Source organism: Sturnira hondurensis, unplaced genomic scaffold (assembly GCF_014824575.4).
Source record: "Sturnira hondurensis isolate 20B ecotype Veracruz unplaced genomic scaffold, ASM1482457v3 Scaffold0001532, whole genome shotgun sequence".
In the NCBI taxonomy this organism is placed as follows: domain Eukaryota; kingdom Metazoa; phylum Chordata; class Mammalia; order Chiroptera; family Phyllostomidae; genus Sturnira; species Sturnira hondurensis.
This window is the reverse complement of record NW_028074163.1, coordinates 11767-588482: the sequence shown is the minus strand read 5'-3', so window position 1 is coordinate 588482 and position 576716 is coordinate 11767. Positions and strand designations below refer to the sequence as shown.

At 39.0% G+C, this 576716-nt stretch overlaps 2 protein-coding genes and 1 pseudogene across 25 annotated transcripts in view; all 3 read left to right on the top strand.

The window, feature by feature from the left end:
- Positions 1 to 149805: 149805 nt before the first annotated feature.
- On the top strand, positions 149806 to 154366 carry LOC118975811 (gamma-crystallin F-like; annotated as a pseudogene).
- A 130629-nt stretch (positions 154367 to 284995) lies between these two features.
- MAP2 (microtubule associated protein 2) lies at positions 284996 to 543001 on the top strand. Of its 24 annotated transcripts, XM_037029602.1 has the most exons (18): positions 284996 to 285251; positions 351459 to 351508; positions 416535 to 416602; positions 452713 to 452790; positions 477858 to 478146; positions 499654 to 499767; positions 501733 to 501810; positions 513280 to 516972; positions 517181 to 517387; positions 517562 to 517696; positions 520584 to 520645; positions 523361 to 523531; positions 524493 to 524640; positions 529095 to 529435; positions 535219 to 535311; positions 537428 to 537509; positions 538806 to 538918; positions 539143 to 543001. In XM_037029602.1, exons 5-18 carry the CDS (start codon positions 477885 to 477887, stop codon positions 539356 to 539358), a joined length of 5715 nt encoding a protein of 1904 aa, XP_036885497.1. In that variant the 5' UTR covers positions 284996 to 285251; positions 351459 to 351508; positions 416535 to 416602; positions 452713 to 452790; positions 477858 to 477884; the 3' UTR covers positions 539359 to 543001. The 24 variants fall into 24 exon arrangements, with proteins under 24 accessions (XP_036885497.1, XP_036885520.1, XP_036885609.1 ...); XM_037029625.1 differs by lacking the exons at positions 284996 to 285251; positions 351459 to 351508 and adding an exon at positions 415842 to 416261 and having other exon boundaries at positions 501736 to 501810; XM_037029634.1 differs by lacking the exons at positions 284996 to 285251; positions 351459 to 351508 and adding an exon at positions 415843 to 416261 and having other exon boundaries at positions 513292 to 516972.
- Positions 543002 to 562008: 19007 nt separating this feature from the next.
- Positions 562009 to 576716, top strand: part of LOC118975803 (protein unc-80 homolog) — a gene marked incomplete at its 3' end in the record, with an annotated part of 22391 nt that continues 7683 nt past the window's right edge. Inside the window, exons 1-5 of the mRNA XM_037029938.1 lie at positions 562009 to 562127; positions 568966 to 569385; positions 570343 to 570391; positions 573023 to 573179; positions 574392 to 574693. Of these exons, the coding sequence (XP_036885833.1) occupies positions 562009 to 562127; positions 568966 to 569385; positions 570343 to 570391; positions 573023 to 573179; positions 574392 to 574693 (1047 nt within the window). The remainder of the gene's footprint in view (positions 562128 to 568965; positions 569386 to 570342; positions 570392 to 573022; positions 573180 to 574391; positions 574694 to 576716) is intronic.

The window sequence follows — 576716 nt, the reverse complement described above, 5'->3', positions numbered from 1 at the left end:
AGTGATTATATCTTTGTTCTTTGCTACCTTGTAACTCATTGTTGACCCACTGACAAATAAATGCTGAGTTCGTGATTGTTATTCATATGTTAACACTGTGCTTGAACGCGGAGAGAATGCTAAACAAAAAACATGGTTACTATCTACAAGACAATCAAAATCAGATTGGGGTTCAAGACTACTAGATTGTTTACATGGTAATTTGCTTCAAAATATGTCATTTGACATGGTAATTTGCTTCAAAATATGTCATTTGAATTGTGTGATATAAGTTTTTTAACTTGAATATATATTGTAGTATATATACTATAGCATGGTAGGAGCATTAGAAAGATTTAAATTAGAAATTCTCACTCCAATTGTGTTTTCATATATTTTTTCTTATTTAAAGATTTTTTAAAAAATTTATTTATTTATTTATCTTTAGAGGGGAAGGGAAGGAGGGAGGGAGAGAAATATCAATGTATGGTTGCCTCTTGTGCATCCCCTGCCAGGAACTGGCCTGCAACCCAGGCATGTGCCCTGACTGAGAATCGAACTGTGATCGTGTGGTTTGCAGGCCCGTGCTCAATCCACTGAGCTACACCAGCCAGGGCCATATTCTTTAAATATTAATCCACTGCAAAGGGTTCACTAATAAATGTAAGGAATGTTAGAAACAATTTTTCATTGCTGAAATGAGTGAAGTTCAAGATACATGACTGACTAAGACAGTGGTATAGGCACCATCACCTTCCATGGTCCAGGGACAAGAGTTCATGAAGCCTGGCTGCCTTGTGCTTACAGTGTAGTGTCAGAAGTTTTAGAGGTTCGTTTGGTAGTGTTCTGCATTTTGCCCAATGCCTATTCCCGAAAATGTTGGGTGACCTGTCAGGTTATTATTGGTGATGCCTTAGAATGAGGATCTCCTGTGGTGGGTTTGTGAGAGCATATGGATGGACATTTCTTCGTGTCTGTCAATTGCTTTTACTGTGACAGAGAGATGATTGGGGAAGGGGATGCTAGATTCCTCTTCCTTCTAATCACCAGTGGCCACTGATAGTTACCCTGAAGAACTGGGTATTATAAGTGCCAAATTGACTGACATAAGGGCATAGCAGGCATCCAAATGGAGCAATCTTTGAAAACATAGAATGCGTTTAGCACTTTTTCTAAAAGCTGAGTGTCCAGCTTCATGGATGATGACCTGATTTTTATGTCTTCTACTATGATCACTCACAATATGTGAGGTCAACAACTAAAAAAAAAACACCCCAAACTATATGATGTAATTCTTTTTAGCATATTTTACTAAAGAAAACCAAACTTTGGTCCTGACATAGAATAGCACCTTCTTTAGTACAGATGTACTGAGATTATTAAGAGAAATGAAGGAGATCAAGATGTTGATCTCCAAGTCCAATGTTGGACTTGGAAATTTTTGAGGTTTTTGCGGCCAGTAGAATTGGAATAGGAGAAGGCAGAAAGAAGCCATGATATGATAGGACAGAGACTGTCTTGAACAACATCATTTTTTTTTTCTGAGTCCTTACTTGGAAACCACCGACAGAACACTGGCCGGGAAGCAAAAGCTCTAAGCCAGAACTCTGTGGTGTGAAGAGGTGATAATAACAGAAATAGAAGCAGAAGACAGGAGGAAGTCTGAGATGAGAAAGTGTGAAGTGCCTCTTAGATGAAGACTAAATAGAGCATTTATTTCCCTTTCCTTTCCTTTGTTTAACCAAAGGAAGTTTCATCTCCCCCGTGGAAAAAAAGATGACATTAAGAAACTTATTTGGAATTGAGGTATTAAAAGTATAAGGATTCACTGAAATAAAGCTGTAAATGGGACAAGGATCTCTCCAAAGGAAAATCTCTTCTACCTCAAGCTCCTATTGTCTGTTTGGAGAACACTTTAGTTTTTCTGTTCTTTTATTTCTAACCAGGATTTCTTGAATGCAAAGTGTGCTCAGCACCCAAACATAATTTTAATATCACTGAGGGGAAGCCAGAGAAAAAATGGCTGTTACCCACTGCTTTATCTACTTCCAAGAAATCTTCCTTTTGGAAATAGCATGTAAGACATTTTTAAATTAAAAACTGGGGTAAAGAAATATTTTTTTTCAGTTTGGGTTGAAGAAGCTGTGACCTTTATAGTGTATTATCTAAAGGCGTGAGGTTGTAACTCACATGTTGATATTCTTAATAGCACATCCATCTAGCTATATTTCCTAGGTTTTTGATGAAGGCTAAAAATGCCTTTCTTTCTTGCTGAAGACCTGAAGTCTTTTAAGATCCCTTTCCCAGTTTAAGCCTCATCTAAGGCCATTAGGACTTTTTTTAAAGTATAAAATGAGATGATATTATTGCCTTAATCTTACCTCAGAGAGGGGTCTGTAACTTGACATGAAGATTAATCCAGACTATCTCGTGGGACAAATTTAAATCATCTTCTGGTATTTCTGGTACTTTCCATGTCTAAATCATCAATACAATAAATATGAGTTGAATACTATGTGCCCATTTTTTTGGTCTATGATTTCATGACAGGAAGTGAAGGATAAGAATTAATCTGTTCAGCCTTAGTCACTTCCTACCTGTTGGAATCTGTTCTCTTTTATTACTCATAAACCCAGTAGTTGCTTACGTAGTCCAACAGTCCCCATGTCTTCCAATATCTGGGCTCCCTTTTGCCTTTACTGTCCAATTAAAATAGCTCAGATTTCATCCTGTAAAAATGGAAAGCGCAAATCCCTTGTCTATATTTTCCAGGACTCTTAGGAGGGTGCTTAGTGGTTTTCCTTCACCTTTTGCCTTGAATTTTTTTTGTCATCTCAGTTCTTTCTTTTTTTAAAATGAGGTTCCATTGGCTGGTAACATTATGTAAATTTCAGGTGTGCAGCATTTTAAAATATCTGTATACACTATAGCACGGGTGTCAAACTCATTTTCACCGGGGGCCATATCAGCCTTGTGGTTGTCTTCCAAGGACCGGCTGTACTTTTAGGGTAGTATAGATGTAACTACTCCCTAACAGTGAAGCAACAGCTCGGCACTGCCGCCGGGTAGAAACAAGGTGCCAGTCAGATAAAACAAGGTGGAGGGCCAGATTCGGTCCTCGGGCCTCGGGTTAGCCCCTGTGCACCACCGTGTTTTTGTCACCAAAGGAAAGGGGATCCACTGATCCTTGCTTGTCAAGACAAGTTCCCTCCCCCGGCTGCTGTCCCACTTTAATTTTTTAAGTGGCCTCTTCATCCTTATTCCTTACGATGCACTAACACAGGCTATCGTGTAACAAACTTTTGTTGTAGGTTTTGTACCTGTACAAGGATTCAAGCAAAGAAAAGAAGCAAATGAAAACAATACCCAATATCCTGAATTTTGCCATTCCGCTCCTTCCCAGAAAATTGGTTTCCTTCATCAAGCGTTGGCTGTTACCTCATGCCTGGGACTCTTCTACTCAGTCTCCGTCACGCTCTCAACTTTTCTCACATATTTTCTTCTTCACATTTCAAATCCACCCAAACTTTATTCTTGAGGTCTCATGAATAAAATTAGGTAGCAACCCCCCCCCGCCATGTTCCAATCAGTTACTGGTTTGGGGTTTTAGTGGAGCAGTTTCCTGAAGCTTCCTGACATCTGGATATTCTAATCTCTGGATTGCATCTTCTCTGAGCATTTCTTAAAAGTTTGGTGATTTTCCAGCATTCAGACAAGTTTGTAAGCATTTAATTTCTACATCCAGATTGTGCCAGGTAGCTATTTATTTTGTATGCTGTTTAATAAGCCACCCCATAATGCAGGGGCTTAAAGCATTTATGAGCTATTCTCCTGAATCCGCAGTTTGTCGAGGTTAGTTGATCTAAACTGAATTTGGCAGTGTGGTTCTCCTTCAAGTTGTCTGTCCAGCTGGTTTTGGCTTAGACGACTGTGTTCCCTGTGTGTTCCATCTTGGGTCTAGGCCGAAGAGGCAGCAATTACCTAGCTGGAGGAGAAGTCTTTTGATGGCAGTGGCAGAAGTACAAAGGTACAAAGCGGGACCTGCAAAGGCTCTTAAATCCTGGCTTCAGAACTGGTAGATTGCTACTATTGTCTATATACCACTGGCCAATGCAACTTATGTGGCCAAGCTCAAAGCCAAGAGCTAGTGGAGCATCCTTCACAGAGAGATTATGCCACTGGTATTAGTCACAGGTATTCAAATTGTTGGAAGGACTCAGGAAATTCTGCAGAATACATACATGCAAGGTTTTAATAATGGTGAAGGGTGAGGTGAAGCAGGAGAAAAAATATACAGCCACATTAGGGCCAACCTACCCAGGATAAGTTTGGTTTTAGGATGATAAACCACCAAGATATATGTGAAATATCTTGATTTCAAAGAAGACCTTGAAGATAAAGTTAACCTACTTAGTAAGCTATAGAGCTGAAATTTGGAACAAGGTCTTCTGATTGTAAAACCAGTGCATTTTTCATTCTATCAACTATTTGAATCAATATGTAATTAAATATATGGATGTGGTATGATCAAGAATCATTGCAAATTGCTAAATGGAACTGTGAAACGAGTGCTTTGGCATTGACATTCTGCTGAGTTTTCTTCTGGCGGTTTATAACCATCTCTCTCTCCCCCCCTCTCTCTCACACACAAACATGCATGACTTTAGAACCCTTCTAGTATGTTGTGGATGCTAAAACTATCTAGTCAGCTATCCCATAAGATCTGTGATTTTCGCACTTTTACATGCACATGAATAACCTGGGTTTCAGGTGAAAATGCAGATCTCATTTCAGGAGCTCTGGGCTGGGCCGAGCTTCTGCGTTCCTAGGATGCTTCCAGGCCCAGTGAAGCTTTTATCCTGGTGGACCACTATTTGAGGATAACGCACTGGGATAGCATTTCCCTACATCCCTAATCTTCTTTCCCCTACTATAAAACTTTATCTGTGACACATGCCTTTCAGGCTCTTTTTAAGGTGACCAAAAATGTGATGTTTATCTGATGAGAAATGAAAAAAAACATTTTTCTTATACATGGAGATGTGTTCATAGGCCTTCTTCTAAATGTCTTTCCGTTGTATTGGGTCAGCCCAGATACAGAGGCTTGTCTGGACTGGACCACGTGACCCTCTGCTATTCATCTAGAGCTGCCCCAATAGTCTTCTCCTTTGAACACCTGAGGCTAGTTCTTCTCTTAGATAATGTGGAAGATTTAAGAAAAAATGGCCACAGATTCTTCTTTCCGGCTTCTATGCCCTTGCCATGCAGTTTGCGGCAATTTTCATCAAGTGACTGGTGTCTGTTTCTTGAGTCTATGAGTTTGAAACTGGTTTTCTGACTTGCTTTAGACACTAGGAGATAGAAACAAATTGCGTGAGTTCTGAGCCTGAGTGTCAAGAGACTCTTAATGCTTCTTCTTGCTCTCTTGGAATCCTGGGCTGCTGTGAGGAGAAGCCTGGGCTAGTCTTTGGGATAATGAGAGACCTTTGCTCCAACCAGAAGCCAGCCACACCCCAGAAGCAGAGCCACCTAAGTGTCTGGCAACTGACAGACGCAGGTGAGAACCCTGTGAGAGCAGCCGGGAGATGCACTCAGCCGACCCACAGAATTGAATACATGGCTATTGTTTTAGGGTTCTAATTTTTGGGATTTTTTCCCCTGACAGAGGATCATTGATATACTTAGGTGGATTAATACAACCTTGATTTAGTAGTCAGCTTTGCTAGGAATGCTGTCCCGACCATATGTGCCAGTTCTGCTGAATGACTGCTATTTGTTCCCTGTGAACAATCACCCCTACCCACCTTGGACTTCATTTAGATCTGGTTACAGGAGTGATTTTTTTTTCTTTTGAACCTGCCCAGTTCTGACAAATTGGGATCTTCCTTTGCTCTCTGCACGTTCTCAAGCATGAGTCTTGACTTTGAAGCTTAGTCCAAGGGTCGGATAGAGCCAAATGATCAGATCAGGGGTCTCACTGCCATGTGTTGGGTCTCTCTAAGTTCCTGGGCCCTGACTTCTGTAATCATTGTCTTTCTGCCAGGGTATCTTCTCTCCTTTCTTGAAGAAATTCACAAACATCAGTTGCTATCACTGTGCGCACCAGATTTTACTCTCATGTGAGTGTCCAGTTCAGAATTTGCCATTGGTCCCCTGTTATCCTGAGAACAAAGTCCAAACTCCTCATTATACTTACTAAAACCTTTATGACCTGTCTTCTACTTATCCCTCTAGCTTCATCCATCACTCTGACCCCCTCCTTCTACTATCCTGACAGTGAACCACCTATACTTCCATGGCTGCCTCAGCTGTGTCTTGCTTGCCTCATTTGTTCATTCCTGCAGGAATGCCTATTTGCCTTCCCTTTACCTGGCTAGCTGCTGCTAGCCAGGTAAAGTTCATGATCATTTCCTAGACTGTTTAGATGCCCCCAAACACCCTGTTCACAGTTCTTGCGTAGGAACTATCACACCTTGTCATAATGTTCATCTGGTCAGTATGTGTGCTTGGAGACAGAACTATTTCAGTCAATAAAATGCCTTAAAATTTTTTAGAAAGAGGAGAAGGGAGGGAGAAAGAGAGGGAGAGAAATATCAATGTGAGAGAGATACATCAATCAGTCGCCTCTTGCATGCCCCCAACTGGGCCCTGGCCTGCAACCCAGACACATGCCGCACTCAATCCACAGAGCCACACCAGCCAGGGTTGAAACGCTTTTTAATATCTTTACACACAGTGCCTAGCACAGCAGTAGATATTTTTTTCCAAAAAAATATTTATTGAGCAAATACAGTGTGCCTGTTATTGGGCTAGGTCCACGAAGTACGCAGTGAACAAGATGCTCAAGGAACTTCCAATAGGTAAGATAGGTCATAAATGTGCATTCAGGATACCACTTAAGAAGTCAATTAGGGACGCTATAGGATTATACAAGCAAAGATGTTTGTTGCCTCATCTAGCTCTAAGGGGTGTCAGGAGGAATCTGGCAGGCATATAGAAGGATCTCAACTTAATACTGCACTTGTGGATTCAGTGAAAATTTGAAAAAATTGTCTGAATGATTGAATGGAAGAAGATGCAGCTTTGACTTCTTGAATGATTCTTTTTTCTATAAACTAGGAAAATAAAAATGAGGCCTGGAAAATAGGAAGTTTGGTTCACAGGACTCTGAAAGCCATTATCTTCAGTGGCTTTCCAATAGAGATAACTCTGGCTCATAATGAGAATATTTGCGAGTCTGCCTCTTAATAATTTAAATTAGTATCACCTAATGAGGGTATCAGTGGAGGCTCCTGTAGAATAGGTAGGTATCAGAACCAAAGAAAAGAATTCAAAGGCTACAAAATATATTATAAAATACTTGTATGTACAGTGTTAGAAAATGTTAGCAACATGTTTCAAGCTCTTCTTTAAAGCTCTTCAAGATATTAAAATGTAATAGTTGTTAAGGTGCAAATCCTCCAGACCTGTTGGGTCTGAACTCTTATCTAATGAGCTACTTTTTCTGTCCTAACTTCAAGTTTTCTATTATTTTTTTAAAGATTTTATTTATTTATTTTTCTTTAGAGGGGAAGGAGAGAGGGAGAGAAACAGCAATGTATGGTTGCTTTTTGTGTGTCCCCTGCTGGGAGTTGGCCTGCAGGGAACCCACCTGAAACCCAGGCATGTGCCCTGACTGGGAATCGAACCGCGATCCTCTGGTTCGCAGGTCAAGTTTTCTATTATTATTTGACTTATATAACAGAAATATATATGTGTTTTCATCAATTTTTATTATTTTTTTAAGATTTTATTTATTTATTTTTAAAGAGAGTGGAAGGGAGGGAGAAAGAGGGGGAGAGAAACATCAGTGTGTGGTTACCTCTCGTGCACCCCCTACCAGAGACCCGGCTTGCAACCCAGGCATGTGCTCTGACTGGTAATTGAACCAGTGACCTTTGGATTCACAGGCTGGTGCTCAATCCACTATGCCACACCAGCCAGGGCATATATGTTTTATAACATATTTGGCTCTAAATTTCGATGTCTCTAAAAAAGTGGGTATATTAATTTTCTACTGTAACATAAAAATCGCTGCAAACTAGTATCCTAAAACACCTTAAAAAAACATTTAGTGCCCTGGCTGGTATAGCTCAGTGGATTGAGCACCGGCCTGTGAACAAGAGGATCGAGGTTCGATTCCCAGTCAGGGCACATGCCTGGGTTGCAGGCCAGTTCCCAGCAGGGCATGCACAAGAGGCAACCATACATTGATATTCTATCCCTCTCTCCTCTTCCCCTTTAAAGATAAATAAATTAAATCTTTAAAAAATAAAATAAAAAACATTTAACAACATATTAAAATTTCTCCAGTTCTGTGGGTCATCATCAAGGCGGGCGGGGAGTGACTCCTTAGGATCCTGTAAGTCTGAACTCAAAGGTCCACTAAGCTGCTTCCCTGTTAGAAGATCTGAGGAAAGTTCACTTCTGTGCTCCTTAGGTTGCTAGAAGAATTTTGTTCCTCGTGGCTTTAAGACTGAGGATCTTTTTTTTTTTTTTTTTAACTGACTTGGCTATGAGTTCTCAGCTCTCCTAGAGACTCTTCTTGGGCCATTTTGGTGTAGCCCCTACATCTTTAAAGTTAGCAGAGATGTGTCGCATAGTTCCTGTGATTCGAATCTTCTCAAATTCTTTTTCTGTAACCAGCTAGAGAAAACCTTCTGCTTTTAAGGAGCTCATGTGATTAGGTTAGGCCTACCAGGATCATCTCTCCTAGTTTAGGGGCAACTGTGCCACAGAATATAATCGGTTGTTCTACCTACACTCAAGGAGATAAAGTTATTCAAGGGCCAGGGTCATTTTCAGGTCATTTTCGAATTCTGCCTCCCGACGTGGGTATGGAGGAATGTCATTGGGAGACCTTGCTTTCACCTTGAGGAATCTCACAATGAATTTGTGTTCTCTGAATCTCCTTCTCCTCTGAAAGGGCCATCCAGTGGATTTACCAACAGGGAGATGCTAATTTCACAGAAAGGAATGTTTCTACAGGGGTGATTTTATTTCCGATGCAGTGCTTGACTTTCTGCAATAATGCCCAGAAGGAGAGTATTGTTAGGCACCAAGTCCGAGGACAGAAGTAAAAAAATCTGTACTCTGTTATCACAGCTGTTATAAACAAGCCACATATATGTTCTCTCCCCCACCTGCTATTTATTCAGAAAGTAGACTTTCATGGCATTATCAAAGAGTGGAAGGAGCACATTTAAGAATCAATTTCGTGAGAGAAAAATGAAAGAAAGTTATTTTCTTGAATAAGTTTTCACTGGATTATGAAGTGTGAAAACCTCAGACTCTTTTTGAGTTTAGAAATGTAATGAAAATACTCAGAAGCATTCTTCGATTTCGATCAAGGTACTGTTTTGTAACTTTGCATCATTGCACAGTTTTCTTTATTTGACTACAGAAAACATTTCCTCGTGTCCAGATTCTACATACCTCTGGGTAGTCATGTAACGCTCACACCCTTCAGTTTATAAGCACAGTCCCCATGGTAAGGACCTGCTGGAGTTTCACTCCAATCAAAAAATCTGTCTCTGGAGATGACTGAGTATGCTTTTACTTGTCAGAAAATAAAAGTTATACAATGGAACAAAACTCACTGCTCAAATGCATTAAAACCACCCAATAGATTTATTGTCTGCCAAAGGGACTCAAGTCTATTTTAGCCAGAACTTTTTTCTAATCTCACAACATTCCATTCTTTAAGTAATCTCGTCTACCTTTGGAAAGATGCTTGACATACATTTTTAGAACAATATATTAAAAATACGAGAAAATGTTTTTCACTTCTTATCAGTTAGAAAGGAAAATCATTCTTTATCTCCCCTAGACCCTAAACAAGTGCAGTGTTATCTCAGAATGAAGTCTGAGCTACCAATGTTGTAGAATAGTTAGAATACCTGATTGCCATCACCAACATAAAGAGGGATTGGAAGGGTAAGCAGGCCATGTGTTTCTGAATGTAAGAAGCCCAGAGGACTTCTGAGTTTTCAGTTGATTCTATATGTACAGTTCCTTGGAAGAACTCCCTCCTCGTTTCCCAGCCAGAGCACTCAAAATTTATTCTTTTCCTATAGCATAAGAATGATGTATTATAAAACTTCAAATTAGTTGCAGGGTTTTTTTAGGTATACTATCTCTTCACCTTTCAAAGAGTTCTTTCACACTATTCTTTCCACTTCTTTATCACGGTATCTGTAATAAAGTATTAAACTTCAGCTGACTCTTCCTCCTTACCACCCAGCTATATACTGATGCATGTTCATAGATAGGAATGTCTTAAAGACCAAAACGCTTTCAAAACGAAGGAGCCATCTTTGATGTCAGACTGGTCTTCTGATAGGCAGTGGGAAAATTAAATTATTGTTGTTTCAGTTGGTAAACATTTTCCCAAGGATGGGAGGTAGATTATCTTTATGTAACAACTCACAGGGTAAAAACTTCACACACAACTTCTTTATAATGTCATTTCATTTTTTGATTCAAAATGATGTTACTCGGCTTAACCAACTGATTCAAAAGTCTTGGTTGACAATGAATACATTTGGGTTATTGCCATAAGGAAAGTCCCAGTGAAATAGGAAATTTGTTGTCACGAACGGCAGTCAAAAAAAGAAAAGTGTCAAAAGCTATAAGGACATTTCCAAAAGAAATTCCAAAGCTTTTCTGGAGAATGGCAGCCTGGCTGGAACATTATCTCCCAGCAAGTCTGCTTTGAAAACCCAGGACGCACATTTTTAGTTATTTTGTGAAGACATTGAGGCATATTACTGTGTAAGTTAAAGAATTCAGAGATAGGGACTTTGGTCGTTTTCTAATGCAGTGCATAAACTATGCCTGCCAACATAGATGGACACACTGCAAATGTCTTAGCTTCTGAAGCTTGTGTCGTGGACCTGGGAAAACTCAGTGGGGAGCCCCCTGCCTGCTCTTCACTGATTGACTTCTCCACCCATGTGAGCTGTGTAAGGAAGAGACTCCAGGTTCTTCTTGACGTTGGCTTAAAACTTTAGAAGAGGGAATTTTGTCCATTTTTTGCATTATGTTAAGTAAAACCACTTGTATTTTCCTATGTAAAGATTTCTTTTGAAAATGTGACTATCTCTTACCTTTCAGGACTTGTAAAGACAATTTAAAACCTGGTTGCTACCATTGGGATGTTGGCAACACATATATAATGAAAACTCGGGTCAGGATCAACCAGTACTAGTTATTGTTTAGAGACACAATTGTATCATTTAGGAAGCTAACCATTATGAGGTGCAGAAAGCTCAACCTCAATTAAGAAAAAAAAAGGTATTGATTGGTTTATGTAACTCAACAGTTGAAAGTTAGATGTGACTTCAGCTAAGTTTTTATCCAGAATTTGACTAATATAGCTAGTTCCAGTTTCTTTCTTTCTCTTATTTTCTTGGCTCTGTTCAGACAGAGCCAAGATTTTCTTAGAAGCTCACGCTGAGATGTGATTGATTGAATGTACCAGGATACTATTAGGGGAAGTGACTATGTGAATGGAAATAAGGAGGAAGCTGGGAGTGTCTGGAGGGAGAGTCATCAGACCTCAGTGCAGTTAAGGTGAGGGAGGGAAGGGGAGAGAGAGGGAGACACTAGACATTGTGCAGTGTAAGGGCTTAATAAAGCTTTCTGGGAGTCCTTGGCCATGAGTTCTTTGTGTCCCAGAAGCTCAGCCGTTGATAGAGAAGTAGCCCCTGGTAGGTAAAACTTTGGCACAGACCCGACAATAAACTTCAAAGTGCAGCGCCTGAGGCCCTCTGTCAGTCACATCTCCTGCAGCGGGAGATCTGCAGCTGCATTCCCACGGCCCCCCTGGGCAAGTTCCCCATCAAGGTCCTGAGACAGCTCTCAGGAGAGCCGAGGGAAAACTGTATCCTCATTTGTATTCAGTGGCACACAGAAAGGAAGTCCACTTCTCCAAAGGTGAAGATTCAGGTTCAAGTCTCTTTAACCATGATAGGCCAGACCTGGTCACGTGCCCAGTCCTGACCTCCTGGATGCTGGGGTTTGGATACAATCTTTGGCTTAAGCTCCAGTGCCGGCCCTGGAATGAAGGAGATGTTAGTTTGTCCCTATATATGTTAGATTGCTTTTGACTGCATGTGAGAGACACTCCAACACAAATTAGCTTATTTGAACCATGATGTTTATTATATCATGTCATGGAAAGTCATGGAGGAGAAGTGTTCCCAGCATGGCTTGGATAAAACACTAGCTTCATCTGTTTACAATTCTCTGAGGTTTAGCTTTATTACGAGGCTGATTTCCCATGAGGTTTCAAAATGTCTTAGCAGCAGCACCTGGGGCAAAATGTCCCCTTTGCGTAGACTCAACGTGAGAAAGAGAACACTAAAATGAAACAGAATCCCCTCAGTCTAGTTGGGCCACTTGCTCATTATGTAACTTCTCCTGAACAAATAAGGGCCAGGAGGGCAATTCCATGCCTTCTTTGGCCTATACCTGGCTTCTGAGGCAGCCCCTGGAAAAGAGGATGGGACAACGATGATTGGGTTGGAATAATCAGGATGCAACTTGAGCTGGTGATGGGATCAGCTCCCTTGAGTCAGATGGGCAGTGTGATGGGCAATTTAATGAGTCACTTTGACTGGACTATGGTGTCCAGTGGTTTGGTCAGACATCCGTCCAGATGCTATGAAAGTTTATGAGTGATGGAACATTTACAATCATTAGACTTTGGATAAAACAGATTATTCTCTGTAATGTGGATGGGCTGCACTCAATCAGTTAAAGGCCTTAAAAACAAAGACTGAGATTTGCCAAAGAAGGAATTCTGCCGCAAGACTGCAACATAGAAATCCCATGCAAGATTCCAGCCTGCTTTTCACATTTTGTAATCAAGACTGAATCAATTCTTATCTGAATTTCCAACCTACCTGCTTGGCCTATGGATTTCAAACTTGCCAGCCCCTATGGCAATATATAAATATAAACTATGTATTTTATAACATTATATACTATATAATAGTATATACCATATACACTATATGGTATATAATATATATTGGTTCTGTTTCTCTGGAGAACCCTGACTAATGCAGGCCACAGGGGACGGACTGAGCACGAGAACAGAACTCGGGTTACTTATTACACTACCAGTAACCGCCCAGTCAGGTTGCAACTCAGAGAGGATGGTCTAGTGGCTAATGAACGGGAAGGCTGACAACAAACGGCCCTGCAACAGCAGTTTTTGGCCTTGTTCATCTCATGGCACACATAGACTACTGACTAAAGTTCAGCAGCACACCCAAACATATAATTTTTTATGATCTGACAAGAAAAATAGGTATAATTTTGATTCATTCACACCAGATGGCTGTTGTCATTTGTTTTAAATTTGAAAAATAAAAGGAAAGAGATCAGTGCCCCTGACTATTTAGTCAGGAATTGCATGTTTTAAAAATTTTTGCAGTGTGCCCACGTGTCTGCTGTGGCACATGGGACGAAAATCGCTGCACCGCAACAATGTAGGTTTTTCACATCCGGTTTTGGTGGATAATGTACGTAAAACTTTACCTTAGTTGATTTGGATAGCTCAGGACTAGCCTCTCCTAAGAAAATCCCTTTTCAAGTGAAAATCCCTTTCAATTGAGAATTGAAATTTTAATTTCAAGTAATTAATAAAGAAAACCACTGGCTCACCTAGTTTTGATTTGAGTCTTAGGACATGCGAAGACTGATATGACATAGCAGGAAGAAAAAATGTAAGTAGGACTTGAACAAATGAGATAAGCTACACACATAGTAAATCATGTGTGTCATATTATTAAACTATCGTGTTTATTGCCATTATCATCTGATTTTATGATGACTAAACCATTTTCTCACAACTGATCATTTTTTAGTCTTGGTTCTTCCAATGGAGGGAGCACAAACACGTCAGATAAGAAGCATGTTTCTTGCATTGAAGATAAAGCTTCCTACCAGTCTCCGACTTGCACTTCTTTCTGTTGACCTTGCTGACTCCCAAAAGGAGTCATTGAAACAGAATTTGACAGTCTCTGATGAAATAAAGTGATTTTAATTTTTAGAATAGGTCTTGAGTCATCCCCAGGTCCTCTGTGTGCAGTGGCATCTTTGTCCTGAAAAAGGTCATGTCTTTCTGCTGAATGCACAGTCGTTTCTTTCCAGTTATTGGTTCCCTGATCCCTAACAGGACGGTGTCCATTTCACTCCAGCACTTGTTTCTTATTGCATCATGCTGACTGGCAGTAGTGTCGATGGCTAAAAGGCAAAATCAACCAGAATTTTGTTTCTCAGATCAGACTGGATTTCAGTTCAAATGCTCACTGTCCTCTCCCTGAAAAACCCCTCGGGCTTATTTCCTCTCATGCCTATCCCACCCCCATTAACCCATCATGTTTCTAGTTTAAAAAAAAGAAAGAAAGAACAGGACTAGTGTAAGTGAAATTCTAAAAAAGGATGCTAAACCTTGGGATTATTGTCCTGTGAGATCATTTCCTGGACTGTGAAGTAATTTACTGATGGAATTGAAAGGCAAATACATTGGTTGAAATCCTATCAATATGTCATAAAGCATTATCAGTGCTCTGGGAACCAGGAATTTCTGCTGTAGGCTATTTTTTCTTATTGTGTCAGTCAGACCTAGCAGTGCAGGGAAAACCAACTATCATAGGTTAATTTTTAGCTTTCAAGTGTCCTATCAAACTCACATAGTCAGTTATAAATTTCTAGTGCATTAATTCTGAATAAAGGAAAGAAATTAACCTAACACATAGTGGACGCCTACTCTGTGCTAGACACTGTTCCAGGTGCCTTTACTCCTCTTAACATCCCCAATTCACTGATGAGAAAACAGAGGCTCAAAGACTGTAAGCAACCCACGCAAGTTCAAACCAGTGTCAGTCTTTCCAGTCTACTGAGCTGAGTTTTCCAATACCTGTACACGCATTTCACCACAAACCCGCAGGGTTAATGGGGCTGTCATTGTCAGGGGGGTTGGAGAAGTCATCCTCCGTTATCGAACACCCAGTTTTCCCTGGATACATTCTGGGTGGGTTCATATACGACATCTTACAATTCCCATTTTCCTAGATGAGGAAACTAAGAATTCGAGAATTTAGGGAGTAAGTGCAAGATCACATGGATGTGAGCAGAGAAGCATGGAATTAAAACCAGATACTCATGACCCCACTTCACTCCACCATGTGAAAGCTACATCAGCTTGAGTTAAAGTGTTTGAAAGTACAATGTACCTTGTAATTGGGACTAAGTTAATAGCAACCTTGAATATCATTTGGTAAAACAGCAGAGCATCTAGGAAATTACTGACAAGGACATGAAACATATATATAAATTCATGTAGACTGAGAAATGTATCATGTCCTCTTCCCACAAATGGCGCTAAAGTGTGGATCCTGAGAAAGTAGCTTAAAGGATGTTCTACACCTTTGTCTTATTAAAGCCTAGTAAGTAAAGCATTAACCTTGTTGGAAGAATCCATTTTCCTCCCTGCGTGCGCCTTCTCCCTCTCTTATGCGATATCAATATCAGGGCATTTTTCATGTGAAAGGCAATTACAAAATAAATGATTACAATCTTCCTTATCCTTGTTAAGCTGTGCTGCCTTCCTTAGCTTCACTGTAAACGATGCGTTCATAAGAATGTTTTTAAAACCCATAAGCATGTTTGAGTTGGGAGTCTTGTTTTTACAGAAAGTTCTGAAGGTTACATGACTATATTTCCTTATTAATAACCACCATTAAAGTGGACAATTTGAATTATGCTAACAATAACCTTTTAGTTTATTTCAGCTTAACAAATATATTGGACATCTATCATGTCCTGGGTACTGAACTAATGGCTGGGGAAGTTTAGGTGAACAAAGCAGCGCCTGTCCAACTGCTCTCAAGGTGACAGATGAATAAACAGGTAAGAGATGAGACAGAGAGGGCTCAGAAAGGTGGGAATGTGCAGGCACCGGACCTCCTTGGAGCAGATGACCGACTCACGGGTTTGCTCAAGCTCCATCCTCTCTGTGGCCATTTGTTCTTAGTGAAGGATGAAACGGAGATGATGAACTCTACTTCTTTGCACACGTTATATCCATGCCACGTCTTTTCTGGCTAACTTGCTAAGTTAACTGAGAAAGGGAGAAGAATTTGGTTTTTAATTAGGTTTACTCTGAGCACTAGAGTTAGATATATTTCTAACATTAGCTTAGGACAAACGTAACCATTAAGTGCACTCCATATGTGTATTAAATTTGAGCCCAAAATTTCTTGGTTTGGTCCTATAAAGCTGCTTTTCAAAGTACCACTTGTGGAGAATCCGCCATTTCAATTTATCTCACTCCTATTGTTCAACTAATAGGCTATTCAGGTCTTAATTAGAGGAAAGAGTTTTCATGAAACTGAAAATATTCATTTAGCTCTTGCAAGAGCCATTCATTAGGAGAGTGATGATATAAGGAATTTAATAAATAGGCCAAAAATCTGAGAGGCTTACTTTAAACCAGGATTTTAAGTTATCTCTACTTCTTTGTTGGACGTGCCCAGGTGCTTTAATAAACATACTAATGGTGGATACAAAAGCAAAGTTTTTCATGAAGTCACAGTCATTTGAAAAGACACTCAGATTCACAGTAAGAGAGATGCAAATAAAACAACGCTGATACACTTTTTTTTAACTTTTATGTGGGGAAAATTCAAAATTTTAATAACATATTCTATAGCAGAGAGGAAATAGATACTCTCATATGTTACTGTTGGGATGAGGAAATGGTAAAATGCCAACAGAAGGGAATTTGGCAATTCTGTAGCATATAAGTTAAGTTACTGTTTTGTAACGAACTACTCCAAAACTAAGTACCTAAAACAACCACTATTTATTCGGTTTACAATTCTGTGGGTTGGAAATTTAGGCTGCACTCAGCTGAGCAGTGCTTCCAATCTTAGCTGAGCTTTGGCGGTCACAACTGGGCCGTCTCACATGACTGGCTGGGCCACTGGCTGAGAAAAGCAACTTGACAAGTCTTCGCCCTATCACGGGTGTCCAACCCGCGGCCCAGCATGGCTATAATAAATGCAGCCCAACACAAAATCATACACTTACTTAAAGCCCTTTGGTTTTGCTCATTAGTTTTTGTTATTGTTTGTGTATTTAATGTGTGGCCCAAGACAACTCTTCCTCCTCCAGTGTGGCCCAGAGACACTGGAAGGTTGGATGCCCCTGCTAGATGGTTTTTCATCCTTCAGTAGGCTTGACTGAGCTTGTTCACTTGGCAAGAGCAGTGATCAGAGTCGTGAGCAGAGGTGTGTAAGGCCTTTGGAGGCCTGGGATTGGAATCACATGATCACTTTCACCACATTCTATTGTCCAAAACAAGTCATAGCCCTGATTCAACAAGTGGAGAAATACATTCTATATGTTGACGGGTGGAATTGCAAAGTCATAAGGCAGGGGTGTGTAAACAAAGATAGGAGAATACTTGAAGTCTCATTTTTAAAACCATCTACCATATTGCGTGAAATGACAGTTGCTTTTACCTGCTGACAAAGAAATCCCAGGTCTCAGCATCTGTCCCACAGAAAACTTATGAAAAAGTCATAGGTATAAAATTGGAGCGCTGTTTGTTAGCAAAAGACAAGAAATGACCCCAGTTCATCAGTAATCAATTGGTTCAATAAAAATGGTGCATCTGGACAATGAATGACACAGTGAGCAGGGGTATATGAAACAAAAGTGTCCAGGAGTTGAAAACTGTTGAAGGTGAGTCTTTGTTCATTATGTTTTTCTCTCTACTTTTGCACATGTATCAGTTTCTGATAATAAAAAAGAAAAAAATGGATTTAATTCCTTTATTCATGACTAAATATATACAAAATGAATGAGATCAAATTTAAAATGAACCCTACTACCTATTTTTGTCAAACGGTAATGCCATGTCTTCAAGAAATAATATTTACATCTTGAGTGCAGTAAACAGTTTAGCAGCATCCAAAAATATTTATTGAAATTCTTGGTTGAGGAAGAGTTCCTCCAATGAGCAAGCTCAACAGTCTCTCCCCAGGGCTACAAACATTGCAGGGTTAAAATAATTGCAGGTTCAGAGTAAACATTCTCCAACTTTCTATAGTCTGCATCTTGTTAAAAAAACTGCTTGAACTGAGTTGTAGACACCAGCAGCTGCAGTCAAAAATATTTTCTTTTCTTTTGACATGCCTTTTTTCTTTGTCATTGCTACATCAGCACTTTGTTTAAAACACAAACAGCTGCCATATATTAAGATCCCATATTTGCAAAAGTTAAGGTTTTTGTCATCATGAGCATGGTAATAAATTGCCCATAGATTTCTCAAAATAACCCTGATTCTCTTATCTCAAGTTTCATAAGGAACTGCTCATATTAATTATTTGACAAATCTCTGGAAAATATCTCGTGTCATATCTTTTAAAGGAAAACAATGTCTCTCTCTTTGAATCCATCTATGTGTGGGTTGAGCAAGGTTCTGTTGTCATTCCATATTTGGAATGGAAATTCATTCTAAGAACTGGACAAAAGCCCATAGCTTCGTTAGACCGATAATCAGTAGGGCAGGGAGCATTTTGTGTTTCCAGTTTGACAAGTTATCTTCCTGCTCTCCCAAGGCTGAAAATGATAGCAGTTCCAGGGACTCTAATAGACTCTGCCTTATCTGACTTGTTTCAGTAGTTGAATGAGTATGATGAGCACCGAGCAAGACAGCTGCATATTAAAGTGACACTGAACTTTCTTAACCATTTGTAATTGATTTCTTGCTTTACTATGCTAGTGAAACTTTTAATGATTAGTAGATTGTATAGCACCTTCTTCATGTTAATTTTAACTGATTTGCCATTTAATTATTATTTTTAATTAGTTTATTTTCATTAGATCACCAGGAGCCTCTCTTATCTCCCCTCCGCCTCCATCATTTATTCCACTTACTCCTTGGACTTCTTAGAGGTGTTTATGGGTTCGCCATCGAACTCAGGCTTGAGTTTCTTTATGGTAAAGATTATAAAATACAGAGTATAAGAAATCTTATTCTTTGCATCCATGCACTGAGGGAGGAAATGAAAATAAAAATAAAGTTTCTGCTTGCAACGCACTGCAAATCAGATGTCAGAACGAGGACATTGGACTACGTAGATTTCTAGTGTTTGAAACCACAAACTGCACCTGTGATAAAAATATATTCATTAGAAAGAAATTCTGGATTAAGACAGATGGGGGCAAACTGAGAGAATAAAAAAATAAAGGATGTAAGTATTTACTCTATTTTATAATTGCTGAGATATTTTACACGTAGGATCGTAACATAATAAATGTCAACTGTTTTATTTCATATAATTTTTTAAATCCTTACCTGAGGATATATTTATTGACTTTTTAGAGGGGGAGAGAGGGATGATGAAAGAAAGAGAAACATCGATGGGAGGGAGATCGGTTGCCTCCCATACACGCCCCTACTGGGGATTGGACCAGCAACCTAGGTATGTGCCATGACCAGGAATTGATCTCCGAACCTTTTGGTATATGGATGACACTCTAACCAACAGAAAAACCCAGCCAAGGCTTGTATCATTTTATGGGATCAAAAGAAAACTAAATCCCCAGGGAACAAATTGAGCAACTGCATATTTTTTCCCTACTAACATACTCATTTTAACAGACTTGGTTCTTAAAGAAGTTAATCAGGCCCAAGAGATGTAAAAATGTGAGCGAATCAGAGTTTCAGTAGAAGTGAAGTGTCACGTTCTTATCTGGCTCTCCACCTCCTTGAGTTATTGGCATTCATGCCATTTGAAGAGTCTTCCCCATGAAACAGACACAAGCAAGAATGTCAAAGCACTTTTGAAGCCTAGGGGAAATGTGTGCCAATCCATTAACCTGGTTTTATCTGTGATTCTCTCATCTGTTAAATTAAATAGGTAATGATGTAAAGTAAACTCCTCAAAAATAGAAGCTTGTAATTTGAAAAAGGTAAATAAAAATACCGTATTTGGGTTACAGTTAACTGAGCATCCAAATAAAATATGAGAAATTTTATCATGTAAAAGGACATCATCTTAATGGCTCTCAAAATAAATAACCTACTTATACTATCAAAGGCATGAAATAACTCTTGATTAATGTTTTACTATTTATGAATATTTCAATCTCAACGTCCACCATACTTTTGACCACCAAGGTCCAAAATTCTTCTCAAATACTCCCATTCTTTTTTTTTGGTTTCCAGCTGAAAACATGTGACTCATTTATCTGTATCAAAGTTAAATCACCATGATTATAAATGCCTTAACCATGCAAGTCAAAAGAGGAGTTAAAGCATTGTCCTTGATTACTAAAATTCAGGAAGAGACTGAATTCTCCATAAGAAATACGAAGTGATGGAAAACAAGAGTCTGTAGTAGCTAGTTTATACATTGACTGAGTCAGTCCGTTTGTCAACATATTTATCGTGTGTCTACCAGGGCAGGAGGCTGAGCTATGTCATTTACCTATTTTTACTGGGGACAAATGGGAGATTCTGGGCTTGAGGAGATCATTCCATTCTAGGAGAAAGAGACAGGCAATAAACAACTAACAGCATAAACGTGTATATTATCTAGTCTGCTCAAGGTGGTTAGTACGGCAGAAAGAAGACACAAATCTGGAGAGGGTGATCAGAAGCGCTGAGAGCAGCCGGGTGCAGGTGTCAGTTGCAGATTCAAATGCGCCGCCTCAGGGAAGGCCTCCTTGAGGGGACCTCCGAGCAAACACGTAGGCCAGCGGAAGGGTTAGTCCTGAGCACTTGGGTGGGGAGAGCAGTTCCTTGGCAGGCCTTCCTGTAAAGTGGGCCTGATCTGTGGAGCGACAGCAAAGTGCAGTGTTGCCGCTGGAGCAGAGCAGGCGAATTGGAAAGTGGCAAGAGAAGGGATCGGACAGACAATGGGGGTGGGAGGCTTTGAAGGCCATTGTGGAGACTGAGGCTTTTGTTCTTGGAGAAATGTGGAGACTTCGGAGAAATTTGAGCAGAGAGGTGATAAGGGTGGGCTTCTATTTTATTTTTTCTTTTTATTGAATTTATTGGGGCATCACTGGTTAACAAAGGTATCCAGGTTTTCGTGGAACAATTCCACAACACACCATCTGTGCACTGTATTGTGTTCACCGCCCCAAGTCAGGTGGCCGTTCATCATCACTTATTCCTCCAACCCTCCTCCACCACCCCCACTCGCCTGCTCCCTCCTCTCCCCACCTAGCAATCACCACACTGTTTTGTCCACAGGTGTTTTCTTTTCTTTTTTGCTCAGTCCCTCCACACTACCCACTCCGCCCCCCAACAGCTGTCAGTCTGCTTACATTAGATTCTTACAACAAATAATAGGACATTTTCAAGACGCTGTGTCTATTGTTAAAACTCTCTCTATATACATATACCTATATAAAATACATATATATACATACGCATATAAATTATGGCTGAAATTACACATTCACCCTCACTGCCATACTTCATATTTATATTTAGATAAGCATAATGAGATTAGAGATTCTGAATCAGATCCAGCCTAGAGGAAAATAACCTTTTCTCTTAATTTTATTAACATTTCATTTATATACTATGCAATGCATAAGACGTGTGTTCTGTTTGCTGGATTCAGCAAACAGAAATACTCCTCTAAAATAAAAAAGATTCAGTGAGACTTCATTGTTGTTTTCCCCCACTTTTCATGTTTTTTTTCACCTGGGATTCATAATTCTCCACATTGAGAGGAACCTGGCTGCCATGCATGACAGAGACAAGAGCTTTCCCCGTCATCACCGGCCTGAAGCCCACCCTCTTATGAACATGGAAATGCTGAAACCCTTGCCAGTGGAGGCTGATCGCCTTCTACTCCGTAAGACATGTGTTCTTCACTCCTGTCCATTTGATTTCATCTTGTTTGCTGTGTAACTTTTCATACCTCTATACCTTTCCCATGGGCAGTGCTTTTAAAATGAAAGAATCATAACTGATTATACTTTGTACTTTTCCTAATTCTTAATATAATGGATTCCAGGTGATCATCTCTATTTGATTTATTGTGTAAACTGTATCAATGTTCTCGTGCCCCACAACCTTCACATCCATTAAGTGGATTACTCCTATCTCCACTCTTCCTAAGAGAAGAGTACGTGCTGTTAGACCAAGATTTGGATTCATAACTATTTTGATCAATAGGTCAAAAACTACAGGAGAGTATTTCCCATCTCTTTCACATTATCATCTTTTAAATAGTGCATCTCAGGCACAGGGACCTACCGAGTCCAGGTAGGTGGCATGACTGTGTACAAACGATGAAGGTTTTAATGATTCCTGGGGCACTCAGTGCTATCATAAAGCAAGGGAAAATGCACATCTAGATGCTGCGCTATGCATGTGTGAACACTGGACAAAACATTTTTTCAAGATAAAAGAATAGCTTATTAGTGGTCTCAATTAGGTCAGCACCTTAATCTCACAGAATGTGAGTTCCGCAGCAGAAGCCAAATGAAAGAACCTTCAGAGACATTCACAGGAGTCCAGGAGACCAGAGGTCCTGTGTCATCTATCACCGGATGTTTTCTAGTCCATTAAATAATTACTGTGACTTCAGAGGTGCATCAAAGGGGAAAGTAATAGCAGGAAGGCAATAAACCTGGCCTAATTGGGTATTCATCATGACAGACGAAATCCTCCTCTAGGGGGAAAAAAACAAACCCAAAAACAAACCCACAAAGGCATGCTTGAATCTATCAGTGGCAAAAGGAGAGAGAGCAGAGGGTAAATGCTTTACACATAGGTAGGAAATGAGAGTAAAATTCCACGGGGAACACGGATTTGCACAGAAGAATTAGGGAAAAATTTTAAACATTTAGAACATCTTGTAAAACTTCAAGGCTCTCTAGGAATATATTCTCTCTCCTAAAAAGAATCGAGATACAAAATCAAAAGATGATTCTAGCCCATGTTGAACACAATATGAAAAGTAAAACACTGATATTTCATTCTTTATACTTTTTATACACACACAAAAACCAGTTCAGTGTTTTTCACTGTCTTTTGGGGACACTCTGCGTGTCTGCACCACACACATAAGGCCAACCACTTCCAGGAATGCCAGCAGAACAGAAAGGTAAAACTCAAGAGAGACTAACTTCAAATTCAGCTCTTCCAGTGACCAGCCTTGCAGTGATGGGCAAAAACCACTTTCCTTTTAGTGTTTCAGTTTCCTGATCTAAAGATGGGGCTAATTGTATCATTTAGGGCTGTTAAAAGTATTAGAGGTAATGTATATTGAGATGGCGTAAATCAAGCCTCTGGCATATTGGCAGGTGCTGCATAAATGGGAGCTATTACTATCAAAATGTGGCTGACTGCTCAAGGTGCTGTATCTTTTTCTCTAGATTCGGCTCTTTCCCAGCACCTTCCCTGAGCCTGTCTCTTTCTCCATGAAATGCAGCAAAAAGGGTTTCTTTATTTCCAAATGGTTAATTACTTCCTCTGATGGCTATGGAAGGTCACATGGCCTCGTGTTAACAATAATCACCCCTCAAAGATGGCAAGGACAGAATCTGTTCAGTCTGTTATATCGACCACAACATGTGTCCAGCAGAGTCATCCAAGGAAGTTTCTGACGATTCACTACTTGAGGCCTTGACAACAAAGAATTTGATTCAGCAAGTCTGGAATGGCATCTCATGCCTTTTAAAAAATGTGTAAAGCAAGACAGAGCAAATCAGCTCAGGCTTCCATGAGAAGGTCTCTCTACTCTGAATGAGATGAGCAGCCCAATGCTGCCTCTAAAATCCACCTCAGTAGCGCTGTTCTGAGAGTGTTTTCTCCTCCTCAGAGGATGTTTCAATAGGCAGCATTAAAATATTCTGTTTTAATCAGAAAAATATCCTAATGTTTTATTAACAAAGAAATATTTCAGGAGAGCAAGGGTAGCCTGTGCGCTAAACATACAACACGAAGCAAACCCTCAACAAGGATTAAAAAAAACATTGATTCTTTAAAAAGAATTGCATTGGTGAAGCCAGCCACACGTTCATTTGCTTTGATGAAGAGCAGTGACTCTCAAATATGAGGTGACTTCAGAATCTGGTGGAGGCTTTTTAAGACACAGATCACTGAACCTTACCCCCTGAGTTTCTGACTCGCTAGGTCTGGGGTGGGCCGAGGAATCTGCATTTCTAACAAGAGATGTGCGGCTGCTGGTCTGGGGACCACACTTTGAGGACCACTGCTGCAGACAAAGCCTGAGGGTAGGTTCCTGCTGGAAGTCTGTCTCACCCGTCAGACGTCTACCGAGGTCTGCTGACAGCCTTCAGAGAGCCTCTCCTTTTGATTCATCCATATTTTGTACAATGTAGTTTCTGCCTAGAGAAAGAACTGAAGCAACAGAAGAAAACAGATATTTTTCCAAAAAAGTCTAAAATGTAGGACTCTGAAAATGAATGTTTTTGTGCCCCTTTCAGCAGTCTGTATTGTGCAATGCAGATGTCCCACAGCCTCAAGCATCTCCCAAGCCGTGTTGGGCTCTCTGTGTACCGCTGAGCACACTGGGCAACATGACATAGCTGCTCTCTGTGCTGGGGACTGGGGCTCCTGCGAGGTCACAGTCCTTTTGTATGTCCCTGTCTAAGGAGAGAGACTGCCACTGTGCAGGTCTGTAAGCAGGCCCAGAGAGACGGGCATGCCCTTCAGTAATTACAGGCTAAGAGTTTTTTACTACAAGATCTTGTCACTGAGGGTTCTTTTCCTGATGTCTAAAGGTCTGCTGAAGGCTTAATTAATAGTCATTTCATAAGTAATCAATTAAATAATTTGAGTAACAAATTGTTTGGCTTGTAGAATGAGTGTTTCAGTAGAAATAAGCAACAACGCATCGTGGTTGAATTATGTTCCCTGAAAAGATGGTGACGTCTTAACCCTTAGCCCTGCGCGTGTGCTTATTTGGAAATAGGATCTTTCTGGACACTCAAGTTAAGATGAGGTCATTAGTGTGAACTCTAATGCAACATGGCTGGTGTCCTTTATTAACGGGGAAATGTGCACACAAAGGCACACACACACACAAGAAGAATGCCACGTGCCCGTGGGAGTCGGGGAAGGCCAAAGGGACCAGCACACGAGCCACTGCTAGGAGGAAGGCAGGGGGCAGTTTCCCCCTCACGGCCTGCAGGCGGGGCCGGCCCTGCCTACCCCTTGATCGCGGACCTCTAGTATCAGGAACTGTGAGATAGCAACTTTCAGTTGTTTAAGCTACTTAGTTTGTGGCTTCTTGTAATGGCAACCCCAGAAACTAATATATCATTTATTTGTAAAAACACAGTGTGATTTGTAAAAACAAAATATTGTCATATTTCCATGCTATGCCATATTTCTATTTTATTAGAAGTTTCCTAATTCTCCCACCTGTTGGTTTTAGTTGGTGCCAGCTGTCAGGGACACAAAATGCATTTTAATAAATAGCCGCCCAACATTTTTATCTGATGGAAGTCTTCCTTTTTTTTCCCTCTTGACTTTTCTTTTGAACATAAAATTTCAACACTCCCCCACACTTTATCTTTTTTCTTAATTAACCTAATGAAGATAAAATTTGTATCCTTTGCAAAGTGCCTCTTGTGAGAAAATATAAATGAGCCTTTCAATGGTTTGGAATAACTGATTCACCATTTGAAAAAATATATATTATATGCCTGCCTGACCGAAACAAAAGCCTTCTGATGTGAGGAGAAAGATCTGTACCGTTTGAATCTGCCTGAATACGGTGACAAGTAAGTTTCATCTCAAAACACCTGTGAGCAGTGCTACCTAAGGCGACAAGTGCGTGAAGAAGAAAAGCAAAGACAGAACTAAAAACACGCTCAATACCTTTTCTTCTACGCAAGGTGGGAGGAGAATCACCTTAACAACTGTTTATTGAAATACACTCCGTTTTCTCAGACAGTTAACACTAAATAAAACTAAGAGGGGAGTACATTAGAAACGTTTTAACAAAGTGCGTAGCATGGGTTACAATAATTTGTTTTCACGAACAGACGCTTTCATAAATAGATTGTGGGGCACATCTAAGCAGTGAGTCAGTGTTCGAAGTCTCGGGCACTGAGTTACATTAATGTATTGCCACCACCACACCTTTTTGTGCAATAAGTTGTAGAAAATTTTCACCACACCTGGCCATTCCTTTGGAACTCTTTGTGATCCACTGGTGTATTAGTTGCATTCTCCAAAGAGGAATTTTACTTATATTCCGTATTAATTTCTAGAGGTAAGGGCAATACCTTTTCTGATTTGCCAATGAGCTGAAAAGGATACAGTGGTTTGCTTTCTGTTTCAGACACCAGTGATGGGTAGCAGTTGGGAGAGAGCCTCCTGTCTTCTGAGATCTACACATCCTTCTCAAGTGCCAGTGTGGCTTTGGGGCTCTAAGCAAACTGCCACGTTTGAAATGAACTCAACGAGCTGGCGGGCACGTGGAAAATTTTCTCAACATCATGACCTGCCCCCGCAAATAATTGTCGATTCCTCATTGCTTACACATCATTTATAAAAGTTAGAAAGTAAAGTGACACAGAGAGGAAAACATTTGTCATTTCTCATTTGAAATGTTGTTACATGCCAGGGTAATTTTGGCCCAAAGGATAGATCCATAACTGACCTTTAACACCTCTGATCCACACCATGTTGCTTCCAGGCTTTTCTTTCATCTTTCTGTGCAGCCCTCTCTCTCCCCCTCTGACCTACACTGACCTCTTAGATTGATCTGAGCTGCCCTGACCTCTCATTCTGTGATTTTCAGAGCAAAGTTTTTCTAGATTCCTCCAAGTTTCATGTATCTATGTAATGCCATGGGCATTTGTTTAAACAAAAAATTTTATCATTTTTTCCTGATCACTGGGGATATCTGTCCTCATGGATTTAAAGAGAAGCTGGATGTGGTAGATGCCCTGGAAGATCTTTTATTGTTTTCAAAAGTGAGAGAATAAAACCAAGTAAAACAAGCAATTACTATGATCCTCCATTCTGCCTACAAAGGTGGTCATTGACTGCATGTCTAGGAGCCAAAACGAATTGCTTAGGTTTATCCTCATCTGAACTGCTGGCCCGAAAGGTCACAGTACTGTCTAAAAATTGGACCATCTTAATGCTTAAATGTCGGGCGCATGCTAAAGAATGTTGTGCCAAATTAATGATCTGTTTTCCAGCTCTTAGTCTACCATGAAATACAAGTGACACAAATTTTACTTCCTAACAGCAAATAAAACCACAAGCCTTTACAGAAGTTGCTCTGTCACTATTTTGTCTTGTACATTTGACGTGCTGTTGGTAGAAAGCTTTTCTGCTCACAGAAAAGCCGTCCGTTAGGACGCAAAGTTTTTCCCCCCCCACTGAATATATATATAGTATATATATAAAACACATAGTATATTTTTCCCCCCACTAGAATATATATATATATATATATATATATATATATATATATATATATACACACACATACATATACACTCACTTTAAAGTTCTGGCTGGCATTGGAAATGCTTTTCCTGAAGAACTTGCTTGTTATGCCTCCTGATTTTTTCAGTTTTAGAAAACAAACTACCTATGTTGTTACAATAAAGTCAATGTTTCTAAGTCCCTGGAGGTGAATCGCTGAGTTGGTTTGTTAAATTGGCAGTACTTGGAACGGGCAGGAGAAAAGGCTGACTTACCTTGCTACTCCTAGCTAAGATGGTATCTTACATGTTCATCAGCATTATTTCTTCACATTATTTATATGAAGGTGGAAAACACTGACCATTTCTTTCAGGATGGTTGTCTGTGAGAAGTTGAGCTAAATTGGAATGACAGACAGATAGAGCGAAAGCCTCCAGGAATACAGCTAGGTGTCAGGTCAGCAGGGTAGGTTTCTTCTGAGGACTGTGAGGGAGGAGTCTGTTTCTTTTTCTTGGTTTGTAAATGACCATTACCTTGTCTTTGGATTGTCACATTGTCATCCCTCTGTGTCTGTGTCTGAATTTCCTCTTCTTATAAAGACACCAGTTATGTTGGAGTAGGGCCCACCCAAATGACCACATTTTAACTTAGTTATCTCTTTGAAGACCCAATGTCCAGTTAGTCTCATTCTGAAATTTGGGGGGTTAGGGCTTCAACATATATATTTTTAGGGGGGCATAATTTAGCCTATAACTTGCGCAGTTATGTAAAAATCACCATCAGAGTAATTAATTTGTTTAAGTTGTGTTTTTCAATTACAGCCAACATTCAATACTATGTTATTGTACACTAAATAGCTAATTATATAATTTACAAAGTGGTTGCCCCCGTAATTTAAGTACCCACCTGGCACAATACATAATGTTGTAATATTGTTGACCACTCTGGTTATTTAAAACAATTAGTTTCAAGTGTACAGCATACTAGTTAGACAATTATACAACTTACAAAGTGATCACCCCAGTCATCGAAGTACCCACCTGGCACCATACAGAGTACAACAATATTATTGACCACCATGGTCATTTCAAACTCATTCAAATTCTTTTGAATTCTTTCAAACTCATTTCAAATTCTTTCTTCACCCTGGAAAGTTTTCTTGTGCTCTTGTGCACAAGATTCCTCACTGATTTTTGACCCAGGCAAATATTGGTCTGCTTTCTGCTACTATAGCTTTAGTTGTATAGAATTTCATGTAAACATATATTATGTAGTCTATTGTTTGACTTCCACAACATTCATGTTGTTGCGTGTTATTAATATTGCCTTCCTTCTTATTGCTAACTTGTACTCTATGTAACAGTTAAACCATAATTTAGGTGTCCACTTACCAACTGATGGGCGTTTGAATTGCTTCAAGGTTTTGGCTGTTGTGAATGAGACTGCTTTGAACTTTTGCGCACAAGTCTCTGCATAGGCTGTGATTTTCTTCTTCCAGACGGGCATCCAGGAGAGGTTTTGCCAGGCCACATAAGTGTATGTTTAACTTTATAAGATACTAATATACAGTTTTCAGAGGTCACTGTGCCATTTATATTTGGCAATGTATGTCAGCAACTCAGTTTCTCTAAGTTTTGGTCAGCATCTCTTGTTGCTGTTACTTTTTATTTCAGCCGTGTTGAGTCATGTAGCGAATTTAATTTTCACTTGCATAATGACTAGCCATGTTGAAATTCTGTTCACATTCTTATTTACCATCAGAATATCTTGTTATGGGCTGAACTGTATCCCCTCGAAATCCGTATGTTGAAGCCCTAACCCCCAGCACCATAGAATGTGACTGGATTGTAAAGGTCCTTTAAAAAGGTGATTCAGTTAAAATAAAGCCTTTAGGGTGGACCTTAATCCAACCTGACTCAGGTCCTTATAAAAAGAGGACATCTGAGTACACAGAGAGATATCACAGATGTGAGCACTTAGAAGATCACTAAGGACGCAGAGAGAGAGAGTGGCCACCTGCAAGCCAAAGAGACAGGCTTCAGAACAACCAAACTGGCTGACTTCTTGATCTTGGACTTCTAGTCTCCAGAATTGTGAGAAAATAAATTCTGTTGTGTAATCCACCCAGTCAGCAGTATTTTGTTATGGCAACCCTAGCAAACGAATACAGGTCTTTGGTGACATGTCTCTTCAAGCCTTACCCATTTTCTAATTAGATTTTTTAATACTGTATTTGTACAATAAACCTTCACATTGGGTAGAATTATTTCTTTCACTTTATTCTTCTTTTTCAAAATTGTTTAGCTGTTCTAGGTTCTGTGCTTTTTAATTTAAGTTTTAGAATATGTAACTTACTTTTAATAAAAATATTTTAGCATGACATTAATCATGTGTATTGAAGTATAGATAATGCATACATGTTACATATAAAGCATGGTTAAAAACACCCCAAACACAACAAATCACACAGCTTAAGAGTTAGAACTTTATCAGTACTCTTTTTTTTTTTAAAGATTTTATTCGTTTATCTTTAGAGGGGAAGGGAAGGAGAGAGGGAGAGAAATATCGATGTATGGTTGCCTCTCGTGTGTCCCCTGCTGGGAACCCAGGTATGCGCCCTGACTGGGAGTCGAACCGCGATCATGTGGTTTGCAGGCCCGCACTCAATCCACGGAGCTACACCAGCCAGGGCTTTATCAGTACTCTTGAAGCTATATATTTTCTCTTACCAATTACACTTCTCTCTCATGAATTTTAATTCAAATATTCCTTTGCTTTACCTTACATTTTTACTGTTTTTATAGTATACCAAAGCTATGTATTTTAAAATTTTGCCTGGTTTTATCTGCATATAAGTGGTGTTATTCTACATGTATTCTTCTAAATTACTTTGTTTTCTTTACATTTTGTTTTGGAGATTCACTGATGTTGATGCACAGAGTTCTTGTTTATTAATTTCTAAGGCCGCATAGGACTCTATTGTGTGAATGTACTGCAACTTACAGGTCAATATCTAATTATCTGATGATGATCATTTGACTTATTTATTTTTTGCATTATAAAAATGGGGGCTATTGATATCTTTTTACATGGTGTTCACGTGCAGGAATATTTCTAGAATTTATACTGAGGAGTGAACCAACTGAATCACAGGACAGGTGCGTCTTCGGTTTTCCTAGACACTGACTGACATCATGTCCCAAAGTGTATGAGAGTCCCTATTGAATGTGGCTTTATTTTCTCTTAAAATATGTGTCTTCTGATTATTTTCAAAGGATATATAATATTCTATGCACTGGAGAGCCCCAATATGTGGGAATAAACAAAGACCACCCAAATGAAAACAAACAGAATCTGGGTAGTCAGAATTTTCTAGAGTGAGCTACCATCACGTGCTTCTGGCAGAAACTCAAAAGTAGGCAAAGAGAGGAGTGGGAAAGCTTTTTAACGAAAAATAAAATGAAGGCCTCATATATACTCTGATTAGAACTTGTAGGCAGGGAGAAACTGGAGGATAGTTAACTAGAAGCACTATGTAATTAATTTGGAGAACATAATGTAGGTAATTGATTTGGGGAAATAATAAAGATTAGAGTGGAAATAAATGACATATAGATTAAGAAACAATACAAAAAATCAATAAAATAAAGAGCTGGTTCTTTGAAAAGATAAGGATTGACAAACCTTTAACCAGACTCATCAAGAAAAAGAGAGAAACAGAGAGAGAGAGAGAACCCAAATAAATAAAATCAGAAATGAAAGAGTAGTAACAACTGACACTAAAGAAATACAATGTCTTATAAGAAAACATTACAAACATCTATATGCCAACAAATTGGACAATCTGGGTGAAATGGATAATTTCCTAGAAACAATCTTTCAAAACTGAATCAGGAAGAATCAGAAAATCTGATTAGATCAAATACAACCATTGAAATGGAAGCAGTAATTAAAAAAAAAACAACCTCCCAGCAAATAACTAACTCTTTTACCAGCTGGCTTCAGGGGTAAATTTTATCAAACATTCAAAGAACTAACACCTCTCCTCATCAAACTATTCCAAAAAATTCAACAGGATGGAAGACTTCCAAGCTCTTTCACAAGGCCAGCATTATCCTAATTCCAAAACCAGAAAAAGACACTCCAAAGAAAGAGATTTGTAGGCTAATATCTCTGATCAACATATATGCTAAAATCTTCAATAAAATATTAGCAAACCAGATTTAGCAATACATTAAAAACATAATATACTGTGATCAAGTTTCTTCCGGGGATCCAAGGTTGGTACAATATTAGCAATTCAATAAATGTTATACATTGCATAAACAAAATGAAGGATTAAAATCACACAATCATATCAACAGATGTAGAAAAGCATTTGATGATACCCATTTATGATAGAAACTCCCAGCAAAGTGGGAATAGAAGGGACATACATACCTCCACATGGTAAAAGCCATATATGACAACCCCACAGCTAACATCATACCCCATGGGGAAAAAACTAAAAGCATTTTCCATAAGATCAGGAACAAGACAGGAACATCTGCAGTCATTGTTTTCATTACTCTCATTCAACACAGTACTGGAAGTTCTAGCCACAGCAATCAGACAAGAAGAAGAAATAAAAGCATCCAAACTAGAAAGGAAGTAAAACTGTCATTATTTGCAGATGACTTGATACCGTATATGGAAAACCCTAAAGACTCCACCAAAATCTTCTAGAACTGACAAATATATTCAGTAAAGCAGGATACAAAGTTAATATCCATAGAGCCCTGGCTGGTGTAGCTCAGTGGATTAAGCGCGGGCCTGCGAACCAGATGATTGCAGTTTGATTCTCAGTCAGGGCACATTCCTGGGTTGTAGCCAGTTCCCAGCAGGGGACACACGAGAGGCAACCACACATTGGTATTTCCCTCCCTCTCTCCTTCCCTTCCCCTCTAAAGATAAATGAATAAAATCTTTATAAAAAATAAAAATAAATAAAATGTTTCAAAAAAAAGTTAATATCCATAAATTGGTCTCATTTTTATATACCAGAAATGAGCTATCAGAAAGAGAAACTAAGAAAATAATCCCATTTATAATTGCAACAAAAATATCAATTGCCTAGGAATAAATTTAACCAAGGAGATAAAAGACCTGTACTCAGAAGGTTGTAGGATACCAAAGAAAGAAATGAAGAAGATATAAAGAAGTGGAATCTTATATTGTGTTTATGGATAAGAAGAATTAATATCATTGAAATCTCCATATACCCAAAGCAATCTATAGATTCAGTGCAATTCCTATTGAAAATAAACAATGGCATATCTCATGGGTTTATAACTAATATTCTAAAAATGTATGTGGAATACAATTTAAAAGGAAATAAGGGAATACCTTGGACAGAATTAAACTAGGACAATCATTATTGGTAAATTTACAATACTGGTATTAAAAAAACTTAAATATAAAAAGGAAAATCACAAATATAAAAATTTAAGAGTTTCTTCATAAGCTTAGTGCTAAATTATTTAATCCCCAAAGTACTGAAGATTTCATTAGGCTTGTCTGCAGGTGTGAAATAGAAGTGTTTAATGGAACTAAGAGAAATAGTGTTCAAACACAGTTCAGAAATGTTCACTGATAGTAGTGTAGGATGGTTAATAAGGAAGTTCTGTACTTGGAGGTTTCCTGCAGGAGAAAGACCATTTGCTGCCAAGTTCGGCTCACTTGGAAGCATCTCACTTCGTAGTTTAGCTGCATAGTGTCCTCAGGTTCTTTGCTGCAGCACAAGGGAGAGACCCTGCAAGAGTGGATGTGCCTTTCTTTGCTTTTATCTCCATGACCTCTGGAGAAGAATAAAGAAGAGAATGTTTTTCTCAAGACCGAGAGACGCAGAACCAAGCCTCCTAATGAAGCAAACACGATTAGAATATGGAATAATTCTCTCAAAGAGATGATGCTCTTTAAACTGACTTTGCTAAGGAAACAAGTGAGTGCTTCCTTTCTGTCTTCGAGATGCAAAATCTTCATATACACAAAAGAATTCAAACTTGAAAAGAAAATGCTAGAAGGGAACTGGATGTTAGTTTGAGCTCAGATGAGTTTAGGCAACCTGCACCCAACTCCCAGGTAAAGGAAATGCTGATCGGATGCCCCAATTATGATATTATTTCCTCTTTTCTTGAGACCTAGATTTTTATTTTCTTGTGAACATTGTTTCCTTCTAAATTAATGTTTTAAAAATTCTCTCAAGTACACTTTTAATTTTAATCGAATCCCTGTTGTATTTGTCTTTCACTAACTCCAAGAGGCCACGGAAGTGGGAGGAATACCAGTAATTCTTCCTCTCTCCGTGGGTCACCATCTCCAGAAATTTCCCTGAAGGGTCACCCTACACTGTTGGGAAGCAAAGTAAGCTTATCTCTAAGAGTATGTGATTTTTTTCTTCCTCTCACTTCTGTAAATTTCTCCAGCTGGCTAGAAAGCAGCCACAAAATATACTTTTACATTGATACATTTGATGCTCTACACTTCTTTTCTCTGGAAAATATTCTACAGATGCATCTATGCAACGGCTCACTTCATTTATTGTGCAAGATGGCAAAGACTCTGAAGAGAGAACAAATGCAAAGTCTTTGCTGCTCATTTGCTTCCTGAGTTGGAAATAGCTGTCACCTTGACTTTGGCATAGAATAAAGCAATATGCCTTACCCAGAGTTGCTCCCTGTGTTCTTACAGAGACAAGTACTTTTGTATCCATCATTCAGTCAGATCACATTTTTAATGTACATCATCATCACCAAGATAAAAGAAGTGAAATAGAAAAATTATTGTATTGTATATTTTTTCTTAATATAAAAATTCTTCATCTTGTTTTTTGACTTGCTTGAATAACTGTCTTAATTATATTCTTTATGTATGTATTTTCATCTTTGTTCTTTGAATCTAAAAAGGAAATACTTTTGAAACAATGAATGTGCATCAACAAATATCAATGGCTTCAAAAAATTATCCGTTTTATGCCTTAGTTAGCTGAAGCTTTCCTCAATTAGTCTATGATAATAATATTCGCCTTTGCCAAGAGGGAGAAGAAATCCATTACAGTGTGCCAATATACTTGGGAAGTTTAGAAATCAGTCAAACTGAATAAATCCTTTCAGTTTTTTTCAATTTAATTAAGATAAATTTTTATATTTAACTTTTATCAGATTACCTTTGGACCCAGAATCAAGTAGGAAATTTATTTGAATTACTCATTCTATGCCTTTTATAAAGCAAGCAAAGTATTCTTATCTACTAGGTGTTTTATTAGAAATTGCCTAATCTTCTGCTCTACTCCCCATACTTTTATAAGGAAAATCCTCCCGAAAAAAGAAGTATTTCTTCTGAGTAATACTATTGCAAGAGTAATTAATTCTGTATACATACATATTTCTCAATTACATATGTACATTTTACAAAGGTAAAATTATTTTGTATCTTAGAAACACAATATGTGTTTTATCAGAAAACTGGCAGTGTTAAGAACCTGTCTCTGAAAACAGAATCATGTTCATTTAGTTTTGGTTAGCTATTGAGTACATTTGGGGAATGGGAAACTTTGACTGATCAAATACTATTGTTTGTTGAGTTTTAATTTTATAAGATGAAAACAGTTTTGGAAATGCTTAATGGTGATGGCTACACACCATTACGAATGTGTTTGATACCGCTGAACTATACACTTAAAATAGTTAAGATTGTACATTTTATGTTATTTGTGTTTTACTACAATATAACGAGAAAAAAAATCTGTGAAAGAAGTGGCCCAAATCCCCAGCAAATGAATTAAACGAGGCTCCCTGGAGTAATAAATACTGTGAGCCACTCATTCTGTTTCTGTAATGAATGTCCCCTTTGCATGTCATTATTTCAGCTGATGTCTCACTCAGCCTGCAAAATAAATAGCATCATTAAACCCATTTTATGAATAAAAAACTGAGTGTATTAGTTAAGTTTTGAGGCACACCAGAGCACCACAGAATCTCAGTTACCGTTCTGCAGGTCCAGTGGAATTCGGCTGGTTCAGCTGGGCTTGGTTTCAGACTGCTTATTGGGCTTAGATGGACTCCATGTGTCTCCACATTCACCCTGAACCCAGGGTGTTTCCTCACGGATGATCACAGGAGTACAGGGGAGTAAGCAGAGAAGTACAAGACCTGTCTCTGAAGGTCTTGGTTTGGAGCGGCCCCACTGTTACTGCCACCCACAATACGTTGTTCAAATCAACACGCATTATCAAGCTCAAAGTTTATTCATTTTATTGGATTCTCCACTCCAAACCTACTTTTCCGTATTTGCTTTATGATGCTGGGCCCAAGACTCTAAAAACCATATTTCTGTTTTGTCAGATGTCTGCTAATTAGAATTATTCGGCTTTTGAAAACTGGAGAAAGGAAAAGGAAGACTCTTTTCCCTCTTTTGCTTTTTTCCCCCTATCACTACTAGGGAAAGTTTCTTCACCCTGACAAGTAAAGTTAGCTTCAGTTTCTAGTTTTTAAAAATTTCCCCCACCTAGTACCAGGAACAGTTTTATTAATGCTTCCTCAAGATACCATTACCAGTGGAACGTCCTCCCTCCTTAGAGGACTGATCCCCCAAGGGGTTCAGAACCAGCAGTAGCTGGGCAACACCTTCAAAGCCAGGTCTGGACAAGACCTTCAACACCTTTAAGTCCAGACTCTGCAGGAACTTTCCCCTTTGTGTCCCAATATTCCCAGTATCTTCTCATTCAACAGGGCTGGAATGGGGTGAGGTATGTGGGGCAAGTCAAGGTAGTCCAGGGGTGGACCTTGCCTTCACTGAAAATGTGGTATTTTGGGGGTGTGTGTGGAGAATGGGTAAAAATGGTGAAGGGGATTGAGAAGTACAAACTTCCAGTGATGAAATAAGTCACAGATGTAACATACAGCATAGGGAATATACTCAATAATATCATGATTATAATGTATGGTGACAGATGGTTACTTGACTTACCATAGCGATCACTTTACAAGGTGTACAAATGTCTCATCATTAGTTATGCCTCTGAAACTAATATAATATCATATGTCAACTACAGTTTAAAAGTAAATTTGAAAAAATTGGGTGTTTATTGTGGATTTTTGTATCAGTATTATTTATCTTGCTTACTGGGTTTTTGGAGGCCCCTTTATGTTTTTCACCCGAGGAGAGTGCTTCCCTCGCCTCACCCTAGTCCCAGCCACGTGTGGTGCAGTGCTCACTGTGAACGTCTCCAGCCCGGTATGGTTGAATTTCTGAGTGTTCCTCTGTTAGTGGCAGTTCCATATTTTTGATGATAGGACTTTCAGGTATTGAAAACAAACAAAACCAATTCCTTTCATGTTATTATATTTAGCTTTCTGGATGTGCAAACATGTGCTATTACGTGGAATTGAACTAAAAAATTGTATAAAATGAATAATATTTGTATTTCTGGAATTGATCCATCCTCATCATGGTATGGTATAGTGGTAAGATATTGATGAGGGCTATCTCCTAGTACTTTATTCAGATTTGCTGCCCCCGCATTTATAAATGTGATTTACCTGTAGATTTCTGTGTTTGTGCTAATTTTCAGATTTAGGTGCCTGTGTTACTGTAGCTTTATAAAACATTTGGATATTTCTTTGTCTTTCTATTACTTAAAAAGTTTTAATTGTGTGGTTGTAACTTGAAGGTTTAGAAAAATTTTATCTTACAAACAATTTGGGGCTTCAATTTTTTTTTTTGGTAGGGGAAGGTCAGTCAACTCATTTTCTTGAATTCTACCACTATTGATTCTTAGAAATAATTTGTATTACCCAAATGGCGAAATTAATTTACATTGTAATTGGCATGATACTTTTATCATTTGTTTTAATATTCCCTGTATATGTGGTTGTTTCCCATTACTTAATTTTGATTTTGTATACCTGTGCTTTGACTATTTTTACTTCATGAGGCTGGTGATCATTGTATTTTGCTACTTTTTTTTCCTTTTGTTTTCAGAAACACAGGTCTGTTCTATTCTTTTCTGATTTTAAGTTATTTATTTTAATGTATCCTTTATATTTTGTTTTTACTTTACATGGATTTATTTTGTTTTTCCTTAAAATTTTAAGATTAATAATTAATTTTATTTGTATATTTATCAAAGGTTTTTGACTAAAATTATAAGTAGTTTTTAATATGTATTATAGAAATTCTGCACTTTTTTCTTGCCCCTAGTGTTCAGAGATTATTTTGTAAATCTAATTTGTTTCTAATGATTATTAAAATATTTTAGTCACTTTATTGCATTTGGCATCTGAGAATACAGTTTGTCATATTTTTACCGTTTGAATTAATTTTTTTTCTTTTGAGACAACACACAATCATTTTTCCTCCTAAATGATCTGTGAATAACTCAAAAGAAAGTATATTCTTTGTGTTCAGGTTAGATTAGAGAGAATAATTGTGTTATTTAAATTTTCTAAATTCTTCATAAAACTTTTTGTACTTGATTTGTTACAGGCTGATAAGGGAGAGTTATAGTTGCCTACTGTTTTTGAGATTTATGTAGACATTTATTATGACATTCTTTTTCTTTCATCTGCTGATATCTCTAACTGGGTACAGTGTCATGGTGAATTGCTCTTTTAATAATTTCCAGTGACTTAAAAAACTTACTTAACATCTTTCTTTCCCCTTGTGTGCAAACTTGCCTGACATTGCCATGTTGACTTGGTCTTTCTTTTCCTCAGCGTTTGCCTGACATATTTTTGCCTTCCTTTAATTCCATCCTTCTGGCAGAATGGAGTTAATTTCAATCTTTTGATTCATACCTTATAAAAATACATACACTTGCTTTTTTCTTCTTTTCCTTCTGTCTACAATCCCACCCCTCATCTCATTGTGTTATTTAATTATATATGATCTTTTTTTCGTAGAATTCATGTCCTCTTTAATTTTCTTCAAGTGGTGTGTTCATGGCAAATTTCCTCATTACTACATAGGTGCACCTTCTTTACGAGTGGATTCTGAATGTCACATTTTTGCATTATATTCCTGTCACTTCTTCCTCCGAATTCGTCAGGGCTGTATGCAGTCATAATTTATAGGTTTGGTTCCTGCTATATTTACCCCCATAATTGTATTGAAGTTATTCATCAGGGTTTACTGTTTCTCTTCTGGGGTCTATCCTAACCCCCTGGGGTTGCTCACAGACTTTGAAGGAGCTCTCACATGTGGGTGAGACATTACTTCATGACTAAAACATTAAGCCCTTAGTGTTTGTCCTTCCTTCACCACACACTTCACCAGCCTGTCTCTGGAAGTCATATTGGCCTTTGCTCCCAGGTGCATGAAGGAAAACCTAGACCCAGCAGGTTCTTTGTCCCTTGCACTAGTAATCCACTTGAAAGGAGGGGAAGGTCAATGTCTCTCCTGTGTCTTTCTCCCCAGGTTAGGGGAGTTGTTCTTCTATTTGGCTATTTCTCTTTCCATCCTGATCAATCACAGCAGTTCTCCACTATTGGAGACTATTGTCCTTATTCTGTGTCATTTTTCTCTCTCTCTTACCTCTTAGAAGCAGGAACTATGAGACACCGAGGCTTGGATTTTCCTGTCCTTGGTGAAACTCTTCTATTTCATGGTGTCTTTTCCCCAGGGCTGCCCACCCATTCCTTTCAGTATACTTACTTCATCACGGGGTTCTCATGAGATTTATTTTTCCTTTATTGCTTCTTTTTCTCCTTATTGGTAGACTGGCATTTTTGCTATTTGTCTTTTTTTCTTCCTTTTTCCTAGAACTCAGGTGAAGGCTGGAGAGTAACAACCATCCTGAGATCAACCAAGAGAATTGCAGAGACCTTGGCCATAATATCCTTGAGATGCTGAAAAAATGCCTGCAATTGGTTTTCTCTACTATGGGATCCCACTAGGTGTGAAGAGAAGTCCCTGAGCTCCGTGTACTTCTGGGGATCATCCCTTTCCTCCACGTCCCTTCCATCAGCAGGGGTACAGTGGAGCCCAGATTTGGTGGAAAGAAACTAACAGCCTGCAGGCAGGTTCACTTTTCATTTATGATCAGTACCCTCAAGTGTTGCCATTTTCAGCCTGTGTGCCTGTCATAGCAGGCACACTGGTGTGCCACGAGAACTTTTAAAACATTCAATACCTAAGTATTTAGTCAGGGGCACTGGCCTCTTTTCCCTTAGACTGTCAAATTGAAAAATGACAGCAGCCAACACAACAATAGTCATTCAGGGTGAATGAATCAAAGAACCTAATTTTGTCAGACTGGCACCAGATATATTTGTTGGTGCGCTGCAGAGTTTTAGTAATTAGTTTATGTGTGCCTGAGATGAAAAAGGTGGAAAATCATTGCTCAAGTGGGTCTTTAGTGCTACCCAGGAGTCAGATTACATTTTTCTGATAGATTCTTTTTTCTTCTGCCGTGAGTGACTATTTCTCCCCTCCCCTCCCCTCCCCTCCCCTCCCCTCCCCTCCCCTCGAGTCGTCTCCCCTCCTCTCCCCTTCCTTTCCCATCAGCACTACAACCCCCCTCTCACATGAGAACCCAGTTTCCTACCTTCCTAAGGAAATGGAAGCAAGCAGACTTCTGCAGACTCCCAACGTCCTGCATCTGTACAGAGGTCCTGCCTTCTCTCCCATTATAATAGATTAATTTAAATGGTAATTAAGTTCATCCTGCTCAGAACTGACTTTCTTGAAGCTTGTCAACTCCACCCATCATTTCTGAGGGTCCTTGTGGGCACCCAGACTTTCTGAGTTCCTCTACAGTCATCAGACTCTCTCCCGGGTTCTCTCACATTCTGTCGGTAAGATAGGTGCAAGATGGCTACCAGCAATAGAATGCCTAAGAGAGTTTTCTTTCTCTTTCTAAATTGTTGTTCTGTTAGAGTCATCTTAATTTTCCCCCATTGCTCTCCCCTGCCCCAGCCCACCCCCACTCCCACAGTCAGTCCCCACCCTGTTATTCAGGTCCATGGGTCATTTTACCTGTTCCTTGATAAGACCTTTCCCCCCTTTTCTCCCCTACCCCCTGCCCCCCCACCCCGCCTCGTCCTCTCCTCTCTGGTCACTGTCAGTCTGTTCTCTGTTTCCATGCCTCTGGTTCTATTTTGCCCATTGTTTTATTCATTAGGTTCCTATTATAGGTGAGATTATATGGTGTTTGTCTTTCTCCACCTGGCTTATTTCACTCAGCATAATGTGCTAAGAGAGATTTTTAATGAAAGTGTGTGTCCACTTCACTCACAGCATCTTTGCTTTCCACTGGTTCCAGAGAAGTCCAATGGGGTCGTATGAGGCAATTTCCAGTATGATAACCAGGCATGGCTTTTATAACAGCTTCTCCCCTCTGGCTGATAAAATCAGTTTTTTTCCTGGGCCAGTTGCTTCCTCCTTTATGGGTGAGTTCTTTCCAAGGTTGCTTCTCAGCCCTCCCTACAAACACAGGATTTTCTAGACTCCTTTACCGACTGACTCAGCAAACTCAGATATACATGAATCAAACTCAAGCTGTTCAATTTTTTAACCTTCTACACATTGCAAAGAAAATTCTTCTGTGAGTAATTTTCATACTTTCAGACAGAACCATTGCTACAGTGTCTGGAAATGGATACACGGTCCATGCAATCACTCTTCTTTCTCCCCCAAAGACATGGAACCGTGTTAACCCGTGATTATTGTTTTCTTAATTATTGAGGAGTGCCAGCATCAAATAAAATGCAAAGCGATAACTTTACCTATGTGTTCAGAAAATGGGCAGGTAATCAGCAGCATTGTACCCACCCTCTCCAATGAGCTGAATTATTTCTCTTTTTTAACTCTAGGTATAGATAGGGTGGCTTTATACACTGAAAATAATGATTCATTGTGATTAAGCCTCACATAGAAAATGTAAACAGAATAGAAAATTGTAAAAAATATTTTTTTTATTTATTTTTAAGAAAGGGAAGGGAGGGGGAAAGAGAGAGAGAACCATCAATGTGCACCCCTTTCTGGGAGACACGACCCACAGCCTAGGCATGTGCCCTACACTGGGAATCAAACTCATGACCCTTTGGCTTGCAGGCCAGTGCCCAATCTACCGAGCCACACCAGCTAAGGCCAGAATAGAAATCTTATTACCACATTTCATTTATCCACAAAACATGTTCTTTTCTACCTGTTCCTCTCTCTTTCTCCTTATAACAAGCACATTTAGTCATGCCTTTTGAAATTGCTTTCTCCAGGTTGGTTTCCTGGGGGTTGCAGAAGGAATGGAGAAGTAGAAAGAGGGTTCTTGTTCACTTGACCTTGCTACCTGTTAACAAGGTGCCATGTTAATTGGGGGAAGGTGTCTGACAAGGGTCATGTGTCATGTGCAGGACCAGATGCTGATTTGCACGACTAGCTGAGAGCACTTTTAGAAAAAGTAAGTCGGCAGGGGCAGAAGCAGTGGGAAAGTAGGGAAGATAAGTTTAAGTATTCCAGACTTTCTCTCACAGCCTTGATAAGTCAATTTGTGTAGGTGTCATCTATTTTTAACATTATATTCTTGCCGTCCAAAAAAGTCATCTGCCTTCTTTTTCTACTCGTCATAAGGGAAATGCTTTCAACTTTAAAACATGTAATCCCCCATAGATATTTCCTGTGCAAAGCTGGCTCAGTGTTTGCTAGGTCATAATTATTTGGGGCTAAGTGTAGAAACACTGTATGACCCCTGACTTACTCTTAATCTCCGACCCAGGTTCTGCACGTGGTGTGCACATGATGCGGTTTTCACCGCAAAGCTGATGTCACTCATAGTAAAAGAAACTAGGTTTTGCTTTGTTTGTTTTTCCCCCTGTAACTCTTGGCATTCAGATTCTTTAGCTAAGGACTTCCATTTACAGAAAGCATTCTATCCATTTGTATTTTCATTTAACGGAATAGGTCATTATCAATGCCATAAAAATATATGGGAAACCATTTTAAAAGTTCATTTTAACTTCAGAAATTTTCCGTTTTGCTTTTAATTTTCATTCATATTTTTGGGGAAACTTGAAGTAGACATTGTACGAAAGGAAAGATTCTGGACATAATATTTAGGAGAGGTGAGGATTCTCTCCTAGACTGGACAGCTGGGTCATCTTGTACACATTATTATTCAAGGTGGGTAAAGTAGAAGGGCTGTTGCCATTGCTGTAGACTGAAGGTTTGTGTCCTCCCAACGTTTCCATCTTGATGGTTAATCCCCGATGTGATGAGGAAATACCCTGCCGTGACTACAAGATCCAGTAGCGCAGAACCATCCTGCTGCTGTTCCAGTGACAGTTATGGCTTCAGTCCCCAGCCTGCCTGCCTGCTGGGAGGTGAGGCTGAAGGGGGTTATGATCCACTGGTGACAGCCGCAGTGCCGTGCCCAGTGGCAGAAGCATCAAAGTCCTGTGATGGTTTTCCTGTCCAGACTAGTATAGTCCTGGTAGAAGGGATTTACTTTGTCAATTGATCCTCTGGACTGCCTGGAGTTTGACTTGCTTTTCAAGGCCAATGTGTTAAGTCCACTACACCTTTCTAAGTAAAATTACTTTATTTTACTCAGAGACCAAGAATCTTAACTGATGTAATATAACCAAAGTCTAGGTACATAGGAAGGAGTGCTTGCCCAAGATCACAGCACTCAGTGTTCCAGCTTACCTAATCATACCCTCGGCCAAAACAAATTTGCCTTTTTTCAAGAATCAGATCAGCCTTCAAGGAACACACCTTGCTTCTATTATTTATACAAATGCAAATGCCTTGAAAATATAAGCGTTCGTGTTTATATTCCTTTAAAAAAGAAGAGGATCAGAATGACTTCAGATGTGGGCTTGGGAAGCAGGCAGCTTGAGTACTAGTGTTCTGTCTTTCACAAGGGCAGACAGAAACTGCTCTGTGCCTTAATTTCTTACTCTGTGAAATGGAAATGTTTACCAGCCTCACATGGTTTTCATGAGGATAAAATCACACAGAATATATCAGTAGGTCTTCTGTGGTGTCTGGCAAACAGGAGGTACTCAATAAATGTCATCTCTCTCTCTTACATTTTTACACTTCCAAAAAGTGTCCTGCCCTGCCGGATATGTTTTCTGGATTTGTGGTGGGTCACAGATGTGTGAGGGAACATGCACGTCATAAAGAGTGCAGAGGCATGGGCACTGAGCTCTTTCTAGAGCTGCAGACTGAGTTCGAGTAGAGAAGATCAGGACACTGGAGAGAAGAGAGAAGGTGCTCGTATTCCTGTGCCCTTGTTCGCCCTTCCCTGGAATTCAGAAGATACAGTAAAGGACCTGAGGTTTTTTCTAAATTAGTTTGAGGGACATGGACTATTTTCATTGATCAGAGCAACATGTTTCTTTACAGGTAGGGAATGTACTTTCCATTTTCCATTAGTGTAGACACAGTCAAATTTGAGTCCTTGTTTATAACACAGTGAAAACAATTTCCTGAAGCTAGGAATTCAAAATGAGCTCTTTTTATCCCCATTACCTGATTTATAACTTAAAACACATGATTTATAATTATGTGATTTATATATTTGAGCAAGCAATCAACCTTAAGAATTATGTTATAGAGCTTTAAAAATATTCCTTAAGTCTCAAAATGAATGTAGGTTTATAGAATCTCCTTTACATGATTTCATGCTTCTTGTTCCCCAATGATATTTCCTCCATTAGTAGTGTGAAATTCCAGAGACAGGTTTTGCTCACAGCGCATGCATATGAAATAGAAAAGAGCATATTTTCAGCTTTCAGATTTACTATTTTGTTCTCTAAACATCTAAGTGCTCTTGATCATGAGTATAAGTGTGTCTACTTAGCATATGCATGAACCTAAAGATATTCATAAACCCAGAAATCAAGAAAATTGGAAAGTCGATAGGAATTTGTATATAGTTAAGTAGAGGAGGGTTGAATGACTAGTTTAGACCAGAATTATATAATTCCAAGGAACCACAATGTAAACATATTATTAAATGCAAAATTGTATTTCTTCAAATACCTAAACAGTACCAAGAGACATGTCATTTTCAAAGATGTTTCCTTGTAAAAAATCAACATGCAAGTTTTAAAACTTTCACATAAGAACACATTTAAGTGAAGCCTGCTTTCCAATCATGTCATGCAGACAGCCTGTAACAATGACAGTCACTAGCAGGTGTCTGCTATTGGTCATGTAAAGGAACAGAAAAATGAAAGAAAACAACAAACACATAGCAACATTTATTTTTACTCAGGTTAGGTTTTGTGTTTGGTGCTACTATATACATTATCGGTTTAATTCTCAAAATAACTCCTGAGTTGATCCTTAGTCCCATATTAAGTCAATTAGATTCAGTGAATTAACGAGCATGGCTCAAGGTCATATGTTCGCTGTGTTCAGTTTTTCCGGAACACCCCGTAAATTGAATCATACAGATGGACTCTTTCTTGTACTTTTCCCTCTCAGTATAATCTTACTTCCATAACCTTGAACAAAACAACAAGTGGTCCCATCTGATAAAAAAGTCAATACCCAGATTTAAAAACAAACATCAAATTTTAATGTATACTTTTGTTTTCTTTATAATAGGAACAGAAAGCAGCTAATGGATGGCATGTCTTTTATCTCTTTAGGAGATATGGATCATAAAATATACAAAAATAGGCCTCAATAGTACTGACAATCATGTAAATAGGATTAAAATCATATACTACTACTTACCTGCTTGACTGGCAGAAAGAAAAATCTCAAAAAACAAGATTTGTTAAGGATGTTGATAATGAAAACTTCTGGTGGGAATATAAAATGTTATAGTACATTTTGGAAGACAAACTGGCATCATCTAGTAAGTTGTAAGCCTTGTCTATTCTACAAACTACCTATTTCACATGTATGGTGCGTGTGTGTCCTAGGGGAGCTCTTCCACGTGTGTACCAATACATGCATAAGAATGCTATGAAAGTATTGTTTGCAAGAGTCCTTAACTAAAAATAGGTCAGAACTATCATAGGTCCAAACTGAAATTAGCCTACATATCTTTTCTGTTCCAATGATCTATGTGTTCATACTTTCACCAATACTACCACTGCCTCGATGACTGTAGGATTACAGTAAATATTACAGATAGTGTGATAATACACCCAACTTTGTTTGTTTTTTTTTTTACAATATTGTGTTAGCTATTCTCAACCCTTTGTATCGCAGACAAAATTTGACTAAATGTACCAAATCATGCTGACCTGTTGCTGGTACCGCATTAGGTCTACAGATCAATTTGGAGAGAATTGTTATCCTACCTGTGTTGCACCTTCTTGTCCATGGATGCTGTATGTGTCTCTATTTATTTAGGTCTCTTTCAATTTATTTTATCAGAATTTTGTAGGTTTAGCATACATGTCCTGGACATGTTTTGTTAGATTTGTGTATAGAGTATTACAGTGTTAAGCTATTGTGAAGGACATTTTATGTTAAAGTTTTGGTTTCTAATTGTATATTGCTAATATATAGAATGGGGATTTACTTTTGTGTTGACTTTCTTTTCTGTGACCCTACTAAACTCATTTATTAGCTCTTAATATAGATATATTAAGAATATACATCTTATATGTTAATAAACATATAAAATGTATTTCTTCAATAGTACTTAATTTCTTTACATAGCAGTTTAGTAAGTGACAGATCTATCTCAAATGTATGAATAAAGCATTATTATATGAAAAGACAGAAATTTAAATGGATCAGAGCATGAGCTCAAAGAAATGTATTTACCACTGAGGGAAATGTTCCAACGATTTCCATTGTGGCTGTGAAGGAATTCATTTATCATTTTGCAAGTACAAAACAATAATGATATTTTAATACAAAATTGTTATTTTAATTATGAGGAAACCTATATGATTTTAGTGATTACCATGCCCTGTGGGTTCATTATTTTATATAAAATTCACAAATTTCACAGATGCTTTTATTTTGAATAAGCAGATATAAAAGCTTCTGTGTGGCATAATTGACCTTTGTTTCTCAGTTTGTAATGCTGTGCATTTGGCGCCTCTGACGCAGTCAGACAGGTCACTCTGTGCCGCAGGAGACAGTGAGGAACACTGGGTGAGGGCTGTCTGTGGTCCTGTCACTTGGGCACCGCTTGAGAGCATTCTTGTTTACTGCTGTCACTCATATTTTGAATAAACAATTTTAAGAAAATTATTTCTCTGTATTCCTTCGATAACACTTTGCATTATCCTGGAAACGTTATCCTATCGTTACTACCGCAGAATCACCATAGTCCTCGTCTTCATTGGCAGTGTTAAGTAAACAAGAATGGGATGATAGTAAAAAAAAGTCTTAAGTGAATTATAATTTTGCAGTTAACTACTCAGGTAGCCAATACTACCTGTATCTAAATATTATAAAATAAGCAAGTTCTTGAGTTGAATAAAGAAGTATATTATAAAATATAGCAAAATGCAACTAATAAAGTTTCCCTAAACTATAGTTAAGCTCTCTAGTTCCATTTTAGAAAAAAGTCTTATAATTTATAATACCCCTTTGATGAACTGCATTTGTAATCCAACTAAATGGAATTGTGTAATAATATAGCCAAATGAATATTTGACAAAAAAGCTTTTTGTGGGAACTAAAAGGCAGCCTTTTTTTTCATGTTTCCTTTAAAATTATTTAGAGCAAATAGTAACAACAACTTAACCCCAAGTCAAAATTTCATATTTGCCATAAGCAAAAGAAACATAGTAATATGACCAGATACATATTTCCTAGGTTTTAATAAGTTCCACAAGCAGAAACATGCTTGGAGGGGACCTCAGGGAGTAATGCCCATATGGAGTGTCAGCTTTTAGAGCAGAAAGCTCTCCTGGGAGTTCAGAACTCTGAGACAAGCTCTTGGACTTGCTGTAATCTTTAATTGTTAGTCTCAAAAGTTGATGAAGAGCCATTGAATGCATGTCTATATACTCCGACTTGTTCAAAATTCGGCCCAGCTATTTATAATTGGTTACTTTTTTCTTATTGGCTGTAGGATTTGTTAAGTCCCTTCAAATTTTTCAGCACAGAGGGTCTGGGCCATATCTGGCCTCAGCATGCAGCCCCATTTAGGAAAGCCCATTTGACCCCTTTAATTTTGACACGGCTGTCTGTCCCACACAGTCCGACAGGCCTCATCACCTCCAGCAATGTCATAGCAAGTGCCCAAAGACAACAGTGGGGGGCTGCTAAAAGTCCGCTTTTCAGGAGTCTGTAGGACATGGGGCAGAAAGAAGGAGATGGCCTGTTGGTCTCTGGGCAGCTCCGGTATTTGCCTCCTGCTTTGGCCCCACCGCAGCAGGGCAGGGGCCCTGCGGTATTTTGTCCTGTGTTCCTGTCCAAGCCCTGTAGGCAGAAACCGCCTGGAGCCTATTCTAGCACTAATGGATTATCTATGCAGCAGGACTTCATAGTCATTGTTTGTCTTTGTGCACTTAAAGTTGAACGTAAGTATAGGGGGCTGGGTGAAATATCTGTGACCTCTGCAGCCACGGTGGACATGCTCAAAGCTTTCAAGGTTAATCAAGGGCTCCGTGCTGCTTTCGGTGGGATGTGTTACTTCCCCCCAGGAGCAGGGATTGGCTGCTTCTCTCCAGCACGGTGTGTGCAGTTCACTATAATATTTTAGCAACAGCTTTTGCGTTAGCTTGCCAATGAGTACCACTGAGTGAATACAGAGTTTCTCTAGAATGTATCAACCATGGATTATTTGCCTAGTATCAAGGGCTTTCCTCATTTTTTTTAAAACAGAGTCTTCAAAACAAAATGATCTATAATGGCTGTGTGTGTGTATGAATGCATGTGTGTATATATCTATCAATATCCTCCTGGATGATTCATGCGGACTTGGTTTTTATTTGTCTGTTTGTCTTGTCCTAACCAGGGCGCATTAAGCAAAAAAGGAAGCTAAAATTCTGTACAAGCTATTTCTGTTTTCAAGCTATTCATTTAGGCAGCACAGCTATTTTCAACCTCTTCTATCTCATCTCACACATAAACTAATTACTGAATTTCTGTGGTACACCAGAAAATATGTATTTTTTGCTGATCTGACAAAAAATAGGTATAATTTTGATTCATTCACACTGGACAGCTATTGTATTGGTGATTGTCATTTTTTTATTTCACAGTCTAAGAGAAAAGAGGTCAGTGCCCCTCACTAAATAGTCAGATATTGGATGTTTTAAAAATTCTTGTGGCACACTGGTTGAAAATAGTTGATGTGACAGTATGAGTAAGCTGCTAACTCAGAAGCCTTCATGTTACAGAAAGGCTTACAATTTTTAGTATTAATTGTATTAGTCACCATGTTCATTGATTTTTAAAAATTGCACATGGAGACTCACCAGTTATATGGTATATTCAAGAATAAAATGTTTACACACACACACACATACACACATATATATACATATATATATATATACACAAGCATATATGCTACATATACATTTGTATATACATGATACAGATGAATAAATACATATACACATATGTATACATACATTTATAAGTGTGCACATGTGTAAGAATTAAGAATTAGTTGGTTGTCAGGGAGAATATAAAAGATTTTCAAAATGATATTTTCATTCCTACTCTTCAGATTAGCCAGTTAAATGGCAGAATATAATTGAGACATTATATTTATGGACTATTCCATTCAGTAGGAAAACTGGATGCATCCATGCACAAAATGCCCTTCTCATCTGAAATCATGTTCCGAAGGGAGAAAGCCTTTCCTCACATTCTCTGTTGTTCTTGATCCTTTGCTTGCCTGCCCCTTGCTGGATTTCTTTGTTCTTTCTTAGCAGGATGGGTCCTATTTTTCTGATACCTTCGCATTCCCTTGCTTTACCAGCTCATTTATCTCTATATACAGATTTCAGTTTCATTATCCCACAGGATCCAAGTCTTTCCCCTCAATCTTGCACTAAATGAGCTCTTTCTTTCTTCTCTCTTCATTATCAAACTCTGTGAAGGTTATGCTCCTTTAACCCCTCCTTGCCCACCGCAGTCTCTGACCACATCCATTGCTTTTCCAAATGTCAGTTATAGCCTTTGACTTAATGCAACTATGAAATGTAATAATCTAAATGCATATTAACTCTTCTTCTTTTTTGTTGTAGTTCAAGCACACTTGTTTCCATTTTCCCCCAACCAATCAATCCTAATCTCCTTTGGCTTTGCCTATGTGTCCTTTATAGATGTTCCTTAACTCTTCTTATTGAAGTAATTTATTTTTCAAAGCAACTAAATTTAGAAAATAATATGAACTAAATAAGCAATTTAGGTGCTGGCACTAAAGGGATCAAATATATTGCTCATAGTCCCAAAGAGCTTACAGTTGAATAAGGGTAATGGACATGAAACAAACAATAAAATGTAAGGCAACAACTCATAAGGTTTTATTTTCTTGGTAGAAGTGTGATACTTGTTATATGGTGGTAAAGAATGTTTATCTAGGAACATGAAAAAAGTTAAATTTCAAGAATTTCATGTATTCTTTATTTAAAATTTAAAGAATTGGACTTCAAGAAGAGCTCTGTTACAATTGGAGAATGATGTTGTTTGAAAATATTTAATTTCTTAGATGTAAAGCATGAATTTCAGGTAATAATGTTTAACACAAACAAATACAGGACATCACACAAAAAAATTAAAGCGAGTGCTTTAATTCTTCCAAAATATGCCTTCTAGAAGTCTCTCATGTTTTATAAGATCCTGATTATTATTTTTTACCACTTAAATACATATGATATGATCTAGAGTTCTGTAAGATTTAATGTATATTTGTTTATGAACAAATATAGATAGATAATAGATAAACTGGCAATACACAGTCTCCTTGGTCAAGCAGTATGCCATTTTAGGAGAAGTAAGTTGATTACCCATAATATTATATTTAAATATTATGGGTAATACTATATTACCCATAATATTTAAATATTTTCTGTGATCAATGACAGATCAAACTTTGAATGTTTAAGGGTGGGAAATCTGATAAACCTATAGAGGAAGAATAACCCTGGAACCTAATGAAGACAGTTTAACTAAAATCCTACTGAAAACACAGTAAAAAATGGGTTGAGGCTGAAGCCTCCTTGAAGAACAGGGATTTTCTTTAGCTACTTTTATAATCTGTGTAATATATAATCTTTCAATACTGCATAGGAGACAAGCCCATGAAGAACTAAGGAATGCTATTACTGTGCTCCTATGTGGATAATGTGGCCACAAGCAGGTCCTTCCTATAATTCACCAAGAATTTTGTCATGTGTTTTGGTTTCCATAGACTTAGGTGATTGGCCCAACACTTCAGCTGAAGGCATTTTCTCTATACATAGCTAGGTAGCCAGAGCCCATAGCCCATGTGGCAACCTGGTTAAAGACCTATGCTCCATATAATGATATTTATTCACACTTCCCCCTTTATGCAATAATTTGATTTCAGGAAAGAGTAGGATCAGGAATGTGTCACACATACAGTAGAGGTAAAAACAGTAAAGAAGCTTGGTCGTAATCACGGAGAAATCAATAGAGTGGGGAGGAAGCCACATCTGGCTTCTAGAGGACAACAGGCAAGTGTCTAGTGTTTCTTTCGGATCACAAGAGTAGTTATAGTGATTGGAACAGCTTCAGCTGTTTCTTTAGTTCTCCAAGGCCCAGAAAGATGTCTGGGTTTTCTTCATTCCTCATTTCAGGTAGCAAATGCCCAACAGGTCACCTGGCCCTGTGCTGTTCCTTATAAACTAAAAAGGCCTGATGTAATGTCTGCGCATTATTTAGAATTGAACAAACACCCCCCTGCTCTATCACGTGTTCAAACAGCAGGCCAATCTTACACCATATTATTTACGTATAGCTTTATGCTTTTCCTAATATTTTTTCCATCAGCAATAATTGTACTTTTGCCAAATAAGAAAAACAGCATTATACAGTATTAGTTGAAATTCTGGACTTCTTTATGTATGCTGGTAATGTAAAAATGTATTACAAAGAAAATTGACCAATTATGCTTAGGAGAGTTTTATAATGCTTGTGCTCTTAGGACAGTTATAGTTTAAATGAAAACATCTGCTCGTATTTTAGTGCAGTTCTTACAACTTAAATAAAATTATGGAGGTAACTTTGTGATTTCACTAGATGGATCTAAGTAATTAAAAGATTAAATATTTTTGCAAAACTTGCTTTTAATGATTTAAAATTTTATGTTATCACATGAATTAAAGAGTGGAAGCAAATGTACAATCTGTACATTTTAGGGGAACTTATGAGGATTTAGTCATTATTTTTATGCTTGTTCCCCAACCTGCAAAGGCAATTAAGCAGTATGACTATGAAAGGGAAACCTTATCTGAATCATTTCTTTACATTATGTTCCGTTTGATGGCCGAGCACGCAATTTTGGTATCTCTTCTTACCTAACACAGGGCCTTGGTCGTACTGCTATCTAACAGATATGGACTCTAGTGTTTGAATTATTCTAGACTGTGTTCCGATTTTCCTGTGTAATGTACTCCTACCTACATGCACCACCAGTCTTTGCCAATATTCTTCAATGGGAAAGATGCATTTTTCAACTTTGTAAGGCACACACAATGGATTTTTGCTTTCAATAACCAATGGTATCCCAGGGAAATGAGACAATCATTATTTGTACAGTAAGATAGAAATTCAAATTAAAATAGGAAAAAATTCACTCAGTTACTGAGATATATTTGATTTTATACAGACAGTACCCTCTTGTGGGGTCAAATATTGACTAGAGCTCTAATGGAAACTATCTTATGTCATTATTTTAGATAAATTATCTTTGCTTATTAACCCAGCTCACGGTATTAGCACTACTTTGTGGATTTCAAAGCCCACAGCACACATGACTTCAATCCCCATAAGCAATGTTACTCATACGCTATATTGAGAAAAAGGACATATACATAACAGTTAGAAACATTTTGAGGTTTTTATTGTAAGTTCAAAAATTTTAAGAGAATATATGAAACATATAGGAAGTTGAAGAAAAGGTGATCAAATTGTTGTAGGATTCTTGAAGATCTTTTTGGTACTATTTCTAAGTCTAAGTCCTAGACATACAGTCTAATTTGTATGGTTATGTTACTACTAAGGTCCTTGACTGTCTAACTTGGTAGTTTCCTTCTTTAACCCATGGTTGACAGATTTTCATTTATTCAAAATCATATTTCCCATATTCAGATTTTTTAAGTGAAGATTACTTCTCTTTCCATATAATTTGACAATGGCTATTTCTTATCAAGAAGTAGTATTCACAGTACATTCCAGAGACCAATGTTCTCAGGTATTCTGTTTGGATTTCATCCAGTTGTTATGTGGAAGTTGTAGTTGGAAGTAAAAAACAAGCCAACAAACAAAAACATTTTTTTTTCATGAACCATTCATTGCCCCCTTGGTATTGAAATACCATTTATTGGTATTCATTGCCCCAATGGTATTGAAATACCATTTATTGAATAACTGGTGAAAAAAGTCCTGTTGGACAATTTATGTATCTATTCTGATATTTGGCAGGTCTTAAGCAGATTTTTGGTCTTGCAGTTTTCTCTCTAATGATAAAATCCTGGACTTTAAAACAAAATTGTCATTCTATTACAGTTGTCCCAATTTTCCCCCATTGCTGTTCCCTGCCCCACCTATTTTCCACTCCCACAGTCAACCCCTACCCTGTTGTCCATGTCCATGGGTCATTTATACTGGTTCATTGATTAGGCTCTTCCTCTTCTAGACTCGGTATCAATAACAATAGAAAATATATTTCTTTAAAAATAATTTATTTTATTTTTTTTTAGAGAGAGGGGAAGGGAGGGAGGGAGAGAGACACCTCAGTGTTCCAGGAAACAACGATCAGTTGCTTCTTGCATGTATCCAGCCGGGGACCTGGCCCACAACCCAGGAATGTGCCCTGATCCAGAATCAAACCAATGAGTCTTCAGTTTGTGGAATGACGCCCATCCCACTGAGCCACACCAGTCAGAGCAAAGAAAAAAAATTTTAATATTTATTTATTTGTATTTGTTCTTATTTTATTTATTTATTTATTTATTTATATTATTTATTTTTTCATCTAAGTACTAACCAGGCCCAACCCTGCTTAGCTTCTGAGATCAGACGAGATTGGGCACATTCAGTGTGGTATGGCCGTAGACAGAAAATATTTATTTTTAGTGAAACAGTTTGTTCAATGTGGCTTTATAAGAAAAAATATTCCCCATAAATGAGAAATTTCCAAAGATGTTTTGTAGAACTCTCAATTATAATCATGTATGTGTGTAATTGCTTTCTGAAAAAAGTTATCTTCAACTTATATATGACAGAATAGATATATTATCATTTTCTTCTAAGACTTTCCTTGGGAATGAGCATTTTTGTTTTGCCTTCATAGATTTTTAGCAAGATAGTTTTAACAAAGCAAACCTTTTATTTTATGAATTTAGCACAACAAGGAATGGATGGACACATTAAACAGCAAAATAATTCAATAGTATAAAGATATATGAGGTAGATTATTATCCAAAAGAATATGTCTTAAATAATGCAGTTTATTTGGTACTGAGGTGTTAAATTTTTTAATTTTGTTTTCTTTTTAAGGCTCTCAAAATTTTTGAAACTGAGTTCTCCTGAGGTAGGTAGTTCAAGGACAGTTTGGGGGTCTGTGACCTGGGAGTGCTGACCCCAGCTCCGACACTCACAGCTCTGCGATTTTACCAAAATCATGGCCCTTGTTGACTTGTTTACTCAGGGACCTGGAACATCTCCTTTAGGATCTTTATAGTCTGGCATGACTTGTTTTCTAAAGGACAAGATAATGTGTACACAGTAAATTCGTCGTTTGGGTTATCAGTTACTAGTGTCTCAAATTGTTCTTCAGGCAACATAATATTTTCTTTTGATCTCCCTGAATGAACTTATCTCTGCTTTTTTTCATGATTTACTGTCATTGTGTTGAGTGCTGACTCTTCCCAATTATGTCCTAGCCAATAAATATGAGATCAATATCCTTATGTTAGTAATGGGGTAGGGATTTTGTCTTTCTGCTCCTTCCCGGTCAGGGAACCTGAGATGAGATGTGACTTCACTGAAAGCAAACGCTCAAGACCCTCCAGTCAATGTAAAGGAGGGCCTCTAGGTGTCACTGTTCCATCAGCAAAATGTGCTAAAAATAGTCACTACAAATCTGTTTCTCATCCAAATATCTATGTGAACACTAATTACCTTATAAACTAAGATGTTCTGGAATGTGTGATAATTTACTGACAGTGGGCTTACTGTGGTTATTATATTATAAGAGAGATAAGCAGAAATATGAGTAAGATTTTACTTTGTCCCTACCACGTGAAAAGAAGACTCCAATGAAAGTTTCTTTGATAGACTTTGATTTTCTGTACTAGCTAATTATGAATGAAAGAAGCACATAAATAAAATTCTTATAGCGACATAACATAAGCAAGTTCTCATAAAGCAAACAAATAGGGCCGTGTGAAAAGGACACAAACAGAGCCTAAAAAGTTCTCCATTGCCAAAGCTGGAACAATTTGTGCAAAAAAAAAAAGGTAAATAGTATATAGTACTGATGATAAGTCACAATGTAAAATAAATATGTACAAGTCCCTGTTGATACAAATGTGTGAGTGCTTATGTAAATACAAAGGGGATAAAGGACAGATTTTCCTCACAAAAGAATTCCAAATAATTTATGTAGACCCTGGGCACTTTAGGAAGGCAGAGCCTTACCTTGTCAGCCCCATTGAGTATAGGCTTGACTTTGTGACATGCTTCCAAGAGTCTAAAGTGTGGAAAGAGGAAAAGAATTTACAGGGAAGAAACCTGGCGAACATTACCTGAGTCTGGAGATCAAGGTTAACATCACCAGGCATAAGTGATATTGATAGCATGTACCTCCATACAATGTGACAGGGAGGTTGCCTCACTTCCGTGGTATTTGTTTAAAAAAACAGAAACATAGCCCCATTCTAATCGTCAAAAGTTAGAGGAACTGAAATTGAGGGCCACTTTATAAAACACCAAACCAGCACTCCTCAAAACTCTCAAGATTATAAAACAAAGAAAGACTGATACCCCCACACGTGTTTTCAATGAGTGGTTTGAGGCTTTATTTACTCATGCTGGAGCTCCGGGCCACTCGGTCTGTGTCGCTCCCCCATAGTGTCTCCTGGTGTATCTGCTCATGGATGCCAGACCACTGGCTCCACTCACTGCTGCCTTGCACGCCCTGGCCCACAATCCACTGAGCCCCCTGGTCCACTAGCCGCCACCTTGTCTGAGTCTTCTCCACCCTGGCTGCCCAATTCCACCCACCTTCTGGTCTAGATGAATGTGTCTTCTTTAACTCCTTGGTTGTCAAACTTCCATGCAGTTCGATTTTCTGCCAGTTCTGGTTGTTTTTTGTTTGTTTGTTTTTAAATTGTTGTTGTCCTTCTTTTGGCTGTGCGAGGAGGCACAGTGTATCCATCTTGGCTGAAAGTCGAACACAACCAATGTTTATTGGGCATCACTATGCATCATGCACAGTTCTAGGTTCTTCAGTTATATTAGAGATGTAAAAATGGCAGGGATCCCTGTTACCATGTAGCTTAATTCCTGCAAGAGGCCAAGGCATAGGCTCTAACTGAACATCAAACTATGTGCCCCCAACATACCAGTGGCGAAGGTATATATGGGTTAAGCACATGGAATCCCATTTGGAAAGGGAGAAGATGGAAGACACACAGAAGTTACTTTTACAGAGCACACATTAATGCTTCCTAGACAATGCCAGCAAATGAAACCTTGAACATCAGTGGTGAGTACTTTTTCCACTGAAATTGTTATATCCTAACCAATTACTGCTTGTTGGCACATTCTGTCTTTAGATACTTTAATTCAAAATAGCTCTCCTATTAGTGAGTTTATATGTAAATTGTACACATGAACCAGAAGTAAAAATTGCAAGTGCTGTCCTAGTATTGCAAGTGCTGTCCTGCATATTAACATAATGAGGCACCAGTCCCTACGAGTGCCTTGAAGAGGTCTTTGCATCATAGGGTGACTCCTGAGCCACTCAGAGAGGCCTCCTATAGGGCATCCCTGGTTTGGACATGAACACTTAGGCAGCTGTGGTCTTTGTTCTGCAATACGTGCTCTTTTGTATCTGGAGTAAATGTTATATGAAAAATTATCCAAAAAGCAATAGATGAGGGGAAAAAGGTAGAAAAGCATGGGCCAGGTGGCCAAATAGCTCTTGATGAGCATATAGAATGCTACCATCTCAAAATGAGGATAATATGGTACTATGGGACATCTAGGCAGACATTAAGGTATTTTTAATGATTTCGTCACATTGCTGTAACCACTGATGAAAACCACTGTGCTCTTAACAGCTCAGCAATTTCAGCTCAGTGGCTATAGTTCAACAGTGGTTCAATAACGTGCCTCAAAACACCTCATCATAGTATTGATGTTTCTAAGTAGCTATTACTGGAGTGGTGTTCTGCTAACCTGTAACTACACAAATTAGCACCCTCTAGATAGTGAGGCTGAGTATATATATTGGGGCCTTCTGGGAAATTTGAAATTCATGAAATATTTTCCATCCTGATTCTTATTTTGGTCTTTCATTTAATCTAGTTTGCATTTAAAATACACAGAGGGGGAAGAACACATGGATTTTAATGAAAAAAAAAAACTAACAAAAGGGTCAGAAGTGAGAGAAATGACTGTGTAATCATGAAAAGATGCCTTGGCTCTACCTGTAGGTGGACAGAGTGCATGCAGGAAGCAAAGAGTGCTTGGCCAGCCCCTCTCGAGGTGTGGAGGCGGAGCTATAGAAGGGCCGGAACAGGAATGGCATCTTCAAGTTACTGTAGACTCCATATCCTTCTCAGAAAGAAAAGAATGCTTGGAATTTGACTCAGCTAATAATGGTGTGTGTGTAAGAGTGGATAATGAAATGAGGCATAAAAATAAGTGAATAATTAACTGGAAGGCTAACTGAGAAATTTAAACTCTACAGTGGTTGCCATTTTATTCATGGGTCCATAAAATTGGGTTGAACCCCCAAATCAGCACCAGGAAATAGTTAAAGGAAGAAGGCAGAAAGGTATAGAGATTGAGATAGCCAAATGGTTCTTGATTAGCATACAGACTGCTTTCATCTCTGAGTGATGAAAATGCCGTAAGTACTATGATTAGTCCAGGTGGGTGTTAGCGTCTTCTCAGTGATCCCTCCATGCTGCTGTAGCCCCAGCTGGAAATGGCCTTGTCCTTAACTGCTCAGCAGTTGAAGCTCAGTGATTACATTTCAATAGTAGTTCAGCAAAGTGCTCAGTGCTTCCAAATAAAGTTTTCTAATGACCTCAGTTTACAGACGAGAGAAACTCTGAAGTATCAAAGTAGAAGAACAAAGTAGCCCACCTGTTCTTTCAGGAAAGTCTGATTATCAAAGGGAGGAATGGAGTAATAAATAATTGGAACCAGAGCTAAAATAACATAGTAATGTATTAACAGGCTTTTTAAAAAAGAGATCATGTATGTGTGGTGTTGTTCATGTGTAGAACAGATATGATGCAACAAACCTTTACGCAACAGTGCATAAGACTGGAAGAAGCAGTTTGAAAATTTGATGTCACCCAAATTCTATAATGACTCACAAGCAGTGACAGCCTGAGGTAAGACAACTTCGAAACAAAATATTTATCCCATGCTAATTTAGTCAAGTGAATAGGTTGAGTAGGAAGTATTGGCTGACTTACTTGTCCAGGTGAACCTGCTCTGTCTTGCAACCCAACCATTGGGTCTACATTCACCCTCCCTGTTACTTTTCCTCCCTGGAATTCCTGTGACATTATCAGGCAGTACCGAGTTTCTTCCACTGTTCAACTTCCTCCACTTTCCTCTTCTAATCTTTTAGTGACTTCAGAATTTGTCAAGAGATCATCCAATGACAGGTTTTACTTCTCCCTTTCTGCTGGAAAGAATCTGCCCAAATCACTCCGTCACTCAGTTCACCCAAGTAAATGAGCTGGGTGACAGGTAAAACTAGGGATGACTAAGAGAAATGAATAACTCAGAGAGGAGGGGGAGGAAGGTAGGGAAAAGGAGGAGGAGGATGAAAAGGAGGAGAAAGAGGGGGAAAAGAAAACTTCTCTTAGAACCTGCTGTTCAACAAAATATTTTACCAAATTGCTATTCTAATATCCAGTGTATTATTACCCTTTGAGGAATAAAATCTTTTTGCATGGACTTCTACTTTTGGCCAGGTTGATATTAGAGGGAATAGATTTACTCTCCTGCCTGAAACAACCAAAGAACTAGAAAAAATATGTGGAAAAATGGTTTCAAGACACTGGACATCAGGCAATGAAAGACAGCATTCTCTGGGAGGTGGGACTCATTTCCCCAGGCTAGATTGGACTTTTCCCCAGGCTAGATTGCCCCATGAGAGAGATTCTTGACTTGAAATACAGAAAAGAAACATGTATGAAGCCTGCACATGAGTTATACAATGTCATATTGTATCAATTGTAGTGTTTTTCTGTTTGCTTGTTTGTTTTGCACTTAATCTTTTGTTCCATTTATAACAATGCAGAGGACAAGCTGGGAAATGTATGAATGAATAGCTATGACTATGATAGGTCTTTATTTAGAAATGCAAAATAACCCTTTTCTATGTTAAAATTGTATCTTAACAACTGAACAACTTTATAGGGGACTGTTCTACATGGCAGTGGGGAATGTAGCCCAGCCCCTGACTTGGAAAATCCAGTGGGGAGTGAATCAGCACACAGGGCCAGATAGGTTCTCCCACGGGGAATCAGGCCTGCATTGTACCTAGACTTAGCACAGCCTTCACTTAGAACAGTGGTATTTTTTCTGCAATACTATGAGACTTGCTTTTGCTAAAACTCCCTCACCCTGAATTGAGGCAACAAATATTTGCAGCATATCTTTAAAGCAACTTCCTAAAATCTATGCTAAACCTCACAAAGATGGGTGTAACCAGTTCAACCTCTTTTTTCCTCTGCATTTGCAAATATCCTTTTTTTGTAGTAATTAGCGACTTCCTCTCCTTTGTTATCTGTGAAAGGTAACCACCTAAAGTGAACCTGTGCATAGTAAATGAGGACCATCCTTGATGTACTGTACCCAGAAAAATAATAAAAGCCCATCCAGGCAGGGACTGGGGCTCTCTCTCACTCAGAGACTGGCCATGCCATCCCTTTCTTTCTATGGGACTTCTGTAGCCTGTGTGAATTTGTTCATCGCATCAGCAACTCATGGACCCTGCAGGCCAGAGTCCGCATCACAAGTTGTCCTTTCAATACTAGGAATGGACAGTCATGTTAGTGAGTTAATTGAAGAGAAAAGTGATATATGTAAACTCATTTTCTCACAATCAAGCATTGGTAGAGTTGGACCTATTTGTCAGATTATTAGAGACTTTGCATAATATTTGTTCTCCTTTAAAACCAAACTTCATGAGTTCTTTTTTTACAGAATAAGGTGTCTCTGCTAAAAATTAGTGTTCTTGGCTTTGACAATGCCTAATTTGTGTCAGGTCCAAAGATACTTATGTGAATTCTGAGCTTTTATTTTCCTGATTTTATTTGCTCTTGAATACTCTTGGGAAATACATTTCAACTTCCTTTAACAATAAATAAATAAAACTTCTCATTTTTCTTTAAGAGGACTGGATAGGAAGTAAAAAGGCCTGGATTTAATGATATTTAGCTCCTTACCATAATGCTTCTCTGTTGACTACTATTAGCTAAAATGGAACAACTCTGAGGGATTTCATATATTGTACTCTATAGTATGGTTAAAATGAAAACAGAGTAGGGTCAACTTGAGATGAGGCTGCAAATAATCATATTGTAATGTTTAGCCTCATTATTTTCATCAGAAACACAGGATAATATTTTTTCCCTCAATTAGGTTTACTAAATTTCTGCTTTTGTTAGAGAGTAAAGGTCTCATTTGTACCTTCTTTCATCTCACTAACAATTTTATCTTAATAATTAAGCTATGAGTTTAATACATTCTCTTCACTTGCGTTGTACCACGAACCACATCCAAGGCCCTTATCTGTGACTCTCATATTGAGAGCTGTAAGGACAGAGTGACCATGAGCCGTAAGAGTGAAGGAGCTGGACGCACTGACATGAGTTGCATTACTTGTACTCCCTGCTGCAGGCAGCCCTCTTCTTCAGTGCCATGGCGGGCTGCACCGGGGGTGCTCCTCCAAGATTGCTGGCTGTGGAACAGACCGGGTAACTGGCAGCTTTGGAGAAGAGCGAGCAGTGAAAGTTTAGCTAACAAACCATAAGGAGGTGTTGTAATACCAGTAAACTCAATTGCAATTGTATTACTTTTATTATTTGGTTGAAGATCAATAGGAGAAATGGAGACAGAAGAAATGTCCAGCAGAAGCTCTATTGCTTCAGTCATAATTAGATTACACATATGATTTAGTTGCCTAAATTCATAGGTAACCATTTCATACTCTACTCATTGGAAAGTGACACCAGGATACCCAAGAACAGAATCCAAATGCTGCCTAATCTTAATCTAAAGAGGCCCCACTCTGAAAACCTAGGTGGTATTCTATGCTGTAGCCAATTCCAAAGGGTTCTGGTGTATTGATTCTGGCCAGTTTCACATGTAAATTGGTAAGAGGTCTTTCCAGACTTTCTACGCAGATTAAAAACATCTCTTTCTCCACTTTCCTCCTTTCTGAAATCCTACCCCTATTCCATAATTGAGAGGGAGAGGAACACCACCTGCCACCCTTGGGTGGGGGACCGAAGTCCAGACCCTCAGCTCAGTCTCTGCTGATGCTACCGAACGGCAGAGAAAAATTCCTCCAATGCCATCTTCTGCCACTAGGTGAGGGTGGGAAACTCAGACTCCTGCCCAGTCTCTACTAGTGCCACTGGTGAGGAAGTGACATGTCTTCTCAGCACACGTCCTGGTGCCAAGTGGGGGTGGGAGTGCCCTCGGACTCTGCTGAGTCTTAGGGCTGCCTTGGCTGCTTCCCTGGGAATGTGTGCAGTCTAGACTTCTTTCTCTGTCTCTGCTAAAGTTGCAAGGGAAGAAGTGGGGGAAGAGATGCCATTGCTGGTGTTGGCTAGGGTAGGGTGGCTTTTGTCAAAGTTGTGGTTGCTTTTCAGCATCATGTTGCACTAGGTCTTCGCAAGTCCTTTAGCCAAAGAGAACAAGAATCAGGCTTTTCCTGGGGCCATTTTTATGTGTGTCTGAGCCTGTGGAAGTTCTGGGTTGCAGCCTTCTCCGGCACCTAGTCTGGAATATATGGGAGATACAATGAAAATGCAGGAAACTCACTGCTGTGATGTCCATGAGGTGCCGAGGGAGGTCCCTGCTAGTGTGCCATTCTACCTTCCGGAGTCACTTCATGGTTATTTATTGTATTATGTCCAAGCTTTTTAGTTGTACTTACCGGAGAGAAATGAGTCTGCACAATGTTACACGGAATTGGAATTGCCATTAGGTTTTTGTTTATTTTCTTAGAACTTGGCTAGTCAGGTCTACAATATGTATCATGATGCCAAAGAACTAGAGTAATTAAAACAATTTTTAAAAGGCAAAGGAAAGTTGGAGAACTTAAACTGCTTGATTTCAAAGGTACAGTGTATTGGCATAGGACATTAATAAATGGAAGGGGATTGCAAGTTTAGCAATAGATCACACATATGCAGCCAGTTTATTTTCCACAAACAAGCTAACAGTCTAACACATGGGAAAAGAAAATCTTCTCAACAAATTGTACTGGAAAAGCTGGATATGCACATGTTACCTCTTACCATCAACAAAAATTAACCCAAATAGGTCTTAGACTTAACATATAGTGCCTAAATTATAGCACTCTTAGAAAAAGCAAAAACTTTGAATGTAAAACTTAGCAGGTAAAGGCAAATTTTTGTGATTGGTGAAAAGAAAAGGGCTGGGAGAGAGAGAGGCCGAGGAATTCTTAGATATTGTACCATTACTGGAATGAACGTAAGTCAGTGCCAGAAAGGAAACAGCAGCTCCAGAGAGTGATTCCAACCAGGAAAAAGGCAAGGAGCATATCCTCCTGGCGTCTGCAGGTGGTCCAGTAGCACATCCGAGGCTCTACACCTTAGTGAGTTATTAACTAGTCTGGTAGGTGGAACTCATTATATAAATGAGTAAGCATCACTGCATCAACACAACTTTGGTGTTTAGGAAAAGAGTTTTGAAATAATTATAAACTAGGTTTTGAGCATTACTTTGTAAGACTTGTGTCATTCTTATCTTGGCCTTGTCCAAGGGTACCTCAAAGAACCACCCTCCATGCCATCAACTAGTAGCAGAGAGCTCTGAGTGCCCACAGTCTCCTCAGGTGCATTATTATTTATACCTCAATGGATCCTATTGCTGTGTTGAAAGAGAGTAAATTAGCTAACAAGTCTAGGTGTCTTCTGGGCCCTTTTAGTTTAAAGAACACACGGTTCGGGTTTGTGTTTATTCCAAAGTGCAATTATCCACTATGTGATTTCAGTTAGTAAATAACAGACTTAATGCTGATGATGTTTTTAACTTCTATTCTTCTCCAAATATTTATTAGCATTGAAATGTGTTTTAAAAGAAAGCATGGTAATATGTTGAACAGATAAAAGCAAATAAACATGATTCTGTATATTAAGGCATCATTGTTTGCCTGAAAATACATTACTGATAATAAACTTGAAACCTGAGAAAAGGTCCAGATCCAAAAACACAGCTCTCAATACATGTCTGTTTGTGCATTTAATAGGACTTAAATTCTACTTTCACTTTCATTGCCTCTTCTTTTTTGTTTTGGCACAGTTCCTTCTTGACTTAAATCCATACACTTAAACTAGAATAGATGAGAATAAAACTTCATGTGTAATAAGGTAGATGTGCAGTCAAAATACCTAAGGTTCAAGTTCTAGTTCAGCAAGTCACACATTGCAGGGCACTTGGACTCTCCAAGACTTAGATTACTAGTGTAGTAACAAGCTCAGTTTATGTTCACCCTAGATATTCACACTCACTCAATTTTCTGGATGTAGAAGTACAAGAAATCATTTGTGTTTTGCCTAAGGTCTGGAGCCAAGGTGCCACGGCTGCTCCCTATGTTGTGCCCATTGGTGAAGAGTTATCACTACCTTGGTACAATGGCTGAATTGGGTCTTCAGGGCTCTTGCTTCTTGAACAGCACCTTTGGAGAAGTCAAGTAATGTAACCAGAAAGGGTGGAAGATTTAAATTGAACTAATAGGAGACAGGGATAGGAGGAAGTTAGTGGACAAATTCTCCCCCCTTTTCCACAGAGTCCCTGTATTTACTCTTCACAATTATATCTGAAAAGTATGTCTTGGCACGGAGAGCATGAGTGTACTTGTTGCAAAGATGTAACCAGCTCAGTAATACAGCTTTCATATCTACTTTTCCTGATTCATTCCTCCTTTCCCCTTACTCTTCCATCCTGGAATTGCTCCTTCCATTCAGGCATTATCAATTAGGCTTTCTTTCCAGGATAGATTTTCTCAGTCATCTGAAATATGACATACCTGTGTAAAATTCATCTATGAAATCCACGTAACTATACTATGTAAATCACTGAATAGCTGTGAAGTTCAAAAGAGATGAAATAAAGGAATAAATGGGTGAAGAAATTCATTCATCTATTCAGCAAATGCTTACTAAACACCTACTTTCAGCTAAGTCCTGTTATAGGCAATGGGGACTCAGCAGTAAACAAGCTGGAAATACGTTCTCTTTCATGGAGCTCACACTGTAGTGACCGAGCCACCTGGCGTGTTGCCCGAGCTTGTCTGCCCAGGTGGAGTAATTCTGTCTTTGCCATCTCCCTTCCCCATATTCTAAATTGGGTTTGACCTTTTCCATATGGTCCTAGACATTACGCTAACAATTGCTTGCATCAAGAACATGAGGTAAGTGAGGTCAAACTAGGAAGGTGGAAGGAAAATGTGAGGAGAATTATGAGAATGAATTGGTGTGTTTAATGGCCTTTAAGGAAAGAAAGTGTGGAGGAAGAGCGGCAGAGCCACTGAGATACTGTAGAACTGTAAGAGAATTGAAATGGAGATGAAAGAAGGTTTTTGTAAGTATCATTATAATTTACTTACAGGATCCTCCTTAGTGAGCATCAATACACACAAGTTCAAAATCAGCATTTCCAGTCTCTTCTGAGAACTAGAATATACTTTGTTGAGTGTTAAGAGTGTCCAATTTGGGCCATATACTTTAAGAGTGGAGAAACAGAAAGTGCAATAGTTTTGAAAATGGGTTACTTGAATTAAATATATTGATTTTAATAATATTCTTTCCAATCTTCTTAATTTTATCAAAATCTTATGACTTCTTATTTGATTTTTCCTTTTCCCTTGCCTCTTGAGAAACCATACTTTATTGATGCATTTATTCATTTATTGAGGAAGAAAATTAGAAAAGAGAAAAGGGAAAAGGGAGATAGAAAGTGTTGGGGATTAAAAGAGAATAAGGGTGGAGTTAAGCTATTCAAAAGAAAATACACCCAGAATAGAGATTTTCCTTATTCTTCAGCAGGAGTTCTTGCATCTTAGTATGACTTCCTCACAACTAAAAAGTTTTTGCACAGTAAAGGTAACCGTCAGCAAGATTAAAAAAAATAATCCACTGAATAAGAGAACACATTTGCCAATACATCTGATAAGGGGTTAATATCCAAAATTTATAAAGAACTTACAGAACTAAACACCAAAAAGCAAACAATTCAACTAAAAAGTAGGCAAAGGACCTGAATAGTTCCAGCAAAGAGGACATGCAGATGGCCAATAGACACATGAAAGGATGCTCAATGTCACTAATCATCAGAGAAATTCAAATTAAAACCGCAATGAGATATCACCTCACACTGGTCAGAATAACTATCACCAATAAATTAACAAACAAGTGTTGGCAAGGATGTGGAAAGAGTGGAACCCTTTAACGCTCTTGGGAGGAATGCAGATTGGTGCAGCCACTGGGGAAAACAGTACGGAGATACTTCAAAAAATTACTAATGGAACCTCCTTATGACGCAGCAATTCCATTCCTCGGAATATATCTGAAGAGACCTGAAACACTAATTTGGAAGAATATATGCACTCCTATGTTCATTGCAGCACTACTTATAATCACCAAGATTTGGAAGCAGCACAAATGTCCATCAGTAGATGAGTGGATAAAACAACTATGGGACATTTACACGATGGAATACTACTTGGCTATAGAAAAAGAAAAAATCTTACACTTTTCAACAGCTTGGGTGGACCTGAAGAACATTATGCTAAGTGAAATATGGCAGCCAGAGAAAGACAAATGCCGTATGATTTCACTCATATGTGGAATGCAATGAATAAACTGAACTAACAAACAAAATACAGGTAGACTCATAGATAGAGAGCAGGATGGCAGCTCCGGGGTGGGGGCTGTAGGTTGGGGGGATGGAGGGATCAAGCAAAAAAAGAAAAAGGACTATGGACATAGACAACAGTGTGGTGGTTGTGTGGGGGAGGTGGAAGAGAGTATAAGGGGAATAATGATAATGGGAAAAATACAATAAAATTGACTTTAATAGAAGAAAAAAAGAAAAAATATTTTCAGGATTCCATTTTTAATTTTTTTGAATCACTTTCTATTCTTATTCTACAGGTTGCTCTTTTGAACAAGCACGCTCAGACTATGGGGAAGAAATATGCAATAAAACTAGATCTATAGACTAGGAGAATGATTTACACAAGACTAAGGCAAAGGAGAACAGAGCAGAAGGGAAATAGAGGACCACAAAGCTGTACCAGTGTTTCAAAATTGACGTCAAAAAGTGAAAGCCTTCTAGGTCCATCTATGCTGTTGCAAAAGGTAATATTTCATTTTTTTTATGGCTGAGCAGTATTCCATGGAACATACCACAGCTTTTTTTATCCACTCATATATTGACAGACACTTGGGTTGCTTCCAAATCTTGGCTTGATAAATAATGCTACAATAAACATAGGAGTGCATATTCCTTCAAATTAGTATTTGGGTTCCTTTAGATATATTCCCATAAGCAGAATTGGTGGAGTGTATTATAATAAATGAAATAAGTCAGACCATATTTTTACTTACATGTGGAATCTAAAAAACACAAATGAAATAGATACAAAGAACAGATTAACATTTTTTTTTGGTGGGGGAAGCTAGGAGAATGGCTAAAAACAGGTGAAGAATTTTAGAAGTACAAGTTGGTAGTTACAGAATAGTCACAGAGATGTAAATTACACCATAGGGAATATAGTCAGTAATATCCTAATAACTGTGCATGGGGCCAGGTGGGTACTTGAAACATCAGGGGGCCACTCTGTAAAGTACAAGCTTTTCTAATCACTATGCTGTACATCTGAAACTAATCCAGAATATGATTGAACGTAAAAGGTAATTGAAAAATGAAAAAATATATTTAAAAAAAAAAGAACCGAAAGCAGTTCATTGCCACTTCAGGCTTTTTTTCTCCTCACAGGTACCCATTTTGCATGAAGCGCGGGATATCAAGAAGGAACAAGAGAGCAGAAACACGGGAGGTGGTCACACCACATTCCTCAGCTAAGTGAGCTCATGGCTGGGACTACAAGGGTCTGATGCTTCACGGGTTGCTTCCGGCATTCATTTCAGGCACTTGGAGGGCTTGTCCCTCCATCCAGTCAGGAAAAGCATAGATAAGAACACACAAGTAGAGGAAAAGACTGTGGGCATGCCAAAGGATGTCAGTATTCAAATGCATCCACGCTCCATTCGTCCATATACAGATACCAGTCCATCCGATGCAAGGTGGGCTCTTGTGACTCATTCTCAACCTGGAGTATGAGTCCCAGAGATGTGCCATTCTGGAGTCAGGAAATTAAGGATGGGCTTGTCTCATCCCTGTTCTTTTTCTTGTCCCCCATGGATGGGTGAAGAAAAAGCCTGTAAAATGATTGAGTTGCCTAAAGAAATCTACCTGTGTCTCTGAACTCCTGCTTCTTCTAACCCTGAGTAGGGACAACAAAGTCAGATCCATTAAAGTCTTTGATTTGGGTCTTTGGAAAAAAAATCACTTCCTCTGATAGCAAACTAAGGTTAGAATTAGCCTTAAGGTTTTCAATTTTTAATCTTTAGAAATATATGACATACATACATAATATACCTTTCGTACTATTCCTTCTCTTTGAAGTCAACAGAGAGGGGTGTAAATCTATGGATTTACTAATCACTGGTATGGGGAGGTTGTCCTTCCTTCTCTCAAGCCATTTCTCTGGCAAAGAAGCATCGCACCGCCTATTACAGCCTTAGGTACTACGTTTGTAAGATCGCCAGCGTATATTATGTGAGTGTTTTGCAGGGCGACTGGAGAATACAGAGGCCCTTCTGAGAATTTAGGGGAGCCACAGCTCCGCAGCCAGCCTTTCGCCTGCGTGTTTTTACAGCGGCCGTTCTTCAGGCACAGCAGTGATGGCAGAGGAAGGGAGACACTGGCTCCAGTCCAGAAAAAAAGCAACGAGGCCACGATACTTTCTAAACCATCTGTAAAACGGAGCCCTTTTCAGATTTGATTCAACAAGGCCTGCCCGGCCAGCAGCACTGAGAGCCAATTATTGTATAAATGTCAGAGTTGTTGAGAATTAGAGATGAAGGACATCTAAAAATGGAATTGTTCATGGTGTTCCTGTGCCTGAATGGGAAATTACATTTGCCTTTTAATGGCTATAAAGATAAACTCATTTTTTGTTGTTTTTAATTAGAGTAAAAAACCTTTCACTGGTGGAAAAGAGATGGTTCTAGATTTATATAACAAGGTAGAAATCAATGAAAATAATTTCCTTTTTAATGATGCATAATTTACTCATGATTACAGTAGGTATTTGTAAAAATTCCTAAGGAAATATTTAGTGTAAATTCAAGAGGAAGATATTGTCCTAATGCCTGTATTACCTGGACCAAAATTCAGAGTGTATGGCTTTCATTATTAAGCAATGACATGCTAGATTACACACCAAGCACATAATAAGTGGATTTTAAAAGGAGTTAAAAGAATACTATAGTAACATAATAATGAAAGCTATAACTATATTGATATAATATATTTTTTTTTTACCATGGCTCAACATCCTTAGAGAAAACTTTATTTAAGAATTTTGCTTTATGGCAGGAAAAAATAGCTTTTTCCTTCCTGTGTGTTTTTGTGCTTGCTCTTTCAGTCTTGGGTTTTCTGTCCAGGTTCTGACCTGTTCTGACCTTAGGGAAGAATTGCTAAGGTGCATAGAGGGTGAGAACAGAATATTTGCTTTTTAAGATGGAAGTTTCACGATCTCCAGTTTTATTCCCACATTTTTGGATAATTAGAGGGTACATAAATATCCTCAGGTTTTTCCCAAGAACTAAACAACAGTGAAACAGGATACACTAAATTCCTTTTCAAGCCCCGGAGAGAAGCAGAGCAATGGTTGGACAGCTAAACCCAGAACCAAGATTTTTCTTTTAAAATGAAAACATTTGGCTTTAGCAATGAAAATGTTTGAATCTGGGAATGGAGAGGCTTGATGTGGAAGAAAGCTTAACCAGTAGAATGGATTTTTTCAACTTGAAATATGTAGCTAAAATAGGGAACAAAGGGACAAAGCTCTATCAAATTGTTACTCAATTTTTTTCTGTGAGCTATTTACAACACAGAAAAAGCAGCTAGGGAATAGGACCTGATTTCAGGATAGTGATGAACATGAGGCATAAAAAATGGAAGGAAGAAAGAGAAAAATGATACCAGGAGACCTCCCACTCAAAATGAGCTGTCAAATGAAAATTTCAAAGATGTCGGGGAAAACGGTCTTGGTAACAACAGCAAGAAAAAAAGAAGAAATTTACATATGGCATATGTATTTTGTCTGGCTGAAATGGAAATATGATTAATATCTGAAAAATTAATTATTTTTTAGATTTTGGAAGAGACAAATTGAGAAATGACAAATTGATGAAAAAGAGTGGTGATCTTGCCAAAACTTACATGGAGACCACCCCCTCTCAGACATTGTTGCAACAGCTGGACAGATAACAGCTCAGTCGTTTCTTACAACGATGTTCAGATGAAAAGCCCCATTTTGCAAATGAAGAAACTGAGACAAGAGAAGTTTAAGTGATTCACCCAATCGAACTTAAGTGCACAAATTTGAACCTCAGGCAACTGGCTTCAGAAACAGGGCTCTTAACCACTATGCGCCAGAAATGAAAAAAAATAATAGTGAGCGGGTAAGCTGAAATTGAATAAGTGCTAGTAGATTTAAAAATAATTGAAGAAAATGTGATAATGAAAAATTTAGTCATTAGAATAAAAAATAAAACATGATTAAGTTAAAATTTTGATTACCATGCAAAAAAACCTATGACTTCTCAGAATTTATTTATCTCCTGTGTATGTATGTGGCCTTGCATATCTTTTTTATTTTTTGCCTTATTGCACTGCAAAGAATATCGAACACTATGTTGAATAAGACTGGTGAAGGCAAATACCCTTGACTTGCCCATTATTCAGGAGAAAGCTTTCAGTCTTTTGCCATTACATATTTTGTGAGTTCTAAGTGTTTTTGTAGATGTTCTTTGTTATCTTGAGGAAGCTCCCTTCTTTTTTTATTTCCCTGAAAATTTTTTCTTTTTTATCATGAATGAATGTTGACTTTTGTCAAGTGGGTTTTTTTGTGTTCAGTGATAGGATCATGAAATTTTTCTTATCAATATGGTAGATACACTGGCTAATTTCTGAGTATTGAATCAGGTTTGTATCTTTTCAATGAACCCTACCTGGTCATCATGTATAATTTTTATGCATATTCCCAATTTAATTTGTTAACATATTTTAAGGATTTTGTACCTAGATGTTCATGAGGAATATCAGTCTGTAGTTTTCTTTATTGTACTGTCTTTGTCTGGTTTTGGTTGCAGGATAACACTAGCTTCATAAAATGGATTGAGTTCTATCTTGTTATATTTTCTGGGAGAGATTTTATAGAATTGGTCTTAATTTTTTACACGTGTGCTGGAATTTTCTACTGAAACTATCCAGACCTGAAGATTTATTTGGGGGGAGAGTTGTTCAAAATTACAAATTAAATTTCCTCCATAGTTATTGGATTATTCAAGTTATTTCCCATTAGTGAGTATGGTAATTTGTGTTTTAATGAATTGATCTACTTTATCTAAGCTATAAAACACCACATAAAATTATTTGTAGCATTCTCTTGTTCTTTTGATGTCTGTGATGTCTACAGTGATATTCCCTCTTTCATGTCTAATATTAAAATTTGTAGGCCTGGCTGGTGTAGCTCAGTGGATTGAGCGCGGGCCTGCAAACCACACACAATCGAGGTTAGATTCCCAGTCAGGGCACATGCCTGGGTTGCAGGCCAGTTCCCAGCAGGGGACTCACAAGAAGCAACCATACATTGATATTTCTCTCCTTCTCTCCTTCCCTTCCTCTCTAAAGACAAATAAATAAAATCTTTAAAAAAACCCTGTCATCCAATAGTTTTAAAAAATAATAAAATTTGTATCTTCTCTCTTTTCTTTGGGAGTCCTGCTAAAGCTTTGCTCTCCCATCTGATCTTTTACCTCCTGATCTTTGGTGAGGGAGCAGGCTTTTGTGGGGGTATTTTTGTCTGTCTTGCTGGTTGATTCCAGGTTAAGGTCTTTCTGCCCCTGGTATGGTATATATGAAGAGAAAAACAAAAAACCTAGTGAGATCACCACCATGTCATTCCTCTGGACTGCAAATCTCAGCTTTTCTGCCTTTTCTTCTTTATCTTTGAGAGGCATAATTATATTTGTTTTACTTCACAGGAGGAATAGGGAAGGGATGTCTATTTTATCTTCCTAGAAGTAGAAATCCCCTTACTGTTTTAAACAAGAAAAGTCTGGGATTTTTTCTTTTATGCAGCGCTAGGTAACTGAAACACTTGCTAACTCATTCTGTGAGTTTTTTAACCTTCCTAGATAAGGACAACATGAACATTGAAGAATCGGGCTGTCTATGCTTGCACAGTCTAATTCTTGGAAAAGTTAAAGTGCTCGCAGAGTTTGAGAAGTCTTCCTGGTACAGGAATTTTTACAAGTTAATTGATCACAGATGTGACTTCTCTTTCCTTGAAAACATCTTAGAGTTGGTGCAACGTTGTGAGAAATGCTGTTGTAGATAATTTGGAGTACAGTATAAGGCTTGCTTGAACTAGGTAAACTTCTCTATAAGAGCTTGAATTTTTTATGATGTTACTGCACACCCTCCTCCTGTCCCAGATGTTCAGTGCCATTCTGACATAACTCTGAGAAATTTGAAATTTGGGGATACTGATGCTTTAAAATTGCCTTGAAAACTGCCACTGGCAAAATTCACACAGCTTTATTTCGTGGTTAGGATATTTCCAAGACAAGAGACCATATGGGTATTGCAATTTTATTTATTTGCTTATGATGTCTTAAATGACTAAAAGTATGTGTTACATTTATGAACTAATTAGATTATTAAAGATTTATTATTTTTTATTTTACCCAGGGTTTTCTGGAGAAATCAATAACCTCTATTTCAAGTACTCAGGAAATGGAAGAAGATGTGTTTATAATTGTAAATATAATCAAAATTTAAAAATTGCCAAGGGGAAGAGATGCAGCTGGGAAAAAACAGAGCATTAAGGCATAAGAAGGTAAGGAGGGTGTCAGGCTGACTCTGGGGAGGTCTGTGTGCAGTCTGGGGCTTCTGACGCAAGGAGCGAAGGCTCCTGGGAACACCTAACTGACGTACGCTGCGTGTTTCCATATTTATGATATTTATGTCCATACATAATATAACAATACAATGGCAAAAAAACCAAACCTCACAATTATTTCTGAATTTTCAAATATCTGATTCTGTCTTTCAGTGGAACTCTTTATACCAATAGGAAATTAAATATCTATGCTGCTCCCATCTACTTTAACTAACAAAACAAACACAAATTTTAAAATCAAAATCTCTCAGTTCTTTTGTGTTATTGAAGGAAAGGCCCTGGAGAAGTTATCCAGTGATGCCTCTTTCTCTCAGTCTGAGCTAAACTCAGGGGCTTAATGGGTCCATTTTCAGTTTATTGTTGTAACTGGTTTCTCTGTCTGAAAGTGGAAGTTCAGCTGTAAAAGACGGATGTTCTGCTTGTGAAGTGTGACATTGCAACACAACAGAACTGATGTTTCCATAGTCCAGGAAATTTAGACCAGAAATGTATTTCTATGATGAGTGTATTAGGAGGTGGAGGGGCATTCAAGGAAAAAGATGCAGAAATGTTACAAGTATTTCCCAGGAATTCCAGCTGTCAGCAGACACCTTTAGACTGCTATGCAAGATCCTGCTTGCAGAAATTGGATCCCTCTGCCCCATCCCTGTTTGCTTACCCCAGGTTTAAAATCATGGTAACAGAGAATTATTTAGTGCACCAGCTATTGCTCTGAATCAGTTATGGGTTCAAAAAAATCAGACACTCTCACTGCTTCCTTCCTTTGGTCCCACGAATGCTATGCCCCCACGTGCAACACTAATGCAAAGGAAAGGCTCTGAATCGCTGAAATACTTCATTACTGCCGCACACCGGCTTTCTCCTTAGTAGCCCTCTCCCAGGTGGTGGAGTGCTAGCTGAAAGTGGTTCTAGTTTCCACTCTGTACACTATCTCGTAAAAGGCAAGTTTCACGCATCTTACTCTGCCGCCCTGACATCAGTTGGAAACGCTGCCTGTGTGGTGCTGGCATGAAAGGACCCAGTCAGTATCCAAATTTGCAACAATTGCAAGAAGATATACAATTGTGAAGAGGGAGCTTGTAGAGAAGAAAAAATAAAATAGAAAATGGAAGTGTTCAGCTGAAGTCATAAAGGATCTCTTTGTTTATCCGCCCCCCCCCACCCCCCAACTTGGTTTACAGTTTAGAAAGCTAGATGTGTAGCATCTGATGTGAGGGATGACTTACTAGAGAAATGCAACCTTCCATCGTCTGGGAAGAACCACACACAAGAACTCTGACACCACCAGCATTTCCATCACCAGGATGGTGTGCAGCGGAGGCACAAGCTAATCTTTCTCATTAATTGGTTACTGCTATAATTTTTTTTAAGGAGGATCAAACAAAGATATCTGTTCTATCATATGAGTGAAAATAAACTATAATAAATTTGATTTCAGCGAATGTTTGCTACTGGTCCCTTAGTGTACAAGCAAGAAATTTGTCACATAAAGGGCCAGGCCAAATATTAATACATGCATATTCTTCTGTGAGGAAATAATAAGCCATTTGGGATGATCTGTCTCTCCTCAGGCCCCAGTACTATTTAGAAGTTATCTTGTATGAGGTCAATCTGTGTTAATTTATTCTTCCCAGTGTCTGTGAACACATGTCTAACCACTATGTACAGATACATTCAGCATGTCTACTCCTCAAATGTTTCAACCAAGACCAGCTACTCAATTTACTCTCCTGAGATGCTAACTATTTGAAATGAATGTAGAAAATGTCAGCCTAGTTAGATTGGTCTGACCTCAGGGTTCAGAGGATTTTCTGGGTTAAGAAAGAGTATATTCTTATATATTTTTAATTAGGTAAGAACTTTGCTGTCTAGTAATGAAAGCACAGCATTATCCCAAAAGACTGATCTAAAGAGAGGAAAGCAGTACAGCGTAAAGTGAAAATTTGATTTGTAGTTTTTAGTGCTTCAGTCCTTTATGGAAACTCTCCAAGCGATCATTCTCCCCCATTTTACTGAGGATGCAATCATTTCCCACAACAAATTCTTAGGATTGCAGAGGGCCTAGAGAGTTCAGGAGCTTATCACCCGGAGAGAGGAGAGAGAGAGCTCTGTCAATGCACTTCATTGCACACAACGAGAGGTCTGTGGGAAAGCGGCACTAGTACATCCGAGTCGTAGCAGCACTGTGATACGCGGTGTCAGGGAGTGGTGGGCTGTGGAAGGCACGGCTTGTCTTGGCCTTGCTTATCCTGCCTAGTATGAGTGGGCAATGTGTTGCTTTAGGAGGGACAGTTCATGCCTTCCATTGAGGGACAGACCCAGGGCTTGTGGGTATAGAAGATTATACAATCTGGGGAAATTTCTTTAAGAAAAAGATTCTAAAGTCACAAGCACATAATCAAATATAAGATGAACTTTTATTTGTAATGAAGACATGAATCAATATAAACCAGATATTTTAAGAAGCTGATACCATAAATATCATAAAATCCAGACAAGTAGTGTGATAGTCTCATTAACGAACTGCCTAATGTATTCTTTTATATCTTTTTTTCTCTTCATCTTTTGATTGCATATTTTTATGCTTTCTTAACATAGCAGTGATTTCATATTATTACTTCCAATGGAGAAAGAGAGAGAGGATTCCAACTTTAATATGTCAGTTCTGACTCATTCATCCCCACCCTGGATTCCTCTCCATCACCCACAAACTTCCGGGGCCTGTGACACAGGCAGCACTCACCCTACAGCATGACCTCCGGCCCTGCACCTGCATGACCCGGGGCAGCAGTCACAGACGGTGCAGGCATTTTCAGGGAGCCTCGCCTGCTGTGGGACTCCCAGTGTTAACTTCACTGCTGTGTGGAAGGAACAAACATAAATATACGCCACCGAATTCAATGCCAGTGTAACCACAAGTCTCTTTTCCCTTTAGCTTCTCCGAATGCCAGAAAGCCTCTGACTACTTCACCCTCTCCGTATAGGTTTTAACCGACTGCACATGAAAATGACATTTTGAAAAAGTTTTACAGAGGCATGTGAGCACGTGAACATTTTATTAGATTTATTAACTTCATGTTGAATATGGATTGATGTCTTCACATTTTTGGTTTGGGCTTCTAGGAATATAATATTGTTACAAATATTTTTCCAAGACAGAACTGCAATACCATTACTTTTTATACTTTCCCTCTCTAATTTTTTATAACATTTTTATAACTTAGAAAAATTTTATACTTTCACTTGTGTCAAAAATCAGTTACTCAAAATGCTCCTATTATCAAATTTGGTTGATAATGAACTGGCTGGAGAGTCAACAGTGGCCCCAGCTTCTCTCATTTAACCTGTGATTAACTAGCAATAAAGTCTGAAGTAGTCGGTGTGGGTTAATTTAAATATTTAAAAACATTTCCAGTTGTATTTTTCCCTTAAATAAAAAACCTAATTAATTAAAAAAATTTTTTTAAAATAAAATTTTAAGGGGTTACAAAACACTAACTCAAAGCATATATGCACCTCTACGTTATCACAGTGTTATTTACAATAGCCAAGATGTGGACGCAACACAAATTGTCCATCAGTAGACAAATGGATAAAACCTGTGAGACACACACACACACACACACACACACACACACACACACAGAGTGGAATATTACTCAATCATAAAAAAGAATGGCATCTGACTATTTGCAACAGCATGAATGGACTAGAGGGTATTATGTTCAGAAAAACAAGTCAATAAGAGACAAATACCACACGATTTCACTTACATGTGGAATCTAAAGAACAAAATTAACCAGTAAACAAAAGTGAAACAGACTATTTACAGACACAGAGAGCAGACTGATGTTTGCCAGAGTGGACTGAACAAAAGAGGTGAAGGGATTAAGAGGTACAATTTGGCAGTTACAGAATAGTCACGGGGTGTAAAGGACAACATAGCGAATATAGTCAACAGCACTGCAATAACTCTGTATGGTGCCAGGTGGGCAATAAAAATATCCAGAGTGGTCACTTTGTGCAGTATACAGCTGTGTAACCTCTGTGCCCTACACCCGAAACACTAATACAAAATAATACTGAACGTAAACCGTAACTAAAGATGAAGAAAAAAATGTAAGGGGTTTTCACTGTTTGTCTTTTAACAACCTAAAATGATGACTGATATTTCACCCCTTATCATTTTCACCCCCTGTTGGTGATTTCTGGAGCAGGACCTTACACTTGCAGGTCTGGGGAGGGGCCCAAGAAGGTAGCGGGAGAGGCAGAGGGATGCCAAAGAAGATCGCTCTGCAGGACGGGGCGTGAAATCCTGCAACAAACTTCCTGTTCCCCCTTGTAGCATAAGGGGCCTTAGTGTCTCCGATCTTTTTCTCCCATTAGACCGGGTTGTAAGGTTAAGGGGGTGGGGCGCGGAGAAGAAAGCCAATAAATAAGTTGAAGATCATCATACTCACTACACACTTGCAATTAAACCACTTAGTTATGTCTTCAATGATGTAGATGGTTTGATGGATTATTTTTAAAGGGAATATCCACTAGGGTGATATTTAATAAACTCAACTTTGTGTTAAGGAAACTATGATATCACCTAAAAAGTTCTGGGCATTTTTAAAAAGCTTTGATTTTGCCACCAACCTCATAAAAAAACAGCTTAAATTTGATGAAAATAAATAATAATAAAATTAAAACTTTAATGATGCTTTTAAAACAAGTTAGTATTTTAGATGTCTCAAGTTTGTCAAGTCTTTTAAAATTTTTGTATTTATTGATTTTAAAAAGGAAAAGAGGGAGGTAGGGTGGGAGAGAGAGAGAGAGAGAGAGATCGATTTGTTGTACCACTAATTATTTATGCATTCATTGGCTGATTCTTTTATATTCCATGATCAGAGATTGAACACACAACCTTGGCATTTCAGGACGCCGCTCTAACCAACAGAGCTACCCAGCCAGGGCTCGGGTCCATAAATACTAAATGGGATTTATGTGAACTTTGTAGTACACTGGTATTTGTTGTCTATAAATAAACCTAGAAACAAAGTATTTGATAAGAAAAGATGAATTTTTAAATTGTTGTATTTTTTATAGCACGTCTGTGATTTATGTTATTGATTACATTCATTTTCTAAAAAAAAAACCTATGTGATTATTGTGAAAAATGTGGTCTCTTTAAAATGGATTTTCTCCTCTTGTTGAGGTTTCCATAAGGACATTAGTGCATCGTTATTTGCTAAAGGACAAGCGGAACAGCTTTAAGAATCAAAAACATTTTCTGAATTGTAGTTATAGATTTGTAGGGTTAAAGTAAAAATAAAAGTTTAGGAAGAATACAATGAAAATAAAGAAGTCATACCTTTGACTTCATCAAATAAAAAATTGTTTCTGTACGTGTAAAGTAATAAGACACAGTAGGTAGAACTGGTTCTCTTTCCAGATGAAGAAAAGAAAAGGGAAAAAATCCTCAGGTTAACTACTCAAAAGATAAAAAATAAACACTACCATTCATAATAGAGAAAGCAAAAGAGAGAAGGAAAAAAGAGACCATGATTTATTTTTTGTACAAAAAAGGGAGCTCCTATTACTTGCCATTTGTCACGGTCTTTTCGCTGGTTTTGTCCAAAATAACACAGCCCAAGCTGTGTTCTTCACAGTGATTCAAATATGACTGGGGACAATATATACTGAAGTTTTTCTAGGAAAAAGCATATTTTTTTAAAGAAGTGAGAGACTTAGGCCAGAGGCTGGTTGTTAGTCCTTCAGTTGTCCGAGATGTGAGGTGATTCTGAGTCTAGTGTGGAAGCCCTCTCTGGGTTATTCCCTGGGGTTCTGGGAGGTGCCACTGAGGAGAAGCAGGTGTCTGATGGCCCTGTGGCACACTGGCAGGTCAGGAGTACTTCTCTAGTGTCCCCCAACAATGGGGTTGTGCGTGTGCGTGGCTATTCTACCCATGACTCCTGTTTCAGGATATGCTAAAGAGAGTGTCACCACGTATCAGTTATTGACAAAGAGATTGGGTCTAATGGGGTTGAGATTGACTAAGATACAACATGAAATAACATATGAGCGTTGCAATAGATAGCATATAAGTTCAGTAAAAATTCAGACACGATATATTAGGCAGTTTAAAAAAAACAACCCCAAGTAGTCAGCACTAAGAAAGCTGTGCTATACTCCATGTTACATTAACATGACAAAATATCACGGTGCCATGTAAAGGTTCTACATGGAAGATCCAGAAATGTGTTTATAACATGATGTTAGCAGCACATAAGGAAATGTAATACAGTGTGTACCTATCAGTGTATTTATGAAAAATTAATTGTCCAGGTAGGAGGTAATAGGTAAAACCAATGGATATACTGGGTTGGGATTGTGAGGATATGAGTAATTCTAGTTTATTTTTATTATTCAACTCTATGTTTTCTCTGAAACGAAACAAAAAAGATAAATTTTAAGGTGTTGTTTGTAGAAGGGAGAGATGAATGAAGGTTGGTCAAAATTACAATGAAAGCTTCACAGAGAAGATGATCAGACAAGAATTTGTCTTGAAGATGAATAAAAATCAAGTGAGCAAAATAATTGGAAGAGTCAGAGAGGAAATAAAAAAGATGGTCTATAAGGGAAATAGCCTGAGCACGCTTAGCTCTGTCAGGGGTCACCAGGCTGAAACAAAGGAGTATTCCCAGTTTCTGCTATGAAATAAGGGCAGAACTCAGTCAGCCTACAAAGGGCATGAGTTATCCTCCAAGTGGGTGATGGGATTGACAATAAGATCATCATTGGAGGTGTGGGTGGGCAGTGTCCTAGGGTGGCAGCTTTTTTTTTTAAAGGGATACTGTAACAGAGTGCAGCCAAAAAAACGGGGATTTGGAATGGGGTCCAGAACTCAAGGTGTCCAGGAAATATTAGAAAGACATATAAGATGTCCTCACCTCTTACCCCCCATGCCCCCCACAGGTGTCAGTTGGGGGAAGGGACAAATGGAGCAGGGCCATTGAGAGCTGTTTTGCATAGCAACAGTTTCGCAGCTAACCTCTGGAATGGTCATTTAACATATCTATAACCTTTAACTGGTTTCACAGATATGTTAAATAGCTGTGGCCATGCTTTGAGCCTGGGAGAAGGGAGTGACTTCCATTCAGGATGTAATTGAGAAAAAAGACCCCCCTGGTTACTGCCACCTGCATGAGAGCTTGGCATTGATTGGCTCCACACCATGGAGCCACACCTGCCCAGACTCACTATGGCAGCCCAGTAAAGCTGGGAGGATGTGGGAGTCCTGGCAGGTGTAACTGATTGTAGGAGGAGTCAGAAATGGGGCTACACAGGAGGAGTGGCTCAGGGATTTAAACGCAGACATGGCAGCCATTGGGAGAGAGCACACAGTTTTGGGGGAGTGCAGGACCTCCTCTTGGCCATGTGAAAGGGAAACCACACGCTTTTGGCCAGAGTAGGGACCCCTGCAGCCATGTAAGAAGAAGGAGGGGTACTACTCGGCTTTGTCAGAGTGACCGTACCCTCTCCATAGACATGTGAAGAAAAGAATCATGCTGTTTTGGCCAGAGTGCAGACCCCTGCAGTTTTAGTAGAAGAGGCTTACTTGGCTTTGGGGTGCTCTCTTTGGCCACGTGGCCTGGGAAGCAGGAGAGACTTTGCCTGGAAAAATGGGTACAAAGAACTCTTTGTCAGTAGGCCATGAGAAGGTGCCACATGGCTTTGGAGTAATTAGAGATCCTGCCTGGATGGCAACACAGCTGATGGTGCTAGCAACCTGAAACACAGACGTGTGCTTCTTTTCCTGAGATACGGTACCCTGAATTAGGGCAGGGGGAAAAGGAAGCACTGTGGGTGTCTGTGGTTATCCTAAAGGACTTTGATATATTAGTGGGGACATTAGGTCACTACTTTAAGTCTGTGTATAGCTTTAAATAAACCTTTCCTTTCCTTTTCACAAATCTCTGTCATTCAGAGATGTCTTTCCTCTGGCGGCAGACAGATGAGCCCAGTAGGTATTAGTATACCGTCCTTGGGAGGAGCCCCTGTTTTCTGTAACAGTTTTTGGCATCCCAGGGTGGGCCAAATATTGCCCCCCCTTGGACCTCTGTTCTGTAACAATACCACAAGTTTGTTTAGTAAATTTTCTTATCACAGAATATATGTTTCTGAACAAAATAACAAAATGCATAATTTGTTGTTAAAATCAACACACTTCAAATGACAGATTATTTCCCATATATATTCTTGGAAAATTTATTTGAATGATTATTGCTAAATAATCATGAAAAATTTTTAAATCACAAAAATTTCATTTTAAGCAATGTTCTCTATAAACATGTCACTTGATATTTATTTATTAAAGAAAAAATTAAAGTAAAAAAACAAATTTTTGTTAGTGCTCTGAAGTGCTTTTAATTTTCACAATGTGATCATCTCCAAGCACGGTGTGAGTTATTGGTAATACATATACCAACAAAGAACTCTGAGGAATAATACACACAGAACTGTTACAATTCTAGTCATAAAAAGACAACACCATTAAAAATAGATAAAATACCTTATAGTCTTATACACACATTTCACAATAGATATCAAAATGGCCTATGAACTTATAAAATCATGTCCAACATTTTTCAGTCATCAGGGAAGTGCAAATTAAAACCACAATAAACTCCAACTGTATATCCATCTGAATGACTAAAACAAAAATACTTTTTAAACTTTTTCAAAATCGTTTTTGGTAAGGATGTATAGCAGCAACCTTAACTCTCATACCTTCTCTTAGGATTGAAAATTGATGTAATTTATAGTTTGGTAGTACTGACTAAAGATGAACTTATGCTTAACCTATAGTTTAGAAATTTTAACCTTCGGAATATCTAACAGATATGTATATATATATTTTCACAAAACACAATCACTAGAATATTTATAGCATTATTTTCATAAAATTCCTGAACTGGAAGCTATCACAATGTTCATAATTGTAGGCTGAATAAATAGTATATTCGCACAATGAAATGGTATGTAGCTATATAGAAACATTCACAGCTACACATCACTAAGAAAGAATGACCCACAACTAAGCCCAAAACTATGTAATCAATTTCAAAATTATTATGTTGAGTGAAAGAAGCCAAATATGAAATAATTTAATACAGTATGATCACACTCATGCAAATTGTAAGAACAGACATAACTAATCCATGGTTCTAAAATCAAGGGAATTTACCTCTAAGAGGTAAGAGAGTAGATAGAAGGGAGCATTGAGGGGACCTTCTGGGTTATTGATAATATTCTATTCGATGTTCTGAGTGATGGTTGCAGGGTTGTGAGAAATTTGTACAGATCTGTTCTAAGACATGAATGCTATTTTGTGTTTCTTATACACTTAAATCACTTCAAAGATGCCCACCATAATACACTGGAGATTCAAAAGCACTGCCTGACCTGGGTATCAATGCTTCCACCATGTTTATTAACTGTAAAATCTAATGAGTAGCTTTGAAATTTGAAGAACAGTGCACAATTTTCTATGCTGAGTGATTTGTGTGTTAATTTTTTAAAGTATAACATTAAAATGATAATAAAAAGATGTTATTTAAATGATTAACATAATTGAGATATAAAGAAAGAGGATTTTTTTTCTCGTTTTTCTTCTGTTCTCCAAGGAAGTGGGAAAGAGTGAATGACAAAGTCATGCCCTCATCTGGAGAGTTCTAAATGTAGGTGCTATTTGACAGTAACTGTGGGAGGAAGGAACAGGAGAATGCAGGGACCGAGGCAGTAACTACAGACTGAAGCCCAGGTATCAAATATTCTCCAAATAGATTTTTCTTTTCTAGTCTTTTCTTGGCTCTTTTTTCCTCCCCTTTCAAGTGATCTCCCTGTCCTCCCACTCTTTCTTCACTTCCCTGGAGATGGAGCTGAGATACTTGAGTGTCTTCTCTAAAAATTTCCCATCTAATTTTTCATCACTTCAAAGGTTTTAATAATCATTTTAAATGTATTTAAATATCAAGTTCAAAGCTGTGTAGCATTAATTTATATTCATTCAAGTCATATCCCTGTGCCAAAAATTCCTCTTGTGGGAACAGGTCAATGTTCAAGGTAGAGAAAAAGTATAAAGTAAAAATCTTCACAGAAAGCTTGAAGATTATCTGAAACTATTGAAAAGTCACAAACCTAATTAACCTACAATCAAAAACTAAAAATTTACTAGCTGTTAAATTTTAAGAAAAATTTTAGGAAAGACTCTGAACTATGAATTTTCATAATCTTAGTCTCACAAGAATCTCAATGTAGATTTATGTTTCACTTAAATAGCTGTCTCCTGAGAATCCTCGACTAACTGAACTCACACACACAAAACAACCCAAACCCCTAACACTCTCACCTCTGGAGACTGAGCATAATATTGAGACTGAAAGAAACATCTCTGCTACCTGGGCTGTATAAATTAATGAATATTCTTTGGAGAAGATAAGGATACTCACACCATGGGATCCTTACTGCCAGTGATGCTTATTATTCTCATCTCTTATTCATTCCACACAAGAAAAGCTCTCTGAGAAAAGCTTCAGAGAGCACAGAATCATATCTCATATCTGGCTGCATGCTCCTAGGGCATGGGATATATGTTTGCATCTCCAATACTAGTCATATCTCTGACTCTAAGAAGTGCTCAACCCAATTTTTATTGAGTGATATTAGTAATACTTATTACTTTACTAATTTAGATAGATTTAAATAAGGAGTAAGGCATCTGCAAATCATTTAGAGACACATATGGTACCAGCATCCAGCACAGCTGACCACCCTTCCCTGAGAGACTTCCTTCACTTGGTTTCCATGACACATGGCTTTGCTGCCCCCTTCGCCATGGCCTCTCCACTGTGAGTCTCCCTCACTGGTGCCCCCATCTCTGTCTTCTTCAAACTGTTATATTAGGTCCAAATCCTCCCGAGTTTGTGCCCTTAAATAATTAGCAAGTCTTCCTCTCTCAGTCTCTAGTTCCTTTGTACATATTTAATTGGTTTCCATTCTGGAAGAATTCCTTTGGGTTTTACAATTCCATGCTTTTTTATAGGGCTTGTGGGTGGGTGGGGGAAGACATGGATAATCGTTGCTTCTATGTCAAGGAATGTCAAAATTATTTTAAAAAATCTTTTTTTGGCATCTGATAAGGAGATCTTGTAACCCCCCCCCACCCCATGACAAATCATAATTAGGCAGGGAACACTGTGCTTCTACAAGTTACATCATTCATTGGACATTTGAACCAGCACCCAAAACGAAAGCGTTGCTAAGAGACTGAGTCCTGCATTGGAAATCAGAAAATCCAGCCTTACTCCCCTCTGACTACGAATGATCCGCATGCAAACTACTTGATGTTCCAAACCTCCATTCATCAGTGTTGAAGGTCTTTTTATCAGCCTCTTGATTAAATGAACAAATTTAAGAACCAGTTGGACAACAAAGAATAAGATAAAGTAACTAGATAGAAAAACATTGTATTTATTAACAACCATAAAAAAACCCAAGCCTTTTATATCTTAGCAGTGTGATTAAAATATACAGCCATGTTTCTTTTGTGGGTGTGTTTGAATCCAGTTTTTGTCTTAGGACTTTAAATCACTGCATAGAGTTTTATTAACTTGCTTGACATTTCCTCCATTTCCTCCTGTTCACCAGGCTGTTTATTCGTAGCTCAGTGTTCTCTTCCTTTGTAAACAACAGCCTTGTGCTCAGTGGAAAGCAGTCTTTAAATCATTTCCTTAAGCTAATGTATCAACTCATGTGGGAAATGCTAGCAACATACTTAGTACAACCACTTTGTAAGTGCACATGAGCACATGCCATGACACAAAGTCTGAATGAGATGAACATGTATGCAATTATTTCACGAAGAGGATAGACTTAAACCATTACAGTTTTTTTCTGGAATGGTTCCCTAACCAATCGATGCCTTTCCCAGGCTAGACGAACAGACCTCTATGGTCACTCCTATTGCACATGCCTCATAGTAGCTCCTTCTACTGTGCCATTTTGACTTCTACTGCCCATGTGCTTTACCTCCCCTGCTCCCCCGACAATAATCTGGTGCCAGACGGTGAGCTGCTTCCCACATGGGAAAAGGAGAGGGTGTTAACCTCCTTGGAGGGGCAGTGCTGCTGTATGTTGGACTTCGTGAGGCTGTAGCTTCCTGGTTAAACGGGTTATGCTTCCTAGTTGATTATGCTCAATAATGTTTGATTTCCTTTGCACCCTTCCTTATTAATATCTAGCTACTGAACACTAACATCATCTTGAAGAGCAAATGTTAGAGCTCTCACTGTCTTCTACTCTTCAGAACATTTCCACTTTTACCTGTTTTGTATGAGAGAAAACACATGATTATTTTTGAAAATGGTGAAAAAGATGGCATTTTGTTAAAAGAAAAAGTTAGAAACCATCAGGTTAATGCAGTGTGCAAAGACTAATCGCTTTCAATGTAAATATCTTACCTACCAACCAGAATATAGAGAGAAATGATGATCATTTAGAATACATCAGTGTAAACAAATTTATCTGGGTGGCATGGCATTTTCAAACAAAAGACGACTATTTAGCAAATTAAACATACAGACAGGAGCTTTTGATGCTCAGAAAGTGGAAAACGTTTGGTTCCTGGCAGGACTCTAAGAAGAGCAAGAATGACAGGGGGTGGGGTATCCTCTGCAAAGACCCTGGCACCCAGATTGCAGCCAAGGACACGGAGCTGCAGGGCCAGGGATTTTGAAGATCTGGGAGAAAAACGTGCTGCAAAGGGGCTTTAAGAAATTCACAATTGAATATAGATGATAATTTCAGCTTGGGGTCTATTTTCAAGGTTTTTAAATGATTCTCTTACTGATATTGGAGGATGTGTTTAGGACTTTCTCTTTCACTATAGATTATTTTAGTCATCCATGGTACTTTTCGTTTCTGAATATAATGTCAAGCTTATAGTAGATAAGCTTGTAGCTAAATGGATTCCTGTCTAAGTATAGGTGTCTGTGAAATTAAAAACAACCACTATCAATCCTTTCACGAAGTAGGAAAATCTTGAAGAAATCCAAGTTTTATTTCTATGCTGATTTGTAAAGATAGCACAAGAGTTATTGCACACGGTGTGTACAGGCATCAAATCCGTTTTGCCCCACCGAAGCCCTTTTTGATGATTGAATTCATATGACTGAGTGGGAGTATTTTAAAACTAAGTGATGCACAACGATATAAATGCAGGCCTGCAAAAAAGTTAAAAGGTGAATGCATTCCTGAGTGACCTGGCAGAGGAAATGAGTGGCTGTGCACCCAAGCTACTTTGCCTGGCCTTTTTAATGTGCTTTCTCAAAGAATGTGGCATGCTTAATTCTCTCATAAGTAGTCAGCAACTGTTTTACTACCTCAGTCTATTTGATTAACACTGAAACTATACCTAAGATTCAAACAATACGTCTCTTAGTAACTATATTTCTTTTTAAAAAATATTTTGTTCATGTATTTTTAGAGAGACGGGAAGGGAGGGAGAAAAAGGGGAGTGAAACATCATTGTGTGGGTGCCTCTAGTGCACCCAGGGCTGGGGACCTGATGGGCAACCCAGGCGTGCGCCCTGATTGGGAATTGGTTCGCAGGCCTGTGCTCAACCCACGGAGTTACACCAGCCAGGGCTGTTCTTATTGAAGTGTTCTTAAAGCATGTTGAGGATAAAAATATATGATGTCCTACACAAAATTATATTTTATTTAGTGATTGAGGTGCTTTCTGCTAAAGGCAGCTGTATTCCTTGACCCTGATCACAGGAAAGTTCTGAAGTTACCAAGTGAAATACGAAACAGAAGTGCAAAACGTTATTATTAGCATGCTATTAATAAGCTGCAGCAGAGAGAACGTGTCTTATTATCCACCCAGATTCCTCTCTTATAACGGCTACATAAATCCTTTGTAAATATAAATATAAATGGAACTGTACTTATTTTTGAAGTTTATAGAACCCATATCAGTAGCAATAAATCATATGAAAAGCAATTCACATTCCTGATTCACATTCTGGTTCCATTTGTGAAAACCATTTGGAAGTGCACACTATACAGAAGCCGTAAATACATAAAATGCCATTCGTGTCAATAAGCTAAAAAAAGATAACAATAAAATTCAATTGTGAAGCACTGAAAAAGCGATGTCATATAAAAGCACTACATCACAAATATCTCCTATTTTTCAAAGCATGAATTACATCTGTGAAGAATTATGGCAATGAATTATGATAAGAAAAGGATGGGGTGAAGAATAAGCCTGAAATTAAATTAACCTGAAGTTATTCATTCTATTTTACAGCTACTAAGTTATTTTTAAAGCTCTCAAACTTTAACAAATTGAAGCTATTAGATGTCATGTAATTGCAAAGAAAAAGAGGAAAGGAAAAACAAATCTCAGGGAGAAAAATTGGCAATCATAGCTTGTTAGAAACATTCTAAACATTAACAAACTCCACTGAGTCACTAATCGTTCAAGTAAGAATTAAAAAAACAAAAACAAAAAACGCTTGTCTCTAGCAAAAACTATCTAAGACCTAAGAGACAGAAAATCTAAGCTAAACAAAAGGAATCTACTTATATTCATACTGTCAATTTAAAAAGGAGGCCGGGAGGCTAAGCAGGATTTATTGCCAGTAGGCCTGTGCCAGCCAACTACAATCTGAGCCAGGAAATGCCTCAAGGTCGCAAAATCGAAACTTAAGGACACCAATCACAGTGAAGCAGACTTTAAACTACAGCCAATCAATAATTCCTTTGCTTTGCCTCTCTTTTTTTTTGCAAAAGTCTCTCCCAAAGTGCCTGTCTGGGCAACTCCCCTAACCACATTCAGTTTGGTGCTGCCTTCTTCCAATAGATCTTTTGCTCAAACAAACTCTGCAAAATTTTAAGATATTCTTTGTACTGCTCACATTGATAATCCTTAGAAGCAGCATCCTTATGCCGGAGATATGGAAGAGAAATTCTAAATATCTTGTGAATTAGAAAATAGTGTATATTGAGTAAACAGTCTTGTTCTACATGTGATTATTTTATATTTTAATATTAAATAGGCACATAAGTAAGCCTCTTTAAATATTATATTTGGGAAATGCTTTTCAAGGAAAAATAAAAATGCGGACAGTAAGCTAAAGTTGTATTAGAAATTGAAAAACAGGCACACAAATTAAAAGAACAAGAAGATTGTCATTAAGAAATCTGGAATAAATAACACTTGCTATAATTACTCCAAGAACACTGTGGAAGAGAACATTTCACCATAGATTTTGACATGTGTTGGTTGGGAATTATGGCACTAATTAGCAGCATGACCTTAGGTAGCTAAAATAAAATTTCTAACTTCTTTCTCTTAAAATGAGGAAGCTGAACCAAATGACTTGAAAGTCATTGTCAGATCTTAACTCTCTACTATTTTACCTTATAAACAAGATAAGGCAAAGGAAAATTCAAAAATAAACATTCCAAATGACTTTATGAGCCTCCTTTTTTGGTTGGGAAGACTTATTAAACTTGTTTGTATTTTCCTAGATTATACTTAATTTTAACAAAAAATTTACTTGTCCTTTGAGGTAGATTATATGACAAAATACTATTGTTCCTCAGAGAAAAACTACTTCACAGACCTTTTATCATCTTAATATATGCCATGACAAACTCTGCTTTTTCCCAATTAAAACAAATTTATTGGAGTGACATTGTTTAATAAAATTATATAGGTTTCAGGTGTGCAAGTCTCCAATACATCATCTGCATATTGTATTGTGTGCTTACCACCCCAAGTCAAGTCTTCTTCTGTGACCATTTATTTCTCCCTATACCCTCTCCTATCTCTACTGTCCTCCTTCCCCACTTGTCCATGAGTTTTTATTTTCCTTTGCTTAATCCTTCACCTTTTCCTCTCAGCTCCCAACCCCCTTATTCTCTGACAGCTGTCAGTCTGCTCTGTTACTTTATTTTGTTCATTAGATTCTACATATGAATGAAATCATATGGTACCTGTCTTCTCTGACTGGTTTATTTCGCTTAGTATAATGTTCTCCAGGTCCATCCATACTTGTTGCAAAAGATAAGATTTCCTCCTTTTTGGTGGCTGAGTAGTATTCCATTGTGTAAATTAGATATTCGCCTAATTTTCTTTTTTTGTAATGTCTTCATCTGGGTTTGGAATTAGGGTAAGGCAGGTCCTTTAAAATGAGCTTGGGAATCTTCTTTCCTCTTGAATTTTTTGGGAATTGTTTGAGAAGGAGAGGTGTTTGTTCTTCTTTGAATGTTCGATAAAATTCCCCTGTGAAACCACCCCATGCAGGGCTTTTGTTTATTGGGAGTTTTTCTATTACTGCTTCAATTCTGTGAATTGTAATCTGTCTATGGAGATTTTCTGATTCTTCGGGATTCAATTCTGGAAGATTGTATGTTTCTAGGAATTTATCCATTTCCCCGGGTTGCCCAATTCATTGGCATATAATTGTTCATAGTATTTTCTTACAATCTACATCCCTTTGCTATCAGTTGTTGCTTCTCCTTTTTCACTCTCCTCTGCAGGGTCTGGTGCCCTCCGGGATCTCCCTTCGGACGCGCTGCTTGTGAAGCTGAAAACCCTCTACTCTCCAGGGTCAAGAAAAACAATCAGCACTCATGATCAAAATTCTACTCTCGGCCAATATTTTCCTCCCAAGTTAGAGCACAGTGAATAATTAATTTCTAAAGTAAATTGCAAATAGCAGCATCTTGTTCTCGTTTAATTTTTTGTCTCCTGGGAAGGAATATCCATTATCCATCTGGGCTAGAGTTAAATAACCATTCTTAGTAATTCTTAAAATAGTAAGTCACAAAATTAGTTAAAATGTAAAGTGTGAAATATTAGACTTAATGAAGATACGGCCCTAGCTCTCAGAAGTATAGGGAAGATGGGAATAGAAAATATGTTATGAAAACTTTCTTATTCACTGGGACCAGGGCCCCTGACCAGCATGGCTTTCTCACACCCAGGTGCTGTGTTTGTCTATTTATCGTAATATCTGAACTAGGGAGTGCTGAGAGGTAACCAGGAGGATCACCTGGGTGCCAAACATATTTCTCCAAGTCCCTGTTTTGTAACACATTCCTGCTTCCTCCTGAAAGGGCAAAGGTCCTGCTTCTTGCCTGCTGGTCTATGAATGTAACAGGAATGCTCAGGTTAACAGCGTTATCTAATAGTCAACAAGATGCTTGTTTCAAACCCTGGTCTGAGGTCTTCCTTTGGGAGTCATAGCATCTAACCCTGGTGCCCAGCACTGTGAGGACAATAAACCCCAGTTCCTTAAGTGGTTCTTTGGGAGGGCGATGAGTCAGTCACGCCTGCCTTCACCCCTTTGCTCCTGGACCCATGCATTCTACCACGGGGGATGACACTATATAAAATTATTTGATCTCATGGATAAGTTACTTTCTGGTTGATGACCACCTGCCATCCTCACAGAGCAGCATTTCTGAGCTGGAGTTGCAACTGTGCCTCCAGCAAAGTGTCTCAGTGCTGCACTGGGTGGGCAGCTTCTGGGCGATGACTTATGGAACATGACTCATGGATCCACAGTCTCGGGACTTTTCTCACACCTTCTTTACTGCACGACTGTATCGTTGCAGATGTGATGTTATATGAGATCCTGTGACTACGGATCAAATGTTTCATAAACCCTCTATGGTGGTGGTTGCCTGGGCCCTACACACAGAGAAGAGAAGCTCATACCCAGTCGGCACGTCACTGCTGTCATAATGAATCACCAGCTCAATGCAGTCAACTTACCATCAACTGGCAAGCAGTATCCTCAAGGGAAATGTCCTATACTGAGGGCTCGGCTTTGGTCTTTGTTGTTGGCATGTCAGGCATTGGGTGGTGGCAGTAGTTACTTGGTCCTTGTAAGGGGTAGGGCACGTTGCTGAGCCCATACACAGTCTCCATCGCCACCTCTGTGACCACTTTATTCATGGGCTGAGCACGCCAGCACTGAGGTGGCTGAGGCTCCTTTACAGTAGCTGGACGAATCATTTTATCCACGTGCTTGTTTTTGTGCCTCTTTATTGTAAATGCTCTCAGGTGGGGATTAGCATGGGGCATAAAGATGTTTATACATTGTATCCATTCCATATGTTTACCCACATACCTCTGTGCCAAATTTGCTAATTTTTTCCTTTGTCATCATTAACTAGCCAGCCCACTCTGCTACTGACCATTTAGACCAACCTGTCCCTGTATGGTCTAAATTTGGGGCACTGATCTGTCCACAAAATATGCAAAAACTGACATGTTTTCTGAAGTTCTGCTCAGTTGTCACTGTCTTGCCAGGCCATTCATTAGTGAGGCTGTAATGACACTGCCACCATCTACCTTTCCCTGACACCCCCATACCAGGCAGACCTATCTGTGGCCCCAATGCTTGGCCCATTGGGACACTTCCTCCTTCATCACTGCTCATAAGTGGCTCCCCACACAGCTGAGGGGTGAACAGAGAGAGCGGGTGATGTAGCAGCAGTAGATGACATGGAGGTTTGGAAAGTCTGTCTGTGTTGGCGGCTTTCTATGTCACCTGACATATTGCCAGAGCACTATTCCCATTTTGGAATATCCTCTCTCGAGGAAGCGGAGATGCCTACCAGGGACTGTGTTCTCCTCTTTGTAGCCATGTGTAGGTTTTCTATGGCTACAGAAAAATTAACACAGAGTTAACGGCTTAAACCAGCATGTATCTTATCTCAGTTTCCCTGGGTCTGAAGTTGCCGTTTGGGCAGGATCTTCTGCTCAGAGTCTCACATGGCTAAAAGCAGTGTTGTCAGCTGGCTGTGTCTTCATCTTCAGGCTCTCTTAAAGAAATACGTGGTTCCAAGCCTCCCTGGGTTGTTGGCAGAACTCATTTGCCTGTGACTGTGTGATTGAAGTGCCTGTGTTGGTGCTAGCTGTCGGGTGGGGGGCACTCTCAACTCCTAGAGAACACTCTCAGGCATTTGCCCCGCTCCATAGGCAGTTCCCATTATAGATTTTTTTTTTTATTCTTCAAGGCCATCAGAACAATCTCTGTGCTTAAATCTCTTGACAGAGGTCTGATTATATGAGTCTCACCCAGGATAATCACCCTTTTGATTAACTCAAAGGCAGTTGATTTGGACCCTTAATCACACCTGCAAAATCACTTCAGCTTTGCCTCTCACTCACCCTAATCAAGCAAATAACTGTCTCATCAGTCTACACCCAAGGGCAGAGGATTATACAGAGCCTGCACCTCAGGGGATTGGAACATTTGGGGTCATTTTAGTATTCTTTCCAGTATGCTTACCAGTCACATTCATTTGTTTATCATCCTAATCACTAATCTATGACATACATCTTAATCAGTCCCATGAAATTAGTCACTGATTACTTTAATTTTCAGTTTCTCAAAGTGTCAGTTGGAGCAGTTGCAGGTAGTTCTGAGAAGCACAAGGGAATGTTGTCAATGATATCTTTACACTGACACTTGGACGTCACTAAAATTGTCCGTGTTGCCAACCCCATCAAAACAAACCCGTTATCAGTGAGGGGAGGGTATGACTAAGGCAGTTGTTTCAATGAGATCATTTAACAGATTCATACCAGTAGGATAGAACGCGTTGAAAAGTTAGAGCACAGAGTAAATACATGTCGATGAAGACGGAAAGATCTCTAAATGACTGGAACCCACAGACTCGGGGACGAAGAGTGTAGTGAATATGATGTTTTGTCCAGAAAAGGCATTATCAGTGTCAAAATTTAGTTATCATTGATTGCAAAATAATTCTGCATTACCTTAGGATAGTCCAGTGATAGGAGTTTTTCTTGAGGCAAGAGGGCTGGGACTTCCGCGGGCTTGAGGTCACAAAAGTCAACCCAAACTCCCATCTGTGTAAGTACCTGAAACCTATCTAATTCTGTCCTTACAACTAGAAAAATCTGGACAAACATGACATGAAGGACTTTCTTTGGACTTCTCAGAGAGCTGAGATTGAAGAGCAGACCATCACACCAGAGTCCGAAGACACAGGCGCATCCAGAGATACCCAGAGATTGGTGCCTGCCAGCAGCAGCTGTGACTGCGGGAGCCCCGTGCTGGCAGGAGCACTCGGAAGGCCGCGGCCTCATCCAATTCCCGGAACTGCCTTATCTGTAGAGAGTATTATTCTCACCATCGCACAGCGGGAAGAAGCTGAGTGTCAGAGTTGTTAAATAATTTATTCAAGGTTATAACTGTAACATACAAACCCAGATGCCTGGTTCTGGTGGTGTGCCGGTAACTGATTAACTGACGGTGTGGGGGGTGGAATGGGAAAAGAAGAGACATGGGGGGGGAAGGGGGGGACTGGTTTGTGGCATTTGCCTATTTTTGTGGTGTGAATACTCCCATTGTGGCTTATTTCAGGCAACATATGTGGTGTCACTGAATTGAAGTGCCACGGGTCCCAGGTAGATGGAGGCTTTGTGTACCCCGTGGACAAGGAAGGGCAAGGTCAACAAAAAGGGCATTTATTTCAGGACAATAATTAGCCCTGAGAAGAGAAAGTTAATTTTTCAAAAAATGTCATTGAGAAAGAAAGATCCAATGTATATTAGTAAGGCCTATCAGCTTTTACATTTTGGGGAGAATTTAGAGAAACAAGCACCAGGTGTGAAATCAGCTGACATGGGCTTTAATGAGCAGCTGGCAAATGGGCCCTGAGGAACTGCAGGGGTGTGACACAGGGTTCTGACTGCAGCGAGTCTCCAGACAGCCGAGCCGCCCCATGTTTGACCTCTGGCACGAAATGCCAGCTCTGTCACTGAGTCGCCGTGAGAACTTTACACTACTGTCACCTCTGCCTTGGACCTTAAGATTTAAGGGTATGTGGCTCAGGGTGACTCATGACTGTCTGGTACCTGCTAATTCTCTTAGTCCTGGCGCCCCTGCCTTCTGGGCACTGACATCTGTATCACTAGTTTCAATTTCAATACCAAGATCAAATGGAATAACGATACTGCACTATTTTGCACATGTGTAGGATTTAGTTTACAAAGGGAGTAGCTTGCGTATTTCCTATCTGACAACTTAATTTTCTGAAGTAAGCCAGTTGGGTATGGACCAGTGTGATAGGTGAGGAAAAAACATTTCAGTGGTAAGAAGTGTTCTAGCTAAAAGACCTAAAACTGTCTATTTCCATTCTAAGATCAGTGTATTTTCTAGTAGGAGACAGAAACTAAATTTAATGGAAAAAGCCAGAGAAGGCGAGGACAGAGCACCCTGGCTGAACTGCATTTATGATTCTGTCACATTCTGGCTAGAGAACAAAACTTCCGGTTGCCTTTCTTTTAGCTCTCCATAATCATTTCTCTAGATTATTACCTATGGGTATGATTTTTCCTTTGAAGGGCAGCTCTTTCCAACTGTGAGGGACTCAAGCCTCATTTACTATGCCATGGAAAAGTGAATTTCTGGAGGGAAAAAAACAATCGACCAATTCTTAAAGAATAGAAAAGGCCTTTTCATAATTTTTTGAGTAGTGAAGCACTAATGCAACATAACCAGTAACATATTCACCAATCTAGTTTAATTCGAGATGGGATTAAGGCAGCTGTTAGGAAATACGTCATGGGGCAGAGGAGAAAATGATTAATTGCCAACTGAGAGGCATCAACCGGAAGTTTTAAAAGAATTCCGATAAGAAAAAGAGGTCTTCAGTGTGTGCTGGTCGGGCCAGGCTTTATCCCAGGTACACGGGGCAGCTGGGTGCTGGCCAATGCCGGCAAGATGCGCCACTGAGAGAGAACCTCAGATAGCGTTTCCATAGAGATGGGTTGCATTTAATCTCCCTCCTGGAAGTATGATGAAGAACACCATTGGAAGATTTTTCCAATTTCAGTTTAAGTGGAAGAAAGTAAGGATGATATTGTAAGATTTTTTTAAGTAGTCCAAGAAACATTGGAATGTAATGCAGCTCGGATAAATGCACACTCTTACCTAGAGACCAAAAAAAAAAATGTAGAAACCCAACATTTAATGTTAAAATTAAGGTATCTTAATGTTAGACACACTACAGGCTTCCCAAGGGTACTTAGCTGGTTGAAAACAATGTTTTAGTAGTATTTGAGCATTCAGTAAGAGATAAGTTGGTAGGACAATGGTAAAACTTTACAACAGTTGTTCATTACATTTTTCCTTTAAGTATGTTTGAAAGACATAAGTCCTTTTTTCAAAAATATTATTCTAAGTATATACATATATAAATTTTATTCAGTTTTGAGGTTTGCTACTCCCCTGAATTTCACTGAAGTATTCAGGGTAAGAATTCCTACTTTAGGCCCTGGCTGGTGTAGCTCAGTGGGTTGAGCATCAGCCTGTAAATCAAAGGGTTGCCAGTTCGATTCCCAGTCAGGGCACATGCCTGGGTTGCAGGCTAGGTTCCCAGCAGCAGGAGCACAAGAGGCAACCACCACACATTGATGTTTCTCTCCCCCTCTCTTTCTCCTTTCCTCCCCCCTCTCTAAAAATAAATATTTTTTTTAAAAAGAATCTCTACATAAATACTTGTAACATTAAGTATTAGATTTGGTACCAATTATCTATCATTATAAATTACATCTTGACATCTTGACTCTGGGTGTCACTAATTTTAGGTCTTGCCTCACAAGAAAGGGGATATTCTGTGATGCTCAACACTATGACATTTTTTTATTTATAGGACTTTATTGTATAGTACTAATTTTTAGTGATTATTTTAGTAACTTAAGAAATGTACCCTGAGACAGTTAAGAAATTGCATTTTGTGTTTTCACTACTGATAGGACTACAATGTTTGGACACAGCTATGGCTTGAAGGATGTTGCCTTTAGTGCTGGTCAGTCCCAGATGGGTTCTGTGAACTGTGAAGGATAATTCTAATTGGCATGTGTTCTGGAGCCAGCTGATTCTCAGCTATCTTATTTGTCTCCGTCTTTCTGGTCCCCCTTCTGCCTGTGGCCATTTTGATTTTCAGAACAATTGTGTGATGTTCCCACTGTCCCAGATTGTGACAGAGCTTAGAATTGGGTTTCTATGGTTAATTTGCCCAGGGTCATATGGCCAGCAAGTACTAAGAACCAATGAAGTCGTAATGAAATGTAATGTAATGTAATGTAAACCAATTTTTTTCATCAAATTCTATTGTATTAGTGTTCCTGTTTATATTGTTTGTTTTGTTCTTGTTGGCTCTATTACTTCTTGATTTTGTTGTTTGGATGATAAAACAAAAACTTTTGTTTTTTATCTTCTAAACATTTCTCCTGCTTCAGAGTCTATTTCATTTTTAAATTCTCTAGTCTCATACTTTCATACACTCTAGTAAAAGAGAAGAACCCAGCACAGGTAGTAGGAATAAGTCTGGATAAATAGCCAGAAGATGTAAACTTTGATTGAGTTCTGGCACCTAATAATATCTTCTTAGACCAGTGATTTTCAACCAATGTGCCTCAAGAATTTTTTAAAACATGCACTACCTGGCTACTGAGTCAGGGCCACTGACCTCTTTTCCCTTAGATGGTCAAATAAGAAAAGGGCAACAGCCAATACAACAGTAGCTGCCTGGTGTGAATAATTCAAACTTATACCTATTTTTGTCAGATTGGCCAAAAATACATATTTTTGATGTGCTGCAGAATTTTAGTAACTAGTTTATGTGTTCCCTGAGATTAAAAAGGGTGAAAATCATTGCCTTCGACAGTTGCATTAACCAAGACCCGCAAAACACACAACATTGTTGAAAGTATAAAGGAGATCAAGTATGTGAAAGCACTTGGAAATCAACAAAATGAAAATCAGATTCAAGGGCTTATCATTGTATAATAACGATGATCACTGAGTAATGTTTTCCATGAAACACTTGGATGTGTGTCTTCCTTGTGGTAAGACACTTTGGTATGTCTTCAATATTTCATTTGGAGCCAATTTGAACATTTGCTTGGCTAACGCTGGGGATGAATATTCAGAATCCTTAATATTCTGAATATTAAGGATACTCTGCATTGAGAAGAAATTTGCAGTCTAGTGAGGAAGGTAGTTTCACAAGATATTGTAATAGAAGTGAAGTGCTCCCAGAATGGTAGCTTATCCACCTGCTACAGTAGCCCTGTCTCTGCTGGTCTGTAAAGCCGACTTCTCGCCCTTGGAATCATCCCCTGTGCTGTGCGCTCTGATTTTAGAAGAAGGAGGCTGAGCTGTCAGAGACCATCTGTTAATTCTGCCTGCTCAGAATTCTGTCTTCATTCTTCCAGTAGCACATTCTCTCTTGCTCCCATTCCTGATAATGATCTTCCCATAAAGTGTTAACATAACCAAAGTCACGCTAATCGGAATTTTGCCTGGCACTTTATGACAAAGCAAGTGGAGAAGGCCAACTTCCCTAGAAGCAATAACTGAGTCTGGGAAAGCCAGGACCTCCTGGGACCCCTTCTGTCACCCTGAGCAGAGAGAGCCTGCCTGAGCAAGGTGCCGTCTCACATGAAGCAGAGCTCATACAGGAGACAGCCAGGCACTTGCTGATCTTGGTGAAACCTCATTGCTCAGCTATACCTGAAGCTAGCGTCTTCCTCTGCATTTTCCCCTCACAAAACCCATCCAATGACGTTCTTATTTTAAACTGAGAGTCTCTGATTTTCAACTGAGTTTTACCACTGTGATATTATCAAATCTGCCTGTGACTGTCCCATTTCTACTCGGTCCAGACAGACTCTTCCAGAAAGAAAAGAAAGACAAAAATAGCTCTTTGGCTCTGTAATGCGTCTGTAATTAGATCAGAAAGAAATGGTCTAGTGGAGTACTAAATCTTGACACATATTATAGCATTTTAAAATCTATACCTAGTGATTTTCTTTCTGGTTCATATTAGTTGTCCAATATACCTAACCCTATAATTAATGGAGTGCATTACTGACTCTTTAGGCAAAGTACCGAGAATTCTGCACGTGTAGGCAGTGCCGGCAGGACTGTAGCCGCCTCCAGCAACCTTGCACTTGCTCCATTGTTCGCCCTGTTTTATGGCTTTGAGCTTCTCCTAGAGTGAGTTGGAGATGAGATCAGAAGACAACGTGGTTTTCACGGTACTCCTAATAAATATCCCACTGTCAGTGACTTGGTTTTTAGAGTCAAACGTCTCATATACCGGTTCTAACTCCTTCTCATTTTAATTTTATTTTTCATTATTTGATATTTAATTTAATCAGTTAATTTAGCCATTGATCCTGGTTAATATTAATAACCTGTCATCTCCTTAGGTGTTTTATATCTTTGAAGATAGTTATAAATTGGTTTAGTGTGAGTTTGGGAATCCAGTGGGACGTGATTACGCAGGAGGAGCTCACTCGAAGCTTTTGGAGGCGCAGTGGGGTTGCGCGTCATAGCGCGAGATCAGGCCTGGGCACGTGACTAGGTTAGGCCAATCGTGGCTAACATGTTCCCGGAGAGAAGATTCTTTTTACTCCCCTGTGGACGTGGAGAAGGATGAGGGTAGCCCAGGACCCTGCTGACAGCTACCAGGGTACCACGAGGAGGAGAATCTGCCTAGAAAAGAAAGCACGGACACAAGGCAAAGAACCAAGAAATGGGAAGCGAGAAACAGAATCTTTGTCCTAGTGTTTGAGTCCTTGGGGGGAAAAAAGGCCTGAGATCAAATCTGATGCTGGATGTTTCAGATCCATTAGCAATAATTCCTCTTGCTTTCAAACTGTCATTTGCTGATTGAATTTTCTGTTACACTGAAAGCAACCCAGCTGAATAGCTCTGTCCCCATAGCACCTTAGCTTTGCTGTATTTCTGGATGAGTTTTCATTGTGTGTATAATCAATGCCCTGAGGTTACTTAGGGTTTTTTAATATGAATTAAAGAATATGAAAGTGTTAGAAGCTTTCACGTTTACAAAAAAGAAAACAAAAGAACTAAAACAGAAATTCTCAAAGCAGAAAAGATGAGTGACTTTAAAAAAACTAATGGGAGAAAATTGCCAAAATGTTTTCTCACAGCCAGGACCAGAGTCTCACAATGTGTCCGAGAGTCCCTGCCTCAGACAATGCACACCTGTAGCGTCACAGCGGGTCCCCTAACAGTGTGTAGCAGCTGCCCCCTGAGTTTTCCAAGTGTCGTAGGACAAGCTTTAGAAGGCAAGCATTCATCTTGATTTCTGGTTTGGTGGATTTTTCACTATTTTTATGGCCAAATATGAATGCCCATGTTAAACGTTAGAACACACAACGCGTGTGAATATTAATAAAAGCTCTACGTAAATAGAGTGGTCCCTCAGTACTCATTGATTTGTTCTGGAACTTGTGGTGAGTGGTAAAACCCAGGAGTGCCTAACGATGAAGCGTTTTCTCTTGCAGGGTGGCATCATGACTCGCACAAGTTCTAGCAAGTGCCACGGGTCCTGAGCAAGCATCGAGAGCTGAAACATCTTTTTTTCTCTTCAAAAAGTGACGAGTACAGGGTCTGATGAGTTCTGGAGCCTGCCAGTACCCAAGTGTTGTTGGGTAGCTGCTGGGAATGAGCAGCCAGAGGGGAAACAAAGGCAGGACCCTCACCATGACGATCTAACCAAGAAAAGACAGGAGACTGGAAGCAAAAGGAAAACACGTCTCACCAATTGACTCGGCTCAGTTTGATAAAACTGTCAGGTGTCCCGAGCACTGCAAGCAAAATAGCGTAGAAGGGCAGAGGTTTTGAGCCTGTGCTGAGAAAAGAGGCTTCTGTAGCCATCTTACTAGGACTGAACATCCTAGTGTGGGCTGAACATCACAAGTGGGGTTACACAGGAGAAATGGGGCCCATGTTGGGAAAGGGGGCCTCTAGGACAATTTCACTACGACAAGGAACCTTCATGGAGAAAGCCTTGTAGCTGTGCATTACTCCCAAGGGAAAAAAGGAGGGCAAACTAGAAACCAGCTGAGGCATATAACCCCTGAACCCCAGTAGTCAGCACACTTAGATTAGCTAAGTGCCCACTTGTGGCCTCAGCTCAACTTATAGAACAAACTAATTTATGGAACAAACTTACTACAAACTTTCTTTCCTCTATTTTGTGGGGCATTTAGATTAGCGGGATGTCTGCTTGCAGCTCCGTGCTTGTACGTGTTTCATAAACAAGCTCGCCATGTCATTTCTACTATACAAGTCTGTCTCTCGCTTGAACCACTCTCTCGCTGGTGAGAGAATGCAGACCAGGAGAAAGGCCCCCTGACTGTGTCCCGCACCCCCCCCACCCCCTGCAACCCCAACAGTGTGACTATAATACCACCATCCAGTTTCTAACTGAAGTGGTTAAAAACCCCTGTGAATTTTGGCTCATTCAGAGAGGTCCAGTCAGGAAGTTGAAGCATGTTTCTAGGGATTCTTCCATGATTCAGAAATGCTTTTGTGAAGACTTTCTTTGGGAACTGCCTTCATAGACATACATATTCTCTTATTTATTGCCTATGGCATTTTTAAAAATTGAGAATGAATTCGTTTATGAAAACAGGCCGAATGTTACAGTGCCAGTCGGGTGAATATGGTGACATGACAGGTAATCATGTTCGGTAATGGCAGTTTTCATGATTTCAAACCAAAGGCTGCGAGGGGACACAGCTCACGTGAGCGCATTGTGTTCACTCCGGATCTGAATGAGAGAACGAACGTCGCCCACCCCAGCCACACGGAACAAACCCAAAGCGCATCCCCAACTGTTCTCGCTCCCTGTAACAAAATGCTGTACAATTACGAAAGCAGTCCTTGAGTATTCCAAGTTTTTGTTCTTTAAACCTACCCTATAAAAATGTCAGTCTATGTCTCTGTGTGGGTGGTTGTGGACAGAAATGTGCTACACTAACGCATTCTTAGGGATGTCGTTAGGCAAAGGTGGGTGGGGATGCGTAGGAAAAGAGAGGGTTGTTGAAACAGGAGGGCTGTTGTCTCTGAGAAATCCGAAATCTAATTTGAAGCGTTGTCGCTTCCCATTCTTTTCAGGCTGATAGACTGAACCGGCCTTCCCCTAACAAAGGCTTCTGGCTCTGCTGGGGAGAGGGGCGGTGCCGGAGTCCTCCTAAATCACAGGATCGATTGTATCTCACTTTCATGAACTCAAAAGCTCCCTCCAGACTTCTCTTTGTTCACTCGGAGAGATTCATTGCTTCCCATTACAAAACTTTTTTTGTTGGTGGTAACATGAGTACCTTCAAGAAATAAAGCACCATGACTATCTTTAGGACTCCATTTCTAGGGACTGCTGCATGCTTTCTATGGAACACAAAAGGAAAAAAAATCGAGTGACTTTATTCTTAACAAAGAAAAGTCTTTCCTATTCCGCCCCCAGGAGGTTTAGTCACGTTGCTTTCTAAAAAGATCATAAGTGGTTTGGAAATTAAAATATCGTGTGAAATGGTAATGGAAAAATACAATAAAGGTTAAATTAAAAAAATATTGTGTGAAAGAAGACACTCAGGGCTCAAATAGATGATGGCCTGTTTGAAGTAAACAAAATGCACCTCAAAGTATTTAGGCAATGAGTTCAGATCTGAGATTTTTGCCATCTAAGGTAAGTAAGGATAAACTGTGGACTACATACATCTTTTCACTCGTTGGCTAAAAACACATTCACATTCATTTTAGTGATAGGTGTTTTTTTTTTCCCTTAGGGTGGTATTTGGCAAAAATTTGCCATTAAGCTCCTTGTTTACAAAATTATGAATACTGTGCTGCATGAATAGCTAGAGAACAAGGAATATGGGAGCAGGAGATAGATTCTTTATTCAAGGAAAGAAAACTTGGCACCATGATTTAAACAAACGAGGTGGGTCTTGATGGGAACAGGAATGCTGCTGAGTACTCTGACCACATCCTTAGGAACACAGCTAGGTGTGCTCCCCGCCATCCCTCCCCAACCCACCCTGCCTTTTTAATATAACATGTGAAAAAAGCCAAACTGAATACCAAGTAAAACAAAGCAGAAAGATGAGTTTATTGCCAGGGTTTTGACTTGTAAGCTGGGAAGTTCAGGTCTATAGGTTAATGAGCTACGAGTTGCTTGGTCCAAGGGATTTTTATGGGATAAATACAAAAGTGATTTGGCTGTTTCCGTTGGTTGCCTAGTGGTCTTCTTTTGTATTTGGATGAGGGTAGCTGGATCAGGGAAACCAGAAACCCAGGGATGACGTGAACAGACTCGGCATCTGGGGACAGGTTGGCGTCCTCTGCTCGTGTCTGAGAAGAGCTGTAACCCCCTGTTAGGGGAGGTTAAGTGTTGGTGACCGTCTCTCCACTTTGTCCCTGACATCAGGACTCCATTTCAGTTTGGTTCCACAAATGTAACTAACCCATAGTTTAAATTTTATGCTCTTCAATTGATTTCTGAGTTTGATTATTTCAGGAAATTTGATAATAAGGCTTTTGTGAATACAGAGGTGTGCGTGGTAACTATGTACACATTGCCCTGGCTGATTAGTAATGGAAATGAGAACAGAAGCCAGATTTTCTTGGACTTTGCTCAGTTTCCAAGAAAAAACAACTTGCTGGTATTTTCAAGTCCTTTGTCTGAAATGTTATTGCCTCCTGAGCTTTGTGTACTTCTCAGGTAGCATTTTTCACTAAATTTCCTTTCTCTATGAGAAAGAAATTCAGAGAAAAACTTGCTTGAGGCCTTCCTCTAAGTAAAACAAGTACAACCAATTTCCTTGTGATTTTCTACCACATTCTTTCAGAGGTTTAAATTGTATACAATACCTATATACACATATAAATATATACATATATATATATACATACACCTGACAATAAAATAGTACCCAGCATACATTGTATAAAGAACACTTATAGTTCAATAGCAAAAAATAGTAATAATGAAAAATTGGAAAAGAACTTGAACATGCACTGAACAAGAAGAAATACATAAATGGCAAATATGTACATGGAAGCGTGTTCAACATCATCTTTCATCTGAGGAATGCAAAATAAAAATCCAATGAGGTAACACTTGATACTCACCATAGTGGCTAAATAAGAGAAAAAGAATGACAACAACAACTGGTAGAAATTGTGTGAAGCATCTGAAACTGTCCCCTATTGTTGGAGGGAGTGACACCTTGTATAACCATTTTGGAAATATTCTGCTAATTTCTTATAAAATCAAAGGTACCTGTGAGCCAGCAATTACACTTCTAGGTCATTGCCCAAATAAAATGACAAAGTTCACAAGAAAGCTTTTATGTAAGTGTTCATAATGGTTTTATTCACAGTAATGAAAAACTGGAACTGCCTTGAATACCCAGCCATGGATAGACCATAGCATACTCATACAGTAGGGTACATTTACGAGTAAAGAGAAACCACCGAGCGATTCACAGAAAGATATAAATTAATCTAAGATTATTACCGGAAACTTTATGAAAAGGATACAGATTGCATAATGCTACATATAGGACACTCTAGACAGCATAATTAGTTTATTGTTGGAAGCCAGCGAAACAGTTGCTTCTGCAAAGGACATGGGAGGGGATGGACCCTCCCATGGGAAGAAACTTTCTGGGGTGTTGGAAGTATTCTACATCTTGGCCCAGATCACATGATCCAAGACTATGCTAACGGGTGACAGTCCTTCCCTAAACTAATTTCCATGTGTGCAGTAATAGGTGATGTTTAAAGCTGAATTTGATTCACAGCTGTTCAGTAACTTTAGACAATTTTTAAGTTTCTTAAAGTAAGTCATCATTCTACATTTAAGACAGTCAGTTCGTCCCACACAGAGAATGTTAAACATGGGCCCTTTACTTGAATATCACACAGCTTTCAACTCCATGGTTAAATGCCTGCAAAAGAATTGTCAGTGCTTTGAAACAATGAAAGAACTGGGTGGAAATGACATTTCGTTAAGGGAAAGGAAAGAGGGTCAAAATATTGTGATTACCTCTCTGAGAAATGCGAAGGAAGAGGAGAGAAAGGGAAAGAGAAGCTTAACGAGAGGAAGAAGAAAAGCAGAGTCGTTTGGGGTACGTTTGAGGCTGCGGTGAGTATGCGGGCTGGGATGCTCCTCATTCTGCTCCTCCTTGCGTCGTCTTCCTTCTACCGTGTAATACTCCCCGCACAGGAGAAAACCTTTGGGGTCACCAGTTTTCTTTTTTTAAAATATATTTTATTGATTATACCATTACAGTTGTTCTATTCCCCCCCTTCATTCCCCTCCACCCGCACACTCCCTCCCCCACCATTCTCCCCCCCTTAGTTTATAACCACGTGTCTCAAGTTCTTTAGATTCTATATTTTCCCTACTATTCTTGCCCTCCCCGCTATCTATTTTCTACCTACCCTCTATGCTATTTTCTGTACCTTCTCCCCGCTTCTCCTCCTCCCACTCCCCTGTTGCTAACCCTCCATGTGTTCTTCATTTCTATGGTTCCACTCCTGATCTAGCTGTCCTCTTGGTTTGCTTTTGTTTTAGGTGTGGTTGTTAATAACTGTGAGTTTGCTGTCCTTTCACTGTTCATATTTTTTATCTTCTTTTTCTTATATAAGTCCCTTTAACATTTCATATAATAAGGGCTTGGTGATGATGAACTCCTTGAACTTGACCTTATCTGAGAAGCACTTTATCTGTCCTTCCATTCTAAATGAAAGCTTTGCTGGATAAAGCAATCTTGGCTGTAGATCTTTGGATTTCATGACTTGGAATACTTCTTTCCAGCCCCTTCTTGCCTGGAAGGTCTCTTTTGAGAAATCGGCTGACAGTCTGATGGGTACTCCTTTGTAGGTGACTGTCCCCTTATCTCTTGCTGCTTCTAGGATTCTCTCCTTCATTTTAGTCTTGGCTAATGTAATGATGATGTGCCTTGGTGTGTTCCTTCTTGGGTCCAACTTCTTTGGCACTCTCTGAGCTTCCTGGATTTCCTGGAAGTCTATTTCCTTTGCCAGACTGGGAAAGTTCTCCTTTATTATTTGTTCAAATAAGTTTTCCACTCATGGCTGTTTCTTTCCCCCTTCTGGTACCCCTATAATTTGGATGTTGGAACGTTTAAAGATGTCCTGGAGGTTCCTAAGCCTCTCCTCATTTTTTTGAATTCTCATTTCTTCATTCCTTTCTGGTTGGATGTTTCGTTCTTCCTTCTGGTCCATTCCATTGATTTGAGTCCCAGTTTCCTTTCCATCACTATTGGTTTCCTGTGCATCTCCCTTCATTTCAATTAGTTTAGCCTTCATATGTTCCTCTAATTTGTGATTATAATCAACCAGTTCTGTCAGCATCCTGATGGCCATTGTTTTGAACTGTGCATCTGAGAGGCTGGCAATCTCTTGGTCCCTTAGAGTTATGGTCTCTGGGACTTTGAGTTCTTCTTGCGCCATCTTTTGGACTGTTCGTGCCTGTTATGTAGCAGGATTGGAGCCCCAGGTGTTCACCAGAGCAGGGCAACTAAGTCTCTGGGTTGTGACGCTGTATGTGAGGGCGGGGTCAAAGAGGAGCAATGGCGGCCCGTCTGCCACCTCCCACCGCCGTCACCACAGGTGCCACAGCTGCCACCGCCACCAGGGCCTGAGTGCTTTGTCTCCCTGCACATGAATGTGCCACTGCCATCAGCCCTCCACCACTGGGTTTGCCCCCTGGGGCCTGCGTGGTCCGTCTTGTGCGCGAATGTGTGACCGTGGTCAGTCTGCCCCGCACCTTGACTGGGTCCGGGCCACTTGCACGCCTAGGTCGGAGGATCTGTCCTGCCCGACCCTGCTCTGCTGCTGGCTCCGCCTCTCTTACCGTCCCAGTTGAACGGTTCGTAGTTGTTGGACTTCCGTATAATTCCGTTTTCTGGTCTTTGGCTGTGTCTTTGTTCTCCAAACCTTTGTTGTATTCAAACTGGGTTATAGGAGAAGGCACAGTGTTTCCACCTATGCCTCCATCTTGGCGGAAGTCTCTCTGGGGTCATCTGTTTTCCATTTCCTTATAGAATGGTCCTGTAGGGTGAGGAAAAAGACAGTGAGAAGAAAGAAGAAAAATTTCCAGGATTCCCCAATTAAGCATTTTTCTTTTTTTATCCCCCTGACCACACATTCCTTGTAATTGTGCTCTAGTTTTGCGATTAACATACCGTATACAAAAAAAACAGAAGGAGAAAATTACTTCCCCATTGGTACTTTTGTTTTGCATGCATTTTCAAGAGAATTATTGAAATGCTCCTTTTTAAAAAAAGCATTGTGAGTAAACATCATGAGGAAAATATTTTAACATTTATTCCCCAAATGCCCCTAAAGACTTGAATATTTTATTTCATTTTTTCTTTTACTTAATAAAGCTGGCACAGGATGATTTTTTTTGACAGGAAACAATTTCTTAAAGCTAGACTATTATTATTATTATTATTATTATTATTATTATTATTTTGTTGTACTTTCCTTACTTAGCAGTGATTACTTAAAAGAATTACCAAAGAAACAAAAGTGATAAATATTTTGTTATTTGAAGTGCTCAAATTGTAAAAACTTGACAAGTTATGGGAGCTATTTGTTCTGGAAGGATATATGTTCCAAAGCAATGGATTTTAGTTTTAGTCCGGTGGTGGCGTGTGACCTTCCCCGGAGATGCTGCCTTCATCTCATCATTCCGGGGGGTCTCTGCTGTCAATCTCATTATCCACTGCGTCACAATCTTATTCGTCCAGATCGTAATGGATGCTGCTGGGTTAGCTCTGGACGGTCCTGTGCTTCAGGTCAGGAGAGCCAGGGCGGAGCTCACTCGGCAGGCTGATTCTGCACCCAGAACGCTACAATTCCATTGCTCTCCCCTGGTAATGTCTTTGCTTAGACTATTTCTCAATAGTCAGTTCTTGCCACCATGAAACTTTAGCTGTATTTTTGAGTTGATATTCCTTGTCTCTCCTCTTTCTAAACTAGAATTTAAAGTTGTTTAAATATTTTTATCAAATATTTTAACATTGAAAATATTAGTATATTAAAATCATGCATTTTCAACATCAGGCACCATCCAAGCTCAATACGTCTTGTGATTTTGCATATTTTCCCCCACATGGACACTTAGGTTTACAAAGTGAAAATCATACGATACACACCATTTTGAATTTTATTATATTTACCTAGCTTCACTACTAGATATTATATCATGCACATATTCCCAGTTCTTACAAGTGTGACCTTTAGTGACTACATGATGTTCCTTATGTTAATGTACCAGGAAGCATAACATCATTTCTCTAAGAGCAGGCACACCGAGTGTTTTCAACTTTCTCTTATATGGACTGGGTCTGAGATTGTATTGATACCAACCGAATGTGTAACATAGAGTTTATCCCATACTATGTCACACTATCTTGAGTCAGTGCTTCAACGGCCCCCAGAAAGCCAGACCTCCCTTTTAGAACCGATCTTTTGTGACCCATCTCTACTGTTCTCCAATGAAATTTACACACAATCGTTTAATCTGTTTCCACACTTTAAAAAATGCTTAAGCCTTAAAATGTCCTCACTGAAACAGAATGGTAAAATGAAAAAAAAAATAACTCAGAATAAAATTACATGTATTTATTTATTTAAATGATTGGACATGTTTATATTAAATGTAATTAAATAGTTGATTTTATAATCATTATATTAATACGTATGCAATTAATTCTTGGAACTTATGAAGTTGAGACTCCATGTCTTACAAGAAGTAAGGACAACAAAAGAAAAAAGTATGGATGAATGTTAGAATAAAAGTCAGTAATTAGAAAAATTAGTATGGGTGGAAATTAGAATAAAAGTCAATAGTTAGAAAAATTAGTAATATAACAGACAAATGTACATAAACATAAAAAGAAATTATTGTATGAAGTATAAATTATATGAAGTATAACTTGCTGAAATGAATGGCAGGTTTCCTGGCTAGAGACCGTGAAGAAGGAGGGCATGTTCAACAGACCTCCCAGCTCGGCCAGACTTGGATCTACTCTGTGGACTGGTAGATCTGGCTACTCTGTTTCCATGTCAGCACGACCACGTGTAGACCAACTGTTACACATTGCCAACGATGCGGATACAATATTACTGCAAGGAAAAATTATTGAGTCAGCAACAAAATCTCACCGGTTACTTTAGTGACAGTCACTGGTTAGTTCAATAACAATTATCTTCCTACAGTCATATCTTGGGTAGAGAGAATACAGGCCCAAGTATGTAATGAATGGCCTCAGCTACATTTCCTAACTTAGTTTTTATCTATTATAGTTTTTTTTTACGAAAACGACTTTTTACTTTTACTCTTACCCAAGTATAGTCATTTTATATTTGTTGTGAATTTTATCCAGTGGAGCATTTGAAGGTTGTAAGAAGCAAGTGCAATTCCTGGCATTGTGGGACAGTCACACACCGCAGCACAGCTACGATCCTGGGTAGCACAATTTATATGAGATATTACTGGTTCTCAGGGATGAAAAGTAAAAAATAAAAAAAAATATGTTTTATTGAACCAAGCTTATTCAGAACAAGTCCTTAGAAGGCAAAGATAATATTTGTACTCTGTATGATTTACTTTGTTATCAAGAAATTTCATACCTTCTAAAAATGTTTCCTGTGATTGCTTTGAAATCTGTCATTTTTTATTGCTCTATTTTTTTCTGTATGGCATAATATTGCTACTAAAAGAGACACTCAAATAAAAGATTGCATGTTTTTGTCATTCATTTTTTAAAAAGGGGCAGACCTCCATGCATTGAGTCTCTGACATGCTAAAGATATAAATACGCAAGTTTTGGACATGTTAAAGCACTGAAATCAATTCAATAGCATAAGAACTGGTGTGTTTTTCTGTTTTTCAGAAAAATATTTTCTTTTTAAATTAGAATAACATCTCAGTGGAAAGTTATATTTTTAGATAAATGGCAGTCATTAGGATAAATTCAAAACATTTGCCAATTCTCTTGCCAGAATATTAAATAAATGTTTATTATGACTAACTAGTTCTTTTATAAAAACAATGATTTCTATAAAAGCAAATTTAAAATATTGCTCAACTTCCTCTTTTCTCTTAAGGGGCAGAGTGACTAATTTTTAAGTTAATTTAGGGGTAGAACCAAGAATGCTGTGAATTTCTGTAATTAATTTTTTCACACTATAATCTTACTAATCATCAAATTGAACCATCATGGTCATTTATTCTATAAATCAATGAAAAAATGTCTTCTTCAACGCCAGCCAAGTTACCTAGGCGTGGAGTGATGGGTGTCACATCCTGCAAAGTTTGGCAACATCTATACTTACATACAAAAAGAAAGGTGTGTGCCATGAAAAGTTCATGCATGCCAGGCAGACATGGACACTTGACTTGGCAACTCTGAGGCAGGAGATAGTCAGGAAGGAGGAAACTCCGGAGGTGCCCCAGGGCTAAGATAAAGGACCTCGATACAGGACAGGGACCCTGTTCTAAGACTGGTTGTTTCCGCTCTCTTGAAAAGCGCTGCATTGTGGGGAATTATGAATGCACCTGTGCAGAAGATGCTACATGACCCTTGCTTTGTTATAGTAGCGTTATAATAAATTAACATTGCATTGTGAGACCCTTTTCCCTTGTGGTCATCAAGGAAAATCATGGGAGACCACATGAGCAATAGCTTGAAAGTAATATAACTGCTTGTACATGCCCAATAAAAGCCCACGAAAACTAGCCAGGAAGTACCCACCTGTAAGAACAGCATCCCTCCAGTCCCGGAGGTCAATCTCTGCTCAGAGCTGGCCTGCTCCCAAGTTCTGTGGAGTGTACTATTGCTTAGTAAACCTACTCTCTCTCTTTCTGGTGTTAAACTCTCTCTGTGTTTGGTTCAATCCTTTGTCTGAGATCACCAAGACCCTGATTACCTGTGTCACCTGCGACAACTCTTTTCCTTCTGCAGAATACGACCCGTCTTGTTCTCTCTAAACCTGTCCGATTAACTGCCTCAGTTTATACAGCTCCTTTTCTTCCTTATATATGGGCCTATATATGAATCTGAAAAACCTATCAACATCAGCTACAAAATCTTAACTGTAAATTAAGTGCAGCAGATAGAATGTGCTGGTTAGCAACCGCTGATGTGGCAACACCAAATACTCAATTACCCTTTGAGAGATCACTGAATGCTTTCTTTGCTAAACTTTGCTCACTTATTGTTGAAGACATTTCCTAGTAATAGTAAAAAAAAAAAAGCACTCACGTTTGGTCTGTCAAACAGATGTAGCAGCTTAAAAACTTGAAACTTTTAGGGAACCTATGTTGTTCCTGAAGTGTGTATGTGTACCATACAATTATCTTTCACAAGTAGATACAACACATCTTCACCAGAGAGATGACTTTCTTCATCAGAAGTGGGACCGATAAGAGCATCTGTAATTTCACTTTCTTTTTTTAACTTATGAGAATGTAGGCTATCCCCCTTTCCACCTGTTTACCCTTGGTATTTGAAAAATTAGTAAATATCTCTGTTCCTACTGACTCAGTTTGATAAAGTATTTTTGTGATTATGAAATGGGCTATTAATGTATTTGTGTTTAAGAATACATTTATATAATCATCCAGAGACACATGAAAAGATGCTCAATATTGCTAACTATCAGAGAGATGCAAATTAAAACCACAATGAGATACCACTTCACACCATTGAGAATGGCCATCATAAACGAAGCAACAAACAAGTGCTGGAGAGGTTGTGGGGAAAAGGGGACCCTAGTTCACTGTTGGTAGGATTGCAGACTGGTACAACCACTATGGAAAATAGTATGGAATTTTCTAAGAAAACTAAAAATGAACGTGCCTTTTGATCCAGCAATTCCACTGTTAGGAGTATATCCTAAGAACCCTGAAGCACCAATTCAAAAGAACCTATGCACCCCGATGTTCGTAGCAGCACAATTTATGATAGCCAAGAGGTGGAAGCAACCTAGATGCCCATCGGTAAATGAATGGATCAAAAAACTATGGTACATTTACACAATGGAATTCTATGCAGCAGAAAGAAAGAAGGAGCTTCTACCCTTTGCAACATCATGGATGGAACTGGAAAGCATTATGCTGAGCGAAATAAGCCAGGCAGTGAAAGACAAATACCATATGATATCACTGTTAACAGGAATCTAAACAACAAAACAAACAAGCAAGCAAAATATGACCAATGACACTCAAATATGGAACAGGCTGACAGGGACCATAGGGGAGAGTGGAGAGAATTACAGGAGAAAAGGGGAAGGATTCACATGAACAAGTATAAAGGACACATGGACAATAACTAAGGTGGGGGGGTGGAAATGGGAGGGAGGTGGGGGGCACTTGGGAGGGTGGGCAGGGCTGGGAATATAAGACAGAAAACTGTACTTGAACAAGAATTAAATTAAAAAAAGAATAAATTTATATAATCAAAAGGTTAAGTTCTTGTCCTTGAGGAGCTTCTGATATTTTTAAAATTGGAAAAGATAACTCAGTTAAAATAAAACAGGAGTAAGGAGAAGGAATTTGTAGCTGAATCATATCATCATAATTTTGGATTATTGATCAGTTAATTTATTATACATAACAGACAACCACATACTGTCAGCTGGAAACAGCAATAAAATTTTCTCAAATATGTTTTTGAGTTCTACTGATTTGTTCTGAGCTAAGAGACTGCATTAAACGTGAAATTTTTGGACTATGTTCAATGTAGTAATCTGCTGACCTCAGCTTGTGTTTTCCTCTGTGTTTGCAGTCAGTGAGAGTCTCTGCTCTATCCTCGGGTAGGCTGGGGACCTTGGCTGGGACAGTTCTGCGCCAAGCATCTCTTATCCTCCTCCTGAAATGAGCAGTGCAGACTGAGCTGTCTTTCTTCTGGCAACAATAAGCATCCGAACAAGCCAGCCCAAAGACACAAGCACTTTTTAAGACTGCTGATGGCACCCCCAATGACATCATACTGAGCAAAGCAAGGCACACCGCTAAGCTCCTAAGTAGAAAATTAGCCTGGGATGATATTATATTACAATTAAAGAATCAACAGGGATATTGTGAACATTGAAGAATTGGGAGTATTGATTCAACTAAAGACTGTGAGAAGTTAGAATAATGTAGACCAAGGACATTTTTGCAAGGGTGGGGAAGAAGGGGGAAAATAGAAAGTGGGGGTGTCCTATAAACATACTCAGAACTGCATCCAGTCTATAACAGCAAACAAAATAGGTAGGAGTGTGAGACTGTACCAAGGTGTGACTGTTTGCCTTTAGTTTCTTACTCTGGTTGATTGACTTTGGTAAGCCAGTTAATTTCTCTAAGCCTCAGCTTCCTGTAAAACAGATGGGATTATAATATCTGCTTTGAACAGCTATTTTAACAAATGAGATTTTGTATGTGAAAGCATTTTACACAATGCAAGAAAAGCTATGTGTACTTCTGGTTAATTACCATTCATCCCTCAAACTTAACTTCCCCTTCCCTAACTCAACACAGTTAAACACATAAATGTTGGCGATAAGTGGGTAAAAAATCTAGAGAAAAACATACTCCATTCTTTCTTCGTGATATAGATAAAAATTGTACTGTCCACAAATAAAAGAAGTTTTGTTTCCTACACAATTTGGGGATATTTTAAAAATTGCATCGTAACGTCTTACCAACTATTCCTTAACAAATATTCTGTGAATTATCTCAGTAACAGATCCATTCTATGAGTTCTAGACAAACCTCTGGTTATATTCTCATCTCATGATTTCCTACTTGCTCTTGAATTTCTAGCCATTGAGTCACAACACAATGAGAAAAGTGAACATGTTTTAATCTCTTGGAGTGTTTTAAGCTTCCTGATTATACTTGTCTTCAACAAACATTTATTATGTAGCAAAATGCTTTCCGTATGGATGTGTTTTCATATCCTGTCTGCTTTTTAAATTTAGAGTAATGTGAAGGCAGGTTTAATATCGTCATATTCTCTTTAAATAGTATTTAATGTGTACTTAGTATTTAATATGTATTGGATAATGAGATGATAAAAGTAGTAATAAATATTTGCTTGTAGTATATTTTAATAGTCTCTTGTTTACATTTAATGATTTCTATATATGTAACTATTTTATATATGTTTATGTGTATGAATATACTCTAGTGTTGAGAAGTAGTCATATTGTTTAGAATATGCAACAAGAGTATATTTGTTTTATACTAGTAAGATTTTTAGAAGCCACTAGTATAAAAGCAGGTTGAGATTACAAATAAAAAATAAAGTGTAAAAAAATTAAACCAATTACTAGAATAAGACAGGTGATTATTTTATCTTGTGTTCAATATTCCTTTTTAAAAAATGCTCTCTACTGCCTCTTATTTTATGGCGAGTCAAACAGAACAAAGAAAGAAAACTATTACATTCTAGCCTCACTTTGGGTGAAGGGGAATTGAATATTGCAGTTAATTAGTTATTGACTAGGTTTAATATTTCTATACAATAAACTGATAAAATATTCCAATTACTGTATGTAAAAATCTCTTTAATATCTTGCCTTCAGGTTGAAATGAAAGAAAAATGTGGCTTACGATGAAATCTGTGGGAACAGAAGAAGGAGCCAGTGTGTGCGTGTGCCCGTGTGAGTGTGTGTGTGTGTGTGTGTGCGTGTGTGTGACTGTGGGGCAGGTGGTGTTTGATGATCACACGCTTAGTGTCTTTTTAGATCTTTCAGCAAAGCACCAGGTGAAAAAATGGTTTTCAGAGATATTTTAGAATTGTGTTAGTGTTTCACTTTACTTCACATTTGAAATTTTAAAATGTAAGTGCTGTAGCCTACAGATATTTTTTTTTTAAAAATCACAGTTTAAGAAGAGAAAATAGCTATTATTGCAAAAATCACTTAACCTTTTGATCATTTAGTGAAGAAGAGTCTGTATGTTTTCTGACCTTTGTGTAGGTGCAATTAAAAATATTGTCATTTGTTTTCCTTAATTTAAGTATTTTAGTAAAAATAATAATTATAGAAGGCAATAAAATATTAAATGAATAGTAATCACATTTCAAAATCAAGTTGTAAACTAATTTGCACAATAAAGCACCAAGAATAGAAAATGAGGTTAAAATAGAATTCATTCAAAAGGGCTCAAAGTCGATGGATTTCTTGGATATAAAGCATAATCCAATTAGTTTTTAAAATATTCCTATAAGAGAAAAAAATAGATCACTCCAGGATTGTAAATCCTGTTATTTTTGGAGATTCCCTTTGGATCAATTTATACGAGGATTCTGGGCTGGTGAAATAAGTTGCCCCAGAAGGGCCGGCTGGCCAGCCCACATGAATTAGGGGTTGCTCCTCTGAGTCACAGACTATACATTTTTGATCTCATGTGTTTCAGGGGGGCAAGGCACCTACCAATCAGGAAAGAACATGGTAACAGAGAGAGAAGAATAAGGATTTGTAATTTACTTCCTCTTGCTTCCTTTTGATATTCAGTATACCTAGATTAATTGATCCATTCAAAGCAATGTATTTTTTTTTAAAAGTTGTGATTCTTTGGACCCGATAATTTAAAAGTTAGCTCCCGTGAAGCTCAGGGTCAAGTTTGCAGCCTTTCTTACTGTGTGCATTTGTGTGGGGGGGGCGGGGCATAAAGGTGGGCGGGTGGGAGAGTTTTCACTGCTCTGTCTCAGAAACATACTGCTCCATCCATTCCCACTCAGACTTCAACATAAGTTCTCTCCTTATTTACATACCGGAGTGTTGTTGCCAAATCTGACTATTTATGTAGTTTAAATAATTGTCAGAGATTTTTAATTAAGAAGCAGTATGTACAGGCATTAAAGATAAAGTTAGTCTTCATGATATATTTACATCAATTATCTCAAAGTTGGCTTTTTTAATTGTGTGGTAACTAATAGCCAGGAAGAAATGGCAACACCTAAATTTCCTCCTTTTTAGTTAAGAACCATCTGTTTTATTTACGATGCCATTAAGAAGTTCAAGTTCTCAGGGTTCTATTGCACACTGGGCACATCTCAAATCACCGTAATGCAAGGCCAAGGTTAGATTAGGTGGATTTCTTTTTTCTTTTCCTTTTTGGAGAGCACAGATATATTCCTAGGACAGACATAGTTAATTTTCTTCTGTATCCATTTTTTTTGTTTTGGTAATAGAATCTTCTTTTCACCTTTTATCTGGATATATGGTTCTCTAGCCAGAAATTAGATTTTCAGCCCCCTTTGAGCCTAATTTAGCCATGACTAAGCTCCAGCTTATGAGATATAATTGAAGTAATGGTTTTTATCTTTCAGCTCATATCCCTTAAAAGAACATTTCCTGTGTTCCATTCCTCTTTTCCCTCCCTCTTTTGGGGGCTAGAATAAAAATATCTTAGTAAGTTATTTCTGATCAGGCAGGCAAGGACATCACTGCAGGGGACTGAAGAACCACAAAATAGAATGAACCTGAGTAACTGGAGCAGAACCACTCAGAATTAGAATTCTGGACTATTTATTATGTGTGTGAGAAATAAACTTCTATCTTGTAACCACTGTATTTTGGAGATTGTGTTACAACAGCTTAATATACACTATAGTATAGCCCTTATGGCTTTTGATTCATCTTTATATAAATAACATATAGAGGCTATATATGTTTTTTTATTACCCAGCAAAGCCAACATGCCAGAGCAGGGGACCATACTGCATGTTTGATCGTGCCTGAATATACCTTTTTAGTTTGGGGATATGGAACTTAGGACCTTCTGGACCCAGAGCTAGCCAGCAGCTCAGGGTTCAGAATCCAAGATACTGCCCCCATTTGTAAGAATGTCTCTGTAGAAACATTTCAACAGAAGGAATTCATTCATGATTGATGAATAGCTACTGATTTTGTAGTCCCCAAAAATGCCAAGCCAGTGAGAGATGTGCTACAACCAGAAGCCTGAGCTACAAAAACATCAGGTTATTTTGTGTCAAGGAACAGAAGAGTGACAGAGAGAGAGATCACCATGGTTAGTGGTGATTCCCATAAGTTTCAGGTTGGCTCAGAACACGTCAAACGAGGTGGTGTTTGCATGTGTAGTGGGAGGTGGCTCGGCACAAAACAACGAAAGTGAGCTAAACTGAACATAACAACCCACAAGGGGAGACAGTGCCTTCTGCTGAGGGTAGTCCAGATATTGCTCTTACTTTCCTAGGCTCTGCGAGGAGATGGCAAGTGAGTCAAGGGTCACAGTAAGTGAGCTCCAATTGTGGTGCGTATATTTAACTTGATGTTGGAATTTGAATTTGCATTTTCTATTTTGAAACTGAATAAAGGTTTTCATTGCAGTATCAGCCAGACATTTTCAAATCTGCTGTCAGAGCCTCACCCTGGTATTAGATCCACCAGGCAAGCTGTGCCTACCTTCTGGAAGAGAGGAGAGGGTGGCATTAAATGAAAGTGATGGTAAATTGAATGAGTCAGTTACATTCAAAATATCACATCATGAAAAACACAGGGACACTGAGAGCCACCGCCGCCTCCGAGTTGTAATGCAAACAGTGTAACAGAGGTGGTCAGAGGAGGGTATGTCCCACCCACTTTTTTTGCAGTTCTTGATGTTGAAGAACATTAACGATAGCCCCAAGAGGAAGGTTTCTGGGGCAGGTCGTAATGTCTTCGACCAAAAATGGGGAGAGTCATGGAGCTTACTCTGGCCATTCAGTAATCACTGGGAGCTGGAAGAATGGACTCGGGGAAGAGCTGCGTGTACACAGGCTTCCTCTCTAAGGCTTTTCCTCACTGCACTGCCAGAGTTTGGTGTAGAATGGCGGGCACACCAAATGAACAATAACACCATTTTGCTGTGATTTACTCTTGTTTTGGTATTTGAAAGGTGGGCTACAGATGATCTCATTTAGGGGAAAACAGAAATGCTGCTGTAGAGTCATCTACTTTATTGAACTCTAATCCCCCAGGTAAAGAGGGGAAAATGATAAATGAAGGCAAAATTAGAGTTGGAGATGGAAATTTTAGTGGCTGCCTTCCTGATATGACTTGGAAGGTGTTCACACCCAAGACTCTTCCCACACAACTTCCTTCCTTGTGCAACTCGAGTAAAAATATAAGTTCTCCTCTGAAGGGCAATATGGAGAAATGACATGACGTATGGAAAGATACCCAAAATGAAAGAAAAACTCAAGCTTTTGTGAGAGTAACGGGTATTTTTGTTGAAAAACAAACAAACAAACCTTGCAGGTTATGACTAACCCCTCACCAGCCCAGGAGCGCGACTACCAGTGATCGACAAACTCATCCCTCCCTTGCCTGACATTGGGAAAGAATTCATTCCAATTAGGAAAGCCGTTTTCATGGTGCTGATGTCAAGGGCAGGGGAATGCTTGAATCTCCTGCAATCGAAAGTTTGTATCTTAGCTTTTCAGAGAACTGTCTTTTTGTGCATGTGGTGGAGAGGGTAGAGTATAACATGGCTAGCTCAATTATTATAAAAACTAACATTGATATACAATTAATATTGATAAGCATGTGTGAAAATTATCGCCGCTCTAATGAAGTTAGATTTATTCCTGTTCAATCATTGTAGATTAATCTTTTGTACATACTATGTCAGCAATTCCAGGATAGAAACCGCAGAAAAAGATAAAATCTATTAATTGGGAGAAATCCTTGGAAGGTAGTCTTTCCCCCCTTTATGGAACAAGTTCCTTCCCATAAAAAAGAATCCTCATTATTCATCCAATATAGAAACAGAAAATGAAGAGAGGTCCAAACAACTCGCTGCAAACTGCACGAGTCAGCGGCAGCATTCGCCGCGTGGCCGCACCTCACGGTCCCCCGACCGAGAGGCAGCCTCCTTTTCGCTAGTCAGACCACTCATAGCTCCACTGGCATCTCGGTCCCAAAGAAACTCTTGTGCCTCTTCAGTCTCTTCTTCCATCAAATCACCCTGTATTCTCGTTATTCCTGCGTTTGCAAACACGCCTGTCCACTAAAATGTATTCGTAACTGCGAATCCAGGGCTCCCAGCCCTTTCCCAGGTGTTCATGGCCACGCAGAGAGCAATGAAAAGTTGCCTTCACCTGACGCGCACGCGCCAGGTGAGGGCCAACACCAGGTGCTCGGCCTTCGTGTCTCGGCTCTCATAATGAAACGAGCGTCCTTCCTGTGGTCTACCTAGCGCCACATTTCCCGAGTTTCTCTGCTTCTGCTTGGGGATTCTGCTGTTCAGATGGCCCTCGAGTGTGGTCCTGGAAGGCCTTTAAGTGCCTTATGAAGGAAATGTGGGTGTGAGATAAACTTCACTCGAGTATCAGGTAGAGTGCTGTCGAGTGCCAGTTTAATGTTAATAAATCAATGGCATAGATTGCATAAGTTGTCATGAACAAGAAACGCTCATTAAACAAGATCATCTATTGATCATTGCCAAAACTGTGACTGAGAGGCTCCTGGAACGCAGCGCTGTGTGTCCCCTTTGTGGGACAGCTCCTTATCTGCTTGTTCGCTGTTAGTGTCCACTCAGTAGAATATGGCTACGTTTTGAGATAGAGGTGGATGATATTCAATAGTATTTATACCAAAGTTGGTCTGAAAACATGCAATAATTTGTTTAATCCCCGCAGCAATCTACTTACAACTCAAACAGATTTGTATAGTACACATCTTTCAAGCTGTGATAATTCAATACAACTGATTAATTTATGACAGTAAATATGGGCCCCACTTTTACCGTTTAGTGTGCCATGTGGTTTTTCTCTTCCTAGCTGGGCACGACTACTGGGGTGAGCGGTGGGGAGAAGGAAGGCATTTTCTAGTCCCCTGGTTAGGTCTGGGTCTCTTAAGCAGCCTGTGCCCCTGGGCTGTGAATTTGACCCCTGTTTCTCATCCACCTCCTCCAGTCCTTAGATGGGAGCATGGCCAGAGTGGGCGGGAGTTGAGGATTTCCCTGGCCCCAGGTCAGTGAGGCTATGATAATGGCCACTGTGTTAGTCTCCAATAAAATCATTTCTCCTCAGGGGCGACTGGTAAGAAAAGCAGAGTGCACCGTTGTCTTTCCAAATGGCAACTTTTCTCCCTACCCTGCTGCAGGGAGCACAAGGGGATTTTGCTCCAATGCTCACTATTAGAATCTGTTACAAATTGTGAAGGTGAAACTCACAACAGAGCAGGGGGGCCCTAGGATGGCTCTCCTGGGAGTTGTGTCTCAGATGTACCCACAACTTCCAGCGATTCGTCAGTCACAGTTCAGGGTTTCCTAACCTGGCCCTGGCCCAGAAACCTGGGTTTCTGCTCTGGTATCTAACCGCATTGTACTTCCCTGTGGCTGCCCATCTGTCTCCCAATTTAGAGATAGTGGTTTGCCTTGTGAAGGCAAACTTCACTTCTTTTAGGCATCTACAAAGAGTTACTGATTTTTTTGATTTGCTCAGCTTTTTAATTGTTGTTAGGACACAGTGACTTGCAACCTCCTTTTTTGCTGGACAGGAAACCAGAAGTCATAGTTTCCAATTTTAAGTACTATTATTCGCGTTTCCCTCTCGATATAAACATGCTGTCTGACTCAGAGACTTTCCAATTAGACTCATGTTTTCATCCTCTGTATTTGAAAATACATTTTTCCCATTCAATTCTTAACCTTTCATTTCACCAAATTCTTTTCGTTTCCTTTAATAGACACCGTAAAAAGCAACTGACTTGTTTATTTGCTTCTCACTGTTTTGCAAGGCTTTTGTTAAACTTGATCTCTTACTCAGAAATAATAGCCCAATTTTCTATGGATTTTTGAAGTGTATATATGTGTTTATGTCTTGGTGTTTACCAATGCTATTCTTTCTTATTTTAGTGGCATTACTAAGCAAGTTATGATTTCAAGATAATGCACACTTACATGATGATGACATTATTTTCTAACATAATGTTTGTATTATATTACATGAGACTTTTTGATAAATTGAATATTTTAAACATGTATAGAAATTTAGAAACTAATATTCTGACTAGATGTGGCATTTGTTCAATAAGTGCAATTAAATTAATCTCTGTGTTTATAAACTTTCCTTTGCCTAATTTTAAATAAAATGAAGGAGGAGGAGGAGAAGAAATAGAGCTCTTTATATCAAAAGGCTAAAGTGTCCAGAGAGCTACAGATGTTGCCAAATAAGTTCTCCATTGTGTTTAAGGAACAGTTCGACATGTTTGGAAGGCAGATGAAGACAGAGCCAGATTGAAGATCAAAAGAGATTGTGTCGTCTCTGATGTTTCCGCACTCGGCGCATGGGGTTCAGTGCCCTAGCCACAGGATGGACAGCCAGGGAGAAAGTCTCAGCAGTTCTGTATCAGAACAAATTTGAAATAATTGTACTTGGTTATAATTTTACTTCCTACCAGTATCCCAGCATTCCTTTGTTCCCAGTATACATTTAATTTGATGAGTAAAAAAGGACAGTATTGCAGCCATCCATGGGAAGTAATGGCTCGGAGCCACTTATCCGGCCCAGAGAAATAGGACAGGCCCTGCATCGTGGCGATAGTGACTGGGAGTGAGTGATATGAGTGGCTGGGACCTTCTGAGGAATATTAGGAAATCTAGATTCTCTTATGAATGCTATTGAGCATGAACTCTGACTGCCTGGGTTGGAATTCCTGTACCACCATTTCTCGGTTGTAGGGTCCTGGGCAAATTATTTTACCTCTTTCCCTCAGTTTCACAAAGGATAAAAATAATACTAACTACTAACCTCATAGAGTTACTGTGAGGATTAAATGATTTAAAGGTTTGGAGCTATGCCCAGTATATAGTAAACCAGGTGTAAGTTTTTTTCCATATCAGTATGATCACTGCTTCCTGGCTTCATGGTGCCAACTCAGAGGAAGAAGAGAGAAGCTTAGAGTACGGATGTGGGGTTCTGGGGTCACTTCTGGCCTTGGAGAGCCACAGCCTCTCAGGCTACAACAGAATGAGGCTTTTGAAAGGATGGTCCAAAGCCCCTCATAGCTTTGATTAACCAGAAGAAAACACAAGTGATTTTTCCTGGAAATTACTGCATGACATTTTCACATTGAGTCAGATGGAAGTCTAGTGGCCTGAGTGAAAAATAAAGGAAACAAATGAACTATTGTACTGTACTTTATGGTTCCGGTTATTTATTAGAAAGAAGAGGAAAAAGAACAATTGTTTTATCTCTAAGAATGCACAGTGTCTTTTATTTGCTCCTACAATAATGTTGGTTTTAGTACCATTATTACCTATAAAAGGAAGATTTTACTTTTCAGATTCTGAGCCAGCTACATCCCAGAAGAGATCTGGTATTCCACAAATTGCTGAGACAAGTTTGTCTACTGACTATTTGCGAGCAGCTTCCCTACAGCCATTAATTATAGCATTTTCTCTAGAGAAAGAAGTAGTGAATTGGCTTAAAAATGAAACTTTATAGAACTAATAGGAAAAAAAGCCTTTGTTACCCCAAACATGTTTTTACTGAATCAAATTAAATGGCATGCTACCTGTGATTTAACTAAGATAACTAAATTGTCTTGTCGCTAAAAAGTAATAAATGCAATCACTTTTAGAATTGCTTTTTAAAATTGTTTGCAAGAGACATAAGATTTTTAAAAATGAAAGCTATTTAGAGTGGGCTGTAGTTTTAAAGAATAAGTGAAATAAAATATTTTTAACAAGAGAATGATCAAACAGTAATAGCTAATACATACAACGTTTGCTCTGGGCAGGGTAGAGCCATTCTAAGTTATACAAAAATATTAACTCACTTACTTTATCCTCAATACATATCACGACTCCCATTTTCAAAATGGTGCAGCTCAGTGGATTGAGTGCCGGCCTGCAAACCAAAAGGTTGCTGATTCGATTCCCAGGTAGGGCACGTGTTTGGGTTGTGGGCCAGGCCCCCGGTTGCGGGGTATGCAAGAGGTAACCGATCCATGTATCTCTCACACATTGGTGTTTCTCTCCTTCTCTTTCTCCCTTTCCTCCCCTCTCTCTAAATAAATAAAACATTTTTAAACATGAAAAAACAAAACAAAATAAAACTTCAGGCCTGAGAGTTTAATTTGCACCAAGTCACTCTAGAAAACTGTAAGACCTGAGACAATACCTATTTTAAAAAAATTTTAAAAATTCTAATTGTAAAGTAAAATGCTTTAAATTTTTAAAAATATACACAGTACTGAAAAGTATTAATGATGGAAATAGTAAAATAATACCTAATTTTAGTGATAACAAATAACCACAGTATCATGTTGGGAGAAACTCTCTCCCCCCCCCAAAAAAACGGCTTACTCCGCTTTATAGATAAAGAAAGAGCCACGCAGTGCGGGTGTTTGGGGTGTACATTCCCCAACCAGAAGAGATGTTTGTCACACCCTGTCCTGTCAGCCTGAAGATGTTATGGTCTTCAGAGTCGGGACAGCTAGGAAACACTGGGGCAGCTTCCTCGCTCCGTCCAGCCAGTCTTACAGATAGACGGGATCTTCAAATTATTTTTGCCCAGTGTTTTACCTCTATTTTTTAAAAACTGTCCAACTTAGCCCTCATTCTTTTTCTTCTTTTGTAAAGGTTTTGTTTTAAGGATTTACCCATTTGTTGAACAGATTCAATGTTTACTACTCTTGCCTGCATCTCAGCACGTCTACCTTCCCAGTTCTCCGCCCTTGGTTCTGAAACACACATTAGAGAGTTCACTGAGTGGTGATCCATTCAAAGGAAACACCTACGTCTGTCGAACGTAAATTTTCTCCATGTCAATTTATCTAAAGTATAATAAAGAGTTTCATTCCAATGATTAAAGGTTAATTTTTCCGAGTATCAATTCTAGGTTGATATTGTCTTCTCTGTTAACTTAGCGAATGGTCCTTTGTTTCCTGTCTCCTGTTGTTGATATTTGGAAGTTTGCTGTAAGTCTTTCATTCCATAGGCCACTCCTTGCTGTCTGTTCTATGTATGTTCATAGGTTTTTCAAATTCTTGGAGTTGGACCCAAGAGCTGGCGGATTAAGGGAGGGTAGTTCTTTTCTGCATGAGGTGTCTTATAGTTGGCTCCTTTCATGAACACTGTTCTAAATTCCTAAATTTAATTTTTTTGTGTGTGTATGTAAGAGCTTCGCATATTTTAGGAAGTATAATGATTATTTCTCTAAGTTGTAGTACTTATTATTAGGTTGGTCAAAAAGTCTATTTAGTTGTTCCATAAAATAAAAGACACATTTTTTCATTTTCACCAGTACCTTTATTGATTTGGATATTTTGAGTACATCAGCTCTTTCCTGTGTGGTATAATGTTGATTGTTGACAATGTCTCGATTCAAAGCTATCAACTTCAACTGGTCTACTTGACCTCGGAGTATCATTCAGAGAAAATCTGCAGCATGAAACTTCGCAAATCATTTTTGACACATTTGATCAATCAGAGCACCTTCTCCATACACTGCACAAATTTTTTGTTTTGCGCTTTAGTTGTGGTTTTACCTTTCTTGAAATAATAAAGCATAATATGCCAAAAATATTGCATATTTTTCATCTTCGATATTAAAATAGCTACATAAAAATTCACAAATTTTGATTTTTTAAAATTCACCCTGATATGACAGCTGTCACAATACAATCTAATGAGATTGTTTTTGAATGAAATTAAAGACAACTAAGCACTATGAGCGCCATCATATAGAAAGAAAATGAATTTTTTGACCAAGCCAGGATAGAAGCTAACACTAATGGAATTTGTCTTGAGCACTAAATTACCGGCATTCATAACATAATAAAAGGATTTTGTGACTAGTTGAAATAAGCAGTAAATATTAAATAACATTTTAAGACTTCCTAAAATATCTATGTAGTTATTCCCAGGTTGTTGATTAAGGATGAAATAGAAAAAACTTGGCTTAAAGCATTCTACCTAATAAAAATTGTCCTGGGGCTTGGTTTTTATCCTTTTAGCCACCTCATGGGGACAAGTGTACTGTTTAAATTATTGATGAAATGATTTCTATATCGACAAGAGTTAAAACAAAGTTTTTAGAGCCACTGGGGAAATTACAGTCTTCTAAACCCAATGCGGTATAAAGCTATGCATTTCCACTGGAATGAGCAATACGATAAAACCCTTTTGGTAAGCAAAAGTCCTCCTACACTCAAGAAGTTTAAGTTTTTCTCACAAGTTTACATGAAATGTCATAAACTCAGTTGTGAATAAAATTAAAGTTGCACTGTCAGCCTGAAACTACTTCAACATGCTATGACCGAAATATATGGAAATGCCCTGCATTTGGTAAAAAAAGAAATATATATATATATATATTTCTTAACCCACATAGAGACACGCCTGGGAAGTTTACATGCAGCAGCAAGCAGGGCTGTCTGTGACACTCAACGCTCACTGTGGGCTGCCTGAATGATGAACCAGGCAGGAGCTGGACCCGACATCAGAGGGCAGGGTCTTGGGGGGGGGTGCTTATCATCTCCAGGAGCTGGCATCTAGATTCTGAGGCCACTCTTGATAAAAGTTGGCACCCCAAATCTAGACTGGCTAGCATCAGCCAGCTTGTGTATTCCCTCACTGACATGGCTACACGTGACCTCTGTAGATGGAGCCCCACAAGGTGGAGAGGGCCCCTTCAGCTGAAACGTAGGCACAGCAGTGCCCTGGACGGGATGTGTTTCTCTGGGGATGGCTGGGGAAGAGAAAAAGCTGTGGAGACGCCAGAGGAGGAGATCCAGTTCTCATTAGTTTGTTTTTTTCTTTTTTCCTGATCAAGTTTATTCTTGAATCCATGTTAATGTTGTACAATTAGTCCCAAACTGCAGGGGACACCTAGATGGCACTTACCTTTGCGTGCTGATATATTTTTTTAGAAAGCAGTCTTCAGTGGGACAAATCTTCAATGACTTCTCAATATTTATCATATTGCTATAGTTAAATAAAATCATATCACCATTTCATAGAAAGAATACAGATTCACAAAGAACACATAACATATTACCCGAAACAAGAACAGCATAATAAAAATTCCATTTCCAGAACTGGGCATTTCCCCTATAGCAAGATTATCTTTGTTATGTATCCTTGAGCACTTTCAGAATTTCATTTTCAACTTTTATAATTATAGACCTAATGGTAGATTTCAGATGCACTTAGACTTAATCCCAACTAATGGTTAATTTTGTTACATGACATCAACTCCCTTGAACGTTAATTTTGGAAAATAACTAGGGAAGTAAATCTGCTTCACAAACTTATACGTGGTACCCTAAATTCAATGTAAAAGGCATCCGGGACCTTCATTACCTCTCATCATCATTTTTATTACAGACATTGGAGGGTGAACTGAGTTGCAAGCTCATCTTCAGTTTGGTGGACCAGCGTTACAGTGGCACCTCTTGGCTGGGACCAAGCTGGGCTGGCAATCTATTTCCAGTGCAGAAGTCATTGTCTCCCAGAAGATTAGGTGAGTGGGATAATGCGATCATCACGTTGGACTGGTCACAGGACTGTACCAGATAGCCAGAGAACCCCTTTACTCTTGGAACTGTTCTCCTAGTCGGCCCTGGGTGTTTTGGGGTTTTTTCCCTTGTGGTTCTTCTGATATGTACCTGCAATTCTCTCATGCACTTCCATGTCTATATATGTTGAAGGAAATTTCTTCTTGTGTGTCACTGAGGCCAAACATATCGGTGAAGTCAGATTTGATGTCTTTTTCTCTCATTGAAAATCTGTCAGCAAATCTGTACCTTGATAATATGTTCAGAACCTGAATACTTCATATCATCTCATCAGCTCCACCTGTCACTGTGCCCAGGCCGTTACCTATCTTGCTTGGATTATAGCAATAACTTGTAAATAAATGTTCTTTATCTTTTTACCTTTTTCCTCAATAATTTATTCTCTTAAGCATAAATTAAGTCATATAATTTCTTTGTTCAGAAGAGGTGATGGGGGAGTCTTATAGGACTAAGCCTTTACCCTTAACCTTAACGTTAACCTTAACTTTAACCTTAATCTGAAGCTGGGGTAGAATTTGGATAAATTGTAGGATACTCAGCTTATATCGGGGAATTGCTTGGTGATTTATAGGGAAACAAAAGCCTACCCCACAGTAGAAGTTTTAAATACACTTTAAACTTTAAATCAGTAATACTTTTACATGTTTTAAAAATCAAAATTTTTTACAAGGGCATACTTTGAGAAGTCTCACTCTCTGTGTTTCTGTCACTCGTATGTATTTTACCACCAAATAAATTCATTTAATAGCTCCTTATAGATCCTCTGGTATTTCTTCATGGCATTATTAAACAGATAAAGATAGAGATTCCCAATCATCCCTTTCCTACACATGCAGTGTCTTTCTCATTTAACAGTATGTTCTGAGTTTCTGTTTATTAGTACTTAAGAAAACTAGCTGTATAATACACCATGGAGATTGTACCAAGTTACATTAAATAGTTCCCTGTGCCGAAGTGTGAGTCTTGTCAAGCCAAAATAAAACTCATGTTTTAAGTAACTGATTTTGACTGTCAAGTTCATGAACATAAGCCAAAATCATGGAGACTGGAAACTTGCTCATTATTGTACCTTGCCTAGAGTTATATATGGGTATCCAGTTTTTGCATTATTTCGAGACAAAGGAAATAAATGTCAGTGTGATGACAGCTATGAAGAACGTGCATTATACTTTTTTGGAAGAGCTTTCTATTCTGAGGAAGGTGGCTTATACTGTGTGATTATAACATGAACATTGATTTACTAGCTACCATATCTCCTGCTTTTGACATTTTTGTAATATCTTAGCTACATTCTTCTTTGGGGGAAATGTAGTTGATCTGTAAATTGCTCTGACATTTTGGCATACTGATAGTGTCTTTAAAATTACAAAATTCCATTATACAATCCTAACACTGTAAAACAACTGTTTTTAGAAGAGGGTCAAAGTTAGCTATACATTAAAACGTGAAAATGGATTGATTTGGTGTCACATGTCAAAGTTTCAAATTTGTCCTTTGGTGGAAAAAAGGAACGAAGGTTTTAGACATTTTAAGAAAACACTATTGATCTTAGTGTTAAAAAAATTATTTGGCGGCCTTAGCTGAAGCTATTTTGATTGACACTGCATTTAACAACACAATTCAGAAACTGCTCTGATTTATATTGTCACAAGAGGCAAGCTGACCCCTATAACACATAGAAATGTGAATGTCAGTAAAAATTTAGACCTGCATGGCAAACATATAGGATGGTAGCCTCACAGTGGAGCGAGGTTCCGACTGCAAAATGGGACAAGGAAGATACCCACCTTCCACCGTGGAATTGCAAGACTTCTTTGGGGGCACTTTGTGGGTGGAAGTCTGAGGGTGGACATCTCTGGGAGGTGAGGCAGGTGTTGTCCTGATGTCCACACAGACTTGCTCCAGGAAACTGAGAGGATGTCTTTTTAAAATGATTTTCTTTGAAGGTTGTAGGCCCACTGTTTCTGCTGAATGGGGAAAAAAAACTGCAAAAGTTACAAAGTGCACCCACCCCCGCACACACTGTTATCAGGGTCTCCTATTTAGAAGAAGGTAGGGAAACAATAATAAGCTCTCTTGTGTTTTTACTTTTGGAACAAGAAAAGAAAGACAAATAAAATTACTCCTGTTTGTGGTTTATTTATCTAACCTAAACTCATTTATGTTATCCTATCTTGACTAGATAACATTTTGGAAAGAATTTTAGAGACAGAAGTGACTTCATTTATATTTTCAATGGAGTTTAAATTATCTCCCCCAATTGATCTGGTCTACTTTTTTCTTAAAGTGTCAAGAGTCAAAGAAAATCTTAATTTTAACTGGAAATTTAGGTCAGAAGCTGTTGTGTTCCCCATGTAAGACATGCATACTGTGTTTAGACACGCTAAATGCTAGTTTCCTGTCAGATTTTTAAAGACAAAGGTACAGGTCAGACTGTATCCAAAAAAACTATCAATGGTTTTTAGATAACAGAAGGCTGAATTTTATAAGATCAAATTAGTAAAATTTGACAGTGTGTCATATAAGTAATATGTTTATACTTTAAAAGCAAAATCCAAAGGAAAATAAACCCAGGTCCTCACTATCTCCCCCCCCCCCCCCAATGATACAGGGCGCAGTAAGTTTTCTTCTGAATTGAGCTCAAAGAAATTGCAGTATTTAGAAGTGTGGCGTGACCTGATTTATGTAAGTATCTTTTCAAACACTCAACTGCTTCAGCAGGGTTAGTAAACACCTGCTGGCGATGGAACATACTGTGTGCCCAATAGATTGTTTACCTCAGAATGGAAAACTAATAAATCAAAATCCCATAAGAGCCCCCAAGCTATTTCCTAATCTTTATTCATCCATGGTCGCCTCCTAGTCTAATTATGTGAATAGAAATAAAGGAAAAGTGTAGAAAAATTAGCTATTTTAAAAGGCAACTTTTATTAAGGTGCTCTCTTAATTGTTGTAAAATTATTTATTTTATGAATAAAATTATCATGTCAAACTCTCGCTAAATAAGACAGCAGTTGTAAAATGAAAGGAACTGCCTGATCAGGGTGTGGCAGAACGAAAGGATAAATTTGCTATAAAGGAGAAAAGTCTGTAGCCTGTTCAGAAGAGAGATTAAATTGACATTAAACCAAAGGACACTGAATGTGCCTATAAAACAACAAATGAAACTTTGGCAGGCCTGTAATGAACACCACATGGTGTGGAAACACACACAGGCCTCTTAGCATTCTCTATATTATCTATTATTATTCAGGTTTACTTTCTTCCACACACTTTTGTTACCAGAAATTAATTGATAAATTTTCTCTCCACCAACTAGAATGTGTTTCCTGAGAGCCATATTGCATAACATGCTTAATAGTCTAGAACATATTTTGACATATACTAAACACTTGTAAATACTCAGTCATTGTTCACTTCCTGGAAGGCTCTCTAACAGTGGAAAACAGTAACAGTGGGAAATTGCGACCCACCCCACCATTTCTTTGACATTGTTTCTGTAAGTGCTGACACGGACTAACATAAATGCACACCGGACCACCACCTCCCTTATTAGAATGGACCATGCTCATCAGCACGTAGAGAACTTTGCAACTCCCTCCCTTGATTTCTGTTTGGTTCCCCTCTCCTTCCTTATAAAAACCTCTGCCTCCAGTGGAAGGTGGAGATGGGCTTTGAGACATGAGTCCCTCATCTTCCAGATGGCCGGCATCTGCAAATAAACAACTTTCCTTTATATCAGCACCTGCCTCTCGAGTATTGGCTTTTGTAGTGACAAGCAGCTGGACCTGCATTTTGGTTATAGCCCTATCACCCAATATAATCACCGTGGGGGGAGAGGGCTTCAAAATGTGAATTTGGGGTGATAGAGTTCAGTCCATAAAAGGCAGTGAGAGGGTCCACCTTCCATCATGACCATGGAGCTCGTGCTTCTGTGATGTGTGATTGCACAGACACTACAGTGTCACTTAAACTTGCACTCAATTTTAAAGAGATGGAAAGACAAGCCGCGAGAATCTGCTGCACAGCCAGTTCAGTGAATGTTAGAACAAGGATGGATGCAATTCCTACTCATAAGACTTGTGCCTGAGCATGACAGTTGCTCAACAGGGCCCATAAACAGCAGTGGTGTGAGCAATCAAAGCAGAATGCAAGTGAGGGGAGTCAGCAGGGGACAAGTGAGGGTTGCCTGATTTTGTCCATTTGCCATGGTGCTATGAAGAAACAGTGGCTTGTTTTTGTTTTTTTAGCAATATCGTCTTCTTTTATAGTTGCCTTCAGGATACAGTTGAAAGAGATGTTGGTCTCATATTGTGTGGGGCTGGGATATTATACTGGAGGAGACTGGATGAATCTCTCCTAAAGGAAGTAATGTGTTAGGAGCAGAAATGCCCATGAGAATCGGTACAGGGGACTGCAATTCTGAGATACTCAGAAGACTTGGATACTCAGCAGCTCTTTCATCAAGATTGAGAGGCTAGTAGGTAAGGGTAGCTATAGACATCTGTGGTCTCCTCTAGGACTTCACTGATACCAGGAGGTAGAAAGGGCTTCTTGGTACTGCTGCATGGGGTTGGCAGATCAAGACTTTCCATTAGGCTTTCATTGATATCGCCTTGGCTTGGGAAGGTGGCGGGGTGGGGGTAGACACCTCATTAATGCTCTTCATTACTCCCTCTATTAACATCATAGTAGGGTGGCCTTGTGGTCACTGAGTTTTAGAGAAATTCTGGACTGTTCACTGCAGGGCCTCTGACAGCACCCCAGGGAAAAGAGGGAGGAGTGGAAATCCACTGATGCCACAGGATTGGGGGCACTCACTCACAGCCTGGTGGGGAAGGATGTCCTGGCTTCCTCTTGACCTTCTCTGACTTCACTTTGCCAGGGGAGCGAGGCAGCTCACCGTAGCCTGGCAGGGATGGGAGTCTAATGCCCCCCACCCCTCAGCCTGCGCTGGTGGAAGTGGGAGTGAGGCTGCAGCTTTTTACTTTGTGTTTAGCAAACTAGAGTCATCGTTATTGATGAGTTTTGTCTTTCCAGGTTTCCCTTTTGCTAGTTCTTTACTAGCAAGAGCAAGTTTCTCCTGAGACTTTTTGTTTTTAATCTTAGCTCATTGCAGCCAGCTTCTCCAATTCTTAGTCTGGGATCCATGAGACCAAATGAAAGACCAAGAAATTGATGCCATTCCTCGGGTTTTGAGGTCCCTACATGGTCTGTCTTCTTGTCTTCACCTTCAGGGTGTTCTTATGTTTGTTTTACGTACAAGATCCAGGGAATTCTTTGTGCTTAATAAGAGGAATAGAGAAAAGTACGTTTACTGCACCATCCCCAAATTGAGCTCGGAAACTTAATTTTTGTTTCAATATACTGGTATTTTCTTATTTCACATAGTAGTGCTTTATTTTTTTATGAGAATGAGATCTGCAACTCCCAGAACAAATGTAATGTGAAAAATTAAGTACTATAGACAAATACTATAGAAAAAAAGTAAAAGTATTGCCATTAAGAACAAGTACTTCTTATATAATGTGCAAAAATGACTATGAGAGAATGAAATAAGTGCTTTTCACTGTAAAAGGTTGGTTCTATGAGGTGATGGATATGTTAACTATACATAATACATCGTACAGCAATTCTCTAAACCGTATTCAATTTGCATAACTGAAACTTTGTACCTACTGGACACCATCCCCCATTTCCTTCTTCCCTAGTCCCTGGTGACCACCATTCTACCCTCTGCTTCCATGAGTGTGACTATCTTGGGTACCTTGGGTGAGGGGAGTCAGTATTCGTATTTCCATTACTGGCCTGTTTCATTTAGCTTAATGCCCTCCAGGCTGATCCGTGTTGTCATGTATGCTAGAATTTTCTTCTTTTTTTCTAAGGCAGAATAATATTCTGTTGTGTAAAGAGTACAGAACTTTTCAGATGTGGGAAAATAAAGAGAACAATAATCCCTAGGTGGGGGACAAGATGATGGAGACGAGAAAGTGACGGGATTAAGAGGCGATAAAATGGGGAGGAAGGGTTGTGAAAGCAGATGAAATGGAAGATGGATGAAATGAGTAAGATATTAAGTAATTACAGCATCACTAAATCTACCCAGGTTGCAAAACAAAAAAAACCACATAGGATGTATACAAATTTAAATAGCAGTATAGAACATACACTTAAAAATATGTCTGGGTAAAAGACAAAGGAATGAAAACAGGAAAACTTTGGTTATGGAGAGCAAAGTAATGGAACAGTAATGACATAGAAATAACTAGCCTTTGAGAAAGATTAGAGAAAAATGTTACAAAAAGCAGAGAAAGTTTTCCTAAGTTATGAAGAAATTACTGGGAAGTTTCCCCTCTCCCTCAATAAGTATGATAAGTTTTTGAAAATCTTGATTTAAAGAAGTGGCTTAAGTTAATTTTTTAAAAATATTTTATCTTTAGAGGGGAAGGGAAGGAGAGAGGGAGAGAAATATCAATGTATGGTTGCCTCTTGTGGGTCCCCTGCTGGGAACTGGCCCGCAACCCGGGCATGTGCCCTGACTGGGAATCGAACTGTGATACTCTGGTTCGCAGGTTTGTGCTCAATCCACTGAGCTAGGTCAGCCAGGGCTGAAGTTCATTTTTTTAAGACAAGATAAATGCAGGGTTGGGCAAAAGGAGGTTTATAGTTATTTGTTCATGAAACACAGAGTTTTTTCTTGTATTATTATAATCATCACCTGTATGTCTTTTCTACATGAACAAGTATAAACCTACATTTTCCCACCCCTGGATACTCAATGACTTTAACTGAATACCAAAATCTGACAAAGAAAGCACAAAATGAAATAAGTGTGTAAACCAAGCAAATACATATATATATTCCAATGTAAAATATTAGCAGATTTAATACAGTAATAAACTACATATCATTGCTACAATGTTATGCCACAAGTTAATTAGCTTGTTCAAGACAAGTTTTTCTAACCAAGAATAATTGGAAACTCTAGGCGAAAACCTGAAAAGAAATGTTTGAAATCAAGGGGACCCTCAAGGGCCCAGAGTCTTGCAGTGAAAGAAACCCCAAGGCCTAAGTGTAGAATTTGGCACTGCTTTTTTTCCATTTCTTTTCTTTTCTTTCTTTCTTTCTTTTAGGAATTTGCCATCGTGTGTTAGCAACTGAGAGATGGACAATGAGGAGGACTTTTGCAGCCCTTTGGGGCAGGTGGGGGAAACGGGGTCCAAAGCAGCTAGATAGGAGGTGCCGTGATAAAGATGTCGGGCTTTCAGTAGGGGCTGCACACTGAGAATAAGGGAAAAACAAAAACAGACCTGCCCTGAAGACTGAAGCTGATGTTCAACTCTCTTCAATCACTGATCAGGTTACGTGGATTTGTCCTTACCCCAGGTTTTCAGAAACAAAATGAAAAATTTGTTTGAAAGAAAATAATACAGCTTCAATTTATCTCTAGTTTTTTTATAAATATGATGTGGCATTCGATGAAAAATAATCAACATACAAAAAGAAGTAATCATACCCTGGTCCTGTCTCCCTGGTGGCTAAAGTTGGGCCCCCAAGTCTTTGGGGAGCAGTCTCCAGGGCGGAGCTGACTGACAGCACCCACCAAACACCCTAACGTGCCACTGAGTTGTCACATCAAGGCCACACTGTCCCCAGGCTGTTCCCAGCAATAACTGAATGTGGCAGGTGTTTCATAGGTGGGGCATTTCTGTCTAATGCACAGGACAATTTTGCACTCACACTTTTTTCAAAGTCAAGAATTGATAGATGAACAAAATATTTCTAGGCAAAAGAGGACAATAATGTGTTATTTAAATGAGGCATCTTAGTGTAAGAGCTTCTTCACACACTATTTTGTGGCAAAAACCTGGACCTCTCAATTTGTTAAAAGAATGTGTGGTCATATTCTTCTATTTTTATAATGTGTGTCCTCCAAACTTTATATTGTTTGTAGGAGGCTGAACACAAAAGGCAGGTATGTATACAAAGATAATTGGAAAGAAGTTGAAGATATAAAAAAATGTTTAAAATTATTAGATTGATCATTCTACTTTTTGTAATTATGGAGCAGAAATCACTATCATCTCTCTTCAACAAAATTATGAGGTGTTAACAATTTGAAAAGTGTTGAATTTTTATGATGCACATCTGAGTAGAATGTGAAGTGAACATGACTAAGAACTTATAGAGGCATTTGGAATCTGAAATATTTATAAAATGGATGTGTTTCAATTCATAAGCATTCATTTCATAGACATCATCTTGTTAAAACCTGCATGTTGTAGAGTAAAACTCTGGATACTGTGATCGAATGTTATCACAATTTCCAGTGAAGTTGGTTTCACTATCCCTTTATTCTCACTTCTGTAAATGTTCATGAAATAACAAAATATGAAAACAAAAGGTCCTTCACACCTAAAAGGTAAAAGTTGATGGCTATATTGACTGGTATCATTGAAGGTTAATACAGCCACGTGCTTTAACTAATTCCCCCCACTCTCATTCACAGTATTTACTCCAAGGACCAACTCCATCAAAATACATGTTCCATTTCCAAACTGGCTGAAACTGTTCTCATCAGGTTGAGATAAAATGTACTGTGGAATAGTCACATTCTCAGAGGTCTCAGTGAACCTATTCTATTTCCAAGTTTCTTGGGAAAATGTTTAAATAGGTTGCAATTTCAATTACAGAAATCAGATGTCTTATAGGTATTTACTAGCACATTCCAGCCAGATTTAGAAATCTTGTCGATTCCCATGAAGAGACGACAGATGGTATAAACAAGGCGGACAGGAAGTTTCCCTGGTATTAATGCAGCACTCAGGCTAGCATTTATAAGACCTGAAATTTCACTTTACATGGGAGAGAAATGTCATAGAATCATCTTCATCTTTTGTGTGCATATCAAAAACTTGAATACTGAACGAATCTTTTAACTCATCTCTGAATGTCTCTTTTAGTACACATGCACAAACACACACCCAGTGGCGACTGAAATATATTTCAACATATTAAGATTTTCTGCTTTTGATATCTGAACAAGGCTGAACTCTCTTATTAGGACCAGTTTTCCTTCCAAGAGTAATTAAAATTTTAAGGAGTTGCAAAAAAATACTGTGTGAAATCGGGCTGAGACTTGGGGGACGAAGATCCTGGACCACAGGGGAGCCCACGGTGCGAGACCCACAGTGTGAGACCCAGTCTATGGAAATGGACGTGACATGTCTTGGATCTTGAGGGAAATTGAACAGGTAAATAGAAATCTTCCCACAAGGGAAACTTCAGACATAGATTACTTCGTTGATTAATTCTATAAAAAACTGAAGTATAAATAATACCCAAATTATAGCTCCTTCAGAATGAAGGCGAATTCTTTACTTTACTCACTTTATGAGGACAGCATAAACTTGTGATCAAGGCTATAAAGCACATTTCTAGGAAAGCAGAATGCGAACCAATATGCCACATGAATACTGACCCAAAAAACCCTCAACAAAATGTAAGTTAATCAAGTACAGTAATATAGAAATAATTGCTAATGTAACGTGATTAAACAGCGATTTTCTTGGAATTAAAGTTTTGTTTTACATTCAAACATCAATAATCAAATTCCAGTTTCCACCGAGAATGCAGGAAACAAAATTAGAAAAAACTGCGGTATATTTACATGATGGAATACTACGCAATAGAAAGAAAAAAGTCCTGCCTTTTGAAACAGTGTGGATGGGACTGGAGACTATTATGCTAAGTAAAATAAGCCAGTCAGCAAAAGACAAATGCCATATGACCGCACTTATAACTGGGATGCAATGAACAAAATTAACAAAAAAAAAAAAAATAGAACCAGAGACATGGAAACATGGAACAGACTAGTAGCTGTAGGAGAGGAGGAAGGAAGAGGGGAAGGTGGAAGGGGCAAGGACCAGAGAACGTGCCTGATTGACACACGGGCAACAGAGAGGGGATTAACTGCGGGTGGGCGGGCTGGGCTGGGGAGAGGGGGGAGAAAGGGCAAAAACGGGACAACTATAATAGAATAAACACTAAACAATTATTGTTCCCATTCTTATAAGAACAAAACCCACATTCTGAGGAACCTGAGAAGTTGTGATTTTTCTTGAGCCCATCTGAGAGCTGCAGGGCAACCAACAAGACCAAAATCTGAGGAAGGCCAAAAGCCTGCAGGCAGAAATGGGGGGCAAACCCCTGGTCACCCTGAGCAGGTGCAGCGAGTACGAGCAAGAACTCAGGTGAAATAGCTCACCTGGAGGCCTGGTGTGTGATGACTGAAGGTGATGGGGCGTCTGAGAACTGACGCTATGAAAGGAGGGTGCAGGCGATCCCCAGTGAGCAAGAATCATGCGGAAACATCCCTTCGTGGTGCAGGCCTGGGGGTGGGGAGCAATAATAGTTGCTGCAGTAGCGCCATGAAATTCCGCCAATAATTGCCTCTGTGGCATGCTATGCCTCTGTTGATGGACAATTTGTTTGCTCCTGTGGTCTCTGAAAGTGGAATTTGGTAATCTCCAAACTAGATCATCTAAAAAGCAATGTTGAACTTTAATGGGAAGAGAAAGTGTAAGATTTTAGAATTTGTATTATGCATGAAATGAAAGAACAAAACAGGAGAGACTTTATCTTTCTTCTAGTTTCTCTGGAATGTGCAGCTCTGTCCCTGTGCAAATGAACTGTCTGACACTAAGTTGTTAACCTCATTATCCTTCTTGCTGGAAACTTCCTGAAGAAAGTCTTACTTCTGCTGAGGCATTTTGTACCAGGAGGAAACACCAGCACTTGTTAATTCCGACTAATATAAGTCTAAGGAAATATGTCCTACTGTGATATTTGCCAATCACTAATTTATATTTCTTTTCAACAAGTATTTATCTAGCGCCACTTTTGTGTCAATCGATCCCTTATGTAATGGAAATTTATGGAATTTATATGTTTAGTGGAAGATGACAATTTATCAAATAATGACTAGAGGAAGTTTATCGTGCCTGAGATTAGTGTTGTTAGAAGACAGACTGTAATAAGCTCTTTGACAGCTTATTACAAAAGACTGGTTTTGCTTGGGTTGTCACAGAGGGCTTCCCTGAGAACCATATGGGCCAAGATCAAAAGAATAAAGAGAGGAAGGATGGGGAACAGGGTTAGCTGTGGCGTGTTCTAAGAAAGGATGCTAAAGGCCTGTATATGTACATTAACAGTAGCCCTGTGGCAAAATCGAGATCAAGTTGCTAAAAGAAGATACGTGACCTAGAGGCCAGAGACTGGAGAAGGCTTTGATAAGCCAAGAAGAGAGTGAGCCTGCCCTGTGGAAACGTAGCAGTTCTGAGAATGAACCAGCTCTTTGTCCTAAAGGAAATGAGAAGCTACCGGAGAGTTTTAAGTTAAGCAAGGCCGGGAGCAGTTCTGCATTTTGACTGGCTCCTTCTAGTAGTCTCGATGGGAGCAGCGGTGAGGGGAGCCAAAGGAAGAAACAACTGTTAAGAGACTCTGGCAACCAGGCTTGACATTATGCACGTAGCCTTGTAGCATGGCTACTGCTGTTGTCTGTTGTCTTGTTTGTTTGTCAGAATGTCTCAGACCCAGCTGACTCAAAAACAGTGTTCATTTTTTTTTCATAGCCAGGAAATGTAAGAGGACTGTGAGCTTGGCTATGAGTAGCTCGCTACCTAATGCTTCTAGTCATGAGAGTCCCCAGTGACAATAATTTTAATAAATGAAATCAGAACTTTTTCTTAAGGGAACTCGTAAGCATGCATTTTATTACCACGGCAGATATTTCACACTCTAAAACTGGAATACAATTACAAAGTTCTTTAGAACTGCCTTTTCCACACTGGAAATCATCCTACCCTGTGGGCTGTCATAGCCGAGGCAACGGCATTATAATGAAATTGTTGATGTTTGTTGCTATATTCAGGGGGGAGTCACCATTCTTATTCATATTTGCTTCTGTGAGCATAAGCTGTATCATTGTGACCCTCAGACACTTTTTTTAAATGGCTTATCAAATACATAAATCAAAGGGACAGCTGCATAACTATTAAGCATTTGTGATGTGCTTTAGTTTTTAGGGGTCTGAAATAATTTGAACGACTTAAAAGGAAATTCATGTCATGTATGTTGTGTTTGTTTCTTAGTGGATGGAAAATTAAGAAAACAGACCACAGACTTGGCAAAAACATGATTTTTTTATTAACATTTCACAGGCTGGCCATGGGCTATGCTGCTGGGAGTTGAGAATGTGTGGGACCGTGGAGAGTTCCTCCAACGTTCCCATTTGGGCGAATGTTGGCCCCGTTTTTCTTTTTTTTTTTTAAAGATTTTATTTATTTATCTTTAGAGAGGAAGGGAAGGAGAGAGGGAGAGAAATATCAATGTATGGTTGCCTCTTGTGCACCCCCTACTGGGAACTGGCCTGCAACCCAGGCATGTGCCCTGACTGGGAAACGAACCGCGATCCTCTGCTTCGCAGGCCCGTGCTCAATCCACTGAGCTACACCAGCCAGTGTTGGCCCTCTTTTTTTCTAAGCAGTTCAGAAGATACATTGACAATTGCTACATGCAGAGAAATGCTGTGGTCATTTGGGGTTACTGTGAGGGCAAAGATCTTTAATACTGTTGTCAATCCCTATTTTCTTGAAATAAACAAAACGTGTTTTAAATCATGTACTGTATCATGTCCTCCCTACCCTCAAGAAGGCTTCATTTTCCACTGATCAGGAAGATAGAAGTTACAATTGCAAAAATAAAAAGGAGTGATTTTTTAAAATGAGGGTTGAGTAGTGCACCATCAGAAAACAAATAAGAGGTGGAAAGGACAGAAGAGAATTCACTTCCTCAGAGTGACAGAACCATAGGCAGGGGCAGCTGTCATGGACCCCTGAGGTCAGTGAGCTAGAGAGAGGGCAGGAGGGGCAGCGTGCTGGGTGGGGGGAAACGCCTTGGGACAACACAGTTTCCAGGTCAGAAATCAAAGGTGATGGAATGACCCTGGAAGTAACCGCTGACCAATGCGTTCTCTCTGCTTCATGTTTCTGTCTGTCTGTTATACTTCATTTGGAAGCAAAGTAGAATCAATACAATATCTTTTCAGGCACTCCATGAATCTCAGAAAGCTTGTCATATCCATCCAGATTCAAAGTCTCTTTTAGGCATGGTGGCAAGACCGAGAATTCAAAATCACGCCAGTATTCGAGAAGACGATGCAGGCCTTTAATGACCTCACACCAGCTCTGCCCCTGCACCTGAGGCTCCGTGTTGTCCTGCCCTTTGCTCATCTTCTTTGTTACCCATCCCTGATGAGGTGACATTCATTTGATAAGAAAATAAAAGCATCCTCTGGTGAAGGCTTTTCTGTCAGTGAGATTTTAAGACCTTCTAAGGAATTGTGGTCCAGGGAGAGGAGGTTTCAGCTTTCTCTCTGCTCCCAATCTTCTGCTGTGGTCATACCTGCATAGGAGATGTTCTGGTTGAAGAGCATATACAGGAGCTGTGGAGTGTTGGGGCCCTCAGAAGTGTCCTGAAACTTGGTTTTTAATGAATTAGGTTTTCATTTGAGAAATTTTTATTTGAAATGGCTTTTAGAAGATTTGTCTGACTATGACTGCATCTTTAAGTCATTGTACCTGGAGAGTGTGAGAGAACAACAGAGAGACAGAGCACCTACAAAGTGTGTGTGTATGTGTGTGTGTATGTGTGTGTGTGTGAGAGAGAGAGAGAGATGGGGTGGGGAGGGAGGGACACAGAGGGAGAGAAGGAGGGAGAATTTGGTGGGCAGTGATGGAGAATTGCTTCGCATTTGCACACAATGAGCTATTTCCTCCTATCTATTTTTTTATAAGATGCTGTTCTGTTTATCGAACATGAGTGAAACAAAAACATTTTCTGAATTTCCCTTTGATCTTAAACTTTTGTTGAACTATTTTTTTTAAATTTCTGTAAGAGTTTATTTGAGCCAAAGAGATGACGTTGCTTGGAAGCAAGATCTTAAATGCCATTTAAAAATGTCATTGCATACATGGAGACACGTTGGAAGTGACTGGCGATAAACCAGGTCCACCAAGCACAGAACCATGGAGCAGCGGGTCTCCGTGGCCCCTGAGGCAGCAAATGGCCTCATAGGAAAACAAGCCAGATGTGAAAATCAAAATACTCTGAGAGCAGATCACTTTTCCTCTGTGGGGTGAGAGTGAATTATGTTCAGTATTTACAAAAACACATTTTGTATTCAACGGTGCTTAGTGCCAACTACGAATATCCAGTGCGGAAATGGTTTCAATAGGTTGAACAAAGTGCAAGTATGAGAAGTGGGTTCAAATTATATTTAATTTGCACAGAAAGTATTCTTTTGCTTCTTCATATTGAAGCACATCCTCTAAGAGCTAACTAATTTGCTAGCTGGCTTAAAGGACCACCATTTTCCCTCAGAGCCTTCTGCTGGTCCGTGAAAGCACCCTCGTGAGATGATTTCACGTGAGAAAACCTCCTCCACCTGTGTGATGAGGACTGTGAGCCCTGGAAATCCCAAGCTTCAGCCCAGCGAGCAGGCACACGAGGCAGCCGGTGGTGTTGACCTGAACACGGGGTTCCTCTGCACTGGGGGAAATGACTGGTCCTTTCAGCCATTTGTTTTTTAAGACTTATTTCTGGATTTGAATATCTAGAAAAAAATCCATCTTCAACTTGCTGGTTTTATTTTTCTCTAGGGGAAGATCCTTGAAATTGGAGGGAGAAAACTAAGCCCACAAACAAAAGAACTTCTGGCTAAGATATTAATAGACAGCCCCTGAAGATTGATTGCCAGGCTTCTGTTGGCGTCCCTGTGACAGCTGAAACTGGCTTCCCTGACCGTCCTCCAGGAAGGACGCCTCCTTCGAATTCTGTCTATCAGGCCCCTCAGGTTTTGTCTGCAGTTTAGCGATGTTAGGCCAGCCAGCACAATTTAAATGAAAACTGTTCCACCTGTTCCTTAATTTTTAGATTTTTGTGACAGAATTTTTATGGTTATATACTCTTTTTTCTTTCCTATTATGTCTCTTTTAAAAATATCTCTCAATATACTTGGTTTTTAAAAAAAATGCATATGTCTGAAATATGCATTTTGAAGACAATATCTTGCTTTTAAAGCAACAAACACCAGAGTAATTTTTACATTTTAGTTTCCACTCAGAGTTGACATTCAGTGTTATTTCATATTAGTTTCAGGTGTACAGCATAGTGGTTAGGCAGCAAAGCTTTGCTGGGAAAAAAATCGATTTTCTCTATTATAGCTCCTGCTAAGAATCAATTAAAACATGATAATAGCACTCTTGTTCACTTCAAGGAGCTTGGTGATTAGATCTTGTCTAAGTATCTTCCATTGTTTCTTAAAAAATTCTGGTCTACGTGCCATCTCTGATCTGCTAAACGAAAATCTTTGATGTTAAGGCCTTTATTCCAAAACACCTACAGGTGATTTTGCTGGATGCTGCTGGTTAAAAACTACTTTAAGACTTAAATTCTGTTTTCGCAGTTGTTTGAGGGGAATAGTTGTCTTATATGCCAATCAACCAGCTTAACTAACAACATTTTGTAAAGTCATTAACCAGCCTCACATATAAAAGTCACTCCTGCTTTTACTTATTTTCGGGTGTAACACATGGAGCTGTCCCTGGGACAAATAGCTTGATTATGAGTCAACACCATCATTCCAAGTTTCTCTCCTAGTGACTGTTGCTGGGTATAATAGAAAATTACACTATAAATTGTGTAATGACTTTTAATCTTAATAATAAAATTCATTAAAAATCTCAATATGTAGATCTTTGTCAGTGTTTCTCAACCCTGCCTGTATATTACTAATACTTAGGTCACTTAAGAAATATATGATACTTGGATCTTATCCAAAGATTCTGAGTTAGTTGCTTCCTTACTGATTTAGTTATATCTTGTGGAGATACAGATTTTTGGAAGATCAAGTCAGGGAAACATGCAGGGAACATGAAACTATAGAGAGATATGCCCAAAGCAGAGAAGAGAGCATTTGAGAATACGTACAGTGAGGACATTTTAAAAAATAGAAAAACTAAAATTAAAAAGAGAAGAAAAATCCGGGGGAGATCAGCTTACGATATAACCTCTGGATAAAGGGTCCAGAGTAACGAGGAAGCCCTGGTCAGACACTGCTGAGAGTTAACTCCAGGAGAAATGCCTTGGATTTGGTGAGCAGAAAGTTCCAGATAGTTTTTGATAGAGGAGGAAGTGGACATAATCTTTTGGGAAAGAGAGAGGGTTGGAGGGCAGGGCTGAAGAGGGCACCTTCAGTAATTTCACTTTGGAAGGGAAGAAGGTGGCAAATTCAACTGAACATTTTGGGGGACTGAAGAGAACCGAGAGTGTCTGAGAGCAGGTAGCAAACAACTTGAAAGAGAGCTTAAAATAATGTCAAGCAAAGGTATATTTTGAGAAGTGGTGATGCTGAGAAAGCATGGACCTCAAGGCCTTGGAGGAAAGAGGGCAAGATCGAGATCAGAGGGCTCGGTTCAACTGCACGTTGTTAAAGCCACATAGGGTGTGATTTTGTGTGATCAAGGAATTTGACTTCGATTACATTTCTTAACCTCCCTGTGTGTCAATTTTTACTTCTATAAAATGAACATAGTGACAGTGTCTTAAAGGGCTATTGTAAAAATATGTGAGTAAATACAAATAAAGTCTTTAAAGCAGCATCTAGCAGGTCCCTGTGTTTTTATTATTACTTACACTTTGACCCATATTAACTTTTATGTTCATAGAAAATCACCCATCAAAAGCACCTCTGCTATTCCTAAGACTTTTCTGAACTAAAAATTGGGGTAGCTGGAGCTCCTATACATGGAATCTAGTCGTGGAGTAAATGAGGGGCAAAGGCAGACCAGTAGAAAAACCAAGGGCCCACAAAAAGGTAAAAATATTCGCTATAAAGCTGAACAGATTTTGAAATTGACTACTGCAGGGAATCATTTCCTTCTTTCAATAACTACTATGTTTCCTTCAATTCAGATTCAATGATTATCCTATGGGTATAATGACCTTCAAAATATAAAGCATTTCACACAAAGGGACCTGATGCCATTCGTGTTCTCCATGCAAGGCAGAAAGTTGGGGTTGTAGAAGGCTTTCCCCCCCATGTTTTGATTATGAACATTATGCACAGGGCTTTTATTTTCTCCTTTTCCGAGTAATAGCTTAGGGTATTAGAGGCGAGTGCCATTACTTTCCCAGGGCAGTTGTTCTGATGCGGCACAGCCTACTCACTTCCTCTCACTCCTGCATTTTACTGGCCCCCAGCCGTGCAGTTTCCTGAGGTCTCCTCCGGGGGGCGTCTTTAGGGAGTCACCAAGCACTAACTGTAACACGTTTTTTTCCTACTTTTGGAGACTCGCTCCAATTCCAGTTATTTAGTAAATAGTAAAACTTTACATTCACATAACATTTTAATGTTTTCATGCTTTTTACACTATATGGTGCTTGTATAACTTGACTCCCAATATTTTTATTATGATTTCAAATTCAAAATGTCTGCGAAGATGGATCAGTTTACCCCCCCCCCCCCCATTACACGTAGCTGCTTTTTCTAAATTATGGCTGAAGATAGCGGCTACTTTGTAGCAGCCTAAAGGTATTTCCTTCTGCTTCCCATAAAAGCCTTCCGGGCCTGTCCTGAAAGCAGGCTGTCAGCCCCCCGAGGCTCTACGAAGAAAACAGGCTTTGGCACAGGGCTGAGATCTAACGTTTTGTGCACGGCAGATGCATGTTCAGTGTGGAGGCCACTGGGCTGCAGGCCAGGGGGATAGAAGTTGCTATGTGGTCAATAGAGGTAAAAAGTAGAAAGAAGAGAAAGAATGAAAATGCTGAACAACAGTTGAATGGCCTTTTTTTCTGGAAGGCCTGGAAAAAATTCTTAATACTCTTTGAGAGGATTGAATGTACAAAAATTTCACTAGAGGAGATTTTGGCGGGCCAGATGATGGAGAAGACCTGAAAACATACTTGGAGCATTTAGACTGTGAAGCAGGTGTGACCCTGAATGAAGAAGATAGAGAAGGCGGGAGTAGGCACCCCATACCAGCATGTAACCCCCTACTCTGCCGTGAAGTGTAAAAACGATTCAACAAGACCATTGGGACGTCCATGAGCCAAATTCACTCAGCAGAGACATCCTGCATCTGTCATCAGTGGGCTTGCCTGAGCTTCCCCACTGCGTTCAGTCACTGGCTGGAAAGCGTGGTTCCCACAGAAATTAGTGATAAACGTCAGAGAAGCAGCGGGGCTCTTGGTCAGGGACTCTCTCAATAGCTGGTGGTCTGCAAGGCACATTCTCATGACAACCACAGAATCCATATATGGTGTTCACACATTTGATATTAAAATATGCATTTTTGAGAATTATGCCTTACATACTTTTTTTTTGGCAACAACATGTTTCTGGTGTCTTTCAGGAGTAAGAGAAAAGAGGAATAAGCCCTTGGCTATACTTCCATTGAAAAATTAACGAAAGGTTGTGTAAGACATGCCCCTGTATGCACTTGTGTCTACAGAGTGGCTTCTATGGGTTTTCTTTTCTTAAACAGAGAACTTCAAAAGGGCAGGGTCAGTGACTGAGTCTTCAAGATGCATCTGTCACAAGCCACACAGAGAGGGAAAGGCTCAAAGCCAATCCACAGTCTTGGTTCTGCCACACACCAGTAGGGAAACACTGAACAATTATGTCACCTTGCTGGCCTTTGGGCTTCTCTTTAACAAAATGCTGAGACTGTATTAGATTATCTTCAAGATCTCTTTCAGCTCAAAAGTCTTTTGTTTTGAACCCTGGTCATTTGACTTTCAAACAGCAGCTCAACAAATTAATGTATATATTAAATATACTTATGATTGGCACCAAGCATTTTGTTAGAAATATGTGGAGGAGGGGAGGTTGGGAGGATAATAGGGGGAATGGGGAGAAGGGTTTTCAGGAACAACTGTAAAAGACACACGGACAAAACCAAGGGGGTGGAATCGGGGAGGGATTTAGGGATGGTTGGGGTGAGAGGGTTATGGTAGGGGGTGAATGCAGACAGCTACACTTAAACAACAATAAAATAATTTTAAAAAAGAAATACATGGAGGAAAAAAAGCACATTGCCTTACTTATCTACAAAGGCCATGGGACTATGTAGGTTCTGGAGAAAAAGGTGAAAATGAAGATTCCTTCAGAAGTTGTGATGGGTTTCCACCCAGTGAAGGCTGCCCCAGCCCTGGGCAAACCAGAGGTTCTTGAACCCCGCTGAGGTCTTTGCTCACAGCGTGCGGGCTACACTGTCTTTCAATCTTTGATTTGGTAGTTGAATTCCTAAAAATTATTTTTCTCAATATGGGGAATCTGACCACTGACCCCATCAGGAATAGAGAGGATCTTTTATTGTTTTTAATGGAACACATTTAAAAGATGCCCTACATTTGAGCATTTTTGCCTGACACATTTTGAATCGAATATGGGTGACTGGTTCAGAAGCTATTCAGGCTTCTTCCACGGACTAGTTTGTGACAGTGGACATCAGGTGTCAAGAAGTTTTCTTATTTAAAGAAGTGTTGTGAGCCCTGGCTGGTGTAGTTCAGTGGATTGAGCACGGGCCTGCGAACCAGAGGATCGCGGTTCAATTCCCAGTCAGGGCACATGCCTGGGTTGCAGGCGGGTTCCCTGCAGGCCAACTCCCAGCAGAGGACGCATGAAAGGCAACCATACATTGATGTTTCTCTCCCTCTCTCCTTCCCCTCTAGAGATAAATAAATAAATAAATAAATAAATAAATAAAATCTTAAAAAAATAAAATAAAAAAAATAAAGAAGTGTCGTAAAATCATCCTGAATCAATATGTGAAGCTCTGTAGCCTTTTAAATTCATCAAATATGATTAAAACGTAAACCCTTAATTAAAGCAAAACAGCTCTAGTTTTAAATATTCTAAATGTTCTTTAGAAATAAATATACTCTGTCAGAAAATTAAATGCTTCTGAGAGGAGAGCTCATGCATGAACAGCAGCAATTAGAAAGAACAGACTTAAGTAATGGAAAAAGCTTTTTCCTTAAAAAATAGCATCTAGAAGTTTTAGGCACAAATCTCATGATATAACTTATTGGTATGTGGCATAGGAAAATCTAATCAATATTCATTAACGACACTAAAACACACTTTCATTATGAATTGGAAGAAAAGGTAGCTCAATTAAGTGGGGACATATAGAGTAAATCAAAAAGCCCTTTTTTGGTATCTTGCAATTCTGCAACTCACAATGGAAGTTAATAAAACACATAAATCAGTTTCTGCGGCAAAACTCATTCATTATTCATTTATGCAACAACAATAATGGGGAACATATATGAAATAAATTTAATACCACTAAAAATTTGCCAAAAAATTAAACTGACTAGTATTTGATCAAGAAACGACAGAAATATTTGGAAGTTAGGATTCAAGTTTCCATCGGGGGTTGCCTGTAACTGGCTGAAGTGTCAATGATGTCCTATTTCTTTGATGAATCAAAGACGGTTAAGAAAAATTTAAAAGCAAAACAAAGACAAAAGCATCTTTCTGTTTTCCAGCATTCACCAAAATGGCCATCTGGTTTAAGGTCTTGGTCCCATTGCCAACAGTGGAATGAAGTTCTAAAGCCAAGGAGTTCCCAGTGAGGAAGCCGTCTGAGTGACCAAAGGGGAGGAGACTCAAACTGGTGAGTGAATGATTTCTATAGACATTCACTTGTCCAAAGTGAGTTTTATTCTGGTGGAAACAAAGGAAAGAGTAAATTGATATTCCAGTCTCTAATATCAAATATAAGCTATCCTGAGACACCTGACAACTGAGTCCTGGCCTGGCCCCGGTGTGAACTCACTGAGATGCCCGGCACATGCCACTTAGACTCATGGGGCTCTTTGGGTACCAGCGGCACCTGTAAAAGTGAGGGCCTCGCACGTGGAGCTTTCCTTTCTGCCTATCAGCACTGCCCTTCCGCTGCAACACTCCAAGACCATCACCGCCCAGTCTAGACAGAATAGAGCACATGACCATGAAGGAGTACAACAGTGAAATGGGGCACCCGATAACAGCCTCTTCATTCTCAGTCATTTTTGTGGAGGGCTGTACACCTTTGTGAGCCTTAGCCAATTTTTCTTCTGGTCAGTTTCTCGTTTTTTTTCTTGCAAGAACTAGATAGTAGAAATCTTCTTGTGGCAAACCAGGGATTCTTAAGTCAACCAGCCTTCAGAGGTCTTTTGTCTGGTCCTGTAGACCTGTAGCGGGTTTCAAAGGCATGGTCAGGAGGCAGGAGCTTTGTCGTGCAGGAAGCTCCGCCCCTGCCGGCTTGTAGCTGGCCCCCTTCATGCGCTGGTGCTCTGTGCTTAGCCGCTGTGGTTCCGAGTTTGCATGCCCTGCACTGTGGTCAATTTTGCTTCCACACAAGCCAGGAAAATAGACTAGTACAAACAAAATATATTTACAGTTCTTTTAAGTAATTAGTTCTTATCCTTTCTCCCACAGAAACCTGAGGGAACCTCAGAGAAACTGCTAAGAAGTGACACACTAACACACACACGATAACTCAACTGTATACAGGGTTCTGCAGTCCAAAAAAATCTAAAGAAGGAACGCTTAATTTTTAGCACACGTGTAATCTCATTTTGAGGAATAAAATTGTGTTTGAACTTTTCCGGTAAATTTGGGGAACACAAGACAGGGACTGTTAATGGAGGGAGACCAAAACCTTCCTGTAGCTCAGGGTCACCAAAGTCACCTTCTGGCCCTGGCACCATGACACTGTGCTCCTCACTGAGCAGAAGCATGGTCACAACTCCCATCCTCTCTCTGCAGTGTCCAACCTTCTCTTCCACTTCACAATTCTCGCAGTGTTCTGTGCACAGAGAACCTTATTCTGTGAAAAATCACTCCAAACCCCACGCACAGGAGAGCTGCCTTAGTTCCTATGCTTGGTTCTGATTGTCCGCCATTAGTGTGTACCTGTGCACACCTCTGGGTTCAGGTGTTTCCTCAGGAGAGAGATCAATATCCTCCATTCTGTGGAACTAGCGCAGAGCAATTTTCTTCAGTTACCGCTCCGAATCCTTGGTATCTCAGAGAGGAAGTTCTTGAAGATCATGTAGTCTAACCACTTACTGTGCTGAAATCCTATCTACCCTCGCGTGCTGATTGTTGAAACATTGCACGTTTGTCTATCACTTCTGAAAGAGAACTCGCTCTCCTATCAAGTACGTCACGCCAGCCCTGGGCAGCCTGACCGGCTGCAGGTTCTTCCTTGAACTGAAATCACTCTCCTTGTTTTCTGCTCATGTTGTCAGTTCTGCCCTTGGGCCCGTGCGTAACAGTGACAGCCCTTAAAACTTTCAACATAGCTATGATGACTCTGCATTGCTGTTTTTCCTTTGTGCTAGAAGTTTCTAATGCCTTCAACCACTGCTTCATTAGTCTGGTGGCTCTTTAGTAAACTGAGTCCAGTCGATTTTTGCTGAACTGAGTCCAGTCGATTTTTGCTGAACTGAGTCCAGTCGATTTTTGCTGAACTGAGTCCAGTCTACTTTTGCTGAAGGGCCACATGCAGCTCAGAACAGAAGGCTTTCCACTGCCTCTCTGGTTCCTGGGCAGACAGTCCAGCTCCGTCCGGGGTGTCCAATGCAGCCTCTGGACAATGACTGTTCTCAATTCTTCTGTGAAACAGGAAAGTTGGCTTCACCGGGGAGATTAATGAAGTGGGATCCAACAGACCGAAGTTTCTTTTCTGAGATGCTTGCCTAAGATGTATATCTGCGTTTCCCAACTTTTAAAAAATGAGTAAGACTGTTAATAAGCAAGATAATGAAAATAAAATCATAATAACCCAGGAACCTAGAAGCGTTAAGGAGAAGAGAGAAAGCATAGAGCTCTAACCCTATATGACCTCAAAACTACCACCTGATTAACCAGGTTAGGCCTGAAAAACAACCCCCCCTCCCCCAACCCTGTCCAACCGTTTCCGGAAGTGCCAGCACTTCGCTCCGCCCCCTACTCTCTGCCCGCTTGTTAAGGCCTGCCAGCCACGCTGGAGCTTCTCTCTGTCACTAACATTGCTTTAGAAATGGCAAAATTCACAACAACAAAAAAGCATGTGCCGTCAAAATATGAGAATTTGTCAAGATTCGGAGTCATGGGCCTTTGGAGCATTGGGATAAGGAGGTGAAACTCCTTCAAGGAAGGAGGGGTGATTAGCACGTGTCCACCCGCCACGAGGCTCCCTTCTCACACTCTTTATGGAGCATTTCCTTTCACGTTCACAGACAACCTTCAAAGCAGTATTCTTAGTCTCAGTTTACAGACCAGGTAAGGCAGGCTCAGGCAGTGAAAATTACCCAGGATATTATTGTCAAAGGGTGGGGGTTTTATACGTGGTTTGTATACTCTGCATTTCACATCTGCCATCACAAACCGACCAAGTATAAATTGCCTTCAAATTATTTTCTGCTGTTAGCACGAATGCTGCATATTTATTAAAAACACATATTGCTTCTCACATTAAATATGCAGATGGTTTATAAGGCCTTGATAGCAGACAGTTTTGATGGACAAGTTATTCCTGCCTCAGCTGGTTAATCTTCAGACTAATAACACTTTGTATTTATATACCAAATTCCTTTGAGAAATTCAGTGCACTTCGATGATCAGTGTTAGGCAGTTATAGCTGCCTCTGAAACTAACGCAATTTCATTGGATGGCGATATAATTTGGAGTCAAAATAGAATTTGTTGGCTTTCAATATTTTATCCTCAGGATACCTTACAAATACGTCAAGAAAGAATATGTTAGTAGGAAATGTATCATTTGATGCTTGTTTCAGGAAAGTAAACTTTGATCAAAAGGTTCAAATGATAAAGCAGTTGGAAGAAAATCTGCCACATTCTTTTGGGACAACAGGCTATGGGAAACCTTTAGAAGAAAGACACTAGCGATTTGAATTTTTCATATTTTTTGCCAACATTCATATGCTTACACGCTTATTTTACAGTGCTCCAATCTCCCATTTTATCCTGCAGTATTTTCTAAATGACTGTGTTGTTTTTCTCAAGAGCTCAGAGGAAAGTTTAAGTGCCCCTAGTAGTGAATTTGAAGGAGGGGGGATGTAAACAGATCATGTTCCTGCTAAAAGCTCTGTGGCCAATATCTCCACACTACTTTTCTTTTTTCTGTTCATACAGTAATAGAGTCTTTCCCCATGATTTCCTAACTAATGCAAATTGATGCTATTCATTTATAGTGTCCCGGAAAGGTTGACTTAAGAAGAAATTTACTCAGCTAACAGCTTTGCATATTAGGAGGTGAAGGGTAATGTTGAAATTATAAAACATCATAAATAGCTGAACTAGTTCTCAATGATTATAAATAAATAAATGTCAAAATTAATCTTCACATGACACCATTTCATCTTCAAAGAAACATTTAGAAACCTCCAAAAAAACAGAGCCCCAAAGTGAAATTAGCTTCTAGACCAGGTTGTGAATTTGTCACAGCCCAGCTACAGCACATTTATTCTGTCATTATCTCTCCAGAGTCCACGGTTCAGAACACACTGTGGTTGTGCAGAACTTTCCACGTGGTATCCAGTTCATTCTTGTTCTCTCTGGGATTGTGCCCTGATCCAATGTTTCCAGATCCGATCACATTTATCAGGCCTATGTTTGACTCTCTCGGGAACTTTTCCTGAGGAACTAGCCAGCTGTCCTGGGAAACTGAAAAGGCTGGCAATTTCATTCTGGCGGTTAGTAAGGAACATATTCGTATTTTAAAGGGCACTCTGGGAGTCACAATACCTAAAATCAATGGTTTAAAAATTTTTAGCTTTTAAAAATTAGCACTACTTGGTAATAAAACCCGTTTTTCCATGAGGTTTTATAGAACACAGATGCCAGTGAAAACGCTCTGGGCGTGGTGGGGGGAGTGGAGTAAGGCCGTGAGAGCAGAAGCTGCGGCGGCGTGCGGGGCTCAGCCCGTGGACAGCCCGTGCTGTGGCCAGACCAGCGCTTGTGGTTCTCATTGCGACGCAGATGCCCTCAGCGATAACCATCAGGGGACTTGGGCGGGGAGTGTGTTACTTAAAGTACTAGAAATTACTCTTTCACAGGTGTTAACTTTGCACACAGCAAGGTGCGGGGAGGAGCGGGGAAGAGAGGAAAGGGAAGGGGTTTTATTGGGGCCTAGGGCGGGGGGCCCAGGGTTTCCTGGGCTGCTTCTTTCTTGGTGAATTTAAAACAAAAGAGCAGGAACATAAAGCAGGGGGAAAGGAAAAACTTGAGGCCCAAATGATCAGGTATGGAAAACAACCAAGATTTCTCTAAAAAAAAAAAAGATTGGGGGTGGCGTGGTTGGGGAGGCAGAGAGGGTGGGCTGGCTCTTTATGTAGGTGAATGGCTGGCAAAGTGTTTACTCGAGAAATCCATCCTTGAAATGATTGTTGCTTTGTAGTGGATGCATCCACATTCAGAGTTTAAGGCAGTCACTTGCATTACAAAAAATAGAAAACCCAACTGTCTGGGCTTACAAAACTGCCTCTTGCTCTTTGAGAGTCCCCTGAGGAATCTCCGCAGTTCCAGAAATCCGGTGGACAACCCACCTCACTGATGTGAGCAGTGGGCTAATGGTGAGAATGTTAGGCCCAAATCTTCCACGTTCAGACCAGTGGTTTTCAACAACGGATGCGTTTGTCTACCATGGGCATGTTTAGCAATATCCGAGGGCATGTTCTGAGTTCATTTTAAGGGTGTTATTTATTTATTTTTTAGAGAGAGGGAGAGGGAGGGGGAAATGAGAGAGAAATGCCTATCAGTTGCCTCTCGTACGCCCCCAAATGAGGACCTGGCCTTCAACCCAGGCATGTGCCTTAACTGGGACTTGAACTGGTGGCCTTTCAGTTCACAGGCCAGAGCTCAATTCACTGAGCCACACCAGCCAGGGCACATTTTCTGTTATCATAACTGAGGAGGGGGTAAGTGGGTGCTCTTGGCATCTAGAGGGTAGGGAATAGAAATGTTGCTTAAAAACCTACAATGTGGAGGACAGCTTCCTACAATAGAGTTTTCAGCCTAAAATGTCATGATAGTGCTGACGTTGAGAAAAATCCTGCTTTAAAGAGAGAAGCTTCTTGAGTTCTGAGGGCTCTGGGTGGGGGTGGGGCAGGAAGAGAAAAGAAGTCTCCCTTCCCATCAGAACCTTCACTAGAGAACAACTAGGGCTGGGGAAGGGAGAGAAATCAGAAGCTTGGCAAAATTGTGGGATTTAAAATTTTGTTATATTTGCACGTTTACTTGCATATATCAGCAGCTAGAAACAAACATATAAGCTTAGCACTTAGCAAAAAAAATAGTTAAATAGTTACAGTGTGATAAATAACCACGCGTGAGTCTCCTCATGAATCCCGAGGTGGGGGCTGTCCTGGCCTGTGCGGCGGGGGCACAGGCTGAGGCTGCGCACAAGTGTCTGCAGATGTCCCTGGTCCCGCTCAGGCTCGGGGAGCAGAGCTGAGGCCAGGCGCCCGGCCCCCCCCTCCCCCCCGCAGGCCCCCCCCTCCCCCCCGCAGGGCTACCCCCTGCCATCCTTCCTCAGGTGTCAGCAATAGCTGCCACACCCACTTAGCAGCAGGTAGGAGCACAGAGACTTTCCCTCGGAGGAAACCCCATCCTACTTTAAACGTTCTGAGGGGAAGGCAGGTCACCCCCATGTTCCACGTTCGCTCACCAAGGACAGGCGCTCTGGTGTAAACGCCTCCCACTGGAGCTCATTCTGACCCCAGACCTGGTCACGCCCCTGCGTTGGCACTCAAAAAGAGGTCAGTTTGAAATCTAAAAAGACAAATATTTGATTACAATTATTAACTCGTTTACGTGCTTTTGCTCAGTTCCAATTTCCTGAACAGATTCCATTTAAAAGCCCGAGGGACATCAAATTACTTTTAACCTGGGTCGTCAGTTCGAAAGGTCTGGAGAGTCTAAGAGAAAACACATTAAGCAGCTATCCCTCCCCACACCCCCCACCCCCGCCCCTCTGGTATATAGGAAAGGGAGGCAAAGCCCTCACCCAGGGCCCCTTTTGTGTTGTTCCTGCCAACGCAGCAGGGCGCCTGCTACATAGACCTGCCCAGCCACTGACCCCGCACCGTGCTGTCCTCCAGCCTTGGGGAAGGTGAGCCTAGAGCCCAGGCTGGCAGGGGCCCTGGGTCCAGGCCTCTAAGCCTCTAGTTCTTTTCCTTGCAGATAACCTTCTATGAGGACAGTGGCTTCCAGGGCCGCCGCTACTGAGTGCAGCAGCGACTGCTCCAACCTGCAGCCCTACTTCAGCCGCTGCAACTCCGTGCGCATGGACAGTGGCTGCTGGATGCTGTATGAGCGCCCCAACTACCAGGGCCGCCAGTACTTCCTGCGGCGCGGCGACTACCCCGACTACCAGCAGTGGATGGGCCTGTATCCGCCCCCCCCCCACCCCCACGCATCCTCCACGTGAGTCCAGTCCCCCTGGTCCCTCTGCGCCCGCAGTCACGCGGGTGCTCGCTCCTACTGTAGGACGGTGGCCTTCTTTTTCTGGCTCTAACTGTTCTCTTTTCCTTTATTAGTCCCTTTAACGTTTCTTCCACCGAGAAAGTGTGTGCTGGAACGCTTTTAATTAGACATTTTATTTTACTTTGTTGGAAATTAAACTCACCTCTATTGGAAAAACTAGTGCATGATAGGGTTCAGAGTGTCAATGCCAGGGTGATGGCTAAGCAACTCCTACGGGGTTACGAGGACTCTTTCCCTCTCTACTCATCTGCAAAGTGAATGAGCATAATAAGAGTAACTACTTTCTAGAGTTGAGATGAGGATGAAAGGAACTTACCTGGCACAGGACAAGCCGTCTCCTCTCCCAAAAGTAAGCTATCGTCATTAACAGCAAGGGACTCTCAAGTCCTGCCTTTTGATTTGGCAAAACAAGTAACCAACCATGTGATTCCAAGAGCTCCTATGGAGCTCACTCCTACCCAAATAACGCCCCAGCAGCCCCGAATGCCACCGTTAGGGACTCTCCAGTTAGACTGTCTCAGGGTCCTGGGGAACATGTACCGCTTTGGGTGAAGTTTGAAGCCCTCTCAGAGAGTTTAATGTCTTCATAGGACCCAGACTGGTGTTAGGAGCCTGACAAATCTGGGCTTCCCCTTTTCCGGTTCCTGACATTTCTCATTACAGGCTGCAAGCTCTGTCCTTAGCTTCTCATAAAAAAGGAAAAGGCTAAAAATGGGGCTCCACGTGTTTCAGGCTGCAGTGAAGATCAGATTAGAAAATGGGCACCGGAGTCCTTTACCAGCCGGTGGAGATGTGTTATCTTTTCTATGTCTCATTATCTTTTATACGCCTTTTATACCTCAGAATGAATTCCTTATGAGAATCTCCCCGAAGGAGGATTTAATGGTAGAAGAAGGAAGGCATTGAGATGATGGGTAACTGTTGGGGAGGAAAATAAAAGAAGAAACAGGTTAGGACAAACAGCCTAACTTCCCATTTTTCTAAAGGTTTTATATTCTCTTGATTTTTTACAGGTCTCCTTCATGACCTTGAACTTCCATTTCTGTCTATCACCTTAAGCAGATTCACTGGAGCCGGTATTAGAGCACGAACCTAATCTTTGTGATGGCCCTCGCTTCTCAGGATTTTAGAGTGGCAAGACTTAAAAAGGAAGGGGTTAGGGACTGCGTGGTCTCAGGTGCCACCAATATGGGATGTCACTTGGAGGCAAAGCAATTCAGCTTCCTTTTCCCCCAGCTTCTTCTAGTGTTGTTGAGATTCAAAATAATACCCCCTTTCCCTTCCTTCTTAAATATTTAATTTATATTGTCATTCAAGGACTGTCTCAGTCCACCATAAGCCAATGAAGAACAAAATATATACATAAGTTGTTACTTCAGAATGATACTAAATAGAGCCAGCATGCATGATTTGCCTAGATTTTGGCCCTGGAAAACTCCAGGGAACACCATTCATACCTTGATCTATGTGAATGGTGCCTTTGCAGTTTTCCTGTGTACAGCCTTCACAAATGTACACAGTGGCCCTGGCATTGACTCCCTTTTTAAGTTGTCATCTTTGATACTGAAAAGACCAAGAAATGTCCAGGGCTGTGTGTGCTTATTTGCTAAAGCCTGGATTGTCTGACTTTTCTTCGTCTTCTGACTGCTGAATCCACAGTCCAGCTCCCACAGGATCTGACTCTGCGAGAGGGAAGATGAACAGAGGCCAGATGGTGGAGTTCACTGCGGACTGCTCCTCGCTTTACGACCACTTCCACTCCAGTGAGATCCACTCCTTCCACGTGCTGGAGGGCGCCTGCGTCCTCTGCGGGATGCCTGACCCCCAGGGCCGGCAGTACCTCTGAGGCCAGGGGACTGGGGCGCCATAAGTGCCAGAGCGGGCTCACTGAGGAGGGCCGTGGATTTCCACTGAAATGCCTTTACTCTGCTCCTTTCTCCACCTGGAAGCTAGGAAAATATTTCCTGTGTGTTTCACACAGTCATGTAGTCCCATTTTCCTTGCAGGCTCCTTGGAAGGGCTCAGCAAAAATCAAGCTGGGAATAGTGTGCACTTTCTTGCATGTATCGGTGGAAAGGGTAGTATGGGGGTCAGGGGGTGTTAAGAGCATCACCTCTGTAACCAGAATGTTGGGTGCACATCCACTTCAAAGCTGTAGGGGCTGGGGCAAGTGACTTAGCCTTTCTGTGCCTCAGTTTCCTAATTTGTAAAAACTGGGATAATAATATTCATGATATTGTGATGGATTTAATGAGTTATTATTTTTATATCACAGGTGTTAACTTTGCATGCAGTAGTTTCTAGCAAACTGTTCTGTAAGCTTTCGGGTGAAATATTTGGTCACCTTCTTAGTCCTCTTTTTCTTAGTCGAATTTTCTTTTGGAGATTGCATTAGGTGGGACAGGTAAGTGAAATTGCATCAGAGATACAGTTAGAGATAGATTCGTTCAGATAACTGTGTCTGACACATCTAAAAATATGTGACTGGCTGAATAGATTGATTAATATTTATGTATCCAGAGCACAGATATAAGAACCTGGTGCCACTGTAATAAATAGCCCAAAGGTCTCTTCCAAACATTTTTCTACTCAGCAGAGGCACAGAGCACTCAGGTAGTGCGTGCTGACAGAAATGAGCGCAGAGGGGCAGAAGTACAGACAGGACGTGATCAGGAAAATAAAATGCCACCATACACTGCAAAGAGTGGAATCTGAATTGGTTAGGATGATGGTGTCCCTAGGCTTGGGTTAATCTGTATTATATCCAGTTCTTGAATCCAGCATTTGATAATAATCATAGCACTGAGAGAAAAAAGAAATTTATGGGAACTAATTTAATAGAGTTCAAAATTTCTTTTCAGGAAGGATGAATTTCATCCAATGAAATATGAGTAAGTATCCCATTACGCTATGGGGTTTTCTTTAAGAGTAAATACTCAAATTCTCAGTTTCCTATATATACATGCAATTGAGAGGAAATGAACTGCTTCCCTTAATTATGAAAATGGCAACCTCTTGTTGAAATAAGTTCTCGGTGAGCTGAATGGCCATGATTACCAAAGAACCATTGCCAATGACGACCTACTTGAAAAAATAGATAACATATCAATAAGCTAAGAAATATACCGTTCCCTAAGCCGCGAACATTAAAGGAAAATGTCATCAGATTACTTATGCCTGACACTGTACTTCCCTAACACGCATGCTCCAGGATAGTCGAAGATGCCCCAGAGACAGGTAGATTCGGGCTGACCCACGCAGTAGTCACTCCCACACGCTGCCACTGCACACCGGACTGAGGCTTGTCCAGATGAAGATGCGTCCAAAGTGTCAAGTGCACACCAGATTTCAAATGTGGCAACTGCAACGAGAACGACCTCAGTATTTTTTATATTAACTTAATGTTGAAATAATACTTCTGATATATATTAAGTTATATAAAATGTATTATTAAAGTTAATTTTACCTGCTCCTTTTAACAGTTTTAGTGTGGCTACTAAAAATTTTAGGATTGCATTTATGTCTCTCATATTTCTATTGAGCAGACACTCAGGCTAAAAAGATGAGTTGTGATTTGGAGTCAGCTACGGCTCAGCCTGAAAACTGGAAATTAAGAGATGGTAGAGCACAGGTTTGGGTTTTACATAGTCATCAAACATCCATTCCCTTGTAAGGAAGTGCTCAGTTAGATGACAGTTTTCACCGATCACTGACTGAGGTAGTGGGTCCCAGCCTTGTCACCTTCTCCCATTAACTATGCTGAATTGAAGTTGCGGCCACAACTGTGAGTGACCCTCCATAATGCAGGCACAAGTCTTTTCTCTTCTCAGCCAATTTCCCCAAACTCCCTCCCCCTGCGCACTGATGGCACTTCAATGACAGCATTTTCATTCTGGAAGCTGACATGTTTGCCTCTTCTACTAGATCCCAAGCTTCTAAAGCTAGGACAGTGGCAAACATAATTGTATCTTCTGTAGAATCGAGCTGAGTGTGCCTAGTACAAAGCAGCCCCCGTGACGCTGAATTAATAGACTCACCAAAGGGAAATGCACATGTGACTCAATGGTTTCTGAAGACTCGAGATGAAAGACTTACACATTAAAAATTTCCTTTCTGGAGATAGTACGTTGACCTAATTAAGGCAGGAGGAGTAAATCTAAATGCCCTGGGTGGCCAAGAAGAGAATGGGAATGTGAGAAGTTGCTAGTATATGGCGGTGGGGGACAAAGTGTAACCATATTCTCCAAGTTGATGGTGAAACTTGCCCATTTATCAAGAGCTACAAGCAGGACGAAAGGAAGTGACTGCTCACCAGCCAGGAGCTGGGCTACTGTCTCTCCTTCACTGGCCGTGTTCAGCACGCGCTGTACATCCACACAAAAGGGTAGCAGGTGTCTTTTCTATGTGGGCCTTCTGTTTAATCTCTACCCTGACTTCCTCCTTGTCCTGAAGCTCCTACTTTGTGCAAGGATCTAGAATTGTCACTTCCAGTCGAATCCACGAATAACAGGCTGTAAGTCTGTGCTGGAGTTTCCACAGATCTGCCTCCTTGGGCCACATTCTCTACCCTCCTGCTCTGCATAGTCTCTACATGTTTTCATATTTTATCTTTCTCTTAGTATTGCTGAAAATAGAGTTTGTGTTTTATATCCACTCACTACTTTGCTTTTGTAAGACACAGATGAGGAGAAGAAAATGGTCTTGTGCCACACATCTACACCAAGCTTTTGTTTCCCAGTGAATATCAAATGGGAGCACCTCTTCAAGGTCAAGGTGAGTTGTTGATTTTCTGAGCAGAGTGGTCTTGAAAGGTCCTTGATAAATATAAGCAGTGCTGTAAAAGCCTCCTCGGAGTAACGGGGAACCCACAGAACTGTCTGATATATCTGAGGAGAGTGGTCACAGGCCAGGGGTCAAACTCCTAGTAAGCCGACGGAGGCCAAATTGTTTTAAACAGGGAATTACAAGAAGTTAGCTGGAAATCAATATGCCAGTTACTGTTTTGCTCAACAGTTTGGAAATTTGTTAAACCAAGGATTCTACTCCAAACTTTTATGCTTTTAAATAATTTTGACTGTTCTTCAAGATTTTCTAAAAATTTCAAATCCATCTTTATTAAATCTTGGCTGCTCTATACAAAGAGAAGCATTTTAAGTAATATGAAGGCCAACAATAAAATATTTTCTTAAATAATGACTATATATCTGTAAATTACAAACCATGGAGTCATTTAATATATTTGGCGAATCAAATCCTGTAGTCAAAGATAAATTATTTCTTCGTTAATTTTAAGAATTGTTTAGAGTGAGAGGTTTTTTTGTTTCACTTATTTTTTTTAAATATTTTATTTATTTATCTTTAGAGGGGAAGGGAAGGAGAGAGGAAGAGAAACATCAATGTATGGTTGCTTCTTGTGCATCCCCTGCTGGGAACTGGCCCCTGCCGGGAACTGGCCTGCAACCCAGGAATGTGCCCTGACTGGGAATCGAACCACGATTGTCTGGTTTACAGGCCCGCACTCAATCCACTGAGCTACACCAGCCAGGGCTGTTTCAGTTATTTATTCATTCATTTGCCCCTTCTTGTATGTGCCCTGACCCAGGGATTAAACCCGCATCAGGATAACACTAACCAACTGAGCTATTCAGCCAGGGCAAAGATAAATTCTTAAAATCAGATTTGATACACTAAAATAATATGTGTGTGCACAAATGTGTATAGAAATTGACCTGAAATGATATATGTACATGTGTGTCTAGAAAGAAATCTGATCAAAATATTCTTCCTGAGATCAATAGTGGTTGTCTTACAGATGCAACTATTTTTCCTGTTTTCTTGCTTGACTTTATTTGACTTGACTTTACTTGACTTTACCTATTTATTTGACTTTATTTTCTTATTCTTCTTTTAATTTATTTATTGCTTTTTTTGTAAAAAAAAAAGCAAAAGAATTACACTGAAGAAGAGACAATAAAACCCTTTGAAAGAAAAAAAGATTTTTAATTTCTCCCTCAACTTTTCAAGCACTGTTGGTATTAGTCTAGATTTTATAAAGAGTGTAAAAAATATGTCTTTAACTTCTCTGGCCTAATCAGTACATTAATCATTTTTTAGCGGGATGGCATGCCAGTACCTGGGAGAACAACCACATTTTATGAGAGTGGTAATGATGAGAAAAAGGACAGGAAACTGCTGAAAAGATAAAAATGGTAAGTATAGTAGGGAGTGAGAAAGCACAGTTGCATGTCTTGAGCACCCAATGATGAACACTGTGAGGGGAGTGAGGACTGAATATAGGCTGTGCAGCCCTTTTTTAAAAGATTGTGGAGGTATTGTGCATAGAGCTCAGATCGCAAATGTTTAATAAGAGGACACCAAGTCTCGTTAATACACAGGAGGTTTCTCCTCCTCTTTTTGTTCCCCGCTTTTTCAGCTACTGAACAAAAATCCAGGTAAGACACAGTCAACTTCAACAGTCCCTGAAATGTGGAGAATGTACCTATGGCCTCGGAGGGAGGCTAATTAAACTAGAGGGACCCCAGATGCCGCCTGCCCCACCAATGGTACTGACAGTTAGGTCCGAGGAGTAAACTCTCATTCTGAATATGGGATGGCAGTAAAGCCCTGCATTTTGGCTGCAGAGGAATTCAAAGGGAGAGACTTCCCCTTAAGATGCAAACCCTGATATGTTGCAGACAATTGAAAACGTAGAGTAGCTTTTCATGGAATCTGAAAAAATAAAACCTAGAGAATTTGGGGAATCCATGAACTATTTATTAACATGCCTAGCAGAAAACCTAAACATTGCACACTGTTCTTTGTAAACAAAACACTCATAGACCAAGGCAAAGAAAAAGATTCCATATTTTGCCAATTATAATGTATATCCATGCTTTTGGCCCAAACTTTCAGGAAAAAAATTTCTCATTTTAATTCAAATTTTTATGTATTTATATTTAGATACTTGTTTTTTGTATTATATAGGAATTTTAGCATTTTGCTTTGAACATATTATTGTACAAGAAATTTTATATAGCAAATAATTACAAAACACAAGAAGAAATACAAGGTATTTCAGGTACTACCCATGTATGATGTGCATCCTTATTTTTCCCTCAAAAATTTGGGCAAAAAAGTGTGTATTAAACTTTGTTTTTAGAAGAGATGTTGGTCTTCAAGACTAAGTTCAAGTACTTGTTTAAACAAGACGAGACCAGTGGGAAGTTCCAGGATGTCTGTCGACATGCAATTATTTTTACCCTGCCCCGTTTGTAGCTGTAGAGAAAGATGCTGTCAGGCCGACTGACTAAATCCGCCACTGACAAGGAGACTAGAATATTGGTGAAAGATTCTGAATACCGAGGCACAAATTGTTTACAGCACTTGAGAGGTAAAGAGTTACTTTAGTAAGAGTTACGTGTACCGATCAGTTCCCTGAAACTCTTTTGCCCTTGCCAGGAGAGGGGCTGAATGCTGTACTGATTAATTAAATGGAAGGGGAAAAGCAGTAACATTTGACTCATAGCCTAACTTTACAAGTAGCCTTCGTTTCATGCAAGAGGACTATTTGCGATACATTGTTACTGGTTATGTTCACTCACAGGTTTATGTCAGATGTAGCTAAATCAATCATAATATCAAACTGGAGGGGGAAATGCAGGCTCCAGAGTTTGTTTATAACTTAGTACTTGATACATCTGCTCTGTGAGACATGAAGGCAGTGAGACATTTTCTAAATTGCTTTCTCAGAAACTCTCCGGCTGCATGCGCACTGCCTCTGAACACTCATTAGCAGAGAAGGACACCACATGCTCCCTAGTTTATATTTTTAAAATGCCTTTTTTCCTGGCCTTGTCTTTAATTGTGCCCACGCGCTTTGTATTTTTAGTGGTATTCCCAATTGCCAATATCAACAACTGGGCTCCACTATATTAGCCGAGCGTTAAGCCGGTGTGCTGTCGCCCACGTTGTTGCACGGTATAGTGAAGTGAGAATGACCTTGGAAGCCAAAAACACCTGGGTTTGGCTCTGTGCTCGTCCATGAACAGACATGCAGCTTTGGGTGTACTAATAACCCCTTTAAAGGCTTTATTTCTTTGTAGAATGGGGGCAGCAAGACATTGCATGTATTTGCCTTGCGCGGGGCCAGGGGGAAACAGGGTGTTTAATAATTGTAGGTGTCATGTCCTTCCCTCACTGAAACTGGCTACTGTATTCACCTGGTGGGTTACCGTGGAGCACCTGCTATGTGTTGAAGGCATTAAGAAAATCACGGATTTCAGAGCCTCCCATTTCCTCGTTAGTAAAAGGAGGATATGGAGAAAAGTGAGACCATCTAGCGTAGTGTCTGACATGTAATAAATGCTAACTTGCCTTTTTGCCTTAATTTTAAAAGGACTGTATTTGAAATTAACAGTTGACTGTGTTAGGGTGAAAAAATATACCCATCTCGTTTTTCCGTTATTGGATTTGACTTATCAAACGTGTTCTCATCCCTAAATATCAAAATAATAGAAAAATAACCTAGAAAATCCTTGTTTCTGAATTTCACTACGTCTCCATTACATATTGATGAGAATACACTCAATGCCTCCCCATTTTAACTCCATTAATAAGTTCTTCCAGCCTATACAGGATTCTCATAATGCAATCAGGGTTTATGAAATCTCACCTATTCTGGTCCTGCTCTTTCCCTGTCAGGAGGGAAAGTAATCGATGGAGAATGGGAAGAGCCCAAGGAGAGAAGAGTGAACATCGGAATCGAAACCTGTTTCAATCTGAGAAATGAACTTGTGGGTTGTTTTGTCTCCTCTGCCTCAGATGCCAGTGATGCCAGTCAGCGCATTGGAATGCGAAGCGAGGGCTGGTGTGGAATGGAAGGTTCCCTCCGAGGGGCCAGGAAACAACTGGAGGGGGAGAAATGCTCCCCCAGGGAAGAAAATGGTCTTTCTCTGGACATCAGTGTTGGCAGACTGTAGAGAAAATGGGGTTTTACCCAGGGTGTTCTTGTACTCTAAAAACAATTCACTGAGCACCCTCAAGATTCTAGAGTTCCTTTCCAATGCCCCTTCTGAGGAATCAGCAGGATCGAGAAAAATAAGTGACAAGATGTGGGGGGATTGTCCTGATTTTACCAGCGTTCCCTTTCCACTTCTTTCTTCCTTCACGGAAGACGCAACATTCTCTTGCCCCTCCAAATCCACAAGTGAAACCTGGTAAGTACGAATATCTTTTGAAGTTGAGACCTGGTTATTTCCAGAGTGGTTCTCCTGAGTTACCATATTTTGTTCAGGCGAGTTTCTGTATGTGTTATTATTCAGGCAAGCTTTTGTGTGCACTGCCGTATCCTAGAAGAATACTAGTCTATTCTGAGAAAAGCATTCCTTTGGTTATGAAAGCTTTTTCCTACTTAAGACTAGTCTGAAAAGGGGAAAATTTTTCTGACTGGAAGAGTTGAAGAATGACCTGCTAAACTGATACTTTCCTCACCAAGTTATTGGTGAGGAAAGTGGGAAGTGAGAGAGTGTTAGATACGCGATCATTGAAGGGGGAGAGGATGTCCATCTAAAAAAATCTGTATCTAATCTGATGTCTTACCTAGGTCTCACCTGTGGTGGGGGGGGCAGAGAATGGAATTGTGGGGCACCTCCACATAACAAAAGGCTGTGGCAGGCAATGGGGAGAGATGCAGCCCCAGGTCATTCTAAGTAATAATAGAATGTACTGTATCTCACTTACACTCATTGAAAAGCTCCTTCTCTTTACCTTCTCACAGGCGGAAATACTTTATGCGTTTTGCTGTTGTTATTGTTGTTGGTAGTGGTGGTGGTGAAGACAACTTGACCTTTATGAGTTGATACACCACAGGTAGCTCTTGACTTTGTTCTCCATGCTTATTCTCTGTCACAAGGGGAACACAATTCTTTTTTCTTTAACGGATACAAATCTGTAAGAAGCTTTTTCATATTATCCAGCATCTTTCCCAAAGACTTGCAGTGTCTGTTTCTGAAATGAATTGAGATGGCTTTAAAATTAAAATGCATGGGAAGGAGGCATTTACATCGAAAACACACCAGATTCCATTTGAAGCAAACAAAACACACTTCAGATGGATGGGTCTAAAGCATGCTGGGGCAGTGAAGTCATGTCTCCAAGATCTCCAGCATCTACCACAAATAAAGGAAACATAAAGCAGCATGGCTTCTACTTTATGACAATATAAAGCAAATTCATTCGTCTGTAGAAGTAAGGTTTTTTAGACTTGAACACCAGCTTGAATTTACCATAGGGGCCCTGGTTTACAGGTGCAGGGCCTTTGTCCTAGAAATGCACAGCCAGGAGAAGGTCATTGCGGGGACAAGGGGGTGCTTTTCTCCATCAACTAAAGCCCACTGTGTCAGGAGTTACAGGACTTAGCAACTTGGAAAAAACACGGAGTAACTATTACAACTCAGTAATAAAGAGACAACGAGGACACAGATTTTTGGAAATGAGAAGGTCAAGAAACTGAGAGGCTAGAGTTTTGGACGGGTCTCACACACTGACACTGCTGAGTATATAACTAAAAGTGATACAAATCCATGCAAAACTGTAGGATAAAAAGAGGTTGGTAGATAAAAATAGTAAGGCAAAAGGTAAGTTGGATTGTCCAAGTTGCAAAGAAGTATCTCTTTTACGAGAGGGTAGGGGCGTGGTAGACTTCACCCCAGTCCTACTTCTCCAGAAAGATGATGACCACTCTACCACAATCAAAGCACAACTTCCAACACTATCCCAATGGCAGCTGTGTTTGTCTTAAAGCAAAGAGTGTGTGACCGCGAAAGTCTGCTCTGGGGCCAGAGGTGAAAAAGCCTTTACTCCTTAGTTTGCATCTCAAGTAGAAAACCTCTTTAATTAAAAACAAAATAAAAATAAAAGTGGGCAAAAAGGTCTGAGTGGATATTTCTCCAAAGATGTTCAAGTGGCCCGTAAGGGTATGAAGAGCTGTTCACTGTGATTAGCCATCAGGAAAATGCAGACCAAAAGCCCCAGGAGACGCCACTCACACTCCCTGGCATGGGCAGAAGTGGGCAAAGGAGGGAATTTGGGACAACTGTAAGAGAATAACAATACAAAGGATTTTTCAAAAGTTTGGGTATAATTTAAAAAGACAGGAAGTAGCAAGTGTTGAAGAGGACTTGGAGAAAGTGGAACCTCGCACACTGCTGGTGGAGATGGAAACGGCACAGCTGCCTTGGAAACAGCCTGGCAGTCCCTCAAGTCGTTAAACGTAGATTTACCTCTTCACCCAGACATCCCAGTGCTCGGTAGTTACCTAAGAGAAACGATCGTGCACATAAAACCCGCAAACAAATGTTTACTGCAGCGTTACTCAGAACAGCCTGAGATGGAAACAATGCAAATGTCCACCGAGTGATAGATAAGACAAAATGCAACGTTTTCATACAATGGAATATTATTTGACAATAAAAAGAAATGACGTACAGCCTGTCTTGGAGCACTGTTTTAGAAGCTTGTCACAGGGAGCATCCATTGTATGATGCCGTCAATATGAAGTGTCCAGAAAAAACAAATTTATAAAGACACAATGGTAAATTAGTTGTTGCCCAGGGACAGGCTGAATGATTGGGTGGTGTGCAAATTACATCTTACCAAAACTGTTCAACAAAAACACAGAGCACAGCTTTAGGGTACAGGGCTCACAATGCCACAGACAAAATAATCTTAGTAGTAACTTTCTTTAACTTCCTGCTCTACAATAGGATTTTATGGTTGATTCTTTATCAGTAAAGTTGATAAAAAGATCATTTTTCTGAACAAAGGATGTGCAGAATACATTATTGGTTTCCCCTAAGTCCTGCACAATTAGTAACAGATGTGCAAAGAGGAGCTTGGTTTTCTGATTTTCAGCTTGCGAGTTGGTCTCTTAGCAACACGACCCTTCAAGGTGCTGACTCCAAACCCTTAAGCCCAGAATCTGAAATTGTATTAAAAAGCCAGGAAATTTAGTCATAGGAATGTGTTACTAAAATAAAGATGTATGGATTTGGACCCCCAAACCTTTAGAAAAATGAAGTACAAACTAGTCAGAGCTAATTCAAGCCAACATTAAATAAAATCATTTCTCACCACAAATTATGATTTGAAAAAGGGCCTTTTTTTTTTGTTCTTCCTTGCAAAAGTGATTTCTTAGGGAGAAGACAGGATCTGTTAGCAGCAAGTTATTTTTCCCCCGACCTCTCACCTACTGGTTTTAAAATTATATTTGCTACTCAGTATGTAATTGGGGTGAAGAAGTACTCATGGTAAACAGGCAGACAGAAAGAACAGTGCTCTAAAACTGAAGTAGGAAGAGCTGAAGGTTGAAGAGGTCTTTTAGACATCTTTAAAAATCCATTTAAACTCTTATTTAAATGAGCTGTTATTTTTAATAGCTCAAATCAAATGAGTTTTTAAATATCATCTCTGTTCTGCAGAGGAAATGGAATGCTCTCGGGGTGGAGTGGACAAAGACAATGCTTCCCTCAAAGCTTTCTCTGATTGGTCTTCCAAACCTTTAACTTACTTTTCTTGGTCCTATTAACATTTTATCTTTCTGTAAAGGCTTTGAGCTCTGCTTTACACCTTTGGTCTCTCTGGTACCTAGTCAAGTCCCTTCCGTGGAATAGGGACTCAAAAATGGCCCTGGTCAAGGTGCTGGTCTTTGCTCTAGTGGGCAGCAAGTTTTTGTTCCCCCACTCTGAAAATCCCAGCTTCCCCAGACCCACATCTTTGCCTTCTTCATGTCTCCTCATAAAATGCATTACATTTCTAGGCATGAAGAACCACATCTAGTTTGGGACTAGGATTTGACTTTTTTTGAAAATCAACAAGAAAAGTGAAGAGGTTACTCAGCAGTGGTTGACCTCACATGCTGTGAGTGACAGGAGGGGACAGAGAAGTCAGACAGGTGGCTGATGGGAGGTTCAGCGACTGGCGTTTCCGAGGACAGTGCTAATCCGCCAATTATACTTGTTCATGTGTTGCTTCAGTTGGCTATATCTTCACTGTGCACACCCTTCACAATTTGGCTAACTATGTCCGGGTTAATGCTGCTGGCCTCTGGTGATAAGAATTAAAAGGAAATGGTATGCATCCTCTTCCCAAGCGTCAAGTCTCCACCATGTGTTAAGGGGGTAAAATTTGGCTAACCACAAATGTTTATTAGCAAGCAGACAAAAAGGAAGAGCCAATAATTGAGCTTCAGAAGGAACTAACAGCTTGTTACGTTATGAAGCAAAGTTTTTCACAGCAGTGATCTCTGAGCAAAATAAGTATTTTGTGGCAGAAAACTTGACCATATACCTCTATGCTGACTACCCCTTTTAAAAACCTCATTCTTGTTTTTCTTCTTCTCACAGGGGCTGTGCTTTTGGGGGGTATTTGCCGGTTTGCCGGTATCATGTGAGGATTCATATGGTGACAAATTATTCTTTTAAAATATTGCTATGTCCATTTAAGCCTCACTTAGATGATCTAATCCATGTTTTCAGCTATTTCACTAAAATATCCTATACCCTATAGGCAGCCAAATCATGTCACACCTTCCTTCAAACCCTGGTTTTAAATTCATATCCATTCTTCTTCCAGCTACTCAAAATTAACAAAACAAAACTCTCAGGTGGTGTTTGACTCTTCTTTTACTATACTTAAACTGCAATAATATATATATGCGTACATATTTAATTTTCTTTATACATATACATATGTACATGTATATGTATAAAGGAATATTTTTCAGCCATAAAACAATGCAATTTGTCCACCTATGACAACATTGATGGGCATCGAGGGCATTGTGCTCAGTGTAATAAGTTAAACAGAGAAAGACAAATACTGTATGATCTCACCTATATGTGGAATCTGAAAAAAATTACAAAATAGAGCAAAAACAAATAAGTCCATAGATGTTAAGAACAGATTGGTGGTTGCCAGTGGCAGGGATGTGTGGGAGGGAGAATTGAGTGAAAAAGGTCAAAATAAATAAGGGGAAGTGACACGTGACAGTGATGATAGTTGCCAACACTGTGCTGCATGTTTGAAAGTGGCTGAGAGAGTAGATCTTGACAGTTCTCATCACAAGGAGAATATTTTTTGTAATGATGTTGGTGACGTACGTTGACTAGACTTATTGCGGTGATCATTTCACCATGTATGCAAATATCAAACCATTGCTATACATCTAAACCTAATGTATCAAATCATACCTTAATAAAAAGTATGAATGAAAATGTACTTGAATGTATCAGAAGAAAAGAAAGTCAATATAAATAGATAAAATGGTTTTTATCCAAAAATACTTTAGTTCCCAAAGTATCTTGTAAATTTATTTAAAAAGTGACCTGGGATGTGTATCATATTTCATTTAGTAACATATTATTTAACTTTATGCATGAAGTGTTGTCCACCTACCATGAAACACTGAAGTAGTTATGGCCCTTAGAATTCCTTCCATAACTCACTTTTTGTAGTTTTGTTGTTTTTTATATTTTCAAAAAATTTAATACGTACATTATATTCTATTTTTTAACCAAATTCCCAGTTTCATAGCCTCATTTCTCTGTGCAGGTAGATTCAGTGATTACATCTGTCCTTTACTGTGGTTTCTCCCTAACTGACAGGGTAGCAGAATAGCGGTCCCCGAGGTCTGCTTTAAAATCCACAGAACTTGTGGCTCCATCGCAATAGAGATTTTATAAATGTGCTTCAGTTTAGGATTTTGAGTTGGAGAGATTAAATCACACTATAATATTTAATTACAAGAATCCTCGGGGTCATAGAGGGGGGCTGGAGGGTGAGTCAGAGAGTTTGAAAGTGCTATACTGCTGGATTTGAAGGTGGAGGAGACAGACGGGAGCCAAGGGATGCAGTCAACCTTTAGTCTCTGGAAAAGGCAGGGAAAGTGATTTTCCCCTAAAGTGTCTAGAAGTGCCACTGACACCTTGATTGTGGCCCAGTAAGACTAATTTTGGACTTTCAGTCTACAGAACTGTAAGATAGTATATCCGTGCTGTCTGTTACTTGTTTATAGCGGCAATAGGAAATGAACAAACCTGAGTTCTTTGTTTTGCTTTGTTTCTGGAATACTTGGATTTGGTCAAGTTGGCTTTGATTAGTGTTTGAGGAGCTGTATTCTCTGAATTCTTGAGTTTGAGAATGTACCTCTCCTGTCAAGAACATCTTGACAGCCTCTTTATGTCAAGAACATCTACTAAGGACACCTTATTACTGAGATCTTTTATAAACATTCTTCCACTCTCTTCTCCTAATTCCTGGAAAAATGTGTTTCTTCTTTGTGCATATTTTAGATCCTTGCTCTAAAGGTCTTTTCTTTATACTTCATTTTAATAAACGACACACGTCTATCCGTTGGTGTTGATGGTTTTGTGCGCACACACATTCACTGAGAAACGGAAAGGATTTGATCTGCAGAGTGGCATGTTTGTTTCTGAGAACAGTTTTCTCTAGTATGTCATTGTTTTATAATTCTAACATATCTAACTTAAGAAGTCAATTAGGTTAATGCTGGACTTTTTTATTGTTTAAATACATAATCTTTATCATTTCTACTTTGTACATGTTCTTTGCCTTATTAGGTTGTGAGATTTGTTCCATACTGACTACTGTCTCCGTGACTATAATTTCACTTTAATATACTTTTTCCTGTGGCTTGTGATATGGCTCGGCCTGTGGAATGTTCGTGTGTCATCTCTGCCCGCCCCAGTGAAGTCATCTATTTTGCCTTCTTCTTTTCCTCCTCTTCCTCCTCCTCCTTCTAGCTTCTGTCTTCAATCTTCTAATCTTTTCTTTAAACCTCACTGCACCTTTATTGAGACTTTTCTAGATGGTTGATTTGGTCAGTATCTCACTTGGGATGACAAAGGACTGTTTTTCCAATGCCTGCACTTATCTTTTGCTCAAGTTACCTCAGAGATATTTTCATAGGTGCCACATACTCCCTTCTAACCATTGCTGTTCTTTCCATTGAAAGGCCCCCTTGTAAGGTGTGAGCTTGCAGAGTTGGCAGCTTTCATTGGAGTTTTGCTTTTTAAAACACACTCTTTTTATCTAAGGATAAATGTTCAAGGTTTCATAGGAGTCACAGGAAAAACTCTGAGGCTACAGATCCCCAGAGGTTCTGTCAGTGAATCATTACCTTCCGATGGGCTTATTCTAGTAACTTCTTCCTCAGCCAGATAGCTACACTGGATGCATTGAAAAGTGCTTGTCAGCGTAATTTCCCCTTCAAACCCATGCGTTCTGAAGTGTAGGTCTTTCTCAAATAACGCCAACTTCTCTGGTCAGACATACCTCTAGGTCTTTTCACTACAGGATCTAACATTATTTTTAAAATTTCTAATACTGTTTATCTCAAAGGAATGTAAACATCTGCATTTTGTGTCTTGTTGACTGATGATTCTGCAGCAACTAAAACTGTGTCTGGCACATCACGAATGTTCCAAATGTGCTGGATAATTAGTTTACTTAATTGACAATTTTCTCTCCTTTCAATATTTAATTAACAAAGACAAGAATAGCTTTAGCTATTTAAAATACAAAGTATTCCGGGGTCAGCGGGTTTTATCTTGTATAGTAGGGCAAGTATAACATGCAAGTAGTTGTGCATGTGCACAGGACGGGCTCGTTGTCCCACCTCTGGGATGATGAGAGGTTTAAAATACCTACCCAGGGGCAAGGAGCCATTTCTCACTAACTCTGTCTCTGGATTGGGTGTAAAAATATGTCCATTCCTACATGGGCAAATTTTAATTTTCTACCAGATGACAAGTATTTATTAGATGCCTACTATGTGCCAGGCACTATTGTGGGCATTTTGGGGGTATGCCAGCCAACAAATGAATAAAAATCTATGCTTCCACATCAGCAGGGCCAGGGCCAGGTGAGCCTGTACTTGCATGACCCTGGAGTAAGTGTCCCCTTAAATTGTGTGACCTAGGTGCCTTGCTTACATCAGCCTAGGCCATCCCTATGACATGAAACTTAATATCTACTGGAAAAAACCGGCAACAAGCAAGATCAGTAAGTAAAACATATGGTACCTTATATTATGATGCAGGGTAAAATAAACTAAGAAAATGGGATAGTAAGGGGTGTTTGTTTGTGTAGGGCATGGGAAGATTTGTGATTTCAGTTAAGGGCCTCCAGGAATGGCTTCCCTGAGAGGTGGCAGTTGAGTAAGCCTGATGGTATGCGAGGTAGTGAGTCATGTGGAGACCTCAGGGAGGCATTCTAGACAAAGACACAGTAAGTACAAGGGGCTGTGGCAAAAACTTAGTATTCTAGAACAACAGAAAGGAGCATTAGCAAGGAAGAGCTGCAGGTGAGGGGGAAATTCTGAGAGGGTTGAAGAGTGAGAGAAAGAGGCAGAACAGTTAGCCTGTTAATAGCTGGGGATCAGCTCCCACAACAGACTGCTCACATTTCTGTGCACCCGTTGGACCTTTGAATTAATTTTCAGGTGGCTCTTTTCACAAGTTATTTTAGTCATCCATCATCAATTCCAGGAGCTTTTGCTTCTTGTTTACACATGGGATTTCTTTATTTGGACTCTGTGCCTATCCCATAGCTGGCCCTGCTTCACTATCTCCCACCACTTTGCCTATAGCTACTATAAATCCATTCACATGGGTTACACCTTTCTCCTCCCGGCACCTGCTTGATGTATAAAAACACTTGCAAATTCCAAGACAACAAACGTGTTGCCTTTGCTACGCAGTCATGGTTAACGTATTTTAACAGGAGTACCCTATTCTGTCTACAGAAAAGACAGTAAGGTTTAAGTGGTGAGGATCAGAGAAAAGTCTACCCTAATGATGTAAGATGATGAACATACTTTTAATGTGAACGTATTGGATTTATTGTAGGTTTGAGTGGAGAGAGGCACAGAAATAGAGACACCAAGGATGGCCCACGGTTTTGAGCCTTAACAACTAGAAGAATAATGTTGTCATTAATTGTCAGGCAGACTAATCAGTTTGGGAGATACTAGGTTTAAGATGTGTATTAGACATTTAAGTGAAGTTGTTAAGTAGTCAGTTCCCTCGGAACCTAGAGTTCAGGAGAGAAGCTCAAGTTGCAAATATAAACCTGATAGTCACCAATACATACATAATGTTTAAAGGCATGACAAGAGCAGAGTGAAGCTAAATACAAAAGAGAGTATTTCGTGGACCCCTGCCATGGCTTCTCCAATGACGGGAGGCAAGGAAGCGAGGGCAGCCAGTGAAGGAGAACAAGAAGGAGTGGACAGAGGATGGGAGGAGAAGAGGTGGGAAAAACAGAAGAGGATGTTATATTGAAAGCCAGGTAAAGGAAGCAGTTCATGAGTGTGTCAGATACTGTTATGATGGCGGTGTCAACTCATATGAAAATATCAAGGGCTTTATTAAAAATTCCTTTGAAAAAATGAAGAACATTGATTTATATTGCACTTGTATGCCTTTTGTAGTACTTCTTGGACTTTTAAAAGCATTTTATTTAGTTGTGTGTGTGTGTGTGTGCGTGTGTGTGAAAGTGGAGAAGATCAAATATAATGATGCATGGTCCCTGCTATTGAGATTTACAGTCTGATGATCATCTTATGGTCATTTGGTTTCCCTATCTTATTCTTCTGTCATTTAAGTGAGAACAGATTGAAGCAAAATAGAGAAAACAATATTTAAGGTAGGTCTACAAGGCTGGAAGTGCCAGAACCATACCTAGATAACATTTGGTGACTCTTATGAACCAGTTAAGTCAACAGAACTTCATTAGAACTGAATAACATAGTAAGTTTCCAGGGATGAAATTTCTGATATTTCCAGTATTCTAGTTTCAAAAAAAAGACAAACACTAATTATACTTGAAATTCAAATTTGCTACATGGGGATTAATGCAAGATTAAAACACTGAATTCCAATATTGCAAAAAGTTATTTTCTGAAACAATTTTCTGAGATTTAACATCAGGTGATTTTTTTAAGCTTTTAATTAAACCTCCATTTGGTCATGACATTTTGATAGATTTAGATACTTTTCAGACTTCCCACAGTGATTCGTCATTATCCCCTTTTGACAGTGAGTTCCTCCCACACGGAGAACTTCAGGCATGATGGTCTTGGTTGAATAAATATAATTAATACCACATAGACTTCAATTTCATGTTTAAGTACATTTAAAAGAATTATTAAAGCTTTGGAAATAATAAAAAAGGGAAAGGCATTTCATAAAGAAGCAGCTTTTCATTTCATTGAAGAAGATGAAAATATTTCAGTCAAATTTGGAACAAAAGGAAAATAAGGAGACAAATGTGGGGACAGGAGAGAAGAGAAGAGGATGAAAGAAGAAAACATTTTCAGAGAGTGTTCAATGCCTTCGGTGGGAATCTCTGTTAATGGGGTGTCCCTCTCCACCCTTTTCCAACCACAGTTGCCCACAAGCACAGTTAGAATTTGCTAGAGAGGGAAGACATGACTGTCACCCATCTATTTTCTAGTTTGTGTTAGAATACCTCTGGGTCAAGCCGGTAGGAAAAACAAATTTGTAACTGCAACATTTCTCAAAGAGCTGTGAGGTTTTAAGTTGCCTAAGTTACAGGTGTGGTGGTACATCTGTACAGTTGTGAAGTGATAAATGAGACACAGAACAGGGCAGATTTGGTAGAGACTAATTGATCACTTTTCACATTATAAAATTTTAAAACAAGTCAAAGCAACAACAAAGGCATGAATACATTTTTATTTTATTTCTCTTAACATATATAAATATCCAATGATATTGTTATACAGAGAAAGTTATTTACAATTAAGTGTGGGTTGATTTACTCAAACATATGATGAGAAGAGAAATGCAGGAGACAGCTAGTCATCTGAAATGTTTTTATGGTCAAAAACAAGCTTTAAAACGTTGAAATGGAGTTACAGGCTTTGGAAAGTCATATTCCTTGATGGTTAATTTTACTGCAGAAACTTGATGGTGTCAATTTCCAATATTTGCTTAGGGATTTGGGGAACTAGAAAGAACATCGCTCCTTCCCTTACAACAAAGATAACGTCGGACCAACTGCAAGTGCACGAGTCTATTCGAACCCAACAGAGAGCTGAGGAAACTGCACTCAACTAACCCTGACTCTGGGGAGAGACAGGAGCCTGCTGGGAGCGACTGAGCAGGATGGGAACATTTGTTCTCTGGGGGCCCAGCCCGGAAAACTCGGTAAAAATAATTCAGCTAAAACTGTTGATGAATCAGTGGTGGCTCAATGCAGGCTAGCAAGAAAACGTGAGGCTCCTAGGTATGGGGTTGTGCTCCATCTCTATCACAAGCCTTGTTTTCTAACTCTCCACCTAACAGCAAGTGCTACAGAAGGACAGGGAACACTGCTTGGAATCTTCACCTTAATCTCCTTTATGGAACAAAAGCCTTAATCTAAAAGGTAGGGAAAGTAAAAGAAAGAAAAAAACAAATATACAACAATAGCCTTTATGGAACTGGTTAAAACCCATTGCAGCCTGGGAAGGAAACAGAAATAAACAAACAAAACTCCTCCTGCCCAGCAGGGTAGCTTCTCAACTTTGATACTGTAGAAAATTAAGGCAGATTCATCTCTGTTGTGGGGCTACCCTCTCTGCTGACACCGGGAACAGCACCTCTGGCCTCTACTCACTGGATGCCAGTAGCACTGCCCAATTGTGATAGCTGAAACTGTCTCCAGATATTGCCAGATGTCCTCAGAGGGACAAAACCGTGCAGTTTAAGTAGAGCCACAGAGGAGAGGCAGGGACGTGGGTGTACAGGTAGAGAACCACAGCCCTGATGCCCTGCACACAGAGCCTGCCTGAGACCCAGGCAACATCAGAACATCAGCGAACCCCACACGCACTCTCCATCACCTGGCTAAGTCTGGAGGACAAGTAATAAATGAATATTGCTGGAAAGCTGCAAAAGACACACGTACTCTGAGGCGCAGAGCAAGCAAAGGACAAAAACTGAGGGTAAAGCATATTATGAGAGAACTCCTCCAGCAAGTGAGCCCCTTCCCAAACACCAGGGAGGTGCCAGTGGAGAAATAACGAAGCTCATACACCCAGGATAAGCTGGTGTTTAGCTCTCGCTAACTTCATCTCCAGTGTAATTCTTTAGATGGATATATGTTTCATTTAACTTTCAAACATCTCTGCTGGGTCCTGAACCTCTTTTTTTTTTAAAGAAGAAATAGTCATTAACACCATCACAACAAATTAACTACTTATGTATTCATAGGAAGGTTTTGGCTTTTGTTTAGTTTTCTTAGGGCCAAATTCTATTGTTTTCTTTCCTAGGTTCTCCAATTATCTTTGATGAGTGTTTATTTCCTAGGATATTTAATTCGTCAGTCTCCCATTCTCTAACCTGCAAGCATTGTGTTTCAAGTTGTTTATAGATGATATCTATATACTTTTTAACCAACACAAATTATTCATAATAAATTCCCAAAGCTGGTGACTTATACATCTTATACATTTTAACATACTCCTGTGTTTTGGAGAACCCTCCATTACCTTCCTCACCGCCTAAAGCCAAGAAGTGCTGGTTATTTTATTAGTTTTACTTTTTATCGAATACACTGCTATACTTGGATCCTTCTTTCTTATTCCATTTCTCAAATATGTCCCATTAAAGTCCTGATAACTTGGGTTTTTAATCTGGGACAATTTCAATATCCTTCTTTTCTCTAGCCTTTTCTCCAAATTAAAAAAAAATTCTTCCTTTATGAAACAAGAAATGTGAGTGAGTAGAAAGCACATTGGAGGGAGAATAGAGAAAAACAGACTCAGCTTCCCATGTTACATTATCTGGGTGGAAGTCTAGAGAAAATTGCTTGGATTGATTTACTTATGCCTTAAATATGAAGATTGCATGCAAAAAAGGATCACCTCTACCTGCAATAAGTTTCCAATGAAAAACATTGACTTTCCTGACCACGTCTCTATCTTGTGATCGTTTAGAAGCTCAAGAGAATCACAGACCCACGGTCAAGTGTCCAGTGTGGATGTTTGTCCTTGCTCGTTTGCTCCACCCCAGTCTCTGTCGCTCCTCTCCCCTGTCCTCACTGCCTTGACCAGCTGCTGCTCCTCTTGGTTCAAGGGCATCTTCTCTACCTCACGTTCTGAGATCCTCCACAGCCCTACTGCGGCCTTTTCTTTGAGCTGTCCCCTGCCCTGTTGCCTCATTCACTGGGTTACAGCATGCTCCATCCGAAAACTCAGTTTGGGGTTCTGTCAGAGGAAAAAATTGACCAAAGTGAAACAAGCAAGGAAAGCTTCACTCAAGATGACTGCAACATGAGGAGATGGAACTCAATTTGCACCCAGTTCTCTGAAACAAAAGAAAGAGCTCAGATGAGGGAGGGATCGTGGGCCGTATGTGTTTGCTACGTGGCTTTACCCAACTGAGGGGGCAAAAAACTTTCTCTTATCTTCATGGCAGCAGGTAGTTTCAGGAGTTAGAGCGAGACACTTCATCAAAGGCAGCCTCCCACTGTCTCGCAGAGACTGGGAGATGGGGCTGCTATCTTTGGTAATTATATTTCAAAGACATGACTTGCAGGTCTCTGAGAAAGGCAGTCCTAGCTTGTAAAACTGGCAAGAAGTTGTTGTTTTGTTTTATAGGGTTTATATCTCAAAGAGGCAAAGAGAGGATTGCAAGTATACGTTTTCTAACGTAAATGTTCTCAGGAAAGGGATCTCAGGGCTCAGTGGCAGGGGGAAGCCTGTCCAGAGTTTGGTCAAGCTGAGGGGGATTTTAAGGCCGTCTTGGTCCGTTCACTTTGTCCTGCCAGCACCCATGATGCTCTGCCAATCCAGTGGTCATGAGCTCATTCTCATCCTGAACCACAGCCACTTGGGTGCCTCCTGTATCACTTCCTAGGCTGGGCTGGGTACCAGGGAGATACTCACTGCGTTATAATTTACTGCATTACAATCCAGTCCACCCTGGTCAACGGAAAACAATACTCATTGCACTGAGAAAAAACGTTTAAGTCTTATTTATTGTTATCCTAACCAGAATATTCTCTGCTCTCCCCTTTTATGAATTTCCAAATACCCCTGGAGTTTTGTCTCCTAATAAAACTTGACTTTGGTGGTTCTTCCTATACAATACTAGTGTTGCACCTGAAAATAAGGCTCAAATGGAACATAGGGGTATGTGGTATGAAGGGCTCACAGATGCACAAGGATAGAGCCACTCTGTTTCAGCAGTGAAATAACAAAGAGAGTCACTTTTGTGCCAGGGTTTAAGTAAGGTATTGGTTATTGTCTGTCCATTCGGATGACAGACCCTCCTGCTGACCTCATCACCCAGTTCTCTGGAGCACCCATCTGGCTGCCATACGTCCGGGCACCCCAGCACCATCGGCACAACCATCCACATTCGGGCAGCGTGGCTCCCTGAAAAGCGCAGCCATGCATAAGTGACTAGAGTGCACTGACTGAACATGGCCTCTGGCTTCCACTGGCAAGTGGCCCTGTGTCCAAGGACAAAGCCGTGAAAGCACAGTTTTATCCCCAGGTCTCGTTTCGAAGACTGAAACCTCGATACTTCCTACTCCCTGGCCATACGAAGCAGTCTCGGACTTCATGGCCCTCTGTACCACTCCTGTTGGACTGGGAGTACTAGATTTCTGACTGTCCTGCTCTGCTGAGAATCCTCCCCACAGAAAATGCCAACAGTCAGTTTTGCTCAGGAAGCATCACTCCTTCAAAACCTCCTTTGACTTCTTGTGAGACTGAGTCAACTTCACTCCCACATTCCACAGCACTTAGTGCATGAAGGTCTCATGGCACTCATTTACCCTATCGTTCTGATTAGTGTCCTGTCTCTTCTGCTAGATTGTGGGGGCCTGCCTTACCCATCTCTCACTGTGCCCTCCTGAGCATCTGCAATAGTGTGTGTCACTGAAGGAGGGCTCTCACTGAATGAAGCTGCTGCCCCCGAGCACAAGTGCTGGCCATGGCACTTTACAGCTTTTCAGTTATTATCTCACTTCTCCCAGACACCATCTGTGCAGGGCTCCAACTTCAGATGGGGGACGAGGCTCAGGAATGGTAAGTATCGGCTCAGAGTCAAGTAGTAAGTGATGGATTCAGCCTTAACATGCATGATCATCATAATTATACTGTATAATAAATAAAGGATGAGTTTATACCAAAATGCATAAACAAAATAAATTATATTTTCTTCATTTAATGCCACTGGACATCTGAATAAATGAAAAAAATTAGCTCATTCACTGTTACTAGATTTTGAATTTTTCTTTTATATGTTCATCCACTCTTGCCAATTATAATTGCCTTGGCTCACTGAGACACTGAATTATGAGATTTAAGGGAAAAAATGTTAGTTATGATGTTCAGCCTGATTCATTAATTTTCTTCACATCAATGTTGTTTAAAAATAACTACCTGAATTGATTCATTCTGCCAGGCTCAATTTTACAACATTAACAGTGAGTTATTTGTTCTGAAGACATCCTTGTATGTAGGTGTGCATGTGTGTGTATGTGTCTGCATGTGAATATGTTCAAACACAGCTCAATCACACACCTTGTTCATTTTCAACTTCACTCAGGAACCTAACTCAGTCTGAGAGAATGTCACCAGTCTTGCAGAGTATGTTTATATCCGTGCAAATGATATAACTGCTATATATGTAAGCATGCTCATTATTTCATGTTAGCAAGTTTCCCTGGATATATGTTTTGATACATAAGTTATAATAGAAAATACAAATATAAACACTCAATTTATAGTCTAACAATTACGCACCTTAGACTTCTTCCTTCTAAGTTTCTGTTTGTGAAGTGAAATCAGGCTTTTCACACTGTGACTACAAAGCTTCCAAATGAATAACTGAATTTCTAAGCTGAAGCAAAAAAGAGAAACATAAATTATTCATATTACTCCCACTTGAATATGTGTAAGGTATCATCATGGAAAGAAAAAATATGGTAGCAAATAGAATGCGTTCATTGTCCATGCTGCTATAACAAATCGTCACAAATTTAAAACAATGCAAATTGATTATCACACAGTTTGGTAGGTCAGAAGCCTGGATGGGCTCATCTGGTTCTTCTCCTCCAGGTCTCACAAGGTCAGATAAAGTGGTGGTCAGCCTAACTCTTATCTGGAACTTCTAGGGAAGAATGCACTTCTAAGCTCACTCTGGTTGTTTGCCAAATTCAGTCCCTTGAGATGGCTGGATTGAGACCCATGTTTTCTTGCTGGCTGTCTTCATTCCTGGTAGCTCCTCATGTAGTGAATCTCTCTGACTTTCCCTTTGTCCACATGTCTTCTGCCTCCACCCAGAGAACTTCTCTTAAAGCTCGTACAGAGAGTTTGGAGCACATGGATTATCTACCTATTTAAAAGTCTGCAATTTCAAGAATATCTGCGAAGTCTTTTTTGCCATATAACATAACAAATTCAGTTTCCAGGAATTAGGGCATGGGCATCTCTCAGTAGGAAGGGAACATTATTCTGCCAACCACACAGAGCAAATGAATAAAAGGAAAAAAAAAACTGTACAATGATTTACTGACTATAGAAGCCCAACTGTACAATGGAATGATTAAATTTAAATACCAGCAAAATGAATGAGAAAGAATGGGACATATTATCTTTGGTGATTGTATTTTCTGATAAAAGAGTTGAAGAAAGAACTCTAAAGGAATAAAAGCATGGGGTAAAAAGAATAGCTACCAAGGAACCAAAACACCAGGTCTACTTTAGACTCTCAATATTAAATTCTTAAAGACAGCAGATTCACTTGTTCAAATTTGATGAGAAAGTGTTATGATTCAACAAGTCTATGCTGCTCAAGTTGTCCTTCTGTGCAAAGGCAAGAGCAAAACATTTATAGTGTCCACATGCATCTGATTCACATTTTTAAAAAATGCTTAATATATGCCATACAAACTCCAAGTAAGTGAAATTATTAAAACCTCAAAAACAGAAGGTGTGCCCTAAGGTGATCATCAGCATTCAATTTGGTGGAACATAAAATAGATTCCTTTAAAGAGACCGGAGGACTTCTGGTCAAGATGGAGGTACAGGTAGGCATACTTTGCTGCCTCACACAACTACAGCAAAAATTACAACTAGACTACAAAACAAAAATCACCCAGATACACCAAAAAGTTGAGCTATACAGAAGTCTGACAACCAAAAGTTTAAAGAAGATATATTAATCCAGATGGGTAGGAGGGGCAGAGAAGTATGGAGAGGCATGGGGAGGTGCGGAGAGGTGGAGAGGCATGGAGAAGTATGGGGATGCAGAATCGGCAGTCCCCCATCCATGTGTGGTGGATAAAAATTGGGAGGCATACCTCAGGAACAAGAGATTTCAGCCCCAGACCAGACCAGCACCAGGAGGATGAGTCTCTATAACTTCTCACTGTAAAAGTCAGTAGGAGTTGGGGGTGGGGTGGAAGAAATCAGCATTCTCAGGAGACTCCTTTTAAAGGGCCTATAACAGACTTAGGACTTATGCAGACCCACCCTTTCTGGGATTCAGCACCAGGGCAACAGCTGGAAGGGCACTGGTGGCATACGGGGAGAAATTGGAGAGACTGGCAACACAGCAAGTGCCGGGAGACAGCTTCCTCTCAGGCGAAACTCCTGAGACCAGGAGGCATTGTCCCCTTTGTGAGCCCTCCCACACACAGAGCCACAGAGCTGTGACACAGGTTGCTCTGCCCTGGTGATTACCTAGGGCTCTGCCCCATACAACTTGCAGGTGTCTTTTCTACAACAGACCACGCTACTAAGAGAGGAGGAAGTCAAAGCAGCTTTACCTGCCGTATTTGGCTGCATATATGTGTACTTTTTAGCCCAAATAAGAATGTGCATTATACACAGGCAGTACTAATTCCATATCTATATAAATGTTTTTAATTCTTTTGTTTGTGCTTATGCATTAAAAGTATAACTCTAGAAAGCAATAACAGTATCCACATGCAAAAAAATACCCTGAGATACAATAATCAGTTTTGTTTTTAAATATAAATAAATAAGTAATTGAATTAACAAATTAAAACAAAGAATTTTTTCCCTGAAAGTTTTAGCCAAAAACATGGACATGCATTAGACATGGAAAAATAGAGTAATACATAGAAACAAACACAGGGAGGCTGCCAAAATGAAGGGACAAAATACTATGGCCCAAATGAAAGAACAGAACAAAACTCCAGAAAAAGAACTGAACAAAATGGAGATAAGCAACCTATTAGATGCAGGGTTCAAAACATTGGTTATCAGGATGCTCAAAGAACTCACTGGGTACTGCAACATCATGAAAAAGACCCAGGCAGTAGTGAAGGTTACCTTAATTTAAATAAAGAGTAATTTACAGGGAACCAACAGTGGAGGGCATGAACCTGAGAATCAAATCAATGATTTGGAACATAAGGAAGAAAAAAGCATTTAATCACAAAAACAAGAAGAAAAGAAGGATTAAAAAAAAAACAAGGATAAACTAAGGAGCCTCTGGGACATCTCAAAACATACCAATCTGAATCATAGGGGTGCCAGAAGGAGAAGAGGAAAAGCAAGGAATTGAAAACTTACTTGAAAAAAATAATGATATAAAACTTTCCTAATTTGGTAAGAGAAATAGACAAGTCCAAGAACAACAGAGAGTCCCAAACAAATTGGACCCAAAGAGGACCACACCAAGACACAACATAATTAAAATACCAAACAAAGGTTAAAAATAAAGAGAGAATCTTAAAAGCAGCAAGAGAAAAGCAAATAGTTACTTACAGAGGAGTTCCCCTAAGGCTGTCAACTGATTTCTCAAAGGAAACTTTGAGAAATAGCTTTGCAGGCTAGAAGGGACTGGCAAGAAGTATCCAAAGTGATGAAAAGCAAGAACCTACAACTTAGATTGCTCTTTCCAGCAAAACTATCAGTTAAAATTAAAGGGCAGATAAAATGCTTCCCAGACAAGGTAAAACTAAAGGAGTTCACCAAGCCATTATTATAAGAAATGTTAAAGAGAATTTTATATGAAGAAAATCAAAACAATGAATATTAAAATGGCAATAAATTCACAACTATCAACAAATGAATCTAAAAACAAACCAAGAAACAAGCAGAACAGGAACAGAATCATAGGTATGGAGATGATTTGGAGGGTTATCAGCTGGGAGGGGGAAGAAGGAGCATGGGGGAAAAGGTATAGGAATTAAGAAGTACAAGTTAATGCGGCATTGCTGGTATAGTGGTGAGCATAGCTGCCTTCCAAGAAGTACAAGTTGGTAGGCACAAAATAGACAGGGGATGGATGATAAGAACAGTATAGGAAATGGAGTAGCCAAAGAACTTATATGCATGACCCATAGACATGAACTAAGTGGGGAGGGGTTGCTTGAGGGAGTGGGGGTACTGGGAAGAGGGGTGCAAAGGGGGACAATTGGGACAACTGTAATAGTGTAATCGACCAAATATGTATAAAATAAATGAATAAATAAGAAAAAAGAATATGACACTCCACCCTAAGAAATAAAATCAGAAAAACAAAAATGGAGATCAAATAAACTAATTTAAAATAATGATGCACAAGTACACTCAAAAATACTTTATTTAATAGTATGAAATCAGGCTGGTTCTCAAGGCATTTATAATCCATAAAGACTTATATAAATAAATGTTGGCAACTTTTCCTATTCATACAGTAGAGAATAATCGAGGGCAATCAAATGAAAATATTTTGGAAGTCAGGGAACAGAAAAAAATATGTTTTTTTTTTACTTTCCTGTGAATCGTAGATACAATATGTGACTTAAAAATACAAAAGATAAATATTAGGTCAAATGTACCAAATATCCATCAATAACCTTTTTTCTTATAACTATATGGATGTTAGAGAAACTCTGTAAAGTTATCTTTTAGAGACAAAGTTGGTTAACTCTTTAATGAAAATATACCAGATGGAAGTCCTGAGCAATGCTTGACATTGAGTCTCACAGTCAGTTTTCATTTTCATTTATTCTTCTACTCCACAGTATGTGTCCTTCCCACCTCTCCTCACAGGGTACCCAGCACTGAAGGAGGAAACAGAAATACAATATGAAAAAGAGGAGGAAAAAAAGAGCAAGAGAAAAAAGGGAAAATGACAAGGGAGGGGAAAGGAGAGTTTTAGAAACTCCAATTTTTATTCATATAAAATGCAGTAAAAGCTCTCAAACCATATTAACTGATAATTTTTAGACTTAGAACTGGTTCCCTTTGGCTGGAATATTAAAAATGAGAGAATCCCCCTTCCCCATGTGTGTGGGTCAAGTCCTAAGGAGTCTGACCACTGAACAGGGCTGTCATCTGACAGATCTCTTTGTATATGGGTGTCCTTCAAGTTCCTAGGGAATGAAATGTTGGACGTACCTGTTATATAGGTTTAGTAGACCCCTTCAATATCCTTTAGATATGAATTCCAGCTATGAAACGTACCCCAACAACTGGTAGGATTGGGGCTTGATGAATTCCCCTGGTATCTCCAAATTGATCACAGCATCTGCAACATGAACTTCAGTAAATAAATCTGCAGCACCAAGATGATGAGAATGTAAGTAATGCACTACATCTTTCAATATTCTGCGAAATTGGTTCTGGACTTCTGACTTTTAAAAAGGGAAGAAAACAACTTAAAACGACCAAAATAATGAAATGTTCACAAGGTCTGAGTTTCATGTTATTAGCTGACCCACGGCAACCAGGGAACTGTCGTAATTATTTCTGAAATAGAATTAGAATCCCAGAGCAAACAAGCAAATTATAAGACATTTTTTTACCTATGCACATTGCAAATAAAAAGTTACCTTTATTGTCATTAAAATGAAGCATAGCAACCAAATTTTATTAATAGAGAACCCCTCACATTCTCTGGAGATTAATTTTACGAGTTCATTGGAAATCATGGAAAATTGTCCATGAAATAAATCAGAAGTGGAATTAGTGACAAATAATTGTCACAGTTTCAGCCTAAAAACACTGTATTACTACTTGAGAATTTATAGAAATATCCTTTGCAGGACAGAATGGTCATCCCTGAAACTTTTGGGAGAGTTGATGGTCAGTTGATGCTCACAGCTGGGTCTCTTTAGGGGCTAAATGACCAATGAACGAACACTGAAGTGTTCATTTTTCATATTATTCTTGTTTTTAGTAACAATATATGGAAGAAGAATAAGAAGAAAGTAGAAAGTCAATTAGATGGGAATGCTCTGCTGGCATATAGTAACACTTGTCCAATGGAAAGGCAATTTAACTTGGCAACATAGTTATGCTAAATATCACCTTAAAGTAATAGAATAGAGTTAAATAACTACACATCCCACTACAACATGTATTTTTTTCTGTTAGCGTCTAGAGCCTTTATTCAATTTGAGGCTTGTTTTTGAGTTGCCAGTTTCCCCCCACAAAGGTTTCAGAACATGTCCAAATATTTTTATGTTTATTCACTCGAGAAATGGGTAGTGTACGTGTATCAAGTGCCATACACTCTGCTCAGTTTAGGAAATTTAGTGTTAACAATAACAAACACAGACTCTGTTGCAATAACAGAGCTTCCTGGCTAGCAGAGAAGACAGACATTAAAGTCACTATTTTTTTTTTCTATAAAAGAGAGAAGATACACTGTAGTGCTGAGCTTCGCATTCTAACTTTGCGACCTCCCAGTTGGGGAGCCATCCCAAATGACTTTACCTGTGTAAACACTCCTTGCCTAAATTAAAAGGGATAACATAATGTCTATTGCATATCAGGGTCCCGTGATGATTTAATGAACAACTTAAGTACAATGTTTAATTCAGCACTTGGCACAATGACCGTAACTAATAGTAATAAAGGAACACAGCACTCATAGCAGTTCAAACAGAGGACTGCTCGGCTAGGGAAAATCTGCAGCAAGGATGCTGAAGCCCTCCGGGAAAAGTCTATACAGGTTTCCCAAAGTGACTTTCAGGTAGGGACCTCAGCAATGAGTATAAGTCAAAGAACAGCAATGATAAAATGAACAACACTCCCATGGGAAGAACACAACAACAAAAAACCTGTCTAAGAGGGAATATATTGTACAAAGTCTGATGGAGAAATAGCAGACGGAACCAGGGCTGGGGTCAGAGGTGTGTGTGAGCCACCTTTAGCACGCTTGGTGGTACTCACCTCTCTGTGTTTAACCCCTGATGGACTCATAGCTCATTACACAGACTCCTCTCACTCACTTTGATGTTGTAAAGTTGACTATTTGACCATTAGTTGCCTTTGGCGGGGGGTGTTTTTTCTAGCTTAACTTCAAATATCCTTGATTGCGTGTTTGCTTCCTTACAATTACAAGATGTTCTAATCTTATTTAGTCTTTTTTTTCATCCTGACTCAAGACATGGAATTAATCCTGCTTTCTTTTAGAATACTAGAGACCAAAACCTAGGTAACCTGGTGCACAGGAAATTGGTTCGTGGAACTGGAGATAGGCTCCGTGTCTCCAGCAACTGTTCAGAGCATCGAGAGAGGAAGCAAGGGCTTCTTTATAATGAGCAGCGAGTCAAGTTTGTGCCAATACTTTCAATTTGTCTCTTCTTTCATTAGGTTACTTTTGTGATCTCTTAAATCCAAATGTTCACTTTTTTTAGCCAACCCTTCATTCTTTCTCTCACTTCTTCCTTCTACCTTCCACAATACTTGACAAAGCAGTCTCATGGGTACCATGGCTGATGGTGGGTAGACAAAGCCAAGGTTATGGTCTTTAGGTAATTTAGGAGAAATGATACATTCTCAGACCTTTGGAACCCCAATAACTTACATAACCTGTGTGATCTTAGAGACAACAGGCCTACACACAGGATGCCATTACTAATTTACCAATCTGCTGAATAATGGAATTGCTATCTGATGTACTTGCAATTGACTTAGTGGTGTATTTTTTAGCCGGTAGAAAAATTATCAGAGAATTCTGCAAGTGTTTTTTTCACCTGAGACTTCTTCAGGCTTTCAGATAGCTCTAGGCCATGTTAGTCAATATAACACATGGAATGACGTTTCACATACGTGACAACCACAGGCTATTTAAGGACTTCCAGGTCTTGAGGATTTTACTCATCCAGGAAATGAACTGCCAGAATATGTGATGAGACTAGAAGTTATATCGTGGGACTCATTATGTGTGTGAGTGTCTGAAACTGTAGAAGCCATATTCTCTTTGGTGTAGGCAGGAAATATGCAAACTGATACATATCTCCCGCCCCTCAATTTGTGGTCAGCAGTGAGACAGGAGCAGAGCAAGGGTGACAGGCCAGGGACAGAAGGTCAGTCAAGGTGATCCAGCAGTGGACAACTGTAGGGTGGGACCTTGGCCCCAGAGTGACCTTTTCTCCCCCAGCGTATTGCTAGTGGTGTGGTTTATACCCTTGATCTTTGACATCACTGGTCATGAGGTTTGGACTTTCCCCTGACCTTTTCTCCCCCAGTATGTTGTCGGTCATGTAGTCGACCCCCTGAGAGGAGGAACAAGGGGGACAGAGGACAGCCTCATATGACTCCTAGACAAATCCTTACATGACTACTCCCTTAAGCCTTAAGCTCTCAGGACAATGGGGTTTGAAGCATTGGTTCTGTTGACCACAGAGACAGAGTTTTGGTCAGATTACAGATAACATCTAGGCCTTACTTGTGTTTCAGCTCTAGGCCTGGGGAAGCAGCAAGCCAGGTGGGGGCAATGCCAGGCTAACCAGCTGACGGAGAACAGAACTAATGACCCTCCGCTCTGGTGTCGACCAATCAGTGGAAACCACAACCCTGAAAGCACACCCTTGGAAAGCCGAGGAATATTCTGTTGAGATCCTGTCCTGGGACCTCTCCTAAAATCCCTGCCCTTAAAATTGCTTACGCTGGACCCAGAGTGCCTCTCTCAAGCACTGGGGCACCTTTCCCCAGTGCACTCTTTCTCTCTGAAGAACACCCGGAGCTGGTTCTCCATCTTCTTCTTCCCAGGTGCGTATATTCTTGCTTTCTTTCTCCTAAGCTTCAAGGGCCCTTCCTTTGCCTCTAACTTACTTCCTGGGCCCATGCATTTCTCCCAAGGGCTCTCGCTTCTCCCAAGGTTCACTTCTTCTACCTCTGTGACTTTCCAGATCAACTTGTGCCTGTATTTGAGCCTTGGCTCCGAATTAATTCTTAGCCAGATCTCAAGTACTGAGGTGGCTGAGCCAAGGTCCAATCACCATTAACATTCTAGGGCTGTTTCACTGCCAACGAATTGGTCTAAACAGAGAGTAAACAGAAGAAATGCAGAAACTCTCTTTTATGGGAAACAGAACCAATCTAACCATACAAGTTACCAATTTGTATCTTAAGTGTATAAGAAATGTCTGACCTGTTGGCTAGGATTAGCCAAGTTGAAGTTTACATAATGGTTCTCATAGCTATAGTCATACAGATATCACCTAACACTTGATGAGCACCTACTAGGTGTTGGTCACAGTGAGCAAGTTACGAAGAATCAGTTCTTACCTTCAGCCCCAAACCTGGAGTAAAAGCCCAAAATAGCTTTTTCACTTACATCCCAAATAAATAGTACATTCTTCATAATTTTAAATTAATTTTCATGCATTTTAAATTCAAAATTATATCTCTTGCAATTCAAACTTCTCTTACATTTAGTCCATTCCCCAAGCTTATAAATGATAACTATACCTACCAAAAATTTATGCAAAATACATTTAATAATACAACTTTAGAAACCCTACCATTGACATAAGACTGGACACTTGTGGCGTCCACTACATGTTAACATTGTACTGAAGTCCCACCAGTGCAGGAAGATAAAGAAGAAAAGAAATAAGCAATTTACATCTTGGGGAGAGAGAGAGATTCTTTCTTTCTTTCTTTTTTTATAGACAGATGCTGAGTGCTGTATCAGTGTTCGTATAAGAACAGAGATAGTTCTTCTACACTGGTTATAAGTGATAAGTGTATAAAACAAATGGTAATGATGGTGATTAACAATGACTAATCCTTTCTTTACAAGTACTACATCTCAGGCACTGACTAGGTTGAGTGTCTTCATTTTTTTATGTACTCCTCATGGCATTCCAATGACATTTTCTCTTGCCATTGTCATTTAGCAGAAGCACTGAGTTTTTGAGGTGTGAGGTGACAAATTGATTCACCGTTGCTTAGTAGCAATGTCACCATCAAATTCAATTGTCTAACATTTTAGGCCACAACCGTGGCCATTGTGTTTGCTGTATTTCTTCCCCTAACAGCTTTGACTTTCTTTATTTTGGGCCTGTAAAACCTCACCTGTCAAAACTGCAATCGTTGAGCCCAACTCTTAGCTCTGAATGTCAGTTAGGAGACAAGAGCGGTATTTTTGAGTGTTCGGTAGAGATTCACCAGAAACACACAGCTATTGTTCTTACTTGTCTATTCAGCCACCTGTTTCCCTTGGAACACAATCACATGTTGAAAGTAAAAACTGAAGACCATTAGAGATAAATTTTAAACAAGAATAAGAGGATAATTTTTTCTAAGTGGGTAAAGTACAGACTTTCTCCTTCAAAAATGTATTGAGCAACTATCACCCCAAATGTAGTGTGTTAATTGCTTCGGGCAATTACAAAACTGTTTCTAATCTACTGTTAATCGTACAGAATTTTAGTCTGCGTGCTTCTCCAAAAGAACTAAATTAGTTAGCCAGCCTTTTCTTTTCCAGGTAGGCTCTTCTTGAATGATCTCGTTTACATATGTGGTTTCAGCTGTTCTCACTGAATGTAAATCTTGCGTACCTCAAACCCAGTCGTTTTTCTAGAATTCTTTACCAGTATATATGACTCCTCTTGGATTTCTTCAACTAGGCTACTCACATATCTTATCTGAAATTGAACACATCTTCTTCCTCTTCACCCATTCTCACCTCATTGTTTCCTAAAAAGTTACAGTCTATCTTGTGATAACATTCACTCTTTATTGTACATTAAATATTTGTTCTTCGAAAGCAGAAAGAATAGATGACTATATTCTGGAACTTAAAATAGTGTGTGTTCAGTGAACTTTGAGGCTATTTAATTAGCAGTATTAATTATGTATTATAAAAAATTATTTAAAAAATACTCATACCTGTGCTAATAAAATATAAACTAAATCTTGAATATAAGGAATATAGCTGTATTATTCAAATGGGATAATGTTTCCAGATAAGTAAATGAGATTCAGAATAACCAAAATTTAAAATTGTAGCCTGGTTATTATGGAGTTGAAGAAAGATTGGTTGAACAACAATGTTTTAAACTGAAGAAACCAAAGGTCAGAAAAAAAGTATATGTAAATAATCAATTTAACTTAGCATTTAAATTTTTTTGAAGCACCAAACACTTATGTCACATTTCATATATTATAAATTAACATTTTATGACTCACAAGCTACAACCATAAATACATATCAGTTTGAAGTTCTTTTAAGAAAAATAATAACTTCCTACTATAGTTTTGTTATTTAAAGTTAGTTTGTGATTACAAAAATACATATAATGTGATGATTTCTCTCTCTGCTCAACAAAATAGAGCAACTCTTCATTATCTTGGAAAAAGTAAGTTGGAACACTTATGATGGAGAATACATATGGTTATAGTTCATTTGTACTGCATATAAGCAATAAGTTTTTAAGCATTTTATCTATGTATCCATGGAAAGGATAGGAAAGCTTTAAGGGCCATCTGTTTTCTACCAGGCGTCACGTAAATGTAGTAACAAAGTCTTCATAGATGGACAGATAGATTCCTCTGCCTTCATACTCCTCCTACTAACTCTGTTGCAAAATTCAGGCTAAATTAATTATGAGGTTAATTTGCATTATGTTGCTTATATCGTTAGACAATACATGAAGCAGGTGACTTGACTTAAGAATCAGTTTATTTTAAACTTCTGACCATACTGAATAAAGCCAAAGAACTTAAATATTTTTTTCTTTAGTAGAATAACCTATGGAGACTGATAAGCAAATTAAAGGGGAATCATATTTTGAAATAATCGAACTTTGGTCAGCTGAAAGCAAAAGAAAGTATTATTAATTATTGTAGATCATACCAAGTATAGAAATCAGACTTTCTTTGGACGGTCTCAGCGCGCCCCCTACCGTACCGAGGTTAAAATTAAAAAGTAACTCAAATGAAGTAACACACCTACCTAACTTTGTTTAGCATCCCTAACCAGGCACACTCCTTTATACTCATGGAAAATGCAGAGTGCAAACCTTACATTTTATTTGGTTCGATGGACCTGCAGATGAACAGTAATTTTCACATTGGAGAGGTGCCATTGTGAAATAATACCACACACAGAGTTTATTTTGATTATTATGAAATTAACCATCTCCACGACCATCATTAACAATTCTCTCTCCCTCAGGTGCCACGGGGCCTGGGCTCTTACCTGAGCTCCGGGGAGGAGGCAGCGGGGAGCAGCAGCCACCCTGAGAGTTTGGGGCGACACCCTGGAGAGAAGCCCGGGAGAAGCTCAGCACTGGCAACTTGACCCGCGCTCAGCCAACTTGTGGTCAGGAGGGTGGCGCAGGGCAGGGGCGCGGACCGAGTCCACCGGGCCCAGGGGTCAGGAGGCAGGGAAGGGTCTGTCTCCAGATCCCGTTCATGCTGTGCAGTGGCTCGAGGCTTGGTGCAGTCTTCAGGGAGAGCTGATCACCTCCGGGCCTTCACTGTAGCTCCGCGCACCATGTGCCCCACGCACTGCCTGCCTACCCTGCAGGAGTGGCTGGGAGGCACTCACGCTCCGACTCACTGCCTCCCAAGCCCAGGGGACACATTGGCAACAGATCCTGGGCGCCACTCTCACCACCCTCAACTGGAACTATCTCTGGTTCCTTCCACTCTGTCTGGGTTCCAATACCCTGTGTCTAGGGGCTTTCTGGACTCGAGAAGTAGCCCGAAATTTCCAGACGTGAGATGACCATTAACCACCCAGACCACTGACCTGCACAGTGTGGTGTAAGGCTTCTCGGCCCGGGGCACTGTGGGTGCTGAGCAGTCTCTACAGCTCTCTAACCTTCTCTGATTGCCTCAGTCTCAAGCAGATCCCGACGTCAATATTTATAGAGAAATGCTGTCAATTTGTGGCCTAAAATATTAAAGTTGCGGTGTAGATATTTTTGAAACTATTACATGCATTAAATAAGAATTTTAGCTAGATATGAAAAGATGACTTTTTATCATGGTGAATGAGGCTCAGGTACTTGAAATTTAAGAACAAGATGGTGTTTCCCTTATTGCAACGTTTCATTGCGTGATCCATACACAAAACATTTATCCTGTTTTCTGAAGCAGCCTGCACAATATGTCTCAGAGGCACTTATTAAAATGGTACAGTATAGCCCTGACCTGTTGGTTGCTCATCTTTCCAAGGCAAAAGATTTCGGTCCTGGCACATGCCTGGGTTGTGGTTAGGTCCCTGGTCCCCCAGCCTAGAAGAGGCAATTCATTGAAAAGATGTTTCTCTCATATCAGTGTTTCTCTCCCTTTTACTACAAATAAAAACAATAAAATATTTTTAAAAATTAGTAAATACGAGGTGGAGCCGAAGTAGGGTTACAGTTGTCTGTATGGGAAATAATACAGTAGTTAATAAATAATAGTACAAGAATAAACTCACATACTCACAAATGTAAACCTACTTTGGCCCCTCCCTCTATACATAAATGGTTTGCATCACCCACTTATGAAGCTATTGAAAAAAATTAAAAGATTTATTTCATGAACTTGTATTTTTTGAATTTGTGCTGCTCGAAACAAAAGAAATGCTTGTCAAATGCTCGGCATTCGAAGGCCAGGAGACACAATGATGTAGACGATGTTCTCTCACTGCTACCACACTGCATAGAAACAAGCTCAAGTCCAAGCTTCAAAGAAAGGAAAAGCTAATTGTTGGCTTAGTACCCATGTGCAGGAATTTAAGTTGACATTAAAGCTTCCTATATACAAATCAGTAAAAACAATTTAAAACACTTTCTAACATTAATATGTAGGAGATTTTAACTTTAATCAACATTATTTAAATTTGCTTCAAAATCTACAAGAAAAATTTGAAGAATGTTTCGCTTCATGTAGAGAGAGTTGCTTTTCAGTTTATGTAACACTGCTTTAAATTCATTAATATTATGTTGACCCAAGGGTTAGGGAAAATAAATAGATGAAAATGTATTTATGATGCAAATGTGATATCTAAATTGAGAGTGTTGCAAGAGTAAATTATACATTGACTTTCAAAGATAAGAAAATAAAAAATATATAAATTTCATTAATGTATTTTATGCCATTAATGTTTTAATACATTGATTACATTAAATACATTCTTAAAATTAATTTTACCAGTTATTTTCACATTTTAAATGAGATATGAATCATATATTATATTTCTTTTGAGCAGAACTATCCTAGTAAAACCTAAGTTACCCCATGCCACTCCCAGAGTGTCCCCTCTTTTCAACATTGTACTGAAAGTCTCAGCTACTGCAATAACACAAGAAAATAAAATAAAAGGTATACAGATTGAGAAGAAAAAGTAAAGCTCTTTTTGTTTGCAGATGACATAGAAAATCCAAAAGAATAGGAAAAACTTCCTGGAACTAATAATTATGCAGGGTTGCAGACTTTAAGGTTAATACACAAAATTCAATTATTTTCCTATATACCAGCAATAAACGTGTGGAATTTGAAATTGAAAATATAATGTCATTTACTTTAGCATCCAAAAAATTGAAACAGGTATAAATGTAACAAAATAGCTACTCGATTGATATGAGGAAAACTACAAAATGCTAATGAAAGAAACCAAAGAACTAAAAAAATGAAGAGATAATCCATGTTCATAGATAGGGAGACTCAGTAAAGTCAAGATGTCAGTTGAATCTATAGATTAAAGGCAACCCTGATCAAGATCCCAGCAAGTTATTGTGTGGACACTGACAAAGTGACTCTAAGGAGAGGCAGGAGACCCAGGACAGTGCACACAATATCGAAAGAGAAAAACAAAGTCGAGAGACCAATACTACCCAGCTTCAACTCATGCTACAAAGCTCCAATAATCAGCAGAGTGTGCAGTGTGACACTGGAGAAATAATTGATTAGTGTAATGGAATAAAGACCCCCAACGCAGAGCCCACATGTATGGATAACTGATCTTTTTTTAAAAAATGATTTTATTTATTTATTTTAGAGAGATGGCGAAGGGAGGGAGAAAGAGAGGGAGTGAAACATCAATGTGTGGTTGCCTCTAGCACACCTCATACTGGGAATATGGCCTGCAATCCAGGCATGTGCCCCAAGTGGGAATCAAACCAGCAACCCTTTGGTTTGCAGGCCTGTGCTCAATCCACTGAGCTACACCAGCCAGGGCTGCGGATAACTGGTGTTTGACCAATGAGCAAAGGCAATGTGATGGAGCAAAGCTAGACTTCTCAACAAATGGTGCAAGAAACATGAGACATCCACATGCAAAAAAAATGAATCTAGACATAACACTTACATAGCTGACAAAAATTCACTCACAATGGATCACCAACTTAAATACAAAACACAAAACTATAAAATTCTTAGATAATGTAAGACAAAAACCAGATGATGGTGGCTTTGGCAATGACTTTTACGATGTGACATCAAAGGTGTTCTCCATGAAAGAAAGAATTAAAAACACAAGCCACTGACTTGGAGAAAACTTTTGCAAAAGACACATTTGATGAAGGACTGTAATTCAAAATCTACAAAGAAACTTAAAATTCAAGTAAACAATCCAAGTTGAAAAGGGGACCAAAGAGTTTAATGTACTCCCACCAAGATATATACTCTGATGGCAAATAAGCATATGAGAAGATGCTACACATCATATGCCATCAAGGACATGCAAATTAAAACAATGAGATACTCCTCTGTACCTGTGACAATGGCCAAAATCCAAAACACTGACCACGCCAAATGTGGTGAGGATGTAGACCAATGGAGACTGTCTTTCAATGCTGGTGCGGTTCAAAATGGTACAGCCCCTTTGGAAGAGAGTTTGGCTGTTCTTACAAAACTAACCATATTTTCACCATGTCATCCCATGTTCGTACTCCTTAATATTTACCCAAAGGAACTGAAAACACATCTATACAAAAACTTGCACACAAATGTTTACAGTAGCTTTATTCATAATGTCAAATCTTGGAAGCAGCAAAGATGTCCTACAATAGGCAAAAATAAACTGTATTACATTCAGATGATGAAATATTAGTCAGTGCTAAAAAAAAACCCTGTCGAGCCATAATTATAAGCATCATCTAGCCAGGGACAATGATCTTTTAAATTTATTGTTAAATTGTCTATAAAGATCTTTAATTTATCTAATTTCACATATGTCCAGAAAAAGTAAACAATTTGATTAATTCTAATATACAGACCAGTATTTTATTTCAGATTCAAGGGGAAATATAATTCGTAGCTTGGTAGTTGACCACATTTCAGAATAATATCTTGAATGTTTTAAAGGAATTTTTTCCAATTCTTTTATAGCTGGAATTTTGGGAGACAGAGCTGCAATGTGTTAGTGCAACGAGGCGATGCTTTCTGTTCGACATCAAGTTCCAACTTTTGGTAACTGCTGGACAGAACCCAAACAAGAGAAGCTGGGGACATGTATCTCAAGACTGTGCTACTGCGGGCTTCACAAATATTTGACAGGAAGTAGCAGCATTTTCTAATATTATTAGAGCAAATTTAAATTTCCCCTGGTAAATGTTTTTATGTGTGAGATATTATTTCTACTGAGTAAATATTTGAAAACGACTTGGGTCAATAAAAAGAAACCCAAAATAATGAAATAGTCAGGATTCCAGTTATGCATAGTATTTCCGTAATTTCAACCTAGCTAAATATTGCTAGTCCGTATGTTCAGGACTTAAAAGGAAGAAGAATGACCTTAAAAGATGCTAGCAGTAATGCATTATTAACTGTTTGCTCACTTTCTTGTATTTTTAAATTTCCTCAATGCATTTATGAAATTGTTGAACTTACAGTGAAAATGCCAGCCTATTTCCAGCTTCAATATGTTTGCAAAGTTTTACTGTTTGTTTTGTTTTTGCCCCAATATAACTTGTGTGTAAGAGGTCTGGGTTTGTTAATCAAAGTCATATCCACAAAATGCTTTCAAACTCACAGAGTGGCAGAAAGTAGGGAATGTATACGTATTTTCATATGACCTGCATTAACCAGTTCTGTCTAAAAACAATGGAATTCTGTATCCAAACTGACTTTATAAATAAACTACATCAAATGTAAACACCTAACTGTCATCTTTCTAAAATTAGATCTAGATTCCATTAGAGCTCAGGTCAGTCTCAGGTACCAAAGAAAGGCGTCCGTTTTGTGCAGGAGACGAAAATGCATCTGCATGACCGAGTAGGTTCTTTTTGTCTTGTGTTCTGAATTTTGCTTCTCTGTGCGCCAAGACGATGATGTTCTCAAGTTCCCGGTGTGCCGCCTTGGCGCTGAACGCAGTAGGCAAGTACATCCTGCCTTCAATACATGGAAGGGCTTTTCCAGGAGAGGGGGAGGGAGAGGAAGCACATGCTGGGAAGAAGATGCAAAAGGGACTCAAGTGCAGGCAAGCGAACCCGCATTTATTAAGTCTGAATACAGCTGAGGATCCTCCTAATTAAGGTGAGCTAGCGAAGTTGCACGCTGAATTACTGAGAAAGGCCACAATATACACAACTGATTCAGAATACAATTTTTAAATTACTCCTGTTACACAATTGCCTGTGTGGGTTGAAATATCATCCCCCAAACAATAACTAGAACTCATAAGTACTTCCAAACCCAGTTTGCATATTCTATACGTGTTTCAGCTCATCAATTCTTATGGTGATATAAAATTTTAACTGCAAATATGCTGAAAGTTTGTTTAGTGGCCAGTTAGTCAGAGCCCATGGAGAAAATGACGTGTTTGTCTAACTTGATTTCACTTAAATTTCCAAGGAATAATTTTTAAAGAAGACATTTTAATTCAAATAATAAATATTCTGATATAATATAGACAATAAAATCTCTTCCCAAAATTTCTTAGTTTTCCTTGTGGTGTATTTAAATATCTGTTGTTATAAAGAAGCCTGATATTTCAAACAATGGCACTGAACACCATTCATATAATTTCAACAAAACATGCAATTATTGCTGACTGTTCACCATTAGAAACAGCATAAAGCTAAATACTAATAGTATGGTGTGATACTGGCTTGTTGTTAGAATATGTGTATCACAGCAGTGCTATTTCTTTCATTGTATGAATATTGTGTTAAGGCTTTTCACCTTGCAAGGAATGGGGTGCACCAGGGTCATGTGATAGAGATTTAATACCTAAATGTCAGAAAACAAGAAAACCCAGGAACCTTTCTGCGCATGTGGAGAACTGGAAGACCAGTTATAAACATTCAAGACACAACTGCGACTTGAGTAAACCCCAAAAAGTGCTGAAGATATATGTATCTCATCCTCCCCTCTGAAGCCAGCTCGCCTTTGCTCCCCACTCACGTCATCACATACATGAGTTCCTTGTCAGTTTTTCCTCAATAAATCACGCTCATCTCACGGTTCTTACTTCTACAGCCTTCTCTAGAAATCAAGGTGTCCCAAGAAATAGAATCGGAATATGTTCTTTAATCACCATTCAAATTCAGGATATTCTTACAGGGTAGGAGTCCTCAAAACTTGTCACTTTCTAGGTTGCTGGGCTTTGGGACACCAAGCCCTGTAGCCAATAACCAGAGTGATTCTTGCCCTTTCAGGAATCTATTCAGGAGCACATTTCTTAGGCTGAGAGTCTGCCAGACGAAGATAGTGGCAACTCCAGGAGTGTGTTAACTCCAGAAGTATGGCTCAGGGTGGCTTGCTCCAAGGAACACGCTCTGTCCTGAAGGTATAGAATCTGAGTGTGTCCCTTCAAGTGGTGACCCACAAAAACTTGAACCCTTGTCACCTATTCCTGCATGCTGGATTAAGTAAAATGACTAGAGAGCCTATCTTAGTCATGCTATTCATTCTGATTTGTTATGATGAATGCAAATTCAGTTTTAAGGAGGAAGTCATGGTTGGAGTTTTCAAAATCATTTGAGGTAAGAAATGGATAGAAAACTACTTTTTATTTCATATAAAAAAACTTGTTTCAAAATGTAGTGTAAGTACCTGACCTGGTGTGGTATCTTTGGTTTTACTTTGTTTTCTTTATAAATAGAGCAACAAATTAATTGCCTGAAACTATTTTTGCTCCTCTGTGCTCTGCCTGTTCATCCTTTCCTCTGTCCCTCGCTCGTGTTTTTACTGACTCCATTCTTTTGCCCTTTCCAGAATCCCATATACTGTAGTTGTATAGCCCTTTCAGATTGACTTCTTTCACTTACGAGTATACATTTAGGTTTCTTCTCTTCGTGTTTATTGGATGATGTTGATGAGGACGATAATAATGGCAGTTCAGCAGCAGGATACTGTGCAATGTGACATAAGAAATATTGAGAAATAGGATTTCTTATGTTGTTCACATCAATTTTTAAACATAAGCCCTAAATAATCAATGTATAAGTGATATCCAAGCAGGACATAAAGTAGACCTGGGGGCACCTCATTGCCTTCTATTGACAAAGAAGCAAATACTTGTTCAACTTTCTCAGAAATACAGTCTAGAATGCAAGCAAATGCTATGACATAACATGCCTTTGATATCTGATTATGAGAAATAGAATATTTTAGTGCTATTCATGAAAACTGATCAACGAATAAAATTGGATATTTATGTGATTGGAAACACAATAAATTTGCTTTCTTTTATCAGAACATCATTACTGTTTTGTAACTCCAGAAGGAGAAATGAATACCCTTGCTCCGTAATGACAATCACTGGGACACCCACTCCTAGTGACGTGGGTTGCTTTAGGCTCCTGCTACAATCTGCTCACAGTCTCTTTTCTCCTACAGTACTAATTTATTGTCATAGAGGAACAAGACATATCACTTACATTCAGAAATCCTGTGGGAAGAAATTAAGTAATCCATGTGACATGTCTTAAAAAGAAATAAAGTCGCATCAGAAAGAGCAAGGTGCCCTTTAAGTAAAAGAGAACATTGAGTATGAGGTGAATGGATGGTAGGTGCTCTTACCCATGACGAGTTAGTTCTAGAAAGCTTGAACTCTCACAGTTTTTATTACTAAAAGTTGTAAGAACAGTGTCTGAATGTGTGTTCCTCAGCTACTATAAAAAAGATTTGACAAGATAAAACGCCAAAATCTTACATTCGCTTCCATTTGTCTAGCAAGACAATAATGTTGTATGAAGTTCCTCACCATGCTGTTCACCAGATGGCTCCTTGCAGAGGTATCCTGACAATGCCAAGAACTTAGGAAAAGGGGACGATTTAGCACCAACATCAATTATTATGGAGATGGGAATCTGACGCTGAAAAGTAAGTTTAACCTCAGAATCCCTGAGTTTTTCCTCAGGGTACGGAATCCCTGGACCTCTTCTTTCAAATGCCGGAGTAACTGCAGCAGGAAACAGAGTGACGTAGGTCAGTAACTTTGTGACAGATGTGAGGTGAAGCAGTAAGAATGCTTCACCATTTCTTTAAATCATCTGGGGTTAACATGATTTCCATAAGGGCCAAGTAACCTCCATCTCTCCACTTCATACTCTATGCAGTGATTGTCAACTCCTGCTGGGAAGGTTTTTTTTTTTTTTTAGATTTTATTTATTTATCCTTAGAGGGGAAGAAAGGGGAGAGGGAGAGAAATATCAATGTATGGTTGCCTCTCATGTGTCCCCTGCTGGGAACTGGCCTGCAACCCAGGCATGTGCCCTGACTGGGAATCAAACCTCGATCCTCTGGTTCGCAGGCCTGCACTCAATCCACTGAGCTACACCAGCCAGGGCTTGCTGGGAAGTTTTTACAAAATAATGATTTTTGCACCTCCATCCCTAAATTTTGAACTAAATTCAAAAATTGAGAAGCAGAAATATCTATGTATTTTTTTAAAATTCCCATGTCATTTTTTGATGGAGTTGGTACATTAATAAGAAGGATTAATGAACTTTAGAGAAAATGTGTTTTAGCCCCTAGGAATTATACCTACCTCTTCTTGAAGATTTGCATTCATTTGACGTAGCTACATGATGTTTGACTCTTTTAAGAGTCAAAAGAGACTCTTAATTATTGTGTGAACATTTCCCACCTGGGCATTATACTTTTGCATGGAGAAGATGGAAAATTAATCAGTTCCTTTATTCTTTGTTTTCTCTATTCAAATTGCCTGTGGAACAGCTCTCCTGTCCTAGACACTTGTATGCTGGGGTACGTGGCCATAAGCATGTGGATCATGTAAAACAGCCAAGTTCACAAATGCACAAGCTACAACTGTGCTCACTATTATACGGTAGAATGCAAAAGCCCCGCTCTAGTTCCCAGGGTCAGAGAATGCTTCCTCTGCCATTCACAGCGCGCTCCCTCCATGAAGGTATAAGATGGATACTCGCTGAGCTACCCAAATTCAACCCGCCTGAGTTATCCTAAGATTAGACTTTCTGAATAGGGCAAGTTTTAATTACCGTGTTATTCTGCAGTCAATTAAGCTAAACACTAATGATTTTAAGCCTTATGGTACATGGTTTTGTTATTTGAGCCTTCATTGTAAAAGGTAACATTGGAGTCATTTGGAATGTTATTAAATTTAATGATGTTAGTGGTGAAAAGTACAACAGGAAAACATGAATAAAAATTCATAAAATGAGTCTAAAGTTAATCAGTTCTAGAATTTATAATACTGAGTGTTAAACTCGTGGAGACTAGGACTTTCCCAATTTTTCTTAACACAATTCTGCAAACTTCTTGGCTCACCTATAGGGGAAAATTTTGCCAGATTACCTTATAAAGATCACCTTAATGGTTAATTTAAAAGATGTTAAAAGTACAAGCATCTGTTTTTACATGTTAGTAGTTTAAATTTATAATTTAAACTACTAACAATAGATACAATCTCTCCAACAAGTAGTAAAAAAAATTGTTTTTCCAGAATTTTAACGTGGCAAGAAATACCACTTAACATGTTATAATTTTACTTAATAAAATGTCACAGCCTGGCTGGTGTGGCTCAGTGGATTGAGTGCCAGCCAGCCTGCGAATCAAGGGGTGGCCAGTTCGATTCCCAGTCAGGGCACATGCCTGGGTTGTGTAACAGGTCCTCAGTGGTGGGCCCACGAGAGGGCCCAGACTGTACTGCAAAAACAAAAAGTACATTTTGAGTAAACCTTTTTGTAAAAAGGTGTGACATTTAATTAGATGGCTTGGAATATCCTACCTTCAAACTCCAGCTGTTTGACCTCAGAATAACTTTTAAAAGGAAAGCAAAACCAAGAATACTGATATTTCAGTTCTCATTACATTTCATTATAGTATGTAGACTATAACATAGAGACTGGAGCCCAACTGTCTGGGTTTAAATTCTGGTTGCACCACTTTTTAGCTGTGTGACTTTGAACGAGTTATTTAGCCTCTGTGCCTCAGTTTCCTCATCTGTAAAATGGATCCTTGGGAGTACCTACCCCGTATGCCTGATGTGAAAATTAAATGTGTGAATACCTGGAACAGGATTATTTAGCATACAATCCATACATAGTTAGCATCCAATAGACGTTACCTATAATTATTTTTTTTGTTATAATTGTTTTCTCTAGTTCACAAACGTTTGGGAGGATTGAAATTGCTAGTAAAACAAACGTTAGCTATCACTCACTGGGCTGAAGGGGATTTGCACTGAGTCTGGCCTCATAATAACTCAGATTCATTGCTGTCATCTCCTAAATTCCGAGAGGTGTCCTCACAATCCTCCAACACCACTCGAAGGTCTTTCTATTTCCTCTCCGTTCACTGTGCATCTCAAGTCTCAGCCACACTCCTAGAAACACTGGCTTCGCTACACTTGTTTCATGTGTTACTGAAAGGAATTAGGGAGGTAAAACCATTCATTGAATGAAGAGATAAAATTTTAAAAGTTCAAATGACTTAATAAGTGTCTAACAAAGACAAAGAAACAGAACCAGTGAACTCAGAAATTTGTTATAACTATCTAATTAATTAGGTTATATTAATATTTTTACTTAGCTGCATCACATTTATTCACTTTAGGCAAAAATATGAGTTTAAAGTTATCAATAGCCTTTTTAAAAAGCCTTTTGATAGTTGAAGATAAAATGTTTGTTTTCTTTGAATCTGTAAGCAGAAAGTATGTAGATGTAGTTTTTGGAGGAAATTCATTTAAATATGAATGACTTAATGTGTCTTTATAAGTGTATATGCCAATACTAAAGATTTTTTACTAATTAGAACTAATAGAAAGTAAAAAAATAAGAAAAGCAAGTACCTAAATTTTTTAAGTTATGTTTATCGTATGAAGAGCCCAAACACAATAGTAAATTTCTTGAATCATTTTTATACACTCAAAAATCTTAAAAATGGAACATTAAATATACTATTATCTAAAATTGCAACAAAAGATAAAACCTATTCATACTGTGTTTGGAAAATGTTTTATGTCTATGGATATTTGCATATAAATGTCTTCATTATGCAAATAATTAGCATTTCCTTGAGACATTCTAATTTGGAATAAATGATTTTTCCAACTGGGGTTAGTATAAAGTTTTTTCACTTCCCCTGTGGAATCTGGAGTAGGTTATGAGCAAACTTAGACACTGTGTTCTGTGTTAAAAGTAGGCATACATTTCCCATCACCTGGACTGGCAAGAGCACGTACCATGGAAACCAGAACGCTGATGGAAAACCTGTGCTACGCAGCTATTGTCGCCACAGAGAGGGTCATGAAGATCCACAAATAGGTGAGGGAAAGAAGGAAATAAAATGTCCCATCCAGTGTAAGGGCTATCAATTATGGCCAAGTGATAAGTGCTTTAGAAATAGAGTATGTCACTATCACACAAAGGCAAAGATATGATATAGATGTCAGGTAGGGGCAAGTTCAGCCACAGCCAGGAAAGCAAAGGGAAAGCTGTGCATTATAATAGGCTTATACATTCAATTTTCCAGGCCAATCAGAAGGGATGCAAGGAAGCTGACAGCCAACTGCATAATTTAAGCTAAACTATGTGTAAAAATATGAATGTAGTTCAAATCGCAACCTGGCTTATTCTTGAAGACCTGGAACATGCATCTCAAGATTTAGCATATGTCCATCTGGCCCACGAGTTTTAGTTCCAGGGAAGACAACAGCTAGTCCCTTGCTGTAATTTAGTCACTTTCTTGGGAGGGAAAATGAGAGCTGGCTGATGGTGATGGCTCTCACACTGCAACAGCCTTTCAACGGTCCCTGTGATGACAGCAGAGGAATAGGAAGGGGGTGTATGCAGATAGCTGAGCAAAAAAGTGACATCTGTGTCCAAAGTGACCGCCCTCCAGAAGCCAACTCCCATGCACTTCACAAATGCAGGAGAGTGACAGAAACATTTAAGAAGGTCATAATTAGGAGTGTAAATTTCCAACTTGTATCTGCAGTTTTGAAGAAAAATGTGTAAAAGGGGGACGTAATTGTGATGGGTAACAGGATATGTAATTCTCTTGGAGAAATGTCTCATTGCTGAGTGTCTCCCAAGTCAGTTTCATAAGAGGAATCATGACAGATGGCCAGTTCCTCCAATGAGTTCATGAAGATGGAACCAATTTTCAAACAAGAGTCAAGTATACCAATTTTTTTAAGGAGGCCATTTCAGTTCTAGCAGGCTAGCATTTTGTAAGCCTTAGCAGATACTTTAACCCACCCCGTCTCTCTTTTGACATTGTTTCTGTAAATGCTGACTCTGACTAATTGATAACTTATGGATGAACGGCATGTCTGTAGGAGAATTCTAGGAGCTAATTTCAAAACATGCAGATGCTGACCTTCAGGCATCCCAGCTCAGGGAGGTTTGGTGACCTTCAACGGTAAAAGCAGGATGGCACACAGCACAGTTGGACTGGTTTTCTCTGACTGGAATAGACTCTGCTGGTCTGCAGGAAAAGAACTTTTCAACTCCTTCCCTTGATCTCTTTGTTCTGCTTTCCCTCTCCCTCCTTGTAAAAGCCTGTGCCTGCACTGAGATGTTAAGATGGTCTTTTGAACAAGAGTCCCTCATCTTCACAGGCTGCCAGCTCGTGAATGAATCATTTTTTTACACCAGCACCTACTTCTTGGCTATAGGCTTTCAAAGTGACAGGCAGCCAAACCTGGGATCAACGTGAATACCAGTTCAACGTGATGTTGAAAAACTGAGCTCACATATTGTTTTGATTCCTTCAGTGAACTGAATACCCCAAATAGCATAATTTCTCATAGAGTATAAATAATGATGAAAATAATCAAGTGGTTATCTAAAGATAGAACCATTTTTTAAAGTTGTCAATAAATTTAGTACTTACTTGAAGTAAGACAAATGTTTTTGATACAATGCTACTCAGTCAGCTAAGATTAGATTTAAATTTTTCTTTTGGAGAGCAGTCAGATGAATTCACTTTGCACTTTTTTTCCCGATGTTAAAACCTCAATTTGTGTCCTTAGAATGTATCACATTTCACCCTGGCTGGTGTAGCTCAGTGGATTGAGCACAGGCCTGTGAAGCAAAGGGTTGCCAGTTTGATTCCCAGTCAGTGCACATGCCTGGGTTGCAGGCCAGGTCCCCAGTAGGGGACACATGAGAGGAAATCACACATTGATGGTTCTCTCCCACTCTTTCTCCTTCCCTTCCCCTCTCTCTAAAAATAAATAAATAAAATATTTAAAAAAATGAATCTAGTGCATTTCTTTTCATATGGTAAAATTACTTGAGTGAGCAAAAGAATAAATCCTTAAATTCAGACAAACTTCTCTTTGTAGTTTTGGCTGTTAAATGATTCCTGTCATTACCTAAATACAAAGATAAAGAAACAAGCAAGTACATATATATTTTTAAATGTCAGTAAAATTCTTTCCTTTCAACTAGGCTCTTTCACTTGAATAGGTTTCTGAGAGAACTATCAATTTCTTATTCTCTGAAAAGATGATTCACCTGGATTTTATGATGTTCTCACTCACCTAATGTGTGAGTACATCATAAAATCACTCAATCACTTAAAGCATTAAAATAGTTGAAAGGGTAAATATCATAGTGTGATTAGCGTAAGAAGGTAGCATGCTCTGTCCGCTTGTGATGTGAAGCGGTTCCGAAGCATGTAATAACTCATGTGGACTTAAAGCAAACATATGCAGGCATAGCAGAAACTAGGGCCATGTTCTTAGTCTGTCTTAGATTGATCTTCAGTTCTACAGATGTATTCTGGGTACCAACAAAGTTCCCAATATTATAGTAGCATGTGTTACGCTCTCCATTCTTAAAGAATTTACTATCTAACGCAGCGATTTTCAACATTTTTTATTTCATGGCACATATAAACTAACTGTCAAAATTCTGTGGCACACCAAAAGTATACTTTTTGCTGACCTGACAAGAAAATAGGTATAGTTTTGATTCATTCACACTGGACAGCTATTGTGTTGGCTGTTGTCATTTTTTAAATTTGATAGTCTGAAGGAAAAGAGGTCAGTGCCCCTGATTAAATAGTCAGGTATTGCATGTTTTAAACATTCTTGTGGCACACCAGTTAAAAATCTCTCATCTAATGGACAGGCCAAAGTAGAGGCAATAAAAAAAGTAGAGACAAAGAAGAGGGTAGCTGACAGGAAGGGGGGTGGAATAGCAACACATTTGTCTGTGTCAGGCTATTAGAGTTTTCACAAAAAATAATTATTATGCTTCTTGCCCTGGCTGGTGTAGCTCAGTGGATTGAGCGCAGGCCTGTGAACCAGAGTATCGCAGTTTGATTCCCGGTCAGGGCACATGCCCGGGTTGCGGGCCAGTTCCCAGCAGGGGACCCACGGGAGGCAACCATATATTGATATTTCTCTCCCTCTCTCCTTCCCTTCCCCTCTAAAGATAAATAAATAAAATCTAAAAAAGTAATTATTATGCTTCTTATAAGAAGAAAAGACTTACATAATCAAGGTATTGAGGTGGATGGGACTCAGAGTGTGCTCCTGCAGAAGGAACAGTTATGCTGATGTGTTAAATATAAAAGAACGAAGTGCTCATAAGTCATTTCAGTGATTTCAGTTTAGAACAACTCAATTTAGAGTGGCTTTTATCTCTTTCTCTCATGCAGTTGCATTAAGTATTAGTTACCCTATTTTTCCTATAAATAAAGATTGAGTTGCTTTAGAACAACCAAGGAATTACAAAATTCAGACTAGTTCATGAGACTGAAGGATGTTGAGGTATCCTAAAAATCTGAGATAATAAATGATAAGACTTTATTTTCATGGGAAGCCTATAATGAAAATATGTTTATGTCTTGAAAAAGAGTTAGGTCTCAAATTTTGTGAACCAAAACGTTACCTTGCAAACACGACTTCCACACTGTAGTCTTGTTCTTATCTAGAATTCAATTGTGTGCGTGTGGAAACCAACTCATAGTAGCAAGTTAGGTTTCTGCAAAAAATTCTTGAGGTGCTTAGGAGACTATTTCTCAGCACATATTGCACTGAAGTCTTCATGATCAGGATCAGAAATTCTTGGGGTGTAATAGTGTGTATCACGAGTTTCAGATTGCTGTATTATCATTAACATAAATTCCAAGAATATATCTGCACAGATAATTCTACTTTGTGTGTTACTATGAACCTGAAAGTAATTATTTTAAAAAGCAAAAGAACTTACTTTGAAAAATAAACAAAGGTAGAATAGAAATTGTCAAATGAGTCAATAAGATGTCCAATAAGAGATAATATCTTTCCCTTGAATTCTGCTAAGTGTATTATTTGTCATATCCAATAAAAGTACATTGATTGCTTGGCAGAAATTTTCTAAGAAAAAACATGTTATGGATAAGGCTAAATCAATAGAAGAGAAAGGAATGTCTGCAAAATAGAGACCAGTGAACCAATTCAAAACCAGTCAGAATTGATTTCAATTTACTTAGAATTCAAATTAGCTCTAAGCATTAGTCCAGGAGCTGTGAATAGTAATAAAGGATGAAGAAATAATAAAGACAGAATTATTTTGTTATCGGTTATTTTATTTTATTTTATTTTATTTTGTAATAAAGGATGAAGAAATAATAAAGACAGAATTATTTTGTTATCGGTTATTTTAAAACCAGTAAATACTGTGTATCAGTAAGCTGTTTCTATAATAATGTGCTATTAAATCCCAGAACTCGGTGGTGTATGACTGAGAGGATCTATTCTGTATTTCCCTGATCTAGGACCTGCTGGGACTCAGCTGGTTTCAGATAAGAACAAGAGGGCTTGTGTTCAGACTTTCATATCAGTTTGGATCTGCTCCAAGAGCCCCTCATTCTTTCTTCTCAGAGCCATAGGCCACCCTGAAAGTGTTCTTCCCTTGGCAATAAAAGAAATCCACATGACCACACCAAGTCACACAAGCGCCTTTAAATGCTCTGCTTGAGTCACACCCACTAACGTCTCATTGGTCAAAACACATCACGTGGCCAAGTTCCATAATAATGGGATGGGAAAGGCTATTACTATGTTTGGCGTGAGGCTATAGCAAGAATGAGAAATAGAGGCTATTGAGAAACAGAAATTGGAGACTGATAACTAAATCTGACACAACCTTAACATTCTCTTATCTCAGAGGAGAAAATTTGTATACATTTTGCTAAGAATTTAGACTCTGAAAACAGTAGAATTCCTGATCTGTGAGAATTAATGCATGTGGCTTGCAGTACAATGTCCTTGCGGTAAAACAAGGTGGAGGGCCAGATTCGGGCCTTGTGTTGGCCACCTGTGCCCTACGGTATCTACTTCAAGTTTACCAAAGAAGAAAATGAAAACTAAAAGCAAAAAGCAAAACATCCAAAAATAAAAATAAACTTGAAAATATACACACAGAGTACTTATCCAATACAGATACTGCCTTGCTTCCACAGCACAAATGAGTTCGGTATTGTCTTTAAATTGATGGCGCTGGTCAAAAACTCTGAATATGTATCTAGTGTAAATCTTTCATAACTTCTGTAAGATGCAAATAAACTATATTTCTCACCGATTCCATGAGGAGGAGCAGCTTAGAGATGGAAATCAGCGGATGAATGATGCCCAGAGAGTGTGCCCCAGAGCGGTGCTTGCTGTACATCAGGGATCGGGCAGTAATTTTCCTTCTAACCCCCGAAATAACGATGCTGCTCAAGTCCTGATAGAGATCAGCGATGGAGTTGGAAAGCGTAAAGGACCATAGTATGTGTGGACTATTTTCAAAGACTAAGGTAATGTTCTTTGACATTCTTCAAGAGAAAAGCATTTGTATTGTTTTTGCTGGATGGAAAGTTATAGTATAAACTTTAGAATATTCTCAAAGAATCATTCCAAAGATATGAGAACAATTTTAGTAATAGTTCATTATTTTATCTCCCTTAATTTAACATTGGCCTCTTCCCAATGGTGGCTTCTAAAATAGGAAACCTCTCAGCCAGGAAACATTTGCATCCTGTTGGCAGCTCTTCTTGGTCATCTTCACTGTGATCTGCTCAACAATACATTCGAATTTAGGCGGACAAGATCTATTTCCACTTCTTCATTCCTACAGCCACGTAGGAAATGTTCCTTTCAACAAGGGAGAGAGTGAGAGATAGAGAGAGATAGAGATAGAGATAGAGATAGAGATAGAGAGAGAGAGAGTGTGAGAGAGAGAGAGAAGGAGACAGAAAACAAAGGCAGAATGAGGAAATTGGTTTGTGAATGATTCGAGTGAAGTCAGGTAATTCGATTCTGTTTCTACTCTCTCTAGGCAGGGACAGAGGTGGGATTAGCCTGTAAATTCAGCTGCGGCTGTCTTTGGACCAAGACAAGCCTCATACGTACAATAATTCTCTTGCTAATTAAAATTTCCACCTACCGATTTGACGTGGTTTGCCTCTTTCTTCCGTTTCGCCTTGGCCTCGGTGGATGGTGGTTAGTTCGTGACCCAACACAAATGGGGCCCAGTGTGATGTGATGGACATCAGTGGTTCTTGAGCTTCAGCCCAAGAGCCAGCCACTCGTTTTAAAAAAAGTTTTATTGGCATATGGCCACATTCATTTGTTTGTGAACCAGGCAAGGCTGCTTCAACAACAGGGATGACAACGTGGCCCACATATCCTAATGTACTTCTCTGGACCTGCAAGAAAGTATGTTGCCAATCTCTGATTTAAATAATGGATTTTAGTGTAGGTTAGTTCCTTTGTTAGTATATTGATTAACTATATTTTCTCCAATACTTAAAAAAAATAGATACAACCTAATAGGCAAAACATAGGGATGATTAATGCCAAGCTTTGTGAAACTGGACATTTGAATATTTTCCTGTAGTAATATAGCACCACCTCATGGCAGATTACAGAAACTGTCAGAAAAGATTATCGAAGGGCTACTGAGTTTACTGAGCATCTGGAATGCTCTGGGGTAACTTCTAAATTCTACTGAAAATAATGTGTTAAAAAACGTATCCCTTTTGGAATTAAAAAAATTACAAAAGGTAGACAACATCTAATCCAAATCTATTATATTCTAAAGACAAAATTGGTCTTATGAAATGAAATGACTTACTAAACTTACCCAGGAAATTTAACAGTAGTGTTTTAGATTTGTTTTATTTTTTAAAAGATTCTATGTATCTATTTTTAGAAAGAGGGGAAAGGAAGAGAAACATCAATGTGTGGTTGCCTCTCATGCTCCCCCTACTGGGAACTGGCCGGCAATCCAGACATGTTCTCTGACTGGGAATCAAACTGGTGACCCTTTGGTTTGCGGGCCCGCACTCAATCCACTGAACTACACCAGCCAGAGCAGATTTCTTGTATAAAAAATAAAATGATTTCCGTCTATATGTATGTGCATGCTTAATAAGTTGAAGTAAATATTCCAGTAGTAATATGTTTATATAAAAATGAATTTAGCAATTTTAACAAAACTTTTTATTTAAAAGTTAGATTCACAAACAATTACTAAGATAGTAAGCAGAACTAGTTTTCAAACACAGAAATGCTAAACTACTCACATCAATTCCAAAATTATGGAAATGAAATTGTATCATGTTCAGTTGTGTACACAGAGGTCAAGAAAGGCATTAAAAAATGGGAACACGTTAAGGTAGCTAGATTCTGACCAGGTGCCTGGGACAGCATGGCTCAGAACGCCATTTGACCTAATGGGCTGTGGAGGGAAGGGAATGGGCTGTTTACTGAGGACAAGACACGGATGAGTGGGGCAGGGAATGCTGCTTTAAGTTCCTGATGAGAGCCATCGGAAAGATGGGTTACGCTTCATTTCCTGTGATCCCAGGGTATAGAATGAGTTCTGATGGGCCAAAGATAGAGGGGAATGGTTTTGTTGTAAGGCAAAAACACATTCTAAACAAAAATGCAATGGACAACCTGGTGAGTAATGAGTTTTCTGTCGTAAGAGATACCCAATCAGAAGCTTACACTCTCCTTCGGAGTGTGGTAGGGCAAACTGATAGGGAACGCTGTTCAGTAGTTGGATGAGAGATGACGGTTGGTCCTGATACCACTATTAAAATGAAAATTTTTATATCTGAGGTGTGGAGGTGCTGGTGGAGTGTTGTGGATTCCTACACCATGTATACCGTGGGGACTCTTTCGAAGATTAGGTTACATGCATTCTAGTCTAATGTAACCTGTCAGCAGTCAAATGCCAGCTGTGCCTCCCTTACTTGGAAGGGAAAACAGAGGAAAGTTTGTGGAATACTCTAGAATTTTTAGACATGCTCAGATACAAGGAGGGTAACCCAGAGTCTGCTGGTAGAAGATGCTGGCCTGAATTTCCCTAAGAAGTGAAGTACATCCCTTGCTTTTTCATTGATACATCCTGAGTTAAGGCACCTCTAGAATGGGGAACTTCACAAAACGCAATGACTGAACACAGTTATTAATGTCACAACGAGGACGACTTTGTGTCATAGTCATAGAGAGCAAGAGTTTTGTCTTAGGGTATAAATTTGATTTATTCTACATTCATTCCACAGTTTCAAATCCAAATGGGCAACAATGTGGTGATTGCTGGGTGGAACGGGGATATTAGGGGAATAAGTGGTAACGGAAAAAAATGCAACTCAAAATAAATTTAAAAAAATAAATCCAAATGTGCTAAGACCCATATTGATGTCCACGACCCTTCACAGGGCTATCTCAGAAGGTCAGAAATGTGCTTCCCAAGTGGCGACTCCAGGCACCAGGCCACCTCCTTCTGCCTCATGTGTGTTCTTACCCTGCTCGGGCCCCGATGCTCTAGACCATGCTACCCCACAGTGGGGATGTCAACACTCCAGCCAGACCTTCCTCATTGGGTGAACATGGACACCCTCCTAGCTCACTCAGACTTCCAGACCTGTGCCTCCTTCTCACTGATTCCCTCCTTACCCTGTGTGTGGTGGGCTCTGACTCTGTTGGGAACCGCCCTGCCTGGTTTCAGGAGTTGTAACTACCCACCATGGCTAAGGCTGAGTGAGCGACCTCCAGAATGTGAGCCACTAAGGAGACAAAGCTTGTCCCCTGCCCCCAATGCTTGGTTGGTTAGTCAGAGATGGGTAAGACCCCTCAGAGGAGGGGCAACGTAGGCCAGACACGATCACTTGGGAGGACTGGGGGGGGGCTGCAACAAAGAGGGAGTGATGGACCCTCACTCGCCCCCCACCCTCGGCTATTCTGCCATAGCCTGAGTTCCCATTTCCATCTGGGAGAAGCGCTTCCTGGCTTTAATCCACTTAAGCCTAAAAATTTATGATGGAGAGAGCAGTGCAGCCCTGTGCTGGAAAGGGCAGGTTCCCCAGGTGATCAGGCCTAAAAAAGAATATGTAAAAATCTGTGAGACCTGCTTTGTTTGGAATGCACTCATTTAAATGATAAGAGTCCAAGCAAGAAGTTTGTTCCTCAAAGTTTTATGGCTCTTTAGCTATCAGACCCCGACAGAGAATAAGCCCTCATAGTTCTCTGAATGCTATCTATTGTTTGATCCTTACCTGTATTCTTGTGCAAATGAACCCAATAAAAGCCCTTTGAGGAAGGGGCTCTTACTCCTTCCCCTCCGAGGGATCAGACACCTTTCCTCCCCAAGCAGATCGTGTCTTGGTAGCCTCACTTTCATCTGTAGTGGCTGGGGGTGGGGGGGTACTTTGCAGGCCAAGTTGCCCTCACGTGACTCCCCACATGGGATGTGCTCCCTGCAAAGATGCCCTCCTCACTTTCGTCTGACACCACCCACTGAGCATCCTCTCCCATGAGCTTCTTTTGCTCCTTGCTCAGCCCCTGCATCTGGTAGCCCTTCAAGGCAGAGGCCCTCCACTCCCCCTTCCTTGCTCTCTGACTCTCTGCTCTTCTCTCCCTCCCTCTCTCTCTCTCCCTCTCCTCCTTTCTCTTCCCCTTCCTTGTGTTTTTCTCTGACCTAATCTAATAAAGGTTTAGGACTAAATTGTTCAGGAAAGATATGTAGGAATGAAAGAAAAGAAAAAATGAAAGGAAAGGGAAAAGGAGAAAAAGAAAGAAAACCCACAAAACTAGAAAAGGTTTGGTTGTTTCTGAAAACAAACAAACATTCCCAGCTTTTTCATTGACAAATGTTAGTGTTAAAAATGTCAAAAATATCAGTTATTCTTAGAATATATTTTTAAATAGATAGCATAAGCTTATACCTCCAGTCTGTAATTTTACTCCATTTCTCTTATTTAAAAATCTAAAAGCTCAGGTGTGGAAGTTGGCAGCAACAAGCCTATAAGCAAAGAGTACACTCCACTAATTGTTAAAGCATGTAATAGTATGCCATTTTTTGGTATATTTCAGAAGTGTATTTCAGCCTTACTGGAAAGTGCATTTCTTCCTCTACTGTTTTATAATTTTCTTAATTTCGTATTGATTAACATTAAAGAAATTATAGCAACTAAAAGTGGGTTAGTGTAATAGGGCGCATCCGGGAGGGGGGCCCTAGAAAAGAATATGGAATGGGGTCCAGAGCTCAGGGTGTCCAGGAAATATTAAGATGTCTTCCCCGCCCCCCCCCCGGAGGGGGGGCAGGGACAAATGGAGTAGGGCCATTGAGAGCTGTTTTGCATAGCAAGAGTTTCACAGCTAACCTCTGGAATGGTCATTTAACATATCTATAACCTTTAACTGGTTTCATAGATATGTTAAATAGCTGTGGCCATGCTCTTGGGGCAGGTTCCCCCAAGTTACAGCACCTGCGTGAGAGCTTGAAGTTGATTGACTCCACGCCATGAGGGCTATACCTGCCCAGACTAATGATGGCAGCCCAGTAACCTTGTAATAATACAGAAATACTGGCAGGTGTAACTGATTGTGGGAGGAGTTGGAAATGGGGCTGCAAAGGAAGATGGGTGTGGGGATTTAAACCCAGACGCCGCAGCCCTTAGGGAGAAAAAGCCATGCGGTTTTGGGGCAGAGTGCAGATCCCCTCTTTCCCAGGTGAGGGGGAGAGCCACGCTGTTTTGGAAAGATGTAGAGCCCTGTAGCCATTAGGAGAGAAAGCCATGCGGTTTTGGGGCAGAGTGAGGAACTCCTTTTGCCCAGGTGAAAGGAGAGAGCCACACAGTTCCAACAGAGTTAAGACCCGCTCTTGGCTGGGTGAAAGGGAAGACCACGCAGCTTTGCCAGAATGGAGATCCCTGCAGCCAGGCGAAGAAGAAAGACATGCACTTTTGGTGGAGTGCGGACTCCTGCAGCTTTGGTAGAAGAAGCCCACGCGGCTTTGGGGTGCTCCCTTTGGCCGAGTGGCCTGGAAAGCAGGAGGGACTTTGACTGGAACTTGGTACAAAGAACTCTTGCCTGTGGAGGGTGCCGCATGACTTTGAATTAATTGAAGATCCTGCCTGGACAGTGACACAGCCCACAGTGCCAGCGACCTGAAAAACGGACGTGTGCTCTTTTCCTGATTTACGGTACCCGGAGTGGGGACAGTGGGAGAAGGGAGCACTGTGTGTGTGTGGGTGTAGGTGTATACCCTTAAAGACTTCAATATTTTAATGAAAGCATTAGGCCTAAATAGCATTAAATAAACATTTTGTTTCCTTTTCACAAATCTCTGGCATTGAGAGATGTCTTTCCAACTGGCTTGGACAGAAGAGCCCAATAGATATTAACATATTGTCCTTGGGAGGGGCCTCTTTTCTGTAGCAGTTTTTGGCATCCCTGGGTGGGCCAAGTATTGCCCCCACCCCCACCCCCTTGTTCGGTAACATCAGGAATTCCTCAGAATACAAAGCAAAAATGGAATGAAAGCTCAAAGCAGGAAATAAAGAATGCTGATAAACTGAGCAGCAAAGATAGGGAGCCTGAAATTAACATCAATTTAAGGTTGATATATTGGTATAGGCATATTCTTCAAAGCTAAGGGTAGGATGCTGTGTTGTTGTTCATTTGGTTTGATTTGGTTCAGTTTTATAACAATGAGTCTAAAGGGGAAAGGGTGAAGAAGGGCACAGTTGCTTTTACATACACAGTTAATGCCACAGACTGGAGTGTGTGTGCCTCCAAACTTCACCTACTGAAACCTAACCCCCAATACAATGGTATACGGAGGTGGGGCCTTTGGGAGGTCATCAGGACATGAGTGGAGCCCTTATGAGTGAGTTTTGTGCCCCATAGAAGAGACTGGGTGAGCCAGGAAGCAACCCTCAGCAGACACCAAGTCTGCAGGCACCTTAATGTGGGGCGTCTCAGCACCTAGAACTGTGAGAAATGTTTTTCTGCTGTCTCTAAGCCCAGAGGCTATGGCATTGGTTACCGCAGCCCCGACAGATTAAGATGGTTAGATTATTTAATTCTCTCAAACACGTGCACAGATCAGGTTTATTTGCTTCTTCAGTACTGTTATCTTAGATAGAAGTTTAACTGGATTCCAACTTCAGAAAAAATTTTAGTTGAGTGTCATCCTCCTGACCTAAAAAAAATCATGACATACCACCACCACCAGGGGGAGAATTTGTGGCATAAAGTTACAGAAAAACAACCAAAGAAAATCAAATCTCTTTAAGTGAAGAGAAAAGCATCATGTCCTGTTCAAGTCCTAATGATACAAAAGTTACAGTTCCTGGCACTCTTAAGAGTAATGTTTAATTGTGAATACCTTAAATGGGCCCACGCTGAGTGTGCGAAATGATGACCTGATTAATACTAATCCTGATAATGATGCCCTAATTTAATAGCACTTTATAAAATTTTTTCGTGGTTGAATATGCAGTAGAGTGTATATCTACTAAAACCAGATTGCCCAAGATAGATTTGGGTCCAACACATAAATTGTGTCATCTTGGCAATTTATTCAAATTCACTCTGCCTCGGTTTGCTCTTTTAAAAAACGGGAAAAATAACAGTCCACATGTAGAAGGATTGCCGTGGCACACAAATACACTAATATTTGTAAAGAACTTAGCACCATGGCCAGGATAGTAAGTCTCATGTGTTTCTAGATGAATGTGTTATTATCCTAAAAAACAAAACAAAAACCTCAGTGAAGGTAAGATAATATTATTCTGCATGCAACAGATGTGAAAACAAAACTGGAGTTTGTCTCCTTACGATAGTTATGAGTTCTGAACTAGGCTTTGTTATAAATCATCAAGGAAAAGGTTATAAATAAGCATAGCCAATAGTTAAAGTGTGACCCTGAATGAAGCCTGCAAGCCTAGGTTTCTAAGTTAGAAAAAATATGCATAACATATTTATATGTTATGACCTTATGTGACTTTTATTATAGTTGAAGCATGTGGTTCTATTTTGTGTTTTTTCTGTTTTATATGATATATATTTACTAAGATGTGTTTTAAATGAGGAGTATGTATAGCCTTATTCCACATTGCTTACTTCCTTCTACATCCTCAGACCCTTTAAAAAATCTTCACCTTAGCTCACCTTGCTGTCACATAAAATTTTAAAATTCAGTTGATCAAGCAAGAATAACTGCTTTCTGAGGGCTTATGCCATGTGCTTTGCATAGCTTATTTTATTTAATTCTCACATCCAATCAATAAGGAGGATATTAAGTCCATTAGACAGATAAGAACATAGAGATGCTCAATAATATGTTCAAAGTAATGAGCGAGTGGTTGGGAAGGCAGGACCCGACCACTGCACTCTCACTGCAGGACGTTTCCTCTATAGAATGACATACAGCCTCTTGAAGGCCTTTCCATTTTAAAGGAAAATCTGCTTCTGCTGTGGGTCTCCATTCCTCACCTAAAAAAAATCCTTACTATAATACAACCTTCGTGTTTCAAATTACAAAGTTGAAATATAAGGGTTATATTATAGTTATATGACATCTATTTACAGGAAAATGTTTAAAGCAATTGAAGGAATTCTGGGAAATATTCTTTAAAAGTTTCGGTTCTCCCTGTGACCATGGGCACAGCTCGAAGGGTGAGAAGCACGTCGTCACCATCACCCAGCCAGCGCCTCACCACCTGCCAGACGTGGGGACGATGTCACAGGAGGCATTTTAACTCGGTGTTTCCACTGCCAAGAGAACTTTTTGACAGAAGTGGAAGGTTCTAGAGCAGTGATTTCCAATTTTTTTTATTTCATGGCACACAAACTGATTACTAAAAATTTGCAACACATCATATATATATGTGTGTGTGTGTGTGTGTGTGTGTGTGTATATATATATATATATATATATATATATATATATAATTTGGCTGGTTTGACAAAAATAGGTGTAATTTTGATGTATTCACACAGGAAAGCTATTGTTGTGTTGACTGTTGCCATTTTTATTTTNCTAAACAACAAAACAAAACAAAAACCTCAGTGAAGGTAAGATAATATTATTCTGCATGCAACAGATGTGAAAACAAAACTGGAGTTTGTCTCCTTACGATAGTTATGAGTTCTGAACTAGGCTTTGTTATAAATCATCAAGGAAAAGGTTATAAATAAGCATAGCCAATAGTTAAAGTGTGACCCTGAATGAAGCCTGCAAGCCTAGGTTTCTAAGTTAGAAAAAATATGCATAACATATTTATATGTTATGACCTTATGTGACTTTTATTATAGTTGAAGCATGTGGTTCTATTTTGTGTTTTTTCTGTTTTATATGATATATATTTACTAAGATGTGTTTTAAATGAGGAGTATGTATAGCCTTATTCCACATTGCTTACTTCCTTCTACATCCTCAGACCCTTTAAAAAATCTTCACCTTAGCTCACCTTGCTGTCACATAAAATTTTAAAATTCAGTTGATCAAGCAAGAATAACTGCTTTCTGAGGGCTTATGCCATGTGCTTTGCATAGCTTATTTTATTTAATTCTCATATCAAATCAATAAGGAGGATATTAAGTCCATTAGACAGATAAGAACATAGAGATGTTCAATAATATGTTCAAAGTAATGAGCGAGTGGTTGGGAAGGCAGGACCCGACCACTGCGCTCTCACTGCAGGACGTTTCCTCTATAGAATGACATACAGCCTCTTGAAGGCCTTTCCATTTTAAAGGAAAATCTACTTCTGCTGTGGGTCTCCATTCCTCACCTAAAAAAAAATCCTTACTATAATACAACCTTCGTGTTTCAAATTACAAAGTTGAAATATAAGGGTTATATTATAGTTATATGACATCTATTTACAGGAAGATGTTTAAAGCAATTGAAGGAATTATGGAAAATATTCTTTAAAAGTTTCGGTTCTCCCTGTGACCACGGGCACTGCTCGAAGGGTGAGAAGCACATCGACACCATCACCCAGCCAGCGCCTCACCACCTACCAGACGTGGGGATGATGTCACAGTAAGCATTTTAACTCGGTGTTTCCACTGCCAAGAGAACTTTTTGACAGAAGTGGAAGGTTCTAGAGCAGTGATTTCCAATTTTTTTAATTTCATGGCACACAAGCTAATTACTAAAAATTTGCAACACATCATATATATATATATATATATATATATATATATATTTTGCTGGTTTGACAAAAATAGGTGTAATTTTGATGTATTCACACAGGAAAGCTATTGTTGTGTTGACTGTTGCCATTTTTATTTTAATTGACACTCTAAGAGAAAAGAGGTGAGTATCCCTGACTAAACAGTCAGGTGTTGTGGGTTTGAAAAATTCCTGAGGCATACATTGGAAAATCGCTGCTCCAGAGTATTCACCTGACCTGCAGAAGGCGCCAGTGGCTCAGGCAACAGAATTGAGTGCTTCTCATTAAGCTTGGCCTTGGGTTTGAAGCTCTCTTGCCCAGAGCACTGGCTCTGGATTGTGGAGGCCAATGTAAGCCAGCGTCACCGTTTCCTGCCCTGGAGACTTGAGTATGTCATCAAAGACGTTCATAGCTGAGTTTCAGATTGGGCCTCCAATTATGTATCTGTAAAAGGTAGTTATGTTGAAGTACTTGTAAATTTCTCAGGTCATCATTTTTTATCTTTAAAGAAAATAAACTTGTTTAGTAGATCAGAATACAATTCAAGTTGTAGAATAATTCAATTCCTGATAATATCAGGATGCAAAAATATTAATAGTGAAACTGCATTAAAACACCTTAGCTAAAAGACCTGTTCACCCAACCTAAAAAAACTCAAGTCATATACTACTTAAATACAGTCATATCATTTTCTGTAAATACATATCTTCCTTATCAAGCTAACTGCCCTTTATTCACTCAAGTTGTTTTCTAGAATGGTTATATTAAATATAGGGGCAAAGCTGATAAAGTGCGTAGCCTTTGGTATTAAACTGACCTGGGTCCAAATCTGACTTTTGCTATTTGGTAGCTGGGTGACCTTGAGAAGTGATTTTGCTTCTCTGAACCTCAGTTCTCTCAACTGTAAATAAAAGTGAAAATACTTGCTTCACGTATCATGGTGAGAATTAATTAGACAATGTATAGAAATGCTGAGCACAATATAGGTATGCAAGAGAGCGGCTCAGCAAATAATGGTGGTATTACTAAATGAATATTACTGATTTGTAATGAGCACATTCATGGTTTTGTGCACTGCTTGTCCCAGGGGGACAAAACCTCTGGCACGTGTCACTCCTCTAATATTTTAATTATTCTATGTGGCCACATTTTCTTCTGCCTTTAAGACTCATTCCCAAAGAAGAATATAACCTGAGGGCAAGAAAAAAGTGTAGCTGTTTAAACATTCATCTGCAAATATAAATCTCAAAATACCGAAAAGAAATATATCCTCTTAAAATTTTAGAATATTAATCCTCGTTTTTTGATAAATTATTTAAATAGTCTATGAATCAATAATGTACTAACTAAATATAAATTTAGCTTACTTTCTGACTGAATTGGGAAAGAGCGTGAATTACCAAACTTTCGTTCGTCAAGTTTGGAGAAATTTGATATTAAAGTAAGAATGTGGAGGAAGAGGCATAAAAGCCTGAGTTCAAAGTGATAATCATGAAATGAGAAAAATAAAAATATATTATAAATGAGAACAAATCATACTCCCTGCCAATAATATTTATACATCAAATTACAGACCATTTAAATAATAAAAGGAAACTGAAAGAAATACTTAAGTGGGAATAGGCAGAAACACAAAAGTGCCAACCGCACCTCTGCAAACTCATCACAGCGGTACATCCACATGGACCACTGGACATCTCTACCTGGCTCTCTCACAGCCTCTGCAGACACGATAATGTCAGACACACCCGGACCCCCTCCTACAAACATATCCTGTACTTTTCTTTCTACATCTCAGTGAACCATTCTGCCATTCATCCTGTTGCTCAAGCCAAACCCTTCGCATTCTGAGTCTTCTCTCTGCCCCATCGTTTTCTTAGTAAATTTTAACAAATTTCTGCTTTCAAACAAACCAGATACAACTGTCTCTTACCAATCCCTCACCAACTACCCTAGCCCAGTCCCTCTATCACACACCCAGAAGGTTGCACTGGGCTCCTACCTGGTCTTCCTGCTCTTACTCTTAAAGTCACCACGTCACTCCCTGCTCAAAATCTTTCAATAACTTCTTCTCAAATATAGGGGTAAAACACAATTTTTTTCTCAAGCCTTTAAGATCACATAATCTGGTTAGTAAGCTATCTTTTCAATTTTACTTGTTTCCACTTACCCCTTACTCACTCTAAGCCACACTGGCATTTTTCTGGTTCCAGGGCAAATGAAACCTATGTCTGACTAAGGATCGTTGCATTTGTTGTTCTTAAAATAGAATTAAGTCCTGACGAGCTCAAGTGGTTAGGCATCATCCCTCATGGTGAAAGGTCATGGGTTTGATTCCTGATCAAGGCACATGCCTGGGTTGTGGATTTGGTCCCTGGCTGAGTCCAGTGCAAGAGGCAACTGATCAGTGTTCCTCTCTCACATCAATGTTCGACTCTCTTTCTCCCTTCCTTCCCTTCTCTAAATATTAATTAATTAATTAATTAATTAAAAGATGGAAGGACTATTTGCATTTCATAAGCATTACTTCAAGCAATCGTCACAATGACCCAACACAAGAGGTCTCGTTGCGATTGTCATTTGTTATTGAACAGAACTGGGGTTCTGCTGCCTGACGCGCATAGACAAACTCTGGAGGCAAAGGTCTGGTGAACAAGAAAAGAGGTCATTTGTTCAAAAGCTACACGATTTTGGAAGAAGGGCAGGCTTCCCTCTCAGAGCCCATCCCTCCCACACATCCTGAGAAAACCCTCACACCCACCCTCTGCCAGGCCAATCTGAGGCTGTACCAGGAGTTCCTTCTCATATTTAAAAATACCATCCTTTGAGAAAGTGCAGATGGCTGTTGAGTCATCCTCCAAGCAACTCAGCTTCTTTCCCCATTGCTGTGAAGACTCGGGCTCTTTTCTGGAGGCTGCGTGCACTCCAGCCCCTGACTGGGCCAGCAAGGGGACGACGACTGGGTCTGTTTCTCCCCTCCCTCCATTTAAATGTCCTAGCCCCAGATTTTGTGCACTCTGGAAGAGTTCAGCACCCAGCCAACCCCATCCTGTCCCCCCAGGCCTGACTGGAAGGTCCCTTTGCTGCCATGTTCCGGAAGGGAGTAGGCAGGATTTCACTAGCATCGCACATGCGACCTGCAGGGTCTTCTGTCCCGTGTCTGTCCGGGATGGGGAAATCTGTCCTCCCCTGCCTCTCTGGCTTGTTTACCTCTTGCCTTGGGCAGCCTCCTCCTACGGCCCCTCTGCTCCCTGCACGATGCTGGTATCAATTTTATGGATAAAATGTAAACCTCAGACAAATCGAAGATAACAAACTGACCCAAAGTCAGAAAACTAGGTAAGATGTACGGATTGTGACATTTTCAAAATTTCAAATTTTATCTTCATGTGGGAAAAGCAGGAAGAGCATTTTACAGAGCATATCTGTATTCATGAAAATGAGCACATATATTAAAACAAAACCAAAGCTATTACATCTCTGTATGCACACATGTATATAAATGTAGAGGGCATTAAAAATCATAATATACTATAAATCATACTATACTAAATCGTGTGATTGTAGTATAAATCATACTATACTAAAAATCATATGATAGCTACTTATATTCACACAAAGAAATGCTAGAAGAATACATAAAATACTGATAATAGTAGTTGTCTGTGAGAATGGGAGTAGAGACGAGACCAATTGTAACAGAAATGTGAGATCTTTTTTTGAACCATATAACTATACCTGCTCAAAAATATTTTAATAGTAAACACTCTACTGAGAAAAACTAAATTAAATATAATGAAGCTTGCTGACAACTTCTTAGGTCAACAAAAAGGCTGATTGGGAAATCCTTTGGCCGCGTCTTTATTGTAATATGACAGTAATTTACAGATTTCACTGTTTTCCTAGGTGGAATCCAGGATCAGCATCTACTTTAAAACATTCCATTAATTATCTAAAATTTTTGATGCTGTAAGAGAAAATCTCTCCCACTGCAGAACTGCTGATCTCATATTCATTTCTCCTAATTAACTCGTTGCTCCTTGGCTATGTTTTCCCTGGGGTGAATTTAAAGAGGAAACTAGCCTGTCTTCAGAATTAAAACAAAATACAAATGTTTGCTATATTTCTTGAAATTCCTTAAAGTTTCTAACTATGCTTTCTTTTTATCATTGGAGGACTGGGTTCCTTAACTGAAAAACAAGTAGAATGCAGTATAACTGAGTTTATTGTCCTGTTTCAGCTACATGAGGGAAGCCTTAAAAGTCTTGTTCTAGTTCATCAATTATTTTGCTAGATTGGGTTTGTCAGAAGCTTAGCTTACGAGTTGGATCTGTGTGTGAGTAATTTTGCACGAAAGTGTTTCCAAGGAGCATAAGTCATGCCAGAGACAAAGCTGTGGTCTCTGGCAAAGTCCCAGGGAGGGTGGCTCCAACCTGATCCTGCAGGGACATGCTGGAGCGTGAGGTACGCCTCAGAGCTGGCCACAACAGAAATGAGGGAACTGAAATTTCATATTCCCACCTGGGGGTGGTGGACCACAAAAACCAGGTCCAGGAAAGTCCACTAAGAAGAGGCCTAGGTCTGGACGTTGAAAACTCACTGAGAGCCCAGGAGTGGATGTTGCTTAAGGAGGAGGCAAGGCAGGGAGGGAAGGTGCAGAAATATACAGTGATCAGAGGCTGGGGGCGAATCGCCGATGTTATCTGATGCAATTGCTCATCCGTTTGTAACTGCAAACTCAGAATGAATTTATGGGCTGCCTGCGTGGATCCAAGGCTGTAATGGGTTTATCTAACTGTTGCCATACCTAACAAATAACCAGAATTCACATGGGAAATTTGACAGGTCAAAAGTCAACCCTAAGTAGCATAAAAGAACCTGGCTTATCATCTCCATTTTAAATATATTTAAACAGCTTGGTAAATTCATTCAATTAATGGGTTCCGTGTATTATAAACATTCTTCTCTATAGTGATGTTTTCATTTAGTAGCCGCAAGTTAAGAATCCATAAGAAACTTAACCAGTTGAATAAATGTTTCCAAAACATCAGATTTGGATGAACTATTATAGAATTAAAATTTCTATACTTGGGGGTCATATTTCAATGTTTAAGTGGACTATTTCAGCAGTGGATTTATGTAACAAATACTGTGCCAGGCACATTCTGGGCATTGGAAATAAACTGAAGACTAAAACTAACAAAGTCCTTTTTCATGGAGATTACTTTCCAGAAAGGGGAGAGAGAAAAAATAAGAAAAAGAATATGTGACATTATTTCTGATGTTGACATTTCCTATAAATACAATATAAAATGTAACAACATAAAATAAAATAAAATGGTGTGATAGAAACTTAGAGGAGTTTAAAACCATACTTAAAAGTAAAACTAAAATACTAATAGAAGAAAATATTATCTCAGGAATTTTGAAGTGAAAAAAGGAGTTCTTATATCTAAAAAGCACAAAGTATAAAGCTAAAGTAATTGCATTTTAAAACATTAATATCAAGAATGTTTGATTAGTAAACTGAACCATAGACAAAGATAACTGAATAATGACAGATCAGGAAAAGATATTTGTAATACCTAAAACTGATGGAGGATTAGTATATAGAATAGATGAGAAATTGCTAATATCATCAATAAGTGAACCAATAGAAAAATTTTCAAAGAATATAAAAATAGACAAAATGGCAAATCTGACCATTTTCCAGACACATCAGTCATTAGAGAAATACATATTAAAACAAGGTAATACCCTAAACACATTAATTCAGTGAAGCTGAAAGTAAGCACATATCAGATGTTGGAAAGGATGAAGAGAAACGGGAATCAGCACACCCAGCAAGTAGAGGTGTAAGTGTTACTAAGGAACGTACGACCTGCTGGTGCTGCCAAACGCAGGTAGACTATGGCTCAGTGGTCAGGCTTTGCGCATCTACCCCAGAGAAAATGTCGTTCAAGCTGACATGGGTTTATTTAGGCTACAGGGAGTCAGGGGCAATCTTGGCATCCACTAGGAAATGTACAAATGAAATGTGATGATTAAGCGTCATGTAAGACTCTGCAATTAAAACCAATTTACACACACACACACACACACACAGCAATACACCTGGTGTCAAGTGAAAAAGCATTGAGGATAATAAACTGTAAAGCAACAACCATTTACATATTGAAAATATACACATGTAAAAATAACAGTGCATATTGTATTAGGATATGAATGTATCCAAACCAACAAATAGGACGGCAAGGTGAGGAAAAGGAACAAAGTTGAAAACAAAGTTAAATAAAGAATAGCCTACATTTCTACAAAAATTTTCTACACTGTGCTCTAATTTTACATTTAGAATCTCTTGAAAAACCTTGACTACATCTTCATTATGCTTTATATTTACCATAACACATTTACCATAACGCAAGTTTGCAAAATGAATTAATGTAATTCTCTGCTGCCAGGGCCTACTACACACCGGGCTTTGTGCTGAGCGTTAGGCTTAGAAAGATAAATGGCACAAGCACATGCCATCTTTGGAGAGGAAATATATTTCTCTACCCTTCCAGGTTCTTTTGGCCGATCCAACAATTAAACCAACATGAGACACATTGACAGGAAAAATTAACATTTAGTTTCATGTGCACAGGAATCCCACATACAGGAGAGTCAGAGACCCCACATGTGAGCGGCTCAGAGACAGAAAGGTGAAATACGACTCCCAGAGTTAGAGAACAGTACGGGGCCTGAGGCCTCAGCAAGGAAGAAGGCAGTTCTTCAGAGGACAGGAGCAGATATTCAGTAATTTGGCATTTGTCCTCCCACACGGATAGGCAAAAAATTTATTTCTTGTAATAACTCTTATTATGGGCAAAGCACCCAATTTACATTCTTTACCTGAGAAGTAAAAGTTTCTCTTAAGACCACAAGGTTTTTATTGCCTTTAGCTCAAAACAATCCACGTGCTCAAGCGGCACGTCTCGGGGAGGCCTGTTCTGAGCCCCTTTGCTGGTTTGCTGAAAGAAAGGATACATACTTGGTACAGTTCGGTGTCTTTGCGTGAACTTGAACACTGTTCAAATGAGGAGTGTGGCAGCTTTTTCATTCATGGCAAACACTTGGTGCTCTTGGATTCCGGGACTCAGATTTAAATTTTGAATTCAGTAAGAGGAGCTAAGTAATCCAAAAGTTCTTATTTAGCATTCACTCTTTTCCCATGGATCTTGGTCTAAATTTAAAATTGTTATTTCAAGCGTTTATTTTGGATGTGGATCAATACCATTAGTTACCCCACGTCCTTTTAAAAGGCAGTTGAACTGCAAAACACAAACTAGTTTCACAATTCGAAAGCTGTATTTAAATGCATGCATGTGAATGCTTTTTATACTGCATTTTCCATTGTTGTTCAATATCAGATACTGGATGTCAACACAGCAAAGTAACTCTGAACCATACATACAGGGATGGACAAAAATAGGTTTATAGTTTATTCTTATATTGTTATTTATTCATTATTATTTATTTGTATTATTTGTCTTTTTCCACATGGGAAATTGTAAACGTATTTTGCCCACCCCTGTACATTACAAAATATTTCTAGGAAACCTAAAATGTCACAACACAAAAGTAGCTTTAAGGAAATCTAAGTGTAAGAGTTTTGGTAGGAGCAATAGGATCCACCAATGATCGGACATGGTAAAGTAAAAATCAAACTAGAGTAAGCGGCAGCTGGAGATAATAAATGTTTCCGTTGTTTTTTAGGCAACACATCTCAGATATGTAGCAAATGACATTTTACTCATGCCCTTGGGCTCCTTCCGACTGAAAGCTCATTTCCCTGAGCCGAGGAAGATCTGCAGGCTTGCCCCAACTTGGCAGTCCTCGGCAGGCCGAGAAGCCTGACGCAGGACCAGCTGCAGCGTGCCGCGCCTCTTCCCGAACCCCTTGCTGACGGAGGGAGCCAGGCACTCTCCATATGAGAGCACTAATGAGCTTCACCACAGTGACTCTCAGAGGCATTTGACAAAGGAAAAAAGTCTTTGCCAAGAGAAAATAACATCTCGGCTGCCTTACTATGAAATACAAAACTATTACTGATAAAACCAATTCTGGATTTGGACTTGGCTTTTTCCATTTTATATTCATATTTAATTAACTGAGCACCTTCTAAGCATGTGAACATACTTAATTCTTGAAACAACCCTGAGTGACAGATATAATTTTCCTCATTTTATGTTAATAGATAATTGAAGCTCTGGGATGATAATGGTTTGTACAAGATTGCATAGCTCTAAAGTGAAGCTGTTTTTAAAGAATTGTATTGGACCTGCTGTTTAGGCCACCTAGGGTCTCAAGAAATAGACATTCCAGTCTATAGACATTCCAGGGTCTGATGACCCTGGCCAGTTGGTCATCATCCCACAAAGCAAAAGGGCACCAGTTTGATTCCTGGTCACGGCTCATGACTGGATTGAGGGTTCAGTCCCTGGTCGGGGCGCATAAAAGGCAACCAATTGATGTTTTTCTCCCACATCAATATTTCTCTCTCTCTCCCCCTCTCTCTAATAAATAATAAATACATATTTTAAAAATAAAAAAACTCCAAGTAATTGATAACAAGGTACATTTATTACAAGAATGATGGTACACGAAGTAGGAACAGAAATCAGTTTATCAGCAACATAGGAACTTAGGTTCCATGATCCAATTCTTTGATAAAAAAGTCTTCATAAATACACAATTTGCTTGGCAATTCTCAAGACAGAAATTCCGACCACATAACTGCCCGCTTCCCATATGGGTATGCTTTCATTCTATTGGGCAATTGTAGCAAACCCTCTCTGTGTGAACAGCTACCTATTGCACTTAAACCCAAGCAAGAAGGACTTCTAGACCGAGGCCCTGCAATGAGAGCGCTCCACAAAGGAGCTGCAGAGTAAGACATGTATTGAGGAGCACACGGACTCCTTTGTCCCTTGGCATGGGTGACCTACACCCCGCGTGTCTTCTGTTGATGAACACCCTTCAAGCTCCACAAAAAGCTTCTCAACCTCTTTTGCTCTATGGTATCAGGAGTAAAGCACAAGCAAACAAATGTCATCAAAACACAAGTTTTAGTGTGCTGTTCATGTAGGAAAAATGCCGTGTTTGAGTATGGGGGAAATCTGACACCTAAAGCTCCTCATTCACTGAAAAGACTAATTAAATGACTTGTTACAACATTCTTCTCAGGTACTCTATTTCAGATTCTTGCATAATTAAGTATTGTCTCCCAGGAACAATGACCATCCGTTTTGTTGCTCCCTTTTACGTCTCAGTGTGTAGGAACTCATGAACTAGTAGGGTATTCACAACAGTTGCAAATGGCAGCTGTGATATTAAATAATATGCATTAAATAGTTTAGAGAGAGAAAGAGAGAGACATAGACATGAAGGCCACCACTGTGTTTTTCATTGGTCACTAAAGATATTGAACACTAGGATTGTAGATAATTATATTCATAAAAGTAATATAGTTAGGTAATTGAATGTTAAAATTTAACTTTAAAATGTCAGACATTTAAATAGTGTTGACTTGAAGTTTCAATGTATTCCTTCAAATAATTTAGAAATATGGAAATGTGGGCCTCAGTTCATTTTCTTGACCTGAGAAACCAAATGTTAGGAAACAGCCCGCTATGGGGCTGGAAAAAGTCCAGATGAAGTTTTCAGTGGCCTGGGCAGTGGCTGAGGACCTGCCCCTAACGGTGCTAGCAATGCCTGCCGAGATGAGAGGAGGTCCTGCTGGGCCATTTTCTCCCCAAATGGCTGTGTATTTGGCAAGCACTAAGGATATTTGGACTCATCCTTCAGCTCATCTACAATATGGCAATATCTCTTGGTTGAATTGTTTCACACTGTAAATTGGAGGTCAGTCATCTTCCTGGGATAGGAAACTTCCTTCCTTATGAGCTCTGGAGGAAGTAGGACTAGGGTCTGCCCCAGAGTCAAGCATCTGAACACTGGAGGGAACCGTGGTCGTTCCCTAGGTTTCCAGTGCAGAAGGCAGGGGATGGTGCTTTTCCAGAGCCCGGTCACAGTCCAGAGATAACTGTGAAGAGAGGTGAATGGAAGGCCATTTTGATGAAAACTTTCCAATGACCAATAGCCTCATAGAATCTCCTTTTGGAAGGAAACCACAGGGCCCAGAAAGAGATGGAGAGATTGACCTGTAAGCCATTATTTGCTGGAGTTAGCTAACTTGAGTTAAGGAGAGAAATTCAAGGTTGTAAAAGTGATAGGAATAGTAGCGATAATTATGGCTACCGGTTGTTAAGCCTCAGCTATGTGTCAGACTCTTGACATATTTTAATTAACACAAAAAATGTGCAAGAAACACATTAATATTGAAGATAAGAGAACTGTGATTATGTAAATAAAATGAAGTCAGTTTTCCAGAGTCTCAAAATAACTAACTGTTAGAGCCAGGATTCCAACCCAAATTTGTCTAGCCAAATACAGGAAAACGTTGACTTTTTCCTTAAGCCGACTGCCTGTCTTGCTTGCAGAGAAGAGGTGGAGCAGGGGCTAAAAGAAAAGTACAATCTGGGTACACACCATCCCAGCCAGTGCTTTTCCAGTGTAAGGTGCACGGGAGTCAACCACAACTTCGCTTCAGTACTAATCCAGTTTCTGTAGGTTTAGGTATATCCCAATATTCTGCACTTTAAAATTTTCAATTAAAAGCATCTGGTCTAACCCCTTTGTTTGCAGATGAGTAAAGTGAGGTCCAGAGAAGTTACATGACTGGCTCAAAGCCAAGCAGTTTGTTCAATGTGAACAGATTGCTCTGGTACTTTTTCCGCTTTGCTGTACAAGTTGTTCAAAATAGGCGTATTCTCATTGCTCGAGCACTTCCTGGCTACATTTGGCTACAGGCTACAGGCTACTGGCTTCAGGCTACATTTGGCTTCTGCATATCTGCAACCTCATACTATCATAATACATGTAGGAGAGATTCCTGTGTTCTCCTGTGCTATCTGCTTCCATGTTAAAGATTGCTTGGCTTAATGCAATAGATAGACGCCTGGAAAATTATGTGGAAGTTTATTTTTTAGTAAAATCGTTATTGCTCTGAAAGATCTTGGTCTTTTTTGTTCTGTGGGGGAGGGGAAGAAGGTAATGAGGTCTATCAAATATGCAGAACTTCTTGAAAAAACTCTGAAGTTAGGATTTTGTTTGCCATAATCTCTTCAATGGGGAAAACACTAGACAATTAAATGGAGCTTATAAACAAAATGAACTTATCCCAGACTCCGAGTTGGTGACATGGCACTGATTCCTAATTAGTAATATGGAAGATTACATTGTCTCCACTCAGAGCTATTGTCTTACACAAGAATGGGAATTCAAATTCATTTTCTATTTCTCAGGGCTCATTATCTCATTTTGGAGAAACTTTTTTCCCCCCAACCAAACCATTTAAACTGGATTTCTCTAGAACCCACGGCAACGCAGCCTGTTCTTGGCAAAAGCAAAGGTAATTCATTTTCTGACTTGGGAATCCTTTAAAATAAACCGTCAAAAATAAATTAAAAACAGGAGTGATGTGTCATAACTGAAGCTGTCATCAGAAATGGGGCATTTCTTGGAGTAAACAAATGGATGGAATAAATTCCTCATGCAAACTGATTTTCATTTTTCTGAGTCACTAACTGGGATCAAAGCATTGCTTTGGAACATAACTTTACATGCTGTCACAAACGGAAATGATGTTTTTCTATACTATTCTTAGGCAAGTCACCTATACATTAAGTGATTTCTTTCTAAGAGTTTTTCGAGCCCACTGTGTTTTAAAATCAGGTCCATCTCTTCTTTCGCCTCTGTCTGGCTGCCAGTTCCTAAGTGGCTTTTCTATGCCAAGCTTGATCAAACAGGGTCACGCTGACCCCAAGAGCTGGGGGCATGTTCTTTTCAAGCACTTCGCAGTCATCTCGTTCTCTCATCCAATTTGTTTCCCTTCTCCTCTCCCTACTACTGTATGATTTTACTTTCTTGTGCTTTCACTGAAGGATTAACTCAAGAAGAAAATAAGAGTAGATTTTACTGAGTTTATTATCGTTACTATCAGGGGAAAATAGTGTTAACTGTTTTTCCCTTCTACCTGCCCCACAAAATATTATTTCCTTAAACGTTTTTAGATTGCAAACAAATCATTTAAAAAATTCTGACATCATTACACAGTCTAGTCAACCTGGATGACTAGCCATCTTCTAGCAAACAATTACACAGCTCTCTACCTAAGTCTACATCCTTACTGTCCCCTGCTGATGGGAATGCGTTCGATTCATTTAGACGCCTGTTAAAATGCCCCTCTTCCTTGTACTGCTCAGCCATATACCACCTCCTATTTCTTCTTTGTAACTGAAAAGCCTGCCTTCACTCCCCGAAAAGACTGTAAAGCTGCTTGAGGTCAATGCCAGTGTCTTGCTTATCTTGTCTCTCCAAAGGGGCCAGGTTAGCATCTGCTGATAGAAGAGTGGTGGAACTCAACTATCAGCAGTTTGATGGACCTCGCAAACCTGGATAGTAAGCAGCCAGTTTCCCAGTCATCCATTTTATTGTAGGTTTTGAAAAGAAAAATACTTGAATAGATTGATCTATGTTATTGATCACTTTGTAGCAATAATATATCTCAAAGGGTGGTTGGTATTCAGAATTCTAACCTTAGAACTAGCAAGAGCTCTGGTTTAAAATGGAGATTGTTGGACCCTATCTAAGATTTTTCTGAGTCAATATCTGAGAGATAATATCCATAAATAGGGCTTTTTTAAAAAAATAAGTAACCTATGAGGATCTTAAGCAAATAAGTCTTTGAGAATCTGTGATTTAAAGTAATGAGATTTCATCAAATTTGTATCCAAGGGCACTTAGGGGAGAAAAAGATGGCTCATAAAGATTTTGAAAAATTATACAAAATGTGACCTTAAAACATATCTGACTCAGCCTATTCTAAGGTGCTTCTCAAAGGTGCTTCTGAAAAGAAGCATAAAATGGAATGTAAATCCTTTTCAGCTAAATGTTCCCCTAATTTTTGTCACAGCAATTTAAGAGCCACAACATTTTTAAAGATTTTATTTATTCATTTTCAGAGAGAAGGGAAAAGAGGGAGAAAGAAGGAGAGAGACATTGATGTGCAAGAAATACATCAGTCGGTTGCCTCTCTTGTGCCCCCTCACTGGGAGACCCGACCTGAGACCCAGGCATCTTCCCTGACCAGAAATCAAACTGGGGACCTCTTGCTTTGCAGGTGGGCACTCAATCCACTGAGCCACACCGGTTCAGGCTGGAGCCACAAGGTTTAATCACAAGATATAAAACTGCTTAATTTTTAAAAACCGATTAACATGTCTACAGAAAAGATGGAGAAGTAGTTTAGGCAACATGGTTCAAAATTAATCTCTTGCTGCCCTGTTTTAAATAATGTTCTGCCATTCCTCACACACATTCCGCCTTCTTAACGTATTTTCCTTACTGTTTTTAAAGCCCAAGCCGCCTGTGATCTATGAAGAGTCTGTTGAAGTGATTTATAGGAGGTTTATCTTTTCCTCCAAGGGGAAGCTCTCTAAAGGGCAAAAGCTGTTTTGCTACACACTGTCCGGAGTCATAAACCCCCTGAAAGCTGGGTGATAAATGCTCATGTAATGAATGGTTTCCCCTTTCCAGTCAGTTTCACCTTAATTTCATCTTTTCTACTGAGTGGAGGAAGGCAGACATTTGACAAGAGATTTCTTCATAGTTTCTGAGTTTACAGTTGATATTTCTACTTGGAATTAGATTGAATATGACTTTTTTCCTTTTTCTTATAGAATCCTTCACACATTGATAAATTCAAATGTAAAAGGATGTGCTTTTTGGTGCCTGGCCTGTAGGCCTCACTGTTGTGCGTGCCTAGGCAAATACTTCTCCATTTCTGGAGAACTGTGCACCCTACCCTTCTCCTAGTTAGGTGTTGCCACCGACTTGCTTTGGCAAATCGAGTGTGTGTGATAGGGACGTGTCTTTTCTGCGTGGCGGAATTTAGTTGCCGGGGCGATTGCTTCTGGGGTGATCAGGGTGAGCACATGCCAGTGTAAAGGTGCCTTGCCTGAGAGGTACGATCCGAGAGCTCATTTACAGGTTCCACGTCTTTGTTTTCGGCCCCTTTCACTGGTTGCCAGTTTCTCCTCAAACCCTTGTTTTTAATGGTCAGGCTCGATTCCCTTAGAAAACCGAGGAAGACGTTGTAAAAATCTCCCTACGTCACAGAAATCTCCAGGATGAAATTTCACCTGATTGCTACCTCATGCCATTCATCCTATTCTTCTTGGAGATCACTCTCCAGGGTGCTACGCGGTCCCTTTCACTCAACGCTCTCATCTACCTGTCCTAATCTCTCGTGAATCTCTTCCTCGGGGTCAAGGCACCTTATTAGTCTGTTGTACTAGTCTACAGCTAACACATTTAGCCAGCAAAATAGCTTCTCTTTCTAAAATTACAGAAAAACAGATGATTTCATTGGAAGTGGCGATACGCTGGGTTCCTTGCCCCAGTACCTGGTACTTCTCTCGACATTGTTACCTGAGTTACCTCAGAGATCTAGTGAACCTCAGTCCTCAAATATATTCCAAACTTCGTGTTTCAAAAATTAAAATTGATCTCAGAATTAGACTAATGAAACCCGTGTTTTAGTTATTATGCTCTATTGAAATATATAAATGTATATAAAATACTTATAATATTATATAATGCATAAGTAAAATGATGCACAATTCTGCCTGATGACCATTCAGTTTAAGAAGAAAATTATTATAAATGTCTTTGAAGTCTCCTGACCATGCCTCCCAGTCCTACTTACTTACCTCCTTTTCAAGATAAGTAGTATCCTGATATAATAATAAATTACTGTTATTATATAGAAAATATATGTGATATATAATACCTGTATTACAAATATATGTACTACATAATATAATTTGTAATCTTGTTTGTCTTTGTTTTGTTTAACTGTGTGCTTCTGAACTTTATATCAGAGGAACTGGGGTGTGAGCATTCACATGTAGCTTCTTTTCCACCCAATATTGCGATCATGATATTTGTTCACTTTGCTGCCGACAGCTCTGAATCACTGATTTTTTGTTGCTATATAGCACCCCACTGCCGATTCCAATGAAATATATATTCATTGCACTATCGATTGACATTTAGAGCTAGCACAGGATCCTTTTCTTTTGCCATTGTAGATGATATTTATCTAAATAGTACTTTGTGTATATTTTCAAATTAGAAGTGACTGCAATGAGCCATACAAGCAGGTGCTATTGAACTTAGTTTGAAAAATCTGGTTTGGCTGTGGTTAAGTCATTGCAGAAGCAGTTTGGTGCAGGACAAGATTGAATCATCTCTTCTGGACTGGAAGCAACTGGGGACCTAGAGTGTGACTCAGCCCAGATGCATAAATAATGGGAAGCAAAGATCCTTTCTAAACCAGCTGGAGCCAGATGGTTCATGAGATGCTTGAAGAAAGGGAGACATACTCCTGGTGTTAGGGAGACAGCACTAGGCAAGAAATTCCTAAGTACAAGGAAGGCAATGAACCCTGACTCAAAAAATGTTTAGGAATTACAAATATTATTTTCCTTTCAAGGATGAAGGGATAATGTGATCTAATAATAACTGTTACCTATAACAACAACTGTTCTCTAAAATCATTACATTATTCTGCAGCACACCTTGAAATATTTTATATGAAAGTTGGCAGTAGGAGCTCTATAACTAAAGCAAATAAAACAATAAGAATCGAAAAGTTTGGAAGGGAGAGAGGTGTCTCAGGAGTCTTGGAGCTATGTGGAGGGGAAAGTCAGGTGGAGTGGGGAGCAGTGGAGAGCATCTCTGGAAAACAGATGGTACATAAACATTTTAGATTGTGCGGTATCGAGACCTCCCTTGCTTTCCACATAAAGTCTTCATAAAAGTCTGCATTGCCCTCATAGCTTTCACATAAACCCCTTAAAAGAAACCTAGGGGTTGTTAAGCTGTATGTCTCAGCCCACCTGCTATTATACAGTTAGCACGTAGCATAGGGGCAGAAGTACAAAGGACCATGGAAGAACAAATCCCTGGAACCTGAAGATGAGCAATTCCCATAGGTCATGGAATTGGAGTTTTATGGCAATCCTACCTAGATTTCATTGGGCAGGAAGGATCCAGCCGACATCTTGGCAATATTAATCTATACACTCACTGAACTGTTAATTGATATTCTAGCTACATAGATTCCAGGTGTACATTTTGTTTTTTAAAAAATCCAAATAGAGCCCTGGCTGGTGTAGCTCAGTGGATTGAGCACAGGCCTGCAAATCAAAGGATCATGGTTCAATTCCCAGTCAGGGCACATGCCTGGGTTCCAGGCCAGTTCCCAGCAGGGGACACACCAAAGGTAACCATACATTGGTATTTTTCTCTCTCTCTTCTTCCCTTCCCCTTTAAAGATAAATAAATAAAATCTTATAAAAATATTTTTAAAAAATTCAAACAAACTACATAAATAAATAATGAAAAACTCTTCAAATCTCTTTCATCTTTCCCTCAATTCAATATTATCTCCAGAAGATATCCACTACTGTTTATTTGACAAATTTCCTTCTGGAACCTTTTATCTATATTTGCATACATATGTTCTTCAGACTTTTTCACATCTATGAAAAGCTCTTTTTCTTTCTGGTGCTATCCTTTTCCACCAAGAGACTGCCAAGGTCAGATTCTGTGTTCAGTGTACTAGGAGGTTGTCTGAGTCAAACAGGGCGGCCCTCTAAGGAACAGTGATCATAAATTTGACTCCTGGCTGTCTATCCAAAGGATGAGAAACTCTTTTCATATTCTGGATTGCACACTTTGTCAATGCCGCTTAATGGAGCATTGTCACAATGTAAACCTTGTCCTAACAGAGTGACAGAAAAGTGGGTGAAAAGAGCAGGGACCTTTTTGCCACTTGGATGGCATCCTGTTTTCAAAATGTGACTCTGGATGGAGTGGTGTGTCCTTCCTAAGTTCCCCTGGGGCAGCCCTCTCCACCCTCACTCAGAAAGTCCCTTCGAGAATCTGCTTTGCCTCTATTTCTCTGTTTGAAATCGGGAATATCTTTTTTTTTTTTAAATATTTTATTTATTTACCTTCAGAGGGGAAGGGAAGGAGAGAAGGAGAGAAATATCAATGTATGGTTGCCTCTCGTGCATCCCCTGCCAGGAACTGGCCCCTGCTGGGAACTGGCCTGCAACCCAGGCATGTGCCCTGACTGGGAATCGAACCGCGATCCTGTGGTTCGCAGGCCCGCGCTCAATCCACTGAGCTACACCAGCCAGGGCAGAAATCGGGCAGAAATCGGGAATATCTTAATGAGGTTGATTTCCTCAATGAAGTTTTAGAATAGCGGCAGAACCAGATCATTTTGCCTATAATTTCCTTTTTATGTGTGTATCAGAACATGTAACAAAAATCTATCTAAATAAATTCAAAGTATGCTTTTCCATAATCATAAAGTAAGTATTATAAGTGAAAACATTTTGTCAGAGTTTAAAGGTCAGTGTTTTATTTTTAGTCATGGTACATGAAACAGTCATGTGTTTAACAATTTGATAGCATCTTAGATGTAATGAAATCTGGTATTTCTAGCCACCTGTAGCTATAAGTCAGGCCTATAGGTGAGCTTCCTGCAGGAACTGCACCTATGTGAAACTTAGTGTCAGGTGTAACATATGTGAGTCAGCAGGCTTCCCCTCTGGGTGGTGGGAATGCTGGTTGACTTAGTGACGGTCTGTGATTGGTTGTGGCTGCTGTGTGGGCTACCCATGCATGGTGGTTTAGGGAGCATCCTGGAAGCTGGGTTCCCATCTGTTTGCAGCAACGCGATGATTCTGTGAGCTATAGAACATCCTGAAACAAATTCTTTTTAGGCAGAGATTATCCCAGGTAAGTTTTGCTGTTTCCAGCTAAGAATCTTAACATCATATAAATTATACTTTAGTATACAGTTTGTAATACAATTCTTGGAGAAAGGATAAGCATGCATAAGTAATTTTGGGCCTTCATAACCATTCAGGGAAAAACAATGTTTGAGTCCCGCCTGACACTATACATGAAATAAATTTCAGGTGATTAAATATGTAAGTATACAAAATAGAATTAAAAGAAATTATAATGACTGGCATTTGTGAAAATTTGGAGGATCATGAATATATTTGGTGAGATATCAAAGAATACAGTCTTATTTTTGTCAACAATTTGTTATACTCTATCAAAATATTAAGCACACAACTCTTTGTAGCAATGACCTTACTTCTATTGTAAATATCTGCAAGTATTTCTCTATAGAAGTATTTATGGCAGCAGGTTTTATTACAAAAAATAAAAATGAATCAACCTTTGCAACCTACAACAGGGGAATTATTGAATAGATAATGAGATGTTCACATAATGAAATATTAAGCAGCAATGTTGAAGAGTGTAGATCTCTGTGTGATAAGCTCCGTGGTTATGCATGACACAGTCTATTCAACGTGTGGAAGAATGTGTATATGCTGGAAATGTTCGTATACATTAAAATCACGAAAGATACCCAACAATGATCATCCTTGGGGAGGGGGAGACTTGTAGGAAGGGGATGAAGTTTTGTAACATTTCATTCAGTATTGTTGGGATTTATTACAATGAACAATATTGCTTTCATAATTTAAAAAACAAGTTTGAAAAATAGGAATAGCCTCTTGCAAAGCCAATATGAATATTTTTTCTACTCCCGTTCAGGCAGAACAATTCTGTCTCTTGAGGCTCTTAGCTATAGATTCACTGGAAGTGATTTAGATTCTATGGGACTTTTTTTCGGGAGAATGAACACACCAGTCTAGTGCAGGTAGCTGTTCAGAGCACCATTGCCAAGTCTGCTCAAATAAGGTCTGTATCTGAACTCACACATCCATTTGGCTAGAACAACAAATTTACCTGTGTGTATAGGCTGAGCCACCTCATTCCTTAAAAATACATGTGTGTAATGGATTGTGTGTGAACAAACAATGAGAAGCAATAAGGGTTTCTTTTTCTTGTTTTCTTTTTCTGATGTCCATTAACCCACAATGGGCATGTTGGAAACAAAAAGCTCTTTGTATAAGTGAGAAAAATGAACCTAGATCTATGAGATACATGTTGACTATAAATAAATATTCATCACTGGAGAAATTACCATATTTAATTATGTTCTTATAAAGCAATAGTGATTTGCATTATTGAAACAACCCAAGAAGAATAAATCTGCAAGTAGACAAAGGTGAATCTGCAAGTTGACAATTGCTTTGACATTGAGAAATAGGAGGCAGTTAAAGCTGACAGTTATCTCAGAACAGATAAGAAAATTTTTTAAACAAGGAAGTTGATTTGACTGGTTCATTTCAAATTATTAAAATGTACATGTCAAAAGCTTCTGCCTGATTTTAAGAAAAGCAGTTCGACTTTCAGCAATGCTAAAGTCAATTAAAGTAACAATAAATCTATGTATTCAGCCAAATAAGAAATACAAACAATACTGTGATATTCTTTGCTGTGCTTTGAAATCATATTAATTATCTTAAAGTTGCTGAAGTGGTTGAAATGATATTACAAAAAGCAATGTATACTGGTGTACTAAATGTGAATATTTGCTAATGGCTAAATATTTAAAGAATTTCTGTACTTTATGAATAAAACAAATTTTGTGGTACTAAATAAGGAAATTGTAGATGGTAATATGAAAATCATAGTTATTATCTAGAGAATAAAATGTGCATTTGCCTGAGTGTTTTCTAGCTGTGTCTCCCCATGAAATGTGCCCACATTAGAATGATCACAATTTAGCGCAACAATGGCATTTTAGATGGAGGGTGAGCCCTCTTCTGAGCAGGTCATTCCCTAAGTTGCTCTTTGTGGCTGATTTCACTAGAAAGTAGCACAATTTTAATGTTGTCTCTCATTTGTATATTTTCAAAACTGTTAGATCGGTCTCTTCCAATTTTAACCCCATATTGTAATTCTGTGTGTGCACACACAGGGCCTCTTATTGATCTTTATAGTTTCTAAATATTTCACTCAGTACAGTGACTCGAATACTTCATTAATACATGATGTATGAGGAAAAGATTAATAACTAGCATGTAACTTCACTAAAGATATTTTATTATCTTGGCTAGAAGACAATAATGAAGTTTTTATTTTTCATTACCCAGCAGTTTAATGTTCCTGCTCCCATTGAAATCCGAGCTTTGGGATACTGTGACATGCTAGTAAAAATACAAATATTGTGTCTCCTTCTCTAGAAAGGCAGTAAATTTTACCTCAGTTTAGAGATGTAATATCCCATACGTGATTTGAACTTGCACTATTGGAGGGTGTACATAGTTGTATAACGCATATGAATCTGACTTAATAAGGTTTTCATGGAAATTTGGGGAAATCAATTTCTTACTATCGAATAATCTTATCTTTTTCTTGGCAGTACATTATGAAAATTTCCCAGATACCAGAAATTACATTACTCATTTCAGTTGTATAATAGCATTTTTAGACAAATTACATTCTTTCTTGAACGTTTAATCAAATAGTTAAAAACTGATGTATTTATTTTATTTCTGATGTTTATCTAGCCTAAAGTAGTTTCTCATTAAAGATTCAGAGTAAAGTCAGATAAAAATACCTCATATATCTCTGATGCCAAGTACCTGTGGGAATCAAAGGGAACACACCAAACAGATTCCTACCAGAAGAATAAAGCCGTCACCATGGCCGAGGATGACGTATCTCCCTGCTAAATTCATGACCTAGTGTATGCATTTTAATCCTTGAAAATCATCCTTATTTTGGGGTGATTGTGATCTTCTTGTTCTTACTTCCCCATATTCTACTCTTCCTTTTGCACCATCTTGTTCAACATTTTCTTTTAAGATAAAATAATAAAAAAGCTCTGGTTAGCTCGTATGACACATTATGTTATACTGTGCCTTGAAAGTTATTGGAAAAAATTATTAAACTAAAGAGAGAGATCAAGCGCATGGAATTTTAGACATTGTTCTACAAGTTTCTAGAAGAGAGAACATGCATATGCGAATAAGCACTTTTGACATAATTATGAATTTTGTCAAAACACAAACTTGTGACTAGGAAAAGATAACATTGAACCATTATCATTTATTAGTACATTAATATGCATTTACTATTTCATTTTGTTTGGTTTTACTACAATTTAGCTAAAGAAATACCTACTACTCAATAACATCCGTAAATACCTTTCAAGAACTTATCATGCAAAACTCTGTGTAAAGAAACAAAAGACTGAATTTTTATTCTCAAAAAAAGTTCACAACCCAAAAAGAGCAAAACAAAAATAAACTATGATGCAAAATTATATGTGTAATTATTGCAAGTCAACTTCTTGCTTTGATAATGACTAATGGGTGATATTATAATAGGAGCAAACACTTATCTGGTGCTTATTATGCTATAAGCACCTGCTCGCAATTACCAAAGTCCTCACTGCTGGCTCTGCATTTTACAAATGATAAAGCGGAGTCGAAGAGGTCAGGGAATTTTTCCAATGCCACAAGCTTAGCAGGTCGCAAAGCTGTGTAGGTGGTCATGAGGGGGGCACAAGGAAGCTGACTGAAGTAACCAGCTAATTATGTTTTGACTTGATACCCTAAGGATAAAGAAAAAAAATGTACAAACACAGCACTGGGATTAGTAAATCTGTTTCTCACCGGAGTGTGTGCTAGCAGCTCTAAAACTCTTTATGGCGTGTGTACAAGAATTAAATAAGTAAATATACAGGGTCTGGCACAAATAATGCCCCTTTTTAATGACAAAATCTTTTATTACACAATCATAAGCATGCAATCCTGTAACATAACAACACCACACAAGCACACTGTATGACATGGTGAAATGTTCAAATTAAAACTACAAATTATTGCACCCATACTATTACCCAACCAACCACAGTCAAGCAGGCGTTACATCTGCCAGAGCCTGTGTTTTCAATAATGAAAACCAAGCTGCTCACTGTGAGAGACCACTACTCAGCAATGCTAACTTACGACATGCGGAAGGGGTAAGTTCCAACGGCTCCTGTGGTACAGGATTGGGATCGGACATGCCTGTATAAATTAATTTTATTGTACATGAATATACAAGTGCACATATATGTTTCATATGTACAGATAGATAAGTCAATACATAAATAACATAGAACACAGAAAGGGAATCATAATGAGGGTATTGTTTAGAACTCTGGCAGGCATCACCTTAACCACGAGTGACATCAGCAATTAAGACTTTGGTATCATATAACTTGATGTGACTCACTAAAAAGGGCACGTCTCTGTGATTCTCCCCCCTCAAAATTCATAATCTCAGTCTAGTCATTAGAGAACAATGAATCTAACTGAAGGATATTCTATGATATACTTGGCCACTGCTCTTTAAAAGCATCAAGGTCACAAAAGACTGAAAAACTGTCATAGGTTCAAATTCCATGACAACTAAATGGAACACAGAGTCCTGGATTGAGTCCTAAACCACAAAGAAGACATGAGTGGGAAAGCTGGGAACTTTGAACGAAGTCTACAGTTCAGTTAGTAGTAGTGTACTGATATCAAATTCTTAGTTTTGAAAGTCTTACCAAAGAGGTTAACATTAAGGGAGAAGAGGAAAAGGAAACTTCCTCTCATTGCAATGCTTCTGTAAATCTGAAATTATTTTTAAGTTAAAATGAAATCCAAAACCAAAAATGAAATATGCTCATGCAAAGGTGTACAAATCTTAATACAAAATGTTAAACATTTGTAAAGAAATACCTATAGCAATATTGTCCCTAATAGTATAGTTTAAAAAAAGTAAAAACAATTTTCATGTCCATTAAGAGTTGAATGAATAAATATATTGTACCATGTACATAATGGAATACTACTAGCAATGAACACGACTACAAATGGATCATTGTCGTAAATTTTATGCTGAATCAATGAGACAGATGCTGAAAAGTAGCTCTTGAATAATTGCATTAAAATACAATTTTAGAACAAGTCAAAATAATCTATAATGTTGCAAAACACAAAAGTGGCCGTGTGGGGCTTGCAGTGGTGATGTAGGCAGGGATTGACTGAGAGAGTGATGAGTGACTCGCTGCAATGATGAAATATTCAGAAACTTGATTGGGGAAGGGCTTCGTCCATGATCAGATTCATTAAAACGTATCCAACTGACCAGTTACAATGGGTTCCTTTTATGCTATGTAAATTATATCAAGAAAGTTCATTTAAAATGAAGAAATAAGTGATCATCAAGAGAGTAATTTACCTGCTTTGCTAATTTCCTGTGGTAGCATACCTGGCCCTGAGTTCTGGTGTGTAAATGGCCCCCTGTATCATATTTGGCCCCGAAACTATCTTCTGAGCGAAAGTCCACTGCCACCTCTGTGTTGAGAGGGAGTGGCCATTTCTTCAGACAGCCGCAGTGATTGGCCTCTCCAGTTTCACGGACACTCTCCAGCCCTCACCTCGATGTCACACCTGATCAAACACACGCTGATTCACCCGTGAATCCGTCCTCAGGTTAGCAACACAGAACAGCTGCCCTTCCAGTCTTGCCAAAAATGAAAGCCTGAAGCCCCCTGTTGTTGCTAATTCTTACTAAAGTTTTGACTAAGATAAATAATTTTATTTGGAGCATTGCCAGTATGAGTAGTTATTCTGTTCAAAGAAGTTATACATTCTTTGGTGCTCCTAGATTTTCCTTGACTAAATTGTACTTTGGTGTTACACCATCTATTTGGGTTGAGGAAACTCCACTCGTTTATTCAACTCTTTTGTAACTTGATTTATGATACATTATCTTTGAAGTACTATGAGAAATCCAAGTGGTTGTGTAACGTAGGAAATCAGGTATTTCAGTCTCAGAGGGTGTATTGTCTTAATTCGGGGATGACAGTCAACATACTGAACAGCTGGAGCAGCAAGGACACTGATCCATTGAGGGCAACACATCCAGGGCTTGGGAGCTGGATCTTGAAGCTCCGCCCCCACCTCAATGCTGTGCAGATTTCATCCCTGGAGACTGGATGGTGAGGACCAGCAAAGAATTGGGAGGGCAGGTTCACGGAGGGAATGGTGGAGAAAGGATATTCAGGGCCATGCTATTTACAGTCAGTAAAGAAGTATTTCAATATTTTAATAGCCAGGATGGCCATACTAATACATACTTGCTGAATAACAACTCTGAATGCAGTTGAAAATATTTATTAGTCTGTTAGCTTATTTATGAAGATCCTTGGGAGAAATTTTTTTTCAGAATGATAGGAAGGTACATAGTTCTTGAGCATCTGGTTTTTAAAAAATGTATCTCATTGATATTCTGAATCTCAAAAACCTCTTTCCCTCTCTGGCTGTTGAGAAGTTTGGAATCATATTTGCGGCCACATTAGCTATTGTATTAAATAATTTAAAATAAAATATCTTACATTCTTGCATTTGTCTGTATTTTATTTTCATTCATATTGTAAAAATTTGTTAGAAAAACCTCTAAACTTAATGTATTTTCAGTTATACATACATATCACACACACATGTACACACACACACACACACACACACGGTGAATTTACTTTACCTCAGTTTGAGCCAAGGGGTGATATCTGAACTGGGACTTGAAAGACAAAAGTGTTTGCTTGGTAGACATGAGGATAGGGACATTCCAGACAGAAGTCACAGCAGGTTCACAGGCACAAATTTGTGAAAACAGCATCACATGGCATTGAACCATAAGTCGTTCATTTTTTAAAAAGATTTCATTTATGTTTAGAGGGGGAGAGAGGGAGAGAATATCAATGTATGGTTGTCTCTCATGGGTTCCCTCCTGGGAACTGGCCTGCGACCCAGGCATGTGCCCTGACTGGGCGTTCATTTTTATTAGAAGAAATGAGTGGGCAGGGGAAACGCCGGCCTTAAATAGAGGCTAATTTACGGAACCAAAACTATGAGCGTGGACTATTGCCTGTACCCGACAGAAATTCAATGAATAACCTTAAACTTGAGAGAAATGGGAATTGATTTGTTATTTTAAAAAACTACTTTAGGAACAATATAGAAAATCATTTTGAGGGTAAGAGAGGTTAGAATCTGGGATACAGATGAAATGGTTATTGAAATATTGCAAGGTAAATATAGTAAAGCAGAAAAGTGTGTGTTTGGCACAGCACTAAGCTTTTACATATATTATTTTGTTTAGCATTGTGTTCTAATCACACCACTCTCTTCATAGCCCCGTGAAAACGTTCCTACAGTTGTACTAGTACTGTCGCTTTTCCCAGAATGATTGACCTTTCTTCTTGGTTCATCCTCCAGTGCGCAACTCACGTCCCACCATCTACAGGAATCCTTCCCTGGGTGCTCCAGACATTCCGGTGGCTCTCTTCTCTAAATGTTGAGATTATACCAAATCTACAGAACACTATTCAGGACTTCATTGTTGTTTCATGTGTTTATCTCTCCAGTAAGAGAAATAAGCTCCTTGAGTAGCAAAAGCATGTATAATATTCCTTTTCAGTTCTTTTCCCATCCATATCACAGTGGTTAGCGCTAAAAGAGTACACTGAAAATAATCTGTTTCTATTGATCTAAAATTTTTTAAATCTAAAAAGTTCTTAATCATTTAATAATATCAGCAGCTGCTAAGACACTAGACATAATAGCTTTAACAAAGTAGAAATTAACTCATCTGCATTAAAAACATTTGTCAAGGTAAAGCCATTCTAGCGGTCCATTTGTTATCAAGGACTCAGTGTCCTCTCTTTCTGGTTCTCCAGCCTCAGCAGGTGGCTTACACCCTCAAGGCCTGTTTGAAGGGCAAGGTGGCAGCTGGCACACCAGCAATCGTCTCCAGGAAAGAAGCAGAAAGGAAGGAGTGATGGGCAGAGCTGGCACATGCCAACTGTCTGCTTCGCCGCCCAGGAGGTTTCCTGGTACTTCTTACTTAATAATTTCTGCCAACATTTCTTTATTCTCAGTGACTGGGAAATGTCTTTTAACTGGGCATTGTAAAGCTCCCAAATAAAATTAGAAGGCATGCTAAGAAAACAAGTTGAGTGACTATTAGGTAGGCATTTCATGGTCTCTGACACAAGTGATCATTGCACACCACTTTATGCCACTCTGGATCATACATACATACAAGAAAGGAGTATGTCAGTCTGTCATGTAAAACACCATTTGTCAAGATGAGACCAGCCATGTTTTGGAAACTGAACTACAAGCATTTAACACTAAAATCTCTGTTCTTCCTAATAATGACTAGAGTAAATTTCAAAGCTTCAAATATTAACTGTAATAAAGGAGTTTAAATTCTAGACAACAGCAACGTTCTCTGTTCCTTCTTAGGGTGACCTGGCATCAGTAGCTGGTGAGATAGCTCCTCAAGTGGTTGGAGATTTGTCAGGAATTCTCACCTGTTATACCTGCNCTCCCAAATAAAATTAGAAGGCATGCTAAGAAAACAAGTTGAGTGACTATTAGGTAGGCATTTCATGGTCTCTGACACAAGTGATCATTGCACACCACTTTATGCCACTCTGGATCGTACATACATACAAGAAAGGAGTATGTCAGTCTGTCATGTAGAACACCATTTGTCAAGATGAGACCAGCCATGTTTTGGAAACTGAACTACAAGCATTTAACACTAAAATCTCTGTTCTTCCTAATAATGGCTAGAGTAAATTTCAAAGCTTCAAATATTAACTGTAATAAAGGAGTTTAAATTCTAGACAACAGCAACGTTCTCTGTTCCTTCTTAGGGTGACCTGGCATCAGTAGCTGGTGAGATAGCTCCTCAAGTGGTTGGAGATTTGTCAGGAATTCTCACCTGTTATACCTGCTGGCTAAGGTAATGCCACCTCAGCTCACTGATTCATCACACAGGAATGAAACCAACACTTGGAACTGAAACTAGAGGTCTTGTTGGCAACGGTGGCACCATACACTTGTGATCCAGAGCTATGGTTTCATGTTGATCCCAAGGCATGGTTAGAACATTTTCCTTACATTTAAATTTCTGAGGTATTTCTTTCTTGAGTCAATGCAATGATCCATGTTTAAAGCACTTATTTCTGCAATTTCTCTCATCTCATCTATAACATACTAAAAACATCATGAGATAGGAACCCCTCCAAAAAAAACCCAGCATTATCTTCTGGAGGGTGGGACTCTTGTAATACAGGCTTCTCCCACTAGTTGAGTGTTCTAGGAACCCATCTGTGCTGGTGTGCTAGCTGGTGTTGTTGTGAGAGGCTGTGTTTAGCTTCAGTGAATTTTTTAAAGACTCTTTGAACACATATGCCTATTTTGTGATAAGTGATTTACAAGCATAACTGCCCACACAGGCTGAATGTTCAACAGTTTTTGGCCAAAAAAAAAAAAAAAAAGCATGACACCCCTGCCCCACCCTTCCTATTAACTTTTTTGTTTGTTTGTTTCCCTGGATGAAAAAAGTCCTCAGAAAGAAATGTTTTGCCTACGTGGAAGAGGTGAAACAAAAAATGGCAGAAGCACTGAAAGGCATCAATATTGACAAGTTGAAAAAAGTGTTGAACAGTGGGAAAAAGTCTCCAGCTTACGGAACCAAAGGTGTGTTGCATCAAATGGAGAGTATTTTGGAGATGACTGAACTTTAAACATGTAGGAACAAATACACAACTCTTTATAGATTAATTCTGGAGGTTTTTGTGGGTCTCTTCCCGTAGCTGGGCATTCTAAACAAGTGGTTGTAACCACTATAGAGCGTGCTTTGTTTATAGGGAAACACCAATAACATGAGTCTATTTTCAAGACAAAGCAAGTATAGAATAAAACAAAACTGATGGACCTGTCCAGGGTTCGCCCTTAAGAAGGGGAGCAGTCAAGCCGAAAATGAATACAAGCATTTGCAGGGGAGACTGCAGACCCTCCTTGTACATCAAGGCCCAGTCATGTCAGGAGCACAGCCATGAACAACCAAGCACCATCTAACCCCGAACACCTTTTCTGTTTATTTGTTTGAAAGTCTGGGTAAAGCATATTACTGTTTTGTATTCCTTTTTATTTACCATGCCATGAAGATGATAACAATGCATTAATGTTTGAAATTAATTATCTGTCTGGCAATAAAATGCTATGCAATAATAAATGCAAGAGGGATTATGGACAACAGCCGTCATCTGGCAGATGGCATTGTATGGGAGCATTTACAGTCTCTCAAGTATTTTAGAGGCGTGTTTGTCAGGGGTGAATGGGTGGAGATGCCCTTTATTGAGAAGATGTGAGAGCCCATGAGTCCAGGCCGATGGGACAGGGGTTGAAGTGCTTTCACAGGTGTTTGTGGATTCGAATCTCTCTCTGCCATGACTACACAGGCATCAGGTTACCGTCCATACACTGAGCAGCTACACCTTCAGTGCTACTTACCTGACATTGTTTTATTCACCCCATGGCATGCTCTGTCAGAATCACGGGTCCACAAACCACAGAGTGGAAGGGAGTCTTGGCATTCTCTTTGAGCTAAGCCCTGATAGCTGTGAGAAAAACACCAAGAGTACAAGTCACATGCAACACGAGTAGTGCATATTGTTATGGAAGCACAAGTAGGGCATGGTGTTGGACACTAGTAAGCATCTAAGAAAGATCAATTTGCTGAATGGATATAAAATTCTTGATAAGAACTCAGGGAATATGGGCTTAGGTATTTACGGCTCAGGGACCGTAACTGCATCCTGAAATTCATCACTACAAAATTAATGGAAATATACATGTAAAATGAGTCATTATATGTAAACTAAGTTGAATGCTTTGGAAAGACTCACTCCATAAATGTAAATCCATCAATTCTCTATCGATTTCGGTGTATCAAAAAAACTAAAACTTTGAGAGGAAATTTGATATATCATAAAATAGGCCACTGGCTTCAACAAATACCTTTAAATTCTTGCTTCTCTTTAAGAAAACTAAGTCTGGAAATTGTATGTGATACATTTCAGATATGGATTAGGTAAGAACACTAAATTCAAAGCAGGAAATCCAGAATAAAGAAAAAAATTTGGCATAATAACAAAAGATTGACAAATTAATACAAATTTCATGAACCACATAAGTGAAAACAAAGTTAAATACGTGTTACTTTTAAGTTTCCTCAAAGAAACCATCTTTTTTAAAAAAACTAATAAGCCATTCATTGAACCCGATAATGTCAGAACAGGGCTTTGTCTCGAACATGTGAGAGGATTTCACAGGTTTCCCAGCCTTATGGAAATTTGCTATGTGCATTCATGTCTGAACTAGTAATTCACAGCCAGTAAATAAAAAATTCACTGAGAGCCAGTCCAATGTGCAGTTGGTTCCAAAGCCATTAAAATACATATAGTGACTTGAAAGGAAAGGACACCCAATTTCAGTGCCCATAAATTAGAAGCATGACCCAAAGAAACTTCTTTAACCTCAGTGGTCTTGCTAGGAATACTAACTAACTAACTAACTAACTAACCTTTTTTTCTCTATCTCTGTCTCTGTTTGTGTGTATGTAAAACATTTAAATTTATGTGCATCATGATTTTGTACATCTCTACCATATATTTTTGTGCATACATGGCACATCTATATAACATAGATGTGCCTTATAAATATAGGTGCACATGTGTTTGCAAAACACTAAACACTTCACTTCCCTCTTATTTCTATTCTTATAAACTCAATTTCCAACCAACAATGTGAAGTTTCAAGACCCAAATTACTTAAAAGGAAACTTCACAGCTAGCTTACACCAATTTACAGATTTTCCATGGTGGCAGTTTCTCAGATTTTACTCCTGACTTTTAGAAAATCTTACTGTTGATCTTAAGTAAAAGAACTTAACACCTAAACACTCTGCCCTACATTTTCTGAACACTTTGAATCACTGATTAATCTAAATAATGCACTTCGGAGGTGAATAATTATATTTTTCACAGGTTTTTTTCAGATGATATAACTGAAAATTGCTTAAATGAAGTAACTAATAACATAGGAGATTAATGAAACTTATTCAACACTATTATTTACATAGAATGATACAGGACAGATGAAATGATAGTTCAATAAACAATTATTGGGTCCTTATTTTGTGCCTTTCAAGTAAAGAAGAAGAAATCATTTCCGCCCTTGGCATGATTACAGCACAATGCGATCGACATGTGCGGACAGAGAGTTATTTAAAGCCCAGGAGTAGGAACAACTAACTGTTGTTCGTGGGAGAGTGGTAGGAACTGTGCGCCTAAAATAACTCTGATGGAGCATCTTCAAGAGGGAGATTTTATTTAGCTGACACAGAGGAGAAGGACGTTCTTAGGAGAGCATCATGATATCCCAGAGTACTAAACACCTTTCTTTTTCCAGGTAAATAGAATCAGCAGTACTGTGGGTCTGAATGAACCCCAGGATTCTGGTAGGAACTTGCAGACCCTACAGAAACCATGGGGGTGAATAGTATGTGTTCCATCTATGGAATTTTACATTTGTTTTGGGACCCCAGAAGCTACGAAAGTTCAAATAGGGCAGTAAGTGGCGTGATCCATTGCATTCTAAAAGGCTTTCACTGTAAATAAGTACTGGTTCGACCCATTAAGTTAAACAAGAGAGAGAAGAAATTGGGCACCATGATTAAGCTGTGGCAATTAGAATGAAGAGATGGTGGCAGTTTCAGTTCTTGTTTCAGACGTGGAATGAACAACACTCAAGGCCTTTACATAGAATTGATGACTCTCCTTCACGAGTCGCTTCCCAAAGCGTGCCCTGCTTCCCTTTCCCAATTCACTCCTGGATTTATTTGGGGACAAGGTAGTGTAGAGTATAGTATATAACCCAGCTCACTGGGTTGCTGCGTGATGGGACCAATGGGACCAAGGAGAGGCTTAGAAATCGCATACATCAATATTTTATCTGGAAATGTTCTTGTATAAAGTGGTCGTAGTGCCTACCTCTTGGATCCTGCAGTTAAATCAATGCATGCAATCAACATCGACTTCCGCCCCAAGTTAAAGCCAGACCCAGGCAGAGCGGCCAATGGGTCCGCAGAGGCAACCAATCAGGTGCAGTGTGTGGGCTCCCACTTCCGGGAGAAGAGGAGGGTGTGAAGGGTCCTGATGGACACATAACTGCTCCTTTGTGGCTGCATAAAAGCAACTAGAAAGGCCAGTTCATTACCCCAAAAACCTCTAGATTTTTCTTTCACATGGAAAAATATCTTGTTTTGAGATATTTTTGGGAGAAGACTAACATATAATTTCATTTTTTCTTTTTTATATAAAATATCAGAATGTTAAAAAAGTCACAAATCAAGAAAAGGGAATGTTTTTAAAGATTGTGTCTCTGATAATTAAGCAAATATTCAAGCATGTGTACATACAAAATGGCAACCTTCCTAAGTCTTGTTAATTAAATGTTAACTTAAAAATTAAGCTTAGCCAAAGAAATTCTGATTGCTATTAATTTTATTGTGACCAAACTGCATGTGTCATGTGGGAAGCTATTGACTCATACATTAAAAGCCAAATAATATCAAAACATTTTATTCTTAATACTCTTTGTATTAAAATCCTTTACAGTTTGCGGTTTGACATAGAAATGTCTAACACTGACTTTTCTCTCCTTAGTCCTATATTAGATTCTAAGACAGAAATCTTGGGGAAGAGCGATGTTCACCTGGCCAGTGGGCATAAGGACAGTGACAGAAAGAGGGGTGGTCAACTAGTATCATATGTGCCTTCACTGCCTTTCACATGTCTTCATAGGGGGCTTCATATTCCCTTAGAAACTCCATGAAGAAAACCCACACTCATTTTCCAGTGTGACTTCTAAGAAAATGGCCCTCCTTATGAAATTCTATTCAAGGTCGCCACCATAACGATCATAGTAAATTTGGGGGGGGGGTTGGCCATACAGGAAACTCTAAAATACGATGCAGATTGCTCACAGGTGCCAGACACAGAGAAGCTACAGTGTACAGCAGGTCCTGACCCGTTCGTTCTTCACCTCCTTGTGCATGAGCTTAGGTTTGTGACTTAACCCCGCTGTGTCTGTTTCTCCTGTGCAAAAAGTGTGAGGAATAGAATTACTTACCTCTGAGGGATGTTACAACACTAATTAATGCCTCAGAACTCTATGAATAACAATCAGTCTGCACAGATGTTAATTACGATTATTCAAAGAACAGCCATGAGACCAAATGCCAGAAGGTGGTGGGCAGGTTTTTAATTTCCTTAATGAAGGTCAAACAGCAGTTAGGAGGAAGATTAGTGGAGAAAAATAAAAACAATTAACCAAGGACTTAAAATAAAGTCATTATATTAGCAGAGTTTAAGCAACCAGGCATCTCCTGAAAATGAGCATGGGCTGCGTATCCCATGACTGAGAGTCACTGAAAAATGTAATGGGCTATGACAGTATTTCATGAGAGAGAAATTATTTTAACAACATTTGAATCACAGTGGCATAAACAAGTTTTAGGGATATTGCTATACTGTTTATAATCAAAATAAGATGGATTCATTTAACAGACACCATGTAAGCCCACCCGAGACAATCCTTTTATTATGTTTAGTAGTTTGAGTTGTGAAAACGAATAAATCCATAAGGACTACAGAAGAGACAAAATGGTCAGATTAGAGAATTCCAGTATCTCCCTTACCAGTTATTTTATCATTGAGAAAGACAAGATATTGGGTGTTAATGATGTTTGAAAGGCTGATATTTTTAAATACATCGTGGTCATTTCCCATGACCTCTACAGCGGTATCTTCTGGCTTCTGCACGTGATTCGTTCTCTGGCTACGACTGAGAAGCATCCGGAAGGCAAGTCCTCAGGCCTCCCTGACAACTCTTGTATGCCATGACGTTGTAAATCTTGTGGGGGGACTTCTGTAAGTGTTCTGAACTCAGAAAGATAGTCCGAGTGGAAATTTAAGGGATTCTCATATCCTTTCCATCTTAAAATTGGGGAATTTCTGGCACCTGCATCGTACAGATTATGTACTTGTGGCCCTTTCTCTTAGGACTTCGGCAGGATGACTTCAGTGTTCCCGGTGTTATAAGCTGCTCCAATAACCTAAGGGCAGAGATCCTATGACGGTGCCCTGGGGCTGGGAGTGGGTGAGGCCCCGCTGGGAGGCTGAAGAACTTGTGCTCGGGGTCAGGTTTGGAGCACAGCGCTATTTTACACATCTGAACTGTGTCCGACAACTGCTCGTTTTTGTGGTGACCACAAGCAACAGGAATTGAATTTGTCCTACATGCCAGCCATTGCCACGTCTCTTTTCACATTTCAGGTTCACCACCACCCCCCCTCCGCCCCAAAGCACAGCAGGTATTTTCATCCCATTTTTCTCAAGGAGGAAACAGGTTCAGAGAAATTAAATAACAACCTAAGATAGTTTGGCAAAATAAGATGATATTGGCTTCCAGTCCAGTGATTCTCCATCTCTACCCTGTGGCTCTCTCTCATGTTATACGTATTTAAGAACCTAAAGAGGCTCTGTAAAGCCTGAGTGTGCTGTCTCCTGACAGACCTCACTCCAGATCACAAGAACACACCCAGGCTCATTCAAGCCCCAGGCACACAGAAGTAAGAGTAGTCAAGCAGTCGCTGACTTGAATGCACTAAGGAGCAGTGACAGAAAGATGAGAAAAGGGGCGAAAATAGTCACTTTCACCAAACCACCATGGTTAGAAAAGCCATGGGCTTGTGCGTTTTTACAACCACAATTTATCAAGAATCCGTTAGGTATGATTCTTACTACATAAAGGGATGACATCACAGTCAAGAGAGACTAGAAAAACCCTTTCCCTCAAGGAGATAAGCATCTACGGGGGGCAGGCAGTCATGAAGTAGAGAAGACCCAAACAAGCATTTAATTACAAGTGTGAGCCGTGCTAAAGTGAATGTAAACATTTGGCTATCATAATATCCGGTGTGTATAAAAAAACAGCTACTTTTTTCAGAGTAGTTGTATGATTTTTAATGGAAAGAAACCTAACGTCAATTAATCTTGTAGAGCCCCATATTCAAACAGGATTGCTTGCTGCCTTTTCCTTGGATTTTCACAGTTTCCAGGGCTTTCGGTGCATTTTAATAGTTTGCATTAAAGGAAAATAGAGTTGAAGGTATTATTACCATGGGGAAATATAAAAACTGATGTTAGGAAAACATCCCAAGAGGTTGAGTTAGGAATATGAGGACCCCGCCACGAGGCCCGCTTGATTCCTCAGAGAATGAAGAGGTATACCACCAGGTCACTGGCAACCCTGACTGAGAACGAAGGGACTTCTCTAGAGCCTATAGGTGAAGTGAATGCTGTACTGATCTCAATGACAATTGTTCTTCACAATGGTCACTGTGACTACAAGGTCTCCTTAGCACTCTCTCAACATTTGAACTTGAATACTGGAATCTTAGCATTTGGAGACAGCACATGTTTCCCAACTGAGATTTCATTTATTTGTTTATGTGTCTCGATTTCTAAAATGTTCTTCCTGTGCGCTGTTAAAGGTCCCTGAATTAAGCTGTCCCTTTCTACGCTGAGGAGGAGCATTACATCCGGTACACTGCCTTGGCTGCTTGGGTAATGAGTAGAACAGGGAACATAATGGGGTATTATAACAATTCCTAACCCATTCCACACCTGATTAACCCTAAAAATGAGTCAATAAGGCCTGCAGCTCTGTAATGGGAACTCATGCAGTGGAACATCGAGGCAGGATGTTGCAAAGAAAACTTAGGGGCTGTACTGAGGCAGTTACCTTGACTCTTAATATTTATAATGGACCATTTGATCTGTAATCTGCTCTCCATGTGGTACCCAGAGACTTCCTTGCATTCTTTTCTGAATCACTTCTCCTTTTCAACTTCTTTATACCAAAATAATTGAGGACTTCTTACATGAGACATATAAGATTTACAACTTTGAGTTCATTAAAAGAGGAAATAGAGTAAATGAAAATACGGCTCATCGTACAAAATTTCCTCTCCTCTGTTGTTGTCCTCTCATTCTAAATTTGGGTTTTTAGGATATGTGCCTGGTGGGGAGTTGTTAGTCAGGATTATTGCCTAACCCCTTAAGTTCTAGTGACACTTTTGATTATTTAAATTCTTCACTTGTTCCTGGTGGTATTAATTTCTTTGAACTGTAATAACCACATGAACCATATGAGAAACCTTAAAGTTGGATAATCTGGGTATCTGCCCCCCATGATCTCAAATTGATTAACTATGAAAACTTGAGCATGTTTCTCTTAATACCTAGACATATTGTAATTGGATGTTCAATAACATTGTTACAGACTAAATTATGTACTGCCCCAATTCATATGTTGAAGTGCTAACCCCCAGTGTGGCTGTATGTGAAGATAGGGCTTTTAGATTACGTGAGGTCATAAGAGTAGAGTCCTAAGCCAAAAGGATGATGACTTTATAAGAAGAGGAGAGAGAAAAAGATCTCTCTTTCCATGCACGAACACCAAGGAAAGGCCAAGTGAGCGCCCACCAAGAAGGTGGCCATCTGCACGCCAAGGAGGGGACCTCACTAGATCTTGACCATGTTGGCATTGTGCCCTAGGACTTCTAGACTCCAGAACCATGAGAAAACAAGTCTATGATTTTTAAGCCACCCAGGCTATGGTATTCTGTTATGGTGGTCCAATCTGACTAATACAAGTATATTTCATACAATGTACTAAGCGTTGTTTTCTACGATTCTTCTACATGGTATTCTAGCAGAGGGAGGGATGAATTGCATTACTTTTCCCAGGAGGCTGGGCATGGACAGGAGTCTCACACACCCTGGCAATGTCATTATCGGGAAAGGAAAAGCCGCTGGTCCTCTGTTGTGCTTCAAAAAATCTGTCCACACAGGAGCTTGCAAAATGCAGATGCACTTGATCATCTCGGACACTCAGTAAAGTGTCTAAATTTGTGACTTATTTTACTTCTGAAAACTGACTTGGAGTGGAGTTGAGATAGCAAAGAGAAAACTGAACCAGAGGGAGAGCCATAATGACGTAAACAGGAATTTTCAAAAAACTGGGGAGGACTTTGAATGGCCTTAGGCCATGAAAATGGGGTTAGGCCAAGTTCAACCAGCCCCTCAGAGGGCGAGAGCAATAGGAAAAACACAGACGATGAGTTTATGATAGAGATGGGCCATACCAGTAGAAATAGGCATCCTCCCTGACTGGCCTCTGTAAGAGAAAATGCCCTTCTGCACTTTGCTGAGAATGGAAGGAGGGGCAGGGAAAGATCCTTAAGGTGGAGAGTTAGGAGATAGAGGGCAGAAAATCTGACTTAATGAGATTTCCCCCCCACAAAATGGCAACGTACACATATATTCTTCAACATTATATGGATAACTAGTTTCAGTGAATTTGCTTCCTAACACTCTATCTGAAGGTTTAATTTGTTATTGTATATTTTTAAACAACAAAATTACAAATTTAATAATATGGAACAAAGGAACTAAGTAAGGCAAAGTATAGTTAAAAAGTAGATAAAGATGGAGGAGAAAGACAAGGAAATTAAATATGAAAAAAAATAAAGCAACCAAACAACCTGATTAAAAAATGGGCCTAGACTTTAACAGACACCTCACCAAGAAGATACACAAATGACAANGCATGCCAAGGAGGGGACCTCACTAGATCTTGACCATGTTGACATCGTGCCCTAGGACTTCTAGACTCCAGAACCATGAGAAAACAAGTCTATGATTTTTAAGCCACCCAGGCTATGGTATTCTGTTATGGTGGTCCAATCTGACTAATACAAGTATATTTCATACTATGTACTAAGCGTTGTTTTCTACGATTCTTCTACATGGTATTCTAGCAGAGGGAGGGATGAATTGCATTACTTTTCCCAGGAGGCTGGGCATGGACAGGAGTTTCACACACCCTGGCAATGTCATTATCAGGAAAGGAAAAGCCGCTGGTCCTCTATTGTGCTTCAAAAAATCTGTCCACACAGGAGCTTGCAAAATACAAATGCACTTGATCATCTCGGACACTCAGTAAAGTGTCTAAATTTGTGACTTATTTTACTTCTGAAAACTGACTCGGAGTGGAGTTGAGATAGCAAAGAGAAAACTGAACCAGAGGGAGAGCCATAATGACGTAAACAGAAATTTTCAAAAAACCGGGGAGGACTTTGAATGGCCTTAGGCCATGAAAATGGGGTTAGGCCAAGTTCAACCAGCCCCTCAGAGGGCGAGGGCAATAGGAAAAACACAGACGATGAGTTTATGATAGAGATGGGCCATACCAGTAGAAATAGGCATCCTCCCCGACTGGCCTCTGTAAGAGAAAATGCCCTTCTGCACTTTGCTGAGAATGGAAGGAGGGGCAGGGAAAGGTCCTTAAGGTGGAGAGTTAGGAGATAGAGGGCAGAAAATCTGACTTAATGAGATTTCCCCCCCACAAAATGGCAACGTACACATATATTCTTCAACATTATATGGATAACTAGTTTCCGTGAATTTGCTTCCTAACACTCTATCTGAAGGTTTAATTTGTTATTGTATATTTTTAAACAACAAAATTACAAATTTAATAATATGGAACAAAGGAACTAAGTAAGGCAAAGTATAGTTAAAAAGTAGATAAAGATGGAGGAGAAAGACAAGGAAATTAAGTACGAAAAAAAATAAAGCAACCAAACAACCTGATTAAAAAATGGGCCTAGACTTTAACAGACACCTCACCAAGAAGATACACAAATGACAAATAAGCATATGAAAAGGTGCTCCACATCTTATGTTCCCAGGAACGTGAAAATTAAGAAATACAACAATGTAGCCCTGGCTGGTGTAGCTCAGTGGATAGAGCGTGGGCCTGTGAACCAGACGATTGCAGTTCGATTCCCAGTCAGGGCACATGCCTGGGTTGCAGGCCAGTTCCCAGCAGGGGACACACCAGAGGCAACCATACATTGATATTTCTCTCCCTCTCTCCTTCCCTTTCCCTCTAAAGATAAATAAATAAAATCTTTTTTTAAAAAGAAATACAACAATGAGATATTACTACACTTCAATTAGAATAACCCAAATCCAGGACACTGACAATGCCAAATATTGGCAGCAATGTGGAGCAAAAGAAACTCACATCACATATTGCTGTTGGGAATGCAAAACTGAATGGCTACTTTGGAAGACAGGAAATTTCATACAAATTTACACACACTCTTACCATATGATCCAGCTATCATCCTCCTTGGAGGATTTACCCTAAGGAGCTGAAGACTTCTGTCCTCACAAAACCCTGCATACAAATGTTTATAGCAGCTTTATTCATAATTGCCAAAACTGGAAAGCAATTGAGATGTCTTTCAGTATCAGCAGGTGGATGAATAAACCGTGGTGCATGTAGGCATTGGAATATTATTCAGCATTAAAAAAGTAGCCATCAAGCCATGATAGGCTGTGGAGGAATCTTAAACACATACCAGTAAGTGAAAGAATCCGAAAAAGCTACGCATGCTTTTTGATTCCAGGCATAGAGTATAATGTTCTGGAGAAGGCAAATCTATGAAGGCACTAAAAGGCTTGGTGGTTTCCAGGGGTTGGGAGTTGGGGGAGAGGAATGGATAGGAAAAGCACAGAGGATTTAGGTAGTAAAACTACTTTGTTTGGTAATATAATGATAAATACTTGTCATTATGCCTCTGTCCAAACCCATATAATTCCCCTAAAGTGAACCATAATGTTAGCTATGGGCTTTGCATGATTATGATGTGTCAATATAGGTTCATCAGTTGTAACAAGTATACGTCTCTGGTGGGGAATGTTGATAATGGGAAGGCCATGAAAGTATGGGGGGTGGGGAATACATGAGAATCTCTGTACCTTCCCCTGAATTTTGCTGTGAATCTCAAAGAGCTCTAAAAAATAAAGTCTTAATATATATTGTTATAAAAGCAAATGAGATTGGAAAAGATAGGTGCAAAAGAGTGCTGAGCAGCTGCAAAGTAAAGAAACAGGACTGAGTGGTGGAGACCTCCAGGACTCACTAAATGTCTGTGTCCTATGATTAGTTCTGGGCAATGGAATATGAATAAATGCGATGCGTGTTACTTACAGGTAGGCTGTGTACTCTTACCACTTCTTCTTGTCCACATATTCCCAGAACAGTGCTGTGCAGTCAGTATGGTGCAACCCACACATGTAACATTAACTTTCCTAAGAGGCCCATTAAAATAAATAGATAAAATTAATTCAATAATACATGTTAATTAATCTAATACATCCCAGACATTATCCTTTCAACATGTAATCAATATACAAATAACTATTGAGATGCTTTATATTCTTTTTTAAAAAACTAAGTCTGGATCCAGTGTGTACTTTATACTCGTATAACATTTCAATTCAGACTAGCCACATTTCAAGTGTTCTATAGCCTATGCGGCCAGTGGCCGCACTATCCAATAGCAAAGTTCTAGAAGGCCTTCCTTCTAGATGAAGAAATGGTACCCCCTCCACATCAAACTACTTGAGCAATAAACAGTTTTTTGTTGTATTAAGCAAGCCAATGAAATTCTATTGTTCAATTGTTGTTACAGCATAGTATATGGTTACCATGACAATTACAAAAATTCTTAAAAATCCAGGGCCAACCAACAGACTTCCCCTCTTCCTCTTAAGTCTGGGGAAACTGGATACAGCTAAACAAACAAAAAAATCTTTGACCAGGAAATTAGGTGAGGGGTCGACAGAATAATGTTTTTCACTGGTGGAACAAACACACTAAAGGATAGAAAGCTGATATCTCACTGTCTGAAGAAACACACAAGACGGATGGACTTGAGGGTCCAGTCAGTCACCTGTCAGAGGTGTGCACAAAGCTGAATTCTAGCCACAGAGTGGACAAACCAGGAGCTTCCTTTCTTGCTTCATTGTTAAAAACTGAACAACAATGAAAAAATGTGGAAAAAAATTAATAAAATTAAAAACAATCAATTTAAATAAATAAATAAATAAAAGACATACATTAAACTTAACCATATGGGAGAACATCATTCAAGCACACATCAATGTTATTATTTAATGCATCTTTCCAAGATTTCTTCTTCCTCATTTTCTATATTTCTTCCTTCTGGCCTTACCATTAATTTTCGTGAGTCATGAATTTCTGATTCCCAGTGGAGGAATGGAAGAGTCCGATAGAGCGAGCTGGCAGAGACTGGGGTTGTGAGGATGGGGTCGGGCGCACCGCCAGGTTCTCTCAGCCCTGCCTGCTTCTCAGCTAGGTGTCCAGGATGACCAGTTGTTGACAGCTGTAAAGATCCATGGGAGTCTGAAGTTCTAGTTTGCAGACCATTCAATGATCTTTGGATGCCTAATTATGATCGGGCAACTTGTAGATTGTAAAAAGGGTGGTTTTATGTTGCTGAGCAACTTCTTGGGGGACTGGTGGTCTGGCTCATGACTCAAACTGATGTCTCTGGCCCATCCGCAGTCTGTGTGAGAAACAGAAATGACTGCTGCTCTAAAATGGGACATAGGGAGTGGCCTCTGGCCTTAGAAATGGTGTCCTGGTTGTCTTCCTTCTATACTTTGAAATTCTGCTGCTCTACAGACTCCAGTCCAAGAGTAGTCCCCAGGCCCCAACTAGAGACTCCCGCAAATTTCATGGGAAGGTCCCTTAGGGACATTCAAATGGGAATTGAGTCAAGTACCACCAATCCTCATTCTAAGGAGGGTTGACTGGAGAGATACAACATGCCTCTCCTACACCTTTTTCCTAATCTTTTCTCCTGAGTGCTTTTCTCTCACCCTTTTCCTCCATCTCAGAGGTGGAGACACAAACCAGTTCTAGTTCTTATAACTTCCTCCCTGAAGGCTTTATTCTGATACCTAGACACATCTTCATTGAAATGGCTATCTTCTGCTCTTCCTCTTCTTCTTTCCCTCTGTGTGTATATGTGTATAAACATGTGTATGTGTTTTGTGAGTTTTTGTATGTGCATAGTTAGGAAGTAGATGAATGAGAAGAAAAGAGAACTTGTTATTCCTTTTTCCAGTTCATTGCCATGGGAAAACACTTCCCAGCTCACCTTCTTCCCTGTAATTTCTGTGGCATCACTGCAGATGAAGGAGCTTACATAGGGACTTAAGACAGGTGCACAAATGAGTTCCTGAGGAAATTTTTTCTGCTTGGCTTTGTCTATAGATTGAATAACAGCTTCCAAGAAATTGCATCTGATGTTTCAAGGCTAGACCTGGCTGTCAGGCATGCTGAGTCACATCCATTGAGTGAGGGAGTGCTATGCTATAGGGAATTTTTCTAAAGTTAGCCAACTTGCTTATGTTAGGATGAGGAAAATAGCAGGGTTCCTTAGCAAAGGATCCCGAAGAAGTAGAAAAGCTCCTCTTTGAAGAGGTTGTATTACTTGTTGTTTGTTGTTTTTCTTCAAGGTCTTGCCACTTGTTAAAGGTCAAACCCAACTCTGAGCTCAGGTACCTGGGAACTACTAGTGTATAGTTCAGATGAATTTTTTCTATTAACATAATTGTGGAAAAAAGTAAGAGATATGATACAGATAGTTTGATTGAACTTCTGCAGACTCAAATAAATACATGGCTAAATGCCATGAGACTAATTTTGGAGATCTCGATATCCTAAAAGTAGAATATCAACGGTAGATCCATATTCTTCTTTGATTTTAATCCTTAGATGTTCCCAAATGGATGAATCTACTGACATGTTAAAAACAGAGGCCTAGCTATGACAAATTAAGACATAATTAGAACCCATAAGTTCCAAATCAAGTAGAACTCACAAAGCAAGGTGAGCTGACTTATATCTTTAGAAGAGGCCATCATCTAGAGTCGGGTAAGCTTCCATGTAGCTTAGGATTCACAATCAAAATAAAATATGTAGGCCCTGGCTGGTGTAGCTCAGTGGACTGAGCACAGGCCTGTGAACCAGAGGATCAGGGTTCGATTCCCAGTCAGGGCACATTCCTAGGTTGCAGGCCGGTTCCCTGCAGGCCACTCCCAGCAGGGGATGCACGAAAAAGCAACCATACATTGATGTTTCTCTCCCTCTCTCTCCTTCCCCTCTAAAGATAAATAAATAAAAAAAAATAAAAAAAAATATGTAGTAAATAGAAAAATAAGTTATTCTTTCTTAAGTGGCAAATATCCCAAGCTAAAATCATTTCACACTCATTCTAATGACACTTAAGAAATTCAGGGAACTCCTGTAATAAGTCTATAGTTTCCATAAACTGAGCTCAATGGGGAAAAGAACAAAGAACTTACTGCAATGTTTAAAACCATCATGTATACTACAAATCAAATAATTAAATAACTAGGCCCACATTCACATTATATTCACACATTTCTCAGTACGTGATGCCAAGATCAGATTTTAAACCAAACCATTATTCATTGCTTGTCATTTTTGCCCAATAATATAAAAAGTTCTGCTAGTAAAAGCATTCCTGAGTGAGGGTAAATAGAAGGTAAAATTATTCCCACCATCTTTACCTTCAAATGTTTTCACCAAAATTTCATAATTAAGCTCATCTCTAGTTATATAAACACTGTTCTATTCACATAGAAAATGTAAAACATTTAATGAATGCTATAAAATTTATATATATATATATATATATATATATATTTGCTGGCTCCTAAATAACCTAGAAAACATGTTCATTGTCCAAATATAATATAATATACTCGTTGCAGAGACTAAATATAGTTTACATTTTTAAATACCCATTTTCTCTCCCAGTTTCTTTTTATCCATTTGAGTATAAAGGATGTATAGAAGGGTAAAAATTCTGTACTATTAAGCAGTAAGTGAGTGATATTCATAATCAGTGGTAAAACAACAGTTGCCTTAAAGACAGAAGCAGGAGAATGTTGCTGGTTCAGCCCTACAACCCATAAAGCATATCCCTGGGGCCTGGTGAGGAAAGCAAGGAGTTTCAGACAAGGTTATTGGGTCCCCCTAACCTTCCCACCATTAACCTAATTTTATTAAAACCCATTATCCTGAATCTTGAGACAATTTGGTGACTTAAAATCATCCACTGAGCTGCACATAGCTGAACAAGAGGATATGTTTTGGTAGAACATAGTTTTTAGGAGAAGTAAATAAAGGCACAGGTGGATGCATGAACCAGGAGGGAATTGTAGAGTAATAAAGACAACTTCTAAACACTGTCAGGGGGGAGCAGGTGGTGTGGTTTGATAGAGCTTCAGACAATAAGGAAATAGGCGAAGATACGCAAAGACTTGGGAACCTGAGAGATCATGAGATTGTAAAGAAACTGTGAGCAATAGGAAGGAGAATAGAGTTTGAGATGGGGGACGTTGAGCAATGAGATGTGAAAGAGTAACAGCCAAATGATTCTAATCAAAGAATGTATCTTATAATAAGGACAGCAAGACTGGGTGTGACATTTTGGAATGACACAGCAGGAAGATTTCCAGGCTATTGCATCAGAAGACCAAAGTTTCGGTTTATTCATTTCTTAGCTCTGTTTCCTTGTGTATGTCACATCTGAACACCAATTATTTGGCTGTAATTAAGAAACTATCAAATCCACCTTAATGTGAATATTCTTTATAAATTGTAGAATTGTATACAAGTGCTCTTATTATGTTTGATAACAGTGTTCATCTATAATGTTCTTTGTCAAGAAAGATAAAAACAGTGACTAAAATTACAGTAGATTGCATGTGAATTTCTAGGTTCAATTTTTATTATGTTAACAGTAATTTGTGTATCTATAAAAATGTGCATAGTTTACTTTTACTTTTTAAAGAAGCAGAACACTACTGGTATCCACCTTATTCTCCCAACTAAAATGTTTCTCTCCTCTCCAAACACAAGCACAATGCTGGATTCTGTGTCAACAATTCTCTTATTCCTCTTTATAATTATATTGTTTGTATATGCCTCCTTAACTAATAGACCATTTAGTTTTTAATATTTTACTTTCTTATTACATTCATCCTTTTATGACTTGCTTTTTTATTCAACATTAGCTTGTAAGAATCGTGTGGGCTAGTGTGGGCAGATTCTGTAGTCCTCAGCAGTTTTGCTCTTGCGACAGGGTTGCCAGGAACATTCTCCATCATGTGTTCTGTTGCCTATGCGCAAGGGTGTTTTGAGACTCAGTTCCAAGGACTGCCACTGCAGGGTCATAGATTACGTGCATTTGCAAACCCACTAGGAATACTACATTTTTTCCCCAAAAATGTTACCACCAGCAGTGCCTAAGAATTCACACCGTTTCCTTTCTTTTTCCGCATTTGATATGGTGCATTTCAATTCTGCAAGTCATTCTGGACCCATCCCTTCTTTCTCTCTCTCTTCCTCCCTCCTGTAGTTTCTTCTCCACACTGCATCACTGACGTGAAAACAGATATAGCCATGGCTAACTTTTTCGGGGTAGAGAGTTGGGGGTGGGGAGAAGGAACTAGATGTGCTTTGCAGGCTTTTAAACACAGGCATTGCTTCTTCAAGCCCTATGGTGAGACTTGTAGGTTTGGCAATCCTCAGAGTACTTTTTTCCAGATTGCTTTAGCATCGTTGATTGCGGAATAACATAAAAAACGTGACCTCCTGAATCAGAGTCCGTAGTCAATGTCAAATGCTTTAGAGCAAAGTTGCTGTTTTGAGAATCTGTACCAACTGTGTTTTAAAGGGTACGAAATAGATGAAATCTTTTACTAACCCACTGCAACCGCCAAGTCCACTGTTTCCATGGCAACCTATCCCAGGCAAGGTATTCCAAAGACTCTTTATTTAAGAAATATCAGACAGCCCCAGGGAGTCAGCAGTCATGTCAGACTCTACCATCGCACAATAACGAAGATTACCCTTTGCCCGTCAGAAGGGTTTTATCCTTCCCCAGATTTCTCATGACTTTCTGACACCCCTTGAGAGGAATACAATTCCATCCGAAAGCTTTTCTCTTCATTTTACTTCCTTGGAGCTAATAAGAGTATTCGGAGTGCGAAGCAGGAGGAAGTGGGGGTGGGGAGATGGACCCAGTCTTCCCCAGTGGTCTTGTTTAAGCGAGCTCTCTGGAAGTGTTCAGCACAAGGATTCAGAAAGCCTGGGTTTTAATCACTGCAGCTCACTGTTTGACATTAGTACTTGAGTCTTAGGTTCTTCCCCTTTAAAACAACTGGATTAAATTGGATTACCTCCACAGGTTTTCAAGATATCAATTGAAAAATATGATGCTGTGTGCTATCTGCCATTTAAGACTTCCATGGAAACTGACTTCCTCCCTCAGAAAATGATCAATAATAAGAGCAAAGTTGAAGCCAGCACTGCACCTCACTTGTTTTTGCTTTTGTTTTTTGTTTTTGCCTTGCAAAATATTTTTATTTTGAAACAATCTAAAGAAAATGGTACTTTTTCCTGCACAGACGACTCTGGGGATTTGGGAGGACCAACTTTTGTAATTCATCATGTCATAAAGCATAACTCTTTTTAGAGCTAATCACTGCACAGTCATAATCCACTTTGACAAATGTAAGTTTGAGTGCCTTTTCTAAGTTTATCTAACAGGAATGACATTAAGTCAGGACTTGCCTGCTCACACCACTGACGATCTGAGTTATGGGCTCAGCTCGCTTCCGCTGCGCCACTCTGCCCACACCCTAGTTTTGAGAATGTGTTGCCCAGTGGATAAGCAACTAAACCCCTGGGACGGAACAATCTGGTTCCCTTTTCCACATCTGTCCCTTCTGGGATCTTTGACATTGGGCAACCTCCATATCCTCTCTGACTTCGGTTTCCACATGTATAAAATAGGAATCAAAATGGTTCTTCCATCACAGAGTTGTGAGAAACATGCTGTAAAGCATGTAAGGCCTAACATGCCATAGCACTCAATAGCTATTACCTGTTATGACTTTATTATGTCAGAAACATTCCTCAGGGCACCATTCATTGTACTAAAGTGCTCAGTTATTTGATAATAGTTTAGTTGCCCAAATGTTTATTTGTCTCCAAAGTAAGCACTTTATTGTTTACTTAATTGACTGATGCACTCTAGCATATTTGAATCTGCTTGAATAACAAGTCTACTATAAATCATTATTCTTATGATTGTAGTAATTATTAGAAGAAATTAATTGATTAGAAGGAAATAATTAATAAATTATTAGAAGGAATTAGAAGCACATAATGAATGTAGGAATCCTTTGAAAATATTGGCAAACTACTGTTAACGTTTATGTTGCTGAACATTTATAAAGCAATAAAGTAAAATAAGATTTTCTTCTCTTTACTTTAAATCAACCTTTTCTTGGTTTGCGTGCTCATTTTTGTTTTAGTTGTTTCTTTTTCTTTTATCTGTTCAGAGTCAGTCAGTTTCTCTGTATATTTCAGTATAAATTCAGTCACAAGATTTTTCCACTTTTCAGTTTGCAAGTGACTCTCAATTTTACAAGACCGTCCAGCCCCCTTCGTCGCTCCTTTCTTCCTCTCCCTTCCATTCTCGTGGGTCCACCTTTCTAAACTCTCCCATTACAAAAGCTAATTAAAAGTGTTTAGAATGTAGATCTTTGGTAACTACAGCAATGTAGATCCTTGGTAACTACAGGTATCAAGAACGCAAAGGAAAACAATCTTCCATACAACCGCTGACCACGACAATATTCATATTTCTATTTTATCAGTTATGGTATGGTTAATTTTGATACTTGATTATAAATAGGTCAAAATGTTATTTTATTTCGTAATATACTTTCTATACAAAAACTTTAAAGTTTTGGCAAAGTTAATGATCAGTGTCATCATTTTATTTGGCTATGTGTAATGGATTTCACTTCAGTGAGTCCCTTCTGTGTTTTTCCATCTCCACTGAGGGCACCATCAGGCCAAGTGCAGCCGGAATGCAGAGAGATGCTTGGAAGGATCTCTGCGTTGTTTGTTGTGGCTGGCAAACCCTGGGGTGCTTTACTAAGCCAGAAAACTCCTTCTCTGAAGTTTTTAGGAACAGGATGAGTAACTCGTCTGGGAATAATGCCATCCTGAAATCTGAAGGACAGGCCGGAATTTCCACATCATCAAATATATTTCCATCTTATCACATGATTATCAAAATTACAATGCATTCATTGATGGCTAACCTCCTACAAAGTAATGAAGCAATCAAAATGCACTTTGCTTGCCTTTCTCTGCTGTGTAGTGTTACAATATTACCTGAATCCTTACCAGGAAACTGGTGCTTTCATCTTCCAAAGCCTGTGTGCCCTCCACTGTGGACCAAATTAAGTAAATTAGCATCTCCACATCTATCATTCTTTAATACACAAATACCTACATAATTAATTGACTTCTCAGAGAACAATGCTTTAAATAAGATATTGTTATCCCCATTTGGCAATAGGAGAGAAAGAACGGTGAGTAGCTTATTCAAGGCAAACTAGCTGACTCCAAATCTGTTCTTCCCCACAAACTTCATTTTTCTACACTAATAACTTCTATAAATTAACCACTGAGGATTTTTTAAAAATATTGTTTTATTTTTAGAGGGAGAGGAAGGAATAGAGAAATAGAGGGAGAGAAACATCGATATGTGAGAGAAACATCTGTTGCTTGCTTCTCACACGCACCCAGCTGGGGACCTGGCCCACAATCCAGGCATGTGTCCTGACCGGGAATTGGACAGGTGAACTGTCAATCTGCGGGACGACGCCCAACCCACTGGGTCACAGCAGTTAGGGTGCTCACTGGGACTTTGCAGGGACTGTGACAGAGCAGGTGGGAAAATTGTTTTAGAAGTGAAGGTTAGAAGGGACTTCTCCCAGGAGAATGATACTATTGGAATTAGGCTTAATAATCAATTTGAAATTTTAGCCTCAGAATTTTTGTGGGCATTTGCAAATAAAAGTAAATATTTTACTGGCTTATTTCACTTAACATAATGTTCTCCAAGTTCATCCATGTGTCACAAAGGGTAAAACTTTCTTCTTTTTTATGGCCAAGTAGTATTCCATTGTGTAAACATCCCACAGTTCTTTTATCCACTCACCTACTGACAGACGCTTGGGCAGCTTCCATATCTTGGAGATTGTGAATACTGTAGTGAATGTAAGGATGTTTATGTGCTTTCAAATTGGTGTTTTGGACTCCTTTGGATATATTCCTAGAGACAGGATAGCTGGGTCAAAAGGCAGATGTATTTTAAATTCTGGGGGTATCTCCATACTGCTTTCCACAGTGGCCACCCAGTCTGCAATCCCAGGAACACTTCAAAAGGGTCTCCCTTTCCCCACATCCTCACCAGCTCTTGTATTTTGTTGATTTATTGGTGATAGTCATTCTGATAGGTGTGAGATGCTATCTTATTGTGGTTTTGATTTGCATTTCTCTGATGATTAGGGACATTGAGCATCTTTTCATATGTCTATTAGCCGTCTGTAAGTCCTCTGGAGAATTGTCTATTCAGGTCCTTTGCCCATTTGGGTTGTTTGTGGGGTTTTTTTTGTCAAGTTTTGTAAGCCCATTATAAATGCCATATGATTTCACTCATATGTGGAATCTAATGAACAAACTGAACTAACAAGCAAAATACAGACAGACTCATATAGGGAACAGGATGACAGATAAGGGGGGGAGGTCAAGAGATGGAGGGATTGAGCAAAAATGAAAAAGGACTCATGGACACAGACAACAGTGTGGTGATTGGGGGGAGGATATAAGGGGACTAAATTGTAATAGGAAAAATACAATAAATTTTTTAAAATAAATATTTTAAATTAATGTTATAAAAAATTGAGTGAACTAAAGTTTCAACTAGTCGTAATCATATGTTTGCCTGGTAATTCAAAAATTGTATCATTCTGGAATGAAACTCTTCATCATTATTTATCAACATACACTTGAACAAATTCACTGATAAAAAATTAGCATCTGGCCCTGGCTGGCGTAGCTCGGTGTATTGAGCGCAGGCCTGCGAACCAGAGGATCGCGGTTCAATTCCCAGTCAGGGCACATGCCTGGGTTGCAGGCCAGTTCCCTGCAGGCCAACTCCCAGCAGGGGATGCACGAAAGGCAACCATAGATTGGTGTTTCTCTCCCTCTCTCCTTCTCCTCTAAAAAAAGATAAATAAATAAATAAAAAATAGCATCTGTTAAAGTATACATTTATGCTTATATATTAGATTACATCCTTAAAATAATTTAAATTACTAGTTAATTATTATTATATGTCTTATTGATTTGTTAAATATCATTATTAAGTGATATAATGTATATTGAGTGCTTTGCCCAGGGTCTGAAACATAGTAATTGTGAAAGAAGTTATTATTTTTTGTGAATCTAAAGAGCATGATTCTATGGCTTCTTCCATTTTGTTAACGTCTATATTTCTCTCCCAATGATCTTTTGATCCATTACTATTTTTTTAAAAATCCTTTGCAATAGTAAAGGTCAAAATATACACTAAAGTTAAAATATACATCAAGCTATGCTGCAGTACCGCTAAAACATGCTCCATTTTACTCTCAGATCTTATGGGTATCAATTGCAACTCCCTTGTGGAGTCTTCATATTAGTCTTGATCTTCTTTAACATTTAAATAAAAATGTTTTTTATCTCTCCCCCAAATATGAGGATGAATGGATTGAATAAAAGCTTTTCCTTCTTTAGTCCAAGATGCACACAATGAAAATGATGTTAAAGTAATTCTGATTATAATTGTTTTTGTGTGTATCTTCATAATTAGATTATGTGTTACCTGAGGGCAAATATTTTAGTAATTTTTTATGATACATAACATTTCATTATTTTAATGACAGAAATAGAAGGTAAAGGAAATCTACATTTTAATCAGGAGTAAATATTTTCATAGTTCATAAATGAAGTGGTGTTAAAAAATCAGTAAGAGTTTATAAGTATATTTTATTGGTTATACTATTACAGTTGTCCCATTTCCCCCTCTTCACTCCCCTCCACCATGCACACCCTTTCCACCCACATTCCCCTCCTTTAGTTCATGTCCATGTGTCTTGCATATAAGTTCTTTGGCTTCTACTTCTCCCATACTATTCTTACCCTCCCCCCTGTCTATTTTCTTCCTACCATCTATGCTACTTATTCTCTGTACCGTTCCCTCCCTCTCCTCCTCCCACTCCCTTGTTGCTAAACCTCCATGTGATCTCCATTTCTGTGGTTCTCTTCCTGTTCTACTTGTTTGCTTAGTTTGCTTTTGTTTTTGTTTTAGATGTGGTTGTCAATAATTGTCAGTTTGCTGTAATTTTACTGTACAGGTTTTTCATCTTCTTTTTCTTAGATAAGTTCCTTTAACACTTAATATAATAAGGGCTTGGTGATGATGAACACCTTTCACTTGACCTTATCTGGGAAGCCCTTTATCTGCCCTTCCATTCTAAATGAAAGCTTTGCTGGATAGAGAAATCTTGGATGCAGGTTCTTGCCTTTCATGACTTGGAATACTTCTTTCCAGCCCCTTCTTGCCTGTAAGGTCTCTTTTGAGAAATCAGCTGACAGTCTGATGGGAACTCCTTCATAGGTAACTGTCTCCTTATCTCTTGCTGCTTTTAGGATTCTCTTCTTCATTTTTATCTCGGGTAATGTAATTATGATGTGCCTTGGTGTGTTCCTCCTTGGGTCCACCTACTTTGGGACTCTCTGAGCTTCCTGGACTCCTGGAAGTCTATTTCTTTTGCCAGATTGGGGAAGTTCTCCTTTATTATTTGTTCAAATAACTTTTCCACTTGTTGCTCTTCCTCTTCTCCTTCTGGCACCCCTATGATTTGGATGTTGGAATGTTTAAAGATGACCTGGAGGTTCCTAAGACTTTTCTCATTTATTTGAATTCTTGTTTCTTCATTTTTCTGTTTGGTTGTTGCTTTCTTCCTTCTGGTCCACTCCATTGATTTGAGTCCCAGTTTCCTTCCCATCACTATTGGTTTCCTGTATATTTTCTTTTATTTCATTTAGCGTAGCCTTCATTTTTCATCTAATTTTTGACCACATTTACCAATTCTGTGAGTATCCTAATTACCAATATTTTGAACTGTGTATCTGGTAGGTTGGCTATTTCTCATTGCTTAGTTGTATTTTTTCTGGAGCTTTGATATGTTCTTTCATTTGGGCCATTTTTTTCTCAGCGCACCTGTTATGTAGTAAGAGGAGGAGCTTTAGGTGTTTACCAGGGTGGGGCAACCCACGTTGCTGGGTTTTGATGCTGTATATTGGGGAGGGGTCTAAGAGGTAAGAATGACACTTGCTCAGCTCTCTGATGGTTTTGAGTCACTTCTCCCAATACCCATGATCAAACTGGGCCCTTCTGGTGCAGATTTCCAGTGGGTGGGCTTGTGTTCATTCTAACACACTGTAGGTCTCTCCAGTGAACTCTCCTATGAGTCTGGGAGTTTCTCCCGCTCCTGCCTCAACCCCCACAGGTGTCTTCAATCAGTGGTTTGAGGCTGTATTTCTCAGAGCTGGGGGCCTTGGGTTGCATGGTTTGTCTTGCTCCCCAGCTGTTCCTCCTGGTTGATCTGGGAGCCAACGTGGGAGTGCCAGCCGGCTCCACCAGTCGCCACCTCATTGGTATGCCAGCCACTGCCTTACTGCAAGTCCTCTCGGCCAAGCTGCCCATCTCTGCCCCTCCTCCCAGTCCAGATGAGTGTTTCTTCTTTAACTCCTTGGTTGTTGGACTTCCATGCAGTTCAATTTTCTGTCAGTTCTGGTGGTTTTTTGTTTTTAAATTGTTGTCCTTCTTTTGGTTGTGCGAGGAGGCACAGTGTGTCTAGCTATGCTCCCATCTTGGCCAGAAGTCCAAATATTTTAGTAATTTTTATGTTATTTACCTTATTTGCCCATTCAGGAATTACTTACTTATCATGTGCTATCCCCCGGCCACACTGGAATCCACGCATTTACCTCCATTTTTACCAGTACCATGAGGGCCTTACTCACTAACACCTTCTGGACCCTCACAGTAGCAGTTTGTTCTTCCTACCACAAGAGAACTTTGGGTTTATCTATGACTGTCTTTAGCAGGAGATACGCTAATCGATCGTTGATGGTTAATTTCCCTATTCTTCTTCCTTGTTAGAAATAAGTTAGTTAATTTCATTGGGACATAGGTTTTATATACTATATATCACACATATATAAAATATATAACATATACGTATATATGAGAGAGATAAGCTAATTGACACCAATTAAAAGGGGGGAAACTCACTAAAGTTATTTGAGTGAACAAAGCATTTAATTACAGTGAAGGAAGAAAGATAGAGTTCTGGGTTGTTTCTATTCACTTTTGTAAGAAGGATCTTGATTAAGCAGGTGCATATAGTAATGTTTAGTAACAATATTGCCAGCCCTTAAATACTGGTTAGAGTGAACCTATAAAATGTACCTGAAAGGGAGTTACAGTCGATTTTGAAAAGAGAGAGTGGTTATTGAGTCTAGTTACAGCTGAGAGAAAATAACACTGGAGGAGGCATTTTATTTTGTTGGCCAGAAAGTAGAAAGTGTACTTGATGTACATCCAAAGAGGTGTCTAATTTGTTGAAATAAAATGGGGGACATAATGAATAAGACTGATAAATATTTATAGTATTGAACAGCAATGCAATGGAAAACTACATTCATGGCACTGAGCCCTTTGACCATATTACAAAGAATATCTGTTTTGGAAAGAATTTTAAAGCACCATGACCATAAAGAAAAATCAAGTAAAATTTTAATATTTATACAAATTTGTGTTAATATCCTTTATATATTTGTTATACTTTTACTTCAGCATGTATTATTTTATATATTAATTTGTACAATAGGTGCTTAGAAAATATAATTAAAATAAAAACAAAATAAATAAAAGACCCATTTTACTACTTTTGATTGCATATAATAAATCTTATATACTATGAACATTTTTCTCCATTAAAAATTCCAGATTGGAGGTCAAGAACCTAGGCTGTGAAGTCAGAAATTCTGGAATGAAATTCTGCTACTTTCTATTTGTTTGTTTTAGTTTACTCAACTTCTTTAACATTTAATTGCTTTATAAGTATAATGGAGATAATAAAAGTACCTACCTTATAGTGCTGATTTACAAATTCAATGGTATTGTGCATACAGTACTTAGCACAGTGCCTAGTACATGCTAAGTGCTCACTGAGTTATTTTTTGATCACTTTAGTGGCTGCATAATATTTCATTATAATGTCACTAAAATTTATTTAAGGAATTCACATGTTAATCACTTAGGTTACTCCTGAATGTTGTCACTGTTATAATGAATATTTCTAACATGAAATACCATTTTTTATGTATTCCTAAGTGTAGATGGACTTTTTGGCCAATAGGTATGTCTATTTGTAGAGCTGTTTAGTCATTTATATTTGGTTCAGGAAAGAAAACATAAGATTAAAGGAATAAAAGTGGCTTAGTTGCAAAAAGATATATATGCCTGACAAAATTTTAACTTCATTCTGAGAATAAGAGTTAGAGAAAAAATTAAGATCACAACACTATACTCTCAACTGGTGCAACTTCAACAAAAATGAGCAACATATAGTGCATGTAGGTGATTGGAATAAGATGTACAAAGCATTTTGGAACATTTCAGCCTTCACATAGAAGCCGGAAATAACTCTGGCGCCAATTCCTCTGAGAGAAGACTAGCAAGCATTACCAACGAAGAGAGGAGGACATGGGAATGTAAGAGAGATGACGTCAGTACTGAAGGAGAGGGGTGTACTACATTCATATTGAATCTACACATATAGCACAAGGTCATACATTCATGGGTAGCTAGAAGAAAAAACATAACATAGATTAGGACATATCCCTTTCGAAGATTGATACTTCAAAATAATGAATCAATAAGTTTTAAGACTGTACATACATCCTATGTAACACTAAATCTACAGCGGTTAAGTTTGCCTCAGCAAGATAAGGGATGGGCTGGTGGCTTAGTGGGGGAGTGTGAGCAGTCAGCAACCAGACAGAAGTCAAGGCAGTAAGGACGTGTCCTCTCCGTTCACACACCTCCTCCGTGTTATGATGTGTCCACACCATAGCTGTAGAGTAATGTTGGCCTGGAAAGTTCCAAGGCCCAGAGAAGGAAAGAATTACTCATTACTACAGAGAACATAGCAATGCATGAAAATATCTATGCCAGGCTTGCAGCATGTTTGATTCTCTTTGTTGTGTGCCCGTGAAACACCACTAGCATGAAGGATATATGAGCACACCCTTACTCTCAGACTCCGCATATGGTATTGTTTTCCTCTCTCTCTGGGCCAAAGGTATTGAAATATGAAGTATTTAGTAAAGCTTGTTTCTTGTGCTACAAAAAGAGTAATGAAAACCATGTACATTTTAGGGTTTAATAAGCCAATAAGAGGGGCAAGAAAATGAGTCAAAGTACTCCCTTAGTTTTTCTATAAGGTGCTCTAGGATTAAGTTAGAAAGTCAACTGTGAATTGATGTGGACTAAATCTACTCAAAATAGAGGCATCAAATTACCCCATGTGGCTAGAAGGTCTTATTCATTGAAAGCTACTGTCTAGTAAGCTCTTAGCAATTTGCTGTACATTAAATTATTTCAGTCAATTGTTCCAATCATTCAAGGAGGAGAATACTATTTATCTACTTTAGTTAAGAGTGTTTGTGTATCTTATCCTATATCACACAGCTGGTAAGAGGAAGAACCAGTATTAAAATTAGAAATTAATTGTGATTTTAAACATTCTACTATCTCAATTTTGATTAGGACAGAGCTCAATTCTAGGACAGGGCAGGGTCGTGAAACATGATCGACTGCCTGAATTTCTGTCTTGTATCTGTAATAAAAATAGGTCACATCACCTTGATATAAGGTGATATATTCTTATATCAATACCTTGATATAAGAATATCAGGCATTACCCTCACTTACCATCTTCCGATTTAGTTGGAAATTGTAAAGTTTAATAACCCAACTCAAGGAATTGGGGGAGAGGTTTATCTATCTGTAGGTCAAATAGATCTGATCCCTATTCCACAGTAAAAAATTAATGCCATTAAAAGACAGAGATGTAGAATATATATGAGAATGGGGACAATTAACACTAGATAAAACATAAGGACTAGGTCTGAAGATATTCCAAGGGTTAACAATTAGACAGGAAAAGTAAAAAATGTGATGAGTGGGAGTAAAAAATAGGATGATGAAAAATGCTAAGACCATGCGGTTGCCAAGGAGACATCAAATCATGCTGTGGTTGACCTAGCAAGGAGAAATATTCGCAACAAGAGAAATGATTTTGAGAGAGATATAAGGACAATCACACTCTAAAACAGTATATGAAGAAATAAGACATACTAGAACACTGAGTTTTTTAACTGCCTGGTAACAAAGAAATGTGGAGGAGGATAGCAATAGGTTTAAGAATGCCAAGTTTGAAGAACTGTCTGTGTAAAGGAAGGAACAGTGGAGAATAACACATGCGTGTGCACTAAAGAGCACCGGAAGGTAATTATCTGGCAGAGAATAGAGACTGACTTTGCTGGTGTCACTGAGCATCATCATCAAGAAAAACAACTTTTATGCCAACTTGCTCATACTGAAAGCACAAAAAATTTACTTTTTTGATTTGCGAGATCAGATTTGCAGAGTCAATTTATTTCTAGCTGTCATTTAATACACTCCGCTTTGCCAGCCATCAGGTGGTTGCTGATGTGGCCTTTATAAAACAAGACACATTCACTAGACTACTGTGAGTATGAAGAGACGGTATGCATGAAGCATACAATACAAAGAAATGAAATTTTTTTCTCTAAAACCTAACTTCATTTGGTTTATCTTTGTATATTCCATGGCACCTAGCACAATGCCTTGTATTCAATATATACTAATTGCTTTTTGAATTCCATTGAACAAAGCATTAATACTAACTATTTACTGATCATTATAAATGGTAAAGTTGTGGTGCTTTTAGAGAAATATTTAAAGAAACAAAAACTGTGAGAAACAGTGGAATTTTTTAAATATACGACTTATTTGATATTGTTTACATTTTCTTAACTTTTTGTATGTGGTCAATAAATCTAAATTTTTAATGGAGTAAACTTTAACCATGGTTCTCTCTTATTTTTCAAACAAAGAAAAGCTTTAAGCCTCCATGTAGCTCAATAATTCCTTAAAAAATGATGACACTTTATTTGGTACAGTTTAACCAAGAATATTTTTGGATGCTATCACCTACACACAGCTAACATCTCACCAATTTGGGTCAACATAAGAAAAAATTGCTTTTTGTACAATTTGACTGTCACATATTGTAGTGATTAATGTTAGAACAACTTTCACATGTTAACGTACAAGGAAGTGGGCACTCTAATAAAAACTCCTGTTCTTTTTAGAAAGAATCATAAAAAGCAAACCAGCTTTTAAGGAAATAAATGGAAACTCATTTGATCAAAGAAGAGAATTCCATTAAGTAACGATATCATTATGTTAAAAGGGAAAGAAACATGAGAATGTTCTCAATGAGAACATGAGAATGATACACAATTCTCACTTTGATGATTGCAAACTTGACACTTCTTCCCCAGATGCCACTGTTACTCCTGCCTCCCACTGAAAACAGCATTATGGGAGCTCCCATGGTGTTCTTTGTTAGGCTTTGTGCTCAGAATGCCTCATGAAAAGTTCAAGATCTTCTGTTTTTGTGATTTTCACAAGCAAAAAAGCATTCTTCACAAAATAGCCACATTTATTCATTTTAATAATAATGATGAGGCTATTTTTCCGTCTACCTTTATCCTTAAATAGCAGATACAATGTTCACTTTGTGTCTTAATATGACAAACTTGGATTAAATTACATGTCAATCAAGATAAACTTTAGTAACTGACTTTTATCAGCTCGAACTATTAACAGAAGAAATTACTGTTGCATATAGTGCATTTCTCACTTTTTGTGGCCTTGTTTTGCAGATTAATTTTCAAATTCCTCCTCACTCATGGCATTGACCACCTTAGAAAAACATATTTAGATGAAATTGATCATTAAAAAGCATCATCCACTTATTTCATTAGCTCAATTTTTAAAAATATTTTATTTATTTATCTTTAGAGAGGAAAGGAAGGAGAGAAGGAGAGAAATATCAAGGTATGGTTGCCTCTCGTGAGTCCCCTGCTGGGAACTGGCCTGCAACCCAGGCATGTGCCCTGACTGGCAATCGAACTGTGATCATGTGGTTCCCAGGCCCGCGCTCAATCCACTGAGCTACACCAGCCAGGGCTCATTAGCTCAATTTTGAGCAATGTCAGGGATATTATTTTGACTTTCTGTGAACCCTTTCTTTAAGAATAAAGTTTGAAAAAGTAGGCAATAAATGATATATATTTTTAAATGGAGCTTGTTCAAAATTTTAGTGTTGACTTGGATTTTAGTTTGATATAAATAATAAAAATTACCCTTACGGGGTATGAGTATATTCTATTATATTTAAAATAAAAATTAATTTGAGTTTTTAAAGTGGCAGTTCTGAATTCTTCATGGGAAAAGAGATAAATGAAAACAAATGCTACAAATATTTTGATTCACTGTTCCAGAAACTAGTATGTTGTATCCTTATGGCTTTAATTTGAGAAATAATATGTCTTTAAATGTAAAATATATTTTAGATGATAGCCCAGTTATCAAATTGTTTTTTTTCTTTTCCCCTGGTGATTTCACAATAAAATGGCAATAGACTGGTGGGCACAGCATATGTGACTAGGAGGCTTCGGATGCCCTTCAACTTATGGCAAACTACACTTACCCCTGCATTTCTCAACCCCATTACTTAAAGCACAAAGACTTACTCAGAGCACTGCAGCCATCTGCAAAATTATTTGGCACCTACATGTTTGCAAACCTTGTCTTATGACCTTGTCAAGTATTATGCTTTTTGAAAAATGGCACTCAAACAGGAAATGCTTTTCTTAATTATATTGGCTACTTTGAGTATGAGGTCAGCCTACAAATATGCATTGATGCTTTGAGTAGGGAGTCTGTGTATATGGTTAGGTGGACTTGGAAGAATGAAATCTGAGAAGTTAGGAAGAGAGTATGAAAGATCGGTAATGTGCTGGAACACTTGTATATATTGGTGTTTTTTTATTTCTTTTACTTTCAAGTATTACCAATACAACTTGGCATGAGGAAAATCAATAGGCAGTGGCAACAGAGTTTGAATCGTTTTCTGCAGAATCGAAGATAGGGCGAAACTTCACTAACATTGCCCCAAATCTGAGCATGCTCAGTGATAATGACCATAATGTAGGGCTAGTTAAGCGCTGTACAAAAGTACTGTTGTTTGTTGATGGAAAAGTACAAAACCTCTGAATGAATCCTTTTTGGCCTTGGGGCAATCTGGCTTCTGTGTTAGGAGATGTTGACCCTGTGCCTTTTCCAGCACAACTGTGCTGGTATTTCTGGCTCCCTTCCCAGTGGTCAGAACAGCTCCATGGTGCTGCAGACAGGGTTCTTGCAGTGGGCTTCTTGGCACCAGACAAGATGTTCAGGGGCTCCTCTGCTTCTCTGGTGGCTACAGCTGATGGTATCTTGTGCTGTGGTATTTGTCCTACACATCTTCATAGCAATGGCACTTCATAAGAGGAACTTCTCATTGTATGTTGACCAGCACATTGCCTTGCAAAGTGGGAGGGGCAGCCAGAATATCCTTGATCAGTGAGAGAGTATCATTCAGATAGAACAACAACAACAAAAAAGGTGTTCTGTGCAAGTGAAGGTTTATTAATTCTCTATAATAATGTCTCATTATTAAATGACTTCTTTTGGAATGCTGAGTATAGAGAACATTGAGAAGAACTAAATCATAATGACTCACATTTGGAAAACAGGTTGCTTGCACATTACAGTTTAATCAATTTAGACATGATAAATTGGCACACAACACTTATTCCAACTTCATCCTGCCTTTGACACTGCAGTTTAGAGAACAAAAATAGACACATGACCCATCCTTTCGTAGACAGGGGTCCATAGATTATTTTTAATACTTTCTGTATTTTATTTTATTTTTTGTTGAATTTATTGGGGTATCATTGGTTCATAAAACCATATAGGTTTCAAGTATATAACTCAATAAAACATCATCTGTACACCCAACTGCTCCCAGCAAAGTCCCTTTATGTCCCAGTCTCCCCTGCTTTACTTCCCTCCCTCTTTTCCTCTGGTTGTCACCACACTGTTAAGTATATGTTATAAATAAATGTGTTAGGTATATAATTGTGTCTATGTATGATATCTATATCTATATCTATATCTATATATCTATATCTATATCTATATATCTATATATCTATATATCTATATATCTATATCTATATATATATTTTGCTTCATTCCTTCACCTTCTTTCATCCAGTCTCCCAAACCCTCTCTGACAGCTGTCAGTCTATTCCATGTATCCATCACTCTGTTTCTATTTTGTTCATCAGTTTATTTTGTTTATTTTTTAAATTTTATTTATTTACTTTTAGAGAGAGGGGAAGGAAAGGAGAAATAGGAGAGAAACATCACTGTGTGGTTGCTTCTCGAGCACCCCCTCATTGGGGACCTGCCCCCCAACCCTGGCATGTGCCCTGACTGGGAATCGAACCGCCCACTCTTTGGTTCACAGGCCTGTGCTCAATCCACTGAGCTACACCAGCCAGGGCAATTATTTTGTCTATTAAATTCCACATGTAAGTAAGACCATCAGGTATTTGTCTTTCTCTGACGGCTTTTTCACTTAGCATAATAATCAATACTTCCTGCCTTTTAGACAGAAGTTAAGCTGGTGATTGGACTCTTGCTGCTGACTAGTGTAGTGGAGGAAATGTGGGTTTTTTCTGCCTCTGTAACTAGCTGCATGATTGTCAAGACTCAGAGGTGGTGGGAACAGAAGCGGTTCCCTGATGATTGGACTTTATTTGGAGCAACACCCTTACAAAAATTAGTTAAAACTGCAGCTTCACGATGATCAAGTTTGGAGCAGTGAGAGAGGTAAGAGTTCTCCTAATGGAACAATCCAGAAGTGGTTTTCTCTTTTGAAAGCCGGGCCCCATGTTTTACCTACTTTAAAATGTGTTGGGGTTTTAGACTGTATGAAATCCTGTATGCATTTTATTTATTTATTTATTTTTGTATTGCAAGGTAAGCTAGACATAGTGATCTTGTTTTCCATAGAAAGAGTCAAGATTAAATTATGAAAAAGAATGTTAGAGATTTCACCTTCTAGTAATCGTAAACAATTCATTGTAGACTGACTCTACACCTCCAGGAAGAATGAAAAGAGCTGGGCAAAATAGAAACATCGATCTGTGTGAAGGTAGTGTCAAATGGATATTGGTAGTATAAAACAACATCAGTGAGGTCTTTTGGAGTTCAAAATAGCCAGAGAAGTAAAATATGTGAGAATTGCATGAGAGTGGGAGGAATATAATTGAAATTAAATATTCTAGGTTTCTCACATTTCCAGGAAGTGGTAGAAGGATGCATGCAGGTTGTAATCACTACCATAATCACCAAAAGGTCAACAAATGAGTGTACAGCTAACAGTCTAGTAGCGATAATATGAAATAAAAATAGTTAATTAATCAGTAAAGACAGTAAAATCAGTAAATCAGGAAAAGACAGTAAAGAAAGAAAGGAAAATAAAGCAGTTTGGAAAAATATATAAAAAACAATAACACGGTAGATTTAAACCTCAAAGTAAGTGAATTACAATAAATGGAAACAGACAAAACAGATCAGAATTGTCAGACTGGAAATTGTCAGACTGGAAATTGTCAGAACCAAAACCTAACTCAATGTTGCATACAAAATTTTCATGACTTGAAAGGACATAAAAATGCTTAAAAGAAATAGAATGAAAAAGGATTTGTCATGTGAGCACTAGCCAAAAAAAAGTTGATGAAGGTGTATTTAATATGAAACAAAATAGGCTTTAAGACCATACTACAAAAGAGGACTATTTCATAATTATAAAATAGCCCATCACCCAAGAATATATGATTATTGTTAATGTATTTAGTATAGCCTCAAATATGTAAACCAAAAATTGGTAGAATAAAAAGAAAAATTAAATAATCACATTGGGAGATTTTAATACCTAGCCCTCAGAAACTAATAGAACAAGCTAATAAAAAATCAGTAGGAGAGAGACTTAAAAAACAAATTAAAAAATAATCATATATGTATATATATATATGTATATATATATAATGACTTGAACAACTAGTTTACTCATCATTTTAAGTGCAAATGAGCTATTTGGAAAAATTAACCATGTGTTGGGTGATAAAAGAGTATGGTTTTTGACCACAGTAGAGAAATTCTTTTTTAAAGCTGTAAATCAATAACAAAATGATAATGTAAAAAAAGACCAAAATGTTTGGAAATGCTAAACAATCAATAGGTTAAGAGGGAAATCACAATAGAAAATAGAAAAATAGAAAATATGTTTAACTGAATGATAATTGAAATATGACACATGTTTATGAAATGCTGCGAAAGCCATGCTTAGATTATAGCCTTAAATACAAATATTAGAAAAGAATCTCACCTCTAAATCAAGAAGCTAGGAAAAGAACATCTTACAAAACTCAAAGGAAGTAGTACAAAGTGAATATGAAAGATGACAGAAAAAACATTATTATACAACACAATTATTTCCTCTTTCAACAAAGACAAAGTTCATACTCATATGGCAGTCCACAAGCATCTGACACGTGGGCCACCCCTCCCCATGTAGAAGTTGCTGCCTCTTTCCCAAGACGCGTTGCTCCTGTCTCTTGGCTGGCTTGCCCACTGTTGGTTGGAAAACTTGGGAACTCTCCTGGTGAAATCTGAAACAGGCCACCATGCACAGAGGGGAAGGAAAGACCAAAGAAAGAGGCAGAGTACTCTAGAGGGTGGCAAGTTTAATAAGCAAGAAAATGTATTTATAAAGCTTGTGTTGGGCAGCCACGATGTGAGTAGATCTCTACACCCGCCTGCCAGAATCATAAAAATTTGTATGTTGAGGCCTTAACTGGGTTCAGTCACATATGCCATCCAGATGGCCTCAACAACACATGGCTCTCTGAAGGCTGTGTCCTTGAAAAAGGGCCCCACTGTGGGAACAGTGGGCAGAATGTACATTTCAGGGACGAATGAGAGGTCAGCAGCCTCAAATCGCCAGTGTCTAGCTTGAGAGTCAATCTGCAGTCAGGCTCTTAATGAGCTCCTTCCACAATGATTATTTTCTCTGAGTCTTTGGCTTGTATTTTCTTCTTCATAAAATCCTTTAAGAGCAAAAGACCTTACTTTTAGTGATGTCAATTTATAATTTTTTAAATTTTGTATCATACTTTTGGTGACACACCTAAAAAATCTTTACTTAATCAGAAGTCATAAAGGTGTTCTCTCATGTGTTTCTCTAGTTTTATAATTCTTCTACGTTTAGGTCTTTCATACATTTTGAGTCAACTTTTGATGTGCACTTTTTAGGGCCACATAAAACATTAACAAAAGTAGACCACATACTGAGCCATAAAACAAAATACATTTTTTACCATAATGGAATTAAATGAGAAAGTTATCAGTTAATATACTTCAAGTTCATGTATATATGCAAATTATACAGCAACAAAGGACATAACAATGTATACTGAACTCTATGATAATGAAAACTCAACATACCAACATTTGTGAAGTGCAGGTAACATAGTACCTAGAGCAAAGTTTATAGTTTTAATATTTATTTCAGGAGACAAGACAGTTTAAACTCAATAATATAATCTTCTGTCTTAGAAATCTTAAAAATAGTGAATTAAAAACAATGAAAGAATAAGAAAAGAACATTTAAAATTAAATCCAGAAAAAAATGAAATGAAAAAAATTGACGGAGAAAAGTAATGTAATTTAAAGGCGGCTTTTTGAAAACCATTAAAATCTATAAGCCTCTCAATATAGACTTACAAAGAGATAAAAAACGTTATCAGTAAGGATGCAAGCAGAGGTATCATTAATGCTAGAAAATAATCCTGAAGATAAAAAAGAATGACAAAGAATTAAGTGAATTCAAATTTAAAAATAACTTATATAAAATGGGCAAATTCTTCAGGCACAAATTATCCCTCATTCAAGAAGAAATAAGAAGTTTAAATAGCCCTATAGTTATAAAGAAGATTGCATTTGTTACAAAAACTTTCCCATAAAGAAAACTTCCCACTCATATCACTTCAGTGATACATTTTGTTAGACATTTAAGGACATATCACTAATTTTATACATTTAAGAAATAGATGAGGCCCTGGCTGGTGTAGCTCAGTGGATTGAGCGCAGGCCTGTGAACCAGACGATCACGGTTCGATTCCTAGTCAGGGCACATGCCTGAGTTGCAGGCCAGTTCCTGGCAGGGGCCAGTTCCCAACAGGGGATGCACAAGAAGCAACCATACATTGATGTTTCTCTTCCTCTCTCCTTCCCTTTCCCTCTAAAGATAAATAAATCAATTTAAAAGAAAGAAATAGATAAGGAGGGAAAAATTATTTTACAAGTTGGAAACAACTGATTTAAAAAACCAAAGATTTTAGAAAAAGGAAAACTACCAACCATTAACCTTCATGACCATAGATGCAAAAATTTTTTAAATGTATTTGTAAAATTGTTAAATATGTTATATGTAAATTTATAAGTATATATTAAATGCATACATCAATAATAAAAACTGGTGCAGAAATCAATGCAATTAAAAACAGGAAAGAAATTGAGAAAATTGATACAAATTAAATTTTGTTTTTTTGAAAGATCAATAAAATTGATAAACCACTAGGCATATTAACTAAGACACTGAGAAAAGATAAAAATTATTAATATTAGAAATAAAGTGGAGCCTTCACTAAAGGAAATAAAAGAATATTAAAACAATTCTTTGCCTACATATTTAATAACATATATCTAAATGGACCAATTCTTTGAAAAACAGTATTTAACAAATTTCACACAGGAGAAACAAACAATCTGAATAGGCCTATATTTATTAAGTACATTTAACAAATAATTAACAAAAAGCAACAGATTCAGATGGTTTCACTGGTGAATTCTATCAAATAGGTAAAAATAACAAATTACACCAATTTTATATTGTACAATGTGTTCCAGTAAGTAGAAGCAGAGGGAAAAATTTTTAAGTCAACTCATTCTATGAAGTCAGCATTATTTTAATACCAAAATCAGAGACAAATGATAAGAAATAAAAAACTACAGCTAATATCTCTCATGAACACAAATGCAAACAAAATATTAGCAAATTGAATCCATCCACAATGTATATTTTTGTTTCAACATTGAAAGAGCAAACATATCACATTTTACCTGTCAAATCAAGAGGAGGAAGAAGAATAATCATATGATTATATCAAATAGATGTAGAAAAATTATTTGCTAAAATCAACCCCCTATTCACAACTTAAACTTTCAACAAATTTAGAGAGGAACTTTCTCAATCTGATAATGAACATCTACAAATAACATCATCTAATGGTGAGAAACTGGGTGCTTTCTCTCAAAAGTTGGGAATAAAGCAAGATGTCCTCTTTCACTTCTCCTGATCAATATCATACTGGAAGTCCATGATAATGCAATAAGACAAGAAAATAAAATAAAAGGTATACAGATTGGGAAGGTGTAAATAACACTCTATGTTTGCAGGGGACATGATTATGTATGTATAAAATGCCAAAAGATAGACAAAAATTCATGGAATTAGTAAGAAATTATTGCTAGGTTGTAGGATACAAAGTTAACATACAAAAGTCAATTTGTTTTCTATACACACCAATGAACAATTGGAATTTGAAATTAAAAACATACTATTTGCATTAGAACCAAAAAATAAAATACTTAGGCATAACTCTAACAAAATATGTGTAAGATCTAAATGACTAAAACTAAAAAAAAAACCTCTCACTAAGGGAAATCAAAGAAGATATAAATAAATGGATAGAAAAACTCAATATTGTGAAACTGTCATTTCTTTCTGACTTGATCTGTAGATTCAGGACAATCCTAGTCAAAAATCCCAGCAATTTACTTTGTAGCTATGGACAAACTTATCCTAAAATTTGTATGGAATGGAAAGAGACCCAGAACAGCCAACAGGGTATTGAAGGAGAACAAATTTGAAGGACTGACACTACCTAACATCAAGACTTATTCTAATGCTACAGTAATCAAGACAGTGTAGCTTTGGCAAGGGACCGGCAAAGAGACCCATGGAATAGAATAGGGAGACCAAAAATAGACTTACACTAATATAGTCAATTGAATTGTGTGGAAGAAGCAAAGGCAATGCAATAGAGAAAAATATAGTCTTTTTAGCAAATGGTGCTAGAACTACTAGACATGCACATGCAAAAAAATGAACCTAGTAGCTGACCATGGACCTTTCACAAAAATCAACTCAAAATGCATAAGAGACCTTACTATAGACTGAAGATTTGTCTCCCTTCAAACATTTGTATATTGAAACCCAATTCCCAATGTGATGGCGTTGAGAGCTGGGGATTGGAGAGGTGCTTATGTCATGAGGATGGAGACTTCATGAACGAGATTGGTGCTCTTGTGAAAGTGGCGAAGAAAGTTCCCTTCTTCTGTGTGAAGGCACAGTAAGAAGCTGCGATCCACGAGCAAGCAGGCTCTCACCAGACTGAATCTGCTGGTGCCATGCTCTTGGATGTCCCGGCTCCCAAACGGTGGACAATAAATTTTTGTTACTTATAGGCCATCCAGTTTTTGGTATTTTTATCTTAGCAGACTGACCAACATAAAACACAAGACGGTTAAACTTTAAAAGACAACATAGGGAAAAAAATCCTAGTAACCTTAGGTTTGACGATGAGTTTTTAAATAGGATACCAAAAGCATGATCTATGAAATAAAAATCGATGAGACAAACTTTATTAAATTTAAAAATATTCTGCTCCGTGAAAAACACTATCAAATGAATAAAAAGATAAGCCAAAGGCTGGGAGAAAATATTTACAAAACACATCTTTAATAAAGGGCTTATAACCAAAACATACAATGAACACATTAAACTTGAAATACGAAAACAACTCAATTTTTACAAATGGACCAAAGATCTGAATAGACACTGGACCAAGAAGACATACCAGTGGCAAATAAAGATGTGAAAAAAATGTTCAAAATTATGTATCTTTAGGGAACTGCAAATTAAAACAGCAATGAGGTACAAGTATCAGGAAGGCTAAGCCTCATAGCACTGACAATACCAAACGATGTCAAGAATATGAAGCAACACCCTGGCTGGAGTAGCTGAGTGGATTGAGCGCGGGCCTGTGAACCACAGGATCACGGTTTGATTCCCAGTCAGGGCACATGCCTGGGTTGCAGGGGGTTCCAGTTCCCAGAAGGGGACCCACGAGAGGCAACCATACATTGATATTTCTCTCCTTCTCTCTTTCCCTTCCTCTCTAAAAGATAAATAAATAAAATCTTTAAAAAAAAGAATATGAAGCAATAGAACGTTTCATTCTTTGCTAGTGGAAACGTACAACCACTTTGAAAGGCAGTTTGGCAGTATCTTACAAGGCTCAACATAGCCTATTATAAAAACCAGCAATGGTTCCTAAGTATTTACCTAAATGAATTGAAAACATTTGTCCATACAAATTTATTCACAATTGCCAAAAATTAGAAGCAAGCAAGATATCCTTCAATAGGTGATTAGATAAACTGGCATATTTATACAATCAATTTTTTTCAGTGATTAAAAGAAATGAGCTATTGAAAGAAGAAATCTCAAATGCTTACTGCTAAGTGAAAGAAACCAGTTTGAAAAGGCTATGTATTGTATGATTTGAACTATATGATACCCGGGCAGGGAGAAGACAAGGAGAAGGGGAGGAATAAGAGCACAGGGGACTTGGGGGGCAGTGAAACTATTTTGTATAGTACTGTAATGGTGGATACATGACTGCATGCATTTATCAAAACCCTCAAAGCCACACCAAGCGTAAGACCTAAACTAAACTATGACTTCATTAATAAAAGTACCTCAGGGTTGGTTCACCAATTGTAACAAATGTAACACATCCATGCCAATGTTAACAATAGGCGAAACTGTGGGCAGGGGGCAAAGAAATCCATCGGAAATTCTGTACTTTCTATTCAGTTTTTCTGTGAACATAAAACTGCCCTGAGAAATAAAGCCTGATAATAACAATTAACAAAACCTCAAGAAGACTAAATAAATAGAAATCTGTACCATGTTCACAGATTGGAAGACTCAATATTGTTCAGATGGTAATTCTGCCAAAAATTGATCTACCAATTCAACACAGTTTTAATTTAAAAACAGCCTTGTTATAGAAATGGATAAGTTGGCACCACAATTTATATGGAAATGCAAAGGACTGACGATTCAAAAGAATTTTGAAAAAGAAGAATAAGACTGTAGGACTCGCACAACCTGATTTTAAGACTAACTATAAAGCTAGAATAATTGAAACAGTATTGTGGTTTGCAGATTTCCAGGATGGTGTTCAGTGCCTGGATTTGTGTCTGTCCACCTTAAAGCTCAGAGTTGATGCAGTCCCAGGGAAATTTTGCCTGAAGTGAAGGAAGGAGCACTTTCCTTTTGGAATCTGGTTTTTGTGTCAAATACCACAAAACTAATAGAAACTGAGAATCACTCAATAATCGACTAGATAGGTTTGGAGAGATACTTTCAATGAGTATCTGCAATAGCATGTCAGGTCTTGAATGTCAGCTGTTAACACTGTAGCAGGACTTTCATTCTTTCCTTCCATCCTCTCATAGTCTCCTAACACCTCCTCCTGAGGAAGAGCCTGAAGTCCCCCAACCTCCCTGCTACTTGGGTGTGCCCTGATACTTCCAATCTCCCTGAAAGTGTCCCAGGGAAAGGGGATAAAGCTGGGTGGAGGGAAACAACATACACAGCATGGGGTGTGACTCTGATGCAAAGTTTCTGTTACAGTCTCTAAAACCATGATTGCATGTCTTTTTCCATTGAAAATTGAGGAAATTGAAGCAAATGCCCAGGAAATCAACTCTCATGTTTAATGGTTCTATGATTCCATGGCTGCTTTCGGGAACGAAACCAAATTGTTACTGCTATTTCATTAGTACCATTGAAGCTAGACAAGCCACATCTCACCATCTTGGCCAACCATAAAAACGGTACTCGATCTGAAGCAATTCTAAGTTACATTTCACCTCTCTTCCTTACAGTAAAGTGCTATTCTCTCATATGAACATTCCATGGTAAAGAATCATCTGTTTTCTCAGTTCACTTTCAAGTGTTTTTAAGAGATGATTTTCTTCAATGACGACATTTCAAAGTCAACATTTTCTATGCTCTCTACTGCATTTGTATCTCTTCATATTCTTCACACTCTTCCTTGCTATCTAATTATATCACCATAGTAAACACGCAGAGATGATGGACCGACACTTTATTAAATCTTCATTTGACTCAGGCAGACACAGAGTTAGATGAAACTGAGCTGTCTCTGTATCATACATCTGCCTGGCTCTTTGGACTGCAAGGTCCATGAATGCAGTAGTTTGTTTGTTTGTTTGTTTGTTTGGGGGAGGTGTTGTCTTTCATTTACAGATGTTTCCATAGTGTCTAGAACAAGGCCTGCTACATAATCGAGTACAATTAACATTTGTTGAGTGGATAAATAAATGAATGAGTCTGATGAGTGGACAGAACTAGGTCTAGAATTCTCTACACCCTCAGCTACTGGTCTTTTAGGTGTTCTCTTCTCTCCTGTGTCCCCAATTTTCTTCTGTCGTTTCTGGATGCAACTGTTGTTAGCATTGTGGAGGCAAGGCCAGTGAGCCTTGTCCACAGAGAGGTGGCAGGAGCCCCTGCCCCACAGTGACACAGAAAGGAAAGAAGAGGTGTCTGTGGGGGACTCTAAAGCTGACTTCCCTAAGGACATGGGTGAAGAAGGTCCTCTGGGGGCCTCTGACCCGAAGGGGCGGTGTCCCTTTGCCGGTGGTGGTGGAGGGGAAATTCTCTAGAAGGGCCCCCCTCCCTCGCAGGACCGCATGTGGCCGTGGCTTGGCAAGCGATGCGAAGCTGCCACTCTCCTGGCTCCCGCAGGGCGGCGGGCTGGCTGCGGCAGGGGGCGTGGCAGCCAGGCTCCCCCTCCCGGACACTGCGGCGGTGGCAGAGTCGGGCGGGACCGGAGTGGGGCAGACGGAGGGGCGGGGCGGGGCTGGCAGCCGCCTGGAGCAGCGGCAGCGGGGGCGGCGCTCAGACTGGGCTGGACGCTGGGGCTGCGCGGGCTCTCCGGCTGGGACGGCGTTGGCAGCGGCAGCAGCAGCATCTTCCTCCCCCTCCTTCTCCTTTTTCATTTCTTCCCTTCCGCTCCTTTCTTCATCTTTTCCTCCTCCTCCTCCTTCCCCTGCCCCGTCTCCCGCTGCTCTCCTCCGAGGGCATTAGGTCTTTGGGGCGTGAGCGGCGGCAGCGGCGACTGCGCGGGTGCATCCAGTGTCAGCGCCCAGGTAAGAGCCGTACCCACCTCTGGTTCTATATAAGGCGCCTCTACTGCCTCGTTCCCTGTGTGGAGGGAGCCTCAACCAGGAATAGGTGGGAGTGGGCAAGGGGGTGTCTCGTCCTCGGTGCCTTGGGAGCCGTCACAGGTTGGCCGAGCTGTCTCTCCCACCTGGCGGAGGGTGCAGGCCCAGCCGGTCTAGGTGTCACTACGGAGCAGGGAACCAGCCGCTGTTACCTGGGCCCTCAATTGGCAGAAGAGTGGGCGATCTTGGTAGGTACCACGGTGAAACGCCCGGAAATTTACATCATGTTAGGATACCTATCTTGAGAGCTAATATTACCTGAGTGTAGAAAGATGAGGCGTGACTTATAAAAAGATAAGGGGGAAAAAAAGGATTTTGAGGTAAAGAATTATTTTGTCCATCCAGCTACAGAGAATGTACACAGAGGACTGAGTTAGGAGTCTGGTCCATTTGAAATCATTTTCCCCGTTATTCTTCTAGAAACAGCTGGAAAGATTGATAAATATTTATAATTTTAGGCAAATGAAAAACCAATGTCTGGTCGGGTTGCAGGGTGGGACACACACCCTGGATGAGCTTGAGCATCCACATAGTCTTCCTTTTTAAACTGCTATGGAATAGGTGGAAAGCTGCATGTACAGGACATCTATTCTTTCATTTTTCTTTCTTCTTTTAAAGTCCTCTTTTGGGGCTTCAGTGTGGGGGGGGGGCTTCCTTCCCCAAGTTCCTCTTTTGTTTAAGGATGGACATTTAAAGAAATTGTGTTTTAGAAGAGTGGGGAGGTGTGTGTTTGGGTGGGTGGGTGGGTGGGTGAGGGTAGTAAAGCATACAGGTCAGAAATAAACATCCTGGCAAACTGGAAACTGATGTTGTACTGCCTGGTGTTGGGGCCCCAGGATTTTGTCAGGAAATAAAAAGCTTTCATTAGTAACAAGCCTGTTTGCAACCTGAGGACATAGACTCTTTAAAACTGACACAATGTGATAGGTTTTTGTTTAAATGCATATACATACACACTCATGCACATGCATGTGCTTGTGCACACCACACACATATACACATAAACATACGTAATACTCTGTATACATGATATTACAAAAGAGAGTGGATATGTCCAAGACAAATCTTTTAAAATTTATCTTTTGGGGTTTAGGAATTATGGTGTAAATGAAATCTGTAGTGCAAAACAAAAAAAGTATTATTGGTGGTATATAATTTTGAGTGTGAGGCACAGGGATTGATAAATGTTGGTAAGGAACTAACTTCAGCGCTAAAGGTATTATTCATTTAAAAATGATCACTCTGGGAGAGGCAGTGACTGCAAAGTGAAATTGAGGTTTGCAGCCGCAGTGAGGCGATGGAGAACAAAGCCTTTTATGTGAGCCGTATTATGCAAAATGTCCCATGCTTGAGCTGCAGGTATGGCCCAGTATAAAGCGTGGCTCTGTCACCCTTTCATTTTACTGTGTGCAATGATAATTTGTTTGGGCAGTGAGGTAGATTAAATAAATAAAAGCTCTTTAGAATGCCCAAGAGGAAGGTTACATTCTTTAGCCTGACTGTGGCACAAAGCACCCCTTTGACGGAGCAATAGGCATCTCTGTATTTTGGTAGAAATCTTTATGAATTTGTAAATCATGGGTCTCTCAATCGCCCATCCCACTTCATGGCTGAAAGCATCCTCCCACCAAGAAAAGATACAAGGCATTTCTTTTCTTTCAGTAAGGAATATTATATTTGTGTATGTATGTTGACATAGATTTCCACTAATTTTACCTGATCATCATAGGTTTATATCCATATTCATGATTTGCATGTTATCAGAGCTATTGTGCCTTTAGGATCAGTGGTACATGCTTTACTTAACTTTAATTTGTCATTTTTACAGTGTGCTATAACATTTAATTTCTGAAAGTTTTTTTAAGCCTTGTAAGTAGAAAATTGCTTGAATCTGGCTATCCAAGCAATTTAGAAATTGAGCCTCTTTTTAAAAAAAATAGGATTTTGATCATATTAATTTTTATTTTCTTTGTTTCCTTCCCCTCTTATCCCGCCACCCTATCTTCTTGTCAGATAACCTGTTTCTTTCTGGCCACTTGGGCTGCTTGAAGCTTCTGGCTATGTCTAGACTCCCACAAGCAGTGCCAATGTTCTCGGGAATTTCAAGTTTAGGATTTATTTGTTCTCTGCAGCCACTCTCTCGGGATGGCTTGTTTACAGCCCCTTCTCAGGGAGGAGGAAGAGAAAGAACGCGCAGAGAGAGTATGACCCAGTGAAACTGGCACAGCCATTACCTCATCCTCGTAGCTACTTCAGATTCATTGAGAGAGCAGGCCTCCTCTCAGCGGAAACCAAACACCAGAGCACACCCATCTCCAGGCAATGGCCCTACTCTTCCCATGGCAGCCTCTAGGAATGCTGCTCGCCTGAGGTTAAAGGGATATTTTCTCTTTTGTGTATTTCTTTTCAGGGGCTCTTGAGCTTGGTCAAAAATATGCAGCCAAAAATGAAACTTGGCGCAGAATCCTCTAAGCCTGAAGGAATAATTTCATTCCTTTACCATGTTTGACTTAAATCAATTGGCAAATTTTCTAAATATCAGGAGGGAGAAGGAAGAAAAATACTCATTTGGTGTATTTTTGTGTGCTGTCTTGAAATGCATATTTAGTGTTGAATTCTAATGGCAACTAGATACCAGACTGGACTGCTGTGATTTTTGAGAACTTTAGTTGTGCAGTTGGACTTTAAAAAAAATTAAATGATTATTACAAGTGCTTAGGAGTATACATAAAGTATGTAATTACTCATTGATATCCATGTGAAATGGACCAGGTGAAACCAACTTGGGGATTTTACTATTCAAGTTGATTACTCTGATTAATGAATTGTTTTAATGCTTACTTTCCTTTGGACAGATTAAGATAAAGGATCTTAAGTAACATTTATAGTAGATGATGACACTACCTCCACCTCAATACTATACTTTTTAATGCTAAAAGTAGCCATTTAGGTAAGTCATTCTGATAAATCTGATAACATTCTGAAATAGTCATATGCTCTTTTATCTCTGATTTGTGAGTTGAAGGTGCGGTTAAGCTCTTTGAGTCATAACTGATTCAGATATGTTAGTTCTTTTTCTTACTTTAATTCTCTTAAGCTATATAACCTTATAAGTAAAATTAACTTTTCTAAAAGGCTAATTAACATCACAGAAAAGCATAGTAAAAATAGAAATTTACAAAATGAGAGAATTTACCAATAAAGTTAGAAGGGTTTGTTTGTTTTATAAGGAGTAGCATTCACTGAGTAGCTATTGTTTTATAGATAGGACTCACAGTGCACAGGACTGCCCTCAGACGTGGAGATAATGTTTTAGGGCCTCAAAGGCAGGCTTTTATGCATTGCCTAAGTTATATAAATGTCCTAAATTGTGCCCTGGCTGGTGTGGCTCAGTGGATTGAGCTCCGGCCTGAGAAGCAAAAGGTCACCAGTTCAATTCTCGGATGTGGCACATGCCCGGGTTGTGGGCCAGGTCCCCTGTTGGGAGACAGGGGCATGTGAGAGACAGCTAGTCAATGTGTCTCTCACACTTCGATGTTTCCCTCCTTCTCTTTCTCCCTCATCTCCCTGTCTCTCCAAAAATAAATAAATAAATAATCAGAAAAATAAAAAATGTCCTAAGGTGTGCTTAGCTTCTTTATTTCACATATATACATTTAAATCAGGGAATGATAAACTCTTAACTTTCTTTGAGTGTATATGTTCATATACACATATGTAATGTAAGCACCAACCATCTCTCAAACGCTTCAGTCAGCTGTAGAACATGTCGTCAAATGCTGGCTAGCACACAAGAATTCCAATTCAGAGTATTTTGGAGAAATAGCTTTTGATATTCTCAAGGATGTATCAGTCTCAGGAATTGATTCCGGGCATCAAAGTGGCTAGAGAACTACAAAGTAAGGAGTGGTATAGAAAGGGCCAACATCAAGGGGAGGGTTTCTGGGAAAGTATCTCTGGGAGATGATGCGCAAAAGAAAAGTCTCAGCTGCTGCGGATTGTCCACTTTGGGTGGAGACGAGTCTCGTCCAAGTGGGTGGGAGGGAAGACATCTGTTTGGTTTTTCTGCCTCAGCGTAATATTCTGTGCATGGCCCTCCCTTGTCATTACTTTGAACCAATGGTCATAGGTGTTTCCTTGTAAACTTTGTTAAGAATGCTTCTTGGAAGCAATTCTGCAGTGAATTAGAATTTGAAAACAGTGTGGGTGCAACTAGTTGAATTTTAATGAAAACACCTTGAATCTAATCTTAGATTATCTAGACTGACTTATCCTGTCTCTTCTTTTCTTTTTTTCTTTCCTCCCTCTCACCTTTTTTCTCTTCCCCTTTTTGCTCCTTTTAAATTTGTATTGGCAAAGGAAGAAAAAGTTAGTAATCATTAGAAAATGCAACTAGAGCCTGCTATTTTTATATGGAATTTATTTTCTATTATATTTATCTCTTGCTCTACATGCAATTTGATGCTTCCTTCTCTTCCTCCTTAGGTCTCCATCCCTCTTGGTCCTTTCTTTGATCTTGACTTTTAAATCCTTTAGCCTTGAATAATTTTTTTTGGTATTTCCAGTCTTTGATCATGCTTCCTTTCTTTAGAAGGCTTTTCTAAATTCAGGAAGAAATGTTATCACCTTGTTTTTATTTTTAAGTTTAGACCCACATTTAGCTCTTGGGGAGGGGTGGCAGTGAAGAACAATTTGACTTTGATTCTGCTCCAATGCTGATTATGTTCCTGGTCCTGAGCTAAGGGTAGGGTGAGGTGACTCACCTGTGACTTTCACATGAATATAAAAGAGGGAGAGACTCAATTCTAAAACCATTCCAACCAGCTACGTGCCAGCCACACTACCCAGTGGTGAGACTAAACCTGCTCCTGGGAATGCTGACAAGGCTTTTGCCCCAGGGCCATTCCTGCGGTTTGGATCTCTTAGTATAGAGGTTTAAACTCTTTGGGGATGTGTGCCCAGATGCAAGGTACTTGGAAAGCAGAGGAGCTTTCTTTTCGTTTTGAACTTGAACTGTCCATACTGATGCCTCCAGATGGACTGCATCCGTGCCTAAACTTGGCTCTATGTACAAGGGGAATCCAACAAAAATAGCCAGGTTGAAACTTTTTTTTGATCTATAGAACCATGAAATGTTCTCAAAAATAGCATTCTTTTTGTGTATCTCTCAGCTTTAACATTTTTTCTCTAAAAGGAACTAAGCTAGAAAAGCTGCAGGCCTCTGTGGTGCCTGCTTCCTCTTACTTTCCTACTCTGATCAGTCTTCCTGTTTCTCTGCCTCCCCTGCTCCAGCTCTCTGTTGTTGTTGTTATTGTTGTGTTCTTTGCTTCTTCCAAGGAGACGGTCATTTAAATAATACGCACCCCCGTGGCTGCTGTGTTCAGGAGAGCTTTACCTGCACCCGGGCTGCTTAGGCCTTTGTAGAGTCTTAAGTTGACAAGTCTTTGAGAGGCACGAAAGAGCATTTTGGAGGAAAGACATTAAGCAGAAACCATGCTTAAATATTTAAAGCAAAACGTGTTCCTAGTCAGTGAAAACTGAAACTCTGCCACTATCTAGGAAATGAAGGAACTCTAATGTCACTTTTCTGTTAGAGGATGTTAGAGATGATGTTCTAAACATGTGAGGGACACGTTTTATCACCCGTCAGAACTGGAGTACCCTTTTGTCACTGAGTAGATGGACCAGTTTTGAAACTAGCTGTCAGAAACACTTGGGGAAGAATGGGCTGTACATGTTGTCTTCCCCTGAAGTGTCTTTACTTTGAGCCATAAATACAAGGGGGGAGGGAAAGCCATCTTAATCGCATCAAAAATCTACCCTTATAAAAGCAGATCTTTCAAAATCAGATAGTGTATGTTCTTTTTCTTAGATGTGATTTATTGAATTAGATAGTCTGAAAATCTAAGTGATCTATAAAGAATTAAAATAATGCCTTTTAGTAAATGATGTTCTTGTGAAGGATTTGCTCTCTATCTTCCACCTAAATATCAGGCTAGTGAGCCCTAAGTATTTCTAATATCATGGTCTACAAATCATTCAATTTTTCATTTAAAAATAGTTATTGGGTCCTTACTATACAGGAGAATTTTTTCTGAATGTGTATGATATTGGGATAAACCATATACATTCCTCCCCTTAGGGAGCTTACATTCTAGTAGCAGAAGATATAAATTAACAGGTAAACCAATAAATGAATGTACTTTTCAGATGGGGAAAATGCTATAAAGAATAGGAAACAAAACCATACAATAGAGCTTGTCTGGGATGAGATAGGCTACCATTGGAGACATGAGTAATGATAAGTTGTCAGGCATAGGAATATCCGGGGGAGGAATTTTCAAGCCACAGGGAAATGCAAAAGCAGGATGAAGCCCGAAGTATTTGAAAAACAAATACAAGGCCAATGGCACTGGGGTCTAACGAATGCGGTAGTGGGTATGGGACAGTAGATCAGAGCAGAAGGCAGGCAGCAGGCCACAGCGTTCCTCTTGACCATGGTAAGGGGCTTTAGTTTTATTTGACTTACGGTGTATTCTGATCTTTCTAGTAGGAGGAGAACTTTTATGAAAATCTCATAAAAGCTTTCAAAGATTAATTATATCTTCTAAATCCCTGTAGCTATATCTGTATCTTATTCACTAAAATGTTAAATCACAAGAGAGAAATGATTTAGAAAATCAGAAGTCAGTGGTACAAGATTAGACTTTTGTTAACTTGGTCTGAACGTAGACAACCTAAAGTGTGTCATTTTATTTAGATAATGGAGAATTACATGTATAAGTGATTTTAACCCCTTGTAGCCTTTTTGTATCTGAAATTTTTTTGAAAAACAAATCTAAACAGAAAAGTACAAATCTTTTTTAAAAGATTTTATTTATTTATCTTTAGAGGGGAAGGGAAGGAGAGAGGGAGAGAAACATCAATGTATGGTTGCCTCTCATACATCCCCTGCTGGGAACTGGCCTACAACCCAGGTTGTGCCCTGACTGGGAATTGAACTGTGATCCTTTGGTTCACAGGCCCACACTCAATCCACTGAGCTACACCAGCCAGGACAGAAAAGTACAAATCTTTGAGAAAAGTATTCACAGGCATGATTGCAGTTTCAATATGAATGTGTTCTTTGGCTCTTTCCCCACAACAGCTTCAGTTGTAAACAAGGCCAGGTGCCGAGCAACAACCAACAAGGTACTGACATGTACAAATACATGACGTAACAGAGTAACACGTATTTGTTTCTTAGGGCGGTGGCCTACATCTCTTGAGGAATTAACAAGTTTATCCAATCTCATGATGATCTTGAAAGAGTAGTATGTCCTATCAGTGCCGTGCAGGTTCAGTGGAGGGAGCTGTATTGCCATGTGCAGAAGCTGAAGACTTCAGGTGGGAATCAGGACATGGGGAGGCTGCGTGAGTGGCTGCGTTTGGAAAAGCGCCGGTTAGGACAGTAACAAGAGCACAAGCACTGAGGTGACCCTGAGCAGGGTGTACCAGATGGCTTGCAAATGACGGTTTCATTTGGAGAAGAGTGCGGTGGGTGGATGGCCTTGTATTTTAGAGGTCCTTAAATACTGGGATTAGTAGTTTAGGTTTTATAATAAGTCCATGGCAGTTGGTGAAGGATTTTGACCTGGGAAGTGACATAAGGAATGCAGTGACAAATTTGTAAGACCAATTTGAGCGGACCCAGTGGCAGGTCTAGAATTTCTGCATCTGGTGCAGCAGAGAGACATCGACCTGTTTAGAGGAAGAGAGCAAGGGTTTCCTTTGGGAGCTGTGGTTGCAGACGTTTTCACAAACAATTCAGAAAATATCAATACTGAAGAATGGAGGTGGGAGGCATTGACAGAGATGGTCGAGTGGGGAATCCCAACTCTGACATCTTCAGGAAGACAGACTTGAGAGAGCCAAGAGTTAGAATCTGGGAAGAACTGTAGTCAGCGAGTAGTATGCGTTCCTATTGGGGTTATGTTGTGTGCGTGCAAAATAAGTATTTTTAAAAGGATGCTGGCTTTGGAGGACAAAGCAATAAGGACGAGTTTCAGTTCAATGTCTCTGATTGCTAGGCCGTATTGGAAATATACTACATGACTTCACAAATTAATTGTGTAAACACTTATGAAAAATCAATGTGTGTGTATATATCTAAGTAAATGCAGATTTTCTTGAAAAAATTACAAACACATTTTTGTCAGATATGTATTTGATTTAAAATAGTTGTATTCTAAACATGTGTAATGTCTTTATAACTAATATCTTATGGCAAAGGTTGGCAAAGCCACACTGTAAGGGACCAGACAGAACATTTTTTTAAGCTTTGTGGGCTATCTACAGTCTCTCATAATTATTCTCTTCTGCTCTTGTACCAAGAATGCAGCCATAAACAATATGTAAACAATAGGTATTCCAGTGTTCCAATAAAACTTTACGTCCAAAAGCAGGTGACAGGCCCATTTGATCCGTGGGCTGTAGTTTGCCAACACCTGGTGCATATTGTCATGGTTGAACGTGAGTCTAGGAAATGTCTTTGAGATCATAGTAGCCATACCATACTTTCCAGAGGTTGCAAGTACACGAAGACTACGTAAGGACGAGTGTTGTGTATTTCCCTTTGAGACAACCTATGCAAGGAATCTTTAGATGCTTCTCACATCAGAGCAGGTTAGTAACTGGAGACCTTGTCTTAAACCACTGGCTTGGTTTTACCATGTAGGCACTGCCCGTGTTTTAATTTTTTCTTGGCCTCTAGTAAACTCAGAATAAAATTGTATCCCACTTTAAGTAACCGCGCAGAACGAGTGGTGCATATTTCACACACTGACTTGTTCACGCTTTATTTTCTTATGATTTCCCGTTGTCTTGTGGCTTTTTTTAGAGCAAGGTAGTCTATAAATAAATCGGAATTTTATATTTTCACTAGAGACACACTTTTAATTAAAGTCTGTGATCAGAGAATTCCTACTTTCCAGGAGTAAAAGGGGGTGGCAGTTCAGCTGGGTTCTGCTGTTAAATCAGGACAGATGGCATTGCTTTTGTTATTGTTTCCACAACTGAGATGCCTTTCTCGGGAATAAACTCTACCTTTTGTGTGAATGTGCTGTTAGAGAACATTTATTAGGTCTATTCCCCTGGCCCTTAGGAAAATGACACAGGCTTATTGCTTCTGAACCTTTCTCTGTGGTTGTTGTCACAAATGCCTTTCAAAGAATTTTTCATCCCCCAGGACCTCAGTGGTCTGGTAAGAAACCGCTAAAACCCAAGTGCTTTGTGTCTTTTGAATACATGACCCGGGAGTATTTGGGGGATTAGAATTCAGGTATTTAAACACTGTTCTCTTTCTCTTCAGAACACTACATGGGGTTTTCTCACTGCAGCATGAAATCTGCTATTCATGGTGTATGAATTATGAGTTTTGAGGTTTTTGTTTTGTGTTTTTAATATATACTCTTCAGGTACTTTTGCCTTCTGATTTTAATATTAGGTCTTGTTAATGCATTGGAATTAAATAGGTAGACTCATTCTGACTCTCATTAAATTAATTTGAGAGTATTGGTTTGACCTTATAGGAATGGTACAAAGGACAAGAAAGCTCTTCAGGTGACCATTATTAGCCTGAAAAATGTTGCCAATTCAGATGACTTGGTAATGATTCTTATCATAATCAAGGGGAGTAGCATGGAAAATGGCAATGTTCTTCTTTAAAAGTTAGGAGAAATAGACAGAAAAATACCATATAAGAAAAAGATAAGTTAGAAAGCCCCTGGTAGTTAGATAATTAGTGCTTTATTTCACTTTATCGGTACTTATGTTTTAGATTACTGGTTGTCGCAGTGTGACTGTTTTGTATGGTTTAGTGTCCCAGAACATTGCAAATGATGTGGCATTTCAGTCAGAACGTATACTAAATAAGGGGTGATAGGCCTTCCAAACGTGCACAGACAGGTTTCAATAGCTATCGTTGCTCAGGGACAGGGATCGTAATGGGCATGATTAAATACAAATTTTACTTTAGTGAAATATACTGCATGTCTCAAATATGAGCAGGAGAGTCAGGCTAAATAGTACTAAATCAGTCATGATGAAAAGGTGGCATCATATTTTCTTAAAGCAAATTCGATCTGAATTTTCCATGGCAAAAAAAAATCACGTTATTGTAGATATCAGCTGTTTGGGAAAGCAGATTTGAAAAGAAGGATGTAGATTGAGTGTGCATATTTAACTTTGAGAACATCCTCTTTTGTATCTTAAAATAACTATTTCAAGGTTATAGTGGCTTGACATTTCTGTATTGCGGGGAGTTATTTTTCATGCATATAAAACATGTCAAAAACACAAGAGCAACCTCCTGAGACTTTGCAACATATGAAATAATCGTGACTTTATATGTTGTGATAAAATACAGTTCATTGTGGGAATAACTTACCTGAATTTATTCAGCATCCTCTTTCTAGCAAGAAATTGAGGAAGCTGTATTATATATAGAACAAGTACCCAGCTGCAATTGCCTCTCCCCAGTTATCACACGCCTCAGAGGTCCTCAGGCCGGAGGAGAAAGTGTTTGTGGAGGACCTACTTCCATCGGTGAGCTGAGGGGCCCTGGTTGGGACCAAGACATGTTTGGAATTGCTCCTGCTCGGAAAAGTGCTTGTTGTCCTGGGCGCCGTGGCACAGGCCATTTCTGGACTCAAAATGGAGTGGAAATTAACCTTATGATCACACAGCTCTCTGCTCAGAGAGCTGTAAACCTCTGGTCAGATTTACTATTATACAGCATCTTTGTAAAGTCCAGGTGTGCGTCTTTCTACAAGACAGGATGCAGTTGACAGAGAAGCAGTGCGTCAGATTTGAGATAAATGTGCAATTAGTTATGAATGACAGGACAGAAATGGACCCCTGTTGGAAAAACCTATACCAATCTAATAAATTCATTGTGCATTTCCATGTAATTTACTGTCACTACTTAGGTTGATAAAATTTAGAAGCTAAACATTTGAAATTGTATGTGAACATTATGGAGACTCATCATCGAAGGTCTATCAAGGTTTCTTCTCCATTTCTGAGGTTAGAGAGGAAGACATGGAGAAGAGAGGGGAATCATGGTGTGGTCACGGTATAACTCCATCTTTGCTCTGCGCTGCTGTTTCTGCAAGCCCACATCATCGCTGCTCTGTTTTGTCATGTGTGAGACATTACACCTGATGATGACCTAGTTCCACAACCACCTGTGACTGCCGAGGTCCACATTCGTGCAAACTCTTATTCTTTCAAACAAGATTCCTGTGTGTGTGTGAGAGAGTGCATAGGATTTATAAAAGGAATCTTGTCTACACAGACTCATAAAGGACATACCAAAAATTAAAAATCTATGACCTCCTTGGCCTTTGCTTTATTATCTTTAAAATGAGGATAGTTGTGAAAAGATCTCACAAATATTTTGTTTTGTTTTAAATCTAAGAGTTAGATTGGAGCTGTCTTTTGGGATGATTTATTTTCTCTCAGGAAATGAAAGAGTAAATAAAACAGTCCACACGCCACAGTTGTAGTTCCGTAGAAAAAGGCAACTCGGCAGATGTAATTAACGTATGTTATCTACGGGTGGTGTCAGCGGTTCTTCAACAGCTTGAAATTGAGTAACTAGCCCTTCGGACACAGAGCTGAACGACTCACAGAATTTTAAGTCAATGCTAAATCACCCCAGTAGGCAAGGGAACTGCACTGAGTGTAATTGAAAGAGGAGGTAAATGAGAAAGATATCTTTCAGACTCATTTATGTTATTGTTTATTATAGCCCACGCAGTAACTTTATCATGATAAATTAAAAACTATTCCATTACATTGTGTTTAGCAATGTTTATCTGTCTATTTCATTGTATGTAAGCTGTATACATTTTCATAGAATAGTTTACATTTTAAATAAATATCTTTGAAAAATTCAGTAGTCTCATTTTTAAAGTAGAGAGTAAGATACTTTAATCACTATATAATTTTTATTTGTTTTTACAGTATCTATAAAATACACCTATTGCCAAAAATTATGTGGATGAAGGGAGTGCCGATAAATATTTTTTGAATGAATGGATGGTTTTTAGAGAAACTAGTTTAGAATCCACCGCAATTTAATAAGACTTGTTTGGGCTTACATAAAGTATGTACCAAAAAGTAAAAGATGATTTTGGGGGGGTTGGTGGTAAGATCTGAAGGAATCAGAAACATCCCTTTCTCTATTAAAAAAACAAACAAATCCCATTTGTTTAAAAAACTCACTCTTTGTTTATGACACAGGAAGCTTTATTACTCACATACTACCCTCTTTTTGAGGCTTTGGGAAAGTCATCTGACTAGCTGGGTCTCAGTTTTCTAATCTACAGCACGAGGGGATATATTCAGTTGCCTCCAGGACTGCTTCACTTTCTGTTGTTCATTGGAACAGCATTGCATTAATTCACATTTGCACAAATCAGTTTCTCAGTGTTCGCTGGCTGTTCACCCAGCAGCCATTTCAGTGATTGGAATGCTAAAGGGTTACGTTTTCTCGTATCTGGAATTAAGAGGCACCATTCAGAGAAACAATTCTATCTTTGTGAACACACCTATTTTATCTTGAGCAAATGTTCTTAAGAACCCGTTATGAGCCCCCTTCTGTGAAAAGCCATGTTAGCAGTAAGAAAGAAACACAGGATGTCACCCTTACTCTCTAGCCGCTTGTTATGGAATTGGGAAGACAGCTGTCTCACATCTTTTGAATAACTAAACATGCTATAGATTAACACTTTTGTTACTAATTTACTGTATAAAAGTACTTGGGGGATGAAACACATAGGTGAATGCCTTAATAAAACCCGGGTCAGAGCATGGTTCTATGTTAAAATGAGTGGCACAAATAATCAGAGCCGTTGAGAAGGTGAGAGTGAGGTGGGGCTTTGGGAAAAGATGGATGTGAATCTATGCACTTGGAAGATACTTGCCATTTGTGTAGCAGGTGCGGATTCTAAAAGGGAAAAAGAACTGTTTTTGAAAAAAATACTTTGCAATGGAAAGGCAATAAAATATTGTATTTACTAATATGTGGGATAGTGTTTTATTTCTTTGTAAGTCTTAATTTATCAGCTTTATGCATAAAATACTTCTTATAAATCATTTAAATTTTATTAATTGCAGGTCTACACATATTTATTTAAATGATCTGAGAACATCTTTTATGTAAGATCTTTGGAAGACAGGAGGCTTTGGAAAGGAAAGGAAGAAGAAAGAGGTGTGCTCAAAGTATTTATTGTGCCATTTCTCAAAGCAGAGGCCAGCTGTTTTGGAACTAGAATGAAAATGTAAATTATCAAAAGGGAACAATCAGAGTCTTCTCTTTTCAGACCATGACCAGTGCAATCACATTAGAAAAGTGTTTGGGAAGATTTTCTACTGTGCACAAGTCACGAATGATGAACTGAAAGGCTGTGAGGGAAGTGATTTATAAGAACTAAGTGGACACAGCCCATGGATTGTCTAGTACTCTGGTCAGTTGAATTAATCAAGGAACAGACCTTCAGTTCTGCTGGGCCTGAATCCAAATCACAAGATTACCATGCATGGAACTTAGGAAGTCACTGCCTCAGTAGCATAGCAAGCCTGTAAATTGAGCTACAATGCTGGCATGGGTTGCATTCCAATTCGTGTGGTTTTATGAATCAAGATAGAGGTCTCTGAATACAATGCAGACAGTCAGTGGGAGCAACATAGACACATGGGAACAAAGCAGAAAGATTATGCATGAGCTTGGCTAGGATTTGTTCTATTAACCCGAGGACAAAAGTCCACAATAGCTTTTAAATCCAAGGGTTTTCACACAAATAAATTAGATTTTATATTTTTGTTTACATTTAAGTGCTTCAGAGAAACTCCAAAAGGCTATAGGTAACTCACACAGGTTTGAATGTCATTTGAAATGAGCTTCTAATCTTAATATTCAAGGTCAATCAGACATCAAGTTTCTGTAATAAAAATATTAAATGCCAGCAGGGAAATATAACTGTATGTATTAATGTGTGTTTGTGTCTTCTTTCATCTCTACTCTCATTGAATTGGTTCTCTCTTTTTGTCTGAAACAAGTCTTTTTGCATTAAATGCAGTCTTTATAAGAACTTGAATGATATTTCTCAACTATGTATCCAGTTCACTCTTCTGTTCAAAATCCTTTCTTCTTTGACTTTTTAACATAGCCTAGAAAGCCATGAAAATCTGTAAATTTTCTCTCTTTAATCTTATTTTCTTCTCCTCCCTGTCTATATTTTTGGCCTTTCTCAGAACTACCAAACTTCTGTAATTCTCTGCCCGCTTGCTCTATTCTTCCCACTGTAGTTTTTTTCCCCATGACTAACTGCTTTTCATTTTTAAAAACCAGATCAGCTTCTGTATTTCTCTTTCTCTCTGATATTTATACGTCTTTAAGGAAGGAGGTAGCCTATTCATCTTTGCAAATCCTGTACCTAGCAGAGTGCCTGACATACACGACTTACTCAATAATTATTTGTGGAACTGAACAATGCTTTGTGATTCTCTTTATCTTTCACTATTGATTACTTTGATTAAATGGGCTCGTTTCTACTACATTGGGTTTCCATCCAGGGAGCTAACCTGAGTCAAATACTTTGAATAACCATGCATTTCTATCAGGCTCCCAATCTCACTCCCGAACAGCAGTTGCCTCATGTTCTACCCCACCCTGGGTAAACTGAAGCCCTGAGCCTCATTTTCTTCATCTAGGTGGTTCCTGTCTCAACAGGTTCTTGTGAGAGTTGCCTGTGATAGCTTGTGTGGAAGCGGTGCGTGGGGTCAGGCACAGTGTTGGAGTGTTGTACATTTTCAGAAACAATGAAGACTCATAACACTTTCTGATTTGTTTTATCACTGCTATTCGAAAATAAAAGAAATAAGTCTTTATTGGGAATTACAATATGAAATTTATATGTCTGTCACATTCAATACTTCTTGTCTTTCCTCAAGGCTTAATTATATTGCTCAGTCTCATTGAATAAGAAAATTGATAATGTATTCCTAAATAATATATAGTGAACTTTTAGCAATAACAATTAGTATCTAGTAATTAAAAGTCTTGGATTACATCTCGTGAAGCTGTCAGGTCAAATATAAACATACATCCCAATTAAATCCAGCCAGTTAGCCCTGGCTGGTGTGGCTCAGTGGATTGAGCACAAACCTGTGAACCAGAGGATTGAAGTTTGATTCCCAGTCAGGGCACATGCCTGGGTCTCGGGCCAGTTCCCAGCAGGGGACTCAAAAGAGGCAACCATACACTGATATTCTCTCCCTCTCTCCTTCCCTTCCCCTCTAAAAGATAAATAAATAAAATCTTTAAAAAAATCCAGCCAGTTAGAATTATGTATGGGGAAGCAGAGCTATTGGTCCAAAATTAGAACTTGAACTGGGTCGAAACTGTAATCACGATGTTAGGTTTTGGTTGCAGCTTAATAAAATTAAAATATTTTGTTAAGGGAAAATAAAAACCACATAATTCAAATTCTATTACAGTCACTTCTACAGAGATATGTAATTTATTTAACCTGGAATTTAATTATAATGATTTTTTTAAATTGAGTCATCACTGAGACTTAGTTTGCTATTCAACTATCCTTTGAAGAAATGTGAAAAACAGTTTCTGCGTTAAAAATTTTTGATTGGGAACAATTTTTAAAATAGTGCACATTTAATTTAAAATTGTTATAAGATGCCACGCTTTCAAAACTGTTTCATTACTACATTTTAAAAAGCACACACACAAATCAAGCTGTTGTGAAGATGGATGGATGATCAGCATTATTTTGAAGAAGATGTGCTTTAATCATTTTAGTTTGAATGCAGTATTGTTTTTGCCTGATCCTATCATCAGCAAATTTTCTAAGAAATATGTGGCTTTAAAGCCTTCGGAATTATATAATAATATTTAGAGATCATTCAGATGTGAGTTTTTAATCTTTGAGAATATGGAGATTGTGTTAGTTGATAGTATCTAGTTAGCTAGACTTAAAAATGGCCACCATATTCAAGAAATTTTAAAAATGACTAAGAAAATGCAATGTTATTCTAACACATCTAATGGTCAGTAGGGACACTAATATCATTATTGTCTATAGCTTTCAAGGGAGAGATTTGTGTTCACACTGTTCTTTTTTATTTTTGTGCATGTAGTTTTGTGTTGTTCATGTACAATTGTCTCCATTTTCCTGCCACCACTCGCCCCCTCTCTCTGCCTCACCTCCCAGCCCGGTGTTATCCCCTTTAGGTTTTGTCCGTGGGTCCTTTATACACATTCCTTGATGACTCTTTCCCTTCTTTCCCCGTTATCCCCATACATTGGGGATAATGTTACTGTCATTTTGTTCCTTACGTTAATGTCTCTGGTTATATTTTGCTTGCTTGTTTGTTTTGTTGATTTGGTGAAAGACAAGTACCATATGATCTCACCTATAAGTGGAACCTAACCACACTTTATTTTTGAAAACTGATTTTGAGATGCACACTATAAATTTCTGCTTAGGCAATAGTGATAGTGATATCGAATGAAGTTAAAAACTACATCATAATCATTGCTTAGCATAGATTGACAGGGTGTGCTTTCAGTGTTTGGGTTTTCTCAAAACCTTAAAGCTACGGGGCACAGATTTTCCAGCACAGAAACTGCAACGCATTTAAAACATGTAGCAAAATGTGGGTGGGGCCAAGAGGAAAGTGGTGCTCTTGTTTCTTAACGAAAAGCAAAAATTTCTCAGAACAAAAAATCCTGCTGGGCACATAGTCCATATTAAGACAGTAGGATGCCATTTTATGTAACATCTTAACAATGATGATTTGCCAAATCTGATGAAGAAAATCATGTCCTACCAACAGGACTAAACTCAGGAATAATAATTAGCTTTGGCAACCCATTCAGCCACGCGCATCTCCCACGAAAATTACTCATAACAGCAATTTTGCATTGAGGTATTAAGCAGCATGTTTTAATAATATGTGGGCTTAGATTCAACAAGGAAACACAGCAGTGCTTTTCTTCTTTGTCTGTAGACCAGAAAACGCACTGTGAACTAAGTGAACAAAGAGCCACATTTGACAATCGTAACCTAAGTACCTGTGCTTCCTGCCCATTACAAAATGTCATGAAAAGAAAATCAGTATTCCATCACACTGTGCATCTGCAAGATGCCAAACAACCAAACAATAGGGAATATTTGGATTTGTGGGGCATTGTTTAAAAGTGTTCAGTCTAATGCTGTAGTATAGCTATTAGCTTGGTGTGGTCTTAGAAAAAGTACTTAAGAAAAGTGTCACTTTTTATATAGTTACTCATTTTCTTTATGAACGGAGTTCTATTCATTGATTAACAAATCTCAGATATAAAAGGAATTCAGCAAGGTACAAACTTACAGCAAAGAAGTTAGAGAGAAATAAAAGCTCTGGGTGTCCAAGAGACCCTCCTCCCACAACAGAATTCCGCTTTCTTAACAAGAACCTAATATGTATCCAGCTCCTTCGGAGCTCTGATCTCAGGGAGGGACACGTGACCAGGCCAGGAATGGCCTGGCCAATCACAGCACTCCACCTATGGAGACAGTCTTTCCTTAAACAGTGTGTGTTGAATGGTAAAAGGAAAATGTATCTCTGAACTGGGGAACTCCTAAAGTTTTATAAAGGTGGAGCAGCTGACAATTGTTTGTTTCTCACCATGTGGAAAAACTTGCCTTATAATGAAGGCAACACAGACAAGAGCAGAAGCAAGATATAGAGGAGTCAGCTATCCCAGCACTTTCTGTAAGTCAATAGATTCCATTTTTTGTTCAAGATAGTATGAGTTGGGTTTATGTCACTTGCATGCACAAAGCCCTGTTAAATGCACAAAAGTACAGATGATGAAATTCTGTGTCACTATATTTGCAGTTTGAAAATTTACTTGCATTAAATTTCCAAGCATCAAAGTCAATTAAATTTCCATCAATTGATCATAATCATGTCATGCTTTTGTGTGGCCCGTATTTGAGCCATTATTTCTTATGTAGATTTTGATTCAGTTTCTCATTACACTGTTTCTTCCTATGTACAAAAAATCTTATGTATTCTTCACTGTTTCATCAAATCCCTCAGGCTCATTACCAAGTGTTGAATGCACCAGTATAATTTCTAAGTCCAGAGTAAGCACAGATGTCCACTCTGGATGACCTATACCTTCCTGGGCTAATCACCCAATTTCATTAAAGACTATTTCCTAGGTGCATTCACAGGAGTAGAGGAAGATAGAAGAGCCAATTATTATGTCCCTACTTCACACAATTCTTTAAGCTCTAATCTTATTTTCTCCTTTTCCCCATTCCAATTATCTATATTTACCAACACAGGGAGATGACAGAAAAACTGTCTCATTCATTTTAAATAATAGCTAATGTTAATTATTGCGCCATGCTATAATGCAATGATGCCTTCAAAATCTATAGAGTTATATAGGACTTAAGACTTTTGCAATAATAACCTCAAACCATGACACTTTTTCAGTTACCATGTCTACTTTTCCAATGTAACGAAACTAGAAAATTTTATTGAAGGACATAAAAGTACATTCACGTAAATGAAGGCCATTTCATGTACAGGAATGGGAATAGTCAATATTATAAAGAAGTAATTTATCCAAAATTATTTATGGAATGCAGTTACTGAAGGAGATCATGAACAGGACATGACCTCCAGCTGGTCTGCAAGCTGGACCCCAGCAATCAGAGGCTCCTTACCCCTTCCTTGTCCTTTGAATGTATGTTCTGTTGGTCTTTCCCATAGTGGGTGCCATTTTCAAGGCTGTAGCTTTGAACGAGTAAGTTGTATGAGGCTATCTGGAATAAATACATGACTGAATTCAGTAACAGCCTCTATATGCATGACTTCTAAGATTTGGTGGGCAGTTGTGGAGATCTATTCACCTTATGGCTGTGTAAAACGTACCTTGTAATTATGTTCTCCTGTTTATCATACCACCAACCTATTGATCTTGAATCCTCTTCCTCTTTCTTCATCCCTTACTTCTCTCTCTTCATCCCTTCTGGGTATAAGGGCCAGTTTGCAAACTGACAGTGGGTGAGCCAGCCAGGAGATTGAAGAAATGGGCCTTGGGCCATTGACTTCTTTGTGGGGAGAGGTGGCCAGTATGTCAGATGCTTGTGAACCACCACATGAGCCTGGGAATTCCTCAAAAGTGTCAGCTGCTTAAAGGCATTTGAAAAACTGAATGTAGCACATTGTGGCAAAGAAAGAAATGAATACCCAACTAGAGGCTATAGCTCAAGTTAGAAAGTGGGAAGAAGAGCTGAAGTTAGAGGAGGACATGCAGTTGTCTACTACTCTGCTAGCTCCAGGGCTGGAAAAAAAAAAAGAAAAGGATATGAGTAGATTGCTGAGTGTGGTCACGACACACCATGCCTCATTTCTTTAGATTTATGTAGACCTTTAGTTAATGGTTTTGCTGTAGTTATGTCCAAGGGTCTGTCTTGGATTTTTTTCTTCCTTTGACTTAGTTTTAATGTTTCATTGTATATTTTATCCTTTTTGTTGAAAAGCAAAGATCCCAAGAATAGCTTAGATGTATTTACCTGTCTCGCTGTCACTGACAACCTCTTTTCTTTTTAAAATAGAGTTACTACATTATATGTTTTTGAAAATGTTGGATGTTTAATGCATAAGAATGAAACATTCTTTAAATTTATAATGGGAAGTTTTTGATGTAGACTGCCAACCTGGAACTACCTAGACATGAATGAACCAAGGGAAACAGTTTTATAGTAACAACAAAAGCATCTACAATTACATCATTAAAACGGCAAGAGGAAGAGGAGGTTCCAGCTGTTTATCTCTCCACCCAAGTTTTTTTCTCTCGTGGGGAGTGTTTTGTTTGTTTGTTTCTTTGTGGAACCAATACCAAAGAGAGTCAAACAGCTTGCGCCTTCACACCGTCCTGCCGCCCTAGTTCAGTAACTTCTGCAGGATTTGAAGCCTTTGGCCCTCTATTGAGATTTAATTAGTTCATGCCAAGTTCAAATACAGAGAGTTGTATTCATTTTACAAGACTTCAAAGTGTCACTTGGATAGTAGACATTTTTTTCAGATCTTACCTATTTAGGTACTTCTAGGTATTTTAAGCATTTTAAAGCTACTCAGGACCTCTAAGACCAACCATTGTTTTTTTTCCCCCAGAGCTCCAGCTTGCGACTACTCACATTTTGCTTTCCCTTTCTGGAACTGATTTCTAGGTAAATAACTGTAGAAATGGGACACCAGGGGAACTGCCTGGCTTCTACATGGACCTGAGACAGTGGCCAGTCTTGGTAATATGTGGCATTTGACATACAGATCCAGTGAAGGCTCCCGTGTCTATTTACATATTAAATACTAGAAACATTTCATTTTTACTTTTTCACCTTAGGAAAAAATTATAAATACAATGTTAACATCGACTTCCGATACTGTAATAGAGATCACACATTTTTACTGTATGACTTAGTACTTAAATATTTAAAATTTATTGTTTGCCTCCGTTCAAGTATATTTATATGTTCTTCAGAACATCGGTGGTAAAGATGAAGTTCATGTGGTTTATCTCGGGATCCTACAGATCATCCAAGAGCATCTTGTAGTGAATGCTCAACCATTTGATTAAGGACTAGAGCTACTTAGAAAGTCGTATTGCTCTATGATCCTTTTGATTTATTACGATGACTAAAAATTAGAATGTAATAGGAATCACCTCAATGTAGCTTATTAAAGTAGGCAGTGTGAGTCACATGAAAAGTATTTGAATTGTATTGCAAACTGTAGGCTACTATGTAATAGTCAGCTATAATTATTAGAATTTCTAAGTTCTTTTTGAGTTTTCTTCTTTTCAAAGCTATTAGCAAACCGAGTTTTACCTTGCGTTTCCTCTGCTGAGTATGTAATACAATATTCACTGGACTGGTAACCTAAGGGGTATAATTTAAATCCACATAATTTGAATTTGAACAAATTTGAATTGAGTTACTTACTCGCTGATACAGCCACAGGCTAGCCTTTGGTGGTGAAGAATGAACTTGGACCCTGTTAAGGGGACAATGTTTATAAAAGACTCTTGATTTACTCATTTCCATTGACCTTCCTCATTCCTCCTGGCAGTGGAGGAGAGTGTGACCCATAGGGTCTTCTCCATCAGATTCTTGTTCCCTCTGCCTTCCTGTTGGACTCAGCCAATAGGAAGCAAGAATAGGAGATGAGCAGGTGGGAAAGCTCTAGCCTTTGTGGAGTCTGGGTACACTGTTGCTTTCTCTTGCTCCCACACTCCAGAGATAGTTACGGCTTCCTACCCTCCTAGTCCTTGCCTGCTCATCAGTTTCCTTGACTTTATCCGCACTTCTGGAAAGGATCCCCTCATCAAAAGCGCACTTTTCTAACTGGACCTTGACAAATACACATGCTAAACAAGTTTGGAATGTTTAATACAGATCTTCGGCAGACTTGCTCCCGGGAGTGTGTAGGCACAGCTGTAGCAGGCTAAGAAGAGCTCTGTCAACAGCATGTTTTCTCAGACTTTTTTTGCAATTCTAACTCTGTATTTCAGCCTCAGTAAAGAGTTTATCTTTAGGTGCTGGCTTTTCTCTTGCAATCGACTCCTCTCTGTACTCCCAGAAAGAACCTGATATTAGTAGTTTCCCTTGTTATTTGACCACACAGTATTTTAGAATTGCTGAATTTTAGAGACATATACTTCAGCCTAGCATTCACCTTTTCAACCTTCTCTCTCTAATTTTAAGTAGAAAGACCGATTCAATTGTTAGTGGAATTTTAGGCAGTACTAAGCTGATGTGGAAGTACTTCAGGACCCAAAAGGGCATCTTGAAATCAAAAAACGTCTATTTGCAAATCTAGAGTTTGAAGAAGCTTGATCATTTCTTTGAGGTTAGGATCAGGAGAGGTATGAAGTGACGGCTTAGGTATTTTCCTCCTTGAGGGATAGACCAGTGATCGCTAGCAGCAGTCAGAGTAGACGGGAGGGTTGACCTATATGCAAATGGCTGTAGACCTATTTCTAGGAGCTATTTAGTTTCCCCAGCTTCTTCAAGGAGATAAAACCCACTTTCATCTAGTCCTTTCTAAAAAGGCATTCTATTGAGAACTCTCCTTTTCTTTGTTTTAAAACATAAATCAAGTCTCTTTTCTTTATTTTGAGGACCTCCTTATGCATTTTGTGTTTTCTCACACACACAGAAAAAATCATGGTATTTTAGTACCCCTTTATGATACCTTGAGACATATCCCTGTTCATCCCATTATTTTCCTACCTCTGATAGTGACATGTCTGCAAAGTACATCTTCAGCACGAAACTTTGTCAGGTGGATTAGAATAAAACCATGTTAAAGGGGTGATCCAAATTCTAGTGTCCTCAATATGTCTGGTACTGGAAGCACACAGTCCCATCTGTCATGATATACCTCCCTCCCTTCCCTTCTGAGCCTGTATTTACACCTCGGTACCAGCCAGTAATTCTCTCTGTGCGTTCCAATGGGGAGGGAGGTGGAGGGGAATATGGTACCCAAACATCGCTGCCGCAACCTTATTCCATTCTTTTGTTTCAGGATCAAAGGGGACATACTTAACTGGTTACCTTTCTCTCTACAAGCACTGTTGATCTTTTGTGTATATCAATAATAATTTACATCTGGCCATTTTTCCTCTTCACTATAAACTACATTAGGAATATTTAACCGTAACCTCTATTTTTTCCTCATAATCCCTACATTCCACTACTACAGTTTTTTTTGTTCCTCTCTGTTTTCTTCTACTTGTCTATATTTTGAAGATAGGATAATGGAAAAATGAATTTTGTAGCTTATATAAAAACTGGTTTTAAACAGAGTAGAAGTGTGGCTTTTGGCTTTTTTGTTCTATAGTCTGTTATTAAATCTCAGAATGACAGCGTAATTGCAGTGATGTTGTTGTTCCTCTAGTGAACTGTCTGCACCCCCCAGATACTTATCTGTTCTAATGATGCGCAATTAGCTATTATTCATCTTGTATTTACACTTTTGTTTAAGAACAGCAAACTGGCTGTGGTGATAATAGCTTGGCACTTGCTTGGCACATTCAATCCTACATTAGTCACATTTCATGTGCTAAAAATCAAGATTTTTTTCTCTTAACAATTTATCAGATGGTCACTGAATATCATTGGATATACAGTTTTCATAAACAACACTGCCACATCACAATTTAAGATGGGCTGGACGACCCATCCTAAATTGATGGTTAGGTATACATATATACTGTATTGATTTTATTTGTTTCCCAAAAAGTAAATAAATAAAACCTAAATCATTCCAAGTATCTATGTGCTCATCTTACATTGAAGGTCTTCCAGATAAAAAATTCCATACATTCGCCCCCTGGGTGGGGTGGCCCAGCGGATTGAGCACTGGCCTGCGAACCAAAGGGTTGTTGGTCTGGGCACAGACCTGGGTTGTGGGCCAGCTCCCCAGTTGGGTGTGTGAGAGAGGCAACCAGTCAATGTTTCTCTCACACATCGATTTTTCTCTCCCTCTCTTCCCCTCTCTGCAAACATAAATGAATAAAATCTTTTTAAAAGTTCCATACATTCTCTTAGTGCCCTAGACTTTGATTTAAACAAATTTTAATATTAATACATTATTATTTTTCAACCCAAGACTCTCCTGGCCAGTGTTTGCCCCAATGGAGTGTCATGTTGGGAAATGCCGTGTTTCTCATATGAGTGATGGTGTGGATGTGGGCGTTGTTAGCGTGCACGGACGAGGCTGCACAGAGCCACCCTTCTACTGGAAGCAAAGAAATATAGAGGCCAAGTGTTAATGCTGTAGTTCAGCCCAACAGTGAGCGAAAAAGCTCAATCCTAAAGTCAGAAAAAAGGATTTCTGTATTTGTCATCATGGTGTGAGATAGGACTGTTCATCCAAAGTTAATACATTAGAATATCATCAATATGGTCCCTGAGTGATAAATATCTTCATAAATTCCGTGTGTGGCAAAATAAAACAACGTGCTTTAAAATGTGCAGTATATTGGCAACATGCAATATTTAAATATCTGATGATAGCTAATATTTACATACCACACTAAGGGCTTGCGTTCTTCCCTGTGTGTATGTGTGAGAGACCATCTTAACACAATTAATATTGATTTAGTGCTTTCTTGTGTTAGTGTTATTTTACATATATTATTTTAGTGAATCGCTACCAGCAGTTTTGGAGTGGCAGTTATTGCTTTCTTGGCTCTGCAGATGCGGACACTGGGTCTTCGGGAGAATCAGTCTTGAAGAGCATGGGCAGTTTGTCCGTGGCAGCTGCCCCGATGAGCTTTCCCATGATATTGGCTCAGCTTTCTACCCCTTCACTGGGTCTTGTAAAAGTCTTCCTAAGTTACTTCTCACTTAGTCCGGACAGTAGCTGTTGACCTAGGTATCTCAGCTAGGGGGCGGTGTGCCAGGCGTTAGGAAATGACTGCACTTAGGCACAAGAGAATCCTCTCTCATCATCCATTTTGGAAGCCAGAATGACATAATACAAACTGACAAGGTCTACAGAAGTTCTTTTTTTAAAATTAAATACTTTTGAATTTTATTGTTGTTCAAGTACAGTTTTCTGCCGTTTCCTCCCACCTACCCCCTCCAGCCCAGCCATCCCCACCTCCCTCCCCTGTTTTCATCCCCCCTTGTTTTTGTCCATGTGTCCTTTATACTTGTCCCTATAAACCCTTCACCCTTTCCCCCTCATTATCCCCTCCCCTCTCCCCTCTGGTTACTGTCAGTTTGTTCTTAATTTCAGTGTCTTTGGTTATATTTTGCTTACTTGTTTGTTTTGTTGATTAGGTTCTAGTTAAAGGTGAGATCATAAGGTATTTGTCTTTCACCACCTGGCTTAGCATAATGCTCTCCAGCTCCATCTATGCTGTCTTCTTTCTTTCTGCTGTGGAGTATTCCATTGTATAAATGTACCATCATTTTTTGTCCATTCATTTACTGATGGGCACTTAGGTTGCTTCCAGCACTTGGCTATTGTAAATTGTGCTGCTATGAACATCGGGGTGCATAGGTTCTTTTGAACTGGTGTTTCAGGGTTCTTAGGATACAATCCTAGCAGTGGAATTGCCAGGTCGAAAGGCAGTTCCATTTTTAATTTTTTGAGGAAATTTCATGCTGGTTTCCATAGTGGTTGTACCAGTCTGCATTCCCACCAACAGTGCACTAGGGTTCCCTTTTCTCCGCAACCTCTCCAACACTTGTTGTTTGTTGATTTGTTTATGATGGACATTCTCACCAGTGTGAAGTGGTATCTCATTGTGGTTTTAATTTGCATCTCTCTAATGGCTAGAGATACTGTGCATCTTTTCATGTGTCTTCCTTGGAGAAGTGTCTGTTTCGGTGCTTTGCGCATTTTTAAATTGGCTTGTTTTCTTAGAGTGGAGTCATGTGAGTTCTTATATGTTTTGGAGATCAGACCCTTGAAATTCTTTATTTAGACTTTATAAAAAATGAGTGGGGTACTCTAGTGGAAGGAGTACTGAATTCATGATCAATATGTAGAAGCTTCGCCTCCAGCTCTTCTGTTTCGGAGTTCTGTGACCCGCACATTTAACTTAGTCTATCCAAGCATCCATTTCTCATTCATGAAAGAGGATGGGACGATCCACTCTGTATACTTCATAGGATTGTTAAGAAGACCTAACCCAATGCAGCATTTGAAAATTCTTCAAAACTGCAACATGCCTGAGAAGTGTTCTGGGCTAAGGGCTGCAGCTAGGGTAGGGGTTTTGCCAAGCTGCATCTTATAGATGTAGGTCTTTGCCCTTTCTTCTTGACTTAGGATTATCCAAGATGAGTCTGAACCACGTGCTACAGCGTGCTGATGCGCATCGAACCATTTAAATGAATCACAGCTGTAAAAGAAGTCATTTCCGTGGCCTGTTTTTCCTTGATTGGGTTGGGACGGGCAAATTTGTCTTTTTGTCGAATTAAAAAAAAGGTCACACTCTGTAACCATTATTGGTTATTGGTGTATCTTACACATTCAGATAATAATACAAATGAACAAGTAAAACTTTTCTGTTTGACGAAAGTCCTTACTGTTAAAATGCCAGGAATCCCATTTAATAAAATAGAATCATAAAGGGCTTGGCATGACTCCCAGAACAGGAGGTTCCCCAGTGAGCAACCACCTGTTAGTAAAGTCTTTATCTCGCTGTGTGCAGTCATGGATGAATGTAAATTTATCCAGAGAAAGCAACACAGGATCTGAAAGCAAATTATCTCCCCTGATCGATTCAAACACTGTACAGCTATACCACTATTAGATGGTAGGCCGCATTCCACCTATACCCTCTGTTGAATGAAACTTTTAAAAAAATAGGTAGAAATCATATTGGAAGCAAAGGAAACAGGATAATAGAGACTTAGATTAATGCCAATAAAAATATGGTCCAAGTGAAAGNGATGAATGTAAATTTATCCAGAGAAAGCAACACAGGATCTGAAAGCAAATTATCTCCCCTGATCGATTCAAACACTGTACAGCTATACCACTATTAGATGGTAGGCCGCATTCCACCTATACCCTCTGTTGAATGAAACTTTTTTAAAAAATAGGTAGAAATCATTTTGGAAGCAAAGGAAACAGGATAATAGAGACTTAGATTAATGCCAATAAAAATATGGTCCAAGTGAAAGAGCAGACTGTTACCACCTGTGGACTTGGATGGGTAATAAACTCTTCAGGCAACATCAATGCGAACAGAGCCAAGATGGGATGTGCATTAACAGCATGTCTTGAGCATCTATCTCTGAAAGCCCAACTGCATAGAAATATCGGAAACCCGCTTAATTTGCAGAAAAGATGCTTTAACTTGCTTCTGCCATTGGCTTAGGACTATAGGAGGTGTTAGCTGCAGAAGCTTCTTTTATTGTACTTTGGTTCTGCCCCTCTTTTTTGAAACTTTTAATTTATAACTGCTGTATCAGAAGGCACATTTCCAGTGTCTTATTAGAAATGACCAGCCCTAACCATCATGTAATGAGTTTATTTCTTATCCCTTTCATCTAAAAGTTAATAATTTGAAAGTGTATGCTTATTTTCACTTCAGTCTTCGGTAAAATCGCGGATGACTGAAATCATTTCAAAGGGGCTCTGTTGACGTAGTTTAGAGAAGTACATTTGAACTAGTGTGATCTAAATCTGCACAATAACATGGAAGTTTCATAGACTTGGAAAAAAATACGGCCCATGCCAAATCCTTCAGTAACTACAACTCAATCACACTAGGGGATCAGAGTGCCCATTGAGAAATGGTTGGGATTAGCGAGGGGATGGATGACTGAATTTGAGTAATAAAGCAAATGAGAGTTTGGGAATTCTGGAAGTTACATAAAATCCCAAATTTCCCCCCAAGTCTGTTCTGTTTATTTCTTATCACAGTAATAACTTATGTGGGCATTGCTCTGTAATCCTAAATTTGGACACTTAGACCCTAAATCACACAAGCTGTGAGAAGTCCCACAAAGGTACAAGGTGCATACAGTCAGGCAGTGCTCCCTGTACCTGCCTGAGAAGGGGGAGAGGATGGCAGCTGATGAACTCCGGATCTGGAGTAGCTTTGGGTACAGTTTTGGTACAGTTTTGAACCTTTTTATATTTTGGTTTCTCACATGTCACTCAGGGTTACTACACCTATCACATAGGGCTATGGGGAAGATGACATGGTATAATACAGTGAAAGCCTTAGAATAATTAAGTGTAATGTTGTGTGACAAATACTTATTGAACAAGAGTGAATGGCAAGTATATTTAAATCAAGCTGTTGTAATTTGTGAAACTCATGCTACTTCTATAGGACATATTTATTTCTGTTCCAGTTTTCTGGGGCCTTTCATTCCCAGTGTGTATGAAGGGGTGTTCAAGAGCATGTTATGAGGTCAAACTGCTGGTGCTTAGGTCATGGTTCCACTATTTTTTGGCTGTAATCATGGGCAAGTTGCTTAGCCTATTATACCTCTGTTTCCTCATCTGTAAAATAGGAATGATACAAATCACAGAGACTGTTTTCATGTTAAGCAATGAGTAAATGAGGTAAGACATGGAAAGCCCTGGAACAGTGCCTGGCGATGCTAAGTCCTCATACAGTGCTAGCTCTTATTTTCATTATTTCCCTGTGCAGTTTCTTCCTTTCTGTGACGGGGACCACTGGGTACTCCGCTAGTACCTACTGTAATGTTCAAGACCAAAACTGATCTACACGGAGGCAGACGGGCGTGTCTTCTAAGTCATCGCATTACATCATCCTGTTCTCCAGGCAGGTGCTGATTTAGTTGTACAGCTCTCATATGTGGAGTTTTTTTTATTTGGTTCTGTGTCCTGGTTTCTATTCCCATGTTCTGCTGATACTCTTCAGACTCTTTTGCCTCTGAAGTGTTTTGTTCTGTCCTGCAGGGCAGTCACATAGCTGGGATTCTTTGGCAAACCTCTGATGCACTGTTTGGGACTTCTAGGCCCTAGTCCTGTGCCCACAGGATTGCACTGGGTGTCCCATAGGTCTTAGATCCATTATGTTTGACTGTTCAGCGGACTTCTATTCTTATACCCCAAATCTTTCCATCTCTATAAACAGTCTTTCCAGGTCTTAGCCCCTTTATCTTCCTTGGCCGGTGACCATAGCTTCAATGAGCAAACAGTACCTGTTGCTAGATTAATCAATATTCTACAATTTCAACTTCTCATAAAAACAAATAACTTGGAGATGCAAATAAGTAAACCAGAGTTTCTCAACTTGGCATCTTGTTTTCCTCTTTAGAAACTGTATCTCAGTGTTTGTAAAGCGACCTATTTTTAGTTCAAGTGTGACAGTTCATTGTGCGTGCGTGCATGCGAACGTATGCATAGTGTCCTCAATAAATTTTGGAGTCATACCTTTCATAAACTGAGAGACGGGTAAAATAGATGAGAGAAATTGGCCATCGTAATGTATGGAGATTCCTACCATGTGACTTGGTCTCAGCGTCAGTCTGCCCCAGGCTGTACCCGCCCAGGGGAACACAACATGGGCGGTGTGGAAAAGCAAACTGGTTCTTTTGGGTGTGGGTACTGGTTTCACAGTGGTGCCATTAGTGTGCCCTGGAAAACTGCTGCAGTGCAATACACCGAGTGACTCAGTTGCCTGAGATCCGAAGGAGAAAAACATTCTCTTAGTAGCTCTGATCTGGGTGAACTGGGAAGGAATGATTTCTTCTCTCCCTTTGCATTTAACTCTCTTTTTTCATCTTTGAAGTGACTGGTAAATTTTCTTTCACCTGGTTGTAGTAAGTAGGATGTGTAAGTGGGTAACTTAAGAAAATGGAAATATTAAAGATATAAATTAGTTCTACTGGAAAGTAGAAACAAACAGTAAAAAACCTCATTGTAATAGTCCAGAACACCTAATTACTAAGTAAATTTAATTATTGCTACTACTAGGAAACCTTTCAAAGTCATTCAAAAACCTATGCTATCCCAAGTTAACCTCAAGTGAATATTGAAATTTGAATTAGTTAAAATTCAATAACATTAAAACTTCTTCAGTTTCCTCATTTCAAGTGCTGTATAGCAATGGCCAGTGGCCACCATATGAGCTCAAAAAGCTCTATTTGGACAGTACCGATTCATGTAATTTCATCTGGGATCTCTGCAGAAAGTTGAACTGCCCATTATTGCTTTCATTCCCCTGCTTAAGTTGGATAGATTCTTAACTCAGTGTTTTTATTGTTGGTTCCTGGTCCGCTAGTCCTCGAGCCTCTTCTTTTGCCACTTTCTAGCTTCATTGAACCTCCTCATGCAATCATTGGCCCTTTCTATTCTTATACATCACAGTGCTTTTGCACATGAGATGTACAGTTTATTCCAAACTGTAGAATTTAGCCCAGGTGTTACCTGGAAGAAAAACCTTATCTGCCCTTCTCCCTTTGGGTTACATGCCTGTAGCATCTCAGCATCCCATTAGCGCGTTGGGCTTCTTTATGTTATGAATCATCACTCTTGTCAAAACTATATCGCCATTTCCTTCCTATCTCGAGTCGCCTTATGGGAAATGCTGGTAACATATATGCATTTTACTTTGGCTCAATTTTTGGCAACCGTGAAACTTTTAATTCTCATTTTCTTGATAAGGATAAATGAAAGAGGAAATCGGTGTCGGGTGATAGAAAGGAGAAGGGAAATGAATGGCAGACGGTTAGCTTTTTCAGCAACACCTTCTTGGGGAACGTCAAGAAACATGCAGCGAGCACGAACAGGCCTTGGGATTTCACTCTAATGCTGTTCTCAAGAAGAGGGTCCTGTGTACACAGAACAGGGCTCTGCAGTAGACCCAGCACGGGAGGAGATGATGCCAGGGAACCCAAATATTGGGGCAGATGTTTGAAAAAAATCTTAGTCAACTCAATTTCAATAGAAAGGTCCCAACAAACTTTAGGATTTTTAAAGCATGTGTACTCTTTTCTATCTCAGAGAGCTCAGTAGAACCTGGGAACTGGGACCCAGTAGACAGAAGAGGTGAACTGTTGGTCATGAAGTCAGAAAATCAATGACCAATTAGAAGACCACGCCATGCCTCTTACTCTGGATGTTCTTTTCCAGAAATGACTTGCCAATTATTGCTAATTGCTAATTATTACCAATTTATGAGGTATCATTGATTTAGTATTTTGCTGGAGTTACATCTGTAGCTGCTTGGGATTTAGTAAACAAATATATTTTAAAGAGATTAACTTTTCTCTCTGACACAGTTTCTCTTAACTTAGTTCTAAGATCTTTGGTTGTAAACCACTAAATCATAGTGGCTTTTGGGAGTCCAACCACTTTCAAAGAAGAACTTGTCTCTAGCTATCTGTTTATTCTCCTGCTCTTCCTCAAACCCCAGCACGCTTTCTTGTGCACACATGCACACAAGCAACTTTAAGGCAAGGAAGTACCTTTTATCTCTGTAATCACAGAATCTACCTGTAACGGTTGTTTGATACATGATAAAAGCAGGAAAGGTAGGGAGACATGGAAGAGAGGATGGAGAAAGCTGTTTTTACTCTGAGTCTTTAATACTAAGCTGGTTCCCATCACCTTGAACTTTTAAAATTTGTCTAATTTATTTCTTAGAAAATAATAAAGAAACAACTTCCTACCATTTCTTACCTTTTACTGTCTCACAGAATGTGTCTTTTGAGACACATTGTGGTCCCCTTCCAGGTCAGGTCTGACTTCCTGGGCCACTGGATACCTGATGATGTTTTTGTTCTTTTCCTCATTTCTCTTTGAGGAGAGAGTAGCTTTTAAACTATTCTTTCCTTCTGAATTCTTAAAAATTAAATGCAAGATATGGTAGTTAATTAGTAATCATCATTGCAATGTACACCAATGAGTTGCAATTGTAGCATATTTAAAGGGAAAAATCACAAAAGTATATACACCAAAAAAAAACAATCCCTGTTATTTCAAAGACACTGTTGGCAAAACTAGGAGTAGGTTTAGTTTTTGGTCACCTCATGGGTCACCTACTGCAACACCAGTTTTTTAAACTGCTACCAAAAGAAACCATTAAAATAATTTCTGGTAGTGGTCTAGTTCCTTTCCTTTTTTTACCTTGGTCGGGGCCTCTTTAGTGAAATATTCAATGTCTGTAAAATAGTATTATTTGGCTGAGTCCAGTTAGGCACTATAGATTCAGTGAAGTACATAGAACACGAGCAATGTAGGGATTGCTCGCATTTGAACAAGTTCTCGTTCCTTAGATTTAGGGTGGTTCTCAAGGCTTCAGGCAGACAAACGTCCCTCTCATTCTGGGATATTGGTTCTCAACACGAGTGTGGCAGGTGCTCAGTCACAGAGTTTGGGGATGTTCAGTGGATGACAAGGGCAAGTGGGCTCTATTATTTTTTTTATCACGAACAGATTTGTCTCCAGTCACAAGTCTGGAATTTGAGACTGTACTCCATGACATTTCAAAATTCATGAATGATTTAAATGGTCTGTTAAAATATATTAATGTTTGCATGTCAGGACCAATATAAGACTTGCTTGTCCTTGGTTGATATGGCTTTAATTTTAGTCTTCTTTCTGGGGAAGAAATAGCATGGGTACTTTGTTTGAAAATAATACTGGTTTCATTAGGTACTCATAACCACTGACTCCCTAACCTAGGGGAATTAGGGTGGCAAAAATTCCTACATAATTGGGGGAAAGGTGGATGGAGGGGGGCAAAGGGGGAAATTGGGACAACTGTAATAACATAAATAATACAATACTTACAGGAAAAATTAAAAACTAGAAAATAAAAGCAAAAATCCCTGCATGTAATTACTTAGACTAATTTAAACAAGATAATTTAGATTTATTCAAATTATGCTCCTTACAGAAGAAACATAATTGTGGGAAGACTTTTTTTGTAACATCAGACAGTATTTGTTGTTTGGGTGGGGAGAGTTTGAGGAACCTTAAAGAGGGACACCTTATGTCTGTTTTCCTGAAAGAATGAACTAGAAAACAGAGGTCTGTCTCTACAGATACTGAATTGTACACTATTGGTTAATTCCAGTAGTGATTGATTTACTCTAGTGCAGCGTTCAATGGACTGTTCTGCATTCAGTTACTTATCCTGTATTTATCACTAATATTTTAATAATGAAAATGCCCAGTTAAAACATAGCTTATATTAGAGTTTATGATGATATGGATTTTTAGGTATAACTTTATTTGTTAATATAACATAAGATTGTTACAGACATAAATTAATATTGCTTGTATTCTACTTACAGCTGAAGTAATTTGTAACATTTTCTTCAAAAGACTTTTTTAAAATTAGTGTGAGTAAATTGTATACTCACACATAGGTCATTATAATTGTGTGTGTGAATAATTGTATACTGTCTACACCCTACTCTTTTCATGACATGTTGTAAAGTTTCTTCAAGGCTGCATGCATTTTATCATAAGAATGAACTGTGGTTATTCTGCTGTTGGGTGCTTTAGTTTTTTCCAAAGGTTAAAATAATCATGGATCTGTAGAGAGCCTTAGAGGATATTTACTCCAGTCTTTTCCCCTCTATCATTAGATTTCATAGTTAAGGCTAAAGTCTACAAAGGTTAATTGATTTAGGATTTTTTTCCTTTGGAAAATAAATGTGAGTTACATATTCCATAAATTCTTTTTCTTTTAAAAAGAAGTGAAAGAAAAATAAACTAAATCATTCATGGCACACTCAAAATAGAATAAAAAATGTGGATGAGTAATCTATCATTGGAGTGACTAATATATCATTTGCTATAAATATTTTCTTCACATTTTAAAAGGCAAAATATATAACATAACATTTCTCATCTCTATCACTATAAGAAAGGGACACACAAAACATGAAATTGTGTGAAAATCAGGAAGTGAGTTTCCGGTCTACTTTCTCCAGAGTTTATTGCAGGAGTCTAAAGTGAGAATATGTTGAAAAGTAAAGTTGGTTTTTAAAATTTTTTTCATTCTGATAATCTGTGTTATTACAAGGAACGATAATACTTTTTCCACGCCAGCATATAACTACCAGGCATTTAACTTCACACAGGTTTCCCGCACTGTCTGAGCGTAGAGTGTTCCTGTGAAAATTTTCACCATTCTAAATGGTATAAAGTGAAGAAGCAGCTACCTTAGGACACAGCTTGCTCACAGTGCGCCAAATAAATCAAGACAAAGTGCAAATGCTCACTCAGCTCCAGGTTGGGGGGTCTCCATGCCCAGACACTGAGTGCTGTTCCCAGCGAAGGCGCTGGGCAGTGCCGTTCCCACGGCGCAGGGTGCAAGCTGCCTCTGGAGCCATCCCTGCAAAACAAGCACTGAATGTGATGTTCCTTTTTCCCTCTTCTCATAGAAGAAGAATCCTCTTCTGGTTGGTTCCAGTCAATAAAAACAGGTACTTAGGTAGATCTTTCATAAAAGTGAAGTGTTGTAAAGTGAACTTTAGAGAAGGGGGTACTCAAATCTCATTTTCTTGAATGGTATTTACAACCCTGTGGTTTATGGCTTCCACTTAAGTCTAAATAATAGTGTAGTTCATAAATGCCATTCAGTCTAAGATGTATGCCATTCTTCAGAGTTTTGTCTTTTCCTAGTCTAGTGGTGTCAGAGTGTGATGAAATAACAGGCATCTCAGTGGACTGTGCTTCATTTTGCAAAAGCAGTGTGAAGGTGAGGCTGAGCCTCTTCAAAGACTGAGGCCTAGGTCTTTCTCACATTCACACCCTGTTAGGACTACTGGACAAGTAGCCAACATGAGCAGAAAGCTGGCACTTAGTCTGGGCTATAAAGAGCATTTCCTCACCAAAACACCTAAAGCTGCCATTGAATGTGAGTTCAAATATCAGAATTTGAACACACTGGTTCCTACAAAAGTTTCATAATACTTCTGAAGAAATGGTATTTAGTCTAAAGAATATATTACAGATGTTGTCTCCGTGTTTTGTAAAGAAAATTTTGAAAATAAAGTCGGACTCTCTTTGTGCCTGTCTTTGCCACCCCATGAAGTGAACTCTTTAGTATTAACTCCTTATTTTTAAGAGCTCCCCTGCAAATAACTTTCTATACCCTTCACGTTCCTTTGGAAAAAGTACGGTAGTCCCACTGTATCCACAGGGGATACACTTTAAGAGCACTAGTGGGTGTCTGAAACCACAGGTAGTACTGAACTCTCTTTATATGTGGGTTTTTTTTTCTGTACATACACACCTTCTCGTTTAAAGCAAGAATTTATGGCTTCTCTCTGGAATTTCCAAATTGCCAACATCAGTGCACTTGTGCTTTGGGGCTATTAGTAAGTAGAAAGGGGTTCTTTGAAAACAAGCACCATGATACCTCGACAGTTGATCTGATAACCTAGTAGCCACTCAGTGACTGACAGGCAGGGGGCAAATACAGTGTGGACGTGCTGGACAAAGGGGTGATTCACATCTGTGGCAGGATGAAGCTAGAGAGGATAAGATTTCATCACACTACTCAGAATGGCATGGAATTTTAAAAGTTATGAATTGTTTATTTCTGGAATTTTCCATTGAATGTTTTCGGACTACAGTTGACCATGAGTAACTGAAATCTTAGAATGCAAAATCAAAGATAAAGGATGACTACTGTAGCTTTAGTCCCTCCCAAACTCTTAGTATAATTTTTTAAATAAAATAACATTTCAGGAAAGGTGATCCTTTGGAATTTTCTTAAGCTCTCTATGATTAGTTTCCTTATCTGTAAAGTAGGAGTAATAACAGTGCCTTCTCCGTAGAGTTGTAGTAAAGATCCCATAAGCAAATAGAGTGCCTTGCTCATCATACATGTTTAATCAATAACTACATTTATCAAGGGTCTCCTAGGTACTAGGCACTTTATAAACATCCTTAGAGTTTGTCAGAGTGGCTGTCATCAATCAATCAACAAAGAAGTGTTGGCGAGGATGTGGAGAAAAGGGAACCTTCATGCACTGCTGATGGGAGTGAAGATTTGTGTGGCCGCTATGGCAAACAGTGTGGACATTCCTCAAAGTAGGAAAAATTAAAATGCCTGCTGATCTAGCAATTCCATTTCTGAGTATATATCTGAAGAAATCCAAAACACTAATTCAAAAAGATATAGGCACCCCTATGTTCATTGAAACATTATTCACAATAGCCAAGCTATAGAAGCCACCCAAGTGCCCATCAATAGATGAGTGGGGAAAAAAGCAGTGGTACATATGTACAATGGAATATTATTTGGCCCTAAAAATGGAAATTTTGCCATGGCCGGTGTAGCTCAATGGATTGAGTGCTGGCTGCAAACCAAAGGGTCACTGGTTCGATTCCCAGTCAGGGCACATGCCTGGGTTGCGGCCAGGTTTCCAGTAGGGGGCATATGAAAGGCAACCACACACTGATATTTCTCTCCCTCTCTCCTTCCCTTCCTTTCTCTCTAAAAATAAATAAATAAAATCTTTCAAATTAAAAAATGAAAAAAAAGAAATTCTATCATTTGGCACAGCATGGGTAGCATGGTATCATTAGCATAATACCATGCTAAGTGAAATCAGAGGAAGACAAAGACTATATGACTTTACATATGTGGAATATAAAGAACAAAGTAATTGAACAAACAAAAGAGAAACATATTTATACATACAGAGAACAAACTAATGGTTGACAGAAGGAGGGGGTTTAGGTGACGGGGTGAAAAAAGGTGGAGGAACTAAGAAATACAAATTGGTGGTTGCAAAATAGTCATGGGATGTAGAGTACAGTGTAGAGAATATAGTCAATAATACTGTAATAACTAAGTATGGTGCCAGGTGAGTACTTAAAAATATTGGGGGGGGGTTGTTAAGTGTATCTTTGTTTAACCAATATGCTGTACACCTGAAACTAATATGACATAATGTTGAGTGCCAAATGTAATTGAAAAAAATAAAATTTTAAAGTTTATTTCTTTAGCTCTCAGCCTCAGATGTTTTATGGTTCTTGTGTTTTTGCAAACTATACCAACAGATAATTGATATGGTACCTTTGCCAAAGGATTTTACCGATCGTATCTAATCGAACCATGTGGGTATCTTTACCTGCATAGATATTACTCTTACCTAGTAGGTGAGGAACTAGGAAGCAGAGGCACAGGGCAGCCAAGCAACGTGGCCAGGACTCAGAGCCTTTCTGACTACGCCAGTGCCCAGGGCTCCCGCGTGTGGGAGCATTTCTCTGTTGTCCTGCTCTTCTGGGTACATTGCCTGTGAACGCTCCAGGATGACATCCAAGATGATAACCCACAGGGCCACACTGTGAGTCACAGACTGCACCAGGCCTTATTAATATGAACCAGTGTTTGAAGATGTCTTGGATTTCATCATGATTCAGTTCTATACTCAAGAATCTCTTTTAAACAAATTTATAACCTCATTTATAACCTCAGATTTATAGCTCATTCAGCCCTGATTTGAATTCCTCCAGTGTTAGGGAACTCATTATCTCTTAAGCCAGTTTACCACATTTTCTTCATTGCTGGAAAGAGCTTAGAATCAAGCCTCAGGCCGTCTTGTTACCTATTTCACTCATGTGGGCGGGTTCTTCCATTAAATGAACCATGGGATGTCTCACAGTCTTCCATAGGATGGTGGTTCCAGGATGAGTAGCTAAACCATGCCCCTTCTCTGAAGGTCCTTCTCTAAGCTAAACATCCCCACTTTTCTTAAGTGTTTCTAATGTGACATAAATTTTCGCATTAAAAAAAAAAAACCCTCCTGTTCTGACCACACTCAAGTGAGCGGATGCACGGCATACTATTTTTTAGTTGGTGACTCAGACCCTTCCTTCTCGTCTGCTCCATCTTAGGAAGAGAAAAAGTAGTGTCATCCTCATTTCACTCTTTATTTTTTCTGTTTTCCCAGTGCACCCACTACTTCCTCCCTTCACACACAGTCATCTTCTTTGTGTCTCTCTCTGTCTCCCTCTGCCCCCCTCTCTCTCTCATACCACCCCCCGCCCTGTCACACACATACTCTTCTCCAGTGCCTTGGTTCCTACTCAAGCTAAGAATTGCCTAAGCAAGAGTCGCTCATGCTTGCAGACTAGTTTTGTGGAAACAATTTGCCTTTCGGCAGCGCACATTAATATTTGAATTCCAGCATTGCCACTTCCTGGCGATGTCACTGTAACTCAGTGCAAAATGAAAAATTAAATTCTTTTCTCACTGGCGAGTAGTGCTGACCAAGTGACGCTGTGAATGGGAGACTCCCTGGCTTGCTGTTAAGTGCTCAGAGGCTGAGTTTCGCGTGTACTGTGGGTCTCCCTCCTCAAGAGCCCACCTACCAGGTTTATTATAGTTTGCTGCATCACACACATGTGTTTGCTTTCAGGGCTAAGTTATCCATATTTTTTTAATATAGCAGATCTTCAGCATTCAAAATTAGTGTGGCATGCTTGAATCTAAACACTTGTAACTGAAAAAAAGTGAAAACCCAAACAGTGCTTTGGGAGAGGCGCATGCTCTGCAGGAGGAGATGGTCATTGGAAACAGCTCGTTGTGTGGATGATCAATGCCCCTTGGCACTGTTTTAAAAGCAAAAAGAACGGTTTTACATATGGCAAAGTGCTCTTGTATATTTATCAACCTGGGCATATTATTAATGTGTCGTCTTTAGCAGTCTGAGCTTGTGCTAGACTGTAATTACACATACATTTCCCCCCCCCTTGCAGACTTGTCTTCTGCCCTGTTTAGAAAAGAAACTCAGTAAAACATTTTTGTCTTCAGCATTTTCCCTTCCTTTTTTTGTGTTTTCCCCTTTAAAACAGATAATGTCACTGAACCACAGTAGGTAGTGACAACACCTAATCAGGAAGAGGCCCTGTCTTTCTCACCAAGTTTCTCAGCCTCACCTCCAATTTCCCTCTTGGTGGTTCTGTCTCCACCATGGCTTCCAGACACAATGTGCTCTCAACTCCAAGGTTAGCTAGGAGCACCCGGTGTGGCCACACCAACTCTCTGGTCCATCTAATCTGCAGACTAAGACATCTGGATTCCAAAAGTGAATCCTGAATGAGAACACCTTCCTGAGGGACCACTGACACAACATCTTTCTCCACTTATGTTATTTAATGAACACAAAGTCTTGCTTTGGAACACTGCAATAACCTACTAACTGATTTTCCTATAGTAGCTCCATCCACTTTCCATACTGGAGTAGACCAGTGATTTTCAACCTTTTTGGTCTCATGGCACACATAAGCTAATTATTAAAAATCTGTAGCATACCAAAAATATATTTTTTGGCTAATCTGACAAAAATAGGTATAATTTCGATTTATTTCTTAACAAAATATTAATAGTAATTACCTACCCCTTTTGCTCCAAAGTTACATTTTTATTTTTATTTACTTACTTTTTGTGTTTGTAGTTATTTTATTTCCATATTTATTATTTTAGATTTTTTAAAATTTAATCTTCATTGTATTTTTTATTACCATTTAGTCCCCTATACTACCTCCCTCATCCAGCAAATGCCACACTGTTGTCCATGTCCCTGAGTCCTTTTTTCTTTTTGCTCAGTCCCTCCCCTTGCCCTAGGTGTCATCCTGCTCTCCATCTATGAGTTTGTCCCTGATATCCTTGTTTGTTCAGTTTGTTTGTTAGATTCTACATCTGAGTGAAATCATATGGTATATGTCTGACTGGCTTATATTTCTTTCTTTGACCAAATTGGATGCATGGATGGCCTCCATGTTATTCTCAAGCTCCAAAAACCTATAATTATGTATAAGGATTTCTGGTACCAAGAATTAACCAATCAGATGCAACCTTATTATAGCAACATGACCAATAAGATGCAGCTCTATTGTAGAACCTATTTATTTATGGCATTCGCACTGGATAGCTATGGCTGTGTTGGCTGTTGTTACTTTTTGATTTGCCCATCTAAGGGAAAAGAGGCCCGGTGTTGCATGCTTTAAAAATTCTTGCAGCACATGGGTTGAGAATAGCTGAAGTAGCCTGGCCTTGTTAAAACAAATCTACTAGTATTCACGTGCCCAGGTAAAGGTCTTTAGCGGCTTCTGATTGTCTTTGGAAACAAACACGAACCATTCCATGACTTACAAGGTTCCATCCACACGGTCTGACTCTTGTCCCCTTTTCTCATGTTATCACACCCAGCAGTCTCGGCTTTGCCACCCGTTAGCTAAAATACGCCTTGTTTCTCCTTTTTCAGGCGGTTTGTGGTTTCTTTCAGTCCACGCCGTTGCCCATGGCGGATCCCGTCCCTCTTTCTGGTGAACTCTGGCTCCTCCTGCACATTCAAAAAATCCTTGCTCGGACCCTTTCATGCTCCTTCCCTCAGAACACCTTTTGTAGTTTGTAATTATTTGAAAACCATCTTGAAATATTTATTATTTTACTAATACCTGCCTCCCCTACTCGATTGTGCATCTTTTCAGAATGGAAACTGGCTTTGTTTTGGGTGCCCATTATGTGCCCTATAACCGTTGGATTAATAAATAAAAGTAGGAGTTGCTATGGAAGGGGAGGGATATTAAAGGACTTTGGACTACTTTTTGTTCTAAAATTCTAGGTGAATTTGTAAAAGGAGGGCAGTATCTCAAAATTATTTACTAAAAGCTTTTAAGGGCAGTGGGAGCTTTGTACTGAACAAGTTGAATAACTGGCCTCGTGCCCCTGTTCCCTCTTCCCATTTAATAAAAGGATAGAGGGTAAAAAACAGTACTCCACAAAGTAGCTCGTGTTCTTTCATCTGACATGTGTTACTACCTTGAAAACGTTTTTCATCCTTTAAAGGGTTAACTTTTTGAAATACCAAATGAAGAGACATTTTCATAGTAAACTTGAAAACACAAAAATGTGGTGTCTTTATTAGCAAGTTTTGGCTTTAATGAGCCTTGGCGGGAGCTTGGAGGGATGAGAAGGCATTTTCACTGCCCTGTTGAAAGAGGAACGGGTCAAATTTCATGGCCAAAGACAACCTGCCTGTCTTCCCCCGCACCCACTTTATCTTAATGATTTGTTACTAGGTAAATATATGGAGTATGTTATGAAAAGGCAAATACATATTATGTAGCTATTGATTTTTTAAAAATATATTTTATTGATTATACCATTACAGTTGTTGTTCTATTCCCCCCCTTCATTCTCCTCCACCCTGAACCCCCCCTCCCTCACCATTCCCCCCCTTTAGTTTATGACCATGTGTCTCAAGTTCATTAGATTCTGTATTTCCCATACTATTCTTGCCCTACCCCATATCTATTTTCTACCTACTGTCTATGCTATTTTCTGTACCTTCTCCCCTCTTCTTCTCCTTCCACTCCCCTGTTGCTAACCCTCCATGTGTTCTTCATTTCTATGGTTCCACTCCTGATCTAGCTGTCCTCTTGGTTTGCTTTTGTTTTAGGTGTGGTTGTTGATAACTGTGAGTTTGCTGTCCTTTCACTGTTCATATTTTTCATCTTCTTTTTCTTAGATAAGTCCCTTTAGCATTTCATATAATAAGGGCTTGGTGATGATGAACTCCTTGAATTTGACCTTATCTGAGAAGCACTTTATCTGCCCTTCCATTGTAAATGAAAACTTTGCTGGATAAAGCAATCTTGGATGTAGGTCTTTGGATTTCATGACTTGGAATACTTCTTTCGAGCCCCTTCTTGCCTGGAAGGTCTCTTTTGAGAAATCCGCTGACAGTCTGATGGGTACTCCTTTGTAGGTGACTGCCCTCTTATCCCTTGATCCTTCTAGGATTCTCTCCTTCATTTTAGTCTTGGCTAATGTAATTATGATGTGCCTTGATGTGTTCCTTCTCGGGACTCTCTGAGCTTCCTAGATTTCTTGGAAGTCTATGTCCTTTGCCAGACTGGGGAAGTTCTCCTTTATTATTTGTTCAAATAAGTTTTCTACTCATGGCTGTTTCTTTTCCCCTTCTGGTACCCCTATAATTCGGATGTTGGAATGTTTAAAGGTGTCCTGGAGGTTCCTAAGCCTGTCCTTATTTTTTTGAATTCTTGTTTCTTCATTCTTTTCTGGTTGGATATTTCGTTCTTCCTTCTGGTCCACTCCATTGATTTGAGCCTCAGTTTCCTTTCCATCACTATTGGTTTCCTGTGCATTTCCCTTGCTCAGCTTTTGATTTTTAATTTTCACTTGTAGTCTTGGAATATCATTACCGATGCTCCTTGGAGCAAGGGTGTGCCTGAGCTATGAGCCAGGGATTTAAGCCTATGACTAAGTTTATTAAGGAAAAATGGGTCCCTTAGAATTGCTGCAGGTATATAACACCAGGCTAAAAACTACAGTGAAGAAGTTGTTGAATCCTGTGGTTCTTGGCTTTCTCCTTCATTTGCACTGGGGTTGTAATGGGCAGAGCCAGCCCTGGGTGAGTGACTTGCAAAGTGCCCGCCCCCTACCCTTCTGCTTAGGGCTAGGTGAAGGAAAGCTTCCAGTCCTCACCTTTTGTTTCCAAAAGATTGTAAACAACAATTTATCAGATTGCTTAGTGAGGCCTCAACATTGAAATCTTTCTTGGTGATGAAAGAAAGAGAAGTTAAACACTAATTACTAATGACTCTTTGCCTCCTAAAATCTTGAGGGAGGAGGGACAAGAAAAAGCTGTGGATTATGTAACACAGAAATGAATGGTAAGGACTATTCAAAAGAAAGTTCTGAAACTGCCTTTGCATTGTTTTACATTCAAGAACGGACACCTGTGATTTGTATAAACACTATTTAGTGGAACCTGGTGGTTGAGTTGGAAGGAAATTTAGAGATCTAGTCTAATCTTGTTTTAGAGGAAAACATTAATAGATCACCAATTGTCAAGCAACACAGAGGGGTTCTCGGTGATACTTATGTATAAAGTAGTCGGCCCTTATCTTCAGTTTCAATTTGCACTGTTTCAGTTATGCAAAGTCAACAGTGGTTTGAAAATATTAGATGGAAAATTGTAGAAATAAACAGTTCATAAATGTTAAATGCCCAGACCCTGTGAGTAGCATAATGAAATCTTGCTCAGTCCCTCTTCATCCTGACCAGGATGGGTCGCCCTCTGGTTAACTGCCTGTCAGTCACTTAGTGCCCATCTTGGGTCATTGGATCCTGGGTCATTGGATCCGCTCGCACAGTATCTCTGGGCTTGTGTTCAAGTGACTCTTATTTTCAAGTTAAAGGAGTTTGTCATCACCAAGCCTTTATTATATGAAATGTTAAAGGGATTTATCTAAGGAAAAGAAGAAGATAAAAAAATATAAACAGTAAAATGACAACAAACTCAAAACTATCAACAACTGAATCTAAGAAAACAAAAGCTAAAACAAACTAAGCAAACAACTAGAACAGGAACAGAGTCACAGAAATGAGATCACATGGAGAGTTATCAGCAGAGAGGTGGTGGGCATAGAATGGGGAAAAAGGTGCAGGGAATAAGAAGCATCAGTGGTAGGTACAAAAGAGACAGGGGGAGGTTAAGAATAGTGTGGGAAATGGAGATGCCAAAGAACTTACATGTACAGGCCCATGGCCATGAACTCAGTGGGAGGGGGATGTGAATGGGAGGGAGGTTGCAGGGCAGAGGGGGATAAAGCGGCGGCGGGGGGGGGGGGAGGGAGATAACTGTGACAGCATAATCAATAAAATATATATTTTTAAAAACTGACCCTTATTTTACTTAATAATGTCCCCAAAGTGCAAGAATTGTGATGCTGGCAGTTTGAATACGCCAAAGAGAAGCCTTAAAGTGCTTCCTTTAAATGAAAAGGTGATAGTTCTCCATAGTCCATGATAAGTGCTTAGTTAAGACAGAAAAGGCATGGGAGTTGTGGTGGATGATGTGAACAGAAAACCTATGTACAGATTTGGTACTTTCTTTGCTTTCATCCCCTGGGGGTCTGGGGACATATTCCCATGGATGGGGTGGGTACTGTGTAGTCATTGCTTTTTACATCCTGATTTCTTCCAACAACAGACTAAGACCTTTGATGGCTAGGGTTGCAGTCTTAGTTTCAAGATCAGGATGCTGCTCTCTGGCCCAGTTTAAGTCAGACCCCTGTCAAGATGTCACAAAACGTTGTCCCCACCTCAATGATTATTGCACTGCCCACTTAGTATAGGGGTGTGTTTGGTGTGGTCTCTCCACCAGCTAATGTCAATGGAACCGTGTTCATCTGTGAATCCCACATTTTATACTGTGATTGGCAAACTGTTGGTGTTCAATAATTATTCTTTGCTGAGGGGATAAGTGAGCAGAAAGTGGTCTACAGCTTTTAGGCCAACAACATTTAGATTTATTTAAAAGTAGAAATGCTTTTCTCCTACACTCTTCTGAGAACTTGAATGCAGATTCAGTAGTTAATGACAAGCCCTTTGTTACACAGTTAGGGACTTGAGGACGAAGCGGCTGCAGCCGGGCCTAGGTGGTAGGGAGAGCTATAGTAACATGTATTTGAGGATTTTGCATTATTTAGACATGTTTTCATAAAGTACAACTTTATAGTGTAATCCACTCTGAAAAGTCTAGATTTTAATTTTTAATTTTATAGTTGGGGATAGTGATAGAGATACACTAGAAATATACAGCTGTTTCTTCTTGCAAGATAGTTTTGGCCTGTAAATTGTAGGTTTACAAGAATTCTTAACAGAGCCCTGTGAAGTGTGTGTGAAACTAGTATATGCATTTAATAAAGAGCTTAGATATAGAGTAATGAAAAATTAATGAGAATGTATCATAGAATAAAGCTAACATTATAAATTACTCTCTAAAAAGCACCTTTTCAAACAATGACTGAACACATATTTATAGCTTGGTATTTTATAGCATATTTATATTATTTTATTTTGGGGGGGAGCCACATCTCTTTATTTTATTTAAATCATTTAAAATTTCTTCAGTTATTATTAACATGCAGTATTATATTAGTTTCAGGTGTGCAAAATGGTCATTAGACGTTTATATGCCTTAAAAAGTAATAAACCCAATAAGCCCAGTACCCACCTGGTACCATGTATAGTTATTACAATATATTGACTATATTCCCTATTCTGTATTTTACATTCCCGTGACTGTTTTTATAACTGGCAGTTTTTACATCTTAAGTGCTTACATATATTCAAAAAATAGTATTGCATATTGCCTCTTAAGAGTTCACTAGGAGAATTATTACTGTTTCCAGTTTGCTGCATTTATTCACCCCATGCAATCCTTGCATTACTTCTCTTTGGTCTCCCTAGTCAAGTGTGTACCTCCCAGCACTTTATTCTCATTTCACAAACCCGATTCATTGTGTTGTCTGACATTGAACCAATCTGGAGTCAAATTTAGAAATGAGTACTTATCACCTTATATCCACTCTAGTGGTTAACCCAAGGGGAGATTGAGGTAAGGGCATTCTGCCAGAGGTGCATGTAACCAAAGCAATTTTGGTTGCAGCTGATTTGTGGTTTGATCTTTGGAGATGTACTTAACCTTGATCTAATAAGTTTTAGGAAGTCATTGCAATTCAGTGGAGCCAAATGTGGTAGGTGCCTAAAGATGATGACTTTACCACATATGTTTCATCAGCTGGATATTTTTCTTAGCTAGAAAAGTGATGTGATTTATATGATATAGGATGGTAGAAGGGCAGTCAGATATCTCATAAAATAATTAATGACTGACTATTCCATTAACCCAGGAACAATGCATATTCTACTGGAAAAAGTTTACTACAGGAAAATGGTTTTCCATTATGTTTGGTATTCTCCATTTGGAGATTAGCATTCTATGAGAAAGAGATGGGTAAGGTATATATTTTGTGTGTATTAATATAAAAGTATTATAAAACTTACATGTTACATGTATTACAAATTATGTTACTACAAAAATTACATGTCCACATTAATAACAAATAGCCACTTAACTAAATCACAAAATATTAAGACAAAGGGATGATGCTTGTAGCTTGAAATGGGTGACTTTCAGACACATAATATTTTACTACTCAGTGGGTAAAATGCCTGGAAATTATAATTTCAAACCTTAGGTATATGCATATATTTAAAACTTACAAATGGGCATGAGAGAACACACATTTTCTCAGTTTAAACAGTAGCATTTATGAACACTATTGGCCATGATTTATCCCCTCTCTCATATTATGGGTGATGTAAATATAATGTAAAATAGAGACTTTTTGCGAGTGATAGCTTTTCAGTATGTTAGGCTTTATAGAGTAGGAAGTATGTTTTCCCTACCGAACAATTTTCTGTGTGTATGAAAAGGGGTGAGTTTTAGTTCTGTTCCTTATCTCGGTCCAGAAGACTGAGAAATACATTTATAGTTATATATCATTAAACACAGCCTATCACAATGAAGCAATTGCATGCGTCATGAAATTTGGGTAAAGGAGGTAGCACCCTACTATGCTTTTATACATGTACACGTATCAGGTCACACAGCAGTGGATGTAAACCCACCTTCTAATCAGTTCTTCAATAATACATATTTGTAAAATTTTATCCATTTGTTTTCTGTAAAAATATGAAGTGTGGGTGGAATTTTATTCTTCTCTATTGCAGCTACTCTGTGCAACTCAGTGGGAAAGCCAAGTGCTTCCTTTCATTCCTACTCCAATGCACTTGTCCTGAGAACAAAATATTTTGTAATATTGGGGCAGACATAATATTTATTTAGCAATAAGCATTCAGTAGATACATGTATATTTTGACCAAGGATGTGTATATGATAAAAAAAAGCCTTATAAAACTTATAATGAGAAGTTATGTTAAATAGCAAAGTACAAATTAAAGGTCAAATCAATATTGTTATGTTCAAATGGGTACAAGTCTCTTTCTGGTTTTATGGGTGTCCAGTGAAACATAAACTTTTGAACTACAGTTCTTAGCTTTTATTTATGTAGCAGTTATAATAAGTATCAGCCTCTGTTATTTATTCATTTTCTGTTCTTTTAATACATTTTTTTAACTTTAACACTGTGGAATTATCTCGACTTGTGTGGCATATAAATATGTAACACCGAACTACAAGAAACATGAACAGGGTGGGCTGACATGTAATACTCTTCTAGAGCCTTCTCCAAAGAATCTCTAGGGAAATTGTGAGAACGTTAGTGTGAAGTTAGCACATGCTGAGTTTTTATCAGACAGAGCTTTGTATTTTCTTCCTCAGAGTAAAAGACAAGTTCAATAGTGAAATATTTTTTTTCCTTTTAGGTTGAATGGATTTTATTATAGGGAGAGTTTACCATATTGAAAAGCAGTGTTGCCCATCTTCCAAGACAGAAGGAAGACCCTTCAGGAGAAACGAATATTTAGAAAATACTTTAAACACTGTTACGAGTTTTAGGCTGAGCTCTTGTACAAGAACACAACTGTAGATCCTAACATTGGAAATAAGAGTCCTGTCTATCTAAAAGTGATAGCAGTCAGTTAGAAATAAGACCCGTTGACCTCTGACTTAGGATGGTTCCCCTTACGTTGGCATTAGCCTTCTCAGGAAAGCACATGCTGCAGAAAGAGGTCCATTTACAGAAGGGGGTAAAATAGCCGATCCTGCAGTAGTCCTCCCCTACCGCCTTTTAATACTGCTCTGCTTATAATCCAGGGCGGTAACTTAGGAAGTGATCCATGGCTGCACACCGCGCGCTGTCCTGACTGTGAAACGCACTACCCTGGGCAGAGCCCCATTTCCCTAGTGGTGTCGAAAGCCAGGCAGAGAGCCCGAGGTCATAACAACAGTTGCAGAGCTTTTTCACGAACCTTAGTCTGGGAAAAGCAACATTGGGGGTTTTATTTCTTGAAAAATATACAATGTCCGTATGATGAAATGCTCTTCAGTTTCTTTTCAACCTCAGGCTGCACATTCGTGTCTTAATTGTGCCAGCTGCTCTCTTAACCCATCCCCTAAATATTGCCCTTGAATGTGTCCTGTCTTGAAGCAAAGGCTTTTAAGTTTCCTTTATTATAATCCATCTTTCTTGTACTAAGCCAAATGTCTTTTGTCACTGGAGAAAAGTAAGCTCTTGAAGGGAAATTAAAACAAAGATTTTTTTAAAAAATTCTGTATATATTAAGGTAAATCTTTTTCCTGTCCTAATTGAATTCAGTTAAGCATTCAAAACTTTACCGCAAAGATAGACTGAGCTATTTTTCTTTTTAAATGAGGCCAAGTCTTGTTGGCACCCGTGACAAAGACCATACTGTGTGAAGGCAGGTTGCCAGCAGGTTTAACAATCAAGGCCAGGGTTTGACTCCGTCTGCTCCAAGCTTCTTCAAGAGTCCTGCAGGGAAGACACCTTGCGGGCCAGTGGCGTGTGTTCTGCACACGTATCATTTTCTCTGCTTTTCAGGTGGTGGACTTGGAAACAAAGAAAGGGATCAATTCACTGTCTTGTGTACAAAAAAATGAATGATGGAATTGGGGGCTGCTGGGTGAAAGGTACTGAATAACCTGTACCATCTTTGCAACTTCTTATGAGGCTGTGACTATTTTTGAATAAAAAGTTATGTAAAAAAGAGGACAACCAGAGCAACTAAATATGAATAAATCACACTGTAATACAGAAGTATGGGTCTATCTTTAAAAAAATTCAGTTAAAAATAAAGACAATAAAAAGTAAAACAAGTGTTTTTCTTTCCATTGCTTCAGCGACATGCACACGAGGCTTACTGTCTGTCTAAAACTCTTTATAATTGTACTTAGTGGAGGGAAAGAGAGTATTAGGTTATTCTTGAATCATAGCAAAGTGGACTTTTAATGCCTATTTCAGTCTGTCTCTGCCTCCATCTAGGTTTCCTTCTCTTCCATCTCTTTTTTGTTTACCCTTCCTTCCACTCCAACAGCTGTGACTTTAAAGCTTTGGCTAGATTAGTCTCTCTACTGCCCTTGGGACCCCTCAGGGTGAAGTTTTTAGCAGAGCATGGTTTGGATCGGTAGGTGGGGGAGGAACAGGCAAAAAGATCACGGCAAACCTGTCATTACTACTACAGTCTCCCGTAAGGCAAGGACACAGCTTACTGTGGTCAGGAGCCTGCCTTCTGAACTCCAGCAGCGCAGGTCCAAGTCCTGGTGTGCCCCTTTCCTGTGACCTTTAACCTTTACCTCCTAGTATCCTTATCTTTAAGGGGGCTGAACATACATTGACTATGCCCTAGGATCATGTGAGGTAAAGTATCTAGAAGAGTGTCCAGTGCAGGATACTCAGTGCGCATTAGCTTACAGGTATTTATTGAACTCAAAGCAAATGTTTAGTGTTGCCCAGTCTTCAAAATGCTCCTGGATATGGACATACAACTTGCAGACCCTCACTGGAGAAGAACGTGAAACGTGAACAGTAAGAGCCGGTTGTGTTGTGGACACCCGGCGCCTCAGAACTACTTTGTCTCTCTCATTGCATGGCTCACTTTCCCAGCGTATGCCAGGCAGGCACATGTAAATAATTTAGTTTCTGCTGCTGTTTATCATACATTATTAAAATACCAACTTGCAGTGGCTGCTAGCTTCAACTCACTGTAAGGTTCTACATTTTTACTTTGTTGGTAAGTTTCCTGTTTCTTTTGTGGATTTATCAAAACATAACTTATTTTAGTGATTGTCCTGGGACCTTTGTGTTAAATTTAAGGGAATTGCCCATATTTTGACCGGGCGTCCTCACTGTAAATGGGATGAAATTAAATAAGCTTTGGAGACTCTTCAAGGGTTTGCGACAACTTTGTGAAGAAGTGTCTGGCACTCGCTCAGTCGTGCAATCTTACCGAGTTGCTTTCACTTAGGCAGTTTTATTTATTGAGAAGCAATGATAATTGACAAAAGAAGGACTTCTGTAGGTTTTCATTGAAATCGGCATAGGTATCTGCTGAAATAATATTACTATATTATATAATGCACAATCATACATAATTTATGTGAATCTTCATTATAGCAAGTGCAGTGACATTTACACTACTTCTTTAATGTAAATATACTTTAAGTCATATTACTATTTGCTTAATATATAGGGACTGTGTCAATAAAGATAATTTTTCAAACAACTGTCTAGGATTAGACACTCAATAAAGAAAGAGTATAAAATCTGAAGCTCAAATATGTGGTACTTAGATTTGCTTTGTTAGTGCCTGTCTTTCAAAGTAACAATGCTGATCTCGGAGAGTTCTCTGAGCCAAAAGCATAATACAGGATGAGTAATAAGAGCCTGGAACCAACAAATTATAGAAAAATTCAGAGATTGTGGTAATTAATTTCCAGCTTGAAGTGGAAAATAGCATAACTGCACTATATAAAACAGTATTTTAGTTTTCAGTGTTCTATCACTGCCCCCCTCCCAAAGCAGCCAAATACATTTTTAACTTTGTTAATGAAGTTTCTGAGAAAGGCTTGGTAAATTATTACCTCTCTCAGCCTCATCAGGTGCAGTCACTGAGCATCCCAACCTTGAGGTGCTAGGAGGAAATCCAAATGATTTCTGTACTGTTGAATCCATGAACCTGTTTCATTACAGCTGCTGTTTCCCGGGCTTTACTTGTGTAAGTCACATGAATTTAGTTAAGATGTGACAGACAAAGCGGTATTTGACATTTTTCACAATTTTTCTTACCCTTTCTTACCTAATAATGTACATACTGAAGTAGCTGCCAGGCTTTTAGTGACATCTGAATGCTAAGAGTAGTTAATAAAACTTAGAATCAGTAGATGATTGTTGTATCAAAGGGCAAGCATGAAAACGTTCTGGCAAAGATGAGAGCCTTCCTCAGGAAAAGAGAAAAATGAAACTTTAGGATATAATAATATCATCTTCTAGGTTAGTAGACTCCACTTACTACTGTCACCAATTGATTTTATTAACTGGAACCTTTTATTCCATTTGGAGGTTAATTACGAGATTCTATTACAGTTTACACAGGGACAATGAGACTGTGGTATACTTTTAGTTCTTTTTTTAAATATTAATCTTCACATGAGGATATGTCTATTGATTATGGAGAAAGAGAAAGAGAGAGAGAGACAAAGAGACATCAATGTGAGAGAAACATCAATAGGTCGCCTCCCTTATGTGCCCCCACCAGGGCTCGAACCCACAACCTAGATATGTTCCCTAATGGGGATCGAATTCACAACCTTTTTGGTGCATGGACAATGCTCTAAGCAACTGAGCTACTTGACCAGGGCTACTTTTTCTTCTTACACATTTAATCTTGGGTAGCGTTAAATTGCTGACTGAGTCTGTGGATGGATACCTGGTGAAATATATTCATACGTTCTTACAAGCCAGCATTGCTATATTTGTAGTTGAAATCCTGTATTATTTGCTGAGAAAAGTAACTTGCAGTTGAATGATCTAAAGCTTTTTTTTTCTTTATCATATACTTATGTTATATTCCATGGGCAGGCACTGACCAAACATGAGCCTGCTTTGTATATCAATCAAAACAAAATATTTGAAGTTAGTAAGATTTGCTATCAGTATTTACCCATAATAATCATGATCTTTCACCTGTAAATAGAAAAAAACTTAAATGAGTTTCAACTAAAATAAAAAGAAAAATAACCAGAGCACTACTGGTACAGGATCCAGGTTTTCCAGTGTTATTGTTTTATCAGTCATGTTACTCTTGCTCTCCCATCCTTGTGTTTCTTGCCTTTCTGTCTCCCTCTCTCTCTGTGCTTCTAACCTTTATCCCTGCAGACCGCTCTCCCTGCCTCATTCTCTCTCTGCCCCTGTGTTCTGCTTCCTCTTGAAGTACTGGCTTCATCCTGAGGCTTTTTCTTCATGGTGAAAGACAAGTAACAGTAGCTTCAGGCTGATGTGATTGTAAAATGTAATTAACCCTGCAGAAAAGAGGTAGTCTCCCATGCGGCACTCATATATTGGGGCAGACTCCTTTTGGCTTCTGTCACAAATTGGGTTTCTATGAGGACAGAGACAGAGTAAACTTACAGGAGATTTTTTGGGTTCAATGTCTGTGCAAGAGAGAAGAAGGAAAGTGGACTGAGCAGAAGGAAAAATTGACCTGCCCTGCCAACCTAGTGACAGCATCCCCCAATGAGAGAATTACTTTCAGAGTTGCCTCCCACTGGGTGAAAATGGCTGGGTCTTCACATCACTGGATGTGGGCCATGTAGGGAAAGGAGGCAGTCTCTTCAGGGGCCCAACACACAGCATCCTCTATTGACAGCACTTCCAGCAGCTGGAGCATACGTTTTTCAGCAAAAGATCCCAGCGTTCACTCCAGCCCAGGTCCCAGCTGTCAACCCATCAGTGTGTCCAGAGAACAGAGTCTGTGAATGGACCTCTCCTGTCCTATAGCTGAGGCTGGGGTGGGATTAGATTGTGTCAACCCCATCTAAAGCGTGTAAAATTGGCTTCTACCAAAAAGTTGAACTCAGCTCCAGAAGAAGAAAAGGGAGGTGTAATACATAAATAGGTAAATGCAATATGAAAATATAACTAAGAACCCAGAAACACCAATCCAAAAGAACCTATCCACCCCGATGTTCATAGCAGCACAATTCACGATAGCCAAGAGTTGGAAGCAACCTAGAGGCCCATCAGTAAATGACTGGATCAAAAAGCTATGGTACATTTACACAATGGAATTCTATGCTGCAGAAAGGAAGAAGAAGCTCCTACCTTTTGCAACATTATGGATGGAACTAGAGAAGATTATGTTGAGTGAAATAAGGCAGGCGGTGAAAGACAAATACCATATGATCTCACCTTTAACAGGAATCTAAACAACAAAACAAACAAGCAAGCAAAATATGACCAATGACACTCAAGTATGGAACAGGCTGACAGGGTCCAGAGAGGAGAGGGGAGAGAATCATAGGGGAAAAGGGGAGGGACTCACATGAATAAGTATGAAAGACACATGGACAATAATTGGGGTGGGAGGTGGAGGTGGGAGGGAGGTGGGGAGCACTGGGGGGGCAGGGCAGGGAATATAGAACAAAAAACTGTACTTGAATAAGAATTAAATAAAAATAAATAAAATTCCTGGAAACTAAAAAAAATATACATATATATATATAAATATGAAAATTCAATATGAAAATTCTTGACTTAGGTTCCTTAATTATGAAGCCAGGTTGTCTTTAGGTTTTTTTAAATAAAGGGAAGAATGATAGTAGATTTTTATTCAAAACATAGAATTTGGTTATTTTTTAGTTTTAAAATTATCCTCCCTTGTGTTATTAAATATTTATGAGCTCACAGTGTAACCTAAATAAAAGGAGAGCCAGCTTCATGAATGCTTGTTCATATAGCATGTATATTAAAGTGTTTCCTGAGTTAACATACAGGATCTGGCATAAATAATACCCCTTTTACATGACAAAATCTTTTATTAAAAATCATAAGCATGCCATTCTGTAACATAATATCACTCAAGCACACTCATAACACTCAAGCACACCATACGCCATTTTACATGAACTGTTCATATTAAAACTATAAATTGTGCCCTGGCTGGTGTAGCTCAGTGGATTGAGCGCGAGCCTGTGAAGCAAAGGGTCGCCGGTTCGATTCCCAGTTGGGGCACATGCCTGGGTTGCGGGCCAGGTCCCCAGTAAGGGACACATGAGAGGCAACCCCACATTGATGTTTCTCTCCCACTCTTTCTCCTTCCCTTTCCCTCTCTCTAAAAAATAAATAAATAAAATATTTTTTTAAAAAACTATAAATTGTTACACCCATATCATTACCCTACCAACCACAGTCAAGCAGTAACAACTTCAGCTGGACCCTATGTATATAAGAATCCTGTTTGTTTTCAAAATAATGTATTCTTTTTCATACATATTAACTTACATGACCATGAAACTTTTTAAAAAATAGAGCATGCTGCAAGGGAATGATATTTAAAAAGTTAGAGTTATTTGACCAAAATCTCAAAGACAGCAGTACAAGGAGTGTTGGCACCCCATCTGTTTATACTTAAAAACCAATACTCGTGGTTGCCCGGTGGAGCTTGATCGTGCGTCTGAGTTCTCCGAGCAGACTGTAGCTCCTGGAAAGCAGAGTGCTGGTGCTCTGCCTGCCTCGTGTGTCTTAGATCACGTAACATCCAACCCTGCCCAGGGTGGGCGCACAGAAATATATGCGTAAGTGAATGTGTCAGTAACTTATTTCTGCTGATTTAAAAATAATAATCATGGGGAGTCAGGGCTTATGTTAAGTAAAATGTCACCATCAGAAATTCAATGCCAGCTTCATTGACTTTAGTGTTAGTCTATCAGAGTGAATCTTAATGAAAACCTTTTCCATTTGACACATGGAGGTTTAGGTTAATACATTATTAGTAAGGACAAGCATCAGTCATAAGACACAAACAGAGTTGTACAAACATGTTATAGAAGAAGAAAATTCATTTATTGAGCCTCTATTATATGCTAGATTTTCTGTTAGGCTCTGTACGTACATGATCTTATATAATCCTCAAAGAACTCTTGGAAACAGGTGTTGGTATTCCCATTTTAAAGACGAGAAAACTGAGGCTCAGACATTTTTGGAACACTAACTGGTTGGAAAATTATAGGATTCAGACATACAGTTTCAGCTCTTTTTGTCATACCAGCTATCTTGAACTTTTGTTTTTTTATAAGATTAAAAATTGTTTGTAGTAGTAAAATTTGAATTCTAATATAGTATATGATAGTGGTCTGATTAAAATGAACTGTTTGCCAGCTGACAGTGACCAGAGGGGAGAGGGGAGGGAATTTCAGGGGAAGGGGGAAGGAACTAGTATAAAGGACACATAGACAGTAATAAGGCAGGACTGGAGACAGGAGGGAGGTGGGGAGGGCGGGGGTGGGCTTGGATGGGGGATATGGGGCAGAAAACTATACTTAAACAACAGTTTTAAAAAGAGGAAAAAAAAGAAAAAATGAACTGTTTACCTTTACCGAGTCATAGCTTGTTTTTATGGAAATATTACCACATTAAACAGGCGATAATTGTCCTATTATTTCTATCATTATTACCTTGTTATTGACACAAGATAAGTCAGAGAGTGGGTTTTAATTATTATTTTTTTAGAACTCGGTTTCAGAGACACAGAGTTAAAAGTTCACAAAGCAGTGTATTTAGAAGTGGAGTCACGCAGGTGTTCTTATGGTTTTGTTAAATACCCTAAACTGTGGATGCTACACTGATGACTATAAGTGTGACCTGAAATTCTGTTTTTAGAATATTATTTTTTTTAATTGGAGTATAATTGACATTCAGTATGTTCAGGTGTGCCACGTAGTGATTCAACATTTGTATAAATTTTGAAATGGCCAACACAATAAGCCTAGTTACCATCTGCCACTTTACAAAGTTGATACAATATTATTGACTATATTCCCCATACTGTACATTACATCCCCATATAGAATATTTTAATGCATGAATTTTATACCATGACCACAGAAAAATATTGTATAAAGAATGTTTTCCAAATATTTTGCTTATATTTCGAATCCCAGATATAATGTATATTTATTAAAGAAAACTCAATAACACAGAAAAGTGAGATAGATCTAAAAGAAGAGAAAAATTTCAGCACTGAAAAATGTAACTTGTTTCAATGTTGATTTTATTATTAGTGGTTATACCAAGATTCACTGGCACATTTACTTTTTGTGGAAAAACATAGTTTCTTGAAATCACTTACTATATTTTGTTGGTACAGTGTAACTATTATGCTTCCTGTTTATATATAAGAAAAATATGCATTTTGAAATTTGAGGCCAAAATACCAGAATTCACTGTTCAATGTCCCTTAAGGCAATGCCAGAGTGTGTAGTAATCTTTTGAAAAATTTCTAAATCATGTCACTGTGTTTTGCCTTCAGAAAGCGCACTCCATTTACTTTTAACAATCCTTTTGTCACAGGGAAGAGTAATAGAATGTGTGGAGCCTGGAAAGGTGGGTAGCAGCTGGGAGAGATTTTTTGTCAAGGCCTCCGAGCCCTTCCAGAAGGTTAACTATGCAGCATTTTGTGCCAGTGTCCTCTGCTTTGCCCAGGTTATCTGCCCATCAGGAAACTTGGAGCTGGACCTCACTGTGCTCCTGACCATTCAGACACCTTAGGACATTCCTTTAGTCTCCTGACGCTTGATTCTCTTTTCTTAGTCTAAGAGTAAGGGCCCTACACCGTCTCGTCTTCCTAAGTATGACATAAAGAAAAATTGGTTTGAGTGTGGAAACAAATGATTTTAACTCTTGTGGGTGCCTGCCGTTGGTGCTGGCTGTGCAAACGATGAGCTGCCGGCCCTGAGCTCGGCCCGAGTGCAGAAGCCTAGGCTGCCCCCTTTCAGCAGGAAGGGTTTGCTGGGATGTGGCCAGTCAGCCACGTTTCAGTTTCACCGCCAGGGAGTCAAGGTAGTCTCTTTGAGGCATCATTACACTGAATTGTAATTTCTCAGTACGTTTACTTGGAAATAAATTACTGCAAGTCTGAAAATACTTCTTCTGTGGTTCCACTCGGCCTTTGTGGTAACTTGGCCTCCTTGATTTGGGATGGCCAAAAAAGAATCCCCCTCAATTATTTAAGTGTCCCTTGCCAGCTAGTAGTTGAAAAACATTCTTGTGGAAGAACTGAAACGTCCTTGCTCAGCTCCCAAGGCACATTGTAAGGGGAAGAGGGAAACACAATGGCAATTGTGCGGCAGGACAGTGACCGTGACACACGCACAAGAGAAGTTGGTAATTGGCTTCCTCATTACCGGCCCGGAGAGGCCTTTGACGTTCTCCAACTGCTAAAGAGTGTATATAGTTACTCTGCCGAGGCTCTGTGTCCGTCAATCGCTGAGTGCTCTGAGGAGTGGCAAGGTGACCTGCTCCACGGGTTCGTGCCGGCTGTCTTCTTGTGGGTCACATGGGGCAGCTCCTCGGTGTTGCCTGGCTGCTGTCAAAGCGTGCTCCCTCCCTGCTCCCTGCTTGGAGACGTTATGGACCGACAGGTATTCTGTCAGTGGTGATTCGGAGTAATTTTGTGCCTGGGCTAAGCAAGGAGATTTAATCAATTTATTATTATAAAACCCACCTTCTGTAACTTCTTTTGAAAAAAAATGATTATGAAGTCAAAAGTTTGGAAATGAAATGTATGTTATAATTTGGAAACATTTCATTGCATGATGATATCAGACATTAGGTCATTTGTTTCCCTTTGTTTTTGGATTATTTTCTTCCTTACGTGATATTTGACACTTTGGCAAGCTAACAATTGAGGGTAGCCCATTACTAAAGATTACCTTTCATGGGGAAGCAGGTGTCATGCCTGAGAGCCAGCTGAATCTAGGTCAACAGAGGGATCTTAGTTCACAGGGTTAAGCAGGACTGTACATGGAAGAACTTCAAGACCTCCGCTTGTAGGATGTTAGTTTTTGTATTGGCCCCGACAGCACCACTGAAACCGGACACTAGTTCCAGGACTGCTTTTTCTGTACTTTCAGAATTCACACGAATGTGTTATGTTTATGCTTTTTAACTGAAGGACAGTTTGTTCCCCTTTGAAAGGGCATCAGGTGAGGGGCTAGCTTTCCGGCTTTGATAAAAGTCGTTTCAGCCTCTCCTTCTCTCTGGCTGCTGAAATTGGAGCTAGAGAAAGCGCCCGAGCATCGCTCACTCACTCTGCCCTCACCCTGCTGCACTATCCTTGCAGCCCTGACTCTCTTACGCATTTGTGTTTCAAGGGAGGAACTCGAGTTCCAAGAGGACAGGAACCTTGTTGATAACTTACTGGCCGCTTCTGTATCTCAGTCTCTAGAAAAGTGCGCTCCACGAAGCAGGTATTCCAAAGTCGTTGGTAGAAACAGCGAACAGCTAACTCCCGAGTGTGCCCCATGTGCTTGGGAAAACGTCCTCAGAGGAAAATAATGATGAAGCTGCATCTGGGATCACGATCAGGCCATCAACATTCCGTTTAGCTATGCAGCGGTAGTTCTGTCATACTGACAATTAAATCGACATGATTGGGAATTTAACCACCACCTGAAATGTGTTCCATATAGATTTAAATAAATGGCTGAAAAAATGTATAAGTCTAGGACTGCCTAAATTATAGGGAAAAGATGTACACTTAATTTAAGCTATTTTCATTCCACTATACCTGGGGCGGGGGGAAGGAAAGCTTTAACCCTTGATTACTGTAGTTGAGGGATGATGGAGTCTGAGAAAGTACTTAGCATTTAACCTGTGGTAACAGCAGATCTGTTTCCTACATTAGTGCTTTTTGACTTACAGGAAACCCTAACTTTTACTGCAGTTACATTTGTTCCAGACATACGATTTCTCATTTTATTATGTGTAAATTCTGACCTCTGTTTTGGGTCTCTTGTATATAACATGAAATGCAACACGAATATTAAAATGGATGAGAATGTTCTTTATAAGAAGTGGTTCTGAGGTCAATCATTTTGTACCTCTTTCTGGGATTTGCAATTTTTAAATTATGCTGGAAATGAGTTATAACAACATGTAGGAGCTAAGTGCACCGGATTCGCCCTGGAGAAAGTCCCCGATGCAGAGAACCAGGTCCAGAAATGTGTGGCATGTTTCAGTGGGCTTGTGAGTACCTCACCGGAGCTTTCAGGAAATTAGAGCTTTGGGGAACTGATTTACTTTACTGTTTAAGGATTACCCGTAGCTGTGTGTTTTCCTTTGAATTGAGGGTTTCGCTGAGATGGGAAAATAACCTCTTGGTAGGGCTAGGAGACTGTGTACTTTTCCGATCAGAGAAAAATCTAGGTTGTGGCCTTAATCTTAAAAAACATCCTGGTGTTAGACCCAAGAAACATGGTGCCTGTTTGATGGGCACCTTTTGTGTGTCCCACCCCCTTCCAAAACTCAGCTGTGAATCCAAGAATTAATGAGACGGCACTCCGATCAAGGTTTTGAATAAATAGTAATGTCTTCACTTTTCTATAAAGCCATTTCAAAGGAAACCTCAGATTTTAAAGACTGATGATTTGAGTGAGTAGATAGGTTTCATAGTGCAAGAAATAAGCTTATTGGCTCTTGCAGATTCCATCACCACTCGACTGGACTACATCAGAATAAACGCAGTGCTATTCCCGTACACTGCAGGTCTCAAGTAACTCACACTCCTTACACGTCTGTGTTTACATAGTATACATAGTATACATAGATACTATGTCTATGCCTAACCTGGATAAAATAACAATGACAAAGAAAAGAAGAAAATCAAAAGGACCTGGGATGAGACCATGAATGGCCTTTTTGCCATAGACCTTTCTGGTGGTTTCAGGAAAAATTTCTTAAAAAATAAATACTGCCATCTTCCAACATTTTTGTACCACTGTAAAATTCTTAGAGCAGGAACTGCAGGAGAATATTTCAAAACAAAAGTTGTCATTTCTTTTCTTACAGTTTTTCCAGAGCATGCTTACTCATATCATGTCTGCCTGAATTCAAACATACAGGAATATACATACCAGTGAGGAAAACCCATCGATGTCCCCACTTAAAAACAAAATATGAAAAAATATACGGTTGACACTTGACAACATGAGGGTTAGAGGCACTGACATCTGCAGCCGTCAAAACTCTGTGGTAACTTTTGAATCCCCCCAAACTTATCTCATAGCCTGCTGTTAATTGGGAGCAGGTCTTATCGATAACATACACAGTTTGCATATTTTGGATGTGTTTTACATATTATATCCTTACAATAAAGTAAGCTAGAGAAAAATGGTAAGAAAGTCATAAAAAGGATACATTTATAGTACTGTGTGTATTACTGAAAACCTCTGTGTATAAGGGGGCCCGTGCACTTCCAACTTGTGTTGTTCACACCAGATACTGTGATCTCTTCCCTCATCCCAGAGATGTGTGCATTGGGCGAATGCTGTCTAAGTTGTCTGCCGAGTGAGTGTGGGTGTGTGTGGCCCTCTGATGGAGGGTGTCCTGTCTAGGGTTGCTGCCTGCCTTGTACCCTGAGCTGCCAGGAGAGGTTCTGGCTACCTGAGACTCTGAACTGGAATAAGTGGGATGGAAAATCGTTCTCTCACTTGGTTTTATTCATCTTTCTTAAATGTATGTATAGCTCACATTTATTTCAATGTTTAATGTTAGAAGTGTTTGGGGTTTTTGTTTAGAAATTTGGTGATTTGTTTTTGACCAGAAATAAGAGCTAGGATCTTAACCCTTGTTTATATCAATTAGCCAATGGGTTGTGTCTTTTGCCTAGAGTTACAGTTTCCAAAAACCTATTGGGGATGTGAGGTGAGGACTTCCTGTGCTATAGTTTTCATAAAACACATTCCATAACTGAGGCATTTGAAAGTTCTTCACTTTGAATGTGCACTTATTATTATTTCTAGTTCCGGCACTGCTTGCTCTTTTTTCCTGTGTTGTGACATAGATGGGTAAATTAGAGATAATTTCCCAGCATGGAACTGGTCCTCTTGGCCTTACTCTCTATTTGTAGCCAGTGTTGGAGCAGCTAGAGTGAACCTGTCAGAGTACAGAACATTCTATTAAGAGGCAGACCCAGTGCCTAGCTTCCTATGATGTTGTTGTATATGAATAATACAAGGTGCAGAGGTGAAATGAGTTGGAGTGCCCATGACTCAGCCTCTTTTTCGGGGGGTGACTCATTGCACACTTATGTATCCCTGACTTTGTGCCACATACCACGTTAAGTGCTGGAGATGTAAGTGTGGATGTGCCGGGTCAAGGGCCCAGAGCAGCCCGCAGTCGGGGAAGGCAGAATATGGCATTCATGAAGGACAATGTGGGCTTCCACACAGCCAGTATTCCATTAATGTTATAGCTATTTGTTAAGGCAAAATGGGAATAAATATTTAACAATGGGGGCTGGCTACTCAACCTAATTCTGTGATTTGGAACATGTACATAATAACATGTCTGATTCTATCTGGATATATTTTAGCCCAATTATATCAGCACAATTTTCATTCCTTTTTATTTTAACTTTCACTAAGATTTCACTCTTTTGCACGTCACATGAAGTCAGATGCTCCGTGAATAGGCTCATTGCCTGATGAATGACTTCCCCTTAGTGTCCTGTAGGAAACGGAAATTTACTCTAACAAAAAACCAAAACCAAAAAAAAGCCTGTCATTATCTCCTGTTGCTCAGCAACCTAACCTGATCTTCCTTCAGCCTTTCCTGTTTTTAAGAATGACACCTTCTTCCTGGGAGGTGACCTCAAACCCTTGGTGCCTTTTTTCTGTCCTGTGCCGTTCGTAACCACCCAACCCAAGCCCACGGGTTGCCCATTGCTGTGGACTGAGTTGTGTTGAAGCCCTAAGCCAAGTGTGATTGTACTTAGTGATAGGCTTTTAGGAGGTAGTTAATATTAAATAAGGTCACCAATGCGGGGCCCCAGTTTGACAGTGACCATGTGAGAACATAGCAAGAATGTCTACGAGCCAGAAGCCAGGAGGAGAGGGCTTTTTTTTTTTTACTAGAACCAGGTCAAGCTGTTACCCTGATCTCAGACTTTCAGCCTCCAGAACTGTGACAAAATATGTGTCTATTGTCTAAGTTGCCCAGTCTCTGGCGTTTAGTTATGGCAGCCGGGATGGGCCAAGACGCTGGCCCGAGTGGTAGTCAGCATTCTTCCTTCTTTGTACTGACCCCAGCTCTACCAGTCACATGGACTTCTGAAGGAGTAGGTCTCCTCTGCTTTAATCTCTTCTCAGCTCTGATCCAGTCTACACAGCGTTGCCGATTAAATGTCCTAATTATGCAATTGTTGGATATAAAACCTTCAGTGGTTCACGGTAGTGCACAAAATTAAACATATTTAATGACATGACCTCCTTCACTTGTCATTCAAGTTCTTTACTCCTTATACAGACCCAGCCTACCCTTTCACCAAGTTACTCCTCCTGTCTGTTACTCCAGCCAGGTAGGGCTGCAGGAGTTATTCCAAACATCCCCTGGGCTTTGCTTCTTTCATTACTTTGTTTCTGCTGACTTCGCTGTCTGAGTTGGTCTCCTTCCCGTTCTATCCACGCCCACTAATCAAAATCCTTTGCCTTTTCAAGGTCCAGCTCAAATGCACCTTCTGTGAATCCTTATCTCTATAATAGGATTTCATTTTTTTCTTCTTTGATCTCTGGGAGCTTTTTACTGGTATTTCTTTGTGCAAGCAGGCGTTTACTGCTTTGTGCCATGTCTGTTCATAACCACCTCTGTCCCACTAGATTCTAAGTAAGCTCTTTGAGGACAAGGAACTTTGGATCCCTGACATATTAAATAATGCTATTAAAGAGACAACTTCTATGTATTTTAAAAATATAAAGATTATAGACAAAAACACAAATTTATTTTAAAACATAGAATTGATTTTTAATTTGGTTTGCAGCTACAATATTTCCTACATCTGTATCTGTAAATTGAAACTGATGCCGTAACTTTTTTGTTACTCATGTGGTAAGTTTCTGTAAATTGAGACTCGGGTGTCACTTTAAGAAGGGAGAAGAACAGGAAACGTGAAAGGTGGCTTTTCAATTGACAGTTGACCTTGATAATCTAATAGCTAAAATATGTCTGACATTTTCAATTTTTACTTCTTGTGAGGTGTAACCAGGCATATGTAAACTTGTTAGAGGGTTTATAATTTCATCTGACCTTCACAATATGATTTATAATACCTAGGTATGAGATCATGTCTCACTGGAAAAAGAAAAAAAAAAAAGCTTTATCGATTAACTCTCAAGATTGTTTTCTGACCATTCCTTGTGTGTGTGCACACACATAAAGAGACAGCGGATGGCCCAGTGGTGCTTTTAAAATGCTGATGAGTTAAGCTGCCCAGGAGCAGATGCTGAATCCCATTGATAAGAATTTCATTTGAGTTATGCTTAGGGCATTGTTTAGCAAGATACGACACAAAAAGTCTTGACCCCTGTGTTTGAAATGGCAGCTGTTCACAGTGAGGACTGAGCCTCAGGGCTACATCAGTCTTCACTCTTCTGTGCCTATTTGCTCCATAACTGGGTTGGGTGGGGGTGAGTCCCGAGTGTTGTTTATAAAGCAGCTGCTCTTGGTGCTAAAATTGGAAGTGCTCCCCTTTACGAAGTGAAAAGCACACAAACAAAAACCCCAGGAGAGCCTGAGTCCACCAGGTCAAAAACAAATACCTCTCTTCCCTCAGAACTTGGTTTCTGTGAAATATTTTTGATGCTGGTTAGGTGGGGCAAGGATGGGATTTTTTTTCTTAATTCTGCCCAAAGAGGAATTTGACCAAGCATCAGAAAAGTGCAACTCTAAGCACCTTCATTTATGTGACAGATACGTATCGAGACTCTTCTGTGGGCTTTCTGATGCTCTTCCCTTGCTGAGCCTACGGGTCCAAACACAAGGTTTGCAAATCAAAAACAGCATCGATATTTTCAATAAAGTTTGTATTTGACTTACACTGCATTCAAAGAAAAAACCCAGAAGTTTTGGAGATGGGGCTAGGTGGAGGGTAGTAGTGGGGACAAGCTGGACTGTTTCCCCAGGTACGCTATGGAACATAAAGCCCGACTTTTGAGTAATCATTTTGTTTGTACTGTGAAAGTCTATATTCAAAGTGCATGGAGAAAAGATAAAATCCAATCTATTTAAAAGAATATTAAAGACATCAGGACATTGGTCTAGGTGAGGCCCCAAAACTCTGAACAAGAAGTGGCTGCAGGTACACGGTTGACTGAGATGTATAACTGCCCCTGGACATGCGGTTTTCCCAGGGCTCCAGGCAATGAGGATGCCACCTCTTCTCAGGGACCGTGTGGTCTTCCCAGTGCTTCAGGCAAGGAGGGCACCACCTCTTCTTACAGACTGATCAATGATAATTAGCGTGGTGAACAGATACTGAGGGGAAGCAGAGTTTTGCCACCCCAAAACATTCTGTATACAGTATTGAGTATTTTAAGCTGGTTAGTTTTAAGAAACAAAGGACTCATAAATAACCTTTGACCCTTCCTTTTACCTGCCTGAAGGAAGGAAGCTATTGCCTTATAGTATAAACTAAGTGTGGCAGACAGGGACAAAGCAAGCAAAGTCTGTCTGTTAGATTCCCCTTGTTCTGGGTGATCCAGGAAGAATTTGTTTTTCACGTGCTTGCTTTTATCATCCGCCTGTGAATTGCCACCCTCCCTTTTGAAATCCCATACTCCTATTCTCCTTAGCCCAAAATGGCATAGAGGCCTCAAGTGCCCAGTGTGTCCTTGGGCCCCCTATTCTTAGGGAACCCCTGTATGTACATGCTTAACACATTTGGTCATTTTCTCCTGGTTATCTGTCTCATGGCAATTTAGTTATCAGACCAGCCAGAAAAATTTAGAAGAATAGATGGAAGTCATTTTTCAACCCCCATAATACATACATGCAGTGTGCCCACCACTTCTTTCTTGTCTTTTGTCCACTAGCATTCATGTGTGCTCTTTTAATGTCTGTGCACACACACAGAGGTGCACTTGTACACACAGGTATACATGCACACATCAGTGCACACACACAGTCTCTTGGTGTGATGAACCACTGTCCTTCCCACTCTCCTAATGTTTTCTTCTCTTATTTAGGAAAATATTTTCTCTCTCCTTTACCCTCCTTTTGTTAGTTCTTTAAAACTAATCTCTCCTGCTTTTTCTTTTCTTTAGATTTGTTAAATAAAAATGAAACAAAATAAAACAAAACAAATAACTATGCTTAATAGAGACTGTCCCCAACCATTTCAGTGGATGGGATTCTCATTACTTGGTAATTTTTTTCACAGCATCCCTCTGCCAGAAGGACTTCACAGTTTCATTTCCTTGACATCATAAGTATTTATGTCTTAACAACAAGTAACCTTTTGAAAAAATAATACCTGCAAATCTAAAGAAAAATCCTTTCATTTTATACTTAGAATCCTTAGTAATGGATTAATCCCATAATTCCTTAGTAATGGCTTATGTGGCCTGTTTAGTACTGCCCAGCCCACAGACCTGAGTCACATTGGATACTGTCATCCTCATTTCTTATTGCATGTTGGTTTTCATGCAGAGTTTGCTTTCATACCATAAACTCCACCAAACAGCCAATTTTGCAAAGTATGGCCTCATTGAAAGGGATGTGTCATGGTCTAATATTGAAACTGTGAGCTGCTTCAAGCTGGTAATTTGTGTGATGCCCAGTAGATGTTGTTGTCTTTTTCATATATTGAATGTATTTCAGCATTCTGTGAATTTACTGTGGCTTCCTGGTGTACTGTGGTACACAGTTTGGGAACTGTTGGTTTTATAGCTGCCCCCCCATCCCCAAATTGTATCAAAGTAAAATAAGTCAGATGGTTAAAGTGGAAGTAGATATATTAATGCCATTAACCTTGTAAATCTTTCAAAATGTCCCCAAATACTTTTTTTAAATCTCCATAATTTTACCCACCTATCATTTCATTCTTTTGTGATTAAGTTCACTTTCTTAAGTATCTGCCTTAAGATTAAAAATCAAGAATTTCATTTCTAATCATTTGTTGTTTACTAGTACTCCATTTATATTTCAATAAAAATTATATATATTGAAGGTATATGACATGAGGATTTGATATACATATAAATAGCGAAATGGTTAGTACAGTCATGCTGATAACTTATCACCTCATTGGAATATATGAATATTGTTTTAGACTGTTCATTAAATTATTACCTTTATAGGTAGTTATAAACTTACCTTAATTTAGCTTTTGGACTTAATCCAGGAGTCTAATAATGAACCATATCTAATAATGTCATGTGGAACATATTCTAACTTCCAACTGGTTAATTCACATTCAAATGTTAATTCACATTCACATTTCTAGAAGCTAACTGAAGTGTTTTTAAATTGGAGACTTAGCCAGAGATGCGCCCTGCAGAAAATCAGGAATCTCACTCCATGTCATGTTAAAGTTATTGTCGTTCCTAACTGCCCAAAAGACAGCGGACTTTCAGAACAGCGGTTTGGGGATTGCATTGTTCTGGGCTTACCGCCTTTGTTGCTTCCATTTGACACTCCGCCTCTCAGCTGATTGAGTGGTCGTGCTTAGGTATAAAGAAGCAGTGGGACGTTGGATTGGTTGCCTTTGAAATTGTCTTTGGTGATTTTTTTCTTTCCTTTGATCGGATTTTGAAAATCTACAAACCATTTATGGGTATCAACTCAGATTAAGGATCCAAATGCATCAGCTTTATTATTTTTCATTAAACCTCTTTCAGGAGAAATATTAGTACATTAAGTATGGAATGTATTTTTTAAAAAAGTTTGGTTGACATTTTAAAGTGTGAGCATGAGGATTGTTCTACTTTAAATAAACAAAAACTACTGAAGATAAAAATGGGGCCTAACTTAGTCTTCTAATATAGGTCTTCAAGTGAAATCTAGAAAATAATTTTAAGTGTGAAGTTCTATAACTACATAACACCCCCTTGCTGTAGATGAATGTTGTCAGCCAGTACATTTTATGGTACAGGGGACCGAGTAACTGTATCTTCCTCCTGAGGAAAAACTAAATCATTCAACTGATTTATTTTATGGGATGTTTTTCTGTTTATCTTTCAGACTTTATTGATCTGATCCAAGATATCCTGTGACTCCTGGCTGGAATTAAGGTTGGTGATGTGTTTATATTGCTTATGAATAGACTGTGAAATAAAATAGAGGTGCGGAGGCCCTTTGGACAGCTGAGTCAGAGTGGTTTTGCAGAGTGCGATTCAAAGCCGAACTTCAGACTTGGGTTAGTAATGTGTTTTCCTGAGCTGGGTTTTTTTTTTTTTTGGTAGTACTGCAGTCTCGTTGATTACTGATTGTTTCTTTTACCGGTCTTACTAGCTGAATTTTGATTAAATGAAAAGATATAATTCAAACTTACTTATTTAATAACCACACATATCAAAAGAATGATTTCTTCATAAGGCTCGTTCACATTTTAAAGAATGGCTGGCTTTTTGAATTGGCGGAAAAACACTTTGGAAGTCCACAATTTGGCAGTCACATTTCCCGAGGATGGTAGAGTTGAAAAATTGCTTATTAATTGCAAATTTCAGTTCATTAGCAGACTTTTAAGATGTCATTCCTTTTGTCCTATTCTCCTGTTAATTGGTTCTGTGGGAGACCCTAAACCAGCTTAACTGAGTTAGTGTAGCAACAGAGTCAGAGAGGGCACTCACACCAGTGGGCTTCGGATTCCACCCATCCTTTCCATTTTCTTCTCTGAAATGCACATTCAGACTTTAAAAGAAAATAAACCCTGACTGAAAGGAGGACTTTTGTTGCTCCTAAATGAGCAAAGTGCCAGGTATTGCCCATAGTTTTATATATGCTTTTGATGAATAATTTCACATAAAGGAAAGTATTGGCTGTTCTTGTGTGCTTATATGAATCAGTGTCCAGCACATATGAGACTCACGGTACATATGCACCTTCCATGGCCTCAGTTGTGCCCTTGCTCTTCTACCAAATACAACACAGACATGTGCATGCACGCACCACTATTTCTCTGTTTTGTATGCAAGCTGTGTTTTGCTGCCCTTGAAATCTGTATGGATTGTAGCACATATAACATGTTGGAATCATGCCTATTGATAATTAACAGCTTAATAAGGAAAAAAGTAAAATGTTTACACAAGTGATAGTTAAAAGTCTCCATTTGTAACCAGTTCTATTTTGTAACCAGTTCTATTCATATAGTTTGGTGTTGAATTTATTGAGAACACTTAGCATGGCTTCCTTTTACATTCCTTCCTCAATGTATTATGTATAAACATGCACACATTTAGATGTGGAACTTTTGTAAGGCTTTTTGAATTTTTTGCCATTTTTTCCCCCTGCCAGCCCCTAATCATCTGTTAAGCAGAAATTACAAGTAGAATGACATCTTTGGCAAAGTATAAATCTTTGAATCAGAAACATTTTCAATGTACGGAGTTAAGTTTGGATCATTAATATTGCCTTTTAATTGAAAGTAAATTGTATTTTATCTTTTTTTAATTTTTGTTTTATTGTTGGTACGGTCAACGTGGCACCTTGAACTCTCATTTTGCCCACTTTCAAGAAAGAAAAGAACCAAAAAGAAACATATAAAAAGAAAAAAGATTTTGTTAAGTAAAAAAATGGCTGTAAAAGTAATACCCAAAACATTTTTTGTGTCTGATCCTTTCCCCATCTTCCATATGGAGTGTTTCTTGTGGGAATGTGGCCATAATTTAAGTAATTTCTCTGTACTCTGCTGAGTGATATTGTATCTTTATTAAAGAAAGACACTGTTAACAAACAAAGCGGGACATTGCACAATTAAGCGGACTTCCATTTTTCAAAAAAGAAGAAAGTGCTAATGCTATTATATAATCAGGAGCAGGGGGAGAGAAGACACCCTTATGTCTCCTTACTAGTAAGCTTCCCTGTTCTAAGCTTTCCAGAATCAAAACAAACAAGGCTTTGACAAACTATATAGTGGACCTTCAGTACCACTTTGGGGAGGCGTTCCGTGTTCCTTCCAACTTGCTTCATGCTGCTTCACATGTCTCTCAAGCATTTGTTCACACTGTTTATGTTACAGTTATCACTGGATATGTCTTGTCTCCCCTCCCCTCCCCATAGCAGCTGGGATCTTCATCCTTGCTCCTCCTGGTGGGGCCTGGGAGTGGACACCCAGGAAATGCTTATTGTGTGGATAATAAAGATTAGCAACAACAATGAACAATTTTACTACGCATCTGTAAACTAAATACATAGCTCACTATATATGTATACAAGGTCTGTCCAGAAAGTGTCCATCCATGTGATATGAAAAACAGAGACATGTATTGAAGAAGATACAAGATATAGGACACATTGTACATAGGACAATGATGCCTCAGTCCCCTTCAGAGTAGGCACCTTGGGACCTCACGCAGTTCTCGCAGTCACCATCAGCTGCCCTATCGTGTTTTCCTGAATCTTATCGATGGTCTGAATTCTCTTCCCTTTCAAAGATGATTTTAGTTTTGGGAAAAGCCAGAAGTCACAGGGCGCCAAATCTGGGCTATAGGGGGCAAAGTCACCTGGATGATTTGATGTTTTACAAAAAAACTCTGCCTGAGATGTGATTCGTGAGCAGGTACACTGTCATGATGAAGCTGCCAATCACCAGCTACTTATAGCTTTGGCCTTCTGGATCATATGAATAGTTTCCGCAGAGGAATGGTCAAGTTTAACGTTAAGTTTGATGTATATTCATTGCTCCATTCGTTCAGTCATTTGGCCACACAGTACACATGCTCACTCAACAGTGTCTACTGCCCCCACTGACTAGTACAGTGAAGTTGTCATTGTTTACCCATGTGCGTTCCAGTCCATTCTCCTTGGCTGCCAGGTTACATTGATGTCACACAAACTGTTCTTGTTACATTAACAATGGTTGGACTTTTTTTCGGGCAGACCTTGTATATGTAAGTGTATGTATGTTGTAACAAGTATTTATTAACCACTGTATTCCCTCCCTGGCAATGGGCAAAGTTAAGCAAAAAAAGCATAAACAAATCACCCCAAAGGCATTTGAAGCAGTAATAATAATCATTAGGTGTAATTGGAGGATTTAAAATATAAAAGTATAAGAAAAGCAATTGTTTTGTTAATCTACTTTATTTCTACAATTAGCATAATGTAACAGTCATATAGTTATGGATGAAAACATATCTACAATTGTAATGATTGGATTTGTGTGTGACAAAGTGACTTTGAGATTCAGGAAAGATTTGTAGAATGCCAAATTCTTTGTCTACCAATTAAAGGAGAGATAAAAAGCTGCTAGAATCATATTTCAAACTGGAAAGACCAGTTAGTCCCAGGAAAATTTGCTGTTGCTTGTGCAGCTTTCTGAAATCTGAACCATCGTACATACTTATTTTCTCCTTTTTATAAAAATTAATCTTCTCCCATTACAGACATTACAGTAACAAAACACGGTCACGCCATAAGTTGGAATGAGAAATGTGGGGGGAGGCAGAAGGTGGAGGTGAGAGGCAAATGGCAAAGTCACGATTACTTCTCAGTGTTCTCATCCGGCCCCGTGGAATCGCTCAGGAATGTGTGTTTTCAGAATTGCTCTTTGCTTTGACAGAGTCTTGACCTACCGAGGAAATTGGCTCATTGATGCCATGCCACAGAGGACAGATAGTAAAACGCAGCCCAGCAGAAATATCGTAAATAACAAATAATGAATCTGTTTTCTCCATGTGAGAAAAAAATATTACAGCTGATTCTTTTTTCCTTAACTACACGTTTGTAATATCAAGTGGCTACAAAAGACAACTGCTTGGATGTGTTCTCCACACAGACACCGTGCTTATGAAATTAACCCTGCGGGTTCAGTTCACCGACCAGCTAACTTAATTCTTTTCCTGCATTCACTGGGAAGATGACCATTCCAAGGAAGAGCACAGGGGATCTTTTTGTAGACAGTTTACATCAGTGAGGAGAACCACGACTTTCTTTGGGGCCTAGATCTCGTTAGGGCAGTTGAGAGGATATAAAAACTTAAATGCATTTTATTCTGTGTAAGAGGTCCATTCATTTAGAAATTCTTTGTTTCTTTTATAGCCTACTTACTGCAAAGTGGGAACTTGGCGTTATTAAAAGTGGATATGCTTTCTAGTTTCTCAGCTTCTCTACGTGAAGTTTCACCAGTTATTCATCTAAAAATAGAAGACCCCCAATTGCTTAACCGAGAAAGGAATGTAACATATAATTACATGTATATTAGATACATAGATGTGCATGCTGATGTTGGATAGTTTCGCTGGTGAACCATACAAAGTTTTTTCTTTGGGGCGTACTTGGTAGGCCATTCCTGTTAAAGGAAGTAAAATCATTTCCTTTTGTGAACTAATTCCTTTCAGTTATTTAGCAATATTAAAAATGATCGTTGAAAAACCACTTGTTGTAACAAACTAAAGTGAATTTGGCTTCATTCCATATTATTCACTGTCTTATGACCATCAGCTTATGTTACTCTAGCGTCTTTACCTTACTTTCCACCATTTTAAATCTAATTAGTGAAGGGCTGAATAAGAAACACTTAATCCCTTATACATGCATCTGTATCTATGTTTATATATCTACCTTCCTCTCTCTCTCTAATGAAGTTTATATTCAAAAATAGAGCAAGTACACTGAGTAATTTTAAAATAGAAATAGATATTTGGAACCTAAAAACTATCATTCTCATTTTAGGACGAGAGAAACGTAGTTACTGAACCAGACACAATTGTTACAACAGACTATTCTTTTGTGAGATGTAATAGTTCTTAAAAATATAGAAAAGTCTTTTTTCAGATAAAAATAAGTAGAAAAACGCACATTCACCCAAATGTAATTACTTGTTTATACTATGCAAATATATACCATTCTGTGATAGCTTCATTTATAAGCATTAATCTTCAGAGTGATCAATAAGTATGAACTTGATATCTTTTGCTTAAAGATGTTTGACCTATAGAGTGGAAATTACTTTTTTGGTCTTGTCCTTAAATCTATTGCATGCATGTATCAGTGCCTGGCCAGAGTAGCTAGCTCTCTAGGTTCAAGACTAAGGTACAAGAATAAACTAGCCTACTTTTTAAAAAACAACTGCATTACCATTTAAAGGGTCTTAAGTCAGCCATAAGAAATGTCAGCCCTATAAAGGAGAATAAATTGAACAACAGGGATAGAAAATGTAGATGTCTCTATGGGGGAACCGAGGGCTTCATTTCTGAAACCATTCGGGAAAGTAAAATTACAAAGATTTCTTCCTCTAACTGTGGCTTTTTTCCAAGGTCCTTTTTTTATTTTAAATAAGTGTGTATATATGAAAAAATGGGTCAGTGAGCAGGATGTTTAATTTGATAGGCAACTTTATAGAAACAAACACTTTCAGTTGGACTCTTCATTATCTCTTAGGGACTCAGAGACCTAATACAGACCCTGAGCAATCACATCGCAGGGAGGGACCTCAGTACTTAGTTTCACCTTGGGGTTTCCTACCTGCTTACTACTTAGAAGAAAAGATGTACATTTTTTACTAGTAGTAGAAAGTGGGAAGCATATACAAGCAGCCATGAAAGGCTGGGTAGAATTAATGACCAAAAGGAAATTATATATTCAGGCTGGTCTATTATGTAGGTAACATGTAATCAATCCCCTTCTCTTCTGTTTGCACAAATATAAGTATGCACAATGTAAAAACTATATATTATATATTAATAATTACTTAAGTTACCTTAAAATATCGTATGGTACTTCAGTAATTGTGCATGAGCTATAAATATAAATTTCTGAGAGAATTTACCTAGTTTTTATTTTCCTATGTTAATCATCATTCTACCTCCCCCATTATACCTGGAATTGCTGTGTTCCTTTTACATTGTAGGAACTGAATAAATATTTGTTAATTTTCTAATTATCTTATATGTGGGCAGTTTTAGTAAGGAGGATGAGACCTAGTGGCAAAAGTTGTTTTAACTTCGTGTTTAGAAAACACAGAAGCTCTTATTCATTACATATATATATATATATATATATATATATATATGATACAAAAGCTGATTATTCATTGAGGAACAAGGTGCAAAAAACTTTTAGAAATATAATGTGTTTTGTCACCATAATGTATGAAAAAATGCCAATGGGAGACATAAAAATTGTTTGACTTGATTTGGTTTTGCTTCAGAAGTTTTCTCAGGTAAATGGTTTGCCGTTGGACTAAACAGTGTCTTCACCACTTCTACTTCATGGTTTGCTCAGAGATATTTTTACCAGTTCATTATTTATCTCAGAAAGGGCATACTTATACTTACTATCATCTTAATACTTACTTCATTATTTCATCATTTGACACCACCGTAAATGGTGTCCCCTTGCTTAGTCAACAATGTACCATTTTGTTGGACTCGGGAGTCCTTAGGGAAGGTCACCCCACATGGAAGTACACCACTTTGAAGGGTGGGAGGGGCTGAGAGATGGGGGTTAGGGAAAAGTATGCTTAAGGAGGAGAAAAATTGTGTAAAAACACAATTTTTCAAGTCAAGTCACAGCTCTGGCTGGTGTAGGTCAATGGATTGAGCAGAGGCCTGCAAACCAGAGGATCGCCGGTTCAATTCCAGGTCAGGGCACACGCCTGGGTTGCAGGCCAGTTCCCAGCAGGGGATGAAGTTCCTGGCAGGGGGCACACGAGAGGCAACCATACATTGATATTTCTCTCCCTCTCCCTTTCCCCTCTAAAGATAAATAAATAAAATCTTTAAAAAATCAAGTCACAGATAAATGCCTGATAGCCAAAGAAAAAATTTTGGAAAATTTTTCAAAAGGAAAGGAAAACTAAAAAGTAAAGCAGCCCAGATGATAACCCTTTTTTGCCTGGTCTAGACTTTTGGGAGCCAGGTTGTTTTATTCAGTATCATAGTTCAATAAGAATTTGTAAAGGATTGTATTCGTAAATCACAGGTGCTAAATCTGTACCCTCATATTGAAGTCTTTGTATATATGAAGGAAGCTGAAGAAGCTTCCAGAAGCTTCCGCAGCTCCAGAAGCTGCGGTTGCAAAGGAACAGAGTAGTTACTAATAAATCAAGCACTGAGCAGGCACTTACAGTTCATTTGAGTGCTAGGTTCTGTGGCTTCTTCAGAAGTATTAAGAATGATTTCGTTATTCTCTAAGCTTGAAGTTAAGTTGAGGGAAGGGGAAACTAATGCATATAAACAGTAACTAATACATGGTGATATAATCAAATACCAAATATAGACAGAGTTTCTAGAGAGATCCAGAGAAGTTATCATTCACTGTTGTTTTACAAGGACCTTACATCAAAAAGGGAATTTCAGCAGGGTTTCAAGGTGGATTTCTTGAAAGGGCCCTGCCTATGGAAGCCAAGGCACAGGGAGGAGACGGGGGACTGGGAAGGCAGGAAGCTGAAAGGAGGTGCAGGGCAGGTTTGAACCTGGATTCTGCCCCTTCCCTCTCTTCTCCTGTGTCAGTCTTCCATATTCTCCTTTCCACAAATATTTGTTGAAGTACCTTTATGTGTATCTGTTTTTTTAAACTGTGAGCAAAAATCCAATCCATCACGAGATTCAAGCTCTTCTTATGCACAAAGAATAGCTATGTAGAGAGAGATTCATGTGGGTGTCTGTTCTGAGAGCTTCTATCAAATTATGGGTTTTTTTGTGTTAGGTTTTGTGAAAAGAAAAAAACATCAATATCTTGACATGTGGAACTAAATGTTCCAACTGACGTTCATGTTATCTGAATTTACTTTATTTTCGTGTTAATAAGTACCCATATCTCTTTATTCAACTTTACATGGGACATTTGGAATTTTCATCATTTAAATTATTTGTTATATTATCTCAAAGGGATCCACTAAGAGGAAAAATGTTATCTGGGATTGAAATTGTTGGGGAAGCATAATTAGAAACAAAAACTCCAAATCCAGGAATACTCCCACAAAGATATTACAGAAAGAAAATGCTTATGTTACTGGATAAGCATTAACTAGAATGAGATGCTCTGTGCAAGCCATCCCCCTAAGAGGTTGCAAAGACCAAAAGGAATTTACCCTTTTACACAGCCAACCAGATACACCCTGGTGCATACATGTTGTCAAGATAAACCACTAGTCCTCACGAGGACTAAATTTGCCTGGCAGTTGGGATGACCTAAAACGCTGCACTTTGCCTTTCTCTAGAGGGAGAGGCAAACCTCTCTTTCATCTTACGACAGGAAGTTGTTTTCAGCGTGGAGTAAGGAACCCAGGAAGTTTGACTCTTCTCCGGCAGGGATGGGGAGATAGAGAGCTATTTCCCCTCTATGTTTGCATTTGAAAGAGAAGGCTCTAGGCACTTGAGGGAACATTCTGGAGTGTGAGAGTGGCCTGAGGCTTAAAATTAACCATTAGAAAGCTTTAATACATTTGGAAAGGGCAGTAAAAGAAATACTAAAAGAAAAAGGATTGAGCGAGGGCCTGCGAACCAGACGATCGCGGTTCGATTCCCAGTCAGGGCACATGCCTGGGTTGCAAACCGGTTCCTTGCAGGCTAACTACCAGCAGGGGATGCACAAAAGGCAACCATACATTGATGTTTCTCTCCCTCTCTCCTTCCCCTCTAAAAATAAATAAAAAATCTTAAAAAAAAAAAAGAAAAAGGAGAGGGGCAAAGTCTGTAACCTTATTTTCAAAGGGAAAAATTAAGCCTCTTATTTTCAATCTGTAGTTATTTGCCTTTACAATGAATAATATCATTGCTTTGTAAGAAAAGTAGTTGATATATGGTTTCAGGTCTCCAAATATACTGCTGCCTATTCTAAAACAAACAAACAAAAAAGGCTTTAAAAATTATCACTCTTCCCACACATTCATAGCCACCGGGTTGCTGGGTAAATTAGCAGGGTAGTACTGCTCGGATTTGGCTTTTGTAATGGAAGGTGAGCTTTTGCAGAGAGCAGAATGAGCTACATAAACACAACATAAACTACTTTTTTCAGTTGTGTAGGATTGGACATTCTCAGCTTTCCAGTGCATTTAAGTAAACTCCTCAACTAGAGGACCTAGGTGCTCATTCAAATGCTAATGTTTGGCCATCTGCTTTCTTTTCAAAGCAAGACAAGCTGGAGGTCACACGACCCTAATGACTCTAATTATGAGCTTTCTGGGAGTCATTGCTTAGGTCGTACCCAGAGTGAGCATCTGCTGATGATAAGTAGGAGATTACTAAAGCCTAGCTTCCCTATAATACAGCCAGTGATTCATTTCTTGATATGTATATGAAGGGGTTGAGAACAGGCCTCCCCAGAATGGTGATGGGGGCTCACGAGAAATTTTTACCTCTTCCCCGCAAGAATTTAAATTAGGGTCCTTGCCTGTAATAAAAGTTATCACCAGAAATAACTTGTGGTCTGTCTATAGGATAGGACAGGCTTCTAGTTACTGAACATCTGCTTTTCTTACTTATCCTGCAAATGACCTTCTTCTTTGAAGCCCCACAGGAACATCATTTTCCTTCTCCTCCTCCTCCTCCTTATTATCTCCCTTTCCCTTTTTCCTTTCCTTTTCCTTTTCCTTATCCTCATCCTTAGCACAGAACACCATCTATTTCTCATTTTCCCTTTCTGTCTCAAAACCTTTCCCGAATGTGGGATCTCTGACTCTCTCCCGTCTGTGGGGTTCCTGTACATACATTTGTAATTAAAGTTGGTTATTTTTGCCTGTTAACTCTGTCTCGTGGTGATTTGATTATTAGATCTGCCAGCAAAACCTGTAAGGGCAGAGAAAAGTTTCTGCTTCCTCACTGTGCATAAGCAGACCTAAAACCCATGTGCTCTATTAAAAGCATTCTCTTTCCCACACAGGTTTTCCCCTCTAAAATTGCTCTGTAGAATTTAGTAGGAACAGTTTAAAATTAACATTTGTGTGTGTGTGTGAATAAAGTTAGCATTCTAAAGAAAGATACGAAAATTCTAATAATGACTAATAATGAAGCAGCAGCCTTCACCTGCACTAATTTTAGTTCTCTGAGCAGAGAAAAGGATGTCACAAGGGCTCAATCTTTCCAGCAGAAGTGTTACTTCGTATTACTTTGTTTTGTTTTGTTTTGTTTTATTAATTAGGAGGTAAAGGCCTAACTTCTAATGACAAGGTTGGGTACTTAAGGGAAAACTCTTCTGACTACCTAAGGCCTTCAGAGACATCCTATAATGAGGCAAATTGTTTTCCCTTCCATAAGGCCATTCATTTCTCAAGAGCTTATAGTTTCATAGGATAGGTTTTATCTTGCTTCCCATTGCTTATACTTTGCAGACTATACAGGACTCACAGTTCCAAATTTCATGAATATTATTGGATTTATTGTTAACCCAGCCCATACCATGTAGTAACCGTTAAGCAAAACTCTGCTCATGCTAAATTGCATGTTGGGCTATATGATGGTATCTCATCAATACTGTCTGATGAAATTAATGTTGATTAATCATTAAAGATGAGTCCTGGCTGGTGTAGCTCAGTGGATTGAGCACGGGCCTTCGAACCACACAATTGCGGTTCGATTCCTGGTCAGGGCAAATGCCTGGGTTGCAGGCCAGTTCCCGGTTCCTGGCAGGGGATGCAGGAGAGGCAACCATACATTGATATTTCTCTCTCTCTCTCCTTCCCTTCCCCTCTAAGATAAATAAATAAAATATTTTAAAAAATTTAAAAACAGATGGTAGCATTGTATCTTCTTTTGAAAATCCCTAATTATGCCAGCCTGCTTCCAAAGTGAAGTTTAGAGCTTCTTATAATTTTCTATTTCAGTATTGAGGCAAGCTAAGCTTATTTCCATTCTGTGTAAAATGACACCTAGTAGATTATTTATTAATTAAACAAATGTTTTTGTGAACGCTACATTGTGCCTACAAGTGTGTTAGAAGGGAACATGACAGGCACGGTCTAGTCTAGCTTCCTCTTGTTTAGGTGGTAACTCAACCCTTGAAGTACACACGTGAACTTCACACCACATTTGTGGAAGCTACTCCTCCCGCTGCAGCAACCACACAGCTCATTTCCGCACCATTTCTACCAGTTTTGGTTGAAATGACGGGGCTCCATTTATTTCACCATTGGTTCAGATGAGAACCAACTGGATCTCATCTGTGAGATGAGAGAACATACCACGAATAAAGAGAATAACATAGACTCTGAGAGCTAATCCGAGCAGGAAGGCGCTGCACTTCTGAATCAGAGCAGATGGGAGGAGCATCGTAAACATGGCCAGAGCAAAAATGATGGCATTTGTTTCAAAAGAGCCTTTTGAACTGTGAGGGCAGAGGAACGAAAGTGGGCTGCCAGAAGTGAGCAGGATGAATGGTGCCAAGTCACGTCAGTGACGTAGGTGGATGAATCTTCAATCTCCGATTGAGAAAAATATTGCCCTGTCATATATGATGTTTCAAGAAATGTTTATGACAAATACCCAAATAACTTGAAAACGCTGTGAATAGCATCAATACTTAAGGATTTGGAGTCACTGATTAAGGGCTCAAATCAATATGTAAAATAAGTTTCCAAATTATTCATATGTGAAGAGGCTCGCAGTTATAGATCTCTTGCAATGAGAGGGGTGTGGCCTAACACCTCAATCTAGGAAATTTTTGTTGTTCTTGTTAATTAAGGTCTTTTCAAAAGGTTTTGTTTTTTTGTTTTGTTTTGTTTTTTGCCTATTTACCTTTGGTCAAATCTTAAATCTTCCTCATTTAGGGAAAGTTTAGTTGAAGCCCCTTCTTCAGAAATAAAAGTGTTTCATTCTAATATTTTACATTTTGTAGTTGGGAAACAGACCAACAAACTAGAAAGACACCAACTCAATGCAACCCACTGTGGTGGGTGATGAAATGGGTAGTCATGACTCTAATAAATTCACAGTTGTCTTTCCTTTTTGTCTCTGGTTGCCTGAATCTGGCTATAGATATGACACAGTGAATGCTTATATGAAGCCTGGCAAGGCATAAATTAAATATCGATATTTGTGTGCATCTTAAATTAGTTAATATCAGCAAATAGTTCTTTAGCCTCATATCTTGCCCCCTCCCCTCTCCCTCTCTGTTTTGTTTTTATTTTTTCCCCCTGTTGGAGGCCTGCTCAGACAGCAGTTTCTCAGGGAAACCTTCCCTGCATTGGGCCACATGTCTCAGCTCTGCGCTGCCGCTGCAGTAACTACCGAATTAACTCTGGTCTACCATGGCATTTCGCTTCATCTGCATTCCTAAATCAACATTTGTTTTCCTTATTAATTAAGTGCTAAGTTCCTTGAAGACAGAGACCATAGATGCCTTCTCATCATGCCTTCTCATTACTGTCTTCCTGGAGCCTTGCACCCTTCCTGATATAATTTTTGTGCTCCTTGAGAGTTCCTTACTCTCCCTGTCACTCCTGCTGCTGGGGTTGGGTTGCTGTTTTGATCATTCCCAGTGCCCTGTGTGCCCCTCTTTATTGCTGTCCTGAGTGCCCTGTCCTAACCACTCTTGCCTGGGCCACCATATTCCCGGGCCTTCTGCCTGTCAGAGGCTGAACCTACAAGTTGGTCTCCCCGCCTCTCTGGACCTGCAGCCGTCTCCTGTTCTTCCCCACCGGAACCCTATTCGTACAGAAGTCTGACATACTGCTACGTACATGCCCTGAAGGAACTTGGTCAATAAGAAGAAACCTCTTCAAACTGCATAAGAAGCAGCCGCAAACCTGTTTAGCTCTATTTGGCTTTTTGCTATTCCGTTTCCTTTTGCCAGATGGTCTGAACCAAGGATGGAAGTGCCCTAGATTCCCAGATTCGCCTTTTACAGATTCAGTGTGAAGCACTTCGTGGTGTTTATATTTTAAGTGTAACTTTTATAAACCTCTATTTTGAAGAGCCGTGACTAACTATGGATGCACATAAGAGGAAAGCTAATGGAAATGAAAAGTCCCCTTCAGATCTGGTTTTGAAGGAGCCTCGTAATTTGGAAAGCAGACACCGAGCTGCTGCCTTCCCCAGAGACTTGTCTTAGTGTCCTCCTCTCGTTTGCTGCACATTCAGAATTCAGTGGCGTTTGTTAAAAAAAAAAAAATGCGAGGAAACAGCTTAAGGTTATCAAAAGCCTCCATAATGCAGTGTGAGTAAATGTTGTTTCACAGCTTATTTTAGTATTCTGGAAAGGTTGGCATGGAAACCTTGAGGGCATTTTAGATGCTTGAGACATAAAGGTTTTCATTTTGAAAGTCCTATTCCTTATTTATTTCTACTTAGAATCAATGGTAAGGCTTATTTCTATCTGATTTTAGGAATATGATCTTTTTCATAAGCAGAAGCAGCTCTTTAGTTTAATTTTGTAGAATAAATATATAATGATGAGAAAATGATGAGGAGGTAGAAAATGATGAGGAGGTAGGCAGGGCCAGGGATAACTGTCAAATGTTAAGCAATTTGATTTCTTTGGATACAAGTGTGGACTCTGGCTCCAGCGCTTGCTAGCTATGACAGTCGCTATGTTGGTAGCCTCAAAAAGTGAGATAAAAAATGAAATAGTAGTAATCAAAAGGTAGTAAATGAGGTGACATATGTAATGTACTTAGCTGAGCCTCGTAGGGAGCACACATTCATCACCATTCATTCTTGTGTTTGGGAAACAAGGAGACTGGGGAAAAGAAACATTTCACAAAATACCTGGTTGCAGAAACATTTTGCCAGCTGTCCTCATCTGAATCCTTCTGTCTCATGCCTGAATACTGTGCAATGGTGGTTTTAGAAGTCTTAAGACCTTCACTTATTTAAATGTGGATAAGCTTTGTGGGTTACAACAAGGGTGTGAGCAAGGTCCATGTCACTTTTTCCCCAACTCATTACCTGTTGTGGTGCTCTGTTACTGACTGGAGCTCCTCTTTCTCCCTGATGGTTACTGACCAGCAATGTCCCTTGGGGCCCATAGACCCGGGTTCAATTCTTGTCTCTTCTACATAGCAGCTGTGTGATCTCAAATAAGGATCTTCAACTAAAGGTTTTCTTATATGTAAATTAAATAGTGATCAGTCATATGGTTTCTAATGAATGTGTATTTTAGTTTTTATTTACTTATTTTTTCCTTTGTTTTTTTTTAAATATTTTATTCATTTATCTTTAGAAGGGAAGGGAAGGAGAGAGGAAGAGAAACATCAATGTATGGTTGCTTCTCGTGCATCCCCTGTGGGGAACTGGCCCCTGCCGGGAACTGGCCTGCAACCCAGGAATGTGCCCTGACTGGGAATCGAACCGTGATTGTCTGGTTCACAGGCCCACGCTCAATCCACTGAGCTACACCAGCCAGGGCCCTGTATTTTAGTTTTTAAATGCTATGCTCATGTCAGTTTAGGGTGTCCGGGTGGGGTCTGAGTTTCTGGGTGCCATTTTTCTTTCCACTGCCCATTAAATTAAAATATCATATTGAGAATTATATACAGATTATTTTCCGTTCTTTACAGCCCTCAGTCTGCCCAGAAGTTGTCAAGCTTTTAATGACTTCTAAGTAAATTAGCTGCTAATTTTTTATAACTTAGAATCTCAGAATATTTGGCAAGTTTGATGACACTGGTTTTCCAAAACCCCCTAGCAAATAAAACATGGTTATTGCTAAATCTATTTCTAAAAATACAGGGATCAGTTTTCCATATTCTTACTTAAAGTGGCATTTCTTAAGCACAAGATAGCTGAAGAACAGTTGGTATATTTGACACTAAAATAACCAAATGGTATGAGTAAGTTATGATGAGAGAGCAACACAAAAGAGCAACTTTAATATTATAAAATCTGCCAGTGTGTGGATGGACAACTATTAATTCATGGAAAGCTAATCATAGGCAATGACTTGCTGAGCTGAAGGGGTTCTGTTAAAGCAAATTCTTTCCTGAAGGGACTCACCCTTGGAGTGACTTGGGTTAGAATAAAGAGATGTGTATGCCTCTGGTAAGGGTATTAATGGCATGATTATATAGGTCTTCCACTTCAAAACTTCAGCCCTTAGCCCTGGCTGGTGTGGCTCAATGGATTGAGTGCCAGCCTGTGAACCAAACAGTCGCTGGTTCGATTCCCAGTGTAGGGCACATGCCTGGGTTGTAGGCCAGCTCCCCAGTTGGGGGCACATAAGAGGCAACCACACATTGATGTTTTTCTCCCTCTCTTTCTCCCTCCCTTGCCCTCTCTCTAAAAATAAATAAATAAAATCTTTAGGGAAAAAAAACTTCAGTCCTTATAACTAAAGTCTCACTATGCTACCAGAAGAATCTTGATTAATTTTGGAAATTCCACTAACTACTCTATTGTATTTTCAAAAACCAAACATACACATGAAATTCTGTGTAATTCAAGACTGCATATGTCATTTCGTTCAAACTCTTAGTCTCTAGATTAATTTCATTTTCTTTCCTCCTGAAGAAAGTCTGGGAAAAAAATCTTCACTATAGTAACTGATTAGTTCCATTTCCTGCAGTTTTTCTTTTCTTGTGGTTGCTGGTTTCCAGCCAATTCTATTTTTGTATTTATATTCTCCATTACATTTTTTTTTCTGAGTAGAAGAATTTCTGTGTTTTTCATTTTGTCAGAATGGAACTTTTCTCATCTCAGGTCATGATTTTGAAATTTTCAAAGCTTAAAATGCAGCACAGAAAATATACGTCTACATAATTAAGCATATTGTGGACTTCGTAAGAAGATCTGATAATGTAAAAAGTCTTTGCAGCCATCAGTGGATCGGGAATGCCCAGCCGTTTTTTCTTGAGACCTGCACTTTCCAATGTAGCAGTCAGCTTGACGCAGCTGTGTTTTAAGAGAGAACACTGAGAGTCTAGGAAGTGACTTCATGAGAATGCAGAAAACTAAGAGATTAAATAATAATAACATACAAAGACAAACAGCATATTTCACTGTCTGAGTGCTGGACAATTCTGAAAGTGGAGGAAAATGCAATTCAAAAAATATGCAAATGAATGTCCACATAGGAATGCATGAGAGAGGTACAGGAGTGGGTGTTGGAGACATTTACAGTCTATTTTTTCCTGGTTGTTTTCGTGTGTGTGTGTTTAGAGCATTCTCTTATTATTTGGATGGGATGCATGAACATTTGCAGTTTGGACTGTAAGCATTTATACCTTAAAGAAGGCAAAGACTTTCCCTGGGAGCCAATTCTTCTCTTTTTCTGTCTCCATACTGTATGTTGAAGAATAATAACCAAGAAGATACTAGGATTTCTACAGTTTACCTTTCAATCGAACTATCTGTGGTAGGTGCTTTCAGAAGCGGCTGACCTGAGTCCTATTCTCTGCCATCCTGAAAGTGAACAAAGGAAGTGTAGCTACAGTGAGAACTCGAACCAAATCAAAGAGTGTTCCGGTTTTCGGACCGTGCCCATTGTGTGTTGGAAAGACTTCATCTCAGACCTGAAATGTGGAATATGCAAACCTGTTTCCCAAGCCTGATCCTCCACAGCACATCTCTGTGTGAGCTGTCCTTCAGAATCTGGAAAACTGAACAACCATAAAACCAACAAAACTTCCCCTTCTCATCCAGACCCACTTAAACTGGATCTGAACATTGGACCTCTAGGCAGGAGGGCTCTCACGAATTCTACACCCTCACTATCTGGAGTTCTTTATACTAATCCTGGCATCTGGGGGATAAATAATTACTACAGTTACAGGTTGGCATTGTCTCAATTTCTTGCGGCAGCTCTTATGTCTGATATCTGGTAGGCACCCTTCCCACATTACCTTGTGTGAAAAATGAACTCTTAACTCCAACCAACCCTGCTCGTTTTCTTTTTTCTACCTATCACTTACAGATATGTCTGATGTGTTTTATATTTATGTGTGTAATTATTTATTGTTTATTTCCCGTAACTAGTGTGTTCATGAGAGCAGGAACAGTTTGATCATCGTTGAGTCACTAACCTCCAGTCCAGTTTTTGGCACATAGCAGGTGCTAATTGACTATTTGTTGAGTGCTTAAATACAGTTGCTATCTTTATGCCTCCACTGATGTTTACCGGTCCTTGGTCTTCCCCATCACACACATACTCTGTCTCTCTTCTTTTTTTCTCCGCTTCCCACAATTCCCATCCTCACTAGTAACTTTCTTTACTACAGTGAAGTTACTTCCTCAAATAAGGAACCACCTCTGCTGGATCTTTCTCATGTGCTTAGTGTGACAGCATCTGTGGCCAGCCGTGCCCTCCTAGAGATGAAGGGTGAACTCGCTCTTTGATTTCCTTACGGACTTCCTCGATGTGGGACAGTGGTTCTCAAAGTGCATTACCAAGGCCAGCTGCATCGGTTTCACCCAGGAACTCATCAGAATTGTGAATGTCAGGGCCCTGCCTAGACCCACTGAATCAGAAATGTGGGCGCAGCCCAACAACCGCTTCTCGAACCCTGTAAATGATTTTGGTGCTACCATCTGAGACTCACTGATAGTACACAGATTTCATTCATGACTTCGTTTTTAACTTTTCATAAACCCTGTAATTTCTCTGGATTTATTTCTTCAGGGGCTCATTACACTAAATTTTCTATCTAGGTTAATACAAGGGTTTAAGATGTATTTACTAAACTGTGGGATGGTGGACGGGCTCTGTGAAATTATGTGCCCTTGCAGAATTTTGCAGCGTAGGAGCCATCTTTTTATTTATTTATTTTTTTCAGAAAATAGTCAAAGTCAAGATTCTGGAACACTCGACTGTATTTCCCAATCTCTTTTTATATGCCTGCCTCCGCCATCCTCCACCCTCCCACCCGTCTCTCCGCTTCCACGGCATGTGTAAATTCAACTCTGTCCTGCTAGAGGTGACCCATCGTTCTTCAGGGAAAATAGTCAAAATAACTAATTGGGTCTAAGCCTAAAAAATAAAACACTTTAGAACAAGAACTGTTACATATATAAAAATTCTCCCCCTGGAAATTCTGTTTAAGAAAAAGAGAGAAATAATTGCCAATTTAAAAATTTTTATGTACTAAATCTGTTTTAATTTATAAAATAATGATACATTATTGCATTTTTTATTAAGGCCAGTTTTATCCCTTATGGAAAGGTATTTCTGACACCACATTTCACTCTTCATTTGATTATAATTTGGTTAACGTACCGGCATTTCAGTTCTTTGCAGGCTTGGCTTCCAGCCCCTGGCCCTTTTTTCTATGGCAAAAAGAACACCAAGATCAGGACTCAGTCTCCAAAAAGGAACTGGCAAGGTGGCTGAACCTGTGTTATTGTAGGACCTAAAGATACATGCATATAATAGTTCTCTCGGTCATTTGAACAAATCACTTTTCAAAGCGGAATCACATCTCCAGCCTCTCTTTCTAGGGAAGGCTAATTAATTATGGTCCCTAAAGAATCTGTATATCTGAACTAAGAATAAGAAGGTGCTGTTTGTCCTTCACAAGGGAACAGCACAGCCAGGAAGGTGGTGATGTGGGCGAAGCAGCAGCAGGTGCCTAGGATGGAGAGAAAACCAAAGTCTCCTTGCCTGCAATGTTGGAGCAACAAGGACATTGCATTTTTTTAATATATATATTTTATTGATTATACCATTACAGTTGTTCTATTTCCCCCCATCAATCCCTTCCACCCTGCACACCCATCCCCCATCATTCTCCCCCCCTTAGTTTATAACCACGTGTCTCAAGTTCTTTAGATTCTATATTTCCCCTACTATTCTTGCCCTCCCCCTATCTATTTTCTACCTACTGTCTATGCTATTTTCTGTACCTTCTCCCCCCTTCTCCTCCCACTCCCCTGTTGCTAACCCTCCATGTGTTCTTCATTTCTATGGTTCCACTACTGATCTAGCTGTCCTCTTGGTTTGCTTTTGTTTTAGGTGTGGTTGTTAATAACTGTGAGTTTGCTGTCCTTTCACTGTTCATCTTCTTTTTCTTATATAAGTCCCTTTAGCATATAATAAGAGCTTGGTGATGATGAACTCCTTGAACTTGACCTTATCTGAGAAGCACTTTATCTGTCCTTCCATTCTAAATGAAAACTTTGCTGAATAAAGCAATCTTGGCTGTAGGTCTTTGGATTTCATAAGTTGGAATACTTCTTTCGAGCCCCTTCTTGCCTGGAAGGTCTCTTTTGAGAAATCCGCTGACAGTCTGATGGGTACTCCTTTGTAGGTGACTGTCCCCTTATCTCTTGCTGCTTCTAGGATTCTCTCCATTTCAATCTTGGCTAATGTAATTATGATGTGCCTTGGTGTGTTCCTTCTTGGGTCCAACTTCTTTGGCACTCTCTGAGCTTCCTGGATTTCCTGGAAGTCTATTTCTTTTGCCAGACTGGGGAAGTTCTCCTTTATTATTTGTTCAAGTAAGTTTTCCACTCGTGGCTGTTTATTTCCCCCTTCTGGTACCCCTATAATTCGGATGTTGGAACGTTTAAAGATGTCCTGGAGGTTCCTAAGCCTCTCCTCATTTTTTGAATTCTCATTTCTTCATTCCTTTCTGGTTGGATGTTTTGTTCTTCCTTCTGGTCCATTCCATTGATTGAGTCCCAGTTTCCTTTCCATCACTATTGGTTTCCTGTGCATTTCCCTTCATTTCAATTAGTTTAGCCTTCATATGTTCCTCTAATTTTTGACTATAATCAACCAGTTCTGTGAGCATCCTGATGACCAGTGTTTTGAAATGTGCATCTGAGAGGCTGGCTATTTCCTGGTCGCTTAGAGTTATCGGCTCTGGGGCTTTGAGTTCTTCTTGCGCCATCTTTTGGGCTGTTCGTGCCTGTTAGGTAGCAGGATCGGAGCCCTAGGTGTTCACCAGAGCAGGGCAACTCAGTCTCTGGGTTGTGACGTTGTATGTGGGGGAGGGGTCAAAGAGGAGCAATGGCCGCCTCCCGCCTCCCGCCCCTGCCGCCACAGGTGTGGCAGCTGCCACCGTCACGGGCCCTCGCATTTCGTCCCACTGCTCGGGAGTGTGCCACCGCCGTCAGCCCTCACCCCCTGGGGCCTTCAAGGTCCGTCTCACTGTGCATGAATGTGCGACCAAGGTCAGTCTGCCCCGCACCTTGACTGGGTCCGGGCTGTTTGCGTGCCTGTCGGGGGATCTTTCCTGCCTGACCCTGCTCCGCTGCAGGCTCCGCCCCTCTTACCGTCCTGGTTGAATGGTTCCTTGTTGTTGGACTTCCATATAATTTAATTTTCTGTTCTTTGGCTGTGTCTTTGTTCTACAAACCTTTGTTGTATTCAAACTTGGTTGTGGGAGAAGGCACAGTGTTTCCACCTATGCCTCCATCTTGGCGGAACGGACATTTCATTTTGAAGGACAATAAGCAAGTTTGGAAAGACTTGTTATCAAGACTGTTTAAATAACAGGGTATTCTATCCAAACCAACTCATAGTTAGTTGACTAAACCGAATAAGTAAACTTCCCAGCAACTGCATGAGTGCTCTGTAAAGGGATGGTAAATGAGCCCATGGAATGAGGGACATTGCCTGGTGTGAGGGAGAAACAGCATGCATCTCCTGTGAAAATCATGGACATTACTGTTAAGTCTATTAAAATAGCTCTTCAAGAGAGAAATATGAGTCTGATACGCAGGAATGTTATTTATTAGTGTATACAATTTTATAATGGTGAAGGGCCCCCGACAGTCCCTTCTTAATTGTTCTAAAAGTACATTTCCTTTTGAAATAAGTAGGAGGCTAGCAGATTCATCCGTTTCTAAAGGATATTAGCAACATGAAAAAAAAATGATCCGGGGAGAAGCAGTACATACTTTGAGCAAAAATATATGTCACTAAGTACCTGTAAGCCATTTATTTCTCCTTTTAACCGTAAACTTTAATTGTACTCCTATCTATACTGGACCAGTTACTCACTTCTTGACTGCTAAAGTAATTTGTTAGGATGACATATGGCCTGACTTTTTACTTTTCCGTTAGTGACCATAGGAGGGAAACAAACCTAATAATTTTGTGAGTGTTGAGAACATAGTTTTTCTTAGGTGTATTTAATTCTGACTATACCCAGGGGGGATGACAAAGAACCCCTGAAATAACAGGAACGTAAGCCAGCACAAGTTGGGCATACTGTTCCATCATCATTAAGGACCCAGAGGCCCTCTGATATTTTTGCCTTGTCATCCTTCACATGCAACTTCCCTTTTGTGTGCAAGACGGCCGCGTCAGCTTCCACCGTCTCCGCACACAGGCATGCTGGAGGGCAGGAAGGGAGAAGAGCAGGAGAAGGGCATGGGTTCACCGTGTGCACTTACTACCTCCTAGTCAAACACAGATCTCAGTGCCGCTGACCAGCGTGTATTTGGTCACACTTTGCTATCGAGATGAAATGTGGCCTTTATTCAGAATTAGCATGTGCCCATCTAACATTTGAACTCTTTTGCTGAACCGGAGGAAGAGAATGGATAACCGAATGGAAGAGAATGGAGGATAATTTGTAGCCTCTGCCACACTAAAATTAGAACTATTTATTTTTTTTAATCAGGGGAAGAAGTACAGGTTATTAGGGTTGTGATAAATGTTCATTGCTCAGTTGCATAATTATAGATAGGACAAATATAAACCGGAAATTAAATATCTCTTATAAATTGATAATTTGTGATTTTATAGTTGCCTATTATTTATGAAGCTGAGTATTTTTCTCAGCTTGAATTAAATCATAAATCCTAATAATTTGTATTGATAAGAGGAAAAACATTTATAAAATTTCAGGCAGCATACTAGGTTTCTGAGCTACATTATCATTTTTTCTTCATAACCATCTAGTATTACGTAGTTTAAAAATCTGCTTTCTAGAAGAATTGATTCACTTGCTCAAGATCACATAGGTACGAATAAATGGAGATGGATTTTAATGCGTGTCTGTATGATTACAAAGTGTTTGTTCCCCCCCATGTTTTTCTCACGGTCACTGACACAGTATTTGATTTGTTCCAGTTCTCTTTAGATCTGCCTTCCTAAGGGTTTTACATATAGCTGCTGATTAAATGGATCAAATAGTGCATTCACTATTTTTGCTGATTCTGTGAAAAATTTCTTTCATTTGTAGACTAAAGTCATCTAATCACTTAACTATGTTTGATTTCTGATCAAAGCCAAGTAATGGCTAAATTTTGAGAGCCAATTAGGTGGCATAATTAGTGGAAAATTCCAAATGGATTTGTTTACTTTGTAAGAAAACAAAAGAGAGAAAGAAACAAGTTAATAGGAAAGAAAAGACAATGTATGTCTCTTGGCTTCCCAGTTCTTAGCACACCTGAGTCTCCTCATGTTGTGGGCTTATTGTATGTGTCTTCTAGGTGCCAAAACATCTGCTCTTCCTCTTTCAATTTTATTTTTCATCATTCAATGGCACATTTAAAGCCACTTCATTTAAGAAAGCATGTTTAGTGCCATTTAGTGGTTAATACATTTGAATGGTAATAGTAAAGAAAATGCAAACACTCCATTTATGAGCCTGAAACAGACTTTCATGAAATAAGCTTTAAAATAATTAAATATACGCTTGCCACATGTATGCATATTAGCCTTCAGAATACTGAGACAGAAATTAAATAACGTTTTCCTTCGGTGCTCTTGAAATGTTTACTGTTTGACAAATGTGACTTACTTGTCCTTATGCTTTAAAACAGCTTTTAAAAATTTAAGTCATCTTAACTAAATTCTGAAATTTGAGTAGTTAAGTTTGCCATATATGAATTATTGGTTTCAACTACAGACAATTCCTTTTTATGGTTTTAATGCTAAATTTGAGTTTTATTATTAAGGTATGGAACGTTTTGGGCATTAACCAAATCAAGATACTCTCATCAACCAGTCTTAAGGAAGAATCTTAATGAGGAAAAGTGACTTTAAATAATGACATTCATTTCCAAAATACACATGTTGGTTGTTTCCTTCCTTTAGGTGGTTGGAAAATAGGAGTCCTCAGTAAGAGTTCAACCCTCTTCAGGTCTAGGGTTTACTTGTTACGTATGGGCCCTTCACTGTCGTCATCTTCATGGTGGTGGCTCATTTCTTTTTTACTGAGTGCTGAGCCCTTACCACATGTTATTATGCTGAACATTATAATAGTCTAGGAACTAGGTAATATTATTTCCCCATTTTAAAGATGATGTAATTGAGGTTTAGTAACGTTGAACAATTACCCTCTGGTCTCAAGGCCAATAGCTGAGCAGGCCTCGTTTAGGCTGAGAGCATCTGAAATCCACAGCCTGCCTTCTAAACCATGCTATGATTCTGATTCTGGCCACCTCTGGGAGGCTCTGTTGGAGTGCTTTATCACCAAATATTCTATCTGCAAGTTCAGCAGGCCCCCTGGAATTTTGAGTCAGAAAACGAATGACATTCTCTGTCTTCACGCTAAGGTGTACATAGACTAGGTCTAAAGGCTCTTTGCATTTGCTGTTTTCACTCGATTGGTAAATTGTTCTAGTTGACCAATAGATTGGATAACATTTTCACCAATGAAGTGAGTAGTATCTTCACATCTCTGGTGAACTCATGAAGAAGCTGTAGGCTTCCTGCCTCTCACCCTTCCCCACACACCACCTTCCTTTCCTGACTTAGTCTTGGCCCTTCCAGGGCTCCATGCTGCATTTTGTGCCTAAATGCCCCCTTTTACAACTTCAAAACGAAGTCTTAAAAATGAGTGCAACTCTACCTTCGCCCCCACCTCCCCGGTCAAAATATATTTTTAAATCTGTTTGTTCTGTTTCACTGTGGAAATTTTAGAAAGTACAGAACAGTATAAAGAAACAGAAATAAACGTAGAGCCCATAACTCTACCATCCAGATGCTACAGTAGACATTTTGGCAAATTTCCCTCAAGCTTCTTTTGTCTGAAAAATTTCTAAAGCATGAGGAATTATTTCATTAATAAGACACAGTCTTTTACAACAAAGGCCCGAGTGTCAGGGCTTCATTCTAGTTGAGATCAGACAAAAGTTTCTGGTGGTTCTGGGCTGTCAGTGAGGACATGGTTTATGTTTTGGAAATCGGTGCAATGCTACCCTCCAGGGCAGAACAAGAGAGGATGGGGGTGAGACCAGGTGAAGGTAGCTGGTCCAGGTCAGAGAGTTCCTCTTAGGAATTCTATTCATATAAGGGTAGGGGAAGTAGGTACCTGGTCCAGCTGTTGGAATGAGCTCTGGCAGAAGGAACCAGGTGATCCCAAGAGACTTGGGCTGCAAAGGGCTAGCTAGCTGCCTGGCTGCCCGGCTGCCCCAAGGGGCCATGCGAAATACCAAGACAACCTGCCAGAATGTGTTTGGCCTCCCCCTTGAAGCAAGGCCAGCTTGATTATTTCTGAGCTCTGCAAGTAACTCATGTGCGACCTTTTGTCGGTTTGCCATCAATAACTGTTAACATTTCTTGAGTATGTGTCCAGCACTGGCTAATCTGTTTCCTGGTATTATCTCATTCAGCCCCTACAACAAGTCAGCTACTGTTAGGATCTCCATTTTACTGATAAGAAGTCAGAGGCCTGGAGAAGTTGAGGGCTTTGCCTAAGGCTATTTGGATAGAGGAACAGGAATTCCAGCCCAGGGATTGTCTGACTCTAGGGCTCTCACTCTTTAATTACCAGCCGGTCTATGGTTTAGTGTTTTGTCTGGGGCTTGTGGTAGGATTCTAACCTTCAGGAATCAGCTGTTGTGTGTTTGTGTGTGTGTGGAAGGAGGTATTTTCTGGAGATCCTCAAATTAATGTACAAAGGTACCATTGTTTAGCCTTACAAAATTCCTTTATAGAAATCTGATCTATAAATTTGTCAAATATGAAAACGATCTCCTGACTTGGAAGTATTCTGGGCTCTTGAGTGTCAACTTTTTTTTTTTGAGCTGGATCTCAACTTTATTCAGTTAGAATATAGAATTATATAACAAGATTACCTTTCTTAATTGCCACAAGTTCTAAAAAATTACAACTCCATATTTAATGAATGACAACATTGAAATAGCAAGTGTTAAAGCTAATCTGTAGTGACATGAAGAAGTGTCCATGTGGTCATAAGGTCATACACCCTGCCTCGTATTTTGTTGAGTAAAATACTTTCATATTCTGTTAAACTGAATACTGGCATTTCATTTCTTAACAGCTTTTGGAGGGGTATAATCCACATACCATTCACTACTCATTTTAAGTATAAGATTCACTGGTTTTTAATTTATTCACAGGTATATGAAACCATCTCCACAGCCCACTTCAGAACATTTTTATCACATCATAAAGAACTCTTGAACTCTTTAGCTATCATTTCCCCAACCCACCCTCATCACCAGACCTAAGCAACCCTTAATTGACCTATTCTGGATTTTTGTGTGAATGGAATTGTATACTATGTGGATTTTTGCGGCTGACTTCTTTTGCTTAACATAATATTTTCTAAGTTCCTCCAGGTAGTAACATGTACCTATTGTTCTTTGTGTTATATTTTGTCTAAGGGATCTCACCCTTGATGCCAGTAAAATGTGACTCTCTGTTTGTCCTTGAAAAATTTAATGGATACGCATAACATTTCTAAGGAGCATTTATTGTCCTAAGTTTTGCAGTGTTGTAGATAGGTACTCTGGTTCTTGCTGAGCTTCAAGGACACTCTGGACACTTCCAGAGATGCCCATGTCCTCTTTGACTCCTTTTCATCATCATACCTGTATGTTTCAGGCACTCATGCTTTGGTCAGTGCAGTCTTCCCTGGACTTTTGTAGAGTATATTTTCTTGCAAAGGAAGCTGATCAATGGCTTGGAATTAGAGTAAAAAGAAAGTGTGAAGCAAATAATGAGAAAGCAGAGTGGTCAGTACACTTTGGGGAGGTTTATGGTTTTATGCTCTGTTAATAAAATTGCAAAGCAGAGTAGAACTGTTGGTAAATGATTTATTATCTTTTTATTACTTTTTGGGTTTTCTCAGTTATACCATTGCATGTATGTAGTACACATACACAGCACAGCTGTATGTGCGCCATATGTATTACTATGTTGTATGTATAACTTTGCAGGTATTCCCAGTTATACCAAATGAACAAAATTAATTGATTAAAATAATACAGAAGCCAATATACTATGATTTTTACTTATTCTTTGTTCTTCATTGTCTTGTCTCTGTAAACTGATGTATAATAGTAACTGAACTTAGATAAATGTTGAAAACCTTTGTGCTATTCATTCATTGTACATTTGTACAGCTAGAATAAATTTTATCAACCCCCCCCCAAATTAGCTTTTTGAAAACTTTTTAAATGAAAGAGCTCATAGATTAAAATAAAATAAATTCTAATAAGTTGGCATTTTAATTATGCTTCTTATTTGAGCACTGTCTCACATTGGCGCCGGTGAACTTTGAGACCTATCTCCTAAGCACTTGCAATCACCTAATCTGCGCCATAAACTGGATGAGGTGGTTTCAAGTATATCTCAATTATTTATGATGTATGCAAATATAAAATACCCTGGCAAAATGATTTTCACATGTTCATAGTTGTTGTTCCAACTGTTTATTGCCTGTCAAAACTTTTAATGGCTGTATCATTATGCTTCATTTTGAGTTTGAGCTGACATCAGGAAAACCAGGTAACTGAAAACATAGATTTTCCTGGCAAATTCAGAATTTGATATGCAGTTACAGAGCTGATCATGGACTCAGACACACACACAAAATACTGGTAATAGAAGCTCATATTGGGAAAGTATTAGACCTGTCTATTAACACCAACTAACTGAGTGCTTCTCCCCTAGCTATCCATAAGCGTTTGCAGACTGATTATTTAGAATAGGTTCGGAGTTTCTGGAATAGACAACATATAATTGAAAGTTTTGACTGAGCCATAGGGTGGTTTTGATTGCAGTATATTTGGGTTCACAGCAGGGAGTCTGGGGGTTATTTCATACTTTCTGTGCTTCAAAATTGTTGACCTTCTCTTTGGTAATAGCTCTGGCATCATATTTTCACGTCTGTTCAAAGAATGTTTGGCATTATTAAAACAGTCAATAGTATTTATTATATCAACTTAAAAATTTTGCTTTCTTCAAGCACATTTTTATAAGGAAAATGTTCACCTGTTCCAATATGAAGCTAATTTAGTGTCTCTCTATGGCATGAACTTAGTTTCTTTTTAATCTAAAGAATTTTTTAAATATGGTAATATTTTCCATTAACCGGTGAAAAGTCTGAACAGCTAACTGCCTGTCCAGGATGGAAGTTTTTGTCTTCATCCTTTGTTTCCATTTCATTCTATTAGGGTGCCCCAGCCTCGTGTTTACATTGAGTATGTTTGTTAATTGCATGTAAATACTCGGAGGGCAACTTGCACCAGTGGGAAGCCGTGTATTGTAGGACCTTCCCTTATAAATGTGATCAGACGATGCTGACCCAAGAGTAAATAGTGAATACTATAAATTAGTACATCCTTATTATTACCCTACCAACCACACTTGAGCAAGTGTTACTTCTGCCACCTGACTCTGTACAGCTGTGTGACCAGCAGGTCAATTAACACAAGATTTAACTAAAAATTTAAGTCCTTATTCCAGGATATCATCAATTACCAAAATTACATTGCTTTCTGCATCAAACAACAGGATCACACAGAAAAGATATTTTAATGTTTTGTCAAAAATCAGTTTGTCCAGGTATGGTCTTGAATGAAAAATTAATTAAGCTGCTAAAATATACTCAATTATTACAAAAGGAAATGACAGATTATTTTTTTCATGAGTAACTTAATAACAACAATGATATTCTTTGTAAGCTGTGCTAACACATCTATTTAAGAGTTAATTAACTTCCTTCTTATCAAACAAACATTAGGGACTCAACAGTAGATTTCATTAAATCCTTCTGATCTGTCCTGGGAAAGAAATACTTGTTTTGTCAGCATCTCATTTTCATGAGTTTTCATTAACTGAATAGGCGGAGGGAGGTACTGTGGAAATGTGATATATGTTTTAATCCAAAGTATATGAGGCATTCACATTCCTCTTTTCCAGTGTGAACCACGTTTCCCTGAAACAATTCAGTACCAGTTCCATTTGTACCCAGAGTCACAGGCAGAGAAAAAGACAGGTCCTGTTCTTCCCTTTGCTTTGACTCACCAATTAGTCTATTTTTGTATTGAATTGTGCTTTCTTTCAACCACTTCAAAAGCAAACCAAACATTACATACACTTTATTATTAAAATTTTGCTGAAAAGGATGTGAAGAACTTCTCGGCATGTGAACCAATGATATAAAATAACAAAAATGTCAAAGTCGTGGTAGGAAATTCACTAACACCTCTTTTAACAGTCATGTCTGTCACTACAAAGGTCATGCATGCAAAATATCAGCCTACCCCACTGCCTTCCTCTAAAAACCATAAATTGCCTTAAACACTTGAAAATTCAACAGAGCACTATTCACAGTCACCAATCCAAAAGGTCAAAGTATCCTCAGCCAAGATTGGCCAACAGGTTTGTGTTGATGACCTGTGTTCATGATGAAAATATTCTGTACTGATGCTTAAGTGGCGTGGACCAAATTGAATCCACCAACTGTGACCTTGAACGAGTCGCTTAATCTGGTGAGCCAGATGCTCCCATATGCTCTGTGTTTGGCATAGACGCCAGACATTAAGTATGGTCGACGTTATCAGTTCAATGCTTTTGATGCCTCTCTGAGCAGCAGAAGGGAAAGGAAATTAAGCTCATATTGGTTAGTAATGCATCTTACTGGGAAAATGTGTTGAAGGCTCCATCTGAGGCAGGTGAAGCCAACAAGTGATGTATTTAAGAATATCACCAACAGAGCCTTCTCTGTTTTAATATCACCCCAGGGTTATTTCAGATTTTACAAAGGACTTGGCTTAATTACACACAAATTAAGAAATAATAATGGAATGACTGCTGGTCACTCAATACCATGCTAGACAATGATGAGGGCTCTATGGTACAGGTGCATGAACAATGATGTCATTGCCCTCACAGCCCTTGAAATGTAAGGGAACAAAGCTAACATGCACCCAGAAACAGTGCCCAATGTGCACATGGGCCTGCCATTGGCTTCTACCAGGCATTATCCAGAAAAATCACACAATATGATTTTTATGAAGGCTACATGAGATTTTTTGTTTTATTTAGCCATTTTATCTAAATGTGATCTCAGTACAGAAACAACCAGAATTTTTATCTTAATTATGCTTCTAGTTACTTTGTTAATTTACTCCTGAGACTCTGTGATTAAAACTGAATTCAATTATAGTGAAAATTTCTTGACATTTCTTTTAGGGATTCACTACTTAAATAAACTTGGATATGCATTGCTTTTCAGATGTGCAATTAATTGGGCATGGAAGATCCCAATTTATATTAGACAAGTCAACCTTCACCTAATCCTCATTTTAATTCAAAATGGCTTAGAGATTGTTCAAATAAAGGTTGTTTTTGTAATTTAAGAAACTTAGAGTAGAGGATATAGTAAGCAGAAATGTGTGCTTCATAAAAGTTATGAAGTTTTACTTACTCATTATAACTCCCATTTACTGATTGACATCTCTGGGCAGAAACTGTGTACTTTTATATGCATACTGTCATTTCTTCTTCTCTGCAGTTCTGCAAGGCAGGTCTTATGGTTTTCCCATGAGGTAGTTGAGTCCCAGAGACATTAAAAAACCTGACCAAGAGCATATAATTTATACCTCCTTCAACCAGGATTCCTATCCACCTTTGTGTAATTTCAATTCTTTGAGGGTATTTTCACTTCACCCTTCTTTAATGCAGTTCACTTTATTTACTCTTTTACTTAAAGTAAACCTGGAATTCACAATGTGGGGTAGGATGGTTTGCGTGGATTATTTTGCAAGAGATTAATTTGATATCTTATACATATATTTTAAAATATCAATAATATCTTATACATATATTTTAAAATATTTGAGATAAAATATCAATATCTAGCAATCATAAGTATAACATGCATTCAGTAATAAATGAAGATGCAGTGTAATTCCTTTATTGTCATTTAATGAACTACAACTGTAAGTTCTACTTGGTGGTGGATATAAACGTGCTTGCACACACTAATTATGTAAGGGAGGACAGTATTCACAAAGACCCTTGGATCACAGCTCTTCCCATCCTTAATTACCGCTGCCTCAACCTACCGTGGTGGGCACAACTGTGCTTGGAACACATTTAAAGCTATTTTGCATCTATTTGTATAGTTTAGGATTGTTCCAGGTTGCTTTCTGTGGCACACAGAAGTATTTTGAGGGTTGTGTAGAATAGTACTTTTCCCCCTCAATCAGTTTCTCTGTAGAAAACAGAGCATTGATAGTTTTAAAACTGCATGAAAATGTGCCATCAGGTTTTATCTGGTGATTGTTTAAAAAATAGTAATTGTGTGATAAATATGAGACCTCTCTAAGAGCCTTCAGTCTGTATCCTTTTTTTTTTATTCTTTCTTTTTTTTATTTTTTGGCAGTCTTCTACCCAACGATATCGAGACAATGTTCAAAATGGAGAATAACAAAATGGCATTGTGGGGAGTGTTGATGGCAGTGGGGAAGAAAAGGGAGACGGTCTTGCACCTTGACTATGGAAGAAAGGGCTACATATGGGGTGATTTCAGTTACAGAAGCCTGAGGACTTTAAAGTGTTTGTTGTAATTTTATATCTTTTGGAGCTGGTTCCTTCTTTGTTCTTCTACTGACGTCCCGTGTCACTGTGTAGGCCAGCACGGGCGGGGGCGGGGGGGGGGCGGGGTATGACCTTGAGCAGCTCCCTGACCCCTGGAACCTCAGCTCTTCTATTAAATGGGGTTTCTTCTTACGAATTAAGAGAGATAATTCTTGTAAACACATATACGTTATCTTTTTTTTTTTGAGAAAACATTGCATGACTGGGGACAGGCAGAGGAGTGAAATCACAATCGTGCNCGTGTCACTGTGTAGGCCAGCACGGGCGGGGGCGGGGGGGGGGCGGGGTATGACCTTGAGCAGCTCCCTGACCCCTGGAACCTCAGCTCTTCTATTAAATGGGGTTTCTTCTTGCGAATTAAGAGAGATAATTCTTGTAAACACATATACGTTATCTTTTTTTTTTTTTGAGAAAACATTGCATGACTGGGGACAGGCAGAGGAGTGAAATCACAATCGTGCACTGCTTACCCTTAGATTACACATCCATTTTTAAAAAATATACTAACCCAGTAATGTGATTTGAGTCTGTATGTGGTCAGCATTACAAACCACCAGGGTTTTTGTGGAGATTGGAGCAGATGTTATGTGTACATTCAAATATAATAACAGCCTGTACTTCATTATTCAGAACTTGAATACTCATTTTCTAGATCACGTCAGTCTTGATGAAACTGGAATATTCTTCTTCTGGCCATTTCACTGCTCATGAAACTACCAGAACTTGAGCAGTGAAAAGAAAAACAGATAAAATAGAATCCAAACGATTTTTTGCCACTTTTTAGAGAGAACCCCTACTGTTAATTTTTTAGGGAATTTAAGCTATGGAGTAATGGTATGAGTTTTCCTTTCTGGGTGGGTGGGGGGAATCTGGCAGTGACTGGGTTATTTTACACATTTAAATCAGGTTATTTATACTCTACCAATTACTGAAGGTAGTTGTGAATTTCCTGCAATGTGCTAAACCTTAATTTACACTTTACCATCTGTCTATGTCTTAGGAGTTTAGTAGATTCTGCCTATAGTATCCTCTTGTAGATTAAATTCACATTTGGAAAGGCTTCCGCTTCTGTAAATTCACCTAACATGCACTACGGGGTCTCTAAATTAGACGCAAATCCTAGTAAAGTCCAAGTAAAATCATTTTTTTAATGCTGCTTTGGGTTTTTTCTTTTTTAGCATAGAGCTTGAAATAAATATTAATCAGTTGACCTGGCAACAACAATATTATGGTAACAATGCAGCTGGCAGTATTGTAACATTATTAGTCAAGTGACATGACCAGTATCCTATTAACCTGAGAGTTTGTTTTCTATTTAAATTGATCATGGCATTTCTCCTATAAGAGTAAGTGACTATTTTTTTTAGAGTTATTGTGCTTTTTTTAAAAAAGATTTTATTTACTTATCTTTAGAGGGGAAGGGAAGGAGAGAGGGAAAGAAATGTCAATATATGGCTGCCTCTCATGAGTCCCCTGCTGGGAACTGGCCTGCAACCGAGGCATGTGCCCTGACAGGGAATCGAACCGCGATCATGTGGTTCACAGGCCCGTGCTCAATCCACTGAGCTACACCAGCCAGGGCAGTAAGTGACTATTTTAAAAAATCAAATTAAAACTTATCTTCTGGCTTGTTTATAGCAAATAGATTCCAGCATTTGTATTCTTATATTTTTTATAATTTAAACTCCTAATATTTTCTTTTTAAAAAGAGGTGAAGTTCAAGAACTTCTTGTGACATTAAAACTAAATAGTTATGTTTTAGAAATTGTGGGTTGAGTGTGAGGAAGTGAACAGTACTTAATTAAATCCACTTAAAACACCAGATGCCATTTAACAAGTTTAATTTATGTTCAAAAGTGAAAGGGGGAGAGTTTTAGTTACTCAGTTCTTTTAGAATCGGCATTATTTGGAAAATTGTTACTTAACGAGTCATGTTCATTTACATGTTTATAAGGTATTTGTATATATACACATATACTTGTAAATATATCTTTATATGTATATTTATACTTGTAGGTACACATGTACAAAGTGGGGCAAAAGTAGTTTTACAGTTCATAGGGAAAATAATACAATAACTAATAAATAATACAAGAATACACCATGTGTTTCACAGACAACTGTAAACCTACCTTTGCCCCACCCTATATATATACAATATCTATGCACTGACATACATGTATTCCGTTACACAATGAAATAGATCTCTGTGTGTCTATCTTTATAGATGCATATACATCTATTTGGATGTGGCAAATAGATGAACTATCTTTATGCTACATCTAAAAGTCGAATGATTATGTAATTATGTATTATCAGTGTTGTCATAGCCAAAATATGCTTGATGTAGAGCCATACGAAGCCAATTTTCCGTTGGGTCTGACCCTCACTGCCTATATAGTTTTTCTATCTCCTTGAGCTCCAGTTGCCTCATCCATGTTAATGCCTATCAAAAAGACGAGCTGTGAAAAGGAAATGAGACAACATGCAATGCGTCGGGCACTGATCCTGGGACTCCTGGGCTTTCAGGTTTAGCTGACCCCTGAGCAGCGAAGAAGTACAGCATTTGTTTGAGTCTCAAAAGGCCATACTTTGTTAAAAATGAGGTAAAGAATATGATATTCTTGGCTTTCAAATCCATGTGATCAACCCAAATTAGAAGGCCTTTTGTATGACATTGTTAAGTAACAATTTTCCAAATAATGTCGATTTTAGAAGAACTGAGTAACTAAAACTCTCCCCCTTTTATTTTTCACCGGTCTGGTCTTTGAGTAAGAGAGAAAAATGGGCTAAAATGTGAATTTACGAAGTGCGGTAGTCCCGGGGTCATTGCTTCATGCACGAAGCACGCATTATGACTTCCCAGTGAGTCAACGTAGAGGGGAAACATTTTAAATTTGATACCTGTTTCAAAATAAACTATTTATAATGCTCATTTTATTTATCCAACTGAGACCATTTCTCCAATTATACTTACCCTAAATTGTCCTTTTGTTTTGATACTATAAGTTGGCATAACTGCATCCTTTCTTGTAAAATACTCATGTTGACTGGTATGGGGATCATGTCAAGAAGTATGCTTCCAGAAGCAGGATCTGTGAGTAGAGGCGGCTCTCGGGGAATAGCTTAGAGGGATGGCACTCTACTTTCGCTGCTCCCAATCTTCACACAGAGCTATCCCTCTCATTTGAATTAAAACAATATGTTTGTTTTATCCATGTAAAAGTGCCCAGACCACCTCCTTCACCCTGTTCTTAAATTCCTCACACATTATCATTTTGTCGTCATCACCACTTTCAAAGTAGGTGAGCTCCAAATAATCAGCCATTCAAATTGCCAGCAATGATTGAAAAACAACAGCAGATTTTAAAACTTAAACATTCTAAAAAAGAAGTAAGTGAGGTTGGTAACAAAAATAGCTGTATTTTACATTAACATTGGAGGTTCTGTAGTCACATCGCCTGGGTTCAAATTCCTGCTGTACCACTTATTTGCTCTGTGTCTTGGAACATGTTCCTTGACCTCTCTTTGCCCGAGTTCCTTTTGTCAAGTGGGAAAAATAAAACCACTAACTTCATAGTGGTTGTAAGAATGTGTAAAGATTAAATGAGAAATCCATGTAAAACACTTAGCGCAGTGAAGTTTGGATTAGTTGACGCTGCGATTTCCATTACTTTTATTAAATGTGGCGTTGCGTTGCATAGAACCAAACTCGCGAATGGGCTTGAAGGCTAGAATTCTTTCACGTTTTTAATACTACAATACAGTTGGCCTTTTTACCAGAAATAATACTCATTTTGCAATAGTCTTTAAATGGAGAAAGGAAAAAAAGAACTTTTCCAATTTTTTCCACTCAAACAGTTAAGCTTTACATAGTGCTTTTTTTCAATAAAGCACCAGAAATTCATTGACCGCTGTTTATTCTCTGAGCACATTGTCCCAATTTTTTCAATTCATCTTGATATGTAAATGATTCAACATTCCAAAAGACTCAGCATCCAAGCATCAGTAGAAAAATATTTCCTGAGTAGCTTATCCAAATAAATATTGATTACAGCAATATAAAATTCTAAGGCAGCCCTGTAAGGGATATATCACTTGGCTTTGGTAGGGAAAGTGAGGAGGTCCACGGACTTCATATTTTTATCTAGTTATGATTGATATGTACTCGGGGGACAAATAAGATGAGAGCTTGCTTTGCATTTTTAAATTTGTCTTCTTTCTGCTGCTACTCACCAGACCTTTTATCATACATATATTATCATGTATATATTGCTAAACAAATAGTAGAGCTTATTCTCTTGGCTGGATCCATACATAACTTTATAAATCATTTTGGCCTATTTGGAGAGAAGCTTTTCCAGATGTCCTAGGAATGACAGAAGTACAAAATGTTAGAAATATCAGTCAAAATACAATCAATTGTTCAGCGATACTATTAGCTGTTTAGTGTATATACATCATTTTACATCTTTCTATATTTTTAGAATGCTTAGTTTTTTTTTTCAATCATACTCTGCCTCGTGATTTCAAGATGGCTGCTGCACCTTCAAAGATAATATCTGAGTTCTAGGCCGTAAAGAACGAGTGGCAAAGGCTTCCTCCTCCCCAAAATTTGTGTTTTGACTTAGGAGGAAAGGTTCCCCCCCACCAAGAGGTTTCCCCTTGTATTTTGTTACCCAGAACTGGGCCACTTCTCCAACCCAGACCAACCCTGGTCAAGGAAAGAGGCTGGGGCGTGTCTGCTGCGCCTTTCATGGACCAGCAAGAAGACCAGAGTCTCTCCCCCGGAGCAGATTTGCACAGGCTTCACAGTGAGCTCCCGAGAAAAGAGACAGGCAGAAGAATGCGACTGCAAAACTGATTGGCTCCGGAGGCTTCCACCTTCTGTTAATCAGCCAAGTGTTCACTGGCACCCTCTCTGGCGCTGCATTATTATTTTTGAAAGTCAAACTTAATTGTCTTTATGGGATAATTAGAAATATATAGTATAGTGATAAATGACCATACTGAATGTCTGGAAAAAATACTTTTTAAAGAGATATTTCTATCTCTTAGACCTTTAGAGGAACTGATATAGATTTCAGTCTTTCTGAAAATGTCTCAAAGTATATTGTTTTCTTCTCTGCAGCTACCATACATTCTGCTGTCTGCTATTTTCATGGTAACAATCACAAGTTGGACGCTCTTTTTAGCTGTAATAGGACAATGCTGAATAGGCCAGCTGAGAGCTATTTTACAAGAAAATGTAGCAATCACTTTGTGGTGATGGATATTGGTGTGTGGCACATCCGTTCAGTTTCTGCCTTGTTGAACACTTTAAAAGCAGCCTCGATGTATTTAGCTTCTTCTCTCTCTGGCCTTCCGGGAACTACAGGTTTTATGCCACTTTACAATTGGTGGTGAGCAAAGCCAAGCTAATCTTAATGGCATATTTTGCCCAGTGACATTATGTAAAGAAGGCTACCTGGGCACTTTTTAATAACTTTTAATTTTAGGCTACTTCAAATGCCAGAAGAGGTGCTGATTTATTTTAACACAAAGCTCCAACATAATCCGTTTGTAGACTTCCCCAGAATTTTTTTTTAAAAGAAGCTTTTGATGGTTTAGAGAAAGGAAGCAAACAGTCAGTTAATTCAATTATTGTAAAATTTACTGGAAACTGTAGTGGTGAATTAGTCAACTTTGTACTTTACATTAGTGAGATTTAAAATGTGATTGCTGTTGGAATTAGATACTTAATAAAATGCCATCTTTAAAAACAGCATCTACTGTCTCCTTCTTCTCCTCTGAGGCTGTCAAACCATATTCAAAACATTAAAGCTGTTCCCAAAATCTATTTGATGGAGAAAAGGAATATGCAGAGAGTCCATATGTTTATGATTTAAGAAATAAAATATGTCCTGCTTTGTAAAGTAATATCTACTCTAAATGTCGGCAGGAGATGTCAATAAGGGCTGTATTAGGTCCTAGTAAGGACCTAAATTGTGTTACTAGGTCCAGTTAGAAAAGTTAATTTAAAGATCAAAGAAAGCAGAAGTTTGTTGCATATTTTTTCACAAAAATTATTTTTCTCTGATTCTAATTTCTACGCTTGACATTTTCTCCAAACCCTAAACAATACTTCTGAAATATGGGTGATGAATGTGAAACAGATTCCTGGATAGTATTTCTTAATTTCTAAGCCAGAGTTAATCAGATATAGCTAGAACCTTTAGAAAATTTTGCAAGAGGGAATTTTTAAATAATTAACAAGTAATCAAGATTAGTTATGCAGTTAAGTAAAGGCTATAACAGTTGTAATATTCAGAAGGTTTTCTCATGGGTAAAATAATTCTGGAAACACTTCTTGTTACAATTCTCATAATGTAATTCTGCTTGATTTAACATAGTTAAACAATAAAAGATCACAAAGTTTAGTTATCTCAGTTCCTCCAAAACGAATGCAAAATTGTATACATAACTTGCATGAGGGATCTTATGTAGGTAGGGTGTCTTGGACATACTGAGGAAGTCCCCCTGATATTTTCTTATATTCCTTCTCATAGTGCTCTCCTAACCAGATGGTATATATGGTGTCAATGCCATCAATTTTGAACACTAAGAGACATCCTATAAAGTATTCCGTGTTCCCATGCCACCAGCTCTGTATTCACATAGCAAGTAAAGATGTGATTGGGTACGAAGTTGAAGGGCTATGTAGAAAAAAAATGCAGTCTGTCCTTTTTTATTAATGGAAAATTGAGACTACAAGAAATAGGGGCTTACATATTACATAGAAATAGATTTTTTGTAGGTATTTGTTAGAAAGCATCATCCAAGTTTTAAAAAAGGTTTATTCTGATAGTACACTTCCTTGTCAGTCTCTGCTGTGGATTAGTTATTTTTACCAGTTTAATCTATCATTTGTCATTTAATTGCTTTTAAAGGTAGCATACATAAAATACTATCATTTATGATATTCTTTTATATTGCATGATTTATTCTGGAAAGCCCATTGTATTCACTTAATAAGGTAAATTTCATAATTATTCCAAGCGTTTTAGTCTTAAATGTGCTTATCCTATTATGCATAGAGCCCAAAGAGCTCTGAGTACCTGCTCAATTCTAGAAACCATTTTGATAGTTTATTATATGCAGAGTTAATGTAGGCAAAATGCATACTCTGTTTTCTTTCAAGATTTTGTTTTCCATGCTAAGTAAGAATTTCCATTTTGATGATTGGCAGCCTGGTAAAGAAAGCCTGAGCAAATTTGCATGCACTGAAAGACTCTCTCTGTGGAAGTCACAAATGATTTGCTTTCTAAGAAAACCAGAGCATGGTGAGGCCTATTAAGAAAGAAAGGGGACTAACTTTATTGGGAGGGTAGGATGTACTGTTACTTTATACACATCAAATTATTTATTTCACATAATGATCTTGTGAATTGGGGATTTGTTAAGTCTAGGCTACTTAATTTCCCCAGGGCTTTACAGCAAGCAAATTACAGAACTCAGTTTTAAACTTGACTCATTTCAAAGCCACACACCACTCTATACACCATACTGCCAATAAGATTAAATGGCTCAAAATGAACATATTTGCTTTTGTATAAAATGAATTACTCTTTATAGAATCATGGCACATGAAGCAAAAAGTTGCATAAGTGTTTATTAAGAGCATATATTCTAAAATGTTTTCTCTGCCATGAAACCAGCTAGGAACTTTTATAAATAAAATATCTGTAATGAAATCAGATTTCCTTACAGACAGACTGAGCTGTTTTTAGTCTTTCTAATTCACTGCGAAGTTGTCAAGCCCTAACCTATTATGAGCAGTGTCTCCCAGGCCTTTTGGAAAGTTTGCTTATAATGACTTCCCTCAGCCATTCCATCTACTTCTATTTTTAAACATTGGGGTTTAGGGGCAGACTTAGTACAGTGCCAGGAACATAATGCATTTAAATAATACTGAATTTATGCTCTTAATAACATCAGAGTGTAGAGAATTAAGTAAGCAGTCCAAGGCGCTTGAACCCTTTTTTTTTTTTTGCATCTCTATGTCACCACCACCATTTTATCCCTATATAATCTTCTTGTAAAAGTCCTAGAGGTATGGCTGAAACTTGCTTTTAAAATACTTACCTTCAAAATTAACTACAATTAAAATTAACTTGAAGGATTTCTGAGACTCTAACACTTTGAGAGAGTGGAGTTGTCACGAAACAAAGTTAAAACATACCCCCAAAACACCCCCAAAACAAAAAAACCCACTTGCACATTTGTTTTGAAGAGGTAGCAGGGTATAGGGAGGAGAGACCAGTACTGGGAATCATGTAACGTGGGTCCTGGTGTTGTCTTCTCCAGAAGCCGGGTGTTTGAGTTTATGAAAGTGTGTGTGGGAATAAAACAATCCCTGGACCTAACACCTTTACAAGATTCTCATGAAGGGTCTATGAGAAAGCATGCAGGGAAAAGCTTGGCAAACATTGCATGGATGTCCAGGTGTGAATGAGTGCTCTGGCGATGTCACCGATGCCTCCCTTCACCAACAGCCACTGGCACAGCCACTCAGTTGAAGTCCGACAAGGCATTCCTAGTCATTTTTCCTGTCTTTATGCCTCTACCACTCTTACTTTCGGACAGGTCCTACCACCTATAATTAATTTGTTCTCATTCTTAAGCGAGGTGTTTGTGAATGTTATCACTGCCTGAAGACATGTGAAAATCGTGTCAAAAGAGGAAGAATCTTAGATGTTCTAGAGTGAGTTGTGTGCTGGCTCTCAAGGGGAGGGAGGTAATGAAGACAGAAAACAGCCCTGATTGGTAGTTAGCCAGATTTCTGTGTGTAAATAAATATGTCCCCCGTGGACAGTTTTAAGCTGCCATCAAGATGTCACTGACCACGGCGTGGGCAAGAGATGCATGTGACTGGCTCTTGGGAGCAGGTAGGAGTCAGGTCCAACATACACACCACAGGCCTGGGATCAGATGGGTGTGTGCAAGGTGACAATCACAGCAAAGGCATGGGCAGAAGCGGACGGCTCTACCTCAGGCGATGGTCTTTTGGCTCTTTGGCTTACACCTCAATACATATTTCTAGTCTCAGGGGGCATTTACATTCGGTCCCCGGGTCTTTAAGTCTGAACTTTCCCCACAAGACCCTTACTTGGCAGCCAGGTTGTCTCCACAAGGAGTCTTCTGCTCTTAGTCCGTTGCCTCCAGATTAAGGCCACCACTCTGACCATAAGTGTCCTACATTCTAGCTATGTGTACCCCGCTTCCCTCCGCTGTCCCTCTCCCCGAGGGTGCAAGATCCAGACGTGGGTAACCATGGTACCGTTGTGAGTTAATATGAATGCTGCCACTTTGCCACTGGGTAGCAGTGTGGAGGAGAAGGAAAGTCTGAAAGCTTATTTTACAGTTAAATTTAGATTATTTTTAATAGGTAAACTAAGGCCATAGGATTTAAATATTTAAATGAGCAATAACTGATAATTATGTGTGTGTGTGTGTGTATGGATAGATAGATTTCCCAGAAACTTATTTAATGTTTGCCTGAAACATTGTATAGCAAAATTGGGACTGTGTGTTCTGGGTGCCTCTGATAAATCTCATGGACACACTGAATGACCAAGGGTGCTAATCTGGGCACACACACACACACACACACATGTTTATTTACTCACCTTTTTCCTTATTCTTTGCCTTGTTTCAGAAAGGATGTAAAGGTTCAGAAAGAATTTGAAGTTAGCCGCTGAATGCACAAGTCCAATTACACAGTCCCGCTTCACAGAGCTCCTGACCAAACACTTAGAAAACTACAGGTGATCAATATAGGAAGACAGAAAAAGAGTGCTCATCACAGTCACGATTACCCTTTATTTTATCATCTTACGTCTGTTTTTTTTCATTTGATTCTGTGTTACTTCATAGGATTCCAGCACGGAAGTTCATTTGATAGAAAACATCTGACAAATATGGATTTATTTCCCTTTAATAGATGTCTATATTCTAAAAAAGCTAAGATGCTAGCAAACATCCATTCAGTTCAGTTATTCATTTATTCATTTATTTTTAATTCTTCAGGTAGAATCTGTTGTGGGGGAGAGGTTTCATGGAGTCTCAGAGCGAGGCAGTTTTATATCATGGAAAATTCTGGGGGGATGGAAAGACCTGAATGGGCTGCATTACTGAGGTTAGGGCTGCAGCTGGGCTGCAGGTAAGGTAAATCAGAACTGAGAATATGTGGAGCTACATGCAATGTTCTCATTTACTGATAACAAAGACTCTTATTTATAAATTCTCACTACAAAGAACTTATATGACTCCACTCTAAGAAGACAAGCAACCTAGTTAAAAATTGGGCAAAGGACTTGAACAGACATTTCTCCAAGGGGGACATACAGAGGATCCAGAGACACATGAAAAGATGCTCCATATCACTAGCTATCAGAGAGATGCAAATTAAAACCACAATGAGATACCACTTTACACCAGTCAGAATGGCCATCATAAACAAAGCAACAAACAACAAATGTTGGAGAGGTTGTGGGAAGAAGGGGACGCTAGTTCACTGTTGGTGGGACTGCAGACTGGTACAACTATTATGGAAAACAATATGGAATTTTCTCAGAAAAGTAAAAATGAATATGTCTTTTGACCCAGCAATTCTACTGCTAGGAGTATATTCTAAGAACCCTGAAGCACCAATCCAAAAGAACCTATGCACCCCGATGTTCATAGCAGCACAATTTACAATAGCCAAGAGTCAGAAGCAACCTAGGTGCCCATCAGTAAGTAAAACTACAGTACATTTACACAATGAAATTCTATGCAGCCTAAAGAAAGAAGGAGCTCCTACCCTTTGCAACAGCATGGATGGAACTGGAAAGCATTGTGCTGAGTGAAATAAGCCAGGCGGTGAAAGACAAATACCATATGATCTCACCTATAAGTGGAACCTAATCAACAAACCAGACAAACAAGCAAAATATAACCAAGGACACTGAAATACAGAATAGGCTGACAGGGACCAGAGGGGAGAGTGGAGGGAATTTCAGGGGAAAAGGGGAAGGATCCACAGGAACAAGTATAAAGGACACATGGACAACAACTAAGGGGGTTGGAAATGGGAGGGAGGTGGGGAGCACTGGTGGGGGGTGGGCTGGGATGGGAGTAAAAGACAGAAAACTATACTCGAACAATAAATAAAGGGATAAACAAATAAATAAATTCTCACTACAAATGAGTAAAACAGAAACTCGGCTTTATTGCTACACTTGCCAACCCAGGTTTCTTTCTTTTATTCTTTCATTCAGCATTTGTGAAGCTGTTAGTTTTCCAGCCACAGTGCTCCCCAAAGGTACCTTCATCTAAGATTTGTACTATGATTCAACCACATTATGAGTTAAATTGATTTCTGTGGGTTAGTGGGGAAACCCAAGGAATACTTAGCACTTTTCATAAGCTGGGGAGTGCCAATCTTCCCCTCACATTCTCCGCTCAAGAGCAAAATTAACAACCGGGTCACAGTCTCCACCTCTGCAGTTTGTGACACGCATTGGTTGTAAGCAGGCAGGGTTTAGCAGTTGTCTTCTAACTGTTCTGTGAGGGGTGGTAGTTCTGGGAAAGCTAGATTTTCCGCTTGAGAAGAAATTGGAAAGAGAAAGTGGTTTTAAAGAGTTTTTTCTTTGGGGGGTTCGTGGTTCTATTACATATTGTTTTCTTGGGTGAGTTACTTAACTTTCTGTGCTTCAGTTTCAATATCTGTGAAATGGAGAAAATGATAGCAGCTGCCTTCCAACTTTGTAAGTATTATGGGAGCCTTGCACAGTGCCAGGCACACTGGGTGGCACATAGAAAGCACAGCAGTTCTACCCTCCACTGCTTAGAGAGAAACCGAGATCGAAAAGTGGTGCCAGATCTCAGCCCGATGCATAGTCCACACACACACACACATGAACAAATGCACATGCACATGCCCATGTAATCTGATTTAAAACAGGAAAACACACAGGGGAAGAAATCATCAAAATAGAAATAATTATTTTGGCTAGAGATAGCCCAGCATACAACTACCACAGCCTCTGTACAGGCCACATCAATGTATCCCACAAATGTTGTAACATGCTTCCTAAAAATTATTAAAGGTAAATGAGATATAAGCCAGATGTAAAAAAATTGCCTCTAATACCGAGATTTTGTAAAAAATTATTAAGCAACACAAAGAAGGATATAAGTGTAATGCTCATCCTTCTCCTGAGGGGATTCAGAGTTAGTCAATGTCCACGTAGTTTAGAATTATGGACTATTCAAATCGGTAGAGGCTATTGGGCACCGTGACTGAGGCCTTCCACAGGAGTATCTTTTGCATCTTCTAGTTTAACAGAAGATATTTTCCTATCTTTTAAACTATTAAACACAATTTAATATCCTCAACTTGATGAAGACTGTCTCCAGAAGCACACAGCTAACATCTCAGGTGAAGGCGAGGCACTTGAAGCTTTCCCACCAAGATCAGGCACAAGGCAGGGAAGTCCCATCTCATCACTTCTTTTCTAAGTTGTACTGGAAGTTCTAGCTAGGGCAGCAAGGAAAGAAAGGAAACACGCAGAAAAGGCATACAGATTGAGAAGAAAGAAATAAAACTGTCTTCGCTTGCAGATTTTATGTAGAAATTTTAGAGAAATTGACAGAAAACGGACTGTACTACTGGTGTGGCAGTGAGATTCAAAGTGATGTGCAAAAGTCAGTTGGCTCTCTATATACTAGCAATGAACAAGTAGAGTCTGGAATTAAAATGTAAACTATTGGCATTAACATTAAAAGGATGAAACAGGTATAAAACTAACAAAAGGTGTAGAAGACCTATACAAGGAAAACTTCAAACACAGGTGAATGAAATCACAGGACTCCATAAATGGAGAGTGCTTATTGGAAGACTTAGTACTGTCAAGGTGTCAGTTCTTCCCAGCTTGATCTATAGATTCGATCCATTGCAATCAAAATCTTAGCAAGTTATTTTGCAGATATTGATAAACCGATTCTAAAGCTCATATGGAGCAGCAGAAGGCCCAGAATAGACAACACAATATTAAGCTCTGAGAAATACAATGTCAAGGGAATGAGATGACAAGTCAGGGGCTGGAGAACGTATTTTCAAAAGACATGTTTGGTAAACGACTGTTATCCAAAACATAAAAAAACCCCAAACTCTTAAGTCAAAAATAAGAAAATAAACAACTTGATTTTAAAAAATACGCCTGAGATTTTAACAGACATTTCTCCAAATGTATATATACAGATGATCTCTGTCATATGTCACTGGGAGAACACATATTGTAACAGCAGTGAATTTCACTGCACACCTCTCAGAAGGGCCCGAATCTGGAACACTGACAACACGATCCTGGCGAGGATGTGCAGTGGCGGGAGCCCTCATCTCTGCCTGTGGGAGCACGGAATGGCGCAGACACTTTGGAAGGCCGATTGGAAGTTTTTTACAGAAATAAACACAACCTTACTCAACAATTCAGCAATCTCTCTCTTTGGCATTTACCCAAAGAAGTTGAAAATCTCCATTCAAAGCCATGCACGTGAATGGTCATAGCAGCTTTATTCATAATTATAAGAATTGGAAGGAACAAAGGTGTCCTTCAGGAGTTGAATGGATAAGTGAACTGTGGTTCATCCAGTCAATGGAATATTATTCAGTGCTAAAAAGAAATGTGGTGTTAAGCCATGAGAAGACATGAGGAGATTTTAACTTAAATGCATGTTACGAAATGAAAGACCTCAGACTATATGATTCCGAATAGATGACATTCTTGAAAAGGCAAAAATGGAGACAGTAAAAAGATCAGTGATTTCAAGGACTTGGGGGTGGGGAGCCAAGAAGGAGGAATGAATAGATGGAGCTCAGAGGAAATACTCTGTACGATGCTATAATGATGGATACATGTCATTACACATTTGTTTAAACCCATAGAATGTACAACAGAAAAAGGTGAATCCCAATGTAAACTGCAGACTTTAAATTGCGATGTGCCAACACAGTTTCATCAATCGCAACAAATGTACCAGTCAAGCGGGGGATGTGGATAATGAAGGCTATGCATGTAGGAGGCAGGGAGTACATAGAAACTTTCTGTACCTTCCCCTCAATTTTGCTGCAGATCTAAAACTGATGTAAAAAATAAACTCAGCACGTTTTTTAACAGAGTTAAGAAGTACGTGACTACCAGTAGGGTTTGAAAAACCTGTGATTTCGCATTCACTATTAATTCAAAATCCATTCAGTAAAATACTGTTGAGGTTCCTCTGAATTCATGAGTCCTAATTCTAATCATAAGGTCATACAACAGACCGAGGGCATCCTCTTGCTCCCTCATGCAATGTGACCGTGTTGCCTGCGTGAAGAAGACCAAAACTGCAGTCCAGCATGCCACTCCGATGGCCAAGAGATGCCTGTGCTAGCAACGAGAGAAGACTTTCACAGTTCTTCACAGATAGTATGCAGGTACATAGCAGGAAAAGAATTCTTTTCTTTCTGTTGGAACTGCTATGTTCCAGTGTGCTCATGGAGTATAATCCTCTGTGAGGGATGTTGTCCAGTACAGCGACTGGCCGGCTCCAGTCTCAGAAAGAACTGGAAGGCTCATCTCATCTTCTTCCAGATGGGTTTGCAAGAACCAGAAATGGTCTATAAAATGAGTTCCTGGGCCCAGCACCTTGAGACAGACTCAATCCAAAGTCACCTGGGGGCTGAGAATGAGTCAGGTGGTCTTCAGCTTGGATTAGGAACCGTTTCCTTGGGAAGCGAAAGAGAAGAGGTTGAAGTGATTCAGAGGTGGTGGTCCAGGAGCAGTGCGGGAGGGTGGAAGAGGCTCCGAATGCAATCTCAGGGGCCTGGAGTTAGAATCCAGCTGATCCCCCACCGCACTCTCATAGCTCCTTTCGGGAGACTCGATTGCAGAGCTGCCCACAACGATCACCAAACGACTTTTATGTTCCTTTCCTTTCCATTTTATTGTGAGCCCTTTCCCCCCAAACTTTTAATTTTGAGTAATTTTACAGCTACAAAGAATTTGAAAAATAGACATTGCATGTCTACGTATACTTCATTAGGTTCACTAGTTAACATAGCGCCATGTTAACGTTCGGATATTCTCTTACTGTGTATCATCTGTGTATTCATGTTTCTTTTCAACCATTCAAAAGTAAGTTACAGACATCATGATACGTCCTCTTTAATACTTAATCATGTTTCCTGTAAAGACTCAGACAGTCTCATAACCACATTATCTTTATCAGAGCCAAGAGATTTAACTTAATAATGCTGTCTAATGTACAACCCATATTCAGATTTCCTGAATTGTCCACAAACGTTCCTCATCGCTGTTCAGTTTTTTTAAATTCGAGAGTCAGTCAAGGGTGCCGTGTTTCCGGAGCACTCTTGAATCTTGTGGAGAGTCCTTCCATTTTTTCCCTTGCTCCCATGACATTAATGCTTGGAAGCTTCAGGCCAGATGTCTTGAAGAATATTCCACATGATATTTTTTGCTTTCCTCTTTGTGATGAGGTTGAGAGTGTATATTTTGGGGCGGAAATAAGTGACATTGGGACTTCCTAGCAATTAATTGTTAAAAAACACTTTTCTCGCTCTATAAGGAAGAAGGAACTTGTGATGCTTTGAGGGCACGAGAATATCCTGTTTCCTCATAACCTTCCACCCAACAGTTTTAGCATGCATTCATAATTCTTGCTTATGTGCTTGTTATACAGGGTCCGGAAGAAATAGCGCCTGCTTGAGTGTGGGTGGTAGCGTAATAATATGGGTGTAATAATTTCTAGTTTTAATGTGAACATCTTACTTAAAATGCCATATGGCGTGCTTGAGTGTGATGTTGTTATGTTGCAGAATTACGTGCTTATGATTTTGTAACTAAGAAGGGGTGTTATTTGTGCCCGACCCTGTATGTGACAGGGTGGAGAGGGAATGGATACTTGAAAAATTTGTCATTCTTTCTACTCTTATTAACTAGCATTCTTCTCTAAAGAAGACATCTCCACCACTCCCTTCCTTCTCTAGATTTCTCTCTCTCTTCTACCTTCCGTCCTTCCCTCACCATCCCACCCCATTAGAGTATCATTGTTGACACATGGTTTCGTTTTATTCAATGTCTTATAATCTAGTGCCCTCATTATTATATTTGATGCCTAAATTGTCTCAAATTTGGCCACTGGTACACCCCTCTGTGATGGTGGTGCTGTCCTTTTGGCAAATCCCGTTAATCCTTCGGCACTTCCCTGCTTTCGGATGCAGCAGAATTCCAGGGACTCTGCACCTGCCCTGTTTAAAAAGTGGAGACACCCACTTTTTCCCAAGAAGTTTTTAGTGATAAGTGGTATTTAGAAACCAAGACTGGGTTCTCAATGCTCCGAGGACAAAATAAACTATGCTGTCATTGTTACTAGTGCCGTCAAATAAGCATTCAGCTGACTGGGAGCCATGCTGGAGAGCAGCACCGTCATGAGTGAGTCTCTCTGTGCTTAGAGAGTAAGTGGGAGACACAGGACTCGTGTGAGGAGGAAGGAGAAAAATCAGCTATCTTTGTCACAGAAACGGGAATCCTTGTCTTACGGCACTAAGACGATAAGTAGTACACAAGAAAAGACTGTGGACTGTATTCTCACTTTTCCCCAAAGCTGCTTACTATTTAATATTTCAGATAGGAAAGAATAAGGTGTTTTATTTTGTTAATCAATTGTACTGTTTTTTTAAAGGAAACATTTGCCTGAAAAATGATGAAATATGTGTGTTTTTTTCCTGTTTTACATTTATTAAGTAGGTGCTGAATGAACAGTATAACTTTGAGAATTCTGGGATCTTAAAAAATGGTAAATATATACTTCTTTTATTTTCTGTAGTGGAGGAGTTAATTGAAGGAGCTAATGTGGTGGCATTTTTGAGTTTCTTTGTGGGCAAATGAACTGTGGGTTTTGCTTCCTGTGACTTTATTACAAATAAAGAGCATAGCTATTTGACTATAATTTAATCTTTGAGATTCACGCTAGAAATGCCATTTAATTTAATTTCAAAGCTCTCCTGCTTGTGCTGCATGTCTTTATACTCTCAAATTAAAACTTTTAAATAACAAACCCCTATGAGACCATAGATTGTGACAAATTGGACAGAGGATAGAGATCAGTAAACAGGTGATGCTTAGCATCTCATTAATTCCTGGGAAGGAAAGCTCAGATGTCCAGGACACAGCAATTTTTTAACCTGTTGTCTTTACCAGAACGAACTACGGAGGCGAAGAATGGAGTAAGGCAGGCATGCTCACAGAGACCCAGTGGTGTTCCAAGTCCTCTTTGCATGGGAGTGTAGGGCAACCTGGGGCGGAACAAAGGATGTGTGATTGTATGCTCTGTGTTGAAATGTCCTTTATTTCTCTGTTTGTGGTTTTGCATAAAAGTCAGACAAAGGGATGTTGAATGCCTGTGTGTTTGTTAGGCAGGCTGAGCTCAGGAAGGCGATCGATTTGGTTTGGTAGTGCTCTGTTTGAACTGTTTCAAAAATTCCTAATGTTCCAAAACAGAGAAGAATAAGCTACTCCTATCAAGACTTCAAAACATACGCAGAGACACTTCAGCTCCCGGAGAAACCCCTACCAGATTGCCTGGTTCATGAAGGGTCTTCGGTTTACTAAGTTTGTCCTTGGAGAAGTTACCTAACCCCTCTGTCTCAACTTGCCCACCTGCAAAATGGAAGTAATAAAAGTACCTTCTTTCTAAGATTCCACTTTATGTGTGAGGTGCTTACACAGAAAATAATATAGTGTAGGCAAACACTAAACACACGGCAGTCTTAGCTCTTATTATTATTTACATATCCCTAAATAGAAATATTAAGAAAATAATATCACTTTGTGTCAATATTTGAAAATTTTAAAATAATTCAATTGATAAATGGAATAAAAACACTCAGTCTTTAAACTAATTTTCTCACTTTTTATTGGTTTCCTTAACTTCCTTTCTTAGAGGTATAATGTTTTAAAAGGCTTTATGCTGAGCCCTGACTGGTGTAGCTCAGTGGATTGAGCACAGGCCTGTGAACCAGAGGATCACGGTTCAATTCCCAGTCAGGGCACATTCCTGGGTTGCAGGCCGGTTCCCTGCAGGCCAACTGCCCAGCAGGGGATGCACAAAAGGCAACCATACATTGATGTTTCTCTCCCTCTCTCCTTCCCCTCTAAAGATACATAAATAAATAAAATCTTTAAAAAATTTTTAAAAAAGGCTTTATGCTTCTCTTATTCCCCAGATCCACCAGCTCACTACAAGATGCACCGGTGAGGTACCTACTACGGCCCCCGCTCTTCTAGAAGCTGGGGTTCAAAATACAAAGCAGCACTTGTCCTCAGCAGCTCCCTCTGCTGGGGCAGACCTTTGTATAAACCATGAAATGTCATTTGCTTGGATAATTACCATTGCAAAATACAATGAAGGTGTAAACTTGGTAAAAATAAGGAATTCCTTATACTTCGGAGTTGTGAAGAATGAGCAGATGCTCCCCCAAAGTAACAAAGCTGCAACGAGCTTTCCAAAATGAAAACAAGAAACATCTTGGCTGAGTAACTAGAAATGTTTTTAAGAAAGTATGCTTGAATGTTAAAGCGATCACCAACAAATTAAGGGATTCTGAAGAATGCATTTTGAAATTTATCGTGATGTCCAAGGCTTGAAGTATCAGTGATTTATTGATCTCCCCTGGGCGTCTTGTAATTTGGAGGAATATAACATCACCTTCCTCTTCCAGCAAGTGCGCATGCGTGTCAAAGGTGCCTGTGCAGTGGAGGGTGTCCAAGGTAAAAAACGAGCTGATGCAAACAGCATCTGTATGAAGCACCAAGAACTGGTACCAGTTCCTCAAAAGGTCAATAGTGACTGAACATTGGCTGAGATGCCCAAACACAGAGCTCTTTATTCTTCGGCTCCTCTCTGCTAGCCTTAAAATAGAAGGCAGTTTTTAAAGGTTTAGGACAGATTTCATTTTTTAAAAAATAGAATTCTTAATGCTTGTTTGCCTGCATCTCAGAAAATTAAAAGACTAAGACATAAGTTACCAAAATTGTCTTTAGACATGCAATTGCCCCCCAGGTGCCAGATTATTCATACTGTGTGGGTTATTGATGTGGCCCCAGTCAGAATTTCCAGTGGGGACTGGGATGCTGAGCATTAACCTCTGAAAGGCCTTCAGCCACCTCCTTGCTGCAAGAACAGTTCAGATTATATACAGAATACATATTGTAAAAGTACAGAGTAGTAGAATGTGTAGCATCTTTTTAGAATGCAGTTTTAAAAATATACCTGCAGCCGTGTTAATGGAGGTCATATCCAGTGGTTTAACCCACCTGTGTTCTGGCTCCTTCTTTATAACATGATGATAACAATAGTGAATGCCTCACAGAGTGGCTCTGCAGGGTAAATGAGTTAATATAAATGAATGCTCAAAAAAAAGTATCTAGTCCCTAGTAAATTCCTGATAAAAGTTTCTTTTTATTATCTAGAGGCCCGTGGAAATAATCCTTCAGGGGCCGTCTGCATTGCATTTAGGATTAAAGACGCTCCCTACCCCACTGATCTCCTCATCCCATCGTAGAATAGTTCCTCTCTAGCTCTTGGTGGAATTCCTCAGCCTCCTCACTCAAACTAATTCGCCTTGTAAGTTACTGTGCAGTGAGAAGAGTAACCATGGCTTCCAATTCACGAGCATCGAGTGCAGAACTAGTACTAGGTTATAGAAATATGTCAGGAATGGTAGAGACAACTTTATAATTTTATGATCAGTATTTGTAGATTATATTTAAAGTGTATGTCATAACTACAGCCTTGGAGTCCTGTTTGCATCTTTACGTGGCTCTGAACTGTTAATGTGAAATGAAAGGTCAGTTAACCTGAACATGTCCTTGATTAGAGCAATTTTTTTTTCTGGATGGTACCTGTTGTTACTGATTGTAGCTAATGAGGAAGAGGGAAATAGGAAAGAAAGAAATGAGCAGCAGAAAAATAAAAGGAAACAAAACCAAGTCATGTTTTCTAAGAATAAATTTCTATTTTAATATAATCTTTCATCATAAAGACATTGTAGTAATTCACTATACTTGTTCTTGGCACAAATTCATGTTCACATGTGCTTTGATCCCCTTACCCCTCTTTTTTTGGAACCCCTGCTGGTTTTATTGGCATAAAAAATGAGTACCTTTGCATTGGATGGGGGAAGAATTTAATCCAGGATTTAAATCCTCCGCAGTAGTTTTTTCAAAGTGTACTCCATGAACCAGTGGCTCCAGAATTACCTGAGGTGCTGAATAAATGCACAGCAGCCTGGTGGGCCCTTTCTGGACTTCTGACTCGAATCACACAGAGGTGAAGTCTAGTGTTTTAGCACAGCTTGGTGGAGTCTATTGGGAATGGTAGGAGCCCCAGCCCTGCCTCCACCTGCACAGTCTTTCCCCCATAGGTGCTCCTGGGGCAGTGATGGCAGGGTGTTGATGCATAACTTTCCTGGGCCTCATCTCATAATCTTTTGTTGTTGTTGTTGTTGTTGTTGGTGGTGGTGGTGGTGGTGGTGGTGGTGGTGATGGTGTCCTAAACCACAGGTAAAGAATTGAGTTCTTCGTAATCTTCTTTTGAGAGGCGCATGGTCATCATAATATGAAAGTCCCTTTTTTGCATCACATTATGTTAATTTTTTTCTTTTAGCTCTGACCTCCATTCCCATTTTCCCAATCCCCACATATCCTCATTGTAATACTCTTGATGTATGCCTCTCCTTGGTAGAGATGCCATCCTGTTTATGCCTTTTGCATTTAATACCTTTGTACCTTGACTTAATTCAAAGCTCCTAGCAGCTGTGCAGGATTCGCAGTCTCCTTCTGCTGCCTTTGCCTTGTCCAGGCCCCTCGCTGTGAACACCTCAGTTGTTTTCAAATCCTGATATTATAAACAATAACTTCAATCACCCCATGGAGTTGCACCACTTAACCAGTTAGTTTACTTGTAATCAGGGCGTAAGAATACACTCACCATTTTCCTTCATGTTATTAAATCCAGACTTTAAAAATTATTTTTCATTGATGGTATCTTAATAAGAAGGTTGGATAGCACGTATTGGGAGCCACTTAAAAGTGTCTTTAAATTACATTGTAGAATGAGTTATATCTGGATTTCCTTTAATCAGCTATTTTCATCTGTGACTTACAATTCTTAAAAATATCAGCCATAGGGTACATACATCCTAACCTCCAATTTTTTTCTCCCAGTGGTCATACAATTTGGTGACCTTTCTCCCTGAGTCCTTTAGCTCTTTGTTTACTAACACTAAGTTACTTAGAATGTGTGACAAGAGGTCACGAATCCATCTTCACTGGTAAAAATATGTGTCCTATGCTAGTGGTTAAAAAGAAAATTATTCTGGGCGAAGATATTTTGTGTAAGTCATCAAGCATTTCACCCAAGGAAGACTGCAGCCAGTCAGTCAATAGGGTTGAAATGCTCTTTGTCTGTTTTTCACTCTCCCTCACTCAGAAGCTGCTGACTGTTCACCTCCAGGCCATAGGCATATTGAGGTTGACATTCTCTCTTTCCAAGATAATCCTACTGATAGGATGCACTTAATCTATGCTGTTGATGGGACTGAACTGAGCTGAGCTGATTTGCATATCATCAATAAATGTAAGTCCTGAGTAGAGGGTCAGCCATCTGAATTAAAATATTCCCTGTCAAGGACTTGCTGTGTCCAGTGAATTCTGCAGTAATGCTGATTGCAGGTGGTTGGTGAATATTGATGTCATTCAAGGTTTGTAAGGCCGCATTGGAGGGCATGTGAAACTTAAGATTTCTTTGGAACAATGTCTCTGTTTAAAACTCCTCTTGTTCAGACCCAGCTGGGTATTCAGTAATGCCAGCCACTGAATAAGATCTTTCAAGTGCCTCTCAGCTCGCCTCACCTGTCAGATTGGCTCACTGGTTTATAAATGAAAGCCTCTTTGCTCCCAAGGCTCTTGATCCTCCAACTTCCCTCTGTCCTCCCGTTTTCTTACTTTTCCTTCTGATTGGAGTGTCTTATACCTCCTAACACATGCCATCAGTTTTCATTCGCTGCTGTTCTTCAGGTGTCGTGTGAATAGCTCGGGGCCAATTTTAGTGTCTGTATCTGTATTTATATCTTCACTCCTTACCTCTCATTTTAAAAAAGTTCTACTCTGTTGTAAAATAAATTTTTCTTTCATTGCACTTGGCTTTTAACAGAATGTCCTGACTACCAGTTTCTCTGGGTTTTCCTTAGTGCATGCTTTGTGCATTTAACACAAACTTTACTTCCTCTTTTTATCATTAGCTAATCCATCATACATTTTTGAGCACTTCCAAATTAAAATAAGAAATTATAAGAAATTTATAGGCAGCTCTCACCATCTAGAAACACCTGTCATTGAGGTACCTGTTGCTAGTTTCTAATATGGCATCTGTGTGCTTTCAGCAGCAGGTATCTATAAGCTTAGATTTTTACTCCCTTTCTTTGTTTCTTTAACTCTGCTATGTTAGAAAAAAATAGATACCATGTATAAGGACCACAGCAAGCACATATTTTTCTCCCAATTTCCAATTACAACTTTTCTAAGTCAGTATCTGCAAACTGAACATTATTTATTGTGCACAAATACAAAAAGAGTCTACCAAATATTGTAGAAAGAGAAACTGGTATAAAACACATGCAGTTTCCAATCTACTAACATAAAACCAAAGACCTTTGTACAGGAAAGTCTGTCTAAATGATTTCTTAAATGTTTTCCTGCTTCCTTGACCGTGCTTTCCAGGATGTTGCCGTAAAAAGGAAAAGGAAGGGTTGGAAAGAGACAAGCAAAGCACAGACGGTGGTGTTACCAAACCAAAGGAGGGTTCAGCTGCCTGCCACCACCAATAGGCAAATTCCAGAGGCAGAGGTTGGCGAGATAGGAAATAAGTCTTTATGTAAATGCTGCACAAATTTGGGAGAATGGCAGACTCTTGTCTCAAAAGCCCACTTTCTCTGGAAACCCAGAGGAAAGCCCAGCCACCCTCAGCCAGACCAAAACCAAAGGCAGCATCCAGAGTTCCATCCACCATTCCAAGTACCGTCCCTTGAGAGCCGTAGGTCATCCAGGCAGACCTCAGGCTCTGTCCTCAGAACCTACATTAGGGCCGGCACCAATGTTGGCCACGTGGCTTCCGGGGCCAGAGGTCCCACAAACGTACTGGCCAGTATGTTCATTAGGTGGACAAGAGAGATTATCTTCTCCTTCCCCTGGATTTATATTAGTTTCCTATGGGAGCTGGAGCAGGTGCTTTCCTTAAACTTCCATATGCTCAGGAGGGTCCAGCCTCCAACCATTCCCCCTCTATCCTCAGGCTAGACTGACCGTTTTCTTCCATAGAGCACCTCCCCCTGCCGCCATCTTTACCTCTATGGAGCACGTGCCTGCCTTCCCCTAGTCCCACTCCCAACCAGACACCAGAAGTGGGTAGGGGCCCTTCTCCCCCACCCTATTGTTGCTCTAGCTTTGCGTGCTCAGTGTAGTGCTTCCTCCTGTTGTCATCTTGCCTGGGGGGCGGGGATCTGCCACCAGGCTATCAGTATTGATGGCACAGGAAGGTAATAAAGAACACACCAAGAATGTAGCAGTCTAAGAAGAAGAGTTAATGGTCTTAGGGATGTGGGGATTTCTCTCCCAGCCAGCTTCATTGGCCCAGATGCTTACAATGGCTACTCCTTGCAAAGAAGGTATTTTCACAGTCCATTTGAAGTATGAGTCACAGTAGTTAGACCATGTCTAGAAAAAATTTTGAGTTATTTTTTGAAATATTATATAAAACACTATTATTTCTTTGATTACACGTTGGTATTAGAAACAAAAAAAAGAAAAAGAGCCACAAAATTATGAAAAATTACATAAATGTAGTGCAACTTCAAGCATTGCCACACAGAGTCCTTCCCAGGTGAGCTCTTTCAGCTAATTTGATGGTATTGTGGAGAAACAATATTCATGTAGACATTAACCATGTGTACTATTTCCTGTTAATTTGAAAGCCAGTATGTCTTTTATCTCGAGTTTTATAGCTTAGAAATCCGATGATAGGGTGAAACACGAAAGTGCCCCCATTCGCAGTTCACCTTTCTTCTCACACAAGGGATTTCACATCCATCATCTGTCTTCGGTTCCTATCGGTACGAGGGTTTAGGACTTCGGTGCACATTTAGATGTGCCATCGAATGTGGGCTAAACATTCAAAGTGTGTTAGAGTTTGGACAAAGTGTTTTCTTGAAAATATCTATCAATGAATATCTGCCTAGCTAGTTAATTTCCTCCCCTCATATTTGGTTCACCCCGACACAAGGTTTAGAGGAACTGGCACAATAGAGGGTAAGAAACTTCATACATGATTGTTAGTGGCTATCACATAGGGTGTACCTTTCCCAAACAGCAGAGAAAAGAAGTGTGGATGTCACAGATTTTGAATATGTGCATTTCAGCTATTCAAAAAACAAATTACTTTAACATGTATATTTTTAGAAAGTTTTCCACACTTGATATTGCATTCATTAAACCATTGCAGTAGACATTTTACAATTTGAATTAGACACATTACATTGAAAGAAAATGCTGTGTGAGGCTGCAGAATTTAAACCTTTGCAGGATACACTGGTCATGTTAAGGTCAAGACAACCTCATTCAAAAGGAATGGCACCAAGTGCCCTCTTGAGCACTGCTGGCCCCTCCAGTTCTGTGGATTTGCAGAGTGCCAAAGCAGCGAACAAAGGTGGGGAATCCTGAGATAATCTTCTAAGCTTGGGAAGCAGTAGACAAAATAACAGCATTTTTTCAAAAAGAAATCAGAAATTTAAATCTAGCGTCATGCCATGTAGCATTTGATTTTGTGCCATTATCTAGTCTTTCACTAAGTTGTAGTGTTCCAATGTGGAGACGATCTATAAAATGAAGGTTTGTTTCCTGCGTCCAGGAAGATCAGCCAAGAAATTCGTGACTCCTGAAGGTGATTCCGCTTGACTGACTAGTAAATGAATATTTTATTGGGAGAGAATTCCTCAGCTCTAATTCTCTTAGTTTTCCAGTAGGATTTGCCCATTTCTCTCGTAAATATGCTTTCCTCATAGACTGGTTATATCTTCAGTAGTCAATGAAAGGTGTTTGGATTACTTTTAGTTATAACATACAAGTTATAACTAAGGATTCATAAACAAGTAAGAAAAATTGCTAGAAGCATTTTTGTAAAAAAGCAATACATAATTAAGCACATAGATAACTACTTTTGAGAGTCCTAAGTAAGGGGGAAATGTCTCAAATGGCTATAAATGTGCCCAAAGTAAAAAGCCTAAAAGCTGTATGTTTCAATAGTCAACCAAGATTCAAACTAAATGAAATGCTTGATACCAAGTGTTTTGTCCAGTGATTTCTGAAATTGAATTTACTCAACTGTTTGAGCTCAGAATTCTGAATTTTGTAAAGAGGGAATTCATGCTTTTTATATGAATTTCAGTGTTATAATTTCAATTATTCATTCACGCATGTGAGATTTTAGTGAATATTTATTGCATGCCAGGCCTAATTCTAGATACCTAGAATATATTGGCGAACAAAACAGAGTTTTTCTTTCCTGGAATGTAAAAGTGAATGGGGAAAGACACACAATAAATAATAACCATAATAAATCAGCAAATGATATGGTGTATTAGAAAACAATAATTGTGTTTTCTATTTTTACACAAAATACTTGTGTAAAATGGGAAAAAGGAGATTAAGTGTGGGAACTACAGATTGCAGTATTAAATAGGATGGTTAGGTTAAGCCTCATGGAGAAGATAAGATTTGAGGAAAGATTTGGTGGTGGGAATGGAGTTATTTGGAAGAAAAGCGCCCTTTGATCTAGAATCAAACTACAAATAAATTTAAATTAATTTAAAGAAAACTTACATTACACAATATGATATTGACATAATGTTTTCTGGTGTAACCTAAGATTCCCCATGAAGTTTGGTTATGTCCAACTTGATATAGTAAAATAAAGGTAGCGATTTACTGTGTAAGACAGGCAGTTACTATTATAATCTACACTTCTGAGACATAGATTCATTTCAACAGATGTTTAAAAAGCATACACAATAAGCACAGATTGTCAAACAACAAAGTTCTTTAAAAGCACGTGAGCATGAACCTCACCACTCTGACTGCATTCTCTGCCAAGAATAGACCACCTAGACAGGGAACGAAAGAACCCTGCTTTCCCCCCCTACAGAAACATGTCTGTTCACACATGTACATCATTTAAACATGAACTGGTGGACTCTGAAGTAACTCTGAAAGTAAAGCTCTGATTTCTAACACTATCTGTTTTATGCACACCTAGAATAATAAGTAGTCTGTTTAAAGAACCTGTCCAAGAAAAATGGAAAAATTCTTCATTCTATGTTTAACTTACCACCTCTTCTGATACCTGAAAAGCGTTAGGCTGAATTACACACTAATTACCTCAGGAGTCCAGGGATTGGATTTCTGCTCCACCACTTCTCAACTGTGCGTTCTCAGCCCTAACTAAACCTAATCGCGCCTATTTTCTCAACTATCTAACGGCGGTTCGTAACTCTCAGAGTCGTTGCATATTGTGTTCAAAGAGGTGGATACATTATAGGTATTTAATGATGTATATCAAATAATTTTTATGCTCTTTAAATTGGTCAAAGCTAAAAATAAGTAACTGAGTATAAATTCAGGACCAGTTAGAGGCCATACACAGTATTAGGCATTATGGTATCATGGTGATTCTAAGAAGGGAAAGAGCTTTGTGACCCTGTGCGCTGGGGGAGTTCTGGAAGTCATTATAAAAGAGGATAGAACTTTAAATGGACCAAAAGAAAGTGTAAGATTCGGACTGGAAGAAGAGAAGTAGACGACTGCTGAAATAAGCTGGTGATCATGGTGGGCGTCAAAGGTCAGGGGGCCTGTGTACAAAGAACACTATTGGAGGCACCTTGACACCCATTCTTCTGTGGCTGAGGAAGCGCAGCTACAGACAGGTGCTTGCGCTCTTTATTGCGTTCTTAAGAGACATACCTTACTTCACAGTCGCCTATTTACTAAAAACCCATGTAAAACGTTCTCTCCTCTCTAAGGAAAAGGTCTCCTTACAACTTGTTTATCTAGCAAATTCTTGACCATCATGGGGCCTTCATTTCTGCAGCCATGGATACGTGGCACATTTATGAAATGTATGTTCAAACCAGAAGTCTTTGGGATAATTTTCACTGCAGATCCAAAATTTTGTTTTGGATAAAGTTTGTAAACCAATCGCACCATAATAATAATAAATAATAAATAATATTTACTATTATTATTTATTATTATTGAGCTGTAACATACCTTAATAAAGTACACACATCTTAATTGTCTCCTCTACATAATTGCCACCCATGTCAAGACAACATTTCGCTTCTTCCTAGTCAGTGTGTCCTTCAGCTGAATCCCACAGAGGTCAGCATTCCTGGGACTTCTGTCTCTGAATATCAGTTTCATTTGTTCTTCAGCTTCACATGTATGGAATAATACAGTGTGCACTCTTTTGTCTCTCTCACTCCTTGGTATGCCTGTGACAGTCACCTATGTAGTTGTATGTAGCAGTAATTCTTTTTCACTCAGGCTTTGTTTTTCTGTGTAGTAATCTGTGACATGAGTATACCACAATCCATTCTACTGTTGATGAGCATTCGAATGGATTCCAATCTTGGGCAACTATGAATAAAGCTACTAGGAACAGTTTGTAAATGTGTTTGGGTGGACATGCACTCAGTTCTCTTGGGAGTATATCTAGAAGGGGAATTGCTGGTTCATAAGGTGCACATACATTTAGCTTTACTAGATATTGCCGAACAGTTTTCAAAGGCGTTCGTACCAATTTACACCTCCGGAAGCATTGCATGAGAGTTTCATTTGTTCTACAATTACAGTTTTCTTTTTTTTCAACATCTGGATAGCTTTTCTCAAGGTAAAATGAGTTTCAAGCCTAATGAGATTATGACTTGATGAATTAAAGTAGCAATTATTTTTCATAATTGCAGTTCAATGACACTGTTTTTAAAAAGAACTTTTTAAAAGGAAGTTTGGTTTGGTTTACTTTGGTGAAAGTCTGTGAGCAGAATAGAACTTTGGGTTACTGTCATCATATTCTAAGCCTGGATTGTTAATGGCACACAAAACTTACATCTGGCTGGCCTGTGTTCTAGCTATTTCACTAAACTGCAGTCAAACTTTATTTTGAGAACTGACAGAAAGAAAAATCTCTCTTCCTCTTTCTCTCCGTTTACATCATCTTTTTGGCTTTACCTTGATAAGTGAAATAAAAACACTGATGACATAAAGAAAAAACAAGAGTGTATCATTTTTAAAAATACCCCTGCAAAAATTCCAATGAAATATGAATCTTTCTGAGGGTTCAAAATGATACATAAGCCAAAAATAATTTGAAATATATTTTGTCCTTATATTTGGATAAGACAGTAATTGATATTTAGAGACAATCACCACACTAAGATTTAAAATGAAATTTTGAAGCCAAACTCTGGGAATGACTCAGAAGGATTAAAGCATGATTCAAGAGCCGTTGGAAAGTGGTCCAGTTATCTTGTCTTCCTTCTCATCCTACTTACTTAGAATACATCCATTCTTCCCACTCCAGGCCAAGTTAAATCAAAATCACAGTGAAGATGTGAAGATGAGGTCAAAGATGAGCACAGGCGGCTCTCCTGTCAGCATGCCCTTTGCTCTTCTATAAAGAGACTTATTTCTGAATCATTCCTCATTCAGGTTCCACAGAGATACTGAGTATTTTGGCTTAAATTTTTATCACTATGTTATAGTGGAAAAGCCAGTTAAAATAGACATAAAGTAAGGCAAATAATTATAGGATCTGGGGCCTGGGTAATACCAATCTATTACCAAACTTTAAATAAGTAAATAGTCTAGCTCGGTAGCACAGGACACCTAATAAAAGTAAATGAAATATAAAGTACACAATAAACTGTGAATGTAATCTAACTTCTTCAAGCACTTCAAGAGAAGTTTGGGTCAGGAGTCAAGTGATTCCACGGATTTGCAGAGGGATGAATTTTTGTCTTCTGCTAAAAAATGTATTCATTATCTGCTTTCAAAATTCTTTGCATGAGTTTTTCAGCATGATTTTATTTTTATAGTGAATAATTTAGCTTTGTTGATGGTGTGTGGTTAATTTTGTACTTTGCTATCAAAAACAAAACTGCATGAGTAATTTACATACATTTATTATCTGGGTGATTTTTCTTTTAACTCCTGGCCAGTTATTATTTGTCCCAGTAATCAGGAAACCTCTAGAACATGTTTCTTTCATTGAAGTTATTATGGTGAATTCATTTTCTCATACAAATTTAAAATAAATGAGATTTAGGGACTTATTACTGCATTTTTTTCAAGGAGTTTGAGAAATAATTCTAAGAGATTTTTGGATTTTTAAATGAATTATAAAGCCTCGTGGCCTTAAAAAAATCAATAGCTTTTGGAGCCCTGTAATATTCTGGAAGGAGCCACCAGTTGAACTTGAACCTTGTCGTACTTTAATTAGTGGCCATTAAAGACGTGTCCAGCCGGGAGACTGGGGCATTTATATATCCCTTTCTCTCAATTCTGTATCCTTTGTAGCTTCCCCAGGTATCAGGCTAAAACGTATGAAATTACTAAATTACCATTTTGTAGGTAAAAGGTAATAGAGTTTCAACATCATATAGTTTGGACCAATGCGGGGTGGGGCAAAAGTAGGTTTACAGTTGTTTGCATGGAAAATGATACAATAATTAATAAACAGCAAACAACACAAGAATAAACTTTGTGTTCTGCACCCTGTAAACCCACGTTTGCTGACCCTGTATATAAAACAGGGAAATCAAGATGGAATACAAAGACTTTTCTTGTGCTTAAACACTCCAATTCATTGACTAATATAATTTTCACATTCTTTCCTTTGAAAAATATTCTTGAGTGCCTGTATTTTCCAGACCCTGTTTTAGGTGCTTTGGATATACCTGTGTCCCCAACATAGAAAGGTGGCTTCTTTTATGGAACTAGCAGAGTGAGGCTTGGACACATAATAAATAAAATATGGTGTGAAACAAAGTGGTAAGAGCTCTGGGAAAGGGGAACACGTAGCAGGGGTGCCGGGCCGTGGAAGGGACGCAGCTGCAGTTTTCATGGTGGTAGCTGGGAAAGTGCTGGGTGGGAAGGTGGTAGGTGACCAGAGGCCTCCTGGGGGTAAGGAGAGGCACCTCCATCATTTGTTCCTGAAGAGCTTGAAGAGTGATCTGCAGACACATCGGCCGATACATTTAGGGAATAAATAGAAACTCTTTCAGCAGAGCCACCGGAGTAAGCTAACTGAATTTGGGGACACAGTTAAATCAGATTCTCATAGCTCATGACGTGAGATGAAGCAGATAGAGCTGAGGGGCAGAGACACAGCGCCTCAGCAAAGTGGGGAAAGAAGCGTGAAGTTGATTTCTGTTTGCTTCCGTGTCCCCTTTACTATAACTGAAGTTCTGGAGGAAGAAATTTGGTTTCCCTTTACCCCAATTTCTAGAACCTATCAAGTGTCTAAAATATATGTCGGCGTGTCATCAAAATTGGGAAAACAAGCAGATGAATGGTGCTCAGCCAATGTCTGGAACCTTGTCAAAGAGAGGAAGGGTAAGAAGAGGTGGCAGCTTAGGCTCAAGGATAAATATGAATAATTTTTTAAAAATCATGAAAGCTTCTCAATTATGTGACATCTTATATTCTTAGGATACAACATCCTTAAAGGCAGTATTTTACATATTGTGTATATTTTACAACAGATGTGTTAAAGTAAAAGTTCATCACTAACAAATGGGAAAAAGAAAAAGAATATACCAACACATTTTCATTGAATGGACCAGGTATCCCAAATGTTAAACGGCTCTCAAAGAGTATTAAATATTTATGGAAGCTGTGCTCCTTCTTGACACTGACCAGAACTAGGATTGTGTTTTGTGAGATCCTAATAAAATGTGATTCATGTTTCAAGCAATGACAGTCACATGCATCATTTATTTTGTGCTTGGAAGTGAGCAACAGATGACACTATATTAAAACAAACCATTTGTTTTGAAAAATGACCTTACTGTTTAAAAATCATTAAGAAAAATAGACATTTCACTGAATGATCTGTTTAAAGGTACACTTTTTGGAGAAGAGAAATATCCTAAATGGCCTGTAAGATTCACTGCAACCTGAAATCTTTTGTAATTGTTACCTAGGGTAATCGTATTTCTTAAAAATATGATTTATTCTTTTATAGCTCGGGGCAGAGATAGTTGTGGTGGCAGCAACCGTATGTTGGACATCTGGGAAGGCAATGTGGCCTGACCTGTAGAGGGGTCGTGAGAACTGAATATGAAAAGAGCACGTTAGAAAGGAAATAAAAACAGTAAAACATCAAGGTCAAAATCCCGGTCACACTTTTTTATTGAGTAACTCAGGAAGATTTTAACAAATATACCCTGCCCAGTGGTTGTTTTTGAGTGATTAAAAAAAATTTTACCTGGGCTTTCAATTTTCTGGCTTCATTATTTTGGGTAATCCTAAGAAGGTTAACATTATGCATAACTAGGAGGAACCTTGGAAGGCCAACCCAATTCGATTGACTGGTTTCTTTTTATAATTTTATGAAATTAATTGGGGTGACATAGATTATTAAAATTATATCATTTTCAAGTGTGCAATTTGTGATACACCATCTGTATATTGCACTGTGTGTGCACCACCCAAAGTCAAGTCTCCAGTTAATCACTGTACATTTGATCCCTGTTACCCTTTCAACCTCCTCTCCACCTGCTTTCCCCCTGAAAGAACCACCAAACAGTTGTCTGTGTCTATGAGTTTTTGTTTGTTTGTTGATTTCAGTTTTATATTCCACACATGAGCGAGATCATATGGTTCCTTGACTTTTTCCATCTGCCTTACTTCGCTTAGCATGCTATTCTCCAGATTCATCCATGTTGTTGCAAATAGCAGCCTTTCATCTTTTCTGATACAGTTGCCCAGTTTCATGCTTGCAGAAAGAATGATGCCCGGGATGACACAATACCTACTATATGATCACTGAGTTCAGGTTCCACAAGATAGGTTCCCAGAAGGGCAGTCATGCTTGATTTATCTGATTGCCAGGCTGGAAATTAAATAAAAGCCGTGACCTAATCACCCCACATTCTTCATCCCTCCAGTACATTACCTCACAGATATCAAGCAAAGCTAGCTCTCAGAATGATTACAAAGCACTTCAAGAGGAAGATCTGCTTTAGCAAAGAAAAGAAAGACGACAAAATCAAAGACAAAGGATGTTTCTAGAATCTGTTTTGATTGCAAGTGGAGTGGGAGAGAGCATGGAAAGAAATCACTCGGTGATAGAATAAGAGAAGGGGACCTGCGTCAGGAAACTGGGGTGGTGTCTCTCTGCTGGATGTCCGCTCAGCTTCAAGGCCTTGGTCCAATTCCCTGGGCCTCGGCTTTCTCACCTGTGAAACAAAGGGTGTGGAACAGGCTGAGTGGCGTTTGTGAATTCAGGATATGGACAGAGACAGAGTGGCAGGCTCCATTTTCTATGAAAGAAGAGTAATTTGAATATTTATGAAAGCAGAATTAGCTAATGATCAAAAATGGAGAAGAAAGGTGGCTAATGGGGAATGCAGATTTGTTCTAATACATTTAAAATGTAATATAAATCTGAGACAATTCTATCCAGGAGAAGAACGAAGCATATCAAAGCTCTCTAAATTGACTCCACTGTAATCTTTTTTTTCTATCATCACCTTATTTTTCTCCATACTTTCTGTTTCCGGTAACCATGGTGATGCAACCTCCCAGCAACCTTTTTCACAGCCGGCCCTTTTGGTACACATTGAATTTGCTTTTATTCACTGACGCAGGGAGCTAACAATGCTGCACGAATTAATTAATGTATGAACATTTTCCCCATTCCTTCTGATCAGGAAATAAATGCAGAGATTTATTCCACATTTAACCTCCCTACGTAAGGGGCACTGTAAAACAGGGATATTCAATGGTTAATTTCAGTTGCTGACATGAAGTGGGTACTGATCAGGCCAGAGATTCAATTCCCTGCCTCGGCCCTCAGGGACTGCAAAGTCCCAGGACTGAAGCTGGTTGCCGCCTTCTTTTGCTTGTGTGTATGAACAGAATAAAATTGCCCACAGGAATGACAGATCAACCTTGCAGACGGTTTTCTAATCCTCTGTTTTTTTGTTGCATTCTTCCTTGTAAGGAAGACATTTCTAAGTGCGTAATTATCACCATTAAAAGGGGACTGATTTTTTTCATAAGAAAATATATGTAAGTATATGCATTTGTCTGATGAGCATGGTTACTTATTTTGGAATATAAATAAGCAAATGCAATACTCAGTTTTCAAATATTTCCATTATCTGCCAATGGCAAAGCATGAAAGAATCTCTGTTGTCATTGATGCAGATAATAAAAATTCCCAGGACCCGTCGTATAGTCACATCCAGTTTGTGGAACCTAACTTATTTGTAATCCTATATGCCGGAAAACAGCCTCTCTGCTTAAGCAGTCTGTGTATGTGTGTGCCTGGCATTAGCACAAAGGAGACCAGATGATGCTTATAGTCTCGGCTCCTGGGGACACACTTGGATGGAGGCAATTAAAATGCCCGTCAGGCATTTGGTACCAGAAGCCCCTACGGCAAACCACTGAATCATAAGCCAGGGCTGCACCTTATTGTCAGTGAATGATGGCGGAGCTGGGTGGCTTGTCATCATTCTCGAAAATTCTGAGGCTAGTGAGCTCTCTCTCCCTCTCCCACTCGCCTTATTTTCCTTTTCGCCACTGCGGGGACTTTTTCTAATTTGCAGCTCCCCTTTCCCTGATACACACAGGCGGGAGCTGGGGGCTTGCAGACTGCAGTCTGTCAGAAGCTAGAGAGCCAGAGCTCGTGCCAGCCTGTGGAGATAATGCTCCCGGAGAAGGATTCCGCAGCGGTCCTTAAAGGCTAGACTCAGGTGGTGTCGCGGCATAAGCACCGGTAATGGTTCGGGGTTTTCTAATTTTGATTGTGTTTTATTTTTAATCTGTTTCCCAAGGGATCTGCTTGATGTGGTCTCAAAGTAAAATGCTGTAAAACTGTTTAATGAGCTTCCTAAAAATTCAAGTACTGCATTGTTTGCACTACAGATCTCAAGATGTAGATTTATTGTCTGGATGTAAAGGACGCATTTGTTTACTGGTGAGTTACAATTTTCAATATTTAGTTGACAGATCTATATATGTATTTTTTCTTTTTGTTTTGTTTCGGTAGATTCTTCAGTTTGTTGTCTCTAACAGAGGAAACATTGACTGGGAACCGCTCATTCAGAAAATTAAAAGGTACCATATGTTTTGTTTGGATGTTTAAATGAAGGAAAATCAAGGAGGGATTTGGATGTTTTTATTTGAAGTACTCTCTCTGTGGCTGGTCTTTTATCCTTCAGCCTGCATTGGTCATTGTCTATAGAATGTATGATTTCCTAGGCAGAGAATGCCATTATCCTAGGCTGTTTTGATTAGGTATCTAAAGAATTGTGTCTTTTGCCTGTGTTGCAAGTTAGTAATGAATATTACTATATCTGACTTATTGTTGGATTTTTTCATAACGTCTAAAGAATGTACAAAATTCTCTGTGTTAATAAAAATTCGATAATTTGAATGTAAGGGACATAAACCAAGTATTGATTTTATCTGAGGAAATCCTACTAGAAAGTGATGTTTTTCTCAGTGGCTAAACGAAATGGCTTGCCCTTCCCAGGTAGAATGGGCGCGAGAGAAGGAAGCCTCAGAATGACTCAGTATTGTTGGGGTTTGCGAATAAGAGCTTGTAACTTCTTCATGGATACTTTAGCAACAGATATATTTAAAGGCTGAAATGTTAGTTATTAAAGGAACTGATTTTACATAAGCTTTATTTTGCATTGACGGCATGAGAAAGTAATCCTTCATCTTGCCATGGAAGCAGTTTAAGCCATTGAACCCAGGCCTTATGCTTTATGGGAAAAATATTATTTTTCAAATTCAGAATCAGGATGTATATGGATTAGAGATGGCAAGTATGGGTGTTACCTTTTTCTTTAATTCTTTAAGGTTAGCTTTGACTTTAACATATACTCCTATCAATGAAACCTTCATTTGTAGTTTGGCTTTAAAAAATGGAAGACATTTTCTGAATAGCTGAGAAGAAGATCAATAACGTCATTTAAGCCTCTCCTTGGCATTCACAGAATATTTCCCCTCAAGACTATCTGTCCAAAATATTTTACACAGTAAGGTTAGTTGTTCTTTTTTTTTTTACTGTACTTAAAAAATGGCTAATGTTCAGCTACTGACCCTGCAATATCAGAAGTGAGTTTACATCTGTGAGCTTGAATATTTGCAGCAGTTGAGAGACTGAAGCATTGCCCTTGTTCAATTTTCTCTGCAATGTGTAATTATGAGAACCTTAATTTATTCATTCCACAAACACTTAGTAAAAGCCTTGCTTCTGTGGGTGGTTATTGTGGGAGAGGGGGGAGGGGCAGATGTCACTGCCACCACCCTTCCAAAGTGTGGGCAGCATCATATACTGCTTTTTGCACAAGAAAATGAATTTGTTAAAATAAAACACTGTGCTCTAAAAAAAGAAATTGGATTATTTCAGATATTGAACAAAATCTAATAGACTAGTCTATTAGATCCCTTTCATGTATGCAGAGATCCATGAAGTATATTGCACAGTTTCCTCAGAAATTATTCAGTGAAATCATGTATGAAATCCCCAAGCAGGACTTGCTGTTTCCCCTGAATATTGTAAAGCCCTTAGGGCCATATTTGTTTTAGTTTTCACTCACAGTAAGTGAAAATATTTTATGATTGGTTAACCTCCCCCTTTTCTCTTTTCCCATCTAACAAAATCCATACAGTATATATGTCTTATGAGAATCCAAATCTTCAGACTCACTAGCAAATCATTACATTAATTTTGAATTCTGGGGTATTTAGATGAATTGAGGAAAGGATGAAGTTATTATTTATCCATGAAAATAGAGTCTTCACTATACTCAGTAAGAACTGAAACTAGAGAAGTGACATATTACCACACCAAGCAAGCCACTTGGTCCCTAAGTTTGCTAGCACCACTTAAAAAGTCATTCAGGTGTGTGTTGACAGATTTTGTGTAATAAACCAGAGTTTATTCAAATAGACTGCTATTTTGTCAAATCAGAATAGAATTTGAATACTGGACTCTTAAGAGAGTCAGGGATCTGGATGACGGTTTTTCTAACCAACAACATCTATCTCTGCATCAGTTTTGGAACTAAATTCTTTTATTGATTATTCACTTGCGGCTTTCAGCACATAGCATAATGTTTTGAGCATGGTAGTTCAGTAAGTATTTGTTGAATTATTTGATGGATAAATAAATTTGATGGGAGAATCTGCATTCTCCCCATTACTTTTTTGTTCTTGTTTTTCGTGAGATTACGCACCATGAGACAGACAGCACATTTTTTTAGTGACTTAAAATGCTCATTATAAATCTCTAATTTATGGTAATAAATTAGATACTGCCAGGTAGAAAAAGCAGGCAAACCATGTGTAAAAATTTCTCCAGGCTCTATGGAAAGGAATTTTTCTGGTTTTAGGTTTAGATGGAAAGACTGTTCGAGATGTCTTTTCACTTTCATCAGCAGGGGAAACAGGCCAAACTGCATCATGAGTTTTGCTTTCTGGGCACTTACTGAGTATCCCAGGCTGGACATTGTTTACTGCTCCTCATGGCTTGGCCAAGACTTGGCTACAGCAGAAGGGAGGAAGCCATTTCTCTCCCTCTCTTTCTAAATGTAACACTAGAGATGATGTCATAGTCTTCTCAAACACTGCCCTGCTCACTATGGACTACTTCAGCATGACATCATTCTATGCGTACATACTTAAGGAATCTATAAAGAAACTTCTAGAATCATAATAGCTTTAGAGGAATCTATTCTTTCTTGTCATTTATCTTTATTAATAAAAGTATAATTTTTGTTGACAGTGTGCCAGATAATAATCTAGGCCCTTAGTGCATGGCATAGGGTCTCATTTTAACTCTTGCTATAATCCTGGGAAGTGAGTGTGGTGTCTGGTTTACAGATGAGTGAAGTGAGACTCCAGGTGAGCAGTCAAATACAAGATAGGCCCAGAGTCCTTCATATTAACCACAATGCACAGCATTTTTTTCGAGTAAGTTTTGAGCTCGTTGTCATTGTTTTAATGTTTCATATATGCACATGAGATATATGTGCTGCAATAAAGCTAACATGGTATGCTTGTAGATTCTTTTTTTATATGTATAGTGAAGAGGTAAATATATCTTCAAATACTTCACTGTAATATTCAAGCTCTGGTAGATTTTATATTGTTAATGTATATTTTCTTTTTGACCTGGGGAACTTTCTTCTTTAAGGAGTAATGTCAGAGATAAATGAGGAAGTTATAAAATGAATTAATAAAGCATCTCCTATGTCACTACAATGAATTTACATTACTGAACTGTGTAATCTATGTAAGAAAATTAGAGAATTCAGGTGCTAGATACCACAATGGATGCCTTATCTTGTAAAGGTTTTTTTTTTCTGTAATTTAAATAATGGCACAGGAAGTTGCCAATGGCTAAAATAATAAACAAGCAGGGACTATCACGTACAGTGGGAAAATACCATATTCAAACTTAAGTAAAACTTACCCAGAAAAATAACCAAGGGTACCAACAATTACACAAATATGTATTAAGATGCTCTACTTGCAAAGGAATATACACAACAAAACACTTTTGAAGCTCATTGCTCAGTGTAGAAGAATAAGACAGGGAGTAGCACCAATGCTCATTGGCGCTGTAAGAGACACATGAATAGTTTCTTAAGGCACTTCATTACATGGCAGGATTACTAACAATCGAGAAGGGACTCAACAGGAAATACATCCTGGAGGGTGAGTCCTTTGAGATGGAACTTAGGGCTGAATGGAAGTATTCAAGGGAGAGATAATGCATGGAAGAGCTCCAAGGAGAATAAACATTAGCAAAGGAACCAAAAGAAGTGAACATACTTGGAAAGTGTAGACTGATCTCATTTGTATTCCAGAGTGCAGGACAGACGGGGATTCTTAGATGATAAGGATGGAAAGGTACGTGAATACTATTAGGTGGCACTATATGAAATGGATAATATTCTGTTCTGTTTTATTCAGTTCAACTTAATACACTGGAAATGGACCTTAAATGCCAAGTCAAGGAGGTTATTTTTGGTGTTCGGTGGGAAGCTATTGAGTGTATATTGAATAAAAGACCATTATGACCCCAACTGCGTGTTCAGATGATTTTTTATAGCCATGTGAGAGAAATTAGAGTTGTGTGTGAGGGCATGTGGAAGAAAGCATCACTTTGAAATAATTCAGGAAAAAATGAAGGCTCAGAGCGACTGTTGATTGTGGGCGAGCAACAAGAGGTCATGACAGTGAGGGAGGTTTCTTGAGCTTGAACTGATGTACAGAGACTAGCCAGACCTTGACTGGTAGGGGGAACCAAAAGCAGAAGGACTCAAAGGTGGCTCTGGTATTTGAATTTGGGAAGTCGAAATGTGAAGGGAGAGAGGTAACCAAAAGCTGTTTGAGGAGAGAAGCCCTCTTCTATTTGTATTGTTTCCCTGGTCCCTAGCAGACTGCCTCGTAGGTAGGAGATCACCAGTAAATGCTGGCTGATTGAGTGGGGCCCAGCCCACGCCCTGTTCCTGCCCTCATGGGACTTTTCTTCTACAGGAGGAAAAATCAGTGGGTACGCAAACTAAATTAAAAGATTACTCAGGCAGCTGTGCAGAGAATGGAGGATAAAGGGGTAAGAATAGATGCTAGGAGATAAGCTTTTCAAACTTGACAGCAGAGAGGAATCAACTGAGATCTTACTCACAAGCAGATTCAGAGTCAGTAGGTCTGAGGACAGGCCTGAGATTCCCTAACAAGCTCCCAGGTGGTGTTGCCACGGCTGGTCTGTGGACCTCGCTTTGATGAGAGGGTGAAAGGTGAATGTTCAGAGAAGAAAAATTAGAAATGATTAGAGAAGTTGTTATAAGCAGGTCAAATGTGAGCCCTTCTCTTCCTGCAGCTGTTAAGCACTACATACTTCTCAACCTCTTTGATGGTGAGAGAATTGTTTCTCTTGTGACTTATTTTGATTCCAGCCAGTTGTTTTATGAAAGACCCATTAAACCAGCCCCGAGGAGCTACTGGCATTTCATTTGTCCTGCCAGTGCTCAGGACTTATTATGCCATATAATGAATCCTTGTGGCTCAGGTTTGGGGATGCAGTTGCACATAATTCTCTGCCGGTTTCTTCACTCCGGTTCTGTGCCCTGTTTCGTGATTTCTTTGGACGTCCTTGAACTCCTCTCTGCCTGGATGTTCAGCGTAATGCTGGCCTACTAAATTCTCTGCCCCTCTAGCTCTTGACATCTCTCGCGTTACTCTGTGTTCAGTAGCGAAACTCCTGGGTCTCCACGTGACATCTTCTGGTCTCTCACATCTAAATACAAGCTTTGGGAGACTCTGCTGAGAGCCACAGGGAAGTTCTGAAGATAGTCTCTGATTTAAGAAGTGCGTTTTTTCCAACAGAATCATTTCTTTTTGGAGGACTGTTCTGGTTGAGGACAGCACCTGCTTTCTTCTGAAGGAAGGACGCATGTGTTTATGGGCTGTTAGAGCATTCACAGAGGCAGAGCGCTCCCCCAAAGCCCTGACAGGTTCTGTCTGGAGGGGTGTAGTCTTTCTGCCTCCACTGCTAGGCTCTGCCTCTCCACGCTCCTTTGTAGCTACAGGAACTTGGGAACATTTACCTGTTTGCTTCCTCCCACACCACACTTGCAGCTGTAAAATAAGCAAATAACAAATTCAATAAATACGGCCTACTCATCCATCCAGGAGAACAGCTTAAGTGCATATGAAACATCTTTGATGTCCTCATACTTATTCGGATTTATCCTTTGTTTAAAAGGCTGGTACTATCTCGAGGTCTGGATTGCTGGATCTTGTCACTGGTGTTTGGTAATTTGGTGTTTATTTAAACAGCCAAGTAAGCATGAGCAGTGTCGTCAGGAGCTTTAAATTAAAAATTCCAGTGAAATATCAAATCAGTTTATATGAACAGGGGTCAATTTAAATTGATAACCACACGTCTTCAAGGAGAACATTTAGGACATATCCGTGAGGAGAGAAATCACGTCCTAGGCATCTGAGTTACTACTCCCTTTGTTGTCTACGCAGAACATAGCCTTGGTGCATCTGCCAAACGGAAGTGGAGAAAAGGAGTGTCATGTGAGAGTGTGTGAGCGTGTAACTCTAGTCTTTCTGTAATGGATAGCGCTAGTCTTCTTCGCATTGTCGAACTGTAATTGGTAAAATGTCCAGTGCCTATGCCCTTACGCCCTTTCACTACGTTCGATAGTTAAGAGTCTCAGAGTAGCACAGGATAATTTCTGGTCTTTCTGACACAAATCCTCCCTGTCTCTCAAAAAAAAAATTCTAAATCAATCCTTTGTGTGTGTGTGTGTTTGGATTTCATTTGAGTCTGCCTTGGATGGTCTGAATTAACCTTTCTTCAGATTCTCTCCTGGTGTTAATGACTCTGGATTATGACCATTTAAAGCAGCCGGAAGTACCTTGATCCACATCTGGCAATTGTTAAAACAAAGCTACTCTATTTAACACATTAAAACCAAAATGTATTTCTTCACATTGTGTAAGAACTGAGGAAATGATTTTTTTATAGAAAGATCTTATATTTTATTTTCAAGGTTAACAATGTTTGTGTTTAGTTTTCTTTAAAAATATTTTCTTGCTTCTTATGCGATTTTCTTGTGATAAGACTTCATAGTTATGTATACAGAATAAGATACAACACCGTGGTGGTAAAGATTCTGTTCACACATTGCCTAGGAGCAACTGGATAGCATGATTTTGAACACATTGCAGTGAATTTGTGATATTCTAGAATCTCAAGAAAAAAAACCACATCTAGGCTGTCTATACTTTAAACAGTGGGGACAGAAAGCCTTAAAATGACTGACTTTATAAGATTACATTGGTACTTGAGATCTAACAATGAAAAAAATTTAAAAATCTTCTTTAGAACTCATGAGCATATGTAACTCATATAACTCTGGTCAAAATGCTGTACTTTTTCTCTACAAGATGGTGGATAGCCCAATATATCAAAGGGAAATAATACATGTAATATATATATAGCTTAATGTGTGCATGCATTTTAAGTTCTGCATTGTATATTATACTCACAAAAAGAACCAGGATGTGGACTTTAGATTATAACATTATTGGAATAATGCAACCAATGATGTTGCATTTAGACTTTAAGAAAGAAACATTCTGTACCACTTTTTAAGGTTTAGAAAGCATCTTCTAATTCATGACATCCCAAACCTCATGACAATCTATGGTGTGGGGACGGCAGATCTTGTTATATTTATCACAGATGAGAAAACTAAAGTCAGAAGACTGCAAATGGCCTACCCAACTCTCCCCACTAGAAAACGGCAAACCTGGGGCTCATGTCCTTCTTCTGACTCCAAAGCCTCCTTTCACTTTCAACTTGAAAGCAGATAAATGAGTGCATTGTCTTAAATCTGCATAATTATAATGCACTTGATTGCTATATTAAAGAACCCATTCCAAGGTAGCCATGACCTTCACTAAATGGATTGTCCTGCTCTCCCAAAAGACTCCAGCATTTAGAGCCTAAAACAGTGTGGTGTGGAGCTCAATAAATACTAGCGAAAATAACAGTTACTACTGAAATGGTTCCAAATGATTCAATATTCAAAAGAGATAGGCTAAATATAGCATACAAAATGTAATCTTACTGACTTAAAAGCATTTAAGAAAGGGTCGATTAATAATAAGAATCCATTGTTTAGTTCTCAGTTTCACAGAATTTTAGGCAAGTAATAAATAACTCAGCAAAAGCCTGAGATAGCAAAGAAATTCATTACAGTTTCAGAAAATCAGATTTGTGGAGAAACATCTTTAAAAGCAGACATTGTGATTTGTGTGTTGGAAAAAGCGCTTATAAAGAACTTTGAGGGGGAAGCTGTAAATCCCAGTTTGGATCTCAGATGCAGATGGAAAGGTAGCATGCATAAAGAAGGTGACGACCTCAGAGGCTATTGAATAGGGTTAGGGTTGAGTCCAGGTGTCTCGAGGCAGACACCCACAGGGGTGGGTCCACCAAGGACATGCTCGTTTTGGTGGCCCACTCGTTCCCCAAATTCTCCTATCTGCCACACTCATCCAAGCTCTTGTTATACCATGTCGGGCGTACAGAAATGCTTCTCCCTGGTTGCTCTACCCTGAACACCGTCACCCCATTGGTCTCCCAGGCACACAGTAGCGTCTTTCTCAGCAGTTTCTCCTTTGTCCTTTCAGTGGTTCTCATTTGCTCTCTTGAGCTGTACTGGCCAGTATATGTGGTTGTTCCTGGTCCTATGCAACTATTTGAATCTAAATTATTTTTAAAAAATAATTAGTCTTTTATTTTCTTGGTCATACTAGTCACATTTTAAGTGCTCCCTAGCCATATTATTTTCTTAGAACATTAGGCACTATAGGGAGTTGCATATTATAGTACCGTTCCATAATCACAGTGTTTCATTGGGGAGTGCCATTCCAGAGCATAACCAGACCCCGCACCCAAACATTCAAGGACTGCACGGACCTCTCACCCCTCACTAAGTCCTGGCACACACCCTCTACCCCACAGGCTTCTCTCCTTTTCTTCTTCATCATCACTGCTACAATTAAAATTAAAATAATCAGAGTTCTTATTTAATGCGTATTATGTACTGAGCACATAGTTTTCTTGTGTGATTGTTTAGAAGGAAAGAGGGGAAGGAGGAGGAAGCTAAGAGCTTGCAAATTGGTTAGCCCCCATTTTACAGAAGAGGAGATGAGGTTTAGTGATGTGAACTGTACTTCTCAGAGATAAAGAGCTTATACTTGGTCCATCTCCAGGGTCCAGGTCCATCTGGCCCCAAAGCTAAGTCCTATACCAGTTCTTCTTAACCAGGGGCAACTTGCCCCCTCTGCCAGCGGTCATTTGGAAATGTCTGGAGACATTTTTGATGATCGTAACTAGGCAAGAGCTACTAACTTCTGATCAGTAGAGACCAGGGATGCTGCTAAGTATGCTACAGTGGGCAGTCCCCCGCAACAAAGAATTATCTGGCATAAAATGTCAATGGCGGCAAGGTTTTGGTTTGTGTTCTGTCTCATCTCACAAGAATGTAAAGTCTGGAAGTATGGAAACAGGTTTGTCTGCTGCTTTTAGTATTTCTCTAGTGCCTCAAAAACTTGTTACCACACAGTAGGCATGCAAGGTATATTTTAGAATGAATGATGAGTTTATTACTTTTTAGTTAAATTAATACCCGCACATGGTAAAAAAATAAATCAAGCCAAATGGACCAAAATAAAATAGAAATCTTTCACCCTAAACCCATCTCCAATCTCACATCCTCCTGAAAACAATTTTAATAATTTAGAAAACTATTAGAATAATTCCTATTCTCTAAGAGATCTTTTCATTGCCATTTTGATTGCATACAGTAGTTCAGTTTCTTAACTTCGAACATTGTCTATTGACTTCCTACAATAAAAATGAGGAATTTAACACCCTAACACTGTCTCTCCCTTTCTGCCTTCATTTTTAGTTTGTTCTTTACAGTTTATCCAAATATCATTTGATTTTAAGCATCCAGTGTTATTGATGAAAAGTCTGGTATCAGTCAGGTTCTCATTGAATAACCTCTGTGAATAACCTTGATTTTTTTTCTTTCTAGTAGACTTTAGGCATTTTATAAAATTTCAAAAGGATGTGTCTCGTTAAAAGTCTTTTATCATTTACCCTATTTGGTAATCTGATCATTTGAAATGATATCTTTTGAACTCAGGGAAACTTTTCTCTGTTTTTTTGTTTATGTTTCTGGCTATCCCTGCCTCTGTTGTGTATTTAGGGGATTCCCATCAGTTAATGTCGGACTTCCTGGTTTCAAAGTCATGTCTCCTTTTTCACATATTTTTTAAATCCCCCTTTCATTTTTTCTACATTTTAGGAGTTTTTGTCTTCTTCCTCTTCTCTGCTGAATTGTTTGCCTTTAGCCCTGCTGATTCTCTTATTTCAATTTCATGAATTACTTATTTGAGAAATCATATATTAATTTCTAGGCATTCTTATTCTCTGGCTGGTAGTTTTCCATAATTTTATTTTTCAGAAGGAGGTATATTTTTGATATATGCAATATGCTTTCTAAGTTCCCTAAGTTCTTCTCTCCTGTTCCCAAGATTATCTCTATTTCCCCAAAAAATCTTTTTTTATTTTTTTTCTTGTTCAGCTCCCGGTTTTCTTCAGATTGAGTTGGAGGGTGGTTTCTTTGTTTATTCTGATGAATGAAGAACTGGGCTGAGGATCATGGGTAGCTGTTGTTGCAGGTTTCCTCTGTGGCTGTGCAGGTCTGTGTCCCCCTCGCTGCGACTGGCAGGTCTGGGTAATCAGGAAGCAGGCGTCCCAGAGGAGCGTGGGGATGGGGCCAACACGGGGAGCAGGCCAGGATCAACACAATGCCACAATATGTTTTAATTCTGCTTTCATTTGTCTATACTGGACCAGGTTCCAAAACTGATCACCTGCTTTCATTCAAGATTAGTTCTTGTTTCCACCCTTAAGGGCAAAAGCTTCTGCTGTCAGCGAAAACTATAGTAGCGAGGGAGAGAAAGAAGGGTCCCCATTGTTCTGAGTATGTTCTAAGTGAACTGCCATGATATTGGTTCTCCACTCCCCTTGGACTCTGACTGAAGACTCTAAACTTGAAGTTTCTCCAGGCTTCCTCAAAAAACTTGCTATGCATTGAAGTGCTCCTACTAGCAGTTTCCTTCTTCTTTTTTTCTCTTTCTGTCTCAGCCCCATGTACATTCTGCCTTCTAGAATAGCTTCAATATTTTTGTTAGGTTACATTCCTTTTCAACATTTAAAAAATCATTTTAATACTGATTTGGAGGAAGAAGTATGTGTAACTTCTCCATCAATGACCATATTTCATTTTCTTTACTGTGATTTTTTATAACATTAATATATGTTTGCACTGTACTCGTTTAACACTAATTATATTGTTCTACCTCTACTATTTACTAGCTAGCTGGAAAAATTGCTTCTTTTTCCTAGGCCTTTTTTTCCCTGTAAAATAAAGATGATAACTGGTTTTTAGTGTCGAGGTGAACATGTGAATGCATGTTGTAAGCTCAAAAACAGAAAGTAAATATAAACTGTCTTTATACCTAAGGCTAGAGTAACAAATGCAAAAACCTGGAGATTAGCCTTAGTTACAGGAAAACTACTTCCCTACCCAACAGAAACCCTAAGTAGAGACAACAGAAACTATATGCAATGTAAAGACCCAGAAATCCTGCATTGGTAGCAATACTAAAATAAGCAGACCAAGTAGGTAGTGAAGACACAACATCAGAGTTAAATAATTGAATATGTATTGATTTAACTGATAGGATAGAATATGTGAATGTTGTGTAATCCTTTGCTTAGCAAAATCAAGATTGTGAATATGAATGTTAATAATGAGTGTGATTTAATGCTGCTCTTTAGCTGCCACAATACTATTACTGATTTTATATGGCTTAATTTAATTAAAGGTGTCTGTTCTTTTAGTGAGTTTGGGACATGAAACACACAGTAAAATGGAAACAAAAAAGATGAGAGTAACAGGAAAGAGGCTTCATGGTAAAAGTCGAAGACATGTTAAGGGGCAAGTTAGGAGTCAGGCCAGCACTCGACTTCAGCATACTGGGAGTCATGTGTGGGTGAGAAGAGTATTTTCGCTAGATTGTCCAAACACAGTATTTTACTGCTAACCTTTATGCTTAGAAACAATCTGAGAACACATCAAAGAGACAAAGCATAACATAAATCACTGTGAATGTGTGCCGATCTGCCTGCCATGAATTCTCATTTTCTGCACCAAGTTTTTACGTTCTAAAGTTAAATGTCTGTAGAGGTTAAAATCACCAGACCTAGTTAAATGTTAATGGGATCTAGTAACCTAACAGAATTTAAACTCAAGGCCTCATACTAAGGACAGTAAATAAAAAGCATTAGTTTGGCTTTTCATGGTCGCTATTAAAAATAAAGAAAATAAACAACTTGTTTATTATTATTGAAATAATAAGCAACTATACTTAACTATTGGCATAGCCGAGGCTGGTTTCTAGCCGTATAAAACTATATTTGTTGGTGGTGAAACTGTGGAACTTGCCCAGCCCATGTAGATTGTAGCTGAGGTTAAAAAGTGTCCTTGGAGCCTTAGCAAATGTGTAGTGTTATTTCAAAGTGAGTTCATTTCATTGTGTTTTAATTTTGTGTTGTTGTTAAGGCCTAGTACAATTTATAAGTTTTATTTTTTTTTACAGTTCATATCTAAGGCCCTGGCCCATAATTAATGTGGTGCAGATTACTTTTGTCCAAAATACTGATGATCTCTTTCTTCCTCAGTAATAATGGGGCTCCTGCTTTTGGGGAATTCTAGGCTCCTTTGCAAGTAGATGTGACCACATGACTAATTTCTGGCCAGTCAGGTGTGAATACAAGTTGTGTGTGGAACTTAGGTCAACTACTTGTCATCACTTCTACATCTTTCTGCAGTTGGGAATTGAGACTAAATGGCTGGATCCTCAGCAGCCATTTCGAATATGAGGTAATGTCATAATGAATTTCTGTTGGGTTTAAGCCACTGTTATTGGGATTTTCCCATTACAGTTACCTGCAATTACCCTATAGTTTCCCATTTGTATAACAATTTCATCATTTTTATGTATTTTCAAAGGCTCTGAAATGTCACTTTATCACCTATCATTGTTATTTGTGTACATAACATTTATATTAACATCGTTACCTAAAGTATACCAGTACAGTCAATTCCCAAGTCCTATCAGTTCTACTTCCTAATTTTTCAAATCCATTTATTTCTCTACCCTCAAGGATCATGTTAGTTAATCTCTCATCATCTCTGATCTTCACAATCACAATAGCTTCCTGCATCAACTCTTGCTCCATCTTTTAAAAATACAATCTAACGATGATATTCCTGTGTTTAAAATCTTTCAGCACTTCCCACAGCAGGCATAAAGTTAGGAATCTATAAACCATGCTTCCTGGCCACCCAGGGTCTGGCCCCTGACTCTCTGGGACCATCTTGAGTCTGTTGCCTTGGGGCTTTTGCATAGGTTTTTCTCTCTTTGCCTGGAACACTCCCTCTATACGCCTCTTCCCACCCCGCTCCTACCTCCCCTGCCCCTCCACTTACTCAGGTCCTGCTTATTGGTTAGGTCTCAGATTCCATGGTTAAGCCTTCTCTCAGGCTCTGGTCTAATGTAGGCTGCCGTATGCACTCCACAGCACTCTGCACTTGTATCACTTACTATTTATCAACTTAATGCAAGTCTCCCGCACAAGTCTGGAACCTTCTTGAGTGTTTGTCTCATTTCTAACTAGAGTTCCAGAAACTACTGCTCAGAGTAATTGCTTAAAAATTATGTTGACTGGCTGACTGATTTTTATTGTATTTTCCTTGCCTAAAAAGCATACATAACTGACATCTCAACCAGAGTTCCATTTATCAAAATTTCATTCACCCTCTAGATCATCAAAACCATGTATATGCTCTCCCTTTAATTAGATATTTATTTTTCTATTTTCCCTTTTGTCCTGAACAAGGCAGTGTCCCCAGAAGGAGTCACTCACACATGTTTGTGTCTTTCTACAATGCCAGGTTTATTAGGGCCAACCTCTCTAATAAGCCAACCGAGCCTCATGTAGGTCACACATGGTGGGGTGTGGGGGACCTTATGCGATAGACATGAGCAGAGCGAGTGTCCAGTGAGAAGTCCCAGTCACTGGTGTCCACAGGTGGAGAAGCGGGTGTTGGTTTGAGCAGGTGGCTGCAGTGATGGCAGGCATCCCGTGGAGTAAAAGTCCAGCAGGGCTCCAAGCGTGACCCATGGCACAGCTGAGCTTGGCCATCAGGTGGTCAGATCTCTGAGTTCTTATAGACCACCAGGGGCGTAGGTCCCACTCATATCCGTGTTTGGGTGGACTCCTTATCCAAATGTTCAGACTTGTGGTTTTGGGTGTCTGGGCCTCCTCCTAAGGACATACTTGTTCTACCCCATGACCCTGTGATCAGTACACAGTACTTGACATAACTGTCATGGTGACAGTGACTCCATGTTGGATTGTCAGAGGTGTCCAAAACGTCTATTCTGCTCTTGCTCTATATACCCCTTTTACTAAGACATTATTTTTAGAGCAGTTTTAGGTTCAAAACAAAACCGAGAGGGAGATACAGAGATTTCACACATGCTCCCTGCTCCAACCATTGCATTGCCTCCCTGTGATTGGCATATCTCACCAAAATGGTACATTTTCCATCAAGGATGGCCATTGGCAGATTGTCATCACCCAAAGTACACAGTGTACCTCAGGGTTCACTGTGGGTGTACACTCAGTGAGTTCGACAAATGCATAAGGACGTATGTCTATCCATATAATACCATACAGAGTATCGTCACTGCCCTAACAATCCTGTGCTCCACTTAGTCATCTCTCATCCCCCACAGTTACTTACTTTTCTTGTGATCATATACTAGACTTTAATTACAGTGTGCATGTGTGTGTTTTAAGTAGAATTCTAAATTACTATTTGGGAACACGTTCTAGAAAATATGAAGTCTTTTTAGAAAAGTTTTTTAAATAACAGCCTCTATTTATAAAGCTATTTATTACAATTGCCTTTATCCCAACAAAGAGGAATTTCTGGAGGCAATGGCCATTATTGCCTTTTGTAAGCAGAATGTCTGGCACATAAAAGGCCTTCAGCAGACGCTGGGCTATAATGTAGTGGAATAAGTGCACTCTTTGAAGTTAGATACCCTTGGGTTCAAATCTACTTTCTGGCACTCATCAGCTGTGAAAAATTGGGAATTTATCCAGCCTCGGTTGTACAAAACCGGAATACGATCAACCTCATTAGGATACAGAGGGAGTTAATGAAGATAATTGACATGACAGAAGGTCTATAATCAGTAGGGATTATTATGACTTTCCAAGTTTATGTTTCCCCACCCCCTTCCTAATAGTAAAGGTAGGTGCTTTCTTTATGCTGTGTTGAAGCTGAGTACTGTGAGTTTAGTGAAGATCAAGCCTAATACTACATACAAGGTAGGAAAGACCTATAAAAGGAGGGTGGAAGGCACTACACAATCTTGTTCATTGTGTCCCTTTCTTGCTTTCTGCCCACTCAACCCTCCACCCTTACCCCCTCCATAAATGCGCGTGTGCACTCATGCACAAACACGGCTGGTGAAAAGCAGCAAGATAAAAGATGAAATTGTGTTAAATCACCCAAGGTCACCAGAGAGGCTTGGAAATTATTTACATTCTAAATCAGACCACCTGCGGCCACTCTGCTCTCAGGAGAGAGACTGGTTTGGGGAGATGTTACAGAGTTCAGCTGTCTCCTAGGAGGCTTATCTGCAATGCAGATTTTTCTGAGCCTTTCCTAGCTGCTTCTGCCTCCAACTCGACCAGCTGCTCTCAGTCCTTCCAGCTGGCTTAATAGGATTTGTCTTCTCTGTAGTCTGCTTCCGAGGTTGTCCACTACCAGAACATATTCCAGACAGAGCTTCCCCCCCCCCCTCACTTCTATCAAGATCCCTGCCAATCCCCAAAGTTGAAACGGTCCCTTCTTGCCTGACTTGAAGAAAGGTAAATGTGTGAGTGGTCATTTTCTGCCCCCTGCCTCTTGCCTGTAGACGTTCTCTCTCTCTCCCAGGAGCCCTGTGTGGGCCCCTGTTTCCGAGTTAGGAGTGGCACATCTCCTTGTAAGGCTACTGGAGCCAGGGCACCCTGGGTGAGTGTGGAGGCAGAGGCCCGCGGTTGGCAGGCTGCCCTCGGTCTGAGTGCTGACGTGCTACCTGGTTTCCAGTGTTCTGCTGTTCCTTCTCTCAGGGCCCTGTCAGTTGAGCCAGGAGTCTGACCATGCAACTTTTCCTGCAGGTCAAGGTTAGGCTTCATTTACCTGCACAGATTCTTGCTTTAGTGTTCTATGACTAAGCAAGCCTATTGTGTGGCTAAGAGCTCAGGGCACCTCAGGTTTAGGGGTCTCCCACTGACAACTGTGTATTCTTGGCCAGTTGCTCTATATGAATAGGTTTCTCACTGTAAGTTCAAAAACACTTACAGTTGGGAGGAATAGAAGTCATATTGATTGTGAAGTACTTAGCAAGATTGTGAGGTGCTTAATAAATAAATCTTCCTTCTGAAAGATGTACACTTTGTATCTATGGGTTAAAATTAGTTTATAAAACAGTCTCTGTAATGCTACTCTATACAAATCAGTATTTAGTCATATTGATCAGTATATGGTCAATAAATGGTGGCCAGTACTCCAATTATTTTCATTTATATTTATTTGTGTTTACTGACAAACACTAAGGGTAAGTCAATTAATATTTTTCAGTGTTTTCCTTTTCCTTTCTTTTTTCAGTCATAATAATGTAGGATTTTATTTTTGGAACATTTTCATTTAGAAGTATCTCACTCATTTTTATATCTTACATGAAAAATTATTCTCTTTTTTAGGTTTAACTCTAACCACATTTAATATGTCAAGAAAATGAATTTTTGAATCTAGAAGAGGAAATGCTATTTATTTTCATAAGATATATAACAATCTTTGTTATATAAAACATTGCTTTATAAAAAGATAAGTGGCTGTTCATTATTTATAAGAGAATTTTTGTGAATTATGTTCAAAATGCAGTGAGCTTGAAAGCCAATATGCTATAAAGGCGTGCTCTTGGGAGTTTTTCTTTCTTTAATGTTTTTTCCCTTTGTGTCACTAATGACTAGCCATGTGTGTGAATGATAAAAATGCTGATTAATTCTGGGGATTGTCAATAATGATTTCTGAGTTCATTTCAAATCAGTTCTGGAAGGTCAAATCACACTTGGCTGACAATGTGTCTTTCTGTTATGTAGGGCCTGCACATAAGAAAGAATAACAGATCTTAAGCATCTTAAGAAAGAATATACAGATATTAAGAAGTAGTACTGCTTATATATTCTAAAATAAATCTTCATTTTCAAAGATAGACATTTTGTGTCTACAAACTAAAATTGAATTGTAAAACAGACTTTCCACTCACTGACATTTAAGGAGATGGTTGTTTATTTACGTGACGTGCATAAACAGTCTGAGTTTTAGGATCAGATTCATAAATCACTCTTTTCACAAAACACTTGGCGTGAAAAATCTCCCAAACATCGGACTCAAGCGTGTGATATTCTTGCTTTTCTAAACAACTTGTTCACCTTTTGAATTTTGTCTAGTTGGAAAAGAAAATTGATCAATAGACATTACCTTCTCAAACAGATCTCAACTATTTACCTTCTTTTGATATTTCCCCCAAAGAAAAACACATCAACTCTCAGTTAAAAAGTAAAAGTTGGCAGATTTCATTTACAGTTGAGGTTCAAGATATCATTGGCTTGAAACAAATCTAAAACCTGTTAGGAATTTTTTTTTCTTCAAATACATGTAAGTAGAATCAGCAAAGGATGCAAAGCGCTGGTGGGCCACTCATTCAAAGACAAGCTGAATGCTGCCGAACGCCCTTTGTTTTTTGTTTTACACGCACCTGCTCAGGTGGCCCGGAGCCACCTGGACCAAAGAACTCATTCCTTTAGTTGTCAGAAGTCCAGTTGTGGAGCCTTTTGTAAACTCACTGGGTCAGAATCTCAGCACTTGGAACAGACAGTGTAAATTGGTAGACGAATACAGAAATAAACCCTAAACTTCTACTACCAGTAGAATAATTAATATCCACTACCAATAAAGGTACATACTCACTCTAGGAATCTCTGTTAATGAACTCACAGAACAGGAACCAGCTCTCCTGACAACTGAAAAAGACCAAGAAGACTTAGGTTCTTGGAAGAAGCCCAGTGGGTTCTGAGCGAGCCAAAGCACCACACTAACCCCCTCAAAGGAGTTTTTTGTGAACGAGAAGAATGGGGCTTGGTGCCGCTTCTCCAAAGTAAATATTACACTTTGGAAATTCACTACCAAACCTTAACATGGCTCGTAACTCGCCCTGTTTTCTGGAAATAGGAAGCAACTGGTGAGAAATTCTCTGATGACCACATCTCTCTGGGAGCCCTAGGAGGAAGGTTAATGAGTTCGGCAGACATCTCAAGTTCAAAAATCAGGCGCTTGAACTAAGCCCATTTATGACAGAAACTGATTAACCTTAAAAATCAAAGGAAGACAAGACATCCTAAGGAAGGTGCTCGCTGGCTGTGGATAGCCATTTTCTCTTTCAGCCCCAGGGTCACAGCTGCAGTTTCTGGGGAAAACTAAACCCCTTGGTTTATTTAAGGCTGAAGCACAATGTGGAAACTGCAATATGGCGTGCCTGTGTTGCTGTTGTTGTTTTTAACCTAGCATGTTGCCCATGACAAATGCTTACGGAGACCTTTTCACTAATCGATAATCCACAGGGAGAGGTTTAGCACCTCTGTAGGTGTGTCTCTGTAGTTCCTGTCCCCCTGGCTGTGGAAACTTGAAGGCTGGCCTTAGCCCAGACGATGGGCAGAATGCACAGGAACAGCCTTCTCCCTTGAATGTCCTGTGGACCTTCTACATGAAGATGAAAGGAACAGGCACAGAGTAAACGTTTAAGGGTGCATTTCCGCAGCTTTTCTGCTTTGGCAGGCAGCTCCCTTGGCTCAGTATTAATAAGTGGGAAGGAGAGTTACCCCCACTCTTCAATCTGTATTTACCCTCGTATTTCTTTGTACCCTGCAGTTCTGGCCACATAATAGAATAGCCACAGTTTTGCAGGTTTATGACAGAATCTCAATATTTGGAATAACTGTCATGCTATAAGAGAGCCCTTCTTTCTCATTAATGGTCTTGATCTTTTCATCAGCGGAATGACCCACACTTGCTGTTATTGGTTTCAAAGTTATTTAACTGTGTACGGGCTGTGTGCACTCAGGGGGCAAAAACACAGATTTGGAAAAGTTTGTAGAATGCCAAGGTAAAGCCGCACACATCCCGCTTTTCTGATCAGAGGAATGTGTAATTGCCCGGGGGGACGTGTTACACATTCCAGTGAGCTAAGGGTTTTACTTTGCGGCCCTACGGCGGGTCACGGGGTCTGCTGGAGGATTTTGTTTTGCAGACTGTGTGCATTCACTAGTTTGCACTGATTTACCTCTGTGATCCCCTAATCCTGGCCCGAATTAAGGAGAGGGGCTGAAAGGAGGTTGTAGATTAGGGTAGAGAGCAAGCGAGGCAGACAGACTTTTGGAATGATTGCATTTGTTTCATCAGAGTTTCACTTAGAGTATTCCTAGCAGACACTGAGGGATTCATTAAGTTTGTGCCCAGTGCCCTTGAAACAAGAAATTGTCCTTGTACAAATCCCTGTCTTAATCTGCTCTAATCCAGATGAGCCAATCTGGTAGTTTGGTCCTTGAGTTAACAAAAATGACTGTCACACAGAGAGTTCAGTGCTGTATTTGCATAATCATAAATTGTAGCAACGAGGTGTTTGCCCCTCGCCTTATGAAATTTACCAACATTCACTTTAATGATACATCTGTTATCTGATATGAGCATCAGCAGTTAAAATATAATTGGAATTAAGAAAAGGGAGATCTTCCTACATGTGACTGACTCTCTTGCTTTGTGTTGGAAGCTTTTACAAAGGATTTTCATGAAATTGCCCTGGGTGTTTCACGGGAGTGACTCCCCATGGAAGCCTGTTTCACGGAGAGCAGCTGCGGTGTTTCCGAATTGTGCAGACAAAAGTCACACAATTGTGAATTCGAGTTGTGTCGTTGGGAGAACACACCTAGGTTCTTTTCTTACTTAAGCAAAAATAACAAAATAATTATCCTGCTATAAAAAAACTAATAACTACAGTTTTCCAGGCATGTTGTGTAAGGGGATAGGAAAGACAAAGTGTTGGTGTCAGCAAATCCCTGAACAGAATGCTTCTGCAGACTGAAATAAACTCCCACATCTAAGGTCCTCCCCACAGAAACCCGAACCACTTCAGGGGCTGAATGAGACTGTCTGGTTATGGCAATTCTACATAATCAGAGAGATCGAGATTTTAAACTTAATCATGAATTGCTCTGTGTGTGTATACGTGTGTGTGCATGTGTATGTGTGGAGAGAGAGAGAATGAATGCAGACGTGAATGAATAATCTCTGAGAGGAAAATATATGGACAGAGGTAACTGGACTATTCAGAGAGACACTTTTAAAAAGGCAGTTTCTTCAAGCTATTATTAATAGTAGTCTTCTCCGCAAAATGTTTTGATAAGGTTCAAGTTGATCTCTTAGTTTCGTAGGACTTGCAGACAGCACAGGGAAATAGATTTATTTAAAATTAGATCTTTTGCATTTCACACATACGAGATTTCATTTAGTAATAATTGGTCTCAGGAAAGGAGACATTTAAAGTGACTCTTCCACACACACAGAGCAAATTTCATGAAAAGTATAGTGAAAAAGCACGAGGCAATCTTTAGTTTTAAAAAAATAAATGTTATGAAATGATTTTAGTATGGATGCACATCATAGAAATATTTATATTGTAATTGAAATTATATGCCAATTCTAAGAAAAAGAAATGAATCAAGTATTTTGGGGGGATTTCAAAGAATAATTTCCCCACAAATTTTATAGAGAACTATTCAACATTCTTTATGCCATATTTGACTTTTTCAGCATGCTTCTTAAAAAGGCTGTTTTTGTAGAAATTCAAAGACCTAATGTATTTTCCCAGCTCCTTTATAATTGTTGTATCATACAAATAAAGTGACTGTTGTAGCCTCATCCCTGGGGATTGTCCCTGCTGGGTAGGTAACTGGTCCAACCACACCAGACCTTCATTTTTCCGTCACTTGTCTGTTACTTGAGCATTTCTCCAACATTGATTTCATCCTCTTTTAAAAAATCCTGCATCTTTTGCAAGACTTGTAAGTTCAACAGTATCAAATATGTGTTGTGTTGGAATGTTAATGTGTTTAGACAGTTATTTTGGAATTAACTAATGAGCAAAGACCACAATTTTTTGAGTGGGGACAGAAGCCCATATTAACCAGGGGGCGCACAGGTGTCCAAGTGGACACATTTTGTAAACCATCAGTTCATTAGTGACCCACGTCCATGTCATGATGAGGGGACCCCGTAGAAAGGAAAGTTTGCAAATTTATAAAGTGGTCTTTCTCACTTGAAATCGTATATCAAGCTTTTTCTTTTAGAAAGCATCCCTTTGCTTGACAGCACCAGAGAGGACTATTAATAGTGAGTTGTTCAGTGTTGTTGCATTCTGGCTCTTTCAGAAAATGCCTTGAAGACTGTTTCTAGATACATGTCCATGGATAAAACCAGAAGAGAAATGAAGAGTTGCCAATTTAGTTTTCATACACAGTGAAAGGGCAGGTTGTTCCTCTTAGTATTAACATGTGAAGAAAGACTAAGGAAATCGGTGTTAAAAATACAGGAGATTCACATTGTGAACCCAGTCTAATGAGACACTTGCTAGTTAGCATCTGTCTATTGAGTTGGGCATATCTAGAGAAGCTCCAGGAAAATCTGTACAAATCCCTTCCTTTGTCTTGATGACATCACTTTGAATGTGAGAATGATGACATTCAATAGTTGAGATAATGTCCATGAGTCATTTGCTTTTGCATTTTCGAGGCTATCTTTTTAGGAGCTGAGTAACTGCATAATTCAGTTGTCTTTTAAAGGAGAAACAACAACATCAAAAAGTCATACATGGCCCCAGCTGGTGTGGCTCAGTGGATTGAGCACGGGCCTGGGAAGCAAAGGGTCACTGGTTCGATTCCCAGTCAGGGCACGTGTCTGAGTTGCAGGCCAGGTCCCCAGTAGGGGACACACAAGAGGCAACCACACTTTGATGTTTCTCTCCTACTCTTTCTCCTTCCCTTCCCCTCTCTCTAAAAATAACTAAATAAAATATTTTTTAAAAAGTCATATATGAACTCAAGTTAGCATTGTAAAGAGGACTGATATTTGTATTTTAAGAGTATACAACAGTCAACTTACAGCATTAAAGTTATTAAATATATAATTTGCTATTGTATTCATATTAAACTTTAGCAGAAATACTTATTAACCTTAAATTTTTTGAAGTCGCTTTATTTTTATTTTTAGTGATCAGAAAAACGAATAGTATCTGCCAGGTAGTACCGTAAAATAATAATGATAAAACTCATCCATGCACCAATACTCCTTATGTTACACTCTACATTTCCAAGATGCATCTCTGAGTAGGTGGCATTGTACTTTGCAATAGAGTTAGGAACTATAAAAACATTGGGTACAATTTGACATTTAAAACATTTTCAGAAGTGGAGGGGTGTTCTGAATATTTAATGTTGTTTTTTCCCAGTATCTTAAGAGATATATACAGGGAGAAACAATTGTTTTATTGACTAAGATGAATTATTGAAGAGATAATAGAAAATTGGGTCCCAGGGTCAATCCATACCAAAAAGACTTTGGTGTGATAAATTATCCGCTTCCTTTCAAGACTCCAGTGCAATCCCATGTCGCTACCATACGCAGTGGGTGTGCTGGGTGCCGATCGCTCTGATCCCCTTTCGTTTTACTGCTTAAACCTCTTTATATTTGTAGCCATCACCTATTTCTTCCCTTTGTCATCCGAACTCCTCTCACACGTCCCCTCTGCTCATTGCTTCATTTCTTACCTGTGGATTTCTTTTTTACCCTACCATTTGCTGAAAATGTGTTTTGAGAGATCTGTGTTAATCTTATTTAGAAATCGAATGGTTGCTTCTTAGCTTTTATGTTGAATGCCTTCTCTTTGGCACAGCAGTGATGCAGTAGAAATAATACTGAAAACTGGATTCCAGTCTTAACTCTGCCGCCCAGAACTGTATAATTTAGTGCCTAATATATAGTAACAAACAATAAGATACTCAGAATGAATATTCTGAATTATTTTGTTCCATAAATAGGAAGATTTTCCCACTGCTTGGCCTTAAACCTTTTGAAAATGTAAACTTCTATAAAAAATTAACATTTTAAAATTAATTTAGATTTTGTTTTATTTTTCTATTAATGTTTGAATGCAGTTGTCTCTATTTTCCCACCACCACTTTCCATAACAGCCTGAATGAATTGACTTAGCCTCTAGGTCATTGATTTTCTTTTTTTAGTAGCAGCTGTATTGAGATATAATTCACATGCAAAATCCACCCTTTTACCTGATCCAGTTCAGTGATTTTTAATATATTCACAAAGGCAGCTCTTTTCACTATTTAATCTTAGAATGTTTTCATCACCCCCCAAAAGAACTCCTATCCCTATTAGCAGTCATCCCCCCTTTTCACATTATATGAACTCTACGCAACCCCTAACTTAGTTTCTTTCTCTAAAGATTTGCATGTGGCCTTCTCCAAAAGGCTCCTTTCACCCCGCATAGTATTTCCAGGGTTCATCTGTGTTGTAGCAAGTATCATTACTTTATTGCTAACTGAGTAATATTTCACCAAATAAATATGCTACTTTTTAAAATGTATTCATCAGTTGATGGACATTCGGGTTGTTGAATCACTGTTTGTTAAAACTGTTAAGGAACCCAGTGATAATTTGTTCAAATGTCCCCCTTTAATGCATGTGAAATGGAAGCTCAAAGGTGTATTCCTAGACTTTTAACTAGACAATTATTGAGTTTCTTATTATATATAGATGCTAGGTTGATACAATATATTGTAAATATTCATTCATTCATTTATATATTTAGTAAATCACCATAAAGCATGGAATCCTAATGGTCTTGGTAGCAAAAGCAATTATGGTCCTTGTTTTTATGAAGCTTACAGTTTAAAGGGGAATACTATTTTAATTAAGTAGTTTCAAAAAATAGGCAAAAGTAGAACTGTGAAAAGGACCATAAAAGAGAGATTCAGAAATTGACTTTGTCAGGGAGGATAATTTACTGTGATGTATAAGTAAGTCACAGGAAAGGGGGTGGAGGAGGGCATTCCAGGTGAACCAAAAGCATGTGCAAAGGCCCTGTGGCTATAGGAGCACAGTGTGTAAGGAGGATCCAGGAGCCAGCATAACAGGAGAGTGGAGGATAAGGAGAGCATGGTATAGAATGAGGCTGGAGGGATAAAGAAGGCCAGGTAAGATGGAGTCTTTCAGGGCAAGGAAATAGTTTTTGTCTCTTCCCAAAGAACATTGGATTGTTGAAGTATTGTAATCCCAGGGGTAACAGAAGCAAAAAGAAAATGTGTACATTTCTCTCTCAGGACTTGTATACATTAAGTAAGGACAGATATACATTTCCTTAATGGGAAATGTGTATCTGTTTTGCCAAAATTTGTGCTAGATAGAATCTGTGGCATTTAAAGTTTCCTCGTACTGAATTCCTTGCTATCCAGAGTAGAAACTTCTTGTTTTCACAGAATAAACAACTCCTTGTTAGAATTCTCCCGTTTAATTTTGTAAAGTACTCTTCTTTCCAACCCCCTACAGGATGAGCAATCAAAGCTATTTGAGAAGTAGTAAATACACACACATATAAAGGTGCCTTTTTCGTCATTGCAGTAACCACGTTTTAGATCCATAATATCTAGAGTCTAGAAATAGTTCTCTAAACTGCAAATGATCACTACTCACTCTTTAGTCCTAATGTTTTTAACTTGGCTGGTTTTGCGGGAGAGGGGGGACTCCCAAGCAATACATTTGTGGAACCCAGCTTTTGTACAAGTAAAGGTCAAGGCTTCACAGGAGTGAATCCAAAGCTTACCTACATAAATTTTTATAAAGAGACCATCACACAAACATATGCACACAGAGCTAAAGACCAGGGTTTCTGAGAAGAGAAATAATCTATAAATTACTGGGAAAAATATTTGTGCTTATTTTGTATCATTTACAGAGGTTTAAGCCTATGCAATAAAAAATAAACCACATTTAAACTAACAGCTATCACTAAGCTAATATCTTGAGAACAATATTCTTTGTTGTGAAAAATAATATAGTGACAGTCCCTGATTACCCCAGTGGATTCATTATTTATCGTATAGCAGTTATTTCTCCAGTGGCGAACCTCGGGTCACCCTCGTAGGGATCATACTGAGTGCCTGTGAGGAGGGAGATTCCGAGACCCACTCCAGACCTCCACAGTCAACATCCCTGATTGGAACCCCGGACTCTGAGTTTTTAACCAGAACCCCAGATGACTGTGATGTCCACCGTGTCTGGAAAGTGCTATGGAGCATAGTACATGGCAACAGTCTATCTCTGTTGGATGTTTTTGACAAACCATCCTTGCCCAATTCATAGAGTTGCATAATAATGCCAGTACCAGATAACAAACACTGAATATTTGTCAGACCTCATGTAAGAAGCTTTTTTTAACTTATCCCTATTCATTAAAATTGTTCTGTAAGGAAGTAGATACTATGGTCCATAATTTATAGCTGAAGAAGTTATGGTCCAATGAAATTCAATAATTTGCTGCACAGAAGTCTGGTTGGCTCCAAAGTCTTCGTTTCTCTTTGTTAAGCAGCCTCTAACCCCTGTACCATCTCCCCATTGTAAGAAATATTCTTTATACATGAATCTCACAAAGCCAGTCAGCATCCACTGAAATCCTGAGCATCAACAGAATTGTCATGAACAAAGTCTAACACATGAGCCTCTCTTGCTAAGCACAGCTGTCCGACACTTTCCTAAAAGAAGCTTCTGAAGGTAATGGTGTGACTGAGAAAATTGTATCCAGTTGCTACAATTTAACAAGCAGAGATTGTAGTGAGGACGAGAAAGTGGCCCCCAAGTCTGCGTCGTTACTCCCCTCAAAAAAAGAAAGAAGAAAAGAAAGCTCTGGGTAACTCTTCAAAGGAGCTGGAAGATAGGGGTGTTGGATATTTAAAGACATGCGGTTTTACAGGAGTTTTGCCAGCAGAGATGGCTCTGTGGTGTGTGTGCCATAACACCTGAATCGTGCTTCCTTTCTCATTCAGCACTTTCCCTGGGCACTAAGAATAAACGTACTCAATTAAAGAACATCCTGACAACCATCTTTATTTCATAGGCTTTTACTTGAAAAGATGTTAAGCCTTTTTCTAGTAAAATATAAACAATTGTTACAGTTTTGAGAGCAACAATAAAACACATTCTATAGTTATTACACTAGTTGTAATTTTAAAATATTTTTGCATGTCAGTTAGGAAGTCATCAGATTAAGAAATTTAACTGTTAAGGAGGTTTAATTACAATAACAATGGTTTCATTTAAAATGTCTTCACAGATTATTTCTTTTTGAGGAAAAGGATCTTTGCTATTAATTGTTTAAGAGAAACAGCTATTCATTTGTCTAATGCTCAAAACCATTTCCCCGGGAAATCGGAAACCAGAAACTCCCCCTGGGCCTGTTGTGACTGAGCTTCTCAGCTGCCATCTAATGCCATAAATGCTGTTCCTTGTGGTCCCCATTGCAACGTGACTGTGCTTTCAGCAGGCAACTGTAGCAAATAATTTGTTAAGTGAATGAACTGCTGAATAGACATTAATACTTACATGAGAACATCAGAGACTATTGGATGACGCTACTCAGAGTCAATTCTATATTTGAGAACACGGGGAGACATGAGTAGTAGATGTCTTTTGTGGTGACAGTATATGGGCTTCTTTAAGGCCTAAAAAAACAACATTGGAACAAGTTCCGAAGGGACTCTTATTTAAGGATGCAGAAGCTTATAACTTGCTTCTGACAGGTAAAGGTCCTTATCTTTCGGTCTAGCAGCAGAGTTTTATGTGTTTTCCTACGAACAATTTAGTGGAAATCTGTATTCTAGATTTTAGTGTTGTTTTAAAGATATATCAGGATCTCACCAATCTGTACTTCACAGTAATGGCTTTTGGTCAGTTTCTGGCAGCTGTGGGTAAGATGAACTTCTGTTAGACCAGGGCAGTATCATCCTTCCCCCACCCGACCCCCAGTTACCAGGAGGTTTCCAAAGCACCAGCGAGGGTAGTGAAGAGCTTGAAGACGACATTTACGGTTTATGTTAACTAGATGGAGCCCCCAAGACATGAGGCAAAAAGAGAGTCGGAATTGGCTTCCAGTCTCTTATTTTTACCTTTTCTTCCCTCTTTTCTTTAGTTGCATGAGTTTGCCTTTACCTAAATGAATCTGTTGGGCATTGCATTAAACAAGAGGGTAGATGTGAGATGGAAATTAGAGTCAAATACATCAAGCAAAGCAAAACAAACCCCTGTCCCACAAGATCTGTACTTGCTCACTGAGAAGGTGCTTCTCAGAGCCTTGAAGTCCAAGCCCCGCTAGAGAAGTGATGCAAGTGACAAGATGCAGTGGGCTGTCAGGGAGCTTGGCCCTCACGCTGGAGGGGACCCGAGAGGCAGAGACCTGTGGGAGTGAGGGAGAGTTGTCCCACCCGTTGAGTTAGATCACTCTAAGACCTCAAATGGGACTGTTTGTAGTGTGATTACTAGGAGCCATAATTTTGAAACATAGTACATTTTTAAAGTTGCAATAATTCTGTTTAAAGACTGTTGGTGACTGTTCATTGCCCAGGGTAGTTCTAAAAACCATTCTCCGAGCATGAGGGTGAAACCTGACCTCTGAAGCAAACTTTTGTACCTGCAAATACCAAAGGTGGCTGACACAGTCCCCGGGGAGCCCAGGGGAGGCCAGAGGAGCCCAAGCAAGGCGTCAGCAGCCCTCAGATGCCTTTGGCACAACAGTAATTAGAGCAGCTGGAATATTTGCAACTTCATTGGCTTACTTGCAGGGCTTTTTAAAAAAAATCTTAGACTTTAATCTTATTTTCATATGTTTTTCCATAAATCAGACACATGTGGCTCGATTAGAGACGTTAAGTAGCCAGTAGGAGCTTTAGATAAAAGCCTTGGGGAGAACTTGCATTGCTATGGGTTCTCTGCTCTCTGGCTCCAGGCTTCCTCCCCAGCCCCTCCTGTGTTGATCTCTGTACTCCTCCCTCCTCCAGTGCACGGCCCTTAATCCCAGTGGGTCTGTTTGCTTAAATCTAAACCAATTAAACAAAGCATAATAATAGCACACCATTCTGGAAAGAGCACACAGGAGGGGGGTTTCATGGCCACGACAGAATAATAGAAGAGAGGAAAACATTTTAAAGAGCTCCCTAGCAGACATCCATCTCCTCCGTTGCCTCCTGTTTATATGGAGGCAAGCCTTTTTGTTTTCCTTTTTTCTCTTTTTTTCCTCTTTATTTTTTTTGTTACCAGAAGTCAATGCCAAGTCCTCCTTTTTTGTTTGGTGAAATCTGAATGATAATCCTTGTGTGTCTTAATATTGCCAAGCTACTGAAGGGAGAATGATTGTATCGTGCATGCACATATTTTGTTAGGGAGTTTCCAGAACACCTGGGAGTGCTAAAATAGTGGATTTGGATATATTTCAAGGCTGGCTTTTACTTTGATACATCCTCTCAGCCAGAAAGTAATATTCTCACTCAACTAAGAAACCTTCACTTCTGAAAATGGGTCATTACTGGCAATTTCTTTAGTAATAAAATGTTGGCTGCCACTATTAAGAAAATAACCTGGGGGTTGGGGGACGGAGATATTTCAAATTAGCATTACAGAAGGGGGAGGAGTTGGTGCCAACTTAGTCCCCACTGTGCTAATTAAGTAATCCTGGCTCGTCTCTTGAACAATACCCAACAAAAGATGAAGGACCTGAATCAGCTGGAGAGCACCCTTCATTGTAAACTCTTCCCCAGTGAATTGATAAAATCCCTCTGCTTCTGGAGCTTTTAGCTCTTCAGGCTAAAAGTAGATTTGCCAGAATTTCGTTTTTCCGGTCAGATGACTGCAGCACAGCGTGTGTTTTCCTCTCCCTGGCGGAGTCCTCTTTTCTGTATGTGTGCCTTTTCAAATTACCTAGCAGTCAGGAGTCCGCAATGTATTCCTCAGACAGTGTGGGGACTCAGGCAGAGAGCATCCTCAGTCCGCTGCTTGCTTCTTTAGACCACAGCTGGAATTTGAGGGCTCACATTGACCTCGAAAACAGCCTGGTGCTGTCACCCGGGTTCGGCCAAATGCCTTCCAGGTGAGATCTCTGTGTGCCCCTGCAGGTTGACAGATGGCTCCCAGCAGGTGAACTTGGGGCAACAAGTGAATGAGATGCTTTCTCGGGCGCAGTCCTTCTCAAAGACACCCTATGTCCTAAGAACTGACAAAAGGTATTTAGCTGCTAAACAGAACGAAAGAGAAGAGTTGAAGCTGAGAAACCCTGTCTTGGCATGAGCTCTGCTCAAGTCAATAACGCAGCCTCTTCGCAAGGATGTAAAGTAGTGCCGAGTGGTTCAAGGATGCTGCTTGAAGACTGGCATTGACACGTCACAATTGCCCACAGTTGTTGAAGCACTTTTCTGCGGATGATTTTGTTTATTCCTGCAGGACCTCCGTAAGGGAACTCTCACACCAACGTTCAAATCAGGAGACAGTAAGGCGATTAAGGTGATTTCATTGCTTGAAACAAAGGAGTTCCTGTACACAAAATTGAAGCATCGGCACACGTTTCCATTTTCTGCGGTACAAACCTCAATTTGTGGTTCATTTGATGGATAGTTATGATGAGTCATTTGATGAGCAGGTACTATCAGATGGGGGGTGGGGGGTAGCAGTAAACCTGAAAGGAAATGGCCCTGCCCTTCTGGAGTTTACGGATTAGTCGAGATAGGTAGACTGAAACAAAACTAAAAGCATAAGTAAAACAAACAGCACACAGTCCTGCTGGTGATATAGGGAATTAGACGGCGATAGGAGTATAAATTACTAATACTTCTTGAGAAAGTTTGGTCACGTGGCAGGCTTATTTGAAGTGTGTTGTGGACTCATATTTTTGTCTTTCATTTACATTCCGTTTAAGCTCAAAATACTATGAAAAATAAAGAATGTATGTATTTGATAAAAAAACCAATGTCATCTAGGATTGAAGCAAAGTAGTCAAAAAAGTTAATGGATGTGAATTCCTTTCAGTTTGAAGGAGCCTTAATTAACAACACAAGGTAGTTCATATGAACGCCAAATAAGTGATAGAAGCAAAAACCATGCACCAGTGGACAGAGAGACATTTCTAGAGGTCATTCGCCAGACTCATTGAGAAAAGAGCTTCAGTTCAACTAGAAGGTGACAAACCCAGAGAAGGGAAGACAGGGAGGGAGGGGGAGACGGGAAAGAGGAGGAGAAGAAAAAGGGAAAGAAGAGGACTTCGCAGAAGGAGCGAAGCTAAACATGAAGGTGCCATGAAAAGGGCAATAGGGCTACAAAAGGACTTGTCAGAAAACGTGACGGTTTGTGATGGTGGAAAGTCAGGCATAAGGTTGCAAACGTAGGGTGCAGCCATGGTGGAGAAGCCCTTGAGGCTTGGCCTAGAGTTTTCGCTGGTAGTATTTTTATTGTGGACTTTCTCAGTTTCCTCTGAGAAGCTCCTCCTCACGCTGCAGGAGCCTCCTTGTCTGCATTAACTTACTCTCCCATTGGAAAAGTGGTTAGTGTTTGTCTGAAAATCTTTTAGAAACAAATGAACAGTTAGATATCTGTCAGGCAAAGATGGGTTATTTCTTCATATACAAAGTCCAGTATAAATAACACCCCTCTTTTATTATATACACTTTTATTACATAATCTTTTATTACAAAATCATAAGCGTGTACTTCCGTAACATAACAATATCACACTCATGCACACCATATGACATTTTAGATGACATGTTCATATTAAAACTATAAATTATTACACCCCTATTAGTACCCGACCAATCACACTGTAGCAGGCGTCCTTTCTGCCAGACCCTGTGTATTCTGCATCACAGCACAAAACCGCAGTGTAACATGTACATGAGTGGGAACACTGACACGGGTGCCCCCTTGCTGCACAAAACCGCAGTGTAACATGTACATGAGTGGGAACACTGACACGGGTGCCCCCTTGCTGCCCAAGGTTCTCCATATTACAGTGTTCGCTAGTAAAATCAAATGTTTATTTATATTGATGTATTTTTCAGAGTCATTAGGTGTTAACAATTTAGCAAAATAAGTCTTTAGCCCTGACTTGTGTGGTTCAGTTGGTGGGGTGTCATCCTGCGAAGTGAAAGGTCATTGGTTCTGTTCCTGGTCAGGGCGCAGGTCTGGGTTATAGGCCTGGTCCCCAGTTGGGGCACATGCAAGAGGCAACTGATTGATGTTTCTCTCCTCCTCTCTCCCCTTCCTTCTCCTCTCTCTAAAAATACATGTTACATACATACATACATACATAAAAAGCTTTTAGCTGACATCTCAGCATTGTGTCTTTTCACTTTTCCAAAAGTAATGAATCTGAACGCAACCCTAAAGTAGCTACTGGGTATATACGTCTTTCATTCTTACAGTAGAGATTTTCACTGCTGGACACATCTCCATGTATTCTACATCTTTCTCCATCTTCCGCATTCGGGCAGAGACTTGTGGTGAGTTCGGTGCAGGCAGCTCTGAGGGGAGGTGATGTGTGCACTGCCCTGGGAAAGCCTTCGAGAGGCCCTGTGCAGCCCCCGCCACCCTCCGCCGGGTGTCTCCCTCCGGGCTGCAGCCATCCCGGAGGCCCCGAGTTGAGCCACAGGAAGAAAGGTTGCTGGCTGACTATGTGGGGGAAAGGAAGGCGGGCTGGGGAGTTTTTCTACTCCTATCAGGGTTTGAGTGAACAAGGTATAAATCTTAAAGACTCTTGAGATTTAAACCTGAATTTTCTGACTAATTCAGTCCCTTTTCCTTCACCTACTTGCACCAGTTTTTAAGCCTTGAACTTTGTTGAGATGCTTTGAACAAGACTGGATTATTTCTACTAAACCGGCCTAGCCCCATCTGCTAGTCCTTGGCAATAGGAAATATAACATTCTCCTAAAAAGAAAGCTCAAGAAGGGAATATCTCTCTGTTCAACTATCAGTGGTTTTGGTTTACTGTGCCTTTCGGCTACTAACAAGTAGTGAGAATGAACTGCTTCTAAACCTATTAGGGAATGGAAGCGGCGTAGCGTGTTAGACTAGATTTTATGTTGGCCACTGCTCTATTTAAAGACTGCTAGCATGGTGGGTAGTTTCCCAAGAGTATCGGCAATTCGGTTCTGAGGAGTTGAAATCTTGTTATCCTGGACAAGCACACTAAGTTACACGAATGGTTGAAAATCTCCTGGTGCAGTTGGTAGAGGGGGTGGAGAACAACACTGTTGTTTACTCAGAGCGCACCAGGTGGGGCTAATGCTGGCCGATGAGGTGTGGGGTAGCCTTCCACTGTTTGGGGTGCCAGTAACTTCAGGCATCTCGGTGTTTAGCTTACCCGACAGAGTCTGTCAAAATGTGAAAAATAGCCAAATGATACTTATCTGGTCATGTTTCACAGGCTAATAAAAAAGTATATCCTGGCCTAACAATCCAGGGAAGAGCTTGTCTGGACTTTATTGCTTAGTGAATTAAACATGGTTCTTCTATCAGTTGCCAAAAAACCATACTTTGGCAATATGTTCTTCACAAGATTCTAAAATAAACTTAGCATTCTAACTTTAATGCTACAGATGTCACATGCCTTGCACATAAATATCCCAACAGCCAAACATGTATTCTGTGCAGCCTAAGGTTACTGCATGTACATCTTATTTATCTGAATAACCACTGGATAAAAACTGATTTTGTTTATAGCTAAACAAGTGCTTATCTTGGGTTCCTCATAAACTCTCTTCTCCCTCTGACTCTGTGACGCCAGTTGCACCACCTGTTCTCTGTCACCTGCAAGCGAGCCCTTAAATGTAGTAGTTGTCACATGACATTGCTGGGTGTCACCAGTCATGACTCTCCATCGTGTGACACCCAACTCTAAGAGGTTCTGGAAAGTGGCCTACGTTTTTCCAAACTTGATGGAAAAAATGGAGTCATGAACAGAGGCGTAACAGCAGCTGAGCAAACTTCAATTTGTTCAAGAAATCCAATATGCTCAATAATGTATGTGCTGAGTATATCTAGTAAATTGAAAGTGGCTGTTCTTGAAATACCACTTCTCAGAGGAGTCACAAAGTGTTTTTGCTTGAAAGGTCTTTAACTCTCAGGGCCCATAAAGAGATGTAAATGGCTGAAAGGTTAGCCACTTTCTAGCTGGGTCATGCTGAGAGTAGTGCTTAAAGCCTTGGCCTCAGTTTTATCACCTGGTAAGTGGGGATAATAATAGCTGCCTGTCTTAGAGGGTAATAGTGAGGAATAAGTGAACTAGTAATATAGAAAGTGCTTCAAATATTTTTCTGGCACATAAAAATGCTGTGTAAGTGTTGGCTAATATTGTTTTAGGGATGTGGTAATCTCTGTATATAATGTAACAAATACTAAAACTGTGCCAAATGAAACTCTTAATGAAAAAAAACGATGTTAATGTAAGTTAAACCTTTTTATATAGAATAAAAACGATCACTTCTAACTGCACTGTATTAATTTAAAATAACTATTCAATTTTATATGCCTTTGACATTTGTCTCTTTATCATAAAATAAAGTCTAGAAAATAGTCATTTTAAGTTTATAACAAAGAAGCACAAAGGTCAGGGTGGATAAATGGGCCATTATTTTTATGACCTATTGGTGCCCTCAATTTTCTGACAGTCATCTCATTCTTTGACCAATAATTTCTAAATTCTGTTGGAATGAAATCAGCCTTTATGTGTTTAAGGCTAAAATTTTACTTTCATTCATACGCAACAATTGAGTTCATTTTGGAAAGACTAAAAGGATATTATTTTTCAACATTGTTTTTAATGTCACTCAGATGATGAACGTGTTCTTTGGTAACAGGTGTCAGGGATGTTTTCCAAAGGGCCGAATAGTGAGCATTTCAGGTCATACATGGGCACGGAGGGCCATCCGGTCTCCGTCACCACTCCTCACCCCGGTAGTGTAGCTGGAGTGCAGCCGGAGACAACAAGGAAGCGAATGGACATGGCTTGCATGCCAGCAAACTGTATTTAGGAAAGTGGACAGCAGGAAGATGGATCTTTTCCATGGGCTACTGTTTGCTGACCCCTGCTCTGTAGAATACCTTTTTTTTTCCTTTATTTTTTAGGGTAAATGATACATGCACACATATGTAATCTGTACTTGCACACTTATACACATGGGTGTATGTATGCTAGGAAACCATGCAAATGAAGGCCAGAAATGTTCATATTAAGGAATTTAAGGGATATAAGAAATTTAAAAAGGGTATAAGGTTTGGTATTTTACTCGGCATTTACTAATTAAATACCCAAAGACTCTTTTTATTGGAGCAAGGTCCACCATTTTATTTGCTTTAAAATCAATCTATAAGGTTTCATTTGCTTTTAATAAAAGCTATTCTTAAAATTGTTTAAATAGTATGTTATTTTGTATAATATATCGCGTAAATATACATGTCATATGTAAATTGATAAATTGATAATGTCATTTATAAATACATTCAAAATGTGAGGACCACTGAGCTGGACTAAGTGGGAAAAGCAAAACAAATAAAATAACTGTGTTCAGAAGTCTGGGTGGTCAATTTTTTCCCCCAAATAGCTATCAAATTATTTTTATTTGAGGGAATAGAGAATTTTACTGTGTTTCTGCTTGCCTTATAGAATATATTTATTTTTTATTTTTTAAAAAAATTTTAAATTTATATATAGATATTTTTTTTAATTTAATTTTTGTTCAAGTACAGTTTTCTGTCTTATATTCCCAGCCCTCCCCCCCGGGTGCTCCCCACCTCCCTCCCACTTCCACCCCCCACCTTAGTTATTGTCCATGTGTCCTTTATACTTGTTCATGTGAGTCCATCCCCTTTTCCCCTGTGATTCTCTCCCCTCTGGTCCCTGTCAGCCTGTTCCATATTTGAGTGTCTTTGGTCATATTTTGCTTGCTTGTTTGTTTTGTTGTTTAGATTCCTATTAATGGTGATATCATATGGTATTTGTCTTTCACTGCCTGGCTTATTTCACTCAGCATAATGCTTTCCAGTTCCATCCATGATGTTGCAAATTTTTTAAATGTTAAGCCTTTCTACCTTTAATACGCATCAACAGACTTGTTCTCTGCTGCCCATCGTGTGTGACTTCCTTACAGAGTAAACGAACTGACTCCATGTAAAGGCACTGGGTGGAGGGAGGGCCGGAGCCAGGCAGTGTTTGCTGTTTTGAGCCAAACCCTGGTCTGCTCAGATCCGTACACACATGCTTCTCGGAAAGGACATGGAGAAGAGCAGAGTAACTCGCTTCATGTCTCACCACATTTATATTTCCCACTGGGTCTTGAAGAAGAATTAATAGCTAAAAACTCACATTTTAAGCCTTACGGCCCCTTACTGTACAGCAACACCTTCCTTGAGTATATGGTGGGGTCAGCCCTACCTGGGGTGAAATCACACAGGCCCTGGGGAAAGCACAAGGAGATGCCTAGAGTTAGAGACCTGTAAGACATCAGGACTTCATATTGGGCCTCAGCTCTGCCCCTTGCGTGTTATGTATGTGTGGTTTGCCCTTTGTAGATTAAGAGGATTACACCTGAATGGCTTATTAAGTACAAAACCATCCCAGTGCCTTCTAGTAATTGTATGTTTTTCTAGGTACTGTATTAGTAAGAAGTATTCTGTATTGTTCTAGTGGAATTTCTAAGCAGAAGTACTAATCCAAAATGACTTTTAGGATTCTGAATGTCAAAATAAGTTTAGTATATATAGAGAAAATTTAATTCATTAAAAAGAAAAAAGGACCTATCCGTCCTGTGCTGGAGGGAGTTGGTACAACCTGGGCTAGAGGGCCAGTCATTTAAAACACACTGGGTATAATTAACAATTTACCAAGAAGAAGACATTCTCTTGGGAGAGAATACAAATGCTTGCTATTTATAAGCTGAAAACAATTTAAGCAGTTTAAAATTTTATTCTTTCTTGAATATAATACTTCTGTGACTTCACTGGAGTTAAAGCTGAAAAGTGAGGGAAAGTATGCAACAATTGACATCTTTATTGCTCTATTCCGAATACCTAAAAGAGCACCTTACAGCTTGTAAATATTCAATATTATGACTGTAAAGAACCACCATGAAATTTATCTCATGGACTCATAGTTATCCAATATAAGAAGAGAAAGAGACAAGTTGAATTCGGTATTTATTTACATGATGTAATTAATGTACATGGAACAGAGAGTAAGTTACTAATTTCCTAATTTTTGTTTTTACAGAAAGAAGCCAGAACTTATTATTAACCCTTTGAGAATACAACATAACAAACTTTACCATTTTACCACTTCCTTGACTAGGTAAGTTTCATTCTCTCTACATGAAAAAGTTGCCCACAATTTTGAAAAATGACTGTTAGCAGTATATTTTTAAAATATCTTTACTAAATATTAATTTATTTTGATAATGGAGAAATATAAGGCGAGACCCAGAAAAACTCAGAATTTATTTATTAAAAATGTGTATTTATTCTTACATGTTTGTACTTTAGTCACCTTTGAAGTACTCTTCATTTGATGCAATATACCCATTGAAACATTTTTTTCCATTGCTCAAAACAGTTTTTGAACTGTTTTTGATGCCTTGTAGTGCTTCTGCTGTTTTTTGTTTCACCTCTTCTACATCATCAAAACATTTCTCTTTGAGGTCTTTTTTCATCCTGGGAAACCAAAAAAAGTCTCTCAGGGCAAGATTGGACAAATTGGGAAGGTGCTGTTTTTTGGTCAGAAACTTCTGAACACTCAGTGCAGTGTGGCAGGTGCACTCGTAAATCACCCATCATGAAATGGGCAAACGTGTTGAAAGAGTCTTCCAACAAAATTCACTGAAGCCAAATGCAGCCTCTCACAACAATGCCAGCTGGCACACTGATACAGATTGATCCCCAGAACACTCACCTAGCGGGGGAAGCTTGTATTACAAGGGGCCCTCCCTCCAGAAGATAATTCCTTTTTTGGGGGGTCCCTCCTCATACACATTAATTCTACAGTTAATAGTTAAGATCATTAAAAATAGCACTTAATATTTTAAATGATTTCATAGTAAACAAATGAAAAGATTTTTTTTCTGAAATGAGAATTGAATTAAGCCTGTCATCCCTGTGATGGCTAACAGTATCAATAGTATTTTCTCAACATTAACTGTGTGCCAGACGCAGCATTTACTATGTGACATACTGTGCATTAAGTTAAATCATTTAAACCTTGCAACAACCCTGAGTACATAACAGGGATCATCCCCATTTTACAGAGCAGCTGCATAAGGCCGAGAGGGGGGCGGCAGGTAGATGCAGTTCACTCGAGGTTGCAGTCGTGGGCATGGGAGCAGTGAATGCCAGGAAGAACACTGGCCCCAGCTGTTACTGTAATAGTAGTTTCATGTCGTGGTGGAAACATCACGCAGTGAGACTCATCTATGTTGTGAGTTGGTTCCATCTGAGCTTATGGAAGAAAAAATATATAATGTACTTACTGAAAAAGCCATCTCAGGCAAACATTTATTTTAGGTTTATCTTCTACTTTTTCATTGTTGCATGACTAACTAAAGAAAGGTATATACTTAGTTTATAAGCAGAAAGAATAGTGTTCTTTATTGTACATCTTTCTTTAAACTCAAAATCCCTTTAATAAAAGCAGAATAATATTACAGAAGAAATAAAAATGGATGATTTTTTTATTCTAGAGACTGAAGAATGCATTTCAACTTAATTTCTTTTTATTAGAGGTGCTGAATATCCCATCTTAATCAGCCATGGCAATGTATGCTTTACTCTTCTTATTGCTTTATTATTTTATTTTTAATCAATACAATTTACAAAATTCCTAAAATATAGACAATTTGTTACAAATAACTAAGTATCAACCACATGGACTGAGCCAGTGCTAACTGTCAGTTCAAACATTTTTAAAATTTACATTTGATTAGTTGATGCACAGGATTATATTAGCTTCAGGTATACAACATAGTGATTAGACATTTAAATACCCTACAAAGTAATTACCATATATGGTCAAATCTTTTCTGAAGACATAAAAAACTGCAGAAAAAGCAAAAGCTCACCCTCCTTCCTTTCCTTTCTTTCTGAAAGGTGCACAATCCTGAAGATGACATAACCTTTTCTTTGTGTGTTCTCTACTTTAATGACGTGTGTGTGAGACAATATGCCATATAATTATTTACATTTAAAAAAACTTACATGAATGATACCTACTGTACATATTACATTCTCTTGCATCCTGCCTTCATCCAACGTTACAGTTAGAGCTCCATCCATACTGGTACAGGGAGATCTGGTTGACTCATTCTAACTGTTGCAAAGTCGACTCATTCAGTCGTCTGGTGCTTAGTATTACTTATTATACTTGTAAATAACTTTCATCATTTTGAAGATTTAATGCTAAATCTTTAACAATGGTTTAAGTATGGCTAGCAAAGCATCTTTAGGATTTGTGTATAAGAAACCCGAAGTTCTGAATATATCATGCCAATCTGGTTTATGTTTCATTTTTTCTCATTAGAGAAGCACTTTTTTATTGGCTGTTAGGATCTTGCTAACTAACGGGAGTCGTGATTCACAGATTTTGCCTTAACAATAATCAAATCTGTTTCTTTTCCCGTAGATAAAATACTGACTATTTCTGAATATAAAATACTACCCTCAAAATTAAAAGAGACTGAAAAGAAAAAGTCTTGTTTGCCTCATGTTAATTGCTTATATTCCGTTCAAAAATCATAAGGGCACCCTTTAAAAATAGTTTTCTAATTTTTAATACAGCTAATTCTAGAATTTAAGGTGAAATAAATGTCAGTAAATAGTAGTAACATTTATAGATACAGGATTTCTCATAACTTTTTATTTTCTAAAGGGAGTAAATTACTGCTGTGGCAGAGTTGGGGGAGGAAAAAAGAGATAAACTAACCTTTGCTGGGCAAATATGAATAGACTCAAGATATTATGTAAGCATCACAGGTCAAAGGTGCATCACAATTTGCAGATGAGGAAATTGAGGCCTAAATATATCAGGTAACTTACCCAAGATGATATAGTAATTGTAGAGCCTGAAGTCAAACTTTTTGCTCTCAGACTCCAAAGCTATATTGCCCATCAGGTAAAGGATTGACACAAACTATGTGACACAAAAATAGCAGTTTAATTCATTCCTCCAAAATTTACTGGGATCCTTTTATGTAAGGTGAGGAGGCTGATGTTAGAAAAACAAGGAAGACACAATATCTACCTAGAGTGAGAAAAAAGACGGTTGGGAACAGCAGCGATGCACTTAGTGATACCATAAAGTGACTACTTTATTAGGTATCTCCATTTCGCTCTGTTACCTTGACATTGTTTGGATGTGCCATCATCTACCGTGCCAGTTAGGTTATACTGCATGGGATACCAGAAATGAAAAGGCGTTGTAACAGGCAACAAATCTGTGGTCATTTGCTGATGCTACTACTTATTCTATAAAATTAGAATTAAAATTTTCAAACATAATACATTTAATTCTAAGTGTAAAGGTGGATATATCAGCATCTCTTTGATGCAAGAGCCCCATGTAAACATTACAGAGTAGTAAACAGCCCCGAGAGTTGGTGTCGTTGCAGCCCCCACCACCTGTTGAGGGCATATTACTCAACGTCTTTAAGCCTCATAGCAGATAATAGTACCCAAATCATGCCTGTCTGGAGTTTGCTGTTTCTCATTATCTCTGCCTATATCATCAGAAGCCACTCTCTCGCCCTGATAACTGCATTAGTCCCCTGTGCTCAGTCTGGCTGATCTATAGTTTGTTGTTCATTTAGTGTAACCTTTAATGGGTCTTAATCCATTGGTAGGATTCTTCTTCAAAATTCACCAATGGCTGCCCAGAACAGTCAGAATAATGCCCACACTCCTACTGTGACCGGGAAGGCGCTATATATAAATCATCTTCTACGTCATCTTCTACATCATCTCCCTGACATCATCTCAACAGTCTCTCCTCCTGCTGAGAGCAGAGACTGTGTGATGTTCTGAGTGGTGTCCAGAGTGGTGTCTTTATTTTGGCGAACCCTCGCCGGCCAAAGGACTGAATCAGTATGCAAGGCTAACTGTGAAATGAGGCTAGGTAGACACAGTGTCCTTAATGTGTGTTGGTGATGGTGGTTGCTCTTTTCAAGAGTCCTTCCATTTGTCCTCACAGAGTGTAGCGACTCTGAAATGCTAAAAAGTTTTCATGGACGTTTTTGACACGTGACTTTACACATCATGACAAAACTTTATTCTATTGATAGAATAAAATTAATCCTGAATTTTAATTTATGGTACCACAGACACAAATTAGAGACAAATTAGTGAGGTAGAAATGAGAAAGCCATTTTTAAAGGAACAGAGAAATATTTGTTTTATTATTCCATGCAATAAGATTTGCTACAAGCTGACATTGCTTAGATTTTGTTTTATTTTCAGGATAGATTTATATTTTCCATCATTCACGGATGGATGAAGCTTAGCCTTTAAAGACAATTTTCTGTAAAATAAGATTTTGTTTTATTTTTCCAGTGTTCTTTAGGAGCAGCACTTGATGAATGTGCACATTATTGAGAACATTTGGCAAGAGAAAGACAAATAGTAGGACCCCAATACCCCAACAGTTAAGGAAAAGAGAAGGAAAACCTGGTATCTTCACGGTGTGTGCCAAAAATAAGTGCCTCGACTTGTGCTGATCACTATCTCCTCAGCAATCAGCTCTGGTCCCTGGCACTCTAATAATCTTAAAGGCAGGTTTAACATTCTAAAAATAAAGTCTCCTGGTAAATTAGGATATCAGATGGTTTGTTTATGAAAGCCTGTTCTAACCTGTACTATCAGCTGGTAGTCCTATCCAGACCTCAAACTGGATATTCCAGGGGTGAGGTTTGGAAGAGGGATGTTTCATGGTTAAGCAGAGACAGAAGGAGGGCGGATTGCCCACATACTCCGGCAGGAGTGAAAATAACAATAACAGTCCTCCTACTGAACAGGCTGAGTCAGAAGCACATTCCACTGATTTCTCGGCAGTCCCGAGCAGATTGTTTAGGCTGCAGTTCTGTAGGCAGAGGTGGGCGCCACCTGCTGCAAAAGGCCGGGGTTCTTGTTAGGAGGGCGCTGTTATTAAGTCTTTGCCTTTGACCAGTTTGGCCAAATGGAGGTAGGAAAAGACAAAAATTTGGTGCTGATGAGCTTAAGTTCTTCTAATGCTTAGAATAACAGAATGATTGCCTAGGAATGGTTATTATGCCTTTATTTCTTTTATTGGCCAGGAATGTAAGTCACTCAAAAGGGCGCAGTGCTTCTGTGGAGCTCTTAAAAGTCTCAAATTTTGCTGGATGTTTGCCTTCAGAAAATTCTGTACGGCAGGTGCAGTAGCCTTATCTTAGTCGATTTGGGGAAGGCGTTGAAGTCACTAGAAATCTGCTTTTTTGCTTAAGTAGAATGCCACCAATGCTATGGTGTTAATTGTGCTTCTGGGGAAGAAGAGGCTTTCACAGTCATTTAAATGTCCGTAGGACCAAAACATCATTTTGGTGTGTAATTGTTTTCATCTCTTTCTCCTCAGCTCTGTGGAGCCCTCAAAGGCAGAAGTTTTGTCTTTTCACTCTTTGTGCCTCCAGAACCGTATGATTAGATTTGAAAGGAAAGTAATATTTTTAAAATGTTACTAGTTGATAACCATAATAAATGATGAGTACATAAGACTAAAAGCGTAAGTGTCAAATAAGTGAGGAGTTACGGGGGTGAAGAAGAAATGAGCTGTCGCGCTAGGTAGAAGCTTTACAAAATAAGTTTCATAGTGGTGTTTTTTTTTCTTTTGTGTGTGTGGTGGTTTGTTTGTTTTGGATAGGGAAAAAAAAGTATGTTCATAATCAGAAAGTAAGGGCAGGAAGAAGCTAACATTGTGAGACCGCAGGGGGATATTTAATGAAATAAAGCTTTGGAGGAGGCAGAAAAAGATATGCTGAAGAACAAATAGGGAGACTAATATTAATAAAATACTATTCATCTGTCTTGGCCACAAAGCAGGTATTATGAGAAGACCAATCTGAAGGCTGGACCGTCTTTGGTCCACCCCTACTAGGTAGACGATTTACGAGAAGAAGTGGATGATTGAGGAGCTGCAGGAAACGCCTTTTCCTCTTCGCCACCTCACTTCTCCCACGCCAGTAACCACGGGCTGTTCCAGCTGCTGCCGGGATTTAGTGTGTAGGCAGTTAATTAGGGATAGTTAGTTAAATTTGTTTTATTTGATTAGGTTACTTCTATTAGTCTCATCATTAAAAAAATATCATTAGACTCTTTTTCAAACCAAGTATATAGTAGTTAGGATTGGCTAGCTGCTAAAACAAATAGATCCAGAAATGTGTCACAACTTTTCTTTCTGGCGCCTTGAACAGTCTTGTAGGTGCATTTGGGTTGGGAGGCTGGCTGCCCACTTCCTAGTCAACCAGGGATCCTGAATTCTCCCACGTGTGGCTTTACTTTGCCATTGCCTCCATTCAATGGGTTGAAGGGCAAAGGCCAATGAGGAACACATGAAAATTGTAGATGAGCCAAACCTAGAAGCCCACATATCACTTCTGTTCACAGTCCGTTGTCTGGAGCTGAGTCACATGACCACAGGGCGGTTAGGAAATGTACTCCTGCTACATGCTCAGGACAAAAGAAGAAAGAGATTCTGGTAAACTGCTGGCAGTCTGTTATACATCTGTCTACAGAATTAATACATTTGAGTATTTGGATCCAGTAATTTAAGCCCTGCCAGAGTAGATACCAATATTACCATAGAGGTAAAACTGTAAATTATAATTTCAGTGTCATGTTAAAATAGTGAATGTACTTAATGCATCAGCTTATGAAAGTTAATTGTTACAGTAGTACTCAAGTAAGACGTTTCCAAAACCCTCCTTGTGGAAATAAGCATTATGTCCAAAAGGATAATGACAAAAAAATTATAGTGCTTGTCCTGCTCATAGTTTTCTTCAGTAACTTCTTGCTAAATGAATCAATTCATGAATTAGTAGATGTAGAAAGCTTCACTGGGAAAAATAAGTATTTGTACTTTACTAAGTTTCTAAAATCCATTATAAAGAGACATGAATTGGGATGACCTAAACTTATTTTGAAGGATTTTTAAAGAAAAAATAACAAGTAAAGGTGAACTATTGAGGAAAACCCCACATTTGGTAGGTTTACACAGGTTTTAAACGAATTGTGGAGTTTTGATAAATGATCATACGTAGGCCCCACATCGTGTATTTGTTCTGTCTGCACTGTGTGCTCGGATGGTGGTAAGTGCTGCTATTTACATGGAGGGTAGCAATGCATCTGATTATTGTGTATGTCTAGGATATTGTGTCAGTGTTGAATCAAAGCCATTATGTCAGCTAACTATACCACAAAATCAACTTTCTGCTAAACAGTTTGTCACTGAGTTCGTGTCCTGCAACCACAGAACGCCCGAGTCTTTGCGAAAATACTGCATTGCAGTGAGTGTGTGATCGCTGGTTTTTCCTTGCAGCTTAAAACTCCTTTCTCTTTGAGAGTGAGTAGCAATTTAATCAGGTTCTCATGGCATCCAAGAGCATTTTAAAATTAATAACCTCCAGTCAAACTGGCCTTTTCTGCAAGTCTATAAGAAACAGCAGTTGGATGAGTCAGCCCATCTGAACAGAATGGAAAGTGATGAGAAAAATCCAGCACAGTGGAACCTGGAGCCCAATACCTTTTGGTGTCTCTGCCAGATTGTTTTTCCCGAGGAGTATAAGGACCTACTGGAACCTTCTATTGTTAATTTCTAACAGTTTATTTTTTACTCTTTTTTTCCTCACTCACCTCCTGCACTTTTTCATAAGAAATTTCAAGGATTCCAGTCCTATCATGTGCTCAGTAATTGCTGCAGAAGGCAGTGTGACTCTGAGATAGTTGTAGCTCCGTAAGTGAAACTTAGAATTCACTAAAGCAGATACTTTAGTGAGGGGGTGCCAAAGCCTGAGTCATTTAGAACTATTTTGAACGGGGCTGTAGGAGAGGTCCAATAGTAATTAATCCTGAACAAAGAGTAGAGTGCCAAAACAATGAACAAAACCTTTGTCCTAGGCAGACTGCTGGGGCCCTAGAACATTCCTGCTTCTGCGAAGCAGTGTGTTAAGCCTTTTTGTTTTGGCTCGTGTATTTCTTTTTGGCATATGTTTACAACTGGAGTGGGTCTTTTTTTGTTTTTATTTTTGGAACCTAAGAATTCTAAAGGAAACTGTTTTTAAATCAAGAGGAATTGAAAAATATAGTAATAGATGGTAATAATATCATATACATGCACACCCCTATATGATATACTCACACACATATCTATGGATTGTTTAAATGTAAATACACTGCAGGAGTGTTATTTGAATGGAACCTGAGGGCAGGAAAATTAATTCTTCAACGAAGCCCTGTAGGGAAATGCATACTGGTGTATAATTTGTATGTAATTTTCTCAATGCAGAGCTGAGCCAGTGTAGTACACAGTTCAAAATATTTGTACATAGAAAATACATAGGAAACCCTTCTAACTTATATTTTTCACACTGGTTTTAAGTCACGACAAGCCTATCCTGTAACTATCGTTCCTGGCATTCGGAGTCCACTGCCTTCTAATCCCCTTAGCACCCTTGTGCTGGGAGCTGCCTTCGTCTCAGCTGACAACTGGAGAAGCCTGTCTGAACCAGTCTTGCCTGCTGTGTTCTGTTTTTCACACAGCAACCATATGCTCTTTTAAACAGTTATTACCACCCTGCTCAAAATCCTGCAAGGATTTCTTCTCATACCCTTTCTCCAGCTTCATCGAGATATAATTGACATATAACATTCTCTATGTTTAAGATATACATTGTGTCAGTTTCATACACTTACAGCTTGCAAAATGATCACCCGCATAGCATGAGCTAACACCTCCAGCATGTCACGTAATTATCATTTCTTTGTTGTGGTGAGAGCATTTAGATCTACACTGTTACCAATTTACAAGCCTATAATGCAATATTATTAACTCTAATCACCAGTCAATACATTGATTCCCAGAATTTACTGGCCTTATAACTGGAAGTGTGTAACCTTGACCAACACCTCCCTATTTCCTCCCTTTCCACCATACTTAGGAATAAATCTAAGCTCTTGACCGAGTTCTACACTGCCTGACTCTGCTCCGCTTTCAGGGCGCTCTTCCTGCGTGTGACTCCAGGTCAGCCTCAGACACACCAAGCTCATACCTGCCCCAGCACTTTTATACTTAAAGCACCCATTTTCTTCCTGGACCATTCTTACCCCAGTTCTTTGCATAGCTAGCACCCTCTGTGTCATCTGAGTCTTTTCTGAGCTCACTGCTTGAAGATCCTTCTCTGGATATCCTCTTGGAAATAGTGCCTTCCTCATGCCCTGCTAGACTCTTCTCATTTTAAGCTTTATATTAAATATATTGAATATCAAACATTAAGTTTAATAGTTTAACATTAAGTGTAAAATTAATATTCTCATATTAAATACTTTCTATATTTTAATTAGGTGCTTGGTTTCTCTGTAATTACTTCATTAAAATGCAACTTTTATGGAGATAGGAATTTGTTCCTCTGTCTCAAAATAAGTATCTTGTATCTTCCCGCCATCTCCAATTCCATTACTACTACCTTAATTCAAATTCGTCCATGCTTTCTCATTGATTATTGCATTGATGACCATCTGTCTGCTTTTCCTGTTTCTGATCATAAACTTCTGTAATTCTTTCTCGGGCTCATCTTCTCATTCATCTGCTCAGTGTTTCTCAGTCGTATGCCACTGATAATGATAAAATTTATACTGCACAGCCTGAGAAACAAGATGCTTCATCACCTGGATGCTTGCCTCTCTTGTGCATTTTCCTCTACTCCTGATTTAGACATTCTGAAACGTTCTTGGTGTTTCCAGATCTCTTATACCCGCTTCCATGCCTTTGTATCACCGTTCCTGTGTGTGGGTAGAATTACACCCTGGTCCACCATGAATGTCCACCCTTCAAGACTGGAAGCAAGTTTTGCCCATGTAGTCTCCCATAAATTTTCTGATTTCTTAGGAACTTCCCCCTCTGTACCTCTACTGAAGCATTTATAATATTGCCACCAAACTGTCTATGGCCATGTTGGTGTCTCTCAATAACTTCTTAAGACCAAAACCTAGTATTTGCACATTCTCAGCACCTAGAACCATGCCTATGGCATAATGGGGGTTCATGAAATGTTGTTGTATTTCACCATCAGAAGAGAGAATTTTCTAATCTCGTATTTCTCTCTCCTGCTCATGCTTAAAGCATTTGTCTCACTGTTTCTTTTCTTTTATTTAAGTCTCTGTCTTACTTATCAGTTGTTCTTGAAAAGACTTTTATCCTTTCTTAAGAAATTTGGTTTCCTTTACACTTAAGGTCTATGGTGCCTCAAAGGAGAGGTAACCATGCATCATAATTTACATTGTCCTGAGTTTACCAAGAAAATACTTATGTTCAACTGAAAGTGTATTTCCCTTTACTTCTATGATTAAAATACCAGACACTTAATAGTTTTAAGTTTAATATTTTATTCTAATGTATTTTTTAAAGATAGAACAGTGAAAAAGGTAATAAAAGTGAAATTAAATCTTGCTGTGTAGATATTCTCAACCCAAATGCCCAGTGGAAATAGGATCTCATGAAGGTAAATGACAGTTCATTAGGGTCATTTTTGTGGAGAAAAGTAGTTATCTAGAACATTCTTTCATGATCCCATGTTCAGTCCACATTTGTTCCCATAACTCAACTCTAAACTCCCCAGCCTAAATTTGCAGAATTTCCTCTCCTTGATTTACCTCCTTATTTAGCTAAAATAAAATGAAATAAATCAAAGAAGCAATATATATTTAAAAATAATATGCCTCCTCAAAAATTTTGACCTTCCTGTTACATGTTTTATTTTAAAGTTTATTAAACAGTTTTGGCATTCCAAGTCCTGTTTTTATTTGCTCTTGGCAAAATCTATTTGCCTTCTTGTCTATGATGGGTCTATTTTTATATTAAAATATTTTTACCTGTGGGCCCACCATATTACCATGTCCATGCCTGTACTTGTATTAAGTCTTTTATGTATTAGATTAGAATATTTGTCTTTGTAGAAAACTTAATTGCTGTAGATATTTGTTTACTTGAATATTTTTCCCAGCTCAATTTTTACCATCTCAAAAACATAGACTAATTGTATGTATTTCAGGCTTTGGCCCTAGTAGCTCAGTTGGTTAGAGCATCATCCCCATAGGCCAAGTTTTCAGGTTTGCTCTGGTCAGGACACATATGAGAAGCAACCAATGAATACATAAAAATTAAAATAGCAAATCAATGTTTCTCTCCCTCTCTCTCCCCCGCCCCCGACCTACCACCCCTTCTCTAAAATCAGTAAGTATTTCAGGCGTGGAGAATTTAGCAAATTTGTGCCACATCACATCACTCCAAAAGTTTAGCAGAATACAAGCAGCAAGCCATAAAAAAGTTGACCTCATTTCTAGAATTCACTCCAGGGTACACCAAGATATGTCTGCTCAATGAAATAAGTTGAACAGTGCATGAAGGCTGACCCAATTGGATCAGACCTGAGTTATGAGGGAATTCCAAATGACAAGAATTCTGCTGTTTCCTTTTTGGCCCAACTCAACTTGGGTGCAAACAAGACTGCTTCCAACTTAACTCAGAATCCCCCTGAGTCACAATTACAGCTGGCAGGGGCAGACCGAGCGCAGCGAAGCACACAGCCTGCCTGATGTCCAAAGGGAAATTGAGCTGCTTTCTATGACTCATACTTTACTTTTCTATGACTCATATTTTATCTTTCTCTAGAAGAAAATTAGTATTTAATATAGTTAACTGGATTTTGGACTTCCCGCGTGTGCATTCGTTTAGTGTACTTAAAAATGAATGTAATACAGATATTTTGTATTTATCCATTTTTATTTAAAAATATATATGATTCAGGCCCTGGCTGGTGTAGCTCAGTGGATTGAGCGCAGGCCTGCGAACCAGAGTATCGCGGTTTGATTCCTAGTCAGGGCACATGCCTGGGTTGCAGGCCAGTTCCCAGCAGGGGACACATGAAAGGCAACCATGCATTGATATTTCTCTCCCTCTCTCCTTCCCTTCCCCTCTATAGATAAATAAAATCTTTAAAAAAAGAAAGTTATTAATATATATATATATATATGATTCAGAAGGTTTATTTTCATATAGCACCTGTGGTTTACTCTATTATTGCATCTATATGTTATCTTGAGTTTTTCAAGCACATCTTGCCTTCCTCAGCATGGTGTGAGTTATTTGTGGCCAGAGTGTCTCTCAATCATCATTGTACTCCTAGTGCCTACCAGATTCTTGGTATAAAGCTGATACTTAGTAAATGTTTACTGAAAAGGTTTTAGAAGGCATAATAAATAAATTGATCATTGATAAAGACCTGAAATTAGATGAAGACTCAATGCATGATTGGTAAAGCAATGTATAAATACAGACAGTTCCTGACTTAACGATTTATCAAATTTATGATGGTGCCAAAGCGATATGTATGCATTCAGTTAGAAACCATAGTTGGAAGTTTGAATTTTGATCTGTCCCCCGGCTAGCAATATGTGGCAGGAAACTTCTCGTGATGCTGGGCTGTGACTGCCAGCCACAGCTCCCACGCAGGCACACAGTCACTAAGACAAACCACTGATACCCTACACTGTGCTGGGTTGCCAGTGTTTTTTGGATATGGTGTTCTGAGCACATGTGATGTCAGCTAGGCTAAGCTATGATGTCCACTAGGTTACATGTATTAAATGCATTTCAACATATGACATTTTCAATTTACAATGGGTTTAATGGAAAGCAACCCCATTGTGGGTCGAGGAGCATCTGTAGTGCCTCTTTTTTTTAAATATAATTTTTATTTAATTCTTGTTCAAGTACAGCTGTCTTATATTCCCAACCCTGCCCGCCCCCCGCCCCATGCTCCCCGCCTCCCTCCCCTTTCCACCCCCCACCCTTAGTTATTGTCCATGTGTCCTTTATACTTGTTTATGTGAGTCCATTCCCTTTTCCCCTATGATTCTCTCCCCTCTCCCCTCTGGACCTTGTCAGCCTGTTCCATATTTGAGTGTCATTGGTCGTATTTTGCTTGCTTGTTTGGTTTGTTTAGATTCCTGTTAACGGTAAGATCATATGATATTTGTCTTTCACCGCCTGGCTTATTTCACTCAGCATAATGCTTTCCAGTTCCATCCATGATGTTCCTTTCTGCGGAGGAGAGATTACAACTGTAGTGCCTCTTAAGGAAAGTCCAAGTCTTCAGGCATTTAGGTACTCTGTCTTTTTCTCAGTATTCTTCATTTCCTTGCAACAGTCTCTCATCAGACAAACGCAGATCTGACCAGGCTTGTGTATCTCTGTAATCTTGAGACACATCTCAAGAAAATGTGTCTAAAAGAATCTCATGGGTCTCATGCTGAGCAACAAGTAAAGCAAAAGAATTCCATCTTGCATGGTTCATCAAAAATCAGATAACACCATATTCTCTAACACCATACAGTTTTGGTGGAAAATTGCTCTTCAGAACATGGTATGTGACTGGAGTACACACTGAACTCAAGAAAACAAAAAGGTCAATACCTGTCAGAATGTGTAAGACCTCATGCTTTGTCATTCCCTTTCTCGTGAGGAACAGGTAGAAATTAAGGCATGTAAGCGGTACGTTGCAGCTAAAATAATTAGAGAAACTTTATATGGTAATCTGTTCAAAGAAGAGGGTTAGATTGTGTTTTAGTTAATTAAGTTTTTGAACCGAGTCTAGCCTCACTTTCATCCTGACCACACTACCATAGTCCAGGTCTACACACTTTCATATTTAGTCATGTAACTAAGAGATGTTTTCATGTTTAGTCATGCTTCCTTCCAATTCACTTGTAGTAATTCCATTGGTGAACCATCGTTCTGAAAAAGAAACCCGGCTGTGCCACGAGGCAGGGCTTACTACCTCCCCTTACGATTCTGCATTGCCTGCCTGTCAGCCTCACTTCCCCATATCCCACTCCGCTTCTGGGCCATGGTGAACAATGATGGGCTTCCCACATGTTCCTTATTCATTCATTTAGTAAAGCTCTGTTGGGTCTGGTCTGCGCCACACACTGAACTAGCTGCTGAGGGTGAGGTGAACATAGCTCTTCCTCCAAGAGCTCACAGCCTTGTGGGGAAATCAGACAGAACAGGAAGGAATGCCTAGCGCAGAGAGAAACCTAGAGTTGGGGGGATGCCAAATGCAGGCTCCTTGTGGTATTTTCCTGGGAGGCATTGCCCGGGCCTAGTCAAAAATAGCATGGGAGGTAGTCATTCGTGCTCTTTCTTTCCACGGAGTTTTCCTTCCTTTTCCCATTAACTACCACGTGTTGTTTAAACTCAACTCAGATATTAGCTCATCCAGGAAGCGTTGGTCGACTTCCCAGTGTGGCAGGAGCTGTGTCTGCGCCTCGACAGCTTCCTGTCCTTCTCTGCATGGCAGCATGCGCCACGCTGTGTCTTTGCTGTTGCTTTGGCTAGGAGCCCAGCCCCTTCAGCATAAAGTTGGTATATTTGCCTTATATCCCCAGTGCATTTCCTGTGATACATAGAGCCTTTCCATCAATGTTTTGGAAATGCTATCAAACAATTAAATGAATTAACATTTGTAACCTTCAAGTTGAAAATCATTTTGGCAGTCACATAGGCCAGTGTCCTATTTGTTTTCCAATGTTTGGGACTGGATAGACATTTGACCTTGCAGCTTGCTCACAAGGAGGGCAGTAAGTTCAAAGAAATGCAGAAATCAAATGCTATGGCTGATTGTGTTGTAAGTCAAAATACACTTACTATATGTGGAATAAGATTTTTAATCTGAACATGTGAAGAGGAAGAGCTCTTGTCACATGGCTTACATTTGCGGGGAGAGAGAATTGTTCATCAAAAAACAAAGGGAGTGAGTGGATCAGGGAGTGAAAGGCAGGAAACAGATCAAATGGTACCTTGCTTATAATTCCCCAGGACTTCATCCTTCCTTCTGCTCTAAATAACTAAAAGTAGATCCCACTCATGGAAAGCCATAAAGCAGTTTTTAAATTGATGCTCTTACATCTCCTCAACTTCCAGTTCTCCATCCCACTGTTTTCCTCACCTTTTCAGGCTTTGATTGTTTCTAATGCTGGCATCTTATTTTGTGGTGCATAGTATAGCCTCCAAGTTCACCTGGGTGTGGTCCTGTCCCCACCTTTTACAAAGAAACCCCTGAGGCACCCTGTCCTCAAGTACTGACGTTAGCTTTTGCCACTTGAATACCCAGCCAGTGCCTTCCCTCTACTGTGGCGCTCAGGCGTCTGGAACTCAGACTTTTCATGTTGGTGGTGATGCCATTAAATTCTCATGACTGAATGTTTTGAATGTTAGCAATTCTATAGGAAATTCCTCAGATTTGTACCTGAAGGAGATGTACTTTACCGGTGTTTGGTTATGTGACACTGGACAAAACCTGCCGGATCTGGAATCAAAACTGGAACAGTTTACAACAAAAATCACTAGTTGTCAAAATCCAAGTTACAATTTCTCTTTCAAGCTTTTTATCTTGATGCTTATTTATACTTAGTTAAGGAAAATTTTATTAAAATTATGATAAATGTCTATATAGATTATGGGTTGAAATCGATCAGTTGAAATGGTTCAGTAGTGAATTACATGCTTATGAAACTAACACTCATATTTGAGATTGTGTTTAAGTTTGCACCTCTAGGAAGTGGGAGAGCCAGGATTCAACTCTGATTTTCTTGTTAGAAGTCTATTCAATATTGACTTACTCCACTGTATCTGTAGTACCCAACTTCAGGTCCACAGTTAAACACCATTAGAGGCTAAAGCTTTAGAGCATTTTTCATATTTATTTCTGATATGTGTGTTAGGTTTTTTTAGCCCTTTTGGATAAAGTGGAAAAGAGTTCAGAAATAATATACAACTGTTTCATAAAGCACGTTACCCAGTTTAATATGGTAGATTGTTATTAATGGGACAGGTTTATGAGGTTTGTATCCTTATCAGGATTGGATTCTCTTTCTAGTACCAACCCCATTCCACCAGTTGCACTGCTTGGTGAAAGAGCAAGCAATGAATGGGTCTTAGTGGATTTGGTTTCTCATTCCAGATCTGCCTGGAAATGTCTAACTTGGTCAAATAATTTACTCCTTCTGGCCCCAGGTTTTCAGTATAAGGCAAACCATGCACTGATTCCTATTGTTAAAAATGTTCAAATAAAAGCCACAAACTAACTAATAATAAGTAGCATTTTTGAGTACTTCCAGCTTGCCTGAAATTATGCTTTATTTGTATTACATAATTCTACCAACCTAACACTGGCTGGCTGTGTACTGTGTGTCCATCATCTTCAAAACTAATTATGTACCCACCAACTCTCTTCATGTGAATTGTTTATTAGTCACAATGTATGATGGAGAATGAGTCATTCTTATGCTCATTTTACAATCAGCTTGCAAAGAACAGAGGAGACATGAAACAAGTATCTGGATTTTTAGCTTCACTTTTTCATGTCATCAAGCACGTTTTTCCTAGTTTTGCATAGAAGACAAAGAGAAGAAATGCAGCATGATAGTCACTTAGCCAACAACTATTTAAGCTTAGAAATTTGTCAGCCTTGATAAGTAAATATGTGGACTCTATAATACTTCTACCATTGTTAAAGACCAAAACAAAGGTTTCTAATTTGTAGCACTGGTATGCATAGGATAGTAATAGTATAAACATAATTGAGCCTACGTGGAAAAGGGAAACAATTTCATGTGCTTAATTGCCATATAGCTGGTTGTTTTACTCTTTGCTCATCGTTGGATGTGTAGCAGTACGAAGTTATAATCCCAGTGTTTTTATTGAACTGGCACATTACGTGATGACAGGGCAAAGCATGTCATAGAAAACACTCAGGACGGCTGGTGCCAAGCGCATTATGAGAGTGGAGACATGCCTCTCTGGCGCACAGTGTATTTCCCCTTTAGTTTTTTCAAGCCTTTGTTGTTTCTCCTTTTGCCAATTTTTAAGGGTATTTAAAGCTGCTTGGTAATAACTATAATTGGGGACTATTTCTGTGCTTTGTGATCTTCCTAATATTATAACCCAAAGAAAAACAATGAGCTTTGCAGTTCGATGGGAATTCCGAGGGACAAAGGTCTATCCTACTAAAGGACACTTCTGGAATGTCTCAGTTATCTAGACATGAGGTCGCTGATTTACTTCTTTGAGAGCTTTCCTGCCTTGGGATTTTCTATCACACGTTCGCACCCTACCCATTACCCACATCCACTCCCAAATGATCTAACAGGTAAAGGAAATTATAAGTTGATTTGACATATTTTAAACAAGTGTACTTTTGTCATTAACCATTAATAAATGCCAAGGAGATTTGAGGTTAATATTTTAAACTATGGGAAGATGTTGATAGCCTGAGCAAAGATTAATCATTGTTTTCACAATATAAAGTAGGCTTATACCATAGACAATGGGTAATTTTAAACCTTCTTCTGAGATATGGCTGCCTCCCTCAAGCAGGATGGGACACGACAGAGAATTGGTGTGTTCCCAGGAAGCAAAATAAAAGCAGTCCATCCCAGGAGTGGAATCCAACACCTCTTACCAATGTTCTGGGCTAAGGAAGTAAAAGGTGCAGCTTCTATTTGTGAGAAAAATTAAATGGAGTATCAAAAGATCATTGCCTGTTCCCTTTAGGCCAACTCTACAGGAGCATTTCATGTATGTGTTCCTGTCACTCCATTCTTTTCTGAAGCCCTGTGCAGCAAGCTTACAAAGCAGGAGTCTTCCAACTTGAGTGACTCAGAATCACCTGGTGAACTTGTGAAAGTACCAATTTCCAAAGCCCATGCCCCGAAATTCTAATTTATTAGGTTGATATTGGAGGTAATTGGCTGAAAACACATTAAGATACATTGGAAGGGAATGATCAACAAAGAGTGTTTCAGTGTCATGATTTTAAAACCTTTTTTGAGATGGGATGAAACAATTTATCTGAAAGGTATTTTTACATCTACATGTCCCATGCTCTGTATTATGTGTACTATGTTTTGTTCAGGCCTAGTAGTTTCTCTGACTTGGTGTTATTCTTCATGTGCTCCCTACCAGTTACAACTTCAGGACCAGCGCACCTACTATGCCTGAAAATTAGGTTTCAAACCATCCTCCTCTCACTGATAGAGCTGGTGTTGGCCAAACATGTACAGCCAACAGAACCTTTTCCCTGTGCCTCTCTGGAATAAGGAGCTTGGTGAATTACTCATTCAACATTCAACAAATATCTGAAACCCAACTTACAGCTAAATGGTGTTTCAGGCAGTCTGTGTAGCACTATCACGTGCATCTTTTGCATAACCCTTTTCATACTCTGAAGGAAAAACATGAAAACTCCTAACTAAGTAGATAGAAAATTAGAAAATGTTTTTTGTTTTTAGCCCTGGCTGGTGTGGCTCAGTGGATTGAGTGCCAGCCTGCGAACCAAAGTCGCTGGTTTAATTCCCAGTCAGGACACATGCCTGGGTTGTGCACCAGGTCCCCAGTAGGGGGCACCTGAGAGACAACCACACATTGATGTTTCTCTCCCTCTGTTTCTCTCTCTCTTCCCCTCTCTAAAAATAAATAAATAAAATCTTGTTTAAAAAAAACAAACAAGAAAAGGGAAATGGCTTATTTTAAATAAAATGAATCTCCATTTAACATGTTTTGCCCTGGATTTGCCCTGAGAAAACAAATTTCTTAGTAGCTCAAAATCCAGCAGAGCCGTCAGGGACAATTTTTGCTGAGTATCTCTGCTTACTTATTTCTTCCCTTTGCATAGTGAAGGAGGTCTGACAGCTGTTCCTTCTTTTTTATTTTTTTGGATCAACAAACCTTTAGGGCACATGTGCTCAGGAATTTCTGTTTGATACACTTAAGCAAATATCTCTTCATGACTTGCTTTGACAAACTGAAAATACAGGACCTATCAGAGCACATCAGACTTTTCTTTTCACGTATAATACGCCGGAAGTCCAATGATAGATGGAGTTCTGGATAAAAACGCTTCTCAAGTGAGCCTTTGAACACATTAAATTTTAGTGTGTACATATAATTTCATAACCCTTAGGGAGAACCAACAAAAGTGTGTTTTTTGGCCACCTCTCAAAAGTAACTTGTCATTTTAAAGTTATCATTTGTTTATTACCAACATTTATTTGGATGATGAGTTAGAAAAATCTTCTAGGAAAGATGGATAAAGGAGAAATACTTAAAAAAAACTAATGTAAATTTTTCAAGAAATAATATTTTTATTAAAAGTTTGTTAACCTGTAACTTATCTGAAAGATCTAGAATATCATGTAAGGTTTTATAAAATGCTTTGTGTAGAAAAGATTGATGTCTATATTATATTTTATCCACTTTATATATACATGAAAGATAACATGAAAGGTATATGTGCTAAATAATATATAATTTTGTGAAAGAATGATACCCTAAAGTAGAATATTGGAAGTCAATATGTGTACTTACTATTTGTAATACGTATTCTGCCTGATTTGAGAGGAAACTTGATGCTTTGCAATTGAATTATATGTAAAGTACTGATTATTATATGTAAAGTACATATTATTATATGTAAATTATATGTAAAGTACACAATGCAGTACTGAAGACACAGAATGAGATAAATACATGGTTAAGTTTCTAGTAATTAAGGGAAAGTATGGGAACAGTTGTATTACTGACTTATCTGAAATACTAAAAAACAACATAGTACATATTGACTTATTTCTAAATTCCAACACAAATAATTTATTGTATATAACTCATGCAAGGGACAAACATATCCCAAAAGAGAATGTTTTCAGGAGTCGTTTTGCAGATTTGGAGGTGTGATTCTGTGCTGCCTGTGAGCAAGCCCAAACCTGTTCTCATACACAAATAGTATGAGTTTAAGTAAGTGTCTGAGCAGGTACTCAAGTACAGTCCCAGAGTTTTTAACATAGAACACTATAGTCTTAGTTTTGGGAAAATGTTAAGGCAAATGCATTTAAATACAAGAGAATCTCAATATAGTAGGAATGTAATTAGCAGCATAGTCAGTATTCTAGAAATCTGATAAATAATAGCAGTACTGATGGACAGACCTACCCATAAGCTACAAATTGTCATCTTAGGTAAAAATTGTTCTAGTAAATAGTTGAAAACTGGAATCAATCTGTCCCAAACCATGGATTGAGTTTTGCCCCAAAAGCCATGTTTTCTGTTGAATTGTGTATTTCCTTTATTCTGTTCTTTCTTTTCTTATTTGTTGTTTCTTTCATTCTTTTCCTTGCTTCTCTTTTTGTGGTATTTCTTAACTAGAACTATCTAAGAGATTTGACTATTTGTAAGGTTCCTGATTCATGGTTCTAAGACCTTCTAATCAATATGAGAAAAGTACTAATTTTACTTTACAATATTATACGTGTATGCATTAAAAGTACCTAAAAACAAAAAGGAAGAATTTTGCAGACATTAAATCTACAAGGAATGAATCCATATACCATTTCGACTTGGACTTAAATGTTTACAACTATTGTTTTCATTCTGGTTATAGCAGTTTTAGTATGATGATGTAAGATGATACAGATTGAATACTCGAGCTAGAAATCTGATCAGTGCCGAGTCATATGGTTTGGCTCATGTCTTTGAAATCAGAGGTTCATGTCAGATTGCCAAACATTAAAGACTCTTACATCTTACAAAATTACCCATCAGTAAAATTAATTAAAGTGGAGCATTGATCGATGATTCGACAGCACTTACCAAGGGGCATTAGATTGAGAGGAGTCTTGTTGAGGGGAAAAGCTGGAATGTTAAGAACTTGAATTTTGAAAGCTGGGATTTTGATGAAAGAAGAAATAAATCTATCCTTGGATTTGTCCTTAGAGAACTTCCACATACCAAGGGACAATTGTTTAATGACTAAGGATAGCAAAACTGAAGCTCAATCTGGTGGCACAAGAGCTTCTACAGTTTTTCCCAACTGTGTATCTTTTGGGGAAGAACGCTAGGGAACTGTAATATACAGCAAAATAGCCATGATCTGCTAAAGTCAAATGAAATGTCTCATTCTGATATCAATAGAAACTTAAACTTTCTGGATTTTTAAAAAATCCACATTGTAGGTAGCTACATCCTCATTTGTATTGGCATTTGTGGTTTGCCCTAATAGATAAGATTTCATTGTAATTTATTATAAATTATAAATCAGTGTCTTGGACTTAGTATTTTTTAAAAACTTCCTTGCTCAGATTATCATCTGGGCTTTTTGGAGGGGGCGAGGAAGAGGAGTTTGGGAAGGTTCATACTTGCTTTATCGGATCACAAGATGGTGTGAAAGCTCTCCAGCTACTCAGTGGCTAGGATATATGGTCTTTTGCCGTATGGAGAGAGGAGAGTCTTTTTCATTAGGAAGTGGCAATGGAATGCTCAGGTTCTTTGTACCTCACTGTTTCCTCTTACAGATTTGGAGGGGATTGCCTTTGTCAGCTTCCTTATCTTCTTTAATCCCGCATCAACATCTTTCAGAGGGATTCAGGTAAAAATAATATTATACACTAGTAAGAAGTGATTAAAGGACGCTGTGATCACTTTTAACTATACTGGTCATAATATCATTTTGAGGATTAGATTAAACTATGACCTCAAAACCCCACTTCGGAGTTTAAGTGAAATTCACCAGGAGTGGGTGGTATTTTAATAATATCGTGTACTCATTAGAAGTGAATGTGGCCAAATAGTGTCTCCTTTGATTCCAGAAGTTTCTCAGTAGAGCAGAAAGACACCTTTTAAATCGTTTTTTCTGTCAAAGTAGTTGTGTCAGAGCAAGACCAGCTCGACATTTTCTAAGATGGTTATCACATGGTAGATGGGGAGACTATGTATATTTCAAAAGCCCAACAAATTAGAAAGTGAGATCTGATTAATCTGCATACATTTTAGGGAGTATTATCTGCACCATCTTATCAGGAAGTCAGATGATGTGTTTTAGGTTATAAATTCACTTCATTTGTGCCTCTGATATTAGTTGAAATCAACATGGCCAACCACTTCTTTCTTCTTACAAAATTAGTTTTTATTGATTGAAAGGAAAATCATCCAAAACTCTGAAGCATGAAGCACTAAGGACTTCACTTTTTGAATGCCCGATGTCTTGAAAACAAATTATCTTAACATTTTAAGTGGATGGTTATTAAGTGCTACTTAACGATGCCTTCACTTTGGCATTGTTTTTTTTTTGAGGGTTCAAGATGAGAATTTTTAGTCATGGAGAAATCTTTGCCAGAGAACCCTGGGCAGGAAACTGCCTGGGAGTTGTGGGTGCTCATATTGTTTTATTTACTTTGAGTATCTGTGGCTAAAACTCCCAGAGTTAAACGTGGGCTAACGCGAAAACCTAAGTATTTCCCAAATCCTCTTAGAGATGTTGCTACACGTGGCATCAGATGAAGGGCTCTCTGGCCTGTCGGCTGGGATTCTCTCCACACCACGGCCCGTCCCTGGGATTCCAGCGTGTCGGAGCATATGAAAAGCTCTCGCTGGCGTGACACATGCCTGCGCCATCATTTCTCAAGCCCAAAACACATGATTGAAAGCTAAACATAAAAAAGTCAGATAATTTTCAGTAGAAGGATGCCCTATAATTTGCTTGATTAGTACTTCTCAAAGTCATCAAAACCAAGGATGATCTGAGAAACTCTCACAACCAAGAGGAACCCAAGGGACATGAAAATTAAATGTAATATAGTGTCCAGGATGGGATTCTGAGACAAAGTAGAAAAGAGACCTAAGGCGAAAACTAAGGCAGTCTAAATAAACTATGGACTTCAGCTAACAATAGTGTATCACTATTATTTCATGACCTGTAACAAATTCACCATTCTAATGTAAGATGTTAACAATGGGAAACTGTGTGCAGGGGCTACGTGGGAACTCTGTTCTGTCTGCTCAATTCTTCTGTAAATCTAAAACTGTTCTAAAATATAAAAGCTATTAAGTCCTTAAAAAGTCACAGTAACACAGCATGTACTTCTTTATGTGAAGTCTTCTCTCTTTACAGTTGTTCGCTCTGTACACAAAATAGATTGGACCATATAAGAATATGGAAATTTTAATTAAGCTGTCGGGTGACGCATAGAAATGAGGCCTGTAACAATAAGGATACTGAGCCAAGAGTCTCACTATCAATAAATTATTGTGATCCAGAAGGTAACCGTTTGAATCTAGATGATGTGTTCAGTCTGTTAGCCACTTGATGCCACAGCCATTCAGAAGGACCGCAACGCTTAGACTCCTGAGTTAGGTGCTTTGATGTTGGACTGGAAGGCAGCAGCGGAGGAACATCTAGAACTTTGCAGAACCACCTTGATGAAATATGGAGCTGAGTTTTCACGAGCACACGTGCAGTGGTTCGCTCTGAGGATGCCCTCCTCCCAGCAGCTCCCATGTCTCAGACACTGTTCATGTCTGTCTCGGAATGTTCATTCAGTCCTACGCAATATCCGAAGACAGACTTGCAAGTCACTCTCGTGATTGCGCTTACCGAGTTTTCAGGCTCCTGTTCTTCTGCCGATAATTCTAGAAAACCCACTTAAAATATTCTATATGTCATGACAGGGGATATAATGATAGATAGTGTAGTTATAATAACAATAACAAAGGTAGTAACTACTATTTGTTGAACGTGTCAGGGACTGTGCCCAGCCCTTTATTTTATGCAGTTGAAACTGTGTAACTAACCAGTAAACCAGCACCTCGATTGGCAGATGAGGAAACTGTCTGTGCAAACAGTTCTTTGCACTTCGTTAGTGGTATACACACACCCACACACAACACTTATTCACAAACTCTTCAATCGCTGTTTTAAAAGCTAAACTTTTTACATGCTGTTTAACTGTATTCTTAAAGACAACAAATAGAACACTTATGAGAAGCAATGTGTGGGGAGTTTGAGGTTTTAGTGAAATTAGTTTAAATGAGTTCATTCATCTACCTCTTTCCTGAGTGGAAAACTAGAATGGGGACCTGAGGATAACATCAAATTCAGTAAAAAACACGCAGATGCTCCTTAGCATGTGGTGGGAAAGCTTACTCTCTTTAGAGCTCAATTTATTTGTTAGGCATTGAAACAGAGCATGGTCGAAAGAAGTAGATTTGTTTTAATAGAATTTTAGTTTGCTTATTTGAAGGTTTTTGCCTGAGGTTCTCTTTCTGAAAAAAAGGACAATGTTCTCAGTTTCATCAGAGGCAGTTAGTGCTTATGTTGGCGCCCTCCGCAGGGGCAGTAGGCCGTCAAGGAGGCTGCCTTGCTGGCGGTAGCTTTCAGAAGCTGAGTGATAAATCCACTCCCATCAACTACATCATTCAACTCAGTGGCATCAGCATAAAAATGAAGGCCCTGCAGTACCTGCTGTGCCCTTAACATATGCAGAGCAACTCCGTGACTTATTCAAACTCTACTGTACCTTCCAGCTTCCTGATATATCCCAGTGTGTTTTTCAGTCTGATTGGACATAGATGCCAAATAGTGCAATCGGGTAGAATATAGGCCTGACTCTATATTTTCTCTCCTTTCTCCATATAAGAGTTATACAATGAGAAAATGCCTTTTCTTTTTAATCTATGAATAGAGCTCATGAAATTTTGCTGGAAAATGAAGTCAAAACAATGTTTAATGCGCAGTACCTGGAAAAACGTATCTACCTCCAGTTTGAAGTAAACACCTTTGAAATGGGAAGGGCTAATATCGTGGTCATTGTATTTTCTAGGTTTCATGCAGATTGGAGTTTTTAAAAGACTGCTTGGAGTACTTAGTACAGCATTTCCCCTCAGACATTTTCCCCACCTTTTTCTGCTCAGTTTTCTCATAGTGCTGGATTCCTCGATTCTATTGAACGGTTAACGTCATCTGTCAATGAAAGCTCGCTGTATCCTTAAACACGGAACACTAGTTTTTTAAGTGTGTATAGATTGATAGAGATCTTAAGTGAAAAGAATAGATATACCAAAAAAGATTTGTAAAACCCCAAACCAAAGTGTTGACAACATCTACCTGTAGATATTGAAAGTAGGTTGTTGGAATGTTTTTTTTTTGTTTCCCTGTTTACTGTAGCCAACTGCCGAGTTTGCTGTAAACTTGCTCTATCTGGGTTCTACTACTATCAGATCAGACTTCCCCAAAGTGATGGCTACTGTTTTTTCTCTTCCTCTCACAGGAGAGAGGTCACGGGTGTTGACTGGAAATGGCAGATGATAGGAAAGATGACGCACAGGCACCTCACTGGACCCCATCTCAGCTGACGGAGGCGTCTGCACACCCACATCCACCCGAGATCAAGGATCAAGGCGGGGCAGGGGAAGGACTTGTCAGAAGTGCCAATGGATTCCCGTACAGAGAGGATGAGGAGGGCACCTTCGGGGAGCATGGGTCACAGAGCGCTTACTCAAATACCAAAGAGAATGGGATCAATGGAGAGCTGACCTCCGCTGACAGAGAAACAGCAGGTAACTAGAGGCTGCGCTGTCCCCAGTGCAGGTTTGTGCTTTGAAGTCTGCTTAGCCCGAAAGTGAATTAATTTACAGCACTGATCCTCTATCAGGAATGCTAGGACTGAGGTTTTCGTCAGGGGAAATAGACACAAAGAGGAGAGAAAAATCATGGGAACTAGCCCAACAGATGAGATGATTGTATTCTCCATCTCATCTCCCTATTTAGTTTTACCACTTTAATTTTAATAGACAAACAGCTCAGTGTATGCGTGTTTTGCCAGTAACTATCAGTGGTTTAATTCGTTGAAAGAAAACACAAATCATTTGCTATTGAATGATGTTGGACCTAAATCCAGTTGACTAATTAGAAGCAAATTTACTGTTTAGGGCAGAAAGGAATGTAGAGTCCATCTCTCAGGCTTTAAAAAGAAAAAGAGAGCCCTGGCTGGTGTAGCTCAGTGAATTGAGTGTGAGCTGTGAACCAAAGGGTCGCCAGTTTGATTCCCAGTCAGGGCACATGCCTGGGTTGCAGGCCAGGTCCCCGGTGGGGGCCATGTGAAAGGCAACCACACGTTGATGTTTCTCTCTTTCTCCCTCCCTTCCCCTCTCTCTAAAAATAAAAAAATAAATTAAAAAAAGAGAGAGACAAAACAGAAAAGAAAGAAAATGAACATGTACACAAACACAGGAACCATTTCTTCTTCAGTTAGCTTTTTAATCCCTAGTATTCAGATGATTTAAAGAAAATATACTGCAATTCATTCTTAAGTGCATCCTTTGAAAGCATAATGTTTACCAATAGCCATCTTTGCTCTATGATTGATGATATTGTCATTAATGGCACAGCTACATAGCATTAATAGCACAGAGAAATAATAGCCTGTGCTATAACGCTCCTCAAAATAATTTTTATTTTTCTGTGATTCAGAATTTAATGCATTTGTCAACACAGTAACTTCCAGACATGTTACTCCTAAAAGTGTAACTACAAGCAATAGAAAAGGCTATGCCCCTTCAGGGCCATCCCCTACTTATTCAAAGAACATTAGTTGTCTGCACTCCATCCATTAGTCAGCAACACATTGACTGTACACTCTGTTCAAAAAGCATGTTTACATTTTATTGGGAAAATATGAAAGACATTCCAAATGCCTGGGGGGAAATTATGGAAGTTTATAGTGTAATTTTTAAAAAATCCATACATCCCCAAATTACTGTTGAGCATTTTCTATGTTGTGCAAAGTGTGTTAGCTTCTGTGCCAGGGTGTGTGCAAGAAATGGTCCCGGAACTTTACAGGGCAGGTGACCTAGATGCAGACATGAGACCTGTGCACACAGTTCATTTGGACCAAAAAAAAAAAAAAAAAACCCGCAATAGTGTGCCACCACCAAATGAGCAGTATGGAAAGACAAAATTGAACTGGGATTCTTTCTCTGTAGGGCCAAAGGTCCCAAACTGTGCGCTAGAGTGCCCTGCCAGTCCACAGCAAATCCATGGGCCTGTGGCAGAGTGATTGAAATACTCGGAGGAATCATGGTGGTTCTTCATGTCTGTCAAACACTGCATAAAATACTAACTCGAGATAGTGTACAGTTTCAACATTAGAGCACACCATATTTCTCTACAAGATGTCGTATCTTTGTGAATTTGGGTTTTCAGCAATTGTTGTGATAAAAAACCAAGTACCCTGCAAAAGAAATCCATGTGGAACAAGAAAAGAGGGCGGTGGCGTCCAATCTAATTCAAAGATTGAGGAGCAGTGTGGTGCCTAGTATGCCCATAGGCCCCATTAGGAAGAAATTGTGGTTAAGAATGAAATAAAAATTTTGTTTTTACCTTTCATCGTTACAATGAGGATTAAGTGAAATAGTAAAGTATATAAAGTGAAAGGCTCATGAAATGGTATCTATTAATTGCTATTATTATTATTGGTGGTGGTGTCAATATAGACAACAGAGCACTCTTAATCAAGGAATAATTTTCTACAAACAAATATAATACAAACTGTAGATGGTGGCATTTGGGTCAGAAGCTTTAACTAGGGAGATTTTTTTAGGGATCGAGGTATGAGGAGAGGAGGACATGTTAGAGCAAAGTGATCATGGGGGAAGAAAGTCATATGTGGTAGACCAAGATTTTTCTCATCATCGTATTCTGTAGCACTTGACATTGTACCTCAGGAACTCAATAAATGTGTGTTGAGTGAGTGAATAAACGAAGAAAGGAGTGAATGAATGTCAAAGAAAAAAGAAAGTCCTTTTCAAATTCATGGTAAAAACTATTGAAAAGACTTCCTTTGTGTCTTGGACTCTCATCAGTTGACTCGTGGATTATTATTATAGAGGTTTAAAACACAAGACAAAAATCACTACAGCGTGCTCGGTCATGCAGTGGAGAACTGACATCACTCGGTGTTTCATTTTTTTCAATGCTACTAATTAACCGTCTAAGAACATCTGAAAAATCTATCTGCCAGGTCAGTGTGTCCTTGCCAGCTGGAGAAAATAGTACGAATTAAAAAGTGACCAATGGATGTTTCTTTTAAATAATGGATTCAGGAGCATCCAAAGTTAATTTTACATTCAGCACAACATATATCACATTCATTTTATGTTATATTTAGGAGGCTGATTATGAAAGCTGTATATGTATGTTCATAGTGACAGTGTTGTAAACAGTCATCTGTGGGTTACCAGGGTGATGTGTTCAATTCAACCTAGTGGTGTGATTTTAAACTAACTTCCTTTCAGAAAAACAGGCCAAGAATTGAATTATTAATTATCCATGTGTGGAAAACTACAGGAAAAGACAAATGTAAAATATTGCCTCCTTGTGTCTACAGAGGATGTTCCAATGATGTTAATGTGCAATTAAATTGCTCTCTAAACTTTAGCTTAGTAAAGTAATGCATTTTATTATTGATGTTTTATATGTAACTATTTCACAAATTACAAACAAAAACCATTCCCAGTAAAAAAGAAGTGCTCTTAAATCGCAAATATGGTCTTTCAAAATGTTGTCCTTTGATGATGGGAGACTACTGACTGATAAGAGTTGGCACTGTATTTTGGGTTATTTTAAAGAGAACCAGGGAACTGTGAACTAGCCCACTTTTTTTGCACTCACTTAAAATCTATCAGTGTATTGCAGTTCTCCCCTATGTAGGGCACTTCTCAGGACATTGTTACCCGGAAGGATTTCCCAGTGTCATCAGGTCCTTAGCTATACGCTGTGGTGTCCAGGCCACCACTGGTCCAATCCAAAGGCCTTTCCTTTTCTTATCCTTTGCTACAGTCCACTCTTCACTCTTAGAAATGAGTCTTTTCCCCCAAGGTCATTTATTTGCATTCATCTCTATAAACAAGATTATATGATGCGTGACTTGCCATCATCACATCTACTTCCTTCTTTCTTCCTTCATGAGTGTGGGCTCACTTCACCCAGAGGTCTGGTCTATTTTTTTCTCACCCGCCCTTTTCAATGTTCACCTTCATTTCTAGGTCATCGTAATTTTTTTTATTTTTAAGATGCAAGTTTATCTTTAGTCTTATGCACTGAGACGGGGTGGCAGAGAATGCTAGAAGGCAATAATATTCTAAATTCTATTTCTTTACTGCTTTCTCTTTTAGATTTTTGTCTCCTTACAACGTAAAACTAATCTATAGAAAGTTAGATAGACTCACTTGCTCATCTGTTACAGCATAACTTTTGATACTTCAAGAATTTTTATTATATTTATTTATTCAGGCGTGCGTTTGAGAAGCCTTGCCCCGGAAGCTTTCAAAAAGAAATGAGAAGCCAGTGATAGCCTAGCCACTTGAGAACATTTTCATTATAATGAAGCTAAAATCACCATTTTTACAGTTTTCCAATGCAAGAAAAAGAGAGTAAAAGCTTGTCATAAACATTCCTCTCTTTTTCACCTTATCTTTTTTGAAGGAAGCAAGAGGAATGCATTTTGGTCCCCACAGAGTTCCAACTCTGTGTGAAAATTGGCGAGCCTCATCTTTAAGTTTCTTATCTGAGATGGCACCCAAACACGTACTAGAATCCGTATCGAAATAACAGAAAGGTAACTAGGAGGGGCCAGTAAGGTGGCCTTTCACAGTCCTCCTCTTTTTCAGGTTTGGTCCCCATTCAGGACCACATGACTATGGCCAGAGAGCAGGTCTCCTGCTGTGGATGCCAGTGCTCTGTCCACCCCCATGTCGCCTGCTTCCCACCAGTGCAGCAGCTGTCCCCGTGATCAATGAGAACCAAAGGAGACAGTCTCTGTTGTGGAACCACCACATCCGTGTACCTCTAAGCATGACAAAACATCATAATCCTATCCTCGGTTTTCAGTATGAACAGGGAAAGGCAATTTTGAGAAGTTGTTAGATGCTAAAACATTGACGTATTTAATTAGAACCACGATTTCATGATTTTGACGATCCTAAGGTATAAAGCTTTGAACACTAGTAAGAAACACTCGTCAGAGTATAAGGCGCCTTCACCACCATCCACAGTCCACAGCCGGTGCTGGCTATCTCTGTGAGTTAGAGAGCATTTCAATCAGTTGATCACACACCCCCTCTCCCCAAATGCTTTGTTTCTCTACCATTTCCTGGGGATTCTATCCCGGTCTGCTCCCTGCTGAAGCAGAGAGAGCTGGAAAAACTCTTGCAAGTTACCCATCGTCGTGTTTCAGAGTCCACCAACGGAGCGTGCCTTCTGAAGCCTTGGCCAGCGCTTTGACATCCGCATAACTCAAGCAGCCAAGTGGTGAGCGTACTCAGATATAGAAGTTGACTGTTGCTGAAATTATAAATTTAACTTAAAAATACAGGATGGAGGAAAAGTTTGTCATCACTCTAAGCTTCCTCTGTTTCCCTTTTTAATCTCAGAATATGAGAAACTGCCTTTTCTTCTCCCTTTTCCCTCTGCCAACATTTCTAGATTTGAGATGTACTGCTAAGAGCCGTCATCCCAATTTAAATATGGCACATTGCATATAACATTGTATTAATGTACACAGAGAAGATAGTACAGAGCCATTTCTCCTCCAAATCAACTAAAGCCATCCTCACCACCCCTCAGAGGCAAATAAACAGGCTAGCCTAACAATACAAGAGGTTGCAGATTTTCTTTTCCTTGTTGCCATGCCAACCACTCATTGCTCCGCTGCCATTTCCCTGAGCTCCGCAGAGAGAGGAGGGTGCAAGCAGAGGTATTTAGCATTCAAGGGTGGGTCTGCGGAAAAGCACACGGCCTCACTTCCAAGCGTCTGGGCCTGGCAGCGCCGCTGGATGAGGACAGAAAATGGGAACCTTTTCAGTGTTTTCCTTCGAAAGGTTAGGCATCTGGGGCTAGAGAAAGTGAGACAGACGAGAATTGATAGAAAAGGCAATTCCACGAGGTTTGTATCTGTCACGTTTGCTTTGTCTTATGTGGTCTCTATACCATTTGAGGCAGGTTATGGGTATTAGCTTCAGTCATAATATGTGGTTTGTCTTGGTGGTAGATAGAAGCATCTGAACCTAATTGAGGGCTAGCTTACATGGACATTGCAATGAAGAACTGCATCTTTTGCTCTTGTTAAGGTATGAGCTTGTATGTAGCAAGTATTGCTAGCTAGAGCTTATAATGTGTTAGAAATTAGAGGAAAAGACAAGTACCACATAAAGTTGTTTGTTTAAATGTGCAGTTAGAGGGTAGTTCTCCCTATAATAATCTACTGCATATCTATCATTGCTTGCTCTTCAGCTGATGCCTTAAAGTCGGATGTGATTGTCTTAAGCCAATAATTCTAAATCAAAATATAAGGAAATTTGGTTTCTCTAGACCTCTTTTAATTAAACCTATGACTCAACAAATTAAACATGATTCTCTTCTTTTGGAATTTGAACTGCCTACAAAACCTTCCAAGTTGTGAGGAGGCTCTACCTAACACAATAGAACATGGTATTTAAAAACTAAGATTGATTTGCATACACATTTACTCCCATGTGTCTGCTTCCAGAAAATTCCTCCCAGGCACTCGTGGAAATAATTCCTCATTCTTTACTTTTCTATTTTGTGCTAAATGTCAGAACTGCATCACAGGTGCTTTTTTAAAAAAAGTGTTTTATCATTGTTTTTGGTTCACTGACACTTTGAAAAATCATTATTTTGAATTTGAATCTTAACCAATGCACCAGATTTTAGCCAAGAACAATTCAGACCTACTTGTACAGTTATTCTTTCTGGCGTGTTTTTAACTGTAAATGTAATGTAATTATCATTATCTTATTTTGTACTTGATCCTTCCTGCTGATCTTGAGTTTTCTAAGACCTTATCAAATCTTTTCCTCTCTAATTTGTTATTGTGTTTTGTCATCATAATATTATTTTAATATCTTCCAATTTTGAGGTTTTTAAAATCTCCATTTAGAGAATAATTCTGAACATTATATAAAATCTTTATTTGCAGTGAGCAGGTAAAAGTAGTCATGGAAACAAGTCTTTTGAGGTTTATTTTTAGACTGTATAAACCTTTGTTTTGGTTAGAATTATGTACAGTTTTTATCTATCTCTTGTTACATTTCTACGAATTCTCTTCCCACAAAAGAAAAAGGAAAAAAGAGAGAAACTTTAATAGTAATTTAGAACATATAAGTTGCCCTAATATATTGAGAATATATTATTCATCAATCAAAAATGTATTGTTTGAAGTATGAGAGAAAGATCCATAAGTAGACAGATTATATTGCTGGTGTAGACTCAGGAAAAATAGTGGACCAAACGCCACCGTGCAGGGTGGCTGGGGGTTTGACTTTACTGCTGCTGAGGGGCTAGTAGACTGGGGAGCATCCAGCAATCCTCACTCCCTCTTTCTTCCCCAAGCCTCTGAGATGAACCGACTCTTTCTGCTTCATTATATCAAGCCTTTCTCTCTCATTCCTCACACTTCACTGCTCCTTAGCACGTTACATAAAGCATGTGCTTCGACTGTCAGGGGAGTCTCGAGACTCATGTCAGGGTAGATGAACAGAAAACTGGTGCTGCATTGCAGACGTGGTGGTTCCAGCCTGATCTGACTTGGCATCGTGGTTCTGGGGGGAAAAGGACACTGAGCCGAGTACTTTCCACCCAGTCCCTCTGTGGCTCATTTGACATAGCACTTAGAAAACGCAGTTCCAACGCAGCCCAGCTGAAGGGCAAAGAACAAGGAACACCTATCTCCTAGGCTCTTCCTGTAATTTATAACAAATATGCAAATGCTATTAGGACGCATAAGTGAGAGTGAAATGTCAGATTTCACAGTTGATTTCAGCCTTACGCAAAACTTAGGAAGACTTTAGGCAAAATGGGCAATAGGGGAGGAATCCAGATTCAGAGACCAATCATCTTAAAAGAGATGATTCAGCTTCAGCAGCCTGAAAATTAGACTCAATATTTTCACCTCAAATTATCTATTTAGAAACACAGGGTGAAGACAGTCTGGGATGGGAGAACCTTCGATTCCTGCGTAAGAGACTCTAGCATGGTCAGTCCTCTGACTGAACTAACAGTATTCTCTTTTGCAAAGCAAGATACATTTGCCCAGTCAGTCCCTTGTGGTTTCATTCATCTGTAGCACTGTGACACATTTGAAAGGGTATGTACTACAGGAGAGATTATCAGGAGTCCATTACCAGAGGTTCAGAGCTGATGTTGGTTTTATCCTCTCAAATGGACCTCTTCCTTTTTCCAGCATCCCCAGATACCATGTTTATATCTTGTTAATGACATTGATCATATTGAGCATTTTCCTGAGGCTACTTGGTACTTGTTTTAATCCCCATCCCTCGGCTGTGGTTTGAGGTAGGAGCTTTGCTTTCTTCATCTCCGTGTTGCTTTTGGTGTATAAGATAGTGCTTGTTTTCTATAGTAGGTGCCAGTAAATAGTTTCTGAATTGATGTAAAGAGAGTGTTAGTATCCATGTTCTATTTTGAGAATGGAAATTACATAAACAAAATGGGGCTACAAAAATGATATCACAGTGTGAGCATACACTTTGTGAGGAAAGTTGTTAGAAGGGAATACTGGAAATAAAAAAACACACTGAGAAACTAGGAGAGGAGGCTAGATTCAAAGGGAAGCCTCTAGAACTGAGGACTCGACCAGAAAGGAATTAAGTACAGGAACTCTGAAGTATCATAGTGTTAAGAATTAAATGAAAGCTTGTAGTAGAAGACTTGATGTGGTCTGAAAATGGGATTGAAGGTTTGGAATAATGAAAATATATCTTTATCTTAAGATAGAAGTAAGGCATCCAATCAGAAATAAGTTCTAGATAATAAAAACTACTGAATTGGGAAGAATATGAAAAGTCAGAATAAACAACCTAAGAGACGCCTATAACCTGACAGCTAAGAAACACATGAAAATGGAACAGTTTTTCATGTTGATTCCTGCAAAATTGAGCCCAATGTAACAGTGGGCCTCAGTAGAAAATCCCACTAAAATGTCCTGTGAACAGCACCCTAAGATGCATGTTCTTATTGCCCCTTTGGCTGTAAGGTAAAGAATACCTTACTGCTCTCGGTCAGGAGCTCAGAAATTTTGTTTCTGACAAGTGGACAACTTAAATCTTAAAGTAAATGGAGGTTCTAAGTCATAGATTTAATTCTTCTTTTTTAAAGGAATGTGCCTGTATTGTCTTGGGGAGATTGTAAATATCCTGTTTTTGAAGTTCAACTTGAATGAAATATCACCAATGTCCTTTTTTATCTACTTTTTCTTTAAGTTCATAAAATATTTGAAATAATAAGTTATTAGATAGTAAACAGTATTTTTCTTTTTTCTTTTTCTTTTTAAATAGTATCCCATATTTTCCTAGAACTTGGGCTAGTTTTGAAGATTGTATTTATTTATTTTTAGAGAGAGAGGAAGGGAAGGAAAAAGAGAGGGAGAGAAGCAGCAATGTGTGGTTGCCTCTTGCACACCCACTACTGGGCACCTGGTCCACAATCCAGGCATGTGCCCTGACTGGTAATTGAACCAGTGATACTTTGGTTCACAGCCTGCACTCAATCCATTGAGCTACATCAGCCAGGGCTCAGTATTTTTCTTTTTTTAAGTATATTTTATTGATTACGTTATTACAGTTGTTGCAATTTTTCCCCTTTGCCCCACTCTCCCTGGTGCCCCACTTCCCCCTAGCAATACCCCCCTCAGTTCATGTTCATGGGTCGTGCATCTAAGTTCTTTGGCTTTTCCATTCCCTACACTATTCTTAACCTCCCCCTGTCTATTTTGTACCTACCAATTATGCTTCTTAATATCTGTACCATATCTCCCATCCTCCCTCTTCCCTCTCCCAGCTGATAACACGCCAAATTATTTCCCCATCTATGATTCTGTTCCTGTTCTGGTCGTTTGCTTTGTTTGTTTGCTTTTTAGAGTCAGTTGATAGTTGCCTTCTTAATGTTCATGGTTTTGATCTTCCTTTTCTTAAATAATTCCCCATAACATTTCATATAATAATAATGTGGTGACGATGAACTCCTTTAGCTTGATCTTATCTGAGAAAAACTTTATCTGCCCTTCCATTCTAAATGATAGCTTTCCTAGATAGAGTAATCTTGGATGTAGGTCCTTGCTTTTCATCCCTTTGAATACTCCTTGGGAGTCTCTTCTTTCCTGCAAAGTTTCTTTTGAGAAATCATCTGACAGTCCTATGGAAACTCCTTTGTAGGTAACTGTCTCCTTTCCTCTTGCTGCTCCTAAGATTCTCTCCTTATCTTTAATCTTGGGTAATGTAATTATGATGTGTCTTGGTGTGTTTCTCCTTGGGTCCAACTTCTTTGGGACTCTCTGGGCTTCCTGGACTTGTATGTCTATTTCCTTTGCCAAATTAAGGAAGTTTTCTGTCATTATTTTTTCAAATAAGTTTTCAATTTCTTGCTCTTCCTCTTCTCCTTCTGGCGGCCCTATGATTCACATGTTGGTACCTTTTAAAGTTGACCCAGAGGTTCCTAAACCTATTCTTATTTTTTGAATTCTTTTTTCTTCTTGCTGTCCTGATTGAATGCTTTTTCCTTTCTTGTGTTCCAAATTGTTGATTTGATTCTCAGCTTCATTCTGTCCTCCCCGGTTGGTTCCCTCTAGATTTTTACTTCACTTAGTGTAACCTTCATTTCTTCCCTTATTTTTTTCTATTATACTCAGTGAATTCTTTGAGCATCCTGATCACCATTGTTTTGAACTCTGCATCTGATTGGTTGGCTATCTCCATTTTATTTAGTTCTTTTTCTGGGGTTTTGTTCTGTTCTTTCATTTGGGCCATATTTCTTTGTCTTCTCAATTTGGCATTCTCCCTGTGTTTGTTTCTGTGTGTTAGGTAGAGCTGCTTTAACTCCCTGTCTTAGTAGTATGGCCTATGTAGAAAAGGCAGCTGTAAATTGTGTGGGGAGGAGCCTTAGGTAATTGCCAGGTCTGGGCAACCCACATCACATCCCTGTGGCTCTGTGTGGGGGAGGGCTTAGGGAAGGGATACTGCTGCTGCCTGGCTTCTGGAGGTGTGCCCAGCACTTGCCCCATTTCCAGTCATTTCTCCCACTTCCCATATGTGACTGGTGCCCTTCCAGCTGCTGTCCTAGTGGTGAATCCCAGAGTGGGTGGGTTTGCATATGTTCTGAATTTGTGCAGGCCCTTTAAGTGGGGAAAATCCTGCAGCTTCTTCCACTGCCCCACCTCCCACGGGTTTACAGCCAGAGGTAATGGGGATTTGTCTTCCCAGCACTGTAACTGTGGGCTGTGGGGTGTGGCCTGGGGCTGGGATCTATTGCTCCCAAGGAATCCCTCCCAAATTTTATCCACCACACGTGAATGTGGAACCATCCATTCCACGGCGCCTCTCCACACCACACCACACCACTTCTCCACCCATCTCCACGGCTCCGCCCCCTCCTACCCCTCTGCACAAATGTGCCTTCTTTATCCTTGGTTGTCAGACTTCTGGACAACTTGATTTTCTGACAGTTCTGGGCGGTGTTTTTGTTTTGAGATCTGGTTGTAATTTTTTTCTGTAGTTGTACAAGGAGGCAAAGCATGTCTGTCTATGCCTCCATCTTGACCCATAAACAGCATTTGTCTATTGAATAATAGGACTATTTATTAATTAAGTTTAGGAAAAAGAGTTTGATTTCCATTAAATATACTTCTCTAGTTTAATTATTTCAGAAATGATAAAAGCTCCTTATAATCTGTAATTTAGGTGCTCCTGTTTAAATTTTCTAATTCTAATCATTAAGTATATATTTGGGGGGGAGGATTTTCTTGTTTTCCAAGAAGGAAAATAATAACAACAGCAATAAAAATAACTACTATTACTTCTATAAGCAATTTAAAAAACAAACCAATTCATTGGATAAGTTTTCTACCTGCTGCATTTTATATATTACTGTCTTCATCTTAAAGCCTAAAAACATTTTTCTTTCTTTAAAAATTAGCTGCTTTTTTTCCTCATCAGTTTGACAAACAGAGATTTGTGACCAAGCCTTGGAAAGATTGGAATAAGCCTGCTCTCCTCAGAGCTATACCAGAACATAATGCGGACATAGGGAATACTGCCTTTTCTCAAAAATTTTTTTTACTAATTTGGCCCGCCTCACAAAGCACATGAGATATTTACTCAAGGCCAGTTCTCACTCAGTTCAGATGTCTGGACTGCCGTAAGAAAGGAAGCAGAGTTGAGTTTGAAGCAAGTACAGATGCCACTTTCACAAGTCACATTGTATTTATTTTTTTAAAGATTTTGTTTCTTTATTTTCAGGGAGGGGAAGGGAGACAGAGAGGGAGAGAAACACAGAGCATTCACACCTCCTCTGGGGGACTTGGTCTGCAACCCAGGCATATGCCCTAATTGGGAATCGAACAGGCGACCCTTTGATTCACAGGCCAGCGCTCAATCCACTGAGCAACACAGCCAGGGCAAAAGTCACATTTTAGAAGAGGAAGTTCATTCAGTCAAAATAACAATGACCCCTGTCCTCACACAAATGTCTGCCGTCTGGCCTAAGAGAAATACAGTGCTGGAAGGGCCTTGTGGGTCACATCACACTTGCACGTGTGCTCTGAAAGTGACATTGAAAACATTGCTTATGAACTTGGCGGTTTGAGTGACACGGGCTTCCTTTCTGGGGGGATTTCATCATGAAACGGTGAATTGAAGCTACTGTAGCTGATAATTTAGCTTCTTAGGACTAAAGTCACCAGATAAAGTTAACCTTAATTTTTTTAATGTGAAGGACTAAAATCCTCCCAAATTATGTTTAGTTTTTTTAAGTAGACTTGACCAACATTGAGCATTTCTTCAATTCTGACTAGGAATGCTTGAGTCTCCCATGCCCTGAATAATGGTGAGTTTTGGCTTCCATTATGTTCTCTGATGCAACTGGATATGAAAAAAAAAAACTATAAAAATTCAAAGTGCTTTTCTTTACCAGGTCTGTAAAAAATGGAAAGTAACAAATATACTTTTTAGAAAGTATTTTGGAAAACCTATTTGATGAAAATGTTGAGGTGTTTCTTTTATTCTGTTCTGTGAAATTTTAAGCAAGACACTTCAACAAATACAATGACTGCATTGAAACCATCCCTCACATCCTGTAGCTCTTGACCCCCATCTTGTTGACTGTCAGACCACGTCATTTCTGCCTCTGTGTTTTCTGTTGCATCTCAGAATTATCCAAGAAAAACTGAGCGGAAAAAATAAAGTCTCCGGGTTTCATGGGAGTTCTTACACTTACAGCAAACTTCTCCTTTGGGAAACAGACCCAAAGTACAAGTTCAAATAAACGTTTTTGAGGTAAAGCATGTCCATGAAAGTTGGGAAGGTATGATTGACACACTGGTAAAGGGAATGGCAATGAGTCAGAAAAACCAGGCTATTTTCTAGTTTTAGTCTCAGGAATTGATCCACGTCTTCGTGATCAAGGCTGCCATATGTGAAATATCAAAGTGATAATTTTGTTTAAAAAAGGTACAAGTCCTGATTTAGAGATTTTTCTTTTCATATATTGTATAATAAATTAGATTTTCATAGCCATATTTTACTAAGAAAGTGAAACAAAAATTTTTGGAATCTGATTTGCTGTATTGTGAAGTTCCATATATCTCTTTCGTAGGGTTGTGTTTTTCATGCCAAATGATGCTCTGTGTTTGTAGATACACTATAGCGTATGGTTGTAATAACATCTGCCTATCCAAGAACTTCCCTAAGCGAAATATGAAGTAAATAGAACTGGCCTTGGGCAACTTTCCATTTGCTTCTAGAAACTCATGTCTTCATTCTCTTCAGGTTGTCAGCTGTTGTCTCAAGCTACTCATATGCCTAGGATCCCACTTGCCGCCCCATTACCAAGCCCAATTGCCTCATTTAGTGGCACCCTGCCTACCCGTTAGATAGCATTCCATTCTTACATATTTCTCTGCTCTGCAGCTCCATCAAGAGAATTGTTTCACCTTTCTCTTTCTGTTGGGCTCTTGCAAAAGGACAAGCAGAGCCATTGCAATAATGAATTACAGTTCTATGCTTTCTGGATATTATTTGCATTCTGATACAGTGTTGATGTCTTCCAGTAAAAATGAATTCTCTGATGGTTTTAAGTATGATATAGATGGCACCCACAGTCTGTAAGTATTTCTAAAGGCAGGTTTGGTGGCTCTAAGGGCCAGCACACACAGAAGAGATATAAATTGAAAGGTGCATGTGCCATTGAGTCAGTTCTGTCCTCAGCAGCCCTCTGACCAAGTGATGTGTTCAGAACTTGCTGCAGAAGACAATCCAATCTCTCCCAAGTTTACGAGGAGTAGTACAATGGTAATGGTCTTGACAAGATGCAAAAATGAGCATTTCAGAGCTCTGAAACCACTATCAGTTCCCTCTGTGTTTTAATGATTGTGTTCACTTTATTGATATTAAAGCACCTTGAAAATTTCAGGCAGCAAACTCCCTAAGAAATTCCTCTTTATCAAATTAAGGTCAATAAAATATTCCAATGTGACTTAATTAGTAAATGTTTAATAGATAAACTACAAACAATAATATATGCACATAACACTACATTAGGGAAAAAACTACCATCAGCAAAACCTTTAACTAGAACATAAAAATATAAAGCTTGACTATATTCACTTACTATATTTCTTCAGCATAAATGTGTTTTTTTTCCTGTTTTCCAGCTGGTCCCTTAAAATTAGAAGCAAATTCTTCTAGTAGATACTCTTTCTGATTTTCACTTTGCTTTTCTAATTACTTTTGACTCCATTATATAGCATCCTTAACTTGTGGTACTCTTACACTCATATGCATCTTAATTTTTTACATCTTCCCCCTGGACTAAATTTAAATGCTGGGCAGCTTTTGTTCAGGCGCTAAAATTTTCATTTGAGTAAGTTGAGTTGTCAGTCTTAACAAATCGTGCCTTTGAGTACATAGATTGAGGAGGGGAGAAAAAGAGGGAAGATTCTCCTGAAATCATATCTCATACTGCCTACCAATCTTAGCCCCACCAGGTTGCAGTGGCATTTCAGAAGACTGTATGAGTGACCGTGGGTGGTTCAGCCGAAATCTGCAACCATTAATAGAAAAAGCCTAAAGACCAAAAATAAACCATGTCCTTCAAATAGACTGCTCCATTTAAATGTAGGATCAGCAAGTCTTAACCCAGCTTTGTATCCCCTGTAAGGACTAGGCATAGTTCCACTAGTCTATAGTGGGTGCAATACCACATCAGCTAAATTTAAGTGCCTGCCAGAAATTAACTTTGTGAAGTCGTGATTCTTTCATCTTAAATGCATTGATCCCTGACTTTCCTCAACTGTATTTTCCCCCACAAACTAGAATTTTCCTAGTTTTAATCAGAAAGTCTTGAGAAAAACAACCTTTGGGAGAAAAAGCTGGTTGGCAAACATCGACAGCTGTAGTGTCGGCCTGGGCGACCCTTTGAGATCAACTGGAGTAGAACAGGGCGGGGTTTGCCAACTCTGGCCTCTTGTAATTAATGCAAAAGTGCCAGGGAAACAGACAGGCACAAAAATAAAAAAAAAACCAACAATCTGCTCTTTGAAATTCCTTCATCACCAGTTGATTGCAGGAAATAGTTTCAGAGAAACCATTTACCCTCCAAATTAGGCAAGGAACTTTTTCTTTTTTCCCCTGTTTGTATGAATTTATCTAGGGTTGTGTAGCAGACTGCTTCAAGCTGCACAGTGCTTTCCTTGTTGATGCGTTTCCATCAGCAGTAGCAATTAGCATCAGTTTCCTAGGCAACCGTCCTAAACCCTACTGAGAAAAATGTTTTTGTGACAGGAGCATTCTGTCTAAAATTGTTTTGTTTTCCTTCATTCTTCACTGTAAGGTAGGCCTGTCATTTCCTTTAACACAGCACTGTTATGCCTGTTATTCTTAAAAGCAGAAACATTTACTGGCTTTTGTATTCTACACGGTTGAATTTATTGTCAGCATTTCTTACTTCTCTCTTAACAACCTGAACAAAAATCAACAAAAATCTGTTCTCAGGCTTATGCCAACTTGCGTGGGTTTCTTTGTTCAGTGTGAGTGGTGAGTCTTTGTGTGTTGATTGTAATCACAGCTGGTCCTGATGAAGCCCCCAAGGGCACAGTTTGCAGAATCGATCCTCTGTACGCCAGCGAGGTCACATATGGCTCAGAAGCAAGCTGAGGTTTTCGGGGCCACGGAGAAAGTTTCAACTCCATTGCTTTTGTTATGACCCAACCAAGCAATGTTGATAGATTAATAGGACAAAATAACTAAACTAAAAGCGTGTGCCAGAAACCAGGCCTGAGACTGTCTTAAACTTTTCGATAGTACTGTGACCCGAAGAGCACAGCGTTGGTGTAGCCTGAATCGGCATTGTAGAGAAGCAAGAGTGCTGGGACTGTTACCAGTGCTAACAAGTACGGTACCACACGAGGGTAAAATCCACTGTGTTGTCCTCGTTTAGATAATAAGTGGCACAAGCCTGATGTACTGCCTGTTGGGCAGTGACCCAGCATTCAGGCAAGGAAGTGATCAGTGGGAAAAATGACGGCATCATCTCAGTGTGTGACAAAGACTTTCTTTATCGACATGTTGTCAATCAGTGATCGTAGACTTAGATGTTAACAAGGCAGCAAGAGTGATTAAAACAATGTCATGTAATTTAAATACACATTTGATTATATTATTTGATTTGTCACAACGCATTAAAATATGAATGCCACTTTTATTCTCCTTAAAAGATGGAATATGAAGGTTAGAGAGATTGTCACTTACGTGTGGCTAGTAGGAGAGAAAGGCAGAATCTGATTCCAGGTTTTCTGACTCTAGAACCTACTGTTGTATAAAATATTGGTGCTACACTGATGTAAATCAAAGTGACACCCAAATGGGGCAGTAATATCTTGTCAGTTTACTCCTCTCAAAAAGGTATTATGGGCCCTGGCTGGTGTAGCTCAGTGGACTGAGTGCGGGCCTGCGAACCACACGACCGGGGTTCGATTCCCAGTCAGGGCACATGCCTGGGTTGCAGGCCAGTTCCCAGCAGGGGACGCACAAGAGGCAACCATACATTGATATTCTCTCCTTCTCTCCTTTAAAGATAAATAAATAAAATCTTTAAAAAAAAGTATTATGGTATAGATTAAATAATATTGACAGGAAATTAAAGTACCTAATGAGACAAGTTATTTAATAATCTGGTATCACAGTATGATGTTTACTCATTACTGAGGTGAAATGTAAGTAGATTAGCATATTTTCTGTGTATTATCAAGTAGGTTTCTGTGGGTGAGAGGTGTTTCAATGTGTTTCTTATACTTACTCCCCTCCTATTCATGTTTCTACCAATATATTTCCCCAATACAGAAGAACTATTATTTCTTACCAGAATGCAATGTATCTGCTGAGGTCTGCTTTGGTGCTGTTTTAAAATACTGATCCTATCTCTGTTGCCCAGAATAAATTTCTAAGGCAGACTTCACTTTTTACCTTCAGGTGTGTATTTTACTTATCCTATTTTCTAGAGTGATGATCTGTTATTATCTGTTCCCTGGCTTGTATCTTTAAATCCTTTATTTTCTAATGTTATAAGATGAATTGTTTTAAAGGAGTTGCTTTATTGTTTTTCTTTCAACCCATTTTTAAATCTGGTAAACAGATCACTTACAAGATTATTGCCAAGTTACCATTCATTTCACTGGGCGCTGTGATTTAACAGCTATGTCCTTAGACGTTTTTGTATTGCTGTCTCATAACCATAATGACACTGCTGATAAGTTAATATTCAAATACTGATTATAAGGTTCTCACCGCAGTGCAAAAACTGTTAGTTACATTGAAATCCTGGCATTAACAAAACAGAGAATAAAGTACATATCACACACAATCTTTAAGACAATTTGAAACATACACTAAAAATGACCACTTCCAGAAAATGTTAGACGTCCCAACGAAAGGTGACTGAGCCTTTCAGATTTCTACTTTACAGTGAAAAGTGTCATGTTTTCGACTGTGGAGATCAGTGTTACCTTTCAATTGCCAATAACCTAGCTTCCCAATTTATGTATAATCTAGATCCATTTTTGCTCTTCTGAACAACTAGGTCCTATTTGTAATTCTACACATATAATGATTGGAAGAAAAATTTTTAAAAAAACAGGGTATGAAATAGGAAAGGGAAAATGAGGCAGAAATAGTAAGCAATGAAAAATTTAAAAAGAAGTTTTCATGTTGCTAATTGTCCCCATGAGTAGAGAGGGGTTGTCGTGCCTCGTGGAGCCCTGGCGAGAAGACACCTGAACTGGGACTTGCTGGCAGAAGGCTAGAGCAGATTGTAGCCCAGAAAACGAATAACAAAGACAGTACTTGCTTATCTCTAGCTTTCTCAGGGAAACAAAGCACTGTCCCCAGCATCAACATAGGTAATGGTTATGGATTAACGGTGTTATCTTATGTTCATAATAATAACAGCCTCGTTGGGCTGGACCATAGTGTTTCTCACAGTTAATCTCTCTTTGAAGTAGAACCACTGAGGTAGAAGAGCTAGAAAAATGCATGACTGGGCAAGTGAAGACACCTCAGTAAGGAGTTATCTAGAGGTCTTCTTTTTATCTGAGTTCCTTGGTATGCCCCACCTGTTACATAATCATGTAGTTGGGTCCCCCCCCAACAACCTGTGGGACAGGTATCATTATTTCCACCTTATGGGTGAGGGATTGAAATCCCACGGGCTCGAGTACATTTCTTAGGATGAAATAACTAGAAAGTAGCGATGCTGGGGTTAGTACCCACATTTCTCTAAAATTAAAGTTCGTTTGTCTTTACCTAATCTAACATACATCGTAAAACATAGTACTCTCCAAGGTAGGTAGAAAGATTTGATCATTAGATGGATAATTGGATAGATGGAGGCATTCACAGATAGTTATACAATTAATGAAGAAATTATGTATATAATCACACACACTATAAGTTACATTTTCATTGTGATACATCTGATTTGGTTACTGTCTTCCTTTGTATTCTCTGTTTGGTACATTTACTATTAATTATCCCTGAACTGGACCCAAACCCCAAGTGAATTTGTTACCATCCCAGGAGTGACCTGCGGATCAGGGCTCCTTGGGAAAAGCCCATCTTGCTTTGGGGAAGCTGCCATCTCTATGCTGATGACAGCGCTTGCTCAGAAGACACTTTTAAATTGACTGGACCAGTTGAATCCCCAGAATAAATACATGCTCATGTTTTTCTAGATTCACTGTAAAATTAATCTAAGACAATGTGGTATTTCCTATTCAAAAAGTTTTAACAACATTATTCTTCCCCCCAAAACTGAAAATAATGCCATTAACGTGGCTCCCACACAGCATGTTGGGCTACTGTACAATAGCAGTCTTAAAAATCTATTAAATTCTTTTAAAGAAAAACATGATTAATTCTCCCAAGATTGGGCTGAGTTATTTTCTTACCACTTTTGTTGAAATATATACAGCTACAAAATTAGCTTATTCATAAGCTCTAATTCAACTGTGAAACCCAAACACAGAAATTCACTTTCTCTGAAACAACAACACTAATAAAATTCAAATGTTCTACTGCTTCCCATCTACAATAAACAATATTATTTTTCTGAAAGCAAGTTTAACCTCTCAGAAAAAAAAGAAATGTGCTGGCCGACATTGCATTTTATTTAGGCTGGACATGGCCATACTGATGAGAGAAACATAGTGATTCAACTTTCCCTTTACTTGTCTCTGGAATATTTTGCAAATCTGTTCCCACAGCACACCACAAGGTCGTTGGGCCTACACCCTGTGTGAATGCATTGTTATTGTATTAATTTCACCTCTGTTGTCTTCTAATTAGTTCTCCTAGGTGTTAGAATTATTTTAAATATAGCTCCAAACAAAATGCCTGAAATAATGTAGCGTTGCTCAGTTATAATTTGTTCAAATAAATCAATAGATACTTTTATTATTTTTTGGATTATGTTCCCTATTTAAAAAATGTAATTCATGTTAAGAACTCTGAGGTCCTGGAAAATTCATCATAGATACACAAAAATACTGAAACCTTCATTTAAGAAATATATTTCTAAAATGTATCCAAAACTTAAAATAAGAATACATTAAATGGTTATTTGGGGAAGATTTGAGTTAACAAATATAGTAACAAATGGAAATTATTTTGAAATTTGTGTAAAGATCACGAACAAAGCCTTTCATGTTAATTTTTTTCTCTCAAAAAATGCGTTAAGCATCCAATTGAGGTGAAGATCAATGAGAGGAGCTTCGAGAATTGCAACAAGAACAAGAAGACCCTCCTTAGCTTGGGAAGCTGTACACAGCAGGGCTCACACGGCATGCACACCAGCACAATTCCATGCAAGCTGTGCTGAGTGCTGAGTGCCAAGAGGGAAAGCAGGACTGATCCAAAAGCAGGGGCTCTGTACGCGCCCCGGTTTCTCCATGCTGTCCCTGCCTCTTCATTATATAATTTCCCATAAAACACTGAGGGGCTACAAGTCGTAAAAATCACTATTGATTTTTGAATATCTGAATTTCACTGAAATTACGCAAGTGAGGTCAATTGTCTATTTCAGTGTTTAACATGACCCACAAGAGATGTAGGTAGATAGGTAGGTTGGAAGGTCAGGGGGAGAGAGGAGGACATTCCAAATGTAACCAAGGATAGCAGTTGTGTACTTTAGGTAGATGAGCAGGTATTTTTCCTTGATTTGTACTTTTAGATGTAGATTGATTCTAAGTGATTGTTCACCCAAAAGGCCTAGTTTTTAAGCACTATGCTTTCCGGTGGGCCTAAGAAGACATTGCCGGGACCGCTGAATCTTAATGAACCAAGGGAAAACAGGCAGATCTTCCCCAGTCTGCCTGTGAGTGGGCAGAGTCCAATCACGAGCCAAGTAAAATTTCAATGAAATACTTATTCTAAAATTTTGACTAAAATTATGAGAACAAACCTCACCCCATCCTCCGCCCCCACCCCCTTGTCAAATTCAACTTGTTTCTATTCAGGGTGTAAGTGGGCTTATTTCCCAGTATGTTAGACATTTTTATATGAAAATAATGGAAAGTTAAATTCTTATGTCTAACCCAGAATATATTCTTAATCTCAAAGTGTGTATTTCATCTTTAGTTGATACGTGGAACATCAGATCTTGAGTGTTTTTCTGACTGGGTTTCATAGAACTAGTATCAATGTGCTCTAGGAGGTGCTACTTTGGTCCAAAAACTAGTCATCTGGCGTCTCACAGACTGATTGCTCTAAGGACGAAGCCCCCCCACCCCCTTCCTTAATGGAACTGTCGTGCTTACTAGGTGAGAGTGTATTGCAGGACCTTAAAGACCTTTAAAATATCTACTCCCTAGAAAAAGAGTAGCTCTTAAGAAAGTGAGTGTCTGATCTATCATCTTCATGTATTTCGTTCAAACTTTATCTTCTCAAATTTTTCTGAATTGCTGTCATTTACGCTGATCCTGAACAATACTGTTTAATCACAAATTCATATTTTGAGACATCTTTTGTAGGTTTTAAATCATGGTATTTCTGCCAATCAGCATAGAAACTTATTTTAATGACACTTTCCTGGAGTACTATAATAAAACTACAGAAGATATTTGAGGTTAAATCCAAAATGAATTATCTCTTGTCTTTGAATTTGTTTTACTAAGTACAAAAAAATTAAGTTTTTTTCTGTTTCTGTAAACAGGTTTTTAAAAACAAACTGCCATGCCTGTTACTTATTGTCCTTTCATTCTGTGTTTGTTTGGCTTAGAATGCCAATTCCTTTTATTTTCTCTCTTTTTCTTTTTTCTCTTTATGGTTACAATATATATATTTGTGTTTGATCTGCAATTCAGTACTGTTTTGGGGAGAAGACAGAGGAAATGAAATTCTGATTGGCTGTATCATTTATTTTTCCTCTTTGCCGCCTGTTCTGCTGTTCTGCATTCTCATCATTTTCTTTTCTTTTGTTGCTGTTTGTTACAGAGGAGGTGTCTGCCAGGATAGTTCAAGTAGTCACGGCTGAGGCTGTAGCGGTCCTGAAAGGTGAACAAGAGAAAGAAGCTCAGCATAAAGACCAGCCTGCAGCTCTGCCTTTAGGTAAATGAGCAACCACCTCAGACCAGCGGCTGTGTCTGCTGCACCCCGACCGCAGGATCAAGTTCTCTGTTCAGAGATCCGCCGGGCATGTCCTGTACTCCATCCTTACGTGTAACATTCACCAGAAACCCCTGTTGGGATGCACCGGGATGGTGTTCACCTCTTTCAACAGGGTCATTGTGGTCTTTGGGTAGTAGTCTTTAGGGCAATAAGCTTATAGTTAGACTTTGCCCCTAAATTATCCTTAATTTTCCTTTTCCAGACCAGACCAGAGAGTTTTTATAAAAATAAATCCAATGCATTTTGACACCATGGCCCCCCACTCATAAAGAAAATGCACTGATAGTTTAATCAGAGATAATTGTTCCCCTTTGTGGGTTGTGGTTAATGATTGTTGTTACTACAATCTTGTTGGGTCTCCCAGAACCAGCTACGTAAAACCTGCAGCCAGAGATCTGTTAGAAGCATCAGTGACTCTGTATTCCATGTAAGGTACTGGTCTTCACTTGGTTCATTGAAGGACACTGAGATGACATTTCTCTCCCTTGGTCACAAGTCAAAAGCCTTCCGGGGCCAAACAGGTAATGTAATGGTGCTTACCAAGGAAAACACTCCCAGCCCAGGGTCTGCTGCCCCCACTGTCCATCAACAGGTAGGTAGGTAGGTAGGTAGGTAGTTAGATAATATATATACATGCTGAGACACAGGAAAAGAAACTCTTAGGTTCAACACACGGGTTTATTTCATAAGTACTTTTCTAAAGCCTAAAAATAGAACATACCTTATTTTCTCTTATAGTCTAATGAATCCTTAATATTTGGTTTTCCAATCAGTAAGCCCTCAATTGTATATTAAAAATTAAGCAATAAAAATTCTCCTTTCCCAGAATAATTATTTTCAATACACTCATTATTTTTAATAAAGTGTTCTTGATTCTCAATTATATTTCTCTCAAAGCAGAGAGGAAAAAATACCTGAAACATTGGCCTTTTGTCTGTGGTTCACATCTATTGTTTGAGTAAAAGAAATGCCCACCTTTTCCTTTTAAATTTGAAGCCTTCAAGTATCCCACATAAAGGTCAAGGACCTGAAGAGTCGCCTGTCATCCGGAAGCTGCCTCTGTGAACTGCTTTTTGAAATAAAAATTTTCATAATTTTTAAAATAGATTTTAGCACTGGCCTTGACTGATAAATATTTCCTTTTGAAATCCTTACCTTCCTATGAGTGGTCATGAAGTATCTTGAATAGGAAACTGAGAGTTAACTGGGAATGAATTACCTGGGAATGAACTTTAGAACCTGTCTCTTGGTCCTTCTTCATGGGTAATGGCACGGTCAGAAAATTACTCAGCTCCCACTGGTACTTGGTTTCTGTCTGGAGGTTGCCTCTGGCGATGAAGCTTCATTTTTCTTTTCTGAGAGTACGTACAGATGGTGGGTTTCAATATTAGACTCAGTGGAAAGAATGTTATTTAAAAAGATGTGACCTAAAACAACTGTTGAATGATCAGGTAACATTTGTTTCCTGATCAAGAAATTTAATAATAAAGAATTCTAATATTTTTCCAGTCCATCTAGCCAAACCTAAACCAAAATGCCTGCCTGTGTGTGTTTTAGCATAGTTGATTAGGGCCAGCAGGAAATATTTTGTTAATTGAACAAGAAGACACAAATTAATGGGATTAATGATAGAATTTTATCCGGCATCTCTAATTCATCTTTATGGAGAAGACAAAATGATTATTTTTAAATATTAAATGCTCATCTTTTTAGGTTTTCAAAAATATATGAATCAGGTAATGGAGCTAAAAATAAGTCAAGTGCAGCTTACTATTCAACCTTCTCCTGAATTTCATAGAAATTTCCTGAATTTCTACCTTTTTACAGATGGCAGAACTGCCTACATGTCTATTGGCCTAATAGGATTAATTATCGTGTCTCACTGTTTCATTGTTTGATCTTTAGCAGCTGAAGAGACAGCTAACCTGCCTCCTTCTCCACCCCCATCACCAGCCTCAGAAAAGACCGTCGCTGGGGAGGAAGGTAAGGCCCATTGGACCGTTTCGGGTTTGTCTTCCTTATCTTGATAAATATCAGTCCTTCAGTCCATAAGCACTGGACTTCAGTATGAGTTCATAAGGCACCCAGCTTGGGAGCTGTCTGTTTCATATAGTCAAAAAGAAACTAAGACTTTATAATCAATTATCTATATAAATCAGAAGTAGAGGAATATGGTAAACAAAAACAGAAACATATGCTTCATAAAGGATAACTTTGTGTTTAGATTGCTAGAATAACTACATACAACCAGTCTACTTAATGTAGAATATTTTGACAAAGAAGGCATAATTTTATCTTATAAGGGACTAAACAAAAATAAATTGATGAAATCAACACTTACGGACGTGTTGTCAAGAATTGTTTCTTTTGTTGAGTATTGCCTTCCCCAGGCCTTCCCCAGGACCTGGGCTGCTGCAAACTCTAGATACATATTAATGAATGAATGAAGAAGTTAATGAATGAATCTGATATAGAGAGCATTGGGGCTGGAAGCTGAGATCATGGCGCCTGTCCTGCTGAGACCTGTTATTGTCCATGAATCTATTTATGCAGTTACTCCACATGAAAAGCCACGTCAGCTTTTGAATGCTCCTTGATGCAAACAGAGGGATGTCTTTGAAGTGTGTCCATTCAGAATCAGAGATGAATGGCACTATGTAAAAGCAAACTGTTATTGGTTCTTAGATCAGTTAACGTTTGTGTATTGTTCGAGTTACTGGAGAAGGCGAAGGAGAGCTGCCACTCACTTGTTTTAATATCGTTTTCATGTAAATCAGTAAATCAGAATTTTAACACTGTTCAATTTTATTTATTTTTTCATTTATTTTTGTCTCTTCTAGAGATATTTTTATGGTGTTAAAAACTGGAACATCACAAAAGACTCAGTGTCTTTTTATAATTTATAATTAGGTTTATTTAAAATATTCTTTGATTTCCTAAATACAGATTTTCCTAATTTTATAATTTGTAATTAAATCCATTTAAATTATTCTTTAATATCCTAAATATGAATTTTCCGTAATTACTATAAATGATTAATAAACATAATTTACTTTTGTCACAGATTTATAATCCAAAAGTATTTTAGCAAGGTTTTTCTTTTTTAAACTGAAGTCTTTTTTCAGATTTTAGCAAAGTTTTTCTTTTTTAAACTGAAGTCTTTTTTCAGATTTACTGCCTGAGATACTGTTAAACAAACCAAGTTACTTTGGTCAATACAAGAAAATTTGGGGACTATGATGAGTACATTTAATTAATGTCATAAAAGCCACTGGTTTTTAGCTAATTCCTGGAAAATGTCATTTGATTTTTTAATTCACAGATTCAAATGATTCCTTTTGCCTTATGTTCATCCATTCACTCCTCACCTTTAATGGAGAACCTACAATGCATCCAGTCCTCTTCCCATTCTGGGTATTCATTAGTGAACAAGAGAGACATGATCCTTGTTTGTAAGGAGCACACAGTCCAGTGGAGAAGAAATCCAATAAATAAGCTTACACATGATTTTGAATTGGATTAGCACTAGGAGGGAAAAGAACAAGAGAAATCTTTTTTTTTTATTGGATGGTAAGGGGCAGCTAAGAAGCTGAGCCTAGAAGCTCGAGGAAGCTTTGGTCAGGCCAAGGTGGAAGAAAGGGACATTTGGGGCAGAGAGACCAGGATATGTACAGGCACCCAGGTGGGCAAGTGCATGAAGTGCTCTAGGAACTGAAGGAGTCACAAGGCTAGTGGTGAGTGGGACACGGGTGGGGTAGCGAAGATCTGAGAATAAGCCGCAGCCTCCTGGGCTCAGGGGCCTGGATTTCACTCCGAAGACACTTCCAGGACTTCCATGTCAGCTGTACTTCCCTTGGGTAATGGAAAATGTTTCTGAGCCCCTACTCACAGCCTTTCCAGCATCAGAGAATCCTCTTAACCAAGAGAGGGGTGTGATGTTGACTCCAAAGTCAGCCAGATATCAAGTAAAATACTTCTCTTATTCTTATATGGGGTTGAAACAGAAAGGGCATGAGGGTCCTCTGTCCATCTGGGAATTCACCTAGTCTGCCTTTTATTTTTGGGGGGAGGATATTGTAGTGAGATATAGAAATATAATGAAAATATAAATAAAATATAGAATAACATCTATGTTTGGGTAACTTAGGTGTCCCTTTCCAGAGTATAACCTTCCCTTATATTTCCGGATTGCTTTCTCCAGGCTGTTTCAGTATATTCCAAGAAAATGTCAGCTTACCACTTCCTCTCAAAAGCAATTCAAAAATATTTTTTCTTAACATTTTTCAAACTTATATTCTTACTGAAGTTTTTTCAAAAAAAGTATTAAGCTCTATGACGTCCTAACTATGTGTTTTTAAGAGGGTAACCATTTTTTGTCATATTGAAAAAGTATGCATTTTACAAACTGTCTCATTAATTTAAAAGACTAAGTAATATTCTCACCTTAAATATGTGAAAGACGTGTGGTCTAGACAGTCACACCATCCCTTTTATTTTTAGCCACTTGTAAAGTACATGTAAACATCTTTTAAGTTTATTTTATTAGAAAATAAATTAGTGACAAGTCACAAGACAGGATTCAGCTCCTCGGTGTATCGAACCACGTGGTTTGTAGAGGCCCAGCTGAAATCCAGTGAATGGGTTGTGCACGGCAGGCTCGGTGGAAAAGGGGACAGATGGAGTGTTTTCTTCTAGAGACTTTTACCCGCCTGGACACGCCCTCAGAGCACCTGTAGTCTAAGGGTGCAGTCCCCGCCCCAGCCCAACCTTCTTCTTACAAATGTAAGACCTCTTGGGTTAAATTGAGTTCAATGATTTTCAGGATGTACTTACTGTTTTAAATTCATTCTTGAACATTTTAAATGTGTTCTTTTCCAAAGAGGAAGCAGGAAAGTGTCCATTAAAAATAACTTAATAGCTTAATTATTATTCATCTATGAATATTTGTATATGATAGTATAGTATTAATAGTTCCCCAAGTAGTGCTTATTCTGGGAAATATTTAAAGGGATTTTGATGAAAAAAATTAAACAAGTAGCACACTTAGGAAGAAAACCCAGGTACAGTAAACTGTCCTAGTTAGGATGTTTTCAAAATAATCTCCCTTTTCTTGTGGGCCTAAGCATAATAGCTGTCATCTGGACTGGACTGACAGAATTTGGAAGCTCATGAGAGAACAATGGACTCATCAGGAAACAGAATCAGGACTCCTTCCGCCTCCTTAGGTTTGCTCCAGAATTTTAGAGTGGTTTTCTTCTGTGTCAGGGATGTGGCAACATTGTAATTTGCTAATGTGAAAGCAGTTTGCCCTCCACAGCATCCCGGGGCAGCAAACCGAGTCGGCAAACGAGGAGTCCTCAGCCCTAAGCCTGTAGAATGGGCAGGACTTGAGATGGCAGAGAACGGTACAGTGCACATGGAGCCAGCGGCCTCCAGCCATGGGCTGTGGGGCAGAAGTTATGATGCCAAGACAAAAATCACCAAGTCGCAGATACCCCATGAGGCTCAGTCTCTCATAAAAGGGACTATTCATTTGTTCCAAAAAGCACTGACCTACTGCGCTTGGGTTTTACATGGCCAACCTTACTTTAACCCAACATAAATTTTCAAATACTTTAAAAAAAAAGTTTGTATGAAAGCAAATTAGGGAAAATGTATTCATCTACTGAAACTGTTTTTGAAGTTTAGCACTATGAAAAAGGGCTATGTAAAACTCCAAGCTTCCTAAGGCTACCCTGTTCTTTTAAGCAGCACATTATTAAAATGAAATGGACTAATTTGTGGCAAGTGTCCTCAAAAACATGTGTACTTATAATAAAAGGAGGCATTCAATTCTGAGCTTAAATAGCAAAATTAACTGTCATGCAGTGAGGGTACTTTCTCATAAATCTCTCCAGTCTAGCTTCCATATGGCAAATGAAAGCAAAGAGCTGAGCTACATGATAATTTGCCCGACTGCACTGAAAGATGCTAACGTATATGGAGTCCCACATTGTGCTTGCTGCCTTCTCAGAGAGCTTCTCATCTAATCCTCCCAGCAACCCACAGAAAGAGATAATATTCACTTCTGCCCCTTGTTCAGGATATCGTGGCTGTTATGTGCTTGTCCAGAATTCAAAGCCAGACCTAAGCCCCTGCAACCACAGCCCCACCGAGTCCCTGAAGCTGTTTCTTATCTAGGTTCTTAGTGAGCAACTACAAAAACAACGTGATCTTCCGATGAGAGAATATTACAGATACTCCAAATCTGTAATAAGCTACTGGACTAATTTCCATTTTGATTCCTTCCAAATAAACAATTTATTTATTTAGAATTATTGTGTACCCACCTCTATCACATACGAACCAAGAGCACCTGCCCTACACGATGTTTCAGCAAATGTGGATCTGTTGCCTTCTGTCAGTTTTCTTGGAACCAAGTGCACTGTTTGGACTTAGCTGATTGTGGTCCTCTATGTATCACATCCCCAGCACCTCTCTAGAACTTGTAAAGTGGGTGGACTTCAGGTTCATGGGGCCTGAACAGAGACTTGGAGTGGGTACAGCGCATAGTACCAGCAGAGGGCTGGACTATGCCAGACACTCCTTTTGGAGTTGCCTGGCTTGGTTCTAAACAAATGCTATAAGGAAGCTACTTTTTCCATGGCAGCCTTTAAAGTTGTTGCCTTTGTTGTTCTCTGACTGCAGTCAGTTTTCAGAGAGAAAATGCTGTTTTTTTTTAAATGTTAGAGAGCTAAAGCAAGACTGGGTTGTTCTCACATTTTGGCACTTTCAAAAAGAGCAACAGCAATAAGAAAGAGGGGGTCAGCATCTTCAAAAGGGTTAAACCAATCCAGGGAGTAGTGTGTTTAAACTACCAGGCTCAGCTTTAAATGCTTCAGTTTTATTCCGCAGTGTACTCTACTCCCCAGAAAACAAACGCTGCAAAGCAGAGAGGTGACCATGCCATTTCTATCTGTTTGTTGTCCTGACAATCTGTTGAAACTTTTGGAAGTTTTAGAGGTAACTTGCATTCATGGCGAGTTACAGCCTCAGAGAGTCATGGAGGACTGTGAATGGCTGGGACATGTGACAAGCCCAGGCCTTATGATTCAGCCGGGGTGTAGGCCAGATTAGAGCCAATTATCTGTTCGGCTGAAAAATCGTGCCGCCTTAAACTAAGAGTATCGGACACAATTTTAGGCTTCTGCTCTCCCGTGATATAATAAGCATCATGGATGAGAAAGTTCTGAGCACCCATCCAGAAACAATTTCCACGGAACCATCAGTAAATAGCGTGCTCAGAAAATTAAAAGTAGTCTCTTTCTACCAAATGTTATTTTGGTATCCTTATGATTTCAGACTTAGCTCTAGTTGCCAGCACTTGGTTGCCGAAAAAAAAGTTGCTGCCTTACAAATACAGTGCATTTTCAAATTATTTCTATAATTCTGTCTGCTCAAATTTAGGAATAAAAAGTATTCAGAGTCTGTTGTTATTGAAATTATGAAATTCTAAACTTACTCTCTAGGTCGGTAAATACTTAGTCAGTAGCAAATTTGGTCACCTGCCACCTGGGTCTGAGATGTAGTGTCTGTTCCACGTCAGAGCCACGCAGCGTCCAGCGACATCATCCTTGACGCTCATTAACATATACAGGAACCCGAATGTGAAACAGGCTAACTAATGTACACTTGTGTGTCTAAGGAAATCTATTCAACTTATGCATGTTTCTAAACCAAGACACAGGAGAGGACAGGAATGGGAGCAGTTCCTTTAGCATTTCAGTGAGAAATATGTAATGAGGGTGTTGACATATAAGAACAGCCAAGAGCCAGTAATACAACTAAAGACTGTGCGGAATAAAGGCTTTGTGAATCAGAAGTCGACTCTGTAGAAATCCTCAGCTGATGCTGTATCTGTTGAGATTTCAGAAGAGAAGCGAAACACACAAAAACCCATTTATAATGTGAGGGACTTTCTAAAAACCATATACTTTCATAGACGTACAAATGAGAACCTGTGTTGCAGAGGACGCCCCTGGGACTTAGCAATCAAAGAGAAAGCTTTGCCTACTGCACATCTCTTAGCAAAGCAGGAAAGAAAAATAGTACTTTTTAAACAATTACTTTTCTATTAAAATCATTAACTAAAAATTAAATTAACCAAAGTGCTGATAACTCTGTGAGCATCCTAAATATTTGAGGTTGTGGTTCAAACAGAATATTCACCCCTAATCATACAGGTATCAGATCTTAACAATTTCTATTTTTTTTAACTTACAAGTATATTGATATAAGCACAAGAGGAATCAATCCACTTAAAAGAATTTCTTCCAGAGGATGCATCTGTTTTGTAATGCTTCGTTTCCATGCCAGTGTTTCCATGGTTATTCTGACTTGTGTGAGGGAAATGTGTGGATAACACCTATTAGGCAGTGGGAGTGTCAGTGCATTTGATTCATTAGATCAATGACAAAATTACTTAAGGGATAGTTTAAATTCAGTGGGTACCAAAGCATGAAACATTCGGTGTCTCCCATCCTCCATCAGCTTGGTCTTGCTAATTCTCCTGCATTTTTCTGTGCTGCTTCTTTGGCCCTCTGTGTCCTTGTGCAGCTGTTGTCTGTCTGATCTTGTGTCTGTCTTGTCCAGTTCTCCCTGCAGTTTCTTCCTGTGTGTCTGTTTGTAGATGAAGGGGCTCAGGATCAAGTGGGTCCTCTACACAGGTTCCCCAGCCACGAACCTGCCACCAGCGGGAAGAGGCGTAGACTCCTAGCCCCCTCCATCTCGGTGTCTGTGCCTGATGATGACCCTTCCAATTCCGATGAGGAGTACTATGAGCATCCTTTGTTCAGCTCACAATGGACTACCTCTAGTGTGCTCCCCAGTGCCCCAGCGCAGAGTGCAGAGGCCCACTTAGGCCAGGAGAAAGGTGAACCGAGCATGGTCCCCTTTTGCCCCTGCTCCCAGCCTGCAGCTTTTATCCTATGCATCCTACTAAGTGTGCCTTCATATGTGTGGTGGGAGGGACAAGACCCTGTTTTTCCATATGAAAGTGAAGTCTCTATATAATTTACATCCATCCAAATGCCTCAACAATTTTTATAAAAGACGCCTTATTTGAGGCATGTAAGAACTTCCTTTTCCTGTATTGTTACTTCTGAAAAGGAAGCCAAAAAAGGGAGATAGAAAGGGAGGAACCAAAAACAGTTGAATTAAAGTGTGACTCCTTTCTGCTCCCTGCAAGTAAATCAGTCATGGGAGAATATATTCTCGTATCCAAACAAAAGAAGATGGCCCTGAATATAATTTTTCTTCCTTGCATACATATCACTAGGACCAGACATAAGTAGAATTAGTTATCTTTTTTAGTGCCATCATAGCTTTTTAAGAGAGAAAATTCCGTTTAGGGCAGCACAAATGTTATGAAATAACTGTATTTGTCCAAATCATTTTTTTATCCACAGAAGCTACAGAGGCTCTTCCAGGTGATCAAATCTTGGCCCACATCAGTAGAGCTGGGCTAGAGTAAAGGAAAGGGTCCCCGGCCTCTGGCATTCCAGCCCTTGTGAAGATAGGAGCCCTAGTTAACAACAGGCTGTGATGAGCAGCGAGCTGCAGGGATTCTCATTCTAACTGGGTGGTTTTGTAAAGAAAAAAAGTTAGAGCTAATTTTTTTTCCTTAGGTAAAGAGATTATTTTCGCCTAGGCAAAAATAACTTGCTTAAGTGAAGAATTCACTTTGTATGGGACATTTCCTAATGTACGGTTAAATAGTTCTGAGGCAACGAGGAATAGTCTGTCCACATTCATAATAATAAACTCCTTCCAGGGTCATTTGGAAAACAAAGAACACTGATGACTGAGACACTCTGATAGAGAAATACAACCTATATTGAGTGAAATTAGGTTCTTCTCATAGTGTGAACTTAAAAACAATTAAGAAAAATAGGTGAATTCTTGAATAAGGAACAGGTATAGTGGAAACACACATGAATTATGCAAAATGATAAAAGGGAAGGCTAAAAAGTTACATGAATTTGGAAAACATGTAAATTAATTTGATTAGGCTTTATCCAACAGGGCGACATAAATAAAGCAACTATAAGTCTCTTAGCTGTAATCAAAATCTCTAATTCTGTGGCACTATAAAAATTGCCTTAATGAATTAAAATTAGAATTTTTAAAATGTTACTTACATCACTAAATTACAAAAATGAAGTGCCTGAGTACTAAATATGAGAAAATAGATGAAGTAATCCCCTCCCCCACCAATTCCAAAGGTTTTCATATTTCTCAGAAAAGAAAATTTCTGTCCATTCTCACAGGGCCATCTAAACCATGTGTAATTGTTTCAGGGGAATTTTGTAACAATCTTTCCTTTGCAAAATGACAGACAGCTTATATCTAATTCCTCTAATTTCTTAATCGATCAAATTTATTTTACTGGCATTGGACGTGCAAATCAGCACAATTCATAACCTTCATTAGTTTGTTTTTGCATTTGAATTGTTAACATGCTTGCATGCGATATACATCTTTAGGGAAAATATTTTGGCAGTTTGGCTGCCACTCAGTTACCTTTCCTTGGTGGTTTCTTTCTTTTTCTGAATGGCAGAAACACGACTGTGTAGACAGCTTGGACATTTTCTTTCTTGTCCAGTGTTAAAGAGAACCGCACACACGCTACCTGACGGGCATTTCAGGGGGTTTAATGATATGGAAGGAGTTGGGTTTCAGAGGTAGACTTTTCTTAACAGGTTGAAATTGTACCTGAGCCTTGTTTTCCAAAGTGTTTGCTTACTCTGAAAGTTTCGGTATTCTCTAATATCATGCACTACAGTGAAGATAAAATGAATTGAGTTAGGCAGTCCTTCACCACAGAAACACTAAATGAATTATATTTTACATATTTGGTGGACTTCATGATAAAGCTGTAAAGGTAATTGATTGGATTTTATTTTGAGACCAGGCTTTTTTTATTCCCTGAGTTCCTTAGCAAACTTTGCATGTTTTAAATAAAGTAATCAGAAATTCATATATAGTGACTTCTTGCATTGGATAAAACAGCACATGTCTAACAAATGTCAAGTTTTTCCCCCCCAGAACATCAATGCATCTGTCTCTTTACAACCATCTGTTATCTGGCAGCATCATCTCTTACTCCCAACAAGCTTCTCACATGTGTGCAACTTACTGCCATTTCCACTAAGTGGTCATAGAGCAATAAAACCATTTCAGCTCTCAAGTTTTGAAATAAATAACCTGTTAATGAGACTTTAAATGGCATCATTATTAGCAGATTATACCTAATTTCTAAGCAAAAACGAATGCATGTTGCATTAGAATATTAATTTGCTCATCCAAATGGTAAAAGAGCTTCTCCTAAGATAACAGCATGGAGCTGAAAGTGTTTCCTGAGTGATATTTCTGTTGTGGTGTGCATTGTTCTGTGGTCATGATGTCATCATCTTTTTCATCCCCAAGAAGAAGAAACGCTAGAGGGTCCAATGGCTGAGGAAGAGAAGCCTGATGCTCTTCCTGGGAAACAGTGTGGGCCTATCAAGGTCTCAGACCAAGCCAAGGGCCTCAGGGAGGGCCAAGTGGAATCTAGTATGGAGGCCCAGGTAGTTCCTGAAGAGAGTGCCCCAGCAGGGGCCCCGCAGGAGAAAAATGCAAAAGAGGTCACGGAGGTGTCTCCAGAAATAAAAACTCCTTCCTCTGCCAGGGAAGGTGTGTCTGTCTTAGGAATTGCATGTGTTTTGTTGCAAATGATCTCTCCGGCAGCTTACCGACCTCATGCTTTTCCAACGCTGTTGCATCGCCAAGTCTTCTCATGATCCCAGGAGCATTGATTTAGGTTTCCTGAGCAGAGAATGTGCTTGCGCAGGTGCTGTGTGGCAGCTTGGATTCCCACTGTTGCAGCTGGTCTCTGGTTTTACTTTGCCGTGATACAATTTGCTTTGCAGCCAGGCTGATGATGCTATGTGAGCTTTTTGTACCGCCCACCCCACCCCCCATCTCAAGTGTTTGCCAGTCACATTGCTAATACATGTATATTTTTCTTTTTATTTGGGGGGACAGTGATTCATATGCTTTTATTTCAAATTGTAGAGTTGGATTTTTGCACATAGAGGCTTGAACGGTAGAATCTTTTTTCTTTGCAACCGCAATATGCTGTATCTGTTACGCTTCAATGAAGACTACTTTGGTTTCCTTAAAAGCTCCTGCTGATGCTTCTCATATCATTTCCTTCCCGTGGCAGCCAGCTCCTCTGACCATCCCCATATCTCTTGAGTTTTCATTCTTCTGACCTTTATAAGAAGTTCACAAAGTATTTCTTTTCTATAGCTACAACAGCACACACAAGTATATAAGGGAATAATTGTCCATACACTTGCTCTTCAAGAGATGACTGAATTTTATTATTTTTCCCCAGATCTTTTCCAGATAATTACATTTAGCCCTAGTGAGCACAGTGAAATACCTTTGGCCATTAAACACAAGTAAGACTCTGAAGTCTTTTTGACTGGCAAACAAACAAAAATTAAAAAAAAGAGTCACTTAATTTCTGTGAAGTATCTCTAAAGCCAATACTGGTGAATGCTTCACCAGCTGGTTGTGTTCCAGGAAATAAGGTCATGACCACGGAGAGAAAGATATTTTATAGTTGACTCTCTAAAATGTTATAGCATGACTTCCTAGTGCTGACATTATAATTCAACTTTTCTTACATTTACCATACAAAGTAATGATTAGGCATTAAGAATTTTGAATACATGGTAGAAATTGACTTGTCAGTTCTTAGGCCATATCATATAAACTCAGTAGCAAATATTTATTTATATTCCTGAAGTTTAATCTCAACGACTTCTAAAAAATTAGTTCAATAATTTTTCAATGCCCCCAAAATTGATCCTGGTGTTTGTTGATCAAGGTAATTGAAACCGTTAACTCTTCTTATAAATTTATTGGCTTTCACCCCATGGCCTACCAATGTAGTTTTAAATATGAAAATGTTCAGTAAAAATCAATCCTTTTCCATATTTAGTCTTACATATACATGTATAGGTATATATATATATATTATTTTGTACCCTGATATCAGTTAAATACTCAATATCCTTAATCCATAATTGTTATCTGAGGAAGACACATGAATTTTTCTACTATAATACATATCACCTACTGTTTAGGAGAGACTAAACAAACAAAAGAAAAAGAATATTCAGAATGTACTCATTACAATTTGTGTAGGCATTAATTCATAGTGGGAGCTCATTTTAGCAGCAGTATACAAATATATCTCAATACTGACATTTTCACGTTGATTTTTAAATGGGTAGCATGCTTGCATGTTCCATATTTTTTTCTTTTTGCCCACCATTCATTTGTCATTTCAAAACATAATTTTAAGCTTACTGCCTGAAAGCACTTGCCTGTTATTTTTTTAAATCAACCCAATTACTTCAGGTTTATTTGCAGCCTCGAAGATGGAGTTCCACGATCAACAGGAACTGACTCCCTCTTTAGCTGAGCCATTCGACAAGAAGGAAAAGGAGTCAGAGAAGCAGAGTCAGCCTGGTGAAGACCTAAAACATGCTGCCTTAGTTTCGCCGCCTGAGACAACTAAAACGTCCCCCGATAACAAGGACAGACAAGGCACAGAAGAAGGAAGGGCACCTCTTACTCTGTTTGGGCACACTCCTGGTGCCAGCCTAGACGATGTGAAGCAGAAGACAGAGCTGGGCCAGACGGTGCCCGGTATTGGCCTCGTCCCAGAAACCCCAGTTCCAAAGGAACACAAGGACTGGTTCATTGAAATGCCAATGGAAACAAAAAAGGACGAGTGGGGCTTAGCTGCTCCTATATCTCCTGGCCCCCTGACACCCATGAAGAAAAAGGATGTATTTGAGGATATCCCAAAGTGGGAAGGGAGACAGTTTGACTCTCCCATGCCAAGTCCTTTCCAGGGCGGAAGCTTCACTCTCCCTGTAGATGTCATGAGGAACGACATAGTTGCGGAAGCATTGCCTCTTGCCCCTGCCCTGTTACAGCCAGGTGACAAAAAGTCTGTGGAGGAAACCAGTGGCCCAGTGACTGCCAAAGACCTTTCTAAAGTGGAAGAGCCCCATAAGGATAAACCCTTCAAAATGACAGCTGATGCCCACTTTGCCGTTGTGGAAGAATGTGTCCTTGAGAAAGCTTTAGGAGAAGAAAAGGGGGCAATAGAACAAGAACGTGTGCAGAAAGGAGAGATGCCTGCTGTTGGTGGGCAGGAATCTTCACTTACAGAAAAGGAACCTCAGCTAAAGCTTGAAGAAAAAACAACTATTCCCGACAAAGAAACCCTGCTGAAAGAGAGCAAACCCTCCATGTTGACAGATAAAGAAACAGGCATGATCCAGCCCTCCCCAGAGCACACTCTCTCAGAAGAACAGCAGCACGGCCAACAGCTGACCACAGATGCATTCAAGCAGGATTCGTTTCCCGAACGTCTGGAGCAAGGCGGTGCCAGTTCAGCCGTGACTTCTAAAACCCTGGAGGAAGTCCTGCACAAGCCAGCTGTGCTGAGCGAAAAGGATGCTATCGAAGACCTGTTTGAAGAAAAATGTGCGGACAAAGACAATCAGGGTGAAGGAGTTGGGGCCGCAACCTTAGCTGAGCTCGATGTGCCGTTTTATGAAGATAAGTCAGGAATGTCCAAGTACTTTGAAACGTCCGCCCTGAAAGAAGAAGTGACAAAAAGCATCCAGCCTGGCAGCGATTACTATGAACTGAGTGACACGAGAGAAAGTGCCCAAGAGTCTTTTGATACCATATCTCCCATGTTTAAAAATGATGACAAGGGACTTCAGGCAGGTAAAGACTCACAGCCCGGTGCTCCGGCCCAGGAAGCAGGGTATAGCTCTCTTGCAAAGAGTTACCCGCCTGATTTACCGGAGGAACCCAGTTCTCCTCAAGAAAGAATGTTCACTATTGATCCAAAAGTGTATGGGGAGAAAAGGGACCTCCACAGTAAGAATAAGGATGATTTGACACTAAGCAGGAGTTTAGGACTCGGCGGTAGGTCTGCAATAGAACAGAGGAGCATGTCCATCAATTTGCCCATGTCTTGCCTGGATTCCATAGCTCTTGGATTTAACTTTGGTCGGGGGCATGATCTTTCTCCTCTGGCTTCTGATATTCTAACCAACACTAGTGGAAGTATGGATGAAGGGGACGATTACCTTCCAGCCACGACACCTGCACTGGAGAAAGCCCCTTGCTTCCCAATAGAAAGCAAAGAGGAGGAAGAACAGACAGAAGGAGAAAAAGCTACCGGAGAGGGCAATATTCAAGTCGAGACATTGTGTGAATCGCCATTCCTAGCCAAAGATTATTACAAAAATGGGACTGTCATGGCCCCCGACCTGCCTGAGATGCTAGATCTGGCAGGCACAAGATCAAGGCTAGCTTCCGTGAGTGCAGATGCTGAGGTTGCTAGGAAGAAATCTGTCCCATCAGAGAGTGTCACTGAAGGAAGTAGTACTGCCTTACCCCCTGTCACTGATGAAAACCACGTCATTGTTAAAACAGACAGTCAGCTCGAAGACCTGGGCTATTGTGTGTTCAATAAATACACAGTCCCACTCCCCTCACCTGTTCAAGACAGTGAGAACTTATCAGGAGAGAGTGGTTCCTTTTATGAAGGCAGTGATGATAAACTACGAAGAGATTTGGCCACAGACCTTTCACTGATTGAAGTAAAATTGGCAGCTGCCGGGAGAGTCAAAGATGAGTTCAGTGCCGAGAAGGAAGCATCCCCGCAATCAGCACTGGGTAGGGAGTTTGATCAGGAGAGGAGAGCTAGCGATAAGCTGGATACTGTACTAGAAAAGAGTGAAGAACATGCTGATCCAAAAGAACACACCAGGGAAACAGAAGGGGCCGGCCTTAAGATTGAAACGTTTGGATTAGGAGTAACCTACGAGCATGCTTTGGCCAAAGAACTGACCGCGTCAAAAGATGCATCACCTGTCATGGCCGAGAAAGCAGAGAAAGGTCTCAGTTCAGTGCCAGAGGTAGCTGAGGTAGAACAACCCAAAAAAGCTGAATCAGAACTGGATTCTGCTGCAAAGAAAGCTGATCAGGGTCCACTAGATATTAAAGTCAGTGAGTTTGGACAGATGGCCGCAGGGCTAAACATAGATGCCGGAAAGGCGACCGAGCTTAAATTTGAGGCTGCACCCTCGGTGCCTCAGGAGGCAGATGTGTTTATGGGTATTGAGCTGGGCCACGTGAAAGAAGGCGCCAAAACCGGTGAGACAGAAGTCAAGGAGAAGGTTGCCAAGCCTGACTTGGTGCACCAGGAGGCCGTAGACAAAGAAGAGTCCTACGAGTCCAGTGGTGAGCATGAGAGCCTGACCATGGAGTCCTTGAAGCCAGATGAGGGCAAGAAGGAAACATCCCCGGAATCTTCTCTAATTCAGGATGAGATCGCCATCAAGTTGTCAGTGGAGATACCTTGTGCATCTGCTGTTTCAGACGCCGATTTAGCCCTGGAGGAGAGAGCAGATGCCCAGTTGGCATTTATGCAGCCGCCCAAAGAAGAAGGCAAGGAGACCCCAGGCATATCAATCACGCCCTCTGATGTCACAGAGCCCTTGCCTGAAGCTGTTGGGGCTGAACCAGCAGAAGCTCCGAGTGAGGAAGAAGAGATAGAAGCCCGGGGAGAATACGATAAACTGCTTTTTCGCTCAGACACCCTTCAAATTAGTGACCTGGGCATCGCAGGTGCCAGGGAGGAACTTGTGGAGACCTGCCCAGGTGAACACAAAGGGGTGATTGAGTCTGTTGTGACCATTGAGGATGACTTCATCACTGTAGTGCAAACCACAACCGACGAAGGGGAATCGGGTTCCCACAGCGTGCGTTTTGCAGCCCCGGAGCAGCCCGAGGTGGAGAGGAGACCGTCCCCTCGTGCTGAAGAAGAGCTCGAACTAGAAGAGGCAGCCGAGGCCCAGGCAGAACCTAAGGATGGCTCCCCAGAAGCCCCAGCTTCCCCCGAGAGGGAAGAGGTCGCACTCTCAGAATATAAGACAGAAACCTATGATGATTACAAAGACGAGACCACCATCGACGACTCCATCATGGATGCCGACAGTCTCTGGGTGGACACTCAAGGTGTGCATTTTTTTTTTTTTAATTTTCTGCTCCCCAATAAAATCCAGTAACCTAGTGGAATTTTTTTTGTTGTTGTTCATTTGAAACATTTTAAAATAGCCCCCTCTTGTCCCTTTATTTTGCATTTTGTTACGCAGGTGAAGGCCTTTGTACATGTGTCACTAATGTTTTTGTTGTTGTTCTTGTCATGGTTTGCTTTGGTCCACAGATGATGACCGGAGCATCATGACAGAGCAGTTAGAAACGGTTCCTAAAGAGGAGAAGGCTGAAAAGGAAGCTCGGAGACCATCTCTCGAGAAACATAGAAAAGAAAAGCCTTTTAAAACCGGGAGAGGCAGAATTTCCACTCCTGAAAGAAAAATAGCTAAAAAGGAACCTAGCACAGTCTCCAGGGATGAAGGGAGAAGGAAAAAAGGTTCATTTCACAATCACTTCTTTAAAAAATGTTTTTGAAGTAACTCATGATTACTCTTTGTATGGAAGAAACTGCCTAACCGTGGTAACTATGGATGAAATTTTATTCGGTTGTGGTCCAAGTGCTTATTTTTTTTTCCTGATGGTGTGCTTTTTTGTGTTTTCTTATCCATAGCAGTTTATAAGAAGGCTGAACTTGCTAAAAAAACAGAAGTTCAGGCCCACTCTCCCTCCAGGAAATTCATTTTAAAACCTGCTATCAAATACACTAGACCAACTCATCTCTCCTGCGTTAAGCGGAAACCGACAGGTGACTGTTCCGTTCTGCAATGTGGCTGGCAAACATGGACATGTTTTCGTTTCTTTGTTTTGTTTTTTTTTTAATCTCATTCCCGTAGCAGCTTCTTCATTTTGTTTTTCTTCCAAGAATCGTAGTAGTCATGAACAGTTTTGCTATTAAGTGTCTTGTATCATTACTCTTTTTTTTTTCCCTCCCTGCAGAAGAGGTCATGACCATCTGTTTCTTTGTCATGCTCAGACTTAACAGTGATTGTATCTTGGCCTTGGGCTCTAGTGTCGCATTCTGGGGACCTATTTTCACTCTGTGTGTGGGGGTAGGCGATGGCGATGACTATGACTGTGGTACGCATTCTCATTATTTTGCTTCTTTATCTCCCTCATGCTTAAGCCCATGCGTATTTGTCCTCTTTTCTACACTGTTACTGCCAAATCTGTTACTGATGTTGACGAGCTTACTGAAAACCACCCAAAATGCAGAGTGGCTTCAGGATTGAAAATGAAAAAGCCAATCGGGGGTAAAATGAGCGGTTGCAGAATTACTTTGCTTTGGATGAAAGAGGAAGAAAAAGGGAAACGAAATCATCTGGTAATCTCATCAGATTTTATTCCTTAGATCCAAAATTCTAAAGGCTTGCTGTGTGATGCCTCTCAGCTGTCACTTTGTCACTGAAATTTCCTTACATGTGTTGGATACAAACTGCCCAATTTTTCTATATAACCCAGTGTTCAAAATTCAAAGATAAAAGTCTTTTCTCTACTGAATTTCTTAGAACTTAGATATATTCCTATTTTACTTCTTATTATTTTTCTTCTTCAAATATACTTTATTATTGTTGAAAAAGTGGATTGAATAGAAAAACATGTAAATCATATAAAAACCCTACAAATACCTACAATGCAAAATCCATTCTTAAATTTTAGTTATACATATCTACCTAAATGTATAATTATAGTGGGATATTCTTAATTTACAGTACATTTTCACATTTGTTAAGTGGCATACTTGTGGTCTACAAAATAAGATCTCAGATTGCTAAATCAGAAAAGAGTATTTTTCTATCTATTACACATCAGCAGTGTCTTTTTATAAATATTCAGATGGTTTTAAATGTTGAGGGCAGCATTAACCTTTGCAAGAGAAAGAAAATCAAGGTAATTGGTGGTTTTATGGTAGCCACTAATAATCTCAAATATTTTGTATTTATGTTCTTCATATTGGAATCATGTCACACACTTTTCTTCAAGAACGAGTCTCTGGGGTGGTATTTGAAAGTGGGATGCTTACAATTATGCTCAAACCCTGATGACACTTCAGGATGAGGAAGGAGTTCCTCTACTGAATAGGTAGGAATTAGCATGCCTCTGAATCTTATATCACATCTTACTTTGTTCCATTTCATTAAATGTGGACATTTTTTTCTGGTTGGACAGCTGCTTGGAAAGACAGAAACCCTTGGTTTGGGCATCAGAGTCCTACATCCTACCTGGAAGGATGAGAGACTACAGTAGAATTGTGGAGTTTCAGAGGAGATGTCCACTGGTTTGCCGACGTACCCACATGTCATTCGTGTTCACTTTACCACACTGAGCGGAAATTGCCTTTTGAATTCAGTCTTTAAAGGAGATTTAAGGGTTTTGGCCTAATTAGTATCTTTCCTTATGCTATTCAAAGGTTAAGACACTCAGGCAGAGAGCATATACCAAACAGGGCGCCATTGACTTGAAGCAAACTCTATGTCCCAGACATTGGAGACACATTATACAATAGTAAGGAGGCATCATTTGCACTTCTTCAAAAAGAAAAATCAGTCCCACAGTCTGTGAATAATCTTACTAGCCAATCCTAAATCGCACGTAGCATATTGTAGACGGTAATATTTTTGTGTTAGAGCTGCAGATGGCACAAGAACCTTTTTTTAAAACTCACTCAGAGTGCTTATAAGGATACGCAAATTTCCCCTCTGAGGTTTTCTCTCTCATGAAAGAAAATTAAGGAGGAAGTGAACACACAAGCTTGTGTCTGTCATTTTCTCAGCGCAACTTTTAAATGCGGGTAGTGTTTAAAGCCCCAAGGATTGTGTTCAATCGTGAGCGATATTTAAGTCAAGTCAGGTAAGTCATCGACAGGAAAAAATGCTAGAGATGATGATGTTTAAAATTGAAACCAGAAGTACAAAAGAGTAGCAAGAGAAACAACAGTAACAGATGTGGTAATAATTTCATAGAGTAAGTTCGTGTGTAGAACATGTTGTATATTACTGAATTTAAAGTTCCTCTCATGTTTTCTTTCTTTGACAAGCTATTTTTTCTTCCCTTCTCTTCTCATGTGATATGTTTCACATCAAACGAGTATGTCATTCACATGGTAAAATGAAAGGGTGCAGAGAGAAAAGGGGTTGGCTGACCGAGGCAGTTTGGAATAGAACAAAATGCAGAACTCTCTGTAGGCATGGCAGTGGGGACAACGAGGGGGTTTGGGAATCTTCGTGAACTCTTTTATATCATAGTGGCCCTAGAAACCAGTCAGTCCTCTTTTCCTTGAATTCCACAGCATTCAGGTTGCTATTCGTTGACTTCTGTTCTTAAGGATCTATCCTCCTGTGATAGTAATTTATAAGTACATTGGTGACCAATCAAAAATTATTTAGTGTGCTTACATGTGCTTTGGTAGACCCTGGGCTATATTAATCAGCACACCCTATAGTGGGAGCCACACACTATAATGTTGTTATTATTCAGGTTTCTTTAGGTTACTGAATTTGAGTCTCAAAATAAGCAAAATTCTGCATGGCAATAGTCTGTTGACACGACTGAGTAACCAGAGGGTGTTGAAAAATGCATGCATGCAGTTTTTAGCCACTAAGTTTTGGGTTGTTTGTGTCTTCTCTCTTTCACAGCAGCAGGTGGTGAGTCATATCAGGTTCCCAGTGTCTTTAAACAGGCAAAGGACAAAGTCTCTGTGAGTAAAATAACTTTTTCCATGTTCTTCATTTGAAATTCCCTTTGTTATTAGTGGCAATGTTTTAATAACTTTAGATATAATTTAGACTTTGGCTGTTTACTCTTAAATGTCTTTTTAAGTCAATCACTCACCCAGAATGATTCTCAGTGGCATTTGGGCATGTCTTAAGGTCTTCTGGAGTGACATACGATGGCAGTTGAAGAGGGCAGGGCTTTAGGCCAGTCTTTATTAGTGAGACTAAACATATGAAAGAGCATGAGGATCTGGTGAAAAAAGGGGAGCCCAATTATTTACTTTTCATAGATTCAAGATAAACCATTGTAACCAACACAAAACCAAATGTTATAATACATATTTATTTTTTCTACAAAGTAAGAATATAGGCAAATTAAGCATGTAGATGAGTAAAAGTAAGTAAAACTGTATTATAGTTTCCTTATCTAAAGATAACTACAGTTACCATCTTAATGTACAATCTTCATTTTTTCCTATATCTTCATAGGTTTAATAACAAAAACACTGTGTATTAGTTCTGCAGTGAATTAGTAAACAGAATTCCATGTCATTCATCATTCTTATACATTACTTTAATGACTATATAACATTGCATTTTATTTATTTATATTATAGACTTAATCAATTTCCTATTGTTTGACATTGAAACTATTTTTTTTGTTATTTTGACAATGTTACTGCATAGAAATCTTTTTGGCTAAATTTGCATTTTTTGCAAATGCATTGATATACATTTCCTTAGAATAATTTCATTCTAGTGAAATTATTATTTCAGGATGGTCTATATATAAAGTTTTTGCTGCACATTGTCAGACTGTCTTCCAACAAGATTCTACTCACTTTTATTTGAAGAACACTGTGATTTTAAGTTTTTTATCTCTTTACCTTCTGTTTCTGATGAAGATCTACTGAGTTGTGGTATTGAAGAGCAGAGCTGTGAAACAGATGAGGCCCAATATTATCTTTTCTTCTTGTGTCTTAATTTTCCAAAAATAATGGGAGGAGTAAAAATTATCATGTCATAAGTTAGCTGTGAACATTAAATATAGTAATTTCATAAAATGGTACACTGTATAGTGCCTAGAACATAATATTTATATAACAGTGGTACTGTTATTATTGTTATTTTATTATTTAAAAGGTGGAACTCTTTAGGAATAGATATAGAAAGTAAATTTTAGCTTTCCCCCATTAAGGAAAGAATTTTTAAGTGTACATTGTTTGAAACACCTTGAAGTTTTCTTCAAGTCCTTTGGCCTATGAATAATTCGACAGGAATTGGCATTCAATGCTTACATTTAAGGCAGAAACCATAGGCATCCTCTGACACAAAATTACCTTTTTTCATTATAAGTAACTATCTCATCTTTCTGGAGATTAGACCACCATTCTGTTTCTCATTTAGCATCCCCCTTTTTTCCTTCCTTGTAGTGTTTTTTTGTTTTCTAAAACTCTAAGGTGAACTTTTCTTTTTCTCTGATACTCAGTACTTCCATCAGAACAGTTACCTCCAATTTTTCCATTGCCCTTTGTTTTGAACCTCACCTACAATTCTTCATTCATTTGAAATTTTTGTTTTATTTTGTTTTTGTTTTCAGCGTCACATTACTTGTCTTCTATTGTTTGTGGCAATCCAATTACTCCATTTTCTTTTCTACATTCACACTTTTGAAATTCGCTATTTTATGGGTAGCATCAACTGGAAAGAATGACTTCTGCTGACCCAGCTGTCACTTCCCCCATGAGGTGTGGGGTCCGTTCAGCAGGAAGGGATTCATGCAACATGTGAATGACTCTGCCTCTGTTAAAGTGGCTACAGAAGTTAAAACTTGAGATAAAAAACATCTCAGTCTCAGCCGCTATTTTAAACAAGTAAATCATATTAATTATTTGAAGATAAAATATCCTTGGCTTTGTCACACTCGTCTGCATTTTTAATAGCGTTTCCCACGAGATATAACGTGCCAGCACAGCTTTCTCCCAAAGCCAAGTGCATCCATCCCACTGACTTACACTTGCCGACTATCTCCCTGAGGATTATCATCATCTGTAAATTTAGTCTTGTGGGTTTTACGGGCAATCTCTTCAGTGCTGACATTTATTTTTAGAATTTTAACACATTGTACAACTATAGTCTATGCATAGAATTATGAATTTTATGGTATAACTTGGCCTCCAGTATGCATTTCACTTATAAGATAAACTCACTATATATAAACTCTGCAGTGTTCTGAGGAAATCAGTGTAGATCATCTAAAAATGTATTTTCTCAATTTAAAAATAATTCCATTATTAGGTTTTAAATACATCTTGTTCTAAAGTTCTTGAAATGTGGCCAAGATATCAGTTACTTATACACCTTAAGGGCTATGTTTATTAAAGGAACAATTCCAACAGACTCAAAAGATTGTATCACATAAAGCCTATGGATTAATCAGAGACTTTATACATAAAATCCATAAAGAATATTTTAATCTATATCCTCATGTCTGAGTATTCTTAAATTAAAAAAAGAGGTATTCAATAAAAATCTCTTGTTCTCATATATATCTGTCATTGATTGTAACCATTTGTCATGTGTGTTCTTATTAAAAGTATACATTTAATTTCTTATATGTTTATACATTTAAAATTTTTTTCCTTTTACTTCATAGTTTGGTTTATTTTGTGCTTTTGTTTGTTTTCTTTCATGGCTAGAATTCTACCTTGTCAAAGATTCCTGCCTTACAGGGTAATGCAAAATCCCCAAGACGCAGCTCAGCCTGCCCTAGTCCGACTAGAAGGACTACATTTTCTGACAGTTTTTTCACACAGCCCACGTCAGCGGGCTCCACAGACCGTTTGCCATACTCAGAATCAGGGAACAAGGTAAGGTAGCTGGTCAGTCCCAGACGCAGAAAGGAGTACAATTTGGGGAAAGGTTATAGGACATGATTCAGTTAATGTATGGAAGCAAAGACTTTAAAGTCTAAACTGGTTGACATATAAACAATAGACCTTTATGAGAAACAAGTGCAAATTAAAAGCTTCGATAGCTATGAGCAGTCTAACCATTAAAACAATAGAAAAGGTCTTTTTCTAGGTATGCCATCCTTTATTAATTTATTATTTATTTGACATCTAATAAAATCTCAGATATAAAATATGGATTAAATATAATATTGAATGTAGCATATTATATATAATATTATATAATCTAATAAGAAAGTGTGTGTAATACAATAGAAAGTTTGAACTTGGCATCGGAAACATCAGGATTTAATACTATCCTTTACCACCTACCAACTCGGTGATCTTGGAAAAATTACATACACTAATTAAACCTGCCCCCTTGGCTATAAAACACATATGATTGTTTGCAGTGAGAATTAAATTATAAGTGGATATAAGTGCTTAGAGTTCCTGTCACATTAAGTGCACAATGTATTGCAATTGTCATTGTTAAGAATATTATGTGTGCGATGCCCTACTGCCATTCCTTTCTGATTAATAAATTATCATGCTCAGGAAGATTTTTCAGTAAAATTACTAATTTACTGGAAATCACCTGAGTAAATTCATTTTGCCTATGTTATCATGTAGAATTGGAACTTTGCAATCAATTATTAACACTACATCCAAAGTAACATAGTTTCATAAAGCCTCTAGGCAAATATGAATTCTAAGTCTGGAGTAGAAATGCTTCTAAGCATGTGAAATTCAGTAGTGTGCATTAAAAGAAATTTGTCTATTAGCACAGAAGGGAAAATAGCCAGAGCAATGTAATCACCTTCTATAATGAAAATAAAGATTCACCAGAACCGCACATCCTTTTGCTTTGCCCATTCAGGATGGCGTCACCAAGAGCCCGGAAAAGCGCTCCTCTCTGCCGAGGCCCTCCTCCATCCTCCCGCCCCGCAGAGCTGTGTCAGGGGACAGGGATGAGAACTCCTTCTCTCTCAACAGCTCCATCTCCTCTTCAGCGCGGCGGACCACTAGTAGGTTATTTGCACTTGGCTTTCTTTTTAATCATTGTTTTTAAACCTCATAAGTGGGGTAGAGCTTATGTACTTATCCTTTACACTTGTCGATGCATGCTTTAAAATCAGATTACATTTGTCCTAAGAATCAGGAAATCCAGACTGTTGATGGATCCCAAAGAGCTGTCGGAGTCAAAACAATTCGTGGAGGAGATGAGCACATACAGCTTTATTCCTCCTTAGATGGGACTGAAACAGAGTCATTTTTCTCAGAATGCATTTCTCTCTTCTTCTGAGTATACAGTAAAAGTAAATTTGAAAGAAGTAATTGAGAAAACCATTAGTCAGGAATCGTAAAAATATGTATTTATATAAAAAACCCTTATTAGAATTCTAAGTCCTAAAGTCTAACGGGAAAGTCTACAATCAAAACCTAGCTCAGTTGGATGTCGTACAGCAAAGTGAAGGGTTGCTGATTGGATTCCTGGTCAGGGCGTGTGCCTGTCTTATGGCCTGGTCCCCTGTTGAGAATGACATTTCTCAGTCACATTGATGTTTCTCTCCCTCTCTTTTCTTCCTCCTTTTTCCTCTCTCTAAAAATAAGCGAAAAATCTTTAAAAAACAAACAAACAAACAAGCACACACCTAGGATCCTGCTTAATGTGATAGACTTTGCCTCCCAAGGTGGCTGTAATGGGGCATGTTTGATGTGATAGCTTCACTTTCTTTTGACTGGCGGCCCATTGTGAACTGATTGGCAGTTTTCCCAGTGTATGTGAAGAATATAAAAATGTTGTAATCACTAATTGCCTGCTTATGTGTTGTGTTGCTCTAAAGGCTATCTAGCAAATCATGGGTTCAAACTATTTTCATACCTAAATTTCTATTAGACCAAACTACGTACCACACAGAGATGCTAAAATCTTAAACACATTTTTTCACTCAGTTTAATAAACATTGCTGATAGTGAAACGTGAATAACCCAATTCAGTCTACTAATGAGAAAAACGACCTTTTAGAAAGGGTAGTTTGTCCAATACTATCCAGCTAGTAAGTGGCTGATGGGTTGTCAGACCACTGTTATCCTTACAAACTGTCCTCTCGATGTCTTCTCTGTTTTGGCGGATGAAACGGTTCTAAAGAGCGGCTCTGGGATCACTTGGAAAATAGCATCTCTGTCGTGTAGATTTTATTACAAAGTGGTAGAAGTTGGCCACTCCTATCCCACTGTAGTTGATTTCACTACTTTATTTTTAAATATTTACTGATTGGCCCACTTGAAATGTGACTGTTTTGCATGACATTTAAACAGTGTGTTTGTCTGCAATGAAAGAGTTTGTTATAATTAGAGCTGTTGTGCTCTATAATTTCATGAAGTATTGACATTCTTTGAAATTGTTCTAGAAACACTTTGAAATCACTAAAACTCTATTTTACGTTAGCAAAAATATTCAAGTGAACTCTTATCGCATTTAAGAGTTAGTAATCTCCAGAGAAAAGAGTTTAACTCCAAATGTCTGGAGTTGGAGTTGGCCATGACCCTGAGGGTGCTAACATAAGACAAAGGCACCAAGTGCTCCCCTAAGGCCCAGGAAGAATTATGCTTGTATTTGTTGCTATGGAAGCACAATGATACTTCTTCCATGAATCCATACCTTCAAGCCATTGTGCTCTGCCTTTTCAAATGTATCTGAATATAAATTGCTTTTGCATTCTAAGTCAATTCTATCTTGATTTTCTCCCTTTAGTTTCATTCATAACCTTGTTGCATCATATTGTTTGATAATGAACATAACTGATGCTCTGATACAATGAGAACATAGGGTTTGTTTTATCTCTACATAACAATAACTCAAAGGCACAGAGGCAATTAGAAAAGCATGTAATCTGCATATCATCTTTTTCACTGCATGCAGAAGGTCCTGGCAGTTTCCACAGCTTTGAAAAGCTTTGAAGGAAACAATGTATGCAGTTGGCTCCTTCAGCCCCAAAGGTGGGGCAGATGTTGTCTGTGAGGATCTGCTAGATAGACAAGGGTATCATTTTAAAAAAGGAACTTGTAAATATTTTTGTTGTAGTATCTTAGATTTAACCCTTTACTTTCGGAAGATATAGGAAACCCTCAAATTTGTCATTTTGATAACAAGAACATAGTTTATTACAATAAGAATTGATTATATCTGTTGAACAACAGTGTTAACAGCATACTCTTATTGATTTTTTCCTTTGTTCTCCAAACATAACACAAAACCTTTATCTTTTAGCTTTTTAAAGCTTAAAGCCTTTTTCTATAAGTATAGAAATGACCCTGACTTTAAAATGTTTTTATTTCTTTTAGTAAAAATTGTTATGCGCATCCAGAGTATTACTTCTGCTTAATACCTATGAAGTGAAAGAAAAATCTCAGCACATTTTGATAAATTTTGAATCCAGTTCATGCCATTAAAAAAAGAAACTTTTGAATACCTACTGTGTTCAGATCCCATGAAAGGGACTGGTGCTGGGAACAGTGACGAATAATACTGAGATGCCCTCTCTCCCCGAAAGACCCGAGTTATTCAGAAGAGAGGAAGTCATAGACAAAACATCTGAGCCAGAAGTAAGGTTTTGGAAGAGGTTTTTCAGACGGAGATAGTGACTGACTCAAGCCTACAACAAAAATTTGGGCCTCAAACAAACTTTGTAGCAAAGAAACCACAAAACGGCAAGTTGGATGTGAGTGTATCATCCTGGCCTCAAAATGTCATGCAGTGGAAAGCAGTAAAAGTCCCAGGGGGCACACTGATTTATCAGTCCTGTCCTCTCATATCTCATTTCATATGGTGCGTTGGAGAGTTTGACCATGTCTTCCCCTTATGTTACATCAAACGGACACAGGGTGACTTTCACTTGATCTGTGGAAACTGTTTGCTGAAAGGGGCAGTAAAATTGTTCCCCGTTTCCCCAGGAGGTTAAACCTAGACCAGTGGGTAGATTTGCATTGTCTGTACGACACAGAGGAGCTCTAGGAGCTCCGTGGAGCTCACTCCTTGTAAACATTTAAGCAAAGATTACTAGTCATCCTTCTTGGAAGAACTTCCTGTATGCTGATTAATTGCATTAGATGACTCTAAGATTGTTTTCATTTGTTTTCAAATTAATAGTCATATCTTTGTCCTCTATAGAATTTCTAGAACATTTGTTGAATATTACAAAGTATACGTGCTCAGTAGTAAAAAATGAAAATCATGTCCTTCCTATAAAATACAAAAGTGTAAAAGAATTTGTGTAATAAATGTTAACAGTGTAGATGTGCTCTGTGAATGGAATTGATGTATTACCTTAAGAGAAAAGATTTTTCATGTTAAAAGAAAGCTAAACAAGTATTAAGAAGCTAAGTATCATAATTTGGCTGGGAATTAAGGACCATCTAGGTAAACGAACTTCAATGTCCTCATTTTTAAATTAGGGGTAGTAAGAGCTGCCTCTCACTATTATGAGTATTATTTTGATTATCCAGTGTTTGATATTTACAAAAGTGCTTTGGAATTTATAAGGTATACTTCTATTATATCATTATTCTTTCAAGAATTCACATGGCATTCAAAAACACATTTAAAAAGATAATAGGAGAGAAGCATATTATAGGAAAATGAGGGAAAGGAATTAAGTGATTCAGTGAGGCTCAGGTCAAGTTGAAGCCACAAAAAAGGCATCTCACCATATTCTGAATAATTGACAGTGAGGGATTATTAATATGACTTCAAACTACCAAACTAGTCATGCAAGTAGAAGAGACAGCCCAATCAGGTACAGATTTTACTGTGAATATAATATTAAAACACCCTAATTTTCTAAGGTGAGAAATAGACATTTTGGGGGGGTATTAAGAACTAAAACAAAATTTCTTATAAAAATACATGATATTGTAGACAGTGTCTGACAGAACTGAAGAGCTTTTAATAAACACATTTGCAACTCACAGTGTTTCTCAATATTAGCTGAGGAGGGACCGCTGAAACACAGTGGAATAAGTAACTTTCCATACAGTCCAAACTCATGTGATGCGGGTCCCGGTGTCACGCTGCGTGCCCACCTGGATTTCAGAGTGAACTTACTGATAGAGAAGAATCAGTGGTCTGCGTACCACTCAAGAAATCTCCGTACTCTGATCTGTATACCTTAATCATTACACAGACTAAAAAAGTAGTTTTTTGACACATTTGTACTAAGAGTTAGGAAGAACAAATCAGGAAAGCCCAGGTTTTACCCTTGCATTGATAGGAGTGCATGTTCCAAAAGAATGTCCCAGGTTATGAGCCTTAAAAAGAGGAGGTTCTCACCTTTTGGAGCATTATTACAGTTCATAAATATTCTACGTGCCTTAGAAAAGTAATGTGCTGTGAGTTCTAACAATTGTGGGTAGAAGGATACTTCTGAGGAGAACTTTCCTATGCTTAATGTCTGGTTTTGTTTCCTATTTGTGAATGTAGGGTCCGAGCCAATTCGCAGAGCAGGAAAAAGTGGCACTTCGACACCCACTACCCCTGGGTCGACCGCCATCACTCCTGGCACCCCACCTAGCTACTCTTCCCGCACACCAGGCACTCCTGGAACCCCGAGCTATCCCAGGACCCCTCATACCCCAGGAACCCCCAAGTCTGCCATCTTGGTGCCCGGTGAGAAGAAAGTCGCCATCATACGTACTCCTCCAAAATCGCCTGCTACTCCTAAGCAGCTTCGGCTCATCAATCAACCATTGCCAGACCTGAAGAATGTCAAATCCAAAATTGGATCGACAGACAACATCAAATACCAGCCTAAAGGGGGGCAGGTAAGAATCATATGAATGTATATTTGCTCCCAGGTGTAATATTCCATATTATATTATAAGCTAATGGTTCTTACAAAAAAAAGAAAGGTGGAGTCACTGGGGATGATTTATTGCCAAGAGTGTGGACCTTATCCAAGAAAGCTAACTTATACAATGTATTGACAATCGCATGACATGCTTATTTCTTCTGGTTATTATTGGATACAAATGGATTGGACCACATAGGATTGTCTTTCCTTTGGTTTCCTAACAGATCATTTCTAAATGTTACTCTATTGCCATGTAGATTTTAACGTACGAGATTAAAAGTACATTTCTGATATAAATTTGAGCGTTCTATTTTAGATGTGACTATATTTTAGTGATTCTACTTTTATCTCCTTCCTTCCTCCCCAGGGATTTTCCATGACATCCCCTACCATTTCCTCATGTTCACTCCCAAATCACAGCGTGCTTACCAAGCTTCTTCTCTGGCTGCTCTTGCCTAAACATTGCAAAGAGGGCATATTCATGTTGATAATAAATAGCTCTATGTGGTTCTGGCGAATAGAACTGTTGTGTTAAAACCCTGTTTAAGATAAATTGTGCTGGACAGTTATTAGTAAAGCTCTACCTATTAGCTCTTAACTCCAGCTCCAGGGCAAACATTCACATCTTGCCAACTGGGGGTCTTTGAGTTCAGCCTGACCTGAATCTTGCTTGCACACTGTATGTTTGGGCACAGCAATTAGTCTGGATGGAGATAATAGAAATATAATTTAATGTTTCTCTTGTGCTATTGATCTTCCTATTGGATAGCTTGACTTATCTTGTCATTGAAAAGATAAAACACCCATCCTTGAGAGAAAGAAGAAAGGAAGTAATAATTTCTCTGTACGTGAGCAAACTTGTAATGCCCTTTCAATATGCCAAGGAAGCCTCTCCGTTTAGCCTCAGTATTTATTCTTTCCTGCCGCTCTTTTTCTCGTCTCTGACATTTTGTGGTGTCCCTCCTTCGTGCGAAGACAGTGTGTTCTCAGGCAGGTCTAGAAGAAGGATCTCACCGAAATGCGGAACTTGATCTTTCCTTTCGCAACAGAATTCTTTGCTGAGATTCTGTTCAATAATGCCTGAGAAGTTAAGAAAACTCAACCAAAATTAAGAGAAATCAACCAACATTACTGAATGTGTCCTTTACAAAACAACTATAACATTCTATAATACTGTAGTCATAAAAGATGCTTTATCATACAAAGATATTATTTAAAAAATGAGCTACAGGAAAACTTCCTAAAGGAAAAAAGAGCTACCAAATTTAGGCCTATAAATTCCAAAAGAAACTCTTACTCTTTTTGTATCCATCAGAGTTTTGCACATCTAAGAAAGGGAAATATTTTGGGCTTTTTGGAAATATTCAAATGTTATATTACTTTTATATTTACATATAAATAATTTTAAAGTAGAAGGAAATTAAGTTAGTACCAATTTAAAATTTATCATTTTAGCTTTTGGTAAGACCCCTTAAAATAAAATAACATTATGTATATTTACAATGAACTATCTTTATAAATATCCTCATGTGCTACTATTCTTCACTTAATGTGGGATTTAGTTCTTATATTCTGGAAAATATTGATACTTAAAAAAATCTTTTTCTTCTGAACAAGAAAATATACATTATTTTCAAGACATTTTATTGAAACTAAAAATTTAATAAAAGAGAATAATTATTCATGTAGTTTGACATACAAATTGTATACTGTATGATTGTATTCAAAGTACTCCTCAAGGTCGGGAGACAGAAAGAGTGGTGTTAGCCTTATCTTTGCTGAAATCACTAAGGTTAAACCAATCTGAGAAACAGGACGACATTTATTTTTGTCTTTCTGTTTCTCTTTCATATCTGGTTGTGAATACTGCTATGTCTGATTTTAATTGACCTCCAGTATACTTGGTGATGCATACAATTGACATAAAGGTGTCTTATTTTTTGAGCTGAACTAAAAGTGCCCTAGAGATTATGGTAATTAAGGACTAGTAAAGCTATAGGACACACAAATTACAGAAAGGACAAAAAGAGTTTCAAAATCATAGTGTCATTCGAAGAAAATCTCTACTCTAGTAAGGGAAGTGTTAACCTAATGCAAAATTATCCTATCTCAGCTTTAGATAACTTGGAAAAAATCCATAACAGTGGAGTTATGAAATAACTTTTGTTGGATAAGTAAGAGGTATATCCTCACTGAGATAAGAAACAGATCGAAGGAACATACTTAACTGCTATTCCATCATAGATGGTATCGGTGTATTTAAATTGGAGGAGGCAGTGAGTTGGGAAATTGAGATGCATTGCAGTTGAACTGTCTTCGTAGGATGGTTCTTGTACATGTACAGGTGAGAACTCTGCCCATTTCTCTCACGATGCTCTGCACCACCGCAGCACAGGGTACGTTCTCTCTTGTGGATGTCACCGCAATAGTTGTTAACTGGTCTCCCTCCTCCTCTGTTATACATTACATATTATAACCAGTCCTTCTCACCACATACGTAATTAAGCATTCCATTGTGCAGTTATTTAATATAAATCTTATCTTACCCACTAGACCATAAGCTCCATAAAATCAGGGATGAGGTCCATCGTCTTCTCCAGGTCCAGTACACAGTAGGTGCTCAGTAAAAGTTTGTTGAAAGTTGAGTGAATGTAGTATACCATGTGCATGGTGAGACACATTCTTTCTAGTGACTACTGAATAAGTTTGAACGCCTGATGCCATTACAGTTGTTACCCAAAGAAACGTCCCATGTTTGAACCACAGGATGTAAAAGCTGAATTCTTGGTTCCCCCTTTCTACCAAATTAATGTGTGACCTTAGATACTGACCTCTCTGATCCTCTGATTTTTTAATTTGTAGAACAGAAGCAAAAAAATTATACTGGCTTTGTATATAGTGCCATCTCATTGAAATAGACTATGAGGTGTTTTTTGGATCTCAGATCTATGGTTTCCCTTAGAATAGGATAGTAATTAGCATTATAGCTAATAAAAAAATATCATTTAGTCATTTTACTAGACTCTACAGTAAGTATTTGTGCCATAAATGGCAAGCCGAAGTTTAGTGAAACAGTGCTGCTTATGGGATGGAAGAGGAGTGTGATTTTGGAAGAGAGATACTTAGAAAGAGAAGAACAGGGAAATGAAATGGGGAAAACATAGAGGGCAATCTTTTAATATTTTTATAAAATCTTAGGCATTCCCCTAAGATTGTTTAGGCCTTTAATATACTAATTGGAATTCATTGCTTTCAATTTTATATTCATGAAAAAATGAAATTAAATCTGGAGGCAACTAATAAATTATAGTATAATGGGATTTTTTTCTCATGTGAAATTATCATGATCACCACTGTAATGATCTACTCGTATAGTTAAATTTATAAAAGTATACATTTTATAAATTAAGAGAGAAGGATTGAAGCTTATTTAGGTTTTTCACAGTCACATGTGTATGTTTTTTCATCACACATTTACTAAGATAGCACTGTGTACTAGCCGACAAAAGGAGAATGAGACAATATGGTCAGTCTGGGCAGTAAGGAGTGGTGTTTTTATTTTCTTGTCCCCTTTAGTATCTTGCTCTTACTTAATTTTCTGTCTAAGCCATTTATTTTCATCTCCTTAGGGCTCCAAATAAGTGCTAAGTAAGAGGAATAATAAAATACCCCATGAGCTTTAAAATACTGTCAGTCAACCCAGCATGAAAAAATACGTGTTTTCTGAAGTAAATATATTGGCAAAGGGTTTTTTAGTATCAAAGTCAACATTATCTCAAAGTGAAAGCCCACTGAAACCATGGACCCTGTCTTTATGCATTAGAACGTGTATACTGTAATTCAGGTGACTTTTGTAGAGTAACAAAAGTTTTGGAGGTAGGCTTCATAAATACTGATTATTCAAAACTATGAAACAATTACTGCATTGGGTTCACAAAATTGTAAACTGGAGAGTCCTTTTCTGCTCACTGTTCATTTACAAGCCGAGCAACGCCATGCGGGCAGCCTTGAATCTCAGGTTGTTTTCAAACAGCTGAACAAGCTCTTTCAAGTTACTTCCTTGAACAACTTGATTCCCTATTCCATAACATTTCTTAGAAATGTTAAAGTAGAGGGAAGTAGAGGGAAAAAAAAGAGGAGTCATCGTGGATAAAAATTATAAGTATCACTATTAGAAATAATAAATCAAAACTATTTGCTTTTTAAAATTAATTTATGTGGCTTGAGATGTAAAGGCCCTTGTTGACTTAAAGGTACGCACATCACAGCTTATCTGAAAACCCTGGAATGAATCTACACTTATTGTTAGCTAGAGACTGTGTGATAGACCCCTCCTCCCCCGCCCTTCATAAAACTGGAATGGTGCTTATGCCCTAAGGAGGGCTCCGATCATCACGTCTGCTGGCTTCAGATTTTGACAAGAGGCTCTTCCCTTGGGCTGTCAGTGAGAGCTGTCCCTGACGTTTCCCTCTAAGGGCCAGCAGTCTTGCCGATGTCAGTCAGTCAGGCACTGCGATTTAAGCTTTGTCTAGTTAAAAATAGTCAGGACTCATGTCCTTTTGGATCTGCATCCTTTTCTAAAACACCAAGAAATGTGATACTATTCAGGGGCATGGCCGAATATCTAGGATAATTTCATTCAGCTTTTTTAAAATAAGAGGATAAACTGTCCCCCAAAGCATTGAAAACAGGACTTCCCTTAAGCTACTGGGGAAGGGGAGGAAATTAGCCGCTTTAGACAAAGTAAAACCAACCACCAAACAACAACGAATGTAAACCTTTCTTTCTAACTTTGCTTATCTGCCCTCCAAGACATGCAGAATTCAAAAGACACGTGAAGGAAGATGCGAGAGTTATTACTTTGCACATTACATTATCCCAGAGTAATATTTGTCCAGATCTGGATTTGCTGTTTTCTTCCAGATGAATACTGTACTTTCTGAAAACAGAAATAAAACACCTAATCTCAAATCTGTTGGACCCAGCTGAGGCCTGGACTACGTGACTAGCCCAAGTCAGCTAACTAAAGGTCTTTGGTTTTCTCCCTTTTAAAAATGGAAAGGAAAAAGTGAAAAGAATGCTTCCACACCCACATCTAAGGGTGCTGATGAGCAGCTGTCAGAGGGAGGCCTTCCAGTGGGCCACTGAGCCACACCTGCCGGGAACCGTACGCCCTCTCTGTAGAGGCAGCCTAGAGCCTCCTTTTGGACCCTCTTAGGAAACCAGGGGCTTCACTCCCTGCCAAATGAGGGCCCTCACCTGTAGCATTCACTAGACTGTGCCATATTTAAGTGAAGTGTGCAAGATGATCCACAATGGTAATGGCTGGCACTGTCGAGGGGTCAAGTGGGCCAGATAGGGCACTGGTGTATCCTTCCGGAATCTGGCCTGGACCACACTGAACTACACTCTGGGACCTTCCACAGAGTGAGCCTGAGGCCCCATGTTGCCCACGGTATTGGGAGCTTCCTCCGTACAGATGACCTAGGTTTTATTTTTCTATTCCTCTAATTGCCTCCAGATTACACCTGCCTAAGGCTTTGGAGCATTTAGCCCTTGGGAGTGCAGGACAAGAGAGGGTCATTTTTATAGGCCGGATCTGCTCTTCAATTCTAGTGAACTAGTTAGTAGAGAACTCATTTGTTCTCCTAAAGGAGTGTGTAGGTGGAAGGGAGTGTGGAGCCCCTTCTGGTTCCCTGGACCCAGCATGTTGAAGCAAAAATGCACAGTGAAGTTACCTCCAATTCCTTTTAGGTTAGGATTTTAAACAAGAAGATCGATTTTAGCAAGGTTCAGTCCAGATGTGGTTCCAAGGATAACATCAAACATTCTGCTGGGGGCGGAAATGTAAGTAGAAGCTTCTGGTGGAGAAGCCACCCTGGTTGTGCGGAGCCATCTGCACACCAGCACCCTGTCTCCTCTTCTGCCTCCTTCCCGATGCACTGTCCCTTCTCGTTGCTGCGCCACATGTCCCTTTGATCTGGGAGCTCGTCAGCCTTGCATTTTTGGTGATGGGGTTTCCACCCTTCCCTCTAAGATCATCAGCAAATGTCTTGCTTTCAGTTGAATAACCGGACCTTAATGGGGTGCACCACGGTTTTCGGGGGGATGAAAAACCCGCATCACTTGCCAATTGTGTTTGCTGGCCTTTGGCCCCAAGGTATTTCCTCACGCTGTCTCTGTTCCCCTGCAAGAGTCACCTGGGCTCGCACTTTTCCAGCTCCACTTAAGTTACTCCTGAGGCAAAGACTGATATAGTTGAAAACACCTAGTGTGTAACATCAGTCTTTTGTGCTTCATTATTCATGAGAGTTGGATATCACTTGGAATAACACAAAACTGCTGAAGTGGTTCATCTGTAATTCGAAGTGAGAGGATTCAAGTTCCCAGTGTACATGGCTTGATGGCATTTTCCCTATCTTTTAAACCGAGTGGAAATAATATCCTGTGAGAGAAAGGGAAAGATGAATCCATGTCTCTCAATGTTAGTGGAGGCAGAGTTGAGACAGGTAAACTCAAGCCAGATCCTGTCACCTGAACTTTGGGTCCTGGCCATCTGGCACCCCAGTAATTTAAAGTACCAAGACTAAATTCTCACCTGTCTAATAATTCTTGGCTCCTTGCTGCTCAACTGGGCATGGATGGAATGAGTCAGTGAAAGCAGAGATAAGCAAGTGACTTCTACCAGGAATTGTCACTTGATGTCCAAAGTAGATCTACCAAGCATAAAAACATCACTGCCATGGGAAATCCATAGCAAGGTTTGCTAGGCTTCTCCAAGAGCACCGNTAAAGTACCAAGACTAAATTCTCACCTGTCTAATAATTCTTGGCTCCTTGCTGCTCAACTGGGCATGGATGGAATGAGTCAGTGAAAGCAGAGATAAGCAAGTGACTTCTACCAGGAATTGTCACTTGATGTCCAAAGTAGATCTACCAAGCATAAAAACGTCACTGCCGTGGGAAATCCATAGCAAGGTTTGCTAGGCTTCTCCAAGAGCACCGGGCTCAGCCCCCGCACCAGCGTTTCCATGGACACGGTGGCCATCCTCCCTGTTGCCCTAACTGTGAGTGCTCACCGCCTGGTCCTCTGACAGAAAGCTACAGTCCTAGCAAATAACTCCAGGGGGTCAGAAGGCATATTCAGCTGCCTCCGCCGCAGGTGCTGCTGGTCAAAACACCGAAGTGGCAAAAGGGCAAATTCAGATGACCGTGGACTTGTAACAAGTGAGGGAGCTTCCAGCTTCAAAACAAGAGTCTTCGCCTTTCCTCTAGAGAAGAATCACTTATTCAAATATGCAGATTCTCTGGCCCCATTTTCCCGGTGTTCAATTCAGTAATTCCCATGTACTTCTGATGCAAGTGGACAGTGGCCCACACTTGGAGAACACCGTTTTAAACATTGGAAGAGGAGAGAATTTCAATAAAACACAAAAAGAAAAGAAATGTTGCTATCAATGAATAATTTGGTGCACAAGAAAAATTGATTTGACTAAGGCATGACAATAATGTTTTAGAAAAGCATGTTTACAGCTTTCTTTTTCTTAGAGCAATGTTGTTCTTCTTGCGTCTGTGAGCAATGCTGGCCACTCTTATGTAAAACTCACCTTCGAAAGAATGACTTACCTCTTCATGTGGCTCTTTGCTTTGGGAAAGGTTTAACACGGTGTGGCTTCGTTCTTGCCTTATTAATCCAGGTCTTTCTATCTGCTTGTGGCATGATCTGTTTTCTAATAAAATCTTCTATTCTAGGCTTTTCTTTCCCTTGGGTCCTTCTTTCCAGCCAAACAACTGGAGGGGCATATGGGAGAGTATGTGTTCCTGTGTGTGTTTGTACTTCAGTTTGGGTTCCTGGGTATGTTGTAGTGTGTTGAGTACGGATCTGTTTCTAGATGTGATGTGTGTGCTTAGGGGGTTTGTGCATGTCTATACAATTTTAAGCATATTTTATGTGATTTGCGCAGGTACAGATTGTTACTAAGAAGATAGACCTCAGTCACGTAACATCCAAATGTGGCTCTCTGAAGAACATTCGCCACAGGCCAGGTAAGTAAATACATCTTAGTCATTTGAGAAATATTAAATTGGATTCAAGAAATGGACAAGCTAAGTTTTTGTTGTTGTGAGGTACCCAATTTGAAGGACATTTCAAAATCCTGATACTTCATGCTTTTATTTAGAGAAACCTAAGTTAGAAATTTGGGCATCTTCATTTGGACAAGAGGCTAACGAAAGTGGAAGCAAACCTCTTAGGTGGAGATCCTTAGGTGGAGATGGGTGAAGGAGTCTAATCCAGCATTTTTTCCAGGTCAAAGATATCAGCGGATGCTCGTTTGTGCTCAAGGGCAGAGTAAAGGGCAACCGATCTTTCCAGTGTAGACTCCTGCGTTTACAAGCTTGAGAAAGGCAGGAAGGCGCGCAGAGACTGTGAGACCATGCTGACGGGTGGAATGTGGTACTCTCTTCTATCAGTAGACCCCTGGTTTTCAGACTAATGAGCTGTTAGGGGAACGTCGTGGTCCAAACTCTGCCTTAATATTATTAGGTCAAAGTCTGTATCAGACAAGTCTTAGGACATCTGTATAAGAATGTGATCTCCTAGTACTCCATCTACTAATTAAAATGGGATGTTCTTAAAGCTTATTAATGTTAAAAGCTTAGCTCCTGAGTCCTATTTTATGTGTCAAACTATCAGTGTTGAAAATTTGCAAATGGATCTATATCCATATATGCACACCTTTCTAGCCTAATAGCTCTTTATACAAGTGACCAATAGTGCCATGAAGAGGAATAAAGAGCTTCATCTTAGTACAATTTGTTCCTTCTGAAAGGGGAGTCTAACTCTCCCGAGTTTTGGAAAGGATGCAGGAGCGCATTTTTTGAAATTGTTGTTCAAGCACAGTTGTCTCCATCCTCCTGCCACCATTTTCTCCCACCCCACCACCCCCACCTGCAGCCCTCAATCCTACCCACCTTTGGCTTTGTCCATGGGTCCTTTACACAAGTTCCTTGATAATTGTGTTATGTTTTGAGTATTTATTCTATAGATAAGAGAAATACTTCTAATATCTTAGGTTAGATTGGGTAGAAAAGGGTATTAATATGTAAAGCAATCCATATAATGGTACCAAAGGATGGAATTATTTCGGATAAGATGGGGAAAATGGTATGGACTAGAAATGTTAAAAGATGGTTTTCCCATTTATGGTCAGAGGTATAGTAGAGTTCATTAAGTTTGCAGTTTACAATGGCCTGCCTACTATACTAATTTTGGGGAAACAATCACCGCAAGTATAAGATTTAATTTTAGCAAGACATTTAAAAGCCTTTCTTCTCTCAAAGGTGGTGGGCGTGTGAAAATTGAGAGTGTAAAACTGGATTTCAAAGAAAAGGCCCAAGCTAAAGTTGGTTCGCTTGACAATGCTCACCACGTCCCTGGAGGTGGTAATGTCAAGGTAAGAAGCGAGGTCATGAGCTGATCTCATTGGGGTTTTTTTCCAGTTGTTCTGAAATACCCCGCACCAATATGGGCCCAGACTGAAGACCTGAATGATACTAGCAAGTAAGCATGGCCGAGATGAATGCACGTGACATTCACGTTAGCTCTGGGGTAGAGAGAAACCTCGAGGGGTCACTGAAGGTGTCTCAGTTAACAAGGACTGCTGCTTGTCTTGAACAGATTGACAGCCAAAAGCTGAACTTCAGAGAGCACGCTAAAGCCCGTGTGGACCACGGGGCTGAGATCATCACGCAGTCCCCAGGCAGATCCAGCGTGGCATCCCCCCGACGACTTAGCAACGTCTCCTCTTCCGGAAGTATCAACCTGCTCGAATCCCCGCAGCTGGCCACTCTGGCCGAGGACGTCACTGCTGCACTGGCCAAGCAGGGCTTGTGAATATCTCTCATTTAGCATCGAAGTAACAATATTTAGGCGTGAGCTCTTGGCAGGAGTGGGCTCTGAGCAGGTGTTATGTTTATTCTTTACAAACCATAAAATAAATAATGTCCTTCCCAAACTCTATTAATTGTTACAATTTTATAAAAAAAAATGAATAGCATATGCAGAAATTGACTTGATTTCCATTTGCAACAGGAAGACACTGGCTTTACATAAGTACAATTGGAGGATTATATTTGCTCTGCTCTGTTTTGCATGGAGTCTTATTATTTGAAAAATTGCATTTTTACCTTTCATGTGCCTGAAGGCTATCCACTACGTTCTGAAAGGCCTTGTTAAAATCCAAGCTGCTCATTTCACTATCCTGTTGGTGGGTGAAAAGGTAAAAGCTGCCCATTGTTACTTATTCCAGATTGAAATAAATCAAGGAGTCTGATGGCAAGAAGGGAAGAGCATGTAAGAAATGAGGGTTTTTTTTAAGTGTTATTTTGTATAAATGGGAAGAAAGATTCAATTAAGTTATTAACATTTGGGACCTGGATAATTATATCAGAGTATAAGTCAGTTCAGTAAATTATTTAACTAATTAAAAAATAGGAACGAAGCATTTGAGCTGCGGTTGAGGAAGTGGCATAAAACTTCTCTGGCGCTTTCCTTAGGACGGACTTGTGTCTGATTAGAATGTCAGGTGATCTGCTAGATTTGTGTCCACACTACCAGTTTCATACCCCCTTTCCATCTGTTTGATACAGTATTATAGATATAAATATATATATATATTTCTCTGTGGCCATTTGTGATACTTCCTCATATACTTGAATATTATACTTCCTTATTCACAGTATCTGTGTCTCCTGCACCCTTTGGTGTTGCAATTTTAGGTATGTGAAAGTAGATGTTAGCAGGGTTCTTTCCCTATTTAAAAAATACATTAAAAAAGACAAAAAGTTTTAGCATGAAGTTGCCTTCTGTAACAACTCAAAGCTGTAACCCTGTTTTAGTGCCAGATACAAGTCTCTCCCATGATGCTAGAAAATTTTATTTTTCTTTGCTTTCACCAACATGGAGTTTGTGGGGGTGGGACCAATTATACATAAAAGGGTTTACAGATTGTCAGTTTAAGGTTATGGATTTAAGTTATTTTGAATCATGGAATAGTTGGGGTTTTGTTTCTGTAATCATCCATGAAAGACTAAGATTTCTTCTTTCTTCTTCTTTTATTTTTTCATTTGCTAAAGTTGAAACTCACAGTGGGAGTTTGGGACTTGTTATCCCATTCTCCCAAACAAGTACCTGCTTATTACATGATCTGAGAGAAGATATTTGGCTTCCTTCCCCAAAGTAAAGATCCCTTGATCAGAAAGGAAAAATACAGTACTTTGAGAAGCTATAGTTACAAAATATTGGAGATGCTGATATCAAGACCACTTTATATCAGTAGGTAATACTGTTTTGACTTTACATACAGTTAGGAAATCCCAAATCAGTTAATAAAGTCCTCTCACAAATCATTCATTTTAAACTCTTGAAGAAACAATGAATTAGTCAATGGCCCGAATAAGGCAGTGCATTACCAGGCTAGGCAGACACTTTCTGCTGTCTTATTTATTCCTTTTCTTGCTCAGGGCTGGTAGGTTGGATTTGAACAGTTACAGGCAAATAAACTGGTAGGTATTTGATTCCTTTGAGCCAAATCAATTCCTGAATATAAAGGAAGAAATGACAAGCATGGATGAGGCAAAAAGGGAGTATAGTAACATCTAAGAAAGAATCCAAGGGATGCAATGACAGAGACACGGTGACATTTTGCGACTCATTGAATATTGGAACCAATGTAAGTTCCACAAAAGAAACTGAGGAGCAAATATGCACCATTCCTTCTCAACCAAGAGGTCTTACATAGGCAAACGTGTCAGAAATTATTTATAAATCAGTTATTTTACACAACAGTCAGAAGGATAGAAAGTGCTGAGTAAGGCTGTGGTTGTGTTTGTTTTCTGCCTAAAAATTTCTCTGAGGTTTGATTTGACCAATTTGGGCATGTTATCCATCAGCTTCCCTTGAAATGCACCAGAAAATAAGAGAAGAAAGAATAGCTATATGGAGACTTATGGTATTTCTTACGTGTTTGATAGTGTTAGATAGTGATTGAGGTTCTAGAGAAAGAAGTTAAGAGCTGATTAGAACAGTTTTAACAGGTGAAACATGTTTTTTTTTCCAACTTGGTTTAAGTTTTTTATAATAGTTAGGACTAAGTAAACACACTCTGCACATTAACAATTCAGTTTCTTAGTAATACATGCCCCAAATAAAGATGATATAAAGCATGAAGTTGTGAGATTTGGCATTAAAACAAATGTTTATTTCAAACCACAGCAAAATTGTATGAATAAATCTTTCTCTCTGGATGGAAATGTGATTCTCTATAAAGTTAAGAGAAATAGTAACACCAACAACAACCTGATAATTTACCAAGGAAAGAGAGAAACACACAGGACAAATGTCTTCTCATGGGGACGTGTGGTGGAGCCCATTTTGCCTTCGCTCTCAAGACGAACGGCACGAATTAAGCTTTTTGAACACCACTCTTGTGGGGACATCCATACGCTGATCTAGAAATTAAAGCTTCATAGTTATAATTCTAGATCTCTTCATGCCAGTTTCTCTCTGGCTTTAGCCTTTGAGAACCTGTTTAAGAATATATAAGCAATCCAGAGCTATGAAGAGTTAAAAGGCCAGCTTCTTCAATGAACTCACCCACTCGGGATCACCTGCAACCAAGAATTGGATACCTTACAATGCTGCAGGAAAGATCCGAGTTTATGATGAGTTTCAAAGGCCATGTTCACTTAGGAACCAACTCTCTCTGGATTCTCCTGCTGAGTCCCAGCAGGATGATGGGCTGAAATCCCACCCCCGAGCAAGACACCTGTGTAACACCAGCTAGGCATGGCTGAAGAAGGGTGCAGAGAGAACTTTGTTAAACGGAAGACTGTCCTGATGGGGGCTGCCCTTCTCCAGATGCTCATCTAGTCATGCAGCAGGAAATGTGGTCCGCCACCAGACAACATCACATCGGTATTGTCAAATAATCTCAACGTGGCTGATTCTGACATAGGTACAATTATAGTTCTTCTCATATTTTTCATGCTACGAAAAGGTGGTAAATAAACTATTCATGGCCTTAGTAGCCAAGAAAAAAAATGCCTAGATTCATGGCTTGGAAAAGCAAATGCTAGGCATTCCTTCAAAAATAGATGTGCTCAAATCAGCATTGATGTTTGTTTGTCTAGGCCTAGGATTTTTAGCCTCCTTGTGTAGGTGGAGGCCAAGTCCCTCTGCAGGAAAAAGGTTATTTTTAAATTCAAAAAATATCAATCATTAAAATCTACTTCAACTTTAGCAAAAAGAAAAAAAAATCAACAAAAAGTATACTCTGTATGCTGGGATTCCAAGGTTCCAATGCTCCACTCCAAATCTGTGGAGGGTTTCTTTCTTCTGATAATTCTAGAGCCTGTTACCATAGAAAGGCATTTCCTCAATGGCTGGTTGTAGTTAGTTCATGTTTTTCAATCAAAATTTGCAAATGTATTTGTTGCTGTATAGTGATTGTTTTGCAAAATAAAATTGCTTGTCATCTAATTGATGGTTTCAGTTTCTTCTTCTCTGGGGAAAATATACATATATATATATATATATATATATATATATATATGTAAATTATCTCCATCCCTTGTATGTGCAGAAATGCAATATGTATACTGCTCAATCCAACTAAAGAAAAATTGTAAAGAAAATTGTAAAAGGGCTACAGTTACCTGCTGAATTCCCCCTGTCTATCAGGCTCTATCACTGCTGTGTCCGCAGAAGGCTGTCTGTTGCAAGTGACAAAAACGCAAATCAAATTGGCTAAACATAAAGACAAATTTATTGACTCAAGTAACCAACCAAGAATATCTGCCTCAGGCATGGATGGATCCAGGCATTCAAAAGGTGTTATTAAAAATCTTTACTTTCCCAACTCTGTATCTAAACTCTCAAAAGATGTCATCAGAAATCTTTCTTTTTCCAAACCTCAGATCTGCTTCCTCTGTGTTGGTTTCATTCTTGGGCAGACACCCCTTTAATGATGGTCCCTGGAAGCTCCAGGTTTCACAACCCGAAAGAAAGCCTCTTTCCAAGTAGCATAGATAAAAGCCGGTCCAAAAATCATCTGGTTACTTGGGTCACCTGCTCACTTGTGCTGCTTGGCCAGGCTTGAGTCACATGTCCAACTCTATTGTAGGTAGTTGAAGGACATGAAGGAATTGTGGCGAAGAAATGTTTCCTTCAAAGGAAAGTCAGTCTGCCACTGCCAGAAGACAGAGAAATGGAGGCTGTGCGGGTCGTAAAAACAGACATCCTCTACATCCCATACACCAAATTCTGTATTTTTATTCATCCTTAAGGGTTTTTTTTTTTTTTTTTTGCTGCTCAATTGTGCTAAGGCTTCACCTGGGAGCCTGTTAAAAAGGCAAATTTTCAGGCCATAATCCAGGCCAATTTACAACATCCCCCGCAGGGGATTCATCTTGCACGTTAAAGTTTGAGAAACACTCACTTCAACCACTTCTCTCTAATGTGCTGAAGGAGAAAGAACTCGGTTGCAGCCCACTAGCAGGTAAGAATTATACCTCAGACTGCTTGACTATAATGCTGCAATTAACATAGGGATACATGTATCTTTAAGAAGAAATGTTTTCAATTTTGTATGTGTGTGGATACCCAGAAGAGAGATTACCAGATCATATAGTAGCTCTATTCTTCATTTTCAAGGAACCTCCATACCGTTTTCCATAGTGACTGCGGCGGTTTACATTCCCACCAGCCGTGTGCTAGGGTTCCTCTTCTCCACATCTTCTCCATGTTGAAAACAGCCATTGTAATGATGTGTGAGGTGGGGTCTCATTGTGCTTTCCATGTGCGTTTCACAACTAGCAGCGTTGAGCGTTTCTTCCTCTATCCGTTGGCCATCTGTACATCTTCTGTTCTAGTCCTCTGCCTATTGTACTTGGATTATTTCATCTTTCTGTTGTTGAATTATGTAAGTTCTTGATTTATTTTGGATATTAGCCCCTTATTGGAGATATCATTTATAAATATCTTCTCCGTTCGATTGGTTGTTTTTTTTGTGTGGTTGGTAGTTTCTTTTGGTGTGCAGAAGCTTTTTAGTTTGATGTAGTCTTACTCTTTTCTTTTTGTTTTACTGCCCTTACCTTTGGGGTCAAGTTCACAGAGGCCCCTCTGAGACCAAGATTCTTAAATTGAGTGCCTATGTTTTCTTCTATTTATCTTATTGTTTCAGGTCTTATATTGGAGTTTTTAATACATTTTGAGTTAGTTTTTCTGTATGGTGTCTGGAGCAGTTATTTTTTTTTTTAAAGGACATGCTGTGAGAGATGTCACCAAGTCTGATATGAAAGGGTTCAGTTGCCAAGTAGTAGAACTTGTGACTGGAGGAAAAAAAAAACCTTTGATATTGGAGGTTTTCTAGACCTCATACCATCTTCCTTTGCTAATAAAGCATATTTGCTACAATCTGGCCCAAATCATCAGAGTTTCTTTTTAATAATTTTTTAAACATTAACATCCATGTTGTCCTTCCAGGAAGTTTTTAAACCACGAGGAATTAAGATAGTGATTCACCTAGTAGCATGAGTCACAATGAAAGTCTTATTTCCTTTTTTCTTCACTAACAAGTTAAAGAAGAATTTGCTTGCCTTGAACACAAGTAGCTCAGATACAATGTAGGATGAGAATACTCTATGTAGCTATGGGGTCAGGGGGTGTGGCACTTACTTGTAGAAATGTGACTAAAGGACACAGTCCAGCAACCTCAATTGTTTTTAAAATACTGCCCTTGACTAGATTTTCCTGAGTATGTTGCAGAAGCATTATAGACACACTCCTAAAAGCTCTCTTTTTCCTTTCCTTTCTGTCGCAAGTACACCACAGCTTTTTCCACTTGTACTCCTTCACGTGCCATTAAAATCTCCTGCCCCAGTCCCGGCTGAGATAATAGACTGTGGCCTTCAGATGTGCTCTGTTTGGAATGACAGTCTTTTCAAAATCAAGGAATTTAACACCCAGAAATACACGCACATATACATATACACATAAAGACACAATAATACACATACACATAAATATACTATCACACATGCATACAACGCCAGGTTTGGATCTTTGAAAAGTTAAAAGATGTGGCAGCCCTGCTCCTGGATTCTCCCATGATTACAATTGGTTGGAGCTGACCCATGGGTTCTTAAGAGAGGGCCTGGCTCCCTCCACTTGGCCCCAATGCCCACCTGAAATTACTCGCTACCTATGTTATTCACTTTCACTTTTCCTATAGGCATTAGCCTCTACAGACTTGAAGTTTATAACCTCTGGCTTAAATCCACTTGTTTATCTTTATTTCTTCTTCATTCTGTGAAACAAAATCCCCAAAGAAGAAGCTCCTAATTCTAGAGTGGGAAAGGGAAAAGGTTGGGTTGGGTGGGTCGGATCTATTAAATCTCTCATCGTATCACATCAAGGTTTCTCTCTCTCCCTCTCTCTCCCTCTCCCTCTTTCCCTCCCCATTCCTCTCTCTCTAAAATCAATACACATGTCTTCAGCTAAAGCTTGTTTTTAAAAAAAAGTTAGTGGGCAGAGTCAGAATTTGAACCCAAGCAGTCCAAGATGCCTCATCTGTCTAATGGATTAGGTTTGATCAAATTAAATATTCTAAGCAGTTTTCATGACAGACATTAATAAAGATACCAAATACATAAAAATCTCAGCATTACAAGGACTAGGAAAATATATTTCTGTTCATTCAGCAAATAATAAAAAAGAATTGTCAATCATAAACTATCATTTTTGTAAAAAAGGCACTCTCTTTTGTTTTGTAAATTCAAGTCATCCAATGACAATTAATTAAATGGGAAGTCATTGGAACAAATTTTATGCTGTTCTCAAGTCATGGCTCATAGAGAGGCATCATTTAGTAAGTAACATATATGTCATGCAAAGATCAGGCAACAATTTCTAAAAATCATTAGTGACTTTAGAAATTAGGAAAATTGGATGAACTATTTATACTACAACAAACCTCACTCGATTAGGAATTTCATAATTCATATTATTTACAGAATAAAAGCAGTTTTTCTAATATATGTGGTAACATGATAATATGCCAGCTGTTAAACATTTTAACATCATAGTGATTCCAGAACCATGCAGCTTTCTTAGAAACTGTTTTTCTTAATTTAGTATGATACCAATAACTGAATTAAATTTCTTGTTCTCATAAACCTATTTTCCTTATGAAACAAGGATGTACAATTTATATCATAAATATGAAACTAGCTTAGATGTGGGATACACACTTCAGATAGTCTTAACTGATTTTTAATATCGGTAAACAAAAAACATAAGTATTTCCATTCTCATCAGAAAACTAAGACGCAAGTAGATACCAAACAGACTTCTCAGCCATTTTTCTGCTTCAACTATAAAAAAATCAGCACTCATCACATGGACACCAGCGAAGCAATACTTTGTCTTTTCCTGTGTAATCAATGTGTTGAGTAAGCATGACATGAATTGTGATCAAAACACAAATTTATTTTTGTCTCTCACAGTATCTTTAAAAATTATGGAAGAAATCTTTCCATGCCTCAAGCTGAAGGGCAAACTTGTGACTTCTTAGTCATCTTCAGATAATAAAATTCTCCTGGTGATAAAAAGAATCTCAGTGATTAAAAAAAAGAGTCTCAATTCAGAAATTAAAATGTCCAGCCCATGGAACAGTCAGAAGTATGAAGCTTTTGCCTAAAGTGGTCTCATCATGTTTGTACCTTCTTAAATAGAACATGAGTAAATGCACAAACATTTATTGAGTCCTACATGCCCATGTGTTCCAGTGCCCTCAAAGCCTTCAAGAGTCACGTGAAGGAGACAGAGCATGTACAACACACTACAGCCCAGGACAAACGATGATGAGTGGTAGAAACCCAAGTTCACACAAAAACCTATAGGAAAGAGGCAGTCCAAGAAATAAGACTCCTTGTGACACATGCTGCCAGATGACAAAGGGGTGGAAGAGTATTTCTTACTCAAAGGCATGAAGGCATGAATGAAGGACACATTCTGAGAACATGAAGTTCTTTGCTGTATCTGGAAAATAGGTGTGTCAGAGGTAATAATTCCAGAGGGGAAAAAGCTTGGGGACAGATTTTGTGTCTTTTGCCATGTTCTTAAGTTTGGATTCTATTATGTGGGCTAAGCAGTCATCAAATGCTTTTCAGAAGAAGTGACATGATTAGTTCTGAATCTTAGAAGAGCAATCTCAGCAACAATGTGGAGACTGAACTGGAGAGAAGACACCAGAGCTGGTGGGACCGGGGAGAGTTGACTAGAGCCTGAGCCCGGAGAGTGGCAGCAAAAAGCCGGAGGAAGGAAGGTGCTTAAGACACTTCGAAATAAAAGGGACAGAACTTGAAAACCACAGGATGTGAACTGTTCAGCAGAGAAGTAGAAACCTGAGGTTGGTAACTGGGGCAAACAAGCAGCTGATAATGCCCTTAATGAAGATGAAGCATGCAGGGGAGAAAGATGAGATGTCGATGAAGTAACCACGAGGAAAGGCCGGAAATTTGTTAGTTCACATCTGGACCTTAGAGGTGGAATCATGACCAAAGATGAATATATCATTGTCACCCCCCTGAGTCTGAGTGGTCTCAAGCCAGAGGGTGTAGATAAGATTGAGAGGGTTGGCTTGCCTCAATTCACTCGAACCCAACCATATTGATCAATTACAAGCAATGCTCTCACCATTCATCCCAAGACGTGGTTCCCTCTGAGTTCAGGCACTATTTATTCGTTAGGATTAATCGAGTCAACAATGAATGCAATGTTGGTGACCACCCCAGATCCATGAGCTTCCTGTATTGGATTCCTGCAGATGTTGCTTGTTTTAGGGAAAGTTAGAGAAGCTGAGTTTCAAAACATCATGAGTCAACAAGATGCAGACAGCAGCAGTCGCTCCTTGCATCACGGCAGTTATTTTATGCTCCACTCTTCCTATGTCATTATCAGTGTTGATTCATAGATGGTCCATTGCCTCTGAGATTCTTTCGTCTCAAGTGGAGAGAGGGTCATTTTTAAAAAAATTTTAAATTAGTGCTTGGCATTCACTAATTAGACACCAGGTATCTTGGCTCCATTTATTTTGTTTAGGTTTGAAACATTAAATCATCTAGAATAACATTCTTAAAATCAAGCCAGCAAGGGCCAGTACAAAGTCATTAATTTTACCATGCTATGGTGACACTTGATACTTGTTCTCCTTTCCTCATTTTCCCAGGCTCATAATCTGAAATAGAGCTTTGAAAAATGCCTAACATATAAATGACATTAGTCTTGAAGAATGGATGAGCTGATGTAGGCTGGACTCACAAAGGGAGAAGAGTTAAAAAGACCAAATTAAACTTAGTGTAAGTCCTATATTTAAGAAGCAACCAGTGGAGGGAAGAGGAGTTGATCACAAACATCAAGTGATTTCAGGAATGGTAGTAAGAAAATTAGTCACAGAAGCCACAGGAGTGGATGTGAGGAGATGTTGCAAAGGGTTAAAATCCAGAGATCCTGCCCAATGTGAGGAATGAGAAGCTGCTGAGTTAAATCATTCAGTGACTTTGCAGAACAATGATGGGTGTTAAAGATAGAATATGGGGGATCCAAGATGGCTGCATAGTCACTGGAAGCTCTGTTCATTTGCTCCCAGGTCCAGACTGGTCTCGCAGTTAAACCACAGAGCAATCAACTTGAAAATCCAGAGGAGAATGAGTGAGAGCATGTGCGAGTGAGAGTGTATGCAGATAAGAATCCGGGGAGTGTGTGTGAGTGGGCAAGAGCCTGATGGCATGTGGGGCACTCCTGAGCAGGCATCCTGGGATCTTCTAGGAGCAAGTGGCACTGCCACTGCCCAACCCAGTACTTCTGGCTGCACAGATTCAGGGCAATTGTGAAGAAGCTCAGGAGCCCTGAGTGTGGGGGGCGGAGAGAGACAGCCAGGGAGGTGCTGACTGCAGAAACAGTGCAGTGGGAGCAGGCCCACCTGAGGCCAAGACTCAAGGAAGAGAGCAGGAGAGCACCCTGCCACCACCCTGTGTTAGAGTGTCACTGTGGGACTCTTCCCAGTGCCAGCTGGGAGAGATCCAGAGAGAAGCCCTATGTGCAACTTATCTGAGGCTCTGGCAGGCTGTGGCCAGCCCTGACTGAGAGAGACTTCATGGTTTGGGGGGAGGGGGCATGCAATGAAGAACACCCACCCCAGGACTTGGTGCTGCAACATGGGGAGGGGGGTCACACAAAAACTCTTTTAAAAGAGGAGCTGAGTCAAGACTTGAGACTTGGCGGGGGCCAGAGATGATGTGCACAGGGACCAGAGATAATGTGCATATGTGTGTGCACAGCAGATCTGACAATAAAGAACTCAGAAGGACAGAGTCACTCAGAGGGATAGAGTCACGGTGAAGGGACTATGGGACCCAACCCAGCATGACTGGCGTGCAGGGGACTGTATAGAGGGGACAGTTCAGCCAAGTTTCCTGAGAGAGAGTGACAAGCTAGGGCTAGACGTCCAAGAGCTGAATGCCCGAGATTTGCTGCATTCAGACAGCTCCCCTCACAGCCAGGCAAGCCCAACCCCTACCTGCAGGATTATAGGCTCTACAGATTGGTGAGGCTAGGCTCAGGAACCTCCTGCTGGGTGCATTTCCCCAGAGAAAAGAAGAAAAAGCATTTTACCAGACACTACAAGCTAAACTGTTCCTCAGACCCTAGTCACTGAAACCAGCAGAGCAGAGAGATCAGAGACAGGTGCAACAACCCACCCCACCTTAGCGCCTAGACAGAACTGCTGCTGCACCAAGCAGCAAAGAGTGGCCCCTTGTACACAGATTGGCCCCTCACAGGAAATGGACAGCTGGTTCACCAGACCAAGATGGGTGGTGAGACAGGAGGGTAAACATTCCCACCATCTTCCCTGAAGACTGAACAGTGACTCTGGGAGGACATAGGTTTCCCACCTTCTCTATTGCACCAGGGCCCCCTCCAGAAGCAGGTGGGGAAGGTACTGGAAGTCCTCTTGGGTTGTTAAACAAATTGCTCCTAGGCCCTGGGCTGATGGAAAGTTGGCAGAGCAGAACAATGGTGACCAGCCAAATCGGAAGGAGATAGACATATGCTGTAATTTACTTGTAGTATGGAACAGACTGCCTAGGGCCAGCCTAGGACACCATCTGACATTACCAGGGGCAGATCCAGAAAGAGGAGATAGCAATAAACACGGGATCCTACTGAGATGATTTCCACCACAGTCTTCTTTGTTATTTAGTATATTTTCTCTCCCACATAACTTTTTAACCTTCACTTTCCCCCTCAAGTTTGGGCCTATTATTTCGCCAGTTTTTATATTTTAGCTTATTTTAAATCTCATATTTTCCCTGGCTGGTGTAGCTCAGTGGATTAAGCATGGGCCTGCGAACCACACGATCGCTGTTCGATTCCCAGTCAGGGCACATGCCTGGGTTGCAGGCCAGTTCCCAGCAGGGGACTCATGAGAAGCAACCATACATTGATATTTCTCTCCCTCTCTCCTTCCCTTCCCCTCTAAAGATAAATAAATAAAATCTTTAAAAAAATAAATCCCATATTTTGCTCCTCCCTTCTCTTACTCCATTTTACCTTCTTTCTTCCTCAACTTCTATTTGTTATAAATATTATTTTTCTCTTCCTATGACTTGTTTCTGTTCCACACACTTACTGTTTCTCCCCGACTCCAGCCTCTCAAAACCACTTCTCTTGTCATTAGATACCTCACCTTATATTTCCCAGTCATAAAATACCCTTATTCTCTCAACACCCTTATCAATCTTTGCTCATTTGTTGTTGATATGGTGGTTATTTCATTTCTTCAATTTTATTTCTAGATCTTAATTATTTTTATATTTCAAATCCCAACTTTTACCCTTGCCCTCTCTACTCCATTTTGCCTTCTTCCTCCCATTTCTTTTTTTTTTCATTTAAATTTTTTATTTTTGCCTTTCTTAGTCTGGTTTTTATTCCTCAGTCTTATTATTTCTTCTCCCTCTATCCTCTCAAAATCATTTTTCTTCCATTGAAACATCACTTAAGCTTTTCTTTCTTTTTTTCTTCTTATTCCCATTTCACTTACATTAATCTTTGCTCATTTATTGTTCATATTGCTGTAGTGGATCTTTTTTCTCCAATTTGGTTCCTATTTTTTTGCTATATATATTTTAAAATTTTCGTGCAAACCTCATACTATACACTTCCATTTTCTTACTCCATTTGACTTCTTCCCTCCCTTTTTTATTTACAATGTAAATTTTCTTTTCTTTCTTTCTTTGCCTCATTTATATTCCTCATTATTTTTTTCTCCTCCCTCGAACCCCTCAAAATTATTTTTCTCTCACTCAGTCATCTTATATTCATTTTTTCTTACAATAGTCTTAATCTCTTTACACCTTTATTAATATTTCCTCATTTGCTATTGATAGTGTGGTTGTGGGTGGAAGTTTTTTTTGTGGGTATGCATTTGCTTTCTTGGTTGTTTGTTTTTTTTCTAGCAACACCTGTACAACAGTATATAAGATGTGGTGCATGGTGTGCCCCTTGGTCAGCCAACCAGAGGGAAGGACCCATCAAAGAATGACCCAACAACCAAAACTTAATTACAACCAGAGAGCCCACATAAATGGCATAAAAGGCCATCCCAAGGGCATCCAGCTCAGGATATCATGGAAACAGTACCACTGAGTCCCAAAGGTCTCCTACCACAGAAGGTCATACCACAAAGACAGAGAGTCAAAGCAGATAAATCGGACATACAGAGTCACACAAGAAGAGTCACATAAAATAGGGAGATGAAGAAACAACCCCCAATTGAAAGGAAAGGAGGAATCCCCAGAAAGAGTGCTCAATGAAATTGAGGCAAACGAACTATCAGATGTTGAGTTCAAAATAATGGTTACAAGGATGCTTAAGAAGCAGCAGAAAGCCTGAGTAGACTGATAACAACTAGTGAAATTGAAGCAGTAATAAAAAGACCCAACACACAAAAGCCCAGGATTGGATGGCTTCACAGACAAATTTTACTAAACATCTAAAGAAGGGCTAACTCTTATCCTTCACAGACTATTCCAAAAAATTCAAGAAGAGGGAGAAGACTTCCAAACTCTTTTTACAAGGCCAGTATAATCCTAATTCCAAAACAGAGAAAGAAAACTACAGCCAACATCTCTGATGAACATAGATGCTAAAATCCTCAACAAAATATTGGCAATCCAAATCCAGCTTTACATTAAAAAGATCACACGCCATGATTGAGTGGGATTCATCCCAGGGATGCAAGGATGGTATAATATCACAAATAAGTAAATGTAGTATACCATATAAATAAAATGAAACAAAAATCACATGACATGTCAGTAGATGCTGAAAAAGCACTTGATAAAGTACAGCACCCCTTTATGATAAAAACACTCAGAAAAAGGGGAATAGAGAGAGCATACCTCAACATAATAAAAGACCATTTACAAGAAATCTACAGCCAACATCATCCTCAATGGGCAAAAACTAAAATCTTTCTCCCTAAGAACAGGAACGAGACAAGGGTGTCCACTTTCACTGCTTTTATTCAACATAGTATTGGAAGTTCTAGCCATAGCAATCAGACAAGAAAAAGAAATAAAAGGCATCCAAATGGGAAGTAAAACTGTCATTGTTGTAGATGACATGACAGTGTACATCAAAACCCCTATAGTCTCCACCAAAAAAACCTACAACCCAATAAGTGAATTTAGCCAAACAGTGGGATACAGAGTCAGTATTCAGAAATTGAAGGCATTTTTGTACACTAACAATGAAATATCAGAAATAAAAACTAGGGGGAAAATCCCATTTACTATAGCAACCAGAAACATGAAATACCTAGGAATAAACTTAACCAATGAAGCAAAAGACCTGTAGTTGGAAAACTACAGAATACTGAAGAAAAAGTTTTAAAAAGATACAAATAAATGGAAGCACATACCATGTTCATGAATTGAAAGAATTAACATCATTAGAATGTTTATCCTACCCAAAGCAATCTGTAGGTTCAATGTAATCCCTATTAAAATACCAATGGGATATTTCACAGATCTAGCACAAACACTTCAAAAATTTGTTTGGAACCAAAAATGATCACAATCTAGAGAAATAAGAACCAGCAATCTAGAGAAATAAGAACAAAGTAGAAGGAATCACAATACATGATATCAAACCATATTACAAGTCCATTGTAGTCAAAGCAGTCTGGTACTGGCATAAACACAGACACAGATCAATGGAACAGAATAGAGAGCCCAGAAATAAACCCATGTGTCAACAGTCAATTAATATTTGACAAAGTTGGCAGGAGCATAAAATGGAGTAAAAATAGCCTCTTCAATAAACAGTGTTGGGAGATCTGGAAGCTACATGCAAAAAATTAAAACTCGACCATCAACTTACACCATATCCCAGAATAAACTCAAAATGGATAAAAGACTTAAATATAAGTTGTGACACCATAAAAATCCTAGAGGAAAACATAGGCAGTAAAATTTCATACATCCAATCTCACAGCAATATTTTTGCCAATATATCCCCTAGGGCAAAGGAAATGAAAGAAAAAATAAGCAAACGTGATTGCATCAAATTAAAAAGCTTCTGAACAGCAAAAGAAAACATCATCAAAACGAAAAGGGATCCAACAGTATGATAAAACATATTTGCCAATGACACCTTGGGCAAGGGTGTGATCTCCAAAATATATAAAGAACTCATATGACTCAATGCCAGGAAGACAAACAATTCAGTTAAAAAATGGACAAAGGACCTGAACAGACACTTCTCCAAGGAGGCCATACAGAGAACCCATAAACATATGAAAGGATGCTCAACATCACTAGTCATCAGAGAGATGCAAATTAAAACCACAATGAGATACCACCTCACACCTGTCAGCATGGCCAACATTAACAAATAACAAACAAATGCTGGCAAAATTGTGGGGAAAAGGGAACCCTAATGTACTATTGGTGAGAATGCAGCCACTGTGAAAAAAAGTATAGAATTTCCTCAAAAAGCTAAAAATGGAAATGCCTTTTGACCCAGCAATTCCACTGCTGGGAATACACCCTAAGAATCCTGAAACACCAAATATAAAGAACCTATGCACCCCTATGTTCATAGCAGCATTATTTGCAATAGCCAAGTGCTGGAAGCAACCTAAGTGCCCATCAGCAAATGAATGGATCAAAAAACTATGGTACATTTAAAAATGGAATACTACACAGCAGAAAGAAGAAACTCCTATCCTTCATGACAGCACTGATGGAACTGGAGAATACTATGCTAAGTGAAATAAGCGATGTGATGAAAGACAAATACCATATGATCTCACCTATAAGTGGAACCTAATTAACAAAACAAGTGAAATGGAGCCAGGGACATGAAAACAAGAAACAGACTGACAACAACCAGAGGGGTGGGGGGAGGGGCACAAAGGTGTAAAGAAGGGGAAGGGGCTCGTCAGAGAACATGTAGGAATGACCCATGGACATGGTCAACAGGGTGGTGATTGACTGTGGGAGTGAGGGTTTGGAATTGGCAGAGGAGAGCAAAGGGGAAAAATTGGGACAACTGTAATAGAACAACAATAACATATTTAATTAAAACTATGATAGAACAGGTGTCTTGGGCAGTACTTCATTTTACTTATATGTGACCTGGGGAAAATTACATAATTAAGCTATTGGCAAAAAATACCTTCTCCAGCTCTGAAAGGGCACTCTGATAAGAACATCTTCACTCAGAGCTTGGGGAACTTCTACAATAAATGTTTTCCTCTTGAAATGCCTTTAGTCCGGGGCACACAATATTTGTCAAGATGGCCGATGGTGCAAAGGTGCCTCTCTGCACTTGATCACTCCACTCCGATGGCTAATTTTGGAAGCCACTTTCCATTTCCATTGGTTCACAAGCACCTGCATTTGCTGGCACACAGCTGCTCACTCTGACACTGGCTTCTAAATGGATACAAGTATACTCATTTCCTTGTACAATAAAAATGAATACATTTTCAAAAGAGTAAACAGGCTTTGGTAAGCATATAAAACAGCTCAGTAGAATGTCAGGGGTTAAAATAAAGCGATTAATGTCTGTTTCATTACTTATTTATTTGTTGGTCTTAGATTAAATCTTTTAATCAATACTTCCAGCCACAGAAATGAAGATAATAATTCTTGCTTTTGTTCTTGTGTTTCAGTCAATTAGATTTGCAGAGTGACTTGTGATTTTCAGATAAAAATTATTAAGTTTTCTCATTTACACATTATAAGAGTAGTGGGTGATGAGCTAATGAATTTAAAACACTCTGCCTTCAGGGCCGGTCTGGAAAACCACAGTACATTAATTTTTGTTACATAAAGTATTATGATTTCTTCTCTAGATAGACTTTAATGCATTATACAATCATGCAATCATTTGTACACAATCGCCTTTGAATTATATTCCGTTTTGATCTGATGCCTGTTTTTGCACATTCATTCATGTGAACACACTCTTAATAGTGTACATTTTATGATGTGCCCATCCTAAAATTAAGTTAATTTTCAATTTCTGACAACTCTGGAAGGAAGGGGTGGGGGTCTAAGTTAGCAGACTAACTCTTGCAGAGGGTTTGTAGTTCTCCCTGTTGTTATTGCCTGTGTTTTCATTCCTGGTATCAGAGGAATCATTCTGGCTAGAGAAGCACATTCAGAGCCACACACTGAAAAGAAAAAAAGAGTCAAGAGGAGATGGGCCATTCATGGTGCCTTCCACCAAAAGAAATAAATCATATTCAGTATTAGTGCATAAATAAGTGGCTTCCACTCTCTTTAGAACACAGAATGAATATAGGAGAGTAAGTAGAATACTTTCTCCTGAACCTCAGACTCACATCCAACGTCATCCCCTTAAATTCCTCACCAGTCATCTCTAGGGGGACATCCAAGTTTCATAGAACCAATTTCCAACCTTTAAGAGGAAGATCCGAGCTGTGATATCAGTGAAAGAAGGAACTATTACAAGAAGTCTCTTCAGCTTCTTTAAAAGAATATGCTAGAAAACTAAAGATTAATATTACTAAATGTAGCACAGCACAGATCACAGAACAAGATGAAATACGCTTGTTGTTTCAACGGTGTTTCAGTCACAGGGTGCTGCAGTCTTTCTGCAGGATGATTGAAGAAATCTGGCGTTTGCAGTAGAGGCTAGCTCAGCCCCAGGGGGTCCTGGCACCCCCACCATGACACCTACAAGGGGGGCCCACAGTAACCGTTCCTCAGTTGCTGGTATTTTTCTAACTCACTGGGCTGCAATCCAGACACTGTCAGGGAGGAAATTTTGCAAACTACTCTTTTAAAGAATTGAATATTTTTCTTGCCAGCTCACATGTTTTCTTCAGCAGGCATATGCCTTTCTTAGGCAGATATTCTGGGTAATATCTCTAAATGTAAAGGGCGCTTATGTGTAATGGAGGGACGATATACATTGTAGAGCGTGGGCTCAAGTAATAATTGCTGTATGTGTGATAAGTCAGTCTTTTCAGAAAATTTTCTTGAAAAGACAAAAAACTATATCTGATATAAACTAGTAGTCATAAACTGATGACGACCAGTTTAAGAAACAGAATTAAATTACACAGTAACTGCTTACTATTTTCAACGATCCGTATACGGACACAAAAAGGCAAAGTATGCTTTACATGGCCTATGTGGTATCAAAGTTTAGTGAAAGTTATCTTCAGATATCTTACATGCTTTGATACATTGCTTTTTTAATCTTTACAATAACTGTTGGATAAATATCATGCCCATTTCACATTAAGAAAACAGGGACTCATGGAGCTGAACGGAGAGTGAAACACATGGATCCCTCCAACTGGGAAACCCGTCGTTTCCTTACTAAACAATGCGGCTTCCCAGGGATGGCATTAGCTGCTTTTACTAAAAGAACATATTAAAAGTTACTGTTTAATTTTTGTTGGAATAAAACATTCAACCAGATCCTAAAGAGAAACCATTATAGAGCATAAAGAGCACGAACTTTCTAATCTTAGCCTTATTGCTTACCAGTTACGTAACTCCAGGCAACTTACTTAACTTTTCTGTGCCTCTGTTTCATTACTTGTAAACTCGAGACACTTCTAGGTACATAAGAAATGCGATTTAATTAAAAATGAGTGAATAGTTCAGAAAAGTTGGAAATTTTATTTTAGTTTTAAACCTCTTTATGAAGTATAGTTGGCATACAATATTATATTAGTTTCCCATGTACGACATTGTGATTTAATATTTATATACTTTATGATATCACCACACTAAGTCTAGTAATCACCTGATATAGTGCAAAGTTATCACTATTATTGACTGTATTCCTTGAGCTGTGCACTATACATCTTTGTGGCTTATTTACTTTATATGTGAACAATGGTATCTCTTAATCCCCTGTGTATTTTTCACCCATCGACCTACCCTCTCCCTCTGGCAACTTTATCAGTTTGGAATCTGTTTCTATTACTAGATTTTGTTTTAAAATACGATGCAGAGTAGTGTAATAAGGTGTTTGATACTCAATAAATGCTGACTTTTCTACTATTCCACTTTTCAAATTTTTAAAAATCACATTTAATGAAATATCACAACATACAATTTTGCAAAACAACATGCTATGTATATTCTTGTGTACCATGCTGCTCTCCCTTAAACATGTATTATGAACATCTTTCAGTTCAATAAATGTAGGTTTGCATTATCCTTTTTAATGATCTCATTGCAGTCCATTGGTGGACATACTATAATTTACCTAACTAATTATATGCATTGGGACACTTGGTCTGTTTGCAAATTTTCACTGTTGCAAATAAGTCTCCTTGCCCCCATCTCTGCCCAGATGTCTAAATAGGTCTGAATAGATCTGTTTTCTTCCAACAAAATAAGCCCAAAATAAAACACACTGGTTGATCCATGGAACATTTTTTAAAACAAATTATAAATGAATCTATGGAGAGCCATGTGATTTTGAGGAGGAATATCAAACTAATTAAATATACTCACACATATGATTGTGCAAGTAATAAAAAAGGAAACTAGCATTTAATGATCAAAACAGCATTAAAAGGTACACATTGATAGGACAATGTGCACATTTAAAAATATGATTAAAGTAGACAAACTGGTTTTGAGTTATTTATCATGGGAGGTAAAAAACTTAATTTCTACTGACCATAAAATCTATTTGGGATGAGGACTATTTCATAAGCAAATGCTAATCAATAGCTTGAAGGTAAAAAGTAGTAAATTGTGTTTCCTTTTTGGGCTTTTGCTCCTGCTTTTCCTGGTGATAAAACTACTTGCATGGTTAACCCCATTTATAGGACAATAAAGTTATTTGTATCTGTTTTTCAGTCTTTTATGTAGGCACCTTTTCTCTATTGAAATAATGGAAGTTAGGTCACTGTCACCTCCTGCCTTTAATGTGTTCAGTTTCCCCCTCGACCTGAGCTACTTACCTGCTTTTCCTATGGTATGTGCATTCTGTCTTCAGTTGGAAGCACAGTGGCCCTTCATCTAGTTTGCACACCAGAGCCCCGCTGCAAAGCTTTGCAAAAATATTCAGAAGCTTCTCCCTTCCCCAAACATTCTAGTTTAATTGATCAGAGATAGAACCCAGACAGAAATAGTTTTTAAGTGTCGCTGGTCTGATTCCAATCACTAGGACTGAGAATCACTGGTTTTGAGAAAACTATCGACCTCNTTTGGGCTTTTGCTCCTGCTTTTCCTGGTGATAAAACTACTTGCATGGTTAACCCCATTTATAGGACAATAAAGTTATTTGTATCTGTTTTTCAGTCTTTTATGTAGGCACCTTTTCTCTATTGAAATAATGGAAGTTAGGTCACTGTCACCTCCTGCCTTTAATGTGTTCAGTTTCCCCCTCGACCTGAGCTACTTACCTGCTTTTCCTATGGTATGTGCATTCTGTCTTCAGCTGGAAGCACAGTGGCCCTTCATCTAGTTTGCACACCAGAGCCCCGCTGCAAAGCTTTGCAAAAATATTCAGAAGCTTTTCCCTTCCCCAAAGATTCTAGTTTAATTGATCAGAGATAGAACCCAGACAGAAATAGTTTTTAAGTATCGCTGGTCTGATTCCAATCACTAGGACTGAGAATCACTGGTTTTGAGAAAACTATCGACCTCTTCTAGAATTCAATTAGTCATCCCAGGGTTAGATATATGTGTACTTTATTTCTTAATCAGGTAAAAGAAGTATTGATCCAGAGGCTCAATATTTTGGACCAGGAAACGGGAGAAAAGATTACTCTTAATATGTCTGTAAGTCAGAAGTGCAGTGTGAAGTAGACATTACCCAGAGGGACTTGGGAAGGCTTGCATGATCTCATCTCCATCAATATGAATGATTATGCTGAAGATAAAGAAAGAGCGTTCTATCGTGGCAATTGCTTGTCTTTTTGAAAGAGAAAACTATGAGTTATCAGAGTTCGATGGGAATTTAATTCAGGTTGCAAATGCACCTGTAGATCAAATTCCCCTCCTCTGGGGACAAATGCTTGCCCAAGTCACACTGTTGGGTTCTCGGAGCAGATCCCTCCATGCAGTGTGGATGCAAAAAAGAATAGGTGTCATCGATGTGGAACAGAGAAAGCTCTCTCTGCTGGAGGCAGGCCAGGGTCTGGTGTTCATGCTGCTGCCACATGACCCAGGCAAGGACAGACGCTGCTGCCCTGGAAGAGGGCATATGCGCTAGAGAATAGAAGGAAGGAGGACTGGACGTGGCCCAGAAGCAGGGAGGATGTACTGCAGCCAGGCTGCGTGTCCCTGGCTGTGTCCTCAGGAGCCCGGCAGCGCGGTCTCTTCTCACACCAATGCCCCTTCTCTCATACTGCAGGGCATGCTAATGAAGCAACATCTGAAATTTCAGCCTGTTACACACAACTCTTCACAAATAAGAACATGTCATTGGAATACTTAACTGCAGATATTGCACTTCCACATTTAAAAAAATACACTTTTTAAAATAAACAATTTTATTCTTTCTAAATTGGCTCCTGTGCAGAAATGGCTTAGACTTTAAGAAAACATAAATCTCAGCATTCTTTTAATGAGTGGTAGTATAGAAAGATTTTTTTTTAAGATTTTTATTTATTTATTTATCTTTAGAAGGGAAGGAGAGAGGGAGAGAAACATCAATGTATGGTTGCCTTTTGTGCGTCCCCTGCTGGGAGTTGGCCTGCAGGGAACCCGCCTGCAACCCAGGCATGTGCCCTGACTGGGAATTGAACCGCGATCCTCTGGTTCGCTCAATCCACTGAGCTACACCAGCCAGGGTTCCTATAGAAAGATTTTTATAAAATATTTTTCTACACTTAAGTGGGGAAAATTAAACTGAATAATAGAGTGTGTTCAGCATTTTTACCTTAATAAAACAGAACTTGTAATATAAAGTAGAAACTTGCACATCTTCATTATCATAATATGACAGTGTACATAATAATAAGGCTGAACATTCAAAATATTTCAAGACATACCAATATTAAAGAAAGCAATACTCAGTGACTCAGCAAACATGGATTTCAATATTGTGAAGCTTGCATACTCATTAAATACAAAAATATGTGATTGGTTATAAAGCAAGAAAAAGAACAGGCTTTAAGATATTGGAGTCTACCTGAAGTTCAATATACATATTTCTTCTTGTCTTTCTGAACACTCTAGAAGAGGTTTTGGTAGTCCTGAAATACAAGGCTGGAGTGAATTCTTCTGGAGAAACCACTGGAATTAAAGTCAAATAAAGATCTGATCTATGAAGGGACACCATTCAGGTGTTAGGATTCCAAACAGGTGAAGCCTACTGTGATATCAGGAGCCAGCATCTGGCCTCTCCCCTGGCAGCATCCGTGAGTGGCTCTGTATCACTTTACCCTGTACTTCAGGGATGTGTTGACAAGATGTCACAGGGAAAAGGAAAAACTAAATGTAAATGCTATAGCCATCTTCTATTCATAACTGGAAGGTTTAGATAACATCCCCTCTGAGAATTACTGGAACTGTTGTTTGTCCATCTTCCTGCGTGCTACTCCTTTAAGAAGCACTTGGCATTGCAACATCGAGACAAAATGGCAAAGACTGAGCTATGGAAGAGTTCATTTGAAAGGCTAAAAGGCTAAGTCATCATTGTCAAAAGCATAATACTAATGACAGAGTAGAACAGGCACTCTTCCAAGTGCTTTGCCTATATTGTGGCTATTTTTAAATGTCTTCAAGTTCTTTGACACTCCTCCCACTGAGAGGTGAGACTTGTGTTGCTTCCTCTTGACTCTGGAGGAAACTTAATGACTTATAACTGAGCGGCTGCAGCAAAAATTTGCTGCATAGCTTTTGAGGCTAGATGAGAAGGGGCCATGAAGCTTTTACCTCATTCTGTGGGATGCTCTCTGTGGGTAAAATGAGCTGTAAGAAGTCCAACGACCCCGAGACCAACATTCAGGAGAGACCAGGTATATTGCTCCAATGGACAGCTGCGGCTGAGCTCCCGGTGGTCAGGCAGCTTCTGCAATCAGCCACGTAAGTGAGCCGTCCGGGGTAGCCAGACCATTCAAGTCTTCAAATAATTATATTCCCAACCCACAGCTGACTGTAGCTGCCTAAGGCTGTAACTGAGAACTACACTGGTGAGACTTACCAAATGTCTCACTCACAAATCATGAACACAGCGAAAGGGGTGTTTTATGCCATTAAGATTTGGGCTAATCCTTTGTTATGAAACAGTTTAACTAGAGAATATATTGACTCATTTAATCCTCACAACAGGCTAACAAAGTATCTACTCTCATTATTCTCATTTTTCAGATGGAGAGAGTGACTCCCAGAGATGTTAAGTGGTGTCTGCAATGTTACGTATCCTGTGAGCAGCGATGCTGGTATTTGAATCCAGGTAGTCGGGTTCCAGGGTCCTTGCTCTTAAGGATCTTGAAATGGTTGCTATCATATCTGATTTTTTGGTAATTTTTCTCAGATTATCAATGATATTGAGCATATTGATCATTGAGATTATTAATAAGATTGGAGCACATTTCTTTCTTTTTAAAAAAGATTTTATTTATTTATTTATTTTGAGAGAGTGGGGAAAGGAAGGAGAAAGAGAAGGAGAGAAACACCAATGGGTGGGTGCATCTTGCACACCCACCACTTGAGACCTGCCCTGCAACCCAGGCATGTGCCCTAGACCGGGAATTGAACCAGCAACACCCTGGTTCATAGGCCTGCAGTCAATCCAGTGTGCTACACCAGACAGGGCTGGAGCATATTTCATTTCTCAAATTTTTGTCAATGCTTATTGATTTTGTAATAAATTTTAATATAATCAAACCCATTGTTGATTAAGTACATGACATTTACTTTCATTTGTTTGGGTCTTTCATTTCAAAGAATAATTAATATTTTGAGTTTTATATATTTTCTTACATAGCTTTAACTTTTTGAGTTTTTTACGAGAAATATTAAAAGTATTTCTAAAAAATTGGGGGATCAAAACAATTTTTTAAATTAAAAATTTTGCTTTTCACATTTAGGTCTTTAAGTCACCTTGAACTTATTTTTTGGTAGGGTTTTAGGTAGTAATTTTAATTTACTTTGTTACCAAAAGGGACAACACATTCCACTGTATTGCATGTGATTTCCTCATATTTCATTTTATTGGAATTTTATTTTGTTCTACTCATTAAGTCTGCTATTTCTATGTTATCAATCACATTGTACTAGTTAGCATATAGTTTTATAATTTCCTCACGATTTCCTTCTTTTTCAAATCTATCTTGACTATTGTCAACTCCTTGCTCTCCTATCTTAATTCTATAAAGAGCTTTTTTATGGTTTTATAAAAACTCTGCAATAAAATTGGATTTAAGGGATAATAAGATACTTTCTGAAAATGAGCCTTCCTACCTAGGAATGTGGCTTTTTTGCAAGTCTTTATGCCTTTAAATAATCTATTATATTATTTTCCATGAAATATTAAATATTTTATTAAATATTAAATTTTGGTGGAAATATTAATTATTTTTGTTAAATTTACTCCTGGATATCTTAGAGTCCCTTGCTACTCTCCAGGTTGAACAGATGAACCTTTAAACAAATAAATATGGTATTAAGAGATACCATGATGAATGGTATGATGAATTTTATAAAGTAAAAAACAAGGGAATATAATAGAATATTTCTGGAACCGAATAGAGTGGACTATTTTAGGCAGATTAATAAACAGTTCCATATGAGAAAGTTATACTTCGTCTGAGACCTAAATGGTGAAAAAGCGCTAGCCCTGTAAAGGTGTACAGGAAGTAGAACCAGCAATACCAGGTCCCTGAGGGACCAGTATACCTAGCGCAGAGTAGAGCGGAAAGAGTTGCATGAGATTTTAGTCAGACCATGAAGAACCTTCCAAACCCATCTGAGGGACTTAGGTGGGTGTGGACCGTGGGTTTGGAGATTTGTTCTCACCTCTGCGAGACCACTGAGACTGCCCTCTTTGAAGAGCCCAACTATAGGGCCATGGACACCTAAGACACATGGCATAAACCAACTTCTGCACACTGGGAGTGACCTCAAAGTAAGTGTGGCCTTTCCCTCAAACTCCAGAATTACAACAGAAATGGAACTATTATACACTTTTGACCGATAGACCCATGAGACGGAGAATCATTCTTCACCTTCAGGTTCTAATGGTTTGCCATAGGGTTACGGTGGACACTTGACAAAAACTTTTTTTACTAATTACTGTGAGTGTTTATATTATCACTAGTCTCCTATCCTCACATAGCATTCTGATTCTGCTTACTGAAGCAATCTTTTCCAAAACCCAGCCAGAATTCTCCCAGATCAGTCTGTCTGCCATGGATATTTATTTACGGACTCATCTGTCAACTAGACATCTGGCCACTATCAAAATTTTCTATTCCATTTAAAATGAAGGATAACTTTCAGGGCTAACATGCATTTAGCTATATCTGTCTGGATCTTCTCACAATTTCCTTTCATAAACTTCCTAAGGCCCAGCAGGTAGTTTCCTCTTCTGGCCCATGGCCACTCAATCATGACACCTTTTTTAGGAAGCTCTTGCACAGTGAGGTGATAGCAGCATGCAGGGATTACAGTGGAGCTGAATCGTTGACTGTGATGGTGTAACTGACTCCAGATTGACGCAGTTCTTAGTTTTCCTCCAACAGAGTTCATCTGAATGAAGCAAGAAACGTATGAAAGAAGGCAATGCAGATAAAAGTATTTAGGGAAGGCAGGATTCTTCCCAAAAGCCAAAATATATTTGGAGGTCTTCAATGAGCGTGTGAGAAATAAACCCGCATGGAAATCTTGACTCAGCATTAAAATGTTATTTTGAAAACTGACCTTGATAGTGCTTGTTATAGATTTCTTCCATTCTCACATGACTCATTGCCTTAACTGCATTTGGGAATGGAAATGGCCATTAGCTCTTCATCTTTTACCATCAGCAGAACAACTGTGTCATACATCCTTAAGCAGCTTCCACTTAAGTGACTTATATGAATTCTTCCAAATCCTCAAGATTACACAATACTCAGTAGTATCATAGAAGGTTGGGGTAGAACTTTGGAGCCAGACTTTACAGTTTCTTTTATCATTTATTCTGGAACTTCAGGCAGGTTGTATGACCTTTCTGTGCCTCATTTTTCTTTCTTTTAAAAGTTGATTATGGAGTTTTTTGGATCAATTGACTGATGTGCATAAAGCAGACCTTGACATACAGCAATTATTCAGCATGTGTTTTCTGCTATTAATATTTTTGACAGATGCCCTACTTCTCTTCCATCAAATGTCAGTCCTAAACAATGAGTTAGTGATTATGTTATGGTTTACATAAGCCATCAAGCCTGAACACTCCTATATTCTCATCCTTCCTCTTTTCTTGCTAAGTTAGCCTCTACCATCCTTCATTTTTTATCTCCCATTTTAGGTATTATTCCTCCACCAAAGATGATCAGCCCAGCTGTGCACCAGATATAGTCTCTTCCAGAGCCTTCTTAATTAATTATTCCTTCTCTCAAATATTTTCAACATTTTTTCTCCAACGGTTCTTTAACTCTGGCCCATAAATATGTCCAGATGTCTTATTTCAAAAAAAATCTATAGTATGGCCACTTTGGAAGGCAATCCAGCGATTGTACCCTTGAGTATTTAATCAAATGAGTTGAAAATTTATGTCTACATAAAAACCTGCACATGAAATGTTCATAGCATCTTTTTTCAAAATTGTGAAAAAATGGAAGGCAACCAAGATGTCCTTTAATGGATGAATGAATAAACAAACTGTGGTACATCCATACACTTAAATATTACTCAGCAATTAAATTGTGGTTTGAATATTACTCAAGACAGAAGAGCACATGAGAGAAACTTAGGTGCATTTTGCTAAGTGAAAGCCAATCTGAAAAGTCTTCGTAGTATGTGATTCCAACTCTGACATCCTGGAAAAGGTAAAACTATTGAGGCAGTGAAAAGTTTAGCAGTTGCCAAGGATAAGGAAGAGATAAATAGGTGGAGCACAGCAGATTTTTAGGACATTAAACTGTTTTGTATGATGGCAATGGCTCATCAATAATAACAAATGGGCCACATAAATGCAACATGTTTTTTTTTAAGATTTTACTTATTTATCTTTAGAGGGGAAGGGAGGGAGAGAGGGAAAGAAATATCAATGTATGGTTGCCTCTCATGTGTCTCCTGCTGGGAATTGGCCTGCAACCCAGGCATGTGCCCTGACTGGGAATCGAACCGTGATACTCTGGTTCGCAGGCCCGCGCTCAATCCACTGAGCTACACCAGCTAGGGCTTGCAAATTGTTAATAATAAAATAAACTGTGGGCTGGAAGAGAAAGAGTACATAAGAACCTTTTATACTTTTTTTCATTTTTTTATAAACCTGAAACTGCTCTATGAAATAAAGTCTATTAATAGTAGTTTGCAAAAACTCAAGTAGGTTTCTGTAAAGTGTTTCACAGAAGTACCTAGATTACTATCTGATTGAATAACTGGAAGAAGGTATATATGTACACTGGAGTCAGGAATCTTGTTGACCATCTTAGAATTCTGTCTACCCCACAATCATATCTACGCTGCCACCTCTCAATAGCATCGTTGGTGGCAATAGACTAAAGTTGATGTCCCCTATATTTTCAATGGGCTCATTCTCTTTCCATGTATTTGCTGGATTATTTTATCTACTTCCATAGTTTCAACTACTTTATATACAGTGTTAATCAATCTGTCATACTTCCCTGACTCTCCTGAAGTCCCTACTCCTATTTTTGTCCATACCTCCTCTTCATGATATCCATTGGAATTTCCAATAGAACCTCAAGGAAAACTCATTAACACTCTTGTACACACATATAAAAGAAGAATATAATTATCCCTGTCATTTTTTTCTTCCTACAGATGAGATCATAATTTTGCTCAGTTGCTCAAAACAGAAAACTTATAACTTTGGCTGATATTATTGAAGGCTTAGTATAGATCAAGGATTCTCTTAAATTCTTTACAAGTATTAACATTTAATCCTAACAACATCTTTGCAGGAGAGGTGTTATTATTTGGAATTTTTGGCAAAGAACCTTTCCCAGGGTATTACATCTAGTATGAAATAAGGCTAGACCAAAAAACTGTCTGGCTCAAGGCCTAAGCCCTTAAACAGTGTGCTACCTATTTTTCTTTCCCTGTGCCCACCTGGTTATAAAGCCCTATTAATTCTATTTCAGCAATATCATGAAAACTCATCTCCTCATCTCTAGTTATGCTGTCATGGCCTCAGTTCAGGATCTCTTGGAATATTTTTCTATTCTCCAGACTGGTGTTCCCATCTACAACTCTAGCCTATTTCAAACAGCCTCTACATTCTTGTCATATCAATCACACTCGGGTGGGATTGAAGATTTTACTCCCCTGCTTAAAGTCTTCCTATCCAAATTTCATAGCCTGACATTCAAAGACTTCTTCCACTTGATTTGTGCTTATATTCTCTGCCTTGTCGTTTTGCATATATAGACTGTGAGTCTGTATCGTGTGATCCATGGTAACTTTTTTTTTGCATGTCTGTCTTCTCTTTCATTGTGAGTTCCTTATGAGCAAGAATACGTCTAGATTAGTGCTTGGTATATAAACCGAACTCATTACATAGGCATTGATCAAACTGTGTTGGAAATCTATCTTTCTTTTTTTCAAGATTCACATGAAAAGATGACTTCGAGAAATTAAATGAAGATTTTATTTCTGTGACTGAAAATACCTGTGTATACCACATAGATCTCTCTATATGGAGAACACCGACATGTAGTCAATTACACAGGCAACATTTCTCTGTTGACATCAGGACCTGGGGTCTGATTCTCAGTTTCATAGGTTACAGCAGTATNTTGGTATATAAACCGAACTCATTACATAGGCATTGATCAAACTGTGTTGGAAATCTATCTTTCTTTTTTTCAAGATTCACATGAAAAGATGACTTCGAGAAATTAAATGAAGATTTTGTTTCTGTGACTGAAAATACCTGTGTATACCACATAGATCTCTCTATATGGAGAACACCGACATGTAGTCAATTACACAGACAACATTTCTATCTGTTGACATCAGGACCTGGGGTCTGATTCTCAGTTTCATAGGTTACAGCAGTATCTGTGTTCAAGAAGGTATATGACTATGTTTGTTTGTTTGCAGGTAGTTGTACTCACAGCAAGGGTTTTCTACTCAGACTGCTTCACCTTGTCCAACCCTTACTTGTTTTGCTGCTGGATAAAAAATCTAACAGTGATCTACCTATAAACTACGTTGGCATTTGACTGTGACAACTGAAGGAAGATGACAGAGACTAATGGATGAACAGGATCACCCAAGTGCCGTAATGGACCACACTTCCTAATGGCGTGACTGAAATGTCCTTTCTCAAGTTATAATTAACTGAGAAACCACAACTGGTTAGTTTCCGGACATTCCTGCTTTGGCAAAACAAGCAAGGTTAATTTCTTGTGGTTATCGTTTTAAAAGTAATTCTCACCTCGGTAAACTTTCCAGCTTTCTTTGTCTCACCAAGCTTGCTCCCTTCCTGATTTGCACCTCTAATAATTTTCAAGTACTCTTCCCGCTAAACCCCGAGGGTGGACTCCTGACCTCCTTCTTGGAGGTGCCAACGCTGCCAGGCTTAGAGACTGCTCTGCGGTTCCCCAGAGCTCCTCCTCCCCAGACCTTGCTGAGGTTGGGAAACAGGACAGGGGACACTCTCTGGGGAGCAGCTCCAAGGGAAGGAAGCGAAACCTGGGAGCTGAGGAAGCTGCGGAGCATAGACCCTTTGGGCGACCCTACTGCTGCTCAGCCTGCCCCCAACCCGCGTCTCCCGCCTCCGGGCAGGTGGGCGCGGGACGCTGTCCACAGTGGGAGGTGCTGAAAGCAAGGGGCGGGCGCGGGGACGAGGTGGGCAGCTGCTCCGAGCGCCCCCCTCCTGGCTCCGCGGCTCCGCCGGCCCTCCCCTCCTCCCGCAGCCATGTTCCACGCGAGATCAGGGCGGAGGGAGCCGGCGCTGCCTCGAGGAAGGAGGGGATGAGAGTTGGGGAGAGCCACGGGGGGAGGAGGAGGAGGAGGAGGAGGCGGCTGCAGAGGAGCCAGCGCTGGGTCCTGCAGTAGGGCTCCGGGGAGCCACCATCATGGTGAAGAGGAAGAGCTCCGAGGGCCAAGAGCAGGACAGCGGCCGCGGCATCCCCTTGCCCATCCAGACCTTCCTGTGGCGGCAGACCAGGTGAGGGGCGCAGAGGGGGCGCCGCGCCGCTCGGGCCAGCCCCGGCTGGGGGCTCTCCCCGGGCCACCTGGGTCCTCTCCATGGCCACCGCTGCCACTGAGGCCGCGCCACATCCCTGCAGCTCCTGCTCTGGGGCTGGAAAGCAAGCCCTCTGCATCTGCTTAAAAGCACGCATTTAAAAATATTTCAGTGAAGTTTGACTACAGGCAGATTGGCAGTTGCTGAATAAATATAGACATTATTTTTAGGGGATGGGGGGCAGAGAGCCTAGGAAGAGGGGGCAGGGAACTAGGGAAGATAATTATGACTGGTTGTGCTCCTGCGTCCAATTTCCCCTTCATCTCCTGCTGTAAATCTAGCCCGGTGACCTGTTGTTTTTCTAGCTCCTGTTGGGCAAATATCTGCTATGCCCACTTGTTAACCATTCTTGCTCAGATTCAGCGAGCGTAATGTTCCTGGTTAGAGCCTCGGAAGGGAATAATTTTTGATAAGGCTTTTTATCTATCCCCCTTACCCCTGAAGGGCCTGAAACCTATTCCAATAAACAAGAAACAAGGTTTCCTTTATTACTACTGCTACTATTATTATTTTAGACTTTTATCATATCCAAAATTAAATTCTGGGAATCATGACCTACAAGCTGTGTTCGTTTTTCAGTTTTAATATGACTGCAAACGAGTAATGTGCTACCTCTGACTACTGGCGATTTAGAATCTGATTAGGTAGAAGTCTTCAGAATAAGAGTCAATACAGAAAACAGAGCTCTACATCTCTTTCATATGTGTAATTACATACGTAAAAGCAAGTGTGGGCAGCATCAAACCTGCTGATTAACAAGCTGGAGGGAGACATGAAATTTGAGTTTCACTGCATCATGTCTTATGAAAATATCTCATAAGGATGCTCTAATAATAATTTTATTTATGTTGATAACAAATATCTCTATTAATTTTTCAGTGCGTTTTTGAGGCCTAAACTGGGGAAACAATATGAAGCCTCTTGTGTGGTATGTAATATTCACCATTTAATGATTTCCATATTCTGTGTGGTATTTTCAACCCAAAGAAAGACATTAAATCATACTGGCTGTGTATGTGAATTCATTCAGCAAATATTGTTGAGCACCTCCTATGTGCCAGGCACAGTTCTAGATGATGAGGTAAAGCAATAATCAAAACAAATACAGAGTTTGCATTCTTAGTGGGAGGGGAACAGGCCACTCACAAACACGTGAACTACACAGTAGGCCAGATAGTGATAATTACTATAGAGAAAATTAACCAAGGAAGGAGCTCAGAGAGCACTAGGTGGGGGTTTCATTTTAGTGGTAGAAGAATAAGACTTACCTGCTAATGTGACCCTCAGACAAAGACTTCAAGAAGAGGGGAAAGGATCATTAAGAGAAGATCAGGAGGAGAGACTGAACTAAAGTCTAAAGGACTTTTATCCAGAGTTGGGGGATGCATAGGGCAGTAAAGAGAGGGTAGAGAGATAACAGAGAACCAGGTGGCAGAGGGCCTTGACAGGCAAGAATAAGAAATTAAATTTTTAATTAACAAAATTGTGACTGTTACATAGAGAAAGTTCATGAAGTCAGTATCTATGAATTCAAACAAAATAATGTGTAATTTTGAATTTTTATGTCTTTTATTTGTTATACAAGTCTGAAAATAGGTTATATTAATACAGGGGTGGGCAAAGTAGGCTTACAGTTGTGAGGACATGCAACAGAATGTATTCTTATTATTGTTTTGTTTATTTGCATCATTTGTCTTACTATTATTGTTATTATTTTGTATTCTTCCTTATGACTATTTATCTTTTAGGTAATGAAGTCTGGTAATTTAACCTACTTTTGCCCATTCCTGTATTTATGCAAAATAGAGAGCCTTGTGCTAAGATTCTAAGAGAACCCCATATCCCTGCATATTCCTATTTCACAAGTTGAGAACAAAAGACATGAAATTGGGAAGCCAATGGAATGGGATTTCTACAGACTTCATAAAAACTTGGAGCTCACATGGTATATATTCTAACCTAAAGTGGAAGCCTCCCTATTTAGGTGCTGCCGTTACTATTTGCAAACGGCTCCATAGATGGCCTTCTAATAAGGAGCTCTAAAGTGTTTAACGGCCACAAACCAGGATGAAAGCCATCTGGAAAGTTAAACACGCACACATACAAACACGCACACATACTCTCTCTCACAACACACACACACACCCTCCCTCACACTATCAAGCAAGACTTTCTTATATCTCCTTCTCATCAAAGTTGTCACAGACATATTTTTAAAATCTAACTTTCAAATAAGAGACTTTCAGTGGAAATTGTTTTGTATTGATCTAAAGTTAGAGTAATTTGACACTTGAAATCTCTGAGCCTTTATTAAACCATGTTTACAATTATACTAGCTTAAAATAATCCCAACTTTTCCATCTACTTTGCAAAGATATGTCTGACATTTTTAATGTAACATGATATCAGATACCTAAGTCACATTCATAGGTAAGTAGATCTAGGGATATAAGTGTCTAAATTAAAAGTTATTTTATCTAATAAAAATTACCTGAAGGCTGAGAAATTTAAAATTTTTTGGATTTGCATATCCAAAGGCCTTCATTGTTTTTTAAAGGGCTGGATCTCTGATTTCACTCATTCATTCATGAAAAGTATTTCAGCATACTTTTCATTTTGCATTTCTCTTTTTTTTTTAGTCAAATAGTAAATTGTTTCCTTTGGAGAATTCTTTATTAAGCCACATCTTTTTCTCGAGTATTCTAGTAATTCCAATAATACAGCTCAAAAACTTGTGATTTGTATTATGATCTCTCGAGAGCACACTTAAGGATTTTCTAGACCATTTGGGACACTGAGTAACCATCAGATTCTGTTCATACAAGTCAAATACTTACTAAACTTATTTTATATTTTTAGCTGCACTTTCTCCAACATGTACTCCTTTCCTTTAAAAAAGAAAAAAAAACCCTGAGTTGGTCAAAATTGTTATGAGGTACTAAACTCTCTGAAAATATGCCTGGCCAGGTTAGAAAAGTTAAACCAGCAAAGCAAAAATAGCTCATTTTCCTCCTCCCTCCTTCCCTTCCTTTTTCTGCCCCTTTTTTTTTCTTTATTCAACAGGTATATTAAGTATCTTGATGGTTCCAGGCATTAGGCAAGGAGTGTCCTGTGCCGAGTCATTGCTGGGGACATGGAGTGACTCAGGGATCTCAAAGTCAGGTTTCTTGAAATAGTGTATCTTATTTGACACTTGGTGAATATTGACATAAATTCTGTTCCTCAAAACGCTTTTACAAAAGACATTTCACTTTGGTATGCAGTTGTGACAGCCTCTTTGAGTGACTCAGCAACATTTTATAAAATATTACATCCAAAACTTCATGAATTAAACATATTGTACTCTTTGTTGGAGGAAGCTTATTATGATGGATATGATAATCATTTAGTAATTGAAGCCATATACTTTGAATAAAACCCTGAAAACCTGAGTCAGGTCCAGTAATTTGCATCTTTTAGCATATACAGTACCTTGATGTCATTTCTTCACCAATCAGAATCTCTGAATCCTTATTGTACGGGCTTTCTTTGTTTTTCTTTTTTCTCTTTGTACGTATAGTCCTTTGAACGAGTGTTGGTGGAAAACAAGTTGCACGGTCTCTCTCCCGCCCTCTCCGAAGCGATCCAGAGTATTTCCAGATGGGAGCTGGTGCAAGCTGCTTTGCCTCACGTCCTCCACTGCACTGCAACCCTCCTTTCGAACAGGAACAAGCTAGGTCGGTGCTCCTGTACTGGGAACGTATTTCCAGTATGCCACCATCCTTAGTGTTCAGCATTGGTAATACCATGTATTGGGTACTGTCCATGTTATCTCATTTAATTCTCACCCTTCCTTTTACATTGGTACCACCGTTATCTCCATATTACCAATGAGGGGACCTGCTCTCCTATTTTCAAATTAATTTTACAAGTAATATTTGAATATATTATCCTTCTAAATATTATAATATTATAGGAAAGCTGAAGATTCTTGCTCATCCAAGATGAGTTCCCAGAAGAGTTGTTCTCTTTGCCCACCTGGCTCTGAAAGTGACCGATTTCACTTTGTAGTCCTGTGTGTATGTGCATGTACCTATATAAAGATTGTTTTTGTTTTTTACATGTTTTGTCAATGTCTTTTACCGCACACCAGTCCATCCTAGAGATCTATCCCATGTTAATACAATGCTGTTTTCCATCCAGTTTGCTCCCCTCTTTTGGGTCTCTGCTCAAATGTGTTGTCTTGTTTGTTTGTTTTTTTGTAGAGGGTCCTTTCCTGGTCACATGGCCTAAAATCCAGTAGCTGTTATCTTCTCTTAACCATTATACTGCCCATTTGGAAATACATAGTTGACCCTTGGACAGTAGGCAGAGGGTAAGGGTTAGAGGGTGGTTATGTGCACACAACAGTCTCCACCCACTCCTACCTCCATCCTCATGACCCCCAGCCCACCCCACCCCTGACAAAAATCCGAATATAACTGTTAACTATAGTCCGCTCTTGCATCTGCAGATTAAACCAACAGCAGATTGAAACAGTATTTTCCATCCTGGTTGGTGGAATCTGTGGATGCAAAATGTAAGGATAGGAAGGGTTGACTGTATTTAACAACAACAACCAAAAACCTGCAACTATAAATGGACTGTTGCAGTTCAAGCCCGTGTCCTCAAGGGTCAGTGTACATGGTATCTGATTGAGGAGATGTGATGCATGCAGTTTCCTGCCCTGTGATTATAGCATGTTGTTCTATAGAGACTGCAGCCTGTTAGAAAAACCCAAAACAAGACTGTGCCCTTCCATCAGTTATTGCAGGGGATATAGAGAAATTCTAGTGCTTCTCAGAAGATTGAACCACAGAGTGAAGTAGAGATGTTCCTCCCAGACCCCAAACTCTGTAGCTCTGGTCACAGAGTTTTCCTTAACCTGGCCATGTGGTTGTCTCTTGCAGGCCACCAGGATAAACTGGGTGTCGCTGAGACAAAGCTCCTTCACACCCTGCACTGGATGCTCCTGGAGGCTCCCCAGGACTGCAACAACGAGCGGACTGGGGGCACAGACCGAGGATCCAGCTGGGGTGGCGGTAGCAGTGCCTTCATCCATCAGATTGAAAACCAGGGTTCTCCAGGACCGCCTTGCCGAAGCAGTGCTAATGATGAGGAAGAGAACAACCGGAGAAAGATATTCCAAAATTCCATGGCTACTGTGGAGCTCTTTGTCTTTCTGTTTGCTCCTCTAGTCCACAGGATCAAGGTAAGCAGAAAGGTAGTATTAGGCTGAGGGGGAATAGAGGTGGCGTGAGGATGAGCTATTACCCTAATCTCTGTTTGGCCATCCTCATCTCACTAAAACCTCAGCTACATTTGAAGCTACCATCATGTCTTCTTGAAAATCCCAGTTGCTTTGGTGACACCACATTCTGCCAGTTCTCCTTATCTCCTTTGAGAGCCTATCTCCTTTGGCTGGCCCTTTAACATTGGGCCTCTCTGGAAGTGCACCCTGGACCCCATGCTCTTCCCATTCTATCTTCTTTTTGAAAGACCTCCTCTCCAGTTTCATTGACCATTTGTGTTCCATAGGCTGAGGTCACCTAATTCTACATCTCTAAACTAGACTCCTCTCCTGGTCTCTGGACCAGATTGCCAACTAGCTTCTCCAGATAGAGAGTGTGAGGGCACTTTCAGATTTCACCTGAAATGAGCCCTTGTCCCAGTGTTTTGTATTTCAGGTGATGGACCCATTCACATTAACTCAAAGGCTAGGAGCTACCTTTGAACTCCCTCATTCTTATCAACACATTTCACTTATCACAGAGTCTTAACTCATTTTGTCTCATAAATAGTTCTCAAATGTACCATACCTTTTTCTCTGTATTTACTATATTAACCCAAGATTTTATCATCCGTTCCTTGGACATCTTACCTGGTCCACTTTCTGCTTGGATTCACAGGCTCCAAGTTCATCTCATAAAATCCTACCTCAATACCAAAATGATCTATTTTAAATGAACATCTGGCCACATTAACAAAACACTGAAAGTAATTTGTTGATTTTTTGTTATACAGAGTGTGAAACTCCAGCTCCCTAACATGGTAACTGGGCCCTCCATGGCATTCCTGGCAACTTCTTTCCATTAGCTCCAAATGCTTGGAGTTTCCCCCAGAACGTAATGTGGTTTTTTCAGGCTTATTTTCATGCTGGTCCCGCCACCTGGAATTCCACCATACTCCAGCCTTCTGCCTTGGGAAGTCCTGCTTATCTTTTATAGCTGCATTCAAGGTCTACCTTCCCACGCCTGTGTTTTTATAATATTCTAGACATATCTTTATTGTTACTTTTAGTTTTTTTTCTTATTATCTCTTTAAGTGTCTATTTCTCCCACTAAATTCTGAACAGTTTTAGGGTAGGAATTATTATTGTGTTCTGGATAACTAACATAGTATCTATGTTTCACACATTTTTAATTAATTTTTTTAGTATTTAATTAATGTTTATTAAATAAAGTAATTCACAAAAGCAAATAGATCTATATAAATGATTCATCCTTTTGTAAGACACTGTATAATTTAACGTATATTTTTATAATTTGAATTTATTACTAGCTCAAATATTTCACATTAAACAATAACCTGAAAATTCTGTCAAATACATTATTCGTTTTAGACCAAATTTAATTTTATTAGTGAAAAATGAATATTTATTACACCTAAGGTATCTACTTTAAATGTGATATTTATATTTTCTTGATTTGATTATATTTCTTTATTTCTTCAATAAATATTTATTGAATGCCCACTATATGCTAGGCTTTCAGAGTCCTGGAGAAACAGCAGGGAATAAAACAAAATCTGAGCCCTCATAAGGATTTATTTTTATAAAATCCATATGTGTGAAGTAAGCAATTTTAAAGTGGAATTTAAAATCATAGTTGTTCAAGTAGATCTTTCTAAGCTACTAGTAAACACGTGTAGAATTGCTTCATGCTGTCACAGAAACGGGCTTTCAGGGCAAGCACGAAAAGCATCTGAAGTGTGGGGATGCTGAGTCTGCCAGTGTTTATGCCCTCTGGGTTTTCTCAGGACCTTTGTGGACCACTTGCCTCATAGCTGTTTGAGTGACAAAGAGCACCTTCTCCCACTAGGAGTGTCTGGTCATGTTTGTATACATAGCATTGGGTGACTCATTAAAGAGGGCTCTAGAAGAGGAATTAGGGTCCCTGAGTTTATAGATTCAGCCAACTTAAGAGGACTTACAAAGGAAAGCAAGAGAAGGCCAT

Bases quoted from the DNA above. Each gene is read 5' to 3' on its own strand.
- MAP2 (XM_037029602.1), top strand. From the start codon at position 477,885: ATGGCAGATGATAGGAAAGATGACGCACAGGCACCTCACTGGACCCCA. The intron at 499,768-501,732 runs GTAAATGAGCAA...TTTGATCTTTAG, and splicing joins GCCTGCAGCTCTGCCTTTAG to CAGCTGAAGAGACAGCTAAC. The intron at 529,436-535,218 runs GTAAGAATCATA...AATTCCTTTTAG, and splicing joins ACCAGCCTAAAGGGGGGCAG to GTTAGGATTTTAAACAAGAA.